Source organism: Mastigoproctus giganteus, chromosome 2 (assembly GCF_048544385.1).
Source record: "Mastigoproctus giganteus isolate SK-2022 chromosome 2, ASM4854438v1, whole genome shotgun sequence".
NCBI lineage: Eukaryota > Metazoa > Arthropoda > Arachnida > Uropygi > Thelyphonidae > Mastigoproctus > Mastigoproctus giganteus.
Genome location: NC_143576.1, coordinates 183,588,673 through 184,123,665, shown reverse-complemented (window position 1 = coordinate 184,123,665; position 534,993 = coordinate 183,588,673). Strand labels below are relative to the sequence as shown.

Genomic DNA, 534,993 nt, shown 5'->3' with positions numbered 1-534,993 from the left:
TAATAGTTCATCAGTTAATATCATTCATACCTCTAATTTAAACATTTCATAAGGATAATAATTATAGGTTGTTATTTCAAACCTTGTTATAAATATAGACCTTTGATCTTTCCATTTATATTTTTATCTAATTATAAAAAAAGGTTGTGCTGTGTGTACACAAATATAGTTGTCCCCCACTTAGTACTCCTAATCAATTCCATGAAAACAGAGCACTGAATGAATCTAAAAGAGGAGCTTTTTCTATAGGAAATAATGGTAATAATTATAACTGGTTTTTTCCAACTAGTACTTATTCTCGGGTTTAAAGCATATTCTTGTGTATAGCAGTATTAAATGTAACAGAAACATTTAAACCTTTAACCAGTTAAGAATTTGCATAAAATTTTTAATGTAGCAGATGCATTATATGCTCAGAAAAATTTGAAGATTGTAATGCTAGCAATTTTGACTATTTATCATTGAATTTTTTCTTCAGGCTAATAATTATCTAAACACTATCATTTATAACAATAAATGATTAATTACTGTTATGAATGATATTTGTTTTATAGTATGGAGATGCTAGTAATTTTAGTTCCTGTTGGCATAATGGCAGCTGACTGAAATTGTTGGGAAAGTTCTTATACTCAAATAGCTTCAAATAATTAATACAAAGATGTAAATTACCCTTTGGAGACAAAATATGACTTCATTAGAACTTTCAGATCATAAATTAATTTATCGTTCTTGAATAGTTAGACCTAGCAATTTCAAGTTTGGTCTTCAGTTCAACTGTTTAATTAATAATGATCAATTAAATGTGAAATGTTTAATAGAAAAAAAAATTAAAACACTTTTGGGAGGTATTATGAGTTATAGCTAAGTGGAAATTTTGATTTAAGAATGGCAAAGAGTTGTTTTTCAGCTGGGCCTCTCAGACTTCTAAGCACTTGCTGATGGGTTAACTCCCAAGATGGTTGGGTTACCCAACTACAAAACACAACTCTGTTGGAAGGTGTCAAAAGATGCAGAGCACTACTGTATATTATACCAACACTGATCAGCTACACTATAGTGAGGGACAACTGTATACAAAGTGTAATAAACAGGAAATAAACATTAATATTATGATAACCATTTAAAATATAAAATAAACAGCAAACGACTTTTTTATATGAAATTTTATTAAAAAACCATTTAGGTATTTTGTTATCTAGACAAAATAGTGAATTGGAGTCCTCTTAATAGAGAGTATGAAACTTGGCATTTATCACATAAAAGTGTATCTCTATTTATTTTTCAGAAGAATTTACAGAACTCATCACTTATGTATTCTGTAAATTCTCCTACATTAGGAATGATCTCTTTTGTCTTTTATGTGCTATTGGTAATAATATTTTAAACGTATATAAGCAGAATTCTCACATCCACAGACCTTGTATACTGTTTTTAGATAATCTTAAGTATAAACTGAACTTTAATTTCAACCAGTGGGAACCTCCATTCTCTTTCAGTTTAGAGATAAGGTTATTACTCAAATTTTAAATGCCACAAAAAGTAAGCAGTTACTTAATTCTGAAAGCTCTCATGAAACTGAGCAGTTTTTCACCCTTATTTTATACTATTGCCAAGTTATAGTATCCTGGATACGCAACATATCTTCATATAACATCTATCTTTAAGATGAATGTTTGAGGCCATAAAGTTTTGCCACTCTTCTGCAATGGTTATACAGTAATAGGAGCGTATTCAGTAGGAGCATATTTGGGTCACCAAAATCAGACATACAGTAATGTCCTCTAATTTACTGAATACTGTCAGAACCGATGTGAAACCTTTAAACCATTAATAATTGTGTAAGATTTTGTAATATCAGTAAATAGTAAATGTATTATGTCTTGCCGCATGCCCAGAATTTTTCTAGTCATGTGACAACATAATGGCCTTGTAGTCAATAAATAAAATTAATGATACAAGTATGCCTTTGTTATAGTCAGAGGACTTTTTATGGCAAGGTTAATTGCATGACATGATTACCACACAACCCATAGTTCTGGGTAGGGAAGCAGTTCTACTTCCTTATGTAGTCATCTCCCACATTATGAAAACATATTGGGTGACTAATTGCATGTTATGCAGTTAGAAAAACTTATAACTCGAGGAAAATCCTGTTTCCTTTGTCTGAGATCAGCTAACTATGGCTCCAATCGAAAAAGCCGAAGGAATTTCTTCTGTTGCAGATAGGAATTGAACCCAGACCCCTCCAAACAAGTGGCAGGCAGTGATATATATCCTGATATGTGATTGGCAACTTATATGAATTGCCACAGAGAATAGGGGAGGGAGGGTTAATACAACAATAAGTTTGTTAACTTTCACCTTCCTTTTGCATCCAGTATGCAGTCTTCCCTCCAGGCAAGTCAAGAGGTAACACCATAACTGGAAAAGAAAATGGATTACTAATAGAACATATCTCTTTGAAAATTTCATGAATCTTCATTTTCCATGTAGCAGAATGGAGGTGGGTGTTTATAATAATCATTTATCTCAAGGATGGACATTATGAAAACATATGAAGTATTCAGAATATTATAACTAGGCAGGTGTGGAAGATAAGAAAATATGGAGTAAAATTTATTTTGAGAACATTCGATATATTTAAAAGTTTACACTGAAAATCAGTGGTAAGCTATTACACATATTGTACATTTATTACACAAACACCTTGTACTTTGTTATTTGAAAGTGCTTTAATATTATGAAATTAAAGTTAAAATTTTTGCTTAAGAACTCCTAAAAAAAAAACCCAGTAAACTTAATGCTTGTTTTTCAGAGAGCAAGAGAGACTCCCTGTGACACGTTACTTTGTCACATTCTTTCATAAGAAACAAGCTGAAAATACCCCCCCCCCTCTCTCTCTCTCTCTCTCTCTCTCTCTTAAATAACTCTAATACTGATGATTAAATGAGTATTTAATAATAAAATTAGGAATTTAATGATCTCTTTTATCTTTTACATTATCGGTCTTAATATTATGTCACACCAAATACCTACACCATACTTTTTACTTTAGGAAATGAAAATAAATTCATTTGTTTTTCTGTTAATGTAATGTTTGTAACAGAAATTTTAATCGTGTATGGGAAGTCTGTATTACTCATCACATATAATGGAATGACACTATTTATATAAACACAGTCTCCCTCACTTCTTACTCCTTCATTTGAGTAAACTTTTTTCCATAAAAATTATCTGTGATTCAGAGTTTCTGGTAATTCAAATGGACAGATTTATTATTTTTTCTGTGAAAGGGAATATTGAAGAGTAAAACCTCTACATTTTCAGTGTTCAACACAAGATGCTATACCACAAATGATTGGTTGACGTTTAACTACATTTTGCAAATCCTCATCACCTCCTGTGCTATCAACCAGTTAATGTTTTGTAATATGTCTTTTCTGCCCTTGTTAATGATAACTTCACTATTATAGCAGAAGAAGATATTCTCTTAAATATGACACACTGCTATTGAATTATTAATTATTGGTTAAGGCAACACTGAAGAAACTATTATCCTTACAACAAGCATATGAGACCCTTAAGAATTGGATAGAAATGCTGTGCTCAAAGGGGTGCCTCCGTAGCCAGGAGGGAAGGAGCAGCAGTGCGTAGCACACACTTCTTGATTAGACCAGGGTTCGAGCCCGTCATCACCAAATACGGAGGATGCGGAAAGGTCAGGGAATGACCACCGCATATTCCCGGAGCAATATGGCCTTAGTTGCTAAAGCTCCTAAAAACCAAAAATAATAATAACTGTGCTCAAAATAGCAAGTGTAGACTCAGACATGCATGTTAATTGGCAAATACTAGTTAGCTGCTGCTGCCGCTAGGACTTCATGTTCAATAAATATGTAACACCTTCGTTTTTGAATGGTTTTGAGTTGAAAACAAAATCTGTCTCCTGATCATATCTGAAAATGTCCAAAAATTATAAGGCAGTTGTTGGTGAATGCCTCTATATACTCCAAAGTTGCTTCCTTGTAATTTATATGCATACACAGTACACTAACAATATATGCTTTATAGTGCCAGTAGTTTTCTGCAAATGTTAAGATCTGCCATGGCCACAATACTTATTTACAGTTCAGTAATAGAGGGCTTCCTATTCTTTAGAAAATAGAGATGTTGCTACTGTCAGCAGTGTATTGACTGTGAAGGTTTTCACTTGAAAGCAGTAATTTAAGTGGCATATATCTGCAGTTTACAAACTTCATATTACTGTATATATTACTTTAAATTAAGATATTTTAAGATATAATAAAGTATTTCATCACCTGACAATGTTTAGCTGTTAATGATATTAAGAAAATATTTTAAAATATTAAAAAAAATTACTTCCTTTGTCTTATATATGATTATAGTTTACCAAATATAAGTTGGTAATCAAAGTAGATGCATGGGCTTATCTTGTTTACGTGTGATAATTTACTACTTATTAAATCTCAGCTAACAATCTTATGAGAGAGTAAGATGGTGTTTCTCAACCTGGGCCACATAAAAATTTGCATGGGTGGGTCGAAAATTTTGACGAAGTACATGGATTGCATTAAAAATAAAATATATGTAATAATAGATAAGTACTTTTTTATGTAACTTGTAATTTGGATAAAAAATTGGGAGATTAAATAAAATATAAACATTTATTAATGGATCAGTTTTTTTAATTATATTTATACTGGCATAAAAAAATTTAGCGAAGATGAAACTACCTTTTCTGTATTTGTAAATTCAGCTTCTGTAAAATGGTGGCTCACAGTTGTGTTTTTTTTTTTTTTTTTTTTTACAGTTTAGGTGAATTGCATTCTAAAAAAATGGTTGAGATGTATAAAAGATACGTTTTTTTTTAGCTGAGATTTAGTAAAATATTGCCCTGAGCAAAAGCAAAGTATTCCCATGTTGATATAATTAACTATATCAGTATCTAACCCATTCAGTGCCATACCAAAGTTTACTTTAAGTAATGCCATGACTGTTCTATGCCATATTTTTGACCAAGGGGTGGTAATATCTGTACTAATTGCTGAGAAAAATTAATATCTTTTTTTAGGGGGAAGATTATATTCCCAAAAACAGGCCTCAGAAAAATTGACATGTGGACTTGTTTAAAATTTACAAACAGCTTTGGTGTAGCTGTCACATTTCAAAATAACACACTGTTGAATGGGTGGTAGGATTATATTTTCTGTGCTCTGATGCAAATAAGATATTTAGTAAAATAGTATAAGTAGGCTGGAAGTTCTTCACCAAAAGAGATTTAGAATATTTTAAACAGTTATAAAGTAGTATTAATATGCAGTGCAAGAAGTTGTATCTTGTATTTATTCATTTTTTAGTTTTAGTAATTACTTTATTTTAGTAAAAAAATTTTTGTACATAATTTAATTCTTTACTCTCTTGATTGGGATGTAGCTAAGTGGTCAGGAACGAGAGTGCAGTAGCACATGCTCTTTGAGTGGACTGGGGTTCAAGCCCATGATTGCTAAATATGATTAATGATTGTATTCATGATTTATTGTGAACTCCTCAGACATGGTGGTCATGCAAGAGTATGAACAAGAGAAGACAGTGTTATGTTTGTAAATAAAGTCTGAATTCTTTTTTTTTAATAGTATGTTAAAATGTGTACACAATTGTATCAGTAGAAAAATAACTCAGCACTGAATGGGTTAAAGAAAAGTCCTTAGTGATAATTACTTTTTATATGTATATATATATATATATATATATATATATATATATAATTTCATTTAATTACTGCCCCTTTGTAATGTTTGGCATTTAACCCTTTCACACGAGTTTGCTGTACGTGTATTGGTCACCTATAATTAATTTTTGATATCAGCGGGCTCTGTAGAGTAAATTTCAAATTTTCGAACAATTTCATATTTTAAAGTTTCATAAAAATTAAAACTTTGTACCTAAATACTTTTAAGTATTTGTTTCTTATTTTGACCTGACATTAGCAAAATTATTGCCAAAAATCAAATCAGAACATTTTTAAAAAATTCATTAAAAAGAAACTCTCCTGGTTATTATTATTTTTCAGTGCAGTAATTTTCCTCTGTATCTATTTATCATTTAATTTAATTACATCAATTTCTGAATCAATACCAGAGAATTTTATCTTTTAATATCTAAATTGGATGATAATGGCCAACAAGCACAATCTGCTCCTTTGATTTTCAAAGCCATTTTCATGCTGACCTCTATTAAAACTGTGTCTAGTATTAGTCCGAAACAAATAAGAGATAGCAGCACGTACTGGAATATTTCAAAATGTTAATGGATGCCTTATTTTGAACTGTATGTGAATGACCTTGGAAAATGTAAATTTATATATGTATTCTCCAGAGCCTGCTCACACAAGACATAATTTTGCATACATGCTCATGAAAGGGTTATCTCCACCTCAAGTTAAGAGACAATTGTAAATATTATATTTTTAAGCTAGAACCAAATGAAACATTTATATTTTGTATTAAATTTTTAAAGTCTCTCCTCATTATAAGATAAGAGAAATTAGACATTTTGCTAAGTTCCAGTATGTATCCCAATAAATGACTTGATTTGGTGAATTAAATACTGTATATATAAATTTGCTTGAACTGCACTTGAGTGATAAACTGACAGGTTTCTAGGGACCACTAGCAGTTCATAATGGATTTCTAGTCATTTTTATTTTTTTTAAATAGCTTGAAGTTTAACTGAAACATATTTTTGTCACACATGAATTTCCAGGTTTTTTTGTCAAAACTACAAAAATTGTATTATTTGAAACTTGTACATTAAGGTAATTTCCTTAACACACTGAGGTTTCATTTATTAAGATACAATTTATAGAAGATGTATATGGTTACAGTGTTTATCAAAATTTCATAGGTAGAATTTATGTATAATTAATTGTAAGAGAATCAAACATTTGAAGGATTCTCAGGCACAAGATAAATTCATGTATATTTTGTAAATATATTTATTTTATTTTCACTGCATTATTAATTAAACAGTAGTTGCTCACTTGTTTCACCTGGTGCAAAGCACATATTCCGTCCACATGTATGTATTCTTTCATGTTTTTACTTTAATGTTGTATAAAAAATGAAATAAATTCTCACTGGCAAATGTTTCCCCAGCTGTTAGTATTTTGTTATTACTGAATTTTATGTAGCTAAACAATTTTTTTTAACAGTTTTTATTAATGTGAAGTAATAACATTATTTTTCCATCTACAGCTGCTTAGCTTGCTATTAAAGTGGCTAGTTTTGTTTTTTTTTACTTGAAATTCAGTCATTTAAAAAAATTACTTCTCTGACATTGGTTTATACTTACCATAATATATATTTGCGTATATGTAAATACACAATGTATACATTTTTTCAACCAAAGAAATTGGAAAATCTAATTTACTCTGTGCTCTGCTGCAGTTTGTTTGCTTTAGTACTTAGGTATGATAATCAAAAATTTCATAAGCATACCCATACTTCATTAAATATGTGATGATACGGAAGATTTTCTGAGGAATTCTGTTATCTTCATCAGTGTTTTCACTGTTTGGTGAAAACATTGATGAAGTATCACATTCATGTTGCATTGACATTTTTGAAATTGCTTCAAATTGTCATGCATTTCTTCATTTTATACTGGGTGATTCCATGTCAAGTGGCTTAATTTTGAAGATGGTCCCTAGTCAACCATCTTCAATTTTGTTGAAACTTGATGTGGATGTTTAAACAGGTTTCAAATGAAGCTGTGCAAAATTTCAGTTCAAAATATTGTGCTTAAGGCACCAGCACCTTTTTTTGGAAATCACTTATGTTATACAGAGCAAATCACAAAAAAAAAAAAAAAAAAATTTCAAAGTGTTTTTAAGTGTTACTGTTGCACAACATTGACAGGTAGTCCTCTGAAACTTGGTATACCTAGTTAACTTTTGGCAGAGAATGCAAAACTTTTGGTGTCCAGGCTCAAAAACCTTCACATTTTTTACAATGCGGTCTAAAACTGGTACCAAAAATTTGTCGCGACAAATTTAAGTAAGACTTTTGAAAGTCATAACTTTGAAATAAAAACCTTTGGTACCTTCTTCTTCGGGCATTCCATTTAATATCTGCATGAATTCAGCCTAACTAAATATCAGCTCTTATACTTGTTTGCTGGAGATATTTTCATTCAAAGATAGACTCAAAATTTGACCTATCTTTAGGGGCAAATATCTTAATGTAGTGCACCTTCAATTCTCTCGTTTTTTTCCAGTATTGGAAAGAGCAGGTTTTAAGCAACAAGAATCATGGTTTTTCAGTTTTGTGTCTTGCTACTCAAGGCCTAAAAAAATGGCCTTTAAACATTTTATATTTTCCACATAATATTTGCATACTTATTTGATGGTGAAGTTTCACATCTCAATAAGGACAGAACTATTGCATTTACAAGAGTGAAATTTTCTGCCCTTTGGTTTAAGGAGAAAGGATATATTTCCAATGCACAAAAAGATCTGTATTTTTTACAGTGGGGGTGCAAATGGCAAGAAAAGAAATTGCATGAATTTCTTTAGTGCAAGTTCCCAAGCCTGAAAAGTGGTCTTTATTCAGGATTCTGTATAAAGACAATGTTCTATTGGTTTCTAAGCTTGAAAGAAGTTATAACTGCAACACAATTTATTTTAAAACACAATTCAATTTGAAATAAGCAAGTGAGTGTGAAGATATTGAATCACTGCTTTGTGGACTCGAATTTTTCATTGATGGTTGATATTACTACTTCAGGCAAGCTATATTGTCGTCCAATTGTTGTTGTTTTTGGAGCTGGAAGATTGGCAATAATTTGTTTTTCAGGAATCCACCAGACGTCTTGTCTAGCAGGCCAGTGAAATGAGTGGGCAGCTCCATGAGGATACATGAAATTTATCAATGCATCATATTCTTCAAATGAAATTTCACAAATATTTCCAATCCACAAATTATTGTCATAAATACAGGCAATGTATTGACCAGGTTGTAAATTAACAATTGGCACATATTGAATATTGGTTTCACTAGTCTGATCTACATGAGCTACAAATGATGATGGTGTGTCATTTGATACTCAGCAAACACGAATTTGTCTTGCATCAATAGGAATGAAGTGATGATTTTCTCTTGTTCTAGCAATAGTATGACCGTCTGTGAATCTTTTCTCTTGAAATGGCCTTACTTGCTCAATTTCCTCTTTAGAAACAAAACAGAATTTTATTCCAGTCACATGCTTGTCACAAAATTTAAACATGTTTCTTGGTGTCAGGATTTGGTTTTCAATTGGGTGTTGGAGACTTGCACATGCTGCCAATCATTTTATTGTTCCACCAATTCCATCACTTGGTGACTTGCCATGGCTAGTGCGTTTTTTCCAGGTATGGCCATGATTCCTTCTTCTGCTTTAAGTTTTCTAGCTTTCTTGACCATTCTTTCTGAGACACTAAACTCTTCCATTGTTTTCTTTATGGACCAACTAACTGGAGCTAGTGTTTATATTTGAATTTTTTTCTGAATGACTTGATACCATCAACTTTTCTTTCAATTCTTTCAGCAGCTCATTGTAATCTAAGCAATTTACACACTTGATGACTTGCACTTGGCTCCATGATGTCATTTGGATCCAAGCCACCAATAGATGCAATTTTACTGGCAATTACATCTTGTACTTGACTTGTCTTCCTTTTAGCATAGCCTTGTCAGTCTCTCTTAGCCATTTGCTGAAATTTCAGAAGAGAAATACCAATAGCCATCAAACTTGTGTTAAAGCTTTCAGTCACATGCATTTTGCCATCGTGGTCTGATCCAGATGAAGTTGATGTTCCTGTTGCTGCTTTTCAGCTGTTAGACTCTTTTTGGCATGATGGGCACAGCTTCTGGTCTGGTCTGGTTTTACATCTACCTTTGTTAGGTCTTTCAGGTAGTCTGCCATTGACAAATCAATTGGTTGTAAACTTTTTTTCACCATATGATTGCCGACCGGGCTAGCCGAGTGGGTAACGTACCTGCCCGGCAACCCAAAGGTCGCGGGTTCGATTCCCGCCTCGGGCTTGGATCAAAGTACTGCAAAAACCTTGGAAGGTGCAATATGGCCACAGAAGCCGATGCGCCAACAACTACCAAATCAAAAAAAAAAAAAAAAACCATATGATTTTTCTTCTGGAAAGGATTGCAACATGAATGCTGCAAAAATTCAAATTTTGTCAAAAGCAAAGCTTCATAATGTAGACAAATTGTCTTCTTTACCAGTTTTAATCCACAATGTCGACCTATCAGCTGTTGTTCTTCAAATTCAAATTCTTTAAATAATTTTAACCCAGTTTTGCATGTATAGGATAGCACATGATATTTAGAATTATCCATATGACTGATGGTGCATGAGTCCAGCTTTATCTCCAGAAAAATCTTCTGATTCCATGGCTTTCATGCTAACTAATAAGTGGACATCTCTGCAAGCAATGAAAACTTATTAGAGTCAAACAATAAAAATTAGAGGAACAAAATAAACAAAACTGTTCATCATGAAGATAAAACACATTAATAACAGCATGGTTCAAATATCAGCTATTTATACTTTTTTTTTGTATGATTCTAGAATGTTCATGTTTTTTTGGAATTCTAGAATGTTATGAAATTCTTGAATTCTTGGGTATTCTAGAATATTCCAGAATTCTAGAATATACTCTATTTCTAGATTATTCTAAACATTAGGCAGGATTAAGGAAGTGTTCTACAACAAAAAAGATCTCACAAAATAATAATGGCACATAAAACTACATGATGTTTAGGCTTAATTTCAAGGCCATAAGTGTAAAGACAAAAGATAAACCATGATCTTGTAGCTGAAACTCTGCTCTTTCCAATGGTGGCAAAAATGAGAGAATTGAAGGTGTCCCACATTAAGATATTTTCCTCTTAAGATAAGTCAAATTTGACTTTAAAATTTTGAGTCAATCTTTAAAGGAAAATATCTCAACCAAAAAACAAGTATAAGAGCTGATATTTAGTTAGGCTGAATTCATGCAGTTGGTAAGTGGAATGTTCAAAGAAGAAGGTACCAAAGGTTTTTATTTCAAAGTTATAACTTTCAAAAGTCTTGCTTAAATTTGTTGCGACAAATTTTTGGTGCCAGTTTTCGACCGCTTTGAAAAAATGTGAATGTTTTGAGCCCGGACACCAAAATTTTTGCATTCTCTGCCAAAAGTTAACTAGGTATATCAAGTTTCAGAGCACTACCTGTCAGTGTTGTGCAACAGTAACACTTAAAACTGATTTTTTTTGTGATTTATTCCGCATAACACAAGTGACCTTCATAAAAAAGGTGCTGGTGCTTCAAGCATACTATATTTTGAACTGAAATTTTGCCCAGCTTAATTTGAAACCTGTTTAAACGTCCACACCAAGTTTCAACAAAATTGAAGATGGTTGAGCAGGGACCCCTAGGCCACTTGACATGGAATGACCCTGCTGTAACAGTGATAGTTGCATTTTCAAAAGGAATCAGCATATTGTTAAAGTTTACAATCTGAACCATAGATAGATATTAATTTTTATGTTTAGTGGAAGTGTATGAAGCCAGTCTTTTGCTCATAATTATTTTAATTCTGAGATTATCTTTTTTTTTCCCCTCTTGCTTTGCTTTTTTTGTTTAAATTGTTTTTGTGAACATCCTTGTGATATCACTTACAAGAAACAGGCTAAAGCAGCTTTCTAAACAATTGAGAGAAAGAAATATGATCATAACTTAGTTCCCTTCCTTTGTGTCATAATGAACAGGTTTCCATTTATAGCTGATATCTGAAGCTTCCCTAAAGTTTTCATTAGTCAACCGGTGTATTGAATATGCTATCTTTCTTGGAAAGACCAAAATTAAAATTCATGTGTATTGCCTGCATTCAGTTTCAGTCTTAGAGAAACATTCTGCTCTCATTGAAGCTTTGAAACAGTGCCATCTGTTGGTGGTACTCAACTGAGAATAAGTAACAGACTTCTCTAATGGGGAAGTATTACTTATTTGAAGTATAGCAGGATGAAAACTCTATGAGAAGGATTTCAAACTATGAGATGTTATAATAATGATGCCTGATTGTTGTTTTACAATTCATTATCTTCCCAAAAATCAGATTAAGCGATAGTGAAATACAATAAAGCTTCATGGCCTGCGTTGCCATGGCACGAATTCTAAACAACTAAGCTTCCATTTATTTGTTTATTCAAGTGTCACATACATTATGATATGATATTACAAATATATAAACCAGGACACGATAAATGTCTGCGGTGCTGTGGTGGATATTAAATTTCAATGAAACTTCGATTTATCTTAGAATTCAATTATGTAGTAATGATACAAGAAAGCAAGTTTATAAAACATAAGTAAAAAAAAAAAAAAAAAACCCACATCACTTGTCTATTCCCTCCAATAATTTATCTAGTTCATGTATTCAAACTACTTCCACATCAATAGATGGAACTTCAACAGTCGGCTGCTGGCTGAAGGTAAGTACGTGTACCCTACAGGGCTACAACCATCCTCAATTAGAATTTATGCTTCCTAGTGTGTAGTCTGAGCAAGAGGAAGAATGCCATCAGCACTGAGCATGCTCAGTCCATTCAAAGACATAACAATCAGATCACCTCACAAGTTTCCAGTCTCCAGATGCTGCAATAATAATGTTATTATTATTGCAGCATCTGGAGTATTCAGATGCTGCAATAATAACATTTTCAGAATAAGCCTTTCTTGGTAAGACCACCCTTTCATTCCCTTCACCAATATTGCCCTTCTCTACACCCATTCCAGCAGTTCTGCATCCTTCCTAAAACGAGGCCTCCAGATCTTTATGCAGTATTGAAGATGGGGACTAACCATTGCTTTGTACAATGGGATAATTACCTCTGTGTCCCAATGGCATAGTTTTAATAGATATTTTAATCTTTTATTTGTTATGTGCATACAACATCTAACCGAATTTCTTAGCTGGTCATCTGACTAAGAAATCTGGCTTGGTTGTTAGAATTTTATAAGTCAGCTTGAAGGATGTAAGGTTGAAATTCCAGTTCTTTGTTATATGGTCCTATGGACTATCTTTCACAGATTGGCATGACTTTCAACAAAGGTCAATATGATGGATTCTTAGTACAGATGCTACACTATCAATAAATATTTTATGGAACTCTTATTGAATGACAAAGAAAAATAGTCCAGTCAGTCATACCCAACTTCAATTAGAATAGTGTGAAAATTAAGGTTAACTAGAGAACATTTCATAATTATTTTCTTGTTCAACATTGCTACCACAGTCATCCTTTTTCAGCTGATCAGGTAATCTCCTGCAACCACCCCATCTTCTTTTATTCTATGCACCTTTCCTTTAACTCCCACTATATTTGTAGGTTGTTTATTCCTGAAAGCACATTTTGACTTGTTCAGGAGCTTTATTTGAATCCATGGTGGTAAGAGAGCAGTCTGGTAATTTATTTGGTTCTTTTTCAGTCCATGTTGCTTCGGTACGCTGGCAAGAGTTAAAATATTTTTAATTAACATATAGATAAAACGTAAATAACATAAAGAAATTTAAATGCTTTTGATTTTCATAGAGCTTAATTATAAATAGATATGATAGCATGATGTTGATACTGGCTGCTTTGGAAAGTTGGCATTATGTGAATTTAACAAGCCAGCTAAATGATGGCATTTTTGTGCTATCATGTAACATGTTTATTATGTAATGGCTGGCTGTTCCCTCTCTTCCCTAGCTTGCAGATAACTTTTTGCAATGGCAATTAGTTCTTGTACATAATTTGTTGAGGTCTGCTTATACTTTAATGTAAAAAATACACAACATACCCACTGACCTTAGATATAATTGGATTTCAGGAAAGCATTTGATACTGTTGCATGTAAAATACTACTGTACAAGTTGGAGCAGTATGGCATGAAGGGCAAATTACTGCTCTGGATAAAGGAATGGTTGAGCGGAAGAAGACAGAGTGATTAATAATGGTCACTTCTCTTCATAGACTAATGTTAGTGGGGTTCCCCAGGGCTCATTGCTGGACTCATTTTTGTCTTGTATAATTTATTAATGATATTGATAGAGGTATGTTAGGCTTAATATCTAAGTTTTCAGATGATACAAAGATTGGCAGGATGGTTAATGACAGTAATTAGGGTAAACTGCAACAAGATCTAAAAAAATTTGGCTGATGAGCTGAGAAATGGCAGTTGAAGTTTAACGTTAACAAATGCAAGGTGCTGCATATGGTAGCAGTAATTCCAGATTAATGTACGAACTATGTGATACTACACTCAGGGTAGTGTAAAATGAAAAGGTAATTGTACAGTTTATAAAGTTCACCAAGCAGTGCAGATAGGCTGCCTGGACAACTATACATATAACCACATAGGTTACGGAACATAAATAATTAGTAAAAATAAATAATTAATACATAACTTGATACGGAAGTTATATAAAGGGACTTCGTAGATAACACTCGTTACTGAAACGCGACACAGCATATCCGGAATTCGATAGCATTAGCTTTGTATAGTATAGTGCATAATATAATATTGTCAATTATTCAGTAAATCTATTAATCTTGATAAACTTCATTGTCAATTAAATTGTATTTTTAACTCTATAAATATATATAACGACTTAATCGTAACAAATAATTAATACATAACTAGAGTGCTACACGTGATACGGAAGTTGTATAAAGGGAACACTAGATACCGAAAAAAAAAAAAAAAAAAAAAACAATATATATATATATATATAATATAACTTAAGGATTTAATTTTTGTTTTAATTTTATTGAATTAAATTGGAATCATGACTCTAACCAGAGCAGCAAAGCAAAAGGCTCAAGCTAATGGGAGTGCTGTGGTTCAGGGGAGAACTGAGGGGGCCAGTTGCCCTCTGAATCACAGTCTATTAAAATGCACTGTTTGCTTGATGTTTGCGGAGCAGTTGGGTACGGGACATGATACTGCCAAGGGGGATGTCTTTGTGTGTGCACGATGTAAGGAGTGCAAGGAAATCAGGCGACAACTCAGCGTTGTTATGGGCCTTTATGAGAGCTTGAAGGACAGGGTGGATGCCCTCGAAGGAAATAAATTGAGGGGCCCATCAAGCTCTCAGCTGCCCACATCAACGCCAGAGCTTGCACTTGGTCATCAGGCAACACAGAAGCAGCCCCCTAGGCAGAATGCGCTGGTCCCACAGGAACTAGTAGTTGTTGGTGACTCTATTGTCAGGGAAACGGGGAACATGCTTTGTAAAAAGGATAGGTGGAATAGGACCAGGGTATGTCTGCCAGGGGCAAAGGTTGATGACGTTGTAGAGCGGATATCATCTTTTAAGGGCACAAAAGGTGATATAGTTGTACACGTTGGCACGAATGATATTCAGAGTAGGAGACCGGCGGAATTACTTAGCAAGTACAGGTCACTGCTGAAAAAAAGCCGTGAATTAGGGTTGAACTTGAAAGTGTCTGCAATTCTGCCCAGACACGATAGGAGGGAGTATATGATGAGAGCCTTGTCGATCAATTCGGCCCTGGAGGGATTGTGCAAGGCTCAAGGGGTAGAATTTTTTTCAGCCTGGACTGTACTTGTTAACAGGAGAGATTGCTTCTACAGGGATGGGATACACTTAAATAGAAAGGGTGCAAGAATTTTTGCTGATGCTGTCGAGGCAGTGTTAGGTGGGTCGGAAAACTGCTAGTTGGGGGGGATACAAGGACTAATAGATTAACAGTAGCCACTGGCAGAGGTGGAAGTGATTCTTGCACTGCTTCTATTGATATGAGCAGAAGTCTGAAAAACAAGATGCAGGATATTTCAGAGACTGCTGGTAGTCATTGCGGTACAAGTAAACACATGGGTTGCGTTAGGGTAACAAAGAATAGAAACAGGTGCATGTATACCTGCGTGTACACCAATGCTAGGAGTTTGGTAAATAAATTTGATGAATTTGAGGTATTGCTCAAAACATCAAAGGCAGATATTGTTGGGATATCAGAGACGTGGTGTCACACAGATATAAGTAATGCGGAACTGGAATTTGGGGAATACAATGTGTATAGAAAGGATAGACAGGACAGGAGGGGAGGAGGGGTTATGCTATTAATTAAGAAACACATAAAGTCCAAGGAAGTGAAGCCAGTTGACATCGATGGACAGGGCAGTGCCGAATCAGTTTGGTGTGACATAAGCATAGGGAAATCAAAATTGAGAGTAGGAGTGTGCTATAGGCCTAATGACTCTGATGAGTATAATAAGATATTGTACAGGGAAATAGAGTGGGCCAGTAAATCAGAGAGTCTTATAATGGGGGATTTTAATTTCCCAGATATTGACTGGAATTTGTGGGTTGGTCACTCGCACACTAGCAAGGCTTTTGTGGATTTATTGGATGATTGTTTTCTACATCAGCATGTTCGTGAGGCAACAAGAGGGAGCAATACTCTTGATCTGATTATCAGTAGTGACTCTTCGTGCATTAAGAACCTGCAGATAAATGAACCACTAGGTGGCAGTGATCACAGTGTGTTGAAGTGGGATTTACTCAAGGAGGTAACTACCATCAGAGGTAAAGGGAAGGGTTTTTGTTTTCGTAAAGGCGACTATGATGGTCTGAGACAGTATTTAAATTCTATACAGTGGGACCAACTGATGATGTTACCAACAGCAAACTCTAAATGGGAAGCATTCAAGGAACTAATCTTGGAGGCTACCAGGCTTTACATACCAACTAAGAAATATTGTTCAAGGTTTAGGCCTAAATGGTTGTCAGATGAACTAATGAGACATGTGGCAGAGAAGAAAAATGCATGGGATACATATAAATTAATGGGTGACATGGAAGCCTATGATAGATATAAGTTGGTCTGTAACCAAGTCACAAAGGAGATTAGGCAGGCAAAGGCAGACTACGAAAAATCCTTGGCAAAGGATGCAAAGAAAAACAGAAAAGAGTTCTTTACATACTTGAACTCGAGAAGGAAAGGGATGAATCAGATTGGTCCACTGGATATTGATGGTTCAACAGTTGAGGATCCTGCTCAGGTGGCTAACAATCTAAACGAGTATTTTGCATCTACATTCACGCATGAGGAGTTATTCAGGAAGGAGAATGATGTAGGTAAAGTAAACATTGGCAGTGAGCTGGATGATTTTGTAATAACTGAGAGGAAAGTGGAGGAGAGATTGTTGAGGATAAACATAAAAAAGGCACCTGGGGTGGATGGGATCTATCCAGTTATATTAAAGGAGGCAGCAAAGGAAGTATGCAAACCCCTAGCCATAATTATGAGAGCTTCTTTGGACTCAGGGGAGGTACCCATAGACTGGAGATGTGCAAATGTAACCCCAATTCACAAAGGAGGATCAAAGGCTGACACAAGTAATTATAGACCTGTTAGTTTAACTTCTGTTCCAGGTAAATTAATGGAGGCACTGGTTAAAGAAGCACTGCAGGATCATCTAGACAAGAATTCAGTTATAGCTCAGACGCAGCATGGTTTTGTTAAGGGCAGGTCTTGCCTGACCAATTTGATTGGATACTATGATGTAGTCACAAAAGAACTGGATGCAGGGAATAACTTTGATATTATATATTTGGATCTTAGAAAGGCTTTTGATACTGTTGCACATGGAAGACTGCTGCACAAATTGGAGCAGTGTGGCATTGGAGGCAAATTGCTACTATGGATAAGGGGATGGTTGAGTGGCAGAAGACAGAGAGTGGTAATCAATGGACACTGCTCAACGTGGACTAATGTTATTAGTGGAGTTCCTCAAGGTTCAGTGTTGGGTCCGTTGTTGTTTTCGGTGTTTATGAATGATATTGATGATGGGATATCAAGTTTAATGTCCAAGTTTGCAGATGATACAAAGGTTGGCAGGGTCGTTAAGGACACTACTGACGCTATGCTGCTGCAACAGGATCTGGAAAGGTTGAACAGATGGGCTGAGAGGTGGCAAATGAAGTTTAACATTGACAAATGTAAAGTACTACATATGGGAAACAGTAACCCCAGAGCAACGTATCAACTCTGCGGTACTGCACTGACAGTGGTGGAGAATGAAAAGGACCTGGGGGTAATTGTGCAGGGAGATATGAAGTTCTCTGAGCAGTGCAGACGAGCTGCAAGAGTAGCTCATGGTGTCTTGTCAATGATATACAGGAATTTTTCTAGCAGGGATAAGGAGGTGATTATTCCCTTGTATAAGGCAATGGTTAGGCCACATCTTGAGTACTGTATACAGGTCTGGAGGCCTCATTTCAAGAAGGATGTAGAGCTGCTGGAACGGGTACAGAGAAGGGCAACAAGATTAGTAAATGGAACAAAGGGTTGCTCTTACGAAGAAAGGCTTAAGTTTTGCAAATTACAGAGTCTGGAGACTAGGCACCGGCGAGGTGATCTGATAGAGGTGTATAAGGCCTTGAATGGTTTGAGCATGCTCAATGCCAATGGGATTCTTCATCTTTCTCAGAATAATCACCTCAGAGGGCATAAATTCAAATTGAGGAAGGACGGATGTCGGATAGATGTGCGGAAATTTGCCTTTGGCCAGCGGGTGGTTGGTTGGTGGAACCGACTTCCATCACTTGTTGTTGAAGTTGATAGCCTAAACAAATTTAAAGCTCAACTGGACAGGTATTTCGAACGAACGGAGGGGTGAAATGGGAGTGGGTTTTTTTTTTTTTTTTTTTTTTGGCTGATGCTGAATAAGCTTGCTTTCTTGCATCGTATGCCTCTACTAATGCTAATGCTAAATGCTAATGCTAATTAGGGTAAACTGCAACAAGATCTAAAAAAATTTGGCTGATGAGCTGAGAAATGGCAGTTGAAGTTTAACGTTAACAAATGCAAGGTGCTGCATATGGTAGCAGTAATTCCAGATTAATGTACGAACTATGTGATACTACACTCAGGGTAGTGTAAAATGAAAAGGTAATTGTACAGTTTATAAAGTTCACCAAGCAGTGCAGATAGGCTGCCTGGACAGCTCATGGTATTTTGTCAATCATATACAAAAACTTTGAATATCATTGACAGAAACTTACTAAAGTGAGTTAGGCCCCACTTTGTGTTCACATAAGGGGGAGGGACACAGGTATCCTGCTTGTTATCAGACACTCAGTCTAAAATACTGATGGATCCAATATCTTTCTATCACGGAAGATTTAGAAGTCCGGTTGGCCTGCCTCCCTAAAATCCACTCATGCACACCTCGATGGTAAGCCCTGTTACGTCACTTAGGTGGCAACGAACGTGTAGAGTGGTTCTCTTCAAGACGCCTGGTCAGCGTGAAGAGGAAAAGACCAAACCCTCCAGCATATGACAGCACGACAAAACAAATGGCCCTCAGTCCCCACGGCTTTCACTCCCCTTCTTACGGCAGCGAGAGGGTCAGAGTGAAAGCAGAGGGTGCTAAGAATCTCTGGGTACGACCACGCTGCCATGCACGGAAACTGAACTTGGCCTGTTACAACGTAAGATCACTCATCGGTGAAGACAGGATATTAGAGCTGGAAAAGGAATTAGAAAATGTGAATTGGAATATCGGTTTGGCTGAAACAAGAAGAAGAAATGAATCACTTATAAGTTTATCGAGTGGAAATCTGCTGTACACCAATGGAAACAGTGAAAGGAGTGAAGGTGGAGTTGGGTTTCTGGTCCATAAAAATATAAAAAACAACATTTTGGAATTCAAAAGTACATCACCAAGGGTGTTAAGACTACTACTCAGGATCTCTAAGAGGTACAAGCTAAAGGTTATAATGATTTATGCACCAACATGATGATGAAGAAATGTACACCGAAATTGAGAGCCTTCTAGATGAGCGGAAAACCCACTACACTTGTTATGGGAGACTTCAATGCTAAGGTTGGAAAAATACAAAACAGTGCAGAAAGGGGAACTATTGGAAATTTTGGAATTGGTGAAAGAAATGGAAGAGGCGAAAGACTTGTGGAATTTGCAGAATCTCAAGGATTATCAGTAATGAACACTTTTTTCAAGAAAGGGGTGAACAGAAAGTGGACATGGAAGAGTCCAAATGGATTAACAACTAATGAAATCGACTTCATCCTCACTAACAGAAGATATATTGTGAATGATGTTACTGTCCTGAATAAGGTAAATGTTGGAAGTGATCCACAGAATGTAAGATGTACACTTGATATAGATGTAGGAAAGGAAAGGAAAAAACTGACTCGAATAAATAATACAAAGGTCTTTGAGATAACGGAAGAGGAGAAAAGGCAGTATTTACTGGAACTTAAGAACAAGTTTGAGCTTCTGCAGACTGCTCAGGACCAAGATATCGACGAGGAATATTACAACTTTCTGAAAGTGATAAAGCCCAAGAAACATTTGTTATGATGAACCGAAGGCGAAAAATGAAGAGCAAGATAAACACTGACAAGGAAAAAATTGAGTATACTGAGTTATGCAAAGCCATTAGAAAGAGACTCAGAGAGGACATAAGAAGATTTAACACAAGAAAAGTAGAACAAGGATTAAGGCAAAACAGGATTTAAATCAGCAGCCATGAGCAGTAATACAGAAAGACAATGATACTGAAACTGAAGAATAACGATGGTGATAAACAGCAGACAAGGCATAATTCAAATAGCAGAAGACTACTATAGAGAATTATACAAGGAGCGAGGGAATGATGCCAGCAGTGGGGAAGATGGATTGCAAATTAGCAACACATACGACATACCCTATATTCTTCCTGATGAGGTAGAATATGCATTGAAGAAAATGAATAATCAGAAAGCCCCGGGGGAAGATGAAGTTACTGCAGAGTTTTTAAAATTGGGGGGAAGAGACATAACACAAAAACTGGCAGGGCTCTTCACAAAGTGCATTAGAAAAGGTGTGATGCCTAAGCAGTGGAATAATGCAATCATAGTTTAGCTGCATAAGAAAGGAGATAAATCAGAAATTATAGACCAATTAGTTTGTTATCCCACATCTACAAGTTGTTCACAAGGGTCATTACTAACAGATTAGAAAGAATACTTGATGAGAATCAACCGAAAGAGCAAGCTGGCTTTAGGGCAGGATTCTCAACTATGGATCACCTTCACGTAATATCACAGCTAATGGAGAAAGCAAATGAATATAAAACACCATTATCCCTGGGATTTGTGGATAATGAAAACGCATTTGACTCCATACAGCATAAGGCAACGTTTCGGGCAATGGAAAGACGGCATAGATACCCCACATATGATTTTGAAGAAAATATATGAGAATGCTACCTCCTTTATTAGACTAGACAAAGACAGTAGGAAATTTAAAATTGAAAAAGAAGTTCGTCAAGGAGACAATATCTCAGAAGCTGTTTACTGCTGCCGTTGAGGAAGCTTTCAGAAGATTAGACTGGTCGCAGAAAGGAGTCAGTGTGAACGGAGAGTACCTAAACCCTTTACGATTCGCAGATGACATTGTGGTCATAAGCCACGATCCCAAAGAATTAGAGGAAAATCTTAATCGGTTATGCACAGTGAGTAAGGATTTTGGACTAAAGATGAATATGGCTAAAACAAAATTAATGATGAACAAGTATGCCACAGAAAGGGAAATAATGATTGAAGGAGCAGTAATTGAAAAGGTGGAGTTATATACTTATCTGGGACAAGTTATTAGCTGTAATAATGACAAATGGCTGGAAGTCAAGAGAAGAATAAATTTCGGATGGATAGCATTCAGGAAATATAGTCACAATATCCCAGTTTGTCTGAAACGTAAAATAATGAACTAATGTATGCTCCCCACCATGACGTATGGAAGTGAAACTTGGGCACCCACCAAAAGAATGGAAGAGAAGCTGAGAACTACACAGCGAAGAATGAAACGAATTATATTGGGAATCAGACTGTTAGATAAGAAGAGAAACACGTGGATTAGGCAGAAAACTCAATTAAAGAACATTCTTATCAAAACTAAAGAATTAAAATGGTCCTGGGCAGAACACATGGCTCGAAGACGTGATGACAGATGGACTAAGAAAATAATAGAATGGTACCCAAGAGGAGCTAAAAGAAAACCTGGAAGACAAAGACGGAGATGGATAGTTGAAATTCATGAGTTTGTGGGTAGTAAATGTATGGCCAGTGCTCAAAACAGAAGGAACTGGAAAGTTGCTGGAGAGGCCTTCATCCTGCAGTGGATTGAAAATGGCTGATGACGATGATTGTATTGACATCACATTTCCCATGTGATGGTGAGGAAAGAGTGTCTCTTGGGTCTGCTGTGGAACCCAATATGTCTGAGTGTAGCACATCATTTGGGATATTGTTCTTGCATTCCCCTTATTGTTTTGCAATGTCAACTGTCGCAGTGACCTACCATTGAGCATGTACAACGTTCATATCTCAATCACCACGAACATCCATCTTACATGATCCTTTACAGTTCTATCAGTGAGGGGTGGTTTGATTTGTTCGACACCATTCTTTGTATACCTGAGCTGTAACCAACCGACTGAACATATTTCTGATATGGAAACACCTAATGTATGAGTTTCCACAGTCATGCCCTATTGAAACTCAATGATATCTTTATTACATCCTATAACTGCTCAGTTATCACTTTTGCTTGTCCTGTTCAGCTTTTTATACTGCGAGCTATGTGGCATGGTCCATTATGAATGGGGGTGGTCATAATTCAGTGCTCACAGTATATGTATTTTAACACAAGCCAAATTTTTGTGACCTTTCTGATAGTGATATTGCTAAGACAGCTGGTAAGCGCTTATCATTATTTCCTTATATAAAATTTACCCAAAAACAATTCAAATTATATCTGAGTTTGATTTACTAAAAAAATATATAGAAATTAAATTATAATATTTAAGAATTCCATAATAATAACTTATTTACTGTCTTTGCATTCACTGAAGAAGTGACCACGAAACGTTTGACTCCAATTATTTACATACTTCCAAAATGGATGTAAACATTATTAAACCAACCAAAAAGGTTTGTGTGCTTTATTATCTTTAAATAGTATCCACTGATGATTAATATGGCCTCTTAAGATAAAACAAGCAAGGTAGATTTTATCTTTTGAAAATATTGAACATAAATTATAAAGATTAATGTAAAACATCAATAAAATAGCCTCTATATTACATGAAAACTCGGCGCCTCCGTAGCCAGGTGGACAGGAGCAGCAGTGGGTAGCACACGCTTCTTGATTAGACCGGCGTTCGAGCCCGTGACCACCAAATACGGAGGATGTGGAAAGGTCAGAGAATGACCACCGAATATCCCCGGAGCAATATGGCCTTAGTTGCTAATGCTCCTAAAAACCAAATAACAAACAAACAAACATGAAAACTCGTCACTGGTCAAATTTTGAAGTTATTTCAAGCACCAATGTCAGATGGGCGTATTGATTGCACCCACCAGATTATCATATAAGGCAATGTTTAGGAAACATCTTGAGCACTACATACAGGTTTGGAAGCCTCATTTTAGTATGATGTAGATCTGTAGTAACAGGTGCAGATAAGAAACAGTCTGACACGAACAGGTATCTTAACATGACAGTCTTGAGTTCTGTAGTTGTGTTGTAATATTTGGAAACTAGGCACCTACAAGGTAACCTGATTGAAGTGTTCAAGTGAGTTGATTAAACTAAATGCATGGCATCCTCAAGTTTCTCATACAATAAAGCTAAATTTCATAAGGTTGGTTGCAAGATAGATCTGAGAAAATTTGCTTTCAGCCAAGAGTAACTGATTTAGGCCCGAGTATGCTTGAGTGGTCAGGGGCAAGAATACAATAGCACACGCTCTTTGGACCATGGTTCACACCCATGACTGCAAAATATGATTAACTGTTGTATTCTTGATTTATTGTAAATTCTGACCTGGTGGTTGTGCTGGCATATAAACAAGAACGTTTTCTTCAAGCTTGATGTAGGTGTGGCCAAGAGCAAGAGTGTAATAGCACACACCCTTTGAGTGGACAGAGGTTCAAGGTTGGACTGGCAATGTGACTGCTAAATACGATTAATGATTGTATTCGTGATTTATTGTAAACTCCTCTGAACTGGTGGTTGTGCAGGCATGTAAACAAGAACATTTTTTTTTTTTTATTGCTTTGCTGGAAAAACTCATCTAGTATCATTGGAAGTGGGCATTTTGAATAAGGACTGGACAAATTAGAAAGTATACGTAAATGAAGCAGGTAGATTTTATGTTTGTCCATTGCTGTCTAAGCTCAAACAGTGCACATGGATAACGATGTTTGTTTCCAATGTGAACATAAAGCTTGAGCTTGTGTTCAACTTAAGAGACAAATACCATTATTCATAGTTCTGTTAAAGTTGCTGATAACTTTTTAATACCATCAGAATAGGTGAATATATTAACTTGCTGCTAGTAAGGCATCTGACAACTTATATAAATGGTTCGTTATTTTTTTAAAATTTGTAAATGAAATCAGGTCCTCCCATATGCCTTTGCCCACTAATATTCTACTGGTTATTCAATGAAATACCAGACATTTTTGTCTGGTATATAAAACAATCAAGATGAGCAAAAGCATCTCTCTTTCTGCTAAGCAACTTCAATTCCCATGTGGCATCTGTGAGATGCCAGCCGCAGATGTTCACATTGTGTCTACTAGAGGCCATGCAAACATTTGTATTTCAAACGCTTGCTTGGCTGGGGTAGAGTGACCTAGAAAATTCTAACAAATACAATAGAAACTCATTATTACTGGTTCATTTATTTTTGGTCGATATTTTTGAGTTCAGCAACTCATAATAGATCATTTTGAATTCAGTAATAAAAACATACCAGTACTTTTTATAATTAAAAAAAAGGAGTCGCTGAACAGTATCTTGATTAAATTGAAGTCGTGAGTGATGGAGGATTAAAAATCAGAGACCACCAGGACATCTATCCCAAAAATTACTGGCTTCTCATCAGATGGAAGATGGTGAATACAATTCCCTTTGTATTGTACCGCATAAGGCAGATACCCAATTTTGGTTATTTGCCAAAAAAATGTTTACTTTTAACCCCAATCCCAGGGGTTTACTACGGAGCTTCACCCCTACTCTCTTCTCTCACTTCTTTTGATAAAGTAAAATAAAATACAGAAGCGTTAAACACTTTGTCTCTTCATCTGCTGTGAATACAAATACATTACATATGGAAATCAAGCGTGGTACCACGTGGTCATGTTAGATAAACAGCACGTGACCACACTTAAACAGAAGCTTGTTTTACCACAGTAAAATAAGCTTCTGTTACGTATTTTAGTATTTGTTATGTATTACACATAACCTGCATCTCTCTTCTCCCATTGACTGAATAAATATCACTAGGAGGAAAATTATTTTAATGTATAGAAATAATTCAATATACTGCTCAGCTGTTCACTTAGACAAAACACGTCATTCATAGGCACAATATGATTTCTGTTAGATAATAGAACCATTTGCCAACTGGTGAGAATTTTTGTTTTATTCAAACTACTGCAGTGAAATACCATAGAATTTAGCAGCATTTGCCCTGCATTCAGCAAATGCAACTCAATTCTAGGTGTTAACAAGTGGAAACCATGCCTGCAAGCTTTTTCCCCCATTTTTGCGAACATTTATAGCATAGGATCTGTTGACCGTGCATTGTATTATGATGGGATTTGGCTGTTGCACTAATTCTTTCACCACCAAATACGGAGGATGCGGAAAGGTCAGGGAATGACCACCGCATATAAATAAATAAATAAATAAATTTTCTGTTTATACTCCGGGACGACCAAACGGTCAGAGGAGTTCACAAGATAGACAGATTACAAGAAACAGCACCGTATTCAGTAGTCACGGGCTTGAACCCCGGTCACTCAAGGCACGTGTACTTATGCGCCTGACCACTAGGCTACGGCGGAGCAATGTGGCCTTAGTTGCTAATGCTCCTAAAAACTAAAATAACAACATAACAGCACTAATTCTTTGGTTCTTTAGGATATTTATATACACCGCATTGTATTTGGTGCTGTGGGATTTTTTATTTTTTGCACTATTTTGGAGAACGCGGGAGAATGTCTCTTTTTAGCAAACTGTTGCAATTGACAATTACTGCAGATAACGTTATTATGACAAGGCAGAATGCGCTGGTCCCACAGAAACTAGTAGTTATTGGTGACTCTTTGTCAGGGAAACGGGGAACGTGCTTTGTAAAAAGGATAGGTGGAACAGGACCAGGGTATGTTTGCCAGGGGCAAAGGTTGATGACATTGTAGAGCGAATATCATCTTTAAAGGGCACAAAAGGTGATATTGTTGTACACGTTGGCACTAATGATATTAAGAGTAGAAGACCGGCAGAATTATTTAACAAGTATAGGTCACTGTTGAAAAAAGCCGTGAATTAGGGTTGAATTTGAAAGTGTCTACAATTCTGCCCAGACACGATAGGAGGGAGTATATGATGACAGCCTTGTCGATCAATTCGGCCCTGGAGAGATTGTGCAAGACTCAAGGGGTAGAATTTTTTTCAGCCTGGTCTGTACTTGTTAACAGGAGAGACTGCTTCTACAGGGATGGCTAGCATTCAGGAAATATAGTCACACTTAAATAGAAAGAGTGCAAGAATATTTGCTGATGCCATCGAGGCAGTGTTAGGTGGGTCGGAAAACTGCTAGCTTAGGGGGATACAAGGACTAATAGATTAACAGTAGCCAATGGCAGAGGTGAAAGTGATTCTTGCACTGCTTCTATTGGAATGAGCAGCAGCCTGGAAAACAAGATGCAGGATATTTCAGAGACTGCTGGGAGTCATTGCGGTACAAGTAAACACATGGGTTGTGTTAGGGTAGCTAAGAATAGGAACAGGTGTATGAATACTTGCGTGTACACCAGTGCTAGGAGTTTGGTAAATAAATTTGATGAATTTGAGGTATTGCTCAAAACATCAAAGGCAGATATTGTGGGGATTTCAGAGACGTGGTGTCACACAAATATAAGGAATGTAGAACTGGAATTTGGGGGGGGGGATACAATGTGTACAGAAAGGATAGAAAGGGAGGAGGGGTAATGCTATTAGTTAAGAAACACATAAAATCCAAGGAAGTGAAGCCAGTCGACATCGCTGGACAGTGCAGTGTCGAGTCAGTTTGGTGTGACATTAGCATTGGAAGATCTAAATTGAGAGTAGGAGTGTGCCATAGACCTAATGACTCCGAAGAGTATAATAAGAAACTGTACAGGGAAATAGAGTGGGCCAGTAAATCAGAGAGTCTTATAATGGAGGATTTTAATTTGTGAATGACCAACCCACAATTTCCAGATATTGACTGGAATTTGTGGGTTGGTCACTCACACACTAGCAAGGCTTTTGTGGATTTATTGGATGATTGTTTTCTATATCAGCATGTTCGGGAGGCAACTATAGGGAGTAATACTCTTGATCTGATTATCAGTAGTGATTCTTCATGCATTTAGAATCTGCAGATAAAAGAACCACTAGGTGGCAGTGATCACAGTGTGCTGAAGTGGGATTTACTCAAAGAGGTAACTATCATCAGGGGTAAAGGGAAGGGTTTTTGCTTTCGTAAAGGCGACTACGATGATCTGAGACAGTATTTAAATTCTATACAGTGGGACCAACTGATGATGTTACCAACAGCAAATTCAAAATGGGAAGCATTCAAAGAACTTATCTTGGAAGCTACTAGGCTTTACATACCAACTAAGAAATGTTCAGGGTTTAGGCCTAAATGGATGTCAGATGAACTAATGAAACATGTGGCAGAGAAGAAAAATGCATGGGATACATATAAATTAATGGGTGACATGGAAGCCTATGATAAATATAAGCTGGTCTGTAACCAACTCACAAAGTAGATTAGGCAGGCAAAGGCAGATTATGAGAAATCCTTGGCAAAGGATACAAAGAAAAACAGAAAAGAGTTCTTTACCTATGTAACCTCTAGAAGGAAAGAGATGAATCAGATTAGTCCACTGGATATTGATGGTTCAACAGGTGAGGATCCTGCTCAGGTGGCTAATAAACTAAACGAGTATTTTGCATCTACATTCACAGTTGAGGAGTTATTTAGGAAGGGGAATGCCAGAGGTGAAGTAAACTCTGGCAGTGAGCTGGATGATTTTGTAATAACTGAGAGGAAAGTCGAGGAGAAATTGTTGAGGATAAACATAAAAAAGGCATCTATCCAGTTATATTAAAGGAATCTATCCAGTTATATTAAAGGAGGCAGCAAAGGAAGTAAGCAAACCCTTAGCCATAATTATGAGAGCTGCTTCGGACTCAGGGGAAGTACCCATAGACTGGAGATGTGCAAATGTGACCCCAATTCACAAAGTAGGATCAAAGGCTGACACAAGTAATTATATACCTGTGAGCTTAACTTCTGTTCCAGGAAAATTAATGGAGGCACTAGTTAAAGAAGCACTGCAGGATCATCTAGACAAGACTTCAGTTATATCTCGGACACAGCATGGTTTTGTTAAAGGGAAAGTCTTGCCTGACCAATTTTATTGGATACTATGATGCAGTCACAAAAGAACTGGATGCAGGGAATAACTTTGATATTATATACTTGGATCTTAGAAAGGCTTTTGATACTGTTGCACATGGAAGACTGCTACACAAATTGGAGCAGTGTGACATTGGAGGCAAATTGCTGCTATGGATAAAGGGGTGGTTGAGGGGGAGAAGACAGAGAGTGGTAATCAATGGACGCTGCTCATCGTGGACTAATGTTATTAGTGGAGTCCCTTAGGGTTCAGTGTTGGGTCCATTATTGTTTTCTGTATTTATAAATGATATTGATGATGGTATATCAAGCTTAATGTCCAAGTTTGCAGATGATACAAAGGTTGGCAGGGTTGTCAAGGACACTACTGACACTATGCTGCTGCAACAGGATCTGGAAAGGTTGAGCAGATGGGCTGAGAGGTGGCAAATGAAGTTTAACATTGACAAATGTAAAGTACTATACATGGGAAACAGCAACCCCAGAGCAACGTATCAACTCTGTGGTACTACACTGACAGTGGTAGAGAATGAAAGGGACTTGGGAGTGGTTGTGCAGGCAGATATGAAGTTCTCTGAGCAGTGCAGACGGGCTGCAAGAGTAGCTCATGGAGTATTGTCAATGATATACAGGAATTTTTCCAGCAGGGATAAGGAGGTGATTGTTCCCTTGTATAAGGCAATGGTCAGGCCACACCTTGAGTACTATATACAGGTCTGGAGCCCTCATTTCAAGAAGGATGTAGAACTGCTGGAACAAGTACAGAGAAGGGCAACAAGAGTAGTGAGTGAAACAAAGGGTTGCTCTTACGAAGAAAGGCTTAAGTTTTGCAAATTACAGTGTCTGGAAAATAGGCACCGGCGAGGTGATCTGATAGAGGTGTATAAAGCTTTGAACAGTTTGATCATACTCAGTGCCGATGGGATTCTTCCTCTTGCTCAGAATAATCACCTGAGAGGGCATAAGTTCAAATTGAGGAAAGACAGATGTAGGATAGACGTGCGGAAATTTGCCTTTAGCCAGCGGGTGGTTGGTAGGTGGAACAGACTTCCATCCCTTGTCGTGGAAGTTGATAGCCTAAACAAATTTAAGGCTCAGCTGGACAGGTATTTCGAACGAATTGAGGGGTGAAATGGGAGTAGTGGTTGTTTTTTTTTTTTTTTCTTTTTTTTTGGCTGATGCTGAATAAGCTTGCTTTCTTGCATCATATGCCTCTACTAATGCTAATGACATTATACGTGGTATGGTGACTCAAGTGTAAATGATGAGAACCTTACTCGTTAGTCAAGAGAAAGTATGAAGCATTCCCGACAGCTGTAACGTCTAGGGATTATTTTTAAAAGATTTTTCTGTGGACATAGAAAACTAGCAAATTATAAAATTCGCTGTACTGCAGCATCTACTAGAAATGCCTGACCAGTAGAAGGAGGGGAGGGGATTAGATTAAGAAGCCAAACGTTTGCCCAGTTCTTCCTTGGATTTAAGCCAGGGGCGTATTCAGGGTTGGGCTGAGGGGCCATATGCCCCTGATTAATATAAAATTTTAAATTAAAGAAAAATAACGCTGGGGGTGTTCTAAAAAAAAAAAAAAAGCTCAAAAGCCTGGTTGCCATGCCCCCCTTACGATGATACCTGGATACGCCACTGATTTAAGCTATCAACTTCCACAACGACATGGAAGTTTGTTCCAGAAATCAACCGCCCACTGGGTAAAGGCAAATTTCAGTACATCTATTCTACAACTGTCTTTCCTCAATTTATATTTATGCCCCCTCAGGTGTGGACATGTGTAAATGAAAGGAGGCACCTAGAACGTCAGTTGAGCTCCACCTCATGTTGCTGTGAAGAACAGAATCAACTGTAAAGGGCCAGAAATGTGTGTGTGTGTGCTGTGCTGCTCTGGCCTCTTGGCTACCCAGAATCACCTATCCAGATGACTGATGCTTCTGGGTACTCGTCCACACCACGGGAAGGTGGGCCAGTCCCAGTAAAACACGTACTGTCTCAATAGAGACTCTCACCCACCTAGTTTTGCCAGAAGGTGGGCCCGTTCCAGAGGGAGGAGTTAAAAGAAAGAAGAGGAGAAAAAGAAGGAAGAAAAGGGAAAAAAAGAAAGGGGGAACCCATGGTGCAGTTAGGAAAAAAAAATAATTAGGCTGTACTAGAGTGGGATTGGTTGGTTGGTTGGTTTTGATTTTATTGGCGCATTAGCTACTAAGGCTATAATGCGCCACTAGAGTGGGAACTCAAAGAAGAGCACGTGAAGAAAAAATTAAATAAAGAATAAATAAATAATTTAATAAAGTAATAAAAATAATAAATAAATTGGTTGCACTAGAGTGGGAACTCAAGGCCGAGCACGTGAAGAATAAATAAAATAAATAAATAAAAATAATAATTTAATAAAATAAAATAATAAAATAAAATGAATATAAAATAAATAAATTAGCTGCACTAGAGTGGGAACTCCAGGCAGAGCTCATGAAAGAAAAAAAAAAAAAAAGAAAGCAGCTGGGGTCCTGTGAATATGGATCCCTTAATTCACTGAACAGGTATTGTTAGTTGCAGTTACAACAATGTAGCTCTGCCTCCTACGCTCAAAAACTTGGGATCCATAGGATTGGAATGCCTTTAGATTGTCAGATGTTTGGAGTAGAGGCTCTGGTTGATGTTCTGAGATAACTCGTACAGACTGCAGCAGGGTCCTCAAGTCGTCGTGCAACCTGCATTCGAAAAGAAGTTTCCAATTTTCTGGCCAGCCGCAGAAACAGCAATCTGTTGGTAGCAAACCCAGTAGATGTAACTTTTTGTTGAGGGATCCGTGTTCGGTAACCAAGTAGGAGAATTCTAAGGTGAGAGAAAGCCAGATCTTTACTGTTTTCGAAGTTGTGAAAGTAACATCAGGAAGAATTTTCTGGTAACGGAGCCTGTGTGTGAGGTGTCCCATCTAGACTGCCAAATGTTCGTTATAACAGCGGGCTCTTTCTGCTTTGGGGTTAGCATTAAGATTTAGTTCTATGCCGTATATCTTCGTCGGTATTTTCTTTTTAATTCTGAAGTTTAGCCCTCTGAAGATTACAAATAGATCAAGCGGCAAAGTTCCAACTCTCAGCTGGATGGCAAAAAAAAAAAAAAAAAACTATTATTTTTAGGCTACCTGAATAATTAAATTCATCTGCCGTGCTATGTTTCTTATGTCCATTAATTGTGTGTGTTCTATGGCCGATTTGTCTCTTTTGCTGGACGAAAAACCCCAGATTCTGGGGGAAAACCTTGCTATCTACGCCTGAAACCGACTGACTCACCCACGGAGTGAAAAAAAGCCCATTAAAGTTCCTCGCGTCATCGACGGGATTCGAACCTGAGCCTTTTCTACCCGGTGTGCGAAGGACGGTGACGAACCATTGTGCTACCCGTGCAGACTCACCTAGGTGGTAGCTGTAGACATTTTTTGGCATAATCTGTGAGTGACCAGGAGCATAGCACATTAAATGGAGTTGACCTTGTCTTTCATTTTTACTCGCTGAACCCGGTGGAACCAAGCTCCTGCTGAGTAGGTCACAATGAGGATGAAAACAGCTTTATAATACAAAGAGAGTGTTTTGTTGGAGTGCCCCAGTTGCTATTTGAGATCCTCATGATTGGGAGCTGAAAATCGTTTCGTTTTGAGTCTTAGATATTGTAGATGTGGAAAGAAGCTCAGCTTATGGTCAATGACACCCTTAGGACTTAGCCTGCATCACAGCTGGAAGCTGTTTCCCTTCAGGTTTGTAATCTAAGCATGAGGAAGAATCCCATCAACATTAAGCTTGCTCAAACCATTCAAGGACTTATACACCTCAATCAGATCACCAAGTCTCCAGATGCTGTAATTTGTAGAACATAAGCCTTTATTCCCCTCATCAATTTCGTTGCTCTTCTCTGTACTCGTTCCAGCAGCTCTACATCCTTCCTAAAATGAGTACTTCCCTAGTTTCGGAAAACAGTGATTATGGATATGAAGACACTAATACCCGGTATAGTACAGCTGGTGGGTTACAAGATTGGTGTGAGAGGCGGATAGAGCTGGAACCTCTAAGAGAACAATGGTGGAGTTCAAAGATTCCTTGGGAGGGATTCATAGAAGACAGAAGATAGGGAACTGTGTGTGTGTGTAGGGTTTATAGATGGGCTGAGTTTTGATTGCAGGAGAGGAGTGATCGTGCCAAGCCATTTTAGTACCTGAGGCAAGAACGTAAAATTGCGCCCTACTGTTAATCATGGCAACGTTGGCAATTATTTAATCTTTATTTTGCAGTCCCTTTCAGCTTTTAATTTGAGGCAAGAGCCTCGTTCGCCTCACCCTCAGCACGGCTCTGAGAGAGGATGTGGAGGACGTCAGGTTATGTCGTTTTTGGGTTAAATTCCATGTGAGCCACCACATTTTGAAATTGTTTGGGAAAGAGAAGGTGCTGAAAAATTTTCAGTTTTGGATAATGGCATATGAATAACTTAATGGAAAAGAGAGGATCTACAATACGATATTGTTTAGACAGTCCCAATCCTTGCGGACAGCTGGCAAAAACTGTCATTAAGCAGGGTACTAAAAAAATCTTGGCAGATTGAGCTCTTTTTCTCTCTCCTACAGTATATTCAAGGTAGCAATATTGAATATTTCAGATTTTAAGATGAATTTTCGAAGCATGTGCGACACATTCCATTAGGCATATATGTGATTTTTTTACAAGAGACATTTGTATAAAGAGGGTGGCGGAATGTACTCAGAACATTGTCCTTTTTGAGTTTTGATAAATGGGCTGACAGGGACTTTTGTTCTGCTAAAATACTTAGTTAAAAAATTAATAACAAGGCTTACTGGACAGAGTGGTGTACATCGGTTGGTTTGGTTGTTGAAGGGTTTTTAGGTGCATCAGCTACTTGAACCATATTGTCCCATATATATACAGGGTGTTTCAGTTAAACGTTTCAGAACTTCTAAGAGGGGTAGGGTACATCCTGACAACTCGAAATCATATAGCAATGTGGGGTCGGAAATGCTTTCCTGAAGCGGTGTTGTACACAGAAGCACCATAAAGAAAAGAGACCGTAAGTGAGAAATCGTTTTAATAATACATGAAAAGAAGCAAAAGGTACATGGATTAAGTAAGTGTTCGAAGTTTCTTCCACGGGCTACAATGCACGCCTCACATCTCCGACGCATGGACATCCGAACATTCTGGAATACTCCAGGCGAATTTCGAATTTCTTCGGCAGCTACTGCGATTCTTGCAACCAGCTCCTCAGCATTGTCAACAGGGTGTCATAAACTAGCGATTTCATATGACCCCAGAAATAAAAATCAAGACATGATAGGTCGGGTGACCGAGCAGGCCAACGCACGGGACCACCACGTCCGATCCACTGTTGACCAAATGTGACATCTAGGTAGTTACGAACATCTCCGCTATAATGGGCAGGGGCTCCATCGTGTTGGAACCACATTGTCTGTTGCGTCGATGCAGAAATCTGTTCATCTCTCAAAATTTGTGGCAATACTTGCTGCAGAAAGATCAAGTAGATAGGTCCGGTTAGATGACACGGTAACAGGTAAGGTCCGATGAGGTGATCTCCCATAATACCGGCCCATACATTGACCGAAAATCGAATCTGTGCTGCACGACGTCGTATTGCATGCGGGTTCTCGACCGCCCAGATATGGTCGTTATGCGTGTTGAAAATTCCTTCCCTTGTGAAGGATGCCTCATCGGAAAACAACACTTCAGCAGGAAAAAGGGGATTTGTAGCACATTTTCCAAGGTACCACTGTGCGAAAGCAATACGAGGTGCATAATCCTCCGGTTGCTGTGTCTGGACACGCTGCATGTGAAACGGATGCATGTCTTGTTCTCGGAGAATCCTCCAGACGCTGCAATGGGAAACCCCGACTGCGTTTGCTAGACTTCGTGTACTCGTTCTTGGATTCCCCTGTACATGCTGCAGCACATTCTGTTCGACGGCTGGAGTCCGTGCTGTTCTTACCCTGTCCCTGTCAGCTCTTTCAAATGAATCTCTCTCAGCTAACCTCTGGTGCAGTCTTGCAAAGAAATTATGACTGGGAATACGCCTCGTCGGATATCGTTCCGCGTACAAACGCTGTGCGGCTGGCCCACTACAATTTGCAGCCCCGTACGCCAAATGCATATCGGCTAACTCTGCGTTCGTGTAATCATCCATCCTACTAACTTGGCGTTCTTGTGCGAAATTAAGATTCCCTGCACTAAACTCGGAATTTTCGATTCTGCCCATTGGTATATGATTTCGAGTTGTCAGGATGTACCCTACCCCTCTTAGAAGTTCTGAAACGTTTAACTGAAACACCCTGTATATATATTATACAGTATTATATTATATTATATCTACAAATTGTGTTCGGCCACAGAACACAATTTACATCTACAAATTGTGTTCTGTGGCCGATTTGCCTATTTGTTGGACGAAAAATCCGAATCTTGTGGGAAAGCACTACGCTACCATTGAAATCAACTACCTAAATTACTTAGTGAAAAAGGCTCATAAAAATTTCTCACATCATCGACTGGATTCGAACTCAGCTTTTTTCCACGTGTTGTGGTGAGGACAGCAGACAGTGATTATATCAACTGTGCAACTGAGAGGTCATTGGTTGGTGATTCCAGCCAAAATAAATACTAGGTTAATGTGTATGCACCAAACATTGGGAACGAGTAGACCGGCTTTTTGGAAGCCTGCAGGTTTTCGTATAGAGTACCCTAGATAATCATAGCTGAGGGCTGCAATGGTGTCAGTCATGGATAAAGTCGAAATTGTTCACCCTACAAAGGGAACACTAATGCTCACTTTCTAAAGAACATCTGTTCAGAGTTTGAGTTGGTAACTGTGTGGGGGATGTTTAATTCCCTAATTCTCTGCCATAGGACAACAATGCTTAAGGGCAGATAAATACACGGATTGACAGGATATGTCCCAGAGGCCTGACATAGCCGGAGTGGTCAGAACGTTAGTGCAATAGCACCCGCTCTTTGAGTGAACCGGGGTTAGTTAGCTGAGTGGATCATGACTGCTAAATACGATTAACTTTTGTATCGATGATTTATTGTAAGTTCCACTGCCCTGGTGGTCGTACCGGAGTATAAACAAGAACATCATGTTGAGTTGTTATTATTGGGATTTAGGAGCATCTGCGACTAAGGCCATATTGCATCGTATATACTGTCTGTAAATAGCACGTGTTCTGTGGTCGATTTTCTGTTTGTTGGACAAAAAAACAAAATTACTGGGAGAAAATGTCGTGCTGCCCCTGCCTGAGACCGACTAATTCGGCCACGTTGTGGAAAAGGTCCATAAAAATTCCTCATGTCATCGACGAGCTCGAACTCAGGTCTTTTCCACCCAGTGTGGGGAGGATGGCGATTTTACCAACTGTGCTATCACGACGGCAATCATGTTGCTGCTGTTATGGGGTTTCAGGTTCATTGGCGACACAGGTAATATTGTATTGTCATATATACACTATATTATGTGTGAAAATTGCATATGTTGTTTAGTCTATTTGCCTGTTTTCTGGACGAAAAACTCAACGTTCCAGAAAAAAAACCCATGCTCCCCTCGCCTGATATCGATTAACTCAGTCACGTTGTGAAAATGGCCCATAAACGTTCTCGGTATCATTGACTGCTTTCTAACTCAGGTCTTTTCCACCTGGTGTGGGAGAAGACGGTGATTATATCAACTGTATACCACGAAGGCTTGGAGCTATCAGAGTACATCAAATGATGAAGTGATAAGTCAACTTTTGCAGTTAGATCTGATCGCGGTTTATCAGGCTATAGGAGAGGTTTTTTTGAGGACTAATATTACATGGTCCAACTGAAGGCATGTTAAGGAGTACTATCTACTGCAGGGACGTACAGAATTTCAGGGGGGTAAGAAGGACGAGATTGGATTACATTTGGATAAATATGCAAAGCCAATGTATCATGGGGACGGGTTTTCTTCAGGAAGATGGAATATTAAATCAACTAGCCAAGTGTACTAGGTTTATGAATTGCGTATGTGCTCGCTGGTCGATTTGCCTGTTTTGACGGATTAAACATTCCGAGTTTCCAGAGGCCGGGGAACTTGCTATCTACGCCTGAGGCCGACTAACTCAGCCATATTGAAAAAAGTCCATAAGATTCCTCACGTCATTGAAGGGCCTTTTCCACCCAGTGTGGGGAGGATCGTGACGATGTCAGTGTGCTACCCGTGCAGACCAGGAAGGGGGAGAATAAACTCCTGCAGCTTTCTTTGACCAAAGATGGTTGGTTGGTTGTTGTAGGGTTTTAGGCCAATCAGCAACTTAGACTATATTGCGCTGTATATGCAGTATTATGTCCGTAAATAGCGTATATGCTATAGTCGATTTTCTGTTTATTGAAAGAAAAACCGGAGTTTCAGGGAGAAAAAAACATGCTACATCAAGCCGACTAACTCAGCCAGCCACGTTGTGAAAAAGGCCTATAAGAATTCCTCGTGTCATTGACAGGATTCGAACTTAGTTCTTTCCACCCTGTGTGGCGAGGTCGGTGACTATACAAACTATACTACCTACAAGGGTCGTTTGTCAAAAGATGTCCAATGCTGTTTTTTTCCGATTACATTTAAAGTTCGAAAGTCAGGTACCAAATTCATGTGGGGAAATTATGCCAATAGTTTCTGTATATTGAGTAATTGTGCAGTCACCCTCGTGGGTAGCACAGTTGGTAGAATCGCCGTCCTCCCCAACACTGGGTAGAAAAGGCCTGAGCTCGAGGCCCGTCGATGATGTGAGGAACTTTTATAGGCCTTCTTCACAACGAGGCTGAGTTAGTCGGTCTCAAGCAAAGGTAGCACGGTTTTTTTCACCCGTAAACTCAGGTTTTTCTTCCAGCAAACAGAAAATTGACCCCAGAACACATGCAATTTACAGACCGTATACACAAAGCAATATGATATGGTCTTAGTACCCAATGTTCCTAAAACCCTACTACTAAAACAACAATTGTTTAGTCAGATATGAAATTCTCTGAGCAGTGCAGACAGGCAGGCTGCTCATCGGGTTTTGTTAATACAGTATATTCAAAAACTTTGCTAGCAGGGATAAGGAGGTGATTATCCCCCTGTATAAGGCATGGCTAGGCCGCATCTTGAGAACTGTATACAGGTCTGAAGGCCTGTATACAGTTCTCAAGATGCGGGAAGGATGTTGATTTGTTGGAACGGCTGCAGAGACGGGCAACGAGATTATTGAAGGGAACAAAAAAGTGCTTTTACCAAGAAAGGCTCAGTCCTGCAAATTTCAGCGTCTGGAAACCAGGCACCAGTGTGTTCTGATTGAGGCGTTTAAGGCTTTAAATGGATTGAGTAAGCTACATGTTTTTTGGCATTCTTCCTCTTTCTGAAATACACACATGAGGAAGCATAAATTCAATTTGAGGAAAGATGGCTGCAGGATAGATGTACAGAAATCGGTCAGTGGGTGGTTGATTGTCGGAACAAACTTCCATCTGTTGTGTGGAAGCGGGTGGTTTGAATGAATTCAAAGAAGAACTAGACAAATTCTTAGACGGTATGGATGGGTGAAGTGTATAGTTTTTTTTTTTTTTTTTTTGGCTGATGCTTTATAAGCTTGCTTTCTTGCATCATTTCCCACTATTAATACTAATGTTAATACTATATTAAGATCTCGTGGGGATCGGGGTACGGGGTTAGGATGAGGGGAACTTTTCTAAAATAGAGGGTATGACTAGCCAATTTCTTCAATAGAGAGGAAGCATGGTATTTTAAAATGTTTTAGTTGATAGAAGACGCCAGGACTAGATCAGTGTCCTATAGCACACTATTTCCATAGACGGGAGATGTGACAGATATAAAACATTGGAGACCTTGTTATTTTGACAAATACAAATTACATTATGTATGCTAAGCTTTAAATAAATGGTTACAGAAGCAGGCCCTCGAGGGGATATAATCTGTGGATATATAATCACCGTTCTTGATATATCTGGAAAAGGCCTGAGTTCGAATCCCATCGGTGGCGCGTGAATGTTTTGTGTTCTTTTTTCAGAACGTGCCTGAGTTTGTTGGTCTCAGGAGGGTGGGGAGGTTAAAACCTCAGTTTTCTCCAGAAAACTCGGGTTTTTCATCTAGTTAACGAGAAAATCGACCACAGAGTAGAGTTACTTTATAGACGCAGTATAATGATGCCTGATAGCTTTAGTTACTTTGGCGCTTAACACATCGTTATAGAAGTATGTTATGGAGCTTGTTCATAGTAACCAGGCTTATGAGGAAACACAGGAAGTTTCGATTTTACTATTAGATTTTTAAAAGATTTTAGGAGAATCTATTAGGAAATGGATATAAGGTTGCTTAATTTGAGGTTAGTTTTTTTTATATAATAGTGTTGTTCCATTGGGAAATGAGGAAAGAGTCAGTAATGCCCTTCTTTTTTGCCGTGACTTTGTTTTTCCCTTCAGTCATTGAGTCGGCATATGTCTGTGGGACATTATTACCAGCTCTCGCAGAGGGTCAGGACGCATATGGCAATGATGCGCTAGGGATGGTAATGCGAAGAATCTATGATTGACTTTTTATCGTATAACGGACACGTTTAGGATTTTCTGTAGATTAGCCATGGACAGGAACAAGACTAAGATTGAAGAATAAAATTTATGTTGTATTTGGCAGTGAGTGACAATCCCGATCGAAGTGCTTACAAATTGTATGACGGTTCTGAATGTACCTTTTGAAGATTTGTTCTTCAGTAGGGAACAACAATCTTCCTATAGTCTTCTCTATTCTTCCATTGTGTATAGACAGACGATGGAGGAATGGATAGTAGGGCTGTTGTTCTTTGAAACCAGAGTACGGTGTGGCGAAAGCAGTGTCAGTCCCTCACTTAATGAACATGTTATTTACCCATCCAGAGATAGGCGGTTTCATTTGTTTTCTAATTACTTTTGGAATGGCCAAATCAGGAGGTTAAAGATGATGTATTTTTACAAGTTTGGGGAAATGTTTTTGAATGCCACTATTATGATGAGTTTATTGGTCCTTTAGTCTGTGCCTTAGTACTGCTGAGATTCCTGAATTCCAGCATCAAAAGCCCTATAAATGCCCTCCCTATCCTCTCCAGAACATCTCAAGGACGATCTTCGGATCGAAACTGTAGGGCAGGGTGTGTTGCCATCGAGACTCTTTCTGACGTTGCCCTCCGGTGCCATCGGTTTCATGGCGCTAGGATTCGTAGGCATGACGCTGTGATAAGCTTAGTCAACAATCGACTAAGTCAAAACGGCTGGTTGACTCTTCTTAAGCTGCGTTTTAACACCCAAGGAATTAATAAACCTGACCTATGTAAGAAGGGGGAATCGACATATCTCCTCGACGCCCAGATAGTCGGCTCAAGATGTAATCTTGAAACACTCTCACCAGCTCAAGCGTCGGCACTACGACGGCAATATCGCTTTGAAACAGCAAACTGAGAAACAGTTTGGGAAATTTCTCGAAGTTTCGACTATAACTATTTCGTATAGTGGGTTTGGTGCAAGTCCTCTTCCATCTTCCGATTAGAATTTGGTCTAACTAAATCAGATCTAAAAATGATTTCAATTCGAGCTCTGCAGACGACCTTTGACTGCTGGAGAGTTCGTCAGCAAATGATTTCAGTGCTATGAATGATATACCTCTAATGTTACAGTACTCTTGTTGGGTCCAATTATGTAGGCTACCACTGCCATTGTACATGGGAACGTATTAAAAAAAAAAAGTTCGTAAATACCTAATAAACAAGATAGGCGTAATCCAGGTGGTTATTTCTGTGCAGTCTTTTCGAGTCGGGTCTTCCACGGAGCACCAGGCATACGAGATTTAGATGGGCACAAGGATCTTATTTTGTTTTGGATATCTGTGTCGTATGGCCTCTTCTGTTTTCCATTTCATGTCTTTTCTTTTTACTAACTTTTTGCTTTTGTCCTACTGTCTATCAGAGGTCTTAGGAGTTTGTAAATCCTAAAAATCAAATAGCTGTCCTGGCAGCGTCCCACATTTTTAAACGTATAACAGACTTACCAATTCCGATGATGCTATACAATTTAAAAAGATATTTAGAAATGTAAATCGGTTATTAACTTCTAAATTATTTTATGAGCGTATTCTGTCTACAGTACCCCTTATTCTCAAATTAAACTTGAGAAGGGCATTACTTGGAATTACTGCGAAGTAAGTTTGGTAAAGAAACTTTACCCATGAAGTATTAAATTAGCTTATTGCAACGAGAGAAGAATTATTACAATAGATATCCAAACATACTAACAACCAAATAAATTGGCTACGTTTCGGATTTCTTTTTAATAATCTTAATAATCGTAATAATCTTTTAAGATTATTAAGATAATCTTTTAAGATTATTAAGATTATTCTGTGTTGTGTCTTTGGTCCTGGATTTTTGATTTAGGATAAGTTTATAACTGTACCATGGAAGTAGTGGTAGGTTTGTGTAGTACAACAGGGTCTCTCTGGTGGCACAGCTTGGCACACAGCCTGCAGCATAGTTTTGTCTTCTATTGTAGAGCTATAAACTTATCCTTATGGAAAAGGAGTGTTGAATAAACTTAAACTGATTTGGTCAGCAACCATTCATATTTAAAAAGTTTCTATCTGATTTCAAGTAAATTTGATTAGTCTTTTTTTTTTTTTTTTTAAATGTGATTGCTAAATTTAAGAACACCAGATGGAGTTTAGAACTCCAAATATTTATTACCACCAAAATGAGAGGGTACACAGCATGATGTGCGAGATGACAACACAAATACTGGTGAGCAGTGAGGGAGTTCATATGATGTCTACAGTGATGCTGGTGAATGTTTCATTTTCCATATCATCCATTTTTCATCTGTGTGTGCTTTTCTTTTACCGTCGGGTCACATTTGTATGATGTCCGATAAAAGGTTTTATATACCATCTCATAATGCACTCTTAAAATGTAAAAAGAAAAAGTAATTAGCATTCCAGTAACAGGATTACATAACTAATCTGAAAGCACAACTTTTAAGATTATTGAAATAAAGGAAGGGATCAAAACAAGAAGACAAGTTCTGCTTTAAAACTCTGTTGACAACGATCTTACACACACACACACACACACACACACACACACACACACACACACACACACACACACAAAATAATAATAACAACTAATGGGCTACGCTTTGCTCGCCAACCCCTGCGCACGCTTTTCTACGTAATATGTAGAGGTATGACGGAGGTTGAGTGAATGAAAGTTATTATTAATTGCATGTTCTATCTTAGCCTCTTCACTGGACAGACTGATGGCTATGCAGACCCTCAGAGGCCTCATGGTTATCCAAGCTGACACTATGCTGTAGTTTTTCCTAGCTGGCATGGTGTGGGATGCTGACACTGGCCATCAGGGTAACCCCAGGCCAGTGTGGGACAGAACTGAAAAAAGCACGCTCCACCATAGGAATCTCTTTCCCTATGTTCTTTTATTCCTATCACCTGGGGTACTTGAGTCTCCTTCCCCCACCCTTGGTGACCCCTACCTCCTTTTGGGTGGTGGCTCACCCCACCCCCACTTTCAACTTCTACCCTCTGGACCAGGATGGGCGTCCTGTACCAGGGGGTTCCCTTACTGTCTTCCCTTTCAAATCAGGCGAGTGCCTCAACTATTGCCCCCTCTGTTCTCTGCCCATTTTATCCCACCCTCTTCCTATCCCCCCCATTATGTCCTTTCTAATAAAAAAATTTATATATTTTTAGCTCTCCTTAGATGCCTAGGCTACCCCAGGGTTCACCCCACCAGAGCTTTCTTCTCTCCTAATGTGTCCTGGCCTGCTTCCCTGGGGCGGTGATGGAAAGTGGGGGTATTAATGTCTCTCCACAGGCTCCCAGGCTAAGTGGCCAGAGGAACAACACAACCCACACTAATACTTCACAAAACACACACTAACAGACACCCTGGCCTTATGTAGAGCATTGTATTCTACAAAGAGTTAAATCGTGGAGTTGGGGGAGACCCCCCCGGTGCCACCAGACAAAAAACACTGTCACTATGATCGATATCTAATCAGGAAATTACCTATGTAATTATTTACTCGTGCATTTGTAGTGCGCGGCATTCTCAAGGTCGAATAAATATCACTATGTAATTATTTACCTGCATTTACATAGGTCACTTAGGAAAAGGCCTTTTGCTTTGGGTTTCATAATGCACGAGGAATATTGTTGCATCCAAAAGAGCAGGACTAAAATATTTAACTGAAATATTTACAAATTATGCAAATATTTACAAACTATACAAATATTTAAAATATTTACAAAATACAAAAGTACTGTATTTACAAATATACAATATTCATTAATATACAAAAAAACGTTACAATGGAACATCAAATGTTGGACAGTGAAGCACTAGTCTGAGGTTGGTGAACGTTATGGAGGCAGTTGTTAATAATTAATTCCATTTGTAGTGACGTAATTGCCTCGCTCTCTTCTCCCGTTATATAAAAGACATCACTCTACTAAAGGCAGTGTCTTTTATATAAAAATATGTAGACAGACCGATTTACATGTTCTGAAGGATAAAAAACCTGGAATAACTCTCAGAGAAAACCGGCTATTTCCTCTCCTGAGATTGGCTAACTACAAAAAACAAAACAAAAAAAATAATAATAATAATAAAAATAAATAAATAAATAAAAATAACTGAGATGATATACTGGTAAATGAGAAAGATTTTCTTGGGTATACGGACTGAACGTTAAAAGGCAACCATTATTTTTTGATAATGGTTGCCTTTTAACTAAGTAATATCGTAAACAATGCAAAATTCTAGCTAAAACTCTGTTCATGTTTAAAGTATGGGTTGTAGTCTCATAACTGACCATCCAGGTACGTCTGGATGTTGTGATCTATTTGGAAAAGTCGATCACAGAACAGAACCTGGAATATCTTCGGTGAGAGAAAATTTGGAGGAAGCCATGAGAAACAATGGATTCTAAATGCAACCTGAATTCATGCAGTTATAAATTTAGGATTTAATTAAAAGCATACTAAACTTACATAGTGCGTTTGTTAAGCGATTCATGTGGTTTTCCACAAATCCGTTACTAATAAACTTACAACTGAAATCCCAAATTTACATTGGAAGCATTCAGAATCCATTGCTTCGTGGCTTTCTTCGAACTTTAATTCGTCCATTAGTGGCAATGCGAACCGTGATTCGCTCGACCATATTACATGTTTCCAATGTTTCCCCAACCACTGCCGCCGTTCCTGACACCATTGGAAACGGATTCGTCTGTTCCTTTCACACACGAGAGATTTGAACTTTGCTATACAACTGCGTGCACCCGTTTGTTCTACGCTATAAGTCTGCTTTGCTGACTGAAGTAGGTTCTAGTCTCTGTTTTTGCAGACTGGTTGGAAGCCATGCATACTGTACGCTTCAATACATTGAGGGAACGTAACGATGCTCCCAGTGCACGCGAATCTATGATCGCTCTTCTCGTGAACCATGCCTTTCTCACGATACGTCTTTAATGACTCCACCATACTGCAGCTGTTTATATAGGTCTGTCGTACCACGTGACCAAGAACGTCATAGGTTTTTTTTTATTTGACAGGAGGTGAGTGGATATCAGATCGTTAGTTAGATTCCGTAATAAACTGGTAGGAGAGCGGAGTTGCAGAAAACATTGTAATTACAACATTCACTGAAAGCTTTCCCAATACGCATATCCATTATATTTTACAAAGTCAAAGTGCACGGTCATTTGAACAGATGCATAATAAGCTCTCTACTACAATAAGTTATTCAACACTAAATATGGATTGATTTTTAGCTCTCCTTAGATGCCTAGGCTACCCCAGCCTATTATAAGATATTTAATAGCTAAAGGCTCCGGGTTGAATAATTTCCTACAAATGATGGGATATACATTGTCTAGTCAAAACATTATGAAAACCTACCTAGTAGTGGGTATGTCCTCCTCTAGCCGACAGTACTGCCACCACGCGGCGAGACATGGACTCTATAAGGTGTCCGAACGTTGCAAGAGGTATGTTGTATCATGTTGCGTCTGTAGATCTGCGATAGTCTGTGATGAAGATCCATGTAAATCCAAAGCTGTTCTATGGGATTCATATCTGGCGAATTCGGCGACCAAGGTCCCGGGACCTGGAAGTCACTTTCGCGTTCGGCGATCTACTCTGGAGCAATATCAGCAATGTGGCAGAGCGCATTATCCTTCTGGAACACACCAGTGCCATCAGGGAAGACAGCCCTCCATGAAGGAATGTACCTGATTTGTCAAATGGATACAGGTGTATGAGGACTCCAAGAGATTTCAGGAAAACATCTCCATACCAAAACACCGCCGCTACATGTCTGTTTCTATTGGACCAGGACATCGAAGTGATTCCTTTCTGCAGTTTGTCGACGTACCTCCATTTATCGTCCACAGAGGATAGAAGAAACGTGATTCAATGGAAAAGGTAGGTTTTTTTTTTTTTTTTTTCAGTCGTCAGTGATCCAATGGTACTGTTCAGATGCACCTTAAGGCGTTGTTGGCGATAGGTGACCGCGAGCATGGGTACCTTTACCAGATGCCTACTCTGAGGCTCATATGGAGGAAGGTTCCTTGGATCATGGTCTTGAAAATACCGCTGGTCTTCCCTTGGTTAAAATCTATGGTCAAAAACTGTAATATTAGAGCTACCTGAGAGTTACCTCATCTACTCATCATGTAATGTCCATAAATTACGTGTATTCTCTGGTTGCTTTGACTGTTTTTCTGGCAAAACCCTAGTTTCCACCGAGGGGAAAGAAGAAAACCTTGTTACCCCTGCTTGAGAACAACAAACTCAGCCACGGAGTGAAAAAAGCCCATAAACATTCCTCGCGTCATTGATGGGATTCGAATTCCGGGCATTTTCTACATGGAATCCACTGTGCAATCCGTGCAGACGAAGTCCATGGTCATGGACATGTATGGATATGTGTTATTGTAAGGGTGACTCCAAGAACGTCAGTTCAACTCAGCCTCGTGTCACTGTGAAGTAGAGGTTTATTGTCAATGAGCAAGAATGTCAATGGTCATGGTGAACCATCGATGAGGTGTGGGCGCCCGCCATTGGTCCGGAAACTGGTACTCTGTCTACTATCCGTCCGCTCTTGGAACTACAGAATTTCGCGAATAGCCCACAAGATTCACAGTTTTCGTAATACTTCCACCATTCAAACGGGTATCCGGTACCTGACGATCATCCCTTTAGCGAAATTCCTCAGATCATGTCCCTTACCTATGTTGATCAAGTACTTCGTATGGGACTGCATGCCACGAACTTGCAGTATCACACATACAAGTGCTCATAGCGACACGTGCGACAAGGCGGGGAGGAATGGCTGACTGCTAAAAAAAATGGGGGGGAGGGCACAATGGTTTGACTGGACGCTGTATGTTATTAGTCTGATATTTTCCTAAATGATTATAATCCTTTAAGAAAATATATATATTATGAAATTATTCATAATATATACTATAGCGTTTCTGTTAATAAAATTCATATACGTAGAGTATTTAATGATTCATAAATTTCAGTATAGTAAGTCGCAGGGGCGTATTGAGGGGTGGGCAGAGGAGGCATATGCCCTCTTTACCAAAAATTTTAAATTAAAGAAAAAGAACGCAGGTGGAATTCTAAAAAAAAAAAAAACTCAAAAGCCTTGTCGCCATGCCTCCACACTTACGATGATACCTGGATACGCCATTAGTAATCGTAATATGAAACATTAAGCGAACAATGGAAATACAAATGAATAAAAATTTCATCTTTAAAAAATTATGTAAACCGAACTTTAATCTAGAAAGAATACATCCTTCCACTACTTTTTAAGAATGCTGTCAAAAATTTATATTCTGTACTCACTTTGTTTTGCTGCATTGCTTCCAACCCCATGCTCCACAAGGTACAAGTTCCGTGTTTGTTACTTTTTGTTTGTAGCCTCTCGGATAGGGCTCCCGCACGATTACGTATTTGCACCTTCTGTATTGAAAACAAGACAACATTTAAAAAAGTTGGAGTTGGTTTTTTTTTATTTAAGTTATTTGTTAAACATATTTTAATAGTATCAGTACAAATAGCCTTTGTTTGTACGCAGCAAACAAAATACCAGATGGATGCTAAGCGGATCGATCTCGTATTCTGGAGACACTTCGCCGTAAGTTCATATTGCGCTGAGCATTTCAAATAAAAAGGCTCTGCTTCCACGTTGGAAGTATATTGCTATTTATTTAAAATATATACCATTATCCAGACCACTGTTTCGGCGCTGTTTAGCGCCTCGTCGGTGGGGAAGTAAGCGCCACAAGAGGACGATCTGATGACCTAGTGATGAGACGCTTGACGGTACAGAAATTTTAGAAGTTCAACATAATATAGGAGTTGAGGAACAATCTTCCACAAACAGGTAACATGATGTTGGGAGTATGAGAGATAAACCACTACTCTGTGTTCAATTTGAAGTAAAAAAAGTTTATTGAGCTGCAGTTACTCCTCTTTGAACGGTAAACGGACTGAAATACGGTAATTAAAAATAGAATAGATCAAGCAGGAATGTAAGTAGGAAGAAAAAATTACTGTACATTACGACCGAAGAATTACATCTTTTAACAGAGAATTTTTGGGATTTTTTAAACAGGACGAAAATTGCACAGAAGTATACTGAACCTCCAGAGAGCGACCTGACAGTGATAACAACAAACGTAGAAGTAGGAGGAAGATTGTGATTGCTCTGTACTTGAGTCATACACCTTTGGAAGATGTATATTCCCAGCAATTACTGTTTCTTGGAGTTATAGGAAGTTGGACAGTCTGTAATTTCCATCGCTGCCCCGAGAGTTATGCCAGTTGGCTCTGGCCTCTGAATCTGCCAATGTTTTGAATACGCGGTGACCTTCGTAGAATGGCTGGGGATTAAATAGACATAGCTTGGTTCAGTTGGAAAGTCAGTCCTGGATTCTTTGGAACATCCTAGTACCAGCAGAACTAACTCTGGACATGGGAGAGAAGGGTACTGGGGTGAGAGATCTGTGGAGTGCGGGGTTTGAGGCATCCCCTAAGGACGATATCTGAGGTCAGGAAAGAGGACAATACAGGAGGGGAGAAATAGCGAATCTGCCAATGCTTCTATTGATGCTGGAGCCTGGGCTCTGTTGAACGATCCAGAGTTCGAAGAACTTTCTCTGACTTGAAACGATTATGTGAGATCCACAGTATCATAGGACTTTCGAGTTTAAAAGGATACTCTTTGCAGATGCTATGATGCCACTTCGCCCTCCCGAAGTCACTGCTGTTGGTTGCTCGCCTCCCAAAAGGGTGCATTGTTCTCAGTATCTGGTAAAGCTTGCAGTTGTCTGTAAAATATATGCCTTTGTGTTGGGCTGTTTGGTTATTTTGATGATAGTGCAGCACTCCTGGACGGTAAGGTGAACTGAGAAGGGTCTTCCCGGTCGTCATGAAGAGGGGTGGTGCCTAAACTGTTAGATGTATTTCTTGGTGATGCGGTTAGTGAACTCTCGTGGTAATTGTTGAGAAAGAGGATGTTCCTGACCCAGTCAAGTTCATGGGCTTATTCTTGGTGACTACAGAAGTACAGGGTCTTGGGCGTCAGGCTCTTAAGTAATTCGACTTTGATGTTTAGCAAGGGGAGTGATTTAAAAAAACATCCAGGAGTGCGTGAGTATCAGTTGGTTTCATATAAACCCTGCGCAAAAGTGCTCTCTCGTGGTGAGTATGTCAAGGAAGGGTAAGGTGCTATGTTGTACCATTTCAAATTAAAAGAAATGTCATAGTACATATTGTTAATGTGGTACAGGAATTTGCTCAAGTTATCTTTGCTTGCCGATTAATCTGTTTCACATTAATACCACACATCATCGACAAACTAACCTAGAAGGTAAGGGGATAGTCTTAAAATTAATATTTATAAATGTAATATAATAACGTTTATATTACATTACACGAAGACGATTATTTAATTAAAATATCATTAACTTTTTTACCCTGTTGGAGGCAAACAGAAATTTTCACTTTTGAAACAAAAGTTTCAACATTTGGTTGATTTTCTTACACAGACTGCATTTCAAGCTGCAAAGGTTACCATAATTTCATTTAATCCAATGGTAATTTTATTTATTCTGTTAAAAGGTCTTAACTGAATAAATGTCAATGAATTTATCTTTTGCCCAGAATGTAGTAAAGTGTTTTTAATATCTACAGGGTTCAAGGATTTCGTCTTTATATTTCGCAGCAGTCACAGGTTCTCTCATCAAGATATGGAGCTCTGTATATGAGTTGATATTTTAAGATGGTAGACGCTATTCCATGTGAATCCAACTTCCATGCGATATATTTTTATTCTAACAAATATCTCAAATAAAAGAGCTAATAAAAGCAGCCACTTACTTTAGTTCACATCTTGTTCCCCCGAAACCAGCAGGGCAGACACATTTTCCGAACTTCCCGCATTTTCCTCCGCTTAGACATCCACCAGGACAATATGCTAACAGCAGAAAGGAATCTTCGTTAAACCCATACCCAAAATACTAAAAAGAGAAAGCACGCTATCATTAACTAAGACCTAAAGGAACACGTGAAAAGAACGATTTTATGAACAAGAAAGGATCACCCGGGAAATGACAAAATATCCTCTCCTACCATTCAAAGTTCCTGTTACACGACAACAACTTTGAACGTCTGAGGAACACATTATTGTAGCCTGATTAAAATCTTCTAACCGAAAATAGAAGATACACATTCGGTAGCGAAATTAACTGTAAAAAGAATCCAATGCGATTGATTTTGATCCTTTAAAGCTAATATTTCCACGAAACGATTAGATATTCAAAATTAATTCAATCAGATTTCTCTCCTTCCAGTAAGCCAAACAAAATTTATTTAAACTTTACGAGGCAGCAACTGGTCCTAGAACAATGGAACACGACATCATCTCAAGATAGCTCCACAGGTCTATTTTACGTTATGAAAACTGGAAAAGTACTAATGAATGTTAAACAATATAAACAAAAATAGATAAAAACTTACCTTCGTCGCAATGACGACCTCGGTATCCACGTGGACATGCACACTGATTTGGTCCCACACAGTGTCCCCCATTTCTGCACTCACGTGCACAAGAAACTGTAACAAAAGATAAAATCATCATTACAAGTTTGACCACGTATAATTCTTGAAAGGAATTAAGTGAAGCTTTCCATGTGCCGAAAAATCCAGGTGTGCGATATGCAGAAATTTTATCAGTAGAGACAAACGGCAAGATCGTGAATCCGCCATAAGTTTTGTTGTTGTTGTTGTTGTTGTAGGGATTTAGGAGCATCAGCGACTAAGGCCATATTACTCCGTACATACTGTCTGTAAATTGTGTGTGTGTTCTGAGGTCGATTTTCTGTTTTCTGGACGAAAAACCCGAGTTTACGGGAGAAAAAACCATGCTCCTCACCTGAGACCGACTAACTCGGTCACGTTGTGAAAAAGACCAATAAGAATCCTCCACGTCATCGACTGGACTCGAACTTGGGGATTTTCCACTCAGTGTGGGGAGGACGGTAATTCTACCAACTGTGCTACCCACGAAGCGCCATAAGTTTTACAAAAGATGTGAAAATGGAGAAAGGGAGACGGAGAAGAGCAATGAGATTAGTAATGAGGAAAATATCAATTATTAGAGGGAAAACAAGAGTTCTGTAATATGCAGGAATTTAAAGTGGGTTATCTACATTCATATTAAAATATAATAAAATAAACAACAAAAAACAATCATGAATCGCAATAGCAGAGATGTTAATCGATCAGATATACTCATTGCCTTATAATAGCAACTCTGCCATAAATATGTACAGTTAATGGGACTGCAAACGCATGTCACTTATAAAGAAACATAGCGAAGATCAAAAAATGAAAATAATCTAAAAACAAAGAAAACTCACTTAGCTGGGAATGTAGAGCCCTCTAGTGCAGTAATAGTCAACTTTTTTTTGTTCATGACATCTGAATACATTTTCAAAAGAACTTCGTAACCCTTCTATATTTTAAAAATTTTAAAGATTTCTCTGTCAAATAAATCAAGGGCCGGATTAGGCAATTTTTGAGATCCTGAGCCAGGCGATATTTTGGTGCTACCTTTGGTTTATTACTGTATTGTAGGTGTTTTTCCTCCTACAGTAAATCCGTATAAATATAAACCCCGAATTGCATCGTACGCGTTTCCATGTCCATCCAACTAATTTCATCGATTATAGACAAACGCATTTCCATATGGAATGTGTTATGAAGAATCAGAGTCACATCATTGGAAAGACCATCATTAGCAAACGTTTTGCATGTTTTTCTGCCTTTATCATTTTTGTATTTAGCATTAGAAATATTACTGAGGACGGAAAGTGCTCCCTTGCCCTAGTCCCATCTCCTTGCGCCATCATAAAATTGATTATGCACAATTGTAGGCGGTTGCTGTATTCTACAGCTGGTGAAGAGTTATATTTCGGGGGAAAATAAAAAAAAAATTTTTAAAAAATAAAACATTTTCTTCAATTCAAAAGCGGCTCGCTTAAAATCCTGGGATATCAAGGCAATGGCTTATATTTCCTCACTGGTTGTTCAGAATAAATCACCTGTACCAAATTTTCTAAGGCTACCGATTTCTTAGTGTTCAATTTTTGCAGACTAGGTCGTAATTACCTATTAAGCGTTTAGTGGCTAATAACTATTTCTCTCAAGAAATTTTTGTTTTGTGGACATAAAAACTTACATTTCTCACAGAAACTTCCTCTTGTTTCCGGTGGACAGTGACAAAAGTAGGGTTTAGTGCAGAGGCCTCCATTTTTGCACGGTGGATCACATTTAGCTACAAAAACAAACGCAAGAGTCAGAATCTTTTTGATACAGGTGTTATTTGACATTTTGATAATATTGCAAGCTTAGTACTAAATCTATTATCAGTAAAATACATATATTTCTTTTATCAAAGTGATCCGGGGGTGACCATCGTTTCTCAGTTAGCACTCACCCTATTTCTTCTTCTAAATGCGTAGAAAATACTTTAAACTGTCCATTTGAAAACACACTTACCAGTTCCACAATCCTTCCCAGTGTAGCCAGATGTGCAGACACAGACATCAGGTGACACACACCGACCTCCATTCTTACACCCCTGCCGACAAAGAGCTGCAAAATAAAAATAAGAAAGTAAAACAACTGTGCAATACTTAATAACAGCGAAGATGAAATGTGAAACAATAAATGCGTTATAACTTTAATAAGCGGCCTTCGAGGAAGTCAAGAAAAACTCGACTTACCGTGATGCAATGTGTCATTTATCATCATTTGACCTTTTGTCGAGAGATGGCGCTACTTATCAAGAAAGAAGCAAATTGGTAAAAATAGATTGTAGCAGAGTTTTTGAACAAAGCCTAAATCAGAAACTATCCGCGAATCCCCTAACTTGCCACAACAGGCTTAATTCTTTGTGTTTTTAATATATTGTGGTTGATGGCAACGCACGAATAGGGATAAGTGAAAATAGAGTATTTTATACCCCCATGAAGAGTTGCTACCTACTAATATTGAAATAAATGTATTATATAATCATTTTGCATATAAGCAAATGCTGCTTGTCAAGTATGCACTAAGACAATGACTCTTTAAACCGTTCATTGCGACCTCTGTAGAACACGGACCCTTTCTTAGGGGAACGAGGAGGTCTTAGTGCTACTACAAAATAAATTTACAGCGTGCTACAAATAAAGGTCAAGATGACGACATGAGGGACGGTGTTCGGGACAAGAAAGTTTAAGAATCGCTGCAGTAAGATGTTTGTGAATTAATCATTTAATGAACAGATGAACAGACACTGCTACTTTACTGTACCCAAAAGTATAATCGCAGGGAATCTGCTGTTATAAAACTATGAGTCTATGATGACACCAATGATTAGGTGAGTGAAAACAAATGTAATATGAAAATCCAAGAAAGGATTTTTGTCATTATTAAAGTTTAACTTCAACATTTAGCAGCAGATGGCGCCATGCATACCGAAATATCGAATTCAATAAAAGTAACAGAATACGGTGCAAAATTTTGACGACTAAGCTAGGAGTCCCCAACTTTTTGTTGACTGTGAGCCCCTATAAACTATAGCTAAATTATGAAAATAAAAATTACCACTGAAAATTCACTATAAAGTACCTTTTATTTACGATTTAATTCATGAGATTATAACATTCTTCATAAATGTTTACTTTTTTAGGCACTTCTGTAGAAAAGTCAAGGTACGGCAGCAATTAAAGATTGCCCTCTAATTTAACTCCTGTAAACTTCAAAGAAAGTTTTAAATGCAACTATGTTGCTAAGCTTGAAAAACATGCCAATTGGGAAGTAAAATTATTTTCGTATATTTTCTAATTTTGAAATCTCTCTCTCTTGGAATTTAAAATTTCCCTTTTGACCGACATCACACAGCTGCGCGCGAATGAGTTTCTAAGAATTGCGTTTTTTTATAAGGTTCGTTCAGTTTGAAATGTTTGGAACTTATGAGCCATAAAAAAATAGAAAAAAACAGCTGAGAGTATTATGAAAATGAAGTCATATTTAGAGTGAGACTGGTGGGACTTCTCACAACAGATGGTACGTCAACACACGCAAAGAAGGAAAAAAAAATATCATAAAAATTATCATTTAAGAAACTTCTGCTTTACCCAGGGTAGAAGTCTAAAGACCGTTTTCGTGGGTAATCATTTAATTAAGAGACAACTTGGAGAGAACAGCAACAAAGATCCGTAATTGATTGAAGTGTTTAAACTCTCAGAATAACAAAGAGGTCAGTAAGAACACTGGTACTTATCCTTCTTCTGTCATCAGCAATCCGGCAATATTATGGATGTAATTAACGATGTTTTACAGCCTATCATGTTCAGGATATACAATTTAACTAAGTTTGATTCGCGCAATTGAGGAAATGGGCAATCTCATTAGAACTGATGCTGGTCAGATAAACGGCTCATTGAATTTCAAGAAATTTTCTTCTGTGTTTGAAGTTAAACCTCCTTACTCAGGATATCGCTACTTGAGCAGTATAGTCGCCATCAAGTTGTATTTTGAGAAGCTACTTACTTTTTCTGTCGAAAAAGTAAGGCCTTGTCCCGTCAGGCCTTGCAGAACAATTCGGGGTGTTGTTTCTCACTTGTCATGTGATGCTACCCTCCAGAGCTGCCAGGTTAGGAATGTTGCTACGATGCACAATCCTTCGGTGTCCCTAGAGCTAAATGTTGCGAAGAGTGAGGTCAGAAGATCAAGGTGGCCACGCTGTGAGAAATGAGCGGATGATTATCTTTTAATGGTAAAATAAGGTTGCAACAGTACAGATCTCCCGATATGTGAAGATGCTCCGTCTTGCATAAAACTTGCTTCCAGGCATCCTCTGTTGCATTTGTGGAATGACAACATCATCTATCATGTTTCCATACCGTCATGCTTGAAGAATCTAGCCTACTAGACCTGTAACATGTTCAGTTACTAGTCCAGTAGGATGGTTTCTTCAAACACGAATGAGCTAATAATGAATGTAGTCAGAAGTGACCATACAGTGACCATAGGTGCATGGGTAAGGGTAAGAGTTTCCTGTATTGGGCTTCATGGCCAGATTCCGAAATTTCTAGTATTTACCATCCCATTCAAGTAGAAATAGGCCTCGTCTCCCAAAACGATGGTTCGTGGTAACTTGGTGTTTATCCCCATTTGTGCGAAGAAGTTAAGAGTAAGTATCAGTCGAATTTCGCACCACGGTGGAGTTTGTATGATAAAAATGCAAAATGTTAGGCTATACCTTCCATACTCTCATATACGGAATATACAGCCGTCTTTCTACTGCACTTGCATTTGTTCTGCCTTCTGGTGTCGATACCGATATGCCACTGTCTATGGATCTTTCCAGTGTTGGTTGAGCGGTTTGCAACCTCAGCCCTCTTCCGGACTTCATTTTAAGACTTCTTATTTCCTCGAATCGTGCAACGATTTTTCTGAAAGCACGTGAATCCCTTGGCTGGTGCTTGCAACGCCCGTAATCTCGAATCGCTGCTGATGCATTGTTTCATTTTGACAGAGTCAAAGCAAGCTCTGCTCAAGCGAAAGCATTGATTTGAAGATGTTTTTAATAATACAGTACCTTCTTCTCCAGCATCTTACGCCTTCCAATCGGTATTTATGTGCAAGGAGAGTGGAGCGTGCAAATCAGTCATAGCACAATTTTCTCCTGGTGGTGATTTTTGGAATAAGCTTATTTAACATGTAATTCTTTTCCACATTCTCTGAAGAACAGACTTTCGAAATTTGGTAGCAGCTCTAAATATAAGTACTTGAATTGTGGCCACCCGGCATTTCGGGACTCTAGCGAAAACTTCCCCGATTTTAATCGGATTTGCTTCCCCCTCGCCTCCTCTCGATATCAGCAGATCCCTATTACGCCAAGCCTGACCACAGTAATCTTCCTATAAGGACCTCCTATCTACAGATAACAATAGTTCGATCATTGGTTTGAATGAAGAGATTACTTTAAGGAAGCTGTTTGTTACCCTCAGTGTTTGCAACCTAAGCGTTTCTTAATGATATGGAAGGTTTGATAGACAACGTAGATTTTCATTTAATAGTACCCAGAAGCGATAGCTTCTAGGTATTATTAAATCACGTCACGTTCTTGGTTTCTTTCCCTCAGAAAAAAAAAAAAAAAAAAAAAACAATGCAAGATATTTAACTTTTGTATTATAACTGTTTATTAGAATTATTTTTAGAATTTACTTCTTAATTTAGATTTTAAAAAAAAGGTTATAATGCAACCCTGTCTTTTCCAGGCCCCTGCTGTTTGAACACCTCCAACTTAGAGCAACTTTAAATTCGTCATGTAAAAATAAATTCTCTCTCTTTCGTTTAAACCATGAAGATATCTTGTAAACTCCTGTGGGAGTTCACGAACCGCCAGTTGGGAAACTCTGATCCAGAGAGACAGCTGAGTTCTTATGCTGTCATCCTTCATCAACTGCTTTAGTTTGAAAGTGTGATAAGAGGTGCCGTCGTCCTGATGAGATTCAAATGGGAGAATGCTGCTCAAAAATGTCTTAAGGAGTTTCGCGCACTTCTTCTGAGACATCAAGGTGCTCTTTCTACTCTAGTACCAGACCAGTTATCATTACAGATATAGGAATCTTTAAAGAAATTTTGTTCGTTGACTGTCATGCACAATGTGGCCCGTGTATACGTGAATTCATGGTTTTCACTTTTCTTCTTATCCGCTGAAATTTAAATATAAGTAAAGTGTTTCTTATATTCAGATACGTTCCCTCAAGGGATCAGAGGAGTTTATATCTTTATTATAACCGGTTATGACAGCAGATAAACCAGTTCTAGAGTCGATTTGATCGCCTAATATGCATATAGTAACCACATAGTTACTAAGTCCTAAGGTTGTTACAACGCTTCACTTAAGGGAGTAGAATGGAAATCTTACCTATAAGATTTCCATTCTACTCCTGCAAACAACGTTGAGTGTGTGAAACGTCTTATGAATATTAATACCTTTGAGTCCGATTAACTTTCAGACCAGAATACCTACTGATAACCGGGATTCTGAATCTTCGTAATTTTTATTCTAGTTTAATTCTATTAATTTAATTTATCTGAAATAAATATAATGGGTTTAACAGATAAAGTTACATTTAGAAAAGGAAAGAGTAAAGAAAGCTTTTATCTTTTGTTTGCGTACTCTATTCTCATTTGTACATCATCAGTTTCCAAAAGTATCCATTACACTCACACACACACACACACACACACTGCGTCATCTGAACGCATCTTCTCGCCGTGAAGGATGAAGAATTATTTTGTTTACTTAGCTTCACACACACACACACACACACACACAACTTTTTCCAGTTCATTTTCGCCTTTTTGGCTTCGTACTCTTTCCTCTTACAAGCCAGTACGTAAGAAGAAATAGATAAGCTACTCTCTCTGTTCTTAAGGGTATAATACCGTCATCCGAGAAGCTTCGGAAATGTTTCCACGATGAGGAGTGAGGTAATATATTGCATCACACTAACAACCCATTGGGAAACACGTTTTTCTTAGATCATAAATAGTAGAGCCAAACGAGTCAGCCTCAGTTATTCTTAGATAATGTGTTTAAGAAAATGAAGCTCGGCAGCTGCTGGATAAAATAGGTCTCAATAAGGAAGTTCACGGGTGCAGCAATTTTTCATCTAGAGAAAGATTATTATTAAATCTGATATACACTACCATGCACCCAGTTAAAGTGTGCAACAGAGCAGTATTCGATTCATGCTAATGCATAAAACTGGAAAGTTTCCAAATGAATTTTACGATATACAATAATTTCCATACAATAATGGTACAGATCTATTAAGAAATTAGTTCAGTACGAGTAAAAGAATACAAAATACCATCTTTGATTCCATATCATGAAAAAACTGCAAGAAGTATCACGTAGGAACAACATTCAACCAGATAGCCGGTTCAAGATAACCCTGTGAAAATGTTTCTTGTCCAAAGCAAGATTCAAGTTATGTTTCTTGATTAATAGTTGTTTTAAAGTATTCCAGGAATTTGAAGAGATTTAGAGTAGACTATAGGAAGTTTTCTTTTAGCCAATGAGTTGTTGATTACTGGAACAGTTCGTATTTAGTTGAGGCTGACAGTTTGAAGAAATTGAAAGGGCAACTGGACAGTTAATCTATGTGAGGAGGGAAGCACATAATTTGTTTATTTTCTTATCTACTTTTTTTTTCGTCTTTGCGGCAAAAGTCAGGTGCCTCCTTTCACTATATGGTACTACTAATATTAATATTATGTCTAGAAAGACAATGGATGACTTTTATTTGCAATGATTCTATTTGCTGAATCAAATTTGTAGAGTGAAGGTTTCGTATCGGGGCAACAACTCCAATATAGGAAGTACAGTTGCTTTAAATAGAAGCGCAGAAATCAAAGGATCTCTGAATCTATATGTCTGACGTATGTTTATCAAAGTGGCATCCCGAAATGTGACTGCAGACCTTTAGCTTCGAAAACTGTGGGAACCTGAATGCCATTGATGAAGTATTGACTTTCTGAAAACTTAGCTAGCTTTCCTTGTTTCTAAGAAAGTAAATGAACAGCATTTCTTAGGTTGACGTCAAGACCATTTAAAGCAACTCAATCTGAAAAAGAATTGATGGCAGCCTGTAGATTATTTGCATCGATTTGACTATCGATCGGTGAGCAAAGTTTTACGTTATTTGCATACATTAATATTTTGGTACCACCTCTCTACAAAGTACGGTACGCTGTTGGCAAAAATCATGAATAAAAGAGGCCCAAGGACCCGATCCTTGTGGAACTCCTTTAGACGGGAATTTGAAATTTCAAACAGGGAAGTAGTGGGTGGGGTGTTCCAAACTGGTTTAGTTTTATTTATTTATTTACTAAGATTATAAAAAAAATAAATAAATTTTCTATTTACTTGTATATTCTGTGAGGAATATACGGTCAGAGGAGTTCTAGTGCGAGACACTGTCGAAAACCTTAGTAAGGTCTAACACATACTGTTGAAAAAAAAAAAAAAAGTGAGATTAGTGGTAGTTGAGCAATTCCTGGTGAAGCCATGTTTATTGTTGCAGATGAAGTGCTGAAAATAGTCCATAAGTTGGCTGTGAGTTATTGTGTCCAGAATTTTCGCCAGCGAGTTCCGAAGACAAATGGGACGGTAGTTTTCTAAGGAGCAGATTGAGCTGCTTTTAGGGATTGGAATAACTTTAACTGTTTTGAAGTGTGTAAGGTGTACCAGTCTCTTAACAGAAAGGTTGAATAAAAAAAAAAAACTGTAACCATTATCAACCCACTGCAGGATGGAAGCCTCCTCAACAATTCATGCTGAGTGAAATGGACCATAATCTGCCACGCTGGTCCAGTGCGGGTTGGCAGGTCGACCGTATTTAGCAGTCAGGGACTTGCAACCCTGGTCTACTGAAAGAGCGCGTGCTACTGCACTCCCGCTCCTGACCACTCGGCTATGGAGGCCGTCCATATGTGCAACATTATATATTTTAGTTGGGGCAAACATTTCTTGAAGAGTACAAGTGGAATGTTATCTGAGCCATCAGAGAAGTCTTTTGAAAAAAATTTCGAAGCGCGTGAAATCATCTGTGCAATTGAGGGGTTAATGCGTGTCATCCCTAGGGTTGCCAGACGTCCTTTATTTTAGCCAAACTGTCCTTGTCCTTTATTGAAACGAAAAAGGACACAATTTGTCCTTTATTTTAATTTTCAATGCCTGTGCCTCGTAATGGCAGTGGCAGATTTCCGCACAGGCGTACGTAGTCAATAGCATTTAATTTTGAAAAGTATTGATCTTAAGCTTTCAAATATTTTCAAGATCATTCTGTATGTTTTTTTAGTGCCGGGGACTTCGGCAAATTCAGAAAGGATTTTTAGTGTGATGAACTGGGAGTGGAGGGATGGCCGAAATAGATGTTCAGTTTCACTCATAAAAAGCGAACTAATGATCTACTTCAATTTTAAAGATAATTGTTTAGATTTTTCTGAGAAAATTAAAAATGATGCCGAAGATCTTAAGGCTGCTCGAAGTAGTACAAAATATGTTCAATGTGAATGATTTCTAGTTATTAAACAAGTACGTTTTTGTTTTTTTGTTTTTTTACTTTTTTTTCACCCGCCTAAAATTACTTTAGCTTGATGTCAATTAATGCACTAAACTTGCATTAAAAGATTTGGATAAATTCATGCTTTTTATATCATCCATATCGTTCATTATCCTTATATATCAATCCATATCCTTCCCAACAGAAAGGTTTACCATTAAATATTTTAAATTCTAAATTAAACTAAAATTTACAAATATTTACAGTCAGTCAATGTGAAAACTGTAATTTTTAAAACCAAAATCTAAAAAATATAAACAAAATGTTTAATTATTAACTAAAAAAATCATTCAATTTTCCTTTTTTGAGGTAGGAGGGGTGGAGTGAGAGTTGGAGAGTGGCAGCATTCATTATTTTTGAGTATCCTTTAATCCAGCCATAGAAATCTGGCAACCATAGTACCCCTAATTACCGGAAATTCATAATTAGAAACACCAGAAGCTGCAGTCTCTTCTGGGAATAGCGAAGAAAACAGAATAATTGGAATTCTTTAATATATTCCAAGATGGCTTCAAGTTACCGTCAACAGTGAAAGACCCAGCCTATAAGAGAGAGAGAGAGAGAGAGAGGGCGAGAGAGAGAGAGAGAGAGAGACATGCTTACCTTTATCACAGTATTTTCCATAGTATCCTCTTTCACAGCGACATCTGTTGGGAGCTACACAAACTGCTCCGTTACGACAGGCAGGAATACACAACGCTGTAAGGGTTATTAGCAGAGATTAGTATTTTTTTCTTACATTAAAACAAAATTTCTCTTAAATATACCGTATCTACCAGTATATTTTCCTTTTATTCGCTGTTTTATTACCTAAATCATGCGTTGAGAACATATATGCGTAATATTTTAAAGTGTAACATTTTCTAACTACTCCACCTGACGTAGAAGTTCTCAAAGACTGTTCCTCGTGCAGCACTTGTCCAACGTCAATACATTGCTTTATTGCAATCAGCAGAACGAGCTGGTTTAAATATGTAGTTATAGGAGTAATAAAACATAACAACATAAGACGTCACAAACTACAATCGTTAACGACTTTTAAATATGTTTAAGGTTAATGATCTTGTAAAGATAAATTATAGCTTAATTCTAATTTTGTTTTTCTGTATAATTCAGTTAAATTTACTACTTGGAGAGGATGGAAAATGGACAAAGCAGTCAAGCATAGCAAAGAGTGATGTACTCCCAAAAGTAATTTTCTTAATGGGGAAACCTGGAAAAATTTATAAAGAAATATATTTCTTTCTTCAATTTTTCCCTCTGGAAAATTAGGTGAATGTGGAAAATATGAGAGTAAATACCATAGAAGAAATCATGCTATAATCTATATGTGTTCTGGTATCACTAAACAAGTACCTTTTTAATTCCAAAAATGATAGACAGTGCTGTATACCGCATATAACTGGTTTATTGGACAATCCATTTGCATCGATTACTCTTGTAACCTCGTGGCATTTTGAACTCTAAGAACCATAATAAAATATGAATCATAATAAATGGTTTCTTCACTACTCCGTGAGATATTTAACTACTTTCAGATGATAATTCAGAATGAATCATTATCTGCAAATTGGATGAATCACGCATCACCCAAAACTTGTGAATCATCGATGCGTTGTACGGAATCCGTATGTTTAACACTGCGTTTCCAAAGGTACTGGATAGTAAAGAATATGTGCGTTTAATGAGAATGGGAATGCTGCTGTAAAGAAATATAAATTAAGCCGCAAAAGCTATGGATGCCATTTGCAATCGCTGTGCCGAGAGAAAAAGAGCTCAGCGAATTTGGGATATCAGAGGCAGTTGGCCGTGCCATAGTTGAATTCAACTTATTGATGGCCACTTGGTGGAAACTGTTCTGTAGCGACTGCATGTCACATTACAGGCCAAAGGAAAAGGAAGCTTACACAACAGGAAAATCCGATCTGTAAACTGCTGAGTCTGGGTCGTGATCCCTAGAGGGGATCGTAATTACACTGGTGTCTGATTTTGAAATTAGGTATAATAGAGGCTTCTCGGGAAGGAAAATGTTTGAAAAATGTTGGTAGTGGTAAAAAAAAAAAATAAATAATAAAATAAATAAATAAATAAAGAAAGAAAGAAAGAAGATAAAGAAAAAAGAATACAAATAGCATGGCAAATGTGGAAACGTTGAGAGATATAGTTGTTAAATGTGTGTTAAGCATCAAAGAAACTAAGGAAATAAAGAAGCTTCAGTACATCTACAATTGTTTTGCATAATTCTTCGGTCGATTTGCTATTTGCTAGACGAAACAAAATTTCTGGAAGAAAATACCATGCTAGCCTCGCTTGAAGCCGACTAACCTGGCCTCGTGAAAAAAAAAAAAAAAAAAAAGGCCATAAAAAATTCCTCGTGACTGGACTCGAACTCAGGCCTTTTCCACTCATTTGTGCGAGGACGATGATTATAATTATTGTCTACCCGAGAAGGCAGTTGGAAGATACATGGAGGGACAAAGAAATGACAATGAAAACAAAAGTAAAATTGTGCAAGACACAATTTGATCAGATACAGCATTATATTTCTGGAATATTGAGTTATAAAAAAATAAATAAAGAGAAAATGTTGGTTGATTTGGGCGCTTTTGTACAAAGGAAGAAATACACCAACGCCTGAACGTCTCACGGCGTTACTGTATTTTACGCGTGTATTCTATAGTCGTTTTGTTTGTGTTGTAAATGAAAAACATTGCTTCTGGGAGGAAAACCTTTCGTCATAGACAGGAGGAACATTTACGTGTTTTTTTTTTTTTTTTTTGGAACCAAGGCCTTTTCTATACGGTGTGAAAGAATAATGATTACAAATACTTCATTAAATTGCAATCATAATAATGAAAAAACTCGTCATTAAAAACATTCAATAAGAGCGTTGCCATAATCTTTCCTTAAAAGGAAGGAAACTCATGTAGTGACAATTTCGATTAAATTGGCTAATAGAAATGAACGAAGGTTTCAATTAAAAGAAAGATACTCACGTGTGCACGAAGGAGGGGCATATCCTAGTGGACACTGACAAACACCCGGCCGAATACATTTCCCTCCGTGCTGGCATGCAGTGTCGCAGGTAGCTGGAAGAAAGAACACCATTATCGAACAACGCTCGACACAAGACAGCACTTGTTATTTTAACTTTGAATTTTTTCTATGAACTTCGAATTCCAAAAATTATACAGGGTGTCTCAAAAATATTGGTACAAACGTTTAGAGGAGGTAGTTAACATCGAAAGGAATGTGAATCGCATAGGAACCCATAACCGGAAACGTCACGGGAAAGTAGCAGCAGAGGCACAACAAGCAGAAGTGACACAAGACGGTAATTAGTGGCAAACATTTACTTGACATAATATTAACAATGGAGTACGAGATGGATGCATTTCATGATGTTACAACAGATGCTCGAAGGTTCCACCATGAGACGCGATGCATGCGTGACACCGACGCAGCATGGATTGGCGGACACGGTCGAACACGCAGACGAGTCTCGCTACGAGATCCATTTCCGTCTCCACAGGCGATTCATATACGATAGATTTGAGCCCCCCCCGTAGAAAGAAATCAAGGCTAGATAAATTAGGTGAGTGTGGGGGCCAGGCAACGGGTCCACCACGGCCAGTCCATCGACGCCCAAAACGCCTGTTCAAATGGTCACGAACACACCTTCCGTAATGGGCAGGCGCCCCGTCATGTTGAAACCAAATGTTGCGTCTCACATTTGCTGGAACATCGTCAAGTAACCCTGGTAGAACTTGTTCAAGAAAGATCCCATATTTAGCGGAGTTCATGCGGGATGGTAACAGGTATGGGCCGACTAAGCAGTCACTGACCATACCTGCCCACACATTTATTGCGAAGCGATGTTGTGCCGCATGGGGGCGCACATCGTGTAGGCCCTCTGCTAATCCATACATTAGGTGCATGTCTGCCAGCTCACAGTTTGTATATCGATGCATGCCCTTCGTGCGGCGTCTACTGCTTGAATGAGTAAACCAGAAATTTTCCCTCTCGCGAACTGATGAACAGCGCCGTGTACCGACTAACGGTGATGTTTACGGTTAAGGGTTCCTATGCGATTCACATTCCTTTAGTTGTTACCTACCTACCCTAAACGTTTGTACCAATATTTTTGAGACACCCTGTATATACATATTTATTTACGCTCTGATTCTTGATTTGAATAGTATACAGTATCAAACAATACTCACTTTTATAAAATTATTATTGGAATCTTGACTATAATCCAATAACTCATAATTGGAGATGGCTGCTATTGTTAAATATATCGATGACTTCTTTATCAGCCTTTTTCGGTCCACTGCAGGACCACGGGCTTCCTCCTCCTATTAGAGTGAGGATATTAATCATAAAGTTCCACGCTGATCAGGTGGGTTGGGGACCATATTCTATCTGTACAAATGTAAGTTCAGACTTTTTTTCTCGGAGTGTCTCGGGGAATTCCTACCCCCTCCGTCGCCTGAGATCGGTTAACTCATCTGAGAAAGAAATAGCCTTTAAAAGTTCCCCAATCAATGTTAAGATTCTAACCCAGACTTTATCAGACGAGTGACAATGCGAGATCACTATAAATAAATGCATCTTTATTATGCACCAAAGAGAGAGAGAGAGAGAGAGAGAGAGAGAGAGAGATAGAGAGACAAAACACACCTACATGGCATCCGTCATGATGAAATGCTGGGGGGAGGGGTGGATTTCACAGCATAATGTCATGGAAGACACTGTGTAGAAAATTATATATTGGTGGGTGGGTGAAAAGGGAAGAATTCAGGGAAAAAAAACTTTTGTAACTAGTCCACTTTTTAATTGGGCCGTTGTATCCATCGCGGATGAGTCCCCATTCAAACCGAGTTCACGGGTGGAAACGTACCATGACACCCTCGCCTGAGACCAATCAACTATTCACGGTGTGAAATCGAACTCAATGCTTTTCTCTCACGGGGTGTGCAAAAGGGCAAATATCGTAGCCAAGGCATAATCCGCAAGGATCTGTAGGAAAGAAATTGGGCAAATTGGGTAAATATTGGGATGCTTCATTTAGAATGGCGAACTAAGTAATGTCTTTTATTACATTTTTAAGCTGCCATTTCAATAGAAGCTGAAGCACGAGATTGTGTAAATGAGAATATGTTCTGTTGGTGTGGTTGCATTTTTAAAATATGCCTCAGAAATCCGTCTTTTTATGCAGTGAAAATATTTGATTTAAGAAATACATTGTAGAAGGGCGTTTTATGAGTTATGCAGGTGAATAAATAACTAAAAAGAGAACATAAAAGTGGTAGAAAATCATGATTATGTTTAGTTGTGGATAAAAATTGTTACTTATAAATAAATAATAGGAGGGAAGGAGTAATACCGACTGAAGGTCGATATTACTTTTTGTAAAAATAGGAAAGCAGAGCATTGTCAGAACTTATACTGTCGTTAGGCTGTATTTCGAAGTATTCAGACGTCTTCATTGGTCGTACTTTTAGGGCAAATGTTAGAAAACATGCGTATTTTACATAAGAAAAGTGACGTTTTTCAAACCTTAGGGCAGAATAAAATAAAGGTCATCTAATGATGAGAAAATTAGTGTGAGTAAATTCGTGCATCCTGGAACTCTGTACAACATGAGGACTGTCGGAACTCTGTACAGTTGTACACAGTTCCGGGAGTCCTTATGAGTAGCTCGGTAATAAATCTGACCATGAACTCTAAAATAATATTGTCCTATGCCAGTTATAGAAGCAATTTTCGCAGCTATTGAAGCAAATTATATAGAATTATTATAAGCTCTTCGCATTATAGAGCTTTATAATAGAAGAATTTGACATTAGTTCACAAGGAAAGTCTGTAAATACTCGTCTAAATTCTAATTTCAAATTAAATGTTTGGAATTGCGCAAATACCAACGACTTTAATTCCTTCCATGATTATTTCATCAATTGGTTTAGTCTAACTCCTCAGGGATTTGCTAGACAGCAAATTCCTGACGAAGTCACGTAAACCGTATGAACAGACGATATAAATAAGGGCTTCTTCCATAGCGTACCAAAGAATTGCTATATAGTTTAATCTTCATGATAGTCTCCTAGCAAGATTTGTTTAAGTAATCATCATCCCTATATAGTGCAAGGGCAACATGACCTGTGAAATCTGCAGTATCTTTATCTAGTCCAAATTTTCCATACAGTTCTGCAGTTGTCATGTGAGCGGATCAACATCCTTTTAAGTTTTTGGACCATCTAATGCAGACTCTTGCACAAATACTAAGGAATTTCTGAAAAGTCGCTTCTCAAACATTCCCATAAAATTTGATGCTAAGGCCCCCTTATATCACCAGGAATCTTGCAGATCTTGCTTCCCTTGTACACATAACTGCTTTCAACTGACTTAAATTCCAAAAAGCTAGTGATTCCTACATGAATCAGTAATTTGACCAACCGACAATTTTAGGATGAGATCCACATTATAATCTCCAGAACGTCCATATTCACCAAGCTGGGTTACAGGCATATTAAATACCCTCGTGGGTAGCACAGTTGGTAGAAATGCGTCCTTCCCCACACAAGTGGAAAAGACCCGAGTTAGAATCCAATTAGCGATGCGAAAAATTTTTAAGGGCCTTTGTTAACAATGTGGCTGAGTTAGCTGGGCTCAGGTGATGGTTTTTTTCTTCCGGAAACTCTGGGTTTTAGTCCGGCAAGCAGCAAATTGAACACAGAATACATTCAATTTATAGGCATATTATGTACGGCGCAATATGGCCTAAGTTGCTGCTGCTCTTGAGCCAGGGATTATGAAAAGAGAGAGCACCTGTGTGAACAGTATTTTCTTGATCAGAAAGTGGTTTTGTTTAAATTTAAGTGTATTAGAATTAATATTGATATAGAATTAAGTATAATTTACAAAATATTCTACGTATAGTAGGTATTTACCTTATCGGTTAAGTCCAGTAGGTGATTCACCGGTTCAGTGTACTTACATTGATTTAAATATGTCTTAACATATCTATATTTTAATTATTTTTCACCATATGGTAATATTTAAATAATTTCAGTTTTATTTTTAAGTGTGACTTTTTCATCGTGCTCTATTTCGATATATTGTAGTTATTTTTTAAATGGAAACAGCAAGCATATTATGTCTCAGGATACAGCGCGTCTCTTGGGGGAATTACAGTTGGTGAGTCACGGTCTGTTCCCTTGCACAAACTATCGCCAGCTGACGGCGATATATTTCTGTGCTCAACGTGTAGGGAATGCGACGGTCTTAAAGCAAAACTTGGCTTAGTAATGGGCGAAACAGAGTTTCTGAGACAGCGAGTGGTTGCCTTGGAGAATAACAAATATGGGGACTTGGCAGTTATTGAAGTGTTCAGTATTATGCCATGGGATGCACTCTCGAAGGATCAAGCATTAGGAATTAGGTTATCAGATGAAGAGTACTCTGGTTCCAGTGGGGTAATATGTTAGTGGGTGATTCCATCGTTAGAGGAAAACTGGAAATGTATTCTGTAATCGAGGCAGACGAATCAGAACCCAGCCATGCGTACCAGTGATTAAAGTTGATCACTGGTTGTACCAACCAGTTGTCAATTCGCAAGGGACTTGAAGAGCGTATGGTTATACATTAATAACTAACAACTTAAAACAAATACGAACTGATGATTTAGTCAAGAAATATAAGGTCATGCTGGAAAATGCCGCGAAATAGGTGATAATGTTATGGAAGTGAAGCTCTTCTTAACTTTGGCTGCCCTAGTTAACAAAAGGGATTTTGTAAGAATGGAATACGCTTGAACAGGAGAGATGCAAGGGTATTTGCTGATGCCACAAGAAATGCGTTAACAACTCACGGAAATCGCTAATTGGAGGGGTGGGGATAGGGAGTCTCCGGTAAGACTCAGATTAATATTAACCAAGGTTACAAAATTGCACTCTCCTCGAGAGTAGGTATGGGATACCTTGTAGGCCGCCGTAGCCTAGTGGTCAGGCGCGCGGGTGCATAAGTACACGTGCCCTGAGTGACCGGGGTTCAAGCCCGTGACTGCTGAATACGGTGCTGTTTCTTGTATTCTGTCTACCTTGTGAACTCCTCTGACCGTTTGGTTGTCCTGAAGTATACACAGAAAATTTATTTAATTCCATATACAGGCCGGCCGCGGTTTCCGCTTCACTGACAGCTACGATTCAAAACAATTTGATATCATCGGCAGAGATTAAAAAGGTCGCCCTTTGCTTTTAGCTCGTAATGTAAGGATGCCATTTAGTGTAACAAATAACGCGCGACAAGCTGTATAACCATTTTAACTCTGTAATTTGCTCTCAACTGTATTCGTAATCATTCTATAACAGCTAACAACGCAGTTTCTGTCTGTTACGACGTTACTGCTGCAAATTAAGTCCTTTACACAGAACCATTGATTCCAAAATGTTTCAAACCATTGATTCTAAAATAGTTTTGAAAGTCTGCATCGAAGCGTGCTTCAATCCGCTTTGTATAACTTAAAATCGGATGTCGTTGCTATATCTCTGATCTTGTGCCTTCAGAATAGACCACAACATGCAGCAGTTAAAACAGGTGTCGCAACTTGTTACTACGGAGGTCCTCCTAGAAAGCCGAGTCCATATAATTTGCAGCAGATTATTATTTTTTTCAATTATTTCATAACAACTTAAACTCTGTCACACACGTTCAGTTTCTGCTGTACGTCTTTTCTATAGATATTTCCACCGGAACCGAACTGGCATCTGTAATTCCATCGCTCTCTTCTAAACCTGTCCGAACACGTGCCTCAATCATCCAATTTTCGTTTACTGTCTAATTTCGACCTTTTACCTCTGTTCTCTGGAACAGCCCTCCTTCACGTATATTTACGAAAATTACAATCAACAGAAATCTGGGTTTGTTTTATTTAAAAAAAAATAATAAGACAATAAACACTTAATCTTCATTTTTAAACTGTTTTTTTAGCATGCTATCCAAATCAGCGCTATTCAACTTTTTTCTAAACAGTTGAGATATTCCTCTCTGGGTTTTCTGTCAGATAAGTCAGTCCTACACGCACATACGTAGTTCTATTACATCCGTTTTGCACACTGGGGCACTCATCAACCAACTGACAGAAAGAGCTGTACAACTGGAAAATGAACAAAAGAATCAAGTAGTAGAATGACCCGTCACCCGAATTGGAGTAATGAGGATCGGAGATAATCTTCTTAATTCTAAGTGAGGAACAGTTCAGGTGACGGGTGGCCTTGAGATTGCGTGCCGTTACACTTAGGATATTCGATGGGCTACTCTCATTCAGTCACCCCAAAATAAATCTTATTCACCCAAGGGTGGACCGTAACCATACTAATTGAATAGCGCTGATGTAAATGATCATTAATCATTGGCGTAGTTCAGGGATCACCAACTGGCTGACCGCCAACGATAATTTACGAACTGCGAGTGATCTGAATCTAGTTTAATAATGTGTAAATAAATAATGATTTTAGTTTCATTTTTGTAAGTTCCCTTAACTTTACGCGTGTTATTTAAAAAACCGATCATAAGAATACATCTTCCTTTGCGTTCTGTAAGTGTCCTGTAATAATTAATAAAAGGAAATAAAAATATTTTATTGTAATATTCAGGTGACGTTTTATTATTTTATGCCAAAAAGAGAATCCAGACCCCGATCACTTACGCGGTTCTATTAAGGACCAAGCAGAAAACTAATTGGTAAATCCTGGTTAGTTGATTCTAAACGGATAACAGGCCTCAATTCTTTATTTCGACCTTCCAGTTGTAATAACGAAATTGTATAGAGTGCTTCGTAGTTCATTATACTGTTGTTTATTGCTTATAATCGTAGAAAGGACAGAAGATAAAAACCAGGAAATTCTATTAATCGAGTAAGTCGAAAATCTTAATTAGCTCCATTAGAAAAGTCTATTCGTAATGGAACTGGCGCGTCTCTATTATAAACAGAAAGTAATAATGCGGAATAGAAAGACTGCATCAGCACCAACTCAATCGTGATTTTTTTCTTTTTCTTTTCTTTTGTTCTATACACTGAAAGGCTTGTGAAACAATAGGGATTCTTGTTGCAGAGTTACTAGGATGCACAGGACGTACCAACCAATTTAAGAATGCGCCCTGTTCTTAAACTACTGTCATTGACATTTAAAGGGCTGCTTTATTGGCTTGTCCCCTTAGACGGTCTGCTAACAGACTCCCAATAGCTATCTGCATTAAGATTATGATTAGAGGTCGTTCTGTCCATAACAAGGAAGTCGCATCAAACACTGAATGACATTGTCGGTTTCTTTCGTGGCCCAAAATCGGCAAGGTTAACTGCATCCCATCAATTTCATTTGGGCCCATCATCGAACAATCTGACTGCTTAATGGGACTTCTACTTCCAGCTTCGTTATCTACTCTTGACCTACTTTGATTCCGGGTTCTGCAAAATGGTTTCTCTTCGGATTTCGAAACCGCAGTGTGTACCTCGTAATAGGCCAACATATGGGGTTACATTGAACTAAGGAATACATTAAACTGCGCGCGCTTTTATTATATATACACGTAGAACACCTTTCTTGACAACCATAAGCAGTGAATTTTTCATATTTTGTGCGCATGGATCATCTTTTTTCTTTTGTTCTTATTTTTGTGCACAAAAAGAACGAGATGAAAACAAAGAAAGATATAAAAATATAAGACAGGAGATGAAGGAGGATAATTACAGAAAAATAGAAATTAAAACTTGTAAAGGAAAAACTCTGTAAATTGTCAAAGCAAGAATTTATTCTTGTTGAAGAAGAGGGGGGGAGGTCCAAGATTCACGTGATAACGCGATAGTATTGCACTCAACAGTGGAAACTTTTCTAGAACGAAGTTTGAGTTTTTCGAAACATTTCCTGTTGAGTCGTTTCTTTACCGGATAGGGGGAAATTTGGCAACAGTCCAATTAGTTCCGTCATCATTAGCTGCACTGGAAGTTTATGTCATTAGAGACCCCGGTTTCATGTTCCTTGCAGTTCATGACAAAACAATTGGAGGAACCTGAAGAGTGTGCGGCCTGGTAATGATATATTAATGATGGTTAATCGTCACTCCAGACCGAACTGTTGTGGTGGAAATGACTGATTTGTAGGGTATAATGTCAGTGGATCCAGCACATAATCGGTTTTTATCCTTTGAGGAAGTCTCCCAATGAGAGGAACAAGAAAAAAGAAAAAGTAAAAAATGTCACGCAACGTTCATACGATGCCGTACCTATCAGAATAGAATAGATGTAAACATAAAAACAAAGGATTGAAGCATGCGCGCAACAGAAAAACTGAGAGATAAACAAAAACGAAGTCAATATTAAAGCCCCGAAGAGCTTTTTTTTTTTTTTTTTTTTTAATTTAATTATTAGCTTATCGGAGAGGTTAACTTAAAGGGTAGCGTGCAAACGCTACCCTTTAAGTTGTCAGATTACTGTTCTTAAAGTTTTAAGATTCGAGTCGTTTTATTGAAGCGAGTTGCCTTCTTTTGTTTCCATCTTGTGAGTTAAATCCACAGCGATTTGGGAATGTCTTACCTGAGGAGTGGAACACCCTCCTAGAGTAACATTTTCTATGACTTCTTCTTCTTGGTACTGAGTTAGTTGCCTTGGTCCGTGGGGTCAGTTTAAACCCAAAATAATGAATAAAAACAGAAAAGCAGGTAACCATTAACATTCGAACTCAGTTTGCGCACATCACTGACAGAATGAATTGAAGCAATACAGGGCTGCACTACTACACTGGACAGCTTTGTCCTTTATGGGAACTCCTTTATAGGCTGTTGTTTACAAAGTAGTGGCAGTATTTTGATATAGCTCTCTTTAATAGGACTTAAGTGGCAAGTTAGTTGAAAAGCAGCACTTTCGTGAGTGTACGTAAGCGGAAAAGGTGTTTTGCTACGTATACGAAGCAAGATTAGCGCTCTTGGATAAAGACTGAAGTCGCAAGGGGAGGGAACACAAAGGAAAATGCAAGGTTTTTTTCTGCGCGTTTGAGCAGTTTGCAGAAAGTATACCATGATGCATTTATACTGAAAAATACAACGAAAATACCTCTATTTTCCCAGAATATTTACTGTTTACTGTACGGATTTGCTGTTGAGTGACTCTGTCGTCTGGAACAAATCAGAGTCACGGATTCATGTCTGAAGAAGGGGGAAATTAGTACCCCCCTTCTTCAGACATGAGTCCGTTTGACTTTGATTTGTTCCAGACAGCAGAGTCACTCAGCAATAAATCTATAGAGCAAATAACTAGAGAGCACGTGACGTTACAGCAGTGGGATCAACATGAAACCACACGAGTCAGATGCAAGTGTTAGGTGATACAGTTAGATGCAGGTGATATTGTGCGGGAGAAAATAAAAATTTGTTAAAAGAAGTTCCACTACGTTTCGCAGATTAAAATGGTCGCATTTAGATTATTATGTGATGATTATTTAATATATATATATATATATATATATATATTTAATAAATTACGCTTTAACATTTAATTTAATTAAATGTTAAAGTAATTTTATAGCAGGATTAATTATTTGGATGCACTTTGGTTGTTTCCTTTTTCATTGCAGTTTAAAGAGCAACAAAGATCAGTTATTTGTAAATATTATTAGCCATTTTGTTGTTACAGTTTGCGATATTTATTTTTTAAATTAAATCTGAGCTTGCTCCGAGAAAATAAGCCGCTCTGGAAACAACTAATAAAGTTGCAATACATCTACTGGCTTCAGCATAGCTCAAATGTTAACTGAAAGGGGTTTCCGTTATCTTCAGTGGTGCCATTTTTTTCTATTGTAGTGACAACCCTCATAGACTCGTACCATAATAGACTGCCCTAAAACCTGACATCATATTTGAATAGCGTGTAAATATTGTGCTGAATCCATTACGGGTTGTATACAAGGGAAAAGAATGAACTTGAGTGTACCGTTTGTGTTTATTGGAGATTGAAAGCTCGTGTTCCATCCGCATTGAGTATTGATGTTCACGTATAAACACTGGCTTAAAGCCTGTCTTAAATCAGTGCCCGTTGTATAATTCTTTCATTTGAATGTGATCTTGAATGAACTTTCGGTAGAGAATAGTTTATCATCCAACGGCGCTATCGATCAGTTAATTTTAATCTGAATGAAGTGGTTTTAAAGTAGAAGAAGAATTTGAAAGTAAACTACAGTCTTCAGTTATTGGTATACTTGTACAGATGAATGAAGCAGCAGAGATTTTATTAAATGCAAGGAAGACAGCGGCGCTACAGGTAAATGTATCTTCTTAGTAATGCTGTTGAGATTTCAATGAGTGTATGCTTTCTCTGTAATAAGCAGCAGTGTGGAAACTGTAAGGTTATCCGGAGCATTTATGCAGAATGCGCGATGTCTTACCCAAGGGATAGGTAGCTGCAGTCTTTGTTGTAATAAATTAAACGATATCTCTTCTTTGGAAAGAAATCAAAGGTGCCAGGAAGAAGTACGAGATAACTCTTTACAAAACGATAAGGCGTTTTTATCAAAAATAAAACATGCCCGCACTGAATAATTCTAAATACACGGATAGGATTTTCCTTTAAAAGTATGGATGGTAAAAAATAAGGAATATTTTGGCTAGAATTGGCAATTTCTTTTAAAAATCATAAATTTTCTTATATGAGCCTCCGCGAAATTATACTGAAAGGTTTAGTGATAAGCGAGTGTGGGTTTCTTTTTTTTTAAATTTGAAAAAAAAAATAAAAGATATAAGCTGCTATGCAAATTATAGATATTTAATTATTATTAACAAAGTTTTTATTAACTTATTACTAACTGTTAATTAATTTAAACTATCACTTTAAGCTTATTAAGACTAAAGTGAATTAACTTTGGGGCAAGACAAAACATTTAGCTCTCTTGGGTAGCAAAGTAGGTTGGATAGCTTCCCCCCCCCTCCTCCACCGGGTGGAAAAGACCTGAGTTCGAGTCTCATCGATGATGTGAGGAATTTTTATGGGCCTTTTTCACAACGTGGCTGAATTAGTCGGTCTCAGGCGAGGGTAGCATGGCTTTTTCTCCCGGAAAATCGTTTTCTTCCAACAAACAGAAAATCGACCACAGAACACATGCAATTTATAGATTTATAACTGGAGCAATATGGCCTTAGTCGCTGATGCTCCTAAAACCCTACTACAATAGCAACAACAGATAATAAAAACAATACGTTGCCTAATAATAAGACAACGATATGTATTATAATTATAATACAAGGCCGTGCAAAGGTGCTGCGGGCATCGTTTATTTATGTTGAGACTTTGATGGCTCCCTCGATTGGACCCCCAGAGATCGGAGGACCCTAGTGCTGCGCATCCAATGCACCCTCCCCCCATTTGCACGGCCCTGATATAATAAGATATTGTATAATATAATAAGATAATGATATGTATAAATTATAAGTTAATAATTATAAGTTACATTTGTATATCTGAGTGTGCACCCCATTTCCGTTAGAAATGAGGTAATTTCACATGATAAAGGGAAACGTATTTAGAATATTGCTATTAAAAGTACTTTTCTGGTGATTTACTTGACACACGCATCAAGATGAGTAATGAATACAATTATCTTGATAGTGGTCACTAGACTGGTCCGACACTCGCAGGAGGAAGAGTGGACAATCATTTTAAGGAGCTGTATAACATTAATCTGGGGGTCAAAATTAAGATCAAGAAATTTATTATGATTAGAAATTTCCCTCAACGTTCGCAATGTTTTTTAATGAAATTTATAAATAGTTTCCTTTCACAACCTAATAGATTTCCAGATCGGGTCTCAGTAGTAATTTTCAAACCTAAAAATGTTTTTAAGTGAAAAAATAATTTATATGGAAAGACAACAGACTTGCATAGCAATTAAGGTTTAATGATGTGATGTATACAGTTTATATAAAGACAAAGTGAAAAAATAAAACAGCACTGCTATTTTTATTGCTGTTAAAGATCTTAAATTATCGGCTTTGGCTCTGGAAAAGAACTGCTAGTATTGGACTGCCAGAAACTTAGGTAGTGAAGAGTGCCAATATACACTGGTGCACAAAAGTTAAGTAACAAATGCAACAACGTAAATGAGCTTAGGACTTTTCACTAGATTACTGAAAAACGTTAGTAAAATATTCATTTAATGTGTCGTAGTAATGCACAAAGACTGAACAATTTTGGTATGAAATTACGTTACGCTTGGAGACTGCGAACTTGCGTGAAAATGGAGGTTGCAAGAAACCTCCCTCCGCAATACTACTGAAAAGTTCTAAATTTTCTCTGGATATTTAGTTAATTTATTAACTTTTAATAAACACGTCTACAGCACTCATTCTGTGAGTCATCTTGTAACATAAAAACACCCATTGCCTGTTTTACAGCAGGGTAACTGTCACTAAGTGACAATGGTTTAATCCGGCGCGATTACTAAATACGATGATTTTCTTGAATTCTCTATCATGTGAACTCTTCCGAACTTATGTGGTTGGTCCTGAAGTATAAATTTATTCATATACAAGTATAATTATAAGAAACGAAGTGCATAATCTGTATATTTGGAGATTCTGGGCTTAAATCCCGTTGTAGAGTGGAGGAATTCTGAAAGCCCTCTTCAGCTGAAGCTAAATCTAGCCAGTCTGAGGAGGAGAGCGAGTAATCTCTCCTCAGAGTAACTCAAGGAGTTTTTCCGTCCGCATGTCACGCAATTTGATCTGAATGCAAATTTATACAAACGTAATAAACCGTATGAAGTAATGTTATGAATCAAAGTAATCGACGAGCCCAAAAATAACTGTTCAAATAACCAATCAACTTAATTTCTTCATTTCTGGCAAAACAAAATAAACATTATTTGAATTTCACAAAATATTCTATTATTACTTTCAGGAGTTACCTCAAGAAGACATTTAATTACAATTATACGATAGACAAAATTATTAGAACGTTTATTGAAATTGTTGCAAACAAATTTTCCATGGACACTGTGATCAATGGTCGTGCTTATTCAATTACAAAGATTGGATACTGTACGAATAAAGGGAATTTATCAGATGGCATTGATGCCGATTTAAGAATACTCTTCATGGGTCTCGTATCCTGCAGGACTTGTTCTCTGAAAGGGTTCGGAACAATTTAATCTGATAAAACAGATATTTGTTTTAGAAAGGCAGAATGATGCTCCTTGCGTTTTAATTATATATGACAGAAATTAGTGTATTTGAGTTTTTTTAAAACAAATCAATAATGGGAACTACTGTATTTATATCCAGGTTTACAAAAAAATATTATTGTGGTGCCAGCCACTTAGGCCAAATAGTGTGTTCAAAAATTATTTGGCTTAAATGGCCTGGCAGCACTTGGGCTTGCTTTTTGATGATTCAGCTTTTGAAAGAAGCTATTTTTAAAGGATAAGTTTCTCTTTTTGATCAGCCTATTTATAGTTTAATTAAGTAATCATCTAGCCACCTCCCGCATGCGATGATTACATCTAGCAGATGTGATCAGTAAAACTGTCATATTTTGTGCAAGAAAGAATGTGAACTGATGTAAGTTCCTTCCGCGCTGTACTGAGGTATAGAGGGTTGATGTTTATGTAAATATTAAGCGCTATCCAGAGGAGATGGATCTCTTTGGTAAACCATGATCGGGCGATAAAGAATAAAACAGAATAACACAAAAAATGTAATAAATAAATTTACAAGTCAACTCGAGGAGAATTCTTTTTGCTGTTGACGAAACCATTCTCAAAACGACTGCTGTAAATCAACATCCCTTCGGAGATGTTGATTTACATCATCATATCGGAAGAGACAGGCACTGGAAGGGATGTGGTTCAACACTTGCATGAGAGATGGTTTGGGAAATGTCAATTCTTATAGCCTATCTGCATCTTCGCTGAGTGACAGCCCTCTGAACCCAGCAACTGTATAACAGCACGCCACCCCTGTTTAGAACTAGATATGTTATAATACAGTATATGACTCCCACAGGTTACACTACTAACGGATATATTTCGTGAGATGACCGAATAGTTTCAATCGGGTTTCTACTGAACCTACCTTATAACAGATTCGCATAAGAAAAGGTTAATCAGCTGTGTTCTTCTCATGTTTTCAAGCTTAATTACGACAGCTTTCCTTTATTACTCAGGAGTAATACAGAGAAGCAATTTTCCGAGTGCAATAACTTTTTGACGTGAGTGTACTTCCTTTTTTCTCCCAGAGTCGAAAGAAAGGCAAAACGTACATTAATAGATAATACCCAGAGTCAAAAAAAAAGAGAAGGAAATTAAATTTTTTACGCACATCTCCACGAAGTCAGAATAAACGATTCTTAAAAAGCGAAAAACAAAAAAACAAACTTTTTCCGAACATGGCTCGATGATATTTTAAACGCGGTTCGAATAACAAATATGAAAACGCACTTTCTATGTCGGATCAGTGTAAGCGCCATAACTCGAAACTGCCAACCTCCGTTGAGGCACAGAGATAACGGTCGGAGTAATGAGGTACTGGTAATCACCTCCTTCTGACACTAATGACTTCATAAATCACTTTTAATAGCGACTTTTTCAAACCCACTGCCGGAGTTTTATTTGAAAAATATATAATTATTGCGTTGGGAAGGGTTACCTAACTATCTTCGGCGTGGTCGTGCTGTCTCGTGTAATTTATACGTCCCGTCTAATATGGCTCTTCAAGACTGAAGGTTTAATTAAAAAGAATACAATACTTCCATTCTTATCGGCTTTCTCGGTTACAGAAGTAGCATAAATATTACGTATCTGTACGCCACAGATATCTTAATGGCGCGTCGAAATTGGTTGCACACACAAACACACATCGGCCCATCCCGATGGTGATTACGTTGTTTAAATGCCCCTCTGTTCGCCTTCCTACTTCACAGAGTAATGAGCCCTCTTCAGCTATCGCCATTAATACAGGACATCTGCCTACCTACGTAGCTGCTGCCTTTCAGCAGGTTTAAGTCTTGGCAGGGCCGGCTGTGTTAATTGCTGACAGCGTGTACTCGATTTTTTTTTTTTTTTTTTTTTGGCAGATGTTTTCCCTCCTCGTGACCACACAATTCGTAATGACACCAATTAGGGCTGACATCCAGCAAAATCACCTCGTTTTTTGCGATGGTTTCCCAATAAGACGGCGATCCAGGAGTTTTTTTTTAACATCTTGAATTGATGACCCTTTACAATAACACCCACGGTGTTTAACGAACGTGTGAGGTTGGACGTTTGACTACCTCCTAGTTGATGACATCTTTCATTTTTAATACCGGAGTCATTGAACGGCTGCTTAAGGTGGGACATTTAGTAGAAGATGGATTTTTGTTCTCTATCTGAGTTATTGAGTCTTTTCAGAGTACCGGGAGTCAAAAATGCAATTTTTACAACTCATTGAAAGTAATTGTACACTGCTAGACTGATACAAACTGTGTGCTGTAGTTATTTGAAATCATACGCAATTTTACGTCGGTTTTGTACCCTTATAATTAACCCAATCACATAAATCTCTTCTGGGCATTCGTTATGTTCATTGTCAGCTTTGATTGCTACGCCTCGGGTTGTTCAAAACAGGACAAGTGTGGTGGGATTTCACTCGTGGCATTTTCTCTTAAATTTTATTCTGTTCGAGATAGATTACAGTGGAATTCCATTATCGCTAACAAATGCCCGAATTCCATTTGTAATTGGTATTTTAATTGTAATGAAGTTCAGAAATCTGGATTATTGTGCACCGTATATCACTTTCTTGTCATCCAAATCAAATTGAGATATTTCTAACTTTATTTATTAGACAGAAGCAGTTGGAATTTTATCATTGAATTAGAGGAAATGGATTTTTAATTTGAATTTGTTGGTGGGGATGCGGAGGAAGAGTGAAAACTGTTTCTCCTTAGGCAAAGGCTACTTTATATCCAGCGAAGAATGTGCATTTGGAGAAAGTATGAGCTGTGTTTTGGTTGGTGGCACAGGTTTTCCGAAAGAGCAAAGGTGTTTAGGACACGTAGGTAATGAAATAATTAGTTGTTGGAATCAAAGGCTTGATTATGTTAGAGTTATTATATCTTATCTTATTTGCTAATAACAGCAGGTTAGTTTTGCGTTCAACTGAAAGAAAGAATCCTAATTTGAAAGTGCGGGGATGGTACGTAAATCACCTGATCTTATAAGTCATAAAATTTCCTGAGGTTACCAAATTCTCAAAAAAGAAGAAAATAAAAAAACAAAACACGGTGTCTGGTGTGTTGTAAAATGAAACATAATTGCATTACAAGTTGTTTTAAGACTCGTATGTAGTCTGTTTCTCATCGATTTAAAATATCCATTTGGTTGGAATGCACCGATTACCAATCACTCAGATTTCTCACCATAAAGAGCTGTTTTCGTTCATTCACCACTCACAGCGAGAAGCCTAATTTCAGTGGAAACCTGTTGATAAAATGTTTCATTCTCTCCCGACTAATATGAAAAAAGGGTAAAAATAAGCAAGATGCCGAATTACCTTTCTCGCACCTATCGCCGTGGTAACCAGGAGTACAGATGCACCGATCTGGTGGCTCACATACTCCTCCATGTTTGCAGTGAACTGTACACTTGGCCTCTGGTACTGTGGGGAGAAATAAAAAAAAGAGAAAGATAGCATATTAAAAAATACAAGCATACAAATCCTACTAACTTCTACTTTTTTTTAAGGTATTTTAATGTTATAACGCGGTAATTCGATGAGTGCTCACAGGCCATTAATTGCAATGAATCTGACAGCGAGTGGTTTCTCATATAGAGAACCACTCGATATAAGATTACCACATTAAATCTTGAAAGCAGAAGACCCTTGTCTCGAAGACATTTAAAGGCGAAATTATACTGCCAGAGGATGTAGCATTTTACCACAGCATTTTCAGTTCAAATAAAGCGGTGAGTACTCCTAAATACGATCTTATAAGATCGAGTAGGGATGTTATTTCCTTAAAGCGAGACATAAACACGAAATAAATGCACTATAAAAATTTATCTCATTTCTGAATGTATTAGCCATATAGTGCAAGGAAGTCATAGGCTTTTGATTCACCGAAAAAAATAGATAAGAAAATACAAATTATGCGCTTCCCTCCTCACATAGGTAACTATGCAATTGACCTTTGAATTTCTTCAAATTGTCAGCCTCGAGTCCTGCAGAGTCAACTTGTTCCGTAATCACTGTCTAAAAGAAGATTCTGCCTTAATTCATTTTACTAACCCTTCTCAAGGCATTGTAAACCTTAACCAGGTCTCCTCTGAGGCGTCTGGTTGCCATGTTCTGTATCCTACATAATCAAGTCTTTCTTGTTAGGATGCCGATCTCACCATGCCGATTGCCTTTCTTCGGACTCTTTTAAGAAGCTCAATGTCTTTTTCAGATAAGATGTCCATACTTGGACACAGTATTCCTAATGCGGTCTTACAATTGCCTTATACACTAGGATTATGACCTACCTATCTCTACAGGATTTGTTCGATATATGTCATCGAGTGGATACCATGGGCTTCCCTGGCCTCCTGTTTATACTGCTCAGAAAACTTCATATCCGCCCGTATCTTAAGTTATTGGGTTAAGCAATCTAAGGCGGAATAGGGTAGGGTTTCGTCTCAGGAGTTATTTTGAGTTTCTCAGCCTGCGCAACATCAAATTGACCCACGCACACGGCGTAATATGACTTAAGATGCTAATGCGCTATAAATCGTAGTAACAATAACATCTGCGTTTTGGTTGCTTTAAAACAGTTATAATGAAGTGGCAAACTCCCATGGTCATCATGAAATTGTTTCGGTTGTTAAAAAAAGAAACTTCTTTCATTTAAAGTTTCTCTGGCAACTAATCATTGCTTTATTGAAGAAAAAATTAATGATTTAGGAAGAACAGATGTTAATCGATCTGTCATCAATCTTATCCGCTAGTAAATGTCCAAATAATACTGAAAACGAGTTCTTTTACCAACGAGATGAACTGTTTGCTAAATTTGGAAGCCCTTGTGGTACTATCGAAGTACTCTGGAGAAATAATGCTAACAGCAATAAGAATAACAATTATTCATCTCAGACAGCATCTCTAGAATGGTGATATTCTTTCTGGCACATGCATTTTCTAAATATATATTCAAGAATGTGAAATATATATTTAAATCTGTATATGTAACACAATCTTTGGCGAGTTTACGCCAAATGACACACTTTATTTCAAATATATTTAGTTTTTCTCTTTCAGTTTCAAGTTTCCGCTGAATAAATGCGCATATTGTCCTATTAGGAACGAGTACCTTTCTAAAAAGCATGGCACGTCACGTTTACAAAGGAATCCAGGAGAAGGAATCTGTCTAACGACAAAACATCTTTTGTCCTGAAGGTATACAGCGCAGAAGCTCATAAACCAAGGAAGGCATTTGAGTCACGTAATCTTTTATGGTCTCCTAATTATACGCATGCTTTAAGCTATTGACCATTGAGCAAATTACAGTGGATACTCTCCGTATCATTACCGTTGGGATTTATTGGCTGTTTTACAGCATCTGGACGATACACTGTAGCAGTTTTAATGTACTGGAAACCATTTGCTCATTGGCACCATATGGGGAAACGACTCGGCACGAGATTACCGCAATACATCACGTGCAAACGGCGGGCTGTGACTGCGGCAGTTGTGTTGACGTAAGTGACAACATTTAAACACAAACACGATGTTGGCAGAAGATGCAACACTCATCAGACAAAGAATTCGAACATCTTTAGCGACACACATGACGTAATGGAGACTTTTAAAGCGGAGAACACAACGCTCCAACGGGGTTGCTGCCACCGAATGTCAAATTTAACCGAATCCATTTGCACGCCACGGAAGCTATATTGGCAGTGACAACCACATTAGTTCGTCACGTGGGAAGGGGTGTGTAGGAAGCCGCTCATCATCAAGAATGTCTACCGAGAATTATGTGCGAGGAAGCAGCGACACATTCCGCATTCATACATATCCAAATATAGTCCAAGATCAAGAACGCGTTGCTGATGTCATAAAATAACCTCTTGTCCTGATTCTCCCCTCACCTTTCAGTAATTAACGTATATTTTTTTTAAATTTAGTTTTTTATTTTTCACATTTTCCCCATGCAGCACTTTAAAGGTCATTGCCCAGGTCATGTAGAAAAACTTTCCTCTTAATATATATACATATTTTTGTTGTTGTTGATGTACTCACATTCTCTATCTTGCGAACTCCACTGACCTAATGTTGACCACCTTGGAGCATAAGCAGGAAAAAATACATCGGCTAAAAGTTCTCCTCTGTTGTTGGAAGAAATAGAAATGTTGGCCACGGGAAATGAAGTTCTTAAGAGGAATCTAACAACGGTAAAACTGGTGCTGAGGTCTGTGGGATAGAAGAGTTCGAATCATCAGTAGAAATTTTGATTAGAATGTGTTGGTGTCTCTAAAAGAGTAGCAACGAATGACGCATTTGTAAGGTCCCCTCAGGAAGATTCTGCGATTGATTAAAAGTGGCCAGGAATGGCTAGGAGGAAATGGATGTATTCTTATGTCTTAAATCCAGACTCTGGGTCTCCTACCGATGCAGTTCTTCACCAAGTTATTCGTAAGAAGGTATCTTATAATTTTCCTATTTCTATTAGTTCGTAATTATACATTTCCTTTTTGATTAAAATAAAACTAATATTGGAAAAACTTCTATCCATCGGTTGACGGGCACACGTGGAAATGACTTGTGAAACAAAGAATTATTGAGTAAATTTTATCTGCTATTTCAAACATTTTTAATGCATTGCAGTGAATGCTATGGCCATCTAAAAGTACTTAAATTCTACCAGCTGATTTACGTTTAAATTTAATAGCATTCATTTCATTAATGAAACAACTATGTAAATAGTTAGACATAAAAAAGCACTTTCAGTTTATCATTAAAGAGAATATCGGGGAGTTTTTTTACATGAAATTGTTGTCGTCTCGGGTCGAACGGTAGGGCAGAGTCGAAGGAAACAGGCTTCGGTTTGTGATCGCTCCTGTACTGCCTCGATGCATTCTTCTAGCTTCAAGCCGTTGTCAACGCAATAGGATGTCCTGGTTCGTCTACCCCATCCACAAGTCGACGAGCACGGACTCCACTCGGACCATTCCAGCTCTAAAGAGACAAAGAAACAATTTAGGTTGCACCCGGATGCCCAGATGGTGTGAAGGGTAATTTTGGAACCCTTCACTCCACTTTTCTTTAATCTGAATTTTGTTTATACATATTTAAGTAATTTTCTAAATTCTGAAACTTTTAAACGTACCAAACTTCTGTCCGAATCCTGACCCTTCAAAGTAGTCGGGTGCTTGTACATTCGAAGAGAACTTCTTTTCAGTCTCCTTGGAAATGTCTTCAGAAGACTCATCATCGTCTTCCTCTTCGGAGCTCTCATTGGATTCCTCTGAGGATTCGTCCTCCCCGTTCTCTTCATAGTCATCTTCAGTAGATTCCTCTGAAGATTTGCTTTCGTTCTCTTCCGATGATTCGTCATCATCGTCTTCTTCATCGTCAGGGCGATTTCCGCTACCAGTTTCGGAGAAACTGAAGTCTTCGTCGTCGATGACGTCACCTCGGATGGGCAACTGGTCGCTCTGAGTGCCGAATGTAGCGGGAACACTTTTGGCTTCCTCTATGAGCGGAAGTTCGCCTCTGTGTCGAGGAACCTAAAGGACGAAAAGTGAATTGAAAACTGATTTTAAAATCGCCCAGGAAGAAATGGAAAATCTTATGGTTTGCTTATGGCCCGAAAGGTCCCGATAGAAAATGCAACACATCTTTTTCACAGAATTACCCTATTTTTAAACTTTTTTTTTTAAGTGCATGTTGATATAAAAATCAAAGAAATAATGAAGCTTTCAGTGCCTATAATGATTTTTACCAGGTTAGCATGCGTTCAATTGTTATATAAAAGGCAGACATTAAATTCCAGTGGAGTACTGGACTACTTACCAACGGTTGGGTGTGCTCATTGCATTGGTCTTTGGCTGTACTAGGATCCGAGCGAATAATGAGCTGTTCCACGGCGCCCTGCCAAAAAAAAAAAAAATAATAATAATAAGTAAATAAAATTCACTTAATCTGGTACAGAAAATAATTTTACGTACTCACTGCATTTCGTTCCTGAATGAGTTAAACTTATTATTCTGGAACTTTAGTTTTTTTCACCCTCTCTGCTGCTTTACTGCTTATAGGCAGTAGCACATTTTGGGATTAAGCAACCAGTTTGTGTCCCAGTTAGAGAAGATCTCTTATGGGGGGTCTTCTTTCTTATTATTCAACCAACAAATTGCCATTATTCGGAGAAATTTCATATAAATTAACTTGGTACTGAGCGGCATATCACTTTGTAAGGGTAATCTCTTTAAACACTTTAAATACTTTTGGAGTTAATAACAAGAAACTTCCAATGGTCTAGCAATGTTTTTCTTTAAGTTTTCGTCAATTCTGCCATCCATGGATCAAATGTTTGGACAAAGCCTTCACCTTTCGTTGAATGACAGGCCATGCCAAGTTTCTCTACATTGGCTCCTATGGGGTCCGAGTAAATAAAGAGCAATCGGGGTACTTTATTTTTAATAGGATAGTCTTGAATAATTGCGAGGAAAAGCCTAGATTACATCGGATAACGGAAACCCAACTTTGTCGTCCTTTTTTTATCCATTTATTATTGCACTGCAATTATTACGTATAGTAATGGCAATAAAAGAATTACGTGTATACGGGGCAATTATAAAAGTTTATTTAAAGAAATACAGTAGAGTAGTATTTGTAAAATGTACATGATCGTTAATATACGAAATGGCCTCATCACTCCTTAAGATCGTTGGCAAAAACTGCACAACATTTTCCTGAAAAGAATTAAACATTTCATGTATGGTATTAAGTATTGCAGATTTTAATACCTTTCTTGCTTGGAACTTTTTATAAAAGAAATTAAACAGTGATGTGGTATCATTTATAAATACTCTTGATACCACCCTCGAAAAACCAAGGCACCAGAATAACAGATCATATGATAACAACTGGCAGACTTATTAGAGCCATTCAGTGCCCCAGGCATGAGATGGCTACTGGTGGTTCCCTATTCCCGTCGACTAAGAGAAACTCCCTTTCTGTGACATGAGTATCATGGGTTTCATTGGTTAGGTAGGTTCATCCCGTATCAAATGGTCCATCAACATAATGTTGACCTTTAAAGAGTGAGACTGCAGAGACATCTGCTATCGACTTGATTTAAGAACTCATCGATGCACTAATTCATAATCATTGTGTTGATATACTGTATCCGCTCCATCCCCAACGGCCCACTAGTTATTTACCAAGCAACCATAGGAACGTTGAAGGAAAGGGGACAGAAAAACTGGGTCGACTCTGCACAGAGGGGAACTGTACTACACAACTCTAAGAAGGTTCATTTAATTATGATCCGTCATCTTCCTACTCTACGATCATAAGACACCAGCTGGAGACAGCAGCGAAGCAAACTACTTAATTTTCTCAATTCCATAAAGAAACTTTCCTTTTCAGAGTCTGCACTTAGTTCTTTAGCTACCACTCTGACCCAGATTACTTCTACGAAATGGGCGTACTCAGTACTGTCTTTTACACTTGCTTTCTCTTTCTCATCCTACGCTGCACGTGCTAGACGATTATCACGCTATTCGCTGACAGCATCTCCCAAAATGAACTGTGTGAAGAACAGATGACAACTTGTTCTAATTACTCGTACGTTTTCCTTGGTGTGAATGCGCTGGAGACTTCAACAGTTTTTCACATGTTCTTCGATTTTACATTCACTTTTTCCCTAATTCCTTTAAAATCGTAAAATCTATAGATATCACGACATACTCTGCTCATAAATAGTCGGGTATACTCACTATCAATAAATCAATTTCTATTTACATAAAGAAATTAATTGTATATATTATACCAGTGTATAAATCGATATTTAGTTCGCAGACTTGTCTAGCTTTTCAATAGAATACCACCATCTGCAGCTAACAATACTCGAATAATTTTACTGGTATAATTATCGAGTGATACTTTTTCCAGGTGATTCTTATAAAGTGAATTGCAATTACTGAAGTTCCTTTTCAACACGAAAGCACGAAATCCAGTCCTCAAACAGTGCAAGTGCAGCAACGGCGAAGGATGTCCCAGAAGCTGTTTGCAATAATGAAATGTTTCTGACTGAACTCCCGTGTAGAACCTGGACACATCAATAGAGAGGATGAAAGGGGATAAAAGCAAACACAAAGACAGAAAGAATGATTAACTAAGAGCGCGTGTTCAGTTGTACCTTGAGTGTGGGTGAAAAACACTTTCAATGTTTTTCTCGCCTTCTCGCTCTTTGTAATTTCTTCATAAAAATTCCTGTCCTCCGTTAACGAATTTTTATATGAGGATCGCTATCCTCCGGAGAACAAAAACAGCGCTTTGCTTTCCCGTTTTAACCAGAGGTCATTATTTATAGCGCCCTCGTGACAGCGCGTAGTGACACGTGGATATATCGGGTTGTATTACGTCTCTGTTTGGGATGGAAGGATGTTGGTGGAGGAACATCAAGGCGTTTTATTTTTACTTCCTTAGAAAATTGATAGCCCGCACTACACGGAGGCTGCCCGCGTCATTACTCGTCACAAGGAAGCTACAAGAAAGTTATTTATCTTTTTTTTGTCTTTCTTCAATCCCCTAGAGCCCCCCTCTTCCCCCTGGTCTTTTCTCCGGTGAATGCTACTGAAGTTTCCCGAACTGTATTAGCTATTCTTTGTTATGGGCTCGTGACAGCACCGAAACCGGATGGGAGGTGACAGGACCTCTGATCTAGTAGAACAAGGGTGAACGAACGTTTTTCATGAGCGGTCGATACACTATTTATCAACGTCTTTCCAAGACGACAGATGTAAACAAACGAAGGGCAAAGCCAGAGCCGAAAAAAAAGGCTCAAAACGGAAGTCTTCTTTTAGAACCAACTTAGTCTTCGTCATCCCCTTTAAAGAGTACTGCTTTGCATTGCCCACTTACGCTGTAATTTGCATTACCTCTGAACTTTGACAATACTGCGTAACTGTTAGTTTTAAACTAGCTAATTATAAGAAAAGAGAAGGATGCGCTTTACCTCAGCTCAACTCGCCAATCAAGACGTACGCGTCTGAGACTGGCAAGTTGGTGGCTCTCCTACAATGCGGAATCTTCTATGATCCCAGAACATTCTTTTAACTCTCTGTTATGTGGTATCTTTAATATTTTGATCAGGCTGTGTATTTGTAATGAGTTTTTCTTTTAAGCCATTATCAGATATGTTGGATGCCATTATGTACATCCATAAATATTAAAAAAAAAAACAATGAAATAACATTATTTTGTCTTGATTGGATTGTTGTTGTAATATGGTTTTTATTAGCATCAGCAACTAAAGTTATATTGCTCATTGTATGCTGTCTGTAAATTGCGTGCGTTCTGAGGTCGATTTTCTGTTTGCTGGATGAAAAACCAGAGTTTCCGAAGTCAAAAAACACGCTACTTTCGCCTGAGACCGGTTAACTCAGCTACGTTGTGAAAAAGCCCATAAAAATTCCCCACATTATCGATGGGACTCGAACTCACGTCTTTTCCACCCGGTGTAGGGAGGAATGGGGATTCTACCAACAGCTGTTACCTACGAGGGCATTTTGTCTTGAATAGGATGTCCGAAATGTGAAGGCAAGTGTACTATCTTGTTATTTTCTATCATCAGGTTAAAGCAAATTTCGGGTAAACTGAGTTAAGTTTTATTTTGGTGGATCTGATTCGTACTAATGCTGTTGTCAGTTTTTTTTTTTTTTATTTAAAGTTCATTCATTTTTCAGAGCTAAATGAATGATGCTTCTAAATAGTTCAACCGTTTTTCGCATACCGATAAATGCTATTGTACTCTTCTCTTTTTTTTTTTTTTTTTTTTTGTCGATTCTTTGTTACAACCGACCTGGTTTACAAGAAACGGGACATGGCAGAGGACCATGAACGTTGCGTGTTCCAGACTGCATTATCATAGATATGTTAGGTTAGGTCAGGACATGGATTCTCGTTAGCTGTTGATAATTAAGATCTTGAGAATTATAAATCATTCAAAAGTGACATTTTCTTGCCTTTAAAGCCTTACTGTTATGTGAGAATGCAGCCTTTGTTTGAAGGTATTTGAGTTCTGAGACTTTCTGTAACTTTAGCCTTGTCCCTGTTTATCCAGCGTAATGTAACCAGCTAACAAGGATCAGTTTCTTCATTGAAATATGGCAGAACAGGGACATCTTACTTACCGCTGATGCCTTCCGGAAAGTCTCTCCCAATTTACGAGTTGGAAGCGGTCCATATTTCTTAGTCTCTCTCTCTTTCTCTTGATTGGGTAACTTTCAATTCATAAGCAACATACTTTTACATATAAAATGGCTGATATTCGGTGGACTGGAAATCCTGAACTATAATTGCCTATAATTAATTGTTTCACTGTAATTTCAGCACACCTGCGCTTTACATGAAGTAAATACACTGATATCAGAAAAGTTATGTTACCACCGTTTTTTTTTTTTTTTTCTTCTTTAATGTATTACGTGTAAAATTTTTGAAGTTTTCGTTAATATCACAAATCAGAATATGACTTTAAGTCTCGGATTATGTCTTGGGTAGGTTTTGATCTCATAATTATGTTTCGTGAAAGCGGAAGCGAATTTATTTCGAAATTTAGCATAATGAGTGTTATAAAAATACTCTTAAAAAAAAAACATTTTAAATTGATATCTCAGATTTTATTATTTTAACTTTTAGGCGTTAATCTAAATTTATTATTATGTTATAGCGAATGACTCTTACGTGTAGCTATAAAATTTCAAATGCAAAAGAAATAACGTGTGCTGTTTGACAGGCAGATTAATGAATTCGATAAAACACTAGCAATTTGTATGACTGCGTTTGGGCTGGTATGGTAAAAAGTTGCAATTTCATTCTCTTCTTTTATCAACATTATTAAGAAATACTATTGAACAACTTACTTGAAAGGGCTCAAAGTCTTCATCACCCTGAGTCCCCATTGTGTTTCCCACCACCAGCACACTGTCCTCCAATAGAGGTTGAATCTTCCCTACCAGGGGTTGACTTCCTTGCTCTCGGCAGTCCAAATAAAACGTAACTCGATTTTCACGGACACTGAACGCCATCTGGTGCCACTTTCCATCGGCCATGGAGGTAACAAACGACACTTCGACATCATCCGGAGCCGAGAACACCAGGCTAGTCCTCTCCCCCACATACAGCCCAAAGTGCAGCTGCTTTTTCTTGTAGATGCCCATCAAATAGCCCTCAGTAGCCGGGACAAGTCTAAGGGTCGCGAGCAGAGAGAACTCCCATGGGAATGTAGTGGGGAGCACCTCTCTGGCGTGAGTTGACCACGAACTCGTTGGAAGGATCGTGAATGCCGTCGGCCTGTCCAGCGGCTGAAGGCGTGCTTGTCGGCGAAGTTGCACTGCCTGCAAGACGTCCACGGTGTCTAAAAGAAAGAAAGAAAAATCTCTCATATTACTTATTGGCAACAGATGATTCATTGCTATTTATGGTATAATAATAAATTCTAAATTCAAGCATTATTCGTACGAACTAGATTAAAATGTAGTAAGCGTATTGCTTATGCCTAATAACATGAACTGATAATTTTTGGCAAGTACTAATTGAAGAGAGGAGTTGTCTTGGAAAGACAAAGAAAATAGCATAAATTATTCACTAACTAATCTTTTGTTTCTAATTATATACCTGAAACCAAAACTCATATTCATCTGTTAAAAATGGATGAAACGCAAACAGTGTACATTTGAAACAAAACAACGCAAACAACATAAAACTAATATTCACAGTAGAACTTAAGGTGGTAAGTTTTAATCGGCGTTCAAATACAAATTTTTTTAGATTTTTATCTCGACTTCATGGTCTTTCAACTTTGCTAATGTAGCAATAGAAGCGAACAAATGCAGAAACTGCATGCAAGGGAAAATGAATGTGAATGAATAACGGGGAGTGGAGCAATTTTCAAGAGAGGAAGACATCGATTAACCTGACTTTGATTTATTGGATCTCCTACTTGTTTAAGATGATTGTTATCTACACAAAATGACTCGGTAGTGGCTTAGTCCAAATGATAAATCGACGTCCGCCACTCGGTTAGAGAGATCTGAGTTCGATAACGGTCGGTGACTGGAATTCCCGAAGGATTCTTCAATCGAGTTTGTAGTCAGCCGATCTCAGGCGGAACAGTAACTTTTCCATCTTTACTGCTAAGGGACATTATTGCCCTCCACTGACAGGGCTTGCACTCTTTAGAAAGATTAAGTTTATTCACGAATCGGCCTAAAGTAACTAATATCATTTTTAATCGAATAGCATCATAATAGAACCAATTGGTTTCAAAACCTGTTATAATAGTAACAGGTTGTGGAACTATTTGATTCTATCATCCACAACAGGTGCTCAATTAGCGACCTTCTGGGAGGGGAATAAATGAGGGTGGTGGTTACTGGTTGGTTGGTCAAACTAATTAATTATAACAATAAATGCATCGAATCAATGAAATTAATAATAATTGTAACGAGCAACCAAGGGATGCAAAAAACGTCCGACTGAAAACTTAACGCAGACAAATGATCAAACGAAAGAGCTCAGAAGCACACGCGTTTGAGTAGACCGTGGTACAAGACCGCTTGACTGCTAAATGCAGTTAAATTATCGAAATGATTAATTAATTATAAACTCCTCTTCGTAGTGATTGTGTTGAAGTATAATTCAATAGGCGAGAGGTGATTTGTTAAACCCAAGTAGAGCTTGAATGAACGTGGCTTCTCTGATTGGTTGAATGAATTCATATCTCGATTTGACACGGAAATACCGTCTTCCTTGAGAAAAAAAATTACGCTAAGTCAATTCAGTTGAATTGCTGTGGGTGGAAGAACGTAATATCACAACAGTGGACTAGCTGATATGGCAGGTGACAGTTATAATTTTTAATGGTTATTTATTTTGGTCCCTACTGTATATTTGTGAATATTATAAATAAGATGACTATGTATATAAATTAAAGGCAATTAACAAGAAATTATTAAAAAGGTAGTAAGGATTGACATAAAAATTGTTTAAATCTGCTTTAATAAATACCTCAACCAAATATTTACTAAACACTTCTTTATTAAAATTTTATTTTGGTGATTAATAATAACTACTATTCGGTGCCATGACTAAGGATATGCTGCTTTGATGTTTCTTTGAAAGGAATTCCTCGATCTTCACACATAATGGTGCGCTAAAAGAAATATTTCTTTTATTTACTGGATCGGCCATTTTGAACACAATTTTTTTTTTTTTAAATAAAGGATAAAATTGCTTCAGTACCTGTACACGGAAACATGTTGCATGCTCTCTGCTCTCCGTCAGTTTTCGAGCAGGTGAGGGTATCGTTACACAGACGTCTCCTTTGTTGCAATCCTCCACCACAGGAGGCGCTACAGGGGGTCCATTCTGCCCACGGTCTCCATCCTGAAATTAAAAAAATAATTTTTAATCGTAATAATGAAAGCAGTCGACTAAGAAAAGTAAAAGCTATTCGTAGAAAAATTTCAAGAGGAAAGGAAACAAGCGTAAATAATTAACAGCGCCATTCTGGACATTCTAAAGAAATGCGAATTTTCCATACATCAATTATGTATTTTATTGACAAATATCACGTGCATTTAAATAATACATTTTTATATACAGTATGTAAAACTGCTTCAGGATTTCCATTGTGTCACGATGACACAATTCCTGATTACGATGGAACGAAGCTGGGATGTGTGGGGGGGTGGGGTTAGAAGCAGGTCAAACATATCACCTCCATTCACCCTCTTTTCTCCCACAATCTGCTTGACCGCCTCCTGAAGATCCACTCGTTGGCACACAAAGGATAACACTTTCGGAAATAACTTAAAAAAAAAAAAAGATTAAGGCAGCTTTAAGCAGTCGGCTGACTGTGCCAAAGTGGTATTACTTCGTACGCACTCTCTGTATTTCTGACACTAAAGCAGAATAACTACAGCGGCCACTCCTCCCATTAAAGGGGATCAGGTACTCCCCTACTAGTCGACCTTTCACACCGTGCGTGCACCTCATACCAGTATTAGCGTCCGTGCCGACAGCTAAGTGCTGTTTCGCAGCCAACCTTTCGCCGTGAGCAACGTAGACAGCACACGAACAACGCGGGAGTCACGTGGTTTAAGGGATCAGCTGCGTATTACCGCCAGGATGAAAAGAAAGTGTTGAAGGGATGGTTAAAAAAAAAAAAGCAAAGAAATTTCTGAAGGACATGTGTGGTGTAAGGTCTTTGTTGGTCCTGGTTCTTTTGCTGTGGTCTTGTTTAGACTAAAAGAGCTTCAAGGAGATCCTCTGCCAAGGTTCGGTTCCCCTTTTCTTCTTTGTCTGGGATTACTTGCGTAGTGTGTGCGGTTCGGTTTCGTAATAAAAGCACGAGGGATTTTATTTACTTGAGGGGAAATGATTGGATTTAGTTTAGAAAAAAATGTCCATAGTTTTTTCTTTCTGTTCTAGACGGTGTAGGATTCACACGAGCCTGTGTGAGAAAAGGGGCATTTTATAAATCTAAAGGGGGAGGGGAAGAAGAGCTAGGAGTAGTTTTCTTCGTTAGTAATCCGACACTTTTTTTGATTGAAACTCTAAAATGGAATGTTTTTTGTTTTGTTTCCTTTTTGGACGAAGGAATTTCTAAATACATCCATCTCTCTCAAACATAATTGAAGCAAATTTATGTATTTCCATCTAAGTGTCAGAGAAACGTGATTTTTGTCTTCCTGTTTTCCGACAAAGGAATTGGAACATTCCTTAATAAAGTTGAAGGTCTGTGGAGCCAAGTGTAAACAAAACCTCACTGCATCTGACAGCTATCAAACGCAGTAACTGTACGCTGCGCAGATAACCTACATAAACCAGTAACAATAGATAGTTACATACACCCGTCATAAATAAATGTAATAGGATTTTATCCTACCAACTCGGCTTCTACCAAATCGCCCACACAAACCGCCAGAAGCCTGAAGACAGGCAGATCTGTTCATTGCTTTTTCAAACACGCCTCTCGAGTCATCAGGGCTCCCTTCACGAGGATGGTGAGTAACAGACAGCTTGACGAGTGGGCGTGCATTTCTGCTCCAAAGTAGCTAAAAGGCCTAATAACTAAGCGGGGTTATTACACAGGGGCCACTGTTTGCATCGCGTGTGTTGGCAGGAGGGAAAATGTTTCGTGCTAAGTGGAACTTTTATTTCTTTTCTCGTAATGCGAATCATTTCGGTCGGCTTCCTCTGTTCTTTGGTGTCGCGAACTCGATCTACATCCGTCACGTGATCGGAACTAGTTCTAAAGTCGTTTAGAAATGCCATCGCCCACTATATGCAGTGGCAGTAAAGAAATAGAAAGAGAACGTGTGCCAGAATGAAAAGACCAAAATGGAGGGATGAACAGCGTGATGTTCAATAACAGTAAGGCTGCAGTTCATCCATTTTCCGATAGGGATAATCACGAAAGATATCTGGGCAGTGCACGTTAAAAACACTCATATTTTCTACTGTTCCTTACGTTTCGTTCCGAACGACCTGAAATCCTCTCACTGTTGTCACCCGTTCCTTCAGTGTTGCCTCACCTTGACCCAAAACAGACCTCGTTCAATCAGCCCCGTGATTCTGGGCAGCAGTGACTCATTGGCAGGAAGCCAAGGTGACAGACATGGCGACCACTTCCTCTGCGACTTGTCGGAGTTGTTCGGTTGAAAGGTGAATCACATGACCTCGAAGGACACCAAGGAGAGATGCCTTTTGGGTGTTCACAGATGGGGAACCTTACACTAAGGAATGTCTGCCGTAGTTCAGTTTACACGCGCAATCGGAACACGGCCATGGCCACCCGTTCACTGTTGCTGTGGCCCTTTTTTGAGTCATCCTAAGTCCTTAGGCGTTATCTTTTAACCATTTTTGCTCCTTTTATCATTTCTAAATTGTGCATTATCCATTCCTCTTCACCTTTCTCTGAACTTTATCGATTCCCTTAAGAATAATTTCCATCATCTCGTACTCACGTTCTCCCAACTTATTCAGCTCCAGCAGGGATATCCAATAAAAATGCGACTCAGTTTGCAATACAACAAAATTTTATTAGATTCACGTCTACACGAGCAAGATGGCCATTTCCACTACGTTTTGTATGTGGAAGTAGCCATCTTGCTCGTGTAAGACGTGAATTTCAAATAATATCGAGTACTTCTTGATACAACGCTTCGAAGATTACGTCCATCGATGGCGCTAATGCATACTCAATACTGTTTGTTGCAGGCCTGTTTGGATATTTATTAATGAATGTTTCATAAAATTGCAAAAATGATTTATAGGCAAGGGTTAACATATATCCTTCTCGGGATTAAAGAACACATATTGCGCAGCGCGTTAATAAATGCCCTACTGTTCCTCAAATAGCACGGCTATCCACGCCTCTAAAAATATCTTACTCCATATCTAATTGCATCACGTCTTCTGTTGCCAAAGTTATCTCCGTATACAGAGTTGATCAATGGTTTCAGGATAAAAGGATAATCCTGTACTGTGTATATTGCAGGGCTAATCTAAACATATTTGCATCATTACAAAAACTTCATCACCAATTTCGTTTTGTTGGTTCTTAACTCAAAGCATTTTTGTTCGAAATCCTAACAGCGTGTTCAATCCGGAACAAATATCTGTAGAATGTTTCGTTTCCTAGAAACATTAATCGACACTGTTTATTCCAAAATTCATCATCTTCGCATTTAACGCCATGTCGTGCGTCAGCTTCCTATTAAAAGGCGATATTCCTGGCGTCTGTCATCGCGAGTCCATTTGCATCAATCGATGACATGTTACTTTAACACAATGTCACTAGCGAGGGGATCACATATCGCACGTGATTCTGCGAGGGAAAAAACCTCGCAAAAATAAACAAAACTGGTTACATGACACTGCGACGCCCCCGTCTTTCCGGATACGGCGAATCGAAAGCTGTTGATGACCAGTCGAAAGGCGAAGAAGGGATGTTTTTATTCCTATAAGATCAACACGGGTCATCGCCAGCGTGATTCTGCAATCGTCTTCATCTATAAACAACCGAATAACATAACTCTAATTAAACTCCCGTTTAGCAGCACCCTTACGAATTGCATCCCCCCATTCCTCCCCCGACTTCAGCTCTCCTAGCGTGAGGTCGCTGCACGACATATTAAATTATCGCCAAGAGCTGGAACGATGGTCGTCCGCTCTTCTCTGAGGTCACTGAAGGAAGGGCTCCCATTAAGTCAGATAGGACAGGGTTCAACAGCTGCGATTTACGAAGCATCTGCAACGGCTTGGGTTGTGTAATCTATTCCAAGTTCTTCAGCTCTTTCGCACATTGAACGCGCAGAGAGTAAAATTGATCGTTGTCTTACTGGGATGAAAGTTTAATGTTGTCGAAAATCTCTCGGTGACAAACAACAGTAAATTTACCGCGAGTTGTGTTATCATTTACAAAGTACTGTCGTTCACTAGTTGTAAATAATGTAATAAATTAGGAGAAATACCAACAGTAAAGTCAAATTTCTTAAATGCTAAATTTGTAGATGTCATTAATCGCTCATAATAATTAATTCTCCGTCTTCACAAACTTTATATGACAAATCTACAGTTGGGTTTCTAATAAATTGTTCACTTAGTGTATTTTTTGTCTCTGTATTGTAACTATACTTGTTAATTAGTAATGTTGAAAACAGAAAGTGAAATATATATTCACATTTGTGTTAATTTTGTAGACCGTATATATTTTTTGGTTTATCCAGTGTTTCTACAGTTTAAAAAAAATAAATGAAACTTTCACCATCGCCGTCCTCCCCACAGCAGGTGGAAAAGACCAAGTTCGAGTCCCGTCAATGATGGGAGGAATTTTTAAGGACCTTTTTCACAATGTGGCTCAGTTAGTCGGTCTCGGGCAAGAGCAGCATGGTTTTTTCTCCCGGGAACTCGGGTTTTTCATCCAGCAAACAGAAAATCGATCTGGGAACACACGCAATATATACGGAGCAATATGGTCTTAGTGGCTGATGCTCCTAAAACTCTACTGCTAGACAAAATCCGTGTAATGCTTATGGTAACTGGATGTAAATATTGAGTTTTTAATGGATAAGGTAGGGAACCGTTCAGCATTGCTACTGATCTATAGTTACTTTCGCATTTGGATCTCCTTTTGTGAATCTGAAATAAACACTGATTTTAAATTGCCGGGGTGAATAACCTTCTTTTAATGATTTATTTCCACAATACAAGAAGTACTTCGTCAGGTTCCCGGACTGTTCATTATGCGCGTGATTGATATCTGCTATTAAATCGCCTTCGTGAATCATAAACAGAAAACATGAACTCGTACTAAACTAGGTAGCGTTTAGTGGGTTATCGACTTAGTGAAAATACAGTTAATTTCCTCGAAATAATTGGCCTCCATATTAAAAATATCTGAAATTGGATGTGCAGCGTTGTTTGTGCATTCTACGTGAGCATCAGAAATATTAAGTCGATCGTTTCTAAAGTGAACAGTTCGAGAACTAGCGAGTGTTATTGTGATTCAATTAATGAAGTTGTTTCATGGTTCCGAAAAAGGATTAAAATAAGTTTTTTTTGCTCTTTTTAAATATCTTGTTATTTGTTCTTTTAAAGTGTTGCATTCTTTTGTTTTAGCACTCTTTGTTAGTCCCAATTAACTCAGACTTAAAACACTTGTGTAAATTTGTTTCCACACGTTTTTAAGCATGTATAGTCCGCTTAATCCATTATTTGAAGAATTCGAAAAAAGGAGGCACTAAGAACATTCATGTTTAAGACATTGCGAATACTGTCTTAGGATCCGCTATCAAGTCGGCAATGTACTGTAGAGGATAATACTCTCACCGGCTCCAAAATAGTGAAATTGTACAAATGACATCGATTTCAAATTATTGGAAGGATAGACTCTTTGTGGATGGATACCTTCCGTGTCCTGGATGACAGTCAAGGACACGAAATATCTATATAATATTTTCCAAGCAAAATTGTAATATGCTACCAATGTAATGCATTTAGCCAATTTCTTTTCATTTTGGTTCTTTTGTTTGTTTTTTTCTTTTCTAAGGTGACTCCTCGAGGGACCCACTTGTCAGTTGACCATTTCGTATACAAATAACGAATAACATATTTTATGTGGACCCCACGAACAGGGGGCGCTTAATGTACTCGAATGAGGAGTGTTTATTCTTCGGTCTTTCTCAGTTCAGCATCTCCCTGGGAAACGATCTCTTCTAATCAAAAGTCGGAACACGAGGAAATGGAAACATGTCGTGACTCCATCCGTACTGTCTGAAAAGAAGAGGAGAAAAGCAATTAACACCACACGCGAAAGAGACTTTGCATGAAGTCGTTAAAGATTTATGGGGGTGTGCGTAGTAGACTACAAATGAGCTTGCAGACAGCCCGGTTAATGCAATATTATCGCTTACTCTGTACACAACACAGCGGACACAAAGGAGTGCAAATCGCATGGACAGCATATAGGACCAGTTATGGGAGAATCCGATCGAAATAGTTTATTGTTAGTTAATATTTCCATTTCCAAAATAAGCTGCTGAAGAGCCATGGATTGTACTACGTTAACAATTTTCCATTACAGTTCGCATACGAAGAAATAAAGCTTTTGTTTTCATTGGAGAAGGTCACGCTAACGATATAAGCAATGCAACCCGTTGAAAACCTTGCTTTCCTTCAACGGTCAGAAACATCTGCTCCTGTAACCTTTGATTGCTAAAGCGACTAATTATCCCTTGATTAATAACAACCTACACGACTTCTCAAGGTATTCACCGAAAATGAAGACGAACCTGCGCTTTGTTTTCTCCTTGATAAAATACTCATCTCAATTGAATCTTACATCAGTATCTTGGCACACTCTTCGATTTCAAGCTTAGATTTCATCAAGTTGAAGCGACGCAACGTTCAGATAGGCAGGTCACGCTGACATAAATAAACATCTGCATGTTTCAGAGCCAAAAGTGACCAAAAATATATTTATCTCTTTATTCGATAAGTTTTCAGAAGTGCTCCCGAAATTTGGACTTTAGATGCTTCCAGAACACTCAAAACTACCAAATCTGGCACATACAATTCTCTTCGATGGATTATGTAAAAATCAAATCTATCCCGTGCACTACCATTACGTAAATGATCAACCAGCTAGTCTTCGAGACAATGTTTACTGGGACTCCTGCACTGTCTTAATCCAGCCAACAAAATGATTGTGGAAGACATCGCATCCTATGTTCTGGGAGAAATGCTGTGGGGAAACTGGTTAACCGATTTCTTCCGCCGAAGATCAACTCAAAGACAACCTAAACTCTGACTAACAAATTCATTCGCAACAGTTTCCTTAAGCAGCTAAGGTTTAAAATAAACTCCAATCTTAGTAACACTATGAAACAATCTTTCTGAAAACTCAATAGGAAAGTGCAAATGGTATAACAAGAGCCAGATTCATAAAGCAGAACTAAAAAGCGCACACAGAATGCATGCTTAATAAACTAAGGCAATCGAGAAGAGTAAATGAGAATAAACTAAAACATAACAAGATGGACGAAGTGGAGTGGGTCAATTCCATCTTCCAACAAGAACAGAAGGCTTTCAATGAAAAGCACACGTACAAGGATCCCATTGAAACAAATAAATATCAGACGTGAAGATCTAGTGAAAGTTATCAAGGACATCCGATGAATTCTGCTGTCAGTCCAGGTAATTTTCCACTCTTCATCCTAAAAACCTGTAGCATTTCTATTGCGGACATCCTTCTTTACCTGTTCAGCCATCAAAATATTACTATGCAGCAGCTATAAGTACATCTCGCGTGTGACTAGAAGCAAATCCCACAGAATTGGCGTAAATGTCTTTCACTTAACAAATGGATTAAACTTGTACGGATTTTATTCTGGTCTGAGATGAAGGCCTTCATCTTCAGTTGGCATAATCACTGTCCTCCCCACACTGGGTGGAAAATACCCGAGTTCAAATTCTGTCGATGGCGCGAGGAATTTTATGGGTCTTTTTCACAACGTGGCTGAGTTAGTCTCAGAAAAGAGTGGCGTGGTTTTTTTCACCCGAAAACTTGAGTTTTTTTATCCAGCAAACAACAAATCGACTACAGAACATACAGACATTATATACGGCGCAATATGGCCAAAGTTGCTGATCACCTAAACCCCTCAAACAGATCCAGGAAATCGTATCTTCGTGTCCGATTTATACTTCCATCACTGGAATTAAGACGTGAATTCATATTCATCTAACACATTTTATACATTTCTCGAAACTTATAAGCGTTGCAGATTAAGGCTACAATAAATTCTACACTTTTATGACAGCATCGCCATATTTGAATAGCAGCAAAATCCCCTCTCCCGCAATTTTTCTAAATTGGTATCGATGTATTGTTATTTATTTTTTTCGAGGATTGAGGTGAAGACGTCATCAGTAACGATATTTGTGAGTTCATTCAGGTGATTGCCACGCAAATGTTCGTATCACGTTTGAAATAAAAGTCCATCGCGCAGAAGATAAGAGTTTCGAAGAATTACGGAGGCTTTCTGCAGAAGGTCAGAGAAGCCGAGTAAACATACGCAGCTGCACTCTTCAAAAAAAAAAAAAAGATTGAAAAAAAAAAAAAAAAAGAAGAACGAACGTCATGCAGTCTTCGGGCAGCTACTGATAGGCAGCCTTGAAATAGCGACCAAGGACGTCACAGGGGCTGCCTGCATCTTGGATAAAGATGATATATTACTTCGTGCAAAGTCTACTTCCAACACTTAAGACATCTTGCCAAGCAAACACGTCACACAACTCGGAAGTCCCTCGCTTCGAGAACATCCTTCAGTTAAATAATGAGACAGCTTCGAGGGCGAAGCGGAATGCTGCGCAAAAGGTAGATGGAAGAGAGTCACGTGGGCGAAACCAGATAATTTACAATAAAACCTTCGATGGGAGGCTTTATAGTCAGCGCGAGGTCGCGAGTCCTCATAATTCTTTCAGCCTTAGAAGTATTCCTTCTAATATTCTGGTTCGGTGGTGTATTGTCCGAGACATTGCAGAGAGCCTGCCATTTTAAATTCTAATTCCGTGGTAGGAATCTGATTTTCTTTTCTTTCTAAAGTAAGGCAATAAGAAACGGCAAAGAAAGTGGGGACAGCATCTTTTTTGTATTGAAAGCTTAAAAAATGGATTTACCTCTCTTTCTCTGTCTTTCACGTATCATGGAACGTGAAGAGAAAGCATCATCCGAAGAGTAAAATCATCCACGAGAAACCACACGTTACAGGTGGCGCAGCACGTGTCCCGTGGGAAATTTTCGATCAGACACTCGTGTCTGGAATTTTATTGTCACGTACTGTTGCGCGTGGTATTACAAAACATGAGGGATTGAGTACGCGGGGGCAAGAAGAAGTAAAAATCCACCGGAAAATAGAAAAAAAAAAAAACACGTAGAGACAACATGCAGAAGATCCGACTCTCAGTGAATTGGAACAATGGACAGATGGTGATGAGCCGCATTAACAGATGCAAAAAATGTGAAAACGAAGTATCGTGTGTTGCTGAAGGTAAAAAAATTTGGATTACGAAACAGAGAGAGAGAGAGATGCACTCTCAATGACCGAAATAAAAGCTCCCCCTCGTGTCATTACGATTGCATCCCCCGCGCGAGATCACGTCCTTCGTTGTGAATAATAGACAGTTCAATCTCTCCTAATTCCGCGTGTTGGTCCTGCCAGCAGGTGGATGCAGCTCTCCACTGGTCCTTAAACCTGCCGTAAAGTCGTACGTCGCTGCCGACATCCCGACGAATGACAGTCGTTAGAAGTTTACGAGCGCCGTAAAAAGCGAAAATGGCTGGGAACCACTATGTTGGGGGGCTATTTTTACACGCTCTCCCATCCACCGAGCGAAGTTTATTGTAAAAGGCAGGGCAAGTGTCCCCCGACCACTCCGGGGCCTCCCTGCCGGAGTTCCAGTAGCCCAGAGCTGTACCACCTTAATGGTACGCCATCGAGGATGTGTGCCTGCGCGCGCCAGATACGTGGTTAGCAACGCAAGAGCGGGTTCGCAGTAATGGCAGCGTAACGTGACTGACAATGGTATGAACGCGTGCAGAGAGAGAGAGAGAGAGAGAGAGAGAGGCCGCTAACGATGGTCGTCACGCGGTCCGCACAACCAACCAAGACAGTAGTGCGATCGTGTTGTGGGCTGCCGTTAATCACCTGTCTTCGACAAGAACGTCGGCCATTTCTCAAACTGCGGGGCCGCACGTCACACTCGATATATCCGCGCTGACAGATAAGCGGTTTCGAAACGGGCTTGAGCGAGCGCTTGGAGATCGGGCGTAATGAATGGTGCTGGTCACTGACAGCAATGGACGTCTCGTTTGATCAAGGAGCTCTCCGATCTCATAAGAAGGTCACGAACTGGCGAGAGTCTATGGCGGAACAGTTGCCCATTATCGATGTTACGCAACGAGGTTTGGTTGCCATGTTGGAGTGAATCAGAAGATGGCCGTGCATAGTCCCTCCACCCTATCGTGCCTTTACGCATTTCCATAACTAAAATCGTTTCCAAGCCCGCAAAAGTGGTTAAAAGACTGCGACTGCGTACTGAATATTAAAATAGTGAGAACCAGTGCAGAAGTTTACTGGAGAATTCGGAGACCAATTTCCACTCTCTTTGTAATGTGCACTTTCTTGCACCACGTTTCTTAAAGCAGTCTTTATGTCCTGGGGAAAAATGAAATGAAAGGAAAGGGGAGGGGATCGCCGTTTTATGAAGGGAAAGGCAAAAATACAAGGAGTAAAATCTTGGTAGTAAGGAGGGAAATGGAAGGGGAGAGTTGAGGTTGAAAAACCATTCTAAGACATGATGGAAAGGTACGCGATGGGAGGATTGTGTCGACCGATGTCATCTATCATCGCTAACGTTGAGACAGCGATCGCAGCGCACTCGGTGGGTTCCTGCGATACATCATGTAAGGACCGCGTGTGTCAACAGAGACAGCGAGGGACAGTGGGGATCCGTCAGTGTCAAGTGACGGCTACCAGTGATGGATGATACGTCCAGCACCGATATGTGTTTATATCGAGCAGCAGTGGTTGTCATGGCGACAGTAGCCCTTTCATTCTCCCTCGCTCGCTCGCGAACTCGGTTCACACCACTTCAATTTCAGCTTTGCTAACCATTTCTGCTCGGATTTTTCTGCTTTTGTGCTTTTGGCCATCATCAGCTGCTTAGCGAGTTTGATTGGCACGCTCTCTGTCTAGATGGAATTCCTTGCAGTGTTTTTAAAAGCTATTTTAAGGACACGCACCATAAGGAATCGAGACAAATCAAGTACAAAATCATCTCGGAAGGTTGATTCTTACACTCTGAAGTGAATCTGATTTCCCGATTCACGATGTTTATTGGACATTTTTCTTCTACTTCGAGTGAGATTTTCACTATCGATTGTTTATCGAAATAAACTTTTTAAAAAAGCGTTCACCTAACGATTTCATTCTCGTTTGAATGCCCCCGGCGAAACGAACTCCCTTGCATGATGTAAATTTTATCTCTGTGGGGATGTCAGGTTTCATGACCGCCAATTATTTTAACCCGAGCGAATGCGTGCAGTTTAGTCAAAATTTCTCCCTCTTTCTTTTTCGAAGAATCTGCTCCCCCCTCCCTTCTGAAAAACCCCTAATCTCTTATCATTCCGGAGGTGCTGTAATTAATACTTCAGTCGAAGGATCCGAAAGGGGCCAGCAGGAAGGTCATTTCCAGAGGTAGCATCCGTACGACTCAATGTCATCCGTTTTTCATCCCTCCTAGTGACAAGTGCAAGTGGTAGTTGTCACCGTTATGCTTTCTCCCACCGCCCAGAACCTGTGGCGCCCTCTCTTCAGGCGAAGAGGGAGACGCTGCCTTCTGTCAGGAACCAGAAATCAACTCGCTGTGAGCAGATAAGAAAGGACAGCCAGGGTCCGAATCAGAATCGCCACAGGTTTCCTCGTAGTCACAAGGACGCCATTGTACGCTGTCCGTCGTGACCATCTCTTAACCCTCCCCCTTACCAACCCTCCGCTTGAAATGCAATCGCTGCCAACCAACCCAAGAAAGCGTCTTAACCCACTTCTTTATTCCTGGAAATAAGGGTGGAAGCTGGTTGTTAAAGTATGTGTGTCCGGTGCACGTGCGTGCGTGCGAAGAGTAAACACGGACGACAACGGATGATTAAGTTAAGCCGACCCCGGTCAAATGATGCTTGGGAGGGAGTAATTTAATAATTGGCAGCGGTGCAATTGTGCGGATGTTTCGTTGCTTCTTTGACGTTAAAAAAAAAAGTCCCACCAAAGGGTGCATCCGGACGAATGGAGTAACTTCGCTAAGAAGGAACTCCCCAAAAAATTAAAGGGGTGATTGGGCTTTGGAATGAGTTTGATAAAAGTTGAATCCACCGTTAGCTGAACTATTTTAAATCTACAGCTATGTCACGAACTCGAAATTATCCTCCTCAAAGGAGATACATCTAACTTCTTAAAAGGATGATGCCTGATTAAGTTTTCGAAGGATGATGATCATTCTTGAGAAATGCCCAGGACTGGTACATTCTCAAATTATATGCATTCACTAAACAGCATGTCCCAAGAGTAGAAATTTTGTTTTATTCGATTAATTGTTAAGATGATTAATGTTAAGACGATCATGTTTTGATTAATGTTTAAGGAAATTGTTGAAATATCAATCATTCAGCCTGATATGATTTTATTGGTCACTGTTCTCATTTTCGGCGTTATGACAATAAATAATCGTTGATTATTTAAGCAGTGATTATTTAGCCTCATCAGTTGTTCGATTAAATAATCGAACAATCGATGGGGACAAGCATATCGTTTATGTTCTCTGTTAAAAATCGGAAAAGTCGATTTTACCAGTTTTTAATTAAACGCTCTATTTTTATAATAATAATTATTATTATCAGTTTATTCAACAAACACCCCTGTACAGAAATTATCTAGGGGGGGGGACATACATCCAACATAACTGATTATACACTGCGCGATCACTGAATTATGACCACCCTTATGAAAAGTGAATGCGACCCGTTGACCACGTGAGGTACGAGAGTGTGGATTTAGTCGACCTACGTAGCATAGATAAGGTGTCAGTGATTCGGTAGGTAGTAAATTCCCAGCGTGATGGGTAAAAGGAAGGATTTATCGGACTTTGATAAAGGACAGATTGTGGGAGCTTGACGAGCTGGCGCCTCGATTTCCCAAATGGCTGAAATGGTGGGGTGTTCGAGAGCCGCCGCAGTTAAAGTGTACCAGGACTAACGTCAAACAACGACCCGACAGCAAAACTGCAAAGGTCAGCGAAAGGCTGAAGTTAGAGGTGAGCGCCGGGTCCGACGACTCGTACAGGCGAATAGGCGCAGCACTGTTGAAGAGTTCACTACCCAATACAACACTGGCCGGCCCGAAAGAATATCTGCCATGACCATGCGTCGCACGTTTGGGCTATACCAGCAGATGACCCGTACGGCATTCTCTCCTAACCAAGGTTCATCGGCGTAAAAGACTCGCCTGGTGCAAAGAGCATGCAAGTTGGACGTTAGAAGACTGGAAGAAGGTGTGCTGGTCGGATGAGTCACGTTATTTACTCCACACCGTGGATGTTCGTGTACGGATTTGGCGTCAACAACATGAGGTTCTTGATCCATTATGCATGGTATCAAAAGTGCAGGCCGGTGGAGGCGGTTGTATGGTGTGGGGCATGTTTCACTGGCAGGAACTTGGACCCCTGATGCATGTGGAACAACGTATCACTGGTCTCCGCTATCGTCAACTGCTTGCTGATTGTGTACACATCGCTACGTTACACTTTTTCCCAAATGGTGATGGTTTCTTCCAAGATGACAATGCGCCGAGCCATCGGCGCTTGATGTACAGGAATGGTTTGAGGAAAGGCATATCAGGCGTCTGGATACACCAATCACCTCCATACCTGCAATGCTGGCCGCATTACACATAGCTTGGTTGGCCATATCACTTCCGACATCTTGTTGAATCAATGCTACGTCGGATAGCTGCTGTACTGAGGGCAAAAGGAGGACCTACGAAGTATTAGGTAGGTGGTCATAATTCAGTGATCACACAGTGTATAGTAACATAGACATTCTGCTGACCGAAATATCCTCAGGCCTATAAGAGTCTTTTGAAGACTCTATAAAGTGTTCATCACAGGTTTTTATGTGTTCATGGGCAGTTGAAGTCTTTTGCTATGAAAACTCTTCTTTCTTGAAATGCATTATTCGTTATATATGTAGTTTAATGTACAGATCCTCTGAAATGAGCTTCCTGTAGGCTCTATTATGGCAGTACCTGTACTGATCGATTTTGAAGTCTCTGAAGAGCTCCAGAGTATTGGCAGGAAGCAGCCATCTTAATCCGTCCGTGTGATGGAGAGCGCTGCTATTTATACTCAGACACGGATCCTACCTTAGAGAAGTTTACAAGTAATCATTCTGACAATGAATACAACAAATTTCCACACTTAGCAGTCGCACGAGCAACAGCGGATATCGCAATACAATATGCGGAATGCAAGAACAATATCCCAAATGACGATCCAGCGCAAACTTGATGGATATCCAAGAGACATTTTCTCCTTACCTCTGATCATTGTCGACAGCGAATGATGCCTTTGTCAACAACACGTTGGTTGGAGATTAGAGGACTTGAAACGAGTGTGCTGCTCGGATGAGTCCAAATACCTGGTGCAGCATGCCGACAGACGCCTTCGTGTGTGGTGTAAGCCACACGAGTCCGTGGACCCATCGTGCATCATCACCTTCCATTTCTCAAACATTATGATGCCCAATATCCAAGCAAGTGGCAGTGGTTGCTTAATATGGGACATGTTTTGCTGGCAAGAAATAGGACTCGTGGTGCGTATGGACCAACGTTTCACTGGTGAGGTCTACTGGCAGCTCTTAGGAGTCCGTATGCACTCTGCCATGTTGCATTTTTTCCTGGACAGAAACGGGACCTTCCAAGACGATAGTGGGCCGTGTTATCGGGCCTTCACTGTGCATGAGATATCACCCACCTTGATTGGCCTCCAAATTCGCCTCATCTTAATCCAACTGAACGCCTGTGGGATGTTTTGGAATGGGAAGTGAGACGTGTGGACACGCACCCATCATCTATTCTGACATTGTGGAAAGCATTGCAGGCGGCATAGTTGCAGATCCCTACGGACGTCTTCAAACACTTAATGGAGTCAATGTCTAGGCGATAGTGGCTGTTATCCTTGCTAACGATGGCCCAACACGGTATTAGTTAGGTGAACACAACTCAGCGATCACCGAGTGGATATACACGATATACTAATTGCTTATAGCCCCAGAAACCTAAAAAGAAATTATATTTATTTATACTCAAATTTTTAATAAGGTTATTAACAAAGAGTGTCCACGCGAAACCTTTATAACTTTGAATCTCTGTGAAGAGGGAATGAGAACACGTATTTAATGGGGTTTGTTTCATTGGGAGAACATAAATTGCAAATATGTTCATTCATTGTCATCATTAGTGTAAATCGTGATGGGCTTCTCGCGTCATCCGAAGAATATGAAGGTTATATCTAGCTCTCTCCAGGGTTCCCTCGAGCATGCCTGCGTCAATTGTTGCAACTCAACGTCATTGATACTGCTGCTGTAGTTTCTGCATTGTGTGTACTTTCCTTTGTTGCACAAAGTTCTTGTCACATCCCGGCAGAAAGTAGTCAAGTGAAGTTGTCGGGAGAGCGGAGAGGGCGAGATTTTGGATGGACCTCTTTATTAATTCAATAACTTGGAAATGATGCATCAGGATAATCTCAATGTGGAGAAGCATTATTTAGCTAGAAAATGTGGGACCAAGTTTCATCAAAAAAAAAAAAAAAAAAAAACCTGTCCCATCACATAGTTGCGTATGATTCATTGAATCACGTTTATTTTTGAGTTGTCACGTTCCATTTCTCAAACATTATAAGGATTTTCAGGGATCCATATCCGAAGTTTGTTGAGATTGATTCTCTTTGCGACATCGAAGGTAGCTTCGTCAGTGAATATCACGTTTTAGGAATCTACTGTCTTCATCCAACACCGTTTCATCATATGCATTATGAACGATCATTGGGCTTCAGAATCTGTAAAAGTTGAATCCTGTATGCATGCAGTCCCAAGAGCCTGTGTAATACTTTGCTCTGTTCAACATGAAACCTGAACAGAGAAAATCCGTACACGTGAGTACGGGTTTCTGAGGACTACATACAAATGATTACCGGTTCCGTTCCATAACTTATGCGTGCACGCCTGGATCCTGACCGCCGTGAGACACTTCCAGTCTCCATGAATTTCTTGTGCCATTCACGTCTCGATGGTCTGCTTGGTGGTTGATTTTGGTATTTTTGTCCGAAATCTACGCTACACCTGAACTTGGCCTCATTGAACTGAGTCTGGCTTGGCCTCATTGAACCATGATACGCATCGTGCGTTCTCTTGGGGTGTCACCATTTTCATTTAATAAGTTTTGAGATTGCTCTTTTTCCTGAGGTCATTCAGAACAGAAAATATATATAGAGAAGAAAAAAAAAAAGTCATAATAAACATAATAAACTTTAAATAAACTTTTTCAGTTTATTTACAATATTCAACAAACCGTTTTAAAATATATGCTCCCATTCGGAGGTTATATTTATTCCAAGTTGCAAAATTTTTACTTATACTCCCTGTAATAATATGCCTATTTTCATTGAACGTTCTCTCAATGGTGTGAAATCACCAGGAGGAAAGTCCAACAGCTGACCTTCACAGTCACTGTACTTGTCTCTCAGAAGAGTTTGAAGTATGTACACTCATTTCAATTTGAAAGGCAGGATTGCATTTCACCAACTGCATGAAGGCTAAGTCCGGGCTGCACATTTAGACATTACTACTCCAGAGAATGAAAATGAAACTGTACGCTTGAAAATGTCACGAGAAAGATTATTAATGTATTCATAATTTCCGCTTTGTTTTCAATTTAAATGTACTTTCAGAATGTTTCTAAGTTGGTGTATCAGGTTAGTCAAGAGCGAGACATTCCTTATCTTCACCGTCTCCAGACACTTCAGGTCCTTCCAAGTGAACATTAAGCCGTTACAGGACTGGTCTAACTCAGAAGTCGGGAATTCCCACCCAGGTTCTCCGTAATATCTCGAAAACATCTACGATCTCAATCAGCCGCCGGGAAGTAAGTGGGCCCTTATCATCCGTTTCTGACTGGGCCCATTTTGAACCACCCCTACTCCGTGCACGAAGTTTTAAATTTCCTCCCGCTAGTCTCTCGTGCCAGACCACACTCACTGCACGGGCAAACTGCCCTCATTTTCACTCAGTTTTGGTAACAACGCGCGAATACTTGGGAATGTAGTTGAATACACTCAATCACTTTTCCATCTAAACAGCGTTGGCATGGAAGGTCACAGTTTCCATTGTTGCCCGGACAACTGAAGTATACGCCAAAAATAAAAATGGCAATCTTTTATCCGAATTTTTTGTCAAAGCGCCACCTTCTGATTGGTTTACAAAGTCGGCGGTTACTAGGAGCTGCTGGCTGGAGTGCCAAACTCATCGCAGTAAATTACGAACACCCCGAGGATGGCCGTAGCCTGCGCGATACACAACAGACTGCAGCTGTAGTGTTAACGCCCCGGATAATTAGTTGATTGCAGGTTGACGGAGCAGGAAGCGAATTAGGCCCGCTTTGTTGCTGGGTGTGTCTGTAAAGGAGTTATGAACTCTTACCGAAAGTTAAGAACCCCTAGCGATATGGTGAACGGTGTCCCGTGGAATAGGTCTGTGACCAAGAGACGGAAGCTCATCAAACCCGTCTCAGTCAGACACCTGTGAGGCTACGGGGGATCGAGGCACATCCGAAAGACCGTTTATGGTCACCCAGCAGAGCGATTCGATCTCTCTTTGACTCTAGAAACCGGATACCATGGTCGCTGCTGCCCCTATCACTTGCACTTCTGAGAAGAAATTTGCATATTTCCAGGTTACAAAGGTGTGAGCGAAATGAATTCCAATCAAGGTTTAACCTCAACCTACTTCATTATTAAAATGCGGCCATAAACTGATTGGTTAGACCTCTGGGAGTCTAACGGTAATGAATGGAACGAGCTAGTGGACCACGCGCATAAATAAATAAATACCCCCCTACCACGGGAGCATTATCTGCACGAACATGTGATCGCGCTCAGCAATTCAGTGTAGGTTGTTAACTAACCCGTTTAACCTGATAATTGAGTGAAAGGAGGAAATCCTAATGAAAAAACACGAAGAGAACATTGTCGGAACGGCGAGAAAGGTATTTTGCAGGAAGTGCGGCCAGCACCTTGAGTCACATGGCCGGATCGTGGTGTGAGAAATTTTTATGAAACCCCCGAACACAATAGGTATTAGAACCTATTATATTCAGTACCATGCACGGGTCGAAGGCTGAGAAGACAGAAGTTACTTGTTGACATTAGACTTGAACTCCTGTAGATTGTAATTTGAGAAATACTTTTAAAGGAAGGTTGTTCTGGAGAACAGAAGTGGAAGAGAAAAAGCTGGTTTCTGGAGTTGGGCAATCAACAAATGCTGAATGCTTATTGCACGTTTTCGAGAGGCTTGAAGAGAGTTGTGGGGACGAATTACAAATGGCAATTAAGAAGAACAGTGCCCATGGAAGTATCTGTAGAAAAGACATGCAAGTAAAAATTTCTCTTCTATGAGACGGAGTGGAGAGACTTCGTAAGAGACTGGTCATTAATTAAACTGATTTCTGTCTTTTGAATGGGATCAAGAAACCCGAGAGAGGTTTTGAATCGCCACCCCTAACATCCTTCTGTCAGAAGGATGTTACAAGAATTCACAGATGGATTTAGTATTAGTGAATTTAAAGAGATGGAATAGAGAGATTTTAACTCAGAGGAGATCAAAGAAGTGGAGATTCGAAATTACGAAGTCTCTGTCAAGGAAATTAGAGTGGACATATGTACAAGTACCACCTTTCAAGTGAAAGGAATCAAGGAAATAATTAGGACAACTAATATGAGTCGTGGTGGAAGTAACTGATAATTGAAATGCTATCAGAAAAAGTAAGTGGAGCTTGGCAGATTCTCTGCTGCAGTCTCAATGATCAGATTGGAAGATAAACTACGGATAACTATAAAATAAATGAGGACGATTAGGAGGTTTAGATATCTTTTCAGATAAATTTGTTCTGTTTGTTTGATTAGTCATGATGTATTCAGCGAAGTAAAAATAAAGAGGATAACTATCAATTAATGAAAATTTCGGATATGTAGTATACACAACAAGAATATATCCATAATTTTCGACGTATACGTTGCCTCGACAATTATTATTATTAAATCTGTTTACAGTAAGCTTTTTTCTGCACAGTCTTTCAGCATTAATTTTTAGAGCATTTAAGATCTTGATGTGTTATTGGGGAACATTTGATCAATGCACGAAAGAAGCCCCTCGCATACACACTGCTCGATCTCTCTCCAGTCACCAGCTGGCAGAATTCTAGCGACTGGCAGGTGAAAACCGTTTTAAAGCTTAACCGAAATATGTAAGGAATATGGGATCTCGCCATGATGCCCATCATAACCTCAAAATACATCACTCATACTAGATGCTAGAAGAACGGGGGATTGCCAGAGCTTTCCTATAGAGACTAAATATGGGTTTCATCACTTTAAGCCTTCAATAAGCAAAGTGGTGGTATTGCATCGGATGATGAGAGTCATCTATCCCCCTAGTATTGCCTGGTGATCGATTAACCGCATTTCTCTACATGGTGTGTACTCCGCAACTTGTTCAACCCCTGCTCACGTTGTTTCACTCGCTTTTCTCATCGCCAAAAAGTACATTTTAGTTTTGAACTTTGCTAGTCTATCGACCTCGCCCACTGTTGCAGGCAAATCATTCTAACAATATACAACACGCTGCCCGAAGGTAGATCTCATGAGATACAGCCTTCAGTAACTCCCAAAAGTTTGGTATTTAAGTCTTCTGATCCTTTTCCCTTCTGCCAGTTAAAATGTCTCCCTTGTTCATTTTAGTGATTCTTTTCAGAAGCTGGTTGCCACTCCCCACCTTCCAAGTTGTTCACATGAACATGGATTGTCACCACTCACCAACTTGGTTGCCCTTCTTTGAAACCATTACTTTTGCTTATTGGAGGCTCTATATCTTTCTTCAAGTGTGACTTCCAGATCTGAACACAATATTCTAAATGCGGTCTCACCATCTTTTTATATAAACTGTAAAAGATCTTGATCTGCTAGAAAAAGGCGGCCAGGGAAACGTATTTTTCTAGCCGCTTGTTTATAGCATAGGAAATTTCATGTCTGATTGTACCACAACCTCCTTTCGTCCTGAATCGCATTTAACTGCTCTACCTTGGTTTATAACTTCTGGATTTCCCTAGGTGCAAACCCTTGAATAAAAAGAAAAAGAAAAATCAGTTTATATTGTGGTACGGCCAGGAGTTTACAGTTTATAATTTCGACAAATGAATATACTCGTTAAATGTAGTATTAGCAGTCACGATCCATCCACCTGCATTTGCTACTGCAATCTCCTACTTAACCACTCTGCTATGTTGGGCCATTAAACTTCAAGTTGCCATTTTTCAGACCATTTGTGCAACCGATATAAATCATTCAGAAGCAAAACGTCCTGGTTCTAGCCTTTAGCTACTTAGCAATGCTTCTATGTCCTCAAAGGCAGTTGGGGACATGGAAACGCTGCTAAACCATGACTCAAGCTCGTGTTGACACGCCACCGACTCGTGTTTAACATATAGAAGGCTAAAAAACTGAATGGATGTCAAGATGCGACAGTTTTTATTTTTTATTTTAAACTCGTTCTTTAACCGCACTTCTTCTGAAGCATACCTTTTAGCAAAAGATAATTGACTCTACTGCTAATTCTAATATTAATTATTATTTTTTATAGACTAATGGAGTACTGGCTGGGTTCAAAATACCACTGTAAGTCATATTTAAATTTCCCATTATTATATTATAGTTTATTCATATCACGAGAAAGTGTTAGTTGATAATTATAATTCTGTTCGAATGAAACTCGTCAAAGAAGAGAAATTTTTCTCTCGTGGCAACTTGGCTCGCAATAATGAATTCAGTACTCTGAAATGAATATCTATCTTTAAAGGCATAAAAGAATTTGTGGCAGGACGAACCACCCCATCGTTTACGATAACGTTACAATGTAACAAAACCAACTCGTTTGATTGACTCTGCAAGCAGGAGCTGAACACCTTGCGCAGGAACGTTTCCATATGGACGAAAAGCGTACATTTTCTCCTTTTTATTTGCATAAATATTTTCTAAACGAGTACTGGAGGGACAGAAGGTGGGGGGTGATCTTGCTTCCAATTATGGGCCAGGAGAGTACAACTGCCGGGTTTCCTCGGGGCTTTAAATTAATGCTCGCCTATGTTGTCTGTAATGGAATGAAGGTTGGAAGTTTTTCCAAGAAACCAGTCTGAGAGCGCTTATTTAGCAGGCGTATCAATGGCAGTTTCTCCGCAATAAAAAGACCAGCAACACCTATAAAATCAGGTAGTCGTGAATAGAGTATAAGATAGAGAAAGATAAGGTATTAAAAGTCACGGTAGCCAAGAATCGGTCGTCAAGAACTCAAGAGATTACGATGGCTTCAAAGTGCACTTGAGAACCCCAAAATTACTACTATTCTGAGCTACATCTAACTCATAATACTACGTTTCGGAAAGATAACACCCTCTCCTTCTTCATTTGTAGAATTTACATTGAAATTTAATACCTGAAGAAGGAAGGTTTGGAGTGGAACGTATTGGTATATTTTATAATTATCTGTAAAATTTGTGTCTTTGTTTCAATGAAGAAAAAACAGTTCAATCAGCTATCGTGATGACCTATTCTGGATAGCCCTACTAAACCCCTGGTCTGGTGCCCATGAATGGTGCCCATGAAGGGAAATATTGCGATGTATCGATTCTTATTATTATTACAATAAATATTTCTTAACTTTCCAAATTGTAATCGTGGTTGCATTCAATAGTATGCAGTGCTGATGAGAAACATAAATTCTCTGTACAGCTGAGCAACAACTTTTATTATGTCTTATCCCCAAGAAAATTCAGGGGCTATTAGTCTGACTCAGAAGTGGGGCTAATGTAGTTTCAGTCCAGACTGATATAAGTCAACACTTAAGCAGATACAATCTCCGACGTTGAAGTGGCCAATATTTCAAAAAGTTGGGTAAAATGTCGCCACTTCAAAATAACTATCGAAAACGTATCTGATGATTAATGTTCCTTGACCTTGTATGTTGGAGATGGAATCATCTGAAGATAAACTGATCATTTGTAAAACCGGGATCGAATGGCACTTCGATTTGATAACAATATTTTTGTATAAGTCTGTACCATCCTGTTGATAAAACGCGTTGAATTTGCAAAACCAAAGAAATAAAAGCGAATAATAAATAAAACGATAATACATCTTACTCAAGAGAAAGCGGGATAAAAAGCAACACAGAAATATTTGACAAAGAAGAACTTTAGTCTGTGTAGCGTATTTCTTCTTCCTAACTCAAGGAAGACGAAGTATGTATATAAAGTGCTTAGCATCATAATACACAGCCATTTCTGAATAAACAGAAAATTTTTATGGTGGCATCGTTTTAGGTTATATCTCATATTGTGAATGCCTTCACAACGAGTTGCCATGATATTGCACTACTTCGAATAAGTAACGCTTCACCTAAGGAGAAGACTAGTGTTACTTATTCTCAGATAGGTACCACCACCCATCATATGACTTCATATGAAGTATATGAAGTTATACTTCATAACTGTTTTTGCCATCATTGCATCACTTGGGTACCTACCCACTCACTGACGAAGGGCCAAATAGCCCTGAAACAATGGGTGGTGGTACCTATCTGAGAATAAGTAACACTAGTCTTCTCCTTAGGTGAAGCGTTACTTATTCGAAGTAGTGCAATATCATGGCAACTCGTTGTGAAGGTATTCACAATATGAGATATAACCTAAAACGATGCCACCTTAAAAATTTTCTGTTTATTTAGAAATGGCTGTGTATTATGATGCTAAGCACTTTATATACATAGTCTAAATTTGTTCGCAGCTTGAGGCTCTAGCCCTAAATGCGCCTTAGGAAGACGAAGTAATAAAAGATTTCAAATGTTCGCTGTGCCTTTGATCGCACATCTGTGTAACCTAAATAAAGCCTCTCGGTACTTAGACTAAGGCGCATTTAGGGCTAGAGCCTCAAGCTGCGAACAAATTTAGACTATGTATATAAAGTGCTTAGCATCATAATACACAGCCATTTCTGAATAAACAGAAAATTTTTAAGGTGGCATCGTTTTAGGTTATATCTCATATTGTGAATACCTTCACAACGAGTTGCCATGATATTGCACTACTTCGAATAAGTAACGCTTCACCTAAGGAGAAGACTAGTGTTACTTATTCTCAGATAGGTACCACCACCCAGACAGCACTGTTTCAGGGCTATTTGGCCCTTCGTCAGTGAGTGGGTAGGTACCCAAGTGATGCAATGATGGCAAAAACAGTTATGAAGTATAACTCCACAATATGAGAGATGCCTGATGGTGTATGATGTATTTAGACTAAGGCGCATTTAGGGCTAGAGCCTCAAGCTGCGAACAAATTTAGACTATGTATATAAAGTGCTTAGCATCATAATACACAGCCATTTCTGAATAAACAGAAAATTTTTAAGGTGGCATCGTTTTAGGTTATATCTCATATTGTGAATACCTTCACAACGAGTTGCCATGATATTGCACTACTTCGAATAAGTAACGCTTCACCTAAGGAGAAGACTAGTGTTACTTATTCTCAGATAGGTACCACCACCCAGACAGCACTGTTTCAGGGCTATTTGGCCCTTCGTCAGTGAGTGGGTAGGTACCCAAGTGATGCAATGATGGCAAAAACAGTTATGAAGTATAACTCCACAATATGAGAGATGCCTGATGGTGTATGATGTATTTAGACTAAGGCGCATTTAGGGCTAGAGCCTCAAGCTGCGAACAAATTTAGACTATGTATATAAAGTGCTTAGCATCATAATACACAGCCATTTCTGAATAAACAGAAAATTTTTAAGGTGGCATCGTTTTAGGTTATATCTCATATTGTGAATACCTTCACAACGAGTTGCCATGATATTGCACTACTTCGAATAAGTAACGCTTCACCTAAGGAGAAGACTAGTGTTACTTATTCTCAGATAGGTACCACCACCCAGACAGCACTGTTTCAGGGCTATTTGGCCCTTCGTCAGTTAGTGGGTAGGTACCCAAGTGATGCAATGATGGCAAAAACAGTTATGAAGTATAACTCCACAATATGAGAGATGCCTGATGGTGTATGATGTATTTAGACTAAGGCGCATTTAGGGCTAGAGCCTCAAGCTGCGAACAAATTTAGACTATGTATATAAAGTGCTTAGCATCATAATACACAGCCATTTCTGAATAAACAGAAAATTTTTAAGGTGGCATCGTTTTAGGTTATATCTCATATTGTGAATACCTTCACAACGAGTTGCCATGATATTGCACTACTTCGAATAAGTAACGCTTCACCTAAGGAGAAGACTAGTGTTACTTATTCTCAGATAGGTACCACCACCCAGACAGCACTGTTTCAGGGCTATTTGGCCCTTCGTCAGTGAGTGGGTAGGTACCCAAGTGATGCAATGATGGCAAAAACAGTTATGAAGTATAACTCCACAATATGAGAGATGCCTGATGGTGTATGATGTATTTAGACTAAGGCGCATTTAGGGCTAGAGCCTCAAGCTGCGAACAAATTTAGACTATGTATATAAAGTGCTTAGCATCATAATACACAGCCATTTCTGAATAAACAGAAAATTTTTAAGGTGGCATCGTTTTAGGTTATATCTCATATTGTGAATACCTTCACAACGAGTTGCCATGATATTGCACTACTTCGAATAAGTAACGCTTCACCTAAGGAGAAGACTAGTGTTACTTATTCTCAGATAGGTACCACCACCCAGACAGCACTGTTTCAGGGCTATTTGGCCCTTCGTCAGTGAGTGGGTAGGTACCCAAGTGATGCAATGATGGCAAAAACAGTTATGACATATTGTGGAGTATAACTCCACATATTGTGGAGTTATACTTCATAACTGTTTTTGCCATCATTGCATCACTTGGGTACCTACCCACTCACTGACGAAGGGCCAAATAGCCCTGAAACAGTGCTGTCTGGGTGGTGGTACCTATCTGAGAATAAGTAACACTAGTCTTCTCCTTAGGTGAAGCGTTACTTATTCGAAGTAGTGCAATATCATGGCAACTCGTTGTGAAGGTATTCACAATATGAGATATAACCTAAAACGATGCCACCTTAAAAATTTTCTGTTTATTCAGAAATGGCTGTGTATTATGATGCTAAGCACTTTATATACATAGTCTAAATTTGTTCGCAGCTTGAGGCTCTAGCCCTAAATGCGCCTTAGTCTAAATACATCATACACCATCAGGCATCTCTCATATTGTGGAGTTATACTTCATAACTGTTTTTGCCATCATTGCATCACTTGGGTACCTACCCACTCACTGACGAAGGGCCAAATAGCCCTGAAACAGTGCTGTCTGGGTGGTGGTACCTATCTGAGAATAAGTAACACTAGTCTTCTCCTTAGGTGAAGCGTTACTTATTCGAAGTAGTGCAATATCATGGCAACTCGTTGTGAAGGTATTCACAATATGAGATATAACCTAAAACGATGCCACCTTAAAAATTTTCTGTTTATTCAGAAATGGCTGTGTATTATGATGCTAAGCACTTTATATACATAGTCTAAATTTGTTCGCAGCTTGAGGCTCTAGCCCTAAATGCGCCTTAGTCTAAATACATCATACACCATCAGGCATCTCTCATATTGTGGAGTTATACTTCATAACTGTTTTTGCCATCATTGCATCACTTGGGTACCTACCCACTCACTGACGAAGGGCCAAATAGCCCTGAAACAGTGCTGTCTGGGTGGTGGTACCTATCTGAGAATAAGTAACACTAGTCTTCTCCTTAGGTGAAGCGTTACTTATCGAAGTAGTGCAATATCATGGCAACTCGTTGTGAAGGTATTCACAATATGAGATATAACCTAAAACGATGCCACCTTAAAAATTTTCTGTTTATTCAGAAATGGCTGTGTATTATGATGCTAAGCACTTTATATACATAGTCTAAATTTGTTCGCAGCTTGAGGCTCTAGCCCTAAATGCGCCTTAGTCTAAATACATCATACACCATCAGGCATCTCTCATATTGTGGAGTTATACTTCATAACTGTTTTTGCCATCATTGCATCACTTGGGTACCTACCCACTCACTGACGAAGGGCCAAATAGCCCTGAAACAGTGCTGTCTGGGTGGTAGGTACCTATCTGAGAATAAGTAAGCACTAGTCTTCTCCTTAGGTGAAGCGTTACTTATTCGAAGTAGTGCAATATCATGGCAACTCGTTGTGAAGGTATTCACAATATGAGATATAACCTAAAACGATGCCACCTTAAAAATTTTCTGTTTATTCAGAAATGGCTGTGTATTATGATGCTAAGCACTTTATATACATAGTCTAAATTTGTTCGCAGCTTGAGGCTCTAGCCCTAAATGCGCCTTAGTCTAAATACATCATACACCATCAGGCATCTCTCATATTGTGGAGTTATACTTCATAACTGTTTTTGCCATCATTGCATCACTTGGGTACCTACCCACTCACTGACGAAGGGCCAAATAGCCCTGAAACAGTGCTGTCTGGGTGGTGGTACCTATCTGAGAATAAGTAACACTAGTCTTCTCCTTAGGTGAAGCGTTACTTATTCGAAGTAGTGCAATATCATGGCAACTCGTTGTGAAGGTATTCACAATATGAGATATAACCTAAAACGATGCCACCTTAAAAATTTTCTGTTATTCAGAAATGGCTGTGTATTATGATGCTAAGCACTTTATATACATAGCCTCTCGGTACTTATCTGATTTGAGTGTGTTTATCAGAGTGAGTGACCACAAATATCGAACACCGCGTTAAGTACTGATATTTGATCTCGAAATCAGATCCACGCAGTCATCACTGGCTAGAATGTAACAATCGTGGACTTTTTTTTTTTTCAAGGCACTTGTAAAACGATTTTATTGCGTTTGTGAAAAGTGCAAGAGGAAGTGTTCTTCTCGAAGATTCTCCTTCCCCTTTCAAAGCAAACACGTGTTTAAATCTACTTTCTACATACGCCCAGAGAAGCAAATATTTTTCCGTTTTGCTTATATTAATCAATATGATGTACAACTCATTTTAAAAGGATTTTCAAGTGGAAAATTTGCTTGCCCGGCGTAGATCAGTTTTAGAATAACTGGCCATTTTAGAAATGACTTTCTTTTTGGTTAGGAAGTGGTATACTAAGAATATGTGATTTGGATTTTAGCTAAATACGATGATTGCAGTTCCTGGATGCTCCTACAAGGTTTCTTCCTTGTACGTCTGGGTTTGGTAATATTTTCGTTTACTGTCCTCCCTGAATTTTAGCCAATAACAGTAAAGAAAAGGACAAATCTAGACTCAAGGGATCTTTGTTGAGGGATTTAAGACAATCCTGTTTCTGAAAATCAGTTAAATGTCAGACTAATGAGCGACACAGGATTTGCTAATCCCCTCAAGGGCCTTCAATCGTTTTCTTTCATAGGGAACGTATTTCACGGATGGGGGGGGGAGCGTTAATCTACCGACACACCCTAACTACATTTCAATCCTTTGAGCACCGTGTTCATATTTCAGCCCACCACACTCCCACACAATTTGGCACAAAGTCTCCCCGACTGACTATCAGTGACCTTTCAGTTAGGGCGTGGTGTCTGCAGGGTGCACGTGGAAGATCGGACCCACCTAATCCTTCAACTGTCAGCCTTGTATTGTGCATTCTAGTGCAGCCTCCCACTGTTCGTTCTATCCCACAGACCACCTCTTCTTCACTTCACTTACGGTTTCCTCACCAATAACTTTCTTCCCGTAAGGAAAATAAGGCGAAGAGAAATTAAAATAAATAAGAAAGGACCGCAGCTAAAGACGCAGTTGCTAACGAAAGCGGGTACATCGGGCTAGGTTGCTCGATTCGTACAATTAGGGGCGTGGGGAAAAATTACGAAGCTGCTTAAAATTCCTGCGTGAATAGCATTATATGAAGTGCGTGAATACCACACCTTCGCGAAGGGATCCACCTAAGAGGGGCTTCATAAAAATACCGTAACAACGTTCCTAGCGACCTTTAAACAAATAGTCAACATTACGAATATGATCCCGTTAAGGAAATGGAGTAAAAATGTTACTGCGCTATCTCAGTGACAATTGTCCTTGTCCGTTGTTTCAAAGTCGAGACAAACAGAGAAACTTCTGCCCTACATTTTGTTCTCTTCAATATTCAGAAAGAACTGTAAACCTAAGTACTGACGAAATTTTAATCAGTAGAGTGAGGGAGAAAATTGCAGCTAAGGAATTTATAAAGTAATATAGCTTTAAATTATTTTCCTAATTATCAGCGGCATATAGATCCTCAATTGTTTTCCAAGTGGAGTACACCAGCATTTACTACGATGACTTCACAGATCCCAATTGTTAGAGGAAAAAACCACACAACAGCTATGCTTAAAAATCCATAATGGTGTGTTAGTATATAAAAAATCTGTTACAATATTTATGGAAATGCACAAATACAGAATCTGACTCTGATCGTAGAATAATACCGAGACATACATAATGGATTTAAAGAAACGAAGTTAAATCTGTGGATAAGTATAGTACGAGGGTTGTTCAAAAAGTAGTGGCAACGCAATTGTTATAAAAGAAAATCTTTATTTCCAAATATTTGAAGGTTACATTCACCCGAAGTAACCTCTGGCCTCCGGTACAACCCGAGTTGCTGCTCTCCATCTTATGGACAAAGATCAAAGTCATCAGGACTTTGATCAAGAATTTTCGATTACTGCTGCAGTAACGCCCTCACGATAACGGTCATATGACACCATAAATCATCTTGCTCATTGTCCTGCAAGATGACTTGCGCTCATTCTAGGAACTTGCGACTCTTTCGTGGTAATTCTAAGCGTGCTTCTCTAAGAACGAGTGGGTAGCACGTGGCAGTTACAATGTTAACTAGAGGAACAGCAGCATAATACAGAATGATGCCATCGTAGTCGTACGCAATAATCAGCGTCACTTTTACATTCCCTGGATATTTATTGACTAAATCTTATGGATTCAGTGAATTTGGGTAAAATCGTGCCCGCTTTCCTCCTGCAGACCACAGAAATATTTCTTTGCGTTTTGTCTTTGGTTCGACGATAATCATTAATCAAGGGCACTAATCTTGCTTCATAAACATAGCCTAGAGTACTAGCAGCACCTTCTTAGACTTCCCCATCCAACGAAGCATCTTTCTCATTCACATCCACTTACGAATCTGCTGCATAACTGCACTGTGTCCTTTTATACATATCCTACGCTATGTGATTACTCTCACTGGCGAGTACACAAGACAACTACTCCACTACTTTTCCAACATCCCTCGCAGATAGAGAAATGTTTGGTCAGATTTTCAATTGCACGCTTAGTTTCATAGGAATGAAGGGGCGCATATTCGCCCTCTAATGAGAGGTGTAATATAAATAACAACAATTGGGATTTCCTTAGACAGTTCAATTCTCTACTTGAACCAGGAACAGCTAAGCGATGCTATTAGCATTCGCAACTGCGTGAGTTTTGATTCCATACACTTCAAAAAGTGGCAGTAGCAGTCATTGATCATAGAGAGAGAGAGAGAGAGAGAGAGAGCGTTGGGTATGATGAAAGTTACGGGTGGGAAACACGTGTCGTTTATGTGAAACATAAAAACCTCCGGCAGATGGTATCTTGAAATTTGATATTGCGTGCTGCATCCACCTTTACAACCGAACTTTATGCAGCTTTATTTCTTTCTCTCTCTCTCTCTCTCTCTCTGGTGCAACTATTCGTGACTAAGCCGTAGTGCAGTTCTGGAAATACTGACCCGAACTGTTGCTGTCTTAATGTGGCTATCGAGTTACCGGTGGACGAGCCTGGTCAGTGTTCAGACCTCTTAACTGCATCGTTCGTAATCACATGACTCGTTTCGCTCCAGTAAATCTTCGCAGTAAATACAACGACGAACATCAGAAGTAATAAAAGTCCACAAGTGGATGAAGTAACGGGCAGATTGAATAAACCCCCACCGTGCAGCTGTTGGGAATGAACAGGACTTCTCCAATCCGGTTATAAACATGTAAATGTATTAACGTGGACGTCCACGTACGATGATCAGTGAATGCTTCACGTTGTTTGAATAAGAATAAACGTGTTCCGATGTCTAAGTAAAGATTCGGTTGGGTATCCTTTAATAGACACCGCGACAGATGTTGTACGTTGGCTACTTGAGATGGAGTCGCTGCATTAATGCTTGAATGTTATCACATGGTGCAAAGTTGTCTCAGTTGTTGCTTGCCTCGGGCTTCACTCAGACAAGCGGCAAAGGACAAGGATTTTGGCTGTGATTTCGTACCCTTGTGGCCCGAACATCGTTTATTAGTAATAATTATTGCTGTCAAGCCCATAATTATTTCTCTCAGCGATGCATATATATCGCTGCCATTAGAATTATATTTATCAGAAGATTAATAGCGTGAAGTGGGTTTGGTGGCCCAATCATGGCGTAGTTGAATGTGAATCGGTTACAGATCACAGAACCGATTGGAATGAACCTAACTCTTCAGAGTCGGTGAAATTTAAGCTTAAAAAAAATGGAATGACATTCTGTTCTCTTGTCTACCCTCATGTTCAACTAATTTTTGGTGCAGTGCAATGCTCGCTTTGCATTGCACCAAAAATTCCTGAATTTGTATGAGGATAATCAATCAGCACTTTTCAATTATTAATGCTTTCAGGATGAATGGATTTGTTACTTGTCACCCAGTTCAGAAAGGTTTGGATTCCATTCTGTTAATGAGGAGTTGGAACCTTTAAAGAACTTATAGAAGCCCTTTTAAGCGGGGAAGAAATTCCATTTCTGGAAAGGTGTAAAGTTCTCCGATGTTTTATCCCTTAAATAGATAAACCAGTTTTCGAATATATCTAATTTAATTACCCGATGCCCCACACGCCTTGGTGATGATGCACTCAGCTAAACCCATTGTTATTACAATGCATCTCCATCTTCCTTATCCTGAATTATTTATTGTTACATCCATTTACATTGAGAGTATCCCATCGAGCTATCGTGTAGCTTAAACTTTTGAGTTCCAGATCCATGTTCAGGTTTTTCCTATCGGAAACGTAGACTAAGAAATGCCCAGTGTCAATCAGAAAAGCCGACCAAAGGATACATAGAATATGAAGAACATTGGAGGATAGTTGGCTCCTAATGTAAGGTTCACCAATGGGAAAATTGACTCCCCTATTAACACACTAGTCCAAAAATTAAAAATAAGTTGTTTTGAACAGAATAGTTATGATGGACATAATTTATTTTCTGTTACACATAAACGAACTTCAAAGCCATTACCAATTACAGTTGGTAGAATTGCCGTCCTCCACACACGGAAAAAGACCAGAGTTCGACTTCAGTTCGAGTCCCGTCGATGGAATTTTTAAGGGCCTTTTGCACAACGTGGCTAAATTAGTCGGTCTCAGGCGAGGGTAGCATGGTCTTTCGCCAGGAAACTCGGGTTTTTCATCCAGCAAACAGAAAATCGACCTCAGAACACACGCAATTTACAGACAGTATTTCCGGAGCAATATGGCCCTAGTTGCTGATGTCCTAAAACCCTATAATAACAACAACAACAAACCTAAAATCTTGACTGGGACAAAGATGTCGCAGGAGATAACATCATTAAACAAACAACTGCGCCAGTTCCAACAGCAATGAGGAAACTGTAATGACAGCATCAGATTAATACCGTGTATAAAAGTGAAAGAAGCGATAAATGTAGACAGACCTCACACGACTGCATTATCGCTGTTTGTCCCGTAGAAAGATTATCTCCGCACTTTGTACGGTTATCAGTGGCACACAGATATTGAAAAACAAAAGACGTGGAAGCAATCTGTTATCTTGGCAGACATGTCGAAGAAATGATGCCCTTTCTTTGCTGCACGTGCTAAGAGCGTACGGTCGCGTCTTTTGATCTGGGAGAGAAACGAGTGTACGAAGTGCAAATAGCGTTAGAGGTGGGGAGGGGCATTGTCAGTCGGTTTAGTTTTGAGACGGCTCGAAGACGATGAGCTGGCTGGAGAAAAGTCTGAAGTTCGTCTTGTAGAAGAAAACGTCACGGTGTGTGTGTGTGTGTGTGTGTGTGTGTGTGTGTGTGTGTGTGTGTGTGTGTGTGTGTGTGTGTGTGTGTGTGTAATACCTGGATTCACCTGAGGTGGAAAATTATAGTTCGAATGAAAACTGCAAAAGTTAAAAGGATAGAGAGTTCAGTGCAATTTCCATTGTGTATTAAACTAAATAATTAAGCATTAAATGCCAAAGCAACTAAGGCTGTTGTAGTTGTCGTTGTAGTAGGGTTTTAGGAGCATCAGCGACTAAGGCCATATTGCTCCGTGTATATTGTCTGTAAATTACGTTGGTTCTGAGGTCGATTTTCTGTTTGCTGGATGAAAAACCCGAGTTTCTGGGCGAAAAACCATGTCGCCCGAGACCGACTAACTTAGAAAAGGTTGTGGAAAAGGCCCTTAAAAATTCAATCGACGGGACACAAACTCAAGTCTTTTTCACCCGGTGTGGGGAGGACGGCGATTCCAATAACTGTGTTACCCACGAGGGCTCGGTTAAGGCGTCAAGTTTCTAATAATGAGCATTAATCAGATCAGTCAGTTTGTCTGTTTGCTGGACAAGAAACCCAGTTTCCGGAATATAAACCACACAATCTTCCCCCGATATGCCTTTTACATGCCTGCGTCTATGGAAGGCCGATATTTTGTGAGCAGCCATTTTGCAGGATGAAAAACCAAATTTTCTGGTGGCGTATCACGTAATCCTCTCCCGAGATAAACAAACTCAACCGTAGTGCCAAAAAAAAAAAAAAAAACAAACAAACCCAACAACCCCTGTTTGAGCTTTAATATTATCCCTGGAGTACAATCTATGGGTGGTCTTTCGATTCTGTTTCTGAATATCTTTTACCTACTCTTGCACACTATACCATACTGAGTTGACATATACGACAGACTTCTACTAGTTTAACCCCTTATTCATTCGAAAGAAAAGATCTCATGTTAATCTTAATGTACGACAACAGCGGAGTCTTTATCTTTACACTGGTTAACTGAGGATGATATCAGCGGACGAGCAGCGCATGCGCCGCCGTTGGACTCAAAAATAAAAACATTCCGCAAGAGTTTCCTTATTTCCTGCGTTCGTTGTAACTTAAGATGACCTTGCGCTTTTCATTTGAATTATCCTTCTGCCTATAGAGGTGTTGATCAGGGGGCTAGAGTCATTAGTAAAAGTTAATTTGAATATACTAGGCACCTGCCAGCTGATCTGATTGAGTTGTATAAGGCCCTGAATGATTCAGCAAGCTCAATGGTGATGGGACTCTTCCTCTTGCTCGGATTACAAACCTGAGGAGCCATAGATTCAAATTGAGGAAAGACAGTTGTAGAATAGATGTGCGGGGGTTTGTCTTTAGCCAGAGTAGTTGATTGCTGGAACAAACTTCCATCTGTCGTTGTGGAGGTTGATTGCTTAAATAGATTCAAGGAAGAACTGGACAAACTTTTGGAATTTGGAATTTTTTTTGACGGGTGAGGGCTGATGCTGTATAAGCTTCCTTTCTTGCATCATATGCCACTATTAATGCTAAGAACCTTTCTAAAAAAACTAAAAAAAAAAACTTACTAAAAAAACTTTAGTACCAAAAGGAATTCAACTTGTTTACGTAAGACAGTAGACAAGAAGATATATGGGAATAAAATAACCTAAAGTATATGGAAAGGCAGGGTGGATGATATGAGACAAGCCAGTGCAAGACATCGATTTATTGACATCGATACTGAGCTGGTGGAGACTGAGTAAACGGAAGAAATATTTTTTTCCTGTTTGCTCTTCGATATACATAAGGGTGCATCATAAAGAGCACAGTTTATCGAAACCAAACTTTTGTTTTTGTCTTTTTTTTTAACATTGATTTTTCTTAATTTTATTGTTTTTTTGCCATTTTTTTCCGGACCGGGTGAAACTGTTGTCAACCACCCACACAGATCTGATGTCGCACAAAAGAATTCAGAAAATTAGTCCTCATAATTCGGAATAGAACAGTTATTGAATTATATTTACTGTTTTTATGTTCTAAAAATAGTCACATGCTCCAGTTCCAGTATCAGAGTGAAAGCAATTCGAGGTACATTTTCATTTCTTGAACTCCAAAAGAATTCTTCAGTTTTTGCTAACACAAATACGATTTAAAATGTTTTTATAAAGGTATACTCGTATTTTAAACGTTTACTAGATATAAATTACGTCTGATATATTCATTAATTATTGCTAGCCATAAGAACTTAAACTGCACTTACAAATAATAATAAGGAATTAATTAATCCGTGAATTAAGGGCTAATAAGGAACAATATATATAAGTTCCTGAGAGAATCAGTGTTTTATCATAACGTTGTAAATTATATTAATGTAATTTAATTCGCGCGATAAATGATAGTTATTAATATAAGTGTTCTTAGAATAATTTAATATAATTAAACGACATTATAATAAAAAATCAATAATTTTAATTTCTTCTTGGTAAATATTTCGTTTTATTTATGTTTTAAGGAAAACGCAGCCTCATCGGTAGTCAGTGGATACGTCTCTTTTAAATCTTTTTCGAAATGGTCCGTCTCAGTTGGTAGTAGTTTTTGGTTTCAGGAAATTCGGGTTTCGGAGTTGTGACAGAAACATTCCGGTTGTGTGTGTGTGTGTCTCTCTCACATAACCTTCAGGTCAGCGCAGATTCGGCGTTCTTTAGATAAAAGAATAAAACTGCAAGTTTTTAAGCTCGTTGTGAGCTAAATTTGAAACTGGAAACGCATTAACAGTTGGGAGTAAGACAGCAAAGAAAAAAGTACACAGACGGGATAATTGGCAAAAGAAAAACATTTTCAAGAAGGTCCTGGAACGCATTGAGAACTGTAAAATTGAAAATAATTGAAAAGAAAACGATCTGCTATGACTTCCTCTTAATCGCATCGTTTTTTATTATTTTTTTTCTTTTCTTCTTCGAATCTCTCGGTCCTCGAACAGGTAAACCGATTTTTTTTTCGCGCTCTCTGCTGAATTCCTTCAGAGAACATACGGAAGTCACACTGGGGAACTTTAAATACAGCTTAACGTGTCCATGATGGCTCTCTGCTGTCACGTGCTCCAAGCGCATCCCACATGGATTGCCGTCCTTACCTTCTCTGCCGAGGGGATCTCATTTCTTTCACATTCTTCTTCTTCTTCTTGGTATTCCGTTCCGTTGCTTACACGACCCAGAATGTAATTGGAAAAGTGCATGCATCGCACGGAACACGCCTGCGAATTCCTGATTTGTATTCAACGGCTGACATGAGTGGAGGTGGCGATCTCATTCTCATGTCTGTCTCTTTGCATCTGCGTGATGTCATGGAAATTTTTCGCAGCATTCGCCATCTTCATTGCGTTCCCTGTAAGAAGTTTCCTCTATTCTGCTCGTATCTTTTTCTATTTTTTTTAATAGAAAACACGAATTAGATGTCTCTTTGATGTGCTAATCCAGACAGCAGCTTCCTAACTAAAGGTACGCCGGTAGAGTAATGCTATGGAATCAATTTGATAACAAATTGCACAGACCTAAGTTACACTTTTCAGAAATATTCAGCAACTGTATGAGGCGCAGGCAATAAACTGGGCCAGGGTGCCCCAGTTTAGCTCCTTTGAAAGCATTTGTGGTGCGTTGCTAATTTGTCGAGTGTTTCATATTTTAGAGGAGATCCTGAGCACCTCTTTCAATTTGAGGTGGGGTCATTGAAGCTCGTGATGCAGAGTGTGACCACACAGGAGTTATTGAAAAGTTACGTTCGGAATCGTCGACGAAACTAAAAAACAAAAACAAAAGAAAACCGAAAACTAGTTCCGTTGTATTCAATCAGTCGCACACATCATGGAGCAGGAAGTAACCCAGAAGGCCCTACAGTGTTTCACGCGGCACTTTTCACTTCTTGATAGAAAAAAAAAAAACAGAGACGAAAAGCTGTCAGTGCTTTTCATTCGCGCGAGCGGTCTAATATATACGGAAGAGTCATTTTATTTTATCTTTAATGGTAGTGCCCGTTCGCCACCTGGGGTTCTCCATAACGCAGATGATATTCGACGTGCAGGAAGTAAAAATCTGCATCTGTCAACAGCTATGACCATCTGCTGGGCCAAGAGACTGAGACGCTTCTGTTGTTTCTTTCTTTATATATATTTTTTTTTTCTTCCAAGGATTCAGTAAGAAATGGGAGCCCCACTGATCTTACAGTGTTTTCAACCGCGAAATGTTCAATAATGTGAAATAATCTTTGGAAATTTAACATCTCCTTCTCTTCGGGCATATGAATCAGGGATGGACCATTCCTTGCTCTAAGAAAACTTGAAGGGATTTATCAGAATTAACGAAATTTACAAGCTTTGAACAATAAAGAGCCTGCCAATTAAAACTTGGATACTGGCGCTGTTCATGCGCCATAAAACTCCAAACCAAGTTTCCAATAAATGAGTACGCACCAGAGTCGGAAAATTAAACAGGTTTAATTCCGATTATGGAGTAGTACAGGAGTGATTCGACCAATAGTGGGTGTGTCCATGAATACGATGCAAGATGGTCATGGATATTCACGAGAGCTGTCTTGGGGAGGAGTTCATTTTATTTAGGCGTTTCACCTGTCGCGAGTTAGTTGGTTTTAGTGTTGGGTGGAGGCTGTAAGGTGTTGACAATTAATGTAACTATTCCTTTGAGTGGTTCTCTCGTTTTTGTCATTCAAATACTGTACTGAAATTAGAAATATTTTCACCAACATTGCTCTTAAGTTCATAATAGTTTCTGAAGTAAATTTTACGGACACACGAATCAACCTTTAATGAAAAAAAGAAAAGATCTTTGATTAGGTTATCATACCGAAGGTGGGCGTGATTGAGAATATAACGTAGACCAAGCTGTAGACAAGAGGCGTGTCAGTTTTCATTAGACACAAACGATTAACTAGAGTTAAAACAGGCGAATAATGTTGATTAGTTTAACATTCATATGACTAATATATTAAAATAAAGGAAATAAAATAAATAAAACTTATATTTTTTAGCCTTTCTTAAGTTTTACGTGTATTCATTATCTATTTCGGGTTCACCAGAAAATGAAACAACCACTTACACTTACAAGTGGATATTTTTTATAAACTGAAGTAAAATTATCTGGAATCGGACAGATAAGACTTTTTATCTATTTGTGCACGATTCTGCCAAGTGGCTTTAATTCGATAAACTTTCACTTTTGCATCAAATGGGATAACATTAGGATACCATTAAATTTTGTAATTTTTATTTGTTTTAATTATTCTTGAATGTTTACACATTTCTCGTGCTGACTGAATGGAAAAGAAAGTCGTTTATTTTTATAGGGAGGAACTCCTCTCGTTTCTGAATTTTTTTTAAAAATTAATTGTGAGTTTTTCTGAATTTTTTTTATTAATATTTTTTGGTACATGTCAGGGTTCATATGCCGCGAAGATCGTTACCTTGTCTGCGTATGGAATTCACATTTTGTTAACATGATGGCTACACCATGGACTAAACAGCTAGCGCCTGAAGGTTTAGTTGGAATTGTTAGGGATTTGAACCATCGAAAAGAAAGTGAAAAGAGCCCATGAAAATTCCTCGGTTTATTGACGGGATTCAAACCCCTGGCCTTTTTGGTGCAAATTTGCGGCGATGACTGAGTAAAAAGACATACTCGCATGACAGAGAACACCTAAAATTCAATTAAAGTGAGCGAGAATAGCAAGCCCTTCTGGGTAGCACGGTGGTTCAATCGCTATCCTTTCAGTCTATGGAAAAGGCCTGGATTAATCTCCTCTACATGGGAGGAACTTTTATGGCTTTTCCCACTCACCTCTGTCCAGTTAGTCTTCGGTTGCATAAGAGCGTTGCATGTTTTTTTTTTTCTCTCGGAAACTTGAGGTTTCACCCACCAACAAGCAAACCGACCATATAATATACGAAATTTGCAAATATGACACACCGACGTCCCATGACCTTTCGTTGTCCTGGCATAATATCAAAAACACTAATAACGAAACAAACGTTTAGAAGTGAAAATGTGTATGTTAACTCTAAAAGCTGTAGTCACTCTGAGGGCGACAAGATGTTATTCTTGAAAAGTAAATGGTATATTTTTTATTAATTTTAACGAAGTGTTCATTGTATTCCTTGCATCTGATATTGAGTTGGAAAGTTACTAGAGCCATCGATAGAATAGGAAGACCAGATCGAAGTTTAGAGCTTTTTAATAAATAGAGTACCTTTCCGTAAATTCCCTCAGTTACCCTTCCTGAAAGATGGCGCAAAAATATTTACAGCACACTATCGGTGGTGTTTACAGGAAGAATTCCTCTTCGTGCGCGAAGTTGTTTTATTCAGGTGACATTCCTAGAACTGCAGTAACGCGTCCTTCATTCTGTCGCACAGAGATAAAATCATCGCGGGCCATTTCGCAACCCTTTTTTGCACTGCAGTTTCTCTGCTAAGCCGTGTTCTTCAGAGAACACGGCCTTCTCTCGAGAAGAATAACCGCCCCATCCCGCCCTCTTTCTTCCTTCAACTTGATGTCAATCGATTGATCCCAGCCACTGGGACAATTCTCGGGAATGAAAATTCGTCACTATAAGGAATTGGTTGAAGCTATCTAGAGTTACGTCATCTGGTATCTTTGACATCGATAAGAGGTCAATTCATCATCTTACAACTACAGTCCATCCTTGCTGAGATTCTTCCTGTCCTAAAGTCCCATTAAATTCGAAGATAATGACGTAATCGTTTCTAATTTACAGCAGATAAGACGAAGTTCTAATCATGTACTGGGAGAGGCGAATCTCAGTATCTCCTCAGTCGTTTCGTTCGAAAGCCAAAGAAGGAAAAAAAAACCTTAATGTTTTAGATAACAAAGTATCCCTACTTACACAGTAGATCCTTGTCATCAAGAAGACTCACTGTCACTTTTCAATGATAAATGTCATCTCAGAGGTATGATACATTACTAATGCTTTATACTCGCATGTTGTTCCACATTAATCTTTCTTAACCTTTTGAACTCCTTAAGAATCTCACCCGTATGTTTGTGGCCGGAATTAATAACAAGAAAACAAGAAAGAAAGATGATTAGCCAGAATCCAAAAAGGATGCTGCAGGCTCCAGTTTGTTTTCGTAAATGATGCGCGTGACAAATGTCGTCATGCAGCCAAGCAACGTGGATAAATAAAAACGTGACATCTAAGCGTTATGAATTATAAACAGCATCAAAATCCGATACGGCGAATTTCAACCTTCTTCTTATTGTTCCATTCGCACAGGATGTTTTTCTTATTACTAGAATGTATTTTCCAATCAGAATGCGCTTTATCAGTCCAAATAATGGTGCTTTTCTTGTGTTCCAAGCAACGTTACGCTTTGAAGCTTGTTTACACTTGCTGTTACTCGATTACTTTTTTAACCCCTATTACACAAGGGCTATAACAGGGATGTTATCCAGGGCTAACTGTATCCAGCTGTAATAGGGTTAACAAGCCTCATATAAAATAGCGATCAATGCACAGATCATTGTAATTGGACCATGGACAACTGAAGACACAATTGCTAGTTGATGGCCAGCTATCCACCACCAATGCTACCTATTTCCATAAGGATAATAAGGCACAATGGACCATTCGTGATGATACGAACAACACAAGTTGGTGGTAGCAGTTTTGTTTGGGATCCCTAGGACCGTTAATAGTTAACGCCTCATGGCTTGAACATTACTTATCCTAGACGAAATTTTCTAGCAGAAAAAAGTGCCTGACACACACATTTCGGAATTTTTGGAACACAGCCGTCCTTATTGGTGAACCAACTTGCCAGATTTTAATCTAATGATTTGAGTGGGGGAAATTAAAAACAGCTGTTCAGGCCTGGACCACCCCTTCCCTTCACGCATAGCATTACAGTTACTGAATGTTCTGCTGCCAGGAACCATACTGCAAATCGTGTTTCGTCATTTTGGGGAGTCCTGTGGTGAGTCAAAGTCTTTATGTGGCCTAAGGAACATCCAGCACATCCAGTGGGTGCTCATATGTACTGTATGCAGATGCACAGTACGTGTATACACTGCTATGAAAATATACTGATCATTACTTATAAAATTGCTACTTATCTGCTAATTATTACACTACTACACCGCGATTATTACCTCTGTTAACAGCATAACGTCTGTAGCCTCTGCCATTTCCTTGATCACGTGAGTAGTAACCTCATTGAGAATATCCTGATGATTGAGATTAGTTGTGCATTTGACCAAGAAACTTGCACAGGTTCCGAAGTAAAGGACTGCTGCTTTAAAATATTATTTGAATGTTTAACTGGACGGAGATGAACAAGAACACACAAAACAAGTTCTTGTGACCGAAATGATCTTTTGTGAAGGTGATATTCCAACGACAGCTGCCACTGAAGAAGTGGTAATAAAATACCACGAAATGTTTGACCCCCATTATGTATATATTTCCAATTCGGATTATAAACATAATTATACTAATATAGGTTTTGAGTGCCTCATTATCTTCGAAGAACACAGTTTACCTAACGCATCATGCTGTTCAAAGCACTTAGTTTTTTGTTTGATCGAGTCCCTTTGGAAGGAGAGCGAAGTCGGATAGCTATTCCTCGAGTCCGTCTCTGAAGGAAAAGTCTGGTGTTTCTTAATGTAGTCTAATACATTTTAGAAAATTTGTCAGAATAAAGACATCAGTTGGAGAGAGAGGAGATTCAACCGTCTATTGACACGGAGTAACTCGTCCAAAGTGTATAAAAATAAAATAAATAGAAAGCCCAAAATAATTCCTCCCTTTCTGTACACGATCCGAATCCAGACCTTTTCCACATGGTTTGGAAGCTGTCTTGTACAAAGCCTCGCAATTAAAAATATTCGGAATTGGTCACTTTTAAAAACTCAGCCATCGAGTAGGAGTAATTTTGTTGTTTGGAAAATGCTAACTAAAATACTCTAAAATAAAATGTACTGATTAAATGGCGAGATGTTTATTTTATTTGCGTATTCGAATTTATTGTACTTTTATCAGTGTTTTATTTTGCGGTATCTTAGTTACCATTTTTCGAGAAACTTAATGGACAGTGTGTCTGGCTTCAGAGGAATTTTTAATGCGATTGAGTTAGGAGGATTTGTTTGATATTGCAGAAGATATTCGCCAAGGTCATCGAAGCAGAATTTGAAGGTAACTGTAAGACGCTTGTTGTTCAACAGAATCATCTGTATATAAATAAGGTAGAAGCACGGATAGCGTATTGGACAAAAAGCGATGTGGGTCATCGATTATTTTATGATGATTTGGTCAAATTGGTTGGTTATCACCAATTATTTAATGAAGATTCATATTTTTTTTAACCGATGATGAATCAAACAAACAGATTGATTCATTATCGGTTAAAATAATAAGAAAAGTTAAAATTGAGAGTGGACTATTCTTTATTCAGGCCTCTCATTCTCTCCAAAGAATTTATCGGACCTGAACTGAGCCATACAGACATTGGAAATAAATATGAGGAATGCATGTTCTGCAACAAAATGTAACGATTTGTTAGCGAGGCCAACAACCCACTGACTACGTCAACTCATCTGAGTTCAATAATAGTGAATTCCTTCGTTCTCCAAATTTCCAAAGATGGTATACAAATAAATAACAGAAACGTGCGTTCCAAAAGTCCGTTCTTAATTATTTTTAACCGAGAGCATTTACCTCGTACTTCAGTAGAAGGTCAAGAGTACAAAGTGGGCGACGAAAGCGCACAGTCAAAAGTACCGAGGAAGTCTCTTGAATTATTGAAAAAACACGTAACTGCATTTGGTCACACAAAATACATTCAGCCATATAATCATCTGTTTCTTTTTTCCATATTAGGAATTAAGTTGATTAAAAAAATTGTTTTATATAGTTAAGTTCTCCCCATGGTTAAATTGAAAATGGCACGAGCTTTTTGACTCCTTTTTTTTTTTGGAGGGTAGTTCGGTTAATCTGTCTCAGGCGGAAGTGCAGAGATCCCCGAGTTTTTTCCATCTCGTGAAGAACACGATAAGAATTTGAGAACACATCCAAATTAAAAAGGAGACGCATCGATACCTCGTGGCTTCAGTTGCCTTGAAGTTAATTCAGAATTCGAATTACTGAAAGTTACTTGATCGTGATGCAATCTTGAAAAGGAAACATCATTATGAATAAACCGCTCGAGTTGCTGCAAAACATTATCAGATTATTAATTCAAAAACAAGTTTTTTCAAAGATAACTTTTCCATCCACGGAAAGTGGATTTCTTTATTTTCTTTCGTGGTTGCTGAGAATGTAGGTGGCTAGAACTACGTGACGTTTACCTTGAACCGAGAACAAACTACATTTATTAATACTTCCACTTGAGATCCGTTCCAAAATATATATTTTTTACCCGACCGACCTCAGAGGTGTTTTATATTTAGCGTGTCTGCCTCTCATTGCGATGACAAACTGGAACTGTTGTGGTGCCAGACAGTCTTCGATGGACGAGCAACGCTTCGCCAAATTGGCAGTGTTATATCCGTACTCGACCTTCTTTACTGTGGCTCTTTAAATGACATTTAGGCGTGATTTTCTGTCACAATGACCGTGATTGAATAAACATGGAGAGAAAAGTGACAAGGAAGAGTTGGCACTGATTGCACTGAGAGTTGCAATCGACCAGAGGGGAGAAAGACTGACATTGCAAAAACCAACCAAAACTTTTAGAAATTGGTTCAACTATTTGACCCCGGCGAATGACTTGTATTGGATGATGTCATTCCGTATAAAAATAGCATACTTATTGTTTTTATATGGAAAAATTACTCCAAGTTGAGTTCGAAGAAGGAGTTGCAACAAAGACTGATAACTCGGACATATATGGCACCCAGATGGTGAGTTCTCGTCAAAGCAAACATTGTTTTCTCCTCTTAAGCACCCGCGATAATTCGTTAATGAAATAAGAATGTAACGAAGGATCTAAGATGGTCATTTCCTGTCAGATAATTGCAATATTTAAGTGGTAAATTGGAAGATTAAAAGATGCATTTATAAGATTCAAATTACGCCCGTGGAAATGACAGAACCATCGGTACTTCTCAATACATCCGAGAAGCGAATTCATCACAAATGTCTCGCGGGCATGATGTCAGAAAGTGAAGTTCTCGTGTTTTGTTTGAGATCTGGAAGGCTTTCATAACTTCTTTTCCCAGAAACACGCTTCTTCTCCTCCCGAAATATCCGCGAAACGGTTTTCGGAGTGCCTTAATGGATGTCAGTAGAAAAGAGAGATAACCCGGCCCCTATTCAAAAACAAATTTAGGCCGTAATAAAAACCGCTTTTACGACATTTTCCTCATCGCAACACACGTGTGACGTTACCAGTCCTCTTTGAACTGCGGTCGATGCGGGATTCTTCTCCAACTCGCAATATTTTTGAGCGCTTTATTCGTTATTGCCACGTGCAGTTAAAGACCACCGTACGTCACGGGTTCAAACACGCGCTGTGCCTGTACACAAAAGTCTGTTTGACGGATGCCTTCGAGTGGCTGACTCGTGGTCAGCGGTTCCAAAACCTGGGTTTACGATCTGGTCGTTCGGGGTTTCAACAGCAGCAGGAAGTGCCGTCAAGGTGAGGATGATCAACCAAATCCGCCAATTGAAAAACGAGTTCTTTTAGTTTGTACGCAGTACCCTAATACGAGGCTTTGTTGCCAAGGCAACGAACGACCAAAGAAGAAAATGAAAAACGGACTTACCCAGGGCCCTCAGCACCTCGTCCTCTTTCTCTCTGGAGTAAAGCACGGCTGCTCCAAATATGTCGTCGTATTTCGCCGAGAGTCGGCCTTCGAAAGTGGTGAGGAAGAGAATGTAGGTCTCCCCCACGTTCACGTCCGCGTAGCACATGGTCTTGTCGCCGAAGTTGGACACGTTCACGAGCCGTTGACCGAGAGCCGACTGCAGGGGAGATCGTCGTCGGTGCACCACATTCTTGAGTAGGCCGTCGCCTTTCAGAACGTGCAAGATGAGAAACTCGGCTGCGTACGTGTCGGCTTCCGTGCGTTGCTCCTTGAAAGCGTCCCGCGTGTAAGCCGTTAACACGATGTCGGCCGTTCTTGCACGTTCCTCGAGACTCTTCGGTTGCCAGCCATTCAACAGCAAGATGCAGCCGTGGGCCGCCGCGGAGAGCCACAACGCGCACACTAACGTCAGCCATCCGCGGAGGCACGGAGCTCGAAGTCGCGTGTTGGCGACCATCCCGAGACGAACGTCTCGAAAAACCCCCAAAGCGTTCGCTTTGGTCGAGTGGAAAAAGAACGCGAGAAACTACCTCGTGCGTTACCTTGGAGACGGTGCGCACTTTCTGCGGTACCAGCCGTGTGAATGACGCCCGTTCTGTTGTCGAACCGCGAGCGACGTGCCTGTGTGATTTAGCGTCCCTTGGGGAAGCATCACTCGAGTTTAAGTAGTTCTCGCAGTCATCGGCAGCGAACAAGGGGTGCCCCGCACTTCGGCGGTCGTGTCTACTTGTCCGTTCCTCGAGTTTGCAAATGAAACAGTGACAGACGGACAGACACGCAGACGGATGCACATCCGGATCGAAGATGCACTTCGGAATCACGCGGACGCCAGCACCACCTCAGTACACCGTGTGCGCCCCTGACAGATTGAGTTCTCCGAGCACGCTTTCAGGATGTCCAGCGAACCCGAGCACACAGCGACACCTCGCTGGGGGTTTTCACACACGACATGACCAGTTTCAGAGGGGAAAAGGTGTGTATGTGTGTGTGTGCGCGCGCGTGTATGTTTGTCCACATGTTTATAAGTGTACGCGTGTGTTCTGTTCGTATAGGAGAATTTGTATATGAGCGCATGCGCAAATCAGATTGACTGATACTCTGTTCAGAGACCCGATAAAAGAGGGCAGTGCATGAGCCGTCGTAAACTTCTCCAACTCCGTAGTGAGACGGAGTAATGTGTATACTGCGCTGCCGTTAGCATAAGGTTTCGCATTCGTGCAAGCAGAGGACGAGGTGGGGTGGGGGATGGAATTCTAAACGATTACGATCTCGTGTGATGCCCGAACAAGGACAGCTGAACTGACCATGTGGCCTAAGTAGCAGCACATGCCTTCGCTTTATCAAATGCTTGGAAAGCAACTAGCGTCAGAGTGAGTCAAAAGCTAAATACCAGGAAAGAAAGAACGGCACATTGGTTTACTCGCGTTTTAGCTTCTCTCCGTCTCTAATTTTAACATTTTATTTACCTTTTTTCTACTTTATCCCACCATTTTTCATCAACAACAATTATGAACAGTTAGATGGCAGTTTATGGGTATTAAGAGCTAGACTAGATAAAATTATTATCTTGTCTGGCTAACTTAGGTAAATAGACTAATGAAAAAACACTGTGGTTAGATTCAGCACAGTTTCGAACCGGCTGACAATTTAACCAGCTCTTGTAAAGTGGACTTCTCTCGTCAGCGTAATCCTAATGATTGAAATACATTTAATCACTCACTGGATTCACGATTCCAGTTGGTAGAGTTCAGAAGAATTCCCTCCCCTTCTATTTTTTCCATATAAATATGAGTACAGCGTATTTGAGTGAATTTCTACGAATGTCCGAGTAACTGTCTGACTCATGATATCTCCGAAGACTGTAGTTGCGCCTACACATCAATAAAAGTTGGATACGTCGTGAGCCTACCATTTTCTCACAAGTTTTCAACGAGCTACTCAGAAGCTCCAACCGATTAATCACATTTGACTTCCTTATTCATTAACTCGGAAAACGACTTTCCATCTACTAAAAATCCTTTTGGTGCGCGAGCGATTTCCACCCTTTAACTTTGCATATCAACTTCTAGCCTTGACAATTCGCCAAAGTAAACTAACGAATCGCATTGCTTACCCGTACAATGTACTTGTAATATAATACACACTTCTTCCTCGATGGGAGAAATATTTTCCTTCTGCAGTCATTGTTTAATGATTTGAATTATAAATTCGAGGATAGCTGTGATCCTTGATTGTTTGAGGTCGGTATTTTGAATAAAATTAACTGAAATTACGATGAAAATGGAGATTAAACGCCACCCACCAATAAGCAAATGGCAGACGAAATGGCTTTCCTGTCCGATAACACGCCACCTGGACAAACTTCAAATAAAACAATGTAGAAATTAAATCGTTCATTTTATAGCCAGTTAGATTCTGCGTAATTAAAGAAAAGAATAATTAAATAAAATAGCGTTTGAATTCTAATTTTTAATATCCCAACCGTATACAAATAAGCAGTAATTCATGTTCTTTACTTCCTCATAGCAGGCATTTTCGTGAAGCTAGGTTATATATTACGTTTGACAGCGTGAAGCATTTCCATTGTTTTCTATTTTAAAAAAAGAAGTTTTTGTTAATCTTCAAAGATAAATTTAAGCCGATTGGCGGCAGTGAATTAAAATCTCTTTGTAATAACTTAATCTGCTCAAATCACATTTTTCATTTGTCAGAAAGGATTATAAATATATGAATTAAGGTCGTCAGGAGAGCGAGTTTAATTCAGGTTTCCCCAGTTGTAAAATTTGATTAAATGGCAGCGAGTTTATTAAATAAGAATTTTTTTTTTTTCTTTTTTAATCCTTTTATCCTGTATCTTTCTTGAAGTAAAGAAGACGAAGTCGTTCAAATAACAGCGGGGCCTCTCTTTTATGAGCATTTTAAGAAATGCAAGTTGCGTACTTTTTCCAGTCCTTCATTCCTTTTTCACTCCACTGCCTGTCATATTGTAAAACGGTGGCCCTACCCTTTTAAGAGTAGGTGTTCATTTATGGCGTTCGGTGGGCGGAAAAACAAACAGTCGGACAGGTAACTGCATTATGGGACGCCCCGAGAGCGGACAAAATAATGGTTTTTCAGCGGGGAGTTATAATCAAGTAATTTTCAATCTCGTGCTTAGATTTGTGTCCTTTCTTTTTTTGTGTGTGTTGAAAGAAAGTAACTAAAGGAGGGGGATGAAGGAATTATAGTTCTCGGAAAGCATAAAGAGAAATGCATTTATATACTACAACCTACCAAAATATTAGAGAATGCTATGCAAATAATCCAACAGTTTCCATAGAATTGAAATTCAGACATCCGAGTTAACTCCTGGCACCTGCCGCGATGGGAATTTATCTCACTCTGTCTCTTGAATGCAAATAAAGAGTATTAAATGGAGTCCAGAAAGATTCAACCACATGTCTGGAATGCTTCTGAAACCTAACATAATCAGTGGCCTGTGATCAGTGGCATGGTTGTTTTGGAACTTTCTGTTCCAGAGTTAAAAATGAAGGTAGAACTTTAACATCAAAAATGAAGTGGTTCGCAAAACTATTTACGAATGCCAGAGCTAACAGAGTCATTGAGGATTATAAAAGCCTAAGCTACAGAAACATTACCAAGACCAGAACACTACTGCCAGCGGTTTAGACACAGAAGTCAGGGCTTAGTGTGTGCGTATACATCTGTATTTCTCAGTTGGTGGTAAACGGCGAGAAACGAAAGTTGCTGAACAACACTTCATGTTTCCACAGCGGGTGATTTGTTAAGAATAAATTTGCGAGGTAATTTATTCTTAATACATCTTCCTTACGTCATTGTTTTATCTTCCCCAGTGGCGTAGCTACCATGTAGGTAGGCAAGGCAATTGTCTCCTGGTCCTTTAGGGGCCCGACGTCTTTGGCTGTCTCTTCTCTTTGCAATTTTCATTAATTAAGTAGGGGCCCCGAACATGTTCTTTGCCTCCGGGCCCGAAAAAGGGTAGCTACGCTAGTGCTCTTCCCTTAAAAAATATGTAAAAAAATTACCAAAATAGGCCCATTTTTTTTTTTTTTTTTTTGGACTCCATTGAAACTACTATCGTCCATGACTCAAACACCAAACCGTTTTGGGGATTCCTCAAATGAATCAGGAAGTCATTTATCGTATGGCAACGTGGACTTCAACGATCAACCGGTCAATTTGCATTGTGCCAAGTCAGTTTATTCCTATTGTCGTCTTGACAGATCAATTCCAAGTTTAAGCGTTTTTTCTATTCCTGTTCTAAATATCCCAAATAACCACTATAATCTTATTCTTTCCGAACTTATGAACTGGGGTCCATAGTTCAAATACAGATATATACAGTTATACCCAGTTATTTATTAACAAATAAAGTACAAATAAAAGTGAAGTACAAAACCAGTAGCTTTCGGAACGCGTGTCCCTTTATCAACTGATATCAACTGATAAAGGGACACGCGTTCCGAAAGCTACTGGTTTTGTACTTCACTTTTATTTGTACTTTATTTGTTAATAAATAACTGGGTATAACTGTATATATCTGTATTTGAAGAATAAGATTATAATAAGTTGTCTATTTGTATTACATACAAATAGACAACTTATTAATGGTACCTAATAGAACATAAATTTATCGGTGTTCAAAATTCACACACAGAAAACAAATCAAAATATGTACTGTTATGTTTCAAAGCTTCAAGGCAAAAAAATGAATAATATCATTCATAGTAAAAATTTTAAAAATGCCGTTGCACTTATAAATGATCATTTCAGCGATTTCTGCACTTAGAAATAATCGCTTCCAGGATGATTTCTAAGTTAGTAGTCCCTGCAAAACTTATTTTCCAAACTGAACTCGGAGTTCAGTTTGGAAAACTGAAACTCGTAATGGGTAAACAAGTGATGTCTACTTACAGCGAATTCAGGCTGCTAGCTTATCTGAAACATGCTGTACACGAAGTAGACAGGGATAAGAAGTGCTCCTTACTGCGACGCTGCTCCGACCTTCATAAAAAGTTTGATTCGCAATTGCACATGGCTTTTGTCGTTCATAACAAGTGAAGTATTAGCTTTTTGCAAAAAAGGTCTAGCCAAAAAGGGTTTCCCTGAAGACTCTGGAGCCCGTGGGCCATGTGTTGCCTTGGCTCAATGGTTAATCCTGCCATTAACCCTAAACAGAACTATAAATTTGATTTGTTGAAGATGAAATAATACAGGTGGTATATTTTGATAAAATTCCACGAAATATAAATAAAAAATTGCTCTTGATAATTCTTAATTCAGTCCGGAATTCATTTCTACGACAGCGGTTCTTAAAATTAATAGTTCGAGGATCCCTTTTCATTTCAAATCTTTCTTGGCGGCTCAGATCCTTAATTAATATTTCTTATTTGAAAAAAGAAAAAAGGAGACAAGTATGATCATGAAGAATTATGTTTATTAATTATTTTTTATTAGTTATTCAATTACATTTTAATTACAATATACTGCATATATACCGAGTGATCACTGAATTATGTCCACTTACTTAATACCGTGTTGGGCTACCGTTCGCATGGAGAACAGCCGCTATTCGCCCAGGCATCGACTATACCAGATGTCTGAAGACGTCCGTATGGATCTGCAGACATGCTGTCTGAAAGGATTTCCACAGTGCCATAATAGATTACGTTTGTTTCCTTATGCTTCACTTCCCGTTGAAAAACATCCCACAGGTGTTCAATTGGATTTAAGTCAGGCAAGTTTGGAGGCCAATGAAAATGGATGATATCTTAACTGTGTTCCTCGAACCACCTGATGACACGGCGCATTATGGTCTTGGAAGATGGCATTTCTTTCAGAGAAAAAAAATACAACATGGCAGAGTGCACAGTCTCCTAAAAGCTGCCGGCAGACCTCACCAGTGAAACGTGGTCCTTACGCGCCAGGAGGTTCTAGCTCTTGCCAACAAAACATGCTCCAAATTAAGCAATCACCACCACTTGCCTGGATAATGAGCACCATGGATTCGTGTAGCTTGCGCCACACACGAAGACGTTCGTCGGCGGATTGCACGAGGTATTTGGACTCGTACGACCAGTACACTCAGTGACTTCAGTGACCAACCAGCTTGTTGCTGATTCCATAGCATTAGCCACATTTAGCATGAAACTTTTGCCCAAAGATTTAACTTTACTTTCTTCAGGTCCATAACAGGATTATTATGGACATTGAGAGAAATCTGTTATGGACATGAAGAAAGAAAAGTTAAATCTCTGAGCAAAGTTTAATGAGATTTGGCAGGCCAGATGGCTGGAAAGTGAGACTGGAAAAACTACAAAGAAATTTATTGGAAATACTATGTTTGCACAAGACAAGAGGATGGAATGGTTCTATCCTTCAATGACTACCTGCTTCATTATAACTGGTCATGGGTCCCTAAATGAAAAGCTTTTCAACTTTGGATTGGTGGCCAGTCCCTTCTACTTCTGTGGAGAAAGAGAAGCTTGGCGACACTTGCTGTTTTATTGTCCAGCCTATCATGAAGAAAGGGCTGATTTATTTAGTTCCTTCCCGAGTGTCAATGAAGACAATGCTTTTGTTTTTGTTGAGAACGTCGAACACTCTGCAGAGATTTTCTAATAAAGTGTTTAAGAAGGGATTGACATTTGTGCATAATAGTACCTGCCACACAAACTGCCTTAGAAGAGCTAAACTGTAGCAATGTTTACTGATTATTGTGGCCAAGTATATGTATTGTCACGGCCTTTGACCAGCATTACTCGCTGTGTTGGATGATTTTAAACCTTTGTAAGATCCAGTTAATATTTTCTGAATTATATGGTGGTACTAATTTTTTCTCAATTTTAAAGTAATTATTGTCAGTTCTAACTGTATATATTTGTATATTGACTAGTGATAACATCTTGGCTTGGCTGTTGTGCTGGCTCTAGTTGAGGATGTTCCTGCTAAAGACACTTTCTTTTGTCCTGTACTGGGTAAACTTTGTGGCCTAATTTGTGGCCTACCAGGGATCTCCGGAGCCGACGCACTTGCTGAAGCATGACTTACGTCTTAGATGCCACTCAAAACAAGAAGTTTATACTGTATATACATAGATAGCATTAGCCACAACAACACACACACTGCTCCGACATAGCACCACACTGATTTCTGGCCATTGCACAGAGTTTTGTATATCATCACAGGGTTCCCTGTGATGGTTCCCTGTGTTTTGTATATCATCACAGGGAACCATCATGGAGTTGAACAACGTTAAGGGGCCGCCTTACATAAGACACAACACATGTCCACAGCATTCGCCGTCGACGATGATCAGCGATGTGCAAAAGCTGTGTCTTGTCGTCTGCTGTGGAACCCCATACGTCTGCGTGTGCGGCGCATCGTCATTTGAGATCTGGTTTTTGCATCATCCATATTGTATTGCGCACAGTGAACTGTCGCGCAGTGATCTGTTATTGAATCGTACAACGTGCTGCACCATTCGCTCACCACGAACATCCACCTTGCGTAATCCTTTACAGTTCTGTCGGTGGGTGGTGGTTTGAACCGATCGAGACCATTCTTCGTGCACCTTTACGACAGTGGGATGTGAGCAACCAACAAGATATGCCGTTTCCGATATGGAAGCTCCCGTAGCATGAGCTCCCAAAATCATGCCCTTTTGAAACTCAATGATATCTTTACTATGTCCCATAACTGTTACTTCATCACTTTGACTTTGCACGACCAGATGTAAATTACCGCTGCTCGAGCGTCCGAAGCTGTTCGGCCTTTCATACTGCGAGCTATACGGTATAGTCCATTTCTAATGGGGTCGTCATAATTCAGCGATCACTCAACGTGTATATATCTTTGTTTCACTATATAGTTCTTATTTTGTGAAGGGTGTTGTTTCTTTGAAGAACGGTAATGTTGCTACTAGATTGTTGTTATCTAAAACAGAACTGTTTTAATTTTAGCATAAATGTTTTCAGTGTGCTCGAATTTAGATATTTTAATTTAAATTCTCATGAAATTAATTTAAAAAGTATTCAGTAAGAAATTTTTTGTAAATAAAGAACTAGTGGGCTTCCGTCAAGACTTCTGCGACCCGCTACGGGTTCGAGCAAGACTTCACCTTAAGAAACGCTGTTCTACGGAACAAGGATTAAAAAGGTCCCCTCCCAATCCCCTGTTATTTTCACGAAATGTCTGTTTTCCATTTATAGTTTCTGTTTGCTTTGTGACAGAGTGCGGGCCCTAAATATTTTTGTACGCTCATGTCGAGAGAAATATTTATTTAAATCGAATAAATATCTGTATAAATATAGACAAATAATTTCTTTGACAGAGATATGGGTAATTTAAATAAATATTTCTTTTAATTAAATAATCCATCTACGGGCCACACTGGTGCCTCAGCGCCTAGTTATTCGTATGGTCCTGCCTGCTGCACCCATTATAATTAAAAGTGTTTTTACAAGTGGTCCTCAATTGCTGATGGATTGTACTTCTGTTACAGTTGCACTTTCAGCGTTTAGGGTAATAAATGGTCGCTCACAAGTTCTTTCAGAGAAGATGCAAGTGTAGTCTCCATGCCATTGATCAGAGTCGATCGTACGCCAACTTCCCTCATCCCCGAAGTAGCAGTTTCCCTCACTTCTTAATGAATCCTCAATGGCATTAGCAATTACCACTGCACCTCCTCTGTTTTCAAGTGAATACAACTCTTCTTTAAGATATCATTACTCACGTTCAATGGCTGATTTCAGAAGTCTGAGGTCTAGGTGCACATATTTCTGGACGTCTTAAAATAAGGTCACAGGAGCCCCGAGCCAATGATAGCGACATTGTTTCGGAATCCTCCGCGACCCTGGACTTTGCAGAAATTGCGCCACGCACTTGGATAAATCTGACCTTGAGCGTAATCCTTGATTGGTAGCCACAAGCGAGTTGTTGTCTGGGACAATATCGTTTTAAGTGCATTATGTAATTAAGAAGAACTTTTTATTCTATACTCTTTATTTATTAATTTTATTTTCCTCTTTTATTTAACAATAAGAATAGTTCACTATGTTTTTTAAGGTTTAGATTGATAACAATATTTGCTATGTTTTTATGTTTATTAAAAAATTACTTTTTTTGAGATCACCAACAAAAATTTCCAGAAGATTTTAGTAGTACCGGAACAGATCTCCTATTTGTTTGGCCAAATTGAAATCTTGAAGCTTTGCCGTGCAACGGTTTGCATTGGCCGCGAGAATATTGGTGCATGTCAATAATTCCACAGTGTAGTTTTCTGTTATTTCATGTAGGGCTGCCATTGCAGCACGTTGGAAACGAAGTGGTCGTTCGCCAACCCACTGTCTGCTGGCAATTGTACGCGCGAATCGTTGGAACGTAGCTTTCGGGATGAGTAGATCCGAGGACATCATGTATCGACGAATTTCTCGGCGTGCAACGGTGCCTGGTCTCCATCGTCGTCTACGATGGACACGTTGGCGTTTCTGTCTCGCTTTGCTTTTAAGAGGAACTTTTTCTTTTTTTCCTTTCTGTTTTCGAATTTGCTTTACTCGAGGCATGGCAAGACGAAATACAGACGCCTGCAAATACAGAAATTTAACGACAGTTAGAAAACTCAGTGACACCACAGTGCGAAAAACTAATTCCACTGTTGACAGATTGGTTAAACACCGGTTGTAAAAGTAATGGCGAAAGATGTAATGTAAAATGTTTCAAAATAGAAGTATCGCATTCCGAAAGATAAATCTTTAAAAGTGAATGGGACAGAGTTAATAATACTAACAGACGCCACATGCAGATATAAAATCTGATTGGTTACATTTGAGAAAACTTACCTGGAAGTCGATAACTCCACACAGAAGTTTTCTACTATTTCTTCCCAAATCAGGGAGGCGCCTGAAAGACAATAATAACTTTCATTGGCTTTATTGCGAACAATTGGCCTAATGAGGAATATTAACCAACAATAAATTAATCGTTAAATAGCTGGAATTATTTTGTTGTTTGTCTGACGTCATGCTACCAGTGTTGCATCAGTAACTTGAGCTTGAAGCAAAGTGACGTAGGTGTACCTCGTTTATAGACGAAATCGATTTTTTAAACTGCAGAAGTGCAAAAAAGAGCGCTCCGCTTTTATTTTGCATTTGCCTTGTCAATACTTTTATTAGGCAGCGACCTGAGTATTGATCCAAACTTATTAAGACCTGGAAATGAGGTTTTCTGATGGGAGGACTTCTGTGAAGGTTTTTGACACTTTTCCCTCGTTTGGAGAGGTCTGAGTTCGATCTCATTGACTTCTGGGGGAATTTCTGATGTTGTCTTCAATGGAGGCTGAAGTTAGCCAATCTCAGGAAGAGGGATAGGCTTTGCCCCCGTGAGTTCTTCCGGGTTTTTTTTAGCCTGCACCTGAAACCGCCCTGTTAACACACATCAACTTCTACAAACACAGTGTGTATTCACGCACTTTCGGATATGGGTCACGCGGGAGACTTAAAATAATAATAATTATTATTATTATTGTTTTCCGATGGGAAGCATGAAATCCTTCATTCTAAAAGTGGAAAAAACAACAGAAAAACTAGTGGGTACTCGGGAGGTAAAGGTTAGATTGTCTAAACTAGGATACCTAGGTGTCTACTAGCTTTACAAGACACAGCAGGCGCTCTTTTTCAAGATTTGATGAGGAACTCCAAAGTTGAATTCTAAACCTCGCCATTATTAGAGAAGAGTGTTAGTGTTTGAGTACCCAGCTTACTTCATTAAGTATTACAGAAATCGGCTCATTTTATCTATTATAATGAATTTTATTCTTATCTGAATAATTTACTTGGATTTACTGGAGTGTATTTAATATTTTCCATAGTTCGTTTTTAATATTTGAATTTTTAAAAAAACATTTCTTTGAATAATTTATCTGAGATGAGGTTTACTTATTTATTTTTATTAATTGTGTTAAGCGGTTCCTGCCAAAATTTGGCAATACCGCTGGTCAATCTACAGATAATTACGCTGTATCCCCTCCGCTGTTTTTTGCCCAATTACAGGGTGAGAAGACCCTCTAAAACGAGACATTAAAGCGAAAAAAATAAAAATAAATAACGTATCAAAGACGGTTCAAAATCCTGGTTGAGTTGTCCAAGTCAAGTCCAGGTTATAAATAACTGTCAGCCCCTTTCAAAGGGTGCCTCCGTAGCCAGGTGGGAAGGAGCAGCAGTGCGTAGCACACCCTTCTTGATTAGATCGGGGTTCGAGCCCGTGACCACCAAATACGGAGGATGCGGAAAGGTCAGGGAATGACCAAAGCATATCCTCCCCGGAGCAATATAGCCTTAGTTGCTAATGCTCCTAAAAAAAAAAAAAAAAATAATAAAAAAAAAACAACAACAACCCTTTCAAAGTCCAGAGCATCATCAATTAAGATTCCTACAGCAAACCTTAACAAATAAACAAATCAAATAACGGTTAGTAAGGAAATCCTCAAGAGAACAAGAGACCTTAACTTTCTTCTTTAACTTACCTAGTGTGGCTAATCACACCCTATTAGCAACACACAGTCTGATCATAACCCAAACATTCTCTCTGTGCAAATAGAAATGCCCATCATTTCTAGTAGAAGGAAAGTCACAGCCAAAACAATTACAGCGCCGAAATACCTTAATCCTGAAAAGTGTGTTTATGCGGCTCAAGCTATTCCATGGGATGTCCTTGAGGAATAGATCAATCCCGAGTTCGTGATTGACCTAATGCAAAGTGGATAGCCACTGTTTCTTTCTCTCTCTCTGCTGCAATGAAGAAACTAACCATCACAGATCATTCAAAGGCCTAGTGCAATCCAAAAGTCCCTGAAAGTTTTCACATCAAACAGAATATGCACAAGAGGAGGAAAAACTCCGGCTCACCCTCGGACAGAACTGCCTTCTCCCGAGCTAGTGCGCTTTTCATTACGAACAAGAGAGAGGGAGGCGAATAAACTTCGCCTAGAGGGCAGAGGCTACCATAAATAAGGGGAAGCCCTTCCATAGAATCCAATTAGAGGACGCCATTGACTCATTCAAACTTAGCAATTTGCTCGACCATATAACAAGGTTCGCCGCTCAGCCAGAATCCACTACGCCAATGGAATTCCCAACCAATATGATTTCAATAGACCCCTTAAACTCAGTTCACCTCACCAAATATCAGGTGATCGACGCATTAAATAGCTTTGCACCTACGGCCGCAACCGGTGTCGACGGGATTCCTCAATTTATGCTGAAATGTCTGAGTACATTTATTGTTGGTCTTATCCTGTCGTTATTTAACAAGATCCTTCATCAAAAATTTTTCCTCCTATGTGGCATGCCTATCTAGTAAGACCTCTGCGGAAAATACCCTCTGATTTTCAGCCCAGTCACTTCCGTCCAATTTCCTCTGCATCATGCCTATTAAAGCTCTTTGAGAAATCTCTTCTGAAAACGTTAACCCCCCAAATAATGCCATAACAGCCACCGCAGATCCACTATGCTACCCGGTTAAGATCCACCTCTACAAATCTAGTCACCACCACTACCAAGATCCTCGATGCACTTCAGCACGATTCGGAAATCACCGTTAGGTATAATGTCCAGGCAGCATTTGATTCCATATCTGTTCACGCGTTGGCAATGCTACTACGTGAGTATTACCTCATTGGCAGAGACGTGCTCTGGTTTATTCAGACAATGCTTGAGAACAAGACTATTATTGTTTGCGATGGCAATCTGCGCTACACCAGGACTATTACAGCTGGAGTCCCACAAGGCGAGGCCCTGTCTGGAATCTTGTTCTCGCTATTCTCGTGCCGCTTGTGAGGCGGGCCGAACTGATATTATCACCTTTGATGATGACATAAAACTGTTTATTCCTATCAACATTGGAGACATTTCTGACTACATCAACGCCTTAATCCTTCAGAAAATCCGGAAACTTGAGGCCTTCCTCTCCGGTTTCGGTCTTCACATCAATCCTGAGAAGTGGAAACAGCTAACTTTCTCGCTCAAACGGAACCCAACAACGGTGCGACCCATTCTAAAAAAGATCCGCAATCTGGGCGTTATTTTTGGCCAAATTCTCTCATCTGCTATGTTTTTATGTTTATTAAATAAATTAATTATTCTCTGATCACAAACAGAAACTTCGAGATGTTTTCATCGGAACTAGTATACATCTCTTATTTGTTTTAATAAATTAAAATCTTGAAGCTTTGCCGTGCGATGGTTTGCATTGAATGCGGGCATATTTTGCTATGTTCATTTAGTTCTAGAAATTTTCATTGGAACTAGCGTATCTCTCATATTGTGGTGTTATATTTCATAACTGGGTTGTCACTATTGCAACACCAGGTTACCTATCCGCCCACCGAAGGGAAACCAAAGAGCCTTGAAACGGTACTGTGAGAGGATTATTTGTAATATGTTTCGATTCAGCTCTATAATACTTGTTCTGAAGGTTGAGAAAAGGGTCCGATCGTCCTAAATGTAAAGTTGGGGAACAGAAACTCTGGAGTCACGTTTGAGCTAGGGAGAAGGGATCTAAAAATGGTTCAGGACGGAGAAGACTTAATTGTTACGACTCTGTGTGATATGAAATTTTCCATGCAGTGTAAACAGGAAGCCAGGAAAGCACGCGGAATCTATTGAAATCTTGAATTCAGGTTTGGAGACAGAATCTTAAAAAAATAAATCGGTCAACTACTGAGTGCCGGGCACTCAGGATGAAGGGTCCGTAGTCACGAATGGTCGTTAGTGTAGTATCTCAAATAGAGAGCTTTATGGTAACTGAAAAAAACGTTTATAGTACCCTGGCTTGGCCTAAAACAGAGGAACTAACGAAAACGTTGTCTATTTGAGTCTTTCCAGTTGTTGTGAATGACAAGGTGGGAGAAGAGACTCCGACTTCTTCCTGGAAATTAAAGTCTTGGGGGAGGAAGCGACTGGCAGGTGAGGGCCGTGCAAGACCGCGCAAGGACTCCCCGCCACCGCCGCCTCAACGCTGGATCTTTCAGTACCTCCTTGCCGGGACAACTCCAGCTTTGAAAATTGTTAAACCTGCTCATTGAGCTCTTTCCAACGGCGTATAATAAGCTATAGGTTGTCGAAAATATTTGTCCCCTCCGTATTTACCCCCCCCCCATTTCTCAGACAAATTTTTGTCAACAACGATCAATATGGCGTTGTGTTGGCCCACATGATGTACAAATCCACGCAAAATTTCAAGTCAATAGGTTGAGTGGTTCCAAAGATACAATGTTGTGACAGACGGACGGACATACAGAGAACCGAGTGACATTATAAGGGTCCTTTATTAGATTACGGACCCTAAAAGGACAGAACTTCTGGAGAGGCTTTAAAGAAGGGCGACCAGATTAGTGATGACTGCAAATCGATGCACATATGAAGAACGGCTTAAAAGGTGTGGAGTGCAAAATTTAAGAACCAGACATCTAAAGGGAGATTTGATTTTGGTGTATGTGGAGCTCAAAGGGTTCAGTAAAGTGAATGAGGAAGGTCTTTTCATCCTCGTAAGTGAGAACTAGGGTACATAAATATAAAACCTCAGAAAACAACAGAAGATTAGATCTTATTCAGTTCGATTCTGGGTAGTGGTTGTCCAAAGACTGCAACCTGCTTGGTGAGATCTGCAAAAGGATGTTCCTATGAGGAAAGACCTCAAATAAGTAAGCTACAGAGTTTAGCCACCGGGCACTTTAGAGTGGACATTATTGGAGTCTATAAAGCTCTGGGAGGGAATAATAAATTGAAAGAAAGCGAAATTTTTTGATTGTTTTAAATGATTCAAGAAATAGAAGCTATTGTTTGTGTTTTAAGCGCCAAAGTAACTAAGACCATGAGGCGTCGGGTTCTCGTGTCTTCTACTCTGTACATTGCATGTATTCTTGGTCTATTTGTCCGTTTTCTGGAAGTAAAACCTAAGTTTCAAGGAGAGAAAATCCCGCAACTCTCTCACCTGAGATGAACTAACTCAGCCATGTTGTGAAAAAGCCCATAAAAGTTCCTCGCGTCATCGATGAGGTTCGAACTCAGGTCTTTTCCACCCGCTGTGTTAATACCCAATTTATTACCGCGAGGGGCCATAAATTTAGATTATGGGGGAAAGCTGTTTATTGTATTGTAAGCAGTTTCTTTTAGCCAATGAGTATAATTATTGGAACAAGTTACTTCTGTGTATAATTGGTGCTGATAGCTTGAATAAATTCGAAGGTCAACTGGACAGTATCTCAAGTGAAGATTCAAATACATGAGTAGTTTATTTTTTATGTATTTTATTTCTGTTTTTATTTTTCATTTATTTAATTATTTATTATATTTTGCTTTTGACTGGTGTAGCAAAAGCCTGTGGCCTTCCTTGCACTGTATGTTTAATACTGTTCTGTCAGGATACCAACGTGATTAATATTTGACTGATGCATTTTTGTTTACCAGACCAAATCTTGTCAATATCTGTTCTAAAGAATCTATATTCTTATAGCTTAAGTTGCTTGTGACAGGGCCGGATTTATTTATTTATTATTAACACATAATATACGCAACAGGCGTATGCCCAGTTAATGTACAATCTTTGTATTTTTGCATTTTCTGTTCTGTTAACACTTTAACATGTAAATAAATAAAAGAATACGTACTATTTAATCATAACTTTCATTTTGAACCTAACTGTCAACCAGCCAACTTGCTCCAGATAGTTCTATGAAACTGTTTCCTGTCCACAGCTATATCCAGATCATACTTGTTCATAAGAGACATAGTTCTTATGAACTAAGCTAAGCTGAATTTTGCGTGTAAGGACGGTGGCCATGACAATGCTGTTTGAGTTCTGTTCGTTATTTTCTGTCTGATTCGGATCTATTGACACTTTGTGGATAGCGGTCAATGATTAAAATACGATTCTCTTTGGAGATCACAAACGCAGATATCCTTTTGAAGAGTTGGTGCGTGTGAGTTTATGGTTCCTATTTTCTATTTATTATAAAGTGGCGCTCATACTTTGGTGGGTGTAGGGTTGCGTCTCCTTGGCGAATAAATGTGATTTATTTATGATTAATCTTCATCTATTTTTCAAGCAACTATATCTGTTTATGTCATGTGATCAAATATTTAAGGGTTCTCCTCTAACCACATTTTCAATGTCTTTGATATCTTCGTTGTAATAATCAATGGGTATTTAGAGTGTTGAATTGAGGCTGGAAATTGGGGGATGAGGTTAGAGACACCATTTCTCTCCACCTTCGCTCCAAAGCTGTTATGAAAAGGGATAGCAGTTTCATCTGATTAAGCAATTGTTTAAATTATCTTTATAAATTTTTGTCGGCTTCAAGATGGCACGTGGAATCTTAAGATATACAGTTACATTCCTTCTGACTGTGGGAGAACAGAATGGGAGGGATTTAATTCTTGCCATTCCCCTAACGCTCAACCAGAGATTTCTGCAGTTAGATTTCTAACCCAAGAAAGAAAAATACAGCTGGACCAAGGAACTGTTGAAGTTCTGTTTCTGTACAGTAACATCAAAATTTTTGAAAACAATTAATTACATTATGAATACATATTCATGCTTTTTTCAATTTAATTATTATTTTTAAAAATTTCGGCTGTTGTATGCATAAATCTATTAATATATTCAAACTGATGGATAAAAATTCGAAACAAATTTTCTTGAATTTCTTTTTTTTTTGTTTGTTCAATGCTGGCCTAATTCAGGTGCGGTTCCAGTACTGGTGTAATTCAATCGACCTGCGCTTTTCTAAGCAGTGCTTAATAGCAAAAGCTGCCTTCTTAGTAAAACTTGCCAGTCCTATAAGCCAACATGGCAATTACCATACTCTTAATTTCCTGTTTGAAGCTGTGGTTTAAATGACATTCGTTCTAACTGATACGATTTTTCTTCTTCTTTATTTTTTATATATCCACCCTAGAGAAAAGCGATTCTCAGAACTTGGTGCTGTTTTAATTCTTTGCTTGTTCACACGCGAGTACAGTACTCATTACTACACTTTGGACAAGGGAGGGGCTGTAATTTGCGAGTTGCCCTAAGGCAAAGAATTATCCTCAGTCGTGTCTGTTTTGAAACTCCTTAAAACATGCGTTTCCACATGCACGTTCTCGAATCAAAAATTAATTTTGGAGAAAAATAACAATAAAGTAAAGAGGCTTGGTTTCTTCGTTTCTATTTTCCAACTCAATTATTTGTTCCAGCAGCACACCCTAATTATGAATTTCTGTTATTAAAACACGGATAATGTAATAATCACTTTTTTTTTTTAAGTTATTCTCCTGGCAATTACTACTCCACCCTTCCCACGATCCTATTGGCTACAACCCGAAAGGCGTTTCGAATCACGAGTGCATATTCTTTTGGATTTCCTGCTTTAACTGGCTGCCATACAACGGCGAACCCGCAGATTAATTCGCGCGCTAATTAAATGTGGAGACGAAAATTACATTCCGATAAAGGATGACTTGAGCAGGAAAAAAGGAAAGAAACACAGCTCAGGAATCCAGCCTTGAGATGCCAGCGGGACACCTTGAGAGAGTTGCTCCATTTGACTCTTTGCTTGACAGCCGAGGTGTCGGTTTGGAAGACGTAATTTGGTGTCGGGAGCTTATCACACCTTGTGCTTATCAGTGCGATGATCTCCGATTCGTAAATTAGGGAAGGCGAAACCGGTCCCGACCGCCGATCGGAGATAAATGTTATTGATGGATAGTAAGTGCTGAATGAATTGCGTGATCGGCTCCACAGCGAGCAGGTGTGACTGGCGAAAATGGGAACGGGGAGAGTAAGGGGGTGGGGGACTAGAAAGGTATGGTTGGATTTCCCGAATGAGTGAAACTCTTGCACCGTTTAAATAAACACGAACAAAGTAAAGTTGACGTACACAAAAGATTCCATCAGATAGCCTCGAGCAGAACTCACCTGTTACACGACCTTGCATTTATCAGCTTAAACGACTCCTAGCGACAAGAGAAATGCCATTTATCAAGTTTTATCTTATATGCGGTTTTTTTGTAATTCGTTTGTTTCTTCTTCCTGTGTGGATGTAGAGGACAGCTTTATGGTGTGGAGCTTTCTTTGAGCAAACGAAATGATAAAGTTGAATTTACGAATGTAGTGTACGAAAACAGTGTGGAGTGGTTTGGGTAGTTCAAAAATATCTCAACGTGTACTCTTGACCAGATACGTACCCAGTTTATATGATTTGGAAGACCTTGTTTTGTTTACTGTGTTTTGTTTGAGATGCATGTATACGCTAATAGCGTAATATTCAAATAGTAGGACCTCCTCTGATTACAATCGTGTCCTTCGCTGTGACTGGTATCTCAAATCAGTTTCGTATTTAAAATCAACGATAGCGTTGAATTAAGTTTGTTTACTCAATTGTGTTCATTAATCAGATGTAAATTCTTCTTTACATCTGACGGTGTTGTATATTCTGTTGTTTTGTTTTAATAGTTGACAGCCTTGAATTGTAGAATTTTGCTTTGCGGAGTTAAAAAAAAATAAAGTGTATGATGGAGACCTTTGCCTTGAGCCCAACTTGTTTAGGTATCTAAACAGCGGCTAAATTGCTAAAACTTTTGTTTGGTTGCTCAAATTTACATTATCTTAGTAGCAACTACTAATTAGCCCACTTGGCCAGAAGCAACAGAAGTTTTTGTTCTTATTTTGTATATATTTCCGGCTGTTAGTCTTAGCTGAAGGCTACAGTGGCTTAAATTGTACTTTGAGGCTTTTAACCAGTTAGATTTGGACTATTGTTACCCATTAAGAGTCCACTGCAGCAGTTATTTCTCAATGGGATATTTTTGTTTCTTATAACTACCTTCAAGGGGAAACACCATTATTATTAGAATGTTTTCAGCACGATTTTCAACTAAAGAAATGGGTGTTAAGGCGTTTCTCAACAGATGTTGTTGAACGATAATTGAGATGGCTGGAAAAATTACAGTTTGGATGCGCTGGAGGAGTGAATGTGTTGTATAAGAAGTTATGATTAAGTCATTCAGAATCTTGGCTTAATAGTATACACACGGAAATCACATTAACAGAGGAGATTGGCGAAGATTTTCCTTTAGAGTGGCTTCTGTAGCAAGAATAAACAGTGGTATTTGGAATGAGTACTGAAATATTGCTTTAAAAAAAGTGGGGGCGGTTGGAGTGATGAAAAAAGCATATTTAGAAAAAGTTTATAAATATTTTTCTTCTGCGGTCCCTTGATTTTTTTTTTTCTACACTAATCGAAAGAAACATTAAAGCGAGTTTCCCCCCCGCTGATGAATAACCATATTTTAATTCTGCTAATAACCAGAATAAGACAGTGAACATTTTCGTACTATTACGAACTAATAAGAAAGATCTAGTAGAAGGAATTCGCAATGGATATTCGATATCTCTCAAACTACTTTTGCAAAGTGCTAGTGCTGAAAAAAGCTTCAGAATGAAATCTGATGCTATTAGGGTTATAAAAAATATTAAAACTTTTTACACTGTCAGCAGAGGAATGCTAATTTTGAAGTATTTCGATTTCAGTCAAAGCCATCTTGATTTCACACAGATGTTGGGCCGGCTCAGATGAGTGTGAAAGTGTGCGGCACCTAGTGAGCGTTGCTGCCAATCTCCTGTCGAATCCTAGTCGGGAGTACTTGTATAATACCCAGTGAAATTCCTTTTATGATAGTAAACCATGTAAAAACCAACTTTCGGCACTCATACTAGAACTTGTTAAAAATTGGAATGTTGATCTAAGTAACTTTTTTTTTGTTTTATCAGTTGTATGCAACTCGCGCTACTCTCACCTCCAATGCCTGTACAATATACACTGAAGATCGAAAACCAACAATATGGTGCCGCGACAGTTTTTCCTTTATTTATAGTTAGACCTTCATTACCAGTTGCATGCAGTACCTGCACTTATCAGTGCAGGTTACTGCATGCAACTATAAGCCACAAAGTTATCATCGGATTTATATTGTTGAACTTTCTGTTTCCCCTGCCCTAATCTATACTGATATCTCAGTGCAGCTCTGCCATAAATTAGAATTTCTCTTCCTGTCATAATACACTGAAAAACATTCACTATCAGCTATTCTCCTGCAGCAAGTTCAATCACTCAGTGATATTTTGGTGGATCCCGGAACATTCTGGGATTCCCGGAAATGAGGACGGTTGATCTTGCTTCCAAACAACCTCTTCCCACACTTCCACTACACCTTTAGGTTCCTTATTCAGATTACAAGCCTATAATTCCCAAGGCCTGTTACAATAACCGGTCACAGATCTGGAAAAGTACTTTCAACAACAAACTTTACCATATAAAAGTAGATCCAAGCCTGTGGGTCTTTCGTCTGAATTCAGACGAAACACGGGAGGAACTAGTATTGGCAAAACTGATAATTGGGCACATTCATCTTACACATATTTTTTGTTATTGGGAGAACATTTTCCCCAGCGCTAAAAAAGCTTCACATCCTGTCACACCCAACTTATGGTTCCTTATTAATTGACATACTTATCCATCCGCTCAAACACCTTCCAGTAATCCTCAAATTGAACAAGGGTCAGATTTTATACCATTTCCTTGGAAATGATGCACATATGGGAGAACTCTTACTATACTTGAATCGTATTGACCTATATAGACTATATAAAATTCAATAGCTATACTATTTCTTTTAATTAAACTATGAACACGCACAATTTGGCCTCGGTAGCCTCTGTGTAGTTAAATCTCATATCAACAACAACCACCTCACTTGCGCTCATAATGTCACTCCTATTTGGTCAGTTTTTCTACTAATTTTTACAGACCCTGAAAATTCTAGAGCCATCTTAGACTCGGCGAGGCCCTGCCCTTAGATTTATCATTCTCATCTGACAGATTAGGTTAGATTGTCTAGAATATGCAGCCATATAAACGGCTGCATATCTTCGAACCTGATGCCACATATAATTTTTCTTATAATCGGAAACTAATATAATGCACGTTCAATCAATTAAGTTTTCTAAGATTATATAACATCTGTTTGCAGTGCAATATTACTGCTCGGATTCGTTAGTAATATAGTATATTAAGTCTTTAATTATTATATGGAAAAAATGGATGAAAGCGAAAAATGGATGACCCATTGTTTAACGCAGCACCATAAATTTGGAAGTCCTTAATTCAACACGTATACAGTTGCAATGAATAATATGTAAACTCTCTGATCTCGATATTAAGCGGAAAATTATTTTTGTTTTATTTATTATATTCCAGATTTAGCTGAGAGTTCCAGACTGCGTACTCGTTTGCGAAGGGAAAGACAGAGGTGATCAGTAGACTGAAAGGTGAAGCACTACAAGTATAACCTGTTGAAGCACCAGGAAAAGCATAGAAAAAAATTATTTCTCTAATCTACACTTGCTGATAAACTCATAAATAAAAGACATCGAAATATTTTTCTCGTGTGACGAAGAAGAATAACATATCAATATAACCTTTTTAGTTTATGGTGCTATCGGAAATTTTTAGGCTTCGGTCCCTACATCTAATTATAGATATAATCTTCAGACAACCACGTGTCATTTTAGATGGCCTTCATTCTATAGTAGACGTATGCTGGTTTGTCACCATTAGCTACCAAAATCGTACAGGATAATACCTTGCATCATCTTCTTGACACATGACACGACACGTACTGTGGCGAAATGCGTGTGCCTCTGACCCTATCTCCTTTCTCAGGTCACCTTTTAACAACACGATATACAAATCCATTTTGGGTTGACGTGTATCATAGTGAAGTAATTTTCATTTGATCCATCTTTGTATAGCAGATGCAGTCGTCTTCCGGACTATAAGGGGCAAGCCAGGGGATTAGTTTTTATATTTTAAAGCTATAGAAATCTTCATTGCAGTGTAGCCCAGATCGGCCACAAGGCCAAGGGTAAGTATCGTGAGGTCATGAGCTGGATTCCATTTTCAGAGTTCATTCTCACATCACATGTTAAAGTGGAGATGAAGTAACGTGAAGGACTCCCGCTAACTTTTTTTTCTTTATCGCAGTTGCCTATCAGATCACTCTAGTGTCTGCTCGCCAGGACAAAACTAATTTATAAAAGAGAGGAACTTTAGTCTGACGCCGACCATTGATAAGAAGTAGAAATATCCTTAACTTGAGAAACTGACAGGAAGTTAAAGTTGAGCACAACCACCATTATCTTTCTTTCTGCAAAAAAAATCTTCCTCAGTTCTGTGGTGCGCCAAAGTGTAATATTCTTTAGGAATCCTTAATGAGAGATCGATGTTCATTTATCTAAATCTGCATCAAAAGGGGAATGATTGTAGCACGATATATTCAGCACCGCAAAGGTTCCATATTCACCAATGACAAAAAAAGCTCATATCTTGAAAGAAAAAAAAATAATAATAAGATTATACAGGAGATTATCTAAGATGAAGCATTTATCTTTAAAAATCATAAGTTAAAAAAAATGTTTAAAGTTGACTACACATCTACTATAAGTTAATGCTTATAATTCATAATCTAAGATAATTAATTTTCTTAATAAAAATTTGGCAAAGAGAAAGTCAGAGGATGATCAATATTACAGTATAATTTAACATTATTTTCAATAATGCAACTAAAAATTAAAAAAACAAAGTTACAAAAATACGTGCTAGTAATCTAATATTTCTCAAAATTTTAGATTTTATTTTGAAGGGAAAACTGTATAAATCCAAACACTGAACGAAATTATCAATTTATGAGCGTTGCCCATTGCTTTTAAAACAATAAAATATAAACGATCCTTAAGTATAGTATTTCACGAATCCAACTGTGTAGTGTTGCAGTGGGGGAAAGAGCAATCAAGGAATAGTTTTATATGGAAACTCTACCGGGATTTTCTAATATTTGCATTTAATATTTTTGCTTTATCGATCCCTTCTTTTCAGCCACGCAGAAGGTAATTCATTATAACAGGCCTTCAAAGAGAAACAAATGAAAATCTAATAGTTCTAATTTCTGTGTTCAGTGTGGTAGCAAACTTACAAGAATAAACAGCTTCTCTTGCATATTCGATAACTGGTAATTAGTGTGAGATGCATGACCATCCTACTAAAACCACTGCAGGCCGCAATGGGTTAGACTTTACCTTTTTGCTAAATATAGTAAATATATATATTTCTCTACAAGTAAATGTTCAATAGGACACCTTGGGCCTTCCTTGCTGCCCGTGTATTGCTTGAAGAACTTTATATCCGACCATATCGTAACCCCCAAATCCTTTTCTTCCTCCAACAGATTCTAATTCAACCTGACTACATAAATTTATTTCGGGGTTGTGTTCTCTAGTGTAAGACCTTGCATTTTGCTGCATTAAAACATAGCCTCTGACCATCCTCGAAGTCTGTCCTGGTCGACCTTTAATGATCTGACGCTAACCATTAACACCTCTCCAAATCTTTACATTATCTGCAAATTTTGACAACACGCTTTCACTTCTTTCGTCGATGTCAATAATGAAAATGGTAAATTTTCATTTGCATAAATCAAAATTTATGATTTGGATACAATAATGGTTCTAGAACCAATCCTTGGTGTACCTCAATTCTAACCCTAGGCCAATTTGAAGAGTAACCTTTAATCATGCCTCCCCGAAACGTTACCACCTTGTCGCGGTGGGGAGGCTTGAGTATCCCGATGACCCAGAGGTAGCTAGACTACCGGTAGGGCCACCCTAGCCAGACAGGTCAAAGGGTAGGAATCAGACGAAGAGTAACATGCTGGTCCTCCAGGTTGGGGGTTGTGCGGAAGGCTGGTTCTCTCCCCATGTACAAAAAAATAAAAGCTCAAAGAGAAAAACCGGACGGACCTCTTTGAGATCGGAACAGGCAGATCGCCTAATCCGTGAAGGAAAATAAGACAAGACCTTTGATCATAATCTTCCACTTCCTACTTTGCAGCGACCCCGAGATCTAACTTAAAACCTTATCAGGTCTGAACTTATAAGAAGTGTTAATGATCAGCATCCGACCACTGCCTTATTCACTGCACAATATTTATTTCCTTGTCATCCCAATTAATCATGTTTGAGGACAATTCCTGGAGAAGTAAATTTTTGTTTCTAATTCAAAATGTTACTATGGTATTGTTCAAAATAACATGTTTCACGCAAACAGCAGTAAGAAGGAAATGTCAGATATATAATAAGCCTGCTTTCTACAAATTAATTGGAAAAAAGTGTTAAAGTTCCATCTTGGGTAAATTTTTTCTAGGCTTAGTTGATTTGTTGAGAATATGAATTTCTCTTACAAAGAGAGTTTCCTGTTCAAAAGCAACTCTGGCTAGATTTATTGAAAACTATAGGCACAATTCAAAACACTATGTAAGAACCTATTCTTACAGTTCTATTCCAATTTTATTCTATTCATATTCTTCCCATACTCAAAATTAGGTTGCATGTTTACCACTTTTCATAATAAATCATTATTTTTATTGGAAAGGCGGGGTAGAAAATATTCTTTCCCATCGCTGCCTTGCCTCAGTTTTTCTGGGTGATATCAGTAACCAGAAGTTAGCCTAGCTATTCTTGTAATTAGACCCACGGAGTTTTAATATGATTAACGAGGGACTGCTTGCTTTAAAACGTAACTTAATTTCATAGCCTTCAAACTGATGACAAATGAATGTCAGCCATCATTTTTCTGGGTTAAAAAATACCTGAATACACGTTGTTCAATTAATCAACATCCTTCATGGTCAGCTATAATTGCTTCCAGTGCACCCAACTGACTGAATAAAAGTTGCAAGTTGTACTTAAAAGCCCACACTATTTCAGGCTTCCAAACTCACAAATTCAGGAATACTCTAAATATGTACTTAAAGCTTCAGGGACAAATTTAGAATATCCCTGAATACATTTAGTGAGAATAAATTTAGGGACATTTAGAATACCCCTAAAAAACTTTAGTGTTACAATTTTCCCTGGTCTTTCCCTAAAGTTTTAGGGAAGACCAGAAAAAATTGTAACGCTTCATATTTCATTACTATCTTTGCTGCTATAAAATGTCCAGACAGGAATGCTGTTCTTGTTCAAAGAGAGAGAGAGAGAGAGAGAGAGAGAGAGAGAATAAAAACAAGACTGAGGTTCTTCGAAGACCATAAGTTAATAACTTTTTAAAGTTTCTGATCGTCCCCACGAACAGTTGACACTCGATGCTAGAAGATTGGAACACGGAGGCAAATCTTTAGATAAACAGATGAGGCCATAAAGGATAACGTGTGAGAATCTATCGGATGTAGTAAAAGAAATCGAAGCTTCGCCTTTTCACCTTCAAACAGTATTGGTGTCTATCTATAAAAGGAGGAATGTAGACGATACTTGAATTAAAGATTTTAAAGATTTTGGCGACAATTTCGAATTGGGCAGTGGGATGGTAACTGATGAGATCGGTCTTATCTCCCTTTTTTTTGAAAATTGAAATTATCTTTGTCCGAATGCAGTGGTTGGACAAATTATCGGAAGAGGTACAAGAGAATATATTTCTTAAAAAAAAAGAAAAGAAAAGAAACAGTAGGAAGAGTTTCTGGATCAGGAGCAATGGAGTCTTTATAATTTATAAAGGCGTGATTCTGCTGTAGCAATTGCATAATCGCCTAGTAGCAAGCATACATTGATTTCACGTTTCTAAATTCATTTTAAGAATTATATATATTTTTTTACGAATGACGCAAATAAACGTCAAGGTGCTGATGAAAGACTGCATCTGTTTCACGTCACTGGTAAAAGTAACGTGACCAAAGTTTTTCCTTCTGCTCGGCTTCACGAAACCGTGACTGAAATCTATATCTAGGAGGTCACCATCAAAGTTAATAACAGAAAGACAGAAAGTTAAGGAAAGGACTCCTAAAACCTCTCGGTTGGGGTGTTGACATCTGAAATAAATGAATGCGATATACGAAAGGTTAAGAAGAAATAAATAATAATAAAAAATGCTTTAAAATTTTACCGGCCACCATTTAACTAAGAAGTCCCACGACACCTCACGCAGCGTTCTGCAGTCGGGTATCGTAATTTTAATGAGATATTGAAACTGTACTTTTTATCCTTATTTATTTTTAAGAAATAATTAAGTAGTTCTTGGAACTAGGTGACGGTGTCTCCATAATCGGCGCATAATGGTGATAATAATCTGGAAATTGATCACGTGTCTTCTCTTTTTTTTTTCGTTTTCCTCTTAACAAGTGATTACTTTTTCATTTCTAATAATGAAAGGGAATTCAAGACTTGAATGTTACACCAACCAATAATTGTAAAACTGTAACCAAAACTATCTAGAAATTATAATTTTCCCTTATTCTACAACCGTCTGTTGTTTACTGACTCCTTCATAATATGCAGGATATTTCTTGATGACTTTCTAGCGGACGATGCAATTTCCTAAGAGAATCGTAATCTTGTCATGATACTCTACTCCACTTAGCTTTGCTTTTGTTTTCTGTGGAGTTTCCTATTTTACGTTAAAGTGCCTTTCGCAGTTTGGTGAAAAGTTGAAAATTCAAATCGACTGGAGAGCGGGGACGGGAAACAGCGACCAGTCTCTTTTCTATGTCATTTGCTATTTCGTTTCTGGACAGAAAGATGAGTACCAATTAAGGTTGGTACTCATCTTTCTGTCCAGAGGCGAAATTCAGTTTGTTTCAAAACCTGTGCTCCACAGCTAACTTCTGTGTTTTTTTTTTTTTTTTTGTCAAGACAGTCTCATGAATTAGTTTTCTTTAGAATTTAAATCTAGTGACTTGGCTCCCTAGTGCCAGTTTAAAACAGTAGAGGCCCTATAAACCGGACAGTTGGCATCCTGGAATACACGGGTATTGAAATCACGAGTGTCTCACAAATATTCACCAAAAGGCATAACTTAATTATCCAGAATATTAAAAGTTAATATTTGATCAATCAAAAATATTGGATCAGTTTGGGACGTGATTCACTTTTTTAATAGATCAAAACATCCCAAAAGCATCAGTGACCAACTTGTACAACACTTTATACGCAATAAGGAAAAAATGGCTCATTGTCCTGTGAAATCCGTAGCCGAGTGGTCAGGGGCAGGAGTGCAGTAGTACACGCTCTTTGAGTAGACCGAGGTTCAAGCCCCTGCCTGCTGAATACGGTCGATCTGCCAACCCGCACTGGACCAGCGTGGCAGATTATGGTCCATTTCCCTCAGCATGAATTGTTGAGGAGGCTTCCATCCTGCAGTGGGTTGATAATGGCTGCAGTTTACCTTTTTTTTTTTTTTTTTTTTTTTTTTTTTTTTACCTGTGAAGTCGGTGCCTGTTATCATTAGAGTACAAGCAAAATTTGGATTTGTCGGACCATATTATAGCTTTTCAACATCCACAGTCCGCTTTTCATGCCTTTTAACTCATATTAGATAGACGGCCTTTTTATGCGCAGTCTGTTAACTTTGGTCATTTTTGGGGTTTCTACTCCAGATATCCATGTTATTCTTTTTCGTAGTGGCCTCTCAGAAATCGACAGATGAGGTCCTTGGTTAACTGTTTGCAACAGTTCTTGTCTTGTTTTTAATCGTTTTTTGTTTTTACTAGAGTGACATTCTTCTCCGATCACAATCCTGTTGCTGATTTCTGATTAATTTAGATTGCCACCATTTCTTAAAAGCTCTTATTACTGTTCTTTCTGAAACACCAGGAATTTAGCTGATTTTTAGACCTTCAAAATAGCATCACTCCCTTCTGCCAATGCCCTCTCTTCACTCCATTTTATGTGGTGAAAACCCTTGTTTCTTTAGTCACAGCTGGTATTCCTGTAAAAAGAATGGGTTAATCTTATACTCTTTCAGTGCTGTAAGAAAACAAAGGTTTCCAGAAGTGATTAATTTTTTCCGGTTTGCTTATTTCATAACACCGCTTGACTCTTCACTTATACAGAATACATTATTAAAGAACGTGTAGAGACCTATAGACAAAGGACACTTGCCGGTTGATAAGACGAACGACGCTTTGCATAGATCCAAATTAGGACTTGAGACAAGATTCAGCCGGTTAGAACTCTAGCGGTAAGCTTGTTTTTTTTTTTTCTTTTTACGTCTATAGTGCAGGATCTGCTAACCTTACAATCTATGAGGTGCCATTGGCCCCGAGTTCGTGTTTATGGATGATAATGCCACACCCTATCGCACTGCAGCTGTTGATATGCTTTTGGAAAGTGAGGATATTGTTCGTATGGATTGGCCTGCCCGTTTCCTCGACCGATCTAAATCCCATCGAACACATATGGGACGCTCTGGGGAGACGCCTAGAGGCACGTCCACACCCACCAGAAAATGTTCACCAGCTGAAGATGGCGCTGACAGAGGAATGGACGATGTTACCCCAAGGACTTATCAACAACATCGTTCTAAGTATGGACGGGCGGTGAAAAGCCTGCATCGACATTAGGGGTGGCCATATCTCCTACTGAGGACCACCTTTTCCCTTTGTTCCATCTTTGGCAGTGATGCATCTGTATCATGGCAGCCAATGCTATGTTGTTATTATTTTTAACAAAGTCCCTCTGTACCGTTTTGTTTCCGTTATTGTGTCGGTGTTGTTTCCTTCATCATTTCTGTATCTGACGAGGTTCCTTTGGTATGCTTTTCCCATATCCAGGCCACTCCCATGAGAAGCTAAGGTGAAACCCTGACTGGCCCTTAAATTTTGCACACCAGTGTAGGTCGAACACGTGTCTGAACTTGTCAACATCCAATCACTGGGTAACTTGCAGAATTAACTTTCTATATTCTTCATTTATCCCTTCTACTCCTGTTCTTTGGAACAACCTTCCTCCACGTGTATTTCCAAAAAAATATAATCTACAGAAATTAGAGTCCAATGTCAGCAAGTATCTTCTGTCTTCAACGTTCAAACCACAGTACCTTTCATGTTTGGGGCCACCTTAAAAGAAAACTTGCTGCTAAGTTTCCGTACATCAACCTCATCAGTTCCCCGTATGTTCGGATTTCTCAATGAATGAACCGATCTGTATTCAGTTCGATAAGGAAAAGATTAGATCAAGTGTTTGGACGTGCTGCTGTTGTCTATTTCATCAATGACACGCTATATGCGCAGAATTTCTCGTGAAACTGGTCAAAACATAAGTGAAGAAACTTTCGCAAAAGCCCAAACTCTTTTGATTATCCTGGAATTGAGGTCACATTCAGAAACACGATGATGATATCAGTCTGTGGTGGCGACATCTATTGGCTAAGGTTGGAATTTGGAGGAAACATCGGTAACCTCTGTAATGATGAAGGGAAAGCCTAGTTACCATCTCGAAATGGCATCCCCTGTAGAAATAATTCATTTTAGAAGATAATTATTCATGGATAGCTTAGCTTTACGAGCTTCCCGCAGAAAGTAATGAGATAATGTGACTACAAAAATTTAAGACGTTCAAAAATTCGTTTGTCTAATCAATCTTTCATTCTTCGACCTCTGTTTATTCACTAGTGTGTTTATTTCTCTTTTTTTTTTTTTTGGAAGAATCCACATTTTATTTTTTAAACAGGAGCCTTCTTTTCATTCCAAAGTTGTCCTCGAAACAGGAATTAATAATTCTGTATGTTGACAGCAATCAATGAAGGCTATTGATATAAAGTGATAGCTATTCTCTAAAAACATAAATAGCTGCTTAAATATGAGAATAAGCTTCAATTATCTGGAGACCTGCTATTGGAAATACATGAAATACAAAGTGCAGCAGGCTGCTGCACTGTTTATATGCAGGCTGCTGCAGATAAACAGTGCAGGTTGCTGAGTGCACTTTGAGTGCAGGCTGCTGCACTCAAAGAATTTACTGCTATATTTGGGACCGAAGTGTATCTGTTAATCACGGCAGTTGATAATTGATAAGCTGAAAGAAAATTGAAATAAAATGAATTATTTATTTTCGTTCTTCTTGAATTTTCATCTGGACTCTTCCAGTTGATCAATTATCAGCTCTCCATGGTTAATGGATACGCTTTAATCCCAAATATATCAGTAAATACTTTGAATGCAATATCCTGAAATAAATTATCGAATAATAATTCAGAGAATAGTAAGAATTCCTTAATGGAATCCTAATAGCTAATCTCGAAATAATGTAGCGTATAGTCAGCTTTTAGTACCATACAGAATGGATGTGCAATACACATACTTTTATAAGTATGTCAATTATTCGGACTCTAAGTTTTCATTCAAGTTTTTTTATAGAACATTTCCTTTAGGCAATACCTTTTAAAAATATCTGAAACAAATTTTAAAAAAAAATGCAAATGGTATTTCACTCTCTAAAAAATGCAGTACAATACCGTTGGAGTTGAAACTGGACATTGCTGAGAATTTTTAATTTGGCCCTCGCCATTAGCGCGCCTTATCACTCACACCATGTGGAAAAGGTCCCATCTCGTCTTTGGCTCAGCTTAAAAAATGTTTCTCCTCGAGACAAGAGCAACTTTTATGGACGGACCCTTTCACACCATGGCCTAGTTAGTCGGTCTCGGGCGAGGTCTGCAGACACCAAGAAATAATCTTTAAAAAATATTTCGTTAATGAACATAACTACTGCGATCTAAATCACATTCCTTGTCATTTGTATATACTTTATTAAAGTCTAGAACCCACTTCAAACATACTCTGGCCTGTGAGCCAAACATCTTTCAGTAGGAACAGAGCAAGAAGGCTATTTGGAAGTCCTTTCAGCAATACAAAGGCTAATGATAAACATTCAGTCTGGCAGCGCAAACACGGGCTACTTAAGATCCTATTGAAAATAAGTAAGCTACCTAACTCTGCTTTCAAGATACACAAGCTTGCTAATAAGAGAACGTAACTTCAGCATACTGTTCCAGTGTCTAACCTTAATTTGCTGTAATATTTGGTAAATGCTAACAGCATAGGCTAACAAATGTTACTGGTCTTTGCCAGTGTGTGAAGTTGTAATTTTAAGTGATGCATATCGATACTAACAGTGATTACAATTGACTTCTCTACTTACTATGTTTTTTACCCTTTCGATATTGTAATGATCGAATACCTTAAAGAAGCGCGCGCACACACACACACACACACACACACACATATACACACGCGCAGAACCAAAAATGCAATGATTCTGGTCATGTTAAACAGGAATGAGTAAGCATAAGCCTGATTAAACAGAACGGCTAACCTTCAAGATAACTAATCGTAATTAAATCAATTTTTTTAGAGCACTTCCTGTCCTCTAGAGGTTGCATATCAACTTTTCTGGGAACAGAAAATAAAATCAAGTTTTTCGTTCCTACAGAAATGTACCATGGTATTGACTGGACGTTGATCCGCTGAAAAACATTAATTTACTCAATTGTATAAGCATCTCGAAGTTGGTAAGTTAGCGTTGAATGAAGCCAGGGGCAAAAATTTTGTTTCTTTTTCATGTTAAAAATGAAAGCTTCACTTTTAAAAGAAATATATGTTAAGAAAAATATTTGCAAACGAGTACAAACTGAAATTTTAGTCACACATCGGAATGAAATATTAAGGATTTTCAATTACAGATTTCAATTTCCGAAGTCATAAGGAGCAAGCGAATTCATTCGAGAATGATCTTAATGATCTCATGCATCATCACGAGTATTCTTGAATCTCTTGATCAAACTTAACGCTAAGTTTGATCAAGAGGTTTAAATATTTCAACGGATGAAGTGGCAAGTTTTTGAAGAAGAAATAAATTCGTGTATTATAAAAAACCAAAGCGAAAGAGCCAGCTGTATTGCAGTAAGTTTTTTTAAAAAATAAAACGTTGGTTAATGATGTCTCCAATCGCCTAACAAAAAAGATGCCGCAAGTGCCCGTTTGTTCGTGTCATTGTATCTTAATGTAATAACAGGGAAGTGCTTTAACTACCGGCAGCATGCCCACACACTTCCAAATAGCACCTTACTTCGAGAATTCTGATTACGCAGTAATAGCCACTCGCAAGAAATTAGGGATGCCTTTTCTACAAAATTAATTAATAGCTCGATACCTGTAATTAGTGGAGATTAAAGTACATAAAGATTAATGATTTATGGAAATAAATTTAATGGACGCATTTATGTTACGCAATTAATGATGATTCTTCTCTGAAAAAAGCAAAAAAAAAAGTACCTTGGTAAGACGATCCAAAGCAAGGTTTAAAAAAAAGGACAAAAACGAAAGGTTAAAAAGAGCATTTAAAGTAATATATTAAAAATATACATTTTCGCAGACTATTAAAAATGCTACGATGAGGGCGAAAATGCCACTTTATTTTTAAACAAGTTTCATGTCATTTAAGTTAAAATGCAAATGTGCGTGTGTTCGCGCTGACGTATTTGCTATTAAAAATAAAATTTTCCTTTTGAAAATAGTGAATATTATTTGATTCTGGTTGTGTCACTCAGAGAATGTAGCTTCAACTCTATAGTTTTTTTAAAGCAGGAATTTTGTTTAAGTTTATTAAAACTTAAGACTGCAGTCGTGCCAAAGTAATGTCCAATTATTTTTCTCGATTTAAAAATGAAGGCATGTAATGCTCTCAGTTTAAATATCGGCATCATGCTGGTATTTAAATATGTTTTCTATGTTAAACATCAGTATTGTAAACCTAAATAAATTGTTCATTCCCATATGTCTCTCTCACTATTCTAACTTCTAATATAATAAAAATATGTATTCATTTAGCTATAACGAATGATTTTCAATTGGCATTTTCAACTCCTGGTGGGTGGCTTTCCATGGCTAAGGGAGTTCTCTACATACCTTAATAAAATAAAAGTACAAAGAAGAAAGCTTATCATAAATCAGTAAGTGGATAGCTGATTTTGAATTTTCTCTAAAATGAGCAGCTAGAAGTAGAAAGCTAAATTGTTGATTTTAATGACACTATTTAGAACCCCTTTCAAAGTATGCCTGTCACGCTAGTACATAATCTTGCCATCGGGAGAAATTTCATAGTATTTATTTTTTTCTTCATATGAACTCCATTAGAACATAATAATAGTGTAGGTCCATTATTAACTGCAAATTGATTTTTAAATCCGTAGTAGTTTAGAAGAAGCTGTAGTATAGGAATCGGAGTGATCACTGGTGCAACCTGTAGCACCAGAGACCACCCCGAAGATCACCACGAGATGATTCAATTTAAGCTCACCAACAAGGAAATTTTGCGTAAGTCGTCAAAAAGACAGACAGCCTTGCCCGTGTTCAATTTAATTTAAGTTAAAGTTAATGAAATGAATTTCAAAAACTCTTCACTCTCTCTCACTCTGCATGAACCCATTTTATCAAAACAATATAGCTCCTTTACGCAGAATCCATTCTCACTTCCTCTCCCAAGGATAAAAAAATTATCGCTGGCATCAGAGTAAACCTGGCACATCATCCGAGTAAGGCTGTTGACCACTGCTCTAGTGTAATAGGTTAATACAAAGGTGGTCCATTTAATATGTTCTAATAAGAGCGTGATAAGCGCCAGATTACTCCATAGCTGACTTAAAGTTAACTTCTTCATGCTAACTTATATAATTAGCTACATTTTTTACTAGAATTGTAGAAAGGGGAGCACTAACTAACAGTCGGAGCTTTTTTTACGAAGTTAGCAAACAAATTAATTAAACTTTAAAATTTAGAAGTACACTAAGTGGCCACTTCAAGGTACATACATCTACCTAACAGTGAGTAGGTACTCTTCCCCCCCCCGGCCCGGATTCGTACTACATGGGCTTAACGAGGTGTCAAAAGCATACTACAGGGATTCTGATCTATGTGGACTGAAGTGTTTCCCACAGTTGTTGCAAAATTGGATGGTTACGGATATCTATTCCAAAGAACTCATTTTACCTTGCCCCACTGGTGCTCAAATGAATTGCGATCAGGTGAATGAGAAGGCCACTGCAATAGACTGAATTCACCATCATGTTTCTGTAACCAGTTGTATACATTTCTATCCTTATAACATGGCACATTACTGTGTGGCCGACCGGGCTAGCCGAGTGGGTAAAGTACCTGCCCGGCAACCCAAAGGTCGCGGGTTCGATTCTCGCCTCGGGTTTGGATCAAAGTACTGCAAAAACCTTGGGAGGTGCAATATGGCCACAGAAGCCGATGCGCCAACAACTACCAAAATCAAATCAAAATCAAAATTACTGTGTTGGAGAACCAATTCGTTGATTCGGTGAACAATTTTCAGATAACCTGTGGCATCCAAATGTTACTCCACTGGTATTAAGGAGCCAAATATGCACCATAAAAACACTATCCACACAATTACCACCAGCCTGCATTGTTGATAATTGCCAGGATGGGTCCATGGACTCAGTACTGTTTTAGTCGCATTCTGGTCCCCTTTCCATCAGTACGAAACAGCAAGAACGGGGATTAGTCAGAATAGGCAACGTTTTTCCAGTCCTCTACTGTCTAGTGTTGGTGTTTATGAGCCCACTGCAACCGCACCTCCTTGAATTTTTCTGAGAGGAGTGGAACTAGGTTCGATCGTCAGCTACGATATTCCGTTTTTATCTCTTTGATTATCACTATTGTACTGATCTTTTTTTTTTTTTTTTTTTTTTTGTTTGACTGTAGCCTTTCTGTTACTCTGCACAAATCTTGTCATTCTTCGTTGAACCTTCCAGTGAACGTGCTATTTCCGACATCAACATCGTCGTTGGCTGGATGTTATTTGGATGATTGGATGGATGGGATAAAGGTGCCGATCACAGTTCATCCCACCTTCCTTGGTACCTATTCTCCATTGATTGTATGCCTTGGTAGAATCTACCCCTCCCTCACCATGTTATTCACTACCATCACCCAGATTTGGTCTGAAAAAAAAAAAAAAAAAAAAACAAGTGAAAGTGTAACTAATGACGGAACTTCAGTGACAATCTGCATTCCAGTTTTTCATAATTTTTAAATCATCTTGTCAACTAGTTCTTTGTAATTTTCACTCACATTATCAAGAGATTCACTACAAAGTGAAACAACTGCATTTCGCTAATCATGTCATTTTATTATATTATTCGAACATATCGGGTACATCCTCAAAGTATAACCCACTTACAATGTGTGGGAAAAGCACAAGTATCCTCAGTGACACTCGTGGTTTGGTGGATGTGAGGTGTGTCTTTTTGGGTTTTTGATCGGGAGGCGTGCATGCGCATTGATGAGTGTGCGCGTTGCTTTGCCTTTATTTTGTTTTGAATATTGGGGTTGTCCTGGTACTTGGTAGCAGAATCGCACCTCTCCAAGTAAAATCTTAATTGTAGTAGCATTAATTTTCTGAATTAATTTTGCGGTATATTTAGTGTTACTTTTTTATAATAGTCTTTATAGTCATCATGTTCCTTAGATAAGCGGGAGCAGTTCCAGGATTTTCTAAGGTGGCGGGACTGATACAATAAATCATTAACCTTTAATCATCGTAGCGCAGCAAAAAAAAACAAAAAAAAAAAACGTTATTTTAATAATTAAGTGGGAGGGGGAGGGCAAATAATCCCTTTAGCAATTACCTGGAATCCCCCCCCCCGAAGATAAGTGTACACGATGAATCACGTTATGAAACACTCATTACTAATGTCTTTTTTATACTGCATGTTGAACTGCGATCTGTAGCTCCTCAAGTAAATAAGGCGATTTTTAACACAACATCCTTTGAAACTCGCATAAAAAAGCAGGTGGACTGAAGTCTGGATGTACTAAAATCAGCTGTTCATGAAACACGTGGACTCCAGGAGGCGCGAGAAATGAGAGCTGTTGCATTGTCTTGTTGAAATCATGCTTTAGGGAGTCCGTCTGCGATGTTTCTACAATTTGCACAACAGAAACGTAATGTTTACTGTTCCCCATTAGAGAGTAACGTAGCTTCTTTTGCGAACTTATGCACCAGACTCCAACTTTTTGGGAGCGTACAGAAGCCTCATTAACCTAACGAAGAGTGTCTGTTGATCATATTTGAGACTGCTGAGAACTAATGTGCGAATATAAATGGAACATGGCTCGTCTGACCAAACTAATTGTCCATTTCCTCAGAATCAAACGCTCTATGGATCACTAGCAATAGTAGAGACGATTGAAGTGATTTTGTGACAGTAACTCGTGTACCTCCTTTATTTTATAAAGATACAAAGGCAACGCTTTTCAGAACTTATAAAGAGAGTCAATAAACACGACATCTTGGGATGAAAGCCTCTTTGCAGACGATTTCGGGCTCTGATCACTAAAGAATGAATGCCCACGAATTTCTAGTGTAACCGCATTTGTATACATCTGAAACACTCCAAGTTGCTTAAAATTGTCGTAGAGGCCTTTAAAAGAGTACATTGATCAAAGGGTTGCGTTTCTTTTTGATCTCACCGCATAAGCATATTTAGAATTTTTGTTTAAGATCGGGATATTTGGCTTCAAGGCTAGAAAACGAGTATGCCCAGTATTGAAGTTCACTTCACGTTTCTCTAATTGTTTCTGTAAGTGAATGCATACTGTCGTATACATTCAATTACAGACACCAGTAGAGGAACGCAAATAGAGAAAACGGTCGTTTTCCCTATTTGCATAATGAAATCCCAGGAAAATATCTATGAGAAACCTTTACGTCTCTGTCTGAGAACAGTAACTCAGGTCAGAGTCGAAAGCCTGTGGAGGTTTCTCTGGTGAATAACACGATTCGAATTCAGATATTTCCAAATGATTGGCAAATGACGTAGTTACTATGCAACCACGAAGGACGTTGTATTAAAACAACTGCAAATGAATAGCATAACAACCTGGTAACCTCCACTAATAGTTTGTGAATTACTGGAAAAATTACGAAGACAATTACTATTGTCTGAGAAAAAAGGTATGTATTAATATTCCAACTGTAGTTAGTAAGGGAGAACCAGTAGGCTGATCAGGTGACACGCCTCAAGATGGAAATGTGTCCCTGATAACCTTATGCAGATAATATTCTAGATACACAAGCTTTGGTTGATATGGTTTAACAACTTTTTTTTGTGGGTTGAAAGTTAAAACTGTCAACCCACACAATCACCAATCCTCTTAAATCCGCCCACCTCCTGACGTTTGGAAACTAACCTCGGAGTTCACGATAAATTAGCCACAAATGACTCCTTTGTATCCCAGACAACTGTTGAATATCAGATAGCACTCGTTCGTCCATCCCTCTGACTTCCTGAAACCTGTCTGTACACGTTGATACTATCTGCAGTTTACACCCAAGTTTTATCACCACCATTAGTGACAGGCAGGCAACTGTTTGTTTTTAGAAACAGGTTTGCTAGAATCGTGTTGGAACGCAATTAGTTCTCCAATCAATCATCGGATACTAATATTGGGGGCGTTATTGTGGGGTGTATTTGTCATCTACTGTCGCTGGTAACAAAAACTGGACTAACCGGATCGCATCTGAGCGAATAATCAAAACAAAATTCTAATGTGAAATTAGCAATGGTTCACGGTTCACTAGCAATTGAAAAAAATCAATTGCAATTTACTTTTTAATAAATGGAAACACTGAAAAATGCGAAAAGTGCTAAAGTTAAATGTAATTTTTGATAAGATTTAAACAAATACGAAGGAAAATCTCATAAAATCATTGCAGTTTTAATTAAATTATAGTTATATCAAGATCGTTTCAGTTTTCTTATACAAGTAAGGCAAAACAAGTGCTTGACAGGGTAAAGCTTAGCCCCTCAAAAGAACACAATTTTAACCGAAAAATAAACATACTATTTATGAATGATAAATGGTCTGAAAGAATGGTATATACAATGGTGACCTCTCAGGTTTTGAGAAGGCGCAAGCGATATATAATAGAGAAATATGATTCCATTAAAAAATTAATTTGAGAATCGGAGGGGGGAGGCAGGACATCAGGATAACGATGCCATTGATTTAATATTGTACTCTTTCAACAAAAAAAAAAAAAAAAAAAAAAATTGCCGATTTTACAGGAGACTCCCTCTTATCCGGTCTCGTTTTAATCGACCATATTTTCGTCGAGATTTTTCTGCGAATCAGATTTCCGATGTCATGGGCCCAGAAGGAAAACAAAATTGAAAGATTCTAGGAATGAGTACAGCGCACTGTAACGATCCTATAACTTTTTTCACTTCAGTTAGTCTTCGTTATTTGTACCGTTTGGATTACAGTTACTCCGTGTGTACATATTTTTGTCGTTAATTTTTGTTTTTTAAATTACGTTAACTTGAAATGATAGGCTCAAACAAGCGTAAATGGAATGTGTTAACTATTGAAACAAAACAAAAAGCGTTGGAATGTATTGATAATGGAAAAAATACAATGAACGTTTGGCGGAGAAACCCGAAATCCTTTCAAGACGTAAGTTCTCTCAGACAGGTGCACTATGAAGAAGCCAAAAATGAAGTCGTTTACGATTATGGATATGGTTCATGCAAGAACGACAAAGAGGAACACCTCTTAGCGGGCCGGTTTTGAAGGAAAAGGCAGTACACTTGCACAAGAAAGTCAACAACGCAGAAGAATTCTTAGCCAGCGAGGGATGGCTTTCACGATAGAAAAAGCGCCACGGAATCTACGTATTTCAGGCGAGAAATTGTCAGCAGTTTTTTCCCAAAGGTTTTTAGACGTTATACAGAAGGAAAATCTTACTCCTGAACAAGGCTACAATTTGGATGAAACGAGCATAAATTTTAAGCTTCTTCCGACGAACACGCCAACAACATCACAAGTAACATTGCTGCTGGTTTCAAAATGAATAAACGGAGAATTCATTTTAGTTTGGCTGACTTAGGAAAGTCAGCCAAACCAAGAGCATTTAAAAATGTAAATTTCAACGCTCTACCAGTTTACTACAAAGCCCAGAGGTTAGCTTGGATGGATTCTTTTCTATTTGAAGAATGGTTTTCAATTGAATTCGATCTCAAAATTAAGGCACATTTGACGCGTTTGAAATTACCGCTCAAGCCGTTCTTGTCCTTGACAACACTCCAAAGCATCTCATCGACCTAATTTCTGATGACATCAAGGTGGTGTTGTTACCACCTGGAGTTACATCTTTGGTGCAACCTATGGATCAAGGTGTGATAGTTAGTCTGAAAAGGCTTTACAGAAGAAAACTTATTTCAGAAATCCTTGAGAAGACCGCTAATAAAGAAACGGAACTCACTGAGGCACTTAAGAAAATTAACGTCAAGGAAAATTTACATGTTGGTATCTGCTTTTGAGGAAGTCCCGTAATCAACGTTTGTGAGATTATGGAGAAAACTATGCCCTGATGTCCTGACAAAGAGCCGTGCGCTGAGGATGTGATAAACTACGACAACATTGCTCTGCTTAACGATTTGAAACAATTATCAGAGTTCAAAGACCTGGAAGAAAGAGACAACGATAAATGGCTTGTAGGCGATAACATTCTAGAGAATGAAACGTTAACAGGCGATGAAATTATCGAAGCAGTTAGTCAAGGAGAAATAGCGGAAGATGAAGAACCAGGAAACCAAGAAGCTATGAGCGGAAATAAAAATAACAAAAGAATAAGTCATTCAGAAAGAAAGAAAACGCTTGAAACTGCGATAAGCTATATCGAACAGCAAGATAATTCTTATGAAAAAGTGGCGTGATTTTGTTTCAAAAATGAATTTAAATAAAAGATAAATGAATATTACCGTTTTTTTTTTTATCTAAGTAAATGTTTAATAAACATTTATATAGAACATCCTGTATACAGCATTTTTTTTTTATTTAATTTACAACCTTAAATGGTATTTTGTATGTATTTTCGGATTAACGGGCCATTCGTTTATCAGGCCTGTGGTCCGGTCCCATAGGGGCCGGTAAATTGGGAGGCTATTGTATAATAATGTGATGCTCACAAGCAATGAACACGAAAATTAAGGATACGCGTACAGCAGTTGGGAAACGGGCGACATCAAAACTGACTGCGGAGTTTTCACTCCGTTTCAGTCAGTTTTGATGTCGACCGTGTTGGGTTGTACACTGAGTGGACAGAAATCATGGGATACCTATGGATAGGCCCATAGGACAGAAATCATGGGATACCTATGGATAGGCCCATAGGACAGAAATCATGGGATACCTACGTGTAGGCCAACCTTTCGCCCAGATAAGAGCAGTCACATGGTGAGGCATTTAGTTCACGAAAGCGTTCCACAGGTATTTCCATCCATGCTTGCTGCACCGCTGTCCATAATTCCAGTGCATTCCTGGGTGGAGGATCCAAAGCTCGAACGGACCTTTCAACAGCATCCCAAAGATGCTTCGCAGAGTTCATGTCTGGTGAATGGGGAGGCCATTCCATGGTGGTAAAATCTGCGGAATGCTCTAAGGACCATTTCTAGTCACCACGGCTCTGTGGGTAAGCACATTGTCCTGCTTGAAGAGCCCATTGCCTTGTGGGTGCACGATAACCATGAAGGAATGCAAATGGTCTGCAAGGATGGACACGTAACCTGGACTGTTCAGAGATGCGTCTAGACATGCCAGATGTCCGAACGTGTGCCAGTTGAACATGCCCAAGACCATTACCGACCGTTCACCCACCTGCCTGAACAGTTCTTTGCTGGCATGACGGGTGCATAGCTTCTTGCGATTTCCCCTCCCGTCCGCTCGAAATAACTGGAACCGGGACTCATCGGACCAGGAGACCCGTCTCCAATCGTCCAAGGTTCATTGCCGAAATTCTTTCCTCCAGTTGAAACGTAGAGTCCTGTGTCGCGGCGTTAGCAATGCGACTGTAGTGGGTCGGCGCCTCCCATAACCTATTGCGGCTAATGATCGCCTTGATGGTCTTGGTGTAGATGCTTCTGGCACCTCCCTCGTTGAAGTTGGCGGTGATTTGTGCCACTGTCGCTCTCCAGTTGGCTGAAACAATGAGAGACAGACGTCGACGGCCACGTTCATCCACCACCTTTTTCCGCCCACAGCGCTCTCCACGATGAGATATTATTCCGGAAATGGCGTATTCCCGATACACCCTTAATACTGTCGAACAGCGATAGTGCAATTTGTGTACCATCTCCACGATAGAGTGACCCATGCGTCGGGCACCCATTACCATCCCTCCTTTACCCATTACCATACTGACATCTGATTACCGTCTACGACTCTACATGGATGCAGTGTACCTAAATACTCAAGGAACCAGGTATCCATTGAATTGTTCTTTCAGTGTATATTATTTCCAATTCCCTCCTCTGTGACAGTGTTTTGCCAGTTTAGAAAGGCCTGGATTCGAATCCATTTATTGACCTGAGGAATTTATATAGCTGTACCCCTTGACTGTTGATCTCAGGCGGAGGAAGTAGTAGAGGTTTCCTCATGAGGTATTATTCTGGGGTTTTATTACATTTAATAATGTGCAGATCGTCCTGTGAAAAGACGCATTACTGGAGTATAGAATAATAAAAATACCAGTAGACTGCATGAACTGAGTGATTAGAATTTATCGTTTATTGCTCTTTAAACTATTCTGAAGAACATTAAAAATTAGCTCCTGTTGACAATTTGGATGTGAAATTCAGTTGTAAAGATCGAGATATTCGGAAAAACCTCAAAAAAAAAAAAAAAAAAAAAAGAAAAGAAAAAAGGGTTATGAGTAAAGTACACTGTGCAAAACACTGATATTTGTAAGGTATAGTGTAGTGAGTATTATCCCTTTGGCAAATATGTTGCAGTGCATCGTTCAGCTCATCAAATACCGTGTTGCAATGACTTGTAAAAGTATCCGAATGTTTATTTCCTTAGCTGCTACATCAATATAACATACTGAAGTCAGTGCAGAATTTATATTCCGTAGCTAATGACAATTTTTATTTTGCAAATGATTTCCAATCAAGGACTCAAGTGAAAAAAAAAAAATTGAAAAAAAAAAAAAAAGATGATTACGACCAACTGGTTCTGAAGTATTACAAAAAGATATTCTTTATGTGATATTCTAGAAGCGAATTTCCCAAATTATGGGCTGTTTAAATTAATTGATTCTAGTTATTTAAAAATGCAATTCATATTGCAAGTTATTTAATCCATTAATATATTCACTATTATTTAGTAAATTATGATTATTTAACTTAAATTGCACATTTAAGATGAGTATTTAAGCATTAAATAACGTTCAACGGGACACAGATAATATTGTTTTACACAGATAACTTTAAAATAACCCTTGCGTGAAAATAAATTATTTTAACACGGCTCTTGAAATAAAATCGCATTGCACAGAAAATCAAGTTTTCATTTCTTTTCGTTTTACTCATCAGTGAACTGATCTTCTTCCAGTTCGGGTGGTGGAGTTGACACCTCATCAGAAAAGCGAGAAGGACGAGGGACAGTAGAAGAAGCAGAAGTAAGGGAGGAATCAGAAAGAGAAGCGGAAGGATCAAGAGGAGAAGTGGTAGTATCAGGAGGAGAAGTGGAAGTATCAGATGATGCAGATTCAGGAGGTGGTGGAGGAGATGAACCAGGAGATTCCAACATGAACGATGCCGCTGTTCTTAGTTTTGTAAGAGATAATGGCAGAGCAGATGCTTCAATCTCCTTTGGCAGTCGCTTCTTGAGTCCTTCTTCATCTTCTTCTCTGTATGAGAAGCAACGCTGAGTTAGAAAAATTATACAGTTAAGAATTTAATGTACATTGTAATGAAATTCTATACGACTGAAGATTAAATGAGGCCCTTCAAAATTTCAAAAAAAAAAAAAAAATATATATATATACACTGGTGTTCAAAGAAAGTGCATCACCTAGGAATTTCACATTTCTAACCCTTTTTCGCAATGGTATGTTACATTAATGATTAGCATCACATAGAAATATAAACAAAAGATATTTATTAATAGTTAAGGCAAAGCTAAGTAATATTTGACAGGTGCTCTCAAAATATTCCAAAATGAGCATTTGCAACCTTTATACAACAGTTTTGGTAAACACAACAATTATGGCTGAAATATTATCAGAAGCCCTCAATTTGCTTCACTTTATCATTTTAAATGGAAAACAAAATGAAACGTTCACCAGGTGCAAACTAATATTTAGTTGAACCATCTGTGGCTTTAATGACAGTAGCACACCGTCGAAGCATTGACAAGATCAATTTCTGAAGATAATTAATTGATAGTTCGTGGTTTCAAACACGAATTATGGCTTCTTGAGGTTCACGAAGGGTCTTTGGTTTCTTTCTGGCAACTGCAGATTCCACACGATGCCAACAGTTCTCTATAGGATTCAGCTCCGAGCTGTTTCCTGGTCACCTAACAGTTGTAATGGACCGTTCTTCCAATCATTGTTTCACCCGTAACAAATGTAAACACATTACTGTGGAACCTCTAATGCAGAAATGAAGCTAAAGTAACTACAGAAGTGCCTTTTTACACTTTTCGCCCGATGACAAGGAGTAGAGTCGTCCTGAAATATGCAGTTACTTGGCAGGTTGAAATGGTCTCTAATGGTTGGCAGCAGTTTGCCTTCCAATATACCCCGGTATCCATTGGCATTTACGGAACCTTTTATAAACTGCAGGTGATACGAAATGCATCCCCATATCATTTGGCCATATTGCTCCTGGGATATGCGGTGGTCATTCCCTGACCTTTCCGCATCCTCCGTATTTGGTGGTAACGGGCTCGAACCCTGGTAGGGAATTTTACTGTAGACACCATACAGTCTGGATGGTATTCTTCCCCAAGTCTAAGGCGAATCGTTTGTCTCTCATCGGAGCCATGCAGGTTGAATTTCTTCTCATCCGAGAAAGTAACTGATTTCCACTGGTCGGGGGTCCATTTGACATGCTTCTTACACAAAATTAATCGGGCCTTTTTCATTTTTTGTGTGAGGAGGGCTTCTTCTTAGGACGACGGGCTACAAGTTCATTTTTGAAGAGGCGTCTTCTGACTGTTACTGCACTTGCTACCACTCCTCTTTGTTCTTCCCATTCTCTTTTCATTTTCAGCTCAGATGAAGAAGCTTTACGGTTTTTAAGGCATAAGCGCTTCAAAACGCGGTCCTGTTTTGCCGTAGAGATTCGTTTGCGTCCGGTTCCTTTTTTCCTATCAGCAGAACCAGTATTCTTGAGTTCGGAAAGAAACCTACTCACTGTCGATTGATTACAAGACACTCTATAGAGCAATATGACAGGAAGAACATCCTTCCTCACGTAAAGCAACAATAGCACTCTTTCTTCGTGGCGTCAACTGCACGTAACTCGCCATCTTGACACAAGCAAGGAATGACTGCAACTCTTGCAGAGCGTGTTTATATAGCTGAAAATAACAGTTGATGCAATATTATGTGATCACCTACGCGTGTCAATCTTATCTGATGCAATCTGTAAGAAATATTGCCATATACTTACGTTATTCGGACGACAATTACAATTTTAAGGGGTGGTACACTTTCTTTGAACACCAGTATATACTTTGTATATATATATATATATATATATGTGTGTGTGTGTGTGTGTGTGTACATATATATATATTTTTTTTTTTGGGAAAATTTCACTTTTATATTTTGGGAAAATTCCCTGCAGGCATTTCCTCTCCTGTATCTTTATACGACCATTAGATTAAATGAGTTTACGACTAATCATTTCAACGATGAACATAAGCGTTAGAATATTTAGAACCAGAATCAACTGAAACAACTATTCCTGCTTGGCAACCTTCTAGAATGAGGCTGGCCGACAACAAGTAGTGCTGCTCTAAGTTTTATATGTTTACGAGATTAAAAAAACTCTTCACTTTCATGTTTCTCTGCAATTTTTGAGAAAGAAACATGAAACTCTTGCCTTGGACTGATTAATAAGGCCACATCTCGAAAAAGGCCAATAAAAATTGCTCCTGCTGAAATAGAAATTAAACACACATCTTTTCTATACGGTGTGGAAGGGCAGTGATCGTAACCATTATGCTGGCCATGAGTGTAGAACTAATTGAAGTTCCAAATCCGTTGCAATGGAAATACTTTAAAATGGAACGTGAAGATAAACGAAAGCTGTAATCCTATATTTTTTTTTAATGAGATGTCTTTTCAATTCAACAATTCTGTTGGATTAGGTTGACGACTTAAGGTGCCTACGCCATTGTATTTAATTATAAAATGGAAATTGTTTTAATGGTATAAGAGTGTTCATTTTAAAAATAAACCCTCGTATTTATATTAAGTACAACGCTACAAACTAATGATCGTTGGTGTAATTGCACGATGGTGCTATTAGAGGATGTTTGGTTTGTTATAGTCTGTTTTAAAGTGGCACGCATCCTTGCTGACGTCATGCCACATACCATCGAGCAACCTCTTTTTTTTAAAATGGAATCTTATTTGGAAAACAAACCCTTACAATTAATGTCAACAAAAATCCCCACTTTTCTTCAAATTTGCTGAAGGACAGTTGGGTCCGTATTTTTTTGAGTAAACTGTCACTTTTGATGTTTACCAAGGCATCACATTGCAGTTTATATGATTGCAAGTGAAAAAACGAGACATCTGGCTCCAACAGGCCGGTGCAATAGCGCACTCTCAACAACTGAAATGTTGCAAGAGTTTATTTTTTATTTAAATCAGATTTAAGTGTACACCTTACCCCAGAAACGGCCTACAAGCTAGGGGGTTGTTTGTGGATCTAATCATATCACTAGAACTTTGGTTACCTAGGGCTCCTGATTTAATATCTCCATATCTTTTTTATGGGGATTAAAAAGCATAAAGCAATCGAGAGCAATCCACGAAGCATTCAGTAGGTCAAAGGGGACATTGAAAAGACAGTCAGGAGTGTATTGACAAAACTCTTTGTCTCATCGCTCGCAACATGATGAAAAGGGCGAATTTATGTATTTCTAATAATGGAGGGAATTTCGAACATTGTTTATAAACTGTTATTTGTTAATTATTCTGATAACAAATTGTATTTTCCTTTGATCGTTTTTGGGGTTTACTTTTAAAATGAACACCCTGTACTAGCACACAGTGTGCGATTAAACATGCGGTGACTGTTTCATCGATGAAAAAACCAGGCTCAGAGAAAGATTTCAGCATTAGCGAAAAGTTCAATGTGATCAACCTTGTTGACAGTACAGATTTTTTCACTCATTTCTAGTTCGGAAAGATTTGGATTTAATTAAATCTGGCAAACTTACCTGTGAGCACACACGTTCTTTCAGCCATAATATGCACACATACCTGTTTGGTTGTAAAAAAAAAATAATAATAAATAGATAAATAATAAATCATTTTAAGTGACACATACAGACTTAAAATTGGTGAATCATCTTACCCCAATATACGAGGTGGATTCTCTGACAAAGGCGGCTCAGTTGGTTCAGCCTCAGCATCTGCAAAAATATCTTGCATTGATTTATCTTCCTTTTTCTCGACTCCTTCTTGTTTCTGAAAAATGAATAAACGAAAACAATAAATACCTTACAAAATGAAGTTCAAAAGAAGCAAAAATAGTCGTCGGCCAAACATTGCTTAAATCTGTTTAAGCAATGTTTGGCCTAAAACCAGCTCAATAATAAATATAATATATTAATTATTATATTATATTGTAATTACATAAGATTTATTTTTATGTTATTATATAATTATATGATTTAGTATTAAATTATTAAAAATTTAATTATATTATTGATTTATTATTTAATTAATAAATTATTATTAAATTTAATTATATTATAATAATTAGGCCAATGTTTGTCCTAATCATTATTAGTTTATCATAATATATATTGTATAGTGTACAGCATGTAAATATCTTATTTACATATCATGAGGGGGGGTTCAAAAAAGACTTGTAGAAGCCTTTTTTGGGGGTGGAAGCACTCCCAGAAGTAGTTGTGTGATAGAAAGATGAAATTTTTCTTGTTTTGATACCTTGAAATCTTTAGAGCAACCATACAAATTTTGGTTTCGATCTAACAATTCGCTTTGTTTTCCTTTGCAGGGCTAAATGAAATGAAGTGTCACAACGAATAAAGTGGAATACAGATCAATGATTTGGTTCTTCTTTCTACACCCAAAAACAATCCACGAATAAATGGTCGCTGTTTATGGAGATGACTGTCCAGGTTGCAGTGCTGTTGCACATCGACAAAGACAAAGATAATTTAAATGTGGAAGAACCTCAGTGCATGATAAAGAAATCCCAAGACGCACAGCAACTGCTGTAACAGAAGAGTGCGTTGCAAATATTGAGGCAACAATCCTGGAAAGTTCCGTATTAGAGTCAAATAACTAGCTGCAGAGCTCCAAATTAGTGTAGGGTCTGTGGACATCATCCATGAACAGTTGCATATGAGTACAGTGTCTGCTAGATGGATTCCCAGACTTCTGACTTCTTACCAGAAGAAGGAAAGGGCACAATGTGCATATGAAATGTTGTCAATGTGCCAGTAAAAGCTAGATGAGTTTCATCACAGCTAATCACCATAGATGAAACTTGGATCCTCCACTGACCCTGAAACTAAAGAAATGTCAAAACAATGGAAGCAAGCAAAATCATCCCTCTCTCCCCACTAAAGCAGAGGTGTACCCAGTGCTGCCAAGGCGATGCTGTCAGTTTTTTGGGATCAGCATGGCGTAATATTATCTTCAAAAGATCTGTACTTTGATGGCGAAGTATTATGCCAACCTCCTCATAAAGCTACGTGCTGCTATAAAATAAAAAAGACTGGGAAAACTGTCAAAAGGTGTGCGCCTGCTCCACGATAATGCCCCTGCACATTCCTGAATGCTGCAGCGAGTGTGGGTTTGAAATATTGCTGCATCGTGCTTATTCCCCCGATATTGCACCCTCGAGTTTCTTTCTCCTTCCTGCCCTGAAGTCCTTTCTTCGTGGAAAACACTTTGTTGCCATTAGGTGGTTTCTGCTGCCGAGTCGCGGTTTGAAGGACAGTCAGATGACTGCTACAAAACTGGTCTGCGGAAGTGTATTGAGAGATAGCAAAAATATGCAATTTTGTCTGGTGCTATGTTGAAAAAGTGTAAATACATGTCGTTTGTTTCAACCTTCTATCACAACTACTTCTGGGTGAATAAAATTTATTTTTGAACCCCCTCGTATGTTTATGGACATATTAAATAAATATTCCATATTGAATCCAGTTTACAGAACTGTGAGTACTCATACAGACAGTGATGGGCATAATCGAAATAATCGATTATGGTATTTGCTGCATCGTGCTTATTCCCCCGATATTGCACCCTCGAGTTTCTTTCTCCTTCCTGTGAGAGAGGGAGAGAAATGTGTGAGAGAGAGAGAGAGAGAGAGAGAGAGAGAGAGAGAGAGAGAGAGAGAGAGAGAGAGAGAGATCTGAAATACTCGCAAAGTGATTCATAATAATATAAATGATAACAAAAAAGGTTTCTGGAGGCAAGAAGCCTGAAAGTTTCATTGAACAGTTTCCAGTTTTTTTGAGATACACCTTTCTGTAAGAATTCCAAGTGACTGAACCAAAGTCACTAATAGAAGGTACCATTGCTTTGTTGAAGACGACTGCATATGGTGTTGATGGTGTGTTTCAGTTTGCAGTTTCAGAAGGAGGTGAATTGGCACTTAAAGGGATTGAAGGGCAGTCATTAGTGTTTGTTGAGCATGCGCTTTAGTAGGTGATGATCTGATGGGTCCCGAGACAAATGCCTGAGGAACTCTACTTATTGGTGATGGTAAAACTTAAACGAGTAGACATTTACATTAAGGTGTCGGGAGGCTTACACAAGAATACAATAATATACAAAATGAGTCAGATAAAGTTCAACCAATACCAATACTGGAAATAGGTTTCCTAAATTTAAACTGCTTAGTAATCAAGTTTTTCTCTTCAATCGGGCTGTAGCTAGTCGATCTGAGGCAGAGAGTAAAAGGCTTTTCTCTGTTCTGCGTTTTTCAGCCTGTGCAACAAGAAAATCGGCCTATGAACACACACACACACACACACACACACACACACACACACACACACACACACACACACACACACACACACACACACGTCGTACAGCCAAAAACATATCTTGTATGATTAATCAGTATGAGAGGGGGATGAAGTGGAAGATGACTAAGAAAGAAACGGGAATCGTTTCTGCACCCACAGCCGTAATTTTTGCGTAGTAATAATATCAATCGAGTTATAAAGAAGCAGTTTGTGGAGGGCCTTTCCCTCAATAAAGCGAGGCGAGCACAAAAGAGTCTTCCATGCAGCTGAAGATTGAAAATTGTTCTATTTTTCCTTCGTTTTTGATGGGTTAAGGATAGTGTAAAAAAAGTAGAATTCACAACCAATGTATTCGAAATTTTGATTTCAATCCATATAAAGTATAATATGCTTCTAGGGGGCGATAACTTTATGCTTAATATTTACAAGTCTCGCACTTCATGATTAAATTTAGAAATCATCACCATATTGAGTTTTTTTTTAACACTAATATGCTTAGATCACAGCAGTTTACAATAATTACCTTCATGTACCACCAGTTTATTCTTATAATTAACAATTGCAAATGAATTATTCAAGGCTGAGAATCGAAATGCATTCCACTGTAGTTTCTCTGATTAATTTATCGAAAAAAAAAAAAAAAACATGCTGCGAATTGATATCAAAGCAAACCATCTGCCTATGAAAGGTGAGAGGATTGTTGCTAAACACAACAACCATTTAAATGCTAACACTGCAAGTTGAAATGTGTTAACGGTTAAATTGACTCATCTTTTTGATATGGATAAATTTGTCCAATGTATTTACGGTCCGCAGACCGTACCAAATTTAGATTTAGCATTTGAATAAAGAAAAAGATACCTTATATTCCATATACTCATAGATCATAAGTAATTCAATAATCTTATCTTCCAGCACGTCCATGTAACTTAATATATTGTGGTCTTTGATATCTCCTCCTCCTAAGAGCTTTATCAGAGGACCTTCAGAACAACCGGTTCTGTCAAAGAATGCTCTTATTTTTTCCTTTGAAGTGGCCATCTCAGCTTTGCAGGAAATGAGCTTATTTTCTAAATCTGTAAAATCAGCTGTAACAGCTTCCAAAGCTTTCTAAAAAGAAAAGAAAAATTGAAATTTTAGTAAATCATTAGTGTATAATAACATTTTAATTAAAATATCCACATGAACAGATTTCTTTTAGAACTCCTGATTATTCTCGACTGTAGTTAAATGGGTGCTTGATTCATTCTCTCCAGAAACTAATGCAGGCATTATTAAACGGCAGTTATATTCATTTTTGGCTTCTTTCTTTTCTGCCAATTAATTCCCTAAGCTAAACGTTTTGTGGAATGCTCTGAAAGTGAAACTAAAAGTTTTTAATAATCAGTATTTTTGCTTTTTTATGAAATAGATGTAAGCATAACTGTTTTCTTATTCTTTACATTTATATCCGAATTGCCTTTTCTTGTATGTGATGATCAAAATTCATTGCCTTCGCATTCTGTACAGTTGAGAAGGAGAAATAGATAAAATTAGAGAAATTAAATTAAAGCAAAAGTAAATTTTACAGTAGAATTAAATCAAAAGCAAAAATCGCACGTCAACTTCTTTAAAAAAGGCAAAAATATAAAAGACAATGTCCATGCTTTTTAATGGTTTATATTTTACCTAACAGCCATATGTATAAGCACAGTTACCTTGAAAACGATTAGTGTACTCTAGCGTCTAGTAGTAGTATAATATTAGTATTAGTAATGTGGTGCAAGGAAGCCTAAGGCTTAAGCTGCATCAGCCAAAAAAATAAAAATAATTTTTAAAAAATTATAATAAAATAAAATAATTAATAAATAATAATAAGAGAAATTGAAATTGAAAATCTATGCATTTCCCTCCTTCCGTACATAACTATCTAGCTGACCTTTGAATTTTCCAAAACTGTCATCCTCTACCACCCATGTGCGTAACTTATTCAAGTAATTTATAACTCGCTGACTACAATAAAACTTCCTGCAATGCAGTCTAAACATCTCTCCCCTTAACTTGAATTTATGGTCCCTAGTTCTAGAATCATTTATAACCGTGAAAATTTCATCCTCCTTCATCTTACTATTGCCTCTCAGAGCCTTAAACACCTCAATCAAGTCTCCTCTAAGGAGCCTAGTTTCCAAGCTCTGCAACTCACACATTCGAAGTCTTTCCTCATATGGACGCCCTTTTGCCGATCTCACTAGACGAGTTACTTGTCTTTGGACCCTTTCAAGAAACTCAATGTCTTTCTTTAGGTGCAGTCTCCACGCCTAAACACCGTATTCTAATTGTGGTCTAACAAGAGCCTTATATAATGGGATTATGACATCCTTATCTCTACTATAAAATGTTCGATAAATCACCGATAGGACACCATGGGCCTTACTTGCAACCAGTCTACAATGCTCAGAGAACTTCATGTCTGATCGTATCGTAATACCCAAGTCCCTTTCTTCCACTACCGGCTTTAGTTCAACTCGAGGTGTAAGACCTTGTACTTTGCTGGATCAAAGCATAGCTGTCATTTTTCTGACCATCCCTGAAGTCTATCTAGGTCATTCTGAAGAAGCTCTGCTTGTCGGTGATCATTAACTACTCTACCAATCTTTACAACATCTTCAAATTTAGACATCACGCCCTCTATCCCTTCATCGATGCCATTTAAGAAAATCGAAAATAATAGTGGTCCCAATACTGATCCTTGGGGAACCTCACTTCTTACATTAACCCAATCTGAGAAATAACCATTTATCAGAATCCTCTCCCTCCTGCCCTGAAGCCATTCTGCTATCCATCTAAGAATTTTACCTGTGATTCCAACGCGCTACAGCTTATAAAGTAACCGCTCATGTAGGACTGAGTATTGTATGTATCGAGTATAGTATGTTTCTAATGCTCCTAACTTAAAGTGTTTCTAATAATTCAGATGGTGTTGAAAGAATGCCATTACATGACAAATACTGGATGAAGTGAATGAAATCTAGCCAAAATCACAAACAGAAATACATGGGCAGATATGATATAGATATAATTTCAAACTGGAGTTTTTATGCTAATTTATCGTAGTAATGCGGATAAGATCTCAGAGCACCAGAAGAATAAATCTGTCTTTGAAAAAAATCAGACGTTATGTTAACCAATCTGAAATTGGGATAAATATAAATTCATGCAATAAAATTGACAGCAATGTGAGCCAATCACTTCTGAGAGAAAAAAAAAAAATGTATTACTATATGACGAACAAACAGCTATGTATGAACACATTTCCAGTAGTATCAGAAACCAAGGGTTGATATTAATGCCTCTTGTATAAAGTTTTGACTTTCTTTTTATAGCGAAATTTTAATAGTTTGATGTTGATAATACGGTTTCAGCTTAGAAATTGCTATTCAGACTTGAACAGAATTTTCGAAATAGTATGCATCGATTTCCTGCTCACAAATGGATTAAAAGTATGAAATTATATTCTTGAGCAATGAGGTTCATAATATTTCGCGCTTTCCTCAAAATTAAACTTTAGGACTGTGCATTGGTTAAATGGTTATAATTTCTTTCTTAACCTAACATACATTCCACCAAACTCATACCAATACAGAGAGTAATATCTGAATTCCTAAAATGGTCAATGTACACGCTACCTGCCCAAACATTCTATTTTAAGATTTGTTTGAGACTTTAATCTTCCTACGGCAAATTTAGATACTAAGGAGATATCTGTGATGAGGTGGCTCGAATACAAACCATAAGTCGTCTTTCATCGACCTCCTCCTCACCCAAAGTCTACAACATACATTTCAGCGATAAATATTTCGTCAAGTAGCTACAAAGTCAGAATACAGTTGCTGCGATGCCATCGCCCTATAACGTCTGGCAGACAGGGCCAGACATCGGTCATCTGCTGACTTTTTATCGACTTCGTGGAGATCATCGAGATACCTCACATGTCTCTACAATCAGCATTCCACATTTGAGTGGACATTCCGAATCCCTGACACTTTCGCCTGGGAATGGCTTGCATTTAGCTGACTGTTCTCCACTACAATGAATCACTCATGTGGTCTTTGTGCCATATAACAAGAAACATTATTCAAACGTGCTTAGTAAACGTGCCCAATTGAACTGATTGGCACATAGTGCGACTATTACATAATACCACTCATATTTATACATATTAGAACAAAGAAAATATGTAGCCATTTGCATATTCATTAATTAAAAAATCTGTTTATACTCCAGAACAGTCATATATGTAAGAGGAGCTGAAAAGAATACAGTCATATTTAGTAGTCACGTGAGCTAGGATCAACTGAAACGCGTGATGTACCCTCGCGTTTGACCATTCCATGAACATTCACATCTCTTCCATCATGGCGAGATCCAATCTTTCTTACATCACGAGAGTACAGTCTAAAATGATATCGGGCCGGCCGCTAGACAGTCCATCGGTCCGAACATAGTGTCTATCCCTACGATGCTTTTTTTAAGGCCCTAGCCGCTGAAATCTCAGAAAACTAAGTGACAGGTCCAGCCAGAGTAAAATATAGAGCTACTGGGTACCTGGTCTGCCTCCACGGGGCCAAGTGTGGGCAACGTTGGGTCCCAGCAGAGGTCCAGCGGCTAAATGGCCACAAGAACAACGATACATAACACTACACTTACAAAATCCATCCACTTTTAAATCTCTAGCCTTTGCAGTGAATGTTACACCCACAATGAAAGCAACGCGGAGATGGGGGAACCCCTGGTGCCGTCAGACACGAATACACTTTACCTATTGGTAACTCTTTAAGAGGCATCCGAATCAGTTAGTGTATAATTTCTCTCTTCTACTCTGCCATATAGTGACTGAAGGGAGTGCGGGGGGAGGATTTTCGAGGCCACCTTATGTCAAGGACCTAGGTATATTCTTGCCGTGTATATACCATATCCAAAAATTTCATTACTTCACGGACCATTAAATATCCCAACTCATCAGGAATTATAATCAAACGGAACACGTATCACAGGAAGAGTATGGGGAATCCTCCCAGTTCTACTCCCGTTGATAACGCTGGATATCATGGCAGAACTGGAACTCACCTCAACCATACTCAATTACTTTCCACCGCAAATTGACTCATGGACGGGACATGGCTCCCAAGGGCAACCTCCAAAGAAAAGAGCAAGCACAGCCTCCGTGCACAATATATCACCCGGACTTTCATTCTGTTTGACAGCTCCATTCTCCCAAACAACAACAGAGTCCACCCTAATGGCGAATAAATCCTATTCTTCCAAATATCCATGGACGGGACATGGTTTCCACGAGCGACTACTCAACAAATTGCTGCATTAACTGCACTGTATTGACTTTGACTTTGACTTATTGATCCTATATTTCCAGCATCAAATGGACCTGGACTTGCTTCTTGAATACTCAATCCTGACCTACAGACGGAGTACGCACCAAAAACGGCGAGCAGCCCTATATATATTATTCTATGGACGCTAAAATATGATTTAACTGGACGGGTCCCAGATCCAATGAGTGACCTCCAAATTGGCGGCAAAACTTGGTGCACACAGAGAAGAGGAGTTAAATCCTAGAAGAGACTCAATCCTACTGGTCTATACCAAATGCCACATGGACAAATCGCAGTCTCTGAACGCAGCGCCGTATTGGCGACCTGAGCCAACTCCCTTGCCTGGCTCACCTTTTCCACCCCTCCCCGGCGGGTGGGGGAGTGTGACGGTTCCGCCGTCTCCCTCCCCACGCGCCACCCACATTCTTACTCTCTGGTGGGGCATGGGCATGCCCCACTGTAAACTGGAGCTATCTTCTCTATCGGCTCCATGGCTCTGCCTTCCCCCCCAGCCTTCAATCTACTCCCCCACTCTACCTGCACGCAAGTGAATGTCCCACACAATCTAAATTAAACTATCTAAAATCACCTTCACCCACTACTTTCGCCTCTCATTCCTAGCGCCTCCCTTCCACGCGAGCGCATAAAGGGTATATATATATATATATATATATATATATATATATATATATATATATATATATATTTTTTTTTTTTTTTTTTAAGGTCCTAGCCACTGAAATCTCAGGAAATTAGGTGGCAGGACCTGCCAGAGTAAATCTTAGTCTACTGGTGTTTCCTGGTCTGCCTCCACGGGGCGAAAGTGGGGCAACATTGGGCCTCAGTAGGGGTCCAGCGGCTAAATAACCAGATGAACAACGGTACACGGCACTACACATGTACAATATCCATACACTTTTGAATCTCTGGCATTTCCAGTAAACAGGCACACCCATCACAATGCAAGCAACGCGGAGATGGGGGAAACCTCGGGTGCCACCTGATACCAAACACACTTTACACTTTAATTCACGCAACGTATCCTCCCCACTTTTTATTACTACTGAATGCTTACTGAGTCAAACTAATAGAACAAACTTATCTACGAAAAGATCTTAACCTCCCAAACGCATCTTCGTTCATTTCACGAATATACGTGGTCTCAGTTCTAATCTCAATGATGTCTACTTCCGCAACAGTCTTCCAAGCTCCATTTCCTTTTTCCGAGATAATTCTAATTATCGGTTGATCCAACCACTGCTCATCTCAGTTGTTCTAATTATTCTCTGTACGATTCATTTCGCTTCAAATTGGAACGTGTGCATATATCAACTCTAATATTCCCTGTCAGATATTTGGTAATTGGGAATCTCCTCTTTTCGATTTTCTCTGGCTTAAATGCCCATCTCTTTACCCTGTTCTGTCAAATTCATCTGTTGCCCCTATTGATCTCAATTCCACTAATCACTTCGAACTCCTTGGCTTCGAAACTTTGAAACTCGAATTTCTCCAGTCCAACTTTCCTAACAGTGGGGTAATTTTCCTTGGCGATTTTAGTGTTCACAGCTCCAACTGGCTTCAGTTTTCTATTCATACAGACCCACCTGGTCGTGATGCCGATGCTTTTGCAATTATTAATGACCTCGCACAGTTTGTTCATTTCCCTATCAGAATGCCAGGCAATCTAATCACGTGGTGAACATGCGAACATTCTTGATCTTTTTCTCACACGAACAACCTTCCAAACACTCAGTCGAGGTGATTGGTCCTCTAGGCACCACAGATCACAACTTGGTGATGATCGCTTTTCCAATGGTCCCTTTCTCTCGTGGATTCCCACTTACTGTGCAACTTTAAACTCACAGAACCAATGATTCTTCTTCCTCATTTATCCCTTCAACTTCCATTTGCGGAACAACCTCCCTTCACACGTATTTCCTGACTATTATAATTTACAAATATTCAAATCTAATGTCAATAAATATCTTCTGTCCTCTTCTCAATTTTCTTTTCAAATTTCACCTTCAATCAACGCACGGTACTAAGTACAATAAACTATAACAGATTTCATATTTTCAGTGTTCACAAAACAAACAAAAAAAAACCTGTTTCTTTCTGATCTACAAAGGGTAAATGCACAGACTCAACTATGCCATAATTTGTTCATTAGTGTATTTAACAAATTAAAAAAATAATAAAATCAGGTAACACTAAATGATTGAAACTAGATAGGCCAAAATAATGATATGAAATCATTAATCTGGCCGTGACCTTGCTCTCTTTTCGACTACTTAATGAATCAGGCAGATTCGCAAACTATCCCACAATAACTGGATTAAATATTTTTTTTTATAAAATATATTTAATCGAGTTCTAAGTTTCTTTTAGAAAAAATATTTAATGCATTTTCATATAAACATATCGCAGAAAACTTACGCTGATTTCGTTGTTCTCTTCTATTATGGCGAGACTATGGAGGCTCGTTCCCCCCGTTAGCTCCTTTATTGATTTAGCCATTTCATTGAGTTCGATCTCCATGTTTTCAATGTTCAGTCGTTGCTCATTCACAAAGTTATACAACGAAAAGTTTTCAGCTTCTAACTGAGTGAACATCTTCAATAAAAGTTTGATGTCTTGTTCATTTCCAGTCTTTTTAATTCTTTCAAATAACTCTTTGGAGGACACGATTTCTTGCTCCAGTCCTGTACTTCCCGAATCTAATATTTTGGCGATGGCTAATTCTCTAATAAAAAAATCATTTTGTGAGAACTGCATATTAAAAAAACAACAAATATTGAATACATTTTGATGATTTTATATGTCTCCTACGTTGCAAAAGCAATAAAATATGAATATATATCTGGTAGATATACAGTATCAAGATAATTATACTTAAAGTATTACTGATTAAAGTAGTACTGATTTTTTTAACGTTTACAAAAATTTTAAAATTGAAAATTTTCATAATAATGAGAACAAACGTTGTCACCCAACTTAGGCCCATCTCATGTCACCCAAGCATGACAACAATACTGTTCTTATCCATTGCACCTTATAACACTTAGAAGTATTAACTTGACTTTCCGGTTCCAAGCAACCCGACTCAAGAGCTTCCGAAGAATGTTTCCGCATACAGTATTATTATTGAATTTTTGACAAGTTGAATATAGGTGAGCAGATGTGCGAAGAATCACAGCAGTTCACCAAATCTATACATTTCGCAAGAAATCCATTTGATTGTTCCTGCTTCTCGGAAGAAAGACCAAGCCTGGAACCAAGATCGGATTCAAGTCGTGTACAGTCTCGTCGTTAGAGACTAACTTGATTCTTGGTGTCCCTTTGTGTCTCGTTTCAACCATCTACCACTTATCTGGAACTGAAATCCATGCTTTAAGTTAATGTAGATTGCTCCTGGTGTCGACAAAGAACAAATCTTTCTCTGTGTCTATATCTTGCTCTAATCATAAAAGTTAGTTAGTCAGTAAATTCACACATTTACATGGTGCAGGTATCATCAATACCTGATATAAATGATGGTACCTGCATCAGTTATATCAGATGGGAATCGCGATCTTACTGTTACCCATATAACAGTTAGGCCATGATCCCATTAGAGTTTTAATGGTACAGTTAAAACAAATGCTGATGGCGCCTTTGATTAATATTTCTACTTTAACGTAAATATAATTAAATAATTGATTTTTATCTAAAGCACCACAAAGAGTTACAAAGTGTCTGTAACGGTAGGAAGACAAGGACTAACAGAAAATCAATCTCGTATGATTAAACTGGTCTTAAATTTTTAATATTTATTCAAAATTTAAGATTATTGTTAGAAAGTGAGAGAGAGAGAGAGAGAGAGAGAGAGAGAGAGAGAGAGAGAGCTTAAAATATTGATTTAGCAATTACGGGATCAACAAAGGTTAAAAAAAAAAGAAAGAATAAAGAGATTACTGTATTTCGGTGGTGTGTTGTTTCATAAGTATACAAAGGTATACATTGAGTGGACAGAAATCGTGGTATATCTACCAGGTAACGGGTAGGCCCACCTTTCGCTCGGATAAAGGCTGTCACACGACGAGGCATTGAGTCCACCAGTTCACGAAAGCGTTCCACAGGTATTTCCATCCATGCTTGCTGTACCACTGTCCATAATTCCGTCGCATTACTGGGTGGAGGATCCAAAGCTCGAACGGACTTTTTCACAGCATCCCAAAGATGTTCCACAAGGTTCATGTCCGGTGAACGGGGAGAACATTACATGGTGGTAAAATCTGCGGTATGCTCTTTGAACCATGTTCTAGTCACCGCGGCTCTGTGGGGGGGGGTGCATTGTCTTGCTGGAAGAGTCCATTGCTCTGTGGATGCACGATGACCATGAAGGGATGCAGATGGTCTGCAAGGATGGACACGTAACCTGGACCGCTCAGAGATGCGTCTAGACGTACCAGAGGTCATAATGTGTGCCAGATGAATACGCCCCAGACCATTACCGACGGTCCACCTGCATGAACAGTTCTTTGTTGACATGACGGGTACATAGCTTCGTGCGGTTTTCCCCAGATACGCATCCTCCCGTCCGCTTAGAAATAACTGGCAACGGAACTCATTGGACCGTCTCTAATTATCCAAGGTCTAGTGTCAATGTTCTTTAGCCCAGTTGAGGCGTAAAGTCCAGTGTCGTGGTGTTAGCAATGGGACTCTAGTGTGTTAGCGCCTCCCATAACCCATTCACCCACCGCCTTTCTCCTCCGCCCACAGCACTGTCCACGATGAGATGTTATTCCGGAAATGGCCTTTTCTCGATACACTCTTGATACTGTCGAACGGGGAACAGTGCAATTTCTGTACCACCTCGGCGATAGAGTGACCCATGCTTCGGGCACCCACTATCATCTCTCTTTCAAAGTGGGTTAACTAACGAAGTGTATCCATACTGGCATCGAATTACCGTCTACGTGAATGCAATGATGCAGTGTACCTATATACCTGCCAGTAAGTGGGTTCGTCCACTAGCAAAAGGGATGCGCGTTGCCAAGGGACCAGGTATCCCACGTATTCTGTCGTTTCAGTGTACATCCTCCTCTAACGTGCATTACTCACTCCTGGAAAGTAATGTTTAATTTCAGAATCCAAATAACGTTAGATGGTTGTATCAGTTAAAAGTTTGGTATGAAAGGAATACACAATCAGGATAGGCAGATAGAACAGAGTGGGACGAGAAACGGCCTAGTTCCCTTCATGAACAGTGTCATAGAACATTTTCTGAATGGAATTAGGTCTTTTTTTTTTTTTTTTTTTTTGTCCTATTTTCACATAGCCATAGCGGACATGTCCACTGACCAGATGGACGCACTTAGATGTGGGATATGCCAAAAGAATGGTCCACCCAGATTGTTTTGCATTCACAATGAAGTTTAGCGGCAGTGTGTGATGGTTTAGGCTCATGGTGGTTTGGACTTTATCTCCAAATCAGTCTACTATGTCCAGTCCAAGTAAATCTGAATCCAACTGGGACGCTTTGGAACAACAGCAGAAAACAGTACAAGCAGAGAATTAGCAGTAGCCTTACTGGAGAGGAAGAGCAACATTCCAATCTTCGTATTTAAAAAAAAAATATATCAGAAGGGTCCTCCAGAGGATTACTGATGATGTACTCAAAGACCAAAAGGGTCGCACTTGACATAAAAATTTCTTTTTTCTAACGAGATTTGTTTTTGGTTTGTTTAGTATCACGATCCATGTTGGGGCGGATTAGAAGATATGGTTCGTTGATTTGTTTTTGTTAGGTTTTAGACGCATCAGCAACTTAGCAATACTGTGCCGTATATCATATACCTGTAAACAGTGTTCTGTGTTCGATTTTCTGGACGAAAAACCCGAGTTTCCAGGGGGGAAAACCGTGTTACCCTTTTCTAAGTAATACACTGGGGTGCAAAACTTAAAGACCAGCACGAATTCTAAAGGTTACAACCACTAAATCTTTACTTAAGGTACTCTTTACTGATGAGAGTAAATTCAGTCTCAGCAGCGATTCTGGACGTCAGCTAATCTGGCGAGAGGTTGGCACACGGTATCACCCCGGAAACATCACTGAAAGGGATCGAAATGGCGGTCGAGGTGTTCTCGTCTGGGGAGGCGTTATCTTGGGTGGACGTACACAACTCTAAATACTAGAAGGCAGTACTGTAACCAGTGCACGCTACTGTACTGAGGTTATCCTTCCCAATGTGCGTCTGTTCCGAGGTGCCATTGGTCCCGAGTTCGTGTTTATGAACGATAACCCCACACCCCATCGCACTGCAGCTTTTGATATGCTTGTGGAAAGTGAGGACATTGTTCGTATGGATTGGCCTGCCCGTTGGGTCGATCTAAATCCCATCGAACACATATGGGACGCTCTGGGGAGACGCCTAGTGGCACGTCCACACCCACCAGAAAATGTTCATCAGCTGAAGATGGTGCTGACAGAGGAATGGACAATGTTACCGCAAGAACTTATCAACAACATTGTTCTAAGCATGGATAGGCCGTGCAAAGCCTGCATCGACATTAGGGGGTGGCCATATCTCCTACTGAAGACCACCTCTTCCCTTTGTTCCATCTTTGGCAATGATGCGTCTGTATCATGGCAGCCAGTGCTATGTTGCTATTTTTAAGAAAGTCCCACTGTACCGTTTTGTTTCTGTTGTTGTGTCGGTGTTGTTTCCTTCATCATTTCTGTACCTCACGATGTTCCTTTGGTATGCTTTTCCCATATTCAGGCAACTCCTATGAGAAGCTACAGTTGAAAACCTGACTGGTCCTTAAATTTTGCACACCAGTGTAGCTAAGTAATTACAAAGAGTTTTAACTGCTGCTTAAGATATTTATAACGACATCGCCCTTATCGAACTAAGCGTCTGCCCGGTAGCACAGTGCTAGCGTCACTGTCCTCCCCACATCGGGTGGAAAAGGCCCAGGTTCGAATCCCGTCGATGACGAGAGGAACTTTTATGGGCTTTTCTAACTCTGTGGCCGAGTTAGTCGGACTCAGGCGTAGACAGCAAGGTTTTTTTCTCCAAAAACTGGAGTTTTTCGTCCAGAAAAACAGGCAAATCGACCAGAGAACACAAAATTTACAGACACACATGGGCATATATAACAACTTACCCGGTGACCCTAATGTAATAATTTAATAGTTTATCGAACTAAGCTCTCCAATTCTATTTCATTTCATCTTAGTTTGAATCTACCTTTCATGATTATATAAAAAAAAGTCAAATTAGTCATACACACTACTTAACGTATTTCAATGTGATATGTTCGTGCTTGCAGTGGTATTGCAGTTCGTGCTGAATGGTGCAATTAACACGCCAGACACCCTCCAAGTATTTCATCCACTACTTGTTAACTTTTTTCTAATGTTTTCCCACTGGTTTTAAGGTGTGATTTTATCACCTTTTAAATGTTGTTCTTGAGTACTAACAGAGTGCTTTACATATTTCCTTTGAATGTAGTCCGGTTTTGTCTCCAATAAGTGCTTCAAGAAAAAAAAAACTATTTCTGCAATGTCTGCGAGGTTTTTTCCTTGACCTATTTATTAACGGTTTTCTCTTCTCGGATCGTCATATGGCAGTCCGAATTAATTATACAATTTGATAATCTTCAGTGTCAAAGTATCATTTCCGGATAAAACTGCTATCAACCAGTTACTTTCATGAGTCATTCATTGATATCTTTTCTTTCGCTATTTACATTCATGCAAGGTTACATAGCTTCTGAGGACAGCACGAACATATAGATGCTAACCGCCAAGGCCAAATGGTTGGCAAAAATAGTCATTATCACCTTATATGCACGAAACTTGAGCGTGCAACACAGCAACAAAGTTTTCTTTCACGTTGTATGCATTGTCTTGTTGCAAATATACAATTAACGGATTCCTTTCACACCATTAACGCATTATCAATCGTGTTTGACGTGTTTGTTCCCGCTGCCATACGTTCCTCGGAGCTGTCCAGCTGAACAAGAAATGAAGGATGCTAATGAAAAACAGGATTACTTTCAACAAATATGCACTACTTTTATTTTGCCGATTAAGTCACTGTCCTACAGCAAATGGAAGAAATCCAAGGACGAAGCCTAAAAATTAACAAACAATTTTAATACATCATATCAGCTTTGCCTAATCGACAAAACCTGAAATGGTGTATCAAAAACGAATTGAATGTATTCGTATAGGCATACGTGCATTATACATCAGTTTATCTCTTGCAGTATTTAAAGTGGTTTTAAAATCACTTCAAAAGTTCCGAATTATAAGATATCCAATTGGTAATGAAAATCACACGAAAAAATAGATGTTAACTTGGTAAAAGTGCACTATTTCTTTCTTTTAGCTATTTTATCGATAGTTACGTATTAGTATCAAAAATGCCATAATAATGCAAGGAAGCGAACTTATTCTGTGTCTGCCAAAAAAAAAACCCCTTTCTCATATCATTCCCATTTGTCAGAAAGTGCCGGATCCAATTCTTCCTTGAATTTTTCCAAACTTTCCGCTTCAGTCACCCTTGCAGACAACTTCTAATGATCTACAACACCTGCCGGAAGGTAAACTTCATAAGCCATTGCCTATCTCTCTTCTCCAAGATTATAGATTGATGTCCTCTGGTTCTTGTCCAACTTCTTCCCACAATGAGTAGAAAAGACCTGAGTTAGAATCCTATCAATGATGCGAGAAAATTTTATTGGTCTTTTTCACAATGTGGCTGAGTTAGTCGGTTTCAGGGGATGATAGCATGGCTCTTTCGTCAGAAAACAGCAAATCGACCAGAGAACACACGCAGTTCATAGACATATTATATACAGCGCAGTATGGCCTAAGCTCCTTGTGGGGAACGTGTTTCATACAGATATATATATATATATATATATATACACATTTTTTTATTTATTTATTTATTTTTTTTAATTATTATATATATATTTTTTTTCCCAACTGTCTCTATTTTTTCCCAAGGCAGCGCATGTCAATAATAATGGTATGATTGTAGGAATACAGTTCCAAAAATACGAGGGTGGTTCAATAAAGAATCGCCCTGACCTAGCTGCAGAGGTGCTAGCCTGTTGATTCTTTGCACAGGTTTTATTCCTTCTCTACATAGACACCGTGCAGATTTACACATTTTTACCATCGATGGATGAAGCTACGGATACCGTTTTTCTAGAAGTGGTGAGGTTGGTCTTTGAACCATGACTCTGTTGCAGAAATTAGTGTCTCGTCGTCAGGGAAGTGGGTCCCCCGAAGAAATGATTTGAGGGAAGGAAACAAGGAGTCCGATGGTGCAAGATCGGGTGAGTAGGCTGGATGGGGCAGTATTTCATATCCACAAGTGGCCATTTGTGTTGTTGCAATTTCAGAAGTGTAAGCTGGGGTATTGTTTTGAAGCATTCTCGCACCTTTGGACAGCATGCCACGCCTGCATGTTTTGATTTTCTCCCATAATTTTGTGAGTACGTTGGCATAATAGGCACCTGTAATTGTTCTACTTTTCGGCAGGTAATCAGTCATTATTACGCCTTTCTCATCCCAAAACATGGTCATCAAGACCTCTTCCTCCTGACGCTTGGACCCTTGTCTTCTTGGGGGGTGGGGTAACCATGATGTCGCCATTCCATGGACCACTTTTTACTTTCAGGGTCGAAAGGGCGTATCTAACTTTCATTCTGAGTGATTAGACGAGAGAAAAAGTCTTCCTCATTTTTTTTTTGGCATAGGGCTAACAACTCTTGTGAGTTCTGTTGTCGATCAGCCTTCTAGAAATGAGTCAATAATCGGGGAATCCACCTTGCACTCAATTTCCGTAAATGGAGTTAGTCATGAAGGACTGTTTCAACAGAGCCCACACTAATCTTCACCTCCTGGGACAATTCACGCACAGATATCCGGTGATCTTTCATGATTAACGGCTCTATTTTTCTGATCGTGCTCATCGATGGCTGAATGGGGACGACCAGGAATGGGCTCAGATTCTACCGATGTCCGACCGCACCTGAATTGTCTATGCCAGTGCTTCACAATGCCATAGGATGGGGCTTCATCCTTATATACAGCAGTCATCTCCTCATGGATTTCTTTAGGAGATTTCCAGAACAGATATCAGATTACAGCTCTGTCTTCAGCTTTATCTATGATGCTACTTCGTCACAAGTTCAGCTCTGTAAGAGAATAACAAATTAAGACACAGGGCTGAAATTTTACACCTTTAGCACGGAGATATATATGATGCTACGGAATCATACATATCTCCGTGCTAAAATATTATGACTCTGCGATATGTAGAAGTAGATGAGGGCGATTCTTTATTGAACCACCCTCGTATATATATATATATATCTTATAAAAAAACTACTATAAAACACACCTTGGAACTCCCTCCCCTCTATCTTCACGCTAGCGAAAGTCCCACACATCAAAATTAATACATCAAAACTGCCATACGCCCAGCATTCGGCCTAAAAAATTAAAACGATAATATGCCCACGTCAACGCAAATAATAAAAATCACTTTATTTTATTTTCTTGATGACCATTGGAATATGCCACCCAAAGTTTTTTTTTTTTTTTGTCCTAGCCGCCGAAATCTCAGGAAACTAAGCGGCAGGACCTGCCAGAGTAAACTAAGTCTACAGAGTTCCTGGCCTGCCTCCACGGGGCGTAAGTGGGGCAACGTTGGATCCCAACAGGGGTCCAGCGGCTAAATGGCCAGAGGAACAAGGTACACGACATTACACGATCCAAGATCCATACACTTTTAAATCTCTGGCATTTACAGAGTACTGTAATACACCACAACGTAAACTACGCGGAGATGGGGGGAACCCCTGGTGCCGCTTAACCCTAAAAACACTTACACTTACTTACCTTGGAACTACAAAATGTAGCAGTTGTATTACCTTTTTTTATTTACAACAGGTTTCCTTAGTCCCTTCAAGGCCCACTGCTCAGCCACCTGACAGCAGTTACTATCAGAATTCTTCCAGTTAAGGAGGATTATTTTCGTTTACTCCAATAAACATATTACCTATTTTGAGACCTAAGGTCTCAAAATAGGCAATACATGTTCTTTTCTCCTGAATCAGGATACTATTATTATTAATTTTAAACAGGACATTTATTACACATACACTATTTACATGAATGTTACAAAGATAATGAAAATTGAACAAAACACTTTCTTTTGAATTTTCCACATAATCTTATTACAACTTCATAATCCTGATCATTTCCTTTCCAACCATTATATATGGTTGGAAAGATGTATACTAAACAATACATCTGTTGAAGAGATGTACTGTTCAGTATTTAGGGAAATAAATACTTCAGAAAAATAAAGGGACATTATCTTTAACTTATATAATTCATTTCAAGGGATGGATAATTTTTTTCGTACTTACCTCTCTGAAACTCGTTCTTTACCTCTCTCATCTAGGAAGAACTTTAGCATTGCATCCTCTTCAATCATACGATGCAAATCTTGGAGTTCGATCCTTAGTTTATTGCGATCCGTAGTAATGCGCTCTTCAAGGGTACGAATTCGTTCTGTTGCTTTTACTCTAAAAAAGCAGGATAAGAACGTTTTACGATCATAAGACATTTTATGGTAATTTCAAATATATATTATTCTAGCACTATGGATAACATAATAGTAGGGTATTCAAAGAATTTTGATAATGTTGGTCTTGAATTGATCGTAATTTTCAGGATATGCATAATAAAGAGAATGGCTGTTCCGAGAAAAAGAACTATTGAAAATTAATGAAGAAAAAGAAAAGCTAGTTTCGAGCTGAACATTGAATGGATATTTACTAAATACCATACATGTTTTAAATGAATTATAAGTGATTTTTTTTCACACACATTTGCAAGCATGTGTAGGTAGGAGAGAGAGAGACAGAGAATTGATAAACTCGACTTTCACTTTAAAACAGAATCAAAGGTTTTTTGGAGTTAAGGTCCAGGGAAAATATATTCCATGGTAGAAGAAAATTTGGGATTCAAACAGGGTTAATAGTTATTTATAAGGAAAAATGGCAGCAAGAGGCAAAGTGTTTTACTTTGCCACTTGCTGCCATCCTATATGGACGCCTTACTCCTGCTAGGATTGAAAATAACCCGATTACCGAAGGTTTGTTGAACAGGTAACATAAGTAAAGCATAATATCATCAACAGACTTTAGGTAAAACTTTTAGTCAATAGAAGGAAGTTATTGAGAACAAAAACAAACGGGTGGCGATAGAGTAGAACTGTGTGGTACTAGAGCATTAGTCAAGAAATTCACCACAAAAAAAAAAAAAAAAAAAAAGGAAATAAACGAACATATGCAACTCGCAGACACGATAAACTGATGCTTCGTGATTTCTTTGGTGATAATTAATCTAAACAATGGTGTAATGCTCGAAATACATTTTTGGAATTATGATCTATGTGAATGGCTAAAAGGAAGGATAATCTCGAGTTTTTGATTTTAAGAACCAAGGTCTATTTTGACAAATTTAAATAGATTCAGATTCTCTAACGACTAATTACCCACTTCACAGCCATTAAACATCAAATAAAATAAAATCCCACTTCACTGGAGTGTACAAATCTCTTCAATTAATGTCTTCTTCTTCATGGTTGTTACTCTTCAGAGTTCAAAGAGGCCTATACAAACATCCCGATATATAAAAAAGAGGGTGAGAAAGCTGTCTAGCAACAATCGACCTATTACTATACTGAATATAATTGTGAAAATTTTTGAACTCCTGCTTTATAAATATCTCAGTTCCTATCTCCACTCTTTTATCAATAATCATCAGTATGCTTTTCTTCACAGGAAATCAACTGTTTCAAATCTGGCTTTGTTCTCCCGTTTCCTACAAACTAATTTGGACAAAGGAAGTCGAATTGAGTCGCTTTTCCTTGATACTTCATATGCATTTGATTCTGTTCACATCGATCTTCTGATCTTCAAGCCTTCATCTTATGGTCTACGACCCCTTTACTGGATTTGCTTGATTCACTGCTTAAAAATCGTAAACTATCCGTAATAATTGATGGCACTTCATGAACTCCGTTTACTGTTTCGCAAGGTTTTCTTCAAGGCTCACCCTTGGGACCGCTTTTCTTTGTTTATATTAATGATCTGTCAACTTTATTTCAGTCCGCTAATGGTGAGTGGCAACTCTGTGCTGATATTAAACTTTACAAAATCATCTATTCTTCAACTGACAGCCATGAACTCCAGTCCTTCTTGATTCCTTCTCGCTCTGGCCCAATAAAAATAACTAATTTCTGAACCCATTAAAATGTAAATTATGTCGCTTTCGCTCTCATGCAGTTAGACCTTTCGTTTTTTACTAATTATATTGGAAACTCTCTAATTGCAAGTAGTGATACATTCAAGGACTTAGATGTCCTATTGCGATCTGACCTTCATCCTTCTTCCCATTTTGATCACGTGATATCTCAGACTTCCAAACTCCTTGACTTAATTAAGCTTTCTTCTCGATTTTCAAGATGACAAAGCTATACTTCCCATTTGTGATTATGATATTATTTGGTCCCTACAACAGGAATATATTTCTTATTGACTTGAGATAATTCAAATTAAATTCATTAAATTCTTGTGTTTTCGAAATCCCCTTGCTGTTCACCGTCCATATGAATCTCTTTGCCGTCGCTTGAGAATCGTTCCTCTTCACTCCAGACGACAACTCTATGGGTCTTTTTGTCTATAATACTGTAATATAAACTCTATTATCGATTCACCATCTCATCTTGAACAAGTACCGTTCAGTACACCCCGCTTGAATTATCGTTACAAAACTAATTTCTGACTGCCAGTCCTTCATACTCAAGACTTACTTGGAAGTCCTCTGTTCCGTTTCCTTCGGGTATTGAATAATCACAATATTGATTTTTCACTTAAATTGTCTATGTATAAGAAATTGCTCTTTACTCTGTTTTGTTAATCCAAATTTCGTATATATTTTAATACTAGTGACTATTTTTTATTGATTCTGTGTTCTCGCCATTATCTTGGGTCTGCGAGTGAGAAGTTTGCAAATAAATAAATAAATAGTTTAGTTTCGCGGTCGATTAAATTCCAAAAAAGGGCCAGTAGCAAAACAATGACATTTGTTTAGAGGAAAAGCTTCCACAAAGTCGAAAGAAAATGTCTGAAATGACAAGCGTAAACAAATTTTGGGCTATGCATTCGACATTTAAACAGTATCAGAAACTTTAACTGAGCGGGTTGTTAAACAACTTCTTCCCAATGAAAGTCTCAATAAACATTTGATATTAATGTGAATTTGTATCAAAATTTCTGTCTCATGAATATTAAGGACTCCCGCATATCAAAGTGGAATTTATTTCTTGTCTATAAATTGTGTGTAGGTCGCATATATATCCTAATGAAAAAAAAAAATAGAGTTTACAGAAGGGAAAGAACCAAGTAGACGAGTCCACGAATTCAGCTACAATGTGTAAAATGTAGCATAAAATTCCTCCCGTTCCGACAGAAATTTCTCAAACTGTGCTAAGGTAACCGAATAGATCCCAGCCCATTTCCATATTGTGTGTGTGTGTGTGTGTGTGTGTGTGTGTGTGTGTGTGTGTGTGTGTGTGTGTGTGTGTGTGTGTGTGTGTGTGTAAGAGAGAGAGAGAGAGAGAGAGAGAAGCAGCGGAAACCACCGCGCTTTATGCGATTGGATTACATATTTCATAGTTTTGGAACAGAAAGCACATACATTTCCTCATATGGGCATGTTTAATTACCGTAAGCAATTGGCATGCAAATTTATGACTGACAATGATCTCTCAAGAGATGTAATTGACTGACCTGTCCTTTATCGTATCACCGGTTTAATAAAGTTATCTTTGAGAATGAATGCACTTGGATATGTTACGAGTGAATGCGCTATATTTGCGAGATGTTTGCCTTTCTACATCAGTAGGAATTCCTCGATGTTATGCCTATGGCAAACATATTTAAGCAGCATTATCTGCACTGTTTGGATAATAGTATGAGGTATTCGAAATTGAATGAGCTTCTGACAGCGTTTGTAGTGCGCTTTTCAAGTAGGTCTTTGTTATTTGATATATTATACGCTACTGATAATGAACTTGAACTATTCAGTGATATGAGAGATAACTCACACATCGAATTGAACTTACTGCACGTTACCACATGCAATAATTAGAATCATTTGGATTCATGAGAGTCAGAATCAATTCAGTTGTCGCATCTGTTGTACAGCTCTGATTATGAAAAACTTGCGGTGAACCTAGATATGCGCCATAAATACATCGTCAGTTTTATGCTGCATGTGCATTCTACGTGTTATAAGCAGTATAGATATATAACCTCACATGTATAATCGTGCATTACTACAGTAGTGTCCAAAATTTAAGTTACAGCCATGCCATTTCTTTTAAACGTATTTGCCTAAATTTTATATGATATTTGATTCTGATGTAATTTAACAGTGTAAATTCAAATATGACATCAATATGCGATTTTAAGCTTCAGAACAAATCAGGAAGGCTATATACACTACAACAGCACCCCCTCATATAACACGGCACAGAAGGCATCTAATTGGAACTTTTCTTTCTGGGTTCTCTAGTTGCGTCCGAATTTTTTTTTTTTTTAATATATTCTAAAAAAATAAGAAAATGAACAGCGTAAAATTTTTCTTGTAAAATTAAAAAAAAAAAAGGAGCAATATTGGTTTATTTAAATACATGATGAATTCATGTATTTAAATAAACAAATATTTATTGCATCTTTGATAATTTAAAGTTTTAGTTGTTCAGAATAAGCGCCGGGTTGCCAAGTTTCAGTTGTTCAGAATTAAGGCCATAAGGAATATAAAATACATAAAATTGCTTTTGCAATTTTATGTATTTTATGTTTGACCACTTTATTTGTTTTTGGAAGGGAAACCCCGAGTTTTTGTAACAGACTAAATCGTCCAAGAAAATTTAACAGCACAAAACACGTTGCAAATTTCTCCTCACTGCCAATGGATATGGAACTGAGATATCGAAAAGAGGCTGTCATACAAATCTTGAGCCTCCGTCTGATCTAAAAGTGAATAACTGAATGTGTAACTGAAATTCAATTCAAACGTTTCCATTATTGGTACTGCAAGCATAGTATGGAAATCATTGATATATAAATATCCGGAAACAATTATATTTACGACTTCCATCTGATAATAACGAAATGGCCAAATAAAAAAAAATAATAATTAGAAAGAAAAGCTCATCGTGTACGGTGATTTTCCCCAAATGCAAGAGAAATTAAGTTTGAGTGCCCGTTAAAATTTTTTAACTGAAATGGGGTCGGTTAGATCATTAAAGTTGGACAACTACTGGCTTTGACTACTCCCACAGTACCTATCATTGGAAACAAGTAGAACAACAGATAGAAAATTTTAGCTCTAGTTTCAGAGGCAGATCTCAGAATATTCAAAAGACTGAGGCCTGTTAACAGCTATGAATGGTACCCATTATCATTTTTCTCAAACTTCGTGAGAACTCGGAAAAAAATACTGTATTTCGAAATTCTTTATTTCAAGAATTATTGATATCAGAGAGATTACATAAACAGAATTCTGCTGGGAATTTTTTTAATACGTTATAATTAAAAATTCGTAGCAATGATGCTTCTAAGTGAGAATTAATTCTATAGAAATCTAATTAATTTCATATATGAGACTTAGAAAACTCAGTAAAAGACTTAAAAATGTTCAGTTCAAGTTCTATTGAATGCATCTTTTAAAGACACAACACAGAGATTTCGTAATAATGAAACGCATACCTGTCATCGTATGTATCATTGATTCCTTTAAGTTTTGCAGCCAGTAACTTAACATCGGTCCTCCAGTTCTTCTTTACCATAAGATAAACTTCATTGAAGATAGCTCGCACTATTAGTAGATGATCAATATATTCTCTCAAACGGCGATTTTCCGTTTGTGCTTTACCATATAATCCATTGCCCTACAAAAAAAAATAGTTCGAAAGTAGAAAGATTACTTGGTTCTTGCTATCTGTTGCATAATTTATTCAATAATTTACTCTAAACAACAAAGATTTCGAAGATAAATTTTAGATAATAAATAATTAAAACTGAAACAGACTGATAAATCAAATTATAAATTATACTGAAAAATGTTATAAGTTATAATGCATCAATGTCATGGAGCTACTTTTCATCCCGCCGACCGGGCTAGCCAGGTGGGTAAAGTGCCTACCTAGCAACCCAAATGTCGCGGGTTCGAATCCTGCCTCGGGCTTGGATCACAGTAAAATGCAAAATCTTTGGGAGGTGCATTATGGCCACAGAAGCTGATGCGCCAACAACTGAGAAAAAAAAAAAAAACCTTTTCATTCCATGGTATAAAATGTACTAAAACAATAATAATAATAATCACTCAATAAAAAAATCGTGATTATACCATACTGTATAAAAGACTAAAAGTAAAAAAAAAAAAAAAAAACATGAAGCTCTACAACAGGGAGCGGGAACCAATGGTGGTGCAAAATTTTCATTTAATCATACAAGCAATACACTGCCACGAATGTCGCCACAAAGACAAATGATTGCATGACTAGCACGGGAGTTGCTGTAAGCAGTTAATCTCTGTGAGTTCATTTCTTGTGTAACCTGTGGCACGCATTCCCATGCCATTTTTTTAGATTGTCCTAGGTTATTATTTTTGTAACGATTATTTTCTATGGGAAGGATGCCTTAGAGGCAAATAAAACTGGGGACTCGTCAAGGTCTCGAGTACCTAGTGACCCGCTAGGTGATACACACATTTTCCCGACTCAGGCCTTAGAACAGAATAATAAAATGCACATGGCTCTGGTTAAAAGGATTTAGTTTTATTGGGGGTCTCTTATTGGATAAACGAGTGACATTTTTTGGAATAAGGATAATTGGACCAGTATCGGGATATGTCTTAGCTTAAACTAATAACAAAAACACGCCAGTTTTTGGTAAAAAGAATATTATTATTTGTCTCGGAATTAATGATATTAAGCACTCACGAACTGACCACCTGCTGGATAAGTATATGGACATGTAAAATAATTCCGCGGTTAGGTCAGAATATACACTACTCGACAAAATTAACAGAACACAGAAAATGTGGTGTAACTCATGCAGCGTGCGATGAAGCGGGTCAAAATTTGGTTTGGTGGTGTACCATAGAATACTGATGAAATGAGGAGATCGAGAAAACTGGGACGGTTATAAGGAACATTTATAGGGGTAGTATATGAATTGCCAGAAATGTCACATTACACAAGTCGATACAAGATGCTCGAAAATATGGTCACATGACATCAGTACGGCGTATGATTCCCTCCAACGGCTAAACAAGCCTGACAAAGGCGAACCATGCTCACCATAAGAGTGTCTATAAGATTCAGTGGCAACAAATCCCATTGTTCTACTCACCAAGTGACCGAGGAGTTGGATGTCAGCGTGAAATGCGATGCTCAAGGGAATCCCAAACATGTTCGATCAGATTTAAGTGTGATGATCGTGCTGGCTACCGCAGTCGTTGGATATTTATAGTCTCAAGATATTCCTACATCACTTGAGATCTATGTGCTGTGGTGGTGTCGTGCATGAAAAGAAAATTTGAGCCAACCGCACCCCACTAAGTTTAATATAATATTTTGGGAAAAATGTGGAAGCCATTTGTAGATAGCAATTATTTATCGATGCATCTCAAAAGTACAAATGACACAGAGTCAGTTGATGCAAACGTAAAGTGTAAAAAACAACCTAGATAAGTTTCGATAAAATAGTGAAAAGTGAAGCGAAGTTAGCTGCTCCAGTTACAGTTATTGAAATATGTTTACTTTATGAGTATAAACTGTGCACAAATGCAGAACAAGAAGCCCATAGGATAGGCACAATATTCAGAAACAACGTTGAGTGAACGTTCAACACAAAAATGTTCAAAAAATTTAATCAGGTGAGGTGTCACTTGATTAAAGATGGATGAGGGATGGATGACCGACCGTCATTCATGACGACGAACTAGAGGCCACCATTCAGCCAGATTCAACACAAACATGGCAGATGCTTGTAGGAAGACTCAGTATGAACGATGAAACCGTTCGTTTGCATTTTCAATCATCACCAGAGACTATTCATTTTCTTGTCGCTGCTTTCGTGTTACAGTAATGAGCCATTTTCACCCCAGTTTTTGACATGCGACGAAAAATAGCATATGTCAGCAACACCAAAAAATCATATCACTGGTTATCGTCACATGAACCTGTGCCGCACGCATCGAAACCCCTCTTCAGTTTTACCAACAAAAGATTTTACTGCTTGTCTGTTGGGATACAGCTGGTGTCGTCCATTTACCAGCTTCTATACCCTGGCTAAACAATACAAAGGAATGGTTTTTTGTTCATTTTTTTACATATGTTTAATTTTATCCCAAAAAATCTGCACAAACGTTTTTGGCCATCTGATTTTAAGATAGCGTTGCACATGAACTGGATACACGGTATCCAATTCATGAACAAATAAGCAATATCAAATCACTTTGATATTGTAAATATTGGGCTTTAGCAAAGCGTTGAGATACCACACGAGAGATTGCTTTATAAGCTGGAGCATACTGGGATCACAGATAAAATCCTAAGGTGGACACGATGGCAACACTACAAAAAAGAAATCTCATATTAGCGCCACCTGAGAATAATCGCATTCACCCCTGTATATTTTGTCCATAAATTATATTGTGTTCCCTGGTCATTTTGCTGTTCTGTTGGACAAAAAAATTGCCCTATTTTCGGGAGAGGGGAACTTTGCTATCCACGGGGCGATAAAAGCTCATTGCCTCATTGATGGGAATTGAACCTTCGCCTTTTCTACCTGGTGTGAGTAGGACAGTGATTATAACCACTGTGCTACTTCAAAGACATAGCTACACCACACGATGCAAAGGGTTCTGTCTGATGTTTTCTTCAGAATGGACTAGGTTTAGAAGTGGCTTGCTTCAGGATCAGCGTTTATACCGCTACTTTTCTGATTTTGTTAATTAACATTAGCATTAGCATTAGTAGAGGCATATGATGCAAGAAAGCAAGCTTATGCAGCATCAGCCAAAAAAAAAAAAAAAAAAAACACGCTCCCATTTCACCCCTCCGTTCGTTCCAAGTACCTGTCCAACTCAGCCTTAAATTTATTTAGGCTATCAACTTCCACAACAAAGGATGGAAGTCTGTTCCACCAACGAACCACCCGCTGGCTAAAGGCAAACTTCCGCATATCTGTCTTTCTTCAATTTGAATTTATGCCCTCTGAAATGATTATCCTGAGCAAGAGGAAGAATTCCATCAGCATTGAGCATGCTCAAACAATTGAAGAGAGCTTTATACACGTCAATCAGATCACCTCGCAGGTGCCTAGTCCCCAGACACTGTAATTTGCAAAATTTAAGCCTTTCTTCGTAAGAGCACCTTTGTTCCATTCACTAATGTTGTTGCCCTTTTCTGTACTCGTTCCAACAGCTCTACATGCTTCTTAAAATGAGGCCTCCATACCTGTATACAGTACTCGATATGTGGCCTGACCATTACCTTATATAAGGGGATAATCACCTCCTTATCCCTGCTAGAAAAAATCCTGTATATCATTGACAAGACACTATGAGCTACTCTTTCAGACTGTCTGCACTGCTCAGAAAACTTCATATCTGCCTGGAAAATTACCCCCAGGTCCTTTTCGTTCTCTACCACTGTCAGTGTAGTACCACAGAGGTGATACGTCACTCTGGGGTTGCTGCTTCCCATGTGTAGTACTTTACATTTGTCGATGTTAAACTTCATTTGCCACCTCTCAGCCCATCTGCTCAACTTTTCTAGATCCTGTTGCAGCAGCGTACTGTCATTAGTATCCTTAACAATCCTCCCAACCTTCGTATCGTCTGCAAACTTGGGCATTAAGCTTGATATACCATCATCAATATCATTTATAAAGCAGAAATGGGGGGAACCCCTGGTGCCGTTAGACACGAACACACTATCATTTATAAATACAGAAAACAACAATGGACCCAATACTGAACCCTGAGGCACTCCACTAATAACATTAGTCCACAATGAGCAGTATCCATTTATTACCACTCTCTGTCTTCTCCCACTCAACCATCCCTTTATCCATAGCAGCAATTTGCCTCCAATGCCACTCAGCTCCAATTTGTTCAGCAGTCTTCCATGTGCAACAGTATCAAAAGCCTTTCTAAGATCCAAATATATGATATCAAAGTTATTCCCTGCATCCAGTTCCTTTGTGACCACATCATAGTATCCAATCAAATTGGTCAGGCAAGACTTTCCCTTAACAAAACCATGCTGTGTCCGAGCTATAACTGAAGTCCTGTCTAGATGATCCTGCGGTGCTTCTTTAACCAGTGTCTCCATTAATTTTCCTGGGACAGAAGTTAAACTAACTGGTCTATAATTACTTGTGTCGCTCTTTGATCCTCCTTTGTGAATTGGGGTCACATTTGCACATTTCCAGTCCATGGGTACCTCCCCTGAGTCCAAAGAAGCTCTAATAATTATGGCTAAGGGTTTGCTTACTTCCTTTGCTGCCTCCTTTAATATAACTGGATAGATCCCGTCCACCCCGGGTGCCTTTTTTATATTTATCTTCAACAATATTTCCTCCACTTTCCTCTCAGTTATTACAAAATCATTCAGCTCACTGCCAGAGTTTAACTCACCTCTAGCATTCCCCTCCCTGAATAACTCCTCATGGGTGAATGTAGATGCAAAATACGCATTTAGTTTGTTGGCCACCTAAGCAGGATCATCAACAGTTGAACCATAAATATCCAGTGAACCAATCTGATTCACCCCTTTCCTTCTAGAGTTTGCATAGGTAAAGAACTCTTTGTTGTTTTTCTTTGTATCCTTTGCCAAGGATTTTTCATAATCTGCCTTTCTCTGCCTAATCTCCTTTGTGAGTTGGTTACAGATCAACTTGTATCTATCATAGGCTTCTGTGTCACGTGTTAATTTGTATGTATCCCATGAATTTTTTCTTCTCTGCCACATGTCTCCTTAGTTCATCTGACATCCATTTAGACCTAAACCTTGAACAATATTTCTTAGTTGGTATATAAAGCCTAGTAGCTTCCATGATAAGTTCTTTGAATGCTTCCCATTTTGAATTTTCTGTTGGTAACATCATCAGTTGGTCCCACTGTATAGAATTTAAATACTATCTCAGACCACCTAGTACCCTTTACAGAAGCAAAAACCCTTCCCTTTATCCCTGATGGTAGTTACCTCTTTGAGTATATCTCACTTCAGCACACTGTGATCACTGCCACCTAGTAGTTCCTTTATCTGCAGATTCTTAATGCATGAAGAATCACTACTGATAATCAGATCAAGAGTATTACTCCCTCTAGTTGACTTCCAAACATGCTGCTTTAGAAAAAAATCATCCAATTAATCCTCAAAAGCCTTGCTAGTGTGTGAGTGACCAACCCACAAATTCCAGTCAATATCTGGGAAATTAAAATCTCCCATTATAAGACTCTCTGATTTACTGGCCCACTCTATTTCCCTGTACAGTTCCTTATTATACTCATCAGAGTCATTAGGCCTATAGCACACTCCTACTCTCAATTTTGATCTCCCAATGCTTATGTCACACCAAACTGACTCGACACTGCACTGTCCAGCGATGTCGACTGGCTTCACTTCCTTGGATTTTATGTGTTTCTTAACTAATAGTATAACCCCTCCTCCCTTCCTATTTTGTCTATCCTTCCTGTACACATTGTACGCCCCAAATTCCAGTTCTGCATTCCTTATATCTGTGTGACACCACGTCTCTGATATCCCAACAATATCTGCCTTTGAGTTTTTGACCAACACCTCAAATTCATCAAATTTATTTACCAAACTCCTAGCATTGGTGTACATACAAGTATACATGCACATGTTCCTATTCTTGGCTACCCTAACACAATCCATGTGTTTACTTGCAATGACTCCCAGCAGTCTCTGAAATACCCTGCATGTTGTTTTCCAGGCTGCTGCTCCTTCTAATAGAAGCAGTGCAAGAATCACTTTCACCTCTGCCAGTGGCTACTGTTAATTCACTAGTCCGTGTATCCCCCCAAGCTAGCAGTTTTCCGAACCTAACACTGCCTCGATAGCATCAGCAAATATTATTGCACTCTTTCTATTTAAGTGTATCCCTTCCCTGTAGAAGCAGTCTCTCTTGTTAACAAGTACAGACCAGGCTGAAAAAAATTCTACCCCTTGAGCTGTGCACAATCTTTCCAGGGCCGAATTGATCGACAAGGCTCTCATCATATACTCCCTCCTATCGTGTCTGGGCAGAATTGCAGACACTTTCAAATTCAACCCTAATTCACGGCTTTTTTTTAACAGTTACCTATACTTGTTAAGTAATTCCACCGGTCTCCTACTCTTAATATCATTAGTGCCAACGTGTACAACTATATCACCTTTTTGCCCTTAAAGGATGATATCCGCTCTACAACATCATCAACCTTTGCCCCTTGCAGACATACCCTGGTCCTGTTCCACCTAACCTTTTTATATACCATGTTCCCCGTTTCCCTGACAATAGAGTCATCAACAACTACTAGTTCCTGTGGGACCAGCGCAATCTGCCTTGGGGGTTGCCGCTGTGTTGCGTGATGATCAAGTGCAAGCTCTGGCGTGATGTGGGCAACTGACAGCTTGATGGGCCCCTCAATTTAGATCCTTCGAGGGCATCGACCCTGCCCTTCAAGCTCTCATATAGGCCCATAACAACGCTGAGTTGTCGCCTCATTTCCTCAAACTCCTTACATCGCGCGCACACAAAGACATCCCCCTTGGCAATATCATGTCCCGTACCTGATTGATCCACAAACATCAAGCAAGCAGTGCATTTTAAAAGGCTGTGAAGAGGACAACTGCCCCCCCCCCAGTCTCACCTGAGCCACAGCACTCCATTTAGCTTGAGCCTTTTGTTTGCTGCTCTGGTGTGAGTCATGATTTCGATTCAATTTCAATAAAATTTCAATTTCCCTACAAAATTATAACCCTAAACTTGTATCCCAACGCAGTTATAACACTATATATATATCGTAAAAACTTCGCCTGCGCAAGGCTACTCTCATGATGAAGGAATACAGAATATGATGTAAAATCTGAAGATATGGGAAAGCGAGAGAGCGATTAATGATCAGCATCAAGCAGGACAACCTAGATAAGCTTCAATAATGGTTAGATAAGTGGCAACTTATATGATAATTTCCAACTCAATCCCACCGCGCACTGAGTTAGACTGAGCTGAAAATGATAAAGAAAATAAAGAAGGATTTGGGGATCGCGATACAGGCAGATACGAAATTCTCCGTGTATTACAGACAAGCAGCATAGTATCCTGTGAATAATTTATCAAAACATTGATTGTAGAGATAAGGAAGTTAAAATTAAACTATACGAGACAATTTGTGAGATTACTATGTCTAAATATGCATATAGTGAGCCAACATGGCCACAACTAAAATTTATGTTTTATTGCTACAGTAGACAATTCATAAAACAGTTTGAAATACTTACATGTTCCAGACGACCTTCTAAGATGATAATTTTTCGCTTCACAGCTGTTGTCGGTCGCGCTTGTCTAATAAGGCGTGCATATTCACGTCTTTTTTGACATAGACGTCGATAGGTGACCATAATCTAAGGAAAATCAGAGTGCTAAAATATCCAACGATTTTAACAAACATATTGCATTTATTCATTTGCAAAATATTCTATAAATCAGCAGATATTCAATGTCGGGAATCCGCAAATTTAGTCACATGAGTGATTCATTGACAATCAATGTTTATTGTTAATAACCAGTATCGAAAACGACCGAACCCGGGCCATTTCCACGGGGTGTGGGGACGTTGATTATAATCACTGTGCTACGGCGCAAACAGTAGAATAGAAAAGAAATCTTCGGCCTTCGAAAACAATAAAGATCAACCATACCTAATGTTAAAAATTTTTAATAACGAGCATGAGTAGCCGTCTTCCAGGACAACTAACTCAGATAGACATCAGATGTAATTACATAAGTGGTAGCTACGTTTTTAAGCTGAAAAATGCATGGTTTAACAGAAATGAGCAGAACTTCGTAAAATAACTTATACAATTGGAAGGATTGACTTAAAAAGGGTAAAGAAAGGGATCTGGAAGTCACAATACAGGTGGACATGAAATACTCTGTACAGTGCAGACAACTGGCATGAAGGGCCGTAGTGTCTTGTGATTTGTCGAGCAATGCTTGTAACAGATAGGGAGGTTGTAATTCCGCTGTATAAAGCAGTTTTGGGATAGTACCTGGGAAAACTGCGTTCAAGTGTCAAAGCCATACCAAAAATAACATTAAGCTTCTTGAAAAGGTCCAAAGAGTGTAAACGCACCCGGTGAGATCTGCAAAAGGATACCAGAAGAGATGAAGAGAGACTTTCAATATGTGGGCTACAGAGAATGATAACTAGATACCTTACAGGGAAATCTGATTGAGGATTTTAAGGTTTTGTGAAGGAACAGTAAAACGAATAAGGTGAGATTTTTCATAGCATTCAGTGACATTAGAACCAAGGAATATAATTTCAAAATAAGGGGAAAATAATTACAGACTGCTGTTTGCAGAAAGTTTTCATTTAGTCAGCGATCTGTTAATCATTGGAATAAGTTGTCTTCATGTGTGGTTGAGAAAAACAGATTGGGAATATTCAAAGGCCTCCTGTAGTACCTACGGGAAAACACATAGGTTACCAAAACAATTTACACTTGAAAGGCCACATTTTTTCAATTGTTATTTTTGGTTTTTAGGAGCATTAGCAACTAAGGCCATATTTCTCCGGGGATATGCGGTGGTCATTCCCTGACCTTTCCTCAACCTCCGTATTTGGTGGTGACGGGCTCGAACCCCGGTCTAATCAAGAAGCGTGTGTTACGCACTGCTGCTCCTTCCCACCTGGCTACGGAGGCACATTTTTTCGAGTGCTTTATAATTTGCTTGGGCTACTTATATAAAACAGTATATTAAGTACTATTGTATCCGTAGTATCCAAAACGATTATTCTTTTGTCAGCATTTATTCTGCTATGCAGTAGAAAATTATGCTTAAATTCCGCTAAATTAATTGCAAATTGTTAGGTGTTTTGTATGAAACATTGTAATTCTTCAGTAGAACAAGAAGAGTAGCTCACCGATTCTTCTGCCACATAATAAGAAACAGTTCTCTTGATTTCTTTTAAGAATCGCGGCATATCTATTACTGCCGGAACAATAAGTTGTAATCCATGCAGTCCACTATGTGTGGACAATGCAGCAAGGTTAGTGAAATTTATCAGAAGGGAAGAATAAATCAAAACGAACCCATTTACTCTAAGAATACACACAGCGTCAATACTGATTATAGCACACATCTCCAGTGATAGAGTGATATTCGTAGCTTTGTAACAGTTTTGGATAGCCTAAGAGAAGAATATACTAGATATGTTCTGTAAGAAAGAAATCTGTCATCTTATGGGCTAGAAAAGCGTATATTCTTAAGATATCATTAGCATATTCGTCGAACAGTATACATTATGTATATATTTAGGTATACTATGCATACTAGTACTAAGGTAATGAAATATTAGTAGAAAATTGGCCTTTGGCATGGCCTACATTACACTACACTGTGATGTAATGATTCTCTGAAAGAACACGAGAAATTCCCGGACGCAGCTATATGGAGCACGGGCTTGTTCCCTTACTGCCTGCACCGGATTAATGATTTTTACTCTTTCCTATAATACAGTCTACCAAATTAATTTTACTCAGATTTTAGTTGAAAGTAGTCTGTAGTAGATTAGAGGCTATTTTTAAAAAATAAAATCTGTTTATTGAGCTTGAATTATTGCACATACCATCTGATAAGTGATCGCGGTCCAGTGATCCTGAGACCGCAGGTTAATATATACTGCCATAAAGTAATTGAGATTCATCGTTGGATGTGGCCATATACAAATGAAGCAAATGACAATTATAATCAACTATTGAATGAAAGTATACTAACAGTGAACTTGAAAACACTCAACAGTGAACGTTTTTTTTTTTCGTTAAACATGTTTAAATTTACCTGGGAATTGAGTGCTTTAACGTTCAGCATTGCTTGCTCTATTTCCTTGTGATAATAAGTCTTCATCTCAAGGAGATAAGTAAGATAATCTCTGCAGTCTTCATCAACTATTACATTCTGATTACAAAATACATTTTGAATGTCCCACAATAAATCTTCCTTTTTACCATCCATCAGCTCAAGCATTTGTCTGGAAGAAAATACTCGTTTTAATAGCCAGAAGAAATATTAACTTCGCATTACTTTAACATGGTTTTTAGTTAATTCAAATGCTGTAACAGTTTTATTGTAACAGTAAAACAGAGATTTAATATAACACAGAAGATTAGTGTGGGTAGACTAGATGTAGGCTAGCACTATAAGACGCCCAAATCTGAGAGCTATATAAACCAAGACATGTACATCCAAATTTTTGAAGTAAGAAAATCACACGATAAAAAAGCAAGAAAAATAACACTAATATATGATAAAAATGAAATTAAAATGAAGAGTACAGCGTAGACAACGAAAATAAATTCAAAGTTAAGCATTAAACTGAAAATACAGAACGAAACATTAAACATTGATGAGGTTTAAATTCGAGAAGAAACATCGAACACTGAGTGGTTAGATTAAAAGAGTGCACTGTAATACTGTTTTGCACAATTACAATATTCAAATAAAAATAACAATAGGGTATTTTTTTAAATAAGTAAAGTACAATACCGTGACGTTTCAGCTGTTATATCAGAGTCAAACGGGAACGAAGTCTGAAGTCACTGATGCTTATGAAGGAAATTAAAGCGATTCCCAAATCATTTAAGAAATTAGTTTGAGAACAATAATGAACGCTAAAGAGTTTGATAAGGTTTTCATTTAGCTTTTATTGCTCCTTTTAAATTATCATTTAATGGTTTTCGAAATCGATATAATAAATGTTTACACTACCTGTATATTCAGTTTAATACTTTTGGCTTTATTTAAAAATATTCATCTTAACAACTTAACAGTCAGCATCTTGTCATAAAAATAAACAGAAGAACAGCAGCTTTTCTATTTATTTTTATGATATTGTAGTTAAAGTACTGTAATTCATTAGCATAATTTTCGTACGTAGTCCTAAATAACAGCAAGCAAAATTTGCATAAACGGCATCATTATAATATATCTCATATTGTGATTCGTTACACAACAGGTTATCCTATTCATGCATCTCAAGTAAATAGCACTTCTCGGGAAGGAGAAATATACTGCTATTTATTCTCATGTTGAAAGCCACCACTCTTTTATGCTCTATATTTCTACACATATTATAGTGTAATTTCCCTGATGTTTTTATCATTTTAAAAGTATATTTTAAAAAGGTTGGCTTGTATGTGCAGTTGTATGTGACTCGGTGTCCATTATACCTATTAGGCAAAACGTGGTCATATGGAAATAGCTTATAAGTAGTTGGATTGTGACACGTGATTTGAACTATATATCCAAGGAAAACGAGAGTACATATTTAAAGTAGTCGTGGAGAGAGAGATCATTGTACTGATACAATAAGCAAACGACATGTAATCGCGACCTTTGAACACAGCATGCGTGTCGATGTCCAAAAGAAAGATCCAGTATTACCGCAGCGGGTAAAATGTTTGGGTGGATGAGGGCAGCAGTGGAAAGCATATACAAGAAATAGCAGACGGCCAAAAAACTCGTCAGTGCGGTTACTTTAGCGGATAACTAGAAGCTAATATTAAGGAAGAGAGCAGGATTTCTCAGATTGTACAGGTCAATAGACGTCCTGAAAACCCGGTTGGTTTTTAATCCAGCAATCAAGCAAACCGACCATAGAATAATCGCAATTTCAATATGCTGACACCTCGTAGCTTTAGTTTTTCTTTTTTTCACGAAAATAGAATATGTAAGATATAAAATCTTACAAGGAAATTGTATATAAAGATAACAGATCGTCATTCCCAAAATGAGAAATTTAATAAGAAAGGATACGTCAGGAATAGTTATATTGAAAAATAAAATATAACAAATCAAATAAATTGAATAAAGTGGATCGTTAAAAAATGGGGGAGATTAAATTAAGAAGAGGGCTAATCGAAGGGAAGGGAGAGTCGTGGGAATTACTGTGCGTAAATTTCTACCAACACATGTATAAACACCCAGCTACAAGTACCGTAAACAAATTTAAAGGTCTAAAACGGGTAGCAGAACCATCAGTAAATAGGCGAGAAAAAGGGTCACTCGAGAACAATAGAAAGGTGAGCCGGATTAGTCGGAGCATCCCTTTGATCAGAGACTCCGGGAGACAAACAGGAAGTAAGTACACGACTAATACAATGTCCAAAACAATAGGGCTAGCGTCTGGTTGTCTGCAATAGCTTGTTCCGCAGAAATTTAGGATTGGTGAGAATATAGTAACAGGTGTCTGTGGCTTTGGCCGACTTCAAAAGAGAACAGACGGCCTGGGAAAGGAATATTGATATGATATTAAAATGGGAGGTTGGATCTAGCGGGGATGGAGACAGCATGGGAAACCCACACTAGCGAATAGTCGGGATGTAAATTTAAATATTGAAGTACGAGTGGTTAAATTTCTGAGCAAAGGTGGGCCAAGAAAAATGTGGGTCACATTTCTCACAACAGGAAGAAAGCTCTGCAAAAAGCTATGGAACAGAACTAGATCCAAGATTACTGGAAAAGGGTATGCTGGTTTGACGAATCTCTCTTCTAACTGAACCATGATGATGATAGCAAAACAGGAATCCATGCATGACTACAACACTACAAGCAGCTGGAGAAAGTGTGATGGTCCGATGTATGTTTTTCTGAAATCCACGGGGCCCTTCATTCCTGTGGACCAACGCTTGAACGCTAGGACGTATTTAAACATCACAGGAATGATTTCCGTAACGTTGACTTTTTACGCCTGAAGTTCTTGTTACTTCAAGCAGGGTAATCCACGCGTTGTGTCGATGGGATTCAAGGAACATAGCAAGAACTTCATCTTAATTTCCCCACCACTCCGAAGTCACCCAATCTTAGCTCCATAGAGAAAGTGTGGGATAACATTTAAAAGGCCATTCAGTAAAGGAACCACTGTTATTTACTCTAAAAAAAAATTGCAATATATTGTACAGTGTGCAGGGACCTTTATACCACATGTGCTTACAGGTCGTTTTGCATGTTGTCAGAATGAAAAACGCAGAATAACTCGCAGTGAGAGCCAAACCGCCTAAGCCAACGAACAACCACAATCATAAAGGAAAGGACTCTTTAAGAAATTCGTCCAGTCGGAGACATGATTCGTGCATACCTTTCCAAACAAGCGACATGGATATAACGTTATGTAGACCTCCAAATGTATGGTGTGGCAGGTAACAGAATGTTTATGGCACGATTATTCCTCCCTTCCTCTCCTACAGTTTTGATAAATTTAGGAGAGGAGAGAGAGAGGGAGAGAGTGGAGCCTGACTGAATGAAATATTTTTAATTTGAAAAGCATGAACCATATGAATTGAAAAATATGCGCTGCATCTACTGAATGATACCATGCACTGTTTACGAATCATGTGATACCGAATTGGGGAAGGGAAATACAGAGATTCCATTCCCCTTTCCCAAACGTATCAAAGTTGGAGGACAGGAAGGGAGGAACTGCCCTGCCATATGAGGCCACACACTATCACAAAATAGTATTACACCCAGAGTATAATTCGTCCCCTCCGACGCTCTCTCAGGTAACACAGTGTATATAATCACCGTCGTTCTACATGGCGAAAAAGGCCTGAGTTTTAATTTCGTCAATGACGCGAGAAATTTTTTTTTCACGTGGCTGAGTTAGTCAGTCTCAGGCGAGGGTTGTATGGTTTTTTTTCCTGGAAAATTGGATTTTTTATCCGGCAAACGACAAACTAACCGAAGAATACATGCATTTACAAACACAATATACTGATGCCTCATAGCCTTAGCTGTTTTGGAGCACAGCACATAACATACCCTAACCATAACTCTTTTTGAAAATATAAATACCAGTTCGGCAGTTTAAATAAACACTTCGAAGCCAACGTTTCAGCCCGGTATTCAATTAAAATTATAATTAACATATTGAACACTCCATATAAAAAAAAAAAAAAAAACTGACTGCTTCATAAGTAAAATTATTCTCCTTCCCTATAAAGAACTAATTTACATTAAAATTAAAAGTTAATTAGTCAGAGCGCATTTAGTTCCAGTGTTTGTTAATGTGTACTAATAATTTCGTTACTTCGTGACTGGCTTTTAGAAATGGCTATTTGAAAATTTTAGTTACATATATTTTTAAACTTACGAAAGACTACTTTAAGTTTTGGCTGAAGCTAACATGTGTTAATAGTATCAGATAAAACCAAACACTTACCTTTGTTTCAGAAGATCTTCAAGTGCATTCCTGTGATCGGCTAATCGTCTTAGTTCAACAATACGGCGCAACCTCTGTAGCCTGGCTCGCTCAAATTTCAGTCCGAATTCAGTCCTCTCTACAAAATAAACCTTCTTTTTGGAACCTGCCATTTCTAAACTATAACCTAAAAAAAAAGTAACAATATACAATACATAGAGAGTTTCAAAATTGCATGGAACAAATGTAAGAGTATATTCTGCAGCTAAAACTAAGAAAAAAACGTTCCCATAAACATATGTCTCCAAAGTCTTTATTTCCGAGATATTAAACATTAATTATAAATTACAAAACAGAAAATGAAAGAGAAATAAACCTTTAAAAGGAAAGCAGCTGTCTAAAGTTACCCTCTATATTTTTAAAATTAATCATTCAGCGCGGCGAATGCACGATTCCCTGGCATACGCTAATTGTCCTCTCCACAATGAGTGAAAGGTTAATTTATGACATACACACAGATAGATGAGGTAATTCTTGAGCGTCCTAATATGACCTTGAACTAACGTTCAGGGGCTATTCAGATAAATTGTTGTGCCTCATAAGACTCCATATGACTCCACACAAAATAATCTAGGAGTGTGAGGTAGGGCTATTCCGACCAGTTCATTGATTACCAGTCCAGTTATCTCGCATAAACCACATTCTCTACGGTTTTCAAAGGAGGTATGTCTTCCACTAGTTTCCACAGTTCAGTTCAGTTTATGTATAACTATCTCTGGTGGCACCCAGACTGATGTTCATCTCCACCTATATTCGTGTATCCAAGTGGAACATAAAAAAAAAAAAAAAAAAAACAGTATGAAGACCACTTCCAGGGAGCAGACACCACCAGAGCAACCGCATCCCGGTGTCTGTCCACGGCACGCGGGTCAACTACACTGTCTGTGTAAATAACACAAAATCCCGCACCAAAAGCAGTAGTATAAGTCTGATGGGTGTTAGCGTCTCCCGCTTCTAGACCACCCAAACCCAGGAGCCAGCAAAACTCCTCCCTCCACAAAAAATTCCAATAGTTTCCACAACTTGTTCCGTAGATAATGTAGGTATGACATCGTGAAAGCGTTACTGGTAAAAAATATGGACCAATAAGACTTACTCCAAGAACGCCACAACGTAAAGGAAAACGTATGTTGATAACGTATGAGGAAATATGATGTTTTGGAGTTCAGAATTCCATTCCTTGTAAAACGTGATTCATCTGTAACTAGAACACATGAATTTGAACATCACTAGAAAATTATGTAAGAATTGCAAAATGAGCCACTGACAAAAGTTTCTGCGTTTACCATGTTGAAACAATTCTTGTATAGGCGTACTGCTATGAAATGTGTGTATTTGTACATATATCCAATGTGGAACATGTTGTTATAGGATTTTAGACGCATTAGCGACTAAGGTCATACTGCGACTAATGTAAGTTTTTTTCATATATAAAAAAAAAAAAAAACAGTAAAAAAAGGCTACAGTTAAGGGCATAAAGTGTAAGGAACTGTACTTTACCCGTAACCCTCTCGTGTCTCAATGAACTAGATATAGCCGTGTGCAGTGGTGGTCGCAGTTCGCAGTTACTATAGGGTTTAGGTGGTATCCGCGAATGAGACCATGTTTCGTCGTCTGTAGATTGCGTGTGTTCAGTGGTCGATTTGCTTCTTTGCTGGACGAAAAACACGAGTTTCCGGGAGATGTACCATGTTACCCTCGTCCGAGACAGCCTAACTTAGCCACGTTGGGATTCGAACTCGAGCATTTTCCACTCGGTGTGGGAAGGACGGTGATTATACAAACTGTACTACCCACGAGGATGGACAGTGGATGTTGGAGCTGTAAAAATGTGTAATAGAGCCCGACGAACTGCGTTTAGCACTTTTTATCACTCCGGGTGTAGAGGAACCCAACGAAGCAAGGGATCCAGAGTACTGTATCAACTTTCAAACAGTTCATCGAATACACACGCATATACACACAATTATTTTGTCTCTGCGAAAAAGAATGGAAAAGTGTTGGTAAACAGATGGTCAATATATCTCCAAGAATGTGAGACGCAATGGTTTTAATAGGCTAAAACTCAACCGATTCGATGGTCAAGATTCCTTATTCTATAGCTCCCTTAACGGAGTACCTACCGAACATATTGGCTTAGGTTATAATGCATTACTGTTAAATATAATCCAATGTAATTTAACAAACAGAACCAAGTATTAATGAAAGTATTAATTATGTTAATATTAATAAGTTAATATTAATACAAGAACAAATTTTAATATTATCTCGTATAGGATGGAAGAGAAAAATCTAATACTCTTTTTATGTTAATATGATGATGAAAACAAACACTTTCATCGACCAATATAAAAATTGCAATAATAAAACTGAATTTCTACGAATTCGAATAAACGTTATAAATTCGAATAAACTTTCTCTCACTATCCTTTGGCTGAGTATTGACAACAGAAGCATCTTTTATTTGCTTCTTAATAAATTCCCATCTGCTAAACTTCAATTAAGGTTAAGAAATGAATTGTTTGGAGCGTGGTATGCAGCTAGAATAAAATTATATCTCTGAAAACGGATCCAGTCTGTTTTGTTTAGGAATTAATAAACCTCTAATAAATATTTCGTACCTAAGGAGCTTAAGAGGAGAAGAATATTTACCTTTTTTTTTTTTTTGCTTTCTGTCACTGTCACGTAATTAAATAAAAAGGTAAGATGAATTACAGAAAAGCTTATTTCAACTGCTTAATATTAAATATCATTACGCAAATTGTTAAATTATATTCTCTATCGAAGTGCGTGCTACTTCATTAATAAAGCGTCTTGGAAACGAGCTTTCTGAAATAGCCACTGTTGGCGCTGTGTGACACATTGATATTCTGCTTAATTAAACTTTAATTAATATTCTCTCGTGCATTTTTATTAATACTGCGAATATTCTAGCGATGCTTTCAATTATACAGTATTTGTCTAATTACTTTTCTCTTAATTAAAGCGCCATTTCATGATTAATTTTACTAATTTGAAAATTTAATATTACACAAATGTAATATAAAGCATCAGTCATACATAAACAAACATAAAAATGGAGAAAACAAAAGAAAACGAAAGTTCGATTTTTTTAAATTACACTTTATTAAAAAAAAATAATCGGTTTAAAACAATTCGAAATATAATTCTCGCCTACAATTTCCTTCTATAAAATGTTTAATTTCTAACATTGTATTAGAAAATTTTAGAAATAGTGTTCACTGAAAATGAGATTAATTAAGAATTAAATATTCGTTGTTAATAGCAGGAAAAAATATATCTGAATAAAATTAATGTCTATTAGAATCACGAAAAATTCGTGCTTCTAATAGACATTCATTTATTAGTTGGAATAAGAGTTTTAACTTCTTTCGTCTGCTATTTGTGGTAAAAGAGCAGAATGGGTTAGTACTCAGGAGATCTATAGTTAAAAATCTTGCCTGTATTACTTAATAGCCTGCTCTTTGCATTTTCATCCAAGTTCTGAAGAATCTTTAATGATTTTAATTACTAGTGGTAATGACTCGCTTGCAATCTCTGACCACTATAGGGATCTCAACTTACACATTAATCACGACTGGCATCTTGCACCTCGTTGACATCACCTTTGCACAATCCAGTTGACCAGTATTTCTCAACCGTTTTGTGCAATGTGTCCATTTATAAAAAATATATATATACAAATTTTGATCCATACAATTCATATTTTTAAATTTCAGTTGAGTTACAATATGCCCATACTTCTCTTGCTTACCCCTTAGGGATACGCATACAGCAGTTGGAAAACCTGGCGACATCACTCATTGTGGAGATTTCACTCCACACGCAGTTTTGATGTCGACCGTGCTGTGTTATACGGTATGAATAACCTATAATTCTTTTGTTTGTTCACTGTGATTCAATTTAGTCCTTGTCCTATAATATTCATTAACTCAAATTCAAGCATTTAGGTTAGATTCATTTGTCTACTTATGTAGCGGAAACCATGTAATTTATTTAACGTGATTATAATGCACAGTGCAGATGCTGTGAGCCTTTGGGTACTCTGTTTTTTGATTGGTTTATTGTTTATTTGCATGATAGCTTATCATTATATTAATTTTTCCACCCTTTCATATGCAATTTCAAAGTATAATGCCAAATATCACGATACACTCACGAGCCAAAACATTATGACCACCCCTATCTCCACGAGTTTAAACATACGACAACACTTCGAAGTGACGTTATCGACCGGCACAGCATATATAGTGACTGCATGATAGTGCCTGCCATATCGTCAGTACGAAATCCGAGAAATGGGGAAAGGGAAGGACCTGACGGAGTTTGAACGGGAATGATTCGCGGCGGTATAAATGCTGGAGCCATTATCTCAGCAATCGCAGACTGTCGACTGTTCGAGGGCTGTCGCAATGACGGTGTGGCGGGAATGATCCGAAGAGGGACACACAACTACTCAATGTCACGGGACGAGAGGACCACCAGTGGTTGATAGGCGAGATGATCTCTAGGATGTGATGCTTGTGCTCATCTGTGGACATTGTTTCTTCACCGGTTTCTGCTGTAGACTACTTGCCAGGTTGTTTGCTGTAGCTGAGGGGATGACCATTGCACAGTACAGTTGATTTGTAATGTGAAATTTATATTGTTAATAATTGTATACTGTACTATACTATTTCTATATGTATGAAGGATTTGCCAGATTTTTTTTGGGCTAGGGGCCACTTTACTCAATAAATGAAAAAAAAAAAAAAAATGATGAAATGATAGGCGAGATGAACCGCGGTTAGCACTTTATGTATAAGACAACAACAATAAAAAAATTATCATATTAGGATCACCCGTAAATGATTACATCTACCCATATATTTAAATTGTGTGTGTTCTCTGGTCGATTTGTCTGTTTTGCTGGACGGAAAACCCCAGTTTCTGAGTGGGGAACCTTGCTGTCTACGCCTGAGACCCACTACGCCTGAGTCAGCCGCGAAGTGAAAAAAATGCCCATTTAAAACTCCTCGCGTCATCGACGCGATTCGAACCCGGGCCTATTCCATCCGATGTGGAGAGGACGGTGACAATACCACTGTGCTACTCGCGCAGACTGTTCAAGACAACAGACGGATCACGATGCCTCAGCAGACTACAACCAGGGCGCACAGAGAAACCTTTCTAAGCATACCATCTAGAGGACTCTCTCGCGCCTAGACCAACAGAATAGACAACCTGTTCACGTGCCCATGTTGACCGACTGTCATCGACACCTCCGCCTGAATAGTGGCATAGTGTTTGGAGTAAGGTGCCACTGGTGATTTCCCACATTGACGCCATAAGTACTCTTGTGAAGAAATACAGTGCTCTGAAAAGCCAGAATTGAGGATAATATGTGGTTTATGTTGGGGTTGTGCTATGTTCTGTTGTTGTGTTTCTGGCTCCTTGGCCGCAGAGTCCCTAGTGGAACTCCACGTTGCCCGCCACCACCACCACCACTGGGGGGGGGGAGCTAAGCGGTCCATAGTTTTTTGGCTATTATCGGCTAGGGTCACCTACTGACAGAGAACGGTTCCCATTTTTTTTTTTCATTTATTTGTACACACAATTATTTACAAAATTATATACAAAACTTACAAACAAGATATATATATACAATTTTATATGCATTAGCATTCTCATTATACAAATATAAAATATTATATTATATCTGAACTCATGTGTGTGTGTGTTTTACCTGTATCAAGGGTGACTCCTAAGCCTTAGCCCATCTCCACCTTGCACGTCTGTGGTGGTGCAGAAACTCTGCAATGCTTTTTGTATTGGTGTATCGCTTGTGTACGTCCACCTTGCCACCAAGGAGCAGCCAACATCTAGGCAGCCGCTGCCCGCCCCCAGGCACAAGCAGCCAAGCTTGGGTCTACTCTCATCTTTAGTGCCTTGTGCAGAAATCCCGCACCCACCGGAGATAGTGCAATTAGTATTAGTATTAGTAACGGCCGCATGGTGCAAGAAAGCCTATGGCTTATGCTGCACCAGCCAAAAAAAAAAAAAAAAAAAATCCGAACAAAACAATGATAAAAACAAAAAATAAATAAATAAATAAATAACTAAATAATAATAATTAATAAATAAAAAAAATAATAATAAAATAAAAAATAAATAAAAAGGAAATTAAACCTATCATCCTATGCGCTTCCCTTACCCGAAAGTACTATCCAGATGACCTTTGAATTTCCCCAAACTGTCGGCCTCTACCACCCATGAAGGCAACTTATTCCAGTAATTTATAACTCGCTGGCTAAAATAGAACTTCCTGCAGTCCAATCTAAACATTTCCCGCCGTAACTTGAATTTATGTCCCCTAGTTCTAGCATCATTTATAATCTTGAAAATTTCGTCCTCATTCATTTTACTGATGCCTCTCAGAGCCTTAAACACCTCAATCAAATCTCCTCTAAGGTGTCTAGTTTCCAAACTCTGCAACCCACATATTCGAAGTCTTTCTTCATAAGGACGCCCTTTTGCCGATCTCACCAGGCGAGTTACCCTTCTTTGCACCCTTTCAAGAAGCTCGATGTCTTTCTTTAGGTGCGGTCTCCATACTTGAACACAGTATTCCAAGTGTGGTCTAACATAGGCCTTATATAATGGGATTATCACGTCCCTATCTCTACTTGCAAAAGTTCGATAGATCATCGATAGGACACCATGGGCCTTCCTTGCAACCTGTTTACAATGTTCAGAGAATTTCATGTCTGACCGTATCGTAACACCCAAGTCCCTTTCCTCCAGTACTGGGTTTAGTTGAACTCCACCAAGTGAATAAGTTATTTTGGGATTACTGTTTCCCAGGTGTAATACCTTACACTTTGTTGGATTAAAGCACAGCTGCCATTTTTCTGACCATTCCTGAAGTCTATCTAGGTCTCTCTGAAGAAGCTCAGCTTGACAGTGATCATTAACTACTCTTCCAATTTTAACATCATCTGCAAATTTAGACATCACGCCCTCTATCCCTTCATCAATGTCGTTTATGAAAATTAAAAACAACAGTGGTCCTAATACTGATCCTTGGGGAACCCCACTTCTTACCTCAACCCAATCTGAGGAATAGCCATTTATCACAACCCTCTGCCTCCTGCCCTGAAGCCATCCTTCTATCCATCTAAGGATTTTCCCAGTGATTCCAACCTGTTCCAGCTTATAAAGCAACCGCTCATGTGGGACTGAGTCAAAAGCTTTGCTGAAATCTAAATAAACAATGTCGAAATTATTCCCTAAATCCAGCTCGTGAGTGACCCTTTCGAAATAGCGAACCAGATTTGTTAAACATGATTTTCCCTTTACGAAACCATGCTGAGTATCCTTGAGAATTTCAATTCGATCCAAATGATCCTGAATTCCACCCTTGATCATTGCCTCCATGATTTTCCCTACTACTGAAGTCAGACTGACAGGTCGATAATTTCCAACTTCACTTTTAGAGCCACCCTTATGTATGGGAGATACATTTGCACTTTTCCAATCCAAGGGAATCTCCCCAGAGTCTAATGATGCTCGCATAATTAGCCTCAATGGTTCAATGCACTCGCTTGCCGCCTCTCTTAAGATTATAGGGTATATATTCCATCAACTCCAGGAGCTTTACTGGTCTGTAGGCTCGAAAGTTTTTTCATTAAATAATCTTGCGAAATTTCAATGTCATTAATTACATATTTTTTAACTTCGCTCCCACAATTTCCCTTTGCCACAAAAGGCTTTTCATTTGTAATACCGGTGGGTGCCAGCAGTCCCGTCCCCAGGTTGCCCAAACCTGGGAACCAGCAAAAAAAAAAAAAAGGAAAAATATCCAAGCCTCAGCAGATAGAAGCCGATTTGAAAAATTCCAATAAACTTAACGAAGTAAATATTTACATTTGTACAAGATAATAGAATTTTAACTCTAAATCCTAGCAATCCAATTAAATTTACATATCTTACAACAAGTCATTCTATTTATATTTAATGGGATACAAACATATATATTAACTTCTCAGCTGTCAGATTTATATTCGATTTTGGAATTAACTTCTCAGTTGAATTAACTTCTCAGCTGTCAGATTTTATATTCGATTTTACATTGTCCTCAGCTAGACCTGGAACCTGATTAAGTAGCAATACTTGATGGTCTGTATATTGCGGACAAAATAGTAAAACATGGATCCAGTCCTCCATTTGACCACAGGTGCAAAAAAGGACAGAGAACAAAACAAAATTGCGAAAAGTGACTGGAGAAGATAATGAGGGAAACAAAAACAGTTCACAGAACAAGGAAGGTCTGCAAAGGAGAGCGCCGCCATGTTGGCATTTCATAATTGACAAGAGAGACGTCAGCAGCACACGACCTACCCAAGGGTATACAGGTGCAAAAATATGTCGGGTTAACTAATCCTGTGCCCTAAAGGGCACACACTTTTCTCAGAATGGATTTGCTAGAAAAGTGGAAATTAATCAGCAGGATGATGCAGAGGTGACTTAGTGCATTGTGGGTTCTTTAGTGAGGAAGTTCTGTCGTGTGTCTCAGCTATTTATTTACAGATCAGTTCAATGACGGTGGACAAGAGACCTTCTGTGAGCGAAGGCTGCTTGTACAAAAGCGGGGAGTTCTTTGTAATGTTCCTCATCTGTGATAAAAACATATTTATTTCCTTGCGGGAGGGAATGGAGGCGTTTTAGCATGCTGTTTCTGTAAGAATTATAGTTTTCGCAATTATACAGGACATGTTCCCGGCCTTCGGGGGATTCACAAATGCTCCGGCTGCAGTGGGCATTAGAGCGCCGTTACTGGTTATTGGACTGGAAAAGAGTCACCAGCTCCATCGCGCCGATGGACGAGTGCGTATTCGATGGCAAGAAGGCGAACAGCTGCAACTAGACTGCGCGGTTGGATGAAAATAGGCCGGCCGCGGTGGTATCATGGGTTGTAGGATGTTTTTATGGACATCGCTAGGTCCCCTCATTCCATTAAACACACAACTTCACCGCCACATCCTACCTCGGCATTGTATATCAAACAGGAGAAAATAAACCTATGGAATAAACTCCTTCCCCTTTGGCAGGTTAGATGGGATGAAAGTCCCACTGGAGGGGTCACCAGACTTTTTATCCCAGATGTCACGTTTGCCATGAATAAGCCGCATTGTAATTGGTTCTACCCATCCATGAATACATCTTACACCCTAACAGGACATGGCGCTCTTAAAGCGAAGCTATTCCAATTTGGACTGGCGACAAATCGTCATTGACGGTGGGGAAGAGGAATCCTGGAACCACATCCTATTGTCCTGCCCCAACTACGAAGAACAACGGACAACACTTAAAAATAAGGCTCAGAATATCTCCGAAGTCAATCTTAAAGACTTAATTGAAAATGAGACTAACTTTCAAGCCCTTCAAATCTTCACCAACGACGTCTTCAGCAGAAGAATGCAGATGCTTCACCACACTGGATAATTCAACAAGCTCTTGCTGAGCTGTTCCCTATGTCACCTGCCAGTCATCCTGGACTTGAATTCTTTTGATCTCTGAGGTTGTTCAGAGATGTCAACCACTGGTGTTTTTTTTTATTATATTTATGTATTATTATTAATTTATATATTTTATTTATTATTTTATTTTTATTTATTTTTATTATTATTTTATTTTATTTATTTTATTTTATTTATTTTATTTATTATTTTATTTATTATTTTATTTTTATTTATTTTTATTATTATTTTATTTTATTTATTATTTTATTTTTATTTATTTTTATTATTATTTTATTTTATTTATTATTTATTTTTATTATTATTTTATTTTATTTATTATTTATTTATATATATTTTTTTCCTGCTGGTACTCAGGACTGGGTATCCTGAATACGGGATTGCTGGCATCTGCTGGTATTGCACTACCTCCAGTGGATGCGGGATTTTAGCGCACTACCGAAGCGCAGATAGTAGATTATGTCCAGCTCCACGTGCCATGGGACGGGCATCAGGCAGCAGTTGCTCAGGTGTTGGCTGCTCACATTTCAGGCCCTGATTACACAGATTCTGTAGTCAAGATAGAGACAATTTGCGGAGATGGACCCAGGTCCTAGAGCCGCTACAAACAGGCCACATACATACACGCATACATAAATGTCATTGAGTGTGCATACATGCATTTCTTTTACTTTTGAGTCTTGAGTTTTGTTGTGTTTTACAATTTTGTAGAAAAAGCTCCATTTTCTGCTGGAGTTTCTTACACAGGTTCGAATGATTGCAAATAGAGAGCATTTATGTATTTTTGTATTTATGTAAATAAATAAAAAATAATACCTCGGCATTATAGACCTGGGTTCGAATCCTGTCGATGACACGAGGAATTTTAATGGGCTTTTTTCACTCCGTGGCTGAGTTAGTCGGTCTCAGGCGTAGATAGCAAGGTTTTTCGTCTAGCAAAACACACAAATCGACCATAGAACACACGCAATTAACAGACATAAGACACACAGCACGGCATATGAATTTAATAATTTGGGTGGCCTAATATAATAGTTTTTTTTTTTACCTCGGCATTGTTTCGGACCAAGTTTTGTCCTACGTGGTCACCGTGTATCGAGATTTTACTGGGCTCTTTCAACAAGGCAATGCTCAATGTCACAAGGTCGAATCGTGCAGAAATGGTTCGAGAATCATGTATAAAAACTGTCACGCTAGGGTCACCCAGACCATCAGTTCCACTACCAAAGTGTATTATGTTCGTGAATTGTGTGTTCTCTGATCAATTTGCCTGTTTTGCTGGATGAAAAACCGAGTTTCCCGTGGGGAGGGGAACCTTGCTATCTACACCTGAGACCGACTAACTCAGCCATGGAGCGAAAAAAGCCCATAAAAGTTCATCACGTCATTGACGTGATTCGAACCAGGAAGATCATTTTCAAGCATTTCGTGTACTCCCCTGGCCGCCAATTTCCTCCGACATCAATCCCATCACACATTTGTGGAATGCGGTGGAACCCAACATTCGCCAGCCGACGCCAGTGCCTCACTCCTTTGTCAAACTACGGGACGTCCTTCTGTCCAGCTAGAATACCTAGCTGGACAGGTTAATAACTGGATGCATAATAACCATTTGCACCAGGTTAATAACCAGATGCAAATGGTTATTATGATAACCGCTTGATCACCTACCTAAAAGCTACTTAATCTATTAGGTAGGTGATCATAATGTTTTGGCTCATAAGTGTATTTTATAATCGACTCAGTTATATTTAAATATCTATACGATAGTTTACTCATAAGCTAATACTCGCGTGATTAGTGATTAGTGATTAGCTTTCTCATATCTACTCGCCTATTACTAGTTTAAAAAACCAATTTATGGAAACTATTCTTATCTTTATAATGGTTTTAAACTGCATAACCGTGTGTCTTTAACTGTTACTTTATTAGATCTCTTATAGTATATATCAAGTTTATATGATCTTCTGTTAAATTTTGTGAGGCATCAGAGCAGGTTATTTGAAGTTATATTTACAACACTGAGAAACTTTAAATCCAATAGTTTTTATTCGAACACGGTGGTGTCTCGTTAAGTGTTCCTTTGATTCAGAACTTTCTGGGAGCAGGAAGAAAGGAGAAATAAATAAACACCTTTTTAAGACATTCTCAAGTCATAAAATTATCGAAAGGAGATATAACTGGCGAGGTTGAATCCAAATAATCTCCCTTTTCGTCCCGTTTAAAATTGTGAAAATGCCGAATCACCTGACTTTGAAAACCTTTATGGTATACATTGGACATGAACTTAATGGCCTGCTAAAAAACAACTGCTCCAATGTCTTGTGTAATGTGGTCATTTTTTCTCGTTGGAAGACTGTAGAATCAACCCTCAACTGATATCAACTTTCTTCCCAGCATTGATGTTCATTCCAGGCCTGCTTATTATTTGCCACAATTGCAAAACTTACAACTTAGACGTATATACATCAATGCTGGTAATTAGTATTATATATTATACTATGTATTTAATCATTGTCATCTTGATTATTTATATTTTATTATTACAATATTTAAATAATTAAAATTTTTTCGTATCCTTTCAACACCTTCCTTCCTTATACTTCCACTTTCCTTTCCTTAGTTCCTGTAGGCTGGCATTCTGCAAAATGAACACTTCAGCTTAATATTATGACAATAAATAATATAATTTATTAATGTATATGACTATTTATTATTTCGATTGATTTTATCTAATTTCCATTGATATTTATAATTCATAAAATATATGTCGTTACTGATTTTCTTATTTCTAATGAAGTGGGTTTTCCTTTTCTCCCAGAAACTGACGCAACACCCCCCTCCCCTCCCTTCCCCGACCACGACTGTACTTTTAACTTTCGGGCATACGAACTCCAATTTCTGAACATTCCGGTGTGAAAATTTTGTTTATTCGTTTAATCTTGCTGAAATTCACTCCGCATCACCTGTTGTTTCTCAGCCACAGTACAGAACTTTATGTCAAGAGGGGCAAGTTTCTTCCTGTTCAAGACACTAACTTGACCTCTGTAAGTGACCGAATAACTGCCGGTTTATACCTAATGTGGGTGGCAGATGTCTGTGTATCGTTCCCCACTGTCTAGCCCGCCTAAGACGTGACGAACGCCTGTCTGCGGAAGAGTGAAATGAATACATATGACGCGGACTGTGATCCGCTATATATCAGCAACTGTAGAACCCACCGCCAGACGGCGTATTCACTTTACTTTTTGTTTTTCTGGCAAGTAAAGACATCTGCGATTAAATTTTAAATAACTGTCATATCTTAAACAGTGGAGCTTGATCTCTACGTTCTAAATAACCTAAGGTTACTTAGAACCCAACTGTGCATACTCTCATTTGGTGTTATGCACTCAAGAGAGGGTTGTTACGGATGAAATATCGCCTACATTAACTCGAATGTGAGATACACGGAAAAGGACTTTACAAGCGAAGTGACACGAGCTTTTCAGCGTAAGTGGAATTTTCGTGTCACTTCGTGATGAAATGAGAAGAAAGAGGTTCCAGGAAACATGCGAGAAAACAGAGGGAACGATTAGAAAACCAGCAGGGATAAATCAAGCAAGAGAAAGATGTCTGTACGAATAAGAACTTTGGATACGCATCTTCTAGAAAGAACATTTTTTTTTATTGAAGTGGCCTTAATTTTATGAACAGCCTATTAGTAATTCAATTCGTTTTCATTTATTTTTTTCCCCCTTGTATTTTCCAAAACCTGGATGCTTTTATTTTGCTGACATTGTTTTAAACAGTATTAATGTGTTTCATAAGGAATATCTCAAAAAACAATTAAATCCAATTAATACATGAATCTGAATATGACCACCTGTAAGTCATAGCAATTAAAGAGTCCACACTCCTTTTGAATAATAAATTTTGTCCACGTGAACTGCTAAAATGTAAATCCCTGGGGAAAGGACAATTTATGTTGGACTGTTCTACTTTAACACCAACCCATGAAATGTGAGTGTTTTATCTATAAACAGCCTGTATTATAAAAGGGGTTAGTTTATGTGTAGGATTAAAATCTCGCAAATCTCTAGGATTAAATTCTCTCTAGAGAGGGAGCCCTGCAGCACCACCACTACCTTCTAGACAGGTCGCTCGTCCGGTTGATAAGGGACCAATAAATTCTTCGCATCACTGACGAGATTTCAACAACCGATGCTGCCACTGTCCTTCTACTAAAGCTACCAACAGTGTTGTAATCGTGATAAAAAAAGAGATCTTTCAATTTGCCGCTATCCGCTTTTTGTTTAATCTGTTTGCTCTCCGCCCGCTCTTTTATTGACATCCGATCCATTCATGAATGTATCTTACGAAATTTACCAGGATTAATAAATAAAACTAAATGAATAAATGTACTATAAATCATTTTCAGATTTTATTGTAATATATTGTATTTGATTAAAAATGAGTATATGAAGTTTCCATCTTCTTTTGATGAGCCCAGCCCTTAATCTTGTATCTGATGTGGTTTCAACCAGAAGGTGACGACTACGTTGGAAGCTCAAAACGAGCTCAGGGCAGCTCCCTGAAAGATTCCTCCCCATTAGGAGAGGAATCTTTCAGGGAGCTGCCCTGAGCCCATTGTGGTTCTGTCTAGCACTCAACACACTGTCCACCATACTCAACAACAGCAAGTATGGATATTGGATTAGCCTTAATAAATTCATCCGGAGTCTACCAACCGTCTGTAAACCAGTGACGTCGTTAAATTGCGAGTAATCCCTTGGGAAAAATTTGTTGCTGACAAGAATCTGCTACCATTTCTGAATTCATAAGCTCTTGCTGCTAGCATAGCAGTTACGGTCTCCGTCCTTCCACACCGCATGGAAAAGGCCTAAGTTCGTCTCAACGGAAAGAACTTTTATCAGCTTTTCTACAACATAGCCGACTTAGTCAGTTTCGGCGAGGGTTACAAGGTTTTGTATCCCAGAAACTGGGGTTTTTCGTCCAAGCGAAACAGGAGAGCCTACAGAAGAATGAAAGCTCTTTAGTTGAAGCGCTTAGTTTGAAAGCTCCTAGTTGAAGAATGAAAGCTTCTTAGTTTATATACGCCTTATGAATCCTTATGGCCTTATTTCCTTAGAGATTAACACTTAGAGATTTCCTTAGACATTAACACGACCTAAACTCGCAGTCCGTGAAATTAATATACCTGATATCGCAAAACCCTAATCAGAGTTCAAGGAGAAAAAGTAAATACTCGCAGTGCACAATGGCACTCCAAAATAAGTGGCCTTGACCGCCTTATGCTTTTGTTCCCAACTATTAATGTTCCCTTGTGCAATGTGCTCTTCTTTGAATTTGATTAGGTGTGCAGCAATATAAAGCCCAAATATTGTTGCAAACATTTCATTTTCGCGTATCCAATTCTCATCGTGACTGAGTATAAGATGTTTTCTATAAGTGTTTGAGCCATTGTACAGTTTTGCTGGCTTTAAATTTAAGACTTGGAATAACAAGGTGTGTGTTAGGTATCAAAGCAAATGTGGCTATGAAGCTTCAATACGTTGAGTCTGTAAATTACGTTTATTTTTTGGTCAGTTTTCTTGCTTGGTGCGCGAAAAACCTTGGGTAATGGTAAAAGTCTAATTAAATATTTTGTATTATTCTTAAACTCACCTTTATACATATTTTTGTAGAATTCGTGGTTTGAAAATAGCAGTAATGCCTGAAGTGTACTCAACCTTCTTGGAAACTGTAAGCGGTTCTTCGAAATTTCAAGTTTGACTTTGGCGTAACATTGCACAATAAGTTAAAATACACATTTTTATTTATTTATCACGAGGACCACAGTAGAGCCAGCAATGATATTGTTTTTCATTTTTATACATATGAACTGAAAAAAAAATCTCTCCATATATAAATAAACATACGTGGTAATTACACAAAGTTCGTGATTGTGTCTCTGTTCTGTATTATAATGCAGATAATTTATAACTTCCTAAAGAAAGATATATCAGCTAGGAAATCCATGTTAGTATGCTTCGCTTGCCACATCACCTCTGTGATAGTAGCCTCCTTGCTATAATTTGTTCTTCAAACAGGTGGAGCAAAAACATGGAGTACAACCTGAACCGACGAGTCAAGAAATTCAACTTGACAGCGCCAAGTAGATCTGGGCAATCTATTATAGAATTAATCACTCTGTGCAGAGAGTAATTATCGTGGTACTCCCTTTTAGAGCAGGTGTCGAGGTTGCAGAAAAGATAGAGCTGCCTAATCAGCTCTGTGGTATTCACTACCATTCTTGTTAGCATAAGAATTTGATGAGGAGACGTTGAATACCCTCTGTGCAATGTATCTCAATCAATGGTTCATGGACCGGTGCCGGTTTGTGGCTTTCATTCTCTACAGGTTCCCAGCAGCCGGACATGCAAAAACTGGAAGTGCACAGAACGAGCACAAGGGGGATTGACTGTTACGAATAACGAAATTTGTTCAACAAGTTTTTTGTAATGATGTTTACACCATTATCACTACAAAAATATTCACAAGAACATAAACGTCCAGAGGTTCTAGGATATGTGTCGGTGACACGAGACTCTCCGACCTTGATGTCCTGTTCTACATTTCTACGTTTATTCTGATTGCAAAACATTCTGAAACTGTCTGATCGTTTCATACCTATTCAAGCACTTCCAAAAATTAGGTACTCCTGCGACTTGGACTTGCAGAAGATGACCACTGAAAATAAATGTCCTAGTACGATCTTTGAGTAGATCACAGCAGTACATCTGGAATAACACACACACATGCGTTGTTAGTCAAATTTACTATACTTATCTAACATAATATTCCTGGTCATCTCCACTGCCATACTTTTCCTTGTACTGTATAAAGATGTGAATATTATTCTTTTTTTTTTTTGTTTTTGTTTTACTCTTTAGTTACTGTATGTATGCCTTATTAATCATATTTATTATACTTACCTAATTTCAGTACTCCGGGCCATGTTGCCATCATAAATAATATTGTTTCTAGTACTGTGTACTACCTGTACTCTGCTTAGCCACAACAAAGATAAAACTAATTAAAAAAAATCATAGAATGCTGGAGAGGTAGTCTTCGTGGGTAGTACAGTTGATATAATCATCATACTTCCCACAAGGGGTTGAAAAGACCTGAGTCCGAATCCTGTTAATAATGCACAGAGTTTTTATTGGTCATTTTCACAATGTGGCTGAGTTAGTATTGGCAATGCCCACGTGATGCAAGGAAGCCTATGGCTTATTCTGCACCAGTCAAAAAATAAATAAATAATAAATAAATTAATTAAATAATAATAAGAAGAAAATTTTAAAAAAATAATAATAATAATTAATAAGATGAAAGGAAATAGACAACCTATGCCTTTCCCTTCTCCCTTATCCAGCTGACCTCTGAATTTCCCCAAACTGCCATCCTCTACCACCCATATAGGTAACTTATTCCAGTAATTTATAACTAGTTGGCTAAAATAAAACTTCCTGCAATCCAGTCTCAGTATCTTCCTCTGTAACTAGCAATTATTACCGCTAGTTCTAGAATAATTTATAACCGTGAAAATTTCGTCTTCATTCATTTTACTGATGCCTCTCAGAGCCTTAAACGCCTCCATCAAGTCTCCTCTAAGGTGCCTAGTTTCCAAGCTGGGCAACCCACATATCGAAGTCTTTTCTCATATGGACGCCCTTTTGCGGACCTCAACAGGCGAGTTACCTGTCTTTCGACCCTTTCAAGAAGCACAATGTCTTTCTTTAGGTGCGGTCTCCATACTTGAACACAGTATTCAAAGTGTGGTCTAATCTTATATAATGGTATTGTGACGTCCTTATCTCTACTTGAAATTGTTCGATAAATCATCGTTAGGACATCATGGGTCTTCCTTGCAACCACTCTACACTGCTCGGAGAACTTCATGTCTGACGGTATTGTAACACCCAAGTCCCTTTCCTCCACTACCGGCTTTAATTCAACTCCATCAAGTGGATAAGTTACTTTGTTGTTACTGTTCCCCAGGTGTAATACCTTACACTTTCCTGGATTAAAGCATAGTTGCCATTTTTCTGACCATCCCTGAAATCTATCTAGGTCACTCTGAAGAAGGTGATCATTAACTACTCTACCAATCTTTACATCATCTGCAAATTTAGACATCACGCCCTCTATCCCTTCATCGATGTCGTTTATGAAAATAAAAAACAACAGTGGTCTTAATACTGATCCTCGGGGAACCCCACTTCTTACATCAACCCAATCTGAGGAATAGCCATTTATCACAACCCTCTGCCTCCTGCCCCGAAGCCATTCAGCTATAAAACTAAGGATTTTCCCTGTGATTCCAACCTGTTACAGCTTATAAAGTAACCGCTCATGTGGGAATGATCCTGAAGTCCACCCTTGATCGTTATCTTCATGATTTTCCCTGCTACTGAAGGTTGACTGACCAGCCGGTAATTTCTAACTTCGCTCTTAGAACTGCCCTTATGTATTGGAGATACATTGGCACTTTTCCAATCCAACAGAATCACTCCCGAGTCCAGTGATGCTCTCATAATTAGTCTCAATGGTTCAATGCACTCACTTTCCACCTCCATTAATATTACAGGGCAGTGGTTTATTACCTGGGTGCCGCAACAACATTCCAGGGGTGCCACGTAATTTGGATTTATTTACTTAAACTTATTATTTTTAATTTATATTTATTTTATTATAAAAATGTGTACGGTATCTTTTTAATTTTGTGATGATCTATAATTGATGTTTATTTTTTACCTATATATAAAGAATAAAATTATTATATATATAATTCGTATTATGAATTGTAATTTTGTTTATAGTTTCTACAGGCAGAAAATTGAGTAGAGGTGCCACAAAATAAAATAAATTACTTAGGGGTGCCGTTATTAAAAAAAGGTCTAAAACCCACTATTACAGGGTATAACCCTGTAACAGTGGTTTCAACCCTGGCGCACTATGGCTATAGATGCCGATGCCCCTAAAAAATCCCCAATCAAACAAACAAGCAAAGCCTTCAACCCCAGGAGCCTTATTGGTTTATAGGCTCGAAAGTTTTGCCATTAAATAAACGTGCGAAATTTCAACATCATTAATTACATTTTTTCCAACTTCACTCCCAGAATTTCTCATTGACGTGAAGGGTTTCTCTTCTGTAATCGATGCAAAGTAACCCTTGAATTCATCTGCAACTTCAGCTGGGGTATCTGATGCTGTCCCACGCCCATTACATAAGGGTCTGATCTGATTTGTCCTTCGCTTCTTTGCTTTTATATATGTGAAGAATTTCTTATCCCCCATCCCTCTTTGCTCTTTTTGCCAGCGATTTCTCATAAACTGCCTTTGCCTGTCGAACCTTTTCTGTGGCTCTATTACAGATCATCTTGTAGCTGTTATACGCTTCAGTACTTTTTATTGCTCTGTAACTTTTTCCATGACGTCTTTTTCTGCTCAAGTAATCTGGCTCCTTCATTATTCATCCAACTTGTAATCCTCCTCGTGGAGTATTTTTTTAATGGTATATACGCATTCAAGGCTTCTGTGATTAATGTTTTAAAGATGTAATATAATTCAATTGTATTCGCTCTCTGTGAGATCGAATACAATGTGAGACCCAGTTAATAGAGGCTATGTAGCAGCTTAAGGCATCGTAATTTCCTTTGTCTTTAACTACTGCTGCTACTTCTCTCTTCATCATCCACCGTAGAACTCCGTGATCAACTTCCTGCTACTGGTTCCTCGACTGTCAACCCTATTTTGTCATCTGGTTCATGGGTGATGGTGAGGTCTAGAGTATTCTTTTCCTTAGTACTTTCCCTGACATGTTGATAGCAATCATCTAGTTGATTTAAAAATTTTGTCCCCCATGTGGAGTTTCCTTCCCATTTGCTTTAATCAATTAGAGGCAAAATTAATATCACCCATAATAAGACATTCACGCTTACTTGCCCAGTTAGTCGGTTTCGGGCAACGGTAGCATGGTTTTTCTTCTATCAAACAGAAAAACGACCACAGAATACACGAAATTTAGAGACACAGAATATATGGCTTAAGTTAAGTGATGCGCCTACAACAATCAAACAACAACTCGCACAGTCAATCAATTCAGTTTCATTTAATTTATTAACATTCCTAAACGTTCAGAGTTGCATTTCTTTGCCACAGTTAGATGAAACTTTGTTTCCGATTTTGTGCACTGTGTGAGTACAGATTTTGTATAACATTTTACGGTTTTCGTTTAGCCGTTCGTTGTTCAAAAGAAAAAATGAAATGAACAAACTAACTCCATATACTTGAAGAGTATGTATTAAGTGTGCTTAACGAACTTTACGATATACAATACACTTATATCATATAGGTGTATATTGTATACACGGGTTTGGTTTCGTGTAAGTAGTGCAACTTGTCGAAATGCACTTTCTAGCGTTTTTCTAACCATAAAAAAAGCATCTATGTGAAAACTTTCGTTGCATACAGGTTGTTTAGAAATTTGTCTGAGGTGGGTAGGGGTGCACAAGAGAGGCAAACCATAGATGAATGGCTATCAGAGTTGCAATTGGAAACATTTCAAAATCTTTGACTCGAAGACCTTTTTGAGATAGGACAGTGAACGCTATTTTACTTTTTAACTAAAAAATAAAATTTGTTAAACGTTGTTTATACTGTACATTAGAAATAAAATCACCATAACAACTTTTTCGGTGATAACTATTTGTACAGATTTCTAATTTCAAGTTTATGGACCTTGTCAAAGCCATAGTTTAAAACCTCCTGGTACGCAATACAGTATAAGTCAAAAATTATATACTGTATAGTAATATACGATAATACCACCATGCACGTAGGCAATAGCATATCGTCGCGACATTGTGTGACGCTTCTTTATTAATCCCTCAAAGCATTTTTTTTTCTTTTCTTTTCTTTTCTGGGTCCACGCACTACGAATGATAGGCCACTGCATACTTCTCTCTACTTCTAACAACTTTATGCCCGTCCGTTCGCACGTTCCCAGTGGACGGATTTTAATGAAATTTCGTGTTTGAGCTTGATAAACATATTTGTCGAATCAAGCCAAATTTCATTAAAATCATCGACAAATAGAATGTATACGTATGTCTCAAATAGGCCTTTACTTTTATCATCGAACGGTCGATGAACATCCCACCAACACATTTTTTTTTTTGGGAAGGATGTTCAATGCTGTTCAGCGTTCATCTGCCTGTACTCTTGTATGAAGCGCAAACAAATCAAGTTTCTGAAATCTGAGATGGTATCCGCTGAGAATAAGTATCATGGCAACTCGTTGTGAAGGTATTCACAATGTGAGATAAACTTGATGATGCCAATTTATAACTATTTAAGTAGTTGTCTATGTACTGAAATGATGCAATTGCACTAACTTTTACGTTAGTTAAACTCTTAAAAATATAAATTCATTTCTTGGTAACAATTATTGTCACCAGATGGCAGCACAATATGCAAAGTTTAATCGACTCAATATTGACACGCTCAATGCTTTCGTTCAAATTTTTGCAATTACAAACTGTTTTCTTAGATTCCCAAAGTTCAGATTACAATGATAGGTAACCTTTTTATGGCTGTTTAATATACGGTTTCTGCAACATATGTTGGAATCAGTTGGGTCAATTCATAAATTCGAACGAAAATTAACTTCCGGATTGCAGCTCCATCTAGTGAGCTTACACTCATGACACTTTTATCATTTGTCAAATCTACAGTAATTATTATTAAAATCAGTTTTTTTCCCAAGAAACCTTGGGTCACCCCAGGACGGCTCTGTGCCAGAAGGGTGCGGTTCTCCCAACCGTTCTTTTTCGGATACGGACCGCTTTTATTATTATTATTATTATTATTATTATTATTATTATTATTATTATTGTTGTTGTTGCTCTTATATTTTTTCTCCCTGATTGGGGATTCCACTCCCTGACGGGTACTGCTACCAAGTACACAGGGTGGTTGTAATGTCTGGTGATACTGTTGGACGAGGAAACCTCTGGCTATCCTACAGGTGTTCAGGATTGCGACTTTCTGGAGTTCCTTGTAGGTGTTCTCTAGGAATCCTATTGCTGCTAGGCTCCTATATACAGTCTTTGGTACCATACCGGTGGTTGACACGATGATTGGGATGGTTGATACTTCTTGCATATAGCACATCTCCTTGATCTCATGTCTCAGGTTCGTGTACTTCCTATTTTTTTCCTCATGGGTTTCCTGGACATTGCTACTGTTTCACCGCTATGTCAATCAGGTAGATAGCCTCTTCCTTCTTGTCCACAAGGATTATGTCCGGTCTGTTGTGCGGGATTGTCCTATCCGTTATTATGGCGTGGTCCCAATAATTTGTGGGTTGGGGTCTCTGGTACTCCCTCAGGTTCGTACTTGTAATACGGTACACTTTCTTCGATCAACTGGTATTTCCTTGCTAGCTTCTGATGTATTATCCTGGCTACCTGGTCGTGTCTATGAGTGTACTCAGTCTGGGTGATGACCTTGCACCCCGCGGTGATGTGTTGGATAGTTTCTGAGGACAGGTGGCATCGTCGACATGTGTCGTTCCAGGCTCCTTTGCAATGTATTTTCTATAGTTTCTGGTGTTGATTACCTGGTCTTGGATGGCCAGCATGAAGGATTCATGCTGGCCATCCAAGAGCGTCCCGGAAGAGCTTCTCGGGACGCTCTTGGAGGGGAAGAGCGTTCCGCTTGTGAGCCATGCATTGGAAGCAAAGTTATCGATGTGATCTTGATGGAGGTCATTGTAGTGTCTTCTTTGCCCATCTTTGCTAACTTCGTTTCTTGTATCGTCTGGGCAGGAGGGGGATTCCTCGCTTAGGTTGAGTGTGATATACTACTTATCTACCTTCCTTATGGCCTGGTGGAGTTGTGCTGTGTTGTTCTCGAAGTAATCCTTCAGGTTAACTATCGCTTTCAGTTGCTCTATCACAGTGGTTTTCAACCGGGATGCCGCGGCAACTTAGGGTGTCGCAACAACATTCCTGGGGTGCCACGTAAATTGGATTTAAGTTACTTAAACTTTTTTTTTTAAATTTATATGTTTATTCCATTATAAAACGGTGTACAGTATGGTAGGGGTGCCGCAAAATAAAATAAATTACTTGGGTGTTACGTTATTAAAAAAAGGTTGAAAACCACTGCTCTATCAGGTCTATTAGGCCCCTTCCTCCCTCTTTTCGAGCTATTGTTGGACTCTCCACTGCTGACTTCGGGTAGTGTTGGCGGCTCTTTGTCATCATTGTCCTTGTCTTTTGCATGATATCTTCTAGCTCGTTGTTAGTCCAATCTATGACCCCAAAGGTGTATATTAGTACCGGAGCTGCTTAGGTGTTTATGGCTCTAAATGTGTTCCCTTCGTTTAATTTTACTTTCAGCAGGCTTCTGAGTCTCTGATGATATTTTTCAGTCAGGCACTTATTAATTTCCTTGTGCTCTAACTGCTGATCCTGAATCATCCCTAAGTTTTTGTAGGTCTCACCTTCTGTCATAGCTTCGATCTCTTTACCAGTCAGCAGCTGGTAGTTTCTGCCAACTAATTTTCCCTGGTGCAGTGTGTGGGTCTTGCATTTGTCTAGACCAAATTCCAGAGTAGTTGCAGGAGTTGCTTCTCGGTTGCCGCATAGAGCTTGATGTCATCCATGTACATCAGGTAGTTGAGGGTGTACAGGTTCTTTCTTCCTTCTTTGAGGTTATATCCACACTTGCTGCCGTTAAGCATGGTGGACAGCGAATTGAGTGCTACACAGAACCACAGTGGGCTCAGAGCATCTCCCTGAAAGATTCCTCTTCCAATAGGGATTGGCCTGGTTGTGATGTTCTCGACCTTAATGGTGGTACTCCATTTCGCCATTGTTGCTCCAAGGAAGTTTGTCACTATCGGATTGACCTTGTAGATCTTCAGGGTCTCTATTAGCCAGCTATAAGGTACGGAGTCGAAGGCCTTGCGGTAATCGATGTAGGCCGTGTATAGGTTGCGGTGCTTCTTGTAGGCTTGCTCCATAACTGCGGCATCTATGGTTAATTGCTCCTTGCATCCTTTGCTCCTCCGTTTGCATCCTTTCTGCTGTTCGGCCATTATGTTCTGACTCTCTAAGTGGTCTGATATCTTCTCAGTTATGCAGCTGGTCAGTATCTTGTACATCGTTAGGAGGCAGGTGTGTTGGCCTGTATTTCGCCGGGTTTCTTGTATCTTCGTCTTTAGGCTTCAGATATGTGACTCCTTCGGTGAGAAACTTTGGGATTTCTCCGGGTGGCTTATCATTCGAGTGAACTGCTCTGCTAGGTGCTTGTGTGTGCAGGTGAGCTTACCAGTAGTTGTGGATGTTATCAATTTCCAGAGTTCGCCAGTTGTGGGTGTTCCTGATCGACGACTGTTTTACTTCTAGAATCTTCCAGAATTTAAATGTTCTTGGTTTTCTTCCGTTCTACTTCTATCCAGGGCGCTCTGCTGTTAGGTCTTACTTCACTGCTCACTATATTTTCCCAGAACTCCTCGATCGTCTTCTTCTCGGGTGGTTCGTTTCTTGCTATCTCATCTTCACCCAGTTTCCTGTAGAAAGCTCTTTGGTCCTCATCGAAGATTTCGTTGTTTATTTTCCTCTGGGAGCTCTCTTTGTATCGGTGTAATCTCTTGCTGAGTGCGAGGAGATTCTGCTTCAGTGTGTCCAAGTATTCTCCTATTCTCTGATTTCTGGTCTCATGTTTGCTGTGGACGCTGTCTCCCATGAGGATGCTCTTCACCTTTCCAATCAATTTCTTACTTCTATTACCCTGTTGGTAGTGGGTCAACTGACCTATCTTGACTCTTAATTCTTCTGTTATTTTTATTATTAAAATATTAACAATAATATTTATTAATAATATAATAATAATAATAATAATAATATATAGTAATAATTATTATTATTATTATTATTAGCCATATGGTGCAAGGAAGCCCGAGGCTTATGCTTCTCTTTCTCTCTCAGGATACTTAAAAAAATTTAAGTAACCTGAGATAGAGAGGGAGAAGTAGGAAGGAATCACCAAAAAGAGAAGAATGATGATATCCAGCTCAGGACCCTGGGTATGCCAAGCCCATACTCACCAGACGTGAGCCCCTGGCGTTAGAAATAGAACCATGACCCCTTTTATATTTGAGACCATGGGCCACAAAAAATATTAAATTAAACGTGCAAATATATATATATATATATATATATATATATATATATATATTTTTTTTTTTTTTTTTTTTAAATACAGAGATATGTATCCGTGTGTAATTAACATGCATAGTATACTTTAGGCCATTTAGGTCTTTATATCGCCCAACTTACACCGAGTAGAAAAGGCCTAAATTCGAATCCGTCAATGGATCAAGGAATTTTTTATGGACTTTTTTTCTCAAAGTGTCAGAGTTAGTCGGATTCAAGCGAGGTTGCGTGGTTGTTTCTTCCGGAAACCTGGGGTTTTTGTCCAGCAAACAAGCAAATTGACCAGATAATACACGCAATTTACAGAAGAATTTACTGATGCCTCATAGCCTTCGTTGCTTTGGCGCTTAACAACAAACATATTGCATATCTTTGATGTAATGTTTGTAGTAATACATATACAAGTTTATTTGCATAACATTAATCGACGTGTCCTTATTTGCGTGTTAGTAATTAATTAATTGCGAAAGTTATTTACTTTCCACTTCTGTTAATCACAAGCAGTTAAAAGATTCAGTTAATTAAAAAAACAAAAACGGACTCTCCTGAAGTGTAACGCAGCGTGTAACATTACTTATCTTGTTTTAGATCTGTTCGCATTTTTGTGTAACAATTGAGATCCACATGGTTTCAAATTTTACCAATTAATGATTGATAACATGCTGTGTAAGTAATTTACAGTTATCTTTCGGTACGCGCCCTCTGTGTTTAATTTCTGTTTGCCAAATTCGCTTTAGGAAACTGCTGACGTCATGCGCATTTTATATTTTGAGGCAAAAATAAACTACTGTAATAAATAATAATGAATATGTAGCCGAAGGCTTTACTTCATAAGATGCAATGTTTAAATTAAACGCAGATGGAACCAAGGCCATGGCACCTAAATATACTCAGTAGAATTTATTGTATTTAAAACCGTTTGCGTGTATTAACTTTAGCTGATCGTGCTTTATTCACCTTTAGGCGAGGTAATTTACCTTCCGCTCCCTTTTTAGAAATCTCCAACCCATTCAGTTGACGATTCCTCAATACGAACAAAGTCCTTGGTTGCTTAAGCGATTATGTTCTTCACATCGCCACTTTCGGTTAATAATTCCCGGAATGTAGAGGCACAGAACCGAGGAGTGGTTGGGTCCCTTGAGCGCATCTAAGGGAAAAAAACAGAATTATCCTTGGGCATCAAATCTCTCCTGGAAAAGAACCCTTTTGCTCTTCCTCTCCAGGAGCTGTATCTTCGCTAAGCCATCTGTTTAGAGTCATCAGCAGTAACGTTACCACTAGTATTTGTGAGCTAATGGACACAGTAAGTCACAAATAACGAGGCACTATTTTTGATAATTTTTTTCTATAATAATAACTGTTAATATTTATACTCCACCACGACCACTAGGTGAGAGGAGTTTACAAATCATGAATACAATGGTTAATCGTATTTAGAAGTCACAGGCTTGAACCACGATCCACTCAAAGAGCAAGTTCTACTGCACCTCGCCCCTGACCACTTGGCACACCATGCTGTAAATTAAGATCTCCTTGTTTCTTATGCTTCTGGACACTTTAAAATTTTATCGGAATAACGGATAAAAGAAATATTGAGGAAATGATACAATAATTTAAAAGAAAATAAAAGAAAAATTTCGATAATACACACAGTGTTTTAATAGATCTTCCAAGATGTGGTTGCCCAAGAATAATTACAAATGATGGCTAATATACGATAATCTGCAGGAAGTCATTAAATTTTAAAAGGTCCACAAAAGTCAAACCAGAGGCGTTCCATTCAGGGATTCAAGACCTCTACCGCAAAGTTTGCTCGGCCTCCTCAACGAAGAGCTGTGTGGAATTTTCGGGAAAATTACATCAAATGTGTTTGGTACAATGATGCAGTTTAAAATTAAATTGACATTTTAATCCCATAACCACCATATGAAGCAGATGAAAATTCCCCATGTTCGAATTCATAAAGGAACTGAACTTCTGGAAAGTAGCTACATCCTATGGCCCATCAAATGTCCATCCACCGACCGAAAACTCTAACAGACTTTTCTGTGAAATCATCTGAACTGCAAAATGTGTTATTGTAAACTTAGGACTGAAGACACGCTGAAAAGCATAATCGTTAACTTTTGTGAAATATCACAGAAATACTTATAGTTTTGAATTGAAGCTTTGGCCCTAACTTTGAGTATTAACCAGTTGCGTGCTAGAATTAGTATGATCAATAAATTGTTTATAATAGTTATTTTACATATTTAACTGAATTTTTGCTCACAGATTAAAAAAAAAAAGTATTTCATGATTTGTGGTCAATCCTGTAATACAAATGTCCTTTTAGTTTCATGTTTGCAAAGAATTTTTCTTCGCTGCCGTTCTTTACTCTCTCACGCAATGTTTTCTCAGTCTAACCCGTTTGCCTGAGATCACGTAACTCACGAGCCACTTGTATTCAATATGAGAAAGCACTCAGCGCATGCACCACTCTCTAGAGCGAAGTTTACTAATTTCCTGGATCTCGTGACGCATTACAGAAGAAATGGATGGTTCAATTTCCTAGAATTATTTTGCGCAAAAGATTTCTTTTTATCGGTAAAGATCTTCGCCACAATTAACTTATAAGTTGATAACAGCGAAGATAATGGACGTTATTTTTGCATGCTAGAATTACTGTTACTAGGCGAAAGTGATGCAAGGAAGCAATCTTATACAGCAACAGGCAAAATAATAAAAAGTACAAAAATCACTTTCCCCATCGCGCCCATTCCCTTTAACAATTCGTCTAATCCTTCTTTAAATTTATTCCAACTATCAATTTCCACAACACCAGATGGAAGTTCGTTCCAGCACTCAATCCTAAAGCAAATTTCCTAACATCTATCCTGTAACCATCCTTCCTCAACTTAAATTTATGCTACTTGTTGTTGTTCTTAAGTTTTAGGAGCATCAGCTACTAAGGCCATATTGCTCCGCGTATATTGTCTGTAAATTGCTTGTGTTCTGAGTCGATTTTCCGTTTTCTAGACAAAAACCCTAAGTTTCCGGGAGAAAAGTCCATGCTACCCACCTGAGACCGACTAACTCTGCCACGTTTTGAAAAAAAGGCCCATAAAAATTCCTCCAATCATCGATGGGACCCGAAATCAGGTCTTTTCCATCCGTTGTGGGGAGGACGACTATCTTACCAACTGTGTTACACACGACAGCAATTTGTGCTGCTCTTATGTGGGTTGTCTTAGCAAGAGTAAAGATGCCATCAACATATAGTTGATAGCTTAATCTAATAAAAGTCTTAAACGACTCAGATCAATCAGATCTCCCCGCTGATGCCTAGTTTCCAGATGCTGCAATTAATAAATGAAAATAATTTATACAGGGTTGAAATTAAGTGTAAGAATTTCGAATATAGAATGAAGATCACTCATAGTATTTAATTTATGTTGAAAATAAATAAAAATAATTTTTAATACTCAAGTATGCATAAATAAAAATTAACGTATTTTTTTTTTTTTTATATTCTGACCCGCCATATAGAATCAGAGGAGTTCAAGATACAGAATAAAAGAAGATATGTAGACAATCAGGTGGTACCTTGATGCAAATGCAACGTAGCATTGTACAACTTATGTAGCAAATGTTTAGTTATGAAACTATCTGCGGTATATCACAAGTCCTGACTGTGAGATAATATCACTCTTTGAAGTTGATTGATATTTTTACACATTTAAAAGATTATATTTGAAGCAGTTAGTGCTTGAAATGTAATTTCGAAAGCAGTTGGCAAACAATGCTGGAGAGCTGAATAATCTTTTATCACTTCTTTTAAAGAGTACACCTCCGTTAAAGAGTACATCTCTCTATTCAAAGTCATCGTCGATGTCATACAACATAGCCTTGATCAACGTGTTCGAAACTTCTTAAATGTAGATATATTCCAGTTCGATCATCCCGATCAAATTGCAGTCGTTACTATTGAGATGACAGTGATGTTCCCTTGGTATGTTCAACTATGACAATTGGGTGGTGTCTGACAATTCCCGGATAGAGTTTAGAAGCGGGTTCTGAATCCTTTTGGGATGAGATCGGACACATCATCAGGATCTTTCGATCTCATCCTAAAATTCCTCCTGTATTGCATTTTTGACCTACACAATTATAAAGCCGTTTTCATTTCCAATGTGACCTACGCAGCAGGAGCGTACTTTCACTGGGTTCAACGAGTAAATAGGAAAGTCAAGGTCAGTTCCATTCAACGTACTATGCTCCTGGCCATGCACAGATTATGCCGAACAGTGTCTACAGCTGCCATCCAGGTGATAGCTGGAACTTTGCCGCTTGATTTTTTTGTAATCTTCAGAGGGCTAAACTTCAGAATTAAAAAGAAAATACCAACGAAGATACACGGCATAGAACTAAATCTCAAACTGACCCCAAAGCAGAAAGAGCTCGCTGCTATAACGAACTCGTCATTTGGCAGTTAAGATGGAACACCTCAAACACAGGCTCCGTTACCAGAATATTCCTCCCTGATGTCACTTTCACAACCTCGAAAACGGTAAAGACCTGGCTTTCCCTCATCTTGGAACCCTCCTGCTTGGTTACCGGACACGGGTCCCTCAACGAAAAGTTACATCTGCTGGGTTTGCTACCAACAGATCGCTATTTCTGCGACAGATCAGAAAATTGGAAACATCTTCTTTTCGAATGCAGGTTGTACGACGACTTAGGAAGGACCCTGCTGCAGGCTGTGCCAGGTATCTCAGAACAGCAACCAGAGCCTCTACTCCAAACACCTGACAATCTAAAGGCATTCCAATCCTATGCATTCCAAGTCTTTGAGCGCAGGAAGCAGAGCTACATTGTTGTTACTGCACCTAATAATACCTCTTCAGTGACTTAAGGGTTCCATATTCGTATGCCATCACCTTCCTTCTTCTTTTTTTCCACGTACTGTCTGGATGGAACACCTCAAGAGTGAGGTGTTCACTCTGAATGAATAGTGCAGCTAGTTTATTTATTCATTTATTTTCATTTCATTTCATTTATTTATTTTAAAATTTTATTTTTTATTTTATTAAATTATTATTATTTTTCCTTTTTTTTGTTTGTTCTTCACGCGCTCTGCCTTCAGTTCTCACTCTAGCGCAGCCAATTTATTTCATTGTTATTTTTATTATTATTATTTCTTTATTTTTTATTATTTTTTATCATCATTATTATTATTTATGATTTTTTTAAATTAATTAATTTATTTATTTTATTATTATTATTTATTTTTTCCCTAACTGCACCACGGGTGGTTGCGTTTTTTTTTTTTTTTTACGCTCTTCTTTCTTTTTCCTCCTCCCTCTGGAATGGGCTCCCAGAGGAATCTAGCCCACCTTCTGGCAACACTAGGTGGGTCAGAGTCTCTCTTGAGGCAGTACGTGTTTTGCTGGGACTGGCCCACCTTCCCGTGGTGTGGACGAGTACCCAGAATCATCTGTCCAAACGTTCTAGGTGCCGCCCTTACATATACACATGTCCACATGACCTACACAATTGCTTCTGCAATTGTGTAGGTAAAGACTCCAACTTCTGCAATTGTGTGGGAACTTTGCTGCTAGTTCTTTGACGCTAATACGGCCTTACAGGATTAATGCCTCAATTTTGCAACGCTCTCTTCTGTTACAGCAGTTGCTGAGCGTCCTGGGATTTCTTCATCATGCACTGAGGTTCTTCCACATTTGAATTGTTTAGAGGACATGAGGCTTGTAGTTGATAAAGAAGTAATATATGTAATGAGTTAGAAAAAAGAAATAAGAAGCCAGGCAAGTATACTGTGAGCTGAAACTCTGCATAATGGAATGATTGGAATCAATACATTATCCAGGGTGTCTCAAAAATACACGGCATAAATTCAGGAATGAGTTCCTCATATGTAGACAATAAAAATATTTTATATCAACATAGTTCTGGAAATGCTTGGTTCCCGAGTTATTAACCGGAATGTTATTAACCCAAATAACTTATCACCAAAAACACCCGCCCAGATGTTGAGGCTGAACCGCTGTTGGTGATATGATGGAAGAATTGCATGTGGGTTTTCCTCAGCCCTTACATGCTGATTGTGAAAGTTTTGGATTCCGTCTCGTGTGAACTGTGCTTCATCTGTGAATATCACTAAGGCAGGAAAGTGAGGAGTTGTACCACACTGCTGCAAGAACCACTGGCAGAATAATACTCGCGCAGGGTAATCTGCTGGTGACAAGGCCTGTACCCGTTGCAGATGGTAAGGATGCAGTTGGTGTTCTCGCAACACTCTCCAAATAGTCGAACGTTGAACAGCCATTGCTATTCTGCGTGTGATGATTCCAGGAGTGGCATGCGCAACATCCAAAATCACCTCCTCTACTTCAGGAGTCGTAGATCTTGGTCGTCCTCTGTTCGCAGCACAGGGTGTAAAGGTCCCATGTTCACAAAGGCGGCGATGGATACCTTCAAAAGTTTCCTGTCTGGACATCTTCGTTCTGGGAACGAAGGTTATGGGAAAGTTATGCCGTGTATTTTTGAGACATCCTGTGTACGCATTGATTATATATACACAGAAGTTTAATTAGTATTAACCGACACATCGAATAGTATTATGAACAGCTAACACTTATTCAACGTACCGAACCATAATTAGCAGCAGCTATCAGCCTCTGATTGTTATCTCCCACTTATAACTAGGCCCCTAAAGATTGGCTCTATGGGGTGCTTAACATCAAAGTAAATTGTACTATAATTTCAGCAATTTAGTAGCTAACTAGCAGAATAACTATTAGTCCAAACAGACAGACAAAACAAGTATAGATACATCAATCAGAGACAATCTGTATATAAAGGAAGGAAGCTGTAAGGGGTGTTACGTGCAGATGCTAAAATTAGGTGGCATAAGTGCTAAAAAGAGGATAGAACTACAACCCAATTACTCCAAGAATAATCTAATAGATCGTGGAGCGTAGAATGGTTTAGAAATAGAAAGCAAAAAAGTAGGGAAGGTTACAGATGGGATCCCAGTACAACAGTAAAAGAGAGCAATAAGAATAGCAAAATGAATTCATTAATCAGAGCTAAAGAAAGTAATAAATGCAAAAGAACCTTTTGCATTTATTACTGCTAACTGTTGTAAAAATAGCATAATTTATTTTTATGCTGAGTGGCCAATCTTTAGACTAACATATAACTCCTAGATTACAAGCAGAAGCGGATAGCTCTGCTAATTATTGTTTAATGTATATTTGAATGGCACAAGCCCTCGATAACATACCATCCATTGTATTCTGTAAATCGGCTTTTCGTGTATATAATTAACCCTATTTTACCGGCTGATGTAAGGTTTAATCGTCAGTTCGATGGCATTAATATATCTGTCACCCTACTTTTCAAACAGTATCTTACTTTCCATTGTCTCTTCAGTCTGTGATAATTGGTTTAACTTCTATAAATGTACATATACATATTACTTGGTACATGATGATGATTTGTCTGTCAAGGCACACAAGCAAAGTTGTTTCCGAGTCCAAGGTCGCGGGGGGGGGGGAAGGTGCCTTCCGACCAACTGGTTTACTGTTGGTCCAAAGCCTCCCGCAACGTTATTTTAGGACCTATAAAACATGTGCATCGGGGTCCAATATTACTAAATCTGACATCACTCCTCGTTATTGCAGTGGTTTGTAGCAGAAAAACATTTTCCATAAATCTCGACTATTCTGGCACTTACAGAGCAGAAATAGACTGGAATGTTAGACTTCCTTGTCTCGTCCCCAGCATATCGTAGAAACAGCTGCTGTCACAACTGCCTCTGTCAAGCAAGAGTAAGGAATAAAATGGAGTGTATAAGATGTACCGTATATATACCTTATAATATTATTTTGGGACGGTTTCAAGTTGCCTAACTCTGCATTGCTGATTTACCGCATGATTTGAGTTTACTGGAAAGTTTAGGCAATTTTTCTATACATTAAAATAATTTCTTCCTAATGATATTTATTCAGCCAATGGGAGAAGAGGGATGCGAGTTACGTGGTAATACGTAACAAATACAAATATACGTAACAGAAGTTTGTTTTACTGTGGTAAAACAAGCTTCTGTTTAAGCGTGGTCACGCGCTATGTTTATCTAACATAGCGCGGTACCATTCTTGATTTCCATAAGTAAAGTATTTATTTAAATAAACTAAATGCAACAAGGCATAATATTTTAAGACTTTAAGATTCTATATCTATATAATATCAGTGTAGATGCATCATAGGCAACTCTTTAAAAAAAACTATGATCGTAGTTTGAAAGGCATCCATCGATGAAAAGTCAACTAGCTTTGAAACAGTGCCATCTGGGTGGTGGTGCCCACCGAGAATAAGTGACAATAGTCTTCTCTATTAGTCAAGCGTTACTTATTCGAGGTAGTGCAATACATGGTAACTCGTTGTGAAGGATGAGCACAGTATGAGATACAGATGAAATGATGCTTTTTACACTACGATCGAATTTTTCCTTTAAGGTGTATCTAAACTGATATTATAGTATAGATATTCTTCTTCTTCCAGTCACATAGTTCCCTGAGGAGCTGTTGTGGCCACCAACAACAGCTTTCAATCTTGTGCTGACGAGCAGTATCGCAAAGTGTCATGCCCAGAAGTTCACTGATCCCATCCTTCCACCTAGTTGCAGGTCTTCCTCTGCATCTCTTCCCCTTGGGTTTTCCTTCCATTATATTCTTCAACAGAAAGTTTTCCCTTCTTACTATATGACCAAAAAACATGCGTTTTCTTTTGTTGATGCCATGAAGAAGAATTTTAGGCCTGTCAATTTTGTTCAATACCCACTAATTTGTTCATCGTAGAAACACCACATTTCAAATGCCTCAATTTTCTTCCTGTCAACTCTTTTCAGATTCCATCCTTCACATCCATAAGTGGAAACTGGAAAAATTACGATTCTCAATGATTCTCAGCTTCGTCTTTAGGGGCAAATCATGATCTCTCCATAATTTTCTCAGATCAGCGACCAACGTTTTAGCAATTGCCCGTCGTCTCTTTACATCGTTTGAGCAGTCGCTATTTTTATTTGTTCTTGACCCTAAGTAATCAAATTCATCAATTTTTTCGATCTCTTGCCCATTAACCTTCATTTTACTGGAATCGAGATTATCACCAATCACCATAATTTTAGTTTTACACACATTCAGAAACAATCCTTTTTTCTTACTTCCTTCACGTACTCTCCTCAGAGTTTCTTTAAGATGATCCTTAGAATTACAAATTAGCACAGTATCATCTGCATAACGAAGGTTGTTTATCTCCAGTCCTCCAATTTTGATGCCAGTCTCTAAATCTTCCAAAGCTTCACGCATAAAGATTAAAAAGGTGAGGTTACAAAATACAGCCCTGCCTGACACCTATTGTGAAAAAGTCCGTGTTTCCCATGTTCGTTCTCACGGTTTCTTCCTGTTCCTAGTACAGTAGCTTAATCAGCTGAATTATGTGGATTGAGAAACCCATAATAGCCATCGTTTCCCATAGTTTATCATGTTGAACACAATCAAATGCTTTTGCATAATCTATAAAACACAAAACGACTGCAACATTGAATTCTTCGCATTTTTCAATAATCAGTCGTAGGCTTAAGATCTGATCTTGATTCCTCTACCCCTTCTGAAACCTGCACATGAAACCTGAGATTCTGTTCAATATGATTTTAAGAAGAATCTTGCTAGCGTGAGAAATTAGGCTAATAGTCCTGTAATTTGAGCAAATTTTCAGATCTCCTTTTTTTTTTTTTGGTAAGGGGATGAAAATCGATTTCTTCCAATCTGATGGCCACCTTCCCGTTTCCCAAATTTTTACAATCATTTTATGAAAAAACTCGGCGCCCTTCACACCTGTAGCTTTAATCAATTCCGCTGAGATTTCATCAATTCCAGGTGACTTGCCACACGTTAGTTCTCTGATGGCTTTTTCGACTTCTTCCTTCAGTGGAACTGGTTCATGATCACACTCTTGAAAAGGGGATGGCAGATCATTAGTGCCAGCAGGTGCTCGGAAGAGCTGCTCACAGTATCCTTTTCACCTTCCTTTCATTGTGTTCTCGTCTGTTAAAATTTCCCCTTTGGAGTCCTTAATTACATTAAGTTTTGGTCGGAACTTTTGTCTTAAGGACTTAATTACATCATACATCTTTTTAGTGTTGTTTCGTTTGCTGTGGTATTCGATTTCTTTACGCTTTCGATTGATATAATCCTGTTTGTCCTGGCTTAAACAGCACTTGATGACTTTGCTTAGTTCCTGATACTCTTCGTTTCCTTGTACACCCTGGGCTTTTGCAGTTCTTCTCTGTTCAATAAATTTAAAAGTGACTTCTGTAATCCAAGGCTTCCTGATCTTTTGACCTTTCTCTAATGTGTCTATTTGCTGAATCCTCAATAATACTTTTTGTATTTTCCCACATTTCATCAGGCAGCATATCGTCATCTAGTTCTAATAGAGCTTGAAAACAATTGCCAGTTCCAAGCATATAATAGTTCGGAATATTTTCTACATCCAATCGTCTAGGGAAAACCTTATTCATGATCTTTTTCAGCTTCGGCTTGAGAACGATGTGGAGTAGCTGATGATCACTGCCACAATCTGCTCCAGGAAGTGTTTTTTGCTGTGATTACACTGGAACGCCACCTTTGCTGCATAAGGGTGCTGCTGAAAGCGGATCTTACATATGACAAGACTGTTCAGATGACAAAATTCAATTAAACTTTCACCCCGCTCATTTCTAGTGTCAAGACCAAACCTACCACATTCCGGACTAGAAGAAACCGTCTTGCCTACTTTTGCATTAAAATCACCCATGAGTATCAAAACATCCTTTTTTGAGACCAGATCAAGAGCTGACTGGAGATATACATAATAAACGTCCATATCTTCGTCTGTGGATGTCGGTGCATATGCAACTAAAACTGTGAGATTTACTGGCTGGCTCTGAAGTCTAATCGTCATCATTCTATTATTAATAGGATTGTATCTAAGAAGAGACCTTGAACATTCCTTATTCAAAATGACAGCGACACCATGTTCTTTTACTTGGCCACTTCCAGAAAAAATCAACCAAAAACCCATTTCTAGTTTTGAAATTACCTTGTCCTGTCTACATTACTTCGGTTGCTCCTAAAATGCCAATTTAATTGATGACCATATACATCTTGCCTTCTTTTAGACTTTTTACATTCCATGTGGCCACGTTTACCCTCTTCTTTCTTAAATGTAATTTTGCAGGGCACACAGTGGCATCCGGGATCTGGTTAACAGCAGTTTTTGGAGTTGCTTTTGTTGTGGTCTCTGTGGCATCAGATAAGGATCGGCTTTAATCATAGGAAGAGTCATCATACATCTCACGTTATTATATAGATATAGTAACGTATTTATGTATTCATAGGAAGAGACACACACAGAGTCGAAAGCTTTTGTAAGTACTGTATTTTATTTTATTATTATTTTTTTTATCAAAAGAAGCAAGAGCAGCGAGCAGGGGCGAAGCCCCCTAGTAATATATTAAAGAAGTTGTTTACAGAACCCAGCCTACGACGTGTAAAATTGAAATTACTGTGCCCTTATTAACACTTATTAGGGCGCATTCTAAAATATCATCGAATGCATTCGAATTCTTCAAAATGTTTTATTGCCAATTCATGTTATAATCGATCATTACTGATCAACAAGTGAAAATGAAAAGTTTGTAGCAATAAGAAGTACTGAACCTATAAAAAAACTAGAATTTTAGACGTTCTCCAGAATTTCTTATTTTCTTTATGGAAATTATAGCATAAAGGTTAATCCGTTTTTCTCTGTTTACATACATATCAGCTGTGACTGAAGAAGCAGCGTTTTCCACCACAAAAAAGGGGACGTAAAAAATGTCAGTCAGTGAGTGGTAAAAAGGAGCGATAATATTTGGCAGGTCTCACGTACATCCTGTTAAAGAAGTAGCTGAATTTGCTGGTTTTTCGGAAAGAACGGTTTTTAACAGCTGCACATATAAACTGCTCTAAAATAAATAAAAACTGGACTGTTTATGAATGGAAAGCTATGATGTAGTCTGACGAATCAAATTTTGCCTTTATTTAATTGATGACAGTTCACAGAAGAAGCAATGAGGCAATCTATTCAGACTGTGAGAAAGGTATCGTACAAGCTGGTAGTGGGTTAGGGATGCTTTGGGGATGTTTTAACTATTATGAACCTACTTGAGATAGCGGTAAAATGAATCAGGATGGCTATACAAATACTTGTATTCTGGACGAGCAGGTTTTGCTTATTGCTGAACGTTTGAGGAACACTACTGATTTCGATACTCCTGCACTCCAATTTGACAACTGTCTGTTTAAAATACTTTACCGTTTTAAACTGACAACGAATGCGAGGGAATGTTAGGGCATTTCAACTGGCCAGCTAAGTCAGAGGATTTAAATCCTGTAGAAGGCTTATTTATGTGACTATCTGGAGTGAAAAGTGAAAACACAACAGCATCCACGATATCTGAATGAATGCTTAATTGATACAAACTGTTTGGAGGAGGGGGGGGTCTAGTTGAATCCTACTAACGAGATTTCATGAAGTGATTTGTGCTAAAGGAAGCTGCACACTATCAAGTGAAAAATTACACAAGTGACTAATTTTTTTGCCTGGGATCCTTTCTTATTTTAACTTTATTTTAGTACAAAAAGGATGCTAAAAGTATTCGAAATTGTACAAAAATGAAAGCATTACGAAAATTACAGCGAACTTCCACAAATAGTCTTTACTAAAGTGTAGTGAAGTTCGATAAAGTACGGGGAGAGAAATAAGATGGAATTGATTAAACTAATGTTGGTGAGGAAGTTAAAAAAAAATAAGTCTGCGTTATGGGAGTGAGTCGCCGCCTTTCTTATGAATGTCAGTATTCGAAATGTTCCTAACATCGCCCTTTTGCTCCCTTTCTTTTATTTCGTGAATTCCGTCTACCACTGCAGCAACTTGGATGTGGGTGTTGGCCACTAAAACCAAGCTTTGAAAGGAAGCCAGAACGTTAAAAAGATAGTAGTCGTCCAATATATTAAGTTGTTCATCCAGGCATTCAGCATCATTATTCAAGTGAGTTTCACTATACGTGTAAATCCTTTGGATGTGGTTGGTGTGGTTTAAAAATGTCCTCCATCTTCCTCCTGAAGGGTAGACGAAACCCATGTCAATAATGAATACATTTTTATTTTTTAGGTGCTGGATGTGCACTGAATTATACAATATGAAACATAGGTAAAGACAACTTAAAATATCAGTAAAACAATTTTTTTCCGTTTATTTAATGGCAAACATGTAAGGGACGAAAACCAAACTGGCCTTACATTAAAAGAAATGGAGGTCCTGTACACTGATGCCCAAGTTCCATTCTTGGAAACCTTGTTGTTTCATTTCGAAATTAAGCAATTGGTACCATTTTCAAAGTCTATGAAATTGAAGCAGAATACATTTAAGTACTGTGCACAAGCCATGTTATGAGACATGGTTAGTAAAAAAACGTGACAAGAGGTCAATCAATCAATCAATCAAGGTCCCTTCAGTACAGCTGATTCGGCAATAAGTATTCAGCCAAACCCACTTACCGGAAATGAGAGAAAACAACGAAGGTCATACATTTCACGCACAAAAAATATTTTGCTGAAAAGATAACCAACTGCATTATTCATTACGGAAGTTTGACGCACGATTTATGAGAAAACCATTAAATATTTCAAAGTGTGAGCGTGTAGAATTTAACAAAGTTTCGTGTCATTTGTGGTACGTTTATCTTTCTCAACTGAACTCATGAAGATCAAAGGCGTTTACGCCAGTGAGAAATAAATGACTGTGGCTATAGAGGAACTACAAATTCTGCTCACCCCAGCGCGATTTTCTAACGATTTCTCCCCTCCTCCCCCTGATCTTTCACAACCATACGAAATCATGCAGTTGGCTTCTCTGACTCTTCGTCCTCCCACGATGGAGGAATTTGGCTATTGTAGTTTCATCACAGTGTTCTTCGTTCATTACGAGCGACTTTTATTAACTAAAGCGATATGACTTACACAAAGACTATCTGTGTAAATCCTCTCGCATATTATATACTTTCTTTATACCGAAGTACTGCTTTTCCACACCTGTTATTAACGTAGCTTCAGTCCGAATCTTATCAGAAGTTGATAACCACCATCTACTATATTTGCTGTCACTATAAATTTTATCAGGGATTAGTATGAGATTAGAAGCCAGGTGTTTGTAAGTTATCGTAAGAAGCTGAAATGGGAAAAAATTGTACGAAACGAAAACATTCGCTAGTAAAATATTTTTAATTATCAAGTAGGTACACGACATTATCGATGCACATGATGAATTGTCCTAACCTCCAAGGCATTTATGAGACTATATTATAATAATAAAAGCTAAATAAGCAGGATATAATCTGTAATATGGTGCCATGGCCATATCACAGAGTAAAGAAAAGTGTATACCAAATTAGCAATAAAACTCATCTAATTCAAAGATTCAATAAGTTAAAAGATCCGAAATCCGTAGTCGGTTGTTATATGGTTTTAGGCGCATCAGCGACTTAGACGATATCGCGTAGTACATAACGTTTGTAAATTGCTTTTGTTCTCTGGTCGATTTTCTCTTTTGCCGGATGAAAATTTCGCGTTTCGGGAGAAAAAACAATGCTACCCTCGCCTGAGACCTAACTCAGCTTTTCCACCCCGTGTGGGGAGGATAATGATTATAACAACGATGCTATCCAAGAGGGTTAAAATATCGGTCCTCATTAGCAAATTATTGAGAACATAATTGTTCTCGCAGCTCGTAATATGAGAAACACTGACAGGACTGAAGCATTTCCACAGGGTATAGGATCATTATTCGAATAACGATACTCACTGGTATAATCAAAAGCATCATCACTAATTACTATGTACATCATTTAGTTCTGGTAGTAATTTTAGAATTCCAATATTTCCAAAAGTTAGTTAAATCATGATATCTGTGACATCAAGAAAAATATGTACAACTTATCCCATTTATGCCATACTTTGATTCGCAATAATACTGAATCATATCATTGAGAACACAGTACATCACTGCGACTCAATTATATTGAATCTGAAAAGAAATATCCTTCTTTTTTTATGAATCGTAATCATGAGAATATTATTATCCAAATTGGAGGGGTAAATCCTAGATAATTTAGGAGTTCGTTATGATCACCTTTGACACTATTCTCAACAATTCTCACAATGTTCTCTCCTGCTGTTTGCAGCGGCAATCAAACGGCTTTGTGGTAAGAAATCTCACAGGGTTTGGAGGATTCTCGGAGGATATCGATATATTCCAGTTCTTCTCCCTAAGTATCCAAATCACGCTCAGTTGCATTCAGGACCGAAAATTTGGCTTTCCATTCCATCTTAAAAAATATCCTTTCTTTAAAGAAATTCCTACCAGTTGAAGTCTGTGGAAAAGTGTTACTTACCACGAAGTGAATTCAGGGACTGTGGCACCTCGGAAATAATGCCTCAACTGTGCTTAAGGATCTCGTTTATGTACCTTTTTTCAATCAAGGTGGAAGATGTAAACCATGTACTCGGCTTACCTTGAGCTTGCCTTCATTTTATGCATAAAAACTAGAATAAATTACCTTTCCAATAAATTTTACAGATTTTTGACAATGAATACTGCCGTAAACCGGATTTAGCAATCACTCGAGCTTGAATTATTATCCATCCAAACGCGTGTGCTACTGCCCTCTGGCTACGGACTTAAGGGACACTAGAAAATACTTTGGACCTAAGTATTTTATAGCGTCCCTTCGAGATGACCACATAAACTTGAAGATAGTCTGTATAACTGGTGCTGCACTGATAATTTCTTTAGTGTCCTATTAAGCAGTTAATGAGACTCTTATTCGTCATTGTAACAACATCTGATTAACTCGCAGATGAGTTTATTGGATGATGGGTTAGCAGTGTTAGACAAAACTCACAATATATTGATGTCTGCGATGCAAATCGTCCAGGATTTCTTTCATATATCTCTGTCATCGATTAGCTTGTTGGAATCAATTTTCAGAGTGTTTAAAATATTCATTCATGTTACTTGGGAAGATGTCTCAGAGGCAGACAAGGTTTGTAATTGTCAACGTACAGTGTTGTTTATGTTGCTCTCTAGAGGGAATACTTCGCTTGCAATTATTAACCTTTGGGTAAGTCCATCTTATTGGCTAATAAAGTAACAAGTTAATAACTTTTTTCCCCTCAAGAATTTTTAATATTTGCATAAAATATTGATCTAGAGCTGAAGAATGGCTGCCTTCACTCCTATTTAGCCATCTTGGGACCCAGTACTCAGATCCCAGAAAGTTTTTTTTTTGAATCTTAATGAGGGTGAAGACCATATCTGGTTTGCTGGGCCTTACTGAAATATTCATATTATTTATTATTAATTTTATAACTGCTTTATATTAACCAGCAATTTTAATTGCTGTGTTAATTAACAACCAACGGATGTATCTAACTTATTTACTAATTCTCAATTATACAAAGTTAAATGGCGAAGTATCTAGATGTCTTGCGAAATCCTGTCATCGGGATTCCTTTTTAATTAATGTGCCTGCAACCTACGAATTCACTGTCAGTAAACTAAACTCGAATTTAATCAAAAATCATGGAATAATGTATTCAGTTTTATTAATATTCTTCATCAAAGCGCTCATTTACATGTGCCAGAAAGCTAAATCGTATTCTGGCGTAATATTCGAATTTATTATGATATATTCCATAATAACATCAAATTTAAACGATAAAATTTGTTTCAGTTGCATTAAAAATGGTTGTTAAGCTAAATCCGCCAACTGACAATATTCTAGATTCGAATAAAGACGGAAATGTTTTTCTGTTAAACGAAATAAAACGGCCCGTGTCATATTGAGATGCTGCTCTATTATTTGAACTTCTTGCTGTTTCAAAAAGATAAAAAAACAGAAACAATCTTTATCTCAGCAGCGTAAGCGATATTAGTGTGTTTATGTAAAAATAGTGCAACTGTTGCCATAAAGAGAAGTGATGACAGCGCTGCATCTTGTAGAACACCGTATTGGATTTCCTTAGAATAATGTTTATTATAAGTTTTGACGATCAGTTTCCTAATCAAGATAAGACTAAATAAAAGATACAACATCACCAATTATTGGAAAATAACCGAGAATATCTTTTTATAGAATGTAGAAATCAGGTACATTGCGATACACGTATCCTTCGTGGCTGGTTGGCCAAGGGTTTTTACAGAAAGTTGTTATTTGGTTTTTTAGGAGCATTAGCAACTAAGGCCATATTGCTCCGGTGCGGTGGTCATTCCCTGACCTTTCCGCATGTTCCGTATTTGGTGGTGACGGGCTCGAACCCCGGTCTAATCAAGAAGGGTGTGCTACGCACTGCTGCTCCTTCCCACCTGGCTACGGAGGCGCCTTTTTACAGAAAGCAATTAAACATAATGACAACAGCAGAAAGTATAGAGTATGAATATGCAGAGTGAAATGCGTTGAGTTCAACGTGAAGGTTCGCTCTATCAAAAGAAGTATGACACACAGTAGATGCTAATAAATGCATCAGACACACAAATACGCAGATCTCTTTGACACATCATTAATCACTTGAACTGACACAGCTTCAGCACGTTTGGAGAAGGGAAGGAAGGAAAGATGTGGCTAGAAGCGCATCTTCCAGTATATGTCAGAATGGCCGAGCGGTCTAAGGCGCCAGACTCAAGGTTATTATACCTTCACTTGTAAAAAGGTAATGTGAATTCTGGTCCACGTATGTGGGCGTGGGTTCGAATCCCACTTCTGACAGGCATTTTTAATTTTAACCCCGGGGGCTCACATCTGGTGAGTATGGGCTTGGCAAACCCAGCGTCCTGAGCTGGATATCATCATTCTTCTCTCTCTCTCTCTCTCTCTCTCAGGGGGTAACTCGAGAATTTTTATTTTTTTTTGGCTGGTGCAGCATAAGCCTCAGGCTTCCTTGTACCATATGGATAATAATAATAATAATGTACCCTGTAAAGCTTATTTTAACAAACCGATTTAAGTCTATATCAAGAGAAGTGTCTAAAACGGAAGAAACCGATTTCGACACCTTCTCTTGCTGAAATGCGAATATAGATGAAGTGGCCTGCCGCCAGTACTCTCCAACTTCCCCAGTTCTAGGCGCAGTGATATGCCCAATTATCATTCAAAATTGGAAGCCTGTAGACCTTAAGAGATCTTACCTGGACCAGATAATTAGCAAGATCAGTCAGCTTATTGATTTGAATCATGATCATCTGATTGTTATCTGAAGGCAAGATTTATGTCAGCAGTAGTTTAATATCATTCACGATCACACCTTCTGCTGCTTCAACAGGCGAAATCATTGCTTCGTATACAGTAGTAGAAGCTTATAAATTCAGCATCTTTGGGAGGTGGATTTTTGAAAATTGCGGTTTTTTGAAAGTTTGGACACAGCCTAAGTATTCGGGCTGTATGTATGTATTCTGTGCATACATAATCATGGGCCTGAATTATAATTTAATGCAGTGATCAGAGACAAAATTTTCAGTTTTACCGATGGGAATTCGGGGAGAGCTTTCGACTGCGTAATAACACGCGTATGATTTTTGCTAACTAAGTAATCCAAAAATATTGCAGGAAATCCAATTTGAATATTTTTATTAGATAATACAGTAGCTCTGATCTTAACTTTACTACGACGACAGCAGCCAGCATTAAGCCAAATGGGAAGCCGTGTTATCTCATTAACCCCAAACTACCGCACAGCTCGTCGAAACCCGTGCTTTAGCCTACAAACAGATTCTAGACGTTATTTCATCTGGAGACAACAAAGAACGCGGTACCATCTCTTCAACATCAGAGAAAGCGACATTTATGGTAGAGGCGGTGTTCTCGTCCGGATCGGAATAATGATGAAAGGCTGCACTTCTCTTCATGCTTTCGATAGGGGTACCATAACTGCGCAGAGCCACCGGGAACAGATTCTCGAACCCTATGTGAGACTTTTTAGGGGTGCGGTTGGCCCAGCTTTTCTGTTCATGCACGAAAACGCTACCGCACTTAGAGCTCAAGTGGTGGAGGAATACCTTGAAACTGAAGATATCCAACGACTGCCGTGGCCAGCACAATCAACAGACTTAAATCCGATGGAACATGTGTTGGACGCCCTTGGGCGTCGTATTGCACGCCAACAGCTAACTCCTCGGTCACTTAGTGAGTTGAGCTCTGCGCTGAAGGAAGCAAATGAATTTGTTGCCACAGAATCTTATAGACACACTTATATCGAGCATGGGTCACCGCTCTCAGTCCTGTTTAGCCGTTTGAGGGGCTCATACGTCGTACTGATGTCATGTGACCATATTTTCGAGCTTCTTGTATAATCTTCTGTAGAACTTCTTCTGTAATGTGACCTTTTTGGTAATTCGCATATAACCCCAATAAATGGACACCAGTCTGAAGTTTCTTGCCGTCTTCTCATTTCATCGTTCTTCTATAGTACACCACCATACCATATTTTGTCTCGCTTCATCGCAAGCTGCACGAGTTACAGCACGTTTTCTAAGTGTTCTTTTAATTTTGTTAAGCAGAGTAGTATTGAATGTCTCGCAAAATGAATGATTTTTATACGTTGCAAATACATAGTAACAATGAATTACAATATAAGAAATGCTCAAAGCAGAAATAAATCAATGTTCTGTTAATATTCAAAAGAAATAATCAAAAAATGCAAATATTCAAAAAGTACTGGAATTTCGAAATTTTGTATTGGGGAATGCAGGATTCATGAGGTTGTACTATGTATGGTCCAGTGGCAAAGCCTTTGAAGAGCTAGTTATAGATAGATATCCCCATTCTACTGCAGTATCTTTTATGTGGAGGAACTCATTTGACGGTCATCGCTCCTTCCCACCAGGGCCACTAAGTGCTTTTTCATTCCAGCAGTTATTGCTCCCACAGAGGCAGAAACTTCGACCGAATAATAACCTAAAAAGATACTTTCGTCATGAGCAATCTTCTGGCTCATGGCGAAGTGCATAGAACATCAGGGGGTGTAGCTTTTATCTTCACTTCGGCCTCCTTCTCACCCGCTAAGGGAAGCCAAGTATGTAATTACAAGAAGGCAGCAGTCACTTGTTGCCGTATCTTAGTGGGACCGTTCATAAACCCGTTATCAACTGTAACGTCGTTAAGCTAAGTTCATTCGTGTTTCGTCTGAGATAAATATTCTTCGTTTTTATTTCTCTTTTATAGACTGTTTGTGGATTACGATGCAATATAACAATAAAGTAAATAAATAAATTTTCTCTTTTTACTCGTGGATGGGCTTGTAGGGTAAGAAGAGATTTTACGAAAATTACCGTTTTTATTTATATATATACAGACTTCTCGCTCACAGGGCACACAGACCCTAAATAATGGTGAGAGAAGACCCTAAATTTTGCGACTGTTCGCTAATTCTGTGCTTGTACAGTGACCCTAAGGCTACATTATTCTGCTGCTCCACAAATAAAATAGAGTATGTTCCTACATATCGACTTTTGAAGATCAAATAATTATCCTAAAATAATCGGTCGAGTTATATTCCGGATGCAAAAACCATTCCTCTAACATTTCACAAATTTGAAACTGCTTCGAAGCTTTTATAGTGGCCTATACTACGCCATCTAGCTGTCTTTCTTCCACCTTTATTAATACCATGGATGGCACGGATTTCAGACTATTATTTAACAGGTAAAGGTGACTGTTTTGGGGGGGGGGAATTCGCGAATTTTTCAACTTAAAGAAATTTAATTTACAGATCGCCCTGCCACTTATCTTTAAAAACATCGAAAACCATCTTGGACTTTCTATCTACATTAAATTGCCAATACCTTGACTCAATGAGTGAGAAGATTCGCACTAGATACGGAGACTCTCAAAAATATCTCTTATTTCTATGTCTATATCAAAACACACCTGGAATTTTACTTAGAGTTTGCTTACCGCAGGTTTTAACGTAATTGGGAAGCAGATGCACAGTTTCTTGAGCATCGTAGTGACTGATCGTAACCTAGCGTAAATTAATTACATTCGAAAAGTAACACGATTAACCACTGTATTTCCATTCCATTCCCCTTCCTTTCCTGACCCAGAATGCATCAAGAATTATCCAGGTAATCACTGGCATCTAAGGGCAGGGAATTCATCACACTCTTCAAAGGCACAGAATTGTCTGCATTACCTGTGTTTGAAAGACAAACTTCAAATACGCCATTTTATAAATTCGACAGTATCGATATCGGCCAGAAAGGGAAAGAGGTCGCGGTAAAAACATCTTTTTAAATTTTATTCATCTGGAAGTATTTGGGAAACGACCAGATAATAAACCGAACACACTGGTGTTCACTTTATTATCACACTAGAGCGTATGAAAACTTCAAAACACATGTTGATCATGGATCATATATTAATGCTTATTTGTCTTTTAGCATCTCAGTCCTTCAGTACTCTTTGGACATGTTGAAAAACATGTCCAAAGAGTTTACTCGTAATTAGCGTAGCATTACCGACTTAAAATTGAGTAAGGTTACCTGTTGACTAGTCTAAGAAAGTTAGAGGAACCCGATGGTTAGTTGATTGGAGCTGAACTCCAGAATTTGACTATGAACTTGCGTGCATGGTCAAATTCGGGACTGATTCAAGCAAAAGGAGTGTGGATTTTTTAATAGACTTTTATTTCTGGCTAGTGAAAAAAGGTTAGATTAGTTTACGCCAGTAATTCCGGACGGATTCAAGCAAAAGAAGCCACTTCATCTGGAGGTGTATCCATAATCTTGAGTATAACCGTTGATTGGTTCCACTTCAGCTGTACTGTTATTTATGTTGCTAAAAGAGCTGAACGCTTTTTCGAAGTAATGATGATTTGAACTGACGAAAATATTGGTACCTTGTTCATATCTGTTTAACTCACAGTTATCCTAGTTTGTTGTTAGATAATTTTAATTTTAGTATTGAGGCCCCTTTATTGAGGCCAATTCTCCACGAGACACAGCTTTAAGCTGTGTCTCGTAATTGTGATAATCAGTTGTATAATTGCGACAAAAAAAAAAAGGAAAGAAGCATGGAATTATTGGTTCGCTGGTAAATTCGTGTGGCTTATTTAGCTAGGAAGTCATGATAATAAATGTTAGATAAGCATGAGCATTTATAACCATTCTAAGTTTTTGTTATCTAAGCACTATGCATCGTGTGGGTCTACTTTTACAAGCTATAATAACGGTGAGATAAATTCAACTACAGGCAGACGTTATCAAGTGTTTCCTTATGCACAATCTGCTCATACATATTCAAAAGATAACTTGAACGCAGTACATGTTAATATAGTTAACGCTTAAAAGCATTACTGATTGCCTGCTTAAGTTGAAGTTACGTACGTTTCAGTGGTGACTGGGCTCAAATTTTATTAGGGCATTCACACAATTTGTGTAACAGCGTGAGTATTGTGATTTCAGTAACATCTATAAACATGAAGTATCGATTTGAACATGAATTTATCGATTTAATAGGGTTCCTCATTTTAAAAATCGACCAATTAATGTATTTTACTTGGCCCACCATTATGGTTTTTAGTCCAATATAGCATTCGTTATTTGGGTGCGGACTATCGATGGGAGGTTCATATAAAATTGAAATATGGAAGTTAATTCGTAGATTCTTTTAATAAAAGTGTAATGATTAAATTAAAATATGAAACACTAAATGGAATTACACATCAATGAAAATTCTATAAGCGAAACCCAGATGAGCTATTCGCATCTAAAAAAAATTAGCAAAGCTTATCTCTTTTTGTAGATCTGTTTCTAGATTACACAAACTAAGAAAGCTCACAAACTAATGAAAGTAACATTTGATATACCAAATAGGTGGTACTTCACTCAAAGTGGTGGTGAAGAACGAAAGAGATGTAGGGGTAATTGTTCTGTCTAACATGAGGTTCTCTGAGGTGTGCAGACAGGCTGCTAGCACAGCTCACGGGGTTTATGATATACAGGAATTTTAAATGCAGAGGTAAGGTGATATCACGTGGTAAAAGGCAATAGTTGGGCCTCATATCTTGATTGCTGCATACAGGTCTGGAAGCCTCGTTTTAGGAAGGTTAGTTGGTTGGTTGTTTTAGGATTTTATGGCGCATTAGCGTCTAAGGCTATAATGCGCCAAGTAAAATTTAGGACTGATTTGGATCTGGTGAACGAGTTCAGGGAAGAAACAACGAGAATTAGTGAAGGGCACTAGCATATGCTCTTCCCAGGAAAGGCTTCAGTTCTGCAAATTGCAGGGTCTGGAAACAAGGCACCTGCGAGGAGAACTGATTGAGGTGTTTAAGACGTTAAATGGATTGAGTAAACTTAATGCTATTCTAACTCTTTCTAAGACAACGCACGCAAGGGGGAAACAAAAATTTAAATTAAAAAAGGCTCGGTGCATGATAGATGTGCCGAGATTTGCTTTCAGTCAGGGAGTGATTGAGTGTTGGATCAAACTTCCATCTAGTATTGAGAAAGTAGGTGGTTTGAATAAATTTATGGATGAATTAGACAAATTATTAGAAGGAATGTGCAGATGTGGCGAGTAGTTCCCCCTCCCCTTGGCTGATGCTGTTTAAACTTGCTTCCTTGCATTATTTGCTAATATTAATACTCTTTAATTAGCTAATCCTTTATTTTTCACATTTTACAGGCTCAGAATAGACATCATATTAAACTTCTTTGTTTAAAAATTACTAGGAAATCCTACTTGCGTGACAAGTTTCTCAGTAATAATAATAATAATAATAATAATAATAATAATAATAACCTCAAAACTCAAAGAAGGAAGGAAGAACCTGTTTGTATATGGATGACATATACAAACAGGTTCTTCCTTATACATCAGGTGGGTTCCTCATCCATATACATCAGGTGGGTTCCTCACCCACCTGATGTATATGGATGACATCAAGCTCTACGCGGGAACCGAGAAATACCTTCAGCAACTACTCCGAGAAGCAACTTTAGCAACAACTGAAGAATTCAGCAATGATATTAAGATGCAATTTGGTCTAGACAAATGCAAGTCCCACGGATTGCGTCAGGGAAAATTAGTCACCCGAAACTACCAGCTGGAGAGTGGTAAAGAGATCGAAGCCATGGCAGAGAGAGGGGCCTACAAATACTTGGGGATGATGCAGACTCCGCAGTTATAGCACACGGAAATTAAGGCCTGCCTGACCGAAAAATACCATCAGAGACTCAGAAGCCAGCTGAAAGGAGGGAACACAGTTAAAGCCATAAACAGCTATGCAGTCCCAGTGCTAACATACTCCTTCGGGGTCATAGATTGGACTAACACCGAGCTGGAGGATATCATGAGAAAGACAAGGACAATGATGGCCAACACCATCCGAAATCTGCCGTGGAGAGACTGACAATTGCCCGGGAAGAAGGAGGAAGGGGCCTGATAGACCTCATTGAGCAACAGAAGACAGCGATAGTTAATCTGAAGGATTACTTCCAGAAGCACATAGCAGCACTACAGAAGGCCATATGGAAGATGGACAAGCGGTATACCCACTGAACCTAAGCGAGGAGCTCCCCCCCAACCAGGAGGCACAAACGAAACTAGAAAGATGGGCAGAGAAGCCACTCCATGGCAGACACTACAATGATCTCCATTAAAACCACTGCATTGTAAGCAATTAGATAAAATTGCTTACAATGCATGGCTCACGAGCGGGACGCTCTTCCCCGAGACTGAAGGATTCATGCTCGCCATCCAAGACCAGGTAATCAACACCAGGAACTATAGAAAATACATCGCCAAGGAGCCCGGAGTGTTCGATGACACATAACGACGATGCCACCTGGCCTCAAAAATGATCCAACACATCACCGCAGGATGCAAGGTGACCACCCAGACTGAGTACACTCATAGACACGACCAGGTAGCCAGAATAATACATCAGAAGCTAGCAAGGAAATACCAGTTGATCGAAGAAAGTGTACCGTATTACAAGTACGAACCTGAGGGAGTACCAGAGACCCCAACCCACAAATTATTGGACCACGCCATAATAACGGATAGGACAATCCCGCACAGCAGACCGGACATAATCCTTGCGGACAAGAAGGAAAATTCTACCTATTTAATTGACATAACGGTACTGAATACTGGCAACCTGCAGAAAACCCATGGGGAAAAAATCAGGAAGTATACGAACCTAAGACAGGAGATCAAAGAGATGTAGCATATGCAACAAGTAACGACCGTCCCGATCATCGTGTCAACCACAGGTATAGTGCCAAAGACCCTACATAACAGCCTAGCAGCAATAGGTCTCCCAGGGACCACCTACAAGGAACTCCAGAAAGTCGCAATCCTGAACACCTGTAGGACAGTCAGACAGTTCCTTGAACAACAGTAACACCATACATGACAACAACCACCCTGTGTACTTGGCAGCAATACCCGTCACGAGGCGGAACTCCCAATCAGGGAGAAATAATATCAGAGCAATAATAATAATAACTACCTGTTTCACCAACATCCTTGTAAATTGTGAATAAATTCGGCAAATTTTCTTAACCCTATGCTGAAGGTGACAGGACAGAAATTTGGAAAGATTCAGAAGACAAAATAACAAATAATCTATTTCACCAATGAATAAAACATATTGAAAGATTGTGCTGATTTTCCAACTCACGCTTAGCGTAGATGAAAATTTAAATTTTGAGACTGTCCGCACTGAACTGCAACAATAGGTGGCGCAGTGATTTTACGGATATAAAATCCATAAAAAGAGAGAGAGAGAGACTTTGTAGCATTATTTTCTTTTTATTATGTTTTTACCGTTGTTAAAATTAGTTATATTGTTATTGCCATACTTTTACAACTCACTCTTAGGGTCTACTTATGTAGGACGCCAAGAAAGTATCTACATCTGTTTTGTTTCACTGATCAAAATTAGTTAGATCGATGAAGTTTGTTATAAAAAAAGTATTTCCGAACTTTTCCAGCAGCGAAAAGGGTTTCATGTCATTGAGATTAAATTGCTGGCTTCCCATAATGGTGTACAGTTTCATTTTAGTGGTGTTGTTATTGATATAAGTCCTTGAGCAATGGATTAAAATTCACTATTCGGAGTATTCAGTTGTGGAATTAGGGCGTTGAGAGCGGAGAAGTTTTCCAGGATGCAAAAATATTATTATGTTGCCGAAAGTGATCTAAGTGTTATCAGACACTGGTACGATTTTTCATAGATTGTACAGAGGGTTTTTTTTTTTTTTTTTTTTTTGCATAACGGGATTTTGAGATAATTTGTTTGACTAAACTCATTAGGCCTAAGCATTTTGATTCGAATCACAATTTCTTCATTACGGGATTTTCTTATTTCGTGGGATTAAAAATTTATTTATTTTTATTTAAAAAAAAAATAACAACACTGATTAAATGGGCGGATGGGCGTTTATTCAAATTTCCTTTAGAATGTATATGTATACTGTAATTTATACGACATTTTGGGATGACAAAGTAACGAGCTTGTAAGAATAAAGTGTAACAATTAATGTTTGTTAGATCACTGGGTTCACGGTTAAATGACGTCATGTGGATGGCGTCGTGTGGTCATGAAGGGAAACTTCACTCACGAGTATACAGTGGATGCTGCGCTAGTGGTGGCGCTGGTCTTCGAGGGGTTATTTCGTGAGGGAGTTCCCCCTCAATTAGGGGCAAAAGGAGAAGCCATTGTTCTAATGATGTGTTTACAAGAAGCAAGACACGAACAATGGATGATTTCATCCACAAAGTAGAAAGTTATTAAAATGCCAAATTTAATCGAATACATTTTATAATTAGCGAAGATGGGGTTATCTGAGGGCGAATTAATGTATATTACTCTCCCCCCCTTGAGATTTATTTCCCTACTAGTGTAACAAAAAAAAAAGGAGGAAAAATAAGCTTATTATTATCGTCATTCCAAGTAAAATATTTAAATAATTAAACGTAGAACTATCAATTTTTTTTCAGTTTTGACTTACATTAGCTTTCATTTCAGTACATACATTGTACTGATATGAAAGCTACGATGTATATTTAAGGAATGCATACAGGGTATCCATAAACCTCCTTTACAAAACTAAAACGTTATTGCGAAAATCGGGTACAAATGGTTTCGGGTTTGATATTGTACAAATCCGAAACCATGTCCAGGTGATAGAGTTTTAATTAGAAGTGTTTGATATGGACAGCTTTAGATACTCTGCAGATGTCCCACCTATAATCCAATTCCTCCCATACATGGCGCAATATATCTCTGTCAATACGGCCGATTACTTCAAGAATGCGTTAAGTTCCATAATGGTTCCTGGCACAAGTGGGAACATACACGTGGTCTTTCACATATCCCCAGAGAGTAATATCTAAAGGTGTCGGATCAGAGGATCGTGAGAGTCACAAAATCGGTCCTCTTCTTATCCACTTATCAGGAAATACTGTATTTGGGTATGTACGAACTTCTTCGTGGTAGGCGGAGCTCCATCTCGTTCGAAAATCAAATATCCATCATTTTTATCCTGCAATTGCGGCATAAGGAAATTCTGCAGCATGTCTACGTACTGGACGCTTGTGAAACCTTTCTTCCAAAGAAGAAAGGTTTGTGCGCCTTCTTGAGGTTGGTAAAATCCGCCATGATCACAGTTTTGCGATTATGCTTCTGTATACTACAGTGTGCACATTTTCCCGTCAGTGAATAAAAACTTGAAAATATCCTCTTTCACCCTGAAGTGATTTTAGGTTTGAATCTTGCTCATTATTCGCATAATGACGTTTTAGTTTTGTGAAGGAGGTCTGTGGACATCGTGAATTTCACGCTGCAACGACTTTTTAGAAATAGTAGCATAAAAGGCTTTTAATTAGGATCGTTATTTACTTTTAAAAACTTAACTGAACTCAGGAGTGAAGGAAAGAGCTAGCCCATCTACGCGAAACAGTGTAATGCCCATCATATGACCGAAGTTTACGTCAGTATAATAGCAGCAAAGCATTTGTATAATCAATTTAGTATATTATTGTTCTCTTAATATGCTGAAATATCAAATGTTATTATCCTCAAAAATAAAAAAATCCCGGTGGTTGAATAGAAAAGTAAATGATTGGATCATAAACAAGGAATGCAAAAAGAGCTAATTACTTAGTAGCAAAAAAGTATGTGGAGGTTTGCACTTCCCTACAGAAATCACTCTGTTGTGTCAGGACCCATCGACTAAATCCATTACTAAAGTAAACTGTCAACTTGATATTAAGCTTGGAGCTGCACAGCTCTGTGTTTCGTCTCCTTTGCTTATTAGTGTCTGTTTAGAAGAAATCATAAGTAATTGTGTGCTGGTGGAGTAACGTAATTTATGCAAATTATACGGCACTCTAAACCGCGATGTTGGATCTGGTAGAAACTTTTGGAAAAGGTTGCATTTTAATATAAATAACTATAAAAGTTTAATAAGTTCAAGCGCAACAAGAAGCTCATAGTATCTTTATAAAAGTAATTTAAAAAATAATAATGTAAACATAATTAAAAAAAAAGTAGACTGCCAGTAACTTCGTGATTATATTATCACATACACTGTGTTGCCACTTTATTAGATACACCCCTGCTATGCACACAAATGGTTTGTCCCACAACGTTGCAAGTCACATGCAAAAAGACCACAGTTGTGGATATAAATGCAGCAGAACAACCTTTCTGTTATCAGTTAAGCGTACAAACCGTAGCAAGAATGGGGAAAAGGAGTGATCTAACGGACTTCGAACGTGGCATGGTAGTAGATGCAAGACGTGCTGGACAAAGCATCTCTGAAACGGCAGTTCCCTTTTACTTTTCACGCACCACAGTTTCAAGGGTGTATCGAGAATGGTGCAACGAACAGAAAACATCCTCTCAACGGCACTCCTGTGGAAGAAAATCGCTTGTTGATGAGAGAGGTCAGAAGAGGATGGCTAGAATTGTGCAAGCAAACAGACGGGCCACAATGTCGCACATCACGTCAGAATACAACCTTAGTGCGCAGAACAAAATATCGCAACGGACCACTAGTCGCACTTTGTCGCGAATGGGTTACAACGGCCGAGGGGCACATTGCTTACCTTTGTTATCAATGAAGAACAAGAGAGCACGCCTCGTGTGGGAACAGCAACATCAGCACTGAACTATTGAGGATTGGAAAACAATTGCTTGATCTGACGATTCGAAGTTCCTGGTGCATCATGTAGATGGAAGGAATTTGGTGAAAACAGCATGAATCCATGGTCCCGTCATGTCTGATGACTACTGTGCAAGGTGGTGGGGAATGTTTTCTTCTCACACGTTGGGTCCATTGATACCAATAGATTCACGCCTGAATGCCACATCGTACCTAAACATCGTTGCTGACCAAGTGCATCCGTTCACGTTGACAGTTTATCCTCAGTCAGATGGTTACTTCCAGCAGGATAATGCACCGGTGCACAAAGCCCGAATCACTACAGAATGGTTCCAGGAACATGACAGTAACTTTTCGTTGCTGCAGTGGTCCGCTCAGTCCCTGGATCTCAATCCTATTGCACATCTTTGGTATGAGCTGGAAAGGGCTGTTCGCTGCAGGCCTACACCCCGTAGAATCTCAAGGAACTGCGTGACACATTCGTGTCTGCACGATACTCCATTCCTGCACAACGTTTTCAGCATCTTGTTCAATCTATGCCTAGACGAATTCAGGCTGTTTTGAAGGCTAAATGAGGCTCAACACGCTACCAGGTAGGGGTATCTAATAAAGTGGCAGCACAGTGTATGTATTGCAGAATATAATAATGCCAAAAAATTGTTATATATATAAAACCGTTATTTTATAAAGGGACTCCCTTTTTAGAGAAAATGGCAACGTACTGAGTATGATGAGATGTATTATTAAGATTATTACTATATTTAATACGACTGATATACCATGTGAAATTAGTAATTTAGTTTATTAAGCTATTCGCCTAAACTACTATACATTAGGGTGACGTTGCAGCTTACCACTACCCATTATCAGACAATCAATGCTGCTAACAGAGTCCTCTTGGAAACAGACAGTAAAAGGCGCTTTTACTGTCTGTTTCCCTGTCAAGAAATTGTGCACCCTTCCATAGGCGTCATTTAAGCCAAAAATGTTGCGGGGGGAGTATTTGCTCCCCTGCACCTCCCTCTATGCTACTGGTTGCTAACTCACTATACTATCACTGAGGGCTGTACAACATGCATATGTGTTCATTCCCTTTACAGTTTCAATTTCAGCATTGCTATCTTATAACTCATCCGAATTCACTCTAAGTAACCGGTTCTTGCAAGACTCCCGTTCTTACGAATCTTCCGCATCCAGCTGCGCAAATTTTCCACATACATAACGCTGTCAGGACAAACTCAAATTTCCCGATTAATTTAAATAGCAGTTGTCCCCCACACCAAATAAAAATACTAAATAATTATACATTGTTCTTGATTGCTGAAAACTGCCATTTTTTTTAAGTATTACAAACATATTACAGTGTGGAGTGCAGCAATCAATGCGCAACGTTGTATCGTGTTGCCATCTTTTGAGAATACTCTTAGCTAACTTCCTATGATTTTTGAAGCCGTAGCAATAATTGTGATACTTTTTAAATTCAATTTGAAGAATTTGTTACTTGAACGCGCCTCATACGTTGCCTGATTTATAGCATGATTGGTCAGGGGACAAGCCATGTATTTTATGATGAAAGTCATTCTACGATTAGCGGGGATGGGAAGGAAGAACATTACCATTATTACTGATTCAATTTTTACTTCATTCTGATTAAATTTCGACTATTTTAAACTAAGAAATTCGACTTCTGACAGTGTCCTCGGGGTATCACAGTTGGTGTAATCACCATCCTCCCCACACTGGGTGGAAAAGACCTGAGGTCGAAAACCGTCAATGACGCGAGGGTAGCATGGTGTTTTGATTTTGGAAACTCGGTAGTTTCGTTAGAGATGCTGAACAATGCGTTCCTCAAAACAACCAAGCTTACAAGATTCAAACTTCGAAAGGTGTGAATAAGCTGCCACGTCAACCTATAATGACTAACATCATTAAACCAAAATATAAATTTAAGATATCATCTTAAATTAAGCATAACTTAATCTTTCCAGTCCGCTTGCATTCGAATCCCTTCTCGCGGGATAATCTTTTACCGGCTTTTTCAACCAGTGGCCGAGTTAGCCGGTCTCGTGATAGTAGCACGTTCTTTTCTTCTAAAAAATAGGTAAATTGATCAAAACACACACCCAGTTTAAAAATACGATATTCTAATTCCTCATAGCTTTAGATGCCTGCAACCCACTGCCGCTACTAAACTGCTTTATTCTTTTTTTTCTTCTTAGAATTAAAAAGGAAATTTTTAAATTATATGACCTCCTCCTACAAACTGTATGCTGTCTTACTAATCAGGAATGAATATACTGAATGAGATGGATTATTTGTTTACAAACAGAGACATTTAGAAGACTATCTCTCTCTCTCTCTCTCTCTCTCTCTCTCTTCTCTTATTATGAAGATTGAGTTCGATTTTGTTTCCGGGCAAGCAGAGAGAAGGAGCGAATGAGTTTTTGCTATATATTCTAAATGAAAGCCTTTTAAGTACTCAGGATTTTAGTCATGTCTTTTTATCTTATCTGTTAAATGAGACATTTTCTTCTCTGATGTTATCCATCAAGAAATGAATAAAAATAACAGCCGAATTAATTGGGTGGAACAACACGGGATATTAAACCAGCTAGGATTTGAACACTGGCATCGCTTTAATTGTTTTCATTGCGGAGACTCGCATTTCTAAAATTACTCCCAAACTTCTCGTTTTTCACGTTAAAACTACTGAAGAACTGAACTGCTTCTTTGCCTGCTATTTTAGGTTTCGCATGAATAGCTAAGCGTTACATTACACACACACACATCCGGGCCGCTGTGAAAGCACGTGCATTTTTTTTTTTTTTCCTTATCATAAACATCACACCCACCCCTACGGCATTCTTACACTTTATACTACTACTATTCTACGCATGCGTATCGAATAGCATTCTTTACCACCTGGAAGTGTCCTGTTAACACACATTTAACAAGCTCGAGCTAAGGAGCAAAGTGACGACTGTTACATAAAGTAAACATGATCGGAGCGAACCACGAGGTCGGAGTAGCCGTTCTTGTAGTTGTCGTCGGGTTTGTTACCTGTGATATTATTAACCTGAGCGGTAAAATCCAGTCAGATAACGTCGGAAGAGCTTACCTTGATGACTTAAATGTTAAATTGGGCCTTTCCCAGTCAATTATCACCGAAGCATCTTGGAATTATGCGACAAATATTACCGAGGAAAATGAACAAGCAGTGGTAAGTCTGTACATCTTCTTTATTGCATTATCCACTTTCAAGGTTTTGTATTTTAGAGAGCTTAAAAACATGAATTTCAAAGTTTTTTTTTTTTCTCTACTGTTATGTTTAGCAGCGTACAAATGTATTTTTATCTTCTGTTGGGTGGATTTTCTTTTTGGATCTTTAAGGTCTTAGCTGGAATAAAAACGCATATTGGAATGTAAAAAGAAGGTAATAAATTCCTGAATCTGAAGGGAGTCTAAGAGTTCCGCAAGATTCTGATTACTCCATATCTGTTTTTAAGACAGGAAAATTAGGACAAGTGACATCGCCTACTGCGATGCATCTATAGATAGAATCCTGTTACAGCAATGATACAGCAGTTGTCGGGGGTACATCCAAGAGAAACGTGGAATGAAATACTTAATGCGTCCTTTAAGCTGACCTTGCAGTTCACGAGAGTTTAAGGGTTCTCTTTAAAGAAATAAAGGTACACTTAACGGGACCTTGAGTTTGAATTAACTTAATGCCCGAACATCTTTGAGAGGTAATTCGAAAACTAGTAATATACAAGTGCACCGAACTGTTCCCCTTTCATTAATGGACTTTTCCAACCTAGTATCCGTGTTATATGAATACTACATTTACGTTTCGTAACAAATGGAATTTCCTCAGTTCGATGTATATGAAATTAATGTAGCAGTGTATGAATGTAGTCTCGTATAATTTCTACATTAATTCATTCAGACATTAGTAAATCATTTGAGTTTATGTATACGTTGCAGGTATTCTTTAAATTACAATGCGTGTAAGAGACAAAATGCGGTATAATACGGACGTTTTCAAACTTTGCGATATCACGATCCTATAAAGTGATAAATGAATTTGTGTGACCCCTCCATAAATAAAACCAACGATTTTGTTTGGGTTACAGTTGGACAAGAAATAATATGCCACTTATTAATAATTAAACTTTAATCTGCATCGAATAAAACAATGGTACAATCCTATAACTTTATAAAATAAAGCATCGAAAATAAAGTTGTTGCGCGCGACACGCAGTTTGAAACCCCCTGATATAATATATATATATATATATACACTCATGTACAGAATATTAAGAATGAAAACAACTTAAAAGTTAGGTAGTGTAAAAGGAAATGGAGAAAATGTGATATCGGATATAGGCCTATACATGTATATAAACGAGGATGCCAGTTTTTAAGATTTAGTTCATAGGACTGTCACAAACTCTCATCCAAACGTAGTGATGAGTTCTGCATTAGACGAAATGGAACTGAACTTTTCTGAAGTATTTCACCATTTTCTCTCGGAATTTTTGTTATTGTTTCTTTCGATAAGCAAAAATGTGCATTTCTTCATTCAAGTAGTGCATTCCATTGATAACCATCACAAATTTTACCATTCTGTTCAAACAAACCGGAATTTTATTTGAAAAAAATAAAATTTGCTTTTGTGTTGGTGAGTACGCATTTTTGAATACAATATCAGGAAACGGACATAATGATGCGTGTCCAGGTCATGGCTTTTACTTGGTGACACGCTCGCGCACACTCGCGTTTTTTAGCGTTTGTCGGAAAATCAGAAAAAAATTCGTTATAGTTTTCAAAGGAATGCTTTACTCGTACTTGAATGAAGAAATAAGAATAAATAAAAATTCTGCTCGGAAATGTCAAAAATACTGTCCGAAAAGGTTTCATTGTAGTAGAATCGAACCATGTGCAGATGATCATGACCGTAATCGGATGGATTTTATTCTTCTTCAGATAATTATAAATAAATGAATATTTTAAATGCGCAGTGTTACTCTTAGCTAATGATGTATTCTTGGAAACCTGGGCATAAAGCGGTATATTTTCCATACATTTAATACTATAAATCTAATATACCTTCCAAGTAGAAAAATATATATAAATTTCCAAAAATCTGTAAGCATTCTTCCCAGAAAATATTATGTTGGCCCAATAGCATCCATGGAAGAACTGGTCACTTTCCCTACTTATTCTGTGAGGAAGGTTACTGAGAATATATGAAAAATTACTTAGATTCAAGATTAAAATGGTGAATCCATGCCTCATCTGTATTAATCAGTCTGGAAAAGATGTAATCGTGGCATGTGATGCAAGAAAGCAAGCGTATGAGCTTATGTAGCATCAGACAAAAAAAAATTCATACAACCATTCCCTCTAAATGTTTGTCCAGTTCTTCCTTGAATTTATTTAAGCTATCAACTTCCACAACGACAGATGGAAGTTTGTTCCAGCAATTAACCACTTGCTGGCTAAAGGAAAATTCCGCTCATCTGTTCTACAACTGTCTTTCCTCAATTTGAATTATCCTGGTTATAGTTTCATATACGATTAGTGAAGATTCTGTATTCAGATTTGCCTTTGCATCTTTTAGAAAAGTAATAGTCAACGCACTTAGCAATCAGGCAGAAACCTCATTCAAGTGCAATTAGTTTTGAATGATGTTTTCTCAGACGGACTTCATGAACCATTTTGCGAATTGCTACACGGCGCGTGGCCATGACCAGTACTTTCACTCATTATCCTCTATCATAGCAATTGTAGTGCGTCCTGGAATTCTTGCATCACGAGCACTAACATCCCACTTGAATGCCCTGTGCTACTCTGCAACAGTCCTATAGAACGGACAGTTTTCTCCACATATTGCACTCGTCTCATCTTAGCTCACATTTCGTTTCAAGCATCTGCTTTAGGCTGTGCAACAAAACAAGAAACAATTTGTAGAGTTACTATTGTGCCATATAGACTACTGTACGGCTATTTGGTGGTAGTTAAAAAAGAAAAAATGCTCTTCCACAGTTGTTCAGTAAATGCGGATCTTGGCTGAACAAGATCCTTGTTTCTTCTTACAGTAACTAATAATTAAGTTAGTAGTACTTTGGTCCCTATGAAGTTTGTAATACAAAAATTTATAATATCCGTAGAAGATATGAAATTACCAATCAAAATCAATTAATTTTCATCATAATTATGCTATGATGTTATTAGATTTTCCATTGATAATAATCAGTAATTCACGTGTCTAATCAGGACCGATAGCTGCCGTAAATCAAACTGCAATATAGTATAGACGTTAAAACCAAAACTTTTTCTTTTTAACATTTTATAATGTAATACCAATGCGTGATCCTGAATTTTAAAAATCATTTTTAAATAAATTTTACAAAAAAACCCACATCATCAAATTTCTCGGGTTAGAGTACCGGATCCTCAAATGGCTTAACAGAATTACAGGGAGACAGTATACCGATCTCTAGATCGGTGCTCTACTCGAATTTAGACGTGATGCCTTGGAAACATCAGATTGCTGCCCAAAATGTTCTAACACTTACTAAACTCATAACCGGACACATAAATGCCCTCAGAATGGACGACAACGTTAAGACTTCAAGGAGAGCAGGACGCTACCAGACGGACCCTCGGCTTCCTTTTCAAATAGGGCTAGACAATCTAGGTCGACTAAGTGCTATGTTCCCCGGAAAGGCTATCCAGCTCATCAACAGACTAGCGATTGATTTCTTTAAAATCTTTCTTGGATTTTTTTTTCTTTTTAATTTGCATACATCTTAAAAAAGAAATGTTCTTTCTATTGGAGAAAAACGCCGTTTAAAAGATCAGTAGAGTTTGACCCGAATTTCAATTAGACTGTAAATCCGAAAATTTCTTTGTCCGTCCGAATATGTAATAACTCTACTTCCAGTGGATGGATTTTCATTAAATTAAGTATTCTTCATGGAGAAAGCATTAATGTCGATGTTGATCTCCAGCCCAATCATGCGTTGGTAGCCGTCGATACGTAGTCCTTTATTTATCTTTTCCTGAATTGTACGAAGGGTATCCGCACCATCTGATATGACAAAGTTTAATGCCGTCTGTATAGGATGAGAAGTCCGAATTTTTTGTCTAACTTTGATGTACTAACAAACAAAAATGCACTGCTTTGATTTTCGATTTCTTTGGATATTTAAATATTCTTGTTGAATGGATAAAATAGCTGGAATGGAAATTCTATTGAATGAAAATTTCACGTAAAGAAACAGGACGTCCAGCTCCTTTTCCCATGAAGGGGACGTTGGAGTTTGTCGGACTTTTTATTAATAACTATCTTCATACTATGTATATTCTAAGATCTATGGCTAAAACAATGATTTACAAGATCGGAATAAGTAAGCTTTTCGAAAACTTTAAGTAATGAGCATCCAATAAAAATTGATCACAAGTGTCTAGAGTGCTTGGTGTGTTTAACCTTCCGGATCGGTTTCACTTGTATATTGGCTGCAGACAGATATCTAGGTCTCCATTATCTCTTGGAAGGTACAGAGCAGGAGGGGGGGTCTATTAAGATTGCGCTACGACCTTCAAAATGATTAAACGGAAGCCGTGTGTGTCGACCGTTTATTTTATTTATTTATTTTTGGCAACTCATTTACTACTTTTATTCGTGTCGTTTCCTTAGAGCTGGTGAGATGCTGCCCTTCTTTCAAAGGGCAGGAAGTGACGCCATCAGTGGTGTAATTCATCAAATCAGTGATTTGAATCTCAAGATGAGAAATGCTAAAGACATTCTAATATAGTTAGGGAAGGACGTTACGTGGTTGTTACCCATTTAAGTATATATTAGTTTAGGCTATGCTTAAATAAAATTTATATTAATAACTCCACGTGGTATAAGAGTGGTTAATTATACATTAATAATTCTTAAATGGCTAAAGACATTAATTTGACATTTAAACGTTTTGGTATCATTCATTGTGCAGTTCCAGTTCTGTCTTCTGAGGAAATGACACGATTGTTCGAACAGCATTGATGGGTGTGGGGCATCACGTTATAAATAAATGGTACACAACTTCTATGGACAGTTGTTTCTTCATAAATGTTTAGTTCATAGTTCGACAGTATGGAGAAAGTAATAGGAAGCAATCCATAGTGAGATTGTCGTGATTTGAAAGGAAATTGACCATGTAAAGAGTCTGCTCAAAATAAATACCCTTTGGGAGGGCAGTGGTAGTATAGCTACTTTCGTTTACCGAAAAAAAATAGGTCTGTCTTACAGCGAGGTCAGCACGTATATCATATTGTTCTCTCAAAAATCGGTTCTTCATCCTTACAAACCGAATACATGCAATTTACAGACATGCTACACGGGGGCCCTATGGTCCTGGTTTCCTTGGCTCAATTCTGCAACAGCCCAGCAAAAAAAATAAATAAATAAAAAATAAGTGCGAGGAACTCGCGAGAAAAGAATCCTCTACGGCAAGAGTGCATAAGATTCTGTACAAACATTTGTTTTTATACTTGGAAAATTCAGCTACTACAGGCAGGAGCTACAGCGATAAATGATGCCAAATCATATGCAAGTCTTTGGGCACATTTTTCATTACAAAACAAGGATGGAGAGGAAGCCAAATTCAAGATTTTCATCCTGTGTATCGCTGCTAAACTGGATACAGGTAATCACATACAGTGACTGTCCAAAGCGCACTTCGTTCCAGGTTGTTACCAAGACGCACACTCGAAAGGCAGCGAGTTATGTTATCGGACGAAGCCATTTTCTGCTTAAGTGGAAAAGTCAATTGCTCGAACGGGCACATCTGGCGATTCGGTAGAACCGTGACAATCATGATAGTGCGAAGATTAATTAACGATCGTATTATCGGCAGTTGTTCTTCTCGGAACACATTTTAACTGGAAAATATGGCTGGACATGCTGAAATTATTTTTGCATCCACCACTAACTGGAACAGCCATAGAAATCAATGATCCTTCAGAGGTGGGGCTCAGTTTCGCTGGCTTCGCAATAGGCGTACGGACTTTACTTAGCAAAACAGTTTCGGATCATGGCCTCGCCGATTCTCTGAACTTATTCGACATTACTCCATTGCAACTTTTCTGTGGAAGAAAGGAGAAATGTTTCAGGCGACAGAGTGCGTAACATTTCCGCAGCTGTCGATGCAATAATTTAATAATAACTGTTTACAAGAAGTTCTCAGAACTAGTAGCGAGTATTTTCTACTCCTTTTGATATAGGAATTTAATACGGATTTATTTAATAAGGATTAATGGGGGGGGGGAGAAGGTGTGCATGTACGAGTTAAAAGTAAATAAATAAATAAATAAATAAATTTCTGCTTATACTCCGGGACGATCAAATGATCAGAGGAGTTCACAAGATCGACAGAATACAAGAAACAGCACCGTATTCAGCAGTCACAGGCTTGAACCCCGGTCACTCAAGGCACGTGTACCTATGCACCCGCGCGCCTGACCACTAGGCTACGGCGGCCTTGCCGCCGTAGCCTAGTGGTCATTAAGGGCATAGGGGCATAAGGGCATAAGGACATTAAGGGCATAGTATGTATAAGGCAGTTACGAGCAATAACATAAGATGCCATTACATCTAAAAGTAGTTATGTTTCTTGATCAAGAAACATTGATTAATGTTTCTTGCTTCTGCCTTGTCTTATTTCAGTGGCAGTTCGGAATCGTGGACATTCCCTCTCCCTCCATACACGTACTATAAATTTGGTTTAAATCGGAGTATAGACAAGGGTTTAAATGGCTACGAGTGCTTATACTTTCATTGGTGCTATGTTGTTTTAAAGAAAGTGGAAAATAATCTGTCAGGAAGTCTAATACCATCTCGCATGTATTGTGAATCTGGTTTGGGTCGAACTGTAAACACAAGTTGTTAGGCGAGACGCCCAGATATGGTGATCTCGTAATTCTACTATCCATTTTTAGAAAGAAGACACAATTAATGCATGCTGTGTTATACTTTCTTACCGGCATGCTTTTCTTCCTTAGGATATTGCTGCTTGTAATGCAACCGCTGATTTCCCCAACTGTTCAAGCCCTACTCTAAGGTTAAAGACATTACCCAATGCGTGTTGTGTCGTCGCCTGGTTTCAGTTGCTTAGTAAACCACAACACTTCCCATAATCTCCCTATCTATCAAAGCTGGCGTTTACAGATAGTGACCACCTCTCAAGTTGACTAACAGGTCATCTCTTTAAATCACGTCAGATAGAAAGACTTATTACTGTAAATATTTATTTACAATCAAAAATGGGAATATCGTAAAAAGTACTTCTGATCTCTTCGCCTCTGCAGTGATAACCAAATAAATTTACAACTAAAATCCTCGAGCATAAGAGAGCTATAAAACATTGAAATACAAAAACACTACAAGATAGACAATCATGAGGAGAATGAAAGGTGCCCTATTTCATCGAGCAAAAAACAGAAAAAGCTCTGGATCATTAATTGATAAGTTGAGGGAAGTTAATCAGTGAATGATACAAGGTAATATTGCAGCGTTCACATATAGGTTTACCTTCAGCTCTTAGCAGGTAAGCGTACGTGTGATAGCTACTATCTTTACGGAGTCTTGCCAAGACAACCTCCTCCAGGCGAACTGTTCGAAGGCTAAATTACCAAGACTAATCATAAGTTTAATCTTACATTATTTGTTTATCTCCTGACTGCGCTATATCGCCTGCCGGAGTAAAAGCGTCATAATTGTACGCACACCTCGTGGAAAAGTCTTGGGTTCGAATAAATGGAGCAAGAAACTTCTATGGGTTCTTTCATGCTATGGCCAAGTTAGTCGGTTTCGAAAGAGGAGAAAATTGGCAGACCGACTAGAGAACACATCCAATTTACAGAAGATATACACTGGGTGCATGAGCATGGTACTGCTTGGATAACCCAACCCGTGGCTTAAAAATCTTTGTTTGCCAGAGTGAAAGTAATTTTTTCACTAATTACTTAATGCAGTATGCTCTGTTAGGGTCGTCGCTGATTTTGGTAGCCTGGCCAGCTAACTGAATACCTGGATTCTGAGTGGTGTGGAATTAAACAAGAGGCTGTACACGTGAGGCATTTTATAAAGCATATAGAATTGCCTGAATGTGACGCAGGACTGGACATCGGTGAAATTGCAAAATTGTTAAAGCATGTAACACACTCAGAGATTCAGAGCATAGGAAACACCTGCGTTATTGTTTTACTGTATATGCTCTAGAAAAAGTATAATAGCCTATTGTCCCTTAAGAAATATATTTCTGGTATCCTCTTGGCAATTAATTTTTATGTCACTTTTCTTGGGTGACAATTTAGTCTGGGATGCTAATTATTTAAACCAAGAGTATCTTTGCAACATTCTTTTTCAGTGTAAACGGCCAAGAAAAATATAAGGTCGCATAGGCTAATTACAGTCAGTCTGAAGAATTTTAGGAAAAACGGAATGATGCATTACATCGAAAGTGGCTTTGTATTCTTTTCGGATATATCGTTTAGTTTAGTTTATTTTGCAAAAACATTTAGAATTTTGTTTAGAACTTTTGTTGCATCACTTTTACAACAAAATTTAGGAATTTATTTTTTTTCCTATTTTGGCTTTCCTAGAAAAGTCGGGTCTCACTAAATAGCGGACTGTAACTTCAAGAGGGAGCGGGGAATATATTCCCCACTTCCGAAATCACTGGTTTATAACCACGCATAAATAATGATAACGCCTTTTCCGTTTTCCACTTGGTTTACCATGTACAGTATTGGAAACACCCTTCGTTATAGTTCGATTATACTGTATAATCCTGATACGCCTGATCAATTTGATGACGAGCAATCTGGGCTATTTGGAGTAAGTGCCCAGGCGGTGAACCCTCAATGTGTTGTCTGTGAGTTGGGAGAATATTCTGTTCTGTTTGTCAGCGTGCTAGATGAGAAAAGCAAGGCATCTGTAGGACGAGACTATATAACTCGAACACTATATGAAAAAAGCCGATAAAACTTCTTACAATTCCGACGGGAATTGGGCACAGGCTTTTTCCATACGTTGTGGAAGGGTAGTAATCATAAGTGGATCAGGAACTACTTTGTTGGAAGAATATAGCTGTCTCCTAGACATTTCATCTTGGCTACTAGCGTTTCTCAGGGATTTCTCATTTTAAAGGCAATTCGGGACACTTTCTCTTACTAGTCTTCAGAAGAGTGTTAGGGAACCAGTAATGAAAAAAAACATTCGTATTCGTTTAAACCAGAGTCAGAACTCTCTTTTTTTTTGTAATTTTTTGGTTTATTCGTTTAGTAGTTGCAAGTCGTAATATTCACATTCCAAAACCGGTTTTCCGATTCCAATTCAGTCCAAACCAGCCAGTTAGCAGCCAGCATTGTCAGAAAAGATAATATGCTATTGTGTACATTCAAAGATTTTTTTTTATTATTTTCTTTTGACATTTTTCCTATTCAAAAAACAAACAACAGTCGATTGTTTAAACGAAGGCGACATTCGCTGAAGCAGAACGGGGAAATATTTTGTGTGTGAGTTCTGCAATGGCAACTGTTGAACCGCTGAAAACAAAATCTCCGTTGTTTTCCTAACAGGAAGTGTTTGGAAGGCTCTATTTTAGCAATGTCCATCGATAGCATCCAGAAAGATGTCCCTTAAATTCCACACGAGTGGAGTGAGAACCAGCCTCATCAATTCCTACAGAAATTACAGCTGTCACTTGCTGAACTTTCCAGTATCAATGAATTCGGAGGTTTTCTATTTTATGCTGAGTATTTCACCTTTATTTCCATTAGTAACAGCGAAAATACAATTAACTCAAATTTTCGTTATAATTGTCTACTCATATATGTAATCACTTGTTCAAGCTGAAGAAACCTATGAAGTTATAAAGATATGACAAGAATCCTAATGTCCAGGTTACAGAGAAGTACAGGGCAACGGATAAGCACACTTTTGCATGTATTCAACTATTACTTTTGTTCCCTAGAATTTCACTATATCATAGAGAAAAAGAACAAACGATTCAGTCATTCACTAGACCTTCTCTTCCATAGCGTTAGTACCGAGTGAAAAGTCGAGTTCGTGACTTTCAATAGCCTGGTGTTTTTCTCCGTACTTCAGTTCTTGACGTGTTCGACAGCGTCCACGGTTTATTTCTGAGACTGCTAGAAAGGGGTGTTAGAAAATGAAATGTTCGTTCCAAACAATCCTCTTTTTCCTCACTTTTCTTTTATTTAATGGCAAAAGAGATCTGCGTTGTTTTTCAGAGTGGTTCAGGTCTAGTTGAACTTGATATAAGATGAAAGCGTCAATATTATTACTGGGCAGTCTCTGAAATGATGCCAGCATTGTCTAGTTTTTCTGAATAATTGGACAACTTAAGAACGGCTGCAGGGATTTATATACTGCATTATCTATATAATATCGGTGTTTAGATACACCATAGATAACTCTTAATAAACTACAAAGTAGTTGTTGTAGGCATCATTCTTCTCTATAGCAGTCTTCTCTATTAGTGATCTCTATTAGTAATAGCAGTCTTCTCTATTAGTGAAGCGTTACTTATTCGAAGTAGTGCAATATCATGGCAACTCGTCGTGAAGGCAGAGCACAATATGAGAAAGAGCAAATGATGCCTACAACAACTACTTTGTAGTTTATTAAGAGTTATCTATGGTGTATCTAAACACCGATATTATATAGATACCAAACTCTTAAAGTATTATGCCTTGTGCATTTATTTATTTTAAATATTGACATCTACACCTCTTGGCATCTCTCATATTGTGTGATTAACTTCACAACTGGGTCGTCATGTCTGCAATACCAGTGTACCTGCCCACCCACTGATGATCGGCCAATAGCCGTGAAACAGTGCTGTCTGGGTGGTGGTACTCAACTGAGAATAAGTAACAATAGTCTTCTCTATTAGTGAAGCGTTACTTATTCGAAGTAGTGCAATATCATGGCAACTCGTCGTGAAGGCAGGTTACTTATTCGAAGTAGTGCAATATCATGGCAACTCGTCGTGAAGGCAGAGCACAATATGAGAAAGAGCAAATGATGCTTACAACAACTACTTTGTAGTTTATTAAGAGTTACCTATGGTGTATCTAAACACCGATATTATATAGATACCAAACTCTTAAAGTATTATGCCTTGTGCATTTATTTATTTTAAATACTGCATTATCGTAATTCAGTTGAACTGAAAATGAGTTTATGCTTCGAGAAGTAATTATTAGAACATTATTACCCCTCCACAGTGTGCCGAATTATATTAGTGGACAAAGTTAAGGTAGATATGACAAGATAGTTTGAAAAATCAGTGACACGAGTCAACGAAATTACGAGAAGTTCGTTAAGTTATGACAAGAGTATCGTGGCTGAACGCATCATTTCTGAAATGTGTAAACTGGCTGACACTTAACTGAAGAGGGGTATGCAACACAGAAGGCTGTAGAGGTGGATATGATAATCACTATTGGACAGGCAATACACGTATTTTCATCTGTGTTCAGGACTCCTGGTCGTACTGAACCCTCTTTTTCAGGTGAACGAGCTTCAATAGAATTGCAGTTTGAAACTCGTGTGCTTTTTTTTTTTTTTTTTTTTTGCGGTGGGGAAGGGATGCTTGGATAGCCTTCCCCTCAGGAAATATTTTTACTGTGAAGAAAGTTCGCTAATTGTGCTCTTATGGAAAAGAGCGTTATTATTGATCATCAGAAGGAAGGAACAGGGTACCTACTGAACCTCCAAATTTTTTTTTTTTTTTTTTTTTCCATAGGGCTAAAAAAAAAAAAAATCGTCCCTATACCTCACTGTGGTCATAGTTCCTCCCTTCAAGGGATGCAGTTCCGAACATACGTTACGCATTTTATCTTCCAAGACCATTGGAATAACCCCCTCCGTAACGATCTTGTTTGTAATGTTTATAAATCGGTTCCTCTCTCTTCGACTCCATCACAATCTCTGGAAGTGGGATGTTTTGTCTTGAGTTGGCTGGAAACTCGGGAGAGAGTTGCTGTTGTCATTTCCTTAATGTCAATTGTCAGTTATCGGTCATATGAAGGTATTATGACATTTGCTTGATCTTGAACAGCTCCTCGAGATGTTTCTCCTGTCTCCAGGAACTGACTCCACATTCGGTATATCGCATTTTGATAGACCTTCAGAACCCTTGCTACCTTCGCCTATTGCTCGCTAACTTCCATACTGAAACCGATCTATTGAAAATCGCTCCATTTAAATCCTATACCTGCATATTAAAGCAATGCGCACATGTGCGCATTTCACTACAAAAAATTAAAGGTACAGTCGGGCTTGCACTCGTTACGAAATGTGTGCAAGCCCGACTGTACCTTAATTTTCGCGCACCAGCATATTTAATGAGTTTATTTTATGACCGTCCCACATGTGCTGGTTCAGCCAATTCAAAATAAATTGTGGGCAGTGAATGAAAAAGAATCTCTCATAATTTGATTATTTAGAATTTACGCCGAGGCACCTGAAGTGTCAATGTATTCTTCCTATTAAGTGTGTAATCGATGCCTGTTTTTTGTGGAATGAAAAACAGTGTTAGGGATTGAAAAAAAAAAAAAAAAAAAAAAAAACGTGTAATGCTCCACAGAGGTGTCTAACACGGGCACAGTTTTAAAAGAAAAAAACAAATTTTTCCATTTCAACAGATAACAGACCTTTTCCACACTGTATGGAAACAGCGATTGTACCTACTGTGCTATCCGCATGGGCTACTACAACAGTGCTACTTTTTCTGAAGGAAAACGGTAAGGTAACAGGTACTGGTTTTCAGAACATGCCCTAGAAAAGAACAAAGATTCTCTGAATGAATAAAAATAAGTTCAGAAGATGAAAGAATTGAAACGATTATGCTGGTTCTGGATGTCACGGTACGGCACAGTTCGAAGTGAGATTAATTGATCAGTGGAAAACGTAATATTTTATTGTGTACTAGAATATTTTATGAAATCAGTTTAAAAAAATAAGTCTAAAATGGCAATTGACACGCTTTTTTTTTTTTTTTTTTTTATTTTAAAAGCCGACTTTTCTGATAATGCCAAAAAAAAAAAAAAAGAAGGAAGCGAAACAATTTAATAAAAATGAGGTTTTTATTACATGTAACCCCTTCCTTACAACTAACATTTATTTCAGTGAGAATTTTCTTCGTAATGATGTATTTAGCATTAGCTGAAGCACATGATGCAAGAAAGTAGTAGTAGTAGTAGTGGCACTTGATGCAAGAAAGCAAGTGTAGGAGCTTATGCAGCATCAGCCAAAAAAAAAAAAAAAAAAATCACACCATTCCCTCCAAATGTCTGTCCAGTTCCTCCTTAAATTTATTCAACCTATCAACTTCCACAACGACAGATGGAAGTTTGTTCCAGCAATTAACCACCCGCTGGCTAAAGGCAAATTTCCGCACATCTATTCTACATCTGTCTTTTCTTAGTTTGAATTTATGCCCCCTTAGGTTCGTATTCTGAACAAGTGGGAGGATCCCATCAGAATTCAGCGTGCTCAACCCATTCAAGGCCTTATAGACCTCAATCAGATCACCGCGCAGGTGCCTAGTCTCCAGCCACTGCAATTTGCAGAACTTAAGCCTCTCCTGGTAAGAGAATCCCTTCATTCCCCTCACCAATCGTGTTGCTCTTCTCTGTACACGCTCAAGCAAATCTACATCCTTCCTAAAATGAGGCCTCCAGACCTGTACGCAGTACTCAAGGCGTGGCCTGACCATTGCCTTATACAGAGGGACAATCACCTCCTTTTCCCTACTAGCAAAATTCCTATATATCATTGACAAAACCCCATGACCTGCCCTAGCAGCTTGTCTACATTGCTCAGAAAACTTCATATCTGACTGCACAATTACTCCCAGGTCTTTTTCATTTTCTACCACCTTAAGTGTAGTACCACACAGTTGGTACGTTTCTCTGGGGTTACTTCTACCCATATGCACTACTTTGCATTTGTCAAGGTTAAACTTCAGTTGCCACTTCTTAGCCCATCTGCCCAAATTATCTAGATCCTGTTGCAGTAGCACACTGCCATTACTGTCATTAACAACCCTGCCAACCTTCGTGTCATCTGCAAACTTCGACATTAAGCCTGATATACCTTCATCAATATCATTGATAAATATACAAAACAACAGTGGACCCAACACCGAACCCTGTGGGACTCCACTAATAACATTAGTCCACGAAGAGCAGCACCCATTGATTACCACCCTCTGTCTTCTCCCACTTAACCATCCTTTTATCCATGGTAGCAACTTACCCTTAATACCATTCTGCTCCAATTTGTACAGTAGTCTTCCATGCGCAACAGTGTCAAAAGCTTTCCTGAAATCCAAGTATATGATATCAAAATTATTTTTTGCATCCAGTTCCTTTGTGACCACATCATAATAACCAATCAAATTTGTCAGACAAGACTTTCCCTTAACAAACCCATGCTGTGTCTGAATTATTGCTGCAGTCTTGTCTAGATGATCCTGCACTGCATCTTTAACCAGTGACTCCATTATTTTACCCGGAACAGAAGTTAAACTAACTGGTCTGTAATTATTCGTGTCACCCTTCGAACCTCCTTTGTGAATTGGGGATACATTTGCACATCTCCAGTCCGTGGGAACCTCCCCTGAATCCAAGGATGCTCTCATAATTATGGCTAAGGGTTTGCTTAGTTGCTTTGCCGCCTCCTTTAATATAACTGGATAGATCCCATCCGCCCCAGGTGCCTTTCTTATGTTTAACTTCAACAATTTCTCCTCCACTTTGCTCTCAGTTATTACAAAATCATTAAGCACACTGCTACAATTTGATAACCTTCTTCCATTTTCAAATTGTAATAATTCCTCATGTGTGTGAATGTAGATGCAAAATACTCATTCAGTTTGTTTGCTATCTGAGCAGGATCATCAACAGTCGAACCATCGATGTCAAGTGGACCAATCATATTTAGCCCCTTCCTTTTAGAGTTTATATAAGTAAAGAAATCCTTGCTGTTTTTCTTAGCATCTTTTGCCAAAGATTTCTCGTAATCCGCCTTTGCCTGCCGAACCTCCTTTGTGACCTGATTACAGACTAGCTTATATCTGCTACAGGCTTCTGCGTCGCCTGATAATTTATATGCATCCCATGCATTTTTCTTCTCTGTCACGAGTCTCATTAGTTCATTTGATAACCATTTAGGCCTAAACCTTGAACAATATTTCTTCATCGGTATGAAAAGTCTAGTAGCTTCCACGATTAATTCCTTGAATGCTTCCCACTTAGAATTTACTGTTTGTAACATCGTCAGTCGATCCCACTGTACAGAATTTAAAAACTGTCTGAGACCACTGTACTCCCCTTTACGGAAGCAAAAACCCTTTCCTTTACCCCTGACGGTAGTTACCTCTTTGAGTAAATCCCACTTCAGCACACTGTGATCACTGCCTCCTAGTGGTTCCTTTATCTGCAAATTCTTAATACACGAATGATCACTGCTGATAACCAGATCAAGAGTATTACTTTCTCTGGTTGCCTCTCGAACATGCTGCTGCAGAAAACAATCATCCAATAAATCCACAAAAGTCTGACTAGTGTGTGAGTGACCAACCCACAAGTTCCAGTCAATATCTGGGAAGTTAAAATCCCCCATTATAAGACATTCTGATTTACTGGCCCACTCTATTTCTCTGTACAATTGTTCATTGTACTCATTCGAGTCATTAGGCCTATAACACACTCCTACTCTTATTTTTGCTTTTGCAGTGCTTATGTCACACCAAACTGACTCAACAGTGCACTGTCCATCTATATCAACAGGATGCACTTCTTTTGATTTTATGTTTTTCTTAATTAACAGCATAACACCTCCTCACTTTCTGTCCTGTCTATCCTTTCTGTACACATTGTACTCCCCAAATTCCAGTTCTGCATTCCTTATATCTTTGTGACACCACGTCTCTGCTATCCCAACAATATCCGCCTTTGATGTCTTGACCAACACTTCAAATTCATCAAATTTATTTACTATACTTCTAGCATTGGTATACATGCAAGCATACATGCTCCTATGCCTATTCCTTGTTACCCTAACACATCCCATATACCCAACTATTCCAGGATGACTGCCATCCGTCCCTGAAACCCCCAACACCCCTCGCTCCAGGTCGCTACTTATTCTAATAGAAGTTGTGCAAGAATCACCTTCACCTCTGCCTGCGGTTACTGTTAAACTATTAGTCTTTGAATCCCCCCCAAGCTAGCAGTTTTCCGACCCACCTAACACTGCCTCGATAGCATCAGCAAACATTCTTGCACCCTTTCTATTTAAGTGTATCCCATCCCTGTAGAAGCAATCTCTCCTGTTAACAAGTACAGTCCAGGCTGAAAAAAATTCTACCCCTTGAGCCTTGCACAATCTTTCTAGGGCCGAATTGATCGACAAGGCTCTCATCATATACTCCCTCCTATCGTGTCTGGGCAGAATTGCAGACACTTTTAAATTCAACCCTAATTCTCGGCTTTTTTTCAACAGTGACCTGTACTTGTTGAGTAATTCTGCCGGTCTCCTACTCTTAATATCATTAGTGCCAACGTGTACAACTATATCACCTTTTGTGCCCTTGAAAGATGATATCCGCTCTACAACGTCATCAACCTTTGCCCCTGGCAGACATACCCTGGTCCTGTTCCACCTATCCTTTTTACATAGCATGTTCCCCGTTTCCCTGACAATAGAGTCACCAACAACTACTAGTTCCTGTGGGACCAGCGCATTCTGCCTTGGGGGTTGCCGCTGTGTTGCGTGATGACCAAGTGCAAGCTCTGGCGTTGATGTGGGCAGCTGAGAGCTTGATGGGCCCCTCAATTTATTTCCTTCGAGGGCATCCACCCTGTCCTTCAAACTCTCATATAGGCCCATAACAACGCTGAGTTGTCGCCTGATTTCCTTACACTCCTTACATCGCGCACACACAAAGACATCCCCCATGGCAATATCATGTTCCGTTCCAGAGAGTTCGGCAAACATTTCACAAGTTGCACATTTTGTTAGGCTGTGACGCGTTGGAGAATCGCCCCCCTCAGTTCTCCCCCGAGTCACAACACTCCTGCCACTTTGTGCCCGTTGCTTTGCTGCTCTAGTTCGGGGCATGGTAGTTTAAATTAATAAAATCAATAAATTAAATGTCAGTAGTATTTGAATAGAAACTATGAAATAGAAACAGTGAAGCGTATTACTATATAATTATGCGTTAGAGCTACCTCAATTAAAAAATTTGAATTCCCTACAAAAACTTGGAATTCCCTATATACAAAAACAATGGCTACAAAAATCGAACAAAAATAACGGTTTTACCTATCGTAGGTAAAATCCACAAAAACTCTTTATCTAAATTAAAATAAAAAATAACCAGCGTAACTATAACTATATGACTACGTATTAAGTACAATATAAAACAACAATCATGTAAATAAAAGGCAAACACTTATCGTTTTTGCGGAGCCTGTAACTGTCAGCTGTAACTTTTAAATAGAGTCAGCGCCCTCGATGTTGTATAAGTAAGCTTATACAACATCAGCCAAAAAAAACGCCCTTCTCATTTCGCCCATTCAGTCACTCCAAATATTTGTCTAGTTCAGCCTTACATTTATTTAAGCTATAAACTTCCACAACAACAGATGGAAGTCTGTTCCAGCAATCAACTACCTGCTGGCCAAAGATTAACTTTCGCACATCTATTCTACAACTGTCTTTTCTCAATTTGAATCTATGCCACCTCAGATTTTTAGTCTGAGAAAGCGAAAGTATCCCATCAGCATTGAGCCTGCTCAAACCATTTAAGGCGTTATACACCTCAATCTCCAGATGCTGCAACTTGAAGAACTTAAGCCTTTCTTCGTAAGCGCACCCCTTTGTTTCTCTCACCAATCTTGCTGCCCTTCTGTGTATTCGTTCCAGTAACTCTAAATCCTTCCTAAAATGAGATCTCCAGACCGGTACGCAGTACCCAATGTGTGACCTGACCATTGCCTTATACAAAGGAATAATCACCTTGTATCTGCTATCAAAATTCCTATATATCATTGACAAAACTTCATTACCTGCTCTGGCTACCCGTCTGCATCGCTCAGAGAACTTCATATCTGACTGCACAATTACCCGGCGCCTCCGTAGCCAGGTGCAGCAAGTGCGTAGCACACGCTTCTTGATTAGACGGGGGATTCGAGCCCGTGACCACCAAATACGGAGGATGCGGAAAGATCAGGGAATGACCACCGCATATCCCCGGAGCAATATGGCCTTAGTTGCTAATGCTCCCAAAAACCAAATAACAACAACAGCACAATTACCCCGAGGTCTTTTTCATTCTCCACCTCCCTAAGTGTAGTACCACACAGTTGGTACGTTTCTCTTGGGTTGCTGCTACCCATATGCAGTACTTTGCATTTGCCAATGTTAAACTTCAATTACCATTTCTCAGCCCATCTGCCTAACTTTTCTAGATCCTGTTGCAGTAGCATTCTGTCTTTAGTGTCATTAACAACTCTTCCAACCTTTGTATCATCTGCAAACTTGGACATTAAGCCTGATATACCTTCATCGATATCATTGATAAATACACAAAACAACAGTGGACCTAACACCGAACCCACTAATAACTGATTCCACTAAAAACATTAATCCACGTAGAGCAGTGTCTGTTTATTACCACTCTCTACAGTCTTCCACTCAACCATCCCTTTATCCTTTGCAGCAACTTGCCCTTAATGCCATACCGCACCAATTTGTACAGCAGTCTTCCATGTGCAACAGTATCAAAAGCTTTCCTGAAATCCAAGTATATGATATCAAAATTATTTTTTCATCCAGTTTCTTTGTGAGCACATCGTAATATCCAAATCAAATTTGTCAGACAAGACTTCCCCTTAACAAACCTATGCTGTGTCTGAACTGTTACTGCAGTTTTCTTTAGGTGATCCCTGTATCACCTCTTTAACCAGTGACTCCATTATTTTCCCCGGAACCTAACAGGTCTATAATTATTATTTGTGTCATCCTTTGAACCCCTTTTGTGAATTGGGGATACATTTACACATCTTCGATGAGAAATAGCGTAACGTATATATATCTCGAATTGATAGCGTAAGGTATAAAGTAAAATTAGATAGCGTAATACGAAGTCCATGGGGACCTCCCCTGAATCTAAGGATGCTCTTTAATTATGGCTAGGGGTTTGCTAACTTCCTTCGATGCCTACTTCAATATAACTGGATAGATTCCATCCATCTCAGGTGCCTTTTTTATGTTTAACTTCAACAATTTCTTCTCCAATTTTCTCTCAGTTATTATAAAAACATTTAGATCCTATTAGAGTTTGATTTACCAGAATTCAGTTTATCAGCTACTTGAGCAGGACCATCAATGGTCGAACCATTTATGTTAAGTGGACCAATCTGATTCACCCCTTCCTTCTACAGTTTACATAAGTAAAGAACTCTTTGCTGTTTTTCTTTGCATCCTTTGCCAAAGATTTCTTGTAGTCTGCCTTCGCCTGCTTAACCTCCTTTGTGACTTGATTACAGACTAGCTTATATCTACCGTAGGTTTCTGTTTTGCCTGATAATTTATATACATCCCATGCATTTTTCTTCTCTGCCACGAGCCTCATTAGTTCATCTGACATCCATTTTGGCCTAAACCTTGAACAATATTTCCTAGTTGGTATGAAAGCCTAGTAGCCTCCCTGAAGGCTTCCCATTTGGAATTCACCGTTGGTAACATCATCAGTTGATCCCAATGTATAGAATAAAAAACTGTCTGAGACCATTGTAATCAGTTTCGTAAAGCAAAGGGTTTTTGCTTTACGAAAGCAAAAACCCTTTCCTTTACCCTTGATGGTAGTTACATCATTTAATATATCCTACATCACTACACTGCGATCACTGTACCTAGTGGTTCCTCTTTCTGCAAATTATTTATGTTAAACGCAAGTTCCTATTCCTAACTTCAATAAAATTTACTGATTGAAGTCCTGCTGAACACCTATGACATACATTTGTATACAACTGCCTCTTCTTATTATATTAATTTTACAAGAGAAAAATTTTAAATCATATAATAAAAGTTATGTCCAAAATTCATTCAACACATACAAAAATTGTGCACCAGTTCTCATTGGTTTTGATATTCGAATGCTCCAGACAGAATGAATAGTCAGAGTTTTTGGGCAACTGCTCCAACTCTCACTGTTGGAAACGTGACAACTGGACTGTATTGAGTTTAATTTTTAAAAGAACTATGGTTTCTGTTGGGTCATATTTTAAGAGTGAGTTTGTTTTTCTGTTAATTAAAATGATTTAGTGATACAAAACGAACCATTCTTTGCAGTTGACAGCGATCAGCTGGATTGAAGCGAGTTAGAAATAAGATGATTTTTAAATCTTTTCTTTATACTTCTACACGTGATGCCTGGAAGGATATTCATTAAGGAGCTGTTCACAAATTGCGTAATGCGTTTGGGGCCAAATATTACTGTTCCAGTTATTAATATCTTCCACTTAGAACACTGATTTTATACCCCTCCTTGCTTTAAGTAATTTGTGAATGGTCCCTAAGGAGTTGTTCACAAGATAAAGAAACAAGTACGTCATACCACGCACGGTTTATAATCCAAATAATTAAAAGGCAAGTCCGTTAGCTTATTTTTATAGTTCCAGTTGGCTTTAAAATTTTCCTGTTATGTAACGGCGATAGTTACAAGATTCTTGCAAGTTACAGCAAGCATAGTTACAGACGTCTTGCTAAGTTACACGATATGTGTAGCTTAGCAAGGTGTCAGAAAACTTGTCAGTTTTCCTTACACGCCGCATCTGTGTGGTTCAGACAGGCACTCTGTCAGATGCATGATGGGAATAGGCAATAGGACATTCTAAAATCGGACTACAATCGAATTTCACAAATTGCCGTAGTTATCGCTCTCTTGAACTGTGATCTATATTATATTCCCAGTTTTACGTGAAAAGCTATTTAGGTTGAGAGAGAATATCGTATCATATTTCATGCGACCTCATTGTACTAAGTTATACGATATTAGGTCGAAATGGTAGACACTTAACAGGGAAAATAGATTGAAGGGATGATAAAAAGAAATGCAGTAAAATCCTTAAAACCCGTCCTCCTAGGTAGGGGATGCCAGACGTTTATCAAACTCTAAGAGGGAGCTAAATGATTTTCTGATAACTGAGAGGAAAGCGGAAGAGAAAGCGTAGCTTCTTTGGACTCAGGGGAGGTACTCATAGACGGGATCCGGAAAAGTGGCCCCTCGCATTTCGCCTCCGACTCATTTCGCCTCCTGTAGATATTGAGTAGGCTACAGAAATGTAAATGATACACCTAATTTTTTAATAATTCTAATTTATTTTGCTTTAATAGAATAAATGTACATTATTATTATTGTTTAAAACTCGAAGTTGTATGCAATGCCTCTAAGGTAATCAATCACATTACGATTTTGAAAATCTTGGACTATTCTTTTGATTCTAGCAGAAATTGCAGCATACTTCTCGTTTCTTTGATTGCCTGAATTACAGGCAATTAGTTGTGTAATTTCGAAATTGTGTAGCCCTTGTTGTTTCTTTAAAGAATTAGTGAATCGGTAAATATTTGGGAATAAAGTAGCACAAGTTTCCTGAAATCCCCTGTGCCACCCATCCACGCCGTTGTTGATACGTTGCTGATCATTTAGTGTTCATGTGTAAACATTCCACAATTCGATGGCAAAAATGGGTAATTGCCGGCCTCTCCGCTGTCTTCTTCCAATATATGCCTTCAAAGTAGTTTGCAATCACCATAGCTTCAATGGGGAAATCATCAGCTTCAACAAAATCTTCAAATGCTTGAATAACGTTACCAGGAGGAAAGATGGGAAAGATGAAAAAAACAACCGGTATTTACAATACCAGGAAACTCTTGTTGGAAGGCTTGCATGGCACTTTGTTCGAAATCTGTAATAAGTCGCTGGGGTTGGAGACCCGGTTGTAGATTTTTAACTTCTTGAAGCAACTTGACGTATGTAGCACGAGTTTTGTTCGGCAGAAACGCGTAGACCACTGGAATAACTGCATTGAATTGAACCACATGAATTGTATAAAGCTGCTGGAAATGCGTGGGTACTGTGCTAAAAGTTCCATCAGAAAACCACTCCTTACTACGCGCCAATAACTGAAGATTGTTACTAGTGGAAAAATATAAGCATGCGACCCGGGAGCAGTTCATCCTGAGATCATACTGTTGTACATTGCCATCGATAATAATTTCTTGATAATTTTGTTGTTGCCAGAAAGAAACCAAAGACCCTTCGTAAACTTCAGGGAGCTATAATTTGTGTTTGGAACCACGAACTATCAGTTGAAGGCGCCTCCGTAGCCAGGTGGGAAGGAGCTGCAGTGCGTAGCACACGCTTCTTGATTAGACCGGGGTTCGAGCCCGTGACCACCAAATATGGAGGATGCGGAAAGGTCAGAGAATGACCACCGGATATCCGGGAGCAATATCGCCTTAGTTGCTAATGCTCCTAAAAACCAAATAACAAACAAACAACTATCAGTTGATTATCTTCAGAAATTGATCTTGTCAATGCCTCAAAGTGTGCTGCTGTCATCGGGGCCAGAGGCGGTTCAACTAAATATTAGCTTGCACCTGGTGAACTTTTCATTTTTGTTTTCCATTTAAAATGATAAACTGAAGCAAAGTGAGGGCGCTTCTGATAACATTTCAGCCATAATTGTCGTGTTTATTAAAACTGTTGTATAAAGGTTGCAAATGCTCATTTTGGAATATTTTGAGAGCACCTGTCAAATATTACTTAGCTTTGCCTCAACTATTAATAAATATCTTTTGTTTGCATTTCTGTATGTGATGCTAGTCATTAATGTAACATACCATCGCGAAAAAGGGTTAGAAATATGAAATTCCTAGGTGATGCACTTTCTTTTAACGCCTGTGTATATCATGAAAATCAATTCATGTAATATATTGATACATCGTTGTCATCTTTAGTCGTCTCCATGGAATAAAATTGGAAATATTCATAGAAATATAGTATAATATAAAAGGATTTTTCCCTACTATTAGAAAAATAATTAAATTATAATTTAATAATTATAATCAATAATAATAAAAATAATTTATCATTGTTTTATTCGCTTTTTTTTGTTTTTTTTTTTTTTTTGGCTGGTGCAGAATAAGCCATTACTAATTATTTTGCCTCATTTCAGTACAGTATAAAGCTCATAAACATTAGTATTAAACAAGGGATTTGATGTGCTTAAGACGTTTACAATATTCCTTCTGAAAGGAAAAAGCTTTAAATTAATGTAGTCGAAAAGGAAATTTCTCATATATTACAGGCTGTGTTCATCCATGACGATTGTAATTTACTTATAAATAATATATATACTCATAATGGACAAGGAAATATGTTTCAGCCAATTTTGTATAAATGTGTATAAAATTATAATCCAATTATTATTTTTCTTCGTGTTTCTCATTCGCCTTCTCCTTGATAGAAAATAAAGCTTTTGATGCTTTGCAATATAAAAGAATTATTGAATATTGTATTATTATTTCTCCCTGTGACGGGTACTGGTACTAGTGCACAGGGTGGTTATGTTCGGCTTTTATTACTATTGGTTATGAAACTCTCTGACTATTCTACCTGTGTTCAGAATTGTGACTTTCTCGAGTTCCTTGTAGGTGTTCTCTGGAAGTTCTATTGCTACTAGGCTCTTGTGAAGGATATTTGGCACCATGCTGATGATTGACACTGTGATCAGGATGGTCGTTACTTGTTCCGTATGCCACTTATCTTTGACCACCTGTCTTAGATTTCTGTACTTCCTGATCTTTTCCTTGTAGGTTTTTTGGAGGTTGCCAGTGTTGGGTACCGCTATGTCGATCAGATAGGTAGCCTTTTCTTTCTTGTGGATGAGGGTTGTGTCTGGTATGCTGTGCAGGGTCGTCTTGTCTGATTTTACAGCTTGTGAATTGGGGTCTCTAATACAGTCTGTGGCTCGTACTTGTAATACAGTACAATTTCCTTGATCAGCTGCTATGTCCTCGCTAACTTCTGATGTATTATCCTGGCGACCTGGTCGTGTCTGAGTGTATTCCTCTGGGTAATCATCCTGGGGCGATGTAGTGGATTGTTTCTTTGGCTAACAGGTGGCATCGTCGACATGTGCCATCTATCACTCTGGGTTCTTTAGCGTTATACGAGTATTTTCTATAGTTTCTACTCTTGGATGGCGAGCATGAACCTTTCAGTATCGGGGAAGAGTGTCCCGCTCGTGAGCCATGTATTGGAAAGTCATTTTATTCTGTGGTGTAAGATGAAAAATCTTACATGTTAATAATATAGAAAAGAGTGAGATTTATTTAAAATAAAGCTTAGGAAATAGCAAAATAGGACAGTAAACACTATCAGTCACTAATATTATTCTAGGTCACTCACAAAGAATTAAAAATAGGACAAGGTTGAATTAGAGAAGGGAGCGGTAAGCTATTAGCAATTAGGGATACATTTCAGTTCCCACCGTGGCAAAGAACAAACAATAACAACGAGAATGGTGACAGCGACAATTGGCGAGCAGGTGCGTATAACTATGGAAAGGGCTGTAGTCTCAACATTGTGGGACATCCCTTTGTCGGCCAGGTAGTAAATACGGGTCAAATTACTCCGGCTATCAATCACATTTGCGTCTGACTGTCGGCGATGGCAAGGTTGTTAGAGCAATGTAAAATAAATCTGCTAAGTTTAACGAGGGGTGGCGAAGGTGACGGCGAACTTCAAAGCAGCGGATTGCCTGGGAAAAATTTGGAAATTTATTAAAATGAGCTCTGAATATACAGCTTGAGAAATTTTAAAGGACGAATAGGGAATGATGAAAATAAGACAAAATGAGAAGATTGGGTAAAATCTGAGAAAATAGGCAGGCCCGACATAAGGAGGCGGTACGTGATTGAGGTGACAAAAGTGAGTGAACGGGGAGAGAAAAGACACACACAGTTGAGAAGATTTCGTTGGTGTTTGTGGAAATGGGTTAGTAAAAACATAGAGTTGAGTTTTGACGGTGTTAGGGAAAGAATGAGTTAAAAGTTACTGAGTTGAGTTTTTGTTAGTGTTTGTGAAAATGGGTTAAAAAGAACAGAGTTGGGCTTTTGTTGGCGGTTTGTGGAGATGAGTTAGGAAAGACAGACATGAGTTTTTTGACAGTGTTAGTGGGAAAATTGAGTAATAAGTTGTGTGGGGTTAGATAAGTCCTGTCCTGTCCTGTCCTGCCCTGTCAGCCAGTTAGGAAAGATCTGACAAAGTTAAGATGGAGTAGTGAAGGGTTAGATAAGTTAAGTGCAGTCAGTAAGTTAAGAAAAGTTAGTGGTGTTTCATAATAGAAGAGAACAGTCGAGTGTCCGTCGTCGGAAGGCAAGGGTAGTGGCCCGTATGCAGATGAATGAAGTGTAAGGAGAATAAGCCTGTCCGTCGTCTAAAGGCAAGGGTAATAGCCCGTATGCAAACGACTGAAAAGTGTATGGAGAAATAAACCTGTCCGTTATAGGAAGGTAGTGAAAGTGGCCAGCGTGAAAATAAGTAGTGTAAGGAGAAAAATAACCCTAGCCCATCATAAGAAGGCAGTGATAAAGGCCAAGGAAAGAAAGAACCCTAGTCCATCATCTGAAGGCAGTGATAAAGGCAAGGCGCAGATAAGTGAGCTGAGAAGATAAAGTTGTAATTCCTAGTCCGCCAGAATAGCTGAACCGAAGGTTAAGTAGCAGTATCGAAGACGAGCCCATGATTTCCTAAAAGACACAATGATGCCCTATCCAGACGCAGACTACAGACCATGGAGAAACTTGAAGTTCTGAGATGAATGCAGTTGGTAAACGATGATGCCATTCCCAGACAAGGAGCTGAAGGCCCCAAAACGGAGAAATCCGATTCGTAAAATTAAGTAAGTGACTAGATATATATAGTATTCTCCCTCACATATAAAGGACTGTTGGAACTCTAATATCAGATTAGTATAATGTTTAGAAAGATGTTAAAGGAAGGATATACAAAAATATAAATATATACATAAATATAGAGATAAGTCAGGTGATAGTTTTGAGTTTTGATTAATGTATAATTAGACATATGTAGAAAGGAATAGGAGAGAAATTTGATATTGGTTATTAGTTATTGTCTAACATATAGGTATGATATAAGGGAAGGGTAGAGAAATACAGAGAAAGAAATAGCCTTATGAATGTAGCTAACCCTTGGGACCAGCATTAGTCCAGAAATTGATGTCAAATGTACTATCTGTCTTGATTAAAGAAAGTTGTGAAGTTATATTCCCCAAGACAAAATGGGGCACTAATTAAATTAGAAATTAGGAGTGAAATTCCTAAATCAATTTATAAGGTAAGAATAAGATTTACATAAGAGAAAGAGTGTGAACTAAACCTCTTAAGTAATTATTGTTCATGTGTGGAGAAAGAAGAAACTAAAATAAGTTTATGTAATGATATTGATTGAGTTGTATTGAAGTGGATAACCTTGTTTAGAGTAAAACCACTGTATTTAATTGTCATATATAACTGATAATACATAGGCAAATTTCAGAAATAATAATATGTGCTTGAGAGTTGATAATTTTTATATTGTGTATATAAGTGTAAATAAAATGTTATGTTATATATTAATGTGTGTGTTGTTTGTCATTCTTGAACACTCAGCCTGTCTGAGGGGAATTATAAATAATTGAAAAGTTCCCTCGAATCTGGAATTCTCCTGTAAAGTAAAGTCAGATGTGTAAGTGGGGAAATTAAACTAAGGTGGATAAAAATTATGAGGGAACAATTAAAATAAACAAATAATAATATAAAATACACAAATAATTATTAAAATATATATATCAATCATTCTTTAAAATTCCACCACCCACAGTGGTCTTTTATGGAGGTCATTGTAATGTCTGCCAAAGAGTGCCATCTTTGCCCACCTTTCTATTTTCGTTTCTTCTGTCTGAGCGAGAGCGGTCTCCTCGCTTAAGTTGAATCAGGCATATCGCTTATCTATCTTCCCTATGGCCATCATGGCCGAGCAGCAGAAGGATTGCAAACGGATTCTGGCTCTCCAAGTGGTTTGATATCTTATTGGTTCTTGTATCTTGGGTTCTTGTATCTTGGCCCTTAGCCCTCAGGTATATGATTCCTTGAGTAAAACTTTGGGATTGTCTCTGGGTTGGTTTCATCCTGCTAGGTGCTTATGTGTGTAAATGAACTTCTTGTACCGAGCCAGTGTCGAAAAAGTCGATTTATTCACTTTACTATTTTTAGCCAATAACCTGGTGGGGATAAGAGGTACCCCGATATGTTCTTAGTTATATAATTTGTTAAAAATAATTCGTAATTTTTTTTTAACAAAATTAAAAAAAAAAACTTTAGATGGTCAAATTCTCAATTGAACTTATTACTTCTATAATTATCCAAATTATCAATTGAACCTTTCTATTGCAGCATTAGCTTCGGATATAATTTATAGTTTGTTTATTAACAAAAAGAAAAAAAAATGAAGTTTTGTTCAAGCAAAGCCTATATAATAACCCTTAATAAACTTTGAAAATTCATAATACCAATTTTTGTTTTGAAAGAAGTAGGCCGTAAAACTTAATCTCATTTAAGGGAAATGATAAATCCACTACTAAAGAACTAGCAGTACAGTATGGACAATATGGATAATAACCATCATTTAGCTTTGCTGAAGTCTGCATGCACAAACTCATAAGTATCACTGAGGTTTTCTCTCTTGAAGTGCTTCTACAAACCGCATTAAGCGGGAATACTGACAAGTGAAAGATAATTCTCAAATCCGTAACGTATGATGTTATTCTAAGATAAACGTGGTCAGCCCAACTCGTTTTTAAGTACAGTAGTTTAATTAATCCATTTTTATTCATCATTGTGGTGCTCCCTTAGTTACAAAAGAGCTCGCTTTGTATATCGACCTTTTTTCTCTTCAAAATCAATAAGTGATGCCCCTGGCTAGTGAGGCTACCATACCAACAGGTTCTCCACCGCTGGGAACAGACTTTTGCTTCGGTTCGCGGTTGTTAAAGATTAAGTGTTCAGAAATTAGCGAGTGGAAGGGACAGAATTCATGAGTGAATTAAAATCTGTTTATTCGGTATTACTGTTAACCTTGGATAGCCCAGCTAGAAGGGTGCTACATAACTTACAGAAAGTAGGCGCATATTGTTGGTTATTATTCATCCATGTTAAATTCCGATTTTATGCGGTATTTTTGTATACAGACGAAATAGTGTATATCACTAATATACAGGGTGTTTCAGTTAAACGTTTCAGAACTTCCAAGAGGGGTAGGGTACATCCTGACAACTCGAAATCATATAGCAATGTGGGGTCGGAAATGCTTTCCTGAAGCGGTGTTGTACACAGAAGCACCATAAAAAGAAAAGAGACCGTAAGTGAGAAATCGTTTTAATAATACATGAAAAGAAGCAAAAGGTACATGGATTAAAGTAAGTGTTCGAAGTTTCTTCCACTGGCTACAATGCACGCCTCACATCTCCGACGCATGGACATCCGAACATTCTGGAATACTCTAGGCGAATTTCGAATTTCTTCGGCAGCTACTGCGATTCTTGCAACCAGCTCCTCAGCATTGTCAACAGGGGTGTCATAAACTAGCGATTTCATATGACCCCAGAAATAAAAATCAAGACATGATAGGTCGGGTGACCGAGCAGGCCAACGCACGGGACCACCACGTCCGATCCACTGTTGACCAAATGTGACATCCAGGTAGTTACGAACATCTCCGCTATAATGGGCAGGGGCTCCATCGTGTTGGAACCACATTGTCTGTTGCGTCGATGCAGAAATCTGTTCATCTCTCAAAAGTTGTGGCAATACTTGCTGCAGAAAGATCAAGTAGATAGGTCCGGTTAGACGACACGGTAACAGGTAAGGTCCGATGAGGTGATCTCCCATAATACCGGCCCATACATTGACCGAAAATCGAATGTGTGCTGCATGACGTCGTATTGCATGCGGGTTCTCGACCGCCCAGATATGGTCGTTATGCGTGTTGAAAATTCCTTCCCTTGTGAAGGATGCCTCATCGGAAAACAACACTTCAGCAGGAAAAAGGGGATTTGTAGCACATTTTCCAAGGTACCACTGTGCGAAAGCAATACGAGGTTGAAGAAACTTCGAACACTTACTTTAATCCATGTACCTTTTTGCTTCTTTTCATGTATTATTAAAATGATTTCTCACTTACGGTCTCTTTTCTTTTTATGGTGCTTCTGTGTACAACACCGCTTCAGGAAAGCATTTCCGACCCCACATTGCTATATGATTTCGAGTTGTCAGGATGTACCCTACCCCTCTTAGAAGTTCTGAAACGTTTAACTGAAACACCCTGTATACATTATTCTAAACAAATAACCAATTCATACTGACCAAACAATAGCTACAACACCAAAAATCAGAACATTGGATAAATAGTGGAAATGGGACTAACAAAAATCATCGTAGAGAGAGAGAGAGAGAGAAATTACTATTCCTAGTAATGGACTTATGTACCAGGTGAGGAATTATATAATTATGTACCAGGCGGCTAATATGATTATTAATTAATGCGCTTCGTTTTAATTAAGTGGAACAGCTTGTGTGTGTAGAAAAATTTCCAATTTTCCAGCATCAATAAGAAAAGAAAATAATAATAATAATCAACAAAAATAAGCAAGAAGAAAAACGTACAATCGGGGAAGCCCTTATCTCGGACAAACGTAGTGTCGGCAAATAGAGCTGTCCGTCAAGTAAACTGTTGGCAGTTTAACCGGTCTGGCAAAATACTTCCACGAATCGTATATGTCGGGCAAGCATACTGTCGATATCGAGGTTCTGTCGTACTGTGGGCAACTGGACATGATTACATAAAAAAGAAAAAAAAAAGAAAAACAACATTAATAGTAGTTTAAATTCAACAACGATATCAATTATTGAAAATTAAACAAAACATAGGTCAATGTTAATCCTGAAGAGTTGAAAGACATCAAACTTCAAATTTAATGAAGGAAAAGGAAAGTACAACAAAAGAAGCTACGTTCTTATAAACTCGCTAAAGAACATTTGTTGACGTGCTTAGTCTGTATAATAGATATAATGTACATAGCTATTTGTATAAAATTGTCTTTACAGGGATGTTTGATAAATAAACGGATAATAACATAAAATATAATAACAAGCACTAGAGACCACCACTCTTAAAAAATATAGTGGGACCGAACCGTGCCATTATTATGGACAAAGACGATCCCGCCCAACAGACAAGACGTGAAATACACAGACCTAAGCCAGGAAATCAAAGAAATGTGGCATATGGAACAAGTAATGACCATTCTGATCACTGGATCAACCATGGTGCCAAAGACCTCCAAAAGGAACCAGCACCTGGCTAGGGAACACTTACATGGAACTCCCAGAAAGTTGCGATTTTGAACAGGCAGTCGGATAGTCAGGACACCCCATGCGCTTGGTACAAGTACCCCATAAATAATAATATAAATATATATAATAATCTAAATAATAATAATAAATTATGTAAACGTTTATTCCGCTCTTCAGCATAAAGGTGATTTTTCATGAATTTCGTCCTTTTTTATAAAAATAAAAGAATCACAGACTCATGATTCTTCTAGTAGAAAAAATATTTTCCTTCGATTATGCTTATCGAAACATTATTTCCATTTTTTATTATTAAATCCGTTTATTAATAGCAAGTGATTGCTTTCACCTCTTTTACACAGCCAACCGGCTAGAAGGGTGTACAAAATGCAAGAGTGGCAATTTTTACAATGCAATATTTACAAATCATATTTACAGAAGTGCGAATCATTTACAGTATTATTTACAGAATGTAATTATCGACAACTTTAGAAGAGGAAATTATTCACAGTACCATTTAAAAGTAGATATCCAACAGCTATTTTATATTTTGGTCTTTCCTTCCTATTTATAAAGTTCAAGTTCCTAGCTTTTTCTAGTTCAAGCTTCTTCATACTTTTATAGTTCAAGTAAGCTGTAAGCTTCAGAGAGAGGCTCTTCACTCTGTACTGCTTGCCTTCACAGTATTTCACAGGATCTATTGCCAATGTATTGAAAAGGGGGACTGCGTTGTTCGGAAAGAAGTTCTTAAGACAGCACAGGTTGGATAGTGTAGAATGCAACGGTAAGTAGGGATTGTCATTACTGCGTCCAGCGCGTGGAGTAGCGAAACTTCGTAAAGACTGTGGGCGTCAATCACACCAGTTAGCATTTGAGAGAGAAGAAGAATATTCCTGGATGCAATGTGAACTCTCCAGGGAGTGATATTTAAGTTGGTATATAAAACAGCCCTGGAGATGGTGAATGCGCTGACCGTGACTCTGTTCATCCATCGCATTACCCAGTACTCGACTGCCAGGAATCTGTTTATGAGCGAGGTCGGTGCAGAAGACCAGATTGGTGATGCGTATAGTGCGATTGGTTGTAGGGACCGCTGGACGTATCCTCCGACTACATCGACGTGGAGTAACCCCTTCAGCTCTTGTCGAATTGCCCACATCGCCGAAAAAGTCTTAGTTTTCATGGTCGAAAAATGGTTTTGAAAAGTGAGGCCCTCGTCCCAAGTCAAGCCGAGGTCGGTGTGAGACTTCACTTTCCTTATCTGCACTCGGTTGTGATAGGCTGTGATGTCATTTTTGATTCTCTTTTTTTTTAAATGTGATTTGGGTTGATTTAGATATGTTTAGCTCCAGACCTATCTGCAGTAAATAGGTTACAAGGTTGTTGATCAGGACGGTGGCTCGCTGATTTATCAGGTGGGTTTGTTCAGCATCATTTGATTTTATATATAATTTGAGGTCATCTGCATATGATGAGAAATCAGTGTACCTTGCGAGGAAAGGTTCAAGGGCCGCGGTGAACCACAAACCGGACAGGACACCTACCCGCGTTATAACACGCTCCTGTTTGAAGGATTTATGGCTGATGATGAGTTGTCTTGGCGTAAGGATGAGGTTGATGGCTTTTAGCAGGCTTCCTGTAATGCCAAAGTATTTTTCCAGGATGTAGATGAGAGCTGAAATTGAGAGCTTATCATAAGCAGATGAAATATGAAGGAAGATGACGTCCAGCTGAGATTTACTGTTGAGAGCAGTTTACATTTTAAACAGGGTGTCTAGTAAGTTTGTATATGTAGATCTTTTGGGGATCACGGTATGCAGATGTTTGGCTCTATGAGAGAAGCATTGTTCGATCAGTGCTGATAAGATAGTTTTCTCAAACACTTTTAATAGAGTGCAGCCCACCGAGATCGGTCTGAAATCTTTAGATTCCTTAGGGTTTCTTCTTTTGGGTATGAGTTGTACCCTGTAGAGATTCCATATTGTCGGGATTGATCCGGAATTTAATATCTGATTAAAGATTGACAGAAGGGGCTCCACAATGAAGGCACTGCACACTTTAACCATGAATAGAGGAAAACCGTCAGGACCATTTGTAGTTTTATTGGGAAGTCTATTGATGGTATTTATAAGGTGTTGCTTTGTTAGAGATATAGTTGAAAGGGGCTGCCTGGATTGTATGAGGAAATCGCCCAGTTTTGGGGTTTTTGGGTCTGATGGCACCTCGTTGAAAGTCAAAGATACCCATTCCTGAAATACCTTCTCTTCTATATGGAAAACTTTGTTGCATTTGGATGCAATACGTTTGGAGTGATTTATTCTGTTTAGTACCAGCTGCCGGATTGCTTTTCTTTTGTATTTAAGGAAGGTTTCCCGCTCTTTCTTGTACATCTGGTAGTCAGCTGAGTATTGAAACTTTTTCCATTTTTTGAAAGTTTTTTTTTTTTTTTTTTTTTTTGTTTCCTCTTGAATGCTTCTCTGACTTCAGCATTGGACCATGCATTGGATCTGTCAGATAATTTTATTTGCTTGGATCCCCCTTTCTAATTACCGAAAGTTTCAAACTTTTCTGCTAACGCGTCATCGAATAAAGCCCTCATTGATCAGTTTACGAAGTACCGCTGTGTGTTTTAGCAACTGAACAATCAGATATTTTACTTGTTGACGTGTATTTGTTCATAAACAAAAATTGTTTGTAAACAGAGTTATAGACTTTACAAAATTTTCTGGCGTATTAATTTGAGCGAACTCCTTTTAAGATTCCCTCAAGTTATAGCCAGAAGGTAGTTGTTGACATGAACAGATGGTTCGTGTAAGCAGCTCTGAGAGCGCCAATGCAGCTGTTTACATGAATCAGCTGTTAAACTCCGTAAGGTCAATATTTATTCCATTGTTTACTGATGAATAAAATCTATTGTGCACAGCTAAAACATTTTTCCATTCTTCTCTAGTACCTTTCTTCAAACGGCTCAATTTTAACAAATACAGAATTTTACGGTTTTTTTTTTTTTTTTTTGCAGTGATATGATGCTGCGCAGGTAAATGGAGAATAGAGAAAAATCCACTATCTGCGTAGTTTAGATTTTACAGATTATTCACAAGCGTTTCGTGGTTCCTATCGCTGAAGAAGCGGTGGTTTAGGCAGTACCATGAAACGTCCGAAAATAATCTGTAGTCCTTGAAGAAATTAAAAACACTATGCTATACGCAGATTGAACTGCTTAGATTTCCACTGGTCTCCATCAGCTGTCTATTTTTAACATTTTTTAAAAATGTTTTTTAGGACTCTTCAGCCTACATATATATACACTGTTTGCTGTTCAAATAAATAAATTCCTATGTGAAGACAGTTCTCAGACTGATGCCTGTCATTTATTTTTTCTGAATGCTGCTACTGTTAGCAACCTCCGGAAGTGTAGCATGACCACGTGGTAAATCATCTGCACCCGTTAAACCATCGTTTTCTCCAGTCACAAGCCAACAAAAGTGTAGACAAATGGTAGGCAATAAACTTGTCGATGTGGATTTTTATCGAATTCTACTTGCTCTGTTAGCAATCCTACTACACTGTGTTCAGTTTAATGCCCATCAGTTAAGACATGATACGCGTGAAGAAAAAGTATCGCGTGTTTATTTGGTCAACATCGGTCGGGAATTAGAGAATGCGAGATCTAAAGTCCGATACGCGAGATGGAGCTATGCTGTTAACCTTACAGAAGTAAATAGGAAAAAATTGGTGAGTGTTGCAATTAAATATCATTTTTAGCATTAAAGAATTCTTTAATATTAAGGTAGAAAGTATTTCTTGGTATTAAGTTTTTTTTTTTTTTTTCCGTTTTTAAATTTGAAAGTTCAAATTCGACATTCTGTATTTGGCAATTTGGCCACTTCTGCTCTAGTATTGTTACTCAGTGCGTATCACTTCTACTAGTATTACCAACTTATTTGTCATATGCGATACTAAAACAACCTTGGTCTTCCAAAGGACTTGAAAAAATAAAACAGACAAATGTTTTCTTTTCTACTAATCAGCTATGTCAGATACGAGATCTGATTAAAAAAAATTAATTGTTCCGACGCCTAGCAAACATAAGTTATTTCAAAGCAAGACAATTGAAATTCCTTTTGTTAACTGCACAATAAGAATGTCTTATAATGGGAATTTTTAAATTTCCAGCTGTAATTGGAACTTGTAGACTAGTTGTACACATAGTAGCTAAGCCTTTCGGGATGTATTGGATGATTGTTTTCTGCACCAGCATGTTAGAGAGAAAACGAGAGAAAGGATTACTCTTTATTTGATTATCAGCAGTGAGTCTTCATGCATTAAGAATCTTCAAGTAAAGGAATCACTAGACTGCAGTGATCATAATATACTGATGTGAGATCTACTTAAAGATACAATTACTGTCAACCGTAAAGGAAAGAGCTTTTGCTTTCATAAAGGTGACTACAATGACTTACCCAGAAGTCTTTTCATTGAGACCAACTAATGACAATACCAACTGCAAATTCTAAACAGGAAACATTCAGAGAAGTATTCGGACTACTAAGAGATATTGTTCAAGGTCTAAACCTAAATGAATGTCACATGAACTAATTGAGACTAGTAGTAGACAAGAATAATGCAGAGGATATTTATAAATTATCAGGAGACACAGGAATCTACAGTGAGTACAAATTAGTCTTCAACCAAGTCACTACGAGTGTCAGGCAAAATAAGGCAGGTTATGAGAAGCTTTTAATTAAGAACACACACAAAAAAAAAAAAAAAAAAAAGTGGAAAAGAATTCTTTGCTTATGTTAACGTTAGAAGGAAAGCGTTAAACCGCATTTTCCCACTGGATATGAATAAAATGACTACTGATGATCCTGTTCAGATTGCTGAAAAACTGAATAAATATTTACTGATTGCAAATAAAACTACAATTAAACGATTTTTAACAAAATGATTTCGTGATAAACCCGAGAAGAAAGTTGAAGAGAAATTGTTGATTCTAATGTAAATAAGGCACCGATGGAATCTATCCGATAATATTAAAAGAAGCAGCAAAAGAGCTAAGCAAACCTTTGTTCATAATATGAGAGCACCCTTAGATTCAAAGGAGGAACCTATCGATTGGAGATGTGCAAATCTCTCTTCTATTCAAAAAGGGAGAAGTGAGTAATTACAGACCAGTCAGCTTGACTCTTCTCTTCCATGGAAAATAATAGTCAGTGATTAAAAGCATTGCAGGATCATTGTTGTTATTTGGTTTTTAGGAGCATTAGCAACTAAGGCCATATTGCTCGGGGGATATGCGGTGATCATTCCCTCACCTTTCCGCATCCTCCGTATTTGGTGGGCACGGGCTCGAACCCCGGTCTAATCAAGAAGCGTGTGCTACTCACTGCTGCTCCTGCCCACCTGGCTACCGAGGCGCCTGCAGGATCATCTTGATAGGTTATATGGAAGTCAGAGCATGGATTTGTTAAGTTAAGATAAGATAAGACATTCCGGTTAATAACTCGGGCACCAAGCATTTCCGGAACTAGGTTGATATAAAATATTTTTATTGTCTACATATGAGGAACTCATTCCTGAAGTTATGCCGTGTATTTTTGAGACACCCTGTATTTGATAAATTCCAATAATAACGATTAAAATTCAATGCCTTGCAATATTCTTTATTTAAGATCAATGTAATTATATTGTAAACTCATCGAGGTTCTTGTTTATACTCCGACATGATGACCAGTCAGTGGAGGTAACAATAAATTATCAATATAAACATTAATCGTATTTAGTAATCATGGGCTTGAACCGTGGTCCACTCAGAGAGTGCGTGCTACTGTAATCCCTCTCCTGACTACTCAGCTACGTCAGGTTTTTAAATGCAAAAAGTTATAGATTTGGCCAAACATGGTATACAATAATAATAAATTCTTTAAAAAAATATATTGTTTAAGAAGTTCTGCGTTAAGCTGAATATTTTTAAACGTACGGCCTGCAGGTATACCGTACCGTCTTGCTTTCAGCACTAGATGTGGAAACATTTTTAAAATTCACAAAACTGAATTGAATTCCTGTCCTTTTTCACATTGCTGCCCTCCTTTTTCATATTTATCCCCTCCACACCTTAAAATTTTCATTCTTTCAGTGTGGATTTGATTTTAGGGAACGAAAAATATTCCGGGGAAGATAAATTAGAGGGATAATCGAAGGAGAATTGCATGCACGATCCCACGCTCTACCAAAAACTTGTTGATAATAAAAATCGGTGCAGAATGTGGTGGCTTTCTCATGAAATAGGAACAAGCACTTGTTTTTTGTTTTTGTTTTTTTCCCTCAAAGCTGAATCCTTTCTCTGAAATCTTAGAAAAAAAAGCATAAAAAAACTTTTGCATAGTACTCTTATTTACCATCTTACGTGATGGAACAAATTCCTTGTAAATGATTCCCTTGCCGTCAAAGAAAGTGATGAATATCAGTTTTTTTGAATTTTCAAAATAGATTTTTTTTTTACTCGAAGAGCATATTGATAGACAGTCCGTGGATTATTAGAAACACTATGAATCATGACCTGCTGTAACGGTCGAAACTAGCAAACTCTTTGCATGTTTCGAGACTGCTTTACTTTTATTCGTCAGTCAAACAGTGCGGAAAGAATCTAGAATAGATCTGTTTACCCAAATCAATTTCATAATTGCACGAATTGTTGCTATGTTAATGGGAACTTGCTTTCCCATCATTTGATGCATTGACGAGGTGGCTAAGGTGAGGGACTGCTAATCCATTGGGCTTTGCCCACTTGGGTTCGAAACCATCCTCGTCAGAAGTAAAAGTGTATCATTTGAGGATCCATTCGACGATCAGTGTGAACCTTTGTCGACCGTTTTTTAGGTTCGAAGCATTGGACGTCCGTAGCTCTTACCGTCATTCCAGCCTCTTGCAGACCATCAAATGCTAAATGGGTGAGCGAAATAAAACATCTTTACCATACACTTGTTTTTCCAGTTCGTGGGCATCAGTCTCACTTCAGTCCAACTTGAAATAAAATTTAATTTTCACTCTTTGTTGTATGACATATCACAATGACAATTTCGTTGACATATCAACGCTAACACAACTGTGTGTGAATGACTTACGTTATGCAATTGGCCTTGTTGAGGGTAGCATTAACGTAGATCAGATGCCACGTACAGTACTAGGTTCTTTTGATAAATGTACAATGCTCTCGAGGATTTCACAATGTTCCCCACACCGGTTGGAAAAGGCATGGGGAAAATCATCTCGTCAGTGACAGGAGAAATTTTTATGGGCTTTAATTGTAGGGTTTTAGGAACGTCAGCGACTGAGGCCATGTTGCTCCGTGTATATTGTCTGTAAATTGCGTGAGTTTTGAGGTTGATTTTCTGTTTTCTGGACGAAAAACACGATTTTCCCGGAGAACAAGTCATGCTACCCTTGCCTGAGAGCAACGCCGGGCCACAAGCATGTTCAATCGCTTCTGTCGAACAGGGCCCCGCGATCAAATGGTCTAAATAATAGTATCATGCGCATCTTTTCCGCGGTTCTATCAACGAGCCTACCGCCGTCTTGACGTCTAGTTACCCACAGAATAGTTACTCTGTGTAGTTACCACATTATCGAGAGCGTTCGCGCGAGTCGACTTAAATTGCTATAAGTAGATCGTATACTTCATTCTCAGTGTATCTTTCGTTTGATATTGAAAATAGAACGTTATTTAATAATATAATTTTTATCTTATATTCACTTTCAATAATCTGTATTATTATTATTATTATTATTTTTTTTTTTTTTTAGTTTGATTTTAGCAAGCCCCAGTGGCATGGAATGAAAGATCTCATTACAAGCTAAAAATAGTTAAAAATTATTTAAGGTCGTCCATTTCCCAGGAAAGACTAGCATCACTATCAGTTATTTCCATCGATAGCAAAAAAAAAAAAAAAAATGGTTATGACAACATCATTAACATAACTTTACAGCCAAAAGGGCTAGAAATATTTTGTAATTATCTAAAGGATGTTTGTGTGCAATAATTACATTTAATAATATATAAATGTGTGCGATTATTGGTTCCTATTGCCATTTATTCATGATCCTAGGTAATTGTTAAACGTTATTGTTGATTAATGTAGTAATATATTATTGGTATTTAAAATTTTTGTTCAGTATAATATAAAATTATTTAATTATTTCTTAGTTACTGTAAAATTTAAGAAAATATAAAAAATCACTATTACAGAAACACCCCATATAAGTTTTGCACAGGACCCCAGTTCCCCAGCAATTTATTCTGGAACAGGGTCTCACAAAAATTTTGGGACCGGCCCTGATTTAGGGCACAAGTGGCACCAGGCTAAAGCAGTGTTAAATACTCATACACACAACATGCCTACCTGCAGGGGGGAGGATTTTTGAGTTTGGGCCCCTTGTGGGGGAAGGTGGGCTATTTTGTTTCATGTTTCTCTATGCCCCTTCTTATATGGTACACACAATGTAATTTTGTGCTCCTACTGTGTTGGTGTGCTCAGTCGCAGTCAGCCTGAAAACTGACTGTGAAGATGTGTTCAGTGGTATTTCTGTGTCTATGCATGGGTGTTCTGGCACATGGCATCAGTGCTGTGCAGTTCGGCCGAGTTGCAAGAATATTTGCAAATCAGTAGCTCAATGTATACTAATCAGTCTGACAGACAAATTATTTTGTTGTGCCTTTGCATGGATGAGATAAGTGCAGAATTAGATGGATTATATGTACAGATTTCTTAAACCACTGGAAACTTTTTTTTTTTTTTTTATTTAAGTTCCTCCTCTCCCAAATGGAAATTTTGGATCCCTGAATAATCTATAGTATGTAGCTTGGATGTATGTCTGTTTTAAATATATGGTTTCTTTGCATCAAGAGCAGCACGGTGAGTAAAGTAAATCTCTGATGCAAAAAGACAAAGGGTGGCAGTAATAACTTAAACTGCTCAAAAATTGTTCATTTTGATTAGTGCTATACTTCTACTCTATTTCATATAGTGATTTGGTTGGATTTGCCTTCTCAGGAACAAGTATATTCCTTGTTTACCCTATACTCTGAATGATACTGCTTAAAATCTGGTGTTAACTTGTTGACCAAAACACTGTCTAAAAGAGTGCTACTCCTTAGTCTTGGATCCACCCTGGACACCTGAAGAAAATTATTCTTTTCCTGTTGATTCAGCATGTTCTAGCTTTACTTGTTGCAGAAATTTCCGTGGCTCGCTGATTTGCATAAAAAAAGAATGCTCTTTGCAGAAGTTGTGTACCCTTGATTCCAACATGTCTGGTAATGGAGGCCATCATTTAAAAGATATGCTTGTTATTACTTTTGCATGGAGCAGCAGATAAACAAGTTGTCAGTGCTAAGGGAAAGAGAACCTCTGTTGTCAGTTTTTTGACCTTAAGACTGCTAACCTGACTCTTGAAACTATAGGATAGCAACCACAACCGGCATGCAGCATTTCTCTTAATAGCAACATTATGCCCTAATTATTTTGCAAAGTTTGCCGTGACTGAGTGACTTAAACTTCTGTACTGGTAGTGCTATCAAATGAGCTCTCAGAATAGCAAAACCTTATTGCATAAAAATAGCAAAGCTAGGTGTGGACTGGTTCATGTAATTGCCACCAGGGCCAAAAGTGTTTTTAATGTGTTACTGCTGCTGCTAAAACAGACAACTGTTGGGAGCTACTGAGAACAACTACAGCCAATCTGCCCCTGGCAATAAAATTAATAGGCAAATTAAATTTAATTGAAGTAGTACAACACACACAGGCACTGATGTGCAGGTGCCTACACATGAGAAATAAATGGTATGATGGAAAAAAAAAACTTATTCTCTTTAATACCAACTTTTATTTATAAACTTGTTCTAGAAAACAGGTGGTCTCAATATGTATGTATCTCAATGAGTATGTACTTTCCTGTACATGCTTTTTAAACTCTTCAAAATTATTGTAATGCTCATGATTTTTTTTCTCCCTTTCTTAGGTTGATAGTCAAACGTCTTATCTTAAATTTAAGAAGGATGAATGGAAAACAACAATGAGGTTTAATTATTCTAACTTCAAAGATGAAGTGTTAAAAAGACAGTTTAATATGCTGTCAAAACTTGGTCAGGCAGCTCTATCAGAGGAGAAATATACAGAAGTGAGTATTTATTTCAGTGAGTTGAATGAAAGAGAATTTTAATAATAAGCCAAATAATTATTTAATATTAAGCCAAATTTAAAAGTTTGTAAATTGTTATTCATTTCTAAAGCTAAGAATAGTTTCTGTAGAACTTATGCTTTCAATGTGACACTCTCTCCAAAGTCACTGAAATGCAGTTCATGCAGTGTGGACTCCCATTCTTACTAAACCTTCTCTACATTTAAATCCTTAACAGCAGTGCCTGATCTTTTACTTTGAGGTTCATCACAGGTTGTATGTTGCCATTCTAAAAATGCCTCAATCACATTGAATACCAGTGCCCTACTTGATGCATCCAGTTCATCAGCTGTCAGTTCATTTGGATAAGGTCCAGCATCTCTTGGTTACTTTTTTCTGAGCTTCACACAAATTTCAGTTGCACATCTTCGCTTTAAAAGTGTATTAAATATTGTTTGCTCTTGCAAGAGTGGAACATGCTTTCTATGCAATTACAAAAACAGTTGGTTTAATGACAATCTCTGTACTACCAATCTGTTACCCTTATCACTATCACATGACACATCCTTGCCACTCAACTGCAACCTCTTAGTGGCATTAGCACTAGTAGAGGCATAAGATGCAAGAAAGCAAGCTTATGCAGCATCAGCGAAAACAAAACAAACCAAAAAAAAAAAAACACTCCCATTTCACCCCTCCATTCATTCCAAATTGCCTGTCCAGCTCAGCCTTAAATTTATTTAGGCTATTAGCTTCCACAACAAAAGATGGAAACCTATTGTTAACATCATCATTTGATCCCACTGTACAGAATTTAAAAACTGTCTGAGACCACTGTAATCATCTTTACGAAAGCAAAAGCCTTTAGCTTTGATGGCAGTTACATTTTTAAGTAATTCCCACATCAGTACATTTTGTTCACGGTCACCCAGTGGTTCATTTATCTGCAAATTCTTAATGCATGAATAATAACTGCTGATAATGAGATCAAGAATATTACTTCCTCTGGTTGCCTCTCGAACATGTTACTGTAGAAAACGGTCATCCAGCAAATCCAACAAAACTTGCTAGTGTGCAAGTGACCAACCCACAAGTTCCAATCAATATCTGGAAAGTTTAAAATCTCCTATTATAAGACATTCTGATTTACTGGCCCACTCTATTTCTCTGCACAATTGCTCATTATACTCATCCGATTCATTAGGCCTATAACACACACTTACTCTCATTTTTCCTTTGCCAGTGCTCATTTCACACCAAACAGACAACACTGCATTGTCCACCAACATCAATTGGATGCACTTCCTAAGATTTTGTGTTTCTTAACTAACAAACAGCATAACCCCTCCTCCTGTTCTGTCTATCTTTCCTGTACACATTTTAATCCCCAAATTCCAATTCTGCACTGCTTCTATCTGTGTGACACCATGTCTCTGATATCCCAACAATATCTGCCTCTGATGTCTTGACTAGCACTTCAAATTTATTAACTATACTCCTAGCATTGGTGTACATGCACCTGTTCATACTCTTAGTTACCCTAGCACAGCCCATGTATTTACTTGTTCCACTATGACTCCCATCAGTCCTGGAAATCTCCATTGCCTTGCTTTCCAGGCTGCTGCTCATTCTAATAGAAGCAGTGCAAGAATCATTTTTGCCTCTGCCTGCGGCCACTGTTAACCTTTTAGTCTGTGTATTCCCCCCCCCAACACTGCCTTGATAGCATCAGCAAATATTCTTGCACCCTTTCTATTTAAGTGTACCCCATCCCTGTAGAAGCAGTCTCTCCTGTCTACAAGCATAGATCAGGCTGAAAATAATTCTACCCCTTGAGCCTTGCACAGTCTCTCCAAGGCCGAATTGATTGACAAGGCTCTTATTGTATACTTCCTCCTATTGTGTCTGGACAGAATTGCAGACACTTTCACATTCAATCCTAACTTGCAACTTTTTTCAACATTGACCTGTACTTGTTGAGTAAATCTGCAGATCTCTTACTCTTAATGTCATTGGTTCCAACATGTACAACAACATCACCTTTTGTGCCCTTAAAAAGTGTCCTTATGGTATAGCCACTGCAGAACCTTTCAACCCTCTCATTATATTAAAAAAAGTGTGTAAGTGTGTGTGTGTGTGTGTGTGTGTGTGTGTATATATAAACATTTTAGTTATTAAGCTGAGTCGCATGTGACTATCACTTGGTACCTGATGTGGAGCATGAAGGGATAGGACATTACTGAGCTCTCCCCCCACCACACTAAAAAAATAATTTGTTGTCTTCCTGGTTTGATTGCATAGTGATCAGGGAAGTGATTTCTAATGTCTAGAAACACTGTACACTTTGTTGCATACTTAATGATAAAGATAATTTATTTAAATTTGGAATAACTTATTTCACATTTAAATTTCAATTGCCAGATGTTCTAGAACTTGCTTTTGATTTCTCTTTTAGTGGCCAGCTATTAAGAATGCAATAAAACATTTCCGGTCTGTTGGGACTTCACGTAAACTCAAGTGAAGTCCAACAAATTGTAGATATGCAAATTACTTTACTTTATATTTTCACTTGTCTTTCACTTCTTGATTTGAAGAGTGAATTCCAATCAATTTCAGTGATTGGAAGAAACATGGAATCTACAATTTGGGATGTATTGCAAAAGTATTACATCCTTGATTGAGTCAAGAATGGAATTGTATCGGAAATACAACATTGGTTAGTTAAAGGAAAATCATGTCTAAGTGATCTGATAAGCTATTATGAGGTTGTAAAAAAAAAAAAAAAAAAATATATATATATATTTATATATTAAATGTATAGATGTTTGCAACAGTCGATGCCCAGCAGCAGTGCTCTACATGACAATAGGCAACCCATGAGTGGAAAATGGTATGGTATGCCAAGAGAGAGACCTGAAAAGTGAGTTGAAATAGATTATTATTATTATTATTATTAATAGCCATATGATGCAAGGAAGCCTGAGGCTTATGCTGCACCAGGAAAAAAAAAGCTCCCGAGAGAGAGAGAGAGAGAATATCCAGCTCAGGACCCTGGGTGTGCCAAGCCCATGTAGGTAAGCTGGTTTGCTAAAGTCAACTACTTTTATCAGTTTGATCATGAATAACTGAGTAATATATTTTTTTTTTGCTTTTGGCTTTGTATATGATTATGATATTTGGAAGCAATTGCACATTTTGACTTGTCACAATTTCTATGTACATTACTTAGAGAAATGTATATAAATTGTTTTTGTTTAGTTTCAGATTCTTATGGCAACCAGTCATGATACTAAATTCTTTCCAGAGTCCTGATTTGTTTGCAGATACTGTGGGTTCAAGGCAGGTGAAGCTCAAGATTTTAGAGGACACCAAGTTTTGCACTGCAAAACTTGGTGTCCTTTAACTCAAGTCAGTGGCCATCTCAAGGCAATTACAAAATGTTATGCATATAAAACATTTTGTAATTGCTTTGGGGTGGCCACTGTGTTGCCTGATGATCAAGTGCAAGCTCTAGCGTTGATGTTTCGAGAGCATCCACCCTGTTCTTCAAGCTCTCTTAAAGGCCCATTACAAAGCTGAGTTGCTGCCCAGTATCCTTATGTTCCTTACATTGAGCACATATAAAGACATCCCCCCCCTTGATAATATCATGTCCAATTCCTGATTGCTCTGCAAACATCAAACAAACTGTACATCTCATAAGGCTGTGATTCAGAGGACAACTGCTCCCCTCAGTTCTTCCCAGAGTCACAGCACTCCCACTAGCCTGAGCCCTTATTTTGCTCTTCTGGTCTGAGACATGATTTTTGTTCAAATTCAGTACAATAAAGCATCGATAATCTGAATTAATTGGGACTGGGGGTTGTTCGGACTTCCGATTTGTTTATATTTTCAAACTCATCAAAAAAAATTCTCTTCTGGAGACTGAAATAAAAAGTTTAAGTTTAGAAATAAAAACACTTGCTTTAAAATCTGAGGGACTGCCTTATGTTTTGTTCAAATCCAGCACCTATTCACACAACAAAGGTCCAGATATGGGTTCTCCTAAACTTCATCTCTGTGTGAACCACAAATAAATGGCATCTTCGAGGGATGAGTCATTAGCTGTTCTCATAGTTTTCTTTTTCTTTTTTTTTTTTTTGTACCATCTGAATCAAGTTTCGATGTAAACTTTAAAATTTTTTTCTTTACTGATTTTAATGTCTATATAACTTTCCAACTGCATAAAGTTTTGCTAATGAAGACCCACTTTCTCCCTTTGAAAGTGTTTAAACTCTCAATCTTTGATTCAATTGTTAATTTCTGCTCTCTTTTAAAAGACTAAGAAAACTACAGTATGGTAAAATAAAACTCTGTTCAGAATCTTTTTACTCCGTATCTCACTCGCACATATTGTGTTAGTTGCAATTTCTGCGTGACATGTTCTTTGTTATTGATTGACGCTAATCATTTTTTACTGTTTTAGCCTTTTACAACTGCAAAAAAGATGTCAGTGAATATAAATATCAGGTTACAAAGTGTTATGTTATTTGATACCACATGTATTACAAAGTGTTATGTTATTTGGTACAGTATTATTAATTAAGCTATGCACGTAAGTGTAAATTTATTTTTATTTTGCTAGCCTGTGGATAAAATTCTTCAGATTTTCACGTATCATTTAATTATGTTAATTGGTAAGGGAAAAAGGTGTAAATTTGGACTTAATATATCTTTACTTTTATAGCCTGTGGATAATATTCTTCCTATTTTTTGCTAATTAGAATCGCTGTTTAATAGAATTAAAATTCAATTCACAAATGTGATTACACTGACCGGTGCTTACTACACATCATATAGTGAATGGTACTTTACAATGGTGAGTCCATCGTAACGTGATTTGATTGTACAGTGAACCAATTGTAAAGGGGGATCCATTGTATTTTTAACTATTTACGTGAAACTTTGGATAATTGGGGCAGCCACTTAATCGGGCCAAAATGCACTAGTCTCGATGTGTCCCAAATAACCGGAATCGACTGTATATCTAATGCAGTAATAACACAATGCACCAGTTATACTATGAAGTTTATGTTATTAATTATATATAATTAAAATTCAGACATTCTTATTGATATACCAATTACACAGCAATAATAATACCATGCTACCAAGTTCATGTTATACGAGGGGGTATCGAAAAGTTTGTACCCTGACCTAGATAAAACATCAGTAGGAAGATGCCGTTTTTAATATAAGTTGTTTACATGTTCAATAACTAATGTGAAATTTCATTCCCGTAGGTGATCGTACACCAGAGGTGGAGCCCAGAATCTGAGGAAGGATGCTATGGTTGACAAAGTGGAGTATCGAGCAGTGATCAAGTTCTTGCATTTGCAGGGAAAGAAAGCTCAGGAAATTGACGAAGAAATGAAAGCTGTGTATGGGCAGAATTGTCCATCCTATGACACTGTAAAAAAGTGGAAATGGGAGTTCCAGTGTGGTTGTATAAGTGTCTTTGACAAGCCAAGAGAAGGAAGGCCATCAAATCCACAGACAGTGAGACAGTTGCAAAGCTTGAGCAACTGGTGCTGAGTGAAAGACGTGTGACAATTCATTTCATCGCAAATGCAATGGGAATTAGTTATGGGTCTGCCAAGTATTTTTCGTGACCATCTGCATATGTCTAAGGTCTCCACATGGTGGGTTCCAAGATTGCTGATGCCTTTGCAGAAGCAATGTTGAATGCAGTGTTCTCACCAACTATTGGATTTGTGTAATGCGGATGTCGAGAACTTTTTTTTTTTTTTTGATTGGTTTGATGGTGACAAATGATGAATGCTGGGTGTACCAGTATGATCCGGAGATTAAAAAAATGTTAAATCAGTGGAAGCAAATCTCCTTCCCACCTCCCAAAAAGGCAAAGACCACTCCATCTGTGAAGAAGGTGATGTTGTCAGTGTTTTGGGACAGAAAAGGGGTTATCCTGACAGATTACCTACCTCGTGGTTCCACACTTACCGGAGAATACTACAGAAATCTTTTGAAAAAGTTACATGATACTTTGAAGGTGAAAAAGCCTGGAATGTTAACCAAAGGTGTTCAGCTTCTGTCAGACAATGCACCGACTCACACGGCAGTTGCAACCACCAACTTTGTTGCCCTGTGCAGCTTCGAACTACTGCAGCACCCACCCTATTTTCCTGACCTATCACCGTCAGACTTCTTGTTTTGAGAAATCAAGAAACTATTGCATGGATGCGCTTTGATTTGCCTCAGGAAGTCATCAATGAAGTGGAATCATGGTGTCAGACAAAAAGTGTGGACTTCTGTGATCATGGCATTAAATAACTGATCCATAGATGGGAGAAATGTTACTATACATGGAGACTACATAGAAAAGGATTAAAGTTCCTGTGAAGTTTCACCTTTCTAGGGCTATTAATCCTAGGTAAGGGTACAAACCTTTTGATACCCCCTTGTATGTATTAGGCTATACCATTATATTTGAAAGTTATAAATTAATTATAATATATAAAAAATTATCCAATTAACGCCAACCTAAGTTCCCTTTTGTATAAATAACAAGTCATTTTATTAAACTTTCTAGCAGTTTAATTGAAAATACACTCTGGTATTGCAGTACTTTCTCCATAACATCACATTAAGCAAAGAATACATTAACACGATTAACCAACTTCCTAACAAAGTGAGGCCAGATGGTTTCCACTTATCTGTAGTCAAAGTATGTAGCTTTTGCATCATAAAAAACCTTTTGTGAAAACTTTTATAAACATTCTTAGGATGGGGGAACTGCATTATGATTTTCCCATAAGATGGAACACATACTTTGTCACCTCTGTCCTGAAAAAAATCATCTTAAATATCAAAGATTTTAGATCCATTTCTGTCAGTTGCTCACTCCTAAAGATTTCGAGAAAGCCATTCTTCCCAGACTTGTTGACCACAGCTTTCCTCATGAGCACATTACCTTCACACTGTTATTCAGGTTTGCGTGATGATCACTAACCTCCTGGCAATGCTATGAGCTACAAAGCAAAACTTGATCTAATCCTCTTAGATCTAGCAGCTTATAATACTACAGAGTAGTGGAAAATGAAAAAGATCTGGTGGTAATTGTGAAATCAGATATGATGTTCTCTGAGTAATGCAGACAGGGTTCCAGGACAGCTGTAGGGTTTTGTCAATGATACAGGAACTTTGCTAGTAGGGATAAGGAGGTGATTATTCCTTGTACAAGGCAGTGGTTAGGCTGCATCCTGAGTACTGCATACAGTCTTTAATCCTTATTTTAGGAAGGATGTAGATCTGCTGACTTGGATGTAGAGAAGGGCAATGAGATTGTTGAAGAGAACAAAAGGTTGGTCTTGCCAGGAAAGGCAAGTTCTGCAAATTGCAGCATCTGAAGATTAGGCACCTAGGAGATCTGATTGAGGTGTTTTAAGGCTTTGAATGGATAGTGCCAGCTCAGTGCTAATAGCGTTCTTCCTCTTGCTCAGAGTACATACATGAGGTTGCATAAATTCAAATTGAGGAAGGATGATTGCAGGACAGATCTGTGGAGGTTTTCCTTCATGCAGCAGGTGGCTGATTGTCAGAATGAGCTTCCATCTGTTGTTGTGGAAATGGGTGGTTTGAACAAGTTCAAGGAAGAACTAGACAAATGTGCTGTTGGAGCATAAAGTGGAATTGGAACTTTTTTTTTTTTTTTTTGTTCTGCTGCTACTGCTATTACTACATCAACAATAAGACCTTGTTGCTATCAAACAAAGTGTTGCCAAACAGAATTCATAGAACTTATTGTTTAATTTATGGAAGCTTTTTCTTTCAGGTTTGAGTCTCATGCAGAGGTGCAGATTTTTCTCCATGAATTTATTCTGGTGATTTTTTTTTTTTTTTTTTTTTTCTCTCTTGAAAATTGGTCTGAAAACATACTGCTACAGACCTGTATACACAGGTTCAGAAGGCAATGGAAATGCAAAATCACTGCAGAATATAACCTGTATGATTTCCCAGGATTAACTATTGCTACAAGTACAACTTAGCTACTTATTCCTGATGTTTGTAAATTGCCAAGAATAACCCCGCCACCTTGGTTTAAACTAAAAATAAGATAATATTCTACCTTTCCAACTGGCCTTATTTGGCTTGGAGAGTTGGCAAACCTAGTTGTGGCCATCCCTCGTGAATAAAAAGTGGTTAATGACAAAATGACATTAATATTTTACATGACTTAATAAAAACATACCATTGGGTAATATTTTCAACTTTTTTTTTTCTTTTATTACATAAACTGTGCTTTACTTCTGTTTTTTATATTCTTTAATAGTAAGTGTTTATACTGGTTCTGCTTCTGCAAGGAACATTTCAGATTGAAAGGCATTGTTTGTGGTGTTTCCTCTTGAGTATAGTTCCTTATCTTTTTAAATCAGCAATCTAGTTTGAAGCATATGTATGATTCTGTATTAATTTCTTTCTTCAGATTACTTCTTTGTATACACAGATGACTGGAAGTTACAGTCAGGCTAAAGTATGCATGAGCAAAGAAAAATGTCTTGATTTAACACCTGGTAAGTTGTGTAACCAGTTGTTTAAGATGTTAAATGAAGTTTAGTTTCATAAAAGCCTGTTATGATTAGTAGTATTTAAAGAAAATTTCACTATAATGAAAATATATTCTGGTATCAGATTTTCCTTATTGTTAGTGCTGTGTCTTATTTGAACAGTATTTCTTCTGATGCAGAATTTAGTACAGGGTTTTTAAAATTAAAGTATCCCTATGTAGAGGGCTCTGGAGCGAGTTGTTATAAGGTCCTACTGAAGAGAAATTTGGACAACAGGTACAATAAAGAATGCGCTCACCATTTATTGGGAAAAAAAAAAATGGTTTCAAAATTTTTCGCTATTTGGCACTGTGGCAATACAAATCACTTGAACAGCGCTACAATTGTTCAATGTGTCCTCCATTTTGGTTAACAACAATTTCCATTTGAAGAACAGCATTTTCTACAACAGAACGTAACATGTCAACTGGAGAATAGCCAGCACATGACATCTAATGCTGGCCTTTAGATCTGCCAGAGTTTGACATCCTTCCCGATACACCTGGTTCTTCAAAAAACACTACAACCAGAAGTCGCATGGGGTGAGTTCCGGTGATCGGGGTGGCCAAGATGTCTGGAAACAATGGCTGATGACCCGTTCATCTGTAAAGTGTTGCCTTAGCAATCTTTGGACCACAACGGTGGATGTGGGGTGGCACCACCATCTTGCATGAATATGGTATCCTGAAGGCACCCACGTTGTTGCAGCTCTGGTATTGCAAAATTTGCCAACATTTCATAATATCGCTGTCCAGTGATGGAACAGGTGCAAGGTCCAGTCGGTGTTACCTGTTCAAAAAAATATGGCCCAATCATGAATGTGGCTGTAAATCCACACCACACTGTCACTTTTGGAGAATGCAACGGGACCTCTTGGATAACTCAAGGGTTTTCTGTTGCCCAAATGCGACAGTTGTGCGTATTCACTTGTCCATTTAAACAGAAGTGGGCTCATCACTCCAAAGGACGTTCCATGGCCAAGTGATATCCACTGTCATTCGCACCAGAAACTGAAGTGCGTATGTGAAAAACAAATATCTGCATCACCATGCTTTAGCTGCTATAGCATGTGCATCTTGTATGGATAGTACCGCAACACCTGACGCATTACTACCCTTACAGTGAAATACAGCCTGTCCACTTCATGAGAAACAGCTGGCACACTTGCGCTACCACATGGAGATTGACTTGATAAATCTATGACATCCATAGCCACATCTTCAACATGAGAGGAGTCCACTTGTTTATGACCTCTACCTGGTTGAACACCAAGGTGTCCTGTCACTTCAAATTTTGCAATCATTTTGCGGATAGCATAAACAGTCATAGGTTCACGTGAGCCTTATGTGCTTCTGACACCGGAATTCTCTGATAGCCGCAGCTGCATCGTTGCTGTTCTGATAGTACAGCTTCACTAATAGCACCTTTTTCTGCAATGTTGTTGGCATTGCTGCTGTAGTGCAGGCAAACATCTACTGTATGATTGTGAAGAGACTGCTTTGCTTTTATACAGTACAGTAGAGCTGAGTAGTGGCACTGTGGCAATAACTTATGCTTATGCAAATAATATAAGTTATTTGCATAATTGTAATGCGCTATACAGTGACAAATTTTGTAACTAATTTTTTTTTCCAATAAATGGGGAGCGCATTCTTTATTGTACCTGTTGTCCAAATTTCTCTTCAGTATGAGCCTTAGAACTGCTCCAGAGCCCTCTGCGTAGGAATACTTTAATTTTAACAACCCTGTATAATGAATTATTTTTAAAATTAACTATGCATAAAATGTGTTTAGCTTACAAAGAAATAAAAAATGTTAAAATTATCAGTGATTAGTATCCGGAACACTACTGAGTTCAGCCACTCCCTTTATTGTAAATATCATTAATGACAGGACAGAGAAATAGCAGCTGCATTTGTATTTTATAAAAATGGAAATTTTGAAAGATGTAACAAAATAATTTGATGTCATACCCTCTGCATTTTCCATGTTACTTAATGTCCATACTCAAATCCTGTGCTTTTTTCCCCCTCTTGCAGTATGTATGTTACAAAAAAACAATGACACTGGTTGTGATGTAATGAACTTGAATGCTGATAATCTCCCTCTCAGGGGAGAAGTGGCAGTAAAAATATATCAGAAAGATGCTAGCACATTGTACCACTGCATACAGTGCACAAAAAAAACTTGTCATATTGAAGAAAACATAAGGAAAGCACATGTAGGATCATACTGAAAGAGACCTATTATTTTCATGATTTCAAGTCTAGAAACATTTCTCTTAGCAGCCCACTCATCCAGCAGAAAGAAAGTATTAGAATTCATAATCTAATGTACAATTTTAGTGTAATCTTGAAACACATTAGTATTAACCCTATGGTGCAAGGAAGACCCAAGCTTTTGCGGCATCAACAAAAAAGAAAAAAAAATAGTAAATAAAATTGTTCTCACATATCATAACCAGTTAGCTAGGCAACTCAAGAACATATTCTCAAGCACGGACATTTTAATATTCTCTTATAATAAAGTTAACACCTTTTTCAGTAATTACAAAAAATACAATATTTCAGATATAAACAACATTGTATATCTAATTCATTGTCAAAAAGGATGTAATACATACTACATCAGGAGCACTACAATTAAATATGGCATCTCAAATACTTCCAACACCAGAGTGTATTACTACAAGTAGTCTACTAACACACTGCAGAACTTAGTTACCATAGTAACTCCTTAAATCACCAGCCTAAGGTTGATTGAGGAATAATCCTCACTAAACTCACTTCCAGTTTTAAATTTAACTATTGTCAAATCTCTGGCAATAGAATAGTTCAAACAAAATACACAATATTCTATTCTTAATGCCAAACTTCCTACTATCCTTTCATACTACTCTTACTGATATCGGACTTGAGGAACATAAAGATCTCATATATATAAAATTGAGTGGGAGGGTGGGAATGAGTAGTCCATATAATGCTTCTCTTCTTCACTCTGTGCCATAATGAACTAACTGAGGATGATTACGAATTATCCCATTTTTTGAGATCTTAATTCGATTTTAAGCATTTTATGTGATGAGCATCGAATTTAGTGCACGTCTTTCAGTGCTATTTCAATTTAATAGTTAATCTACTTTTAATTCATTAACAACATAACAGTCAGAAGGTAAGTTTAATATATATTAAAATGATAATTGAAAGAATATGTTAGACTCATTAAGGATATCTAATAATTTGTCATTGTAGTTGATTTGATTGAGAGTAACAACCTGTTTCCCTTTGTTAGCTTGCTGTGTAATGATACGATTATCATTTTTTAATGTTTTTTCTTAATGGAATCTTTCAACTACCTAGAAATCTTAGTCTGTTTTCATATCAGTGTTTATTACTGAATTAACTTATATACTAAATTTTCATTGAGATGATTGTTTAACTTACTCTGTATTTTTGCTCTACTATCCTTAATAGGATAGAAATTTTGTTTTACTATAAATTTAGAACCATGTTCCAATGTTGAAATTTGTTGCTGAGATGTGTTTTAGCCCTTAGTTTTATTGATGTATTATTCAGCATATCCCAATAATAGTGATAGTTCTTAATAACAAACCATTCAATGTATCCTTTTACTAATAATTCTTTAATTTTGTCTGTGTGTATTTCCTACTCTCCTTTTCTTTAATTGCCTATATGCTTATTTTTCCTCCTCTATTCTAATGAATAGTGATTAACTATTTTATTTTTTTAGATTTATATGATCCGAGATGATGCCAATATTAGAAGTGTTCAAAACATTTAAACTTTTATTGAAGAAATCATCATACTTAAGTGGTTTGGCTTGAATGTGTGTTATACAAATAGATCATGCCTTCTTTGTGGTCTTGGATGGACACCTAAAATTAATCAAATATAGTAATTCAGGTGTATCCAATTTATCATTAATTAGTAAGTGTAAAAACTTCATTCTGCTGTTGTTCTTCTTTGATGAAGTGAAAACAACACAAAAAACTAATACCATTCATCATATTGTTTCATTTCTAAGTATAACTTTGAATTAAATACTAGGAACCTGATCACAGACTTTCGAACATGCTCCAATTGTTTAATAAAACATTTAGTACTTGAAGTCCATGTGCCTGTGAGACGTATTCAAATGTATTAATTACAGTCAAATAAAGGCTTCTTTTATTAAGTCAAGGACTGTTCTTTTCAGTAGGCCTAGGGCTTAAGAGACTCTAGCTGTGAATTTGTTAATATAGATAGTAAGTGTTCCATTGGATGAAAAAGGAATATCCAAATCAGTAGCTTCTTTAACCTTGTTAAGTAATTATTCATTGTATAATTAAAATTATATATATTCTATTGTGATAATCAGCAACTGACATGGTGCAGCATTCTTCCAGATTAGTTATTAGCCTATTACTTTTAATCCATAAGTTGATTGTATTCAAATATAGTTAAACAGTCTCCCTTGTCTGACGTGAAGGCACGCGCTCGAAGACAACTGTCTACCATAAACCAATGTGTGCTGGCCAATTTACCAAATTTCAGTCAGCACACGTGCAGAGCCATCTTCTTGGCACTGCACAGACCTTGCTAACCTGTGCCTGGACCCACTCTAGTTCCCACCAGTACCCTTGACAGGTGTGACGTACAGACACATGACCATGTAGCAACCAACAGGAACATCCAAGGTAATGACTCAACCACGAGTGCCTTTATCACATACTACTCAAACCTATCATAACAGGTTTCTAGGGTCCTAAAATCACATGGGATAAAGTGCGTACAGCTCCCAGGCAGAAAGTTGCGATCCCTCATCTCTAGAGTGAAAATACCGGTTCCTACCTTATTACAAAGTGGTCTAGTCTACAGCATCTCTTGCCATGACTGCACTAGCTGCTACATCAGGGAAACTGGGAGACGGCTCGGAAAACATCTTTTGGAACATGAAAGAGCCATCCGCTTAGCGGACATAAAACACTCTACCATTGCTGAACACTTCTGGTCAACCCGCCACAACATTGACCCACACTGCGATGTCGTGATTGTAGATAGGTCCTGCCACTACCGGCGACTCGCCTGGTTGGAGTCATTGAATAACACATGCTCTAATATCTCAGTCAACAGAAGCAGTGGATGTAGTGTCCACCTTATCATTGAAGCAACCATTTTGATGAATGACAAATGTTGGCAATGTCCACATACGTCACAGCCACAGGCTTCAACATCAAACAATTAACTATTGCATCACACAGTTTCATATTCATGACTGACAGTCCTCATGTTCCACACTCTTAACTGTCAGTTTGACTGATGAAGGTTACCATAATAACCGAAAGCATTTGTATGTATTTAATATATGTGTGTTTTACAATTAGTATTAAACTTGTCATTATTTATTCTGTCTTCTATTTCACTCTGTGTCACACAATAATCCACAAAAAAAAAAAAAAAGTACCAACTGTGTGGTACTACACTTAAGGTGGTAGAAAATGAAAAAGACCTGGGAGTAATTGTGCAGTCAGATATGAAGTTTTCTGAGAAATGCAGAGAGGCTGCCAGGCCAGGTCATGGGGTTTTGTGAATGATATATATAGGAATTTTGCTAGCAGAGAAAAAGGAGGTGATTGTCCCCTCTGTATAAGGCAATGGTCAGGTCATGCCTTGAGTACTGCGTACAAGTCTGGGGGCCTCATTTTAGGAAGGATGTAGATTTTCTTGAGCATGTACAGAGAAGGGCAACAAGATTGGTGAGGGGAATGAAGGGATCCTCTTACCAAGAGAGGCTTAAGTTCTGCAAATTGCAGTGGCTAGAGACTAGGCACCTGCACGGTGATCTGATTGAGGCGTATAAGGCCTTGAATGGGTTGAGCACGCTGAATTCTGATGGGATCCTTCCACTTTTTCAGATTACGAACCTAAGGAGGCATGAATTCAAATTAAGAAAGGACAGATGTAGAATAGATGTGCGGAAATTTGCCTCTAGCCAGCGTGTGGTTAATTGCTGGAACAAACTTCCATCTGTCATTGTGGAAGTTGATAGGTTGAATAAATTTAAGGAGGAGCTGGACAGGCATTTGCAGAGAATGGTGTGTTTTTTTTTTTTTTTGGCTGATGCTGCATAAGCTCATACACTTGCTTTCTTGCATCAAATGCCACTACTACTATAATAGTTAAAGAGGCCTGTGCACTCTGGATTCATTATGATGAGTTATTATATAGCACAGAGAAAAACGAAAGACAAAATAAATAAATGACAAGTTTAATATTAAATTGTAAAACACATTAAATACATACAGTACAAATAGCTTTTGGTTATTATTGTAACCTTCAACAGTCAAACTGACAGTTTGTGTAGCAGTTATTACATAGCACAGTCAAACTGACTGTGCTACGTAATAACTCGCCATGATTGTATTCAATTCTTTTTTCAGTATTACACAGTCTTGGATAGATTTAATCTCTTCATAAATTTTCAGATCTGCATATATTAATTATGTGCACTACAGGTTAAATACTCCTCAATATCATTAAGGTATATCCCAAATATACGGTGAGTATTCATCCCCCATATTTTGCTTTGTTTGTTTATGAAGAAGTAATTCGTCAGTAAATATGCTTTACCTACTACTCCTATATAATTAAGCTTAAAGCAAATTAATGTATGAAGAATTGTATAAAAAGCTTTCTTCAGGTCCAAGAATATAATATCAGTATGGTTATCCCCATCAAGAGCACATGAATGTGAAATTGTAAAGAAATTAGGTTTGTCACTGTGGACCTACCAGTGAGAAAACTATGATGAACATACCTAATTTTATTTATGGTAAATTTTGTGATTTGTGTGTATATAATATGCTCAATAATTCTAGGCAAAGTTTAATGTGAAGTGGTGGGAGGAAAATTGTTGGATCCACTAACGGAACATGCTACTTGTTCCTGGTTCATATATGATTTTATGAATCATATATAATAGTATGCAGTAGGATGACTGTCCCATAGGCATAGGAAACAACATTTTGTAAATTCTCCTTGCATATCCATCAACATACCAGTGACTTTAAGATCGCTACGGATATTCCATTGATGAGTGTACTATATTGAATTGTTTTGAGTAGTGTCTTCATGTTATATGAAATGTGTACTTGTGACAGTTCCTTAAACTCCATATCATGACAGTAGCAGAGCAGACCATTTACTGTAAAGAATGTCGTGAAAACTTTTTTTCTTTTTCAATAGTGAGACACTTTCATGTTCTTCTCAACCAAATGTTTCTGCTTTAGTCTTGAGGTGAGTTGTTATTTGGTTTTTAGGAGCATTAGCAACTAAGCACCATATTGCTCCGGTGATATGCAGTGGTCATTCCCTGACCTTTCTGCATCCTCCGTATTTGGTGGGCATGGGCTCGAATCCCGGTCTAATCAAGAAGCGTGTGCTACGCACTGCTGCTCCTGCCCACCTGGCTATGGAGGCACCCTTGAGGTGAGAAGTTCAGCTTTATCATTGGAGAGGGGTGGGATCTCTAATTAGGCCATCAAACTCATTTTTAAGTCCTTGTCAGGTGTGTACTCAGGATCAGCTAGAATTCCTAGGTCTTCACCAATCACACCTTCATTGTATTCCATTTCATCTTCTAAAGAATCTAGTTTGCATTGTGAAGGTTCAAGAATTGGCATACTATGACATGGGGTGGGATCTCTAATTAGGCCATCAAACTCATTTTGGGTAAATGGCTCTAACTTAAGTCCTTGTCAGGTGTGTACTCAGGATCAGCTAGAATTCCTAGGTCTTCACCAATCACACCTTCATTGTATTCCATTTCATCTTCTAAAGAATCTAGTTTGCATTGTGAAGGTTCAAGAATTGGCATACTATGACATGTAATTGAACCCAGGTTCGTACAAACAATTTTGTGCTTATTCTTTGCTGAGAATCCAGTTACATTCACATTACAAAAGTAACAATCACCATTTTTAAAAATCGCATTACAAAAATAACAGTCATCGTTGTGGCCTTTTGGCTCCCAACCTCCACATCGTGGGTGTGAAAAATGGCATAGAGTTATCCTTTTGTTCAACCAGTTACATAATCCGTTCGAGCAAGCGATGCAAATAAGGTATGGTGTCCATATCTTATTCTAGTCACCTAGAAAACAGCCAAAATATAACTAGTCAATTTTCTGCATGTCCTTAGCCATTGTGACTTGTTTAGGGAAGATCTCCCCCCCCCAACATACACACACATGTAGAATTTGTTGGTGAATTTATACCTTTTCAAGGCATAATGATGAATGTGTTTCAGCAGTTCATTGGATCTTATCTGTAATCATTTATAATTAAATTATGAAATAGTAAAGATATAAATACATTCAAACAATTACATAAATATGAATGTATAAACAATAATAATAAATAAATAATAATTATATGCACGTAAGTACATAGTATAATGTCTCATCACAAAAACTGGTTGTGTTAGAGCAGCATTTTCCAAACTCGGGTCTGCGAAATGGACTCTCTGGAACTGGTCAAATTATTCATTCTAAAGCAAAGTTATGAAAAATAAGGTTGTTATTATTATATATATATATATGTAAAAATAAGAATAAAGTTGAGTTGTTTAAAACATAACTTTTAATTTTCATTTTAGAAAACCCAGTGTTCATACATACATATATATGTATATATGTATATGTATATATGTATATATGTATACATATATACATATATATATACATACACAGAGAAGCATATGCATAAAAAAAAAAAATATATATATATTATTTAAGATATTAGTTGTAGTGGTAAGTTCTAATAGTGCAATAATAGACAAAGTTAAGCCTGCTGTAATGTATAATACGAAAGCTAGTAAGTTATAGTAAGTTAATCAAAAATAGTTCGATATATATATATATAGAGGGGGTCCGTAACCTTTTTCTAATTTTTGAAAGGGTCCGTAGATCTCAGTAGTGGGAACCACTGTGCTAGAGGAAAACCAAAAACATTTGGAATCTGTATCCAAAAATCTGTGTAGTAATATATATATATATATATATATATATATATATATATATATATATATATATATATATATATTTTTTTCCCCCTGATGAAAAGTACTTTAACTTGTGTAGTAAATAAATAAAAAAAAAAAAAAAAAACAAACACAATCTTGTTTGAAATGTAAATAAGCTTTCTTTCAGATCTTGAAGAAATAATGGCAAATGTGTTAAAAGATTCAGAAGCTGCAAAACAGGCTTGGATAGGATGGAGAGATGTAACTGGTAAACCGATTCGGCAGAAATATTTGCGATGGGTAGAACTTTCCAATGAGGCTGCAAAACTTAACAGTAAGGACTAAACTTTTATTAATGATTTTATTTAATAACAGATTTTTTTTTCAGTAGCTCATTATAAACTCAATATATTAATTAAGATAGCAAATAATAACAAAAGTAAACAAAATCAGAGATTTGTTTGTTGTATAATGATTGCCATTATAGCTATCTTCTTCATTATCTGAAATTTTAAATATCAATATATAAGATACAGATATTCACTAGTTTGAATTCATTTGCCAAATTATCATTGCCTAACTTAGGCAGTAATAAAGCTACATAAGAAATAATTGTTGTTAGTTTATTTTTCTTTCCAGTATATTGCAATTCAGTTCCTTTTTAAACATTAAGTATAAAAAGATACTCAGAATCTATATGGATTAGAGCAAAATAGTCAGTTTATTGATATATTGCATATGTATTAAGAATAGCATAATTAAATAATGTAAGATGATGACAAGGCACAAAAATAAACTTTCTGCTTCACTTATGACAACATATCAGTTTTTCATTTGGGATTATTTTCAGTTACATTACTTTAGCTTTCTTTCAGTTCCCAGTGCAGTCTGATGCAGACTTGAAGATGATTCCCAAAGGGTAATTGAAAGATTTTCATTAGTGGGACAGAAAATTGTGTAGTTTTGTGTCTCATTGTAAATTACATTAACACTTAAATGACTTACGTTTATAATATGCAGTTGAATCAAAATAAAATCAGAATTTTTCTTTGATTCTTATGGCTCTTAAGGGTCTTTTTATACTTAATATTTAACAGTTAATTTATGCCACATAAATTACACTTTTTTTTTTTATAGGTTAATTGCTTAAAAAAATAGCATCACATTCTCTCTAAGAGATTTGTTTTCTTTTAATCTTTTATTTAATAGACATAATATGATTGAAAATATATAATGTTGTGATTATACTCTTATCTTTTAGGAAAAATGATATCACTGGAAAAAGTAGGTCTTTTTTTTTTTTTTTTAAATAAAAGTTAGTTAGCTGTGATATTTCCAACTTTGTTTTGAGTCTCTGCCAAGAGATGTAATGTTGAATGAATGGGTGAAATGGGAAGTGGTGTTTTTTTTTTTTTTTTTTTTTTGCTGATGCTGTATAAACCTGCTTTCTTGCATCATATGCCTCTACTAATGTTAATGTTTCTTCCCCATATTATAATTAATGTTTTAATTATTAAAATATATAATTCAATTATGACATGAGTTCATAAAGTATAAACAAACAATTAATTTATCCTTTATGAATCTGCTCCTTATTATTAAATTTATTGCTTCACCCATCGATAAATTCTTCACTAACTTTATATTTCTCTGAATATTCTGTAAACTGCATAGGTGTGGGTGTGCCATCGTCACTACTAATAAATTACAAAAAATATTTTGGTCAAAATATTCAAGGCCTTTCCCTTTTTTTAAATTTGATATCTGTAATTTCTGAACTTATCATTCATAAATTTATAATTTCCATTATAATCCTTACCAACTTAGATGATTATTAGTGAAAGTTGTACAGATTTATGAACCCTTTCTTAACTTTGCTGATGCTATCGAGGCAGTGTTAGGTGGGTCGGAAAACTGCTAGCTTGGGGGGAAACAAAGACCAATAGATTGACAGTAGCCACTGGCAGAGGTGAAAGAGATTCTTGCACTGCTTTTATTAGAATGAGCAGAAGCCTGAAAAACAAGATGCATGGTATTTCAGAGACTGCTGGGAGCCATTGCGGTACAAGTAAACACATCGGTTGTGTTAGGGTAGCTAAGAATAGAAACAGGTGCAGGTATACTTGCGTGTACACCAATGCTAGGAGTTTAGTAAATAAATTTGATGAATTTGAGGTATTGCTCAAAACATCAAAGGCAGATATTGTTGGGATATCAGAGACGTGGTGTCACACAGATATAAGGGATGCAGAACTGCAATTTGGGGAGTACAACATCTACAGAAAGGATAGACAGGATAGGAAGGGGGGAGGGGTTATGCTATTAGTTAAGAAACACATAAAAACCAAGGAAGTGAAGCCAGTCGACATCGCCGGACAGTGCAGTGTTGAGTCAGTTTGGTGTGACATAAGCATTGGGAGATCAAAATTGAGAGTAGGAGTGTGCTATAGGCCTAATGACTCTGATGAGTATAATAAGGAACTGTACAGGGAAATAGAGTGGGCCAGTAAATCAGAGAGTCTTATAATGGGAGATTTTAATATCCCAGATATTGACTGGAATTTGGGGGTTGGTTACTCACACACTAGCAGGGCTTTTGTGGATTTATTGGATGATTGTTTTCTACATCAGCATGTTCGGGAGGCAACTAGAGGGAGTAATACTCTTGATTTGATTATCAGCAGTGATTCTTCATGCATTAAGAATCTGCAGATAAATGAACCACTAGGTGGCAGTGATCACAGTGTGCTGAAGTGGGATTTACTCAAAGAGGTAACTACCATTAGGGGTAAAGGGAAGGGTTATTGCTTCCGTAAAGGCGACTACAATGGACTGAGACAGTATTTAAATTCTATACAGTGGGACCAACTGATGATGTTACCAACAGCAAATTCAAAATGGGAAGCATTCAAAGAACTTATCTTGGAAGATACTAGGCTTTACATACCAACTAAGAAATATTGTTCAAGGTTTAGGCCAAAATGGATTTCAGATGAACTAATGAGGCATATGGCAGAGAAGAAAAATGCATGGGATACTTACAAATTAACACATGACACAGAAGCCTATGATAGATACAAGTTGATATGCAACCAAGTTACAAAGGAGGTTAGGCAGGCGAAGGCAGATTACGAGAAATCCTTGGCAAGGGATGCAAAGAAAAACAGCAAAGAGTTCTTTACTTATGTAAACTCTAGAAGGAAGGGGATGAATCAGATTGGTCCACTTGATATTGATGGGTCAACTGTTGATGATCCTGCTCAGGTAGCTAACAAACTAAATGAATATTTTGCATCGACATTCACACATGAGGAGTTATTCAGCAAGGGTTAATTCAGCAAGAGGTGTATTCAACTCTAGCAGTAAGCTACAGAATCTTGAAATAACTGGGAGTAAAGTGGAGGAGAAACTGTTGAAGATAAACACAAGAAAGGCACCCGGGGTGGATGGGATCTATCCAGTTATATTAAAGGAGGCAGCAAAGGAAGTAAGCAAACCCTTAGCCATAATTATGAGAGCTTCCTTGGACTCAGGGGAGGTACCCATAGACTGGAGATGTGCAAATGTGACCCCAATTCACAAAGGAGGATCAAAGGCTGACACAAGTAATTATAGACCTGTGAGCTTAACTTCTGTTCCAGGAAAATTAATGGAGACACTGGTTAAAGAAGCACTGCAGGATCATTTAGACAAGACTTCAGTTATAGCTCAGACACAGCATGGTTTTGTTAAGGGGAAGTCTTGCCTGACCAACTTGATTGGATACTATGATGCAGTCACAAAAGAACTGGATGCAGGGAATAACTTTGATATTATATATTGGATCTTAGAAAGGCTTTTGATACTGTTGCACATGGAAGACTGCTACACAAATTGGAGCAGTGTGACATTGGAGGCAAATTGCTGCTATGGATAAAGGGGTGGTTGAGGGGGAGAAGACAGAGAGTGGTGATCAATGGACACTGCTCATCGTGGACTAATGTTATTAGTGGAGTCCCTCAGGGCTCAGTGTTGGGTCCATTATTGTTTTCTGTATTTATAAATGATATTGATGATGGTATATCAAGCTTAATGTCCAAGTTTGCAGATGATACAAAGGTTGGCAGGGTTGTCAAGGACACTACTGACACTATGCTGCTGCAACAGGATCTGGAAAGGTTGAGCAGATGGGCTGAGAGGTGGCAAATGAAGTTTAACATTGACAAATGTAAAGTACTACACATGGGAAACAGCAACCCCAGAGCAACGTATCAACTCTGTGGTACTACACTGACAGTGGTAGAGAATGAAAGGGACTTGGGGGTGGTTGTGCAGGCAGATATGAAGTTCTCTGAGCGGTGCAGACGGGCTGCAAGAGTAGCTCATGGGGTATTGTCAATGATATACAGGAATTTTTCCAGCAGGGATAAGGAGGTGATTATTCCATTGTATAAGGCAATGGTCAGGCCACACCTAGAGTACTGTATACAGGTCTGGAGGCCTCATTTCAAGAAGGATGTAGAGCTGCTGGAATGAGTACAGAGAAGGGCAACAAGATTAGTGAATGGAACAAAGGGGTGCTCTTACGAAGAAAGGCTTAAGTTTTGCAAATTACAGTGTCTGGAGACTAGGCACCAGCGAGGTGATCTGATAGAGGTGTATAAACCCTTGAATGGTTTAAGCATGCTCAATGCTGATGGGATTCTTCCTCTAGCTCAGAAAAATCACCTGACCTGAGAGGGCATAAATTCAAATTGAGGAAAGACAGATGTAGGATAGACGTGCAGAAATTTGCCTTTAGCCAGCAGGTGGTTGGTTGGTGGAACAGACTTCCACCCCTTGTGGTGGAGGTTGATAGCTTAAATAAGTTTAAGGCTCAGCTGGACAGGTATTTTGAACGAACAGAGGGGTGAAGTGGAAGTGGGGTTTTTTTTTTTTTTTTTTGGCTGATGCTGCATAAGCTTGCTTTCTTGCATCAAATGCCTCTACTAATGCTAATAACTTTACATGTTGTTATATAACCAGGCAAAATAACTATTATGTTAATTACCATAAATAAACTGTATCTACTCTATGTTATTCACTATAATAATTTTGTATGCATGTAAAATACAATGAAATTTTGCAAACTTTTATGTACAGTTGTTCCCCCACTATAGTGTGATTCATTTAGGAGTTCTTTACTGTAGCACTATTTTTCCCTGAATAGCACTGTTCAGTCCAGACATCTTGGGAGGAGCTACCCATTGAAAAATATATTTTTTAATGATTTTCAATTTGATTTTCCAGTCAACTGCAATTCACAGTGCTTGCCTTTATAGGGGGTGTTCTTTGCCTTAAATTGGCTTTTAGCTGCAGTTAATGATAAAACAGCTGAAGTGCTAGACAAATGGGAAATGCTGCAAAGCATGGCAAGGAAAATTGATAGTTATGTTTTTTTTTTTTTGTCTGAACGGTTATTTTGTGTGTCCATGAATAATTTACATCTGTGTTAATTTTCTGTGGCTGTTTTCACTGGTATAAGTTTCCCTGTCCACATTTGTAAAATGCTTTGGTTATTCATCTCTATAGATGAAAAATATATTGAAAAGCAGTCACATGCACCCTTTCTTACATAGGTGTCATAGTGTTATGAAAAACTTCTGTTAATTAGAACCTTGCTCGGATGTTCTAATTAAATGAAGTTTATTGAATTTTGTTTAAAAACTTCTCTTTAGGAACTGTTGTTTCCTGACGGAGTTGGTTTTAGTTGCACACTTCTCAGTAGCATTTCTTGGTAATCTTTTTTCAATTTTAGTTTTGTTTTCCACTCAGTTCTGGTTCTTATATATTATAAAAAACCAGCATTTTGTGTTTGAGTGATTGATTTTAGTTTATCATGTAGGTAGATTCACCTTTTTTTTTTTTTTAAAATGGCCTCAAAGAGATCAGCTAGTGCGAAGAAGGTGAAAAGCTATCGGAAAAACGTGTCACTGGAATTAGTTTCCAGTGGCCCTTCTAAAAGACTGGATCTGGGAGAGTGCTAGATATATGTTACATATAGTCATTTTAAGTGTGCTGAAAATTAACAGTACTGTATTGCAAGTGGTGATTGTAAATAATATAAATAAGGTGCCATAATTTTAAGTTTTCTTGAACATATACTGTGATTGTGATTTTTTACACATTTTATATGTTTAAAGTTTATCTTTAAAGATTTAAATGTTTGTTATATTTAATATTGTTGTATAAAGAAACCTTAAAATCAGCAAGCAACACTGGTCACACCAAGCAGTTAAAATTATTTATGCTATATTCTATGGATAAATTTTCTCCACTTAATGCAGATTGACTTTGCACTGTTTTTATAGCCCCAGTTAAGAGTGCCAAGTGAGGGCACTCTTTACTAAAGAAATAAAAGTATATTTGAATGGAAAATGTTATATATAACAGGACAGTCAGAGTGCATAACAACATATTCTTTCTCTCTCTCTCTCTCTCTCTCTCTCTCTCTCTCTCTCTCTCTCTCTCTCTCTCTCTCTCTCTCTCTCTCTCACACACACACACACATGTACTTACACATTACCCTACCAAAATTATTTGGGTACCATGTTTAGAAAACTTGATCTTTAATGAACAAATTAATAAGCTGTGGGCCCACCTTTAGACATAAATTACTCTATCAGTGCAATTGCCTGTTCATCTGTAGAAGAGGGACATATTAGCCATATTCTGATCCAGCATTTCATTTAATCTCAAAGGTGTTTGATCAGGTTCGGATCTGGACTGGGCAGGTGAGTTGTTGGACTTCATTTTCATTAAACCAAGTTTTAAGGAATTCTCTATATATAATGGAGCATTATTGTGCTTAAACACCACAAACCTATTTCCATAAGAATCGTCAGAGTGTGGGCACCTTGGAATTGTTCAAGATATTAGTGTATTATTTGGCATTAGTGGTTTTTGGCACTATAGACTGGCTGCAGTGCTGCTTCTCATGATTTGGTCCAAGTCCAAATCATGAGAAGCACCCCTACAACATGAAGTGTCTCCTCTGAACATCATTATGGGTGAAATCTACTTCAATAGATAGTGTTCATTGGCATTATTATTCACACCCTTACTTGAGTCTCATCTGAAGATTTTGTATTGCAACTTATTGCTCCATAGGGCCTTTTTCTACCCTTTCATGGTCCAGAAACTGTGCACTAGGCATCACTGCAAATGACATTGATGTTGAGCTTTTTAGCAGCACTTCTGCCCAGAAACTCATGTTGGGTAGTTCCCTGCTGACTGCAGACACACTTCTGGACAGTCTTGGGAACATCTGGAACTTCAACTTTTCCAAGGATATCACTGGGTTCACTTTCTTCAGGATTTGGTTGATAATTATCCATTAGTTCTCTGGCTTACACTAACATTTTTGCACACATATAACACCCTCTTTCTATATCTTTTCACTACATCAGATATGATTGACTGTAAGATTCACATGCAATTGACAAATTGCTAATATGGCATTTGATGATTAAGCCCCTCAGGCACTCCATAACTGCCTTGCTGCAGCTCATTCTGTTTACTTGTATTGTTGTCATTGCCTGCCAACTTTTAAATCTGTTCCTTTGCTTACATCCCTTTCTCACTGTTCACTATCATTGCAAGGTGCATCTGAATACTTTTCGTAGAGAGGTGTCTTTCTAAAGAAAGAGAAACTTGATAGTGATGCCAAACAGTGTTTCATAATTGTTGTAAACAATTATGAAACACAGTTGCTGTAAAGAATTATGAAAGATAAAGATGAAATGTTAATATTCCAGGTTTCTGCTATGATGAAAACAATTTAATTCTTTGAGTCTTTCCATAATTATATATTCAGGGAAATGTATAGGGAAATTTCTAATTCTAGGGCTACTGATAGTGAGTAGTTGGATGTCAGTTGGAGGCATCCAATGACTTGCTTGCTTTTTTTTTTTTTAATGTGGATCTATGTGAGCTTTGTTTGACATGTGAGAGATCAATTAAAAATTTTGAATAAAATAAAACATCTGATTTCCAATTCCTTCTAAGAGAACATTTCTTACATTTGTATACCATATTTAGTTATAATTTTACCATATATTTAACCATTCTAGTTCAGGCAATTGATATATTTATCAGCAACCCCATGAATTAATATGAAAAAGGGAATTTTATATATAGATGAGAAAAGTACATGTTATATGCTGTTCTATTATTCTTCATTGCATTCTAAAATTATTAATAAAATGAATGATGTAATTATGCAGGAAAATTTAAGAATATAATACAGAACACTGTGTTGTAGTTTTATAAGAATAAAATTGCAGGTCATATGCATAAGATATTGTTGGGATATCAGAGACTTGGTGTCACACAGACATAAGCAGTGCAGAATTGGAATTTGGGGAGTGCAATGTGTACAGAAAGGACAGACAGAGTAGAAAGGGAGGAGCGATTATGCTGTTAGTTAAGAAACACTTAATCTAAGGAAGTGCATCCAGTTGATGTTGGTGGACAATGCAATGTTGAGTCTGTTTGGTGTGACATAAGCACTGGGAAAGGAAAAATAAGAGTAGGTGTGTGTTATAGGCCTAATGAATCTGATGAGTATAATGAGCAATTGTGCAGAGAAATAGAGTGGGCCAGTAAATCAGAATGTCTTCTAATGGGAGGATTTTAACTTTCCAGATATTGACTGGAACTTTTGGGTTGGTCACTTGCACACTAGCAAAACTTTTGTGTATTTATTTGATGACATGTTTTCTGCTGCAACATGTTCGAGAGGCAACCAGAGGGAATAATACTCTTGATCTGATTATCGGCAATGATTACTCATACATTAAGAATTTGCAGATAAAGGAACCACTGGGTGACAGTGATCACAATGTACTGATGTGGAAATTACTTAAAGATGTAACTACCATCAAGGCTAAAGGGAAGGGCTTTTGCTTTCGTAAAGGTGACTACAGGGGTCTCAGACAGTTTTTAAATTCTGTACAGTGGGATCAACTGATGATGTTGCCAATGTTGAATTCTAAATGGGAAACCTTCAGGGACTTAATTTTGGAGGCCACTAGGCTTTTCATTCCAACTATTTCAACAAGACTGCAGTAATAGTTAAGACACAGCATGAGTTTGTTAAAGAGAGGTCTTGTCTGACCAATTTGATTGGATACTATGATGTGGTCACAAAGGAACTGAATGCCAAAAATAATTTTGATATCATATACTTGGATTTCAGGAAAGCTTTTGATACTGTTGCACATGGAACACTGCTGTACAAATTGGAGAGGTATGGCATTAAGAGTAAGTTGCTACAATGGATAATGGGCTGGTTGAGTGGGAGATGACAGAGTGGTAATCAATAGACACTGCTCTTCGTGGACAAATGTTATTAGTGGAGTTCCCCAGGGTTCGGCTGGATCCATTGTTGTTTTGTATATTTATCAATGATATTGATGAAGGTATATCAGGCTTAACGTCCAAGTTTTCAAATGATACAAAGGTTGGCAGGATTGTTAACAGTATGCTACTCCAACTGGATCTAGATAAGTTGTGCAAATGGGCTGAGAAGTGGCAACTGAAGTGTAACATTTACAAATGCAAAGTACTGCATATGGGTAGCAATAACCCAAGTGAAATGTACCAGCTGTGTGGTACTACTCTCAGGGAAGTGGAAAGTGAAAAAGACTTGGGGGTAATTGTGCAGTCAAATATGAAGTTTGCTGAACAGTGCAGATGGGCTGCCAGGGCAGGTCATGGAGTCTTGTCAATCATATATAGGAATTTTGCTAGCAGGGATAGGGAGGTGATTATTCCATTATACAATACAATGGTCAGACCACACCTAGAGTACTGTGTACAGGTCTGGAGGCCTCATTTTAGGAAGGATGAAGAGTTGTTAGAACACGTACAAAGAAGGGCAACAAGATTGGTGAGGGAAACAAAGGGGTGCTCTTACCAAGAAAGGCTGCAATTCTGCAAATTGCAGTGCCTGGAGAATAGGCACCTGTGAGGTGATCTGACCGAGGTGTATAAGGCCTTGAATGGGATGAGCAAGCTGAATGCTGATGGGATTCTTCCTCTTGCTCAGATTAAGAACCTGAGGGGCCATAGATTCAAATTGAGGAAAGGCAGTTGTAGAATACATGTGCAGAAACTTGCCTTTAGCCAGTGGGTAGTTGATTGGTGGAACTGACTTCCATCTTTTGTTGTGGAAGTTGATAGCCTAAATAAATTTAAGGCTGAGCTGGACAGGCATTTGGAACGAATGGAGGGATGAAATGGGAGGGTTCTTTTTGGCTGATGCTGCATAAGTTTACTTTTTTGCATCGTATGCCTCTTCTAATGCTAATACTAATGTGGAATGAATAATTATGTGCACTACAGGTTAATTGAACTGAAAACACATGTTGTTTCGGCTTGGGTAAAGAAAGCCTGCATGAGAACAACGAGAAACGTTAGATAACTTACGCAGAAAATTAGCTTCCCAATATGGCACTCCAGCACTGCTCGGTCTGGAGGATATATTGATTGACAGGTAGGCGTGGCAAATGATGAAATGATTGGTGGTGGGTGTGACAGATGACAAGCTACTGTGTAGTCATTGGTTGGCATTATGATGTGTATTTACCAGTAATGAACGGTGAACAGGTAATAGTAGCAATGAATCTTTTAAAGATGGAAGAAATTTCTGCATGAGTGTCTTTAAAAATAAAAGTACATTGATAAAAAATTAATATTTTATTAATAAACAATTTATGTGCTAATCCACTCATGATTCTAAAGAAAAAAGGTTGGGTTACCCCCTCCATTTTGGGAGGGGTTCAAGCTCCCATGGGATTCAAGTTGAGGTAACCTGACCTTTTTTCGCCATTACAGTAAATGTTAGGGCACGTGTGATTAGGACAATTTACCATTAGTGCTGCTACAGTGATACTAAACCGATGTTATCATGTGTTGTGTTCGCGCACCAATCAGCATGTCATTTGCCACGCCTATCTGTCAATCAGTATATCGTTCTCGACTTTGCTCCAGACCGATAACACCTACTGTCTGTTTACCGAGTGAGCAGCGCTAGAGTGCTGTATCGACAAATTAATAATCGTTACTAATACTAACTAATTTTCTGCATAAGTTGTCAGACATTTCTCGTCGTTCTCGTGCAGGCTTTCTTTACCTTTGCCGCTGTTTCAACTAGTGTTAATGACTGGAATTGGTACCGACTGAAATATTCATTTTTTGTGACTTAATCTGTAGTGCATGCAATTCCATATTCTGACTGTCTTCCATTGCTATTAAATTGTCAGTACCATGTAGAGTTGTCATTTTCTTTGCCTCTTTTTTAACATTAAATAATTGTAATAACTTTTATGAAGGGAATATTAATGATACAGGTAATATTCAAAATAAAGGTGATAGTTCACTATGTAATAATTGATTAAAATAAATTTTATTAAAAACAGCATTCAGTGCTGCAAATCAGTAGTATACCATAGGAAATTAACTGTTGATGTTTGCTAAAATAAGTGTAATAGAAACATTCACATGCAGAGAGAGGGAGCGAGAGCTACTCATTGTCAGGGAATGCATAAAGAATGAATATTCATTTAATCTAATAGTTTCATTATTAAATTTAACTTTTGTGAATTTTACAAATACACTGCTTTTTTTATTTTTTTTTAAATAATCTGTTGAATAACATTTTGTTATCATATATTTTTAACAATTTATTTAGATTTTAAAGATACATCAGAAAGCTGGCTTGAATCATATGAATCGGATTCATTTACTGAAGATATTGAGGAATTATGGGAAGAGATACACCCTTTATATCAGAAAGTACATGCCTATGTAAGAAAGAAGTTAAAAGAGAAATTTCCCAATGAGATGCCCCAGGATGGAACTATACCAGCTCACATGTTAGGTTAGTTATGACAAATTAACCTGTTTTTATCTGATTTGTTGTTACATCTGTTATCTGTGATGACTTTCCTCTTAAATCCAAGAATGTTCATCATTATTGCAAAGGTTTGGCTACCTTTTTTCTGCTTCTGTTAATATAATTGCATAGATTCCACCAGTGTCAAGTGCCTTGTTTACTTTTAGTTCCAGAAATTTCTCTTCCAACTTCCTTTCAGTTATCATTTTCATAAAATAATTTAATTCCCAGTTAAATGATTTGTTATCACAAAAGTCTAATGAATCATTGATATTGGTTTCTCCATCTCTACAAAATTTTTCACATGTGCATTGATACTTTTGCTGTTCATATTAAGTGAACTAATCTGGTTCAATCCTTTCCTTCTACAGTTTTAACATTAGCATTAGTTGAAGCATATGATGCAAGAAAGCAAGTTTATACAGCATCAGCCAAATAAAAAAAATAAAAAAAAAAACCCTTCCCATTTCACCCATCTGGTCCACTCCAAATATCTGACTGCACAATTATCCCCAGGTCTTTTTCATTCTCCACCTCCCTGAGTGTAGTACCACACAGTACATTTCTCTTGGATTACATTAATTTATTGCCTTAAATTTATTTAAGCTATCAACTTCCACAACAGCAGATGTCAATCTGTTCCAGCAATCAACTACCTGCTGGCTAAAGGCAAACAGCCTCACATCTATTCTACATCTGTCTTTCCTCAATTTGAATCTATGCCCCCTCAGGTTCTTAATCTGAGCAAGCAGAAGTATTCCATCAGCATTGAGCCTGCTCAAACTATTCAAGGCCTTATACACCTCGATCAGATTGCCTCATATGGGCCAAATAAAAAAAAAAAAAAAAAAACCCTTCCCATTTTACCCATCTGGTCCACTCCAAATATCTGACTGCACAATTATCCCCAGGTCTTTTTCATTCTCCACCTCCCTGAGTGTAGTACCACACAGTACATTTCTCTTGGATTACATTAATTTATTGCCTTAAATTTATTTAAGCTATCAACTTCCACAAGACTTCCATCCCTTGTGGTGGAGGTTGATAGCCTAAATAAGTTTAAGGCTCAGCTGGACAGGTATTTTGCACGAACAGAGGGGTGAAGTGGAAGTGGGTTTTTTTTTTTTTTTTTTTTTGGCTGATGCTGCATAAGCTTGCTTTCTTGCATCAAATGCCTCTACTAATGCTAGTCTCTAGATGCTGCAACCTGCAGAACTTAAGCCTTTCTTCATAAGCATACCCCTTTGTTCCTCTCACCAATCTTGTTGCCCTTCTCTGCTTGTTCTTGTAACTCTACATCCTTCCTAAAATGAGGCCTCCAGGCTGGTATGCAGTACCCAAGGTGTGGCCTGACCATTGCATTATACAAAGGGAGAATCACCTCCTTGTCTCTGCTAGCAAAATTGCTATATATCATTGACAAAACCTGACCTGCTTGGCAGCCCGTCTGCACTGTTCAGAGAACTTCATATCTGACTGCACAATTACCCCAGGTCTTATTCATTCTCCATCTTCCTGAGTGTAGTACCACACAGTTGATACATTTCTCTTGTGTTACTGCTACCAATGTGCAGTACTTTGCATTTATCAATTTTAAACATCAGTTGCTACTTCTCAGCCCATCTCCCTAACTTTTCTAGATCCTGTTGCAATAGCATACTGTCTTTAGTGTCATTAACAACCCTACCAACCTTTATATCATCTACAAACTTGGACGTAATATCATCTGCAAACTTGGACTTGGAATATACCTTCATCGATATCATTGATAAATACACAAAATAACAATGAGCCCAGCACTGAACCCTGGGGGGCTCCACTCATAACATTAGTCCATGTAGAGCAGTGTCCATTTATTACCACTCTGCCATCTCCCACTCAACTATCCCTTTATCCATTGCAGCAACTTGCCCTTAATGTCATACCACTCCAATTTGTACATCAGTCTTCCATGTGCAACAGTATCAAAAGATTTCCTGAAATCCAAAGTATATAATATCAAAATTATTTTTTGCATCCAGTTCCTTTGTGACCACCTTGTAGTATCCAATGAAATTGATCAGGCAAGACATAAGCAAAGAGCTAGTATTAGTAGTGGCAAATGATGAAAGGAAGCAAGATTTTATAACATCATCCAGAAAAAAAAGGAAAAAAAAAAAGAAAACACTTGTGTACCTCCCCTCTACAATAGTCTTCTGTACTGGGAAAGTATTATTTTTTTTGAAAGTGCATGATTAGATGAGTTGTAAAGGATTTCACAATATGAGATGTTATAATAATGATACTATTTACTGCATATTAAAATGATGCTTTTGCATTACCTAATACATGTTAGCCTTAAACACTTCAATCATGTTCCTCACAGGTGCCTAGTTTCTGGATGATGCAATTTCCAGAACTTGTGCCTTTCTTGGTAAGAGAGCGCCCTTTTGTGCTCCTAATTAATCATGTTGCTCTTCACTGCACTACTTCCAACAGATCCAAATCTTTTCCAAAATGTAGCTTGCAGACCTGTATGCAGCACTTGGGGTACGGCCTAACCACTGCTTTGTACAACAGGATGGCGCCTCCATAGCCAGGTGGGCAGGAGCAGCAGTGCGTAGCATATGCTTCTTGATTGGACTGGGGTTTGAGCCTGTGACCACCAAATACGGAAAGTGCAGAAAGGTCAGGGAATGATCACCACATATCCCCCAGAGCAATATGGCCTTAGTTGCTAATGCTCCTAAAAACCAAATAACAACAACAACATATAACAGGATAATGACCGCCTTGTTCCAGCTGGCAAAATTTCTGTATATCATTGACAGAGCCTTATAAGTTGTACAAAGGTTTGTTTAACTCTTCAGCCTGTCTGAACCACTCAGAGGACTTATATATGTCATACTGTACAATTACTGATAGGTCTTTTTCATTCTCTACCAGCTTGAGTGCAGTGGTACCTGAATGGTATGTTTTCTACGATTACTGCTAATCATATGCATTACCTTCTATTTATCAATGTTAAACCTCAATTGCCACTTCTCACCCCATTTGCCTAATTTTTTTTAGGTCTTGTTGCATTAGATTGCCTTGATTCCTCTCATCAACCTGTGTTTTTCCAACTTGTGTAATCTGTAAACTTAGACATTAAGCTTGACATTCCATTATCAGTATTGTGAATAAATATTGAAAACAGTAAGGGGTCTGTCACTGAACTCTCAGGAACTCCACTAATTACATTAGTCAAAAATGAGCAGTGCCCGTTAATAACTACCATCTGTCTTCTGCCACCTACCATCCCCTTATCCACAGCAGTAACTTTCTCCTAATACCATGCTGCTCCAGTTTGAGCAGCAACTTTTCTTATGGAACAGTATCAAAAGGCTTTTTGAAATCTATATGTAATGTCAAAATTGTGTTGTTGTTGTTTTTTTTTTTTTTTTTTTTTTTTGCATCCAGTTCCTTTGTTACTGTATAGTAGTAGCTAATCAGATTGACTAGACAGGATCTCTTCTTAATTGTGCTTTGATTGCAACATAACTGCATACTTGCCAAGACAATTCTGCTTCACTTCTTTGACTTCTGACTTCATTAATTTCCTTGAGCAGAAATCAAACTTACACATCTACAATTACTCATGTTGCTTTTTTATTTCCCTTTATGAATAGGAGAGACGTGCACATCTCCAGTCTGTAAGGACCTCTGAATCCAAGAATGCTCTCATAATTACGACAAAAGATTTGCTTACCTCATTTTCTACTTCTATAATTGGATATATTCTGTCAGCTTGTGGTGCTTTATTTTTAGCTTCAGTTTCTCTTCCACTTTCTCCCCAGTTATCTCAGAATCATTTAGCTCTTGTTTATAACTTGATATACTTCTAGTATCACTTATCCATAAAAACTTTTTCACATGTGAATGTAGATGCAAAATATTTCTTTTGTTGCTATTTTTAGCCAAAGGTTTCTTATAATTTTCCTTAGCATCCTACCCACCTCCTCAACAAGTAACTTGTTTACAGACTAATTTATACTTTTTGTAAAATTATTTCTCCCTGATTTTAAAAAGGAAATGTGCTATTTAAGACCTAACAATCATCTTCACAAGCTTTCTGAATAACAGCAATGAAATTGTTCATTTATCTCTCCATTTTCTCTTGGGAAACAGAGGATAACTCATTATCTGAGTCTGAATTACTTCATTACAGTGGGCTTAGTCCTGTGACTGATTGAATAGATTGTCATTGTCATATTATATCACACTGCCATAGAAAAAATTCTGCTTTTCTATGGCTTCAGTTTATTGTCATTTCATCAAGTTACTACTATTATTACTACTACTCCAATTCTTTTGAGAATTTTTTGTAGGAATTGTTTCTCATTTCTATAGATATATTTTCCTATTATAGCTTGATTTAATTTTTCTAATGATCTTATTCTAGAAAAGCTAAGGTATTTTTATTTGGGTCATTATCTATTTTTAAAAAATATAAAATTTATTTTTAAAAAAGGCCATTAAGATTACCTCTTTTTAAATTAATTTCATAGAAAGTGTTTTACTGTATTTATTATTAAAGTTATTCTCAGCCTGCAACTTTAACTAAGTGACAGCCACAGCAGTGAATGTCATGCACAAAATAAAAAATTAAAATAAAACTGAAATTAAAATGGTTAATATAGTGATGTGAATATGAATTCCTTCAGTATATTTTTTACTTTTAATCTGTACTTCTGATTTTGTTGGAATTTGAAAATTATGTCTGTTTAAAAAAAAAAAACAGAATAGAGTATTAGTGTTCTGTGTGTTGGCTTATGTATTTGTTGAGAATGGACATAATTTGGAAAATTACTTCTAGTGGGATGTAGATGTCTAATATTAACTTATTTTTAGTTTTAATTTTATATCTTAAATGTCATTGTTTCAGTTTGAAGTGTTTAAGTTGGATAATATAATTTTGATTACAAGTTTTTGGTCACTGTTGTTTGATCAATTGAAAAACATCAAGTTCAGGAACAACAGTTCATGGACTTGATGCCTGTGCAGCTGATTGTGCAAGTGGAATTCTTATTTTAATTTTTATAAGTCTTCTTGCCTTTTTTTTGGTGCTAGTGTCCAGCTAGCACAGCATGGTACACCAAATACAGCAGTCAATAATAGGCTGCTTATGTGAGGTGAAATTTCCAAATGTATCAGTACTTCAGTTCTGTTGTTGTAGTTGGGTTCTAGGAGCATTGGCGACTAAGGCCATATTGTTCTGTGTATATTGTCTGTAAATTGTGTGTGTAGATTTTGTGTGTAAAATCTACCTCATTGTGTGAGGTAGATTTTTCTGTTTTGCTGAACGAAAAACCTGAGTTTGAGAGAAAAACCATGCTACCCTCACCTGAGACTGAATAACTCAGCCATATTGTGAAAAAGACCCATAAAAATTCCTCCCATCATCGACAGGACTTGAACTTAGGTCTTTTCCACCCAGTATGGGGAGGATGGTGATCCTACCAACTGTGCTACCCATGAGGGCCTTCATTTCTGCATGCACATGGCCAACATTGTCTAATATCATCATCATCATCATCATCAGCCATTTTCAATCCACTGCAGGATGAAGGCCTCTCCAGCAACTTTCCAGTTCCTTCTGTTTTGAGCACTGGACATCTATTTACTACCCACAAACTCATGAATTTCATCTATCCATCTCCGCCTTTGTCTTCCAGGTTTTCTTCTAGCTCCTCTTGGATACCATTCTGTTATTTTCTTAGTCCATCTGTCATCATGTCTTCGAGCTATGTGTCCTGCCCAAGACCATTTTAGTTCTTTAGTTTTGATAAGAATGTCCTTTACTTGAGTTTGTTGCCTAATCCATGTGTTTCTCTTCTTATCTAACAGTCTTATTCCCAATATGATTCGTTCCATTCTTCGCTGTGTAGTTCTCAGCTTCTCTTCCATTCTTTTGGTGAGTGCCCAAGTTTCACTTCCATAAGTCATGATGGGGAGTATACATTGGTCCATTATTTTACGTTTCAGACAAACTGGGATATTGCTCTTCAGTATGTGACTATATTTCCTGAATGCTATCCATCCAAAATTTATTCTTCTCTTGACTTCCAGCCATTTATCATTATTACAGCTAATAACTTGTCCCAGATAAGTATATGACTCCACCTTTTCAATTACTGCTCCTTCAATCATTATTTCCCTTTCTGTGGCATACTTGTTCATCATTACTTTTGTTTTAGCCATATTCATCTTTAGTCCAAAATCCTTACTAGCTGTGCATAACTGATTAAGATTTTCCTCTAATTCTTTGGGATCATGGCTTATGACCACAATGTCATCTGCAAATCGTAAATGGTTTAGGTACTCTCCATTCACATTGACTCCTTTCTGCGACCAGTCTAATCTTCTGAAAGATTCCTCAAGGGCAGCAGTAAACAGCTTCGGAGATATTGTGTCTCCTTGTCGAACTCCTTTCTCAATTTTAAATTTCCTACTGTCTTTGTCTAGTCTAATAAAGGAGGTAGCACTCTTGTATATTTTCTTCAAAATCATAATATATGGGGTATCAATGCCTTGTCTTTCCAGTGCCCGAAACATTGCCTTATGCTGTATGGAGTCAAATGCCTTTTTCATAATCCACAAATGCCAGGCATAATGGTGTTTTATATTCATTTGCTTTCTCCATTAGCTGTGATATTACATGAAGGTGATCCATAGTTGAGAATCCTGTCCTAAAGCCAGCTTGCTCTTTCGGTTGATTCTCATCCAGTATTCTTTCTAATCTGTTAGTAATGACCCTTGTGAACAACTTGTAGATGTGGGATAACAAGCTAATTGGTCTATAATTTCCAATTTCTGATTTATCTCCTTTCTTATGCAGCAAAACTATGATTGCATTATTCCACTGCTTAGGTGTCACACCTTTTCTACTGCACTTTGTGAAGAGCCTTGCCAGTTTTTGTGTTATGTCTCTTCCTCCCAATTTTAACAACTCTACAGTAACTTCATCTTCCCCCGGGGCTTTCTGATTCTTCTTTCTGATTCTTTCTGATTGTCTAATAGTAAAACATATAATTACATCAGTGTGCAGTATTATCAATTTAATTTACAAATTATTGTTTACTTTTATTTGGAATCTGATTCACTTATATTATGCATATGATTGTGGAAATTCAGTCAAGCACAGGAAAGTGGTGGAAATAATTCTACAGTACTCATTCTTTAAAATTTTTTTAAAGGTGTTTTTTTTTTTTAAACCAAGTACATATTGAAAAACTTATCATAGAACTTTTTTATTTTAAAATTAAAAACAAAACAACACTGTGGTAAATATATTTTTACTGCATGCTTAAAAAGATATTCCACAGGATATCTCTGTATGCATTTATATGCTTATGAAAGTGTCTACTAGCTGTTGTGATGATTTTTTTTCCCCCTGGTTTAACGTTAATTTATAAAGTAAATTAATTTAAAAAATATATATTTCTTCCTATATCCACTATACTGTCAAGGTAATGAATACATTAAGATGAGCCCAGCTTTAAATCATTTATTCCCTTTATTCCAAATGTTTCTGTAGTATCATGGAGGATGGAAGATTTAGATGTGCATTTGATGTGACTTTCAGGGATGCACTACCTATTCCTATATACATAGGAAATAACTTCAAGTTAAGTGCCCTGATGAGAATATTGTATTTAATTAATGCAATAAATTTCTGAATATATGACAGACTTAAACACCTAACTAGATCAGCCTTCAATTACCATTTGATTATATAAAAAAAAGTTAGTTTAGAAAATATCGAAATTTAATTTTTGAGTTTTAAAATAATCAAATTTTCTCTACTTTCCAGGAAATATGTGGGCTCAAGATTGGAGCTATTTGCTAGACTTTGTGAAGCCATTCAACAAGTCCTCTTTTGATGTTACATCCAAGATGAAAGAACTGGTATGCTTATACTTATTTTTAAGCAATTGTTTAATAAAACAGAACCACACTTTAATATAGGAAAAAAATTGTTGAGATTATATAAAATAATATATATATAGTCATACCTTGTTTATAATTTTCATTCTTTTTTTTTGTTTTGATAGTCTTCATTGTGGGTTTTTTTTTTTTTTTTTTTATATATATTATACTAGTGTAACAAGACAGGAAAATTAGATAGATGGGATGAGAAGTGGTAATTGAGGCTTAACATTGATAAATATAAGATACTAATTTATAGCAGGAATCTCAGAATGACATAACATTTGGATGGTACTACACTGAAGGCCTCTAAAGCTGAGTGATCAGGAGCAGGAGTGCAATAGCACACTCTTTGAGTAGCCCTGGGTTCAATCCCCTGACTGCTAAATAGTCTATCTGCCAAACTGCACTGCTCCAACATGGCAGGTTATGGTCCATTTCCCTCAACATGAATTGTTGAGGAAGCTTCCTTCCAGCAATGGCTACAGTTTACCATCCTGCAGTTTTACACTCAAGCTATTACAGAACAAATAAAACCTATGGATAATTGTTGTAGTCTGAAAAAGGTTCTCTGAGCAGTATAGACAGGCTATTTAGGTCAACTCATAGGGTTCTGTCAATGACATACAGGAATATTACCAGAGGGAACAGGGTCATTGACCAGTTGTGTAATATAGTGGTTAGTCTCCACCTTGAGTACTGCATACAGGTCTAGGAGCCTCATTTTAAGAAGGATGTGGGTCTGTTGGAATGGGTGTAGGGAAGAGCAACACAATTAGTTGTGGGCACAAAAGGATATTTTTACAAGGAAGACTAGAGTTTTGTAATTTGCATCATCTGGAAACTAGCCAGTTGTGAAGAGAGCTGATTGAAGTGTTTAAGGCTTTTAATGGGTTGAGTAAACTAAATGCTGATGGCATCATTACTCTTTCTTGGACGATGCACACATAGACACATAAATTTAAATTGGAAAATAATTTATATAATAGATTTGTGAAAATTTGCTTTTAACTAGAAATTGATTGTTGGAACATTTCTATCTAGTGTTGTTGAAAGTGGGTAACTTGAATAAATTTATAGGAGTGAACAAATTATTGGAAGGGATGGGCAAATGTGGTGGATAATTTTTTTTTTTTTTTTTTTTTTTTGCTGATGCTGTTATAAGCTTTGCTTCCTTGCATCATTTGCCAATAATAATACTAATCTTAATACTAATTACATTTCATTGCAGATCTTTCTTTTCTCCTACAGAACTGGACTGCCATTGATTTGTTCAAAACTTCAGAGCAGTTTTTCTTGTCCCTTGGTTTGGAACCAATGCCTGAGAGTTTTTGGAATCTTTCCATGATAGAAAAGCCAACAGATGGAAGGTCAGTTGTGTGCCATGCATCAGCATGGGATTTTTCCAATGGATCAGATTTTCGGTAAGCATGGATTCAAAAGTTAGTGTTGAAATAACGATATTTATGATGTAGTTGATTCTTTGATTGTTTTTATATGAGTATTATGATTAGTGTGGAAAAGGTAGAAGGGATTTATTTATTTTGTATGGATGAAATCCTCCTGTTATTTTTGAATTATTGGCTAAATCAATAATACTGATATAATAAAAATATATATGTATTAGAAATCTGATGTCACTCTTGTATAATGGATGAAGAATTTTAGTACGTACAATTAGAATTTGATATATTAAATTTAGAAAACTTGATGCAAATAAACTAGTGCAATTTAAATTGTTTGTAAATTATAAAAAACTAATTGTTTATTTTGTGTTACCATAGCACAGTGGTTTTCAACCAGGGTGCCGCACACCTTGGGGCGTCCCTGCAACATTCAGGGGTGCCACATAATTTGGGTTTAAGTTACTTAAACTTATATATTTTTTAAATTTATTGTTTATTTCATTATAAAAAGGTGTATGGTATCTTTTTAATTTTGTGGTGATATATAATTGATCTTTATTTAGTACCTTGTCAATGATATACAGGAATTTTTCTAGTAGGGATAAAGAGGTGATTATTCCCTTGTATAAGGCAATGGTCAGGCCACACTTTGAGTACTGTATACAGGTCTGGAGGCCTCATTTCAAGAAGGATGTAGAGCTGCTGGAACGAGTACAGAGAAGCGCAACAAGATTAGTGAATGGAACAAAGGGTTGCTCTTACGAAGAAAGGCTTAAGTTTTGCAAATTACAGTGTTTGGAGACTAGGCACCAGCGAGGTGATCTGATAGAGGTGTATAAAGCCTTGAATGGTTTGAGCATACTCAATGCTGATGGGATTCTTCCTCTTCCTTAGAATAATCACCTGAGAGGACATAAATTCAAATTGAGGAAAGACAGATGTAGGATAATGTGTGGAAATTTGCCTTTAGCCAGTGGGTAATTGGTTGGTGGTACAGACTTCCATCCCTTGTTGTGGAAGTTGATAGCCTAAATAAATTTAAGGCTCAGCTGGACAGGTATTTCGAACGAACGGAGGGGTGAAGTGGAAGTTTTTTTTTGGCTGATGCTGCATAAGCTTGCTTTCTTGCATCGTATGCTAATGCTAACCTCTATATAAAGAATAAAATTATTATTATATATAATTTGTATTATGAATTGTAATTTTGTTTATAGCTATATTATTGTAATAACTATCATATAACATATTTTTTTATATATTAGATATATGTATGTATGTATGTATGTATATATATATACGGGTAGTTCCTGACTTTACAAGTTAATTCATTCCTACCATGTGCTCATAAAGCAAACTCATAAAGTGGGAATTTATTTCCCATAGACGTAATGTTAAAAACAGGGGTTACATTCTCAACAATGAAATTAGTTAACTAATTAGTTTGTTTAAACAATGATTGATTTATACAAAGAAATGAAAATGTAGCCTGTAAAATCAAGCAAATTATAATAATAAAGAAATTTATTTTATTTATTATTTATGACTTACAAATGTTAAAGAATGTTTTTATTCTTCATCATTGACTGAATGCACACTTGTTGATTGCTCATTATTGGCTCAGCACTCGTTTTTTGCACAAGGAGTTGTCTTCTTCAGAAATGCTTCAAGAGGCGTTTGTTTCCAAGATAATCTTCTCTTTTCTTTATAAATTTCAATAGCATGCATAAGCATTTTTTAATGGAATGCACAAATTGCAGCTAACACGATTTGCATGGAGTAACAAGTTCACAAAGCTTTAAAAAAAAAAAAGGAATGAAGAGAAGATTCTGAAAATTTATTTCTGTTTTTCATACGATTTCAAGATTTCAGTAAAGGGGAAACACATAATGTAAAAACCCACAGAATTCCAGTTATCGGTATTATCGCAAATGCAATATGATAGTTTACTACCTGTTTATAATTGCTTGCAATAACAGAAAAACCCAATAAACCAGAAAGTGCAAATTGTTTTTTTCTGGAGGTCGCTATGCAATTTGCATAGTGACCTCCAGAAATGTGGTAAAAATATCACAAAGCCGTTCAAAATTGGTTCTTATAACAGAACATATGATAACAATGAAAGTGTAGTGCAATTTTTAATGATTTGAATTGGTAACTAATACAACTTACATTATAAAAATGACCTTTATAGTGAAAATTTTAACTTCCGAGGTCATAGAAAGATTTAACAAAAAATGCGTTATTGGGTTCACATCGTATTTTCATAATATGATGGTAGTAATAGTAATTGTGGCATGTGATTCAAGAAAGCAAGCGTATGAGCTTATGTAGCATCAGCCAAAAAAAAAAATCATACAACCATTCCCTCTAAATGTTTGTGTAGTTCCTCCTTAAATTTATTTAACCCATCAACTTCCACAACGACAGATGAAAGTTCGTTCCAGCAATTAACCACCCGCTGCTTAAGGCAAATTTCCGCACATCTATTCTACAGCTGTCTTTCCTCAATTTGAATTTGGCACACCTAGGGTCCTGAGCTGGATATCATCATTCTTCTCTTTCTTGGTGATTTCCTTCTCTCTCTCTCTCTCTCTCTCTCTCTCTCTCTCTCAGGGTAATTCAGATTTTTTTTTTTTTTTTTTTTTTTTTTTTTGCCTGGCGCAGCATAAGCCTCAGGCTTCCTTGCACCGTATGGCTAATAATAATAATAATAAAACACACAGTGCAGCAGTAAAGGAAGCAAAAGGATATAAATAATAATTTGTGGTTTGTAAAATAAATAAAGTTCTATGGAAATGAAAAGTACACATAGTGCCTGAACTAAGAGAAGTTTAAGGGATAGTCGAAAGTGGAAGTGAAGTAGTGGTTAAACAGGTGAAAGAATTTGAAAAACCTAGTACAAAAATGAACTGGGACTGAGGAAGCAAACAAAAAAAAAAAAAATTTATACAAAAATAAAAAAACAATAAATAACAAAGAAATAAGTAAATAACACTGTATTTAGATATGGGAGGGCAATTTTAGCAAGAGGTCAAATCAGGGGATTACAAATATGCAACATCTGAATATAGTAATAAAAATATGATACATACCAAGGAAATTCATCAGGGGACTTCACCTGACCATGTATCAGGCACTACATTTCTGTACTTGTCTGTAGTATTAGAAAAAGGGGGAAGCAAAAATGCGGCCTTTATCGTAATACTAGTAGACAAGGTAGTCCCAACACAGTGTAAAAATAAAGTTAATAATGTAAATTAAAATATTTACAAAGTGTAATGTGAAATATAATACAATGTATGTGAAGTGCAGAAGGGGTGAAACGTTATTAAATTAATTAAAATTCAAATATAGATCAGAGAAATTTGATAGAAAAAGTGTTGACAAGCAGATGGTATAGGGAATGGTAAAATTCTTGGAAGGGGAGAAAAGATGGTCAAAAGAAGGCAAAAATAGCGATAGGATTGAGGATAGGGACTACCTTGTCTACTTGTATTACAATAAAGGCCGCATTTTTTCTTCCCCCCTTTTTCTAATACTATAGACAACTATGGAAATGCAGTGCCTGATTACATAGTCAGGAGTAGTCCCTTGATGAATTTCCTGGCTATGCATCATATTTTCATCTACTATATTCAGATTTTGCATATTTGCCACTCCCTGATTCGACCTCTTGCTAAAATTGCCCTCCCATATCTAAATACAGTGTTATTTATTTATTTATTTATTTGTTATTTATTGTTTTTTTATTTTTGTATAAATTTTTTTTTTTTTTTTTTGTTTGCTTCCTCAGTCCAAGTTCATTTTTGTACTAGGTTTTTTAAATTCTTTTAACTGTTTAACCACTACTTCACTTCCACTTTCGACTATCCCTTAAACTTCTCTTAGTTCAGGCACCGTGTGTACTTTTCATTTCCATTTTCACAGACACTTTATTTATTTTACAAACCACACATTATTTATTTATTTATTTATTTATATATATATATATATATATATATATATATATATATATATATATATCTCAGTACTTTAAGGGAAAATTTAAAATTTATTAATGGAAAATTAGTTTTACCTGTTATTAATTTATTCAAAATGCATGTATACAGAAAGGGTCCTTTGTCTTATAGCTTTATTAATGTTTGCACCAATCAAGATAACCTTTAGCGTCTAAAAAAATTTTGACACTAAAGATTATCTTGTTCAACATATTTTTGTTCAACAAAAAATTGTTCAACATATTTTTGAAAAGTTTAATATATTAGTGACATATCCCAGTATTAGGCATTTCGTATGATCAGCTCAGCATTATAAAACTTTCTAAAAGAAAATCAAGTTTGTTTTGATTAAACTTTTACTTTTAGAGAATTCTGAAGCTGTTTCTTATACTGCTAGTATGAATCTGAAGAGGGAAATTCTTGATATTTGATTCTAAGGTCATTGGTTTTTTGTGCTCAATTATTGTATTTTTTACTTTATAACCATATTAAAAATTTATCTTATGATAATAGATAATTTGTTTTTTATTCAACAGTAATTATAATATTGAGATTATGCCCCTTAAACACTTATTAGTACAATATTCTGGGAAATAATTACACCAGTTTAATGTGTACTGATGATTTAACCTCATCTGAAACTTTGTCATATCTTTCTCCTTTCCAATCTCAATACTGTGTGCACTTCCAATTCATGGGTCTTCTTTTATCAAGCCTTGTCTGAGGTATATCTTTTGGCATCATATTATGAGATTATCCATCATTATTTACCTCCAGACCACAACCATGAAGATTGGATTTAGTTACCAGTATGCTGTTTACTAGTTTCTTCTGTGTAGCTTGACTGGATATGGAAATTTCCCCTACATGGTTGAAGGAACCTCATGATCGAGCACTTTGTCATGATTCACTTTTAACACAAAAATATTGTATGATAGAATGCATAATTGAAAAGAGTCATAGTATTATGCTGTTTAATAATGATTAATTATCACAATAATGGTTGCTTCTTTCTTTGCCATATAATATTTTTACTATTTTGAAGAAACTAAATTCAATTCATGCATTAGTAGCAATGTATTCTGTTTAAAAACTGTTGAATACATATAAACCTCATTTACATTTTGATCACAATAAGAAATATTGTCATCTTTAATTTCATTTTTTTTTATTTGTTAGAATTAAACAGTGTACCACTGTTAATATGGTAGATCTCTTTACTGTTCATCATGAAATGGGACATGTACAGTACTACTTACTTTACAAGGAACAGCCAGTTTTATTTCGAGAAGGAGCTAATCCAGGTATATCATTTGGATTCAATGATTTCTAAATAATTAAAATTATCAGAAATTTGAATGAATTAATATCAAGAAGACACTTTTTGTTATGTATGATTCTGACAGCATGAATTGATTTATTTAACTCTTATGTGAAGGCTGTAAAGTAGTATTTTTCAACTGGCATTCTATGAACCTTTCCGAAGTGCTTTGTTAAATGTGTTACCAAAGATTAGCATCTGTATAGCACCTATCAACATTTTGATATCTGATGCACTTCAGTAAAGAAAATATACTCGCTATATCTATAATAAAAATACATTTTTGTGATGTAATTAATTTGAATTATTTTATTTTTAATCATGAAGACAGAGTTTTATGGTACTGAAACCAAAGGAGCAGAATAAAGTTTATATACACTAAGTGATCACTGAATTATGACAACCTCTTTTTAGCAAAAGGTCCTCCTTTTGCCCTCAGTACAGCAGCTATCTGAAGTGGCATTGATTGATCCAAGATGTTGGAAGTGTTTGGGAGGTATGGCCAACCAAGCTGTGTGTAATGTGCCCAGCAGTGCAGCTATGGAGGTGATTGGTGTATCCAGACTCCTGATATTCCTTTCCATAGTGTTAGCATTAGCATTAGTAGAGGCATTTGATGCAAGAAAGCAAGCTTATGCAGCATCAGCCAAAAAAAAAGAGAAAAAAAAAATCCACTTCATCCCTCTGTTCGTTCAAAATACCTGTCCAGCTGAGCCTTAAACTTAACTCAGACAGAGACTTCGTAGGTATTACTTAGTATCGGTAACGGTATCAAATCCACGTGTTACAAATTGAACGAGAGGTCTTTTTTTTCTAACCAAATTTAGTCGATTATTAACCAATTGTTATATCAAATTATCTTCTATAAGTAGATTATAGACCTAGTCAGGATCCTTAGTTTATTCTAAATTGAGATAGCGAGATTTGGAAGCATTAGCATTACATTACATTAGTGTCCCACAAGTGCTCTATGGGATTGATATCAAGGGAGTTCGGAGGCCATTCGATATGCTGGAAGTCAGAACTGTGTTCCTCAAACCATTCCTGCACAACAAGTGGCTGATGGCCCAGCACATTGTCATCTTGGAAGACACCATTGCCATTCGGGAAAGAGTGTAACATAGCATGGTGTACACAGTCAGCAAGCAGTCGACGATAGCGGAGACCACTGATATATTGTTCCACATGCACCAGGGGTCCAAGTTTCTGCTAGTGAAACATTCCCCGCACCATACAACCTCCTCCACTGGCCTGCACTTTTGATACCAATCATGTTGGATCAAGAACCTCATATTGTTGATGCCAAATCCATACACACACCATCCATGGTGTGGAGTAAATAACATGACTCGTCTGACCAGCACACCTTCTTCCAGTCTTCTAACATCCAACTTGTATGCTCTTTGCACTAAGCTAGTCTTTTATGCTGATGAACCTTGGCTAGGAGAGGTTGCCGTAGGGGCTGTTTGCTGGTATTGCCCATACGTGCAAGCATGCAATGCATGGTCATGCCAGATATTGTTCCGGGTTGGCCATGTTGTATTGGGTAGTTAACTCTTCAACAGTGCTGTGCCTGTTCGCCTGTATGAGTCGTTGGACCCAGCGCTCACCTCTTACATCAAACTTTCGCTGACCTTTTCAGTTTTGTCATTGACTATTTTGACGCCAGTCCTGGTACACTTTAATTACAGTGGTTGTCGAACACCCCACCAGTTCATCCATTTGGGAAATCGAGACACTAGTTCGTCAAGCACCCACAATCTGTCCTTTATCAAAGTATAATAAATCCTTCCTTTTACCCATCATGCTCAGAATTTTACTACCTACTGAACCACTGACACCTTATCTATGCCACGTAGGTCAACTAACTCTGCACTCTTGTGCTTCACGTGGTCAACGGGTTGCATTCAGTTTTCATAGTGGTGGTCATAATTCAGTGATCACTCAGTGTATTTTGTGTATTTTGTAATACACAACACCAGACAGTGTTCTGTCAATTTCTTACCAATTCCAAAATGTTCTGTTGCTAAAAAAAAAAAAAAAAAAAAAAAGTCAAAGAACACTGCTTTAAAGGAATAAGAAGAGTAAGTTTTCCTTCATATGGTTTATATACTAACCTTTCAAATGCACAGTATTTTTAATTATTAAACTAGCAACTCTCAACTGGTTTTTAATTGCTAGATTCCTTTTTATGCGGCCGTGTTGAAAAGGTATTGTGTATATTTTCTACATTAAAGTGATATTTCATATTTTACAGTTTTACTAACCTGTTTAGAAATACCCATAGATCTACTTTTCTCACATATGTGTTCTGGGGAGTATGTACGTAGATGTGGTTTTGAAGATTGCTTCAAACACTCTGTCCATTCATAGTATATGAATGGACTTAATTTTTTGTAGTGTGTGCTGCCACATGTTACCTGGTGTTTTCACTAAATGTGGCCGTAGCTTATTATAGATAGCAGCATGAAAATATTTCTGAAAATCGGAAGCGGCAATTGCACCTGTTGACCTCAGTTGTCTAATTTTAGCTTTACAAAATCCAAGAATTTCTGTGGAATTCAGATTGAGAATTTGATGAAACTGAATTAGGTGATACATAAATAGATGAAGAGAATAATTTTGAATAAAAAAAAAAGTAATGATGGGTTTTATTTACAAATTTTAATGCATTTTTTGAATTTTTTTAATGTAATTTTTAAAACATTATGATTTTTAATTTTTGACAAAAATTTCTCTGCTGTTTGAAATTTTTTCCAAATTTCAAAATTCTGTGAAAAAAACCTCACTGCAATGAGCCCATCACTATCCAGAATTCATCACTGGGGAGTCACTCATGGGCTGAAAACTCATGTGCAGGGATTAAAATATAGTTAAAATAAAAGTGCAGTAAGTGTGTAAATAAATTCAATGGCTTTTTATTTTCACTCCATTTTGAGTTGCTAAGGATCTATTTTATTGCTATAAGTTTGAAAATTGATTTAATTTTGTACTTATTTTGAGTAGAATATGGCAGAAAATAAATGTTAATTCACAATTAGTTTAGAGCCAACTCTGGCCATGAACTTGTTAGTGGAAATTTGAATTTATATAATAGTACAATAATATGTCCCTATTTCTGTGTTCATTATGGGCAAAAATCATTATGTCATACGGGACTAAGAACCAGTACAAAAAGGGGGACTATATTCCAAATGCTAACAAATATACACCTTTTTTTTTTTTTTTTTATATATAACTATCGTAAACTTTAATTTTTATAGTAATAATAACTTAATATTTTAATTTTATTTTTATAATAGTACTAACTTAAATAGTAATAACTGAACAAAGGTCCTACCTTACAAACTGTGATACTTATATGTCAGATAATGTACGTTCATTTAATTTTCTTACTCTTCATTGCTGCTAAGCACAATCTCTTTTGCAGCATCTAGATTTCGTGTACCTTCTGCTCTCTTTAAAATTCACAAACTGCATGCTTTGAAGTCGCAAATGTTTTATGGTCTCAAACAACCACAAGTTCAATAGCACAGAAACTATCACATGGATCTCCCAACAAAATACAGTGAACTTCCACTTTAAATGATACGTGAAAATCAGATGAATATTTTCCAGTTAGCAAAATAAAAATAAGTTTACACTTATGTACTGTAATACGTACTAATTGATATTTCTGTTCGCTGACTTTTTTTCTTTTTTTTTTTTTTTTTTTTTTGTTGTAAAATTTAAAACAGTAAAAATGATAAGCAATTAATAATGAAGAACCTGGCACGCACAAGTGGCAATAAACACGATACGCACAAGTGAGATATGGAGCAATGAGTTTCTAAACATTTTGTTTTTTATAATGAATATTTCATGGAAGGGGAACACATTTCACCATAATAACATGAAACCCCACAGAATTCCAGCAATCAGTACTATAGCAAATGCAAGAAGATAGAGTTTACTACCCTTTATTATTAATTACATTAACAGAAAAGACCAATAAACCGGAAACTGCAAATTGTTTTTGTTTTATGGTAGTGACCTCCAGAAATTTGCTTTAGAAAAATACCATGAAGGTGATAACAACTAGAGTCAACAGCAGGGATTCACAAAAATGAATGGAAATGTTGAAAATTACATCTAACATAATAGCAGGGTTTTCCCAGCACAAAAGCTCAAAATTACCGTGTTATGTGAGATTTCCCACAAGTCTCAAACTGTTAGAGCAAAACTGTGTTATATAAGTACCATGTTGTGTGAGGATTGCCGCAATTTATCAGTTGTGTTAAAACGAAACTGTGAAGTACCGTGTTATATGGCGGTTGCCTGTAGTTTTATTGGATATATTTCTAAGGGCTAGTCTAGTTCCTGTTGGAGGTTTTCTTTATTGCAGATCCAGTAAGCGCTTAAGATGAAAGATTTCGGTATTCCAACTTTTTTTGAATGAAGGTGGCACAATTTATAATTCAGTATGATCCCTGTATCTGTTGGTTTCTTGTGTATGTCTATTTGTAACTCTGGTTTCTTGTGATTAGGAAAGGTAGGCTGCCATTGTCCTCTATTTCAATTTTGAACTTTTATATTCTGATGGTAGTTACTGAGCACATCATAAAATTTTTGCATCTCTTGAGATTGGTGGCTCCAACTTGCAGTTATGTCATCTACATATTTGCTCCAGAGCATTTTTCCAAGAATTCATTTTCAAAATGGATCGTGAATATTTCGACCAAGAGTGGAGAGAGTACATTTCCTATCTTTATGCTTGAAATTTGTGAGTAGAATGATCCATTGAAGAAAAAATAGGGTTTCCTTATCAACAGGTCGATTGGTTGTTATTATCTGACACTGTTAGCGGTTTTGGGTTTCCATCGTAAATGTGGCTGTCTAGTTCTTTTTGAAGGAGTGATTTTGCTTCATCCAGAGGTATTGTTGTGAACATAGAATCTACATCAAACCATAACATTTCAATCCTTCTAAAACTCAGTCTTGTCTTATATCTCGCAAAAAGGATTTTTCTGCTCCTATGCTTATCTTTGGTGACACTCCGATTTCTAGGCAAAATGATATATCTCTTTTGGGGATTACCCTGACTTCTAATCTCTCTTGGCACAAGCACATTACAAATATTGCTTCCTCTGCATCTAAAAAACTTGGTTTTCTTTTTCACTCTCGGCGTTACTTTTCTTCCAAACAGCTGTTCACTCTGTACAAATTGCAAATTCGCCCTTCCATGGAATATTGTTCCCACATCCGGGGTAGTGCCCAAAAATCTCTCTCAGGCTTCTTGATTCTGTTCAGAAGAGGGCAGTTAGGTTAATTAATGATTCGTCTCTAACAGAGTCTCTCCACTCGCTGTCTCATAGACGTACTGTTTCTGCTGCATGCCTCTTCTACAGATATTTCCATGGGTGCTGTTCTTCTGAATTGGCTTCTATAATGCCCGCTCTCTCTTTCAAAACAGTCCAAACACGTGCTGCCAACATCCATTTACTGTCCAACTTCAAACTCACAGAACCAACTTTTCATCATCCTCGTTTATTCATTCAACTGCCGTTTTCTGGAACAACCTTCCTTCATATGTATTTTCTGAAAATTACAGTCTACAGAAGTTCAAGTCCAATGTCAACAAATATCTTCTTTTGTCTTCTCAAACTCCAACCCAAGCACGGTACCAAGTACTATAGGTTCTAATACCTCTCATGTTTGGGGTTTACATCAAAAAAAAAATTACCAAGATGTCATTTTTATTTATTCCTATCTCTTTAAATCTGGAAGAAGGAATTGCATTTGCAGGAGGAATTTTGTTCAACTGCCTCTGCAATCTACAAAAATAATGGTATGTTGTTGTCTAAATTTTTATTTTTTATTTTTATTAATTATTATTATTTAGTTATTTATTTATTTATTGTTTTTATCATTGTTTTGTTCGGATTTTTTTTTTTTTTTTTTTTGGCTGGTGCAGCATAAGCCATAGGCTTTCTTGCACCATGCGGCCAATACTAATACTAAATGTTCATTAGATTTGTGATCCACATGTTTTTGAAAATTCCACAACAGACATTTCTGTTATCTTGGAAGATTGTATATACAGTACATATTTTCTTTGATAAGGAGTAGGAATACCATATGGTATTTGAGTTCAGCCAAGCTGTGGAATTACGCACAAAGTAGAGTAACTGAATGCTTATTTTGTTGTAGTCTTCTTTTATAATCTTTATTCATTATTTGTTCCCTTCTGGATCCCCTGACCTTTCAGCCCTTGGCTTTTTATCTCTGTAACTTTCTTCAGAGAGATGCAAAGAATTAAAATAATAACCCTTGAATTTACTGGATTAGATGTGATGAAAATACTTGTCATTTGGGCATGCAGCTTCTCCGGTTATTCGTAATAGTAATAGCATATGATGCCATAAAGCAAGCCTATAAGTGTCGGCCAAAAAAAAAAAAAAACACTTCCCACATCACTATATCTTATATTTGCAACTACTAATTTTTATATAGAGCCATTTTTAAAATGTAAAGCTGAGTAAAACTTAGCCAGTTTCCTTATACAAGTACACTGCTCAACAAAATTAACAGAACACATAGAAAATGTGGTGTAACTCATGCAGCTTGTGATGAAGTGGGACAAAAGTGAGATGTGGTGTACCATAGAATAAAAATGAAATAGAGACAGCAAGAAACTTCGAATAGGTATAAGGGATATTTATAGGGGTTGTATAAGAATTACCAAAAAGGTCATATTACAGAGGTTGATACAAAATGCTTGAAAATATGGTCACATGACATTAGTATGGGGTATGATCCCCCTCCAATCACTAAACAGGCCTGACAGTGGTGAACCGCACTCGATATGAGGATGTGTATAAGATTCTGAGGCAACAAATTCCATTCTTCCACCAGTGCAAACCGTAGCTCACTGAGTGACTGAGGAGTTTGCATGCAATGCAATGCAATGCCCAAGATCAGTTTAAGTCTGGGATTGTGCTGGCTATGGCAATCATTGAATAGCTTGAGTTTCAAGATATTTCTCCGCTACTTGAATTATATATGCAGTGGCATTGTTGTGTGTGAAAAGGAAATCTGGGCCAACTGCACCCCTAAAAAGTCACACCTAGAGTTAGAGGATCTGTTCTTGCTACCCGTGTGCAGTTATGGTATCCCTATCAAAAACATGGAGGGGTGCCACCATTGATCATTATTCTGTCCTACCCGAGAACACCACCTCCACAGTAAGTGGGTCTTCCGATGTTGGAGGGATGGTAGTGCATTCCTTGTTGTCTCCAAATGAAATATTGTTTAGTATCTGTTTGTAGCCAAAAACGGGACTCATGAGAGAACAGAACAGAGTACTCCATTTGCTAGGGCTCCAAGTCACATTGCTTGTGGCACCAGTTTTCAATGAGCTCTGCGGTGGTTTGGGGTTAATGTGATACAAACTACTAGCTTCTTTGCATAGGTCCACTTGAATTGAGCCTTCTTAACAGTCTGGTTGGAAATGTTTTCACCTGTGGCCGTAGTAACATCAAGAGGCAGTTGATGACAGGACATCATAGGGCTCTGTCTTGCTGCTAGAGCTAGATAAAAGCCTGTTCTGGTTGGTGTAGCCCTCAGGTAACCTTGGCCAGCTCTTCTTGTAATGGTTTCTGTCTCCTGTGACTACTTTCATAGCATCGACATGATATTGCACAACACATTAAGCCAGCGTGCCACCTCTGCCTGCGACTATCTGGCTTCAAGTCATCCAATGGCCCACCAGCTCAAAGTATCATTAAAATGATGCTGACTTGCCAACCTGAGTATGGTGATGTAGCTATCCCAGTGAGAAAACCAAAAAATGGGAATGAAGTGATGTCTTTGCAACCTATGTTTTTATAGGTATGAATAATTTGCAGCACTGTAAGGTGGTAGATCAATTTATATTGGAAACTCAGAATTTGCATGCCAGGACGCCTATTATATTTGGCTTCAGCAATACTGTTCAAAATAAAATATTCATGAGAAACATTTTGTTCCTGCAGTGATTTTGACTATTTTGTACAGTATATTGTTCCTGTGCTTTCAGCATTGTAAATGTGTTTCTTATATTTTTATCATTTTTTTGGGTATTTTGATATTTCCTTTTAGTTATAGTATTTTCCTGGAATGTTACTCATCATATGTTATGACATGCTTTCTTGTACTGTAATCCTATTCTGTGTAATTTTTCTTGCTTGCTGTAGTGCCATTAAAGTACAACAACATTCATTCAATTATTTCATAATAAATTAATTATATATATATATATATTGGAGTTGTCTGATTTTTAATTATTAAGGGGTGTTAATGGAGTTATTATGTGCTACGTTAATGCTATTGTATAGGGACAATTAGCCATTATACGTGCATAGTTTTTATATGTACTAAACTTATATTTTTTATTATTATATTTGGTTCTACATGGGAGCATCAGGTTTGTGGTGACCCCAACCAACCCACTAGCTATCTATAAACTAGCCCTGGAATGGATAGCCTAATGTACCATAGATACATATTAATATATAACACATTGAAATTAATGTAAAATTTAAAGAAAATTGGAGTAAATTAGAGAAATTTAAAGAAAATTAACATACTCCCTCTTGGCCATATATCTGCTACTTCCTCTGGGGCTTTGAGCAGACACATAGCCAAACTAAGAAATATAAGTTTAGTGTGTGTGTGTGTGTATATATTCCATACAGTTCTTTTGCTTTGAAATTTCTTATAGCTTCCAAAAGCTATACTAGTTCTTCATTTCATTAGTTTTTCATTTCATTCCTTATTACAATAAATGTTAATATAGTTTGAGTTGCATATAAAAAAAAAATAATGAAGTCTTAGTTCTGTACATATTTTTATTTTCTCTTAGTTTGCTCTAAATAAATGTATTTCATACATATATTATTGCATTTTCACATATGTTAAATTACAGTAATATTTACTTACAGTAATTACAGTTGCTGTAATTTAACACATTTGATTCTAAACTGATATGCTGATAATGTTTGTATATAGTATGGGTTATGTGGGTGGAAGGAAAGAAAGATATTGCATTTATTATTGTTTATTATTATTCTTTTTGCTAGGTTTCCATGAAGCTGTTGGAGATCTGATGGCACTTTCTGTATCCACACCCAAACATCTAAAAGAAATTGGGCTGTTGAATAAAGATGCAGACACTGAAGATAATGGTAAAACCATTTTGTTTTAAAGGTTTTTGTATGCTTCAGCCTGTTTTTTTTTTTTTGTATTCTCATATATTAATTTTCATTTTCTCTGCTTTGAACAGAAGTAGATCTGAACTTCTTAATGGATATGGCACTCCAAAAAGTAGTATTTTTACCATTTGGTTATCTAATGGATCTATGGCGTTGGGATGTCTTCAAAGGAAAAACAACACATGAAAATTTAAATCGTAAATGGTGGGAACTTAGGTATGTTTTTTTTGCTTATATCTCTATATAATTTTTTATAGCATCTAATGTTGCTTAGTATTAGAATGATCAAATGATGTAAGGAAGTTGACTTATTCTGCATCTGCTAAAAAAAAAAAAAAAAACTTTCCCATTCAAAAAGTGCATCCAATTTCCTCTTTGAACTTTGTCAAGCTCTGCTTCAGTTTATTCCAATGGTCTACAATGTACAGCCCAAAGGTAAACTTTGTGAGATGCTAACTTTGCTGCTTTATTCTCTAAGATTTTATATTTGTGTCTTCTAGTTTTTTGTTTCACCTGTTAGTGAGGATATATCTTCCTTTTTATTTTACATATTCTCCTTTAGGGTCTTATACACCTCAATTAAGTGGTTCCCTCCTCTCTTCCCAGTCTTTGATGTAACACCTAAGCTGCTCTTTGTGGGGGGAACAACTGAGCATCTCTCACTAATTTGGTTGCCCTTCTTTGAATGCACTTTAGAAATTCTACTTCTGATCTAATTTTAGATGCAGCCTCCAGACCAGAGTAAACTACATAAAGAAATAAGAGCTAGGCACTTTGCAGTTCAAGGGAACAGGCATACTTGTGGATGGAGTTGTCAATAAAGTCAATGAGAGAGTCATTTGCTGATTCTGTTAAGTGAACTGAACTTCATAAAGTCCATGGTGGCACAGTCAAGGTGGAACAGCATAGATTCCCAACTTGTCTAGGAGGAGCATGGAAGGTGATTTTAGTGAGGATATCAGAATATCTGTGTCTGAATTTTGTGAAGGAGAGGTCAGCTCGTAAAAGTAAAAATATTATTTCCCTGAAAGTGAATGTGACAGTGACAGAAATAAATTATATAGTATGAACCAAAGCTGTGATGCTCAATATGTTCTACGTTGATATCAATATTTGTAAAATAATAAGAGAAGTTTACCTCATTATAGTACGTAGAACACTTCTGTATGATACACTCCAGAAATTAAAATGAAAAAATCGAAAATCTTACATTAGAGTAACAAATAATTAAAAATCAATTTAACACAATTAAAAAATCGATTTAATGCAATTAATTTTCTTATTTTTAATTGCGTTAAATTGATTTTTAATTGTGTTAAATTGATTTTTAATTATTTGTTACTCTAACATAAGATTTTCGGATTTTTTTTTTTTTTTTTTGTTTTAATTTCTGGAGAGTATCATACAGAAGTGTTCTACATACTATATTGAGGTAAACTTCTCTTATTATTTTAGAAATAAATTATAAATGCAAGGGGATAAAATACAGAAATTCTTAAAGAAATTTTTTATATTTTTAGTACATAGTACTATAATGGTACTAAATACTATAGGTTCTAATACCTTTTCGTGTTTGGGATTTTTATAAAAATAAAATAATTCCATTGGCAGAAGTGTTTCAAGTTAGCAGTTCAAAACACAAGTGCCTCAGTGAGGGTATACCTGACAGTTGTACTTCCCTCCCCTTTACTGCAAGATCCTCCCCCAGAGTACTGAACTTTGGTTGGGATCAGACTGAGTTGGGATCAAGCACATGAGTTCTAAACAGGTGATACTTTTATCAAAGGATGGCCATCATGTTTTAAGTTGGCAATTAAAAATTAAACCATCCCCCATTGGAGTGCTGAAGTACTTCATATGAGGATATAAATTTGGTTTCCAAAGGGAAAAGAAAAGTTTTGGAAAGTAGAATAAAAAACATGACAATTTATGGTCCTTTTCTTAAAAAACAAAAAACAGACAGACATATTAAATAGCTAATATGTTGATTTTCATTTTTCAACATGCCTTATTGTGCATTCTCTATTTAATTAATTTTTTTTTCATTGGTGAGCATTGATATTAAATTCTAATTGCTGTTATTAAATCATAGTTAATATATTAAGATTTTATCTTTTTAGGATACAGTACCAAGGAGTTTCTCCTCCTAATAAACGTTCAGAGCAAGACTTTGATCCAGGAGCAAAGTATCATATTCCTAGTGCAGTTCCATACATCAGGTAAAAGCACTGTCACAGTTCTGTACACAAAGTGATTATAAACAAACTCTGTAGTTCATGTGTTTCTATAAATAAAAATTTGTTCATACAGATAATAGAAAATTATTAACAACAATAATTCAGAGATAGCTTGTTATTGTTAGAACATCATAAGACTTAGCACATGAAAAATTTGGCTGTGTTCAGGGGGGGGATACAGTAGAGTTTCAGAATAATGGCACCTTCTGGGATTCACGATGCTATTATTTTGATTTTTTCATTATCTAGAATGTTTTATTTTTAATATATTTAATGCAGAAATAATGAGGCTAAATAAGAAATAGAGAGAATAAGAATGCAATTTTATTAACCGCACATAAAAAAAACATGTTGACGATCCAATGTTATATTAATACCCACCTACTTATGCCTGTTTTATTATTTTATCAAGTTTGTCACTAAGCTTTAATACAGTGGATTCCGGTTATTCGGGGCAGCCATTTATTTGGGGCAAATCTTAAAAAACAGAACCCACTCGAGAAAATAGCCAGGTTTTACTTCGCTTAATTGGGACAAAATGCCGTTTAATCGGGGCAGGAGACCGCACCACTGGAGATTACACTAAGATTTTCTCTGACCGTACCACGTAGTTTGGTCGGATTTCTGGAGGTCACAACCATAAAACAATAAAACAATTAGCAGTCACCTGTTTATTGGGCTTTTCTGTTAGTGCAATCTATCGTAAACGGATAGTAAACTCGTTCTTATTGAATTTGCGATAATACTGGCAGCTGGAATTCTGTGGGTTATTATGGTGAAATGTGTTTACACTTCCATGGAATCTTCAATCATATAAAAAAAAAATAATAATTTTCAGAATCTTCTCTTCATTCCTATTTTTAAAGCTTTGTAACTCGTTAATCCGTTCTCACTTGCGCATATTGTGTTACTTGCAATTTGTGTGTATGTTTTTTTGTTATTGATTGCTTATCTTTTTACTGTTTTAAATTTCAGCCCCCACCAACAAATGTCAGTGAACAGAAATGTCAACTAGTTTAGTTAGTATGTACATATTACAGTACGTATTAATTATTCCGATTATCACGTATATTCTTCCGAATTTCCCGTATCATTTAATTTTTTAATTGGTAAAGTAATAAAGGGTAAATTTGTGCTTAATATATCTTTACTTTTATAGCCTGTAGATAACATTCCTCCTATTTTCGCTAATTAGAATCGCTGTTTAATAGAATTAAAATTCAATTCACAAACATGATCATAATGACCGGCGCTTACTGCACATCGTATAGTGAACGGTACTTTACTATTTTGAGTTCGTCGTAACATGATTTGATTGTACAGTGAACTAATTGTAAAGGGGGGGTTAAATTATATTTTTAGCTACTTACGTGAAACTTCGGATAATTGGGGCAGCCGCTTAATCGGGCCAAAATGCACTAGTCCCGATGTGTCCCAAATAACTGGAATCGACTGTATTCTTAATTATTCTTATCAGAGATTATAGTTGGATTCTTTATTTTCTTTACCTTTTTTCGTTCCTTTATGTATAGGTCAGCAACTACTCTCCAGTAACCTTTGAATTTAATCCCCCCTCCCCAACTTAATAAATGGTCTGACAATGAGATTCCATAGGGAACCCAATAACATCCATAGTTATTCCACAGTGAATCCAATAACATCTATTTCCATAACAATGATCAGTAATTTGATGTACTAAGTGTAGGAGCTCTGTATTTTCACAGAGTATAAAAAATAAACTTGAATTTCATCATTGTCATTGCATTAAAGTACTCTTTTAATGTAGTTGTACCCTTTGTTATCATATTGTTTTGCTCAAATAAGTTTTATTTGTTTTAGGTACTTTGTGAGCTACATAATACAGTTCCAGTTCCACAAAGCACTCTGTGAAATATCAGGACAAGGCAGCCCTCTTCACAAGTGTGATATTTATAATAGTACAACTGCTGGAAATGTCCTCAGGTAAATTACAGTTCTTGTAACTAAAAGGAACGAGTCAAAAAAAAAAAATTATTTTAATAAGTAATGACAATGAAAGAAAATTTATTTGGTTGTATCAAATGATGTTACTTTTAAACTTGTGGTTTTTTTCTAAAGAAGACAATTTTAAGTTACAAAGTGCTAAAAATGATATATGAGCAAAATGAACTTGCCTTTCCAACACATGATTAGCCATGGGCTCTCTTGGTCTATTTATTATTAAAATAAATAATAGATGTTAAATTGGGTATAATATGAGGAAGGCATCCAGTGATTCATAATAAAACTATCGGTTGGAAAAAGGCATAGTTAGGAGAAGGAAGGGAATGGGTTGATTTCAAAATTTTTGATCTTACCATTTATTTTCCTTTCTCTGGAAAAAACAGGTGTCTATGCAAAGTTTGGCTGTCATGGCACTTATAGGATCCATCTATTCATATATTTAGATGCAGGGTTATTACAAAGTAACTTGTGTTTAACAATTTTAAACATTTTTAAGCACCATAATTTTAGAAACTTGAGGGAAGATAAATACATCAAATTAAAGAAGAACACCTAAAGTTTTGATGAACTACAGCTACAAAATTTTGGAACAGAAACCAGCAGTTATTCAGCAAACATCACACCAGAAATGATGCTCCTCTCACACTATACAGTGTTTCAGGAGTTACTTTTGCTGAAACTTATTGTTGCCGATTTTGTTTCCTGAAACCAAAATGCACACTGCTTTTTTGGCACCAGTGAAATATGCAATTTTGTTCATACTACTGCAGTGCTCTAGCAGGAACAGACACAACTACTAATTGTTTCAAAAACTTCACTATTTTTGCCATCCTTCTGTACTCCATATACCCATACTTTTATCTACAATGCTGCTATCAGCATACAAAATTATTATGCTACTTTGTAATAGCCCTGCATATTAGATGCCACTTATCTCTCATTCAGAGAGATAACAGGTTAGCACAAATTTGGTATATATCTAGACTGTGATAAGGTAACACAAACAAACCTTAAGTTAAAGCATAGATTTGTTAAAGGACAATCTTGTCTCCAATTTGATTAGATACTAGGATACAGTAACAAAGGAACTGGATACAAAAAATAATTTTGATAACATATTACTTGGATTTCAGAAAAAGCATTGTGTACTTTTACACATAAGACTGCTGTCCAAATTGTAGCAATATGGCATTAAGGGAAAGTTACTGCTATGGATAAAGGGATGTATGAGTGGGAGAAGAGAGAGTAGTTCAGTGGACACTGCTCTTTGTGGGCTAATGTTATTGGTGGAGTCCCACAGTGTTCAGTGCTGGATCCATTTTTTTGTTTTCTATATTTATTAATGATATTGATGAAGCTATATTAGACTTAAAGTCTAAGTTTGCAGATGATACAAAGGTTGGCAGGGTATTTAATGACACAATAATCATTGTAAGCTACTGCAACAAGATCTAAAAAATTTAGGCAGGTGGGCTGCGAAATGGCAGTTGAAGTTTAATACAGGTAACCCTCATATAACACGGTAGTTTGGTTCCTACAAAATCTCGTGTAATGCGAAAATCTCGTGTCCTACAAAATCTTGTGTCCATCCCCTCCAACTCTTGGAGGGGATGGTTTAGGAAGTTTATAAGTTGTGTTTTATTATTACAGCAGGCCCTTGTTATAATGCTGTTTGCTTTATGCTGATTTGCTATAATGCTGTTCTTATATTATAACCCGTATCTGACTATAATGCTGTCACAAATCACTATAACACTCTCTTACAGATCACATTTTTGTCATATTTAACGAAATTGTTTCATTTGATAGAGTCAATAGCTTGAAAATTAATAGCAAAACAGCATTAAAATGTTTTCCACGCTCAGCGAAATTTTCTTGCATGCTAATTTAATTGCAGTATAGTGACTTGTTACATAGTTCGAGATCAACATTTTAAAAAATGATCAAGTATATTGCTTGTAATATTTGCATTATATACATTTATCTGAAGTCTAGTCATCATTCAGTACAGTATTAGACATCATGCGTAATGGACAGTTTACTCGAACATCGTATCATAATTAATGCAACCAATGCAGTTACATTTTTGAAGAGTTAATAATGGCGTATAAGAATGAAAAAGCAACAACATCTGGATGCAGTATGAAGACTACAAATGTAAGAAAAAGACTGAATTCGAAAAAAAATTAAATTAGATGTTTTGAAGCGAATCGATTCCGGTCAACGACAAGCGGATATGTGCCATAATTTAGGACTGGCAACTTTAACTGTAAGAACAATTATAAAAAATAAAGAATTAATTTTAGCAGCAGGAAAGACAGCTGTTCCACTGCAAGTAACTAGGGCTAGGCTGACTGTTAGGATTGAAATGGAGAGACTTTAACTAATTTTATTGAAGATAATATTCAATGCAGAATTCAGTTAAGTTAAATATTATTAAAAAAAAAAAAAGAGAGAGAAATTAGCCTATATGATGATCTGAAGAAAACTCACCTAAAAAAAAAAAAATGTAAAACCATTTAAAACTATTAAGGGCTGATTGAATAGATTTAAAATCCAGGGAGAAGCTGCAAGTGCAGATCGAGAAGCTGAAACTTTCAAAACAGAACTTGTTAAAATTATTGAAGAGGGGTGTTATGTGTTATACTTCTCAACAAGTTTTTAACATAGATGAAGCAGGACTTTTTTGGAAGCGAATGCCTAAAAGAAGTTTCATATTGAAAGAAGAAAAAAACATGCCATATTTCAAAGTGGTGAAGAATCGGTTGACTTTATTGTTGGGTGGTAATGCTGCGGGGGATTTAAAATTAAAACCCCTTTTAGTTCACCAGGAACAGCGCCAAAATTGACACATTTTTCATGATTGAATTCATCAATTAAATTAAATCAATTTATATCAATTAAATTCACAACTTTAATTGGAATTTTAAGTTTAATTTTGATATATAAGTAGTTACCACATAATTATATACATATTTACGTAATGCAGAATATTTTATTTGTACAAATATTTGAATATTAAATTTTTTGACCCCATTTGTGCATCTTTTCACTACCGTTTATTATTGATTAGGAAATATCGTATGGCACCGACCGCAACTCACAAATACATATGTTACCTTATGGGAATTGCGTGCTTGCTTAGCATGGATTCACTTAGCACTGTTTTTCTGGAACGAATTATCAGCGTTAGGCGGGGGTCATCTGTATTATTGTTTTTTTTCTAATGCTGTATAAGCTTGCTTGATGGCATCAATTTTCACTAGTAATATTCTAGAATGATTACAAATAGAATGATTAATCCTTTTCAGTAAGGAAATGCTGTTTTCCTCATAGTAGTACAATACAGAGCCAGCTTGTAAAGTGTATTTCATGTGCATTTAGTAATAAAATTGAAAATACTGTTATTTTTCTAATATAACTGTTAGCTTGTAACTTTAGTTTCTAATATGAATAGTAAAATGGTGTATACTAAATAAAAATTATGGAATAAATAAAACTTTTTAATTTCAGGGAAGCCCTTTCTCTTGGCTCTTCTAAACCATGGTGGGAAGTAATGAAAATTATTACCAATCAGAAAAAGATGAATGCTTCTGCCTTAATTGAATACTTTGATCCTTTAACTGTCTGGCTGGATAAAGAAATTGCAGATGAGAAGATAGGGTGGAGTGATGCTACAGGTTTGTTTTTGTAATTTTTTTAGTTAACTTTACAAATTGTCTTACATTTATAATAAGTTCAAATATTAAAATAAGTTTATATTTAAGAAATATTTGTGAATAATTAAACTGTATGTTTGGTTTTTTCTCACAAAATACCTAAAATATTTTATGAACACACTTAATCAGCACAAAGAGAACTTTCATCAAAAACAGTTTTAATTATATCTGTTCACTTTACTTTTTATTTGAAATACATCCTGGAGCTTTAATTTGCAATATGTATTTAATTGTACAAGTATCACTCTGAAAGTAGCAATTTAATTTTTTTATTTTTTTTAATGAACAGTGATTACTAGGACTGCTACATAATCTTTGGAAATAAACATTTATATTTACTGCCACAACTTGCATAGTTTTTTGCTTCTACCAAAAAAGGAGTAATTTATACTTAGTACAGTAGAACTTCATAAATCTGTAATTCTCAGGATAGGAAATGTCAGATTTTTAAGAATTTTGGTTTATCGAATATTATGATTGTTTGTTTGTTATTTGGTTTTTAGGAGCATTAACAACTAAGGCCATATTGCTCCGGGAGTATGCAGTGGTCATTCCCTGACTTTTCCGCATCCTCCGTATTTTGTGGTGACGGGCTTGAACCCCGGTCTAATCAAGAAGTGTTTGCTATGCACTGCTGCTCCTTCCCACCTGGCTACGGAGGCACCTGAATATTATGAATGTGGCCCAAGTGTAACAGAGCTTCAACTGGATAATAAAATAATAATTTCTTATTTTATTATATAATAATAATAATAAAATAATAATTTCTAATTATTTTATTATGCAGTTGAAAGCTCTTATTTTAATAATACAGTGGATTTCGCTTATTTGGGCCACTGGTTAATCGGGGGCAGCCGTTTATTTGGGGCAAATCTTAAAAAACAGAAACCAATTGAGAAAATAGCCAGGATTGGGACATCGCTTAATTGGGGCAGCATGCCATTTAATCTGGGCAGGAGACCGCAGCACTGGAGATTACCCTACGATTGTCTCCAACTGTATTCTGGAGGTCACCGACAGCTGGAATTCTGTGGGTTATTATGGTGAAATGTGTTTACACTTCCATGAAATCTTCAATCATATAAAAATATTAATTTTCAGATCTCCTCTTCATTCCTATTTTTAAAGCTTTGTAACTCATTACTACGTTCTCACTTGTGCATATTGTGTTACTTGCAATTTTTGTGTTCCATGTTCTTTGTTATTGATTGCTTATCTTTTTACTGTTTTAAATTTTAACCCTCACCCACAAATGTCAGTGAACAGAAATGTCAACTAGTTCGTATGTACATATTACAGTACGTATTAATTATTCCGATTATCACGTATATTCTTCCAATTTTCACGTATCATTTAATTTTGTTAATTGGTAAGGTAATAAAGGGTAAATTTGTGCTTAATATATCTTTACTTTTATAGCCTGTGGATAATATTCCTCCTATTTTCTCTAATTAGAATCGCTGTTTAATAGAATTAAAATTCAATTCACAAATGTGATCACGATGACTGGTGCTTACTACATATCATATAGTGAACGGTACTTTACTTTGGTGAGTTCGTCATAACATGATTTGATTGTACAGTGAACTAATTGTAAAGGGGGGGATACATTGTATTTTTAACTGTTTACGTGAAACTTCGGATAATTGGGGCAGCCGCTTAATCGGGCCAAAATGCACTAGTCCTGATGTGTCCCAAATAACCGGAATGGGCTGTATTATAATGAGCTCTGTTACCATATCCTTTATTATTTTATCTAAATAATCTAAAATTTATTGTCAGAAACCATGTTTGAATATTTTTATTGGATAACATAATAGCTCCGAACACTATAATCTTCAAAGTGATAGCCACCAGCATAAGCCAAAATGTGTCCTTGGTCCAGTGGGTAGCATGCTTGTCTAAGAAACATAGGTCATGGATTCTAATCATGCCTCCAGTGTTTTTTAACTGAGGTTGATTCTTCAGCAATCATTTTGTCTTATAAATGAAATATATACTACTGTACTACTAAGCATAAAACTCTGATCATCATTATCATCATTCTATCTTTCTATTTGGCACAAGTTGAGTCCCTATTTAGATATCAACATCCATTGTTGTCGGTCTCTTGAATCTTTCATCATTTGTTGATAGCTCTGAATGCCTGTGTTTTCCTTTAGACATTGGAGCCATTCTCTTTTGGGTCTTCCTGGTGATCTCTTATCTCCAATTCTTTCTATCACTACTACATTAGGCATCCTGTGTTGTTTTATTCGGTTCACATGTCCAAACCACTGAAGTTATTTTTTGTAGATTTGTTCTGTTATGTTGCATTCGAAATTTAGATCTTTTCTTACTTTATAATATACTATTAGTATTATAATGGCTAAATGATGCAAGGAAGTTGGCTTTTTCTGCATTTGCCAAAAAAAAAAACAAAACAAATCATGTCATTCACACCCTCCTGTTTTCAAAAGTGTCTATCCAATTCCACTTTGAACTTTATCAAACTATCCATCTCAACCACTGTCATAGGCAATTCATTCCAGTGATCTACAACACATCTGATCTACTGCAAAGAAAAACACCAGAGTCTTCTTTACTTATGTAAACTCTAAAAGGAAGGGAATAAATCAGATTGGTCCACTTGATATCAATGGTTCAACTGTTGATGAACCTGCTCAGATAGCTGACAAACTGAGTATTTTGCATCTACATTCACATGTGAGGAACTTTCTATGGAAGTGGAGGCCAGAAGTTTATCAAACTCTAACAGGGAGCCAAATTATTTTGTAATAATTAAGGGGGAAGTGGAAGATAAATTGTTGAAGTTAAACAAAAGAAAAGCACCTGGGGTGAATGGGATCTGTCCTATTATATTAAGGGAAACAGCAAAGGAAGTAAACAAACCCTTAGCCATAATTATGAGAACATTCTTAGATTCAGGGGAGGTCCACATGGATTGGAGATGTGCGAATGTATCCCCAATTCACAAAGGAGGATCAAAGGGTGAAACAGAAATTTACAGAACTGTTAGTTTAACTTTGATGTTACTGGTTAGAGAAGTAATGTTGGCTCATCTAGACAAGACTGCAGCTATAGTTTAGACACAGCATGGGTTTGTTAAGGGGAAGTTGTATCTGACCAGTTTGAACGGATACTACAATGTGGTCACAAAGGAACTGGATGTAAAAAATTATTTTGATATCATATATTTGGATTTCAGGAAAGCTTCTGATACTGTTGCACCTACGACTACTGTACAAATTGGAGCAGTGTGGCATTACTGACTGCTGTGGATAAAGGGATATTGAGTGGGAGATGATAGTGGTGATCAATGGATACTGCACTTCATGGATTAATGTTATTAGTGGTGTCCCCAGGGTTCATTGTTGGGCATATCGTTGTTTGTTGTTGTTTTTTTTTTTTATCAATGATATTGATCAAGATATATCAGGCTTAATGCCAAAGTATTCCAATGACACAAAGGTTGGCAGTGTTGTTAATGATAGTAATGACAGCACCTACTGCAACATGATCTAGAAAGGTTGGGCAGATGGAGTGAGAGATGGAAACTAAAGTTCAACATTGACAAATGCAAAGTACTGTATATGGGTAGCAGTAACCCCAGAGTAACCTGATAACTGAGTAGTAGTAGTAGTACACTAAGGGTAGTGAAGAATGAAAAGGATCTGGGGGTAACTGTGCAGTCAGATATGAAGTTTTCTGAGCAGTGTAGACAGCTCATAGGATCTTCTCAATGATATACAGGAATTTTGCTAGCAGAGATAAGGAGGTGATTATCTCCTTGTGTAAGGCAATGGTCTGGCCCCACCTTGAGTACTGCATACAGGTCTGGAGGCCACCTTTTAGGAAGGATGTAGAGCTACTGGAACTAGTATAGAGAAGGGAATGAGATGAACAAAGGGTTACTCTTACCAAGAATGACTTGAATTCTGCAAATTGCAACATCTGGAGACTAGGCACTTGTGAGATGATCTGATTGAGGTGTATAAGGCCTTGAATGGTTTGAGCAAGCTTAATGCTGATGGGATTCTTCCTCCTGCTCAGATTGCTCACCTGAAGAGGCATAAATTAAAGTTGAGGAATGACAGTTGTAGAATAGATGTGCAGAAATTTGCTTTTAGCCAGCAGGTGGTTGATTGCTGGAACAAACATCTCTCGGTCGTTGTGGAAGTTGATAGCTTAAATAAATTCGAGGAAGAAGTGGACAAACCATGGGAGCAAATGGATGGGTGAAATGGGAAAGGTTTTTTTTTTTTTTTTTTTTTGGCTGATGCTGTAATATAAGCTTGCCTATGCTAATGCTAACTGAAGTTTAACATTGAGAAATTCAAAATACTGCATATGGGTAGCGGTAACCCCAAATTAACGTAACAACTGCGTGGTACTACACTCAGGTTAGTGGAGAATGAAAAAGACCTGGGGTAATTGTGCAGTCGGATATGAAGTTTTCTGAGTAGGGATAGGAAGGTAATTATCCCATTGTATAAGGCATTGATTAGGCCACACCATGAGTACTGCATAGAAATCTGGAGGCCTCATTTTAGGAAGGATGTAGAGCTGCTGAAATGAGTGCAGAGAAGGGTAACAAGTTTGAGGGGGAAAAAGTGTTGCACTTACCAAGAAATTCTTTAGTTCTGCAAATTATAGCATCTGGAGACTAGGCACCTGTGAGGTAATCTGTTTGAGGTATTTATGGCTTTGATTTGTTTCAGCAAGCTCAATGCCAATGGGATTCTTCCTCTTGCTCAGATTATGTACTTGAAGGGGCATAAATTCAAATTAAGGACAGACAGTGGTAGAATAGATGTGCAGAAATTTACCTTGAGCCAGCGATTGGTTGATTGCTGGAAGAAACTTTCTTCTGTCATTTTGGAAGTTGATAGCTTAAATAAATTCAAGGAAGAACTAGACCAACTTTTGGAGGGAATGGATAGGTGAAATGGTAAGTTTTTTGATGTTAAAAATGTTTTTACTGGCGTTATTTGAAAAAAAAGCATTACATTACCTAGAAATCGTCATGAAACCTGATGCGCATGTGTTGTACTTGTTGCGTGCACTGACGCAAGAAGTATAATGCACGTGCCCACAAGAAAACTTAGTTGTATGCAACAAGTGCAGTGACACAACAAGTACAATTGAGCAGTGACGCGCTAAGTTATACCGTTAGATCAGCATAATGATAAATACACAAGTGACTCTGCCAAAATCTACAGCCCAGCATTCAAAGGAATATCGTGAAAGAAAAAGGGAAGTTGGACAGAAATGTGAATCCAGATGAAATTCAACAAGAGTGTTTTGTTATGCCTGGGAGTTCTCAAACTGCACCCAAAAAAAAAAAAAAAAAAAACTCTAGCTGAAATAATGAAGGAATATTATGAAAGGAAAAGAAGGAAATTAGAAATTCAAACTATTCCGAATCATAATGAAATTCAACCACAGAGTCCTACTATGCCCAATACTTATCGGGCATCTAAAACTACAGCAGAACAAATGAAAGAATATCATGCACGAAAAAAAGCGAAATTAGAAATGGCTAATAATGAGATTTCTGACTACATCTCCTTAGTGTCTACACAAGCTGACAGTGAGTTTGAAAAACTAGTGTACAAAAACCCATTTGGATTTAGTTGTAATGTTTGTGATCATTTAGGGTTTCAATTAGATTTGAAGCCATTTCCAACAACTTCATATGAATTACTTAAAATTAATTTCATTTACAAAAAGTGAGTACTTTCATGATGTGTAATACATGTCATACTTCATTAAAAGAGGGATGGATACCAACTATGGCCACGCGAAATGGATTTATATATCCTACTCATTTGCCTCCACTGGATGTTGTAACTGAGCACCACAATTACCCTTTATGCAAATTCGTCATTTATGTTATGAACATGGACAATATGGGATCATTGGACAAGTAAAAAATGTACCAGTTAATGTAAATACGATGGTTCATCAATTACCTAGAGAATTAGATGACAATAATGCCATTAATGTACATATAAAATGAAGACTCGTACATAAATCATTATATCTACAAGGATGTGTGCAGAAGAAAATAGTGAAATTATGGTTACGGTATTTGATCTATTTGCCTTTGTATAAATTCTACTGCATAAAAGTGAGAAGATTTCTTGGGGACAAATGATGATAGTGAACAGGAACATTCAGATGAAATTATAGAACCTGTCAACAGTGATGATGAACTATTTATAACAACAAACATTATTATGGTCTGAAGATAAATATTTATGAATAGCACCGGGTCAGAAATCATCTCCAAAAAATTTCATATTTGATATACATGCAGAAAAATTTTCTTTTCCAGCTATATATTTGGGACGTGCACAAAAATTTAAAATGGATTGAAAATTACTCCCTTTATGATGGTAACAAGTGAAATTTGTAGATCTGATCTTCGTGGAGTAACTCCCCAACATTTGCCATATATGGCAATGAAAATTATGCAAATGCATACTGCAGAAAATTTGCAAATTGCTTTTAAATCAATAGGAATAACAGCTAACATTACTCATTCTATATTAGAATCAAAAGAATTTATAAACAAGTCATTAGTCTAACTTGGCATTTCTAAAATCAATTCCCAATTCAGCATATTATTGGATTCAACATAAATGAGGTGTGTTTGCCATGAGGAAAACCTACAATGTTCTTGACCTTGAGTGCTTGTTAACCAACATGACCCATATTACTATTTATGTTATACAAATTCACATATAAATGAGAAATTACAACTAATGAAGTTATGGATCTACCTCACATGGAAAGAGCTACATTAATAAATGAAGACCCTGTAGTGTGTGCCATATACTTTAATAAAATTGTTGAGAGTATACTCAAAATTAAAATCAGAAACCTATAGCTCTTTTGGGAAATATTATGCTGTGAATTTCTTTAAACACATTGAATTTCAACATCGAGGGAGTCCACATGCACATATATTAATATGATGAACAATGCACCATTAGAAGAAAAAGAAGGTGGGATGGAAGAAGCAATCCAAATGATAGATGCATTTTGTTCTACAGAGAAAACTTCATATTATTCAAATTTACAGCAACATAAATATACTTTTACCTGTTATAAAAATAATAATGCAAACCGATGTCAATTTGAAGCACCTTTTTAGCCAATGTTGCAAACTCGTATATTGATACCGATGGCCACAGATGACAATCGAAGATTAGCTTATCGCAAAAAATATCATAAAATGCACGACTCATTAGAATTGGATAATCGTGTTAATTTCGAAGAATTCCTTAAAACAAATTAATGCCAATCAGAAGAAGAATATCTAAATATTTTGAGGGCTGGTATCAAACAACCACATGTATTTCTTAAATGCAAGATAAAAGAGAAATTTATGAATAATTAGTCTTTGAATTTTAGGAGTGCTCTAGTCTAATTCGGATTTACAATTTATCGTAGAAGAATATTCATGTGCAGCATATGTAGTTGAATATGTGAATAAAACTAACAGAGGAATAAGCAACCTGCAAAGGAAAATTATAGAGCTACAAGAAGAATATCCTGATATGGATATAACTGATCAAACACTAGCATTAAGTTTAGATGTATCGAATTCTGTGGAGATGAGCTCACAAGAGGCAGCTTGGTATTTATTACAATACCCAATGTCCGTGTCTTCAAGAGCAATTGAATTTGTGCCAATGGTATGGCCACATGAGTGTCAGAAATTACATAAATCAAAAGGTGAATTGGACGAACAAGTTGATAGTGAGTCTTTGGATATATGGAAAGATAGTATTTTTGATAAATATGAAAAATGGGGCGAAACATTAAAAGATATAACTCTTGCACAATTTACTGCTCATTATCAAAAAGGAAATGGGGGATGGGTGAAAGACAATTTCCTAAAATAATTCAGTATCAGAATTATAATACAACATGTCTTCATGAACATGTACGTGAAATGGTAACTTTACACATAATTTTAGTTTCCATATGAGTTCCTGCAGTTAAGACATTTTTAACGTCTGCCACTGTGACACTGTCAGTAACACTATCAGTCTCAGAGTAGAGCGGCAGCAACTCATTATGTACCTGATACATAATTATTTTTTTTTTGACTGATGCTGTAATGCTCTCTTTATTGTAAACTAAAACTAAACTGCCGACCGGGCTAGTCGGGTGGGTAAAGTGCCTGCCTGGCAACCCAAAGTCGCGGGTTAGAATCCTGCCTCGGGCTTGATTCAAAGTACTGCAAAAAAACCTTGCGAGGTGCATTATGGCCACAGAAACCGATGCGCCAACAACTACCGAGAATTATTGTAAATTGAACCTAATTCAGTGATGAAATTAGAAACTTTATTTTTCTCTGTCAATGAATGTGTAAGTCCTTGGGGTGAAGTCACTCCTCTTGACTTTGTCAGATTTTGCATGATTTTCTGTGTTTTGAGATGGTGCCCCCCCCTCCCACCTTTTGAATATGTTAATGATTGTAGATTTGTCTAGAAGCTATCTAAAATATTTCATAGTATAACATCAATGTGCTTTTTTTATCTGTATTGTTAGGATCACTTATCCTAGTAAAATCTTTGGTATTTTTTTTTTTTTTTTTTTGGTTGTTGTTGGCGCATCGGCTTCTGTGGCCATAGTGCACCTCCCAAGGTTTTTGCAGTACTTTGATCCAATCCCGAGGCGGGATTCGAACCCGCGACCTTTGGGTTGCCAGGCAGGCACTTTACCCACCTGGCTAGCCCGGTTGGCTAAAATCTTTGGAATTCAGAACTTCTGTGGTTGTCCATCTAGTTATTGCAAGTGGAGAGACTCTGTTAGAGATGAATCATTAATTAACCTAACTGCCCTCTTCTGAATGGAATCAAGAAGCCTGAGAGAGGTTTTGGGGGCACCACCCCAGATGTGGGAACAATATTCCATGGTAGGGCGGATTTGCAATTTATATAGAGTGAGCAGCTGTTTGGAAGAAAAGTAATGCTGAGAGTGAAAGAGAAAACCAAGTTTTCTAGATGCAGAGGAAGCAATATTTGAAATGTGCTTGTGCCAAGAGAGATTAGAAGTCAAGGTAATCCCCAAAAGAGATATATCATTTTGCCAAGAAGTCGGAGTGTCACCAAAGATAAGCATAGGAGCAGAAGAATCCTTTTTGCGAGATATAAGAGAAGACTGAGTTTTAGAAGGGTTGAAATCAACTAAGTTGTCTTTGCCCTACTGGAGAATTACCTGGAGATCGGCATATAAGGAATTGGTAGCAGATTTTCGAGAAGTTGAAGCTGATTGAGCAGGGCCACTTTTCTCAAGAAAAGTGGAATGCAATATTCTATCATCGGCAAAACTATGGATAGGATAGGATTTCCAGTCAATGGAAGGTCATTAATATACAAGAGGAAAAGAATGGGCGAAAGAACTGAACCTTGGGGGACACCGGCATTAGTGGAGAAGTTAGAAGACAGAGCCATCTACCATCACCCTCAGTGATCGATCATAGAGAAAACTGGATAACCAATTACAAAAAACAGTTGGCAAACCATAAGATGGAAGCTTGTTTAGAAAACCTTTATGCCAGACATGATCGAAAGCTTTGAGATGTCAAGAGCAACTACTTGTATTTAACCGACCCTTTCCATTGAATTAATCCACAAATGGGTAACGTAAGCCAGAATATCACCAGTGGATTGACACTGACTGAATCCATACTGGCGACCATTGATCAGATGGAAGCTTTCTAGGTAGTTTAAGAATTGGCAGTTAATTGATTTCTCCATTACTTTAGAAAGAGTAGAAGTAATTGCAACGGGATGATAATTGGATGGGAGGGATTTGTTACCCTTTTTGGGAACTGGCTGGATATGAGCAAATTTCCAAACAGAAGGAAAAACATCTTTGGAATAAGAAAGTGAAAAAAGGCAACAAAGAATAGGAGTACATTCGGGAGTACAGGTTTTGAGAACAAATGGAGAAATACCATCGGGACCTGAAGCTTTCTTAACATCAAGATTCGTCAAAATCTTTCTGACATCCTTTTGACGGAAGACCACAGGAGGCATTGAATGGAGCGTGTTGGGAATGGTGGGAGTTGTTTTACCAAGATCATTAATACATGAATTGGAAGAAAAATGGGAAGCTAGCAGGTCAGCTTTATCCTTGGCTGAAGTGACAACAGAACCATCTGGTTTGGACAGAGGTGGGAGCAGAGATGGGCAAAAGTTGTAAGAGACCAGAATGCTCGGCTACCATTAGGGTAAGAAGCAAGTTTTCTACTCTTAGCCTGTTCAAACTCTAGTTTGGGCTGATTAATAACTGCTTTACAATTGTTGTGAGCTTTGGTGTAGGCAGAAAATGAAACTGAAGAATTAGAAACAAGCCAATTACGCAACATGCAACATTCTTCTCTTGAACAGTCTTAGCCCATTTATTGGAAAACAAAGGTTTAGATAAAGGACGAAATTTTAAAGTGGAGTGTGGGATAAAGGATTCCATTCCTGCAAGAATAATTTCACTGACACGATCTGAGCAAATGTTGACATCTGAAGTTTTGAAACAGTAATCCGACCAAGGAAAAGAAGAAAAGAAGTCTCTCGGGTCATCCCATTTTGCATTCTTGTAATGCCAAACAACAAGAGTTTGGGAATAGCCATGAGATAAAGGTTCCATTGGAGAAGTGACAATCACCAAGTTGTGATTTGAAGTGCCTAAAGGACCTATCACTTAGACCATGTACTTAGAAGGGTTATTTGTGAGAAAAAGATCAAGCATGTTGGCTGTATGATTTAGGATTGTCCGGTATTCTTGTAAGTAAATGAACAATCTGTGCAAGGTCATTAGTAATTGCAAAAGTCTCAACATCTCGACCAGCTGGGTCGGTGTGACTAGAAAATGGAAGCCAGCTGGAGTTGTGAACATTAAAATCACCAAGGAAAATTAACTCACTGTTAGGAAAGTTGGACTGGAGAAAGTCAAGTTGCAAAGAGAGGAAGTGAAAGAGCTCCAAGTGATTAGTAGAGTTGGGAGAACGGTAGAGACAACAGATGAATTTGACACAATGAGGTAGAGAGATTTTTATATATATATATAAAATATGTTGTTATAATATTGAAGATAATTAAAGCAAACAATACCAAGATAGATTTACAGAAATGCAAAGGATATAAATATATTAAAATAAAATAATAATAATAATAAAAAAAAAATATATATATATACACACACACACACACACACACACACACACACACATGAAACTTATCGTTGTCTACCCACAATCTAGGTGACTTCAACTGGGGCCAACCACTCAGGCTGACCAAAAATAACAAGAAATTCTCTGTTTCTGTAATGATCAATATCTGCTAAGATATATAAATTCAAAGAATAAGTAATTTGAATCTAAACCAGTTAAAGGTAGTTAAATTTTTAGAATCAAAAGAAAGATAGTATAAATGTAAGCATATATTGAACATCATTGACCCAACAGAGAACATAATTTAATAATTAAAATAAGAATAAATGTAAAGTATAAGGCATATCTACCATATCCAGGACATAGTGTAGTAACAACAATAGTCATCATGAAATAATAATCCATATGTGATGGATATGGTAAAAATAATTAATTATTTAAGTTAACACAAAGAGAAACATGCAAATAGTAAGAAGAATAAAAACTAATAGAGTAGGAATAATGAAACCTGAACTCCACGAAGACGAAAATATAGTAGTACAAATAAGTAGTTTCTCCTACTTCCCCGGATTACCCTAATAATTTCGTAGAAATAAGAACAGAGTGTAGGACAGCTTAAAGACAATACAAGATATAAGTTGTATCTTCAATATTATACAACATATTTTATACACATTATGGTCGTAATGCATAATTGCTCTGACAAGTGCATTGGCCCATAAGTATTAGTTACAGTTTATTACAATTTATTTACTTTCTTTCTTTCCATATTACTCATATATATATTCTCTGCCCATATATTTTGACTTGTATTATAAGTCTATAGTTTTTCAGTAAAACTTCAAGCTGTGGCAAGTTTTTTGGAGGTTTAACTAGACTTAAGTCTTGAGACATAATTCTGGACTTGTGTGAATGCAGTTTTATCTCAAGGCAGGTTTTTATGTATGGCCATCTTTACATGCAAAATTAAAACTAATGACTTGTTTAGCAAGTTAAAAATCTGTTGGCCATATCGTTTTGTGGCCAGCAGCTTTTCAACTTCTGTGAATAAATGTTGTAGTAGAACAGACTTCCCTCAACTATGGGTTTCCTAGAGATGCACTACTATTTCAACAAATAGCATAGTTTTTTGCTATAGAGGCTTTGCCTATAAAATAAACAGCGATTTATTTATATTATTGATTTTTTTATTTTTAGATGTTTAGCATTTTCATGAATCACATAATGGAAAATGTTGATTTAATGTTTGCTTTACTGACTTTGCAGTAAATGGTTTTAAGATATAATTAAAAATATTACTTGTTGTGGTTTTTTTTTTTTTTTTCTTCTATTTGCAGTTAACGACTATTTCACATCGTCATCATCGCCGTCATATGTTCTTCGGTGGAGTATCCCATTCAGCCTAATTTATTTATTGGTATGGATTTATCACTCCAGTACATGCTTCTAATAACAATCTCAAGGTTCATACTGCCTTTACCTAAACCATTTATTAAATTCTTGTGAACTGTTACATTGTGATTGATCTGTATATTTTTTTAAAAGGAAGTAATGCAAAAAAAAAATTAGTTTCTCTGTCTGTTATTGTTTTCATTCACTTTGTTGAATTACAAAATCCTTTCTTATAAAAATATTTTTCTTATGAAAAGATAAAGCTGATTGTGACATTTGCTTGTAAACAAGGGCCACTTATTATTTCAAATAATAATCAGAGGGAGGAAAACTACTGTTGAATATAGGTAGATCTGGTCCAACTCATAATGCTTGCAAGCATTATGTTGCCAATAAGTCATTTTTGTCTCTGCACATCTTCTGAAGCCTTGAAAAATACATTTTTCCGCTATGTACTACAACCACCTTATGAAACAATATTAAAATATTCATTAGATATACAGTGGTTTGTTTTAATGCAGATTTAAGTAGAATAAGAGCATATTATTTTACTACATACTTGACATATACAGCCACTCCCCGGCTTAAGTAATACTCAACTTACAGAAATTTGACTTCACGTAAGTTTTTGCTGGCCGGTGCTTAAAAAAATCGTGGAAACGTATTTTGCATCCCGTAGGAATAAATGGAGTTATCGTAAAAATATCGTAATGTGAACCTAATAACACTTTTTTTTTTTTTTTTTTTGATAATTTGTTCCAAGACCTCGGAATTTGAAATTTTTGCTATATAACTAAGCCAATCTCTCTAAAAGGTCATTTTTATAATGGAAATTGCACCACACTTTCATTGTTATCATATGTTCCATTATAAGAATCAATTTTGAATGCCTTTGTGATATTTTTAACATTTCTGGAGGTCACTACCATAAAACAATAAAAACAATTTGCACTTTCCAGTTTATTGGGCTTTTCTGTTAGTGCAATCTATTATAAATGGGTAGTAAACTCGATCTTATTGCATTTGCGATAATACTGATAACTTAAATTCTGTGGGATTTTACGTTACGGTATTATGGTAACATGAGTTCCCCTTCGCCGAAATCTTCAAACATATAAAAATCATAAATAAATTTTCAGACTCTTCTCTTCATTCCTATTTACTTATTACAATGGTGAAGGGAAGCCCAACAGAAAGTGCTGGCAGTGCTAGAAAACAAAACAAAATTGATTTAGAAATGAAGATGATTAATTAAGAAGTATAAAGCAGGACAAAGTTTGTCATCTATTGCACGGAATTAGGTCTCTCTGCTTCAATAGTGAATACTATTTTAAGGGACAGCGCACATATAAAAGAATGTGTTAAAGGATCAATGCATTTAAGTTCAAACGTGATCACAAAACAGCGTTCAGGTGCTTATATCGAAGATGGAACAGCTATTAATAATATGGATTGCAAATCAAATTCAGACTAGAGTTCCCCTGAGTCCAATAGCCATTCAAGCAAAAGCAAGAAATATTTATGAAGATATTAAGGATAAGTATGGTGAACCCCATGGCAAGCAACGGGTGGTTTAATAGGTTCAAGTATCGTACTGGTTTCCAAAACATTAAAGTATGCAGTGAAATCTCCATCGACAATTCTGCAGCTGCAGAGAAATTTTGTGATATGTTGGGGGGGAACCCTTCTAAATCTCCTCAACCTCTGCAGCGGTGTGGTTATCAGCTGGAGAGTTATTTCTGGCAGCGTTGCTCAAAAGATAAAACTTGCTGATGTTATGCCTGTCTCCTCTCTCTTTTTATAATTTTGTACACTTTGTAATTTTTCCTGCACATGAGATAAAAAAATTGAATAAATAATTCTATTTACATGTTCATCAAACATTTCTTTTTTGCTTCAATCAAATTTGCGAGTGCTGCATAAGCATTTAGGAAAATTCTGACTTATGTAAAATTCCGACTTACATAGAGTTCCGCAGACACAACCCTTACGTAAGTCGGGGAGTGGTTGTATTACATTCCAACGTTGCAGTGGAGGAGAAATTTATTGTCTATCAATTTTTCTGTTCCTGTTCCAATGGGCTTTATTCTTTGTCTGAAATATAAATCTGCATTGCATAGATAACTAATTAAGTATATTTATATCAAGGTATTTTTAAATGTGTTACTTAAATTTTATTTATTTCTTCAAAACCAAGCAGTCGGAAATAAAATTCTTTAGCAGAACTCTATATGAATGAATTCTTTCTGCAATAGAAATGTTAAAACACAAACTGTCATAACAGAGATAATTCTGTAGCATATATGCATGAAATCAATATTAATATTTTGCTGGTCCTGTGTATGTAGGTTTAGATATATTTATTTTACACATAGAAAAGAGCCCTTTGGTACAGAACAGAAAAAATGACTGCTCAACATCGTTTAGGCATTGTTAGAATCAATTTAAATGTATACTCCAGAAAATATTCACAAAACTGCATATGAATATTGATTCTTAGATTCTAGATTTAGCACTTATTGCATGTGCTAAACAGTTTTATTCCAGATAGATGCATCCGTATCACAAATGCAGAGATCATTACTGATTGGAGGAAAGCATGCAGTAGTAAAGAGAGCTTCATCAATATCAATAACTCTTCATGACATGTCAATCAACATGTAGTTTGGTTTAACACGCACATGTAATTTGGTTTAACTTATTCATGAATTTTTCCTAATTGTACAATAATTAACAGACATTTCTTGAATTTTTTGCAGAGAATTCAAAAGACATTTTCAATTGCAGGTTTGCCAACTGCAGATTTGAGATTACATGTTTGTATACCAAAATTTTAAAATCCACTTTTTTATTTTTATTTTTTTTTACATGTACATGGCTCAGTCCAGTCTCCTCAAACAAAAGACTACTACAGTTATTGCTCTCACCTCCTGTAAATCATAAGGTGAGGCTAGTGGGTAGTGCAGAGTGAGGCAATTTGTTTATTCCCCCGCTCCTGAATGACACACTTGTTAATACCATACAATAGACTCAATTATGTAGGGGTGAAAAAATAAATATATGGGATCTATTACAGGTTGCTTGTTACATTTTGGAATGTTCCTGCAGACAAAGAACCCTTGAATATTTTTTTTACAAATTAACATTTATTTTATGCTTTGTCTGCTTTTGTATGCATCTCGACATACATTAAAGGTATAATAAGTTCAATAATGAAGTTTACTGTGTTTTTTTTTTTTTTTATACATGTTTATTGGGTATTTATCATTTCTCCTTTTTTTCTATTATACCTTAGTCTTGCCAAGCTGTTTTTTACAGAAATGTATCCTCCATAGTTGGTGATGGATTCATATAATATATGAAACTACAAAAATTTACCATATATAATGTCCAGAGTTATATAAAAAAAAGTATGCATTATCAACATATGTATGAAAATCTAAGCCAGTGTATATAAACATGTATAAAGTTGTTACTGTTTGCAAAATACCCTATGTAATGGACAAAAATGGATATCAGTTTTGGATTCATTATACAGTATTATTAGTAGGCATTTGTGACTACAAAAAAATTCAAATAAAAAGAAACATTGAAGACCACTTTAGTGCAAAACATGCCTCTTTAACTTCATATTCCCTTTTGTTGCCTAAATATTGATTTAAATTTTAAATGAGTGTTTTATTATAATTTAATTTTATAATTAAAACTGAACTTCAAAAGCAATACCACTTTAATGTTTCCAAAGATAAAAGATATATTCAGATACTATTTTTGATCCATGTTTTTTGAGGAAAATAGATGTTATCTGACTGCTGATCATCATTAATATTTGATTGATCATGAACCTCCTAAACTGCCTTGTGAACCACCTTGGATTCATAACTAATAACATGGGACATTAAAAATTTCTAGTCTTTAACACCAAACTCTAAAGATGCTTTAAATTTTGTAGGTTTTTATCAAGCAAGACATCTGTGCTTAAATCATTATGCAGATAGGAAGTTTTGTTTGCTTTTTCTAATGGACTGCATCAACATTTTTCTGTCATTGTGATGTTTTTTGAAATCCAGTAAATGATTTTATCTTCACATATGTAAATAAAATGGATAATGTATTTGAATGTAAATTTCATACAAAATGGATTGCTGTTTTTTAAACTTGTTTCCTTTTTTCTTTTACTGTTTCTTAATATAATTTTATCTCTGTTTCTAATTGAGAATAGTTGTCAGTAGTCAAGATGAAATTATATTGACAAATAAAATAATCATTTTGTTAACTTTACATTCTTTGAACATCTGCTTTATGTACCTCATTACAATAAACAAGTCCATTTGTCCTGTCTGTTGGTTTATTGGAAGTGACTTGTAGTATTAATCTAAATTTCTGATAAACTAATTAAATTAAAGGTGTATTTAAATGTTTTTCAAATAGTAAAGTATCATCCAAGTAATTTAATTAAATATCTGATTGAAAATGAAATAGCAATATTTACATACCCTTGCACAGCGTATATAAGAAGATAAAAGCATATCTCTCTTATGTTTGCTTTTACTGATAAATGGTGAAAATCTGCTTTTATTTGTTTAAAATTTGCATGTGTGATGCAAGTGTTTCATTTCTTGCTACACGTTTTTCATTTCTTGTGTTTCCTTTATCTATAAAATGAAAAAAAAATAGGCAGTGAACTTTTTTTTTTTTCTAAATTCCTTATTTCATGCATATTATACATGTTTACATTTCTGCTAAAACAGATTAAGTTTTTACTCTCAAATTTCCTTATTTTTATTTATTTATTCACTTATTTCTCATTTTAAATTACTTTAATAAAACATAATGTACTCAATATATTCTACTTCTTTATGAATGTTATCCACAGAGTTTCTTAAGAAACCAGCAGTAATCTCCCATTGTGGCAGTATCCCAGCAAACTTTGTGCTGCCTTTCCATCAGGGGTCATGGAAGCTTCATCCGTAGCCAAGTGGTCAGGAGCGGGAGTGCAATAGCATGCACTCTTTGAGTAGGCTGGGGTTCAAACCCCTAACTGCTAAATACGGTTGATCTGCTAACCTGCACTGGACCAGTGTGGCAGATTATGGTTCATTTCCCTCAGCATGAATTGTTGAGGAGGCATCCATCCTGCAGTGGGTTGATAATGGCTGCAGTTTACATTTTACATGGATATATCCTGAGATCCCCTTGCATATCACTTACATCTCCCAAATTTGAGGGGAAAAAAAGCTGAGATGGGAATGAATAAAATGAATATTCTGGTAGCCCATATCTTAATAACATTACAGTAAAGTTGACACCAGTAATTTATAATTATTTCTTTCCTTTTTCCAGGAAATCTAATCTACACACAACTGCTTTAAACAATCATGAAGCTGCAAGTTCCATATCCTGTACTTTGTTTCAAATACATCATCTCTGAGGAGTTCCTTTATTTGAGACTTAATGAAAATTCCTTCTTTCAGTTTTGCACTGGAACCCCTTCTCTTGGGTAGCAGAATCCACATCCTTCTTTATTCAGAGCCTTAACATAATTCTTCATTAATCCAAGATTTAAATGCAAAAGTGATAGAACTACCTTTTTATTTGGTTCAACCAGTGGAACATATTTTATATTACTTCCTGGTAAAAATTCTTTGATCTTTTTTCACTGCTGCACAATATAATGTTTTGCTATTTCAATACCATCCCACAAACATAGACAACAACAATATTTTGAGAAACCTCCTGTAGACCAGTGAGTAATCCAATTATCTTGATCACATTCAAAGGAAAATCATGATATTTTATTCACTCAGGGTCTTGGACATACTTTCACATGTTTCTTTTCAGCCAACAGAATGAAGTAGAGAAACTTATGGGAGGGCATTCCCATTGTGCTAAAAACTCCTTTTAAAATTAATTTTGAGGCATCAATAAATGTATTCCATTCATTAGGATTATGTTCGATGCCCATTTCATTTTGCAAAGACCACTACTATCTTTATGGAAACACATACTGTCTTCTAAATGGAATATTTTGAAAACACTTCAAGATATTTCTGATAAACCGTAATTTTACTTCCTGCTTCAAGTAACTTCCACTGTTGTAATCTAGAACCAAGGAGTTCTACTTGCTCTTTAGATAGGTTCAAATCATGAAGTGTTATTCAATTCTGTTTAATTAAGTGGCATATATTATTCAAGGAATTAATCTCGGAAGCTTCTGCACTTTTCATACCAATTAGTTGCCTTTAGCAAGGGAATGGTTGATTGCTGGAACAAACTTCCATGGAAGAATTTTTGCTTTCATAAAGGTGACTATGGTGGTGTCAGACATTTTTAAATTCTGTACAATGGGACTAATGGATGATGTTACCAACAGCAAATTATAAATGGGAAGCATTCAGGGAATTGATCTTGGAAGCTACTAGGCTTTTCAAACCAACCATGAAATCCTATTTAAGATTTAGGCCAAAATGGTTGTCAGATGAACTAATGAGACTTGTGGCAGAGAAGGAAAATGCATGGGATGCATTAACAATAGCTGCTGGCAGAGGTGAAAGTAATTCTTGCACTGCTTCTATTGGAATGAGCAGCAGCCTGAAAAACAAGATGCAGGGTATTTCAGAGACTACTGGAAGTCATTGTGGTACAAGTAAACACATGGGTTGTGTTAGGGTAGCTAAGAATAGGAACAGGTGCATGTATACTTGCGTATACACCAGTGCTAGGAGTTTGGTAAATAAATTTGATGAATTTGAGGTGTTGGTCAAAACATCAAAGGCAGATATTGTTGGGATATCAGAGACGTGGTGTCACACAAATATAAGGAATGCAGAACTGGAATTTGGGGAGTACAATGTGTACAGGAAGGATAGACAGGATAGGAAGGAAGGAGGGGTTATGCTATAGTTAAGAAACACAAAATCCAAGGAAGTGCAGCCAGTCGACATCGCTGGACAGTGCAGTATCGAGCCATTGGTGTGACATAAGCAATGGGGGATCAAAATTGAGAGTAGGAGTGTGCTATAGGCCTAATGACTCTGAGTATAATAAGAAACTGTACAACAGGGAAATAGAGTGGGTCTGTAAATCAGAGAGTCTTATAATGAGGGATTTTAATTTCCTGGATGTTGACTGGAATTTGTGGATTGTCACTTAGCATTAGCATTAGCATTAGCATTAGCAGAGGCATATGATGCAAGAAAGCAAGCTTATTCAGCATCAGCCAAAAAAAAAAAAAAAAAAAAAACACCCACTCCCATTTCACCCCTCCGTTCGTTCGAAATACCTGTCCAGTTGAGCTTTAAATTTGTTTAGGCTATCAACTTCAACAACAAGTGATGGAAGTCGGTTCCACCAACCAACCACCCGCTGGCCAAAGGCAAATTTCCGCACATCTATCCGACATCCGTCCTTCCTCAATTTGAATTTATGCCCTCTGAGGTGATTATTCTGAGAAAGATGAAGAATCCCATTGGCATTGAGCATGCTCAAACCATTCAAAGCCTTATACACCTCTATCAGATCACCTCGCCGGTGCCTAGTCTCCAGACTCTGTAATTTGCAAAACTTAAGCCTTTCTTCGTAAGAGCAACCCTTTGTTCCATTTACTAATCTTGTTGCCCTTCTCTGTACCCGTTCCAGCAGCTCTACATCCTTCTTGAAATGAGGCCTCCAGACCTGTATACAGTACTCAAGATGTGGCCTTACCATTGCCTTATACAAGGGAATAATCACCTCCTTATCCCTGCTAGAAAAATTCCTGTATATCATTGACAAGACACCATGCGCTACTCTTGCAGCTCGTCTGCACTGCTCAGAGAACTTCATATCTGCCTGCACAATTACCCCCAGGTCCTTTTCATTCTCCACCACTGTCAGTGTAGTACCGCAGAGTTGATACGTTGCTCTGGGGTTACTGTTTCCCATATGCAGCACTTTACATTTGTCGATGTTAAACCTCATTTGCCACCTCTCAGCCCATCTGTTCAACCTTTCCAGATCCTGTTGCAGCAGCATAGCGTCAGTATTGTCCTTAACGACCCTGCCAAGGCACTTACGCACTAGCAAGGCTTTTGTCTATTTATTGGATGATTGTTTTCTACATCATCATGTTGAGGAGGCAACTAGATAGTAATACTTTTGATCTAATTATCAGTAGTGATTCTTCATGCATTAAGAATCTGCAGATAAAGGAACCACTAGGTGGCAGTGATCAGTGTGCTGAAGTGAGATATACTCAAAGAGGTAACTACCATCAGGGGTAAAGGGAAGGGTTTTTGCTTCCTTAAAGGGGACTATGGTGGTCTGAGACAGTATTTAAATTTTATACGGCGAGACCAGCTGATAATGTTACCAACAGAAAATTCAAAATGGGAAATTCAAAGAATTAATCTTGGAAGCTACTAGGCTTTTCATACCAGTTAAGAAATATTATTCAAGATTTTTCCTAAATGGATGTCAGATGAACTAATGAGACATGTGGCTGAGAAGAAAAATGCATGGGATACATATAAATTAATGGGTGACATGGAAGCCTATGATAGATATAAACTGGTCTGTCACAAAGGAGATTAGACAGGCAAAGGCAGATTATGAGAAATCTTTGGCAAAGGATGCAAAGAAAAAAAAAGCAAAGAGTTCTTTACCTATGTAAACTCTAAAAGGAAAGGAAAGGGATGAATCAGATTGGTCCACTGAATATTGACGATTCAACTGTTGATGATCCTGCTCAGGTGGCTAACAAACTAAATGAGTATTTTGCCTCTACATTCACACATGAGGAGTTATTTGGGGAGGGGAATACCAGAGGTGAATTAAACTTACAGTGAGCTAGATGATTTTGTAATAACTGAAAGGAAAGTGGAGGAGAAGTTGTTGAAGATAAACATAAGGCACCTGGGGTGGATGGGATCTATCCAGTTATATTAAAGGAGGCAGCAAAGGAAGGTAAGCGCTGCGACTCTACCCACAATGCATGAAAAGCCTCTCAACAAATTAGGTATGATTGGTTACAGCTGTCTGACAAATTACAAGTTGTAAATTAAGTATTTTGTAGGGTCTGTCACTAGTGCCTGCTCTTATCCTTGGTCAGTGGTGGCAAATTGAAGGAAAAAAAATCATTGAAGCAACATAAAGCAATTCTTATCAAACGAAAGGTTTCGTTTCTACACAACCGGAAGGCAAGGAGGGCATGATAAAAATGAATTCAGGAAGTTTGAAATAACAGTCGAAGTTTTATAAATTGTTTAAAGATGTTTTGCTTTGATATTCAAATAAAAAGTTACAAGTGACAGATAAAAACTTGTATAATTATTTACATATAGGTCAATGCTTATGACGAGTTAGTCGTCTCAGGTGAGGGTAACACTGTTTTTTCTCTGGGAAACTCTGAGTTTTCGTCCAGCAAACAGAAAATCAACATCAGAACACAATTTACACCCAATGTACATGGAACAATATGGCCTCAGTCGCTGATGCTCCTTAAACCCTACAACTAATACTTATGACTATCATTGGGATACTGTGCCCTCGTGGGTAGCAACACAGTTGGTAGGATCATCGTCCTTCCCACACTGGGTGGAAATGACCTGAGTTCAAGTTATGTTGATTACATGGGAATTTTTGAGTCTTTTTCACAATGTGGCAGAGTTAGTTGGTCTCAGATGAGGTAGCATGGTTTTTATACCAGAAACTCTGGTTTTTCATCCAGAAAACAGAAAATCGACCTCAGAACATGAAATTTACATAAAATGAGTAACATGGCCTTAGTCGCCAATGCTCCTAAAACCCAACAACAACCAACCGGGATATTGTCTTTACTTATTTAAGTTTATAAATGTATTTACAAATTCAAGCAGGAATTGCATTCAGTTTTACAGAGAGGCAATAAAATATAGGCTCTAGTACAAGTCATTTCTTCAGAAGGTGCAAAGCGTGCTCCAGCATGCCTACTGCAGGTTTGGCAGGAGGATGTTACTTTTTATGATAAACTGGTCACAACAGTTTGTTCCTATCCAACATCGGAAATGTTGCTGTGCTATATCTCTTGAGTGTGTATTTCTTATAGTTTTTCTCTTTTCGAAGTTTGCAGGGAATCTACGGCGCGAGCGCATTAAAAAAATTAATGGTGTTCGATCGGAACATATTTTTGAAACATACTAAATTGTTGAAGGAGTCCACAGTGGGAATCTTGTGTGTCCTTGTTCTCAGCCCATCAAGCTTAGGCATCTGATACTTGAAATTGAGGGTATGTCTATGATCCTTGTGATGAGTTTTGCTAGTAGATTTGTTGATTAAATCTCTATTTTTCACCGGATCGAGATTGTACTGGAAAATCGACCTAGAGTTTGTAAATGGTCGCCCCATTAACAGGTTGACTAACCTCACAATACAGCATTCCAGTTAGAAGTATCTGCTGCTTTGTGCTTGTGAGGCTGAAGACCAGATAATGGAGGCATAGAATAGGATCGGAATGAGGCACATTTGGATGTATTGTATCATTGGTGTTGAATCGCTAACTCCACTAGCTCTTGCACATGGCTGCATACATCTTGGCTTTTATGTAGTCAAAGTGACTTTCAAATGATAAGTCCTCATCCCACGTAAGGCCCAGGTTCATGCTGGAGGAAATATTCTTCACTAGGGTGTTGCCTATTCGGATGTCAACATTATTTTTCTTCTTTTTTTGTCCCTACCAGTTGAACCGATTTCATTGGTTAAGTTACAGACCAATTGAGTTAAATAATTCTGAAGCAATGGTATTTTGGTGATTTACACTTGCAGAATCTGCTTAGAATCTTTTGAGATTATGAAAAAAATTAGGTCGTCTGCATAAGATGTGAGGTCAGTCCGGATATAGGGCTAAAAAAAAAAAAAAGTTTCAGTGCAACAGGCCAATCAGAGTGCAGCCAGCCAAACAACAAACTAGGGAAAGAAGGCAAGATGGTTACTTTCCTAACCATTAATTCCTTATATAGAAACGTAGAAATGGCAGTTTTCTGGTTTACACGCTATTAATTTCATTTAAATTAATCTAAAATTAAAAATATTAAATTAATTTAAAAATCAAGAAATGGCTCAAAATACAGGTATAGGTATCAGTCGCTCGATCCTATATTTATCCAAAGATACCAGGCAACTAACCTTAAATTCAAACAATCATTTAAACTAACGATATATTTTCAAATCGCGATTTTCATGCAACTTCTTTGTCTAGTCAATGGACGATCGCCATGACTAGCATGAGGATAAAGGAAAGTAACTAAAATTAAGCAAATTTGTAGCCATGCAAATGGTAATAACATGCTATATTACTAGAAATATTATATATACAGGGTGATTCACTACCAGTGCGACAAACTTGCAGGAGGTGTAGGGGACACAAAGACGAATCGGAATCACATAGCATTGCAGGGTCCGAAATGCCTTCGTCATGCGGTAGAGGACGTTGAACGGGAGGTCGCGTGAACAGAGATTCCGCTGGAAGTCAGCATTTGAGAACCGGTTCCCGAGGCAGTTGGATGGACGAGTATTCAAACGTTGAACTGGCCGACATGCACCTCGCGTATGGAGCTGCGGACTGTAACGAGCGCGCCGCTCTGCGCTTGTACCAGGCACGTTTCCCGCACAGGCGTGCTCCTCATCATACGATTTTCGCACGTGTGCACAGAAGGTTACGTGAGACTCGTTGTTTCACGAGAGGTATCATGAATCGAGAGCGAACGACGAGGACGCCAGACAATGAGGAGAATGTCCTACGTCTTGCAGAAGGCAATCCGAGTACGAGTACTCGAGCGATAGGCCAACGATTGGGTATTTCCCAATCCCCTGTATGGAGGATACTGTCAACAAACCAAATGAGTTCATACCATCTGCAATGCGTCCAATCATTGGAGCCTGCGGATTATCCACTCCTGAAGACTTTTGCTACTTGGTTTCTTCAACAGAAACGGTTCGCAAATGCTGAGTTCAACGTCCTCTACCGCATGACGAAGGCATTTCGGACCCTGCAATGCTATGTGATTCCGATTCGTCTTTGTGCCCCCCACACCTCCTGCAAGTTTGTCGCACTGGTAGTGAATCACCCTGTATATAAACGAGTGTAGCAAAATATACAACAAAAACGGCCAAAATCACTAGCGATGCAGGAGCTCATCAAAAACAGGTCTACACACCTCGACATCCGCGAACCTCTCTGTACGGAAAGGGTAGACAGAATAGGTAGGAAAAATGGTTATGCTGTTAGTTGAGAAACACAAAACTTTACAGATTATGCAAAGGTTGGCAGGGTTGTGAATGACAGTATGCTACTGCAACAGAATCAATAAAAATTAAGCAGATAGGCAGAGAAGTGGCAATTGAAGTTTAACGTTGATAACTGCAAAGTACTGCATAAGAGTAGCAAGAACCCCAAAGTAACGTTCTAAGTGTGTGGTATTGCAATCCAGCAGTACTGCAACAGGATCAAGAAAAATTAGGCAAATAGGCAGAGAAGTGGCAATTGAAGTTTAACGTTGATAACTGCAAAGTACTGCAAAGTAGCAAGAACCCCAAAGTAACGTTCTAAGTGTGTGGTATTGCAATCCAGCAGTGGAGAATGAAAAAGACCTGAGGGAGGGGGTAATTGTGCAGTGAGATATGAAATTCTCTGAACAATGCTGCCAGGATTGCTCATGAGGTTTTGTCAACAATATACAGGAATTTTGCTAGAAGGGATAAGAAAGTTTATCTTTGTAGAAGGCAATGGTCAGGTCACACCTTGAGCACTACAACAGGTTTGGAGGCCTGATTTTAGAAAGGATTTAGTGCCCCTGGAACGAGTGCAGAGAAGGTCAAGCAGATTGGTGTGGGGAACAAATGGGTGCTCTTACCAAGACAGGCTTCAGTTTTGAAAATTGTAGCGTTCTGGAGACTAGGCACCTGCGAGGTGATCGGATTTATGTGTTTAAGGCTTTGAATTGTTTCAGCAAGCTCAATGCTGATGGAATTCTTCTTCTTACTCAGATTACGAACTTGTGGGGACATAAATTCAACCTGAGGAAGAACGGTTGCAGAATAGCTTTTGACACTGTTGTGCATGGAAGACTACTGTACAAATTGGAGCAGAATGGTATTAAGGGTAAGTTGCTACAATGGATAAAAGGATGGTTGAGTGGGAGAAGACAGAGGGTGGTAATAAATGGGTGCTGCTCTTCGTGGACTAATGTTATTAGTGGAGTCCCACAGGCGGTGTTGGGTTCTCTGTTGTTTTGTATATTTATCAATGATATCGATGAAGGTATATCAGGCTTAGTGTCGAAGTTTGAAGATGATACAAAGGTTGGCAGGGTTGTTAATGCAACAGGAACTAGATAATTTGGGCGGATGGGCTAAAAAGTTGCAACTGAAGTTTAACCTTGAAAAATGCAAAGTACTGCATATGGGTAGAAGTAACCCCAGAGAAAAGTACCAACTGTGTGGTACTACACTTAAGGTGGTAGAAAATGAAAAAGACCTGGGAGCAATTGTGCAGTCAGATATGAAGTTCTCTGAGCAATGCAGACAGGCTGCCAGGGCAGGTCATGTGGTTTTGTCAATGATATATAGGAATTTTGCTAACAGGGAAAAGGAGGTGATTATCCCTCTGTATAAGGCAATGGTCAGGCCACACCTTGAGTACTACGTACAGGTCTGGAGGCTTCATTTTAGGAAGGATGTAGATTTGCTCGAGCGTGTACACAGAAGAGCAACAAGATTGGTGAGGGGAATGAAGGGATCCTCTTACCAAGAGAAGCTTAAGTTCTGCAAATTGCAGCAGCTGGAGGCTAGGCACCTGCGCGGTGATCTGATTGAGGTGTATAAGGCCTTAAATGGGTTGAGCACGCTGAATTCTGATGGGATCCTTCCACTTGTTCAGATTATGAACCTAAAGGAGCATAAATTCAAATTAAGAAAAGACAGATGTAGAATAGATGTGTGGAAATTTGCCTTTAGCCAGCGGGTGGTTAATTGCTGGAACAAACTTCCATCTGTCGTTGTGGAAGTTGATAGGTTAAATAAATTTAAAGAGGAACTGGAGAGGCATTTAAAGGGAATGGTGCGATTTTTTTTTGATTTTTTTTGGCTGATGCTGCAAGAAAGCAAGTTCTCATACACTTGCTTTCTTGCATCACATGCCACTATTACTACTACTACTACTATAGATGTGTGGAAATTTGCCAGCGAGCGGTTAATTACTGAAACAAACTTCCATCTGTCGTTGTAGAAGCCGAAAGTTTAAATAAATTCAAGTAAGAACCAGACAGAATTTTGAGGGTATTGGTTAGGTGAAACGGGAAGTATTTTTTATTTTTGGATAATGCTTTATAAGTTTGCTTTCCTTCATCATATGCTAATACTAATTTTGATGAATTACATGATGCTTTTTGCTAGTGGGGGAGGTGAAGAGCAACGATGAGTATGAAGGATATTTTGTTTTTAATTCCAGAACATCAATCTTATTTCTCCGATGCTTATTTCTGAAAAGAGCGATAATGTTTTTTTTTTTTCCTTGGGGGTTAAGCCTGAAACGAAAATTTTTTAGACGTGTTTCGACGGTCTCGATGTTATCACTCCGTGGCTGAGTTAGTCTGTCTCATGCGTAGATAGCAAGATCCCTCCCCCCTCCCCGAAACTGGGGTTTTTATCGTTCAGCAAAACAAATCGACCAGAGAACCAGAACCGTACCAAGCCATTTTAGTATCTGAAACAAGAATGAAAAATTGCGCCCTTCCCTAAAATATTAAAAAAATATGACTTATTTAAAATAAATTTCTAGTAAAAGTTTAAAAAAAAAAATTAAAATCTAGGTTATAAAAATGACAACCAGTAGGGCGACAACCATGCCCAAGATAGCGCTGGCGCCCAGAGCTCGGTATCTGTACAGTAGCGCAACAAAGATTTTCATCTTGAAAAAGCAAGATGATAAACGATTCGAATAATCAAAATATAAAATCGAAAACGTTGACAATTATTTAATCTTTCTTTCTTTTGGCGTCCCTTTCAGATTTTAACCTGAGGCAGGAGCCTCGTTCACCTCACCCTCGGTACGGCTCTGCAGAAAATTTACACGCAATTTACAGACACAATACAAATGGGTATATGTAAGAAATTACCGGGTGACCCTAATATAATAGGTTTTCTTAATGATGGAAATAAGGCGCATTTAGGGCTAGAGCCTCAAGCTGCGAACAAATTTAGACTATGTATATAAAGTGCTTAGCATCATAATACACAGCCATTTCTGAATAACCAGAAAATTTTTTTTTTTTAAGGTGGCATCGTTTTAGGTTATATCTCATATTGTGAATGCCTTCACAACGATGCCACCTTAAAAATTTTCTGGTTATTCAGAAATGGCTGTGTATTATGATGCTAAGCACTTTATATACATAGTCTAAATTTGTTCGCAGCTTGAGGCTCTAGCCCTAAATGCGCCTTAGTCTAAATACATCATACACCATCAGGCATCTCTCATATTGTGGAGTTATACTTCATAACTGTTTTTGCCATCATTGCATCACTTGGGTACCTACCCACTCACTGACGAAGGGCCAAATAGCCCTGAAACAGTGCTGTCTTGGTGGTGGTACCTATCTGAGAATAAGTAACATTAGTCTTCTCCTTAGGTGAAGCGTTACTTATTCGAAGTAGTGCAATATCATGGCAACTCGTTGTGAAGGCATTCACAATATGAGATATAACCTAAAACGATGCCACCTTAAAAATTTTCTGGTTATTCAGAAATGGCTGTGTATTGTGATGGAAATAATTCCTTATTTCCGTCCTATAGAGAATATCGAGTAATATAAATATTTTCCCGGTGCATTGAGTGTTGAATCACTTTGCTCAGTGAACCTTTCGTAAATCTTTTAATGCTGCTTCTTTATACTTAATTTGGATCACGATATGTTGCAGTGTCATCTAGTCTAAAAAATAAAATATCTCTTTTTTCAACGGTTTCTTATATGTTAACTACAGTGCTAAAATTTGATTCATGTATACTGTATCAATAAATCGAAATGTAATTCGAAGTAATGAAATTTCACAACTGTTTTGATGGTCATTTGTTATGTTCTTAGATTGTTATTGTCGTTATTATTAGCCATATGATGCAAGGAAGCCTGAGGCTTATGCTGCATTAGCCAAGGCGCCTCCGTAGCCAGGTGGGAAGGAGCAGCAGTGTGTAGCACACGCTTCTTGATTAGACCGGGGTTCGAGCCCGTCACCACCAAATACGGAGGATGCGGAAAGGTTAAGGAATGACCACCGCATATCCTGGAGCAATATGGACTTAGTTGCTAACGCTCCTAAAAACCAAACAACAACATCATTAGCCAAAAAAAATTTGTGAATTACCCCGAGAGAGAGTCAGAAGTAGAAGGGAATCACCAAGAAAGAGAAGAATGATGATATCCAGCTTGGGCGTGCCAAGCCCATACTCACCAGACGTGAACCCCTGGGGTTGATAGAATATCAATTGTTATTACATCAGTTAAATCAACATTAACTTCAGTTCAAATAAAATATCAGAGAAAAAATACACAGTATTTATTTAATAAAATAATTTATTTTATTATAAATTATTATTTCCGCGTATACCGTATGTAATTCCCTTTGAACCGAACCGTTAGATGGCGCAGTAGGCGCCATCTAGCGGTACTAAAGAGGTAGATATTAATTATGAATTCCGAGATATTTCATTGTAAGTTAATACGTTTATTGACTGAGCGAAATTTGCTACAGATATATAGCAAATATGGTACTTTTCTTAGAAAATACCGTATTTGCTACGTTGACCATATTTCCAGTGGGTAAAGGAAATTAGAAAGTTTCAAAATGCGGGTACCAACATATGATAATAACATGGTACATGAATTCCATCACTGAGAAGATGATGGTGCAAGTTTCTTACTTAGATAATAAACCTGGTTCATCTTGCGCAAAATATACTTAATTTATTTATTTATTCATTCATTTATTTATTTATTTTTTTTTTTTACGTTTGTTCAAGAACCGTAACATCTGATTGTCACTCCACATAATTATTCTACCTAGACTTCTGCAACGCAGGGGCAATATTCTCTCATTCTACCTTAGCACTGCAGCTAAGAACGTTTCAGATATTGCATTTGGAAAAAAACGTGCGGACGTTTTTTGTAGGGAAGTTTCCTGTGAATAATTTGAAGAATTATACGCTTGCGCAAAGTGACTACTCTCTAATGTACATGAGTCATTTTCCCACTAGGAGATTTAAGGAGAGTCGGTTAGATGAAAAGTGGAAGGTTTTAGGGCAGCAGGAGACATCAATGAAGATTGATATGGGCATAATCGAAATCAGTCTTCCTGAAAAGAAAGACTGAATGTGCGCACTGGTAGTGGTATTCGCGTTCTTAATTTACTGGAGTACTTTTGGGAGATGTTCAGAGATGCCTAAAGATGGGTTAATCAGAAGCGAATTAGTTGGCGTTCTGTATATGGAAGAATTGGGCCAAAAACTGGAATATACTATGAGTGAGCTAAAGGTGGCAGAATGGAATGGTCTAAGCGATCGTTCTGCCAGCTATCAAAGAAGTATGGTAAGTTATTTAATTATTTTACTGAAGTTCTAAATTTTCTTCTTGAAATATGCGAATTATGTGATGAATTTTAACTTTCAGAAGAGCTTGCCTTCTCTCCTTGAAGAAAGATACATTTATGTATCTTTAAAAATAATATATAAACTGGGGTGTGAGATTAACTTTTGGATTCCTGTCAATAAAAAGGACCATGAGATATCATATCATTTGAACTTTTTTTTTGTCGTCAAATACGTAATATATAAAGTAGTGAACATAATGAACTTTTCTACTCTCAAGTAAAGTGTGCTTGCAGAGCCCCTTTATTTATTTGGCATTACTTGTGCTAGAATATTATGTACTCGTACAGGTAATACGCAGGAGACTGGAGTCAATTGTAGAACTTCAAATTTTCTACTTGTGTTAGTTTTATAGCAGTCAAAAGATGCCTGAGCGTGGTGAACTACTGAATGGAATGGGTTTTGTTTCAGTTGCAAATTACGTAGGCCGCGTGCTTTTTTTAAATTTTTTTAGTTATCTTTTTCAGAAAAAAAAATAAAATTCTGTTTTCTTGGCCATTTTTTTGTTGTAAGGTTACGTCTACATAACAGGCCTTTGTCTACCACTACATGCTCAATTTGTTCTTCTTTTAATACTTATCAATTAAAATAGGTTTTATTTTGTGATTATTATGACATGTCGAAGTACTTTGACAGAAACGGCTTTGTGGGGACAGTTGTAACATTTGAAATTACAATTGCCCCTTTACAATTGTCTACAACAACGTTCATATTCTATACGCAAATGCAGTACACTATAATACTCTATTCCAGGGGGTTGTCCCAGGATTTTCTAAAGGAAGGGAGACTAAAGCAATTAAGGGGAAGGATTAACAGCATAGTTCCTAGGAATCATTAAGCTTTAATTGTCATATAGCGGTAAAAAAAAAAATCCACATTATTTTGATCACGGGGGGGGGGAAGACTTGGAAACTTACAGTCCCATTAGCCCTTACCTGGGACGGCGTACTCTTAATCTTAATTTGAGAGAAAACGTCAAAGCATGTATAAATATGTTCTCCATTCAGAGAGAAAAAGAGAGAGAGAGAGATTGTCTTGTTTTTACATTTCACAGAATTAAGTAAAGAACCACAAAATTGATCTTTATTTAAGAAGTTGAACAAACTCAAGACTTTGTTCAAATATGAAATTTGTCTTTTTTATACATTTCACAGAATATAAACACACAATTAATATTTTCTTAAGAAGCTGAATAAACTCAGGTCTACACTGTGACATTGTATCTTTGAAAGATGTTCATTAAACTTGGAATTTCACTTTAAATTTGTCTCTTTTACACGTTTTATAGAATAATCGTTTAAATATAACCAATGCTCATTAAAAGTTGGAATTTCATTTGGAGTTTGTATTGTTTATATCCTTTACATTTCACAGAATAACCAAGCAACTTAATTAAGTATGAAAATATATCTAAAAAATTAATCTTTTCTTACTTCATGGCAGACGCAAATTGAATCAAAAGGAACCACAGTTTAGTGTTTATAACATTTTACAGGCAACGATGGGAATTTAGAAACTCCTATGCAGCCCGCTACCATCCAGTCTTTCCATTTCACTGATCGAGTTTAAACACTGTTCACAATAAAATATTCATGAAAAACATTTTGTTCTGTTAATTTTGTCGAGCAGTGTAGCTGAGAACTTTGACCTTGTGTCACACTGCAATCAATATGCGTATCAGATAGAAAATTTTCAAATAAAAGGTTACCCGATGACAATCGGCATAATATAAGTTGAAAGACGAGAGGAGCATCTAATAAGGCATTCATTAATATAAATTTAAATTTCATAAGCGAGAAGAAACTATGAAAATTTTTAAGAAGTTGAAGAGCATGAAAATCAGTTGTCCAAGCACTATACCACATATGCTCTTTTCCACTTTTCTGAAGTACATCAATGAAAAATATCCAAACAATGTAATTTTATTTTGTACACAACTTGCAACTGAAAGAAGAATCTTTCCCTTCTGTCCTCGCGGCTAACACGGCAATTACTATGATAAGGGCCTAGATTCAAATTCGTCTTGATGGAAGAAATTTTTATCGATATTTTTCTAAATGTGGCCAATTAATTGATCTCGGGCTAGTGTTGCTTTGTTTTATCTCCACAAAATTCGTATTTTTCGTCCAGAAGAACAGACAAACAGTAAGAAGAATATACGATGTTAATGGCACAATACACCGAAGCCTCATGACCTTAGTTACCTCGGCGTTTAGCGCACACACCACCCAACCAACTTTCCGTTCGACAGTTCGCAACATGGCACTGCATTGCTCAGACATCTCTTGGGTAAGAAATAACGGCGAGAAATTTGAAATGCTAAAAATGACCTCAGTCTGTCCTACGGTGTCCACACTTCAAGACAACACCCTGACTTTGCGCACCATGGCCCAAAAACTGTCAAGGCGCCATAGAAACTGAGTACACTGATTTATTAATAAGACTTTTTTTTTTTTTTAATTTTAAGGAAATCTTTATATAATATGAATCAGAACTACTATCAGTAATAACTAGGAAATCTTTATAATAACTTAAATTCAGTTTGTAGTACACAGATTTGATTTTATACTGGTGCTATTGGTTTTCTTGAGCACTTTCCTTTTCATTTCCATTCAGTAGGTGAAATATGGTCCAGCGGTTAAAAATCTATCATTTTAGGGCCACCTGAAAATTAGCCCTTTTTCCCGTGTGTGTTATGTCTGTAAGTTGCGTGTGTTCTCTGGTCAGTTTTTAGTTTTGTCGTACGAAAAATCCAAGAGATCGGTGGAGAAGACTTTGGTATCCTCGACTGAGATCAATTAACTCTGCCACGGAGTGAAAAAAGCCAACAAAAGTTCCTTGTGTCATTGGTCCAGTAAAAATACACTGCTCATTGAAAATTTGGCTGCCTTTATTCAATAAGTTTACTGTGACGACAATGGTTATCTGTAATCTTAAGGATCCAGTATTATGTAAAAATTTTGTTCTTTACAAAAACTATATTACAGAGTGGGGCTGTAGTTCAGAAATATTTCGATTTTCAAAATTGAAGGTCATAAATTTAAATGAATTGCTTTCTCTTTTTTTTTTTCGATTTGTTTCAGGTTCAAGCACGGAAAAGATTGTACGATTTAAGAAGTGATGCTTGGATTACGACAAAAAGATTTGATTTCGTAGAATTTCGCAATGAAACATTGAGGCGACTGTTCAGCATGATGTCTGTACTGGATTTATTCGCTTTGCCAACTAGGGAGTTCAATCAGGTAATGGACATTTGCTCATCCTTTTATTGATTAGCATATACTCACATCTTTAATTTCCCATATTCCCATTTAATTCCTTGATAACATATTAATAATTTGTACGAAACATACGTTTCGCGCAGTTGCTGTTTTTGATGACAATCTGGCAGAACACGAACTTGGACATAAAAAGTTTTTTTTCTTGAACTGTTTACCATATTGATTAAGAATGTATTATACATTTGTACATAATCAGAGATGTGCAGGATAAACTTAATGGATTGATGATGCCTAGAGCCATGTTCATACTCTGGTTGTTTAATAAATTTTCATCATTTCAATTCAGGAAAAAATTGAATTTTTACCGTCAATGACAGGATTAGTTTGCAGTTAAATTTTGTCTCCCTCGGACATAAGGAAAAGTATATTTTGTGAAATAAAGCAACTAGTTGACAATATTTCTTCAGTTTCCTTTAGAAATTGAAGAAATATTTCAAGTTACTTGTCTGGTTTTCAGCAATTTTATCTTCACAAACATCCTTTTTGAGCAAAAAAATTGATCTTCACAACACCATATTTTTCTATTTTCTATTACAATAATTTTTTATATCATCGAGCCTAGCTCTTCTTCTTCTTCTACCACTTAGCCAAAATTATGCTTTCTACCTCACGACATGGTCGCAGTAATTGATTTCTCGAGGATTCGTACTCATTGAATATCTTCATGAATATATGTAATTAGTTATCTCATAGTTCTGATAATTTTAAGCATAATTTTTATTTTTGACATGTGGTAATTAATGCACCATATTTCAAATCCCTCTATTCTAATGAGATACCTATCTTTCATTCGTATCCAGGTTTCACACATGCACGTGCTAAAATTGGCTTTATTTCGAACTTGGTTTCTTTGAAATTTGTATCTCTCTGTCTGGTTAATGGTTTCTTTGAAATTTGGATCTCTCTGTCCAATTCTGCATTTTAATTTCTTTTATGTGATTATTCTAAATTAAGTAACATAGGAATAATTCAATTAAATTAACCAACGTTTACAGATTGTCATTATTACATGTATTTCTAATTTACATTGGTTTATATCTATCTGTTTATATGTAAATTCCTTCGCGAACATCAGTTGTAAAACACAAATGTAAAAAACAATCCATTTTATTTTCCATGGTTCCCTACACAGAATACTTTTTAAATATCGAATTTTAATGTATATATACTGCTTATGCTTACTACACACACATAAAAAGAGTATTTTCAATCTTGCAGATTCAAAACATCAAAGCGGTGATGCTAAGTACATACAGTACAGGTTTTGTACGTCTTCAGTATAAGCAGCTAAGATTGGAACCAGGTAGGTGGCTAGATTAATCTTAATAGAACAAATTTTTGTTGCTTGGCCATATTTATTCCGATTATTATACAGTATGAGTAATTATAGGTATCATAATCGACCATTGAATTCATGATCCGAACTCTCTCTTTCGTTACATACAACAGGGAATCTCTTCATTGTACTGCTATTAATGAAAGCCCATCACTTAAAATAGGGCGTCCAACCTACGGCCCACTGGTCGTGTTTGGGCCATTCCTTCACATTGTGAGCCCGCGGCCATGTGGGAGCCCTAAGTGTCGACTGACTCCCGAGTTTAAAAATAGCTTGTCACGAAATTAAAAAAAAAAAAAAATTTCTGTTTATACTCCGGCACGACAACCAAGTCAGTAGAGTTTACAGTACAAATATCTATCAGTCACAGGCTTGAACCCCAGTCCATTCAAGGAACGCGTGCTATGCACTCTCGCTCCTGACCACTAGGCTATGTGGTTTCATATATACATGAAAATATTTTACCAATATTTAGTAATATTCGATTTCTCTGTATTGTTCTTATGATGTTTTACGAGGGGTGGATTCAAAAAAGATTTGTACTCACCCAGAAGTGGTTGCGATAGAAGGCTGAAACAAACACAATGTAAACACCATGTACAGAGCCGGCCCGAACAAAAGCGGCGCCCGGTGCAAAGTTGACTTGCGGGGCCTTGATACAAATTTCGTACAACAAAATAATTTATTGCATTTTGATATTTATTACATTGCACAAATTGGCTTAGTAACGATTACATGAAAATGATAAATATTAAATTATTTTAATAAAATTAACATTTCAATCACAAAAAATCTTTAATAAATCAAATAAGAAAAATAATTGCTTCATATACTTATAAAATACAATTTGGTATGCGACTTAATCGAATAAGGTCACAATATGTGATTTTTGTTTCATTTTCTTACATGTTTTACAGCAAATTCGTTGATAATATCATCATAATTTAGTTTTTTGGCTATTTCGGATTCGATAGATAAAATGGCTAAGGAGGTAAATCGTTCTTGACTAATGCTAGATCTCAAGTAATTTTTTATTATTTTCAATCTTGAGAAAGATCTTTCTGCAGATGCGACGGTAATTGGTAAGGTTAATATAATTTTCAGAACAGTAACAAAATTTGGATACAATTCAAATAAATTATTTTTCAGTAAATATTTGTAGTATTGTGATCCTGGAAGGCAAAACTCGACGACAAATTTTGATTTCATTAAATAAATCAATGCAATCAATATCGTCTTGTAAGGTCGCATTTAAGTCTTTGAAACATTTAAGAAGATCGTTTTCAGTCATTTTGAATATATTATCCGAATTATATAAAAAAACCATATGATGTCTCATGTTCGTGATAAATTTCGAATCTTTTCTTAAAAGAAATAATCGCACTATCGATTATGACTAGAAAATATTGAATTATGAAATATTCTTCGCCTGATGAAATAGGCTGATCGGTTCCTTCATAACAAAATTGCTTTGTTTTTCGTCCAGTTCTTTGATTCTTAAATTCAGATGTCACTTGTAATTCTTCAGCTATTTCCTTTGCAGTTATTAAAGAAGATTTGAATCCCGATTCATGATACTGTTCAAAAAAATTTAAAAGGCCTTTTAAATGTGAATTTGCAGTACCGATATCTATATTTGAATTTTGAAATATCTTGCTCACAATATTTACTTCATTCAGTATGTCATACCAAATGACCAAACTTAATAAAAATTCAAATGAAGTAAGTTTATTTTCGATTGATTGGATTTCGTTTTCATGTCACTGGTATGTTCATAAAGGTATTTCAAAGCTAGAGAAAATTGTGGTACTTGGTATCTCACAGATTTCACACTTTCGAGGCGACATTCCCACCTCGTTTCTGACAGTGGTTTTGGAGTAAGATGTTTGACACGCTCTTTTAATATATCGCAGCGTATTACAGAACTTGCAAAAATATATATGCTTTGTAAAGTCCCAAAAAATGAATTTGCAAGAGAAGATGATTTTGAAATGTCTCCAAGAACTAAATTCAAATTATGACCTCCGCAGGGCATATGCTGTGCTTTGGAATTCTTTTGCAGGATAAGTGCTTGCACACCTTTATATAAACCTCTCATATTAGCTCCGTTATCGTATCCCTGTCCTCGACAGTTCCCTAAATCTAATTCCTCCTTTTCTAATATGCTTTCAGTTTTAGCTGATAACCCTTTTCCTGTCGAGTCTTTTACTGTTTCAAAACAAATAAATCGTTCTTGTATACTCACATCACTTTCAGAGTTATCTACATTAACATATCTTAAAATAACAGATAATTGTTCTTGATGGCTTACGTCTTGGAGTGCAATCTAATAAAATTGTGAAATACTTAGCTTTCTTAACTGTATTTATTATTTCCTTTCTAACTTTTTTAGCCAAAGCAGAAATCAGTTCATCTTGTATTCTATAAGATAAATAGGAACGCGATGCTGATTCTACCCACCAAATGTTGTTTCATGATTGGGTCAAATCTTGCAAGTAATTCTACAAGACCTAAGAAATTACTGTTGTGCGGTTTATATAAAGCATCGCTACTGCCCCTGAACGCCAAATTATGCTCTGATAAAATTGCAGCCACTATTCGTTCACAAACACATTTTAAACGCTGTGCTTCGTTTTTAATTATTTTTTCATGTTCTTTGTCAATAGTGTTTCCAAGTTTCAAATTCTTTGCAAGTTGTAACAATTTGTACATAGCTTGTAAATGATATTTTGATCTTTCATGACTTTGTAATCGCGATTACAATTTCATGACTTTGAGTAGAGTAACCACCTTCGTTCTTCACGTTCCCCATTCGTTAATTTTCTTAAATAATAATTTTCAGAAAAAACCTCTGTTATTTTTATCTTTCGGAAAATCGTAGTTTTTTACTTGTGTCACGCCATTTTGTACGATAGCCATTCTAAATTTATCAGTTATAATTTCGGGCCAAGTACCAGGATCATTGATATCGATATTTTCGTCTTCGTCGCTTTGTTAATTCTCTTGAAGCTGCGGTCCTCGGAATAATTCATCTTGTTCGACGCTGACAAAAAATCCTTGGTCTGTACTTTCCCCTCTGCTTCGTGATTATCTTCCGTTCTACAGTTTTCTTATCATCGCTTTCCTCTTCATTAGGACGAGAGGTGGCTTTATGATGATCAGGATCGTTTTCGTGGATGTCGCACGGCGTAATTTCATTTCCGCGAGTTTGATCTTCCAGTAACTGTGAATTATGCGTTTCTTCAGTTTGTTGCACATTTTCGGTTTTTAAAAATTTTGCGAGGGAGTTCCTCTGTTTTTCCGTAATTTCTTCTCTCTTTCTTTTTTTCTTCAATTTATCAGGGCCACACATATACTTTCTTCCTGCATCTCTGTCTCTACTAGTCATGTTGCGAAATAGATATTAATATGTTATTTATTTTCAAACCTCGCGAATCGCGATAAAAACGTACGATGTACGATCAGCTGTCATATATATATATATTCGTATTTGTGGGGAATATTTATTCAATAATTTCAAATGAAACTACAATAAATTATTATTTTTATTTGTAAGGAGAGATATTTTAAATATATTTGAAAGAAAATATATTTTTCCGTGTTCTTTGGAGAATTCTTGGCGGGCTTTCAAATAATGTTAATAACATGATTATTGACATTTTATTTCTTATGTATATTAAAAATATGGCCATTTTATGGCGATGTCGCTAGATTTTGCGACAGTATTAAAACAAAAAAAAAAAAAAATTAAATCATTTTTATTTTGCAAAATCAGTCAGCGGCGCGGGGCCTTCAGAAACGCGGGGCCTTGTGCGCTCGCACCGTTCGCACCCCCCTCGGGCCGGCTCTGACCATGTATCACACTTTTTAAACATAGTCACCAGAAAAAATAGCACACTTTTTCCACCTCCCAATATGCTTCTGCAGGCCAGTTTCATAGAAGTCCTCTGACTGTCCTTAAAACCACGAATCGGTAGTAGAAATCAACTCATCATCAGCAGCAGAGTGTTTTCCAAGAAGAAAGGAAAACAGGAAAGGAATGAGGGCAGGAAAAAGGACGATTTCCGAAAGTACAAGGTCGAGTGAATAAGCATAATGCGGCAATATTTCAACTTTTCCTGGCACATCGACAGCACCTCATGTGCACATTGTGCCCTTTCCTTTTCTTATGGTAAGGGATCAAAAGTCTGACACTTTACTCATATGGGACTGTTGATAGGCTATGTTCTCCACAAACCCTACAGACGCCAATACGGCTATCTTCCAAGATTAATGCCTCAATTTTTGAAATACTCTCTTCTGTTACAAAAATTGCAGAGCGTCCTGGGATTTCTTCAGTGTGCACTGAGGTTCTTCCACATTTGAATTGTTTATAGCAGTACACAAGAATACTGTTACATGGACAGTCTTCTCCATAAACGTAACACTTAATCCCATGTTCTGCCACAGAAATTTCTACCGGAATCTCTGTTCCTACTTCAAGCTTCAATCTTTGGAATCTCGGCGAACTGTTTTTGATAGTAATAGTAATGGAGGCATGTGATGCAAGAAAGCAAGCGCATGAGCTTATGTAATATCAGCCAAAAAAAAAAAAAACATACATCCATTCCCTCTAAAAGTTTGTCCAGTTCCTCCTTGAATTTATTTAAGTTATCAACTTCCACAACGACAGATGAAAGTTTGTTCCAGCAATCAACCACCCGCTGGCTAAAGGAAAATTTCCGCACATCGATTCTACAACTGTCTTTCTTCAATTTGAATTTACGTCCTCTCAGTTTCGTAATCTGAGCAAGCGGAAAAAAATCCCATCAGAATTCAGCGTGCTCAACCCATTCAAGGCCTTATACACCTCAATCAGATCACCTCGCAGGTGCCTAGTCTCCAGCTGCTGCAACTTGCAGAACTTAAGCCTATCCTGGTAAGAGAACCCCTTCGTCTCCCTCACCAATCTTTTTGCCCTTCTCTGTACACGAACAGTTTGATGAACTTTGATCTCAAACTGTTGTACCATATTTTAGCTGGATAAACCTTCCTGCCGGATCTTCTATGCCATGTTGATCTTCACGCTCCAGCGATGGCTATTAGACAGAAGACTGCATTCCACATGGTAACTCTAGATTAGAGATCTCCAGGAATTCCTTCTCCAAAAGAACATTGACACTCATTAACAAGTTCAATCTGGATATGACTGTAAACAGGAAAGAATTTCACAGAACTATTTGCAGTAGGTTGACTGGCTGACAGATGAGTTCTGGTTTAATGATGTCCTCATTAATTCGTGTGTATGTGATAATGTCTCCTGCAGCAACTTACTCTCTCTCTGCGATTTTCTTCATGGCGCTGGACTTGATGTCATAAATACCATTTTTATTTCCTTGAATTGGACTGTTTACGTTTGAAGAACTCTCATTGTATAAAGTGTGTTATTCTACTATTTATTTTCATGTTTTGTACGATCTTTGTTCTGTTATCTTTTTCTGCTCTGTTTCGTGGATTGTTTTGGTTGTTTTCCCTTGCAGGAAGAGGAAAGGAACACTGATCGGTATTCCACTTTATCCATTGTGACACTTTATTTCATTCAGGCTGCAAACAAAAAAAAAAAAAAAAAAAGAATGCAGATCGAAACCAAAATTTGTGTCTTTGCTATAGAGATTTCACTGTATCAGAGAAAAAAAAAAATCATCTTTCTATCATATCTACTTCTGAGTGAATACAAATCTTTTTTGAACCTACCCCTTCATATATATCTTCCAAGTATTTAATGATGAGAATGCTAGTGGTAAAAATACTCGTAATAAGAATGATATTTCGCATTTAATTATTAAATGTAAAATAAATTAAACTGTAAATATAAAAGTTGATAATAAATATTAAGTTCTATTTAACACACATCTTCACTTCTATAAAAATGCGTGTTTATGGTAATGTACAGCTCTTGCAGCCCGCGACTTGCAACATTTTATTTGCATTGGCCCTAGTTCAAAAAGGTTGGACCATTCCTGCCTTAAAGGTTTCATATTTGCATATTGTACAAATTACGTATTACTCCTTTAGCAAAATATTAATATTGTGCTGTTTTGTGTTTTTAAGATCTTTCTGCCATCATAGCGGATGGCGTGAATAGAGAGGAAGATGCCAAAAAAGTCTGGACGAAATGGAGGGATGCAACTGGAACAGTCATCAGAAAGCAGTATTTGGCTTTCGTGAAGTTGGCCAACATGGCTGCTGAAGCTAACGGTAAGTGTGCTTGATACTCCTTCAAGACCTCTCGAGTGAACGTAGTAGTAGCGTTTTTTTTTTTTTTTTTTTTCAGAAGCATCAGCAACTAAGGCCATATTGCTCCGTATATATATTGTCTGTAAATTGCATGTTCTGCGGTCGATTTTCTGTTTTCTGGACGATAAACCCGAGTTTCCGGGAGAAAAAACCATTCGACCCTCGCCTGAGACCGACTCAGGTTGTTCGCAGCCGGTGTGGGGAGGAGGGCGATTCTACCAAATGTGCTACTCATGAGGGCCAAGTGAACATAATCGTGATGTGCGTATGTGTGTGTGTGTGTGTGTGTGTGTGTGTGTGTGTGTGTGCGCGCGCGCGCGCGTTAAGCAGAAAGGCAAATGAAGTTACGAGACGTCAGTACATTCTTCAGTCAATTTGCCTGTTTGCTGACTCAAACCCGAGTTTTCGAGATGTAAAACCCCCGCGGGAGACTAACTGGCTCGCCCACGTTAAATAATAACAATAGTAATAAAGAAGGTGGTAAAAGTTCCTCCCGTCGAACTGGAACTTAGCATCTTGACTTTTACAGAAGGACGGCGATCGTAGCCACCGTGTTCATCACGAGAACGAATGTTTTCATTTTACTATTCTGGCGTATAGTTAGTGTTGGGTTAATTGATACCGGGAAGTGAAGATCTAATTAAGATTTATTTGATTTAAAGTTGTGAATGATCAGGTATTCCGGTTTTCGGTATTTTCGGAATTCTCTGTTTTCAGTCCTCTTTTTTTTTTTTTTAAACGTACTCCGGTAGAACTTTTTACTATCATGATTAATTGTAAATAGTTTCTAAACTGGAACGCTTTGGACACCTAATTGAAAAATTAAAGACATCTAACTGAAAATACAACATTCACTTTACTAGGTGAGTCAATTCTTCAGTTAATTCCAGCAACGCTGTTAATTCAATAACGGCATCTAATTTGAATCATTATTCACAAGACACAAATTCAGTTCATTGATCAATTCCCAATCATATTACAGATTTTGAGATGGTCTGCAATGTCCGTGGACCATCATATAGAATTTTCAGAATGTCTATAAAGACATGATCTGTTATATTTATTATTGGTGTTTTTTTTTTTTTTTTTTTGTTTCTTTTTGTGATTAGCCATTAATATGCCAAATTATCATAAGGGCTCACAAAGATTCTCCAATTCTCGGGGCCTGCTTCTCATACAAGTAGCAGCTTAGTTTGGTTGGTGCCATCATCGGATAACCATTATTTGTTTGCACATATGAGTTTGCTAAGTGTAAAGTGCTGATATCCAGAATGGTATTAAAATCGTGATTACCTCAATCCTCCTTTATGCCCACTGTCTTCCCCTCTTCCTTCCCCACATACACATCTTTACTTCTATAACCAAACAACGCCACTCTGATAAGCTTATTCTATTCACAGGTTTTGGAAACTACGGCGAGATGATGTTAAGTGCTTACGAAACGCCGACCTTCCGAAAGCAGGTGAATGATGCGTGGCTACATGTGCGTCCTCTGTACCAAAAACTTCACGCTTACGTACGAAAGAAGCTACGAGAAAAGATGGGAAGAGTTCTTCCGACTGATGGAACCATCCCAGAACATTTACTAGGTATGCACGAGTAGGTAGTAGTAGTAGTAGTAGTAGTAGTAGTGGCATGTGATGGAAGAAAGCAAATGTATGAGCTTATGCAGCATCAGCCAAAAAAAAAAAAAAAAAAAATCACACCATTCCCTCCAAATGCCTGTCCAGTTCCTCCTTAAATTTATTCAACCTATCAACTTCCACAACGACAGATAGAAGTTTGTTCCAGCAGTTAACCACCCGCTGGCTAAAGGCAAATTTCCGCACATCTATTCTACATCTGTCTTTTCTTAATTTGAATTTATGCCCTCTTAGGTTCGTAATCTGAACAAGTGGAAGGATCCCACCAGAATTCAGCGTGCTCAACCCATTCAAGGCCTTATATACCTCAATCAGATCACTGCGCAGGTGCTTAGTCTCCAGCCACTGCAATTTGCAGAACTGAAGCCTCTCTTGGTAAGAGGATCCCTTCATTCCCCTCACCAATCTTGTTGCTCTTCTCTGTACACGCTCAAGTAAATCTACATCCTTTTCCTAAAATGAGGCCTCCAGACCTGTACGCAGAACTCAAGGCGTGGCCTGACCATTGTCTTATACAGAGGGATAATCACCTCCTTTTCCCTGTTAGCAAAATTCCTATATATCATTGACAAAACCACATGACCTGCCCTGGCAGCCTGTCTGCATTGCTCAGAGAACTTCATATCTGACTGCACAATTGCTCCCAGGTCTTTTTCATTTTCTACCACCTTAAGTGTAGTACCACACAGTTGGTACGTTTCTCTGGGGTTACTTCTACCCATATGCAGTACTTTGCATTTGTCAAGGTTAAACTTCAGTTGCCACTTCTTAGCCCATCTGCCCAAATTATCTAGATCCTGTTGCAGTAGCACACTGCCATTACTGTCATTAACAACCCTGCCAACCTTTGTATCATCTGCAAACTTCGACATTAAGCCTGATATACCTTCATCAATATCATTGATAAATATACAAAACAACAGTGGATTAACACCGAACACCTAACCCTGTGGGACTCCACTAATAACATTAGTCCAAGAAGAGCAGCACCCATTGATTACCACCCTCTGTCTTCTCGCACTTAACCATCCTTTTATCCATTGTAGCAACTTACCCTTAATACCATTCTGCTCCAATTTGTACAATAGTCTTCCATGCGCAACAGTGTCAAAAGCTTTTCTGAAATCCAAATATATGATATCAAAATTATTTTTTGCATCCAGTTCCTTTGTAACCACATCATAATATCCTATCAAATTTGTCAGACAAGACTTTCCCTTAACAAACCTATGCTGTGTCTGAATTATTACTGCAGTCTTGTCTAGATGATCCTGCAATGCATCTTTAACCAGCGACTCCATTATTTTACCTGGAACAGAAGTTAAACTAACTGGTCTGTAATTACTCGTGTCACCCTTCGATCCCCCTTTGTGAATTGGGGATACATTTGCACATCTCCAGTCCGTGGGAACCTCCCCTGAGTCCAAGGATGCTCTCATAATTATGGCTAAGGGTTTGCTTAGTTGCTTTGCCGCCACCTTTAATATAACTGGATAGATCCCATCCACCCCAGGTGCTTTTCTTACGTTTAACTTCAACAATTAAGGTTAATGGCAACAAATTATTAGTGGAAGATTGATCCACTATTTTAGAATCCTTTAGTCTGGAATTTAAGAGAATAATCATCAATTACACAAAACACTCAATAATCTCGTCCATAAAAGAATAGGTTTTGTGTGTGATATGTAAGAAGTGGGCACCAGAAAATGTGCCGTATTCAGTGAAAAGGAAAGTGATCATGTTTCATTTATGTCTGTGAATTTAGACAAACTAGATTGCAATAATTCAATTTAGTTCGTCGTTCCTTTTATTGTTTCATTTTAATATGCCTTCATTAAACATTTGTTATTTAATAAACACAAAATCGCTCCAACAGGATTGCTCTTAAAAATCACTAACAGAAACAAAGTCTTTTTTTTTTTTTAATAAAAATAGAACATTCGCCTTCATTAAGTTCCCAGAGAAAAACTTTATATTTTAAGAAATATGTTTTAAAATATTTAATATATGTTACAAATATTTGAATTTTGAAAATATTTTCTTTTCTTTAATTAACTAAGCGAAAAATTAAAAGACCGGACAATTTAGTTACCTTACTCTAATTAATAACAACTTTATATTCGCTCTCGTGAGTTCAGCACTTAATTTCATTTGGGCAGTCAGCTGATTAGTAATGAAGTTCTAATCTCTGTGGAGTGTTTTCTTTATCGTAATAATCCAAGTCACAAACATTACTGTATTTTTAGGAGACATGTGGGCAAAGCAGTGGAGCAATCTTTACACTCTTCTGGAGCCTTACGATGTCCAGCCTCTTGATGTCACTGCTATGATGAGGCAGCTGGTTTGTAAATAATTTTATATTACTTAACTTCATTGTTTTTTTTTTTAACCATACAGTAATAATCTTTGTTGTAATGCATGGGGATCTTTTGTTATTGTTTTCTTGCCAGACAAGAGATAAGGATGGTACCATCATACGATAACGAAAATTTGCGATTTTCATCCTGTTACATTTTCTGCATTGTTCTGTGTCTGTCCTGAAACATGACAAGATAGACTCATCAAATGCTGGTCCAAAATATTGCATACTTAGATATTGACTAAGGACAGAGTATAACTTTAAAAAAAAAATGCATTTTTTTCTTCTAATTGTTAAGATGGCCAGTTGGTACGCATTACTGGGATGTTGGACCAAACACCGGACGATCAGAAAATCTATTTATCCCTTCTGGTAATAAATTAATCAGTAATAGTTAAGTCGCATGCAATTCTATAGCACTCGCTGTACATTCTACGTGCAAGTTTGTTAGCACTGAAAGCAAATTTGTGAGTGCCACTTCTGTTTCTCCTGTTTACTGAACAGCTCGTTGTTTGGTAAACACATTTATCAGGCATTTCCAACGACTCACGTTTTGTCAGCAGTACATTCTTTCTATTAGGAAATCGTGACAAATTAGTGTCTATAAATATCGAAAGAAAGCCGATGGAATACGTAGCCGTAACACAAAATAAGTTGCTTACGAAACGTTACCTTTCCTTGTCAGTTAACACGTTGTGGTTGTTTTGATTTTGAACCAAAGCAACTAAGGCTATGAGGTATATTCAGATTTCGTGTATTTTACAGTCACTTTTTACAGTTTTGCTAGATGAAAAAGCTAATTAACCGAGTTACAAACTACGAAACGCTCTCCTGATTTCAAATACCAACAATGATGAAACTTTAGCTTTTGGGAAAGTGAAAGATGTTTACTTTTGTTTAAATTGAAATTAATAAATATTCAAACACAGTTTTTTTCACCATAAGTCCGTGTCAGGTTGGATTCCATGTACAGTCCAGTTGTTTTTGGTTGGCAAGGAAAGTAAGTTCGGTTTAATGCAACTAAAATGCGAAGTGAAAGGAATTCAAAGCGCAGTTCACCCGAGTCTGCATACAGGTCCGTGTCAAGACTTTTAAGCGACAGAATGCAAACAGATAAATGCCGACCCTCGCAACAAAATTTAACATGTAATTTTACACTCATATATTTTATATGTAAATATCATAAACTGATTTTTAATAATTACAATTGTTCGCTAATTTCAGAAATGGGACGAAATAAAGATGTTTAAGGTGGCTGAAGAATACTTCACATCGATGGGGCTACCACAAATGCCAGAATCCTTCTGGACAAACTCATTGCTAGAGAAACCTGCTAACAGGACAGTCGTGTGCCAGCCTTCCGCTTGGAATATCTTCAATGGAACTGATTTCAGGTAAATGTCTTAAAGGTTAAGTTGAAAAAAAAATCAAACTATTTTAAAAATATATAATTTTTCTATAGTTCTGAAAGAGTTCAGGTTATCCTCCTCCCCCTTCCATAGAGCTAAGTCCAGGGCAGTTTTCCCGCTCGCATTCTCCAGGTTACGCTTGGGCATGCATGCATCCATCCATCCATTCGTGTTGGTTCTTGACGTCCCTAAAGCTATTTCCAGTTCTATAGAAATAATAAAATACGTTGGAAACCTATTCTTTCACCAATCTCTTCAAAATTCAGCTATTAAAATTAAAACTGCCTATTTACAGCATTTGTAAACCACGCTTGGGTTAGATTATATCACAAATCGTACATATTACATAATTTATAATAGATCTGCATCGCTTGAATTATTATTTTCTACAGGTGTCCCCAGGGATCATCATTCGGTCCTCTTCTTTTTAGTGTATGGGTATACGACTTGGAATATATTCCTGGACTAGAAGGTGTAAAACTTTTATTGTACGTTGATGACTTTAAACTTATCATAGCTTTCTATCTTTGGACCAAGATCAACAGTAAACATCAATAAGGGCAAGTGATACAGCATAAAAATTCCATAAGAACGGAATGCAGTTTGATTATACCGTTGAGCAACAACAGTCATCTGTCACAAATGAAATACTGTAAGTGATCGTTGTGCTAAATTTTCGAATAATTATTCATTCTCTTCTCATGTTGACTGAATATTCAAACAGGAATATATTAGAGTACGATTTATTAACGATTTATTAAGAGTAAGATATAAAAACAATATTATTTACGACAGTGATGCTTAATTGGAATTTGTCTTTGGTTTCGTGATTATATTCCTCATGTTACCAGATAAGAAAATATTCCGAGTAGAATGATCAAATGTTTAATGAAAGGGTTGGTAACTACTATAGAACTGATTGCGATCAATATTTAACAAAATAAATCTCTTTATCAAAGAATGCAACTTGGACTGAAGTTTATGCATAAAGTGTTAATGGGAACTGAATGAATTACTCTTTACTGCATTATATCTCTTTATGTAATCCTCTTTTTAAGTCTCGGGCTGACTACTGCTACATAGCCCGATATTCTATTTACGGAATCTTTTAAACCGAAACGATTTTATTCGTTTTAATTTATTTGTACAATCATTTCCAAAAATTTATTTTCTAATGACTAATTCTGCTCTATTACAAGTATATAACTTTAATAAATTTTTATTGAATAAATAAATAAATATTTATTGAATGTACCATAGCCAAAAAATAGAAGTAAAAGGTATATTGTATCCGTCTAGCCAGGACTAACAGGAAATTTATGTAATAAATGTCGGATTTTGTTATTTAATTATTAAATATAAAATAAATAAATAAATATATTGCAAATATAAATATTGATAACAAAAATTAAATTATGTTTCGAAAAATGCTTAAGTAGTGGTGAGGAATTATGTTGGGGTCTTCAATATTTCATCAAATAAAAAAAAAAATGAAAGTTGCCGAAACCCGGGATCGAACCAGGGACCTTTAGATCTTCAGTCTAACGCTCTCCCAACTGAGCTATTTCGGCTGTGTAATTGATGTTCTGCTGATAGCAATCATACTTGACATAAAGCAAGCGCGTCAATTTTTTTTTTTTTTTGACTAGGGGCCAAAACAGATAAAACTTTATTTTACTAAATTTATTTTTTAATTATTTATTTTTATTTACTTTATTTTTTTTTAATTATTTATTTACTCCCATTTTTTAAAATTTATTTATTTATTTTTATTTACTTTATTTTTTTAAAATGATTTATTTACTCCATTTTTTAAATTTATTTATTTATTTTTATTTACTTTATTTTTTTAAAATGATTTTTTTACTCCATTTTTTAAAATTATTTATTTATTTTTATTTACTTTATTTTTTTAAAATGATTTTTTTACTCCATTTTTTAAAATTATTTATTTATTTTTATTTACTTTGTTTATTTATTAAATTTATAAAATTTTTATCTGTTTTTGCACCTAGTCAAAAAAAAATTTAGACGCTCCTGCTTTATGTCAAGTATGACTACTTTCAGCAGAACTCCGAACACACAGCCGAAATAGCTCAGTTGGGAGAGCGTTAGACTGAAGATCTAAAGGTCCCTGGTTCGATCCCGGGTTTCGGCAGAATTTACTTTTTCCTTATTTTGGATGCTGCCGTACCCTGTAAAATAATTGAGACAGACTAATGGGTCTGTGCATTGAACTGTAAAACAATCAGAAGCTATGAAAATACCAGCTGACTTAGAGCTTAAGTACGTGTTATTAATAATCTACGAAAGTAGCCATTTATAACTTTATCTCTGTCCTGAATTAGACCCGGTTCGCCTTTTCATTATTACTATTATCACTACACAATACAGTTTGTCCTTTTTACAATACACGAGACAATTGTCATAATGGTACAAAGTCGCGTAAAGTAATTTGTACCATTATGACAACTGTCTTAAGCATTGCAAAAAAGGTCAAATTGTATAATATTGTCTCAAAGCCAGCTGATCCCAACTAACTACTAATCAGCCTGGATCCTTGGCGACGAAATAACCTAATGAAACCTTTCGAGGACAGAAGAAATCGTGCGCTCCTAACGGGCTATAAGAATACTCGTGCATAGCAAATAAAGAGTGCCTCATTCACCCCATGTCAGTAACTGTTAGATGGTACATTAATAATACACATATAGGGCATGAGTAGCAAACTCCATACATTCCGTCTATTTTCCTTGCTGTAGAGTATGATATTATCTGGTTAAACCAAAATAGATCTATTGACAACCTTGGACTCTCTCTGAACTATACCTGCTCAATCCAATGGACGGGCCATTTGCCGAGAAGGAGGAGTGGCAGTCACCTATAAAAATTCCTTTTCTCGACATAAGACCAACTCAAGAATGTTTGAAAACTTTGAAATCACTTTTGTAATCCTTGACCTTGATGAAACTAAAATGCAGGTCTGCACTCTCTACCTTCCTCCAGAACACTCCAGAGGTTAGAAAGAACCAAGGAGCCTGGATTACCATGAATCTCCAACGCAGCATCCCTACCATGCTCGTAGGGAACTTCAACATGTCCATGTCACGTTACTCAATGGCTCGGATCTCTGAAAAGCATGCTACATATGCTCGATCATCACTGTCTTTCAACCCTCCCCCCCACCAACTCGGGGTAATCAGCAACTTGATCTTATCTTACACAACATCCCTCATGCAGGACTGATCATGCCAACTTTCTCCTTCAAATCAGACCCTCAACCATTAGACTGTGAATTTCATGCCAACTTTGACCTCGCTAGTACTTCGGTTGAAGAATGTGGGCCTCTGCACGATTGAAGAGTCTTTTCAACCAAGTTCGTAAACCACAAATATTTCTCCAACGCCTCATCGAAAGCAGGACCTTCAGATCTTCACTCTAACCTTTGCACAGGTGAGCAACGACCTATAGTAAATTTTTTCGTTTATTTTTTCATTACTGCAATACTCAAAATTTTGCATATCATATATTGTATAACATTTTTAGAAAAAGAAATTCGCTTTTTTATTCAGAATATGGTTTGAAATGCTTATGGAGGATGAAAAAAAGGTAAAACAGTCTACAATAAAATAAATTGAAATGAAAAAAACTAAAGTTTAAATTGAACTCTGCATGAAATATAAAAATGAAAAGGGATCTAGAAACAAGATAACTGTTTTAAAACATTGGTTTACACTTTTTTAATTATTATACTTTAATTTTTATTACTAAAAACAAAGGGCCAATAATGATGACACTGAACGATCCTGTTTGATCTATCTGTGTTCATTACAATTCTCCTAACATTTTTGTCTAATTTTGAGTGCGGTACTTTGACGATTAAATTTCACAAGTTTTATAACTGGAAGACAATTTAAAATTAGTTTTCACTTTATCGAGGTTGCTTTACATCGTATTTTTCAATAAAACAGCCGAAGATATGTGAATAAATGATAAATAGATGGTGCAAGGTCACAAGATTATGGCTGAGGAGCCAGAACATGTCTTTGTAGGGTGACAATTATGGGCTTTTGACATTATCGTGCAGGAATAGAAGTATTGTGTGCTTTTCAATCAATACCGGAAGTTTTGCAAACTAGTTTGATTTGGTTTTAACAATCCGGACTGTCCTTGACAGAATTAAACTCTTTATATTTAACTGTGGTTATTTTAATTTCCGTAATTCCATGATAAAATCAACAAACTGCCAAAAGGAAAGATAAGAGGGAAAAATGCCAAAAACCGGGACCTTGAAATCTTCAGTCTAACGCTCTCCCAACTGAGCTATTTCGGCAGATGCTACTGTTTTCTCTGGAAAGTACTCATGGCGGCTTAACCGATTTATATAAAATGGATTTTCTTTTGATACTCCGGGACTTTATTTATTTATTGTACTAAGTGGTCCCTGGCATCCCCGCCACTAATGACAATACTGTACAGATACTGTATTTACAGACTTGCAGCACTAATTTCCGCTCCATTGCAAGATATTGAAGCTATGCGCTTCATGTAGCCGCACGATTATAAGACACCGAACCGCTGCAGTTCATATAAAATGAATTTGGAGTCCCTGCTAGGACAGTAGCTAGTTAGAAATTGCCGTCAGTGCATACAATTTCAATATAATGTCCAGTCTGAGAAAAAAAGTCCTTTTAATAAATGAAATTTAACCCAGAAAGCTGAATTCCACATCGTGGAAGTATTCTCCAAAGTAAATTGCAGTAAGTATTCTCCACAGTAAATTGCAGACCGTGGAAGTATTCTCATCATTAAATTGTAGTCAGAAGATGAACACAGATCTGTTGCAAATGCATCATCTTCATAAGCGTTGAAATATGTTTAGTTAGACGTTGACGTTTCCAATGGACTTATCGAGTACACCGACTTAAAAGTCCAATCAGTGATGAAATGCACAACCTGAAGCACCTATTTTGGTCGAGTACTCAGACTTGAAAGACCACTCAGGGAAGCACCTGTCCTCGAATACTCTGCCTTGAAAGACCACTCAGTGATGAAATGTGGGTTGACTAGGGATGAACTGGCCTATTTGTACTAGTCCTCTTGAATCATTAGTGATTATTGAGAAGTTGCCAAAGCTCCTGTCTGCAGTATCAGGAACCGCATCACACAGCTGTCTTTCGCGTCACAAAGAACCGCCTTGCTGTAATCTAAAGATCGCCAAATGAAGCAGCTCACCTTAGGGCATCGTGTTGTAGGAACTGGTGACACCTTGGAATTACAATATCCTGAAAAAGGCCTCTGAGGTTGGGAAAATTCATATTTTAGTATTAAATCAGCTCACACCAACCATAAGAATAAGTATTTACTGTAACTAAAATATTTATTTACATATTAAAATAAAATAAATATTTACAAAAACTGCTATTATATTAAATATACATGTAAAAACATTAAAACTGTGATAAAATCCTTGAGATAAAATACACTAAAATAAACCGGATTAAAAGCGATAAAAACGATAAAAATCTCTGGAGCTTTCGGAAGCTTGCGCTCCCTTCCTCAGCAGTAACAAAACTTCCTGCAGCACGTCCATATATATAACAGGCTCACGGTACCTATACACGTGGTGCAGTCGGCGCATGGTCTGAACTGGAAGCGGAAATAGCTCGGGAACGTGTTAAGCAAAACCGTTCATCCGTACTTAGGATAATAGTTTCAAACAGAGGATGCATACGCATACCTCTGTCCCTATTCATAATATTGTGGTCGGATGAACAGATTCGTAGGCTCTCGAGCCATTTACGGTTCCAGAACCCATGCGCTCGATCCATGATAACCGCATCCTCTGGGGAAATTTGATGCTGCTTCTCCCAAAAATGTTCGGCCACAGCAGACTTATTGTAATCAGCGGTTTTTATAGCATTTGCATGCTCCCCCAGACGATCCTTGAGCCGTCGTTTTGTCTCGCCCACATAACACTCCCCACAATCCGGGCATTTTATCCTGTATACTACTCCACTACTCAGGTCCTTTGCTATTGGGTCTTTTACCTGACACAACACTGTGTGCAATCTCCGCCCACTGTGTGCAATCTCCGCCCACGGGGCTATAAAACACGCTGTGTGCAGCTTCCTGGGCGGAGATTGCACACAGTGTTGTCTCAGGTAAAAGACCCAATAGCAAAGGACCTGAGTAGTGGAGTAGTATACAGGATAAAATGCCCGGATTGTGGGGAGTGTTATGTGGGCGAGACAAAACGACGGCTCAAGGATCGTCTGGGGGAGCATGCAAATGCTATAAAAACCGCTGATTACAATAAGTCTGCTGTGGCCGAACATTTTTGGGAGAAGCAGCATCAAATTTCCCCAGAGGATGCGGTTATCATGGATCGAGCGCATGGGTTCTGGAACCGTAAATGGCTCGAGAGCCTACGAATCTGTTCATCCGACCACAATATTATGAATAGGGACAGAGGTATGCGTATGCATCCTCTGTTTGAAACTATTATCCTAAGTACGGATGAACGGTTTTGCTTAACACGTTCCCGAGCTATTTCCGCTTCCAGTTCAGACCATGCGCCGACTGCACCACGTGTATAGGTACCGTGAGCCTGTTATATATATGGACGTGCTGCAGGAAGTTTTGTTACTGCTGAGGAAGGGAGCGCAAGCTTCCGAAAGCTACAGAGATTTTTATCGTTTTTATCGCTTTTAATCCGGTTTATTTTAGTGTATTTTATCTCAAGGATTTTATCACAGTTTTAATGTTTTTACATGTATATTTAATATAATAGCAGTTTTTGTAAATATTTATTTTATTTTAATATGTAAATAAATATTTTAGTTACAGTAAATACTTATTCTTATGGTTGGTGTGAGCTGATTTAATACTAAAATTGGAATTACAATTTCAGTATGATTTAGCCGGATGATCTACTCATGCAGCAAGGATTATTCAAGAAAATGTTATAGCTGTTCAAGGCATGGTGGAAGACAAGCTCACGAAATATAGAGAGCACAAGAACATCACTATATTTAGCAGTCACATCAGCTCGGATCCACAGCCACTCAAAGTAAGTGAACTTCTGTACCCTTGCTCTTGATGACTCGACAACGGCTGCCCGAATGCTTATTTCTTCAACGAGTCAGTTGATCGCTAAGTACAGCATATAGAAGCTGCTCTATTGTGTTGGTCTAAAGCACAAAGTCTATCTAACCTCGTTTCTGAATGCTGAAAGGACAAGGTCAAAAGTGTGTCTAATACGCTAATTACCAAGAGTAACCTGCTAAAAGGTAGTAAAGTTAATCCTTGCGTCCAGCTCACTTTATGGAACATTCCCTTGGTTGAACATTTTCGATCACGCAGTTTGTGGAAACTGAACTTAACGCTCTGGAAAGAGAACACTCAACGTAAAAATGACAAATAATCAAATAATCTGCGCTATCTGTAAGGTGGTGAAATCAGCTGAATTTCTGAGCTGTCTTTCGTGAAAGAGGGGATTTTGTAAGCTGTGTACCCCCACTACGTTATGGAAGCTGAATAAAGAACGGCGGGAGGCGTGGACATGTAATTTTTGTAACAGAACAAGCGAAATCAACAGAGAGAATGAAACCGTAAAACCACGGAAAGTAAACGGTAGTATCCTAGCCACTGACCTCGACAAATCCACATCACTGACGTCATTACCACCTTCCGAACCTCCTGACTGTGTTGTTACTAACGAAAACGGAACAGAGATTGTTTGTAATGGATACAACACAAAAAACTATTATGCCTTATAGCCTGATGGTCAATACTGACCAAGTAATCACCAACGATTTAATTAGTAGAAGCCTTACAGAAATCATCACTGAACACACGAGAACTATCACAGTCCTACAAACAGATAATGCAAGGATTACGTTAAGCAAGATGGAAAGAATTTTTGAATGCGTCGCTGACCTCTTCACTGAAAACCATTTCCTACGGGCTCAAAAACTTAGAGATCCTGAAAGAAGTATCTCATCTGAAGAGCCAACTTGAAGAACTTAAGAGCATGACTATGAATAGTTTCACTTCGAAGCCTGGCCAATGTGCAGGACTTTCATTCACCTCTTCTATACCCACCTGGGATGACACATAAGGAGAATGATGTACCAGCATACAATCAGACTTTCGCACTGAAAAAGAACGCAATGCGGAATCAAAAAGAAACCTATGAGGAATCAACTGATGAAAGTAACGCTGCAAGTGTAGATCCCCTAGCTCTCTTTACAGCAGGCCGAACAAGTACACCTCACCAGCTTGACACATCGAATCAAACTTTGGATAGATCCATGATTACACGTACCATTTATCCCAATTCTGTTAGTAGAAACTGTCAGGAAACTCCTACAGAAACTCAACGTCATACTCACCTTGGCCCCCACTCCTGGGCTGAGGTTGTTGCCGGGCCGTCCCCTCACGTATCCAAAGGAAACACAACGAAGGAAAATCGCAAAACCCAAGAGGCAAGGACAGTACCGCAGACACGAAGAAACAAGAGATCGAGAAGATCACATATAACTGGGACAGCCCCAACTACTTGGCTCAAGACTAGTGGAAAAATAGCACACGTCGACCAATAACCCACTCGCAAAAGCCTATTCATCTCACGATTGGCTCCACACACATCCTCTGAGCAAGTTAAAAATGGCACAAGAGATAATTTGAACATGTCCGTTGATGTATACCAACTACCCACAAAATGGCCTTCCTATTCATCTTTCAGATTAGACTGCAACAGTACCAAATACAAAATCCTGTGTCAGCCATCCACTTGGCCTCGAGGGCTTCTCATCAGGCCCTACTTTCAATTCTCATCCCCCACCAGACTTCAGATGCACAGCCAATCAAGCCACGGTAACATTCAGGGTCCAATCAACCCCACTAGCTGACTCACTACCGAAATCATGGATGGAAGCCAATTCACAATAATTCCTGTTAGGATATCTGAAAGAAACGTCCTCAAAAAAGACAGAAATAGACTGCAGAGGGTACTAAGGAAGATCCCCAGACATAATAGCATCTCTATATTCTATCAGAATGCCCGTAGCATCCGTAACAAGCTTGAAACTGTAGAAGAGCTTTTACTCTCACACAATTTTGAAGTGCTCTGCATAACAGAAACCTAGCTTGGCCGAAATGAGGAGGATTTTCCATATGCAGTGTTGGCTGGATATAACGTGATTCTCTGCTTCCGACAGGACAAGCTGGGAGATGGAGTGAGACTCTTCTACAAAACACCACACATACTTTTTACTAAGAATTGCAAAAGCTAGTCCACTAAGTTCGAAGGGATAATTGTTCTCAAAACCTGTGCTCCTGAACTTACTCCTGTTCTTTGCCGACTTTTTTCACTTTCCAATTCCAAAGGTATTTTTCCTTCTGCTTGGAAATTTGCTCATACCCAGCCCGTTAGTAAAAAAGGGTGACAAATCCCTCCCATCCGATTATCGTCCCATTGCAATTACTTCTACTCTTTCTAAAGTAATGGAGAAATCAATTAACCGCCAACTCTTAAACTACCTAGAAACCTTCTGTCTGATCAATGATCGCCAGTATGGATTCCGTCAGTATCGATCCACCGGAGATATTCTGGCTTATGTTACCCATTTATAGACAAATTCAGTGGAAAAGTTCGGGGAAACACAAGCAGTTGCTCTTGACATCTCAAAGGCTTTCGATCGTGTTTGGCATAAAAGTCTCCTAAACAAGCTTCCCTCTTATGGTTTGCCAACCGTTTTTTGCAATTGGTTATCCAGTTTTCTCTCTGATCGCTCACTGAGGGTGATGGTAGATGGCTCTCTGTCTGCTAACTTTTCCACTAATGCTGGTGTCCTCCAAGGTTCAGTTCTTTCCCCCACTCTTTTCCTCTTATATATTAATGACCTTCTTCCATTGACTGGAAATCCTATCCATAGTTTTGCCGATGACAGCACGTTGCATTCCACTTTCCATTTCGAAAAACCTTGCCCTGCTCAATCAGCTTCAACTTCTCGAAAATCTGCTACCAATTCCTTAAATGCCGATCTCCAGATAATTCTCCAGTTGGACAAAGACAACTTAGTTGATTTCAACCCTTCTAAAACTCAGTCTTCTCTTATATCTCGCAAAATGGATTCTTCTGCTCCTATGCTTATCTTTTGTGACACTCCAATTTCTAGGCAAAATGATATGTCTCTTTTGGAGATTACCCTGACTTCTAATCTCTCTTGGCACAAGCACATTACAAATATTGCTTCCTCTGCATCTAAAAAACTTGGTTTTCTCTTTCGCTCTTGGCGTTACTTTCCTTCCAAACAGCTGTTTCCTCTGTACAAATCGCAAATCCGCCCTACCATGGAATATTGTTCCCACATCTCAGGCGGTGCCCCCAAAACCTCTCTCAGGCTTCTAGATTCTATTCAGAAGAATGGAATCTATCTTGATCTTGTGCTGTCATCAAGCAACTGTGAACTTGATTCTACAACAAATAGCTTTTCAATCTGATCACATGCCAATTTTAATTAACTAAAAATTTTCGACTCCAAATTACGTCTCGACTCAGGTCCACACTAAGGTAATAACGAGCTCAACATTACTAAATGTCTAGAAGCAGCCACTGCAATTCCTTGGAATGCGTTTGAGCAATGTGATAATCAACTTGCCTTAGATCTTTTAAATCTCTGGCTCGTCACAATTTCTAATTATGCAGCCTCAAAGAAAATAAGGATCTCTGAACGTACGAGAGGATGGTAGACTCCTGAGCTGAGCAACAGTTTTAAGCTTAAACAGGAACTGTACAAACAGTGGTAAATGACCGGACTAGCTCCGGACCGAATTGCGTACTTCAAAGGACGTGCAAGCTTCAACCGCCTCAAGTCTCAAGCCATAGAACATCACGTTGAAATCACACTTCGTAAGGGCGGTCCATTATTCCCACAGAAATACTGTGAACTCCCTTCACAGTTTGATCCTGAAATGTGGATGGACTTTATTGCACGAGTTCAGCCAAACCACCATGAGGCGCCAGTGATATTCCCATGTCTGATGACGATGTGCCCAGAGATGCACTCGAAACCATCGAATTAACAAGACAAGACCTTTTATCAGCGATTAATAAGTTGCCTGCAACTGGTACAGCGGGAATCGACAAAGTACCACAATTTATCATTAAATGTTTGAGCCCATTTCTAAGTGATCCCATCCTAATAAATTTTAATACCATATTAAAAGGAGAATTTTTGCCTCCAATATGGAATATGTATCTGTTAGGCCACTCCCAAAAGTTTCCCAGCCAACTGAAGCCAGGCACTTTAGACCCAACTCTTGTTCCTCGTGTCGATTGAAATTGCTTGAAAAAACAGTACTGAAAACACTTACCACGCACATTCTCCCTCACAGGTCTCAGCAAATTCATTATTCTTTGCAAAACAGATCAACAGTTAGTAACCTGATTATGACTACCAATGCCATCCTTGGATCGTTTGAGGAGAAAGAAGAAATGGCAATCACATATCTTGATCTACAAGCTGCGTTCGATAGTGTTCACATCCCAGCCTCGCTCAAACTCCTTCGAAATTACTATCACATAACAGGCCAAGTATTGAAGTTTCTGGCATCTCTTCTTCAGAATAGAACCATCCAAATGTCCATAGGGAAGCAAAGGTATACTAGACAAATACAAGCAGGCGTTCCACAAGGAGGAGTCCTGTCTGGAATTATTTTCACAGCTATCATCTACCCGCTAATACACAATAGAACATATATGATATCATATGCAGATGATTTAACGATCTTAACAAAAATAAATTCGACCGATGAAGCAAAAAACACCACAGTAACCATCAAGAAGACCTTATCAGAAGTACAGCAGTACCTCACGAAATTTGACCTGCAAGTGAACCCTGATAAATCTGCCATCATGGTATTCTCACTTAAACCTACACTCCTGCGTCGAAAAGCAGAGAGATCCGGGTGTGATCTTTGACAGAAAATTACGATTCCATCATCATATAGAAGAACTCTGTGCTAAATTCAACAAGAAACAGTGGGTTGCCAAGCAGCACTTGCTACATATTCAGAACATAAACGTGATAAAAATGTATATCAGGATAATGATTTTTGGGGGTGTACTGTATGGAGTAGAGTTGTGGGGCTCAGCTGCAGACACCACAATTCAACCATTAAAAGCCGCTGAATACTGGCTCCTGAAGTGGGCAACCTGGAAGTGTCATCTCCCACCACAGCAGCGCACAACACCGATGTCCAAAGCGTTGAAAATAACTAGGTTTTCAACATTAATGCATGAGAGAAGATTCATCTTCACCGTAAAAATGATGGGAGGGAGAGTCTCAGCACCCAACGTTTGGGACACCGTGTGCTGGCGCATTCCCAACCAGCTCTCCGTTCCACTTCCAAGCTTCTTGCTCTTCCTTTGAGGCTACATTTTAAAGATCGGTTCCTCCCTTATCAGAAGCTCCATCTGGTTCAATTCTTGGATGCTGACTTGTTTAAAATCATAGATGATAAAAAGTACAGATGGCTCATCCTAGAGCTGCACGTGGTCTCCACAAATACCAACTGATCTCAGATCGTTCTAGCTGGGCAAAAAACTCACAGAAAACCGGAGTCAAGGAAAATATCTTTTATTATCGCAATTTGTATCATTTTCATTATTTTGTATTATTTTTCCTTCCAAGTCAATATTATCTGCTATAACTTTTTTTTTGTTTTATATATATATATATATATAATCTGCCTATAATTTAGAGAGAGAGAGAGAGAGAGAGAGAGAGAGAGAGAGAGAGAGAGAGAAAATCCTTATTGCAACTAATTTAATCTTAATAATCCCGGCGAGGTTATCTCTGCCGCTTGTTAACCCCTGGCATGATGCTGTGAAGGGTATTGTAGGGTCGTGGTAACTGCGTGTACCGATGAACTTTACAATAAAGATCTTATTTATTATATTTCAGGCACGTTCGAGTGTTTTTAAAATTATTATTATTTTTATTTTTTGTGATTAAAAGAAGAGAAAAATAACACAGTTATCTCCTTATCAATTACCTATTAAGATAATAACTTTATGAATCACAATCAAACTCTATGGCTTTTTGTTTTCTAAACTGAGCCATTTAGTTTAATTACAACTTGATATTTATTACTCTTCTCCCATATACTCTTATTTTTAAGTCTCTTTTCTCTCTATACATATCTCTCTACAAATCCCACTACGTTCACGAGTTTTACATAATAATACATACGAAGCAAGTGCGGATTGTTCCAAAGCTAAGAATACCACATTAAAATTGCATTAAAGATTTAATGATAAATATTTGCCGAATTTCTATTAGTCCAATTTTAATGACACTGGCTCGACAAACATTTTTAAAAGGCCCAAATATAAAACTTCATGAATATCCGTCCATTAGGAGTCTAGCTGTTACTTGCTAAAGGACGGACATGGTGAAGACAATAAGTGCAAATGCGCGAACGATCTAAAAATAAAATAGCGTTGCCGAAACCCGGGATCGAACCAGGGACCTTTAGATCTTCAGTCTAACGCTCTCCCAACTGAGCTATTTCGGCTTCTGTGCCGTTTCTCTTCCTGTATAAATTTTATTTATACCATTTCCGTTTTTCTTACAAGTTTTTATATCATTTAAGAGGTTTTATTTCAATAAAACATTCAACTGAACTCATTCGGCACCGGAAAGAACTTTTTTGTTGAAGATTATTATTATATTTGAAGTAAAGAATATGATTTTCACCAATGAGCTAAAACATTAAAATCAGACTTGACTGTACAAATGTTAAGTCAATTAAAATGCTTTTAATTATTTCTGTATTACTGTAGAATTCACCAGTGCACCAAGATCACCATGAAAGATCTCATTTCCTCACATCATGAGGTCGCCCATGTCAAATATTACACTCTTTACCAAGATAAACCTTTCTTGTTCCGCCAAGGTGCTAACCCAGGTTAGTTTATTTATTATCTTTTTTTTTTTTAGGAATTAACAAATGCAATTAATAAGATGAAACTATTTGCAGCTTTGAAAAACATGTATAACGTATGGATAATAATAAAACAAAAATTGATCTTGATGTAACAATCCATCAATTTCTTAAAACCAGTGAGAATTAATTTCAACCCTTCCAAAACTCAGTCCATCTTATTTCTCGCAAAAAAGAGTCTACTGCTCCTATGGTAATCTTCAATCACACCCAGATTTCTACACAAGTTCACATATCTCTATTACGGACTACCCTGACTTCTAATTTCTCTTGGCAAAAGCACATCACAAATATTGCTTCTTCTGCATTGAAAAAAAACTGGGTTTTCTTTTTTTCTCTCTTCCCTAGACAAAGTCTCTCTACTCTGTCTCAATGATGTTCTGTTTATGCTGCATGCTTTTTCTATAGATACTTCCATTCCATGGACACTGTTCTTCAGAAATGGTATCGGCAATATCTCAAGTGTCTTCTAAACTATTCCGAACATGTGCCTCAACGAGTCACTGTCGTTCACTGTCCAATTCCAAACTCCCAGAATCAACTTTTCTCCTTCCTCGTTTATCCCTTCAACTTCTTTTTTTCCGAACAACCTTCCTTCACGCGTATTTCCAGAAAATTGCAGTCTACAGAAATTAAAGTCTAATGTCAACAAGGATCTTCTGTCTTTTCAGCTCTCAACCCATGCACGGTACTGAGTATTATAGGTTCTAATACCTTACGTATATGAAGTTTTCTAAATAAAAATAATTTTTAAGCTAACTGCAATTTTACCCCAAAATGTGAACAGTCACTATTATGTGATGCCTACTCATAATTAGCAGCCTTCGTGGGTAGCGCGATTGGTATAACCCAATCAGCTGGTAGAAAAGATCTGAGTTCGAATCTTGTTAATGATGCGAGGAATTTTTATGGACCTTTTTCACAACGTGGCTGAGTTAGTTATCTTAGGATAACTAACTCAGCCACGATTTACAGACAGATAATATATAGGGTACAATATTCTCTAAGTCGCTGATGCGCCTAAATAACAATCAACCAACCAATCAACTGATACGTAAGCTGTTGCAATGTCACTCATAAAACGGCTACATATAACATCATGACTTTGCAAAAGCAAGTACATGTGTTCAGAAGTTCAAAAACAGACGCATAAAGAAAAGAAAATGAAATTATTTATATTTTATATTTACTCCACGAGGAGAATCTCGTGATGATGGAAATTTTTTGGAGAAAGAGGGCGTGGGCTACAATTCTTCTTTCGAGAATATATTTAATAGCGAATGTCGATAGAAAGTCGACATTTTCTGAATTATATACAAACTATACAATATGTACTAACCCCCGAGGAATTTAAACACACGTTTCCAGGGGATATCGATAATATACGTCAACAATCTTGTTATAAATCAAGATAAACTCACTAATGACAACATCAACAATTCTTAAAGACCTACAAGCCAGCCTGTGGGATCTGAAAACAAATCACTGTTGTTCTCGTACCACAAGAATGAGTCAAATAATTTCGTTGTGAGCTCTGTTTTCAAAAGAAGTAATATAATAATATTATAGCATAATAGTAGTTATAGTAATAACGCTTGACCGTTAATCGACAAGGAAATGTCTCGTTGACACTAAATATTCAGAGTATGTTCTGTTAGCCCCACGGTAGGTTTTAAGATCAATTACGATCCTGCAGCCCCCGTTTCCTCCCACTCCTGCAAAGAGCTATATTAGTTTTGGATATCTGAGAAGAAAAAGTCGGATAGAAACTAAATTTTCAGTCTCTTTTGCTGGTCTCTCGAAAGCTTTCAAGACCAATTATAATTACCTAGGCCCTTCCTCACTGTTTCTTCCCACAGAAATCTATATAACTAAAAGTATGATTCGGGGGCTTTTCAAGAAGGGAAAACTCAGTTGGAAACTAAATTCTCATCGCATGTTTTTTGGTCCCTGAGGAGATTTTAGTCTGAATTTCGATTTCTTAACACTCCCATCCCCCGCCTCCTGTAAGAAACGTTTCATAAAGCTGGAATAGCAGTTGGGATCGTTTTCAAAAATTCTCCACTCATTTTGAATATTTTTCTGGACCATTGCATCATGGTAATTTATTCATCCATTTCCCGTACTATTTCCACTCCCCATGAGGCACGTTAATTGGTGATCAGATGCTCTTGAAATGTGACATAATGCATACCTAACTTTTTTATTTTGTCGCTTCATTTCATACTTTTCTACGAAAGTTATTTATTTTTCATTTTAATTTGTTTCAGCCTTCCACGATGCCTTGGCAGATATGGTGAGCCTCTCTGTATCCAACGCGCCTCATATGAAATCCATTGGGCTGGTTAACAACGGAAGCAAAGACACGGACAAAGACCTACGTAAGTATTCGAGGATACGCCATTTACCAGCATATCTGTTTTGAATATAAACCACCCATACACCGACATTGAAAGTGAAATTTGTTATATTTTCTTCATTCTTAGGTAAATCATTATATATATATATATATATATATATATATATATATATATATATATATATATATATATATATATATATATATATATAAAAAGGAGATATATCTTATACAGAAAATCGATAGCAATTTATCCATTGATAACTGGTTATAAAATTAATCTCCTTTGACCTTCAGTTGTACATTTGTTGTGGCTGGGAGAAATCCAAATTCAGTAATAGTATTAATCATAAGAGGATAGATTTTCTGTATTTTATATTTTCTTCTTTAGATCGAGACGTTAACTTTCTCCTGAAAATGGCACTGGAAAAAATCCCGCTCCTTGCGTACAGCTACATCTGCGATCTCTGGAGGTGGGAGGTATTTGGAGGTAGAATAACTGACTCGAATCTCAACACCAAATGGTGGGAATTCAGGTGAGAATTATTAAAGTTAAGCCTAATTTTCTTTCCCATGTTTAGCGACACTGAAATGGGTTTGTCCATTTCCGTATATCTAAACGGTCCCCCCCCCTGCGGAAAAGAGTATTCGGCTATAAATAAATCATATAAAACACCTCCCAAGGCGATAGCAATGACGAATTTTTTGTTTCCATGTATTTAGAATAAGTACACGATCTGGAAGGATACATTACCTCAGCTGAAAGTAAAACCCGTCCCTTATGTTAGCATAAACCATATATAGAACAATAAAGGCTTATCGATATCCTGTTTCTCTCATGCTTGGCACGTGAGTGAGATGCATCGCTTTACTTTCCACGGACATAATATAACAATCTCGCGACTTCCTCGTACAGTAATATATTCTGTAAGTCATTCTAAAACTAGATTTGTAAGCTGTTTAACACATTCTCGCCTATCCGTGTTGTAATTATGCGTTATTTTTTCTTTTAGGGTAAAACTACAAGGAATTTCTCCCCCTGTTTATAGGTCTGAAGTGAACTTCGATCCTGGAGCTCTTTATGATATTTCTAAAGACAAGCCTACCATCGGGTAAGTAACATAAACAAGTCCTTCCTGGTTTTAGCATCATATTGAATCAAAAGAATAATTGGGAACAGTGGTCGTGACTGTGGATCGAAATTAATACATAATTTACATCAAATTATTAGGGTTATCTGCACCGATTTGTCTTTCATATAAGACAACTTATGTGGAAAGTTGGAGCTCTTGATTAGTTTGTATTTACTTAATAAATATTAATGCGGATAATAATTCTCAAATACTCGCCTGTCCGTTCTTCTGTCACTCTTAATATGTATTAGAAAAAAAAAAAAAAAAAACATTTATAAGAGCAGGAATGCTTATTTTGTAATCAGATCTCTGATTGAATAAATAAATAATTTCTAGGAAAAATGATTTCGTTTCGAGTGGTCAGTGTGCGATGGTGCATAATTACACGCGCTTTGAGTGACTGTAGTTCAAACCTGCATGGCTGCTAAATACGGTGCTGTTTCTCGTGTTTTCTCGCTATCTTGTGAACTGCTCAGATCTTGTGGTCGTCTTGTAGTATAAACAGAACATTTATTTAAATGTTCTGCCTGTTTCTACTCTCGTCAAGCTCTTTACTTTGGAAAAGGAAGATATATAAAAGCACTTAAGTGATAACATCCTGGCTAATGAGCAGGCTTACATGGATCACGCATTTTGTAAAGGCAACTAATAATAAAATAAATATTTACTTGGCACATATTTTTAACAGTTTCATTGAATGTACTGTATATCTTGAATTTTATGAAATGAAGAAAAGTTGGATTGATTGGAACGGAGCCAAATCAGCTAATGCCATAAGGTGTCGGTGAGCCAAATCAGCTAATGCCATAAGGTGTCGGTTCATCACCTTTGTAAATTATTTGTATTTTAAGATTTGTGTCTATTACCGGGATGAAAATCTCCTGCCCTCACTTCCGATCATTTAACTAAAAATCACGTGTGGAACTTATTAAGGTTTCGAAATTAAGGCTATTAATCGACTCATTCATGATAACCACAATGAAACCTCTCCCCCCAACCCCAAATAACTAGTATCGATTATTTTAAGGTTCGTTCTAATTTACAACTGGAAAAATCTTTAAATAAAATTCTTTGTATCATATCATAAACAATCGCGTATAATATATACTTACACATATTGTCGGTAGAGGGCACCACCGAACACACTATACTACGTTACTTTCGATGTTTAGCGATCTAAGACGTACAAATGCTCAAAAAATGCTTTTTTTCTTTCTTTCTTTTTTTTTTTTTTCTATTTTCAACACGTAGAGCAAACTCCATCTGGTATAATTCTCCTTGGCACGTCGAATTCATGTGTATCGCGTTAAAATTCCCACGACTTCCTAGTCTGAGATCTAGTTAATCGAAGGTAATTGATTTCCTAGTCTTAACATACTTCCTGTTGTCTCTGCGGAACATCGTATATCGCTAGCACACTTTAATAAGTAATGTATTGTAATATTCCCCTAATTCGGCAAACAGTTATGGACCAGCGCAACCGGACTATCGTGACTCCAGGTTCTTTCAGGAAGTGAGAGGAGAGGAATGCTAATAGAGAATCTGTGTGAGACGTCGAACTAAGAGTCTGAAGTGTTTCTCATGCGGAGGAAGAAGTGAAATTTATTTCCTAACAGCGTCGTAGAATTCAAACGGGAAAAAAATCTCGAAATCTTTGTTAGAAAGCGAAAGTATTGTCAGTTTTTGCATTCGATGTGCTTACTTCAAAATGCTGTTGATATAGACATTAAAAAGTGCCTTCAATCGACAGGAGATGGCGCTGCGACGAGTTTTAATAAGTAAAACGACCTATCTCCTTGTGATTGCAGTGTTTATGTTCACACGATGCAGTTGCATTTTTTTTTTTTTTTTTTTAACGGAAGGAATGTGTTACAATTCACTGCTCATTATTTTCGCCCTACCAACAACGAAGCCCTAAATTTAGGGTTGCAGGCTTGTCTTGTTGATTCAACTGCTAAAACACGCTTAATATATGGAAAATAGAATGAAAAGCCAAACGATACTTCTTGCCTTTTAATTTTTTTCAAGAAAAGCCAAACGATTTTCTTGCTTTTGACTTTTTTTCCAAGAAAAGTCAAACGATATCTCTTGCTTTTTAATTTTTTTCAAGAAAAACCAAACGATATTTCTTGCTTTTTAATTTTTTCCAAGAAAAGGCAAACGATACTTCTTGCTTTTTACTTTTTTTCAAGAAAAGCCAAACGATATGCTTGCTTTTTAATTTTTTTTCAAGAAAAACCAAACGATATTTCTTGCTTTTTAATTTTTTTAAAGAAAAGCCAAACGATATTTCTTGCTTTTAAATTTTTTTAAAGAAAAGCCAAACGATATTTCTTGCTTTTAAATTTTTTTAAAGAAAAGCCAAACGATATTTCTTGCTTTTTAAATTTTTTTCAAGAAAAGCCAAACGATATTTCTTGCTTTTTAATTTTTTTAAAGAAAAGCCAAATGATACTTCTTGCTTTTTAATTTTTTTAAAGAAAAGCCAAATGATACTTCTTGCTTTTTAATTTTCTTTTAAAAATGCTAAAAGTGGTTCTTCTGTTCACAGTTTCGCACTCTTTTAATCATAGCTTCTACCTCTATCTGTCTCTTTGTAGGACGTTTTCGAGCATTATTCTTCAGTTCCAGTCTTTTAAGGCGCTCTGCGATGTTTCAGGATACACCGGTCTGTTCTACAAATGCGACATCTATCGAAGTTATGCAGCTGGAGATCGTCTCAGGTGAGTTCAGAAAATTTCCGGATAGCTCATTCCTAATGGACATTAAACCTTGAAGACAGACGTAACAAAATGCGGACAAAAGCACGTAGGACACGCATCTTTGTGCAATATAACTTCCTTTAGGCATGCGTATGTTTATGTACTGCAATTATGTTTATGTACTGCAATTATGCATGTGTTCGGGCGTATTTGTGTCAGTGACCTCATTTCTAGTATTATTTTAACTCGAACATAAGAATTCATTCGTTTGCTTGCAGGGAGGCATTGTCTCTTGGATCATCGAGACCCTGGTGGGAGGTTCTGGAAATCTTGACGGGAGATAGCAAAATGGACGGCAGTGCACTTCGAAACTATTTTGAGCCGCTGGAAAACTGGCTGGAGGAGAATACCAAGGATGAAAATGTGGGCTGGGATCGAGCCAAAGGTACACAAGAGTTCTTAATTATCATACGAGTTCCTGTTAAAACACACACACACGCACACAAATGGTAAATTTTCGTTTTATTCACATTCAGAGAGATAGATAGAGAGAAACTACTGTTTAATGCTTAAGCAAATCGCCAGGTTGAATGCCTACTGTTCCATGCTGCAAACACCACTGAAAGCGGTCAGAATCACACGCCAATAGCATTTTACATAAAGAGAACCGCTGATGCTTACGATGATGTACGTCTCCATCTTCTGTTTGCAGATAATTCTCGCCTTAATAAATTTGTATGCGGATGCAGCAGGAACGAAAAACCAAACTGGTTCGTGATGGAGCGACAGCCTAACTTCACGGTTAGGCTGAATAGACTTTTCATGAGTAGGCCAAGACGTGCCTAACTTACGGTATTATTGCTATTTATGCATTGAAAGCGAGGGGCGATAAACAACGTGCCACATTGGAAAGGAGATTTCAATGCCCACTGAGAATGAGCTCTAAAGAGGACTCGCAGCCTTTGAAGAGGCGCTTTTGTATTGTTGAGATGGCCATAAAACTTTGTAAATTATCGATAGAGCCACGTGAAGAAACATGGTCGTTTAACCTAAATACAAGACATTCCCAATGTGCGCCACTTATTTCGCATCCTGATGCAGTCAGCCCCTGCAAAGTTACATTTCGCAAGACATAAATGTGTTTCAGTGGGGGAGATTATAAGAGGGAAATGACAGTCCATTGGATAGTGCAGAATACGCAAAATTATCCAGTCCTGGAAGGGTGATGTTTGAAAATAAAAGTGGAAGTTTATCTCTTGGGGAGGGGATTGGAGAATTAGCACCTTTAAAGTTACTTTGTCCTTTTCTGACAGAAATCAACTGAAGTGTACAAGTAGCGGTGAATATTCCAAGTCAAAAGTCACGTGGTAGTGAACAACGTGCACATTTCATTATTTTATTTAATGCATTGAAGATTTTAAGGTGTTTATTAAAATTTTTGTATGAATTGCTTTTATAAATTTGACTGGAATCTGCTGTGATTCCAGCGAACGTATCTCTCTTTAGTAAAATGGTCCTGGTTTGTTGTTGTTGTTGTTTTGGATTTTGCGCCAAAGAAACTAAGGCCATGAAGCGCATTGCATCTGTAAGACTGGAGTATTCTGTGGCCGTTTTGTCTGTTTTCTGGATTAAAACCAGTTGCTGGGAGAGGAAAAAAAAATATGCAAGATGGGATTCCAATCTAGGCCTTTGTCATACGATATAGAAGGCGATCATGACCACTGTGCTAACCTCAAGGCTTAATTGGTATTAAATATAAATCCGAAATAGAACTATATCTGACTTTTTTTCTTGCTAAACCTTATCCGATGCAGCATATTAACATCGATTATCACAGTATTCTGGTTACCCGTCAAGTTAATGATCTTCAGTTATTTCGCAAATGTCAGTCCACAAGAAGTCTGCTAACTTAGTTGGCTTTTCATTGACAAATAGCGAAGCGATTACTCTTCAGATTTAAAAGAAATTTCACTTTAGGCATAAGCCTCCAGTAATGAAATAAACTTTGGTACAATCTATTCCAGCCTAGGAATCGTGATGGCTTGAAACATTCAAAGGTACACACGTCTTCCCCTTCTTCTGCGAAAACTTTGTATGTGGGTCACTAATGTTCTGTCACGTCCTGAGACGGATTGCGACAGGACTTCCTGCATGTTTTTTTTTTGTAATGGAGCTGTGTCTGTAAAAAAAAATTAGAAAACTTTATTCAATGTCTGGTAGGGCCACTTTTGCCCGTACAAGTCGTGGCATGGATTCCATTAGGTGTCTGTGAGGAGTCTAGCTCCAAATTTGATCGTTCGTCCATCAGGATATTTGTCAGCTACAGGTAGTTTTCGGTAGGGAACTGAGAAGCCGAATTGCTCTTTCCAACATTTCACAAAAATGCTTAATTGGATTCAGATTTAGAGAATTAGGGAGCCAGGATAGATTTCGGAAAACTTGGAAATGTTCGTAAAACCATTCAGATACAATTTTTGCACGGTGGGCAGTTGCATTGTCGTGTTGAAAGAATCCATCGCAATCCAGATAAAAATGAAGGTCAGATACGAAGATATTCATTGTAGATAACATGACCTTTATCAGTACGAACCAGCCCGTACCAACAGGACATCCCCTACCCATACCACCTCCAGCCGTTTGAGTTGTGGACACGAGACAGTCCGGATGCATGGCTTAAGTTCACTCCACAGTTTCATCATACCATTGTGCAAAAGAATGTAAATCGATACCCGCCAGACCATGTGATCTCGTTTTTTGGGTCCAAACTAGTAATCGTAACTTGAGTTTGGATTTCTCGGAGGTTACAGTGGAAGTCAAATCTTTTTTTTTTTTATTCGTTTTAGTGTGATTACAAAGGAACTGGATGCAAAAAATAATTTTGATATCATATATCTGGATTTCACGAAAGCTTTTGATGCTGTTGCACATGAAAGACTGCTGTGCAAATTGGAATGGTATGACATTAAGGGCAAGTTGCTGCAATGGATAAAGGGATGGTTGAATGGGAGACGGCAGACAGTGGTAATAAATTGACACTGTTCTACGTGGACTAATGTTATTAGTGGAGCCCCCCCCAGAGTTCGGTGCTGGGCCCATTATTGTTTTGTGTATTTATCAATGATATCGAAGAAGGTATATCAGGCTTAATTTCCAAGTTTGCAGATGATACAAAGGTTGGCAGGGTTGTTAACGACAGTAAAGACAGTATGCTACTCCAACTGGATCTAGATAAGTTGGGCAGATGAGCTGAGAAGTGGCAACTGAAGTTTAACATTGACAAATGCAAAGTACTGCATATGGGTAGGAGTAACCGACGAGAAACGTTCCAACTGTGTGGTACTACATTGACAGTGGTAGAGAATGAAAAGGACCCGGGGGTATTTGTGCAATCAGATATAAGTTCTCTGCGCAGTGCAGACGGGCTGCCAGAGCAGGTCATGGAGTTTTGTCAATGATATATAGGAATTTTGCTAGCAGAGACAAGGAGGTGATTATCTCCTTGTATAAGGCAATAGTGAGGCCACACCTTGAGTACTGCGTATAGGTCTGGAGGCTTCATTTTAGGAAGGATGTAGAGTTGCAGTTGCTAGAACGAGTACAGAGAAGGGCAACAAGATTGGTGAGAGGAACAAAGGGGTGCGCTTACGAAGAAAGGCTTAAATTGCAGCATCTGGAGGCTAGGCACCTGCTAGGTGATCTGATTGAGGTGTATAACGCCTTGAATGGTTTGAGCAAGCTCAATGCTGACCGGATACTTCCGCTTGCTCAGATTAAGAACCTGAGGAGACATAGATTCAAATTGAGGACAGACAGTGGTAGAATAGATGTGCGGAAGTTTGCCTTTAGCCAGCAGGTAGTTGATTGCTGGAACAGACTTCCATCTGTTGTTGTGGAAGTTGATAGCTATAGCTTAAATAAATAAACTAGGTAAACATTTGGAGTGACCAGATGGGTGAAATGGGAAGGTTATTTTATTTATTTATTTATTTTTTTTTTTTTTTTTGGCTGATGCTGTATAAGCTTGCTTTCTTGCATCATATGCCTCAACTAATGCTAATGCTAATTCCGTTATTTAGACCAATTTCCTCACATACACAACAATTTTCTTAGAAAACAATCTACAAATAAATCCAACCCCAAAGGCAGGTCTCCTTTCCTTTTCAAAACTGTTGTCTCACCAGTGGTACGAGGATATTAATAGGTTAAAGAACTTTTCCTATCTGAGGCTACTAAAAAATCTCTTAACTCAACATCAGTATTCCCCCCTCCCCACCCTCCTCTAATTTAAATTCATTTTTCTTAACTTCTGCTTATGCCACATTGCTTTCTTTCCTTAAGTACTCCGTTTCCAGTACCACTGTCTGATATTTATGTTTTGTTTCTTCTCGACTCTTCGCAGTTATTTATGGTAAGGTTACATCGTGCTGGCTTATTCCGTCCAGCACGCGAGGTACAATGTTTGGTGGTTAAAATGCACGTGCGACAATGCCGGTGAGAAATTACGGCTGTCATCATGGGTTGATAACCCTCGCTGAGAATCATTTCTGTAAATATTGACTCTCAGAAACTGGTTGAATGCTTTCTGGCGAAGATTCAACTTTCATATTTAAAACTGACCACCTCGGTTTTGACTCCTTTCTCCTCTCTGTGTCAGTAAGAAGCTATTTTTAGAAGGACCTCCCCACACGTACGGAGTTGTTAAGGGAGTCCTGGCTCGTCACGAACCCGTAACTTGTTCCTTATGATGTGACCTTTGACATCGAAGTAAGGAAACCGGCAGAGAAGTCGTAGGAAGCAATCGGCAGCCCTCACCGATGTTCGGACGTGTTTTTCGTGGAAGGCAAGCACTGAATACTAAACAGGATCAAGGAAGTGGATGAACCAGATCTTCTCACTGAGGTAGTCTTCCCTCTTCGTTTCATACCCCCAGTCGCGCCTGCTTCCGATAAACATTTTCAGTCTTATATTAAGTTAGAAGGGTTGGCTTGAAGAAGTACACGTTGGCGTGTCCACCGACCCATTAGGTGTTCGTAATGACTGTTAGTTGTTTCCTGGTAGACATCAGTCACCGTTTGTGGCTGAGAAGGGCTTAACCATTTTACACATTAATTTTCAACCCTTTGGCACGCTAAACATTAAAACGTCTCCTTGTTTCGATGTTCCTTTCCTCCGCATCTTTTATCATCCGTGGCTCTCGTGGTCAACGTTTAACGGGTCTTGGAAGTGTCCATAATCTATTCTATATTTCATTCTCTGTTTACTCGACTGTTTGCCTCTCTGTATGTTTATGTGGTGAAGCCCTCTGCCTGTCTCCAATTATTGTGTACCTGTTTGTTTAACCTCGATTTCTCTTTTGAATCCTTCCCTCTCTCTTTCTGTCTCTCGTGTAAGAAACACGTTTCAAAACGACTTACCAAAAGTCCTTCAGCTGTCCCAAAACTAGTTGAAAGCAGCTTCAAACAACTTAATTATGTAAGTGGGGTGCTCTGTGGGAAACTGTGCACTTGTACCGCGTAACAATGCAGGCGCATACAAAGGGAAAATACATGCGCGAGGTATCCACTATTTGTCGAAGAAAACATCGACCCGTTAACCTAGACAGCGATCTTTGTCGCACGCCAACACCCCATTAGTGACCTCGCCTGTGCGAACACGCCCCTATTTGCGATCCACGAACAGTTTCACATTCCGATCCACACGCCGTGACGAAAAAAAAATTAAGCGTACTGTACCAGTTCACACTGAAGTCCATGAGACCAACAACGTTAATGGACGTGGAATAGAGGTGGGGGGAAGATCGTTAGGTGTCTCCAGCTCCGAGGTCGTAAATTTGTGACAATGTCCACGAAGCGATAATTGTAAGTGATGCAGTGACATCAATCCAGAGGCCTTAATGAACGGCTTCAATGGCTTTGATGATCGTGAGAAAGAAAGTATCTGAAACGAACCCCCACTTAAAGCATGCTGAAAGCTTTGTGTCAGCCTCACCTGATTTCCTTCTTCTCTTGCGCCTAATATTGTGGTGGATTCTCCATCTCTTTTCTATCAGAAGCTGTTAAGAGCCCTTCTCTTTTGAAAGGCTATGCGATTCACCCATTGCTGTAATCGGAGATCGACGATTCTGAGATGATCGTTGACAATGGAAGAATAATGGAGTCACAGTCTGTTTATCAAACTGGAATCTGGAGTCACAGTCTGTTTATCATTGCTGAAATAATGAAAAACTTCTAAGGAATGCTCATTACTGGGTTCAGTCAATAAATAAGGCGAATTTTTACAAACTACGTCTATAGATTTATTCCAAACGACTGATTAGTTTTTTGATTCCATCGTAAATGATAGAATCGAATGGAACTTGCACTGCAACATTTACATTATACATTTGGTAGCCATTGAGGTTACCAAATTGTGCAATTGAGGGGAATGACTTTGCTGCCTATAGCTGTCGAATATTTCGAGCTGCCAGCTTGTTTCCTCTGTTGGCGAAAATGTAAAGTAATGGTTTTGTACTCAGACCATGGAAAGTTTCATGAAGTTCTTACCTGGATAAATACAGGATTGTCATAAAGTCCTACACAGATTTTAAAATTTAAAAACTAAAGTTATACAAATGATAGAACCATTTAGTAAAAATTATATGAAGGTTCAAGTCTTAAAGTTTTATTCTTAATGCAGTTTATAATTATCACACTTCAATATGGCCGCCATCATGACAAACCACCATTTAGTGGTTTGTCATGATGGCGGCAAATTAACTGATCCAGTTTCTTTAAAATTTTTCACTCAGCTGTTTATTGACTTTTTATGGTGTGCATTTTTTTTTATAGTATAGTGTATAGGGTGTTTAGGGTCTAACGGCACCAGAGGTTTCCCCCATCTCCGCGTAGTATACATTGGGGTGTTATACAGAACACTGTAGAGGCCAGAGGTTTAAAAGTGTATGGATATTGTGGTTTGTAATGTTTTGTACCGTTGTTCATCTGGTCTTTTAGCCGTTGGGTCTCAAATGAGACCCACCGTTGCCCACACTATACCTCGTGGAGGCAGACCAGGCACACCAGTATTTTAGAGATTTACTATTTATTCTGGCAGGTCCTGCCACCTAATTTCCTGAGATTTCAGTGGCTAGGCATAAAAAAAAAAAAAAAAGTGGGGGGGGGGGACGCTAGAAATTGGGTCAGGCCGAAAGAGATATAAGTTATGTGGGGTAAAGTTAAAAAAAAAAATTTTTGAGTAGTTTTGACCTAGTCGCAAGATAGCTAGAGAGGGAAGGGAGACTGAAGACTGGGGGGGTGAAAGATATAAATATGGGGTCAATGGTGAAGATAACCCCAAAAGTCGGTGGGGCAGGCCCATGCCTCACCAGGTGAAGATAAGGGAGTATAAGTATAGGTATGTTGAGGGTCGAGCCGTCAGACCATCTCCGCGTATGTTCTATGTATCGAGTGACAGTACCCTGTCTATGCCAGAAGTTTAAAAATAATGTATGGGTCATGTGGTATGTAGTTTGTTGTGCCCATTGTTCATCCGGCCTGTTGGCCGCCGGGGGGCCCGGCGTTACCATACCTAGCGACGGGGACGCCGGCCGGATGTACCAAGAGACTAATTATATTCTGGCAGGTCCTGCCACTTACTTTTTTCCTGGGATTTCGGTGACTAGGACCTAAAATAAAGGTTGGAGTTATCGCTGTTGATTTAAGTAAAATTACATTTAGAAAGGGCTGCGTGGGTTTTACGCTGAAAGAACTATTTCTAGAGAGCCTAAAGGCTAGGGCAAAATTTGATGTGATTTAAATTTGGACATGTGGGGCAGTCGCTGTACAAGAGAAAGTGATGGAAGGGAGGGTGAAGACGGGAGGTGAAAAAGGAAGAAGAGGGATCAGATAAGAAGGCGACCCCCATTTTCAGTGGGGCATGCCCATGCCCTACGAGAGTGAAAATATGGGGAGGCGAGGAGAGGAGTAGAGCGAATACTCCCCGAAAAAAAAAAAAAAGCTACACAAGGGAGTGCAGTTTTGGGTCGCCAGTAGGCCATCCAAATCATCCTAAAGTCTTGTCTTTCTGTGGTATGGTCAGTTTTTCACTTGTTTGACCTCCTGCATTCTTTCTAGTCTGGTTGCCTTTGGTGTATTTCTATCATTGTTTTCCTTTTAGAAAATAGATCCTGGGCATATTGACTGAGTGCCTTGTAGTCCTCTTGAGTGTCTGACAGTCTGGGTTCTTGGTTGTCTGATATATATTGGATTGCCGTTATTAGGCGTAGTCGTAGGTCATCATACAAATCGCACTCAAACATTAAGTGTTTCCAGGACTCCGGATTGCCACAGGGACAGTCCGCGTTATTTATGATGCCAAGTTGGTGAAGTTTAGCTTTTAAACGGGCAGTGTCCTGTAAGGAGGAATGTGGTATTTCGACCGGGGTGAAACCACGCTGGCGCCCAAGGGTACAGCTTGGTGACAGTGGGGAGGAATCTTCTAGTCACTGCGCCTTTTTTTGTGTCGCTCCATCTCCTCTGCTAAATCTGTACGAGGTGGTCGGTGATTCTTCTCTTCTCACAGTTGCGGTCATTAGTGACGTCAGTGGTGAGGTCATACATTGTAGCCGATGTGTTTCTGCCAAAATGGTAGAGCACACCGCAGCGGGTAGCCTCGAGATCCAAGGGGAGAATTCCTGCCAGGATTTGGAGGGCAGCCGTGCTAGTCGTTCTAGTTGTTCTCGACATGGTAAGGAGGATGGTCCTCTGAATGGTTTCGAGGATCCGTTTATTCACTTCTAGTCCCACCCTCACGTACCAGACAGGGGAGCCATATGTGATGGCAGAGATGAAGAGAGCTTTGTAGTAGAGGGACAGGGTAGTACGTCTGAGTCTCCGGTCCCTGCGAGTGACTCTAGCGACGAGGGCCGCATATCTTCTTATCTTTTGTTTAATATGTTCTAGGTGTGGCTTGAAATTTAATTTTCTGTCAGGATTATTCCTAGGTATTTAATCTGTTCTCACAGCTTAACTGTTTTGTTCTCAATCTTAATTTGTGGTGGTCTCCTTAAGTCTAATGTACCTTTTAGCAGCACCTATTTGGTTTTGTCGGGTGCTAGTTTGAGCAATTGTAGCTTCGTCCAGTGTAGTAGCTTTTGCAGGACATCATTTGCTTGCATTTCTAGGGAGGATCTGCTGTCAGCCTCGATGGTCAAGACCAAGTCATCTGCATAGGCCTGGCCTCCACACCACCCAGATTCATGGCAAGGAATTCGTCTAAGACAAAGTTCCACAGGAGTGGGCCGCAGGACAACCCTGGGGGCAGCCCCTGCGAACTGGGCGACTGAGGCATTTATATGGCGTGGTAACTTGCACTGCTCTATCAGCCAGGTAATCCTTCATGCAATTGTATAGATTCAATGGAAGGTTGGCGGCTCTGAGTCTCGCCAAGACGCTCGACCACCAGAGGGTGTCGAACGCCCCGGCGAAATCCACTGCGATGACGAGGAAGTATTTCCTTTGACAATGGGTCGCTCTAGAGAGGAGGTTCTGTATTGCATCGATAGTGGATTTGCCAGGAGTAAATCCGTATTGCTTTGTCATGTTAGGATTTACTTCATTATAATGCCTTGTGATTCTGGTATGTAGCAGCCTTTCGAATATTTTACTAAGGGTTGGTAGCAGGGCTATTGGTCTGTAGGAACTAGGTGTCTTTGGTGGCCTTGTTGGTCAATACCAACAAGGAGCAGTTTTAAATTTGCCCTTTTCCACTGTAGTGGAAATTTACCTGCTTCCAGGCAGCAATTGAATAGTTTTAGCAGTAATTCCGGTATATGTTCCGTTGTTTCTTTTGCCATCTCCGGTTCAATTAGGTCCAGTCCAGGGCATTTCTTATTTTTCGCGCGGCTTGCTGCATCCTGAATTTCTTCTAAGGTGAAGGGGGGTTCTATTTGTTAATTATTATAGCAATTGTTTGCTTCGCAGATAGCTTGCTGTTCATCTGTTAGTGTTGTTGGCAGTTCCTGAAGGATGTTGTCGAGGATGTTTCCAATCGACTCCTCCCAGGTTATGGTTTTTTCCTTGTGCTGTTTTGGTGGCTGTCACGACTTCCCCCCTGTGGAGTTTGTGAGTGGTAATTTTGTATACCCCCCCAGGGGTTGCTGTTCCCTGACCCTTGTACCAACCTCTCCCCTGATTCTCTTTTCTTTTTCTTTATCTGTTTAGTATAATAATTTCTAGCGATTCTATATTGGTTTCTGAGTTCAGTGACTTCTCGTTGCGGCCAATTCCTCCTAGCCCTCTGAAATTGTTTCCTTCTGTGCTGTACTAATTTCCTCATTCGTGTGAGCTCTGGAGTCCACCAGGGCGTGGCCCCTGCAATGGAGATTCTTCTCTTCATGGCTTTCTCTGCTGCTTCTGTCATTATTTTTGTTAAATACTTCTGGAGTCGTTTCGGGTTTTCGCTCCCGCATTCCTGCTCCCTCAGTGTGTGCAGGTATTGCTGGTCTGCTGTGCGTAGAGTCTCTCGGAAGGTGTCCCAGTTTGCCTTGCTGAGGGCGAATCTATTTAGCATGTGCCTGTCGGCAGTTGTTCTTGTCAGGTTCCTTTCTAATGTGAAGGTTATTGTACGATGGTCCGAGGTCATCCAGGCGTTTCTAACCGTCCAAATTGTGATGTGGGTGTCTATGTTTCTTGTGGATATGGGGTGGCTTTTTTTTTTTTTTTTTTGTAGTTGTTGGCGCATCGGCTTCTGTGGCCATAGTGCACCTCCCAAAGTTTTTGCAGTACTTTGATCCAAGCCCGAGGCGGGATTCGAACCCGCGACCTTTGAGTTGCCAGGCAAGCACTTAACCCACCTGGCTAGCCCGGTCGCATGGGGTGGCAGGGGAGAGGGTACAGAGTAACCATCCCCCTGCCAAGGGAAGGGAAGGGACGGAAAGTGAACCGAGTGAGGGTACCCGGTTCAGATAGCCTTATGACGTTTCGGCAGCAAACTGCACAATGTCTTTGTTGGGTCTTCCTATGCCATTCCTGGGACATGTTGTCCCGTCCGTGTGAGTGGTCAAGTCCAGATAAAAACTCCAGTTTAAGCCAGTGGTCAGTTCCAGGTTAAGTTAATGATTGGTTGTTCTTCAAAATGTAGCTGTTAGGTTTTTGTTTGGTTGATGCATCTAAGGATCTTTATAATGAGTAGTGAACTTTCTTCTCAAAGCTGTTATTGATTTAAACTCTCCAAGCCAAAGCCCGCAGTTAACTTTTTCTTCAATTATCGCCATTTGGGGTCATTCGATATCTGCAAGTAAAAGAGATATTTATAAAATGTAAATACAACAAAAGAAAAATCAGATTTACATGGATCCAATTATTATATATAAAACTTTAAGACTTGAACTTTCAAATAATTTTTACAAAATAGTTTTATCATTTGTATAACTTCAGTTATTAAAATTTAAAACCGGTGCAGGATTCCATGACCAACCTGTATATTCCAGGATGACATTTGAATTCTGCATTAGTGCATTCGTCCTGATTCTGGCAGGTTTGCTTTCATTAGGTTTATTGCTACAGTTATTTACCAAAGGAGGGTAAAAAAGGCCAGACAGGATCAAAGGGAAGATGGAAGATCGAAGTTTTGCTGCAGATGTAAGCAGAAGTGTCTTTCTCCTAAGAGATTTTTAAAGTTCATGTATGTCTATATGTGAACACGGATGGGAATATTCGGCAAGCGCTTAAGACTATTCTAAAGAACATTATGGTAGTTTGGATTGAGTTACTCCAAAGTCGACTTTCTGGCTGAGTCATACACTGGCATACTCTAACTCAGGTTTAGATTATGGTTCAGCATATGTGGACGTGTGGACTTGATATAGGCGGAAACTACGAGAGATTAAACCGGAACCGTTCCAAGGCTTTTGTATGCCTAGATACAGAGAGTAAAATTCCGCCGGCCCTCGCTACACGAAATAGCTGAAGTAGCACAACCGTGATGGCCTGACACGTAACCGAGCGGTCAGGGGCGAAATGCAGTAGTACACGTTCTTTTAGTGAACCCTGGTTCAAGCCCGCATGACTGCTGAATGCGGTTATCTGTTGTATTCATGATTTATTGTGAACTCTTCTTATCTGGTAGTCGTGTCTAGGTATAAATAAGAACATTTTGCCTTCCCGGAGAAAGCGTCTGGATATGGCATGTCCAGACTGTCAACTTAACACAACCCTGGACTTGAGAAAGAGCAAGAAGAAATAGAAAAGAAAATGGAACGGAAGGAAAGAGAGAGAGTTTGGGCTTTTAGATTTGGCATCAGTACCGTTTTCTGTAACTTGTGTGGTCATTTAAGCTGTTTTTCAGGATGAAAAACCCGTACTTGTGGGACCTAAGACTATAGCCCTAGGCCAGGGTATGAAAAAAACTTCATAAAAATTACTTCCGTCGAAACCTGAATCGAACTTGGATTTTTTCATAGGGTGTGTGCTAAGCTCCAAAGCAACTAAGGTTGTGAGGCGTCACCACATGCCCTTGTGGGAGGCACAGTTGGGAGAATCGCAGTCCTCCTGACACCGGGGGGGGGGAAGACCCGAGTTCGAGTCTCGTCGATGATGTGAGGAATTTTTATGGGCCTTTTTCACAAAGTGGCTGAGTTAATCGGTCTCAGACGAGGGTAGCATGGTTTTCCGGAATTACTGTCTGTAAATTCCTGAAAACATGACACGTAATTTACTGACAGTATATACGGAGCAATATGGCCTTAGTTGCTGATGCTCCTAAAACCCCACGACAAAAATAACAAGAAGAACTAACGAGGGCATGGAATAACACTTTGCATAAGTTTTGGCACGAAAAGAGAGAAGAGAACTGAGAAAAAAGTAACGCTGGAAGTTAGTAAAGAAAATAACATAACGGGACAGAGTTAAAGCAGGTTAAAAGAAAGCAAAATTATCTCCATTCCCATCCAGTATGCACATAAATATAGCTGCATTCGTTACAGAGGTGTCAAGGGTCACGATGAATTTGTATTTCACTGACTTGTTCTCCACGCCAAGCCCTTTTCTTTGCCGTAATCTCTCACGAGATTTTTCCTTAATCTTTAAGCGACACACTTAATGTACCGAAGTGGAAAATCCTGTCGTTATACCCCCCTTTAAAGAAGACTGTCCCGCAGTGCAAGCTTTCCCTACCGAAACTTAAGAAAAGATCATAATGACGGAAAGTCTCACGCGAGGTGTGCCCACGTAAATAGGACACTGAAAAGCGATTTTATCTGTGATAGTTAAGTGATAAGTCAAAAAGGAGTCCACGGAAACTTCAAACAACCATCAACATTTCGTCAGAGTTACGCGTATACAGAGAAAGAGAGAGATTGCGCAAAACTGAGTTTAAATTCTCGTATCATCGTCTCCCCACTCTCTTATATTCTCTGCCCATGGAGGAGGAGGCCTCAGGGCTCGCAAAATAGTTGAGTCAATGTTTTAATGACTGGTTTATACGCTTTCTGCTTCTTCCTGGACAACCTGAGAAGGTGGGGAGAGAAATTTAAGGCGAAATAAATTTCGCGAATATTCATTAAATGAAAACTCCTCCTGTTTTCAGCTCTTTCAACGTCTTTAGGTTACCTTAACTTGCCTTGTCTTGTTTCTTCTTTCTCACGTTCCCCTTTCTCCTTTCCATTTCTTCCTCCCTCCCCCTTCCAACCCACCTTTAATGGCAACTTCGCCTATCAGAAAAGGAAACAAATTGCAATCACGTTCTTTTATTTTATACCTCGAGATTGTTGTTCATTCGTACGATTGCTCGGTCAAAACACTTTCCTCTTCTGTCTATTACGTTCGTGTACCTGTACCAGCTCCCGTTTGTTAAATGTCCAATTATAAACTGGTGCATCTTCGAAGGAGCCGCAGTATCAGCAATCCCTAAGCAGGAACATCTTAACCCGTCTGCCTTTCGAATGGAGGGAAAATGCACACTCAATTGCGGTCAGGGCACCTGGCCACGCTGTATTATAGTATCTGATGAAGTGTGGCTTCCCAATAAGAATCCCCCTTCTCCCCCCACGGATAAAACGAACTAAGGACGCATTCATCAACATCGAAAATAGAAAGTTTTGGGGTTAAAGAAATTTAAGTCTTCAAATCTTGAGAACTTGTTTTTGTATTACGTTGGTTTCTAGAGGACATTTGGTTCGATGACCTTAATGGACGCCGTTAATTTTGCAACTGCGCACTCTGGATGAAATGCCATACGTGCCTGTGGCGAAGAAATAAACTTACTGAGAAACACGTTTTCTGCAGTTCACATTTCAGAGGACCCCTTGTAATCGGTCAATAAATAGTTATATAACTCTCTCTCTCTACATTTGTGTGCGTGAAATAGATTTTTCCAGTTGTAGCCATATATCCAGTGTTTTTATTCTATTTTACACTCAGTGGGAAAATTAATAGAAACACTCATCATCGCATGGAGTAATGTTCCTACTTGCCAATATACATATTTTATTTACCCCAAATGGAGGTGTACACTTCTCCCCAAGATGGCAAGATATGCCGGGAGGGTTGTAACGTTAATATATCCTTAGTTTAGTACAGTAAGGCATGCTAAAAAGAAAACTGTTTATAACAAGGAGAAACATTTATCTAAGTAATACTTATTAATAAAAATACTTAATTTAATTAATGTGAAATGAAAGAAGTTCTTTTGTAATATATATGTATTAAAAATAGTGGTAATACCAGCGAAATAAAAACTGTAAAGATATACAGTAAGAGGACAGAGGTTAGTCGAAATTAGGAATCCAAAAGAATATATAAAAGCCAAGAATAGTTCAGAACTAAAAGGTGGAAAATGAAAACTACTGAAGAGATCAGTTTATCATAAATATAGTGTGAAATATGTGTAATTCGACGGAGAACCACACTCCAAATTCCACGGGAATCCCAATAACTACGTATTGGGATTCCTGTAGAAACATAAATTGCAAATAAATTTTATTAATGTTATGGTTTATACAATTTGTTCACACAATATTTATATAGCTTGCATGTATGCTACTCCTCATATTTATATTCACAGTTTACACACATTTATTAAAATTGTAAAACTACAGTTTATGTTACAATGTCCAACAGAGTCATGTTCCGGTGGAGATCTGATTGCCACCTGTACTGAGTTGTAACAGGACATTAGATTTCCATCCCTAGTCCGAAATTTTGCTTCGAACCCACATGGTACTGGCTGAACGTCAGGTGATGAGTTTGTTGGGGGCTGATTGCTTTATTCTCACGTACTCCTTTACAGTCGACAGGCAGCTGGTTAAAGATATTGAACAGCAATATCTTCTGTAGATACTTGAGGCAAGTTCCACGAAGAATGACGAGATGCTTGCTGCTTCGCAGACTTTTTTGTGGGTTATGGCCGGGTGAGAATTTCTGCCATGGTGAAATAAAAACTGTCCTATTAGGGCCACCCGAGAACAACCTCATCCACACAGGTGTACAATTTCCATGAATTGCATATGTTCGAGTTGCCTCTTTTGCTGGATAAAAATCCCGAGTTTTCCGTGGGATGGAGAACTTTGATTTCCATGCCTGAGATCAACTAACTCAGCCACGAAGTGAAAAAAAAAACCCATAAAAGTTCTTCACGTCATTGACGGGATTGAACCATGCCCTTTTCCACTCGTTGTGGGGATTACGATGATTATAACCACTGCACAACTCACGAAGACTGCCATGGTGGTATGGCCTTTGCGTGTAGCACAGTGTATATAATCATCGTCCTTCCCATACCGGGCGGAATAGGCCCGGGTTCGAATCCCGTCAATAGCGGGGGAGGGGAATTTTTATGGACTTTAACTTTTCAGTCCTTGGCTGAGTTAGTCGGTCTCAGACGAGGGTTGCATAGTTTTTCCTCTCGGAAACTCAGGATTTTCTCCAAGAAAAAGCGACTGCAAAATACATGCAATAAACAGAAACAGTATATTAGTACTTTAGTTGCTTTGGCGCTTAACAACAAACAAAGCCATGGAGGATACTTCCATCCTGTGGGAGATCAACCCTACCAGAGTGAGGGCATTGGTCATTATGAAGGAAATTTTCCAGGGGTCCATCCTATGGAAGCTAACAGGATATTTTTTGATATTTGGTGTTGAGGTCCAAATCTGAACATATCAGATTTGACTCTCCAAAGTGTTTTGCTGAAAGCTCCTGGGGACCACCTCAATGCTTGTGGATGAATTGTTGGACTGGAAACTAACAAGTAAACTGTCCATACAACATACGCAATTTACTGACAAAATAATGACATTTCAAGGGCTTAGATGCCTCTGTGTTTATTCTAAACAAGCAAAACTTTAGTGAATTTTTAAAAAAAAAATTCTTCTGGAATTGTAGACAGTGGGCATGGGGGTTTCTTTCGAGAGCGTTTTTCCGAATACATCGGCTTTATAACACAATATTCTTGTCCGCAACAAGGTGGCACGCTGCATAATCTGCCAATCTGAGCAATGCTGTCGGCATATCCTAAGGCAGTGTGGGAATGAATGAGGCAAAGAAGAAGAAGATGATGACGAATGGGCTGTAGCTGTGCGGAAGTTTGTGTACTGAATTACTCTCCAGGGAAAACAGATCGTTCAAAACAAATCCCGCAAAAAGTTACGCAGCATTACGGTGTTTGCATATTTTTCTCGCCGAGTGATCCAGTCACGACGAATATCTCTTTTAATCGCTTTGCTTACGGCATTTTCCTGCTGTAATGTCCTTGCCCAGCCCAATTTTGATTGTCTGGATTTCTTTTCTTTTTTTTTGGCAAAGACCAGTTTTTAGGAGTATATGTGTGTTCGCGCGCTCTTAATCAAATGCTTGTTCCGTTTATTAACTCGGTTCACTGGGCGTAGCAGAACCCTTCCCTCAACCTTCCAGTAAGTGATCGACGCACATACACGAAGGATACACGGTTCGTCGTGCAAGGACGATGTTTCCAAGGCATCCGGGGAATCTTACGACATGTTTTTTGTCCTCTGCCGTCTGATATTGACCAAATCTATATTGAGAAACTTTTTTCTACTTCAGCAAGCCATTACTATCCTTGAAAAAGAAAACCTTCATCCGGTTTCCTGTTAGGATATCCTAGTAACTAATTATACATAATAGCAATACCGCCACGTGCTCAAATCGGTTATCAATAACAATTTTTATGTAGGTGATTACATATTCTGCTCTACACGCGCGAACAGTTTTAGAATATATTCAAACATTGTCATTAGATCCCTTATTTAGTACGCTATCGACAGATCCTTGTAAGACTGAAAATAAAGTGAATAATGCATAATTAATTCATAAATATGCCATCCTACCAAAATTATTGGGAAATTATCACGTTAGGAAAAACAAGTTTTGAGGTTTTAATGAAGCGATTAATAAGGTGTAGCCACATCTTTGGCCTCAATGACAGTGTCAATCCATCGTGGACCCCTTTAGTTCCTGCCCTTTTGGGTAACACAGTTGGTAGGATTGCCATCCTCCCCACACCGGTTGGATAAGGCCTGAGTTCGACTCCCTTCGATGAAGGCAGGAATTTTTATGAGCCTTTTTCACAATGTGGCCGAGTTATCGGTCTCCGGCGAGGGTAGAATGGCTTTTTCTTCCAGAAACTCGAGTTTTTCTTTCGGCAAACAGAAAATCAACCAGAGAATACACACCAATTTACAGACAATATACACGGAGCAATATGGCCTTAGTTGCTGGTGCTCCTGAAACCCTACTACAACAAAAACTTTAGTTCCTTGCAGAAAGCGGCAAGAATCTGCGTCTATTCCTCCTCCTTCAGTGCAGTCGCAAGTCCAGCTGTAAAGGAAGGAGTTACTGTACCATTGCTTGAATAGACCTTCCACTTCATCTCAAAGGAGCCCGATTGGATTCAGATCTGGACAGCCCTCAATATTCACGGAGAAGTGTTCGAATTCTTTTGGTAAAGTAATATAGGATTAAATATAGATAGTATTACCTTGTCTAAATTTGTTTATTAATGAATTCACAATGTTGTCTGTTTTTATACAAGGAAATTTTACAAAACAACATTTCTAATTTTATCTTCTATTTTCTTCTTTAGTTAGCACTTACTGTTCTGCCATCATCCCATTTCCACAGATGACGATCGTGGTACTGATGACAGCGTCAGTCAGTCTCCTCTCATATTGTATGTGACAGTTTCAGGAAGAATAATTCGGAGAGTTAAGACACTTTTAAAGGAGCATCGCGAATTGGAGTGAATAAATCCCATCCTTGTAGACCTGCCGCAGTGGAGACAAGGGAGATACAAGGAACAAGAAACTGCTCTTAATTTTGGTTTCCTTAGGGCTAAATTAGCACCTCAGATTTTGATGAGAATTATTCTGTCTGTCCAACATGTCTCAGAATTACGAAAATGGCCTGAACAATTTCTACCAAAATGGATGGAAATTGTTTATGTGATGAGCGATAGGAAGAAAAATAAATTTTCTTTGGGGGATTCGTCTGTATTTTGTCTTCGATAGCAAACTGCTCATCTCGCCGAAAAAGGGTGGTGTTTCATGGAGGTTGGAAAATTTTACGCGTGAGAAATATAAATGGAGAGCAGCCTTTTCCGCTTGTAATGCCAAAAAGACTGCTCCTTCAGTCTGTTCATTAGAAAGCAACGAAGGGAATCGTTTTTCGCTATCCATTTTGATTCTTCTGATTACTTTCTCCCAGTCACGTGAAGGTCTGCGGAGTATGTGGAAGACTTTTAACGCTCGTGGAATGGAGGGAAATTGGATATGAGGAAGTACAGGGAGTAAAGTTTAGGTTAGGATATCTCCTAACTTACACTGACACTGAGTAAAGGTTGTCAACGTTTTTAACGATGTATATACTCTAGTATACACCTAGGTCTAACCTCTATAACTGATCACTCACTGGTAGTTACAACATCTACACTGATTACTAAATTCTAGGTAACTCAGCGGCCATGAATAAACTTTTGATTGGTGGGAAGAGGGGTGAGAGGTCTCGTATTATTCCCCCGAATGTGTGTTTTTTTCTTTAAAGAGAAAGTAGACTTCTTCCCACACAAGGTTTTTGAGACTGTTCGAAATATTGTGGTATTTTTTTATTTTAACATAATGAGGTCGTCACGTAGCTTTTCTGAGGGACGTAACTTATCGACATATGGTCTCAGGTTGCGTAACACTTCTGAGCTTTCGCTGTTCAAGTAGGACACATGTGACCTGCAAGGTCATTACTCTAATACCCCACGTAAAAAAATATCAACACACTCCTTTAGTAGTCAGATGTGTCTATGGTGTTATAAGCAGCCTTCTTTCCTTCTTCCTTCTACTTGTTCTGAGCCTATCTTTCATTTCCTTCCACGCCTTCGCTTTCCCTCCAAGTTGACTCATTTGTCATTGTCATCTCTCTCTCTCTCTCTCTCTCTTTCTCTTCGTCATCTCCACTCTTGTACACATCTTCCCTTAAGCTGCTGCTCTCCCCAAGGCGCCTTTTGACTCCTAATTTAACTTTCATTCATCCGCTTCTCCAACGTTCACTAAGTTATTTCCCTCGTGCACTTTCCTACCCTTTCTTTCTGTCCATTGTATCATCAAGACAGCTTTTAATTGCTTCCCTTATCTAAACTTTGTAAAGCATGCTCTTCGCGATTCTTTCTTTCTCCCCGTGACATTTTACTTGGGATGCGCAGCGCTTTAGTAATATATAAAGGGGATTTTATAAATTGGACAGCGCGTATTGTGAAAACTTCTTAACGTACTTACACCCATCATACTTCTTTCATTAATTTGTGAATTTATTTTCGGTAAAATTAAAAACATACATTAAAATGTAAAAAAAAAATCAAATCCACTTGGACTCGGATTTGTTTACTGAAGTGATTAAAAGAGTCATTAACTTTTTTCGTGAGATGCAGTCAGTCAAACGATCTCTTAGTGGAGACTAAATGGATAAATATTTTGTAACAAATATTTGCTCGCTAATTCATCGACGAATTAAGGGACACATGTTGTACATTTATATATGCAAATATAACTAAATGATACTTTTATTTAATGGTTAATGCATTCTATTTCGCATTTTCTCTCCGCTTAACGAATGTTCAGCGGAGTGTAAAATAAATAATCACAGTTTTTAACCACAGGTCAGGTTTAACTAGAACGTGAAAAGGCCACTTCAGACTTCTTTCTGAGATTCACAAAAATAGCTTTCATAATCGGTAAATTACATTTTTAATATTTTTGTTATGTGGACATGCTTTAAAATTTATATATATAGTACATTCGTGGCAGTATTTACATTTTTACTTCATTTAAAGTACTTCCATTTAACGAACTTCCGCATTTCGGTACTTATTACAAACAAGTTATAATAATTTCACACCCTTTTTTGATATAAACCGTTTTGTTACCTACATGACCTACCTATTATTTTAACAGAAACGTTTCTAAATAATCCTGCTTTAAATAAGAAATAAGCTGCGACTCATTTAAAACCAGACTTTGGCCACAATTTTTCGAACTCTGACTTTCCTGCTAACAATATATAGTCATTTCTGGGGAAAAATCCTTGCTATCCTCGCCCGAGACTGACTAGCTCACCACAAAAAAAAAAAAAAAAAAAAAAGCCCACAAAAGTTCCGCACGTCTTTGACGGGATTAGAACCAGTGCTTTTGCAAGCGTTGTGGGAAGAACGATGATTATAGCCACCGTGCTACCGCGAAAACTTCTCCAAAAAGAGTAGAAAAGAGTTTATTCCAACAGAAAACTTCATGCATCGTATAGCCATCCCAATGCTTCATCGCTATCGACTACCTTTCCCTTGGTGTCGCTCAATTTTTGGATTGGTGCTACCCACAAGAGGTACTTTGTATTTATCAATATTAAACCTCAATTGCCACTTTTCTACCCATCGGAATGGTTTATCTTTCGTTGAAGTAGCATATCCACCCACCTTTGTATTATCCACCTTTGTGTTATCAACGAACTTAGATATTAAAGTTGAAATACCTACATAAACACCATTAATTAATATTAGAAACAGTAAGAGGCTTAGCACCCAACTTTGTGGGACTTCTGTTTGTGATAGATTCCATTTATTGCCATCATAACATTATTCCATGAGCAGTAGCCATTTATGTCTATTCCTTGTCTCCTGCTAAACTGTCCTTTTACCGGTAGTAATAACTTTTCTCAAGTGTTTAATTTCCCTCAATTTATACAATAATCGTTCATGTGGAAAAGTATCAAAAACTTTACTGAAATCTAAGTGAATGACGCCGAAATCTTGTAACCAATTCTTTACTGACGTCCTCATAGTAGCTAATTAGAGTAGTTAGACACGATCTTCCTTAATAAGGTTCTTCCTACATATACTCTGTATAATTTCATTTTTGCGCAGGTGATTTTGTATCACATCATTAACTAACCACTCCATAATCTTTCCTGGTTCAGAGATCAAACTTACGATCACATTACTCATTTCACCTTTATGAATAGGGAAAACGTTTAGCCATCTCCAATATATAGGGCCTTCTCCTTTATCCAAGGAAGTCCTTAATACAATAAGCTAAAGGTTTTATGACTTCTTTTGCTGCTTCGTAATAATTGTAATTATTATAATTGGACAGTTCTATCGGCTCCTGTTACCTTGTTCACTCTTAATTGCAATAATTTCTCTACTAACCTCTTTTTAAGTTACCAGTTACCATAAAATCATCTAATACTAACTCCCAGTTAGTATTAGACGGACTCCTTAAATTCTTCTAAAACTCTTCTCGCGAATACGGATGGAAAATACTTATTTATCTTGTCAGCAACCAGCTCAGGATTATTGATAGTTTTACCATATACATCAAATGGACCAATGTGGTTGATATATATACACACGTACTCGCCAAAAAAATACGAACCTTTATTCAGTTTCGAATAAGAGTAAGCGTGAGGTGTGGCATGGATTCTATAAGGTGTATTTAGTGCGTTTTCTTTCAGCAGAATTTCGCGTAACTGCTATAAAGTTGAAGGAAGAGGAGTTCGTTGCCAAATTGCTCTCTCTCCAGCATATCCCACACATTCTCAATAGGATGGACATCAGGTGAATATGGGGACCCAGGAAGATGGTGAAAATCAGTATCATGTTCTCTTCTCCGAACCATTCTTGCACGATTGTGGCACGATGCGCTGTTCATTCTCATCCATAAACTGGCAATCACCTTCGGGATAAAAGTGTAACATTGCAGGATGCAAATAGATCTGATACAAAATTCAGTTACTGCCCGTATGACATTCGGCTTTCCACCGGTATCAACGGACCCAGCCCGTGTCAACGTGTGGATATGTGTTTTTGTAAAGGGCGGCTCCTTGAACATCAGTTCATCTCCGCCTCGTATCTCTGTGAAGAACAGTATTACTACAAATAGGCCCAGATATGTGTGTGACGTAGGTTTGTATGTATTATGTGTGTGTTCTGTTGTTCTGTTCTGGCCTCTTTGCTACCCAGAAGCATCAGTCACCTGGACAGATGATTCTGAGTACTCGTCCACACCACGGGACTGTGGGCCAGTCCCAATAGTGCTCGTGATGTCTCAGTTCGAGACTCTGACTCACCTGATGTTAAAGGTGGGTCAGATTCCTGTGGGGGCCCACTCCAGAGGGAAAAAAAGGGGGAAGGGTTTCCCGCGGCGTATTAAAAAAAAAGAAGAGGTTCCCGTGGTGTATTAAAAAAAAGAGAGAGAGAGAGAGAAATTCTCTCTCGCCCCTCTTTATTTAATACGCCACGAATTGAAAAAAAAAAAGTTGAGATTTATTCATCTACAGCAAAATCTATTTATTGTTTTATAAACTGGTGAGGACACAGCCAGACAGTTCGTCGTAAACATCAAATTGAATGCCAAGTTGGGTTCGGGCCAGAGGCGTGAATAACTGCTGTCATCTGAGACTGTACAAGTCTTCTCATAAAAGCTTCTTTTGCAAAAGACTGCAGCGCTCGGTAATTATCATCATCCTGCACCAACACTGACTCTTGACCAGTGGAAAGATTAGGCACTGCTTTTCTAAGCCTGGCCCTAGAATCCGTATAGTTTGGGCATGAATACAGTACATGTTGCCAGTCTTCAACCTCTCCACACTGATATAGATCTGTTGTTAACAACCTAAATTTATATAATTTCATGTTCATCGAACCGTCACCAGTGAGCAAGTATGAAGTAAACATATCCATACTGAACCAAACATTCATCTTCTTGTTCATTAATGTGTAAGCCTCGGGGAAGAATTTTCTCGTAACACAGCCAACTGATGAAGTGTCCCATCTCGACTGCCAAAAGGTTATTAGTTCATTCCAAATTCTTTTACGTTCATGTTTGACATCCGAGTCTAAATTAATTGTGAGTCCAAAGAGTTCTCAGGGAATTTTACGTTTTAGTTTGTAGGTCAATCCTCTGTAGATCACGTGTAAGTCGCAAGGCAGAAAACTCGCCAGGACCTGAAGTGCGGACGTTGAGACTGTGTGGCAGGCTTTCAGAACACTTAGTAACATTATTCTCTGAAGGTTCATCAATTTAGCTTTGAAATTTACAATTTTCACCCTATGGAACCATGCGCCTGCAGCATAGGCCACTACAAGGACAAACACAGCTGTATAGCAGAGCCTCAAGGATCGTCTGGAGAGGCCCATTCATTTCGAGAAACTCTAACTACAGCATTGGCAAAGCGTTTAAATTTTGCACCAAGGCTTGAGAAATGTGACCCAAAATTCAATTTATGGTCAATAATAACACCCAGCAATTTAGTTTCCGTGACTAAAAGACAAGGGAAAGTCTTGTCTGACAAATATGATGGGTTATTATGATGTGGTCACAAAGGAACTGGATGCAAAAAATAATTTTGATATCATATACTTGGATTTCAGGAAAGCTTTTGACACTGTTGCGCATGGAAGACTACTGTACAAATTGGAGCAGAATGGTATTAAGGGTAAGTTGCTACAATGGATAAAAGGATGGTTAAGTGGGAGAAGACAGAGGGTGGTAATCAATGGGTGCTGCTCTTCGTGGACTAATGTTATTAGTGGAGTCCCACAGGGTTCGGTGTTGGGTCCACTGTTGTTTTGTGTATTTATCAATGATATTGATGAAGGTATATCAGGCTTAATGTCGAAGTTTGCAGATGACACAAAGGTTGGCAGGGTTGTTAATGACAGTGATGGCAGTGTGCTACTGCAACAGGATCTAGATAATTTGGGCAGATGGGCTAAGAAGTGGCAACTGAAGTTCAACCTTCACAAATGCAAAGTACTGCATATGGGTAGAAGTAACCCCAGAGAAACGTACCAACTGTGTGGTACTACACTTAAGGTGGTAGAAAATGAAAAAGACCTGGGAGTAATTGTGCAGTCAGATATGAAGTTTTCTGAGCAGTGCAGACAGGCTGCTAGGGCGGGTCATGGGGTTTTGTCAATGATATATAGGAATTTTGCTAGCAGGGAAAAGGAGGTGATTGTCCCTCTGTATAAGGCAATGGTCAGGCCACGCCTTGAGTACTGCGTACAGGTCTGGAGGCCTCATTTTAGGAAGAATGTAGATTTGCTTGAGCGTGTACAGAGAAGAGCAACACGATTGGTGAGGGGAATGAAGGGATTCTCTTACCAAGAGAGGCTTAAGTTCTGCAAATTGCAGTGGCTGGAGACTAGGCACCTGCGCGGTGATCTAATTGAGGTCTATAAGGCCTTGAATGGGTTGAGCACGCTGAATTCTGATGGGATCCTTCCACTTGTTCAGATTACCAACCTACGGGGACATAAGTTCAAATTAAGAAAGGACAGATGTAGAATAGATGTGCGGAAATTTGCCTTTAGCCAGCGGGTGGTTAATTGCTGGAACAAACTTCCATCTGTCGTTGTGGAAGTTGATAAGTTAAATAAATTTAAGGAGGAACTGGACAGGCATTTGGAGGGAATGGTGTGATTTTTTTTTTTTTTTTTTTTGGCTGATGCTGCATAAGCTCCTACACTTGCTTTCTTGCATCATGTGCCACTACTACTACTACTACTACTATAGGGATTTGAGTATTACCAATTTTACACGTAGGTGGACGCCGCAAGTTTACCCCCAAGAACCATGATCTTTGTCTTGGAAGCACTTATCTTCAATTTATTTTCATGGTCCAAATCTGTAGGTCTTCTAGGACTATTCTAGCTGATGCTTCCAAGGCAGATCTTGAGTTTACCCTAAGAAGTACTGTTAGATCATCGTCGTAAGCCATTATCTTGGCATTTTCAAATGTTCTCTTTATCCAGTCCTGTAACACTACGTTCCAGAATAATGTTCCTAAGATGGATCCCTGAGGACACCCTCTAGAAATTTGACGTATAATCTGGTTATGCTTGGATCTGACTGTGACGAGTCGGTTTGTAAAGTAGCTCTTGACAAGAAAATATAACTGTTTAGGGCATTCTGCAGAACGCAGACGTTCGAGTGCGCTGTCCCACCAAAGGGAATCAAAGGCACCTTCGAAGTCTATGAATATAGCCAATGTGTACTTGAACGGAGAGCCATCAAAACATTCCCCATACCATTATGCCACTTCAGATGCTTCAGTTGTGTTAACAAAGCGAACAGGGTCCTTCGCTTTTGAGGCAGGCTTTCGCCACACTCTCTGCCAACCATCAGTGCAAAACAAAGTATTTTGTTTGTGATTCGTCTGACCACATGAGTTTCTTCCATCATTCCACTGTCAAATAACGACGTTCTCGGCACCACTGCACGGATTTTTCTGTTTTTTCTCTGAATAACATTATTAAGTTTCCGAATAGCAGGCGACTGGCAATACCCGATTTATTCAATTCCCTGGTAAGCGTAGAAATAGGACAGTTATGAGCATGGTTGAATCCAGATATTACTTGCTGCACACTGCATGTCCTATTTTTCTGTACAGTCCTCCTTAGAGCACGACGGCTTCTCTCTTGAAGTATTGTTTTTCGGCCACATTTATCCTCTGAGATGCGGAAGCACCGCCTGCTTTGCACTCATTAAAAACCTTTCAGATGGATACTTTTGAGAAACCAATTATGTATTTCGTTTCTTGAATAGTGGCTCCTGCTTACCCATGATAAGACTTTATTCAAAGTCTGATAGATCACACGTTTTCCCCCATTCTGGGTTCAGGTAACTGCAATCGAACAGCCTGTGCAGTCTTTAACTCAACGAAGCAACAAGTCATCACTTCAAGTCACAGCTTTATTTGCACCAATTTGCATTTATTCGCATTTTTTCTGCTGTGACTGTCTTAATACGAAGGATCGTATATTTTTGGCCAGTGTGTATGTATGTGAAAAGGACAGTGGTAAGAATTAGTTGCAACTGTTCTAATTAGGAAGTAACCATATCAGATGGATCATCAACTAAGACATCCTCGTAGAACATGTTAATAATCAACACCCTTCAGTCACTTTCCCACTATTTTCTTCCTGAATCCAAAAGGGAAAAAAGAACTCGAAGTTAACTAATTATATACGTACATCTCGGAGTTAAATTTAAACACAAATACAGATTACAAAAAATGCAAATGCATACTCCGTTAAACCGATACATGCAAATAGAGGAAAGCGTACATTAAAATTTAATAAACAATTTTCCACATGATTAAACTGACTGAAGGATTAGGTTTTTCACCCCGAAAGACTCATATATGACAAAAACATCACTCGGGATCAGAGCAAAAGAAGCGAAAGCCAGAAGTTCCCACTTGCCAGCCACAACTGTCAGAAAAAGTGACAGCAAAAGGAGGGGGGGAGGCGATACGACTCGAAGCGATGACACGTCAGTGCAACAGATCTCGGAAACATTTCTTCGACCTCATAAAGAAAGCGGCAGAGGGTTGAGGACAACTAGATCACTTGTCACGCACCGGTATAGCCTCCGGAGGATTTCAGTGGTCAATACATATTTTTCTGGTTGTCAAGATAATACTTTTCACTCGTAGGAAAGGGAAGAGGCACAGACGACAAGACCACTGTGAGCTGGCTGCGCCCTCTTTCTGTCGGCTTTAATTTATTTATCTGCAAACAAAATATACGAACACCACTGCCAATTGTACATACTTCATTCTGCCATCGTTCACGCAGTCAGAAATGCAACGATGTTGTTCGAAGGCACGCGAGAATCATAAATTAATTTACTATTTAGATACTGTTGATAAGATAGGATATTCATAGAGGGGAGCAGGATGTTTGCAGAATTAAAAATAAAATAGTAATTAAACCGTTTAAACAAAATTTATAATACATTAAAAATTCAGCATATTTATAAAAAATCCATAAAAAAATTTTAGGCTTACCAAATGGATTTTATCAGTCTTTGATATTTCAAAGAGAGAGAGAGAGAGAGAGATAACGGCAATTGTTCAACTAACCTAAATTAAGTGAGGTTAATTAACCTCTTGTTTATTTTGCAATCTGAAATGAATACCTAACTTTTTTTTTTTTTTTTTTTGTCTTGACAACCGCAAAAAATGTTAATTGGAACGTTCTGATAAAATTGTCTTAGTCAGCGGGGTAGCCCTTTATAGACAAGGCCCCAAGAAGCACGAAAGAACGCATGGATATTACATTTATACTTGTACGCATGCTAACAATTACTTGGCTCAGCGCCAACAATAATTTTACTGTCGTTTGGTTAAGTTCTGTACTCAGCGCCAACAATTATTTTGCGGTCTTTGGTTAAGTTCTGTACTCATAATATCATAAATTATCCTTACGTACTAATTTCGGGTTGTCAGCTATTGATATCAAAGTCTTGTATGTAGCGGTCGACTCATTTAGAAGAAAACCACTCTAGGACTAGAATTATGCATTTATAGAGTGTAAAAAGGACAAAATACTGCCTAATTAATAATACATTAACCACTAACAGAAAGCTCTCGTTAGGCCTAAATATGTTGTATTTTGGTTATATATTGAAGGGGATGCATTTTTCGGGCTGCATATTTGGCTGAGGCTCTGGGTACAAGGTTATGGAAAAACAACAATGTGGGAAATGACACCAACTGACATCGTTCACAACTTTCACTTAGTTCTGGAGCGATAGTTTTGTAAACTATTAGGTTGTGTAAGCGATGCTGCCCAGACAAATAGAGATGGGATGGAAATGGGGGAAGAAGAGAAGAGCGTGACACGTCAATGTGAGAAGAATGACCCAAATATCATAGAAAGGCTTCCACAGAGACACGGAAGTCACAATTAGAAGCAACACTACGGAGAGAAATTGCAATATCTTGGCCGCTTATCGTACGGACGGATCTCAAAAGCAACAGAAATGGGTCGTTAGGAAAAGCTAAACTGCCTCGCACGGAAGCGCAGCGCGTGCATGAAGGTGCCTGAGAGATGCTTCTAAATTGTTCCGAGGAATGAATGAAAACGAAAAGAAGATGGACCATTGTGTTAGGCCGATGTCTCTTTTTTTCCCTCTCTTCCTTAATCACTTCACTATACGTTTCGCTTTCTAGAGCTCTGTATGTGTGCACGCGGGAGACTCTCCCTCTGGCGGATGTGTAAAATGAAAATACCAGCGCAGTAATGGCATCCTTTGTGTTTTCTTCCAGGAAAACTAACCGGGGGCTTGTCATGTTGCTCGTCAGTCTGTTGCTCCGTATTGATTCAGTAGCTTCCTGATCACATGCGCGTTATCAATCACTTTGATTGATAACGTGCCAGATTGGTTAATCAACCCACATTTGAATATCGGTTAATTGAGTGTGTATATTTGTCCATTTCCCTTTTATTCCGGCACTGATGTTTTAAACTAAATCGAGTTCATTCGATGCAATCAATCTTATCTTAGTCAACTTCAATTGATAATTTTTAGCTTAGGCTTTGTATCGATTATAATCAATGTCAAGATTAAGAAGCCAAATCTAAGGAACCTAACCTAATTGATTTAATCAGAATGAATTAGGTAACCAATCTAACCTGAAGATGGTATGAAAACCTAAATTTCAAAGAACATTTCTTAAACACCAAGAAAAAGACATATGCTGCATTCTGGGACATCTGCCAAGAACCTGTGGGCTATCACAATAGTCAGTCAATAAATGCATCGAAAGATGTCTTGCTCCTAAACCTTCATATGCTCCCGAAATCTGGTCCTCTGCAGCATCGCAACATATTTCTAACGGTGGAATATTTGGATTCTGCAATGGCTGAGCTGTTTGGGAGGGAACCGGTTCACCCTCTGGAAATCTATTTTACTAGCCTGACCTCCTGGAAGTTCACTGTTCTCAGAATAAATTCGTCCACACTTTCTCAAGATTCGCCGGATTGATCCTCCCTTTCCGTTAAAGATGCCATCTCATTCCCAAAAACAAGAAACAGAAGCAGTCAGAACCAGCACCTCCGACTCAGGATGACACTCACCAACATGGACTCATCAAGAGGGATGTTCTCTGAGCGATCTTTCTATAAACTTCTTCAATGCCCTTCTCACTACCTACACAGGACACCGCAACATCTGCGCGCTGGACACATTAGAATATTGCGTTTGTTTTTTAAATAAACGAAAGATACAGACTTGACTGTCGCTTAATAACATCATTCTGATTGCATAACGTGAGCTTTGAATAGAATTTGTTTATTCCATCGCGTTGATTTCTAGCAACAGTTTCGTTAAGTACCGGCAGTTAAGTAACGTTGCTTAAAAATCGTTCCCATGGAAACGGGTTCCCAAAAGCCTCTTGACGGAGGTAAGTTTTAATGGAGTTTGCGATCTCGATACGAAGCCACTGTGGACTACGTTGGAAAGAAATATCCGTGGAGCAAAGGGCAAAAGCAAGATGAGTACGAGGAGAAGGTCTCAGTTGGTGTGGGACAGCGGCAAAGAGAGAAAAAAAAGGGAGGGGGGGAGAGCACGCGATAAGAATGATTGAAAGGGTTGATCTCCCGCCAGCGAACGACGGAGTTCGGTATTAACAGTGAAAGTAAATGAAGCAGATTTCGTTCTGATTGACGGCGCACGTCGTGTCTCGAGGATTAGACACTCGAACACAACCCCCGCTTTAACCAGTGCGGAAAACAAAGCAAAAATAAACACGGATTTAATCCTCAAATGGGAAGATTGTGGAACGACGTCTTCTTTTACTTCCCTGAGTATTTTCTGCAGATTCTAAAGAAATGACCTACATTAGCTCCGTCTGGTGGAAATTAAAACAATTACAGTATTTTTGATCGTAATGATTATTATGACCGATTTCTTTTTCAGGATTATTTCGTGTCGCAAACCAGTCTTAAAACGCATCAGAGACACGCAGTGATACCTCATGGCCTGAGTTACCTTTCTGCCATCCATGCAACCCCTATCCCTCCAATTATGGGAAAAATGCAGTCCACATGTGACTACTCTTTCCGCTTTCTTGTCTAACAAGTGTTTTTCTCTACATTTTTTGCATCCCTTTGTGTATTTTTTCGTCTAATGTGCGTTTTGTTGTGTGTCTTTTGAATTGGTCACCTCATCTCATCATTCAAGAAGGTTCATATCATTTGCTGTTCTTATTTTCATTTGTTGCACGCGTCCTATTGTTGGATGCCACTAGAATTGAATTGCAGTTAGGTCTGTTGTCTCTCAGTATTGTTCTGTCTGTTTAGTTGCTGGGCAGCCATTGTTGCGATTCCTTCCAAGTCTTTGATCCGTGAATAAACGAGGTCGAAGCAACGTGAATAAATTTGGGCTATATTGTAAAAGAATAATTACTTATTCAACATTCCTTACAATCACTTAGCAAACAATGAGCGTGTGCACGAAGATTCAGTTGCTACTCCTAATTCGTTTCTTTAGAGTAAAAGTAGAATCTCTCGTGATGACAGTTTTGTAAGGTCAACGGTCAACAAAAATCTGCAGACGTTGGAATTCGCTATTCACCGGTGTGATTTTCAAAGTGAGAATTCCAGGTCTCGTCTGCTATTTCCAGGAGGATGCAGACGATTGGATTTGAAATATTACTTCATCCTCCATTGTCACCAGAGTGATTTCTTCCACAGGATTTCGTTCCACAGGAAAGACCTGTGGAACGCTTTCGTTCCATAGGTATTTCCATCTATGCTTGCTGCACCGCTGTCCGTAATTCCCTCGCATTCCTGGGAGGGGAGGATCCAGAGCTCGAACGGACCTTTCCACAGCGTCCCAAAGATGCTCCGCAGTGATCATGTCCAGTGAAAGGGAAGGCCATTCCATAGAAGGAAAACCTGCGGAATGCTCTCGAACCATGTTCTAGTCACCACAGCTCTCTGGGGAGGCTCATTGTCCTGCTGGAAGAGTCCATTGCCCTGTGGGTGCACGATGACCATGAAGGGATGCAGATAGTCTGCAAGGATGGCAAGGATGGACGCGTAACCAGTGTTCACAGTATTCAAAGATGCGTCTAGACGTACCAGAGGTCTCAACGTGTGCCAGTTGAACACGCCCCAGACCATACCTAGCGTCCACTTGCCTGAACAGTTCCTTGTTGACATGACGAGTGCATAGCTTCGTGCAGTTTCAGCCAGATACGCATCCTCCCGTTCGCTCGAATTAACTGGAAATCATCCAACCATACAAGGTCCAGTTCTTTCGCCCAGTTGAGGCACAGAGTCCTCTGTCGTGGTCTTAGCAATGGGACTGTGGTGGGTTGGCGGTTCCCATAACCTATTGCGGCTAATGATCGCCTGATGGGGACATGATGTGATTTGTCGCACTCCGGTTGGCTGAAACAATGCGAGACAGCCGTCGACGGCGACTTTCATCCACCACCTTTCTCCGCCCCCAGCGCTATCAATGATGAGATTTTATTCCAGAAATGGCGTATTCCAGATACATTATTGATACTGTCGAACGGGGATAGTGCAATTTCTGTAAAACCTCCGCGATAGACTGACTCATGCGTCGGGCACCCACTATGCAGTGTACCTATATACCTGCCAAGCGGTGGCGTTGTCCAGGAACCAGGTATCCCACGAATTCTGTCCTTTCAGTGTACTGCAAAAGCCAGAAAAAAGTGTAGTGTCTGGTTCTGTTGTTGTTGTTGTTGTGTCTTTGGCTGCTTGGCCACAGAGCCTCCTAGTGGGACCGTATGTTGTCCGCCACCACCACTGGGAGGTGAGCCAGGCTGCCTATCATACTCTGGCTGGTTTCCACTAGGGTCGCGTGAGCTTTCTGGACAGAGACCAAGTAAAAAAAAAAAAAAAAAAGGGGAAGAGAGTTGGGAAAAAAGTAAAAGTAGGCAAAAAAATGTTCTTGCTAATACTCCGGCACACCTTCCAGGTCAGTGGAGTTTACAATAAATAATCAATACAAATGTTAATCGTATTTAGCAGTCACGTGCTGGAGTCCCGGTCCATTCAAAGAGCGCGTGCTATAGCGAACACGCACCTGACCACTCGGCTACGTCAAGGAGGAGGATGAGGAAAGAAGAGGTGGGAAGGAAGAAGTGGGAATCACCCCTGGCCTGTGTGCCCACTGAAGGCCAGAGAGAGAGGAAGACAACTTGCAGAACAAGGGAGGTCAGCAAAGGTGAGAACGACGACGTTTTTGCATAATCCAACGAAGGAGCCATTACTCGGCGGAGTTCACGCACTTGATGTTAATGGGCGCTGCGATCACCACAGGCGATCAAAATCCAGTGTAATTGCCAGGGAATATTTCACAGGACTGTTTTTTTGCCGTAGAGATGAGGTACTGAAGAGCATCTTCCGTACCAGTTCCGCGTTGGGATCCGAATTGGCGGGAGGATGCCAGGTTTGATTCTGTGCAGTGTCTTCCCATCCGAGTGTGAAGAAACCCTTCAAGCAGTTTAGAGAGGTCAGGAAGCAAGGCAATTGGTCTAGAGGAGTTAGGAATTTCTGTAGGTTTTTCAGGACCTTTGATAATAAGGTTTATATTAGGCTCCTTCCAGATTTTAGGAAAGTATCCAGACTCGAGACAGTTGTTAAATGTAGCTAGTGTAGGTGGTTCGTTCAGTAAAAAGCCTCTTCAGTGTGATCGGTTGCACGTTCCTCGTTCCTGGTACTAATAGGTTATTGATCAGCAGTCAAGGAATCGCTGTCACTCGGAAAGATGGAATCAGTATAATGCGCCTCGTGGCCTTAGTTTTCTTGGCTCTTAATTTGCACACACAAACATAAACACTGGCGCGTTATATACGAGTTGCTTTCTGCACCAATCGGAACAACCGAATGATTATTCCACCATAACTTCGTTACAGATTCTTATACCTACAGTTACACTTACTTATACCTCCATGTTACGCTTGTCTATCTTCCACCACCTGTAGATAACTCTCTTATAATGGAATTTGAGAACAGTATCGACCAAATTCTTGATCAACATCTGGGAATAGACCATTTAATTGTTTTAGGGGACTTTAATATGCTACATGCCTACAATGGATGTAATGCCAATCCAACTAATATTTGGACACTTAAAGGTAGATTTCATCTCTTTAAATCTGAATCAGATCTGTGAATTTCCAACTAGAAATGAAAACTACTTGGATTTAGTGGTCACCAACTTTCCTTTGGTGGTCTTTAAGCCAACTAATCTTTTCAAATCAGATCCCATTCCCGTGGCCTTTTCTATAAAGAAAAGATCATTTAAAGATACGGATTTAGAGCGAAAACAGAAGCTCAATTTCAATAAAGTGAAATGGCCTGATATGAATTATGCGCTTAGAAACTGTAATTGAGAATTACTATTAAAAATCAATGATCCTCAAGAAGCACTGGACTGCTTTTACCAAATCATTAATGAAGTAACTAACAATCTTGTTCCATGCTATAGTGTTCCTGATACAAATTACCCACACTGGTTCTCTAAGGAACTAAAGTCCCTACTGGCAAAAAAGAAAAATGCATGGTAAATTAAGATAAATAAGGAAATATACCTTTACAATAAGTATTCTTCCTTAAGAAGACAGGATAAGATGACATTAAAACAGGACTACAACAAATACCTGTGCTTTGTCGAAAAAAGAGTCTTCGAGGCAAAAGACATGAAGCCTATATTCAGCTATTTCAAAGCAAAAAAACCAAAATGCGGCTGTAAACACGCTAGATATTCCCAATGATTTGTCATCATTGTCTGAGGCGAACTACCTTGCTAGCAGCTTTGAAGAAATTTACAAAACAGATAGAGCAGATGACGGGATGGAAGGTAACGAAAATTTTCCTCTCGACTACATTGATACCCTAACAGTATTTGAAATAAACCAAGCAGAATTATTGAGCACAATCCATAGTATGAAAAAGGACCTCACACGAGGCCCGGACGGCATCCCTACTGTCTTATGGAAAAAATGTGGAACTACACTTATAAAGCCCTTACTTCACTTAATAAAATTGGTTTGAGAGAGGAATCTATTCAGCTCAACCGAAAAAGGCCTTTGTTACCCCTATTTATAAAAAAGGAGACCCATCTTCACCCAACAACTACAGTCCAGTTTGTCAATTAAATACACTCTCAAAGATAATTGAATCCATTGTAATGAAGCAGCTATTTAACTTTATGAAACTTAATTTGTCAGATTACTCTCACGGATTTATCAAGGGTCGTTCCACCTGCACAGATATGATTTCGTTTGTTTCGAATATATCTCAGGCGCTTGACGAAGGAAAGCAAGTCGACTCCATCTTCCTTGATTTAAGAAAAGCCTTCGACAAGGTAGTTCATCAGAGACTAATCAATAAACTGCATCACTATGGTCTCAGAGAACAGGCACTAAACTGGATTGAAAACTACTTGGAAGGTAGAGAAATGTCCGTGACATTTAAAGGTAAAATCTCATATCCTTTTAAGCCTGAAATTGGTGTTCCACAGGATTCATCCTTAGGCCCGCTATTATTTCTTATCTACATCAACGACCTGCCAAGTATCCTTGGAGACTACCAAATCAAAATCAACATATTTGCAGACGACATAAAAATTTATAAAGCAATTCGCAGTACCAATGACTGCATCGTCCTAAACGAAGCTCTTCAACGAGTCATTCAGTGGCTGAAGGAGAAAAAAATGGTAGTCAATGAAAATAAGTGTGAGCTGATGAGCTTTGCCAAAGCACACAGAAAAAACAAACTCAATTTTTCTTATTGTATCAACAACAAGACAATCAAAAAAATTAGTACAGCCATTAAAACAAGACTACAAAAAATACTTGGGCTTCATCGAAAGCCCAATCTTTATTCAAGAATCATTTTCCTTTGATGTCCATGTCTCAAACATTGCGAAGGCACCTAGCAAAAAACTAGGTTTCTTTAAAAGAATTAACCGAGACTTCAATCAGTTGGCACTTCTCGTCTTTCTCAACAAAATCTATGTTAGGCCAGCCCTAGAATTTGCCTCACAGGTCTGGTCCCCACATGCAGCTTACCAAAAATTAGAAATTGAAAATATTCAAGAAAGAGCAATACAGTACGTTTGCTTTAAAAGTGGCATTGAATACAATGAGAAATCTTACCAAGAGTGGTGTGCATTCTTTGGACTTGAAACGCTGGAAGAAAGAGGAGATAAAGCCGACTTACTCCTTCTTAACCAGCTGTTAAATGGTACCCTGAATTTCAACGGACCGACAAGAGCTTTAAGAAACCATCCTATGCGAGAACAAATTATGGATACTACAACTTCTATAACAGGACTGCAAGATCAATCAACAAAGCAAATCTGGAGATATTTGACACCCCTGGACACTTCAAGAGGCAACTGAAATTGATAAGCTCATCCGTTACCTGAACCTTTAAATTGACTCTTCTTGAAAGTTCTAAGACTGATTGTGTAATGTGTGTGAAGAAATACCAGTGCTCTACCTTACTCCTACCTGTTCACTTAAATAGAACGGATCAGTCCTATTTTATTTATTTAGTTTTATTTTTACCTGTAGACTTCAATTTCCTGTTCTTTTTATGTACATTTACTTTTCGCTTTACTTTGGAAATGCATACTCCAAGTTTATGCTTTGAAGCTGTGTAATAATGCTTTGAAGCTGCACCTTCAGGCACGTTTAATTGATATTTTGTAGCTGTTAACAACAACAACAACAATAATAATGCTTGGAAGAATACTTAGCCACACTGACGCAGAACCTCCTCGCACTCAGCAAGAGACTACGCAGATAAAAAGAGAGCTCCCAAGGAAAATAAACAACCGAATCTTCAATGAGGACCAAAGAGCCTTCTACAGGAAACTGGGTGAAGATGAGAAAGCAGGAAACGGACCACCCGAGAAGAAGACAATTGAGGAGTTCTGTTGAAACATCTGGAGCAGTGAAGTAAGACATAACAGCAGAGCATCCTGGATAGAAGTATAACGGAAGAACATGAAGGACGTACAAGAGATGAGAGAGTGGGAGATTCGAGAAGAAAAGTAAAACAGTCGATCAGGAACACCCACAACTGGCGAACCCCAGGAATTGAGAACATCCACAACTACTGGTACAAGAAGCTCACACAAGCACCTAGCAGAGCAGTTCACTTGAATGATAAGGCAACTGGAGACAATCCTGAATATCTGAAGCTTAATGACGAAGGTACAAGAAACCCAGCGAAATACAGGCCAGTCACCTGCCTCCCAACGATGTACAAGATCCTGACCAGCTGCATAACCAAGAAGATATCAGACCACTTAGAGAGTCAGAACATAATGGCCGAAGAGCAGAAACTGAGGAGCAAAGGATGCAAGAAGCAATTAACCATAGATGCCGCAGTTATGGCGCAAGCCTCCAAGAAGCACCTCAACCTATACGCGGCCTACATCGATTACCGCAAGGTCTTCGACTCCATACCTCATAGCTGGCTAATAGAGACCCTGAAGATCTACAAGGTCAATCCGATAGTGACAAACTTCCTAGGAGCAACAATGGCGAAATGGAGTACACCATTAAGGTCGAGAACATCACAGCCAGGCCAATCCCCATTAGAAGAGGAATATTTCAGGGAGATGCTCTGAGCCCACTGTGGTTCTGTCTAGCACTCAACCCGCTGTCCACCCTGCTCAACGGCAGCAAGTGTGGATATAACCTCAAAGAAGGAAGAAAGAACCTGTACACCCTCAACAACCTGATGTACATGGATGACATCAAGCTCTATGCGGCAACCGAGAAGCAACGCCAACAACTACTCCGGATCAACGAAGAATTCAGCAAGGACATCAGGATGGAATTTGGTCTAGACAAATGCAAGACCCACACACTGCACCAGGGAAAATTAGCCGAAACTACCAGCTGCTGACTGGTAAAGAGACCGAAGCTATGACAGAAGGAGAGACCTGCAAATACCTAGGGATGATGCAGGCTCAGCAGTTAGAGCACAAGGAAATCAAGAAATGCCTGACCGAAAAATACTATCAGAGACACAGAAGCCTGCTGAAAGCAAAATTGAACGGAGGGAACACAGTTAAAGCCATAAACACCTATGCAGCTCCAGTAATAACATATACCTTCTGGGTCATAGATTGGACTAACATCGAGCTAGAAGATATCATGCGAAACCTATCGTAGAAGATATCAACACCACCCGAAGTCAGCAGTGGAGAGAATAACAATACCTCGTAAAGAGGGAGGAAGGGGTCTGATAGATCTGATAGAACAACAGAAAACAACGATAGTTAACCTGAAGGATTACTTCGAGAACAACAGAGCACCACTCCATCAGGCCATAACGAAGGTAAATAAGAGTTATACGCCACTGAACCTAAGCGAGGAAACCCCTCCTGCCCAGACGGCCCAAGAAACGTATAATTTAGTAACGAGTGATACGTATAATGTAAAATTGTATATAATATTATTCTCTGTTGCATAAAAGAATATGTATCTACACCCCCAATTCAATGGTTGTAACCCGGTATATTCTAGGAAAAATAAAGATAATAATAAAAAAAAAAAAAAAAAAACGAAGTTAGAAAGATGGGCAAAGAAGACACTACAATGACCTCCATGAAGATCATATCGATAACATTGCTTCCAATGCATGGCTCACAAGCGTGACGCTCTTCCCCGAGACTGAAGGATTCATGCTGGCCATCCAAGACCAGGTAATCAACATCAGAAACTATAGAAAATACATCGAAAAGGAGCCCGGAATGTCAGGTGACACATGTCGACGATGCCATCTGGCCTCAGAAACGATCTAACACATCATCGCGGGGTGCAAGGTGATCACCCAGACTAAGCACACTCATAGACACGACCAGGTAGCCAGGATGATACAACAGTAGCTAGTGAGGAAATACCGGTCGATCAAAGAAAGTGTACCATACTACAAGAACCCCAGGCAGTACCAGAGACCCCAACCCACAAGCTGTATTGGGACCACGCCATAATAACGGATAAGACCATCCCGCACAAAAGACCGGACATAACCCTTGTGGACAAGATGGAAAAGGCTACCTACCTGATTGACATAGCGGTGCCGAACACTAGCAATGGCCAGAAAACCCATGAGGAAAAATTTAGGAAGTACACGAACCTGAGACATGAAGTCAAGGAGATGTGGCATATGCAAGAAGTATCAACCATCCTAATCATCGTGTCAACCACCGGTATGGTACCAAAGACTCTACATAGCAGCCTAGCAGCAATAGGTCTCCCAGAGAACACCTACAAGGAACTCCAGAAAGTCGCAATCCTGAACACTTGTAGGACAGTCAGAGAGTTCCTCGACCAACAGCAACACCAGACATAACAACAACCACCCTGTTTACTTGGTAGCAATACCCTTCACGAGGTGGAACCCCAGTCAGGGAGAAATAATAATAATAATAATAACAGAGAGAAATGCATGGGAAGAATCGAAAATCTTCGGGCAAATAAAGATTTCATTATTTACTGCTGCTGCCTCACGGAAGATGCATTGGAAGAATCAAACCAATGGCGATCTAGTAGTGGCCTAATGATTATAGCAAACGGGCTTCCTTGATCCAGATCTATCAGATGCCCTTTATTCGATGTCGTTCTGAATTCCTGAAACACAGCAGTAAAATGTCAGCGCAAGTCGTCCATCCGAGTGAATGAAAAGTACTTCGTAAACAAATTCATTAAAAAAAAAGTGGGTTAACTGGTCCTCGATAAATGAAGCTGCAATTATAAAGTTTTGCTTTCTTAGATCTTTATGGATCGTTCTCTCATCCACGTGCGCATTAAACTCACCGGGTCATCGCTGAATACGATAATTATCGGCGTATCTAATTTCTCTTAATCTGTTAATTGCGAAGTCGGCTTCGCACTAATGCGGGGCCATTATGAACACGCGCTGATCAATAGGTTTATTGTTTTTTGGAGGAAGTGGGGTGGGGGGGGTGGTGATGAACTGAATGCTTCATCAAAATTCAAACGACTGCGATCTAATCGCGACGTCAGTTAACGACTGCTGAACTACAATCGCGTCCGGTGATTAAAAGGGGGCAAGGAGGGATGCACGAGTTTTCAATACGCTTAAATTTATGTGTGCTGCCCCTTAAACAGTGTCGTCGTTAAACGACTGCTGAACGGGTTATCTCTTAATAAGGCTGTTCGGAGTTTTTCGGAGGCGAGAACGAATGCGGCAGAAGGAAGCCGCCCGCCGGCATGAGGTCGCGTTTTGTGGGGCATAAAACGAGAGCCACCCACCGATTATCCGAAGGAATTAGACTTACGGGGAATTCTCACGCATGCTAATGAGGGCTTGTCCAACAAACATTGCCTTGAATTGCGCTGCAGTTGTTTGCCTTGAAATAAACTCGTCGTGGCTGCTGACACGGATGTAATAATCGAGTTTGAAAACAAAATGCGGGCGATCAACAGATGGCAAAAGAAAGTTAGAGGAACTTGACATTGGAAGTCTGTTGGTGATGAATCTGACATCGAAATATTCAATTTTTCTGTCGAAAAATGAGAACAAGAATTTGTAATGGTCACTCAATATCGCGGATGAACACAGTCCTGGCATGCCAATAGGAACAGAGATGGTCCATATAAATTCGTCTGCATATCAATCGTTGAACTGTGACGTTCCAAACGACAGATGCTTACAGGCATTACCATTGTTACGTCATATCTGTACTTCGGCTCGTTTTATTATTTTACTACAATGCGAACACAAATTTCCTATCTGTGGGCTGAAGGGGGTGGCAATGAGGGCAGTCGAGAAGATTCAACGGCAAAATGGAAATCAATTCTCGAAAAGATTCACTGCAGAGAGATCTTGCAAGACGCTTAAGGCGTAGGCTTGAAAGATTTTCGCATCAACACCTACTCTGTAGGATACCGAAATATGTAACGCAGTAATCAGGTTAACGGTTCGTTGACTTCGAACTCAGCCAAACTGGTTTCAGTTCGTAAAAATAAAATGGGAAGAAGGCGGATTACGCGTTCATCGCTGAAAACATTAAAGCATACACACGTGCTCGAGAATTTTACATTTTCAGCTTCGATGTGCAGCCAAAGCGAAGAAGGAACGTCTGCCATCGCAAGTTTCCAATTTTTTCTGTTTGGTGATGAAAATAATCTTTGTACGAAATATGAAGAAACGTCTTTTATAACTCCTAGAACGCTTTCGCTTTTCTTCTTTTCGAAACGGTTCTTAATTAAATTTTTCGATGCACCTAAGAAAGATGGAACTTGGGAAAAAATCTCTCTGTTTCCGTTTTCTGCTGGCAAAGGCACGAAGGTAGGCTTATTGGGAAAAGGAAGTTGTAAATATCACGTGATACTGATGAAGTTATTGTCCATAACGAACGTGCTATCGGTAAAAATGCAGAAGAAAGAGCCGAAGGTGCAGCCAATTAAACCAAAAACAACACCTGCAGGAAAAGCGGAGTCAGCTGTTATGGGGAAAACACAAAGTGGAGCAGGGAAGAGGTAGAGTGCGCGGACCTTGTGAGCACGGGCCTGCTGGACTAGTTCTGGGGACAAGGCCGTTTCTACATTGACCAAGAAACGTGGGGAAGCCAGAGGGAGAGTAAAACCACGTGATTGTGAGGACATCGCTCCTTCTCTCTCTCTCTCTTTCTGTGCATACCAGTACAACCGGATCGGTCTGTGACGTTCGTCTGTGCGTGTGCCGGCGGCAAAACTCGAGGAAGAAAAGATAACGGCGCAACTTAGGCGAGTGGTCCCTCATCCCGTTTTTGGACAGCGAAGGATGGCGCGCTGCCGAGTCGCAGCCACAGACGCTGCTATGCTTCTCAGCCTGTGTGTGGCCGCCATCCTAGCGGCGGCATCTGCGGCCCCGTTCACGGCAGAGAGGAGATTCCGACGCGGTGCCGAGAATTCTCGGGTATTCGTAGTGGGTCCGGAGGAGGGTGCGATGAAGAATGCGGCGCACGTTAAAACACCGACGGAATCGTGGGCAGCGAAAGATGCAACGCGGGAGGGTGACGAGTCGACTCCTAAACTGCCGGATCCTCGACTAATACCTTCTGTTGTTGTCGTCCCCGCCTCCGACCAGTTACCCCTGTCTTCCAAGGTGCAGCAATTTGGAGTGGTGAAAGTGTCACAGATGGTTAAGGAGCCCGATCAGAAGACACCACACATCATGATGGTGGTCTCCGTGTCGATGTCCCACTCCGTGTCTGTTGGACAGAACTCTTCCAAGAGGGTATCACAGGGGCGTGAACACAGTTCCGGATTAGCTCCCAAACAAGGACTCGAACTCAGTGCATCGTCTGGGTCTTCTATGTTACACAGTTACGTTCCTGCAGTAGGAAACAAATCGCCATCTTCAGGAAACCAGGATATCGCCAGAAGTGACAACATGGTTGCTGGAACCACAGAGGGAAATCAGACCACGATCCCCAACAACAGTCTTTCTGGTATCAGTCAAGAAGAATTCAAATCAAATAGGAGTGTACCCACACAGAACGCCGAAAAAGTAAGTATCGTATCCTTTACAGCGCCCTCCATGAAAATTGAAACACTCAATGACACTGACAAGAGTAATTCAAATTACTCGACAGGCACCTCCGCCCATTCCACAGGTTTCATCGGGGACTTGGCTACTCAAGACAGTGCCCCGGATGTTACTATTTCTGCTTCTGGCGGACGGAGCACCCCTAATTCTTTACAAAAAGCTTTAAAGCTTATTAAATTAACCACAGATGTGAAGAAAGCGACAACGCCCTCCGTGGACCTCCTCTCTGAACTTTCTAAATTAAACATGTCCATTTCCTACAGCGTCAAGGTCAGCTCCGACAGCAATTCTCCAGGTATTCTACTGAGATCATCTCCTAGTGACCTCGATGGAGGTGTTTTCTCTTCCACCATCCCGACCATTAATAACTCGTCTTCTGCGAGTGAACTCTTTTCAACGTCTTCTTCAGCAATTTCAACAGTTGAAATCGTGGCCAAGAATAAATCAGTTTTGAAAACGAGACCAAATTTCTGGATGAATTCCGTCAATTTTACTTTTGCTCCGAGAGAAAAGTCAACGTTGGGAAGTACCTTGCAAGGAATGGCCACTGAAAAGTCAGTGTTTCCTACCACATTACAAAACAGTGCATCTCTTTCTACTTTAAAACCTATTGATGATACTGACGAAAAGCAAAGCGAAGGTCTTAATTCACTAACAAGGAATACAACATCACAAGTAGAGTTATCAACCATTACATCGCCAGTTAACTTGATCAACTCCACAAATTCCGAAAATGTAAATTCCGATAAACAGGAAAGTCGCAAACGAGATATATCAACTCTCGATAGCAATCCACAGTTGGAGACCATTCCAAGGATTGTCAGCATCGCACCCGATCAAAATTCCAGCATCCCGGAACCCATGGAAAATGGGAAGCTTCACTTTACCACCTTTCCAAATGCAACAAACGACACACAGTCTAGCAACAGATTTGAAAGTTTTACAGTAAAGTCAAACACTACTCCTTCCAGCATCGATGATACCAGCAAGTCGCTACAAGACACCAATGAAAGTGAAACGGGGAAATCTGCGGTTGAAAATAATTCTGATAATGGCCTAATTAAAGAAGTAACTCCCAGTAATCATTCTGATGGATGGACAACCATTATATCAGAAAACGAAAACTTAACTTCAAAGGCAGAATTAATTAAAGGACAGACGTCATTACACTCTACAGAGGGATCATTGGAACAATCTCCTGAAACCGAAACTGTGCCGGTTACGAGTGAGAAACCTCGTTTTACTATTAGATTAGAGAATGGAAAGGTAACTTTGAGTGTACCAAAAGATATTGAATATATATCGGAAGCTCTAAGTGGGAAAAGTGAGGATTCGCCGATTTTTATAAAGCTTTCATTAAAGGGGGATGATTTCCAACTCCCAAATAGCGAACAAACATCGGATAAAAGTATTCGTCCCACTTCAAAAGATGCAAAGATCATTTCTGGAAAGAAAATCAGCTACACCATCGATCCGCAACACGGGACATCCACTACAAACACTGATACGCAAACTGAATCGCCTAGAGATGACTTAAAGAAGAACGAAGGCCCAATGTCGGTTGAGCTTAAAGATGGTATCACCACTGATGCTAAACCTACCTTCTACATCAATTGGGATCGAACAAGTCTCAAACTGAACTCAGAAAATGAAGTTCATAATACAAGTTTTGATATTAATTTTTCTTCACCAACTCCAGAGAATTTATCGATGATTAATGAAACTTTGGAAAATAAATCTCATGATGCAAACCATGATGGTGACACTACCACGCCAAACGTATCAGTGACCCAACCAATAAAAGATGAAAACTTGGAAAGCGTGGCTAATGACACAAGTGTCAGTAGTGACAGTGCCTCACCACAAGTAGCAGTGACCCAATTCATGGAAAGTGTATCAGAATTATCAGTAACTCAATCAGTAGAAATGGAGAACGTGCAAAGCACATCACATAGTGGAAGCCATAGTCGTGACAGTACCACACCAAAGGAATCAGTAACTCAATCAGTGAACGTGATAAATACAGTTCATAACACAAGTGACAGCACTTCGCCAGAAATATCTGTAACTCAGTCAGTGAACGTGGAAAACTCGGGAACCAATGCTGAAAATGCAAGTGATAATTCTGACAGTACCACGCCAAAAATATTAGTGACCCAACAAAGCCACTATACTGACAGTGCCTTACCAAACGTTTCAATAACTCATTCAATCGACGATCAAATAGTAACGGAGGATCTCTATTCATCCGTGTCTTCAGATGCAACTGATAATGCTAAGCCAGGAGTATTACTTGAGGAGAAGACTGATGTGGACAACACAGTTTCGCAGACTCATCCTACAATTGGTCCTATTGAATTTAGCACAAATGAAAGTAAGGTTATCATGGAACCCGAAATTGATACTACAACCAATCTGCTAGAAAAAGAAATAGTTAAGAGTACTCCTTTGAGAGTAACTACAGAAAAGATTCTGGACTTTTCTCCTCATTTCAGTCCAACAGAAGACAATCACGCTACCATGCAAGTTACTCCAAAAGATGTAACTACTGAAAGTTCGGCGTCTGACGAACATTTACATTTTCCCATTTTCCGAATTTCTCGCTCGGGCTTCAAGGCATTGAATATAGCGAAGTTCCCAGGCGCAAAGGATCATGGAATAATTCTAGGGGAGGTTACTGCATCAACATCTTCGAGTGTGCGAACAAGTACTTCGTCCACTCTAGAAGGTGTGCCAGTTTCTCCCACTACTGGATATGCCGTAGTCATTCCCATTTTACCACCGAAATTCAAAGTAAATGCTCCTCGTGCACAAGGTGATGTACCAGCAGGCGTAAACAATCTTCCTCTTAATACCATTTCACATGGACTGCCGGGTGGCAGAGAAGATAGTCCAATTGTCACTACTGGTGAAGTTCAAGGATTTCAGAGTACAGCGAATAAAACTTCTGACCACAGACCAATAAATGGGGATTTTGAGGCATTTGATAATGTCGATATTAACTCGACACGTGAGACAGTTGAGGCCAAGAAAGACAATGATCGACCGCTGGAGGGCACTCATCAATATACGTCTACTTCTGGTTTGGAAAATTCTGACGATGGCGAACTCAATAGAGTTACCATCTCCACTATAGCTGATATTCTGAAAGCCAGCACAACACCAATGCCAGCTGCTGTCGAAAATGAAACAACAGTTAAATTTACTGAATACGAAATTGCCACCACCACAAGTACAGAAATAAGTGAATTGACTTCGCTTGTTGAGGACCCTTCTTATGCAACAACTCCAGCTACGGAAGACTCTGCTCAGTTTTTCCACCAAACGGAAGCTGAAATCTCAAAAGCGGATGCAGTTCAGAAATCAATGGACCCTCTTCGAATAGATCAACACCTCTTAGTGGAAGGAGAGACGTCCCCGGTGATATCATCCACTGCACCATTAATAATTTCTGATGGCGCACGGAGAACTCTCGACACTAACAGCAGTAGCGAAGGTATAAAAGTCAAGGGGCTTCAGAGAGAATCAACAACACCAGCTAGAGAAATGCTGAGTGAAGTTTCGTCGTCTTTAGATTCCACCGATGATTTGGATGCGGTCCTCTTTGATGCCGAACTTCTACCGGAAGTAACCGACAAAGACACACCTTCAGGGCCAAAGTTTGCAGAAATTCGCCAAGTACGTCCAAATCGTGGAGAAAGTTTTAATCCCCTTACCGATGCTGAATTAATCTTCGGAGATGAACAGAATAACTACACTGGGTCGATAGAAGAACATCCTGGAAAATCTACCATTCACAGCTTACAGATGCCTGTTATCGTTTCTTCAGTTACATCACATGACGTCTCACCTTCCAAATCGGAAATTATTATCCTGTCTGATGCCCCTCCAGCGATGGACTTAGAAGACACCGATGAAGAAGCTGCAACATTATTAGAAACATTCTCAGACGATACTGGTGATCTCACGGAGTCTGAATCACCAGATATTTTTGCCATTGATTTTCCACCGGATATTGCCCTTGGAGTAAACAGGACAATAAATATCCGTAAATTACCTTTAAAAGTAAATGATAGTTCAAAGGTAATTACTGATAGATCTCTAGATGGCGACATTATTCAAGCGAACACAGCTAAAGATGACCCCGGTGCAAAGCTATCCGCTAAGAACTACAAATACCCAATAAATCCAGATTCGGTTTTTGCCAAACCAGCAGTACATAAACCCAGAGTACAAATTTCGGAAGATAATCATCAGACGGCTGGTCCAAAAATCGTATTTAAACCCGAAATCGTACCAAATATCCAGTATTCTGTCCCTCCAAAGAGCACGACGTCAACTTTAAAACCAGAGAGCGGTGAGGTCATAAAGGGAAGCACAAAAGCAACCGAAAGTGAAGTTCACACGAGATATGATGTAACAGAAAGATTCGCAGGGGAAAGAGAAAATGAAGGAAATCTCTCAGACTTTAATAAATCGGTTAGTTTGCTGGATGCCACGGAGGAAGAGGAGGGAAAACAAATGCCAGTAGCAGAAAAAGGTTTCGATAATACATCACCAGAATCAAATAAAGGATTGACTGCCAGCGAACAAGATCATAAAGCAACTTCTCCTAAAGATAGTATTCTTCAAGGTGATAAGTTCACTCCACAAGAAAATGCTCCAGCTGGTACAACTAAATTTGAAGTGGGTTCAAGGGACAAAACGAATGCTACAGTTAAAACTACAGAAGATTATAGAGAGATCACCGATTCAGAAAGGAGAAATTCGGCCCCTGATCAGCTTTATTCCTTTAGTAAGTCAGAATATGAAGAAAAGATTTCAGAAGAAGAAGAAGCATTGGTAACCGTGCCAGAAGAAACAACCAGCAAACAGGATTGGACACCGGAATCCATTTTACCGAGTAGTGAATCAACTTCAAGGACTCGTATTATGACTCCATCAACACCCATCATTTCTGAGCTGTCTACCAATACTGAGAGGGAAGAATACGATCTCACTACCACCACCACCACCACCACCCATGTTCCGTTTGATGGAAAGGGCGAGGAATTAGATACAGTTACCGCCATTGAGAATGATGTCATTAGAGATTCAACCGGATTGGAAGAGTACGGAACTTACGATTATTCGGAACCCACCAGGAGTGATTTTCAGGTATCGTCACAAGTAGAACTTATGCCCCCTGGTAGGACGACAGATAGCACTCAAACAATTTCTGATCTCGACTTCAGTCCACCTTTAAAAGTGCCAGTTGGTCAGGCTCAACACGTTGAAAACCTATACAGACCAGCCACAAGAGCAGATGGAAATAAACTCACAACAACACACCATTTGTTAGAAACACTCGCTACGCAGGTATCTTCACGTACTACCCTGCAGCAAAGAGTATCTGTCGACGAAACATCCAAATATCCAGTGTCTGAGAAATTGCCACCAACAAGTACTATTGGTAAAACTCAAGATGATGTTACCGAAGAAACCGTCGCGTTTATACCGAAAAAAGTCTCCCTACCTTCCATCTCCCTCACTACTGATGATGAACAATTCGAAAGTCTGTCAACATTCCCAGACCAAGAACTACCAGAAATAGTGGACCTTGATGAGGATTACGAGACCTCTAGAGAAACCCAACCTCCAACGACGTCAGAAACAACTCCCGAACTATTATATTCCTCCGACATTTCCACTGTAACCAAGGAAGGTTTTGGAGTCACAGCAGCTACTGTGGAACCGGTGACCAAGTTAACTATACAGGGACTGGCTGAAGGATACAAACCTCCGGAGGTTAAGACTCGGGTGAACTCTGACTTGAAGTATGTTGCCGGTAATAACACTGACGAAGTAGCTGCTGCTCGATTTCTCTACTACCACGATAAGGCGGCTTCAAGACACCACTATAATCTGCAGAGGGCCCGATGGAATTTTGCTACGAATATCACTGAAGAAAACAAGAAGAGATGGGTAAGTGTTTTTCCCTATTCTCTCTCTCTCTCTAGTCTATCATATTTCATATTTTTGTGAAAGAAATCTGAAGAAGGTTGTACTGGTGTACTGTATTCACAATACACTGTTTTCTGGTGCATAATTATTCGATTTAATTTGAAGAATGTCAAGGGTCAACATTCCATAAATTTCGATCGCAGTTTCATATACTTGGATGCAGCCCAATGTAACCAACTGACATAAATCCTACGGTGTTTAGTCTTTAGACTGCAGGAATACAAAATCATCACTGGACTCGTACAACACCCTTCCCTTTTAATTGGGTTGTTATAATGTTTCTCAATAGCTGCATACCAGTTGTCATTTGAATATCCGAGTGATTTAAAATAAAAATAAAAGCTGGACTTTCTTAAATATTATTATCGAGGTCAAATTGGGTGTTTTCTAGGTCATCGATGGCATTGACTCCCTGTAAGAGACAACAAGAAATTATTTTCCTAAAGAGATTCTTAAACAAACATTGGAGTATTGGTCTCTGAAGACTCGAAACCAATCGATGATTGAAGTTAATTTCTCTGAGAAATAGTTCTCTACTGAATCACGTTAATTATTCTGAAAATATAATTATTTAATTTTTATTACTTTAAAGATTATTATTGCATAATAATTTTTCTTATAATTATTATCGTTATATAATTATAATTGTTATGACATTTATTTAAAAATATTTTTAGTATTATAAATTTATTTAAATATATACTAATTTAATGCAATTACTTAACACAAGGAGGTCACCAGAGATATGGGTAAGCGTATTGACATGGTATTTAACAGAATGGTCAGGAAGAAGAATATTCTAAATAAGTCCTGAAATGTTGAACAGAATCAGGGTAGCTATTAATCGCTATGTTCCTGCAGCCAGGGGACAGGTAAGAGAGAGTATGAAATGGGAATTAGACCTAAGACCTCTGCGCAAGTTTTAGGTCAAAGAAACATGCGCTGAAAATTTGGTGCCCATCTGGAATTTCCTTACTGAGTAATTTTCAAATATCTGAAACATACTTCCATTTATGTAGAGAGAGAACTCGAAATATTAAGAAAAAAAAATAATAATAAACGATATTCTATTGTCCCGATTTTAATTAATATTGGGGTGCTTCGACAGATTTTTCTAAAAGACCCAAGTATAAAATTTCATGTAGATCTGTCACCTGGTATTTGACTTACTACGAGTGGACGGACGGACGGACATGGTGATGGGCTTTACGCATTTGAAAATGCGGTTAATAATGACTGGGTGGTAATATGTTATGGAATTTTCAATTTTTCTTTCGATTTCAAAAGCGTTGTCCCTCAGGGAGCTTTGTGTAATTTAAGGAACAGCTGGCATCTGTTGAAGAGCTTGAGCAGTTGTAAAAAGGCGTGAAGAAACAATCCTTTATATTCTACCTGTCACATTGGAAAAATCATTTTTTAGACTTGCCAGATAAGTGCTGATAACTGGGCGACCTTCTCGACAAAGCTGCTCGCTCAACGGTTTAACGGTAAGCATAGAAACGAGATAACCCCTGACCTTCATTGATATGCATCACTTATCAAACAAGTCTGAAACGAACTGTTCGTGTGGGCTGATGCAGGACAACTTCTCAGGTTACACGGAAAAGCAATTGGCAAGAATGAGATGCATGCAATGCCGGACTCTTCCAAATGCGCACAGATGGGGGTGGAGGTATTCTTTCTGACACTTGAGCTGCTCTTACTCGCTGGGTGGGAAGGGGATAAGTAAATACCGCATATATGAAAAGTTGTGTCTTCATCTCAGTCCCCATTCGAACCCGTACATCGAAGGCTTCGAGTCTGTAATCCGAATGAAAAATTAGTGCCAGAATTGCGAACTTGTGTATTCTTCCACCGATGGAGCCTCCAGGCGCGCTACGCTTCTTCGTGGAATACAAATCTAATTTAAGGGAATGCCGGCTGTTAATCATTTCGGATCTGAACGACCTGAAACGAATAAGGTCATCCGGCCAAGAACATTTGATTTCATCGAAATGTTTTTAACCCGAAGGCTTCCTTTCATCGTCCTTGAATCTCTTGTGTGTGGCCAGTGAACTTTTAACCTACAAACCACAGCCCTCTGCGGCAATACATTCCCTTGACAGTTAGCAAACTCATTACTCGCTTGTTGAACTCCCTGGAAGTGTGTGACTTTCTCATTGAAAAGTCCGAGTGGGTTTAACGCGATTGGTAGACTTCCATTTGATGCATTCCATTACGTTGCCCGCTAAATCTCTCAGTAAATATTCCACCGATATTCATTACTCAGTTTCGCCTTCTGTTTACTATTTTGGCAATATCCACGCTGCTTTCCGAATTGCTATTCTTGAGTTTCCTGGGAAATAAACAGAGAAAAAGAAAATAAACTTAGAAATCAAATTTAGAAAATAAACATAGGAAACAAAGTTAGAAAAATAAAAACAAAAACATGTAAATATATAAATATATATATATTCTATGTTTTGTCTTTTTTGCATATTTTAATAATATATGTTTTTCTATTCGTTTCCATATTTTTTGTATTCTGTTCTTTATTAAATGTTTTTTTTTTATTTTTCTAATATTTTTTATCATGTTCTGTACTTTCTGTAATTTTCATCAGGCGCGTGAGCATATATATATACGTAATGCGTCTGTTATGTTCTCTGTATCCGTCTATCCGTCCACATGTATTAACTCCACTCCTTTTAGATTGATTTTCGTAAAATTTTATATTCCGCTTTTTTTGAAAAATTTGTCGAGCAGTCCAATTCATTAAAATCGTGCCATTAAAAAAAACTGCCAATTATTATTTATTTATCAGTCCGTCAGTAGCGTATAATAACTTATCTTTCATCGGATGGATTTTCATGAAATTTTATATTTGGAGGAATTTATTGAGTCTTCTCAAATTTCATTAAAATTGGACTAAATTTTCTCGGCTCTCTGATAATAATCGTTGCTTTCTGTTCATTTTTTTTTTTTCTTTTTCCAGGAAACTTACAGAAAAAGGGAATCTTAAAAAACAAACTCAGAATTTAAACTTGGAAAAAGAACATAGAAACTAACTTAGAAAAGAAACAGAAAATGGACTTGTTTGCATTATTAAACTAATCTTTGCGTGTTACACTAACTGGTTTATACTGCTGTGCTGGTTTCCTTCTGTTACTCACTAATTATTCCGCGTCATTTCGTGATCTTACCCTGATAAATGCTTGGGCAGGGGGACATTATTTATAAAAATGACATCACGTTAACTGTCTGGAAGCGTAGACCTACAATGCGATCGTGATTATTAACACAAGTGTCTAGTAAAGCGTAACGAATTATAATTCAAGAAAATCAGGACGCGTCAGAACTTGTCACAGTCGTAAAAGGAACCAATGGTTGTTTCAGACAATCTTAACATGTAGGACGGATTCAAAAAAAAATCAGACATTCTTTTCCTCTAAAGGAAGCTCGCTGAAAGATCGCGCGCAAGAGAATTGGTATTTACGTAGAAATTTAAAAGAAAATTACATTAAATGGAATTTTTTTTTAGCTGGAGTTGATCGCAAAGAAAGCTGTATTCTTTCTTTGGAGACTGGATCGCGAGTCAAGGTCTTCTGAGTATAAGTCAAGAGGAGGAGAAGTGGAAAGATCTGATATTGTTATTACATGTTTTTTGGCGTGATAATGGAAGGTCTCTAAGACGGATGTGTGGGCAGATCTTGTAATACTTTAAAAACAAGAAGTCGTTGGAGATCCTGTTTAAGTCGCTCTCGCTTTTGCCTCATCCTCTCGGTGATGAATGCTTCTGCATGTAGACCATGCCAAATCACCACATATGCCCAGGGAAAACGAGTCTGGCTAGTTTGGAGTCTTAATCAACTGGTTTCATCTACCATCTGAGTCTATTTTGCAGTCAGGGGAGTTGCGCGGATAGCACTGTGGTTATAATCTGCGGGTTGGTTATAATCCCCACACTGGGTGGTAAAGGCCTGATTTCTTATCTTGTTAATGGCGCTAGGAACTTTTCCGATCTTTTTTCAGTCAGTGGATGAGTTAGTCGGTCTCAGGGTGGATAGCAAAGTTCCACCCTCCAGAAATTCAGGTTTTTTGTTCACTATAGCAAAACAGGCAAACCGACCGCAGAACACAAGAAAGCTATGGACGTAATACACATGGATAGATGCGTTTGTTCTCGGGCAGCTCTGATAGGACAGTTTTTTTTCCCTAGCCACGGACGGAGACGAGATTTGAACATCATGGATTATTTCTCAACAGTTTCACTCCAACACCAAAGGACTGTCGTGACTTGGTCGATAGCAATCCAGATCTACCGAATGAAAGTTATAGGATTTAAATCTCTTTACAGAGGAACTTTTTTCTTAGGGTTTATCGTCCAGTACCAAGTTAGCTGGTCTCAAATGGAAATGAAATGTTTTCCGTTGTAAATTCTGGTTTACTGTCCGCAAAACAGACTCACAGCACTTCACAGCACGTGTAATGCATAGACACGTACGAGAATCATAGCCTTTTTTGCACCACAAAGGCAATTCAGTACGTGGCAACAAAGAAGGCACAGTTCAGGCACGTTTAGTCACAGCCCAGGATTCGCCCCCGTCAGAGAACTCTCTCCTACTCTACACAGCTTAATCCCCGAGACGGTGAACGGAACGCGGGGTCCCACTAGTGGCCCTGGCGGCTAATTGCCGGAGGAACAACAACCAACATAAGCCAACACTATACAACGCAAGCTTAAACTAAAACCTAAACTATCGCTGGCATTTACAGAGTTTGTATTGTGTCACAAAGCACACCTCGAGGTTTATATTATAGGGGAAACCTCCCCTGTGCCGCTGGACAATAAACACTATACACTACACGCTATATCGGTCATCTACTAGTGTCGTGATCCTTGAACGACCATATACAGCTGTTCAGTTTATATCTCCAGTCTTTTGGAACTTCTCCACAATCAGAATATCACATACTGCCAATCAGAATCTTTGCTATCTCTTTCTAAATGACCACCTTCCTTCTGCCCACCGTTCTAAATCGCAATGAATCACTCAAAGGGTGTTTCTGTCGCATTGGCTAGTAATACAGCACCCTGACATGCTTGTTATCCGGGCCAAATCAAACTCAGTGGTGCACAGTAACACAATGTGCACATACCATTTGAATCAGTTATTTTATTTGTGAGTACAGTTTCAATCTGATTTACGAAAGATAACTAGGTCCTTTGTATGTGTGCACGCGTGTGTATGTACGTGTAAATATACACCTGAAATATACACATTAGCCTTTAAAATTGTTTGTACATTGCAACGTTGAAAAAATGGATTTTTAAATCAATAACCTCTGGATACATCTTTTTCTTTATTAAATGACCTTTCAAGAAAGACCTGCCTTTACATCACAATAGCCAAATTGGAGTTTAACATAATTTCTCCTTCGGTATAATCGTTTTTGTAGCAGTCAAAGTGGGTCTTACAGGCATCGTCTTGATCCTGCGTTCCAGCTTCGTTCCAACATGTTCTGTGAGATTTAGATCCGGTCTCTGAGATCACTAGGCCAATTGCAGAACTTCGTGCTTTAAGACAAGTGCACAGAAGCATAGCAGCCTAAAAGTCTCAGCTCCACACAACTAGTAAAATGCGGATACCATGGAGTTGTTCGAAATGTCGATACTCTATTTAAGATTAACAAAATTCACTAAGCTTATGTCTCCATAAAACATAAATGGTTGCCAACAGCTTGATATCATCAGCATAGTTTATGAAGTTGGGCTTCCCATGGAGGAACAGCAGCATTGCAGTAAGCAGCAATCCCGACAACACGCCTCCTTGAGGGTTCTTGAATATCGTTGTTGGGTTTTATGCGTATCCGAGACTTAGACCATACTAAGCCATTATGTATTATTTTTGTAGAAGTGTGTGTTTAAGAACCGATTTACATGTTGTGCAGGTTGAAATTCCACAATAACTGGAGGGTGAACCTTACTCCCACCCTCCTGAGAATAGGTATGGATAACTTTTTATTGTCAAATAGCAGGTGTAGCCCTCTCGTTGATAAAAAAAAGGATGTAATGAACTTTATATTATCTCCCTTCTTATTAAAATTATTCTGAAGGAGATGACAGCAGATTATTGTAGACAGAAGACTGTTGATTGCAGATCTATTCTTTGCTGCATAGCGAATTTGTAGTGGAGGATGGGAAAGAATGTGGGGCGTGTGGACTGTAAAGAAGTTTCACAAATAGTTTTAGTAGGGGGGAGGCCGTCGCTACCGTTCGTAGCTGCTCAACCCTTGTTGACATGTGAACTTAGGGGATGGGTCTTATTTAGTTAATATAAGAGGAAATGTGCCTTAGCTGAGGAAAGCATTGAATATATTGGTGCGTGGATCTGTAAGACATGGGGTGAGGCCCCTCACCATGAAATGAAGACTGCCTTCAGGGTTAGCGGTTTCATTGGCAGGAATGAAGTTGATGGCAATGAATATCAGCCTTCGTCCATAAGAAGAAAGCACTCATGGATGTGTCTAATATTGTTATGTGGTCCATCCATTTGGATGAAGGGATTCGTTCAGTTTTAAATGAAAAAAAAAAAATAGTAACGCGTTTGTATTTTTAATTCTTTTGCATTTAAAAATACTTTTACTCGGTTTTTATCTTGAATTTGAAGTGATGTTTTCTGGGATATTCGGAAGGTCCTCAACAAAAGGATATTTTATTCTGCACTATTTGAGGCCAAGCAGTCAATATGAAGCAATCAGCCAGTACAGAAAATTTATCGCTAGCGCACTTCATTCATAAGGGAAAAGTGTTTATTTCGAAGTTATCTTCACGCTGTTCTGCCATGCATTTTTTCCCTTGTGGAAACGGATTGACACTGAACAACGTATATTACAATTACTGCAAAATTGCCTGTTAAAGAAGCAGACCGGTCTCTTCGTTCGTTTTCCTGTGGACCTCATTGACACCGTCAGGCGCGTTTATTTTCAGATCACTCAAAGCGCATTTCAGAGAAAATACGTTACCTGCGTTGGAAAGAAAGTTCAAAGCCACTTCTTATAATTAAACTAGTTTTTTTTCCCTTTCTTTTTTCTGATAAATCCTTTTCTTACATGACCTACATAATTACAGACTGTTAATTCACCCCGTGTGAAAAACAGAACACAGGAGGAAAGGAAAGTGAAATGAGAGATTAAAAACGAGAGCGACTAATTAAGATACGCATAAAGAGTTAGATAAAATACCCACCAAACGCACGATAAAGGATTATCGGAAACATCGAGGTTATTAGAGACGCCTACTGTCAAGATGAAGAACTATAACGGTGCCTTTGGTGGGAGACTGAAATTACCAGAATAAATCGCCTTCGTAATGGTCATACGTACTTTTAAATTGTCATACAGCGTTGTTTACAGATAGACATCTTTTTCCGGAAAATCTTCACTTCAGCTCAGAGCAAGAGAAGATGTGAGTGGTGTGCAAACTCCGAATCTTCCTCGTTTGACGTTCTCCGCTTCTTTTATTTCTTTCGCTCCTCGCCATCTGTCAAAAGGGTTTAAGTTCCAGAGGACTCTGTTTACCTGACCTCATTTGTCAATATGTTTCTCTTTCTCTCTTTCTCTTCCTCATTCACTTCTTCCTTGCAGAGGGGAGGAGAAATCCTTTGTTCTCTCGAGCCGTTCGATTACGTTTTTTAACGCTATATCTGGGACAGGAATGAAGCTTTTATTGCTGGGTAACAGTTTCTGTGTGTGCGTATTTACACACTCGTTTCAGTTGTATGTTCGTGCGAGTGTGTACCTTCCGAACCTCGGAACAAAGAAAGATTCGCCTCACTAAGGTAATTGGTGTCGACAGTGGGAGGTCTGATCCGGAAATGTAGAAGAAACAGTCATTAACAGAGGGCCCTATCCAAATGAATTTGCAACGGAGATTGCTTGGGACGTCTTGGACAAGTTGGATCCAATCAGCAATAGTTGGCAGATTCATTTAAATGCAGCTAAATCACTACAAAATCGAATATAATTGTTGACAAACCTTTATATACAGCTTTTATCTAATATACATAAGAACAACGGAAGATATATTGCCACTCAGAACCTGATATGGCATTTATGAAGGAAAATGAACAGCAGCTCAAGTTCCATCATCACAAATTCAAATATCTTTGTTCATTTCGCCCGAGTGGAATTAAACAGGATGCGTTTTTGGGCGAAGGCAGTTAAGGAAATGAAACAGTTGTTAGTGCAGTGAAAATTGTGTATATTGTATAAGCGCTTTACATAGTTGTCGGGATGAAAATCCTGTTTTTCTTGATATATAAGTGGGAATTCTCACCCGAGGCCAATACACTTGGAAAATATAGTCTTCATCGAATCTGGTCTAGAGGATAATGAATCCGTTCAGTTATAAATAGTTTCATTACCCTCTAATGAGATGGATTTATTTTCAGTATTGTAAACATCCAGCAATGTTTGCAATTCTCCCAGGACAGCTCAGAAAAATCCTTTGTTATTCTAAATCTTTTTAACCTTGGCAGCTTTGTGATGAAGATTTCATTGCGAAATGTCTTTCTACCTTTATTTATTACGTCTGTAGTAGAAGTGTTCATGAACTCTTCTTGCAACATATACGTTACATTTTTGGTGGAGGGAAAGTATTTCGAGTTTTTCAACTCTTCTTTCAGCGACTTTGGGATTAGTAGGCCAAGGGTTACTTCTATGTCATCTAAGGTCAGTTTCACAGCCTCTAACCTTTGACTTTTATTGATGAACCATAGACTATTTTTCGTTTCAACAAAGCAGAGCTGTACGTGACCCAGAAACTGCTACAAGCGTATCATTCTCTTCCCTTAAGACAACTGTAAGAAAACAATACGTTAGAAAAACGTTCATTAATCTCTGGATGAATTACTGCGGTAAAGATGGCCAGACGAGGTAGAAAATGATTGACGAAGACTATGGGAGTTCCTTAGATCGTGCCATACATTTTTTTAGTGAGGTGGAGCAGCAAAGGCATTGTTCACGTGTACTATAAATAATCATAAAAACAGCAAAACACAAAGGGACAGCAATCACGTCTTGGAGTAAATAAATAATAGACAGCTACTAATTGAAATTGGCTATGTTCATTCAAGTATATACAAGGTCCCAGAAAGAAAACTGCCACGAAATAACGGGAGCACTCTTAGTTATTCCTAATTATAGTAACAAAAACTATCCACCCCATATCTTCCAATAATATGTCTAATTCTTCTTTCAATGTATTCAAATTATCCATCTACACCACACCAGATGGCAGTTCGTTCCCATAATAAATTATTGTCTGGCTGAGTGAAAATTTTCGGCACTTCTATCCTGCAACCATCCTTTCGTACGGTTAAATACGTAGATTAGTAAATGATTCTAGTTAGCCTATCACAGTTGTATTGGATGGAGTTCCATTTAGAGCAATAATCAGCAGTTCCATTACTCATTTTACTCGAAAGTCTTTCAATATTAAATTACCTTTTTTAGTTAACTAATCTCACTACCTTTTGAAATCAAGGTTTCTGTCGTTATAGATATATATAATCACAGAAACATTGAATTATTTACTGTTCGTATTAGTGTTAGTGTGGCCAAGTGATGCACACTTTTCCTGCATCTATTGGGAAATCTTCAAAATGACTCAACGAATTCCGAATTGAGTTTAACTAAACTTTCCTCCTCAGCTACCTTTGCAGGTAATTTATTTACCATTCTACAGCACAATCTTCAAAGGTAAACTTCGTTATATATCCAGTCTTTTATTCACTAAGATTTTACATTTTTTCTCTTGTTCTCATCACTCCTACCAGTGAAAATAAAAACTTTCTCATTCATTTGACATGTTCCCTTCAGGTACCAATAAAATAAGGTATATTAGAACCATCACGGCCATATATACCTCAATAAGAGCTTCCCATCCCCTCCCAAGTTTCTGGTTATCAGACTTTTCAGCCTGCGCTTTCTAAGCCATTTTTCATATAGACATAGATTAGCGCCCTTCAACAATCTGTTTGCCTTTCTTCGAACCCTTTCTATAAGCCGCATGTCTTTTAAAAAGTGCGATCTTCAGACCAGAACATACTGTTCCAAATGCAGCCTATCTCCATATGACTATGACGTCCCCCCCCACTTTCCGAGTTCCCACAGTTCATAGACAGGACACCACCCGCCTTCCTGTCGTTCACCTTCATATTCTCAAAATTGTTTCTGAATTATACTCATACAAGTTACTGTCCACAGATGGGCTTCGGTCCAAAGAATGGGTTGTAGGATTGTGTCTCTTTAAATGTATGTGTTCATGGTAAACTTTATTTCGGATTTTATTGCAGCTCCAAAATCTTTTTCACGAAAAACTAAATTTAACTCCCTGTTCCCTCAATGTGTAATTATTCTTAGGTCCGATATTTGCAAAACATTAGGTCTTATTTCCATTTTAGGTGCTTTCCGATATACGTGAAGCACGCCAATTTTCCGTGGTTGATTTTCTGTTTGCTGGACGAAAAATCCGTATTCCGGGAGCAAAAACCATGCTACCCTCGCATTAGACCGACTAACTCAGCCACATGTGAAAAGGCCCATAAAAATTCCTCGCGTCATCGACGGGACTCGATGACGCGAGGAATCTTTACAGGTTAGGTAAATTACCTAACTTGTAAAGTCCATTTCTCGGACTTTATAATCGGCGCCCAGCCATATGATCAATACCAGATTATGTTGCTGCAATCTCCGGAGGACTTCAGTTACACTAGCAAACTCTGATGAATACCCATTTACAATTGCGCTCTGTCTCCTAACACCCAACAAATCCCTCATTCAGTTAAGGATATTCCTTGTAATCCCAATTCGTACCAATTTATACAATAACCACTCACGGAGGAGGTTATCAAGGTTATCTTATCCAATCCTAAAGGGATATATCCCTTGAGTCTAATGATTTCCTTAACATCTTCAACGCGATGATGCACTCACATGCAGCCCTTGTTCAGTGTAACAGGATGTATACTGTCCACTCTTGGAGTCTTATCTTCGCGGACAGCTTTAAATGTTTCTCTCGTGTACTTTTTTTCCGAGATTGTTGTAGCACATCAGTGACAGCAGGAGTCTGACTCCTTGTCACTGATCCTTCGTGGTTCGAAGTCTTTCAACTGTAAAGCTCGTTGCAAAGTATATTACACTCTTTTGCCACGTCTGATGGGCTCTCTGTCTTTTCCAGTTCGATCAAATAAGATCCCTATTTGGGTTCACTCTCTTCCACTTTTGTATTTTCCAGCGAATAGAGCTTTTTATCTGCTCTGTTAGTTCTCTTTGCTAATGATTTCTCGTACCCAGCTTTCGTACGTCATTAGGTTTTGTTATATATACGCTTTTGATTTTTATATAAATCATATAATTTTGAGGAAGATCACCATGGAGTCAATTCAACCAGCGATGTTAATTATGAGGGTATCTGTGGACTCAGGAGAGAATCCTTTGGATTGGAGAAGTGTTAACATATCGCCAATACATAAAAGCGGTTCTATGAGTGAAGCAAAAATCTTAGAGACAACAATTAAAATTGCAATCCAGGGATATTTAGATAAAGATGGCATTCGGAAGAATACACAACATGGTTTCATTAAGATAAAATCACGTTTAACTTTGTAAGTTGTTTTGACACAGTTACTCATGAGCTGGATGTATTGAACAATTTTGACATAGTTTTAGCAAAGCATTTGACTTAGTCCATCAGATACCTCTGTGTGAGGTATCTGAAAAGAGTCAATTACTTGGGTTTGTGCTTAAAAGAATGACTTTTTTATTCAACACGTTAAATATTTGAAACAAAAAAAAGCTTTCGTATGCCAAGCTTGAAATGGAGCATTAAAGGTTGTGCATTAAATATGTTATATGAATGTGTTCTTGTGGTATACTCGTGCTACAAATTCAATTAAAAAGCATTTATTCTGCACAAAGGTTTGTTCTTCTGGGTATGTGCTTGCCTACGGACGCGATGCATGCTCTACTGGAACCGTGCTTGTTTAGTGTATTGTTTAAGAAGAGGCATTCCCACTGAGATATTGCGTATTCGATCATGCCCGAAAGGCAGGGCAGCGTGGCACTCAACAGACAGCAATTTGGGGTTGAGAAGAGGCGAATAGGATGAATTAACACGAACATGGCAGAAAAGATGGGAAAATTCCAACAAAGGATGAGAGATTTATGCCTTCCTGCCCTCTATCTCAACTGTGAATGACAAATTGACCACGGTTGCAATTTGGTCTGTGTGCATGCTTTCTGCTGACGGATTATGCCTTGTGTCCAGATTAAGTCATATTAACGTGATTGAATCAGGCTTCTATTTTCGTGGAGCAATGGAAACCGGACTCCATATCATGCTCTAATATCGCTTGTGACGATTTCCGTTCGAAATTGAGGACACATTCACTTTAAATCTAGATACATTAAAGAATGTCATTGTTAAGTCAAGATAATTACAGGATATTTTTTTTTCCTTTCAGTGTTTTCACAAGAGTAGAACTAGTATGTTGCCACGTGTGTGTGTACTGGTAGGCCAAGTTTCCTTAAAACTCGGTCTACTACCACGCGGTGGAACAGCAATCCGAGGCACCATATAGCACTACATGCTATTTATTGCAAAAATAAAACCTTTTTTGTGATAAACAATCAACTCCTAACAAGTTCCCTCAGGATCAAAAGCTAGTACCTACAATCCATCACCAAACGCGGTCCAACTATAAACAGTTTGTCTTATTATATATATACTCCCTGTTAGCAGTTATCAGCTCTTGTCAAGGAGTTTAGTATCGTTTACAAAAACTGAAATTCTTAGGTGCGGTGGATGATTAGTGACTCGACAATCCACCTGCCTGCCGTCTATCACGTAACTATATAGAACTATATAACTATACAAAAATTATCTCAAAGTATAGAAATTTCCTCTTGACATTGATCAACTATCAAATTCCGTGACCCTGAAAGACCAGCCCCTGTCCATCACCAGGCACCATTCAATTGCACAGTGTTTCCCAAAGCATAGACATTTCCAATCGAAACTGCAAAAGGTTCTAAGGCCCTTAAAACCCATTGCACCATCCAATTGTAATTGTAGCTAGACTGTCTTAAAATACGGAAATCATTGCTGACAGCAATAAACAATTATTACGTTCCATCAATCCTGAAGGACAGCTCTCCATCCATCTCCACACACCATCCAAATGTGCACAGTTTGTCTCAAAATACAGAAACATCCTATCGACAGCCATAAATGGCCATAAAGGCCAACACACCTTCCAACCCCATGCACCATCCAATTGATCGTTGTTGACAAGAAGTGTCTTATTTTGAAAGAAACTCTGTACTGTTTGTTCCAGTCCCATGATGTGTACTCCATATCCATGCCTTACAGCAGGATCGTACATGGAAGTGGATGGGGAGTTGGCATTCATTGTCATGGAAATCACTGTTTATTAAACAGTGATGTTTGATTTTCAGTGTCCATTTACCGCAAAAGTCAACCCATCATCCACTTTCATGTGCTATCCTGCGATAGAAATTGCGTGGTGATGGAGAATATGTCATAGGTTGGAACAAACTGTACACGGTTTCCTTAAAATATAACAACTGCCTGTCGTCAAAGATCAACTCCTAAAAAATTCTGTGACCGTCAAGGCTAGAACCCATCATCTAATCTCATGCTCTATCCAACTGAAAATAGTGTGTCTTATATAGAGACTCCCTGTCAACAGCGATCAACTTATATCAAGGAGTTTGTATTGGTAGTCTTTAGGATAATTGAACTGCTTAGGAGTTGATAGGCGGATGGTGGTTAACTCGACCATCCACCTTATTCTCCATGCAACTATAAAAACTTGTGTAAAATTATAGAAATTTCGTGTTCACAGAGATCAACTCGTATCACGTTCCATACCTTTAAAAGGTCAGCCCTCATCCAACCCCATGCACCATCCATTTGAACAGTGTGTCTCAAAGTATAGAAACTTCCGACCCCGTTAAAGCCCCTAAAGGCCACCCTCCTTCCAACCCCATGCACCATCCTAATGTAGACAGATTTATATCAAAATATTGAAACTCCCTGTCGACAGCAATAAACACCTCTTAAAGACTATCATCCCAAAGTACGGCCCTCCATCCAACCCCATGCACCATCCAAATGTGCACAGGTTGTCTCAAAATGCAAAAACATCCTGTCGACAACCATATATGGCCATAAAGGCCAACCCACCTGCCAACCCCATGCACCATCCAATTGATCGTTGTCGACAAGAAATGTCTTATTTCGAAAGAAACTCTGTACTGTTTGTTGCAGTTCCATGATGTTTACTCCATATCCATGCCTTACAGCAGGCTCGTACATGGAAGTGGATGGTGAGTTGGCATTCATGGTCATGGAAACTGTTAATCACTGTTTAATAAACAGTGATGTTTTATTTTCAGTGTCCATTTACCGCAAAAGTCAAACCATCATCCACTTTCATGTGCCATCCTGCGATAGAAATTGCGTGGTGATGGAGAATATGTCATATTCTCCATTACCACGCCTTACAGCAGGATATCCATGCCTTTCAGCAGGATCGTACATGGAAGTGGATGGTGAGTTGGCATTCATGGTAATGGAAACTGATAATCACTGTTTGTTAAACAGTGATGTTTGATTATCAGTGTCCATTTACCGCAAAAGTCAAACCAACATCCACTTTCATGTGCCATCCTGCGATAGAAATTGCGTGGTAATGGAGAATATGTCATATTCTCCAATATATACCACGCCTTACAGCAGGATAATCATGCCTTTCAGCAGGATCTTACATGGAAGTGGATGGTGAGTTGGCATTCATGGTCATGGAAACTTTAATCACTGTTTATTAAACAGTGATGTTTGATTATCAGTGTCCATTTACCGCAAAAGTCAAACCATCATCCACTTTCATGCGCCATCCTGCGATAGAAATTGCGTGGTAATGGAGAATATGTCATAGGTTGCAATCAACTGTATACGGTTTCCTTAAAATATAGAAACTGCCTGTCGTCAAAGATCAACTCCTAAAAAATTCCGTGACCGTCAAGGATAGAACCCACCATTTTCTCGGTGATGCTCCATCCAACTGTAAACAGTGTTTCTTATATAAAGAGACTCCCTGTCAACAGCGATCAACCCATATCAAGGAGTTTTTATTGGTAGGCTTTAGGATAATTGAACTGGTTAAGAGTTGACAAGCGGATGGTGGTTAACTCGACCATCCACCTTATTTTCCATGCAACTATAAAAATTTGTGAAATTTCGTGCTCACAGAGACCAACTCGTATCACGTTCCATACCTTTAAAAGGTCAGCCCTCATCCAACCCCATGCACCAACCATTTGAACAGTGTGTCTCAAAGTATAGAAACTTCCGACACCCGTTAAAGCCCCTAAAGGCCACCCTCCTTCCAACCCCATGCACCATCCTAATGTAGACAGATTTATATCAAAATATTGAAACTCTCTGTCGACAGCAATAAACACCTCTTAAAGACTATCATCCCAAAGTACGGCCCTCCATCCAACCCCATGCACCATCCAAATGTGCACAGGTTGTCTCAAAATGCAAAAACATCCTGTCGACAGCCATATATGGCCATAAAGGCCAACCCACCTGCCAACCCCATGCACCATCCAATTGATCGTTGTCGACAAGAAATGTCTTATTTCGAAAGAAACTCTGTACTGTTTGTTGCAGTTCCATGATGTTTACTCCATATCCATGCCTTACAGCAGGCTCGTACATGGAAGTGGATGGTGAGTTGGCATTCATGGTCATGGAAACTGTTAATCACTGTTTATTAAACAGTGATGTTTTATTTTCAGTGTCCATTTACCACAAAAGTCAAACCATCATCCACTTTCATGTGCCATCCTGCGATAGAAATTGCGTGGTGATGGAGAATATGTCATATTCTCCATTACCACGCCTTACAGCAGGATATCCATGCCTTTCAGCAGGATCGTACATGGAAGTGGATGGTGAGTTGGCATTCATGGTAATGGAAACTGATAATCACTGTTTGTTAAACAGTGATGTTTGATTATCAGTGTCCATTTACCGCAAAAGTCAAACCATCATCCACTTTCATGTGCCATCCTGCGATAGAAATTGCGTGGTAATGGAGAATATGTCATATTCTCCATTATATACCACGCCTTACAGCAGGATAATCATGCCTTTCAGCAGGATCTTACATGGAAGTGGATGGTGAGTTGGCATTCATGGTCATGGAAACTTTAATCACTGTTTATTAAACAGTGATGTTTGATTATCAGCGTCCATTTACCGCAAAAGTCAAACCATCATCCACTTTCATGCGCCATCCTGCGATAGAAATTGCGTGGTAATGGAGAATGTCATAGGTTGCAATCAACTGTATACGGTTTTCTTAAAATATAGAAACTGCCTGTCGTCAAAGATCAACTCCTAAAAAATTCCGTGACCGTCAGGGATAGAACCCACCATTTTCTCGGTGATGCTCCATCCAACTGTAAACAGTGTTTCTTATATAAAGAGACTCCCTGTCAACAGCGATCAACTCATATCAAGGAGTTTTTATTGGTAGTCTTTAGGATAATTGAACTGGTTAAGAGTTGACAAGCGGATGGTGGTTAACTCGACCATCCACCTTATTTTCCATGCAACTATAAAAATTTGTGAAATTTCGTGCTCACAGAGACCAACTCGTATCACGTTCCATACCTTTAAAAGGTCAGCCCTCATCCAACCCCATGCACCATCCATTTGAACAGTGTGTCTCAAAGTATAGAAACTTCCGACACCCGTTAAAGCCCCTAAAGGCCACCCTCCTTCCAACCCCATGCACCATCCTAATGTAGACAGATTTATATCAAAATATTGAAACTCCCTGTCGACAGCAATAAACACCTCTTAAAGACTATCATCCCAAAGTACGGCCCTCCATCCAACCCCATGCACCATCCAAATGTGCACAGGTTGTCTCAAAATGCAAAAACATCCTATCGACAGCCATATATGGCCATAAAGGCCAACCCACCTGCCAACCCCATGCACCATCCAATTGATCGTTGTCGACAAGAAATGTCTTATTTCGAAAGAAACTCTGTACTGTTTGTTGCAGTCCCATGATGTTTACTCCATATCCATGGCTTACCGCAGGATCGTAGATGGAAGTGGACGGTGAGTTGGCTTTCATGGTCATGGAAACTGTTATCAGTGTCCATTTACCGCAAAATGCAACCCACTATCCACTTTCATGTGCCGTCCTGCTGTAGAAATTGCGTTGTGATGGAGCATTTGTCATAGGTATGCAACCATCTGTACACTGTTTCCTTAAAATACAGAAACTGCCTGTCGTCAATGATCAACTCCTAAAAAATTCTGTGACCGTCAAGGCTAGAACTCACCATTTTCTCTGATGGCCTATCCAACTATATACAGTGTCTTATGTAAAGACTCCCCGTAAACAGCGATCAACTCATATCAAGGAGTTTGTATTGGTAGCCTTTAAGATAATTGAACTGCTTAGGAGTTGATGGGTGGATGGCGATTAACTAACTCGACCATTCACCTTTATCTCCATACAACTATTAAAATTTGTATCAAAGTATAGAATCTTCGTGCTCACAGAGACCAACTCGCATTACGTTCCATGACTCTAAAAGGTCAGCACTCATCCATTCCCATGCACCATCCAATTTCACAGTGTGTCTCAAAGTATAGAAACTTCCGACACCCGTTAAAGCCCCTAAAAGCCACCCTCCATCCAACCCCATGCACCATCCAAATGTGCACAGTTTGTTTCAAAATACAGAAACATCTTATTGGCGGCCATTATTGGCCATAAAGTTCAACCCTCCTTCCAACCCCACGCACCATCCAATTGCACAGTGTATCTCAAAGTATAGAAACTTCCAAGAACCGTAAAAGCCCGTAAAGGCTGCCCTCCTTCCAACCCCATGCTCCAACCAATTGTAGACAGACTGTCTGTAAACACTGAAAATCCCTGTCGACATCAATAAACACCTATTAAATTCCATGATACTAATGGAAAGCCCTCCATCCATACCTTGCACCATCCAAATGTACACATGTTATGTCAAAATATTGAAACTCAAGTTCGACTACTATTAGATCCTATCAAAATCCTTTGATCGTCATGGCCAATCTACTATTCGACTCCATATTCCACCCTATTGTAGATATTTACTTCCAAGAACAGGAAGTGTCTATCAACAGTAATAATTTCTGCTACCAGATACAATCCTTTATATAGTTTTCCAACAATAATAAGTAAAAATGAAATGATTTAATTGTTATTTCCTGAATTTTATGCTATAACGGAACTTGAGCTCAATAATATATAGACATTGTTGACGAAACGTTATTATTCAACAATGTCCATGTAGACATTGTTGCCGAAACGTTGTCATTCAACTTTTGTTATTCAATTGTGAATATGAGGTGAACGGGGAAGGTTCTTTACCATCTTATATGCTGGAGGTGGCGTTGTCCTTCTGACTATTTGGATGAACGTGGATTTGAACCCGACAGAATACATGGAAGTTTTATGCACTTTTCTCGAACAGTAGACGAATTAATCGGCGCTCTTGTGCCCTTAGGCACTTTGTCAGAATCCTTTTTAGATCCTGTCAATCAAGAGAGGATCCAATATCGGAAACGATTTGGGGCTGTTACTAATTGTACAGTTTCCAGGCTAATCTTCACAAAAGCATGGACAAATCAACAAACCAGGAGCTAAAGTTCACCTCAAGACTGATACGATCATTACATTACCGAACAACAATTAAAAGAAAGTTCGAAGAAGAAGAATTTTAAAAAGGATGCTATCAAAGATTTTCGAAAAGTCTGCATACTACGCATACAGATGAAACATTGCTGATAGATTGAATACGTTGAGAAAATGGCATTGCTGGATTGTCGTAACGAGTTCATTAAAGGTGAATGTCGCTATTAAACCACATGAATTTTACAGTAAACTCCATGTTGTTTAAGAGGCACAGTTCATATGAGCACAAAGTATTAAGCAAGTTAAACTCACATCCAAAAGAACAGCTTCGTAATTGGCAACGGTACTGATTTCCATGCTGAATCAGACATAACCAGAACAGATCTGGCAACTGTTACTTACTGCAAAAGAGCACAAGACTTGAAAGCTTTGGGTTTCGCTTTCACCTTTCTGTTTTGCCTGTGGGATGTTTGTTTATAGCGTTGTATTTCTTCACACCGAGTGGGGAAAGGTTGTAGTTCAAATCCCATCAATGACGGAAATTTTATGGGCTGTTTTTACTCCGTGCTGCGTTACTGAGTTTCAGGTGTGGACTGCAGGGTCTCCTCCCCCCCAAAAAACCCCTTGGGTTTATTGTTCAGCAAAACAGGAAAATCGACCAAAGGACACACGAAATTTATGGACATGGGCAGATGTGTTCGTTCTCGAGTGGTCCTAATATGACAGACAGGCTTTTTATTATTTTATAGATCTGTATGTGTCTTCGCGCATAGTGCCATGGTTATAATTACCATCCTCTCCATCCCGTGTCGGCAAGAGCCAGGTTCAGCTCTTGGCAGTGACGTGAAGAACTCTTATGGACTTTTTTCACATTATAGCAAGGATAGCAAGGTTTTTCCCCTTCCGGAAACTCCACTTTTCTGTCCAGAGAAACAGGAAAATTGAACAGCGAACAGATGCAACTTGTGGACATAAATACAGATGGGTGGATGAGGATGTTCTCGGATAACCGTAATGTGACAATTTTCTAAAAATTGTAAAATTGGGTTGTGACTTAAATCCTCGGGTCTCAAAAAACTGCTTCAAGCGACATTTTGCTTCCGATAGTGGTACAAAATTTGCTCTAAAATTTTAATCAAGCTTCATAATCAGGTGAATAATTTATCAACACCCATTATTATTTATTATCTGTTAACTGAGTATGTGTTCTGTAGGAGATTTGCTTTGCTGGATGAAAAGTCGAGTTTCCGGGAAAAACAGTTATCCTCGCCTGAGACAAACTAACTCACCCACGGAGTCAAAAAAAAAGCCCATAAAAATTATTCCCTTCATTAGCGGGAATTCGAACTCAAGTCCCTTCTATCCAGTGTGGGGAAGACGGTGATTACATTAAGTGTGTTACCAGCTAGGCCCAATATATCGTTATCTTAATCTTTGAAAGGTAGACAGGCTAAGGGAAATAATCATTAGGGATTATTTTGGCAACTGAAGTCAAGAACTATTAAATTGCGTGTTCTGTGGTTAATTTGTCTCTTGTTTTAATTTAATTTGCGTTTAAAAATATATATACAACCCCTCGTATGCTAGAGAGGATCAACGGTTATACTCAAAACCAAATTCTAAATCTTTAAAAATGTTTTGAGCAGATTGTAAGAGATGCAGACAACAGACCTTTAATCTCAACCTACTAGAATGATAATTAGGGAAATGTTATGCAAGTGAAACTGTGAGAGCGCTTACCTACTTCATGCATGCGGTGGAGGTGAGAGTGGATGTCCTTGAGAAAAACTAGGGCGACTCATCTTCCTCTACGGAAATTGCAATCTTCCTCGTGCAACAGCCGTAATTTATGACACCCGTTTTAGGACAAGCATTGTTCAGATTTTAAAATTTCCTGATTTACAAGATGATTTTGTACTCCACCCCCCCGTTTTCCATCACTTTTGATGAATGGCTTACCATCTGTCATAAGATGTCGGGTTGCTGTCAAGGATTCAGACACCTGCAAATTGGAAAGACACAAATGAAAAAACCAACCAAATTGTGTGCCGCTGTAAGTGGAGCTATTTCAGGAATTTCAAGGATACTGCTTCTACAATTGAAGCTCTTCTAGTGGAGTTGCCGTTGTCAGAAGGAAGTCGCACACGTTCTCCAGATAATGATGTCTTTCTTAATTATGTGGGTCACAGAAGCGGACATTATCGATAAACCAACGGTTGACAGAAAGTGTCGTAAAGCAAGTTGAGGTTATTTTTTAAAGTCCATCTCATGGCTTGCTGGGTTTTTTTTTACGAATTTTGCCTACTTTCCGGGTTCAATTGACACACATTGCGCCTTCGAAGTTATCACAGCCAGTTTTTAAACAATGATAATAAAAAATAATAATAAAAGAAGAAAGCAAAAGTGTGTTAAGTGCTTTTGTTTCGATATAAAAGTGTTTCAAAGCGAAATTAAAATACACCCACCTTAGAAAAATTGTGACCTCTCGCTGATCTAGAAGGCCAGCACGAGGATGACTTTTTTTCTGGGACCTGGAAATTATAACTGCATCTCAAGCTGCATTAGCTATAAATGAGCGAGCATACATGCATGGACGCCACTTGCATCACACGCATGCATACGTATGGTACAATATTATAAATATTTATGGTGATGTGATGATCACAAAATGCATTCATAAAGAATTATACATTTGTTGCGAATACCTGTTATCTTCATGTTTATGTCCCCTACATGTGAAGCTCCCTGGCTTTCCCCCAGCCATAATTGTTGCGCTCTTATCTCCTCTGAAAGTTCAATAAGGATAATTATTATCACATTATCTGGCGCTTTTCAATCTCGTGATGGCAGTTGGTTTGGAAGACGTGTGTTTAGGTGAGTAATACACTAAATGTGGGTCGATTAAAGCATACCAGGTTAAATTTCCGCGTCTGGATGTCGAGAGCCACATGGACGTTGGTGATGAAATCGAGAGAGAGATGGGAAGTGTGAACGTGCAATTCCAACGACAGTTTTTAAAGATAGAGCAATTATGACAAGCAACTGAACAGAACTCGTGTTCGGCATGAATGAGCTCAATTACTTTCTCGTAGCCTTATTGTACCTATGTCATTATGGCTACATCGAGGCCCAGATCTGAAATCAACTGATATTTTTCCCTCTTTATGTATACCTCATCCCCCAATGAATGAGCTACTTGAGATGTGCGAGGCCATAAAATTATAGTGTATCAGATTCCTAAAGTCAAAAAAGGCCTAACTTGCTGCCATACAATTTTTGGGTGCAGAAGGCTGTCAGCCGGAGGAGAAATATCTCAGTGAATGGCAAGTCGTGTGTTTCCGAAACAATTACTCTTCCAAATAAATAAATATTCTGTTTATAATCCAGGACTGTCAGGGTAGTTTATAAGATAGAGAATACAAGGACATTATCATATTTAGCAGCTAACCCAGTTTGAGCTCAAACTATGATGAACTCAGTTATATGCATTATAATCTCCGCTTTGACACTCAGGCGTAGCAAAAGCTGATTGCCCGAGTCTCCTCTTCCTCCGTATATTCAGGCTTTAAGAAAAGGCGCCTAAGGAATTCCAGTTCCAGTGACCTAGTAGATCACAAAAAAAGCCCTCTCGAACTGGTTTCTTTTCAACCTTCATATTTAAGAATTTCACGATTTTCAATTATGCTGAAAAATTACTTCCATTGAGTTCTTTGAAAATAAATGACGCCATTACTTGATAATAATCGCAATTTGCCCTTCATACGCACAGTGTTGGCTAACGAGGAATTGTCCGCCTAAACACGCCTATATATTTTCGTACGTTGTCCTGAATTCTTTGCATAATATGACCCCCCCCTCTCCATAGGTATAAACATGAATTATTCATTAATCTCGTGTTACAGAAAGGCCAGCCTAAGAGAAGTGAACTGTAAAAGCAGTTCCAACAGTTACTGGCCATTATCAATACCATTGGTGATTTGCATATTTCGGAAAATATTTTAAACTTAATTTTCTTTACGTAAGTGATTCCAAAAGATTTATAAAAGGCCAATGTCCATAGGTTAGAAGTGATATCGTTCATAAATAAAATTACTATACGGGTTTATATGCAGTTCTAATAATCGTAATTAAAAGGATTTAGTGTATGACACGTTTGGTGAGTTTCATGACTTGTATCCGATATGTACAAGGGCCCAGTAGCCAGGCGAACAGTCAGGGACGTCTTGGGTTAGGAGGGGAGTGCAGTAGCACACACTCTTTGAGCATACCTGGGTTCAAGTCCCTGACTGCTGAATACGGTCGATCTGCCAACCTGCACTAGACCAGCTTGGCAGATCAATGCCCATTTCCCTCAACGTGAATTGTTTAGGATGCTTCCATCCAGCCACTGCTGCATGGAAGCATCCTAAGCAATTTATATTGAGGATGCAGCCATGATTGATAATGGCTGCAGTTTACCTTTTTTTTTTTTTCAATCAAGTAATGAAATAGGAATTAGACAACACCATCCTAAGAGAATGCAGATGTGGTACTCGATAATTATGTAACAAAATAATAAACCAGGTCTTAGGTGCACCAATTTAAGTGGTTAAACCAACTATTCTTCTTTTACTTAGGTGGACCAATTCTTGGTGTATTCCAAATTCCAGAAAGAGGTATGGGGAAATGCCACATCATATTCTTGGAAGACATTTCAAGACCCTCTTCTTCAGAGATGGTTTAAAAGGCTCGCGCTCTTGGAACACAGTGCTCTGCCCGCCAGTAAGTTGCGTGAGGTAAGTTACAGCGCAGAGTTCTATTCACAATGAAAATGCTTTGTTTGTAGTAAATTAATCGCTCTCTTTAAATCCTACAGCGTAATTTCCAGTCTCCATTAATCTGATTGTTGGAGAAAGGCATCTCAGGTACATGAGACTGATATCGGTTTTCTTCAGAAGTTCACAGATTCTGTTTCAAATGTATCTGTTTCTCTTTTAATTTCTAAGTGGATTTGATGAAGTGGAATACTTGGAATGTTCACGTGTTTCTTTCGGCACTTCAGCTCCCTCTATGCTGAAATGATAGTGAAGTAATTATTGGGGATAAAACATAATAAATCATTTTAACATCGTAAACAAAACGGCCGTGTTATACATTCTTGGTATACTCAACACCTTCATACATTCGTAAACGATTTTGTTGTCCTTTAAAATAGTCTGGAAAGTGTGACAAGCACGCGGAACTGATGTCAATTTCTATAATTTGTCATGATCGGCATCTCCTGATGTCCTTGTCTTGTTTAACTAGGAAATTCTTCGTTCACTCGATAGATATATTCGTGGACCTAGTATAGCAGAGGCTATTGAGGTCGTGCGTGTTGGATCCTATTTGTTCACGGATCTAATTCTGGTCATTGGACATTCTTCACTCTCGTTTCCGCTTCACTGGGTCGCATGTTTGTTACGAAAAAAACATGGACAACTAACGACGTCTAGATTACTCGCAGATATCACAACGCCAAGAAAGAATCCGTCTCCTGTGGGTGTGTCAACCTGTATGACCACCCTGCTCGTGCAGCTAATCTGAGTCACAACGCTCGAATCTCCATAACAGGTCAGAAGATGTGTCAATGGTGAAATCTGTCTTAAATATCCGATATTTGGTGGCTCTTTTTTATTGTTGCCAGCCGGAGGTCAAACGTCAACAAAAGAATGAGATAAATGACGGAATTTTCACCAACAAAACAGTTTCCTCCCACTTCTCTGAGGTGTTTTTACTCCTCCACCCTGCATTTTGGCCTAAGAACCTGTTTTCGAAGAAGGCCAGGCATGAAAGGAAATATTGGAGAAGTCTGGGAGGAATAAACTAAGATGTATCAGAGTAAATTATCGTTCGTTTCCGGGTTCTGAAACGAAAGGGCTATGAGAGGAATTCACACGATGAGACGCCTCAATCGTCCTTCTCCGTAGAAGCATGGTCGTTTAGCGTTCATTAGAAGTAGCTCGAAGCAGCGAGGTGTTAGAAACCGCCCAGGTAATTTCCGTTGCTCTACTTTACAAAAACTTCGGCTCAAACAGACGATAAAATCGAAATGGGCTTAAAAGTGTTATTCTCGAGATTGCAATCAGTTTTTTCGACTTCCTGTATTTTGAGATAATGTCCCTGAACATTCCACAGTGATAATATTTCCAATTTCTATTCCGAGATTTTCCGTATATTTATTTATACTCGATGCAAACTAGATTATTTTTTTCTTTGTCCAAGGGTTTAAAGCCCTTGTTTTTCATCTTCACCAGCTGAGAAGATTGGTGGTTAGGCCTCTAATTTTTTATACTTGCTTTCTATATTACTTAATTTTATTATTAATGGATAGAGTTAAGAAAGGAAATAGACGAAAAGGTATGATGTTGTTTGTATTTCAGACACAACATGGACTTGTTAAGGGGCAGTTTTGGCTAAAAATATTAGTGAAAAACAGCAATAAGTTTTTGAAACAGTGATTTTGGGGCCTCTCTGTGATCGGGGCCCTAGTAAGATGTTTTTTTTTTTTGCCTATAGGATAACGCGCCACTGAAGGTAAGCCACAGCAACAAGGTCTAGAAAAAATTACGTAGATGGGCTGAAAAATGGCAGTTGAAATTTAACATTGACAAATGCAAGGTACTGCATATGGGTTGCAGCAATTGCAGAATAGCATACCAACTGTGTGGCACTACATTCAGGATATTGGAAATTATACAGGAATTTTGCTAGCAGCGGTAAGGATGTGATAATCTTACTACTCAAAGCAATGGTTAGTCCGCATCTTGAGTCCTGCATACAGGTTTGGAGGCCTCATTTTAGAAAAGATGCAGATCTGCTTGAATGGATGCAGAGAAGGAAAACGAGATTGGTGAAGGAAACGAAGGAGTAGTTTTACTAAGAAAGGCTTCAGTTCTGCGAATTGCATCGTCTCGAAACTAGGCACCTGCGAGACTGATATTATTGTGGTGTTTAAGGCTTTAAATGGGTTGAGCATACTCAGTGCTGATGCCATTCTCCTCTCTTGCTCAGGCTACACACTCGGGGGTGTAAATTCAAACTGAGGGAGGATGGTTGCGGAACAGATGTGTGTAAGTTTTCCTTCAGTCATCCAGCAGGTGGCTAATTGTTGGAACAAACTTCCATCTGTTGTTGTAGAAGTGGGTATTCCAAAAAATCCAAGGAATAGCTAGATTGGAGGGGATTGAAAGGAAAATTAGAATGTACGCTTTATTTATGTAAAGGGTGGAAAAATCTCGTAGAAAGAAATTTCTGTAGATACAACTGCAGTATCATATTCTTCGGGCATATCCAAGAAAAGAGCGTCAGTCTGGATATCCTTCTCTATACCAGAGATATTAAGATAGTGGAGTTGTTTGGTAGAAGAAATGGAACTGCACGCTGCAGATGTACCGAAGAAGGAACGATCTAAAGTGATTATACACAACATTTGCGAATATTTTTATGCAAAGGTTTATCATGGTAATCCCATTTTAATTGCAACGGGTCCCATTCGTCACTTTTGTTTTGAAAGATATGTGCAATGTGCACTCTTTAGAAAGCGAGAGCTGGATAGACACCTCTCTCAGAAATCAAAGAACACAGCTAAAAACGATGCTATGTTATCCTCAGTTTTAGAGTCTTTAGCATCCTTGCTCTTATATCAGAATCCTTACTGTAGCAGTAAGATTCTAATCCTCAGTTTTAGAGTAAGCATTATTAGTTTGGGCAATAATATACACTGTTCTGCCACTTTATTAGGTACACCCCCGCCGTGCACATAAATGGTTTGTTCCACAATGTTGCAAGTCACATGACCACATTTGTGGATATAAATGCAACAGAACAACCTTTCTAGTATCAGTTAAGCGTTGAAGTTCGAAGTTCCTGGTGCATCATGTTGATCGAAGGCTCAGAATTTGGCGAAAACAACATGAATCCATGAACCCCGTCATGTCTGACGACTACTGTGCAATGTTGGGGGGGGGGGGCAGTGTTATTGTGTGGGAAATGTTTTCTTGGCACACGTTGGGTCCATTGATACCCATAGATTCACGTCTGAATGCTACATCGTACCTAAACATTGCTGCTCAACAGGTGAATCTGTTCATGTTGACAGTTTATCTATCCTCTGCCAGATGGCTACTTCCAGCAGGATAATGCGCCAGTGCACAAAGCTCGAATCACCATGGAATGGTTCCAGGAACATGACAATGACTTTTCTTTGCTGCAGTGGGCCGCTCAGTCCTCGGATCTCAATCCTATTGAACATCTTTGGGATGAGCTGGAAAGGGTTGTTCGCTGTAGGCCTACACCTTCGAATCTCAAGGAACTGGGTGACACACTCACGTCTGCACGATACTCCATTCCTGCACAACGTTTTCAGTATCTTGTTCAATCCATGCCTAGACGAATTCAGGCTGTTTTGAAGGCTAAAGGAGGCTCAACACGCTACTAAGTAGATCTACCTAATAAAGTGGCAGCACAGTGTATGTCCACAGCGTTACATGTCCCACTTAAGCAAAAATAGATGGGAATTTTCGAAAGCACAGCACGCACTGGAAAGGTTTTGATTGCAGCTAAGTCGCGTGTGTTTGCATGCTTATTTATGCATTCCTCTAATTAGTATGATCACCAAGTGCTTACTTGTTTCAAGCTCGTTGAGCGACCTTATTACATTTATTCATGTGGTATCTCCGCAATATGCATGAAATTGCATCTCCATAATAATTGCTTAAATACAATAGCTATTCGAAGAATATCCTATATAACATTGCAATTCTTTTCACCGTTTCTCTTTCAGCTAAAAACCCTCATTGCAGACATGATGGAGTCCCACAGTACTGCTGGTATTTGCTTGCCGACTGGGCCCTTGAAGGATCGATCCGTGACCCAGGTGGCCGACTGCACCTTAACTTCCATACCAGGTAAGAAGCGAATAATGTGATAATTCAGGTTTTTGAAAACAAACAAGCGTATGCCATCACCACCATCCATATTGAATAATAATAATAAGACACGAGAAAACACGGAATAAAATTTTGATTAAAAACTTTGATTTGCAAAGAAACCAAACTGTGATTGAGATCAAGGAACTCTAGTTTCTTTCGTCTCTTCAGAAACAAATGCGTTCATAGATGCAAACAGAGGCTGCTGCAGTCTTTTTTGTGTGTTTGGGTATTAAATTCTAATAATTGCACGTATAATCGCTTGCTTATTTCCAGACTTCACTTTTAACCCAATGACTTATTCGCTTTGCAACATCAAAGGGAAACCGCAAAAGAAAAATTAAAATCAAACAAATATATAACCAACTCATAGTCTCTTAAATGTCCTTAATGAATTTAATAATTTTGAAATGAAAGCAAATTTCACAATAATTTAAAAAAAAAAGAATAAACACTCGTCTTAAGAACCGAAGATCAGTAAAAAGAATTGTTTGGTTTTTACTTCACTGCCAACTAAATGAAGATTTTAGAATTCTGGTTCCAAAAAGCCTTGTCAACGTGGTCCGATGTGTGACATCTCGTGACACTCCAGACAGCTTAAAGATTAACGTTCTTAATGAAGGTAAATGACTGTCTGGGTTTTGTGTATTATGTTTGTTGTTGTTGTTAGAGTTTTGAGCCTTTAGTTAATACACGAGTGGCAATAGCGCGAAAATAATTAATCTGCTTTTTCGATGTTATTGCATTTCATTAGCGCAATGCCATTTTAAATTTTTAAGCGCGCGATGTTATTGTACTTAGCAGACAACCGGCTCATTAAGTTGAGGTCGACTTCATTTTCTAAGAATAATTAAGCCTTAGCTCAGGTATTTATCTTCAAGGCGTTATTTTAGTTTTAACGGAACAAAAAAGAAAAAAAAAAATCTCCCTAAATGTTCGTCCATCTTAATTTTGTAAAAGTTAGCGATAAGTACGTCATTTGAAAAAGCTATCGTTTTATTTAGCCATTTTAATTTTTATATATAACGAAAAATAACAATATCTATTTCTAAAAATTAAAAACAAAGTTTATTGAATAATTAAATTAAATGAAATTTATTAAATGCCGTATTTATTTGATTTAAAAAAGAATAATAATAAATATAGTAAATATATAGAGAACAAAATAATTAGGTGGCTCCATCTATCTTTAATGTTGAACACTGCTAACCTTACAATGCTCACAAGTGGCGCTAGTCGTACAAAACTATATATATATGTTTTTAATAAATACTTTTTGTCTAACTTTAGACTAGTTTGTGACTAAAATTCAAATTCACCAAAAATATTCAGAAATTCATTATTTAAATTCACCTGTTTTAATTTATCTTACAGAATTAAATCGTGTGATGGGAAAATCTACAAACTACGACAACCTACTGCACGCGTGGAAAGAGTGGTATGATGTCAGTGGACGACCTGCGAAAGCCAAATATCTTCGGTACATGGAGCTCAGCAACGAAGCTGCGAGGCTAAATGGTAAGTACAAGTACAGCACGCTAAACAGATGGTCATGGTGCAGAGGGGTTATCGTGTTTGGATGGTAGATTCCAATGTTTCCTATAGACTTTTGAAATGTGGTGTACGTTGATGAAAATGCCAATTTTGTCTTATCAAAAGACTTCAGATTCTAGTGGATTTCTGACACGTGCACCAATGGGAATTTGAGAAGGGATCGATTACTGGGTTTCCCGAAGCCGGCTGATCAACAAGTTAATTGCTGCATATGTGGGCCGAGCTGCAAGAGCCCTTGGAAAGTGTTAGAAATATTGTTGAGATGAAATTTCCAATCGCCAGATTCTGTCGCACTCAGATGAACATCTCCAGAACATTCCACGAATCTGTCGATTGGCTACGAGGTATAGATCCGTGAATATCATCAAGGTTCTCCCGTCCAGAAGAAGGCATGTCTTTAAACAGGGTGTGGAGGGACAGTTAACCCTTTGAGGAGTGAACACGTTCGTCTAAGGATTTCATGGGTTGTCTCTCTGGGGAATTGTACGTTGATCTACGTTTTGAGATCATTTCAAGTACATTTCAAATAATGCGTTATTTTATGTACGAATTGCCTTTAACTTTTTGTAGGATGTACTGCCATTTCTTATTTTGTTTCAAGCTAATAGCAAACAACGCAAAAATAGTTTGAAAATTTGAGGGCATCGCACCTGTCGCTTATTGTTTTCTGATTTTTGTTTAAAAGAGCCGAAATCTTCTGGAATATAGATGTAGAAGTTGATGAAGTCGAATTAGGTGATACATAAATGTAAACAGATGTAGCGGATATTATTGTTTCAAAATATATAAAATAAAATAAATAAATAAAAATAAACAAATACATAAATAAATGCGAACATTTTTACGATTTTTTTAAGAATAATTTTACGATTTCTTTAAATTCTGGTTTTAGTTTTGGTAATAATTTTACTTTAATGATTGGAACAAACAATCCAAAATAAGAATGAATTAATATATAAAAGCATGTACTTAAAAAATTTTAATTTCTACAACAAAAATCCAAAAATCCAAAGTATATCTGTATATTTTATATGGAAATTGATATTTGAAGCACTAAAAATTCGTTTAAAATTTGAAGCTCTTAAAATTATACGCCGAATATAAAATCTTAAACTTGTATTAAAAGCGCGTGCTTAGAAAGTGAGAGTTAGAAAGAAATGAATTAATAACAACAGAATTATAATTTATTGCATCTACATTGTTCTCACATTTCAGAACTCAAGAATTTGCTCATTCTCTTTTGTCTGACGAAAATATTTCATAGAATTCGTCGGGAGATATGCAAATTTCGGATATATTTTTGACTTCATTTATTTTTTAAAAAATAAACGTTCAAAAAAGCATACTGTATAACGTAATGAAAGTCTTCGACTGAGACCGATTAACTGGGCCACGTGAAAAAGGCCCATAAAAATTCCTCTCGTCATCGACAGGACGCGAACACAGGTCTTTTCCACCCACCCGGTGTGTAGAGGATGAGGATTCTACCAACTCTGCTACCCACGAGGTCCTTGCAAGGTTACCGATTTCTTTCTCTCCACTGGGGATATGCCAGGTACACGATGGAACTTAAACTTACTTCCCCGTTCAGCCAACCCAAAACTGTTCCTCCATCTTACAGCACAGATGCAGTAACTGGCGGAAGATGTTGCACTGGATAACATTTGCCAAATTTGACTCGCTCTCGCTACGTCTAGTTGATGTATCACCAACTGTACCACTGTGTACATAATACTGATGATTTTTCTGGTATCCTCAGAGTAAATGGGTGTATACACGTAAAGAAAGAAATACAAACCTTTATTCCTTTACGTATATATCTGTTCCTCTGCATGATTTCAGCTAAATATATAAATTCCTTCTGAGAGGGACAGTTCCACAGTCAAGAAGAGTAATTTTTCCAATCGTATTGTGTTTACATCTCTTGTTTGTACGATGTTTGCACGATCCACGTAGTTGTTAAATCAGCTTTAATACTCTTAAACGAGATCCTCTGAGAGAGAAGTCGCTATGTCTCTCCACCCCCTCCCTCCCCGCCCCCTAAAAATCTGTCTTCATTCATTTAGAAACAATAGGCAAACCTCCAAAGTGGGTTGCTTTTAGTGGATGACCACTTTAGCGTATGGAAAATAGGACAGCGCTCATTCTGTCTGTTAAGCATTCAAACAATCAAAAGTAGATTCAAGTGGAAGCAGTTTTTACACGCGTTAGTGAAGTTTAATTACATGACATAATACGAACAGGAAAGACCACCAGGTGGTTCAACTTGCATGGCCAAGAAAGCACATCTACTTTCCTTGTCATAGTTTCGTCTAAGCATACATCACGTTTGCCAGCGTGCTTGTACGATTGCTAGTCTAAGAAATAAGGAGGTGCTGGTCTTTGTTTACCTTTAATTTACAATAATTGCTGTTTATATGGAACACATAAATATTATCTGACCACAGTTATACATCTCGTGGCTATAAAACTGTTCATTATCTGTTAATTACATCTCAAATCGATACTGGTTGAGTTAAAACCATGTTCAGTATTGTAAATGTTCAATTCTCTATAAAATTATTTATAGAGAAATGCTTAGGTTATTTGAAACAGGAAACTATTCATTAGATGTTCATTGCTGCATCTCAAATTGATATTAGCCTGAAAGTGTATGAAACGAATCATGCCTGTACCGAGCATGATTCACTTCATAAACTTTCAGCGTATTTATTCATCCCATTTATCCATCCATTTTTAAAATCATTGAGGTATCTTCCTAAATGAAATAAGACCAAAATATTTATATTTATAATTGCGTTTATTCTTCAGTGGTTTGCCAGATGAAAAACCCAAGTCTCCGGGATTCGAAACCATGCAACCTTCGTCTGAGACCTTCTAAATCAGCCACGTTGCGAAAGAACCCATAAAAATTCGTCTCGTCATTGACGGTATTCGAAATCAGACCTTTTCCACTCCATTTGGGAGGGCGGTGATTATAACCATCACGCTACCAGCAAAATGATTATAACCATCGTAGTGAGATCTCAGGTTGTTGCTAATGACAATCCTGAAAATTTGGCAACCATTTACTACGTTTTCTTTGCAGAAAGTGATTATAGCTTTCAGTATGATTTTGCACCCAAAAAAAGGGCCACTTATGAGTTTGCGTAGTGTTAAACTAACATAATAGCAGACAGGCAATTTATTTAACTCAAAATTCATACTGGTGGTCATTAACCTTATCCTTAATTGGAAAGAAAACAAAGTAAAATCCGAGTGCCGGTTAGTACAAGGTAATCACTTTAAGTACAGATAACTTTCGTGATATTAATTCCAGTCCTTTTCTCTCCGTTTCGTTTAGAATAATATTAATTGTAATTTTAATTTCGATTAATATTAACGACGATCCACGGACCGTCGTTTTGAGATCGCTGATTTATACGATAGTTATGAATAAATTAATAATTTATATACAACTAACGGGAAAGATAATAATTTAAAATTATTATCTTTCCCGTTAACTTATTTCCATCGGACGAATACATTTCTGTTGATATTAAAATCGAAAGAAACCAAATATACTTCGCGTCATCCTTATTTACCTTGCTCCTCCTGTTACGCACGGTGGCCCTGTTAAAACTAGACACTCGAATGGATAACATGCTCGGATTACATCCTACTCTCACTAAATGCGTTAAACCTGGTGATTTTAATCTCCCTAATGTCTTCCTCGCGCGTACTTCAGTCACCGAGAGATATTTCTCCCGATTCTGCTGTTCTAAATCTCGTCATCTTAATGAAAGCTCACTTTCAGAAACAAAGACACGATCTTCCTACTAGCCCACTGGATTCAATTTCCACTCATTCCTAAACAAACATTCTGTGATATCTGTCCAGTAAAATCAACCGCAAAAAAACTGTTATATACATTTCGCTTTTCTTTAAATTTTCTTTTTTCCAACGATCTCCATTTTATGCTAACGTTGAAGCCCCTCAATTTGTGTATTTAAGCTGTTTTGGATGTTTATAGTAAGACGTTGTCGACCCATGAAAAATGGGAGTCTTAATTACTATTTTCTCGTGCTGTAGGGTTCTCGGATGCAGGAGAACTGTGGAGAGAAAAGTACGAGTCTGAGAAGCTTCTACAAGAGCTGGAAGACATGTGGCTGCAGCTGCTGCCCCTCTACAGACACTTACACGCTTACGTTAGGCGCCAGTTAATCCAACATTATGGCAGTGACAGAATTCGCCCCGATGGACCCATACCAGCTCATATTCTAGGTAACTAACTGGCGTTAAATTTCCTTTAAGTGTTTTCTCTTAAGATGTAATCTTATTGAAGTGTCAGATTAAAGAGGTGAATGGTCATACTCAAGTCTCAGACCTAAGGTATACTGAGGGATTTTATATAAGTTGTTTCGCTATAGCTGCTCCATACAAAATGAAGAATTCAGCATTAAACTAACACATTTTTGTGTGCATTTCAGGCAATATGTGGGCTGAAAAATGGGCTACGTTACTGCCCATTACTGCACCCTATCCCAACAGGGCCTCTGTTGACGTCACCCAGACAATGATGAAAAAGGTAAGAAACGCAAGAAAATTTCATACAATAATTTCTTAGACCTTTACAACTTTTCGTACGTTGGTGAAACTCCCAAATGTTATCTACACTTATTTAAAATACCCAATATCTAAAAACAATAAAAGGCCAATAGATTTATTAGCATAAATTATATTCATTGGTGAATGTTCCAGGTTAGTTTCATTGTTAATTCATTGCTCATCAGCTAGTAATTAACCGACTCAATTATTTACTTATTTCTTTAGAATATGACAAGTTTTGATATGTTTAAGTTATCCACGGAGTATTTTGCATCTCTGGGCCTCAGTCCGATGCCTCCGGAATTTTGGAAGCATTCAATGTTTCAGAAACCCTGGGACAGAGACGTCATCTGCCAACCTACCGCCTGGGATTTTTCGAATGGAAAAGACTATCGGTAAGTTTCTGAGAGCTTGATAAAAATCTGTAATTTCGTGCCGTTCATTAATACTTTATATAAAACGATGTTTTTGGGATGATCATTAAAGAACACAGTTCATGCACCTCGGAGGAAAATATTTAAAAAATATATTTCGTTGTATATTACAGTATCAGCCATTGTACAGATATAACGATGCAGGACCTCATGACCGTCCACCACGAGATGGGACACATACAGTATGCAATGCACTACATCATTCAGCCAAATGTATTCCGGCAAGGGGCTAATCCTGGTAAGATTTTATTTTTTGTTTCTACTGCATTTTTATGTGCCACGATCAGAGGGGCTGCCTTAAAGTAGCTTTTTCTTTAGCTGAAAACTGCGTGTATTATTTGATGAGCCATACAAGAATCCCAACTGACATGCACAAACGGTTTAACAGTATTTGAAGATCTTCTTTAATCATTTGGTGTCTTTTGTCCTTTGGTCTGTTGTTTCCTTTCTCATTTTGATGAGAAGGAAACTTGGAACATAGGTACCATCTTCTAGACCTTCATTTGCTGCCAGTAGCAGTTTATGCCACAATGGCGATAATAACATCAACAATTTTCTTTTGTCATTCTGATCTCACCTCAAACGCGCACTGTGTAAAACTAACTCGTGATCTCCAGCCCCAAGTTGCAGATTTCACCAAAATATATACACCTTGAAAAAAATCTTTCGCCTATTGATGGGGCATCCTTTGACGCCTACTTTGATTTCAGGGTCATAATTAAAACGAGGTCCTCTTAAAACTTTTTTTTCAACTGACTAAAAACTTAAAAGTCATGTGGTGACAAATTTGGACTCTACCTAGGGGTATTTGGATGCCTCTCATTCCTTTTGTCACTCTTCCTGTTCGCTTGAGTTTGATGCTGAAGCGCAATCTGTTCTAAGTTTCAGCATACTATTCTAATGGTGGCATCAGGTCCTTTGAAGTCGCATAAAAAATATCACACGTTGAAGAAAACAGTTACCCTAACTTTTCTTGGAGAAATCGGGGAATAGTGTTTTTTTTTTCGCACTTGGACGATGATACCATCACTACAGTCCACTCCCTTTCTTGACAACTGTACTGCACCGGTTTTGACCTTAACCAATATGCCCTAATATTTTATTATGAGTTTCTTGTGGATTTTGCAATTCAGCTGTTAAAATCGAATCACTGCAAGCCGATCAGTTTTCTCCACGCGTCTGTTTCAAATAATATGCAAAAAAGTACACACGCAACCATAACAAAGAGCAAACGAAATGAAGCGTTAAATGTTGCTTAAAGTGAGCAACCCTGCTTCTTTAGGAAAATAAATATCGCTTTCATTTTCTCTGAACAACGTTGATAACTGACATCTTTATTTTTTAATACGTAGGGTTCCTTGAAGCTGTTGGAGATGCTCTGGCTCTTTCTGTTTCTTCTCCGGATCACCTTAAAAGACTAGGGTTGCTAGAAGAGGAAACCAAAGACAACGAAGGTGAGTTAATACCGTTCAGACAACACCCAGTTTACAAGAAAATGAAATTAAAAGGGTGTATTTAATTTTACCTAATAATTAAATCCAACTCCTCAAGGAGTACAGGTACAAATCAAGTACGTGCTCGAAAACATCGACCTAAAAGACAGAAATATGCTTTAAAGAACACCCACATCTGGTTGTGTTTAACAAAATAAGTACTTTTCTCCTCCGAAGTAAACTTATTGACGTTTTCATTCGGTATAGGAAAATATCGTTACGCGTCATATATTTTGTTCACGCTAGTATACAATCCAACGAAAACTATTGGTGAATTCCTTACTGATATTTTCAGTTAACTGTAAAGAATTATAAAATATTTTCTGTTTCCCTATAGAGGACGACATCAACTATCTTTTGATGATGGCCTTGGATAAACTCGCTTTCCTTCCTTCGACTTACCTCGTGGATTTATGGAGGTGGAGACTTTTCAGCGGAGAATACAAAGTACACGAGATGAACGCCAAGTGGTGGGAATTAAGGTGGGTAACGCCGAAGAGATTCTTATTTATTTATTAAATCCTAGTCAAAGGAGTTCTTGACAGTATTTTCTAGCCTGACTCCATTTAGGTTTAAGAGAAACTCGTTGTACGTGAAGGACTATTAATTATTATGAAAATGATAAATTTGCGAATTCATGTCTTTTACAAAACTCACAGTGGATCGCATGTCCAAAACAACGTTCTGAAGACTTTTATAAAAAATAATACGTCTTCTTGTATTTCTAGATTTCCTAAAAAATTCTGTTTGATTGTTGCAAAGGTAATCTGAATGTTCTGAGTTTGATATTTCCTAGTCTTATTGAAATTCGGGATGTTTTATTAGCTGTCTATGGTGAGACACAGACCCCTTCAGATCGCCAACGAGTTCCAAAGGCTCTGATCATAGTTGGGAATCCATCTGTTCATTTTATGCAGGATAAAGTTGACCACCCTTGTCTCTTCATTCGATTGCTCGAGGAAATCGTTCCCAAATATAAACGAAAGAGTTATCTGATTAACAAACAAACTTAAGTGTTCTATTTACTGCTTCCATTTTGGTTCTTGTTCATTCCACTTCTCCGAATGTTTCCTCCAAGCATATCGGCCAATTAAAATGATTTTGACAGAGAGATAGAGATAGAGAGAGTATAAAACGAAAAAAAATAAGTACGTAAAAGCTGGCAAGTCGAAAAGGAGGTGAACCAGGAAATGAACTAATGCTAGAGAATGTTAGCAGTCTGAAAACACAGACAAGCCACGATAGAAACGAAGAAAATAAAGAATGAAAGAAGCAGAGGAGTGTTGGAAAGAGAACGGAACAAAGGGGCACAACTGAGAGGAACATTATGTGTCAACCTACATAAATGGACACAATGGAGATCGCTGTAGTTACTGGGCATGCGTATTGCTAACTTACAGTAATGTGGCAACTAACAGGAACATTAGCACTTGCCACTGCATCCATCGGATGACCCGTGAAAACGATTTAACACCTTTGCCGGCTTTTGTTTTTCTCTGAATGTTGTCCACGCGACTTGTACTATCTGTCCATCATCTCTTTAGGCTTTCTTTCGCTTAACTGTGACCACATATTCGTCCGAATTCCTCTGTCATTACTCAATAACCCGCACTCAGTAGTTTATAAAGGGACAGAGAAGGCGTCAGTAGAGCGAGACGACTTCATTTGTGTGATCCCCTTTCACTCACTCCTCCGCGTCACTGGGCACACAAATATTTAAGAAATACGGGGCAACCTGCTCTCACGAACTTCGCGAGCCAATAAGACATGCCAGCGAGTGACCCGAGCATTGCGCTAGTAAATGGAGTTTCTAGATCTCCAGAATGCGTTGACTGAAATAAAATTGGGAATGGGAATGGCGCACTCAGCGAGCCTTTTGAATTGCTGAACAAAGAGGTGTGTAAAAAGAACTACTGAACCATTTCGTAACGACGCACTTAGCAGTGGAAACAATTTATGACAATGGCGGTTTGAACACAATGTATCCGTGTGTACAGTACCGCCATCTATGATTATAAATATTAATTACTTTTACGAATAATTGCAAAATTGAAAGAGATTTTCTGTTTACGTTTATGAAACTGATTTTAAATTGTCGCTTTTTAAAAGAAGTATTGAGTTTTATGCATTTTATGCTTTTATGTATTTATATATACGATTTAAAAAATAGTTTGAATGTTATAATTCCTAAAATCGTCTCTGTTAATGGTTCGTATTACTAGATCGTATGTATAGATTACTTTGAACTTTTTTGATAGGTTAAAATATCAAGGAGTGTGCGCACCTGTTCGAAGGACGGAAGAAGACTTCGACCCGGGTTCTATGTATCACATTTCGGCCGATTTACCCTACATTAGGTACGCATTTTTTTTTTTTTTTTTTAAATTAAAAGCACTTATGAAATACGTAGACTTATTGCATCGTAATGTTGATGATTATTTGGCTTTATTATGTTTCAAATTGATTTAAACGATATGTTGTTTTATAATTTAGATCGTTTTAAATAAAACAAAAAAAAATTAAATCGTTATTAATTAATTAATTAACAATTAATTTATTTACATCTCCGGAATGTTATATTTTCTGAAGGTATTTCATCAGTTCCATCGTCCAGTTCCAGCTCCACAAGTCGCTTTGTGAGGCAAAAGGACATCAAGGATTGCTGCATAAATGCGACCTCTATCGGTCAAAGGAAGCTGGAGATATTTTAAGGTCAGCATTATTATACTCGTCTACAAATCTGTACTTTTTTTTTTTATAAAATAAGGCATTATCTGTAAGATAGTTTTTTTTGCTTTTAGTATGACTGTACTTTACAACATTTTTTAAAAACATTCTTTCAGGCAAATCATGGAACTTGGAAGTTCTCTAACCTGGTCCGAGATTATGAAGATTGCAACAGACGGAACAGCGAGCAAAATGGATGTGCGACCCCTACTGGACTATTTCCAGCCTTTGATTGATTGGCTGGAGAAACAGAACCGAAACGACACCATAGGATGGACTATTAGTGATCGTACTGTCTGCTCCTAGGTGGCGCTACTATACCCAACGAAAGTTCCTTATTACAAATTAAAGTATTTAATTATTTTCACGCCTCTCTCCGCGATGAAGCGTTCAATCATTAATGAAACCATTTCTGCGGTCTTCTTACTATTTAAGTGTCCGATGATCGTACAGTAATTGTTTAAGATACGCGAACTACATAATCGAATGGGCCCTTGACCAAACAGCCCTGTGTATGTTTAAGTTATTGTAAGAGAGGTGGTAACTTCCCGGCGATGTTTCCAACCGAGTTTTCGAAATCTGGGGAACGTAAAACGCGATTTTGATTTAAAAAAAAAAAAAAAGAAAATATTTAGGCATAGATGCCATCCAACTGTCATCATATTCTTTACAAGTTTTGTCTTATCTTTTTTTCAACAATAAACGACATTCCTCATTGTAATATATCATTTGGAAGGTAAAATAAAGGTAGGCTTTCATTTTTATATCTAGCAGACGACATTTCCTTAACATGCTAAGAGCTCTCATTCACGTCCGAATATAAAAATTAACTTTAACCAATGGGAGAGTGGATGAGAGAGGCGGGAATTGTTGTAGTATAGTTGAGTTTTTAAAATAATTATAAATGATATATATTTGTTATAACACTAAATATATTTAGTTTTAATAACGAATGTACATACTGTAAATCTTTAAATGAATAAAAAAATATCATACATATATATATAAAACAGAAATGATCTGCATCAAAATATGTATACGGTGCCAAAAACGTATCCGCGAACACAATATTTCAAAATGGCGTAGTAATTTTAACAATTGTTGACTATGTTATTCGCTGTTTGGTTGTGTTTTGTTACACTAGCGGTCATAAAAAAATCCATCTTTCTTTTTAGATGGACAACTTTTAGCCATCTGATGATTTATACCATCATTAAAGGTGGTATTAATCATCAGGTGGTACAGAGAGTTTCTGCCTTAAGTAAAATGGACAATTTTTAATGTTTATCAAAAAAAATTGTTAAATCTGTTAAAATTTGAAACTTTATTATCCAGTTTTGAAAAATAAGTATCTCAGATATATGGATAGTTAATATTTATTGTTTGTAAGCCAGGAGAAGAATGGATAGCAACAGCCAATCACTACGAGAGAGAGGATTAGTCTTTTAACAGTGGATCGATTGCTCGTTCTAAGCCC

General features: G+C 38.0%; 3 protein-coding genes and 4 non-coding genes across 8 annotated transcripts; 4 read left to right on the top strand and 3 right to left on the bottom strand.

The window, feature by feature from the left end:
- Positions 1-41,399: 41,399 nt before the first annotated feature.
- Positions 41,400-135,948, bottom strand: LOC150089827 (uncharacterized). Its single transcript, XM_090389666.1, has 15 exons — positions 135,011-135,948; positions 90,970-91,113; positions 88,590-89,083; positions 83,515-83,592; positions 82,829-83,228; positions 82,486-82,677; positions 79,018-79,122; positions 62,439-62,531; positions 60,046-60,141; positions 51,809-51,904; positions 51,489-51,584; positions 49,766-49,861; positions 49,127-49,223; positions 46,589-46,705; positions 41,400-41,610 (listed from the first exon to the last, which is right to left on the bottom strand). Exons 1-15 carry the CDS (start codon positions 135,507-135,509, stop codon positions 41,514-41,516), a joined length of 2,700 nt encoding a protein of 899 aa, XP_090245792.1. The 5' UTR covers positions 135,510-135,948; the 3' UTR covers positions 41,400-41,513.
- Positions 135,949-263,693: 127,745 nt separating this feature from the next.
- On the top strand, positions 263,694-263,813 carry TRNAL-CAA (transfer RNA leucine (anticodon CAA)). The gene is made up of 2 exons: positions 263,694-263,731; positions 263,768-263,813. It is a non-coding gene; the product is annotated as a tRNA-Leu (tRNA).
- A 14,348-nt stretch (positions 263,814-278,161) lies between these two features.
- On the top strand, positions 278,162-534,367 carry LOC150089821 (uncharacterized). Its single transcript, XM_090390108.1, has 27 exons — positions 278,162-278,441; positions 318,819-318,977; positions 327,460-327,547; positions 336,788-336,934; positions 348,314-348,502; positions 356,352-356,446; positions 357,719-357,891; positions 363,051-363,175; positions 372,291-372,395; positions 372,494-372,638; positions 374,543-374,641; positions 376,499-376,621; positions 380,156-380,322; positions 392,890-392,988; positions 488,120-494,952; positions 518,390-518,548; positions 522,577-522,700; positions 524,096-524,239; positions 528,347-528,538; positions 528,745-528,842; positions 529,088-529,257; positions 529,410-529,534; positions 530,649-530,750; positions 531,127-531,271; positions 533,048-533,146; positions 533,379-533,501; positions 533,633-534,367. Exons 1-27 carry the CDS (start codon positions 278,220-278,222, stop codon positions 533,820-533,822), a joined length of 10,440 nt encoding a protein of 3,479 aa, XP_090246234.1. The 5' UTR covers positions 278,162-278,219; the 3' UTR covers positions 533,823-534,367.
- Positions 410,073-465,505, top strand: LOC150089822 (angiotensin-converting enzyme-like). Of its 2 annotated transcripts, XM_090389664.1 has the most exons (14): positions 410,073-410,535; positions 413,678-413,836; positions 415,094-415,178; positions 421,302-421,448; positions 422,888-423,076; positions 425,377-425,471; positions 426,714-426,883; positions 440,754-440,878; positions 443,185-443,295; positions 443,665-443,809; positions 444,287-444,385; positions 447,007-447,129; positions 447,387-447,553; positions 465,184-465,505. In XM_090389664.1, the coding sequence occupies exons 1-14, from the start codon at positions 410,320-410,322 to the stop codon at positions 465,276-465,278; spliced, it is 1,926 nt and encodes a 641-aa protein (XP_090245790.1). In that variant the 5' UTR covers positions 410,073-410,319; the 3' UTR covers positions 465,279-465,505. The 2 variants fall into 2 exon arrangements, with proteins under 2 accessions (XP_090245790.1, XP_090245791.1); XM_090389665.1 differs by lacking the exon at positions 422,888-423,076.
- TRNAF-GAA (transfer RNA phenylalanine (anticodon GAA)) lies at positions 428,397-428,469 on the bottom strand. Its single transcript has one exon. It is a non-coding gene; the product is annotated as a tRNA-Phe (tRNA).
- Positions 428,984-429,056, top strand: TRNAF-GAA (transfer RNA phenylalanine (anticodon GAA)). Its single transcript has one exon. It is a non-coding gene; the product is annotated as a tRNA-Phe (tRNA).
- On the bottom strand, positions 440,413-440,485 carry TRNAF-GAA (transfer RNA phenylalanine (anticodon GAA)). The gene has a single exon. It is a non-coding gene; the product is annotated as a tRNA-Phe (tRNA).
- Positions 534,368-534,993: the final 626 nt, after the last annotated feature.

Excerpts from the sequence above, each read along its gene's own strand:
- LOC150089821 (XM_090390108.1), top strand. The coding sequence starts at position 278,220 with ATGATCGGAGCGAACCACGAGGTCGGAGTAGCCGTTCTTGTAGTTGTC. Across the intron at positions 531,272-533,047 it reads GCCAAGTGGTGGGAATTAAG|GTTAAAATATCAAGGAGTGT; the intron begins GTGGGTAACGCC and ends CTTTTTTGATAG. Across the intron at positions 533,502-533,632 it reads GAAGCTGGAGATATTTTAAG|GCAAATCATGGAACTTGGAA; the intron begins GTCAGCATTATT and ends ACATTCTTTCAG.
- LOC150089822 (XM_090389664.1), top strand. The coding sequence starts at position 410,320 with ATGTGCGCACTGGTAGTGGTATTCGCGTTCTTAATTTACTGGAGTACT. Across the intron at positions 415,179-421,301 it reads GCAGCTAAGATTGGAACCAG|ATCTTTCTGCCATCATAGCG; the intron begins GTAGGTGGCTAG and ends TGTGTTTTTAAG. Across the intron at positions 443,296-443,664 it reads AGACACGGACAAAGACCTAC|ATCGAGACGTTAACTTTCTC; the intron begins GTAAGTATTCGA and ends TTTCTTCTTTAG.
- LOC150089827 (XM_090389666.1), bottom strand. The coding sequence starts at position 135,509 with ATGGTCGCCAACACGCGACTTCGAGCTCCGTGCCTCCGCGGATGGCTG. Across the intron at positions 51,585-51,808 it reads TGGGAAGGATTGTGGAACTG|CTAAATGTGATCCACCGTGC; the intron begins GTAAGTGTGTTT and ends TTGTTTTTGTAG. Across the intron at positions 41,611-46,588 it reads AAGCAATGCAGCAAAACAAA|AGTGCATTATGAGATGGTAT; the intron begins GTGAGTACAGAA and ends TTACATTTTAAG.